This window comes from Tinamus guttatus, unplaced genomic scaffold (assembly GCF_059628265.1).
Source record: "Tinamus guttatus ecotype Peru unplaced genomic scaffold, ASM5962826v1 Tinamus_guttatus_pri_ptg000033l, whole genome shotgun sequence".
Lineage (NCBI taxonomy): Eukaryota > Metazoa > Chordata > Aves > Tinamiformes > Tinamidae > Tinamus > Tinamus guttatus.
Genome location: NW_028288567.1, coordinates 891,002 through 1,441,931, shown reverse-complemented (window position 1 = coordinate 1,441,931; position 550,930 = coordinate 891,002). Strand labels below are relative to the sequence as shown.

Sequence of the window (550,930 nt, the reverse complement as noted above, 5' to 3'; positions counted from 1 at the left end):
TAAAGATAATTTTGCCATGAGTAACAGTACTAGAAACTGATTCAGAATCAATTTGGAAATATGCTGCTTCATACATAGCTTTCATGCTCCCTTGGAAGTGCAAAGGGCTGAGCTCTGTGTCTGGGCTCATGTGCAGTAGATCCCAAAACATGACACTCATCTGGTCCTAATAAATAATCTTAGTTCATCACTCTGTGTGAAAGGAAGAACTACCTGAAGGGGAAGGAGGAGAGGGGACACTTCTTACAGACTTTACAGTTTGTAAATGGCTTGATCCTCATCTTTGGAGCAGAAATTTTCAAAGTCATTTTATCAGAAAATTTCTAATATGCTTCTGTTTATTCAAGTGGGTTCACTGTAGAAGCTGACCAGAGTTTGCAAACTCTGCTTTTTTTGATCTGTAAAGAATACGATAATGAATTGTTATAAGCCTCTGTTTCTTTGGCATCATTGACGGAGGAAGTAGTTTCATTGATATTTTTTTGTTGTTTTTTTTTTCCCCCCCTACCGATTTTTTTAAGACATCGACTTTCTTCCTCTTGGCTTGACGCTCTGAGAGAGAGGGGGGAAAAAAAAAGTGATCCTCATAAATTTTGTGATCTGTTGGTCAGATTTTCATCCTAAAAAGAAGAGATGATTGGGCTACTGGAAGGAAGGGAGAAGACTCACAAAATTGTAAAAAATCACCAATGTCCTCCTTGAATTGGATCTTTATTTTACACAAGAGACAAAAATTACCTTTCATCTGGCTACAGAAAGTGGTGTTTCCTGTCCCCATTATAATGCTTATATAGTTAGATATAAATTTGTGTGTGTGTATGTATATACATAGATAGATACATATATACAGTATGGATGTCCAGAAAGAGATGACTCACATAACACTGCATATGCAGTCTGTCAAATTTGAGAACTGTGCTGTTAGTGGTTGATTTTTTTTTTTTCTTTTTCCAATGAAGGCCCCAGGCCAGTGTCTTAACCACAAAACCATCTTTATTGTAGTAAGAATAAAAAAAAAAAAAAAAAAAAAAAAAAAGGTGGGCAGGGGAGTCAGGCCAGGTAAAAGGCTCCAGACCTAAAGGTCAACCCCCTCCTTTTTCTCTCTCTCTTTTTTTTTTTTTCAATCTTTCCTAATGGGTGTTTGTTTCTTGCTCTGTTATTGGCTGTGGGTTGCTGGAAACCTGAGATGGCAGCTGTCCAGAAGAGCTCAGCGATGAAATGGAATTCCCCTGTTGCAGAGAGCAGGCTTCTCCTGTAAGTCACAAAAAGTTCACAGTACACAGCTAAACTTGTGAAAAGGCTGCTAGAAAAAAACCTATCCAGGGAAAGCACCATCCTAAAACTTAGTTGGCTGTAAGACTGCACCGATTTTACTGTAAGGATCAGTTTAGAAAACTGTGCCTTGCCCAAAGGAGGAGGAGGTTCTCTGGATTGTACAGGGCCCCAGGACTCTGAGAACTTGTGTCTGGCAAGGACCAGAAACTGAAAGTTACATCTGAATTCTGGGCATGGCTTATGCTGCTGTTGCAGAACCTCCTTCCTCCCTTCACCCCAGTTATGTTTTGTGGCAATCATATGTAGGATTATGCTTTCCTCTAGACTACCTGCTAGCCAAATTCAGTCAAATTAGAATTACAGTGACAGCACTGAGCAAGATATATCTCAATCTCCCATCTTCTGTCAGCAGGAGGCATAAACTATAGTGACTGGTCATCTTTATAAGAGCCATTTGACCATTGGTCAGCCATAGTGCAAGGACTTCAGATTATAGGTTTGCCAGTATACGAAGGAATATGCCAGATGCTCAACTATGGCCATTCAGACTGTGTGTGGTTTTTTTTTTTTTTTTTTTTTTTTAAACAGATAAAAAAGCCTTGATCTATCCTGCAGCAAAGGTTTTAAGAATGTCCTGAAGCTCGACTTTATAAATTAATATATGCTTAGCATTTCGATTGCCCTATGCAAGGGGTTGTTGGTGTTTTTGCTTACGACCTCTTAGCTGGGTGAAAACTTATTCCATGGGAACCTTCCAGCCCTGTGGAAAATACAAAGTCACATTTATTGAAAATTACCTCATACAGGAGTTGGCTTGCTGTGCAAGTACCTGGATTTCTAACGAGTTTTGAAGAATTTCTTATGTTGGCTCATTTGCAAGTTAAGTCTTGATCAGAAAAGACTCTGGACCTTCTACTAAGTTGCCCATCTAAGTGAACACAGTGTTATAATTATGTGGTTTCTATGGTGGGACTATTCTTTGGGGGTTGTCATGTATTTTTAATCCTAATACAGGGCCACATGTATTTGGGAAAGAAGAAACTTTTTTTTTTCCCAATAAAAATCAGACTCAAAGTACCCAGAGTGAAGTGAGAAAGGGTGTTATAGATAACTGTTTCAACAGAAGCTTTGCATTGCTATAGCTAATGGGCACTAATCTGATCCTGGGTGTATTAAAAGCTGACTCTTCGGTAAAAGTAGAGCGGCTATCTTGATTCCTGCGGTCTGTTTCTGGTGCCAGCACTTGAAGCTGTGGAACTAAGGATCTAGAAAGTACTTTTATGATGAGGGCCTGAATTAAATCTCTCAAGCGTTTCTCAATAAACAAAGCACTACTTTGATCTCTGCCTACTTACACACTGATAATGGAAAACCGTTCAGATATCTTTTTCACATAGTGGCAAAAGACCTTTCTTTTTTTTAAAAAAAAAAAAAAAAGACAAAATTTAGCTAGACACTAGTCTTGAGCCAGTTGCTAAGAATTCAATTGAAGAGTGGAAAAGCTTTTGAGAGCAGATAGCAGCTACATCATCATTTTGTCTTAATCATTAAGCTACACGTTCATCTAGATTTTTTGCTATGTTCTCGGCTTGGAGAAGTGGGGAGCTGGTGATCCCACATGGATGACTTGGGAGGCATTTGTAATCCTTGAAGTTCTGTGTGAAGCCAGTGGTGGTCAGTGCTTGGGCTTTGGAACTGAAGCTGACTTCCCCGTGCACAGTGTAAGTGGGTGTTCTGGGCAGTGGTATGGTCTCCTAAAGTTGGGAAGAGCACGTTCATGAGAACCTGTACTTGTGTCAGGAAATGTCAGGTGCAGATGTCCAGCTGATCTCTTGACTGAGGCAATGTGAGCCCTCAAGAAGAGGGATAAGGGTGGAATTTCCCCTGTCGAATTCTGCGTTTCTCTGGAGTCTAGCATGTAATCTCCTACAAAGATCATCATCCTAAGTGGTTCTGTGCAGTCATGGTCATCACGTATTTTGCTGGTGTCTTAGACTTTTATGTCTCTTTGGATATGTGCTCCTTTCACCTGAGGATTGATATGCCTTAATTTAGCTAAAATGTTCAGATTTGATAGTGGATAAAAGTGTATCCTGCTCTTAAACACCAAGAAACTGTAGAGGAATTGCACAAATGTAGAAACAAGTCTGATCCTTTATATATACACACACAAAAACTTTTTTAAAAAAATTTCTCTACTGATGCCCAATTTTATTAAAACCCATCTTAAATATTTTTAAAGGAATTAGTAGGAGTTGAGTGAATTTTACTGCATCCCTAAAATCTATTTTATTTTTGAATTAAGTTAATACTACAGTCCAGAAGATATTCATAAATTATTATTGAGAGTAGCTGTAATACTGTATACAGAATGCTTCAGTGAAGACTATTAAAAAGGGAGTGTTTCCCAAGACTTTTAGGGCAGTCTTTGGATACTTACATAGCAAAATTGCAGGGAAAACCCTGCAAAGGGTGTGGGGTTTTGTTGTTGTTTTGTATGTGTGCGTTCGGTTTGGGTTTTTTTTTTTTTTTTTCAATAGTAAGATATGTCAACCTGTAGGTTTTATAACAAGATTATACTTTATTTGAAGACTAAAATGTCATTCTCCGCTTGTATTTGTATGTCATAACTGTTAGTAGTTCCTTTGCTAGGATCTGCAGACAGCTAAAGTATATATATTAGAACTCTTATTCTGATTTGGGAGTAGGTATATGTGAAATACAAATAAGAGGATGCAGCAGTAATCTTTAGGCTTTGACTTTCAAGCTAGAATTGCTTGATTGGGCCTGGAGGATTAGTATAATGCCTGGAATGATTAATGGAAAATAACTAATCCTTTGGGGGACCAAAGGGTATCTTTTTTTCTTCTCTGAATTACAAGAATTCTTAAGAGGAAAATAACCAAAAAGCCCAGGTGACATTTTTTATTATTATTTTATTTTATTTTTTATTTTGCTTCTTTGTGCTTATTAGGCAAACTTCTCTTCTCCTGGACAAATTTGCTTAAGCAATAGTCTTGCAATTTAGTAGCTTCTTAAAGGCATGTGATTATCTTATACATTTTGAAATGAGAATTCACGTGCATATTGCCCATTGGAACTGACAGACATTTAAGTCACAGCCTTATATGACTTAATGATTAGAAGCCTGGGGTCTTGTTTTGTAGTCATCATGCAGTAACAACTTCATATGATAGAGACCAACTCTACTGCTAGCTCTTCTCTTGTTGAAGGCTATTTTTAGTGCCCTGCTACGTGCAGGGTAAACCTGGTGTAAAATGCTCTTGTCTAGACTGCACTTTTACTGCAAAACAGAAGTTATTCTGTTCTTATTCTTTATCTGGAAATTATGATCTGGTTATAAGCAGTCCCTCCACAATTGATCATTTCTTAAGCCTGCTGGAGCAGGGGTTTTGTGTTCTTTTTATTTGTTTGCTTTTTAAATACACAGCAGTAAGTGATATTGTCCATCACAGCAAGCAGCATACGGAGCAGTAAAGCATTTCTTCTTATATCACCAAGCTAAAGTAGATGTCTGTTCTTTTCTGAAGTTGTTTTGGCTGCGCGTAAGAACTTATGGGGAGGGGGTAAAATAAGCAGGACGGTTAATGAGCTACTGGCTTTGAGGAGGTCTGAGATTTCTTTTGTAGAAATGGCTTGTGTTTTGAGATCTTCTGTAACACAGTATGGAAAAAAATTGCCTTCAAAGTAGTTTTCTGGGCTGTCATCTTTCTGCTGGCCTACAGTGCTTTGTCTCTTTGGTCAGCATATTTACAGATGTGCCCTTTGTAGTTGTTTGGCAGCATCTTTTCAAGACACTGTTCCTTTTACAGGAATGCAACTGTAACCATGTACCTGCATTACCCAGAAGAAACAAGAGGAAAAAGTATAGAAAATGTTTTTTTAAAATAAAAAAAAGAGAGAGAGAGGAGAGGAGAGGACATGGAGATGGATGGGCAGGAGCTAGGAGCTCTGCCAGCTTGCAGAGCTGTCCTGGCTTCAGGAAGGCCCAGGACCAGGTAGTTCTTTCTGCTTGGCTACTTCAATGCAACATCTGGAGTGACTGGGGCTGCTCTTACCACTTCCACACAGATGTGTCCAAGACACCAGTTTGGGTGCTGTGCCGGAGGAGCCATGTCTGCCACCTTGGCCTGTTAACTTCCAAAACAGAGTGAGTGACAGGCACCAAGGCACCTGAGAGCAAGTGAAGAACAAGTGTTAGGTTGCTTTTCTTACAAGATACAGTTCTGGCATGTTGCAGTTAACCACCTGCCTGTGTGAACTTTTAAGCTGTGTGCTGTGCTTTTTGTAACCAGGAAATGGCTCTTTCTCAGAATGAACCCTAGAAAGCTTGTGGTTTCCTTGTACTCCAGGGGACAGCTCTGTGACCAACAGCAGCTCTGGAGCTGTGCTTGAGGCAGGGAACTCAAGCTCGCTATTGAAGTCACAGATTATGTGTATTTCAGCGAGCCTGGGTCTCTCTTGCTGTTCTGTCCGTTTCTGGAAGGTTGCTCTACTAGGCTCATCATCAGCATGGTGCTGAGAAGGGGTCTGGCTCTTCCTGGTGTGCCTGTTTGTTTTTATCTATTTCTTGCCCAGCTCGAGATGATAGTGTTCATATTAAGGGCAGCTCGGCTGTGTTTGGAGTTTCCGGTTGCTTTCCTGCCTCTAGATCCAAGGATTTTATACAAAATGGGAAGAAAGTTCACTGAATTTCAAGGCAAGAACTTTCTCAGGCTAGATAGAGCAAAAGAAGCTATGGCAGTGGCTTAAACCTTCCCGTCAGCTGGATAATTAGTAATGGAGAAAAGCTGCTCTTTTCCTTTTGTCAATATTGAACCGGAGAACCAGTGTAGTCCACGAGATGCTGCATTATTTCCTTTGCTTAGAAACAAGACTGTGACCCTGGTTACTTCAGTCTTAAATGTCATCATATATATGTATTTTTTAATGTATAAGGCATGTTATCTTCACATTCTCTCAGATTTGTGGTTGGCTAGTTTCAAGAGGTCTTTTAAAAATCTGACTAATGAAAGTAGTGTTGGAGTTATTTATGGGTTTCAGTGGTGACTACATAGCACTAAAGAAGATAAAATTAAGTCTTTTGTGGATTGGACGATTTAAAAATCATTTCCTCAGCAGTTTAGGTAGGTGACTTGCTGACAGTTCATCTATATGTCTCTTCCCTGCTTCCTAGAAATAATTAATTTCAAATGAACTCTATCCCTAAATTGAGGCATCTGTGCTTAACATGCAACCTCTATCTCCAGGGCAGAACCAAGCAGTGAATAGCAATGGAATTAAGGAGCCTGACCGGGGTAATTACACGTGGAATGGTGTGTGGAGGGCTGGGCATTGCCAGAGATGATGGCATAAATCTTCAGGGTACACTTTCATGCTTTGCTTAAGTCACTCTGCATTGCGGTTGAAAGGGGCTGTCCCTGTGCCTATTCCTGCCTCAGTCCTTGCTGAGATCAGGAGTTTGTCCAGTTAAAATGGCTCTGGTCGGGCCAGCAGGTCGGTCTTGGCCATCTGTGCAGTCACTTGGTCATCAGAGTCAGCCCAAGGAAGGTGCTGTGCAAGAAACAGGATGCATCCTCAGACTAAGCAGTGCCGGGCTGGCGTGCGTAGCAGCAATATCCTTCGGTGTTCAACACAAGTCTGCAGGGCATCATCTGTTAGATACACCTGAACTGTGGCTTTTTTTTTTTTGCGTGAGTAATTTGAGAGGACAAAAGTGCTCTCACTGCAGTAGTTACCACCCAGCTCTGTGGCCTTCCCATCTGCTGTGCGTTAGCACCCCCGAGGGATGGGGCAGAAGGGCCCTGGGGGAGCTGAGGGCGAGAGGTGGGCTCTCGCTCTGCAGTGGGCGACCTGGGGGTACGCTCTGGTTTGCCACTGATGTGTGTAGGCACCTGGCAGCACTGTCTGACACGTGCATCACCTTACGAATCCTAAGTCGTGCAGATGTTAAGGTTCTGATTTTGCATTACTTCTGGTTACATTGATGCTGTTCCTACATGAACGCTTCTTAAATTTTGGCTAAGAATGGGTTTTTATCACTTTAAATCCACTGCATTTCTTAGGTTCCTGTCTGGAGAAAGCAGTCTGTGTGCAAATGGCAACATTCAAACTGAAGCAATGTCTAGCTACTAGGAAGGAAAACCAACATGGGTCATGACCTGTCATGGCTAGTTACCCAGCTCAAGAAATAAACAGAAAACTCCAGGGGTTGTAATAATTTACGATTAAAAAAAAAAAAAAAGAAAGAAATTGTTGCTTGACATCTCCTGAAGGTTTCTTGCTTTCAATTATTTCATGAGGGAGGACAAATGCTGTTTTAATTATGCTAATTGTTGTAATTCGTTCAGTGAAGCCACTCTGGCATGTGTTTTTCTTAAGCAGTGTGAATTGATTTTATATATGATATGTGCGTTCTGATACAGTTTATTTTCACTGTCCCTCTTGCTAATGGATTGATGTGCATTTTCATCCTGCAGGTAAAAACCATTATGTGTTGGTTTTCCCACTTTCAAAACCTAGAATATTGCACTTATTTCACGTACTGCATCGTTCACAGAGTTTTGGAGATTTGCAGATTTTAGGGAAGTGCAAAGTACTCTACTGTTGTTGTGCGGTAGAAATGTTCTTTTCTTTTGGTGCAGGAAAATGAGGTCCCAACCCATGGCAGCTAATTGCATTGCAATTTCCGTTTTACACTGATATTTCCACGGAGACTGGTTCCTGCAAATACATGGCCAAAACTTTCTGTAATAACAGGAACGTGGCAAAACTTGGTTATGTGCTTTTGAGAGAGCGTATTTTTAAATACAATGTGTATAAATCTATGTATTATTTTTATGAAATAATTTATCAGCTAAAAGTAGCGCTGCAGACCAGGGAATGGTGTCCTGGGCTCTATTCTTTCGTGCTGTGAGTGCACTAAATGGTAGATGGGAGTGTTGGTGATTCCCTGAAAACGTTTATGCAGGTGTGTAAGGACGACCTCCCCAGCAAGCGGCTCGCCAAGGGGAACGTGGTAACTTCGGGTGTGTTTGTGATGAAGCCCATGCTGCAGAATAAGCAGGCCAGCGTCTTGCTGTAGCACACAACAGATGGGAGAGCTCTCTGTGACGTCCCCTCTGCGTCGCTTGGGCTCTGTGCTTTTCTGGACAGTCCTCTCGTTATGTTAAATGACTATTTAAGGGCTAATAATCTACTGTTTTATCTCAGCCACAGTTTTCCTATGAGATGTAATACATCTTTTCGGATGCACGAGCTCTCCCCTACGTCCTGCCACTTCCTATCCTCGGCTCTGGCGGGAGAGAGAGCGTTCTTTGAGCTAAACAGCTGCTGCAAGCCTGAACCGCGCTTCCCGCTGCAAACTCCAGACCGATTCCAGCACCCTAAGGGCACTTTCCAGGGCAGCCCAGGGAGAAGTTGGCACTGGCAGTCTCAAATACTCGGCTGCACAATCCGAATAGATTTTTTTAAAAGCCACTCTTCATCTCTTGGGCTTTCACATTTAGGTGCTTCTCTGCAACCATGAAGGCCAGAAGCTATTTGCATAATCTTGCATCTTTTTATTTTTAGCACTTGACAGGAAATGTGGCTTTAAAAAAAAAAAAATAAACAAGTACCAAATGTACAGTAAAATCTGTCTCTCTGACAATGTTGTGTCAATTCAATTAGCTTTGATTTTGCCTTCAGTGTGTAGTCTTCCTGGGCTGTGCTTGATAAATTGGGCCATTTGAGGAGTAAAGGAATAGCAGAATGTCAAAAGAAGCTGGAGAAGTAAAGTTTCTTCCATTCATACCTGTAGAAAAGGAAGTTCTTTGGGGAGAAACTTATTTGAGACTTGCAAACTGTCGAAATGAATTAGATCAGAGACAAGTTAGAAATTTAGATGGGCATCATCATAATTATCCTCTGTTTTTCCTCATGTCCATCTTTTGGAAAGGTGGAGCATCCTCTGACCCTGGTTCACCTCTCCTCTATCTATTCCTGGGAACAACTACAGCTAATAGCTGCATGCTCCCTAAGCTGGAGTTCTCAAATACTGAGATCATATAAAATAAGTCATTTTCTCTTTTCCTTTAGAAAAGACTTTGTCTTTTCTAAAGCTGCGGAGCCAGGGTTAGTCACAGCAGTTAAACTGGTTGAGCACTGATTTATTTATACCAGTTTCTAGTCCTGGTAATGAGAAATTGAAGGCTGAAATGGCCCAAGGAAGAAGATAAAAAGGAGCTGGTCCAAGTGGAGAGCAGCAGTTCAGATGCACTGACAGATACGTGACTGTCTGGCTGCTGATGGACAGACTTGGCAGTTCAGAGGAAATGGGTGGGAGTCAAATTCCAGAGTAGGATGTAGAAGGAAGCTGCCTTGAATGCAGGACAGATCCTGTTTGTGCTGTAGGAGGGTCCGTGCAGGGCACAGACTCCGTGCTGTATTTCCATGCTGGGCTTCTGTTCCCTCGTGATGCTGAAGCAGGGCACGTCATCCTTGCTCACAGAGGGGGTCAACACTGTGACTCATTTGTGCCACTCTAAAATATTAAAACTGCCAGGCCACTTCAATTACAGCCTTGGCAAAACATACAAACCTGATACAGTGAAATACCTGTGTTACTGAGGCAATATTTAATTACAAAGAATGTTGTGAATAATTATGTAACTCTTTTTTTTAAATTGTTTTTATTTTGACTATCCAGGAGTAGTCATTTCCTTTTTTAAAATACGTTGGAGATGCATGAAAACCTTGCACCTCTTCTTTAAGGCTTTAAATCTTAGAAGTAATTTTGTGTGTGCAAGCAATTGCTACTTTCAGGGATGGGATTATGTGAGGGATAAAAGAAGAATGTACAAACTTAAATTTCTGTAGTATCAAAGATTAAAGATGATTTTCAAAATAGAATTTGAAAAGGATCTTTAGATAGCTGAGTAGCTGGGGGAAGGTGAGGGAATTAGTTATTAATAGTTCATTTTAGTAAGTACACTCAAATAGTATATTTATTAAGCAATGAAACTCTCATATTGGTTGATCTCCAAGTAGACATTAAATTGGTTTTTAAGTCTAATGCTACAAGAATGGGAACCAGTAGCAAAATCGAAATTGTTGACTGAGTTCCCTGCTTTTGCCCTTAGAAACAAATAGGTTCTATAAATACAAAGCAAACATGAGGCTGATGACAGAAGATATTTAATGTGGTTTGCAAAGACCCTTAACTGTATTAGGAAGAATCTAGAATGTCCTTTAGCAGTAGAGACTGATTTGGAAGAACAGAGACTTTTTTTTAACATTAACATTTCTGAACTGTTAAAACTGAAATCATGTTTACAAGCATCCTTTTCAGGGCACCTGGTGGTGGAGATACCTGGCATTTACATGAGCCTGCTTTTTTGTTTAATGCCTGATCCCCCAGAGTGGTGTTACAAGTTCAAAATTTTATCTTTGCATTTATGTAGGCAGCTCTGCTGATCTATGTTTGCCTGCAGCAAATTTGCCGAGGGATAGATTTAGTCCAGACCTGAGTACATGCCAATGTGTGTAAGTGAGAAACGAATGGAAATGTCCGTGTAAGTGAGACTACAGAGTGGACTGAGGAAATCTGACTGCCCTGGCTCTTGTTTCCTCACCTAATGAAATCTCTAACTGGTTGGGATCAGATTATGTAAAAGTCTTCTACTGGCTTCTATTTGATGCTTAGGTTAGCATGAGCTCTTCTTTTTAATCAGTGATTTGTACTGTTCGCCTTGCATGATGAAAACATGAAAGTGATTGTTGTGGTGACCTTTGTAAAAACCTTAGAAGATTCTGATAATCGTTCAACTGAAATTAAATATGAAGCAGATCAACTGCTACAGGCCTGGCAGGATCACAGCAATGCAGCTCACAGGTTGAAGAGGTCCGTGCTAATACTTGTGAAATGAAGGCTTTCTAATCAAATAGAAAATATATAGGTTTTCCTATGATACTTAACACTTTACCACCTGAGCAGAATGTTAATCCATTTCATTTCATAAGGATATTTCATTTGTTCTCAGTTTTAAAGACAGTGATCAAAGGCATAAAGTTTTGGCAGCTGCTGATCTCTGGACTGCAGCATTGCAAGATTCCTATTGGAAGTGAATGCTTTTACCCTTTTGTTCTTATCATGAAGCCAAGAAGTGGTATCTCCTAGAGACTTAGCGTAAGCGCCTCCTCCCCGGGCCGTGGGCCTGGGCCGCGCTTTGGGCCGCACTTACCTTACGTTTGCTCGCTCTTGGATGCGGCCTGGGGATGCTTTTATGGCCTCAGCTAATGGTCTTTTTTTTTTTCTTTTTCTCCCCCCCACTCACACCATGTTCCTCCTCCCTCCTTAGGGAAAATATGATGAATATGTAAGGTATGCAGCAGCTCCTGTACGGCTTCCACGTGGAGGAGTGACTACAGGATGAGCGTGCGTTGCCGGCCGTGGAAAGTGCAGCAGAGTTCGTATGTGCCAGATTACTGTCCTCCCCACCCCCAGCTTGAGCAAGCACTAGCTGACGTGGGACTGCAACCCTTGGGGCCCATCCCCGCTCCTCCCTGCCTTCAGAGGAAGCAGCAGTTTATGACCAGGCACAGCTGGATCATCCTGCAGGTTCCCCCCTCCAAGAGAGGGCTGAAGCTGGGTTAGCTCCTTACTAGCTCCTCTCCCAGCCGTTCATCTCCCACAGCCCAGCAGGCGCGGAGTTAGGCTGGGTTTAAAGTGCCACCCTGCACAGTGTCCTACTTCTTTGCCATTCGAGCTTGAGAAGCCTTATTAGCAAGCTCTAGCAAATCCAATACAATTTGCTCTTCAACCGCTAAATTTTATTTTTGCATTTATCTTCGGTGGCTTTGCTTTAATAAGGACTTAATCCAGGGATCACCGGCTATTCACAGGGGAAAGGGGATTGCAGGTTATTGTCTGGGGGCAAGAATCTCCTGGAAAGCATAAGGGCAGAGAAAGCAAAGCTGAACAGTAGATTAAACCCTCAAGCCCACAATCTGCTCTACCTACCTATTCCTCCTTCTAGTATGTTGATTCCTTATTACAATTTGCCACTCGAGATGCGTTTTCAGACAAGATGTCTTTATTCATCTTTTTTTTTTTTTCCTCCTACATTCTTGCTGACTGGAATTCGATGCTTCTCTGCTTAAGTTCATGACCTAAAAGGCTGGATGGGTTAATATGTTCTCTTTAGACAGATTCTGCCATTTAGAAATGTTATCTGAAAGCCATGCAATTAAATCTTGACCTCAATTAAGTCGGTACAAAGTTCTCAGAGCGCGGTGTGATCAGCAGTTACGGTTCTACGTTACAGAATTTGTAGCATTTCACCGCTCGGCATTAACACGAGGCACGTTTTGTCTGACAGTACTTATAAGTCGATGCACTAGCCCGTTTCCTTTTCCCCTCCCCTGCAAAATCTAATTAGAGTGGCTTGCGCTGCAGTTTGTCAGTCTTGACAATTATTAGTGAAAGCGAGTGGAAATACTTGAGTTATACCCATAAACAGACTTGTTGCCATCTCACAGCTTGATTTTAATTATGTTTTCCCCCTCAAAGATGCATCCCCATCTGAACTCCCTTGTGAGTGTCCTGGGATAAGTGTGCTGCAGATACTGCATCCTACTGGAGTACTCACTCAGACCGGGTCCCACTCTTCTGCCTCCCCCATCTCTGAGCTCTTTTGGCCCAAGCTTCCCCTTGAACTTCCCCTTGAAATACCAAAAGATGAAAGCTGGAGCCCAGTGAAACTGGTGCATTTGAGACAGTGAGAGAGAGTAGACATAAAACGAAGGTAGGTAGGACTGGACAGAGCATGGGCAAAGTGGTAGAATGTGCAAGGATATATGTGTGCCCAAAGGAGCTCATTGAAACTGGAGGTATCTTCATACCTCCAGAATTGAGAAGGCAGGGTGTTCGTATATGGGAAGAAGAGATAATGCTTTGGCAAATGTTTGAAAGGGTTTTTTATTTCCCATTGGTCATTTCTGCATAGTAAAGGTAGTCTTTTATTTTGATTTTTTGTTGGCTATGTACTGTAATAATTTTTCTTCCTAAAGATTCAGTGTGTAGATGAATAAATCTAAGCAAGAGTGGCATTACTGCTATGCTTTGTTCATTCTGAAATCTTACATTAGTTTCCCATTGCCTTTTTGTTGTGAGGGTTAGGTTGATGAGATCAAGCTCTCTAATCCCTCGTGGCCTGGCTGGATTCATCCATGCCATTAGGGTTGCTTTTCTTAGCCACATTTAACAAACAATGGTATAATGGCTTTTGTAACATTTTATTAAGTTGAAATACATCAATAGGACTGATGATGAACAATTGTGGTATTTTAGGAAGAACAATTTCCAGCAGTTATTGCATGTGTCAATCTGCAGAGCTTTTGGGCAGAACTTGACTAGGTAGCATGAAAAGATGAAATTTTTGGTATTTGTCTGTTATGACAACAGACTGCTATCTGTTATGAACATGCATTTATTCTGTGGCACAGACTTGGGGAAACCACTCCTGGATGTTTGCACTAAGTATATCAAAGCAGATCTTTTATCATTCTAGATTAAAATTGTTCTGCAGATGATGGTGATTGATGCTTGGGTCTTCTCTGCTGATGGCTGGTCTAAATTGGCATGAATCACCTTAGTTGTGATTTGATGTGAGCAAGATGCAGAGGGAGCCTCTCACTGATGCCACCCAGCTGATATAAAAGTTGTGACAACAACTGCCCTTTGTCTCCCTCCAGTTCACATTGAGTTTCTCCCTGGCCTAGTACCATAAACTTCATGTGAAAGTGCAGCTAAGATGCATATGAATTTTCTGGAATTAAACCTTCTTCTACAGCTTTTACCCAGAGGAAAAAGCAGGGTACCTTTTAATGCCTAACTAATAGCGTTATCTAACTTAATTACTGATTAACCAATGCCAACAGCAGCTTTAAGTGAACTTTTCCCACGGAAATGATTAGTTGCTGTTAACAACAGACAACAATATTCTACCGAATTCAGCAGACAGCAAACAAACAACACTGTTTTTCCACCATTAAGCAACCAGGTGGCAAAAGTTCAGAGGATGCGGGTGAATGTAGCTTAAATACAAATTATCATGGGACTTCTCCTTTTCTGTTTCCCAGTGTTGGCTCCTTTCTCCAGCGAGCATCGGCTTGTGCAAAAGCTGCATTAGTAGCTTGCAGCATGGACGTGTCGATCGCTGCCTTCCTTTGGTAACCAGGCTAGACAGGCTTTGAGGAAGCTGGGCCAAAGGGCTGCACGCTAGTGTGATTTGTGGCATCTAAGGCAAGAGGTCTGGCCGCTGCTTAGATGTACTAAATTGGGGATGGGAAGAAAGAGACTTTCTAGAGACCTCAGTCTTGCTAAGTACCATCAGTGATGGCATTTATTCTAAAGCACCTGCTTCCTAGAAATGCTCAGTGGACCTTGGATCAGACCTGATTAGTTTGGCCCCCGTTCATCAGTCAGCACAGCCTGGATGGGTCTTTGCACTTTGAACAGAGTTGTCTGAAGTTGCTGGAATTCAGCACACGGACAAATCTTCCCCCGCTGCCAGGGTGGCTGCCTCTGCTACACTGGGCTCTGTGTTTTCATTTTCAACTTGGAAAAAAAAATCCGAAACGTCAATATTAATTTTAGATTGTAATAGTACATAATCCAACAAGTGTAAGAAGGATAGAGGAGAAATATCTTTTATAACAAGCATGTTCTTTAGGAGGTTAAGTGTAAGAATCATCTTTCTTAATAGCAGCAGTAAGTATTTATTTAGTGCTCTTGCATTTGAAGTTTGATCTACAAACATTGACTAGATGGTGATGAGTGTTTACCAAAAGAAAAAGTCAATTTGGTAAACGCTGCCTTGAAATGAACTTGGAGTACATGAACTGGTTTGAAGAAAATAGAGGCTTCATCTGGTGATTGACCTCATGGCATGTGATTTTTATGATCAGAACCACGCTGTGAAATGGATAATTTTCCAGTGGAGATAGAGAGAAACATTAGAGATTAATTCAGTGCAATATCCCCATTTTTCACTGTGTTTATTTTTAAAATGGCTAATCACAAAGCAGTAGGATAATAAGTAGTAAATGTTAGGAGTTTTATATGCCTAAAGACAGGTTGGTGTCATCTTCCTATCTGAAGTATGCTTGCATAAGCCAACATTGTGGGCTTATAAAAGAATCTTGCAAAGTGCAAGTTTATATATAATCAGCATACCATAATTGTGTGAAGTGATGTGATTCTGTAGATATGATTGAACTAAATTCATTTGTCATGGATAAAAGATTTCATAATCAAGCTAACATAGAGGTTAAAGATCCAACAGACAGTTGGAGTGCAACTTCAGAGCTCCTTTCTTCCCCAAACACAAAAGCTCAACTTACCTTGGTGACAGGAGTGTCAATAGAAGAGCCCGTGAGTGTAACTGAGAGGAGAGCCCAGCTTCGGGGGCTGTCCCACAGCCACCCCGTTGACTGAGGAACTCGGCAGGCTGCAAACACGTTGCACGCGGTGACAGCGAAGCGCAGCTCGCCGACCATCTGCTCACGTTGCCGCGTATCCATCTTTAATAAGCTTCTCTGCCGGGGTCTTCGCTTCAGTTTAATGAGAAACTGAGCGCCTCAAAACACCTGAATAATTCAGCGCACTGTTACAAGTGGCGGCCTGTGAAAACTTGGTATTGTATGAAACATCTTTTTGAGAGCACAAACAACAGTTTTCTTCCAGGGTTTGTATGGAGCTACCGAGTTGCAGTGAAATCGCATACCGGAGACTCCAAGCATTGTCTCTATATGGTTAATGCCAAGTTCTTGCTCACCTTATACCATTATAAAAATTGTACCTTAAAGAAGAGAATGATGAAGTTGTGCACCTTTAAGAAAACTGAAATATCTTTTGATGTTTCCATGTTCGAAATTTAACTTTTCTTTTTTCCTCCTTTTTAGTGAAACTGTCTTTTTCGAAGATGATGTTAGTCTGGACAACTGTAAAACTTGCTAGAATTGATCTTACCAGATATCCATGTAAGCTACAGAACATGGAGTTACCTAAGAGAATCTATTCCTGAGATACTAGACCAAAAATAACCACAAAGATTCTGAAGCTGATATGTATGTTTTGTGTAAAGCAGGCTGAGATAGAAAACTGAAGAGGGGCTTTGTTGCAAAGGCTTTTGGGCGCCTCCTAAGTGGAAATTTTGAAATTTCTGTGCAGCTGACAAAAGGTAGGAGAGAGGAGTCGCATCTGCTTCACCTTCTGCTGGTCTTAATTAATCGGCAGACTGTGGAAATGTCATGTGTTCTGTGTTTTTCACCTTTCCTACAAATGGTGAGGACACAAAGATGGATGTGCTGCACCGATCCAGATTCAACTTTCCTTGACAGTGTGTGGGTTTTATCTTGCTATGCTGTAGAAACAGTGAGTCCATTAAAGATGTGGATCTTCCCAAACCTTTTGCAAGACCAGGGGAGCCTTGGTTGAAATGTTGCCTGGCTTGGGGGTCTTCTCTGTAGCTGATTCTTGCAGTCTCTTTAAATATTTTCTAGTGAAAAATAATACCAATAATACTTATCATGACTTTTTTGTGCTACATAGGAAACAAATATGGCTAAAAATAATTAAAAATGAAACCTTGACAAAACACAAATAATTGAGTGCTTTTACATTTTAGAGCACAATCTCCACCTGAAAATGATTATGATCTTTTTTTTTTTGTGTGCGAGTATCCATCAAATCTATTTTAATACTGGCTTGGCCTCAGGAAACTATTGGAAAACACATGATAAATAAGAATTAACTATCAAGTGAGACAGAAATACATTCTCATAGAGAGTGCCCTGCTGCGGTGTGATTAATAGAATACCATTTGATGTTTCAATGCCATGTTGGCAGGTTAAACTGTGCAGCAGCAATCCGACAGATCAGTTTGATCTGAAGCGCAGAGTAGCGAGAGTGTAGCCTTACACGGTCCTGAGATTTGTTTGCAGTGTAAGAAAGATGCCTTTTACTGTAGGACTTACAAGACAGAATGATGGGACTGGAGCCAGAGCCAGCATTAAATGTGAATGCTCTTCTCTTTTTCCCTGCTGCACACTTGATAATTTGGTAGCTGATAATATAGCACAGTTGTGTCTTCTGTGCCACATGGTTTCTGTGCTCTTGTCCTGTTTGCTGTTCCCAGAAGCTGGGCATAGCACCTTACTTTTTGCTTTATTTTAGATAGAACTTTAAGTATTAAACTTCAGTAGAACGTGAAAGGACATTTCTTCACCAGACCTAGAAGTTGTTCTTCTATCCATATCTAACAATATAAAATTCTATAAAGCAGAATCACAGGTGCTCCACAGCTAGTTATAAACTGTTTACTTGGTTTCATTTAGGCTTCCAAAAACCTTGGAATAAACTACTTTGGAATAACTCTACGAGTTATGGAAAGATCAGATTTGCCTAATTTTTATGAACTCCTAATTTAAAAAGACAGATTTGCGGTCAAACACCATGACACTGCTACTTCACCCCTATTTAATTTATTCAGAAGAAATACCTTCTCTGTGTTTAGTCTGTTTGTTTCTTATACTAGCAATAACTTTTGGGGTTCTTTGGACAGTTGTATGTTTATACAGATAGTTTGTTTTAAACCAGGAGATCTTTGCTACCTTATGCCAGGAAAAGATGCCCCCAAAACAACTCAAAGCCTTACATTGGCACCCCGCAGTCTTGGAACTTACGCTGTCTGTGAACTCAAGATCACAGAGGAAAAACAAACTCAAAAACATGTGTTTGTCACAAGCTTGAAGTTTTTGGCAACACTTGTGACATATTTTCTCTGAGGCCTATAGTATTTTTTAGTGCAAAAAGCCTAGGCTCGTATCCAAGGACTTAAAATACAAGAGAAACAAGCAAAAATGATGACACCACAGGATAGAGCTTCCTGCGGTTGGCTCATCTTGGTGAGGGATGATGCCACATGGCGGGTCTGGAGGGGTGACCCCATGCCAGGTAAGTTAAGGTCTCTTTACTGGACATTGACCATGAACCAAACATTGAAGTCAATGCAACAATTTGCTTCATTTCAGTGGCTGCTTTATGATACCCTGAAGTGTCCTTCGGAGAACAGAGAAGATGACCTTTCAGTTAAAGATGTTTTTACTTGCAAATAGATTGGTACCATTTACTTCCTTAGGGCGGGGGGGAGAAAGAAAAAAGCAAGAAAAAATAAACAGACAAGAAAAATGCTTGTTCTTTGAGTATTGTGTGAGTATTGTGTGTGATAAATGTAATAGTATATGAGTCTTTGAAAGCATTCCTGTGTCTAAAGGATGATTTCAAGCAGGGCTTTCAAAGGGAGTGGTCTACCATTCAATGATAAGAGAAAAACAGTAAGGACACAGGATCAAGGGAATTTAACAAGCCTATTTTCTCTATCCCTCCTGAGATGTACAGCTGATGGAGATGGATAACTGATAACATTATTCTCTAAAGTTAAGGATTTATGTAGAGAAAAGAGGTGAGTTTACCTCTTCTATAGATGATAAAAGGGAAGCTGGTTAGAGAATATTTGTGAAGGATTAACTATTACTGTCATGAAAATACTGTCATGAATAAAATGCTTGATATTCTGAGGACAGCAATGCCCAAATCCTCCAAACCCATAGTATTTTACATCCTCAGTTTCAGGAATAAATGGCTCAGAATAGAAGACAGCAGATTTCTTTCTCTCTTTTTAAGGGACCACAAATTCATCCCTTTTTTTTTTTTTTTCCTTCACAGGTCCTTTCCTTTTTCTTCATGGCAGCTAATGAAAAACAAAGTTGTAATTTTTTATTTCAATGTTTATTTAAATTGATATTTTTCTAAATCCAAACTAACTGCTTAATTGAATTGAACTGCTCTCAAGAATTATCCTTCCTTGAGTAATATGCTCTATTTTGTGCTACATGCCTTCCAGCAGCCTGCACTCTGCATATGCTCCTGTTCTTGCAGTTCTCTGTGTCAGTGTTGTCCATTCTCCTCTTTTCTCTCATGCTGTTTTTTATAAAATTTTATGTAATTTTCTAAGTAATAACTTGTTCTTTCTTAGAAATTGGATTCTGCTCTGCAGGTTCGGATGCTGTTTTTTTGTCTTTGCTCTATGACTTTGTGATTTTTAAAGGCAATTTTGGTTTTAGTGCTACCAGAAAATGAGTACATCCTTTTTTTTTTTTTTTTTTTTTCTCTGTCAGACCCTACAGTATTTGTGACTTCAAACTGCTCTAAGAAAAGCAAATCGGGTCAACTGCCTGAATGTGGGCAAGATAAACAACAGCTTTTTGTTCACAGTCTTTGACCCAGACAGAGGTTCAAAAGCAATCCCAAACTTACTGTTCCTGAATTCTAGAAACAAGTCTCCTGGCTGGTTTGGTATTTATAGCCTTGAAGCTGGGTGTCATTATGGTAATCCATGCCTCTCACTTGTGGACTACCTGGTCGCCTGCACTGCCCTCTCTCCTTGCAGCTGGGCTTGTAGGCCGCTCTGCCCTTACTGCAAAGGCCAAATGCAAAGGGGCACCATGGAGTGGTGGTGTGTGAGAATTCAGGCCTTCACGGACTAATAACTTAAAGTGGACTCAAAAACAAACAAACAAAAACATGTTATCTTCTTCACATAAAAAATGACTTAAATCTTGCAGCCAAATACCATGATCCAATCTAGTCTGTGTGAACAAAGATACTTCCAGATCGTGCAGGTCGCTTGCAATTTATATGCAAAAACTTTATATACAATAACTTTTTAAAATAGCTATCCATATAGATTTTTTTTATTTATTTATTGTTACTTTATAACAACCTCCACTTCAGTAAGAACATATTTTCCCTACTTTTGCTTACAGGCATTAACAAGTCTAACCTTCTTTTTATGTGCTTTTGGTTGTGGGTCTTTTTGGGAGGCAGGATGGAAGAGAACTCCAATATTTAATTATCTGCTCCAGCAATCCTTGACATCAGTTAATCACCTCATAGTCCTGATGTTAGTATCTGTATCTAGCAGCTAATAAGCACATTTAAAATGTATTTTTACAATGATCGGTAATGACATCACTGTTAATATTGTCTGCAAGCTTGGAAAAGACATAGTAAGAGGGAGATGCTCAGTCAAAAAATGTTAACTTTAGAGAAATAGTTTAAAAGGCTACAAATCAAGAGTTGCTTTATACAACTTTTTCGGTTTGCCTTTGTAATAACTAAAATGACAGACTGTGTTGCGAAAGCTCACAATTTCTTGGAGCTTTCTGCCTCTAGAAATCAGAATTAAAAAATACATATTGTGAAACTGCTGAGCTCCTGCATTAACAGTTATTGCCCAAATGAAAAAGTCCCTTATTATCTGCAGTAATACCAAGATATGTACGTGTGTGCGTTCCTGCAAAGCAGAACGGGTTCTTTGGAGCTACAGAGGGACGGATGGACAGACAACAGGCTTCCCAAGATCAGGTATTTCACTGTGTGTGCTCCCCAGGACACGGGTTGTCCATATGAGGGCCAGGAAATGAGGAACAGGGTGGGTCCTTGCTATTAGCTCATTCAGCAAAATGTTTAACCACAGCTTCCTAAGCTCTAGGGCAGTCCCTCTGACAAAGAATGCTTTGTCTGGCTGCTTCCCCACGTGCAAGTCTTTTCTGCGGTATAAATTACCTAACTCATTAGTCATCTAACACAATTTCTGCAGAAACCCTCATGTGGATGCACTATATTTGAAGATATTATTCCAAGTAGCACAGTGCAAGTACAATTATTAATAGCCTCTAAATGAATATAAAAATAAGTCACAATCCATGTTTTTCATCTTAGAGTAATGTCTTCTTTTTACTGTTGAGATCTGAAAATGAAAATGTTAACATTACTTTTTCCTAACAGTTATCCTTTTTCTTCCTGAGGACTTCAGAGCAAAATTTGGTTGAGAATTAGTTGAAGTGCATGCTGTGAGTTGTTCACATATGGTGAGGAAAAAACAAACTAGTCTTAACTGGAGCTGGTAACAGTTCAGCACAGCTACAGCTGGCTCCAGAGCGATTACTGAGTGCAACTGTCGCATTTAACCTAGTAATAAAAATAACATCGAAAAACACCCAGAGTTGGAAACACTTACGCAAGACGTGTCCTCTTTATCAAGAAGGTCAGCAATTTTTGCCTTGTTTTGTTCAGATAGAACATGATGACATTATTTGGTTGTTTGCATTTCTAAAACGAAACCTATCTGCAATAACAACTCTTTGCTGCCTGGAGCGGAGGTTTGGGTTCAGTCCTGTTGTTTGTACAGTCCTCGCTGAAGAGGCCTTACTGAGAAGCAAGATGCTCGTGCAAGGCACGGTGTGGTCCCTATCTTTCAGTCATGAGATGGCTTGAAAACTTCCCTTTTCAGCACGAATGACCTTCTGGTCACATCTCCTTCTCGAGGTACATTGGGTTGTCCCCAGCAGCCACCCTTCCCCGAGGAGCTAAACCGAGTTAAAACCACAGTTTTGCTCCGCTTATGAGCGGCACGAGCGAAGCTGGGGAGTGCAAGGCCTACGGCCTCCCCGGGGCTCTGGCGGGGGGCGGACATGCGGCCACGGACAAGCTCGGAAGGCGCCAGCCCCGTGCAGCACTGCGGGATGCTCCCGTTTGAGGGCACGCAGGGAGTCTCCGTGCTCGCGTGGCGGCAGCGAGGGACAGGGAGGCCTCCTCCTCCTCCTCCTCCCCCCTCCGCCTCGAGCCGCCCGTCCTTTTAACCCAACAGGGCGGCCGGGGCCGGGGCCGGTGCGCGGGGCCGGTGCGCGGCGCCGCGCGGGGGGAGCGGCGGGGGCGCGCGCCCGCGCGCTCGTGCCCGGCCGGCGGGGCGGGCGCTGCGGGGCGCGCGCGGTCACGGCGCGCACGCAGCGGCGGGGGCGGGCAGCGCGCGCCGCCGCAGCCGGCAGGAGCCCGCGGCGGGCCCCGCTGCCCGCGCCGCGGCGCTGGCGGCGCCGCCGTAGGAGCCGCCCCGGCCCGTTCCGCCCCGCTCCGGCCGCCCCAACAGGTGCAGGGGGGCAGCGCCGCTCTGCGCCCGCCCGCCCGGCGCCCGCCTCCCCGCCCGCCCTCGTGTCTCGGCAGGGAGGCGCAGGGCGAGCAGCGCGGCCGGGCCAGCCCCGGGCCGCGTCCATGCGCCGCCGCCCGCCGCCCAGCGCCGCCGCTTCCGCCGCCGCGCCGCCGCCGCGCCGGAGGTGAGCGCCCCCCGCACGGCAACGCGCCGCCCGGCCCGGCCCGGCCCCGCCGCGGCGACGCGGGCGGGCAGCGGCGGCCGCGACCTTTCTCGGGGGAAGATGGAGGCTGGGCGGGCGCGCGCGGGCGGTAACGGCGCGGGGAGCGGCGCCGGGCTCGGCCGCCCCCGGCCCCGCGCGCCCTAAGCGCCGCCTCGCGCCGTCGCGTCCCGCCGGTAACGGCCGCCGCGTGTCTCGTGCTGCCGGTAACGTAACGGCCGCCGCGTGTCTCGTGTCGCCGCAGGACGGTGCCCTGAGGGATGGCGGAGAGTGTGGTGCGCGCGGGCTGCGTCCTGCTCAAGGCGCTGCTCCGCTTCGCCTTCATGGTGGCCAACAACGCCGTGGCCATCCCGTCCTACGTGCTCTACCTGCTGGCGCTGCAGCCACTGCGCGTGCTGGACAGTGCGCGCTTCTGGTACCTCGAGGGCGTCCTCTTCAAGTGGCTCCTGGCCATGGTGGCCTCCTGGGGCTGGTGGGCAGGATACACAGGTAAGGGCCCCGCGGCGCGGCGGGTGAGCGCGGCGTCGGTGCGGGCATTGCGGCGTGGGCAGTGGAAGGGGACGTGTGAGTGCGGGGCAGCTGTGGGTTTCCCCTCGCAGGTTTCTCATCGCATGCCTTTTGGGATGGAGATGCTATTCTGCACCTCTTCAAAACATCACAACTGCGACTCTGTTGTGGTAGGTGTTTTAAGTGGCAGCATCTCTTAGTCAATATCTCGCTTTAGCACAAGCAGAAGCAAGCGCTCTCCTGAGCGCTCGGGTCGCTCTGCTTCAGCGTTTCATGCGAGATGTACATCTCTTAAAAGAGAGTTGATCTGTACCATGTACATGGTCGATATGGCTAAACTTATGAGCATGCACAAGCTGGCTCTGAATATGTGCCATCTCTAAATGGTTTCCATTTAAAACTGTCAGGGCACGGGACTGAGGAGCCTGACTCGAAGCTCATCTCACAAGAGTAGGTCTTCTCTTCCTTGCAACAGTGGCCGTCTTTGCTGCTGCTTCCGAACAGAGCGAATGTCTTCCACAGAAACTCCGATACAGAGAATGTTTCTTGACTAAATGGTGCTTCATTTACTGTTAGCAGAGCTAATTACACCATCTCTAGGGCTTTTTTATTATTATTATTTTCCTCTGCATGCTTGCTTTGCAATTATTATTGAACTTATTTTTTTACTTGCTAGTATTTGCGGGCTCATCAAGATGACAGGCTGAACTGAAATGCTAAGGAGGGCTCTAGTCTTGACCTTGAATACACTGATTTTCATCCCAGCTACGGCACTTTGTGCAAGGAAACAGCCGCCAGTTCTTTATATGCCCTCAGACCTTGGAGAGGGGAGGGGAACATGCACAGCCCTTCTAAATTTCTTTCCCTTTCTTCTGCTCAGGCTGCACCTGCAGATCTTTTCCATGTAAACAAGGAAAAAAAGGAATGGCAACACGCACCTCTGGAGTCTGGTCAGACTCCGGGTTAGTCAGAAAGTCGATGTTGACCCAGATGGAGCACTTTTTTTTTTTTCTTTTTTTTTGTTAGGCTACAAGAGCTGAAGCATCTGTGCTAATGTGCCTTTGGGTACCCTTCTTTCATGTGCCCTTCCGGGATGCACAGAGTTTCTGTGGATATCCTAGGTGAGGTCCCAGTGCTTCCTGAGGAGCTGGTGGCAGCAGCAAGCAAGTTTCTGGTCTGTTGGGCTAGAACTATCGCAAACCTTGCACTGCTTCAAAACTGCCTTGCCTCGTGCAGCTCAAGCTTTCCCAGATACGCTTTTTTAAAAATCCATTTGTATTTGCTCATTAAAAGAAGTCCACATAGTGTTTGCAGTGGCAGGTACATTTTAAATGTCTGCTTTAAGCCTTTAAATACCAAGTCCTTTCAGGAGGAAGGATTGATTTTCAAGGTGTTGTGTGCATTTTGAATTGGAAACGGGAAAGCTGATCGGCGTAATGGTAACATTAAAGCCATACAGCAAATGACCCTGTGTATTCGCTGCGTATATTGAATGTGCTAGTTAAATTCAAGCTGTCATCCCGTGACGCTGTGGTTGTCAACTCTGAAGGCAGTTTCTTTGGGATAGCTTTTACTGCTGACTGCAGAACTGTGTGGTTTCTTTTGCCTATTGCTTGGAAAATGGTCTTAGCATGATCTGCAAATCATGGAGTTTTCTTGAAGCATCCACTGATTGGCATTGCTGATGTGTCCTGACAACTGAAACCCTTTGTTTTACAGTCTTGAAATGTCTTAGTTTTGTTTATTTGAAACTAAACAGCTACACAGAAGTTTTTTCTAGGATGGTGTATGGGTAAGGAGGCCCTTCACTTTCAAGTATGAAGCATGGCATTTATTTATTTTTTTATTTTTTGAGGGTGGGGGAGGAAGATAATTTTAAGCAAATGCTAGTAAGAATTTTCAGTTTAAGTGTCTCTTCCTGTTTGATATGAAGAAATTAATATGCTTTATATCAAAAGCTACAAAATAGAATAGCTTATTTGTCTACCTTCAGCAGTGTTCACCAATGCATGCAGGAAAAAAATAAAAAAAGAAAGATATGTTTTTATGCCTTCAGTATATGTAAGCAAAGTAATTTATGTATTTCCAGACTGGTAGACTTTATAATATATTGCCACTTCGGTTCTCTCTTGTAAAGTACTCTGACGGAGTACTTTATATGTCAGCTCAGAACTGAAATGCTCAGGGTCTGTGTCTGGCACTGGTGCATCTCAAGGTGACATTGCTGCAGCGTTCTTCTCTCTATCTTCCGTGCCCCAAACTAAGTCGAGGAATAGCTTCAAAATGTTCTGCCTTTGTGAAGGTAAATAAAAGATGGTAGGTGCGTATGAATTCATGGAGAAGACAAAGGACTCCTTTTTTATTTTTTGAGCAGCAGAGAGCACTTGGTGCGTTGATTTATTTTTGTTTCCCTCAGTTAAATAAGTTCACTGGATATTTAATCGGAGGAATTATTCTGCTTCAGATGTTGTGTTGAAGCTATGTTTCTTTTTCTTTTCTTTTTTTTTTTTCTTTTCCATCATTGGGTGAGAAATGCCGTGAACATTTATAATTACGGACTTAAACTCAGCCTGTAAATTAGATTCAGAATAAACCTTTTTCATGTAAGTTTATATGTATGTAGCTTGTAGGAGAAGACTCAACAACAAATGAAGATGCTATAGTGAGTTCTGTCTGTGTTTTTTTTTTTCTCTATTTTTTTTTTCTCCTTGGCTTTGCCATAACTGCTAAATTGTTAGTATGCTTTGTTGAATAAAGCTGTCACAGCCGAGGAAAACCTAGGAGCTAGGTCTGCCCTTCTCCCCCACACTCCCATAAAAACCTGTGCTTTCATCTTAGGATCATAGAGGATTTTCCAGAGAAATTACATGACCTGTGTCTATATCAGCAACTCTAATCTGTGCTTTCTGATAAACATAGGTGTTTTTGTTTGCAGATGCAATTGATGTTATGTAAAGAGACAGAGTATAACTGAGCAAGCAGGACAGAGAAAGGAATGGGAAGAGAAGTTGTAAAGATACTTCTCCTTTCCATAATCTTTTTCTTCTTAAGATGCAAGTATAAGAGAGAATTTGGCTATAATTGGTTGCCTTTGATTTTTAAAGGGCAGAGTATGATGAATATCTGTGTTGTTCCCTTGAACTCCATAATGTTTCTTACCAAAAGGAAAACTGAATATCTTTTTATGAAGAATGTTCAGATAGACTAGCAGTGCTACTTTATTTTTAATCTGCTTTCAAAGAAAGGCCATCTTAACTCTTTGGCATTTTTTAGTTTCCCAAAATCTTTTCGTGTATTGCTTTCCTTGTAGGAGCTGTCCTGTTAGGATGCGCAAAAATGGGTGTATTAGTGTGATTTGAAAGGCACCTTTGAAAGGCATTTCTAAATATTTTCCTGCATTTATTGTAAGATGTGTTCCAAAAAAAGCAAACTCAAGAGTGCTTGATCTTTTGTTGACAAAAAACCTTATCTCTTTACCTTAATATGTACCTTATTATGTATCCTTATCTTATTATGTGGATATTTTCTTTTCTAGTTCACTTGCAGTATTTGAAGAGCTGTGTATTCATGGTATACTATAATTTCTCATTTCATACACAAGCAAAACAAGCTATGAAACAGCCTAGTAGATGGAATGGGAGGGAGATGGAGCTTATCTGTGGAGGTAACCCTGTAATAACCCCCTGCTCACCTACAAAACTAGTTTTAAGGCAGCTATCTCCTGGATCTGAACCTCTCTGGGTTGGTAATTATTACTACTTAAAGTTTAATATCAGCATATTTAATGAAATGGCTAAAAATAGTTAGGGCTTGCAGAAGGAAGGCTTGCTTGGCTTCAAGGCGTTTGGACAGGCCGCCCTCGTCCTCTCGTGCAGGAGTTCCCGCTGCGGAGCTGGGCCGTGTGGCCCGGCAGGAGGGAGGCCCGCGCGGCCGCAGAGCTTAAAAACATGCAGGGCTCAGGAAAAAGTGAACTAAGCAAGTGCTATTGCCTGTTGCTGCTCTGTATTGGCACGGAGATGGTATCTAAGCAGTAAGAATATTTTGTTTCTGTCAGTTGAGGAGTTTTCCTTGCCTCCTTCCTTTTATGTTCAGCTAGGTGCAGTAAAATCGAAATTTGGTTTGCTAGCTGTGTTTCGCCTTTAACCAATTACATCAAAATTTGCTGGCTGACTTGTTGGATGGAGACCCATCTCTACTTCCAGCCCTGTTTTTCTCCTCTCTCCTTTCTTCCTGCAGTTGTAACATGAGCTCTCAGTATTTCATTTTGAGGAATAATCACCACTTGCTTGGTGGGGAGGAAAGTCAGGGTGTGTGAAATGGGGAAACACAGCAGTTCTTGTTTTGTTTTTTTTCTGTTCGAATATCCAGAGATGCCTGATGTGACTGCAGTAGATTTGGACAGTATCAGACAAACCTTTAGATTATGTTATGCCTTTGTATTGAATTTCTAGGTAATTCTTGGCTTTATGTACAGCTTTCTGTGATGTGTATCAATTATGTGTAGGCTATGCTGAGATCAAGCTGGGATCTTTGAACTTATTTTACTATTTGTAATAGGGATTTTTATGTAATTTGTGAGCTGCCTTGATAAGGAGAGTGGAGCGAGTTGTTTCTGCCGAGGCCCAGGAGCAAAGGTTCGCTCTGTCTTTGCGTAGGAGGAGGATGAGGAGCAGGAGCACAGCGTAAACCTCTGAGCACATGCTGTGTGTGTCAGGAAAAGAGGTTGCGATACAAGGACCCTTGTCCTGCTTTAGTAACATGTAAAATCACTCCAGGAAGTTCCCATCTCTCATCGCTGAATCATGGACAGGCTTTAGCACAGTTTTTGCTCTGTAGTTCGTCTAATGTCAGCGGCGTGTCAGAAGAAGCAAGCTTATCTTTCATTTTCCTCTTGCAACATTTAGCTAGAGGGGGCCTCTCTAGAAGATTAGTATTGAAATGGTCTCTAAATTTTATTTTTAGAAAACTACTGCCTGCTGGCACAGGCACTTAGAGTAAAAGCACCCGCTGTTGTTTTTTTACTGGTGATGTTTTTGTGTTTTTGTTGCTATCTGCGCTTTTTTTAGTGTAGGTCGATCCTTGTTTGTGATTCACCTACCTCTGGATAAAACAAACAGAAAATTGCAGTTCCTAAGGAGCACCAGTGGAGAAGGGTGCAAAGGAAACTCACTTATTTTTGAATGGGGGAATGCCTGTGGAAGGGCAGCACTGGATTACGTGCCAACTGCCTAAGGGATACTGTGTTGTGGCAGTCAATTCTGCCTTCCCTTCCTGCTTAGGTCTGAATTTGCTATTTCCCTGGTATGTTTTCATTCCTCCCATTTCTTCTAGGCATGGCTTTATTTTTAATGTTTTTAGTGTGTCTTTTTGAGTGCCTGAAAACACAGGATCAAGAGTACCTGAGGGATGTCTCCCTGTTCTCTGCACCTTTCCTTATTCTGCTGCTTTATGCTGAGCTCTCAGGAAGTAAGCCAAGTAATTGCAGGGAAAGTCTTGTCCATCTGATCTGAAGAGAAACAGCCTCTTAGAGGGTTAAACTATTTATCTCCAGATACACTGCATGGTGTATGAAGTAGGAATTTTCACTCTTACAGTGCAATTAGGTCTGAGCTGGAACTTGAGATGGCATTATGCTTTTGCATTGCGCCTTGATGTCCAAGAAGTAATTTCTCCTTCTCATATATATTTAATATAATTGCTATAAAGCATAGAAACTTCAGAGCTTTTCAGGAAAACTGGAGGAAAAAATCCATGTTCTCCGTTACTTTATTCAGAGAAATTACTTTTCTATAAAGAAACTGAAATGAACAAAACCCATCGCTTTCCCTTTCTCTGTCAGGTGTATGTGAGAGAAAGAGTTGTCTTGCCAGAAGTTAGTTTGGCAAGGCTTTAAGCAGCTGAAAATAGAGTCTTAAAAATGGAAGACTTGTGCAATCTTGATTAGAAAGAGCAGCTAGTAAATCCTTTATGGAATATAAGCTTAGTGGTGTAACTTTCCTGTGCAAACTGAGCCAAAATACAGCTCCGAGATATGTAATCTGCCTGCGTTTATTGTGGCGGAGTAGAAACTCTAATGCCGAGGCTGACATTACAGTGCAGGTTGCGAGGGCGTGTAATTGCACTGCTCTTGCACTCACCACCGTCAAGAAAATATTCCAGCTGTTTACGTATGCAGCCACTGAAATAAATAAGGCCCATCTGTGTGTGTGTGTGTGTGCCTGAGAGACTCTGTGACACCAGGGAGGAGTTCTGTGTGCAAGGCTCTGTGTGTGTGTGTGTGTGTGTGTGTGTGTGTGTGTGTGTGTGTGAAAACAGCCAGTCCCAGCCTTCTAGGCTCATCCTTGCACAGCTGCTTCAGTTTCCATTGGCCAGGCATGTTGTGTAATGGTTGGGTGACGATCTGGAGCATGGCCCGAATCCGCACCAAAACTACCCACCCCCTTTATTTGTTGAGCTACCTAAAAATCAACCCCAAACACAGGCAGTGCGTAACCCAATGGATTATGCAGGTGTGCTGTGAGAAGATGGGAATGACTGACTTTTCTGCTGGCAGTACCAGCGTTTAAACATTTGTGAAGCTACTGTTTATGGCTCCAATTTAAGAGAGTCTTACATTTGTAGTCTTTTAAGTCTTTTAGTCTTACTAAGTCTTTTAAGAATCTTGCAAATGATAAGTCTCTAGTATATGATTTAAATCCCACTCAAGTAGAATTCATTGCCTTTTTCTACTATTTTATTGTTTGGCTAGTGTTATTTAGATGGAAAGAGTACCTTTTACAAAGCTTCTTTGAGGAGGAAAACTAAGGATAGGGTGAGAGCAAAGGTTTGGTGAATGGAAAACTGCCTGATAGAGGGTATTTATTTTGCAAGATACCTAATGTGTATGACTTTGCTTCTTTTGAGCAGTGCAGTGCAGTCTTGAAACTTTTCGTTTAATGTTATGGTTATAAAAAAAAAAAACATCCCCATGTAACAGTTCTAATAGTCTGAATTAGTTAGAGATTCACCCCAGTTTTGTAATTTAGGCAGATGGAGCTGGAGAAGATTAATAGCTTTATTACCGCTTCTCACTTATGTAGATCTAAAATTAGAAATGACCTAAGAACAAGGGCCGGGGCAGCTGCCATTTAAGAGGAGGCAGTTTCTGGAAAATTGAATTATTAGGACGAGGGCTTGAGTGAGTGCTTGGCTCGTCCTTTTTTGGTGTGTGTGTTTTATGATAATTCTATTTATTTATTTATTTATTTTACTTTTGGCGCTCAAAGGAGGATTTACTTGAGCTATTAAAATTTAGTTTCGTTTGTGTGATGGTACAGCAACCAGAAGCTGCCAGTGGGTGCTCTTGCTGTGGAAGTCTGATCATCTGTGTTTGCTTGACACACCTGGAAAAAACATGAAGAGTAAACAGTTTTAGTTGTTTGAGCATCAGTTACTTTTTTGAATATGGTATTTGAGGTAGGCCATTAAACACTGTTTTCATGACAAATATGATACTTGAATATCTTATGTGTATAGATAGATAAGGGACTGGTTTTAGCCTTATTTCCTTATGGGGTTTGGCCATTCGCTGCTTATCATCTCTTCCTTCCCTTACCACTCCCATACTTCTCATTTGTCTGCTTGCAAATTTGACTGGGGCTGGCCAGATGTTTCACATCTTGCAGTTGATGTTGTTCTGGCAAGTTCTACGAGAACTGGCAGCTGAGCAGACAAGAGAGATCCAAGTTAGTGCCGTATTCTGCCTGCTCCAGTGTTGCAACTGTGTGTCTCACTTGACCACTGCTGCATGGCCACTCGGTGCATCAGCATTTTCATATTTGACCACAGAGCTGTCTTGTCTTGCCCAGCATGTTGGGGAGGCCAAAGCTGAGCAACAAGTTTTTGGGACACCAGGTTTTGCTGCTTCTGGAACAACTCGCTAGTCCAGCAGCGGCAGAAAGTGTGTGAAGGATCAATCCTTCCCTTAGAAGATACTTGAACCACCTTGTTTATCATAGTATTTTAGATGCAAGGCGTATACGTGGACAGCTATTTAGTCTAAATATTAGGAAAAAAGGATAAACGTTGAAAGAACTTAAAACCAATTAATGTGTTTAAGGCTTTCTGCTCACTTTGCAGCTAAATAAGGCTTGTCTTTAGCCTGCTAGAAGGAAGACCTGAAGTTCATCAACTTAGCTGAAACTGTTGAGTGAGAACAGTGATTCTAAAGGTAGGACAGAGTGAAGAGAAAATCACTTACGAATCTGGGGATCACTTGCATATCTAGGGATATGTAGCAACACGAGGCTTGAGGTGCATTTGAGTGTTTGGAGAGAGCATGGAGGGAGCGCGGGTGAGGAGGAGGTGACGTTGCGTCGGGAACGGCTCTACAGCGGCGAGCGACCGCGTGAAGCCGATACCTTAGAGCGCTGGCCTCCAGTTTTGTGCTCCAGCTTGGTCTGTTTTGTTGTGCATAAATATATATATAGATGGTCTGGCCAAATTCCAACTCTGGCCACTGCCAGTTTCCTTTCTGAATGCATTCTTTTCATTTGGATAATGTATCCATTTTTATTGCCTGTGCTTGTCCCTGGCATTGCTGAAAACTCAGCTATTGTCCCTCCTAGCAACAGCTTTACTTGAAAATGAATACAGTTATAGCCTGCATATGTTTTCGTGTTAAGATATAGTTTTTAAAAAAATCTATTAAGCCTTTTCCATGTAATGGATTACTTGACAATAAATGGAGAAATATTTTCAGCATTTGAGATTCTTATTCGTGTAATCAAATCTAATACATCAGTCTCCTAACACAGCAAGGTAGGAAGGGAATGTTACAGGCTGCAAAGTATTTGCCCAGGTAAATCTGTTGTGGACTTTCTTAAAGCTTGACTCACAAAGATTTTATGGGGCTTCTGAGGTTTGGCAAGATTTTCACAGGCTAGAGAAGTACCTTTGTCAGATTTTCCTCATCTTTTTGAGAGAAAAGAAAATAACGAAGTAGGTCTTTCTCCTTCTATTGCTCACCTTCCTTGTAAAGGTTTTTATCAGCCTTCTAAAACTGTGCACCTAGTTGCAGAACCACTCTGATGTTACCATGAGCGGTGCCGCAGTGTGCTGAGCGTTACTGGGGTGGCTGGTGCGCTAAATCTGAGTGTCTGGCTGCTCACCAGGTTTGTTTTGAGACAGAGTTTCCTTGTAGGGGTTTCGACAGGCCTTTGATATTGTAGGGCTTTTGTCAAATGGTTTCTAAATACATGAAGGTACTGGTAGCTACCAAATTTGACAAATTACCTATAAAATACTTCAAAATGCCAGGAGATATCCACCAATTCAGGAGAATTAGATAAATCCTGTAATTGTAAAAGGGGATTCTGAGATACGTAATGTCCCCTTGCATTTGTGGCCTGCTTGGAGTGTTTAAAGTAGAGCAACCCGCCCAGCTTCCAAGTCTCTTTCACAACTGAGTTGTCCCTTACCTTAACTGGGATGCCCTCCAGAGGGGCTATTGCTCTGCTGTTTTTCATTGAAATATTTGTGAAACACTTGGAACTAAACTTCTCTATTTATTTGAGGTGTGAAGAGAGAAAGAGAAGCTGCCACAATTACTGTCACACAACAGAATATGTTTGTGTTGAGTCAGTCCATTTTAAGTCAGTAAAAAGTAGGAGTTTCCTCCCAAAAGTTCCAGTAAGGTTGTCACCCCCATGTCCAAGGTATGCCTAGTGGCCATAGGTAAGCATGAGAGGATTAGTTTTGTAATAGCAGTATGTGCTGCAGTTCAACTCCTTTTGTTGTTTCTTATCTAAAGAGAAATAAAAATACTGCTGCTGCTCTGAAGTACATCACCCAGAAAAGTCAAACCAGGGAGGCCAGGGTTTCTTTTTTTCCTTATGGTTACCTCATTTACCTGAGAGGATCATTAAAGCATCACTTCTGGTTTACAGGGAGGGACTTGTGCTCACTGGCAACCTGAAATGTGATGACACATTCATTTTGCAAGAGTCACTGAACTGCTGTGGAATAACCTGGGGCATGGTTTTAAATACGATAAGATAGTTGTCTATTAGCTTGGCTCTTCTGCTGCCTTGTACTAGTATTAAGGGTACTTAATATTTTTTAGAGCTTAAGTTCCCAGCTGAAATTACCCTATTGCATATTTTACAGCATATGTTTTTCAAACTTACAGGTGTCTCCTGTTTTAATAATGAGGCTTACGTACACTGAAATAACATTGAATGTAGGAATCTGCTGCTATGTTAAACTGCACCACTGACTTATTGTTTAATATTAAATTACTTTGATTAAAGTTGTGGTACCTAAACACCTTTTTCCCCCTGTCCTTTATAAAATCTATTATTTGAAAAAAATGGGCATAGTATTTAAAAAAAAAACAAACAAAAAAAGTGAAAAGCTTAGTCAAGTCCTTAACCTAACAGTGCAAGCATTCAAGGCTTCCTTTAATAGGTTCGTTCTTCCTTTGAAACCACTTGATCAGTACCCAGGTTCGGCATTGGACTATTGTTTTTTGTTTTTTTCCCAAGTTATCCTACTCTTCCAATCTCAAAATGCATTGTGTGATTGTATAGTCCTCTCCTATATTCCTCTGTTCGGAAATGCAGTAGCTCTGCTTCCCTACCTGGGTTTGGCCAAGTTGAGGAGGTTTAAATGGTCAATGCCCTTCAAAGGGAAACAAGCCCCTCAGTCCTGAGGTCACTGGAGGGAGGGACAGTAAACAAATGCATGAAAGTGCCCTTTGCCTTTCCCATATCGGCCATTTGAGAGAGAGAAATCTAAAAGTGAAGGGTTGCTCAAATGCATTTAGTATTTTTTTTATGTGTTGCTTATTTATAGTGTATCGTGAACCAAGCTGGAAAATGTCAGTGGCACAGCATCAGTAGCATTTTGTAGTCATTTAAGCAAGATGAGAATAATACAAAGAGAAAGCTGAAGTTAATTTAGATAAGGCAAAAGTAATGACTGGAGTTGGACTGCAGGGGTCTTTGTATGACCTCCAAAATCTTAAATTCCAGCAATAATGTTGCTGGTTGTCTTGGCCAGAACCACCAGCCAGTAATTAAAATTATGCAGTTTCTTCCATTTGGAGGAGAAAGTCTGGTATTTCTCTGAATCAGTATGACTTATTTAGAGAACATGTGCAAAATCATATTTTTCTGAGCCCAGTTGAATTTGAAGAATAGGAGACAGTTTCTTCAATTCTGTTGGGTTTTGTTTAGTTTTTGTTTTTTGGGTTTTTTTTTCCTTCCACTTAGCATGTATTCCAAAAAACATGGTCATTCTGGCAGCTTATCTTGAACCCTACTTTTTTGGCTATAATGCTTGGCTGCTTCCAGGCCTGTTGGAAACACTGCAGATTTAACCTGGGGTCAGATCAAGCTTTTTAACCATCCTGTTTAATTAGGTTTGGTATGGAGGGATGTAACACTTCAGTTGTTTTAGGGGAGCACCATACCTTTTAAGGAAAAGAGCACGAACACAGTGCTTTGTAACTTGTAGTTAGAAATGGCAGCTCTGAGATGGAGACTTCCAGCTCATGTGTTTTGATTGCCGGGGTCCTCTTCCCCACTCTTGTGCAATAGGTGATAACTACATTCTGTTAAGTTTTTCTGCTGTCAGCAGAAATATTCCACTATTGCATCGTGTTGGGATATTTTATTGTGCATTTGCAGAATATGTTACGTTATTTTGGTGGTTGTCATTTTGAGGAAAAGAGCTGACTGTTAACTCTGGTGCATCTGCTGGAGGGGTGGTAACCTCTTAAATGTCCTAGCAGGACTCGGCAGACCTTGAGTCGGAGGTATAGAGCGTGTAGCTTTGTGAGGCTTTTTTCAAATCCAACAATATGAAGTCTTACTGGGGGAAAAAAACATCTATTTCTATACAGTCCTCCTATACAGTTGTAGAATTGAGGTTGGAATAAAGGAGATTTTCTGGTCCAGCTTCCTGCTTAAAAAGCAGGACCAGCTCTGCAGTTACATTATGGTGCTTAGGGCCTTATGAAGTCAAGTTCTGAATTATCTCCTAGGATGGAGACCTCACAGCCTCTTGGCACCTCTTCCAATTCTCAACTATTATGATTAAGTTTTTTTTCTTCATTATCTGGTTAGAACTTGTTCTTACTTTACTGTGTCCCTTTTCCTTTGCACCTGCACTGGACTTCCAAAGAGTGTGGCTTGATAACTGTATGTCAGGTAGTTGAAGACAGTAATTATATTTTTTCCTCCTCAACCTTCTCTTCTTTATTCAAGATGAGTAATTCCAGCTCTCTCAGCTTTTCCGTGTGTGCAGACTGCAGTTGTCTGGATATCCGCCTGCTGGACACAACCTAATTTATCAATGAGTTCCTTGCACTGAGAAGCCCGAAGCGGGACAGAGTGGCCTCCTCCAAATGTGACCTCGCACAGGCTCAGCAAGGGGGAATGATCATCTCTGTCAGACTGCTGGCTGTGCGTTTGCTCACGCAGCCCCGTATGTGAGTGGCCACCTTTAAGAAAGAGCGTAATGCTGGAGAAGTCGCTCATTTTATACTGTGGAAATTTTCTTTACCATACAGGTTGTCTAAGAGCTAAACCATTAAAAAAAAGCAAAGCAAAAAATCCATAATGGGTTACATCTCAGAGTTGTGCCTCTAAACCTGCTTCATATTACCTTTGATAGTGATTAGTGATGACCTTACTACACTGCATGCTAAATGTTTATTATCTAGATGTAATTTAAAAAATGAACGTGTGCAAGTTGTTGCCAGTTCCTTTTGATTACCGCAGGCCTGATCTCTGAGAATAGGCGTTACTCAGGCCTTTGGACCCAAGTTCATATGTTAGCGCTTGATTTTTAGGTTACCTTATGGGAAGACCTGATGAAACCTGCTGGTGACATATAATTACTTACCTGTGTACAGTAATAGATAACTCTTTATTTCTTCATATACGTAAGTCTGCTTTTTTTTTTTTGGAAACAGAGTTACAGGTTTTCCCCAGCTATTTCTCTGAAGGCTTGTTTCTGTCCTGTGGGTGTACCTTTTTTTCCAGTGGTTTCTTTTTCCATTTTTCCCAGTACTAAAATTTTTCAGGACTGTGCAATGCAGACCATGGTGTCGAGAATGATTTCTGTTTCCCAGTGGAAGGTGCTGTGCTGTTGCAATGCACAGCTCTGTGCAAGCAGCAGCAGAGCTGGAGGCAGACTCTGTGCGTCCTGTGGCGCCGCAGGTCAGCTCCTTGATTAGTTGTTTGTTGATCAGTTGTTTGTTTTATCTGGCTTGCACCAGACCAACTTGTTCACACCTTGCCATTTCTCTTGTGATGCAGCTCCTTGGAGTTAACAGCTGAGGCTGCAAAGCAGGTTTCAACCATTCGCCCTGCTTGTAAAGACTGTGGTGATTCCTCTCTGAGGAATCAACCAATGCGTCACAAGTCATTTGCTTTGACTACACCATTACCTCGAGGAGTACGGCAATGGACTCCTTGCCCTCGCTAGGAGCTTCACATCTGGAAAGACGAGCAGCAGGATCAAATTAGTGCTGCGTGCCATAGCCGTGGCTCAAAAGGCAGCTCATAATACTGCTGTAGTCTGTGATACTGCCTGTGGGTAGGTGCTGCTGCATAGACAGTTGACTCTGCAAAACAGCTCAGATTCCTGTTTTGATGTAGTAATTTGTAGTTGCGACAGAGCCTGTGCTCAAACAGCTCTCACTGTATCCCTGCTGGAAGGGAGGTTCTGCAGAGTGGGTGGCAATGGCTGCAGAGTGCTTGCCCAAGGATGTTGATTTCTCCTTTTTGAGCGGACAACGGAAAGGGAAGGAACAAGAGGTTATGTTTTCACCACATTCTCAACTTCCTTAGAAGAGCAAGACCCTGCGCTTACCATGGCCTAAAGACCATGTGTTTAATGGGATGTGTGTGTGTGTATATATATATATTAAAAAAAAAAAAAGAGCACTGCAATTTAGAAGGTGGCTTTAGTGACTTGTGCTGGTCAAGCTTTGTACGTTGGACAATTGGGACTTGCCCAGCTGGTGTTCCAGCCAGCAGCAGGATGTGGTTCTGTGGTTCACTCTGGTCCCACTGGTGCTGCCATCACCCCTTCTTAGTTTGTCTCTGTGCTCTTGTCCTTTCTTTTTACCCAGGGTGGAGGCTTGTGTGACTTCAGTGTGTCCCCATTGCCTCATGCATTGCTGGATGCCCCAGGCAAGAGTCTAGCTCTGTCTTTACTTCCCTTCCTCCCTCTTCGAAGTATTTATACACATCAGTTTAACCCACTTTTCTTCTCCTGGCTAAACAGCCCTGGGAATCGTTCAGCCTCTTCATATGTTAGATGCTCCAAGCCTTATAGATAGGGAAGGCCTCTAACTTCTTCCAGACTCAAGACTGGGAAAGAACCAGTGCTCCATCTTACACAGCAAGTGGGAATTTGCACGAAGACATATATAGTCTTCACAAAAAAAAAAAGGAAGAAAAAAAAAAGGGAGGAGGGGCATGACACTTCTGTGATGTAGTTGCAGTTTTTGATGTGGCAGACCCTGTTTGTCAGTTCCGTTTCTATCTGATGGTTCAAAGCTTGTGAAGTTCTGTAGTCGTCTGCTGGGTGAGAGCTGTTAAACACAGAAAGCTGCAGCCAACTGCGTTTTACTTGAAAGGGCCGTGAGGGTATCGGCAATCGCGAACAAACAGCGTTTGTGGCACTTCTTAGTAACTAAGCTGCACTGGTATGTTTGGTGGGAAAAGAAACACTTTTGGCTTAACTGCTTTTGCAAGGAAATCAGCCTTTAAGGAAGAAATGTGCTTGAGTTGTTGAAACTGTTGTGTTCTGAATGCCCTATGTTTGAGATGACTTTTTAATTATAGAAAAGCCAGAGTATTTCTCATTAAAAAAAAAAAGCCTTACAGTCATATTTTCTCTCAGTTTACCCTTATTTTGCATTGTAACCACATTTAAAATGCTGTAGTTCCAATATACATTACACTGAAGAGGACTTTAGGACTGCACTATGAACTTAGGCAAATCCTCTTTGGGACTACAGTCTTGCTAAGAGTAAATGTGCCTGTTGTGAAATGCAGGAGTCTGACTTCTGCATTTAAAAAGAGAAAAGTGAAAAGTCGTTCTGTGGATTTGATATATAAAATTACTTGCTTAAGTGGGGAGAGTCTTGCTCATAAAAGAAAGAAGTTATCCTTGAAGATATGGAATGACATGTGGAACTCATTAGCCTTGCTTGGCTAAAAGAGTCTGTTTGAGCAAGTGCTGGATCCTTTTGCATCAAGGGATCGACTGTAGTATTCTGTATGTGTCTCTGGTTGAGTGTTGGATGATGCAAACTGCAAATGAGTAGAAAACCTTGTATGTCCTTGTTCTTCTGATTAATATTTTCAAATCCTTAATATCTGCACAGGGAGCAATGGAATGACTGTGGAAAAAATATTCCTTTTTTTTTTTTTTTAACATAAATTTGCTTCTTTACTTCCATCATTTATCATGTTAGAGTTTTTTGGCCATCCCAGAACATCCAGAACATTTAGCCAGCAAAAGGCAAAACTTCATCCTTTGCACATCCTTTGGTTTATAATAATCTTTAAGACAGTTGCAGAGACTGCTGGAAATCACCATTTTTGGACATGGTTTGACAATGTTTCTTTCTATAACCTAACTAGGAATGACCAAAAATGGTACTGAATATTAGCTTTAAATATGAGTTGATATGATAACAGTCAGTCTGAAGTGTATTTACTGCTGGTTTGGATTTGCCCATCTTTTTAGGGCATGGGCAACAATGTGCTTGAACTAGATTTATATTTCATGAATCTGTTTTTTAATTTCTTTTTTAATTTTAAGACTGACTGATTCGTTTTCTGTTTCCTTTAGTAACCTTTACTTGTGCCAATGTTTCATTTCATGTGCTGAAAATAGGAAAAGCTGCTGCTCAGCAGTGAGAGCAAGACGGGAGGCTGCCCCATTGCTCTGCTGCTGCTGCAAGCAGTGGTTTTCTGGCTGCCATAACCTCAACGCTGCGGAAGGGATTTGAGCTTTGGGGGTCCTCCAGGAGGATCCGGGCCCTCCATCCCCTCTTTTCTTTGGGAGCTGCTTTTCCAGCATGGAAAACTGGAAAGGTGGAAGCAGCAGAGCAGGCGGTGCTGTTGCCTCGTGGCTGCTGCGCTTTGGACTAGCAGAGTCGTGGAAACTGCAAAAAGAGATGGGAGAAGGAGAAGGGAGAAGGCAAGAACTGCCAGCAAAAGGAAATGTTTATTGTATCCTGAAGTGAGACGTGCAGGTCTACCAAATGGTTTGCTGCAGGAAAATGAAGTTGACTGGGACCTCGTTACACGTGCTATAGGAATTGGCTCACTTTATTGGAGGTTTCTCTTCCTCAGCTTGTTCTCCTTTGCTCACTCTTCTCTGAGCATTTTCACTGATGGAAATAAAATATCTGGCCGTGGGCGTTAGGTTTTGTTTGTTTGTTTTATCACATAGGCCTGAATCAAGTTAGCTGTAAAAGATGCTCCTTTTGGAATCAAACTAAAAACTGTGTCTGTATTTTTACAGCTCTGGGATGTATATATTGTAGTAGCATCGATATTTACAAAAATACATTCTTCAATAGCATAAAAATAATATTTTAAACAAAACTGTGTTTAAGGTTATCGTATGGTATTGTATGTGTGCTTTTTCCTTTCTTTTCTGGATTGTGTAGTTATGTTACTTAAAATCCCCTGTATGCCTTGTATGTACTTTGACTTCTCTGTCAGCAAGATAAAACTTTCGAAGAAATAAATAGAAGCAGCTATTCTTTTCTTTCCAGTAATATGGCTGTAATATGGCTGTATATATTTATACAAAAAAAAAATGATGCCTTCTAATCCTAAAATTCTTGCTTATTAAATGTGAATTACTGTTTGTAGTCTCTCTTTTTGACAGTTGTTTTGATGCCTTTTTCACCATAATTAAGTATATCAATCTGCAGGCACAAATACCTTTAGCCTCTTGCTATAGAAACAAAGAAAAAACCACAACATACCTTCAGGATGTCTTTTTAAACTTTGAAAAATTTATTTTTTAATGAAGGCAAGGCATATTAAGCAGTATATAACCTCTGGCACTGCTTCTTGGATTTCTTAATGGCATAAAGAAGACATAAATAAACGAGTGTGTGGAGCCCATCTAACTCAAAGGTGCTTTGCCTCACCTTTTGTGGACACACTAAAACAGGGCTGTAATGTGCCAAACAAATGCTGGATTATGAGGAAGAATGTTGAAAATGGTAATAACTTACAGTTGTTATTTTATACTTAATAATAAAGATCTTCCTTTTAAAAAGCAGGGGCACTTCTGAGGTAGCAAAGGGGAGTTTTAGTAATTGTAACAAGAACGCTAAAGAATTTCTCTGACATTGACATAAAGTATGAGTGGTTTTTTTATTTTTTTTATTATTTTTTTCAATCTATAGATTCAGTACAGTGACTTTTTGTTTTGACTGACACTAGTATGAGAATTGCACTCGTTGCTTTCGCTGCCTGTTTTCTAATAGTTGTTGAAACTTCTGGTGGGAGGCTTTACTTTTTCTCCTTTCCAATTCAGTGGAGAAATTAGTTGAAACTCAATATATTTTGAAATAATAAACCCAGGTGTTCATTAATACTCTTCATTAGTACTTAAGGCATGCAGGTGCCAAAAAAAAATTTATGTGTGTTCTAATGGCACACACTGCAGTGAAACTATTGACTATGGTGAAGAAGCAGGGGGAGATGTTCTGAAAACATTTAAGACAGCTTAAAATGCTACGTGCAAGGTGAGGCGTGAGGTACTGTATGTGTTAGTTCATATTCATGGTATGGCAAATGGAAGGATGGTTTCGCTTGCAGGCAATGTGCAGATTTACTAGACTGCCAGTCTTGCCAGGTGTGTTCAAGAGTATAAAATAAATCCCCTGAATTGTTAGTTGAGTAGTCATTTGCCCAGCCTAATAACATACTGCTATTAAAGTGCTTTGATATTTATTCATAGTATCACTTATCCACGCATAGTTATGTTAAGGGCATGATTACAAAGCAGCCAAGTGTTCTGAGAGCTCTCAATAGCTCCATTTAGATGCACCAGTTCAGTTACAATGTGGAGAAAAAGCCTCTTTTATTGCTTTTATTGTTTTCATTAAGCTCTGCAAGGAGCAGCTCATAAAAAGCTCAGTTTGCAGCTGATTATTTGAAATGCGCTGTTGATGTTTTAGAGACTTGTGTACCTTTTGGACACCTTGCTGTAAGGGAGGGCTAAACCTGCCTCTTCTGCGTTTATTTGCATTCACGTGCCGAGTCTTGATCCATTCCCGGAGGATCCTTTTTCTTAAACACTAAGGCACAAATGCGTTAGCTCTAATATTTGAGCCATTTCTGTGCATGCTTTAAGGTTAAAAAACTTCATTACTAGTCAGGATTGCCAGATTTGCTTAGTACTGAATTTACCATCCCTTCAGATTGCCAGCTAAACCTGAGATCCTGTTTCTTCATTTCTTTCTATTATTTCATTTACAGTTGCAGAGATTTAACTTTTGTGAGGTTGTAGGCACAAGGCTGATATCACTATAAAATGTGTCCTGGCAGTGGCAGGGAATCATGGAGGAATGCTGTCTTCTAGATACCCAAAGTGACATACTTGTCACCTAGGTGTTCGATTTTTTTTTTTTCCTCCTTCTTAAAAAAAATATGTTAATGACAGTGTTTCTGTGCATTTTTGTGGCTTGTGGTTCTATTTCCTGGCCAGAAATGATCTTCGAAGGACTGCATAAACTCATTTTTATTTTTACTTTTTTTCTCATTGACAAGAAGTCCACTCAACTACCCAGGAAGTAGCATCAAGCACAAGAGATAACCTGGCTGCCTAAGGAGAAAAGACAGGGAAGATAAGCCAGAGGGAATACAGCTCAGTTTCTGTGGTTTAATAACTCACTACCTGCCAATTGAGGCTGGAGAAGTTGAGCTATTAGTCTGACCAGTTGACAGATAGCATGGCTTGATTAAATCAATTCAGGGATTAAATGAAGTATTTTTTTGCCTTGCATTTGGGAGTGGGCAACTTGTTTGTTACTGTATTTCACCTGAAAGCATTTTTAATGCGTTTGAAGCTGTTTGCTTCCTCTGCACAATATTACACTTACCGGAGTGGGTAAAACATTTTAGGTAAGAGCAGAAGCTTCCCCTGCACCACCATCTTTCTTTGACTTGGACCTAATTCCGAAAAACTTCTGTGTCAGATGTTGGTCTTCTGTGCCAATATTTTTTCCTGGCAAAATAAACTGTGTAACTCCTCCTTTTTAGCTGTTTTCAATTGCTTATTACTGCGCATAATGTATGTTTTTCAGTTACAACCTGTATTTTAATTCTTCAGAAAATTATAACTTTGAAATACTTTCGAAGGTTAAAAATAGGTGGTTTTATTTTAAACTGTTCCACAGTAGAAATGTTTAATATTAGAAATAGATGTGTTCCAGGTAAATATGTTTAAGAATTGTTTGTTTTCCAGTTTGGAGAGAAAATCATTTTATTTTGCAGTAATAGGATACTTGCAAGAATCCTTATCTTGCACATGCTTAAAGCAACTTGCATTTGTATTTTTACATTTATTTTTAAAAAGTCACAGTTCAGTAAGACTATAACACATTGGCTCCTTAATGAAGATAAGAAAAGCTGATTAAACGTTGTGGGGTGGCTGGTGGTGCCTCCTCCCTGCCGATCATCTGATTCTAGGGACTTGTGTCCAAATCCATGTCCATTTACGTCTCGGCTCGGTCCTCCTGTTGGAGCTGGTGGGAGCAAAGAGCAGCTCAGTGGGTTTTAAACAGGTTTCTGCAAGGGCTGTGAAGCCGCGGCGCGCGGGGGATGTTGCTGCTCGTCTTCAGCGTGGAGCCTGTAGCCTGTTGCTCTGGCCTCAGCTGGACGGCTGTGTAGCAGGGAGAGCGATAGAGGAATGTCCCGCTCATGGTCTGAGGTGCTGATAGAGCCTTCCGTAGCTGTGCTCCAGATTCTGCAGCCTAGAGGAACCGCTTCCTTTCATATGAAGAACTTGATAGCTAGTAAGAATTCTGGTAGATACTGCACAAAAAGGGTAGGAAAAAATCCTGCTTTTACAGGCAGTGAATCTTGGTTTCTCTTTTGAATTTCTGTTCCTTCTAATCCCTGCCCACCCCTTCCCTCTGCCCTGCATTGAAGTCAACTCTCCTTTTCATTGAAGACGTCCAGGCACTGCTCATTTGTCTCTTTGCCCCCCAAAACAGCCTTAGATCTGTGGTGATCTTTGATTTATGGCAGGTTTTTTTCTACTTTTCCATCCTCTGTTCTTCTATAGGAGAGGAAACCTTCTATTTCCTTAGTTAGTTATGCTGTGATGATGCACTGCAGCAATTTTAACTATTTTTTTCTTCCTTATCTCAGTATAATTTTGATAGTAAATGTTAGATGATCAAAGCTGTAGCTTCCTCCTGATGTCATTCTTGCCACTGAAATGTCTGGTCTCTAGTCTACAAAAGAGTGACTAATAGTTCCTGTCATCTGAGCCACTCATTTTCTGAACCTACCTTCTTGCCTATAATTAACTTGTTTAGCTTGGAATTACTGTTTATTTAATGCAGCTTTTTAAACATACTGTTCCAACTACAGATTTCTTTGTTTTGCTTTTACTAGAATAGTTTAATAAGAGTAAGTGTACAAATGAACCATATTTACTGAGATTGAAAACAACAAGAAAAAAAACACTTTTGACAACCTGTGTGCTTGTGGGGTTTTTTAGTTGTTGTTTTTGTTTTTTGTCTTGTTTTTTCTGTAAGCTGATGAGGCAAGGCATTTAAATTGAAAGCTAGGTCAAAAGATTATGTAATCTTGAGACCCTAAATATAGATTGGTGTAACGACATAGAAAGATCAATCTCCATGCATAAGTTCTGATGAAGTATTTTTCTTTGGTCCCTATTTTGCGCATGCAGTTTAAAATTATGCCGGAAACCCTTTGCTTGGAAAAACGATCTTGCTGATTTTGTCTTTATGCTATGTGCCAATTTCAATCAACATATAGCATGTGGGTTTCTTTATTATGACTATCTGGATGTGGGGGTTTTTCTTCTTTTGGTTTGTTGTGTTGCTAGTAAAATTAGCAATATAGTCACTGTAAAGTTTACCTTTTATTTTATATATTTTTTATTTTTTTTAATAGTAGTGGAATGGGGTGACGATGTTAAAGCAGTATCAGAAGATGAAGCCGTGGTGCTGGTGAACCATCAAGCAACAGGGGATGTCTGCACTCTCATGATGTGCCTTCAGGATAAAGGCACGGTAGGCTACAACGGGGGAGCGGGTTGTCTTCTGTGTATCCTCCTTGTTGCCCTGTGTGTGCTTGCATCTCTGTGTGTGTGTGTGTGTGTGTGTGTGTGTGTGTTCATCCATCAAGAAATCCTGTGGCCTTAAAATGGAAGCTTTTTTGTTTAGATTTGGTTTGATGTCACAGCTGGTAGCTTGAAGCAGGTGAGAGATGGTAAATGTTGCCTTCAAAGAAGGTCAGGTAGAAGCTGAGTCTGTGTGGATCCCGTCTAGGTTAATGTGGAGGGAAGCAGATCTTCTTGCGGACAGTTGTTGTCTCACCCTATGCGCCCCTGCAGTTCATCCCAACTTGGCTTAAACCAACATAGATTTAGTTTCACAGCTATGATTTTTTTTCATGGCACCAGAAGCAAGCTGTGAATGGCATTTTGTGTTGGAGTTCAATAATCAAAAATGCCTTCTCTGTGAGAGCGTGCCCAAACCAAGGTATCCGTGGACAGAATTCCTTGAGCTGCTGATTCTACAACTCTTCTCGATGAGAAGTGCAACTCGTGTCAGTCACCTCACATGTTGCTCTTCTGAAGTGTCACAAACAGGGAGTTTAATGTTGGAGACTGCCAAGTGGGTTCTGAAAAGGAATTTATATTTGTGGGGAAATTGTGCGGATGGGGTGTGCATGATTAGGCTAGAAAGTGTAGGAGATACACCTTGCAGACTGACAAAGGGCTTACTGAGTCAGTTGTGTGTAACTAAAATGTTATCTTCTCTCCTGATACCAATGTGTGGGAAATGAGGAAAACAATTGTTCTTCCTTGCATCTCTACAACTTGTAATTGTCCCTTTATTTTTCTTAGTATATATTAGTCTAGATTTTGCATACCCTATGTCTCTATGTCTAGATGATTAACATTTTTATAGAGTTTTCCCCAGGTCTTACTTGTGACTGATCTGGAACAAATATTGAGTTAGGATTCAGAAAGTGTGAAAATGCCAAAGAGACTTCCTGCTTCTTTTTCTACTATTGTGCAGAGAAGACAGTGTTCTAAAAGTACATTTAATAACTTTAATTCCTCTAGGAATTGAGGGAGTTACATATTTTAGTATTGTATCCAAATGAGTAGAAGGACAAAATGAATTCTTGGGAATTTTTAATTCCCATCATCAGAACTATCCTTCGGACAGTCTTTTGGAATCAGTGAAGATGCTCACTTGTGGATGTGCATTTAATGTTACCTTGAATTTCAAAGTTTCAAATGCTTTAAAAGTTTTGAGTACCATAGACATTCATTGATTCATGTATGTATCCTAACACAGACACATGTGTATGTATGTGAATATAGTGTGTATGTGTGTGTATATAATCTAAACCGTATTTATCCAACTTCTTTAACTCCACAGATAAATTTTACAAACGAAACAAAGGTAATAAAGACCTGAGAGTTGCAGTTACCAACATCATTATAAAATCTTTAGTCAGAGCAAAGTAAGTTCCTGTAAATGTGAAAGACCCTGAAGAAAGCAGGAAAGTGTCGAGGGGAGAATAACCCTTACTGGGGGCACTTTTAGGCTTGGTGGCTTTTGGAAAAGCAAAGCATCCTTAAAATCATTTCCCTCCCCTACTTCCCAAGTAGTTGTAGTAATTGCTGAAAAAATATGAGAGTCCTAAGCCTCAAATGGATAGCTAACAAAAGGTATAAGCTTCAAAACATGCTTAAAATACTACGTGAGTAGTACAAGTGGCTAAAAATAATGAGAAAGATAAGTATAGTTTATCCTTGATAGAAGCTGCTGTATCAGGTGTTTTTAAATAGCATGCTTTGTATTTCTGAAGAGCCGTAAAGAATTGTTCTCTCTTTGAGAGAATGTGAAACCACCGAAGTAAAAAAAACCTGTCCTACTGAAATAAAAGAAATAAAAATAAAGGCAACTAAAGGCCCTGGCTCAGAAAGCACTAGCTGAAAGGCTGTAGTGGAGGGGAAAATTGGTTTCAGGTGTTTTTAGTGCAAGCTGCAAAACATTTATTTCCAGGCTTCATTGTGAAGTTGCAGACAGGTGCTTGAAATATCAAAGTCCATCTGTTTGGTTTGCTTTGATATGAAATCTGTGCAGAAAGAAAGGAAAGTAGGTCTGAAAATGGCCAACTTGGTTATTTGTTATTGAATCAGGAAGAATTTCCTTCATATTCCAAACTTTCCTTAGTTAGGAAGGAAGAAGCAAAAAGCATGAGAAGTGGCATCCAAAAATTCTTTCAGTCCTTGAACATCTCATGAGTCTGTGCTCAAACAATTTTTGAATATGTGTTCACTTAAACGTACTTGAAATGAGTGCAAGAAGGGACTCTGAATAGAGCTGCTTAGCTCCCAAGGATACTAAGGGAAGAGCCACCACTATCCTGCCCCTTCCTCTGTTGTGCCCTTGATGGCAGAATAGAATGAGTCTGTTAACCTAGAGTGCCTGTTGGTTGCAAACAAGGTGACTAGGTGTGTATTACTCTTTTAACTCTCCCTTCTTTTTATTTTATATAGTAGAATGTTTCTTGTGGTTTGGTTTTGTTTTCCTCTTGGTGCTGTGTGTGCAATCATAGGCAGATTTAACATCACCAAGCTCTGGAGTCTGTCTTGATTGTAGCCCACTCATAGCAAACTGTCTATGTCTTGGTTAGCACTTTTATGTTGCGCTGCTCTGCTTTGGCAATCACTCTTTCTCAAGAAGACCGAGTTAGTCCAAGGATGCTAGTTAGAAGGACGTGGTCAGATGAGTTTCAGGCTCTAAAAAGCAGAGATGAAACTTTCAAGAGATTTATCTAAATATTGCAGCTAACTGGCAAGCTGGTACACCGTGATGAGGACTGGTGTGGGAGAAAAGAAGTCTCAGTATTGCTGGGAAAGAGTTGCTCCTCCAGGATTGCCACAGTACATCTAGGGACCAATGTGACTCCTCAAAACTTCCTTCTTCAGGGAAGCAGCCTATCTCCTTTGCTCATCTCCAGTCAAACAATGTTGGCCTAGTCTTTACTTGATGTAGGGGAAGAGTCTTTGTCAAAAACTAAAAGTAGTAGGTGAGTGCTGACAGTGATACAGCCATTGCTGAGGGATAAAGCTTTGCCTTTGGAGTTTCGGAGTATTGTTAACTGAATGATGGCCTAGGCATGGTCACCTGCATGAGCATGTCTTCTCTGCGTGGGGATGTGAGTATAGGCTGGTGGGGTTGGGTGCCTTAGGGAGGAATAACTCTTCTCCAAAGTGTTCTTTACTCTTAGCTTTAGTGTTCTAACTTCTCCTTCATTTTTTTCCCCTTCTGTTTTACTGAAATGGGGGCAGTGTCCCTGTCGGCAGAGAAGAACTTTTGCTTTAAGATCTTGTTTGTTCTCTATAATATTATGTAAACAACAGTTGTGTTAGAACCACTAGAGCTAATTTAGTCTCAAGTGGGGAGCTATATCAAGGAGCTATTCTTTTTTTTTTGCCACTCACAAATAAGTAGTGTGTCTTTTCTCCCTTGGACATTTAACATTGACTAAGAAATGCTACTGCAGATGAGCAGAGATGCCAGCATACTTTCCAAGGCAGAGATACCAGCACACCTTCCAAAGCAGAACCTTTTACCGCTGAGGGCTTTTCTTTTTTCTCAGGCCTGGTTTCCCTTCCTACTACAGACATTGGAGGGTCCAAAACTGGTGCTCTTACCTTATCCAGACTTTTCAAGTAGAGAAGTTTGAATGCTAAAATCGTTAAAAAGTGATGTGTTTTTTTTTTTCCATAATATATTCTTCTGCAAAGTTAGCTTTCTTCTATACATTCAACTTAAATTTACAGAATCTCAGAATGGTTGAGGTTGGAAGGGACCTCTAGAGATCATGTAGTCCAACCCCCTGCTCCAGCAGGGACACCTAGAGCACGTGGCGCAGGGTGACATCCAGGTGGGTTTGGAAGATCCCCAAAGAAGGAGATTCCACAACCTTTCTGGGCAGCCTGTTCCAGGGCTCTGTCACCCTCACAGGAAAGAAGTTCTTCCTCACATGGAGATGGAACTTCCTGTGTTTCAACTTACACCCATTACCCCTCGTCCTGTCACTGGCCACCGCAGAGAAGAGCCTGGCCCCCTCCTCCCTACAGTCACCCCTCAGATACTTGAACATGTTGATCAGATCTCCTCTCAGCCTTCTTTTCTCCAGGCTAAACAGGCCCAGCTCGCTTAGTCTTTCCTCGTATGACAGATGCTCCAGTCCCTTAATCATCTTCGTGGCTCTCCGCTGGACCCTCTCTAGAAGCAAAATGTCCCTCTTGTCCTGGGGAGCCCAGAACCGCACACAATACTCCAGGTGCGGCCTCACCAGAGCTGAGCAGAGGGGCAGGATCCCCTCCCTCCACCTGCTGGCAACGCTCCTCCTGATGCAGGCCAGGATCCCATTGGCCTTGTTGGCCATGAGGGCACATTGCTGACTCATGGTTAACCTTTTGTCAATCAGGACTCCCAAATCCATCTCCATGGAGCTGCTTTCCAGTAGGTCAACCCCTAATCTGTAGCTGAAAGATTATTTGTATATGTGCGATAATAAAGCATCTCGGATGCTTCTTGGCAGTTACATTCTTGGAAGTGTGTCAAACTTCGCTTTGCTGAATATCTTGTCAGTTGTTTAAGGATAAGTAAAAGAAACAAGGTATGTAACAGTTATTTTTCTCCAAGTATATAGCCCAGATTTCCATTATAGCTTCTATGATCAAAGAGGAAAACGGGTAATCAGAGCACCCTTAAGAGATAATTAGATAATCTTGGAGGGAAAAAGAAAGTCTCCTTTACAAAAAGTTGGATAATATGCATTTTGTATTTATAACTTCATATATCAAAGTTCTTACATTAAAATGTTTATTTCTGCACATTCCGCTTAGATGTGAAAAGAGACAAAAGCCACCATCACTCAGCAAATTATTTAGCTAGAAGTATGGTTAAAGAATGGGCATGCCTTCAGTAGCCTTCAGAGTATTTCAGGCAGGCCTCTGGCATTCGAAGGATAAGCACAGAATATGCATTAGCGGTACATATATGTAGTCACTAATGCATGAACAATGCATTGTATTTTCTGAAATAATCTATCTTCTTTATTTCTATTCTGTCCCAAGTTATGTATCTTAGACACGTAAAAAGGTGCCAAACAAGGCATGCCAGTTTAAGACTCAAACTCTTCTTCTGACCATTAGAGAAATGATGTGACGGATTTCATATTCTTTTTGATTGTGATAAATGAAAGAGAAGCCATATCATGTGGTTTTGCATTTCACTGAACTTGGTGAAAATAAACAACTAATATAGAAGTTCCAAGCCTGGAAAGGCAACTGCTGCCCCTATGAAAATCCGTGTGTTGGAACAAGAAAAGAAAGACACAGGAGTAGCAGCTTTTCCATGCTCTTGTCACTTATTCTCAAGTAACTTTTCCTATCCTACGTCTCAAAGGACTAAACATATATAATAGTTGCCTTCATTGTCCTGTAGAAGAAATGGTCAAGGTGAATCTAATGGCTTAACCTCTATTTTTACCTTCTTGACGTGCTCCTTGGTCAGAATCACTTAGCAGAATTGCTGAGGGATGCGTGTGGCTGCTCTACCATGGGGAAGAGACAATAATGGCGTGGGCTGTAGCCAGGTCTTAGTGAGTGCTGCTCTTCAAAGACAAGGATGAGCATAGAAGGGGCATGCTTGTGCATATCAGAAGTGGGGGAGGAAAATGATCCTGTCGCAAAATGTTCCATGCAAAAAAATTCTAAGGAAACCTTTTTTTTTTTATAGTAGATGTCAAACAGCTGGAGATTTCAAATACAAACCTGTATTTTTGTGTCTGTCCTTTAACTAAAACTGAGAATGATTCGGGTTTGCAGTTCTGAATTCAAATTATAATGGGATGTCAGTAAGAAATATTACGTGTAAACATGCAGTGGAAATGACTGCACTGGCTACTAGCATAGAACCGTATGTTAAATTTTGAAAGGGTATCTTGTATTTAATACTGTTCTTGGGGGAGAAGTGATTTAGCAGCTCTGCTGCTTCTTACTTTGAGGTCTAAATGACTTAATTCCATATATTTTCTTGTTTTTTTTGATGCTAGGAGGGTGACTTTGTAGTAGCTTCAAAAAAAGAGTGACTGATAAATACGTGATTCTCTGCACACAATACTTAATTAAGCTGCTTTTTTCTTTTTTTTTCTTTCTTTTTTTCCAGGTTGTCCGTCACATGTTGTGGCTGATGGATCATATTTTTAAGTATACAAATTTTGGCATTGTCTCTCTAATCCATGGAGACTTCTTTATAAGACAGGTAAATGGAAACACACTCAGCAGTGCTTAGTTTTATCCTCGTATTTGAACCCTGGTGTGTTTTGGGACTGGCTTCTGCTGAGTCTGCGTAGATGGACTGCAGGGTGGGGTAGCTATCCTGAAATGTGTACTTAGAACTTTTGATATTCTGGACCTACTTTTTTATGCTTTTGTGTTGTTTAAAGCTTCTAGTGCAAACATCTACAGGACTGTACCAAGGTGGGAGAGTGTTATGAGGGAGTGATACAAGTGGAGTATAAGAGCAGGCCTTTTTTTTTTCTTTCTCCACTTCTGACTGCACACTGACCCCCTTTCCTCTTTCCTCATTGACTTTGAAGCTGTGCAGTGAGTGTGGTTAGTTCATTGCTCTGACTGTCAAGGTTAATTTCAGGTAAGGAAATGCCAGACCATCCTTTTTGATGGTGACATGGTTCAGATCAGTTTAAACTGCTGACCAACCTGCATAAATAGTAAACAATTGATTCTTTAAGGTAAATTAATAATTGATATGTATGAGTATTAATATTCTGCATCCTGAATATTAATGAGTGGAAAAAAATCAGTTGCTTCCCACAGTTGGAGGGATTTGTTGTTTGGTAGCTGATGAACAAGCCCACGCTTTTTAGAAAAAAATAATGGTGAGCATGGATCTGGTTCCATTTGTGTGCATAGTGACACCTTGCATGCACACTTCTTTCCCTTGCTTATTTTTATATGGGCTTAAAATATATGGACAGCCAGAGAGAATTCATGTATTTTAACTTCACAGAGAAAGAGAAGCTAATTTATTTAGAATTAAACAATTTTATATTCATTCACAGCAGCATAGTGCTACAGTGAGATTCCTGGCTGAGAGACTAGAGGCATGCCTATAAAACCTCAGGCAAGGTTATGTAATAAAATGAAGGTCTCCAGAGATATACAACTGTGAACTACTAGAGAGTACTGAAAAGAATAGGAGTTGACATTTTGTAAAATACAAACCCATTTCTGTAGTTCAAATTCACACAATACCCGTTTTGAAGTGCACATGGCTGTCAGCTGTTTAACTGTAGTTTCTGAATATATTGCTGAAATTCCATCTCCAAATATAACCAAATTGTTACTGAAGTACAGAAAGTAAGACTTGTCCTCATTTTTGTGAAGTGGCAGAGGTTTACAACACAACAAATAAAATGTTACCCATCCTGAATCCAAACTGAACATAAAAATGTTTCTTGACTATTTGCTTTTCCCTGATGGGTATAGCATAAATACTTGAGGTGATCATCCTTTACCTAGCTATAAAAGGGCCTTACAGTATTCAATATTTGGATGAGCAAATAACTTCACTTTTCTGTAAAATAATAAACTTTGATCATGGCATAATATATTGTCTGTTTAGAAAAACATATATTAGCCTCCCTCTCAAGAGCAGGACCGATAGCAGTTTTAGGAATGCTGTTGATGTCTACTACAAATTGACTATTGGAAAGTTTCCTAGAAACTGTCTCTCTCACCCATTTGCTATTCTGATGATGCAAAAGGCATGCCACGCTAAAGGATTTGGCAGAAGTTTGCTAATACCTGATTCCTTTCCTGTAAAGGAAGGAAAGTTCAGCCTGTTGCCTGTGGCACTGCTAGACTAGCTATGATCTTGAAGAATGGGCAAATTGAGGCATTGCTTTTGCTGCCGTATAACTTGCTCTCTTAAAACCTCCCAATATTTTCTAAACTTTTATTTATCCACTAGTCATATTCTTTAGGTATTTTGGGTTTTGAAAAGTTTTAATATCTAATGTATGAAAAAGTTTATTGTTTGCTACTCTTTTCTTACCTACTGTGCTATCCTGGAGTCCTGTGATCTGGTGTTAAAGGAGTGTGTTAACTGAGAAACAACTGTAGCAGAAGATACACACGGCAGTAACCTTTAAGCTTTCAGAGAATAAAACTGCCTCTGGTTAGTGGAGAATTTAAATTTCGGACTTCTGAGTCTTTTGAGCAATTTGGCAAAGTGACTTTAGAGCTCTCAGAAGTATTAATAGGTGTAAATTCATGCCTGTGAAAATTAGAGAGGCTTGCTCCTGCTTTGTGTGGGTTAGGAAGAGAGAAGATATTTCTGCAGTAATTAAGGACAAATGGTACGGTCTTTGGCCTTAATCCTTTTTTATGCCCATACTCAAAGTAATTAATTAATCTTAATGTTAGTTATAATTTATACAATTGCTTGGCACTTTTAAATACGTCTTGTATACTTTACAAAGTATTTAAACAGCAGTGTTTGACATGGCATAACATTGTATTCCAAAGTACAGATTAAATGGAAAAATGAAAAGCTTTTGTGGTTTTGATTAAACTGTATTTTACACTAGATGAGCATATGAAGTATTTCTATTCAAAATATTCTTCTATTTCAGTTCAGGGTTGAGGAAAATGGCATCTGAAGAGCTCGAACGCACATTTTGCTTGCCTAGGAGCACTAGCTTCCAGAAGAATGAATTTTTGGCCATAGATTTCCATTTTGTGCAACTTTACCAGGTTGCTTTGCACTGAAGAGATTTGTGACCACTTGTATTAAAAATAAATAAATAAAAGCCCCTTTTCTGAAGAGAAGGTGTGCTGATTCTTTAAAAAGGAAATATGAAGAGCAGCAGCAGACTCTTTTGATTCTCCCACACCCTTCCCTTGGTCCTTCAGGCTTAGTTACCATCTGGCCATATCGTATACACTGCTAACTGGCTGACTATTACCAACCAGAAGCAGGTGCTGCACAATATCCTTGTCTTGAATGCCTCTCACTTTCCTTTATATATTCCTTTTTTAAAAGTTCCTGCAGGGCAAGTTACTTTTCACCTAACAAGCTCTCCCAGAGGAAGAAAATCTGTAAATGTTACAGCCCAATATTGTTTCTCTTTCAAGTGAGGCTCTTCTAGAAGAAAAGAGCTAATCAATAAACATTTTCTTCAGTGTGCTAATTCCAGTTGAAACTAAGCATTCACAGTGTTTTGGAGAGTGTAGAGAATTCTGCAGTTTTTAACTGTGATAACTAAATTAAGGCTTATTCTTTAGGTCTAATTTTGTCTTCTGCCATCTGTGCAATTCTAATACGGGGTAGGGTACAAAGTTGCAGAGAAGATAATGTGGGCTGTTCAGAGGCAAGTGAAGATGTTGCTTAGCTTATGCACATTGCTGATGGTCTGGGGGCAAGAAGGACATACCTTAACCTCTGGATTGTGCTTAGTAAATTCAACTTGGAAACTGGTGATCAGTATAGAATTCTGTAAGACCTCTTGTCCCATTATGTGAAACTCGCATTGACAGCCCAGAAATTACACTTAGAGAAGTGCTCAAATTGAGAGTTTTATCCTCACTTTCAAAGAGTTCATATTTTTGTTTTGTCTTTCTCTAAAGTTACATTAACTTGGCCACCAGTGGAGGACATACTTTAATGTTTTATAGTAGAGCTTATTTGTATCTCTTTTTTTTTTTTTAAGTGTTAGAGCTGTCGTAATTATCTGTCTGTCTAACATTTTCTTAAGCATTCATTTTACTTAACTAATGTTTTATCCTTTATAGGGAAGAGCACATCGTGACCAGCAACTTGGGTTACTCAAGGAGCATCTAGAAAAATATTACAGAAGCCGTAATCGGAAATGGATTGTTTTATTTCCAGAGGGTGGCTTTCTTAGGAAAAGGAGGGAAACAAGTCAGGCATTTGCCAAGAAAAACAATTTGCCATTTCTTAAACATGTTACCCTGCCAAGACTTGGGGCAACAGAAGTAATTCTGAAAACGCTTGTAGCTCAGCAAGAAAATGGAACTATAGCAAGAGGAAACACTGTGATAAAAGGTAAAGATCACTTAATTCTTATGGATAAAAAGTAATTGAATGCTCAAGATCTATGAGTTACTAAGCAAAACCTTTTGTTAGTGTTGAGTTGAAGAAGTCTGTTTTAAATGCCAGAGTACACCTAGAAATCACCACCATATTTATATAAACATTCTTATTTTTGATTTCTCTTGTAATTTTATTTTTGCTTAATTTTTATTATTTAATATTTATTGATGTTGTGGAACAGAAGAAGAGAATCTTAATTTTAATGTAACTTGGTCCACGTGATGGTTGCATGAGTGCTTGTTTCAGCAACAATGCCGGGATGGGCAAAAGATGGAGCTGATCCTTTCAGCAAGATTGATGGTCTGTGCAGTTTTATGATGGAATGGAACTCCAGTAAAAGTATTTCTGGAATATGTAGTTTACTTTCAAGTTTCTGTTCCTGATTTTGTTTGTATATAGTACTGTACAGGCTCCAGTCTTCTCCTCAGACTATTTCCTCCTGAGTTCAGACTTTTGTCTGTTCTCTCTCGGCTTTGTTGACTGTCTCTATTGCTGGGAGTTAAACTGTCACTGATGTCTGTAGATTTGACGGATGGTTTTGGATCTTTTTAATATAAGAGTTTATATATAAACTTTTATGAATAGGCCTTTTGGATCTGGAAGAGAACCAAAAACATTCACCAATGTACAAGTTTTATGCTTCTGTACTCTTAGATTTCTAGTGCGTTCACTGAATATTAAGTCTGACCTTTGTGTGTGTGTGGTTTTTTTTTTTTTTGCTGTTCTTGTTGAGTCTTTTTTGTTGTTGTTTTGGGTTTTTTTGTTCGTTATTGTCTGCATATACCAGGAAAAATACTATTTAATCTATTTGTGGCTGAATTATTTTAAATTCTATCTTTCTTTAAGCTCACAGAAACTATTTGCTGCAATGAGATTTCCCCTTCAGAGCTGTATGAAGGGTATATTCTTGCTCTGTCATATGTAAAAGACTCTTGCTCTAATCTTCTGCCTTCCAGATGCTTCCACACTTCATTCTGGCCACTGCAAGAAAGGAATTTTTTGAAGAATGTGTTTGTTCAGTTCAATGCAGTAAAATTTTATAAAGTTTTATTTTCAAGCTAGTCATCTACCAAATGAGTCATCTTTGTGTCTGCTAGAACTTGCTGTAATTTTTACAGTGCTGGTTACATCAGTGTCTTGCACAGAGGCTCTGCATGAACTTTCTGTGTTACGATGGTTGCTGATACAGAGCCGCTGTGCTCTGAGAGCCGCCATTTTATCTAGTAAGAAAATTCATTTAAAACAATCCAGATTGATATAAAAATCTATCTGCTTTCTTATTACAATGCTGTGTGTAATACTGTTTCAAAAAATGGAAAAGACAAAAGAATCCCCAACAAAAGATAATTCCTTCTTAATGTAATGTTGTAGGGTGCCCCGGTCCGACACAAACTCTGGTGCAGAACAGTTGTTTCATCATGGGTCACCCTTCTCCCTCCAGCCCAGTAGCTTGATTTGGGCATCAAATATCCCTGGAATTGTAGGCTTCAGATACTACTCTAAGAACTGTACAGCAGCTCTGTGTTGTACAGAGAATCTGTCTTTCTCCCTTTATAAGGTTTATAATTTGATTTCTCTCATCTCTTTGTTAGATAGAGGGGTTTATGCTGTGAAGTGCAAGGCTCAAAAATTTCATTAGTCTTAATTATGATATTAATATCCTTAATATCCAATCCTCTATTCAATTTTTGCACAAGCTGTGAATGTCCTGCAGTTTTTTGTCTAGTTCTGCCCAAGGAGTGTCACAGGAAGAACAGATGTTCTGAGACTGGACAGTCGATGCTGCTTGATATTTTCATACATAAACTGATCTCTGCTTTTCTAAAGGAAGTAGTCTCTGTCGTCTTATTTTTTTTTCTTCCTGTGAGTTTTCTGAGGCTTTTGCCATATATTTTTACCTCTACTTGAAGTTTCAAATTTGAGCCCTCACTTATACCAAGTTCAGCTTCTGCTGGTAAAAACTGAGCTAAATGACTGAAACCTTTTTTTAATGGAGAGAAGAATATAAAAGCATTTAAGGAAGGCAATGTCACTTAATGACTTTCTTGAGTACTTCTGAAGGTATAAAATAAAGACAAGGCCTTTAAGCGTTGTCCATCCCTTAAGAAGTGTGGTACAGAAGTTACTGCTGGTGGCAGAGGAGAGCCTCCCTCTGGAGGGATGTGCTGCATCCCCACAAGTGCTGCTGTTGCTGCCTTCGGTCCAGCATGGGCTTCTCATGTGGAGCAAAAATGGAGACAACACAAAAATACATCGTGGGCATCCAGCAGCCTGTAACCCCGGGGCACCAATGTAGTTGTTTTTGACAGAGCACTCCCTCTCTGATGTGGTTGCAAATACAACATTTATTCAATTAAGAGGGAGTTGATCTTGTAAGTTTTGAAACTCACAAAATGTTCTGGCAAAAATCAGCCTTGTTTTGCCTTTCTGGCTGAGACGTGTCTGGGCTCAGTGCTTCAGAAGCAGCAGCTGGGGGGCTGCGGCAGCCCTTCCCTGAAGATGGGCACTCATGGAGTCCCCCAACCACCAGGGGCAACTGGCATTTTTTTGGTCTCATATTAGGCTCCTATGGACTTGGTTATTTGGTTATAGCTGTGTAATCACAGTGTTTTGTGTGACTGTCTGCTCTTGTCTTCACGTGCGTCTCGCCTTAGCCCTCCCAAGGAAGGTTCGTACTGCTCGTGCTAAGGCACATCAGTACTGTGAGATTTGGATGCAGCTGCACAGGAGAGGTCCCTGCAGGCCTGTTTTGAGCCCCTGTCCATTAATTAAAGAGAATCAGGGTTGTTTTATTTTTGATGCACTTTGAGAAATTAAAATCCTCTGCCAGTGCTGGAAGTGGCCAGCAGCGCTCGGAGGAGAAACCAGCCCTTAGCAAGAGGTCAGCTTCAGTTTCGGTCTCTGCCGCTCGCTCTTCTGAGGGAGTCGCTGGCAAGCCCCGCTGCTTGGATCGCTCAGCAGCTGCTGGAAAGGGAGAGGGGAAAGCTCAGAAAAGGGGCCTGGCTGCCAGACACATCTCTGGCAGTGCTGGCTCAACAGCCCTTCTCCTGCTGCAGGCGCCAAGGCCTGAGGTTCCTACCAGACTGTAACCCGTGTTGCCATCTTTCTGAATTTCTCATGGTTTGCAGCAAATTGGTTCTTGTCCAAAGGTCTGCTGAGGGTGCAGGCAGCGCCGTGGGAGACGCCGAGGTCCTGCCCCTCCTGGTTGCGGTGCCGGCAGTTGTGTTTCTTCCCAGCTTGTGGAATCTGTTCGAGCTTTGTGGCTTCGGGAAGCAATGGCACAAATGCTCCTCGGCAGAACACAGTGTAGTATAACCAAGGAAAAAAGAAAAGGCAGCAGGCTATAAAGCTGCTTTTTTGTCCTCTGCTTTTTCTTCCTGGCAGAAACAGAATGTTTAGCTGAAGGTGGATATATATGTATGTTTATATCTTTTGCCCCTCTTGGTGTCCTCCTTTAGGATACATGCTTTAAATGGCAGTCAAGTTTTATTACTTATTTGGTCCATCCCAGATTCATTAATATTTGTGTGAATAAGATCTCTCACTGGAATACTTTTAATATTTGCCTTTGGAAGGATGTGTTTCAAGGAGGCTGATGCCTTTGCAGCTTTCAGCTGCTGACTTGGTAAGAGGGAACATCTTTCTGGCTCATATGTTTTTTTCAGATAGTATTTGTACTCCCAATCATGAGCATATAGATAGCAGTTTTAGTGTCGTGAGTATTGTTCATATACCTGAAATGAACATTTCCAATTTAATTTTCCAGAAATCCTCAGTGACTTGTTTTTATTCTGGCAGCAGGAGATCTTGGATGATTATATAAGGCTTATTTTAAAGCAGCGCATGCATCAATACATCTGCGACTGTGCTGTGATAGTGTGTGGAGGTAGCTACTGCGGGACCCATTTGGTGGAAAAGAAGGTCTATGGAGGCTGAATTTATATTCAGGGGTTTTTGTTTGGTTTTGCTTTGTTGTAGCTTGGGCTGGAAGGGAGGGTAGAGCTGGCCTGAGGAGTCGGTCCCTGCAGTGCTTCTCCCCAGGCCCTCCATGGCCGAGGGTAAGAAAGCAGCGTGCAGAGGAGCACTGCTGTAGGCTTTCTGCGGTGAGGTTTGCACCATCGTGCACTGAGAAATCTGAAATATTAGCTAAATATTTAATATGTGATTTAGAAATGTTTTGCTGTAAATAAAGAGATAATGTGCCCATATTTGTCTGGCACTTTTTAATTACAATTAATGATCTTTCTTGCTTTCTCACTTAGAAAATTACTTGTCTTTATTACTCATTCCCACTTTACATGTGGGAAAATAATAAATTGAATGGCTTTGTTCCTAAATCCATTTCTAAATGAATGATTTGGGAGAATGTGCTATTACTTTCATCCTAGCTTTTCTCTGATATAAAACATTGCTGCTTTTAAAGCAAAGGGCTCCGCAGCCGGTGCTTTTCATGAGAGCGCCCTGGGGCCCCTCGTGCTCCTCCTTCACGTGCCTCCCGGGGCTTAAAGGGGCCGCATGGCAAGAAGGTGACGCTGTGGATACTTCACCTTGACCTACATAGTTTGCAGCTCGTCAAATTTTGGAATAGCACATTGCATGCTACTACTTAATTAAACCGGCTAAATATTGAGGAGTGCTGTCGAGCCATACTGGCGTGGTTTATTTGCATTTGTAACGAAGGGGCACAGCCTCGCGTTGGCGAGCAGATGCTCTGAAAATATTTGAGCTTGCTAGAATGAGTCAGAGACGCACGCGGTAGCGGGGCTGCGGTTGGCTGGTCGCACTGCAAAGTGCAAGGCAGGTAGGAACCTGTGAGTCAGCCCTTGCTCCTGCGGGCATCCTCGCGTTACTGCTCCTGGCTGAGACCTTCAGCGCGAGGATCCCGGTTTTCCTGCGCACGCTCGTGCAGCAGCCTCGTGGCAGCAGCTCTCAGCAGCCTTTGGCAAGGGGCTCCCCACACTCTTCCCCTCTTCGTTTTACCCATTTCTCCTGGCTGCATTTCGATACCTCTAGTTCTTGTGCGGAAAGGAAGGGGAGCAGTCTGTGTCTGCCCAGTCCTTTTATGCCAGCTGTGATTTTTGTCAGCCTCCACCGTGTTTCTTTCTGGGTTATTAGCTGCATGCTGGAGGAGCCTCCTGCATGTCCTTACCAACAGGTGGCTGTTTTTAATAGCCAACTTTTGGAACGCTCTACGTTATTGCTGGGCATGATGTGAACATGTGCTGTTACTTCATCGGCCCAAATATAACGCGACCTCAGAGAGGAGGCAACTGCAGTTCCCACAGAGCAGAAATAAAACTGACAAGCTGAACGGCGAGCGCCGTCTGGCAGCGTGCTGCCTCCTTGGTGTGCTGGCCAAACACGGTGCTTAGATTCTCTCCCCTGGATTTGAAATTTCCATAGCAAATTATTTTCATCTGTTTTGACTATTTTTTTCAGCTTCTGGACTTTTCTTTCTTTCTTTTCTTTTCTTTTTTTTTTTTAATGCCTTTGAAAATTCAGCTGCAGTGCGTGAAATAAATCCCTCTTATTCAACTGCCCTACCGTAGTCTTAAGGCTAGTGGCAAAGGGCTCTGTGTGGCTGCTGTTCTCTCTGACCTACAAGCAGGCACCGAGAGCCCTTTCGAAGGCCTACCTGTACATGCACTTAAAGTGCAAACTGAGAAAGTTAGAGTTTCATTTTCCTCTTTTACTTCTTAAAGTAAACGGGGACTTTTAAAGTAAACGGGTGCTTCTTAAAGGAAACAAGGAGGAACACAGCATATGGGCCAAAATGTCGTGTGAATATAACCATGCAGCAAGTCAAGTTGCTCTGTTGTGTGTGCTGCAGTACCTAAGCTGAACAGAAACGACTGGGAAACCAAAATGTTGCCTTTGCTGAAGAGTCTCTCTGTGCTGTTTGATGAGACCTGAATTTAATATTGAGCTGCCTTATTTTATCATTTTAAGCTAAATTTTTTTGCTCAGTGATATCTTATAAAGTAATGTAAAAATGAAATAATTATAGAATCAGTGGCATGTACTTTCTGGTTTAATTTTAACATCACTTTTCTTTTGTCCCTAGAGAGCAAATCCAAAGGCCTCCAGTGGGTGATAGATACAACCATTGCGTATCCCAAAGGTGAACCTTTAGACATTCAAACTTGGATCCTTGGCTACCGACAACCAACAGTTACACATGTACATTACAGGTAGGAATGTACCTTTTATTCTTGTAAAGAGCCAAAAATGTGTTTAGAATTATTCAAGGCATGCTTCAGGCTATGGGAAATTGGGAGCAACACCTTTACTTGGTGTCTTCTAAAGCCAGGCAATTTGTTATTTAAGTACAGCTTTCTTCTGAAAAGTTCAGGGACAGTTTTATATCTTAGCACATTTACAGTTTCACCTAATGTCCTGTGGCTAACTATAAACATGGGGATGATTTGATGATTAGGTCATCTTTTCCACTTTTATGTTACAGTGCTAAATGCTGTGGAGGGGTACCTACATAGGTGAAATTTCTGTGTTTAGTATTAAATTCTAAATATATGGCTATAAAATAAAGCTTTTTGTTTTTTTTTTCTACATAAATACTACTGCAGAAAGAAGCAGGTGGCTTAGAGTAGTTACTTCAGTGGCTGCAGAGAGAAATTGCTGTTCATAATCCCAGCATCTAGGCATTTAATGCAGCATCTGTGCTTGCCCTCTCCTAGTACCTTCACAGTATAAACAGCTCTGTATTGTTACTGTTTTTCTTCTTGTCCGTGGTGATGCTGGTCTGCATAAACCTTATTCCACACCATAATTTTATGCATGCTCTAATGGCTAGCTGGTGTCTTTGCAAAAACTGACAGGTACATTCTTCATGGGGTGTTATGTTTAGTTCCAGCATCTAAGGAAAGCAACTTGCAGCTTTCTAAGGGAAACATAAGGCTTCTATCCTTGGAATTTGAAGCAGCCTCAACAGAATAGGAGATCTCTATCAAGGAGCGTGCTACCTTTCCATACGAAAAAGTCTGTTACCTTCCAATTCCTTATAAATACCAGAGTCTTTGAATACCACTTATTCCAGCTCTCTTATTTCCACTTGATAACTTCAACAGTACAGTTATGCTCTTCAGCAAAAAAACAAACTCATGTCTGCTACATTCCAAGAATACCAAGAGCTCAGAAGTGGAATAGAAGTAATCAATATAAAAATAATGTAAATCTTGACATTCCATATTATGAAGCTGTTAAGTTACTACCTGCTTTTGCAGTAGGTTTCTGATTTGCAAATCTGCCCTCTAGAAAGGAGGAGACCTCGCTGAAGAATTTAGATCTAGTTTGCTGCAGACTGTACGAGGTTGAGGGCTCTGCTTATTCCAAATCTGAAAGTGCTGCTGCTTTCAAGTCGGAGCAAAGGTCCATCTAACGGACCTCTGTGCTGCTCTTACACACTCTTTCCATAAGTACCTGATACTGACATGTATATCAAAACAAATATAATGAAATCTAATTGCTGATGTAATACTTAAAATGACATATAGAATCATAGAATCATAGAATGCTTAGGGTTGGAAGGGACCTCTAGAGATCATCTAGTCCAACCCCCCTGCATACGCAGGGACACCTAGAGCACGTGGCACAGGACTGCATCCAAGCGGGTTTTGAAGATCTCCAGAGAAGGAGACTCCACAACCTCTCTGGGCAGCCTGTTCCAGTGCTCTGTCACCCTCACTGTTAAGAAATTTTTCCTTAAGTTCCTGTGGAACTTTTGGTGTTTCAGTTTCCGGCCATTTCCTCTAGTCCTATCAGTGGCCACCACTGAAAAGAGACCATCCCCGTCCTCTGCACTCCCTCCCTTGAGGTATTTATATACACTGATTAGATCCCCTCTCAGCCTTCTCTTCTCCAGGCTGAACAGGCCCAGCTCCCTCAGCCTCTCCTCATAGGGCAGATGTTCCAGGCCCCTGATCATCCTTGTGGCCCTGCGCTGGACTCTCTCCAGCAGCTCCACATCCCTCTTGTACTGTGGAGCCCAGAACTGGACACAGTACTCCAGATGTGGCCTCACCAGGGCTGAGTAGAGGGGCAGGATCACCTCCCTCGACCTGCTATTTGTCTTACTAGTGTATAAAAGAGTCTTGAGTGCGTGTCACAAAACAACTGGCAACCCAAGCACTAGTTGCCCTCATGAGAAAATCAAGTGATAAGAGTTCAGTGTGCAGTGGTGATGAAAGGAAGGTCCTTGTCCCTCAGAGCTCTTGGAACTCACTTCGTTACTTTTTAAAAATTTGCCCTGCAGTCTAGTTTCAAAAACTTTTTTGCTTCTGATCCATTTATAACTTGAATTATTTGTGAAAGGAAAATGGTTTGCTATCCTGTGTAGACAGCAGCACGATAATCTTCTCTCGAAAGAGTTAAAATCTGGTAACTGGAGATCAGGTAATTTGATCATAATTTTAACCCTAAATTGCATTGGTTTGTCTGAACTAATGTTTTGCTCCCCAGGGAGCCTAGATTTTATACAACATCCTTTCAGACATCCTTGCTTGGCCCCCCGAATTGCAGTTTAACCGTGAACGACCTTTCCCAGCATCACGACTGCGTCAGTGCTGCGTGATGCACAAGACGGGCTGCTGACTGGAGACTGTTTCCACAGCCATGTTTAAATCTGGCCCTGCTTTTTATAGAAATCTGTTTTTTTCAAGTTTTTTTCAAACATACTTGCACCCTAATTTACATAAGATGTCATTATATTATTATATTATATTCAGGTCACCTTACTCTTCCCTCACATCTCTGGGGTAGCTGCAAGTTGAATGTATTTAGCATTTCGATTTGAAGTTTGTTTGTTTTTTCCCCAAAATACTTACTTCGAAAAGTTTTTATTAAGGTGAAATAACTTGCTTCTAACTGTGTAGATTTAAAACATGATTTTGAATAGAGAGGAACATGATGAAACCTTCCTTGCGTTGAATTTCAATGTTACAATGCTTGTAGTACTAAGCTTTGGAAAACTATTAGAGATTATGCGAGTGAGTGGGTGGGTGTTTTTCCAGGAGGGGTCTAAATCACTGGAGAATGTCATAGGACAAAGGCAGGTCTCTCCGTTTCATTTCCAGGCTCTCAGTGCTTGGAGTGCCTGCCTTAAAAATAGCCTCTAGTTCTTATGGCTGACCTTGTACAAACTTTAAACTCGTGCAGAGGCCGGTCTGTGACATTTCCCTGCTTGGTGTAATACCTCTAAACTGCAAACTGAAGGTCTTGGTTTTAACGGGTGCTTTAATGGGACAGCTTTCCTATCTGGTAATTCTTAAATGGGGATGTCAAGTGCTGTGGATTGTAAGAGCTGCCTTTGGATCCAAGGTGGCAGCTGCTTCGGACCCCTGCAGCAGAGGGAGGCAACCTGGGACCCATCCCTCTGCAAGCGACGCTCCGGGCTGCAGCGTCCAGGGAGCAGATGTTGCGTCTGGGTCACGGTGTTTTAGTAGCCACTGATGGACATGGCCTTCATGAACTTGGCCAGTACCTTTTTTAACCTGCTTAAGCTTTTGGCTTCTGTGAAGCTTCCTGACACTTGCAAAGTCTGGTTGTTCTTGAAGGTGGCAGCAGGGAAAAGTTCTGTTGCTTCTGTTCAGTTTTGATGACTGCCCTGGGGGCACCCTATTCCCTGCGTCCTGAGGATAACAAGTAAATCTTTGCTCAGTTCCTCTCATGGTACGACCCGTGATTTTGTAGATCTTCCTCGTATCCCACCTTAGCTGTCCCCTGTGTTCAGCGCCTCCTTAGGCAGAAGCTTCCCTGCATGGCTGGTTATGTCGTCCCCTTGGCCTGTGCCCTTTCTGACCGTCACCTGTGAGATGATGGACGTCTTGAACCTGCCAGGGTAGCGTTAGCTGCCTTGGAGCCCCGCACTGCGTGTGTGTGTGTGCAGCTGCTGCTGCTTTGTCCTTGCCTGCCTCAGTGCTAGTTGCTTTGCATTCACTGGTGCTTAGGTGCACCTGCAATTGCTGGCATGTCTTTCTGCAACTCTGCTTTAGCTTTGAATATCCAGAATAACTTTATACTAGAAAATTTTCATGTCATTTTCCTACTTTTTTTTTCTTTTCTTTGTTTTTCCCCAGATTTAGTGTGTGTTTTAGCTATGATATACCTGGCTTTTTGATGTACCTGTGATCAGACTGCAGTCTGTTGGAATGCAGGCAGTGAATTTTCACCTTCAATGTTCTTGATAATCAAATCATAGTATATGAAGGATAGTTGGACACTCAGATTTATTTTTAGTTATTTTTCACATTGCTTTAAAAACATTTGTTTACGTAAAGGATATAAATATATTTATCCATGGCAGCATTAACTGAACTGTATTTGTGTATGAATTTACTTGCACTGTATCATCTTTGACTGTTGTATATATAGAAATTCCAACAATAACTGATCATTTCCTCTCTTGTAGATCAGCTGGCTTTATTCTTTTTATGGGGAGGTTGTGTGTGTGTGTTTTTTTGTTTGGTTGGGTTTTGTGGGTTTCGTTTGGTTTTTCGATTGGTTAGTTTTGGGCAGCGTGATGTCAGTGATGGACAACCCCAGGGTTTTAGCAGCTTGAAATCCTCTACCGATGACTTGGTGACAATTGTCAGTGCCACGGAGGACTGGTGAAGGTGGAGTGTGCACTGGGAAGAGTGAGGATGGCAGATAGGGCAGGAATAACTGTTCTTACTGAGAGAGTTCCCAGGATTAAAGAAAACCTTACAGCTCTGCATGTGCCCTACACATGCCTTTACTTCTCCTCCTCTAGTGCTGTGTTAAATTAAATTACGCCTTTTTTTTTTTCTGTGCTGTCAGCATGTTAATGCATCCTGACCATATTTATTCCAGAGAAGAATAGTACAGCAGCCACTCTAAGGAAGGCAAATGTGAGCATACTTGAAGGCCTCGAGTGTCTCCAGGTTCAGATGCAGAGTCTGAGATGTGCAGAACCCAAATTTGTTTAGAGCACTGTGGACATTGCTCTGTGATAATGGACCTGAAGGCGCCTCGGAAATTGCAGCCCCTTCTTTTGTTATGGCTGCTCAGTCTGGCTTCCTGCCATTCCCATTCATCACAACCTGTCTCCTCCTGCCTTGCCCTCTTTCACACCACTGTTTTCCTTTTCTCATAGCCAGGCCTTTGAACTGAGGATTATTCCTTTTCACCCTGCTTAGGGGCCAGCAAAGGGGTGCTGAGGAGGCAACAGCCAGCCTCAGTGTCTGTTTTAGCTATTCTTCATGGCTGAGGGAAATGGCAGAGGAAGCTCCATTTCACCCTGCGTCCCTTTAGCTGCATGTTCCATTTTGATGGATGGGTGGAAACTCCAAGTTTACATGTTTTTTTTACATGTTTTTTTACATGTTTTTCAGAAACTGAGCGCTAGGCCAAGTATCAAAAGAAACTTTTTGCTAAAAAAAAAAAAAAAATCTGCCTTTTAAGAAGCCTTTTGGGAAGGGTGGCTGTCACCTGTTCTCAGCATGGTGTAGCTCTATGGATCATTTTGTGCCATGTGCATTGAATGTAAACCCAGCTTCACTGCGGTTATGCTCGGTAGAAGTGAGTCGAGTGGTTTGATGTTTGCCTAATGGGACAGCATACTGGCAGCTCTTCTCACCTCCCACTGTTTACCCTCGCAGATTTGGGGTTTTTTTGGATGTTTGTTCTTTCTACACCAGTCGCTTCTTTAGTTTAACTGGATTTGGCATTTCTCAGCTAGTCTCTGAGTTTCCCCAATAATAAAATTTCCAAGTTTGTCAAAATCTGAGTCTCAAATTGATAAAAGTGAATGTCAAGTTTCCCTGACAGTTTCCAATCGATCAAGAATGGAGTGGGGTTTTTCATGAGCCTCCTGTTGAGCCATGTCCTTGCACGATTCCAGCCATCCCCTCCCATTGGGCCACTCTTTGTACTGTGCTGCGCCTGCCGAAACAGGCTTTCCGCTGCCAAGGACCTGCTTTTATTCTGTGCGTGTCTACATGAATGCAGGTTTATTAAAAATAAGACAAGAGTCTTAGCTATAAATAAGATGCAGTACGTTGTGGCTGCTGAATGAGCTTTGCAGAAATTTCTGTGAAGGACATCTGGTTTGGCAGTATAATGTGTTGTGTTTTGTTTGTTTTGGGGTGTGCATTCTTTATTTTCTTGTTCTTAGCAAATAACTGGCTTCTGGTTGTGTTTGAGATCTGGCCACATCCTTCATGATACAGTTTATTGTAAAAGTAATTGAAACAGCAATAAGATTATGATTTCAAACGAGTAGGAAGTAATATAGAAGCCCTAATTCAGGGTAGGACATATGATGAAAGGCAGTTAGTACTTACGGATGGAATCAGTGATTTTTAATATGGAATTCAAGGTTGTTACTTAAAAAAGGACCCTTTAAAGGAGATCACATGTTTCTAAAAATACTGTGCTCCTGAAAGTGATTTGTTAGCTTTTGAGAAGAGCGAAATCCAGAGGAAGAGTTCCTTATAACGTTGAGGTAGCTGAAATGTATCATTTAAATTGGCGTGAAACTGTAGATTTTAAGGTAACTGCCCTCGTTCTCCTCTTCCTGTTCTTTCCCTCTTCTTTGCACGCATGTTTCTGCAGACATGTTTTCATTGGGGGGTTTTCCATAAAACTCCTTTGGCTCTTTCATTCTTCTTGCATGCAAGAGTATGACACAGAACCACGTTAATCATTTTAGGTGGTTTGCAGCCTTCATGTGCTACTGGTTCACACAAGTAATGCAGATGTCCTAGTGACAAAATTGTCAGAACGAGGCAGGTTTCCATTTTCCTTTCAATTTTATTCTTTCCCCTGTAATTAGGGGAAAAAAGAAAGACACCTGCAGGGGATGGATGCTGTAGTGCCTGTCTGTGGACACGGTGTAGTGTTGTGGCAGACAGATCTCTGGTCTTAGGCAGCTGCTGGATGGTTTAGGATGAAGGATCTGCTTCTGAACATGATGTGTTCTTCAAAACTTAGGACACTTACCTTTAAGACTTGCATTCTTGTTGGGTTCCTTCAGAGCAAATAATTTCAGATGTGAGAAACACAGAAAAATCATTTAAAACTGGCTTAAAAATAATCCTGTGCTTCTTGATGTATCATTTTTTTCTATACCAAAGAAATTTTGTAGGTGTTTTATCTCTAATTTGCCTAAGTTACTAAGGTGAAATTCAGCTAGTAAAAATAAAACTCTGTAAGAATATAACATCTAAAGATGTAGTTGAAAATGCTTCTAAATAAACCAACAATCGCCATTAAGAATTGATGGCAGACAGCATAGCATTACTGGAACATGAGTTGTTTTCCAGCCTGCAGGAAGTTTCATTCAAAAAGTGTGCCACTGCGGTTGGTTCTGTAACTTTGCAGAAGCACGTTTCGTAGCTGGTGGTTCACACATACAGGCAATATACTGATTCCTGCAAGAAGCTGGATGGACTCAGGCAGGGCATGGATGCGCCTCCTTCCATTAGGCTTCCGCAGAATCACTGTATTAGCTACCCCGTTAAATTGCTGCTTCCCCATTAGTTTCTCATGGGTATTTTGTGGCTCTTATAATGCTTTCAGATTAGTGGGCACATTCTTGGAAAAAAATACCAAGCCTAATTGGGTTACTGAGCACTAGAGCTGTTGGGCAACTGAGAAGCGAGGGTGGAGGTGAAGAGCCCTGCAGCTTATGACAGAAAGCACGTGTGAAGTTGGGCAAGGACTTCAGTCTGAGCTCACTCGCACGCTTTTCCCAGTCCGAACCATCGTGAAGCTTACATAAGCAAGCATCTGTCTCAAAAACACACTGTGAAACACAATGCTCAGCTGTTGTGTCCTTTTGTCTCTTAGCACCAGGTAGGTAGCAGAGAATAAAAAGAGTGCTTGAGATCTTGGTTGCACATAGGGGAAGAGAGTTGTTTTTAATGTTACACCCTCAAGAAAGATGGATCCTGCCTTGTGGGCTGAGTGTCTGTTTGATTTGTTTTGCTTGAGTGTCCATCATCCCGCTTGGATCTGCCTTATGGCATCTGGGCTCCAAGATAACATAGTGCTGTGTTCTGTCTTCTGTTGTTTGCGTAACGGACAAGGCAAGAGTTGGAGCAATTTACTGGACCACCAAGATGGACATTGGGGAACAAACGTGGGGAAGGAGAACCCAAATGATAATTTGAGTGAATGATTGAATGTCTTATCTGGAATTACAGTTAAAAATAGGAGGGGGAACAGAGACTCCTTAAATGTTGGTGTCTGGAAGACTTGTTGTTGGCTTCACCTCAGCTCAAAGCCGAGGCACAAGAGGAGCTGTAAAAGGGGGAGATGTGAATGACCTAGCAACGAAACATGGCATTTGCCAGAGGTGTCCTCATTTTCCATAGCATCTCGTTCCCGTGTCTCCTCACACACTTCCACGTGGTTGTACTGTTACCTCAAATGCTTCCCAGGATAATCAATCAAGCCTCTGTTTAAATAGAAGAGAGGTTAAGTGAGAGCTCAACTGAAGAGAAACCTACAGTACCCATCCTATGTTCTGAAATACGAATTTTTCAAGCTTTACTGATGGGCAAATCTCTTCTGCACTGACCTCCCAGTAAACCCAATTTGGATGTATAAAAGAAGGCATGAAGAGTTCCCTGATTTTTTTTTTGTTTGTTTTATTTAATGCTTTGAGGTTTTTGTGCGAAAAGAGTGGAAGGAGAGGGTTTCTCTTTTATCTTCATGAATTATTCCTTGGACATCTGTGGGCTTTTTTTCTTTTTTTTTCTTTTTTTTGTGTGTATTTTTCTTGCTTGTTTGTTTTAAACAGAGCCATTACTCAATGTAGAAGTACCAAAATGTTGGTAGTTCTTGCCTTAGTGTTTAAAGGCATAGCAGTAATATTTGAGTACCCTCACATATGTTGTAAATTTTCAGTGTTAAACCTGCCCTTGTCATTTCAGACAAAGCTGATAGCTTCTGCTGAAAAGCGTTGAGGATTTGTTTTCTGGTATGCGGAAGACCTGTGGGCACTTAGTGGTGGTAGTACATACCTTCTGCCTAGTGAAGAACTGTTTCCTCAAAATTGAGGATGAGCCTTCAGTCTTTATTTCTTTTGGTTCTGCTTTGCATTCGTAAGGATAGTAATATAGTGTGGTGCTGGAGGTGTGTGTTTTTTTTTTTTTTTTTAAAGGGATATGAGCCATCCATAGCTTCTGTGCAGCACTGCATTTGAGAGGAGCTAATAGTGCCAACATCCTCATGCATCTGACTGGTTACCTAGAGTATTCTGATTTTGTATGACTAATAATTATGTGATCAGAGAACGAACCATGCAGTTAGGTTTATAGCAGGCTCCTCTATATTTCTGTGGTGAACTGGGGCAGGATGGTATGAGCTTTGGGGTTTTTATTTGTTTGTTTTCCTTACATGCAGAATGTTTTTCCTAGATTTAACTATGTTTGTTCCTCCGGTAGGATTTTTCCAATTAAAGACGTCCCTGCAGAGCCTGAGGCGCTTGCACACTGGCTATACCAACGCTTCATTGAAAAGGAGGATCTCTTGACACATTTCTATGAAACAGGTGGGATGTTTGCTAGCCAAGAGAATTGTGCCGTGATGATGCCCTTTTCTTAAAGGGATATCAAAATGATTTAAGAATGTATAATTATTCTTCACATGTTGTATGCATATGATTATTCACACTTAATGTATGGCAAAAGAACACATGATAAGTGATCTAGAGAAGACAGATTCCCAGCTCACATTAGAATAGGATGGCATTTGGAAGTTGGCACGTTGAAAACTGAGATAAGGAAAATTTATTTTTAAATGATTTTGCTGTGAAACAAGCTGTTACAGGATTTCTCTGGGTAATTTATCAAGATTCAAAACAGCAGTTAACACTTGCATAATAAAAGTATTCACAGTTGATGCTAATAAATTTGTGGGGTTTATAAAACCTTCAGCAATTAAAAATGAGCAGGACCTTAACTAAAAGGGATTAAACAAGATTTAAATGAGGCAGGCTAGTCGGTCTGTGAAGTGTTGACATTTGACATGTTCCTCTGGCTCTTGTACCTTTGGAGAAAATCAACCTAAATAAATAGCCTCCAGGTCCAGCCTAGAATGGTAGAGCTTCCCTCCCACCCCTGCTAAGCTGACCAGCAAGATGTTATAGTGGTAAGAATTACATAGCATGAGGTCCTTCAAGGCTTGACCTGCAGCCTTGTGCTATCAGTACTGGCCTCCTTGCTGCGAGATACTGTGGACCCTTCCTCATAAGAGAGATGCTCCAGACCAGACCCTTCATCGTCTCAGTGGCTCTTTGCTGGACTCTCTCCAGTAGCTCCATGTCACTCTTGTACTGGGGAGCCCAGCAGTGGCCTTGGCATTCCAGATGTGGCCTCACTGGTGCTGAGCAGAGGAGAAGGAGGAGGATCCCCTCCCTTGGCCTGCTGGCAACGCTGTTCTTCATGCACTGCAGGATGCCATTGGCCTTCATGGCCACAAGGGCACTGTGGTGAACTTGCTGCCCCAAGGACGTCCAGGTGCTTCTCTGCAGAGCTGCTTTCGAGCGTGTCATCCACCAGCCTGTGCTGGCTCCTTCCCAGGTGCAGGACTCTACACTTCTCTTTACTGAACTCATGATTAATGTGAAATACCCAGATAACACCTTTAAAACGAAGGCTGGAGAATTATTTCCTCAAAGTACACTTCTCTTTTTCCATCCAGTTGATTTATCACCTGTCTTTGAGCAGTTATGTTTATGCAGAATACAAAACGGAGAAATTCATCATGATAAACAAGAAAGATAAAATCCAGAGAAGTTAAAATTTGAGTTTTATTTGGACATAACATTGATAGGAATTTATCAAACCTAGACCGAATAGGAAGACTCTAGATGAGATAATGTAGCTTGTGTCTGAAGAAAAATAATCCTCTCCTTTAAACAGCTGTAATGCTAATAAATAACCTGAATAAACTGCATTTAGTATTCCAGAATGAAACGTTAAACAAGAATCCTACTTCTGCTAGATGATTTATTGCAAATACTATTTTAATATAGTTTTGAGTGCTTAACTGTCAGCTGTAATGCTTAAAATGATTAGTAGGATTCCTGAGCAACGCAGAGTTGTGCTAGACCTTACGAACGTCATTCAGACGTTACTGATGACAAAAGGCAGGCCCTGCTGAATAAATCACCTCTGAATGTGTGTGTTGGAATTCATTAGGCAAAAAAGACCGCATTTGTAGCTTTAAACAAAATCACAATAGGATGCAGTGAGTTCTTGTTATTGGGGATGGAATATTTTACAGATAGTGACAAAATGAAATGGTCATACCCCCAAAATGTAACCAGACTAGAATTTCAGTGAGTATAATGAATATAATCATACTTACTCCTTGAATTGTGCTTGATAATGGGCCTGTAATTTGCTAGCATACTAAGCATGCATTAATAAGACATGTTAATGTAGCTGCCATGACATAGGTTAATTTATGCCATACTAGGCATAAATTAGCATACTTTAGAGCTACTGCAGCTCCTGTCAGTGGAGAATGTGCTGCCATTTCCCTTGCCTCACTGCAGCAGCGCCCTTCCCCTGCGCTCAACACCCCCTTGGCCTCGTGCCAAGGGAATCGCTGCCCAAGAGGTGCAAGGATGAGGCAGGGGGAAGAAAGTTGTGTCTGCACAGGGCGATGGAGAGCGCTTGGCTCATCCTGCCTATGGAAGTGAGGGATCAGCCCCTCTGGAGATGTCGCTGGGCCTCGGAGGTAGGCAAGGGGAAGAGAAAGTTGCTGTCTGTATTGAGGAGTAAAGTTAGGTATTGAAGCCAGAGGTCACTGTTGGTTTAAAAGCAAAACAGAAAAAAAAAAAAGGGTACGGAAGGACATGGCAGAATAAATGCAAAATGCACTTTGTGGTGGGTGAATAGAAGATGACCCTTTGGTGGATTAAAGCTTGCAGCTGAATGACCATTACTGGTGAATAAATAGGGTGGCAGATCTGCCCATATGTGAAAATATGCATCAATGAGTGGAGGATGGGGCTCATCGAGGATGGGTTTTTGTTGTTGTTGTTGTTGTTCTTTTTTAATTAATACAGCAAGAAAAGCTTTGCCTTAAATGCTTGATTGCAATTCCTCCAGGGATTGCAAATGTGAGGCAGAGAGATAAGATGCTGACAGTATCTAACTGCAAAAATCGTGCTGTTTCTCAGGTTCAAAATTTACATTTCTTTATCTTTACTCTTTCATCTTTTGTTCTTATATGAGTGACTGTGATTCCATAATATTATAGCGAATAGATCTACATATATAGTGTCCTCAGTTTTTATATCCACTGTTCAGGATTCACCAGGAAAAAAAAAAAAAGATTCATATCTACTGGACTTTGCGCTTTTCTAAAATATAATGCAAATTCTTAATATACTGATGTAAATATATGCAAATACTTTGTTACTTTATGATTATAACCCCCGACTTATTCAAACATATTTAAATACAGCGTTATAAGGCAGAAACAGTCATTTTTAATCATGTCTGCAGTGTCCTGCCTTTCTCTCATAAACATACACGGATATTTCAAATAATCTTTCTAGAGAACTCTACAGGTAGCAAATTACAGCGCTTCCTTAATCTATGTGATTGACTAGTCAGTGAATGTTCACACAATATGAAAACTGTATTTTTTTCAAATGCGCATTGCTCCTTTGCAACAGGCAAAACTGATACCAACAGCTATAAAACTTAAATTGATAACAATCAAATTTGATCTCATGGACATCATTGTAACTTTAAAAATACTGCAGAAAGCTTAGTTGACAATTGGATATCTGTGCAAAGTTGAATACAGCGAGGCTGGTTTTTAAAGTTTACAAGTTTATGTTCAGAGTTTAATTTTAGATTCAAATAAAAGGGAAATTGTGCCTAATCTCTTTTCCTATGTTCTCGAAAACAACATACTACTGGAATTTATTTTGAAAATTTACAGCAGAAGACAAGTAACCATTTTTTTTGGTGGCAGTGCAGGCACTCCAGGTAAAGAATAATACACTAAGCCTGCCATTCCTTCTATGCCAGCATTGATTGTGTTATTTCTTTTCTTTTTTAGGAGCATTTCCTCCACTGCAGGGCCAAACAAAAGCTGTTTCTCGAGCGATGACCCTCAGCAATTTGTGGCTAGTTTGCGTACAATCATTTGCGTTTTTGTCGGGCGGTATGTGGTACTGCATCTTCCAGTATTTTTATCATTGCCTATTTTAAAAGTTGAATGGGACCTGAGGACACAGTGGGAATCCAGGCTCTTGCCAATGAGTATCATGTTGTATGTGCAAATGTGAATATACAAGCGTAAAGGAAATACTGGATGGACTCTTACCTCTCATTGGGGAAATTTTAAAAGTGAAGATCAGTAACATAGTGACCTGATGATGTATTATTTTAAGAATTGTCTGTATTTTTAAAAGGTGTATACTCTCACCCACACTTAAGCAAATTCAGCATTTGGACAAAAGGTGCAATCGTACAACCGCCGTAGAAGAATGTCCGCAACCAGAAAACGATCACCACAAGTATTTCTTGGCATTGTAGTTAGAGCTCAGAAAATGCAGCAACGTGTCTCATCAGTAGTCTGTACAACACTTGTGTGGTAGAGATTCCTCATTGGCACAAACTCGTGCTTTACTGCAGCTCATTGTGCTGGAGTCACTGAAGATGCTCTGCCGGGCGGCTGCTGCTGCCCGGTCAGCAGCGCCTGCGTTAGAAACACCGCTCTGAAAACAGGACCCAAATGAGATCCAGTGTCAGATGGTTTCTGTGAGGAATCAAGTGCTCAAAAAACACCACTGCAGTATCATAATGTGATTAAAAGTTATCCACACTTGATGAATCAGCCCATCCTTGCTGTGGTTTGACCATCAGCTGTCTGAATTCTGTGCGCTAACAGTATCCCGTGTTATGAGGGAACTTGGAAAAATACAAAGTCACTTGATTTATTTTCCCATTTTGTATTTAGAATGCATCTCACTGATCACTATCATTTTGCAAAATGCACTTTTAAAGATGAAACTACAGTGAAGGAAAGATATACAGCTTAGGGGTAGAGGAGAGCTTTTATCTGTCACAAATCGGAAGCCAGAAGGATTCTAGCTGTTTCTGAAGGTCTGCTGGTGGTGCTGGTGATTTTTAGCCACCTCTGTTTTTTGTATACTGCAGTCTAACCAAGGTGACCTTTGAATGGTTTACGGAGGCCTTTTTCTCCCTTACTAGTTGCAACTGCTCTAAATATACTTGTGGGAGACTTTGAATAATTCAATGCCAACAATCTTAATTTTTTGTTTAGGAAAAAAAAAATAAGAAAAACTATTTTCTTAAAAAATGGGTACAGTTGCTAGCATAAATCCGCAAAAAGTATGGTAAATGCTCCAAATAACTACATGGAGGGCAGCATTAGGTCTGGCACTGTGCTAAAATCATAATGGAAGAAGAAAGAGTTAAATTTAAAGGCAAACTGGAACAGATGACACTTTCAGATGTAATGTATGGTGCTTTTGAAAGGATGTCAGTGATGTATATTCTCACTTCTGGCAGGTCTGGTTGGCATCGTGCCTGTGTGGTGACACAAAGGTTTGAGAGAGCTCTTCCTAAAATGAAATTCGTGTCTCTCAATACAAGTGGGATAGCCAGAACTCAGCTGTGGCATGCCGCCTTTTATATACTAGTTTTATTGGGAATAAAGCCAGCCCTCAGTAGTTCTGGCTCTGCTTTAGCAGTATTGATCCTTCTGTGTCTCGTGCTGTATGAATGGCACCGGGTGCTGTCCCCGATATAAATCCCAGCCTCCCCTCCCTTTGGAGCAGGGGGAAGAGCAGGGAGCACAGCGGAATTGGAAGCAAAGCAGATTTCCCAGGTTTCATGCAAAAATATCCAGTTAAATGTGCCCCAGCCCCCAGAGCAGCAGTTTTATCATAACTTCCTTGGCGGGAAGGCCAAGGACAGCGCTCGCCTCCAGCCCCTTGTTTTGCGGGAGATGCTGGTTGGAACGGCCGCCCTTCGGAGCCAGGCCCGGCGCCCGCATCGGAGCACAAGGTAAAAGCCCAGGAAAGGAGGTATGTACCGAAAAGGGAGGCAGGCATGGGTGCGTAGCATTTTTCCTCATGCTTCTGTTGAATTGCAGCTGGGAGAAGGAATGTATTTAATTTGCCACTTTACGGGAAGATGCTAGGACAGCGGGGACCGTTGCCACCTGCGTGGGTCCTGATTCCGACCCACAATCACGTGATATAAAAAGGGAAGCTCGTATAAGCAGATTGCACAGTGGTAACTCGCATCAGGAGGCTATTCTTTATTAAACCCAGTAAACTCTGTTTTTTTCCAAATGCAGTATATATATGTATTTTTTTGCAGTGGACTGCAGTCGCAGCGAGTGTTCACATGCTGCCTAAGGAAATGTTAGTACTGCGCAATAATGTTTCAAAAGATCATTTGATTTATCCAGTTGCTGTTACCGTTCAGTTTGTTCTTTCGTTGTTCTTGACTATTGCAAGACACTTGTTGGCAAGCACTGATCGTAGTTCTGACAGGGAGAGCAACTCGTGTTGGATCAGTTCCTTCTCGCCCGCGCTGGGAAGCGTGAAGCGAGCCTCACGCTGTGTGTCTTTATGGCCCAGTTGTTGTCGATGATGCTGGAATGAAAACTATTAGGAAATCCGAAGTACCCAGGACAGTACTCCCAGCATGAATGTGGATGCGACCTCATGGAGGATAATTGTTTTTTTTTTATTATTATTTTTTTTAATTAAGAGAAGAACATAAGATGTCCTGCGTATAGGAAATTCTGCACTGCGTACCGTGCTGGTCAAGACAGGAGCGTGGCAAGCTGGCTTGGATGTCCTGAATCCCCGTGAGTGCCAGCGGGCTGTGCAGCTGGCCAGTGTTACAGCCATCATGGGCATTTGGACGGAGCCATCGATGGGTTTGCTGTGCTCAACAGCTCAAAACACGTCTGATAGAAAACGATGTCAGTGAACCACAGTTGATCACAAAATGGTTGCATAACTAGTATACCTTTGGAATTAGGAGCAATGCAATGGAGAAGTGCATAGGAGATATAGGATGGAAAAAAAATACAGAAAAATGTTCCTGAAGGCTGTTGCACGCACCGGTGTGAGGGTCGTAGTTCGTGTGAAAAGGGCTGGCGCTCTGCCAGGGCTACACGCAGCACCCATGGGTTGTGTTTGCTTCATCGTTCATACCTGAGTTGTTACAGCTGAAACGGTGCAAGTCACGTAGTTTAGCGTTGCTGCTCTTTGATTCCCATTTTGTGAAGAATATTTGCCCATTCACCACGAACAGTGTTGGTTTCAGTTCCCTCTCTGTGCGTGTTCCATCCTTACGGATTCTCTTATTTTATGCATGGTTTTGTCGAGTGTTTCAGCAGTGGTGTGTTTTACAGGAGGGATTTCTTTTGAAGTCATCAGATTTTGAGAAGCAAGATTTCCATTTATTTTTTGAATTAAAACTATTAGGACCGCTGTGGTACTGTTGATTGTACACTTGTTTTGCAGACAATGTAGTTGTTTTTCTGCTGTTCGACATTGCCATAAAGTGCTGTTAACCTTTTCACCTGTTTGTAGAAGATAATACAAATACCGATCACTGTGTGTGACAGTATTCAACTGCTCCACTTTGCCTTGACGTAAAATTTTGGGACCAAAGGTACTTAAAAGTGGGATTTCCAGATCACGAGACCGGGGTTCAGTGCATTCGTCAATAGTCAGCTGGAGATTTTGTGCTGGTATGATGCAATCACACAAAATAATTGTACATCTGGGGTACTGTATTGTTTGGAAATAATGGAGCCATATGAAATAAAAGGTTATTTTGCAAAATTGCATATTTGATGTTTTTTGCACTTTTTGTTGAAAAGAACAAGAGCAAAATTGAAACCATGCTCTGGTTTGCGGAGTCACGTACATTGCGAACCCCTCCGAGCAGCTTTGTTTCTTCTCTGTAAAATTGTAGACTACCTGACTGCGATACAGAGAAGTCTTCAGAAGGATCCTATGCATTTTAAAGGTAAATCTTTTTATTCTGTTATTAGATAATAAAACATACATACACTGAACAACTGCTCTATTAAGAGTTGGTTCCATTAAAGTTATAGAATGGTGTTAATTTTGTATGATGATTTTTTTTTCATTTTTAGCTCCAAGTTTTTCCTTCCTTCCTTTGTTACCTACATCTTGGTGTATATGATAAAAGTGGATGCAGAAGCCTGTAGTGACTGTTGGTGACTTTTGCAAAGGCTGGATTTGTTATACTGAACTTACTTTGTTGGATATGGTTTTTTTTAATCAAATTCTTTCAGTAACCAAGGTGTCTTTCAGGAACGTTAACAGATACCAGAAGAAAGGGTTCTGTAGAGAGACGTGAAGAGATCGATGAACTCGCGTGTTTGCGCGTCGGGTGCAGGAAGGGGAGGACGGAGCACCCGGGAGCACCGAGGGCTGCGGCTGCTGCCGACCTCGCGCCAGCGCCCGCCACGACCGCGCTGTGAGGAGGGAGAACGTGCGAAATGGGAAGGAAAAAGGCGGAGGGAAAGCTTGAAGCCCGCATCTAGGACACTGGTGGGAGAGCGGGTGTTGACCAGCTGTCTTGCATTGAAAAAAGGCTATTGCTTTTAATTCTGCCTATGAATTGGTTGTGTATATATATATATATATATTTAAATCCTACTGTAAAAAAAAATTGTGTATTTAAAAAGAAAAAAAAATCCCCTTTCCAGTATAAGAATGTCAGCTGTATGAGCTGTGACTGTATCATGACATGCTCATTAGAGAGAAAGCGAGATATATATATACATATATATATATAAATATATATCTCAGGTCTCCAGAGCCAGTCTCTTTCTTGTAATTGTTATCCTGTTGAAAGCATTCTCTGCCTTTTTAAAGATCAGGAATTTCATCTGACAGTTTTAAAAAAAAAAAAAAAAAGTCACATCTGTGCACACTCCTGTACCAAGCGATATTGGTGGTTAATTAAAATAAGTGACTGGAATAAGTTATGGAATGTACTCGGGGGTCCCATTAGGGGTGATTCCAGGGGCCCGGGGCAGGGGCTGCTTTTTGTCATCCTGGTGCCAGGGTGGACGTGTTTTATTCTCCCATCTGACTTGGGAGCCTGTTGTGAGCTTGAAACCCCCTCGAGTCACTCCGGCCCCTTCGGCTTGTGCGTACCTGAGTCTGTAGCTGCTTGTGAAGAGGCTTCCTCTGAAATAGGCAAGGATGATGATCCCCATGAACTGCGGGCAGGCGAGGATAAAAATGAGTGTCTGAGACCCGGGCACGTTATATGCTTTACTTTCTGTGCTCTCTTGAGTGAAACGAGGTACCTCCTGCTTCTTGAAAGGGCTTCTTAGTAGGTATCTCAGTATAGATAGAACCCAGGAGTACTTAGAAAATTTAAGGATTTAAGGAGAATTTATGTGGAATAAAGAAATAGGCCTTTGAAAATTGGCTGTCCTTTGTGGTGTCCGTCTACTTTTGTACTGACTTAGCCAGTTAATTTGATAAAGATTTCTTCATGAGGTGGTGGAGCGATGAACAGGAAGTTCACAGACAGCCAGTGCTAATGTTGTGGAATGAACGCTGCTCGGGCTGGAGCGGGCACGAGTACTGCGTTGCACGTCCCCGTCTGGAGGACGGGGTTTAGGAGGCGGCGGGTGCGCGGCCTAGCGGGGTCCCTTTGGTGCTGCGGTCGGAGCTGGGGCCGGGGCCGTTCGGCCCCGCACGGCGGGCGGCTGCGCGGCGCGGCTGGGAGCAGGCAGCTGCCAAGGGACGGTCGGATTAGGAGCCACAGGGCAGGCTCCTTTTTAGGCTTTGCCTTCCCAGCACAACATTTCTGTTCTGCAACAAATAAAATAATAACTTTAAGACTGCACAGTAGTTTTTACATTGGGCATAGCTATTAAAACGGCTTTTTTTGCTGTATAGACACGCACATTGGAGCTCTGTGGTGAATAATGCTCCGATCTGAACCATCCTCTCTCCGAAAGCAGCCAGGGCGAGAGCCTCCGGGAAGGGTGCCGGGGCCCCTCAGTGGACATGCATGAAATAACCTGCCTGTATATAGGAATGTTCTTCCCAACCCTTCCCTTAGAGGCTGTCTCACATCTGCCACGTCGAAAATGAAACCTCTGCTTTGTTTTCTCTCTGTTCTCCCCCCAGGGACCTGTTTGGTTTGGTAGTCCTGGTGCACTTTAAAGCTGGGGTTGCTTTGTGGGTCCTGCAGGCTACCTGTGGGCGCTTCCACACGTCTGCGTTGTTTCAGAAAAGCCTCATTTGTCCTACGTGTTCCATCATTGCTGCGCTCATCGTTCCTTCCCCCTTGCCTTGTGAGAGGTGTGGGGTGTTTTTTTTTGTTCTGTTTTGTTTTAAATCTCTGACTTGATTTTCTTTCCACTATCCCTAGGTTTATAAACTCTGCAAGAGGTGGGGGTTTCTCTGAACTGCATCTAAATGAACTGTTTGCGTTCCTGTTCTTGCTGTGTGTTCATCATCTGCACCACAAGCCCCCTGTTCCTTCCGCTTTTCGTTATAACATTCAGCAAATTGTCATATCAGTATAACTTGTTTAATTACAGCCTGATTGTGAGGAAATTAATTTATTAATGGATTTACATTAGTGGTATCCTGACTGCAGTGAAATGCATATAAATCAAAGGGTGACTATGTCAGCAGCTACAGCAAGAATCTGCTGCCAAAGTTTGAGATGAGCCATCGGTGGAGGATGCGAACCAACCACATACATTGGCAGTTCTCTGCTTTGCCTGCGTCCCTCTGGGGCACCCTGATGCCTCAGGAGGTGTCGCTGGTGCTGCCTGGCTACGGCAGGCCGCTCTGCGGGCCCGAGCGCAGGAAGGGTGAAGAGCGCAAGGGCAGCGGCACCGGCTGCGCTCGTTAGTGCAGGCCTGACTAGGAGCAGTTACGTGACTTCATTTTTAATGAGCACAAGGATTAGGGAGAATTTAGGCAGAACAATAATCTATTTTTATCTCGTATTTCATAAGCTCAGGGGATGAGCTGGGGACTCAGGCTGGGGACTGAGCTTGTGGAGAGCAGCTCTGCGGAGAAAGACCTGGGTGTCATGGTGGACGACAAGTTGACCATGAGGCAGCAGTGTGCCCTCGTGGCCAAAAAGGCCAATGGGATCCTGGGCTGCATTAAGAAGAGCGTCTCCAGCAGGTCGAGGGAGGTGATCCTGCCCCTCTACTCAGCCCTGGTGAGGCCGCATCTGGAGTATTGTGTCCAGTTCTGGGCTCCACAGTACAAGAGGGATGTGGAGCTGCTGGAGAGAGTCCAGCGCAGGGCCACAAGGATGATCAGGGGCCTGGAACATCTGCCCTATGAGGAGAGGCTGAGGGAGCTGGGCCTGTTCAGCCTGGAGAAGAGAAGGCTGAGAGGGGATCTAATCAGTGTATATAAATACCTCAAGGGAGGGAGTGCAGAGGACGGTCATGGTCTCTTTTCAGTGGTGGCCACTGATAGGACTAGAGGAAATGGCCGGAAACTGAAACATCAAAAATTCCATAGGAACTTAAGGAAAAATTTCTTAACAGTGAGGGTGACAGAGCACTGGAACAGGCTGCCCAGAGAGGTTGTGGAGTCTCCTTCTCTGGAGATCTTCAAAACCCGCTTGGATGCAGTCCTGTGCCACGTGCTTTAGGTGTCCCTGCGTATGCAGGGGGGTTGGACTAGATGATCTCTAGAGGTCCCTTCCAACCCTAAGCATTCTATGATTCTATGATTCTATGAGGCAGGCGGGAGCTGCAGGCACAGGGAAGCCCCAGCTCGGGCAATTGCCCTACCTGGGATCGCGAGGATGCCTTGGAGCGGCCAGGTAACGCACACGTGTGACCCCACTGAAGAAACGCAGTCCAACAAACGTGTGTTGTGTTTGCCATGCAAGGGAGAAGCCCTCCCTGGCTCCTGGCCTCGCGTCCTGCATGTTGGGGTGTCACGAAGGTCAGTTCTTACCGCGTTCAACAGTCGTTGGAATCGCAGGAGTGACATTATGCTCCTTTGTGAAGGGATTTAATGTTGATAATCCAAAATGCTCTATTTAACACTCATCTCCTCCTGGATCAACTTAACACCAGGATTCAAGATAGTCACTGGATTTTATTTTTCCCAGAAAGACTGTGGTCTTTAAATAAAAAATAATTTTTTAAATCTGTCCAATAGGAGTCTATGTTTTTAGACCTCTGTTGTCAAGGTGCTCTTCAGGGTATTCCAGCCCTGTCACCTCTGTGATTGATGCAGAGGATTTCATTAAAATGTAGTAATAAGGCACATGCTGTATCTGAGATAGGTACAAGGAGTAGGGCTTGATTTACGTGTGCGTGCAAAATATATGTTCCCCGTATAGAAAGGCTTTGTGCTGAGCTTTGCATATTCTCTTATCTGCCCTGCATGCTCATTTACTGCTAGTAACTAAATTGAAACACAGGCGATGATAATCGTCCTTTTGCTGGAAAGACATCTGCAATTTTGAAAAGCTGGAAGCAGACAAGAGCTCAGCAGTGGGAAAGTCAAAACACTTTTCTGCGTCTTGAGAGATGGGGAAGGGCATTTTTGATGCTTAAATGATCATTAAGTCCCTTTCAGAAGAACGTGGAGATAGGAACAGAGCATCTCTGCAAATGCAAGGAAAGCAACCCCTAGGTTAAGTGGGTAGGCTCAGCGCATGTAGTTTGTCACATTAGTACCTTTCCCTAGAAAGGATGTCTTCTCTATTCCATTAAGAGAAGCAAGTGTGATTACTATTATTATTTTCTCCCATCTGCTACCTATCTCTTTTTAATAAACCTTTGTAAAACTTTCCTCACTTAATTTGCTTTTATCCCCACTTGACCTATGTGTGTGAAGCTATGTGTGTTTTTAGAAGGGCTGGGTAACACCAGGGCACTGTCCAAAAACCCAGAGCGCTCCTGTGGGTCCCTTCGTGGTGGAAAGGATGACCAAGGCACCGACCGTGCAGCGTGAGTTGCTCCAATAGTTTGTAGCCCAGGCAAAATGTTTCCTGATGGCGAGTCTATGGGGTGAATCCCAGTGTGCTATTTATAAGAATGGTTTACATTTTAATCCTTTTCTGGCTTTTTACCAAATTCTTAGATGAGATTCAGGCTAGGCTCTATCCACCATTAGAGTGCAGCATTAATTGTAGAAAAAGCTAAAACTGGGTCTGATTTGAATTGTGCTGCTCTTTTCCCAGCATATGACAAGCCAAGCAAACCCCTACAGAACCAACAACTGGGTGATTTGACGTGCTGATCACTACTTCATGCCCCGGATCCTGCTTCCCATGTAAAAGGGAAAGCCTGGGAGTGCGCAGAAGACGCGGTTGTGCGCGCAGGATACAGGGAGGGCTCTGGCTGTGCGGGGCCCCTGCTCTGCGCTTCGCTCCCAGCACCCTGTCCAGGCTGCTTGACGGAGGGTCTGGGCTCATGCAGTGTCTGCAGATCCTGTAAGATGCTACTCGCCTCCGCTGCGCTCATCCCGCATGTTAAAGCTGCCCTACGTGCACAGAAACCTGCTCTGTCCACGTTTTGTTTGGGGGATCAGATTGGCTAATGGCTCTGAGCTGGGGAATGCCTCTGGGATAAGGAACAGCAGCAGAAGCTGCACCGGGATCACCCAGTGCCTTCCTCCGTAGGGCAGTGACAGCATCACCAGTGCTGGGGTCCCGTGGGACTCCGGAGACGACTCAGAGGTTTTATAGTAACTGTGAGAGCTAAACAGCCAGGGAGGAGCCGCTCTCTCATTAGCCTCGATTTCTCCCTGTCCTGGTGCTTCCCTAGGGCCGAGGCAGAGCTTGGCTCCCAGAAACTGCACGGGGTTTTTAGCTGCTAATGGCTTGTGCTTTACATGGCACAAGGAGAAAGCTTCCCTCGCCCATCCCGGGGCTGCACCATGCAATGCAGCACGTGCAGAGATGGGGAGGTGCAAAATAAAGTGGCATATACAGCCTTTCAGTGAAAGGTGGTGGGTTAACATGTGAGAGACCAATACTGGAAAGTCTGTTCTTCCTGCTTTATAAAAGCCTTTTTTATTATTTTTATTTATTTATATAAAGTCAGTAGGAATCCAGGACTAGTGTTACTTATGTATAGAGTAAATGTTAGGGCTAGCAAATATGTTGAATTGTCTTCCTTGGTTTATATTGTGTAGTGGCTTTTTCTCAACAGTAGAAGTGTCAGGGAGAATTGTTCAGACACGGCTGGTCTGAGAAGATTCATTCCTTCCTCCCAACTTGCTGTTTCCACAGATCTAAGAAAAATACTGATTTGGTTGAGGCAGGCAACTTGAATGTCAGAGGTAGGAAACAGCTTTGTAGAAACTATTATGTACAAGCTCACAAAAGTTTAGTTAATACCGTTCCAAGTGTGTGGAAACACTCCTGTTTTGCTCTGAGACACATGCCCCATGTTCCTGCCAAGTCTCCAAGTGCCCTGGTGGCGCTGTGGGCAAGACCGGTATCTCTACTCCCATCGGTGCAGACCCATTTCGCCCTCTTCTCCCCTGCATCTGGTAGGGCAGCAGTAACCCTGCGTGAAGACTTCTTACAATGGCATCATAAATAACCTGCCCTGACAAATTATGTCGAGCTTTGACAAAGGCTCAGCGTAAGAAAGCAGGGCTGATCTTCCTGGCTTGCTCTTGGTGAGAACTACAGAACCGTCTGAAAAAAACCAAGTCGCCTGCTCCTTGCACCACTAGTGCTGGGGTGGCCTCTCAGTCATGTGCAGCCCTGTGGCGTGAGCAGTGACATAACACTTAATTTTATTAAAAAAATAGTGACATAACATTTAATTTAATTAAAAAACCCCTCTAATTAGTTTATGGAAAACAATTGTATCTTTGGGCCTGAAGATTTGAAGATTTTGTAGTTTAGATGTTAAAAAGTCAATATTAGGTAATTGTCAGATTAATTGTCAGATGTACATTAAGCAACATATTTTGACCTTGACTACTTGGACCTCAGTTACCCAGCCATTACCCAGCTATTGCAAAAGGGGTCAGGTCTTCTGATGTCTGTTAATTAAAATTAAAAATGAAAGTGCTCCCAATTTCTCTGAAACTTCAAAACATATTTAATATCCCTATAGAGAGTTGGAGACCAAAAACATGAGGAGAGTTTTTAAAAAAAAAAGGTCTAATTCAGCAGGATACTACTGATTTTGTCATGGAAATCTTGGAGGCCACTTCCATGTTTAAAGCACTCCATGAAGCCAAGTAGTCGAACTGTGGGGCTGGCAGGCACGTGGGAGCTGTGTCCCTCTGGCGTGACAAGGGACTTTGCCTCCCTGTACTTTGGTTTTCTGCCCTGAATAATACTGACATCTTTATGGATCTGCTTTCACTAGTTTCATATATGCGAGTGTCTTGCTATGTCAATGGAGTGTCTTGCTCCATTCTTTATTGTTTGCTTAAACCCTTCTTTATGTATATTTTTGTTTGCTTGCATTTCTGCTGGCTGGAGACTTGTCCAAGGCGCTGCCCCAGTGTAAGGGCATGGTCACATAAACCCTTCTGTTCTAGTTTAGGGTTTTTATAAACCTACAGATCCCAGACCTTTCAGGGAGCCACCTGAGCTCCTTGTGAGCCAACGGGCGACTAGGAATGGGACAGAATCCAGGGATCTTGTGGCATGGAGAAGCTTGCAGCTATTGGCCTTGCTCTTACTGAAGTCACTGAATTAAAGCTGTGGGTTTAGTGCAGTGCAGTCCGGCACATTTTAAGCAGAAGGGTTTGGAGCCACTCCTTGTTAATTAGGAATCATATAATAACCTGATACTGTGTTAGGGAAAAGAAATGTATTTTACAAGATGAGGTCAAATCTATGACAAAAAAAAAAAATCCTCTTCCTGCAAACTTGCTTGGTAAGAATCCCTTTTTGGCTTTGTTAACACAGAATGTAGAGGCTGTAGAGGCACAGCATGAAGCTCCCAGGAAGCTGCAGGGCATATCTGAGCTGAACGTGGATGAAAGCCATTGAAAGGCAGAATTTGATAGACACATAAGGTAAACGAAATAAGGAAGTAGAGCAATTTCTACCCACTGAAGCTCAGGAGAAAGCTTTAACCTCATTTAAATTGTGCTTCAGCCCTGTGTTTGTGAGGCAACTCATTGGTCACATCCAACCGGACACACTGATGTGTCACTTAACCTTCATCAACAACATTTGTACATCAATGCCTGAGGAACGAAGATCTTTACGGCTAGGACCCTTTTACGGTAGCATAATTTTCTTCTGTCCTATATATGGCTGTATATATATGTCCTATATATGGCTCCTGGGTGCTAGCTTAGGTAACCGCACGCTCCTGCATGAAAATCTCTTTAATGGCACTGTAGAGTCAGGGTCTGACAGAGATTCAGTGCCTCAGGACCTCGGAAAAACCCCGAACCTACCTCTGAACCTGAACCTACCTACCCTGAACCACCTCCCTGCCAGCCTGTAAGTACAAACGCACCATCCTGCTCTCCTGAACAGCCAGATGCATTAACACAACTATTTAGTCTGGCTAGAGTTAGCTGGGCCACAGGACAGGGTTTTCCTTTTCTCTCTACCTATAGTTCTTCATCAACCCGTGGCTTAATGGAAAACTGCTCTTAAGACTATATAGCCGTATAATTATATAGCTATAGTTATAAGACTGCATAGCTATACGACAAGAAAGGATTTGATTAATTTTGGAGCTTGATGACTATATTCTGGTTTTAGTCTGCTGATACAATATCGACTACCTGGAATTAGCAAACACGTTGCCTGTTAGACCAAGTGAGTGATTCTTTTATTCTTGTAGCACTAAAGTTCATGGACACTTAAAGCTCTGAAATAGGATGCTTGTTTTCTGAAGCTTTTCAGTAGCTGATTTAAAGTGTTTTTTACATATTGACACCAGGGGTATACATTTGTATAGCTATACTGGATTAAAAGCACTGATACCAGTGTTAGAAAGAAGGGAATTGTGTGTATTTTAAAATAAACCTGTAAAATTTGTTCTTTTTTGTGTACAGAGAACACATCCTTCCATTGTCATTTCCTTTGGGCATTGCTTGTGGAAAAAGAGCCTGAAGGAAAGTTAAAAATGCTTTCCCAGCCGTATCCTGATGGAAACAGCCTCAGATGTTCTGTGATTTCACCTGAGGGTTGGACCCACATAACTTCCAAAAATCCCTTCTGAGCAAAAGTGCGCCCGGCTCCCCCGTGTGGAGGGAACTGCCCCTTGTGGGGGCCCGTGAGCCCCTCTGGAGCCCCACGCGGTGGTTCTCCTGCTCTGAGGCGGAGCTGCAGTTCTGTGGGGCCGAGCGATCCTGGGGCTCTGGCACCCAAAAGCTGCGGGAGTGAGGGGTGAGATCAGGACAGGACGGCAACGTTCACAGCAGAAGTACCTCGCAGTAATAGTTGTCATCTCCATTACCGTCAAATTAATTCTGAGTTGTTGCCCATCATACACTGTTTAGCTGGAGGAAAATGAAATGGTGTCTTTGCTGCTTTGGCAGGAATGAGAGTAGTTAAACCCTCCGAGGAGCCTTGCAAGAAAATGTCAAATAACATTTGATCAAAGAGCATCTTGGGAGTCCTCTTGAGGAACAGTCCTTGCTATAGTCACTTCATCTCCACTACATACATAGAGAAACAGAAGGAGCTTTTCATTGGGGAAACACCAGCTTTCAGGCAAAGCCTGAGGACATGCAGCATTAAGGCTGCTTTTGGATCGAGAACTGAGATGTGCAGGTCAAATATGCACTTTAAGGTAACGACATGTAGGTTTGGGAGGAACAGCTAGTAGATGGGACAACAGCCTGAAGTTCAGGATGAGCAAGCTCAATTTCTGACTCAGCAATTAACTTGTCACCTAACACGAGGCAAGTCCTCCATGGCACCACCAGCCCTCCCGCCTGAATCTCCCTGCGATCAGATCCTCGAGCCCTGCTCGTTATCTCAACACTTGCGCCCTCAGACAAAACCTAGGCGCGCATTTTGGCAGTCAGATGAATCAGATGATGTTAATGTGAGTGTTGAGCACCTTGGTGGTGGAAACGATCACCATTTAGATGCCTAGTTAGAATTAAGACCCCCAAAGGATTTTTCCTTCAACACTTGTAGTTGGTGTATGTATTTTGTCTGAAGGCAGGGAAAGATGACTGTACACCGAAAACTTACGTAAAGAATTACGGGAAACTGGTGCCTCTGCCTTCTACCTTTATCAGCTTCTTCCTTAACCAGTTCATAGATGGGGTGATGGTTCATTTAGAGAATTAAATGTTTCAGAATCTTGGTGACTGCCGCAAACTGGGCTCTTCTCTGGGGTCAAACAATTGACCCTAGAGGGCTGCACAGATCAACATAATTCTCTGTGTTGCTGAGGGACCCTAAAATTGCAATCAGATGTGAACTTGGAAATTGCGATGCTGGCCTGCCCCGATTGCTCAGGTTGCCTGCGAGCAGATACAGGTAACTGGCTGGGTCAGCATGGCGTGCCCGGCTGCCCTGCGTGGGAGCCTCAAGGACACAGCAGCTCCTGGTGGACACCGCAGAGCTCCTGTGGACGTGGCCATCTCTTTCCAGGGGGCTGGCGGCTGTGCCCGAGGGAGAATCACCTGTCTGTGTTGAGCAGCTCTTGCAAAGGTGGTGTTTGCTGGGTCACTTCGGAGCAGCTCGAGGAGGTGGCGTTGCAACCGCTGGCTGTTAAGTGCTTGTTCCAATTTAAGCTTAGGAGTGTGACTAATGCGTGTAACAATCCCCGCTAGCAGAGAGCACATTAACTGCCTGAACTCGCAGGACGTCAGTGTGAGCAGCTGGGAGGGCGCGCGCTCGAGGAGCCCAACGGGCAGCCTGGCAGGCAGCGGGGGGATCCGCGCCAGCCCGTGCCCAGGGACCCCAGGGCTGGAGCACGTGGGGGCTTCCCTGGGGATGGCACAGGAGGGAGCGCTGCACGGCCTTGCTTGAACTAACGCAGCCTGTGAATCAAGTCATCTCATTAACTAAATGTGCATCTGACCACAAAATGTTATTTTTAGCTGCCACAGCAGACCTGCAGGAGGGTGGCTTCTTTTTATTACTGAAACTGCATCTATTTCCTACAAAGCCCTTCTTTTTTTCTGCTTTAATTATCAGTAAACAGTGTGGCTGTTCTTGAATTTTGTGCTTCAGAGCCTGCTCTGCCTCTTCTTCCTTTCTGACATTGAGGAAAGCTTGCAAGAGAAATGTACATCAGGTCCTTTGAAATGCATTATAGCCAACACTATAGATACAAATTAGAATGTGTTTGTTTGTTTGTTTTCTCCTGTATTCAAGCACAAAAGGAGAGGATAATTGCGGCTCAATGAGATCCATGCAATTCACCTTCGAGTTCGGATTTTGATTGCAGGTTGCTAGTCATCCAAGTTGGGTTTGAGATGACACAGATAACAGCAAAAGCATATAAATAAAATAGTTTCAGGGGCCAAGCATGTTTCTAGGTACACTCTGGCTATCCCTACAACTACATCACAACACTGTGGATGTTGCTGCTACTGAAACGTATAGCACAGCTCTCCCTCCAAACTGAATAAGGTGTCGCAGAAATCACATTTCACATTCAGGGCGATTTTCTGACATCTTAGCTATTTGTTGCCCATCTCGTAATTTTGCAGACCCTACACTCTTTCGTTTGTACCATGGCAATACCTACTGTGCAGTATCTACCCTTGCTATGCGACATTGCTGCAGCATTGCGTGCCGTTCGCACTTACCAGAAGAATGATAGCAATCTGCAAGGAGCAAAAGGAAAGATCCAGGGTTGTGTGCATGGCTCTCGGAGAGCAGAGAGGCGACAGGCAGCAAGACCAAAGAAGAGATACTGCCCGCATTTACAGGGACTCGGCCAGCCCACAGAATAATCCTGATGAAGGAAAAGATTGGAAAGATTTCCTGAGATCTCTTAAATGGGAATAAACTCCAGAAAAACAAAATGACAAGGCCATCCTGTCTTTTGTTTTTTTTCCCCTTTGTAACAATTTAAAAGTGCACTGCTCAGTAATGTTCAGAAAGCATCACCCCCCGAGCAGAAACCTCTTCAACGTCTTGCACAAGCTCCTCGCTACGCGCGGCTCTGAGCTGTTGCACGTTCATCTGCTGTGTTGTAACGGGGCACATGCAGTGTCCTGTGGGAAAGGGCCTGGCTTGTCTCGAGCAGCAGCTCTAGCTGACCCCAAACTGGCCTTTCGAGGGCAGAGCTTGTACCTCATTTTCAAGGGCAGAAGGGGGTGACTAGCGAGGCTGTTGGAGGCGGACAGGAGATCCTCGGAGTCCTTCAAGAAACACCTTGCTGTGCACCACAGGCCAGACTCACTACCCAAGGACACTCGGTCTGGGCCTAGGGCAGGTCCCGAGGGTGTCCAGCAGACAGAGCTGTCCCCAAGGCCCCAGGCCGGGCACCCCGGGCTGCTCACTTGAGACCTGAGTGCCCCGAGCCCCCGCGGGGAAGCTGTGCTCCTGCCGTGCTCCTTTCCACTGCATTTTGGTGCCCAAACACTAGCACACATCGAGTCTCAGGCTCGCAGCGCTCACGTTTGCCATCGCAGCGCATATCGGCAGCAGCAGGAGGGAGCTGTCTGGAGCGTGGAGGTGCGGCTAGCCAGAACACCTCAGGTCACACCTGTACGAGCACAGGGTCGTTGTGAAAGATGAGCTGCTGCTGGCCTTGGACGCCTGCAAAGAACTCGGGAGCAGGGACTGAGCACTGGCGAACCTCTTGTCATGTCTAGTAATCCTTAGCAGGGGGCTCAGGATAGGTGCAGTTCTTGGATAACAACCTTGAACATTAAGTGCCAAGGACTGGTTTGGGATGGTGTCAGGAACTGGTCCTGGCTCCAGACTTCGCACGGTCATTCTCTGTGTATTTAGCTACTTCAGAGAGCTCTGCTCTTTTTCTAGGTGCCCTCCATTTGCGAGCCCACGCCGCGTATGGGCAGCTGAAGCGCAGCCATCTGCCACATGCGCTGAGTATGTCTCTACTGGCATTTTTACTTCAGCACTCTGAACCCCTGCCCCTTCTGATGTGTAGCCCAGCCTTTCCAGGAAAACTTGACAATAGATATTTCTATTTGGACACAGTACTACTGTCGTATGACCCTTTTGACTTATTTTTCCTATACTCTGTCACAGGAACCTGGAACAAGTAACCCCCAGGATGCTGCTATCAGTCACGAAGAGAGATCTTCCATGCAGCGGCTCCTCCCTCTGGCCCCAGACATTTTCAGGGAATTTTTGACATTTTTCTACCATTGGATTTTCTGGGTGCCAGGACAGCTCTCCTTTGAACACGACAGGGGGCGCTCCATTGGCCTGGAAAGCCGTGGCCTGTTTCTTCTCCTCCACGTGGAAGACCACAACGAGCTCCCAATGTGCATCAGCAGTGGCACAGCTTGTCCGGCCAGACGTGGGGCTGGACAACAGACCGGTGGGTGTGCGAAACGCGGCTGCTGCTGTGGCCGCTGTAGGGTGGCGTGGAGCACAGCGGGAGAAAGGCTCCCTGCTGCACTTACTAACACAGGGAACCCGCGCTGAAGCGCTGCGTTGGTGACAAGAAACAGAGCCCGGTTGCCTGCCGTGAAGGGCAGCCAAACTTTTGATGGCACAAGAAATATATATACTGTTGTTTGGAAAAGCTCTTTCCCAAGATATTGCTGTAGGAGCAAAATCTGAAGAACTGGAGAAAATCTCAGGTCTGTATCACCTATGTCAGTCCTGCAATAGCTGTTCCCCTGTTCTGTCCAGTTACCCTGAATGATTTGGTCTGTCTTTTCCATCATGAGTCCCTCTTGGGTGAATGCAGTGCTCGCTAGGAGGTCCTGTTAATCTCATTATGTCCCTTCCTGGGAGCCTCCTGCAGTCTTGAGGTTTAAGAACTCTGAGGAAGTTCTTCTAAGACTTATGTTCTTCTAAGACTTATGTCTAACTGCATTTGTTGATCATTTCAGATGAGGGCAGCCAAAAATATTTAAACGAACTTGAGTATGAGAGCAAGATCTGTTCAGCTACACGAGTGACGTGCCAAATGTTTGATGGGCATAGCTGGGCCTTGTCCAAAGAGGATGCTAGACCTGTGAGTTTCACAAAATGACAGAATGGTTGAGGTTGGAAGGGGCGCTAGAGATCATCTAGTCCAACCCTCCTGCTTCAGCAGGGACACCCAGAGCACGTGGCGCAGGGTGGCATCCAGGCGGGTTTGGAAGATCTCCAGAGAAGGAGATTCCACAACCTCTCTGGGCAGCCTGTTCCAGGGTTCCGTCACCCTCACAGGAAAGAAGTTCTTCCTCACATGGAGATGGAACTGCCTGTGTTTCAACTTGTACCCATTACCCCTTGTCCTGCCACCGGCCACCACCGAGAATAGTTTGGCCCCATCCTCCCTGCATTCTCCCCTCAGGTGTTTGTACATATTTGATCAGATTCTCTTCTCCAGGCCACACAAAGGGTTATCACCAGACACAGGGCTGCCTTCTGTTGCTTCCACCGATGGCTGGGGGCCTGACCAACCTTCTGCCTGCACGAGGAAAGCCAGGAAGAAGCTGACCCTATTCTAGCCTGACTCCCCCACTAGAAGATTTCACCCCGCTATTATGGATAGAACTAAGCATCTCTATATTAAAGTTTATCTTTCAAAAAGTTACACTATCTTGATTCGTAGACATTAAAAATCAGAGAATCTTCACTCGCTTTAGCCGATTGTTCTGTAGATATCTGCTCCCTCAGCTAAAATTATGTGTCTGTTCCTGTAGTCTGATTCATCTTCCAAAAATTAGTCCATGTTTTGCCGTTCTCCGTTAGACTAAAAAGCTTGTAAGTACCAGGTATTTTCTCCACATGAAAGCACTTATTCACTATAACCACCTGACTGTAATATAAGCAGGATGGGATTTCAGCTTGGTTTTAGAATAATAGATGACATTTTAAAAAAGCATGTAGCTCAGTAAGCAGCAGAGCCGACGAAGCTTGTTTTCCTTTGGATTTGTATCCCATGGTTAGACTCTCTGGTGTCTAGAGGCATTAGCCAAAGGCTTTCCTACAACTGCATCAAAATTTATATGAATACATCCGTAATAATAATAATAATAATAATCCATATGGATTCTCTGGTCTAATAATATAGTTAATATAGTTGAACTTTTTAAGATTTCTCTTTTTTTTTTTTTTTTTGGAACTTGTAGTAATGTGATTATTTTTTGGAGTAGGTTGATAGGGGAGGGATGGGTGGCTGACAGAATCTTACCTGTGATAGAAACATGCATCACTTAAGTTCCATTTCCATAGGGAATCGGACCAAAAAGTCAGTCCTGTGTGAAATAAAAGCCTTTTTATTAACAAAGTTCTAGGCAACCAAATGTTCTCAATGGCAAATGCTGCTTTAGAGGGCTACAGAGAAGCTGCCCGGTTTGTAATTCTTTCTTCAGTATCGTCAAGGGCAAACTGGCATCCCAGCTAAGGCAGCAGGAGTTCAGGTGCACAGCAGCTCCAAAATTAAAGTCTTTCCTGTATAAAATCAGTTTCTTGTGATAAAGAAAAAACAAACCAGGTATTCTGCTCATAATAGATAACTAATCCTTTCCCCTTCTCCGTTTGGTTCAAAATGAGCAGGAAGCAGGACCATCAGGGACTAAACTCTGCCTTTGCCTGCACAGAACGGGCACGGGGCAGCACTCTCAGCCATCGGTTTTACGGACACGGCTACTCCCTTCCGCCTACACCGAAAGGTCGACCGGGACCTGCATGGACAGGTAACAGCCTGCAGCTCCAAAAACCTTCGGGAAAACTTCAAGAGGCTTTGCCATCATTACCTGAGGTTTTACCTTAACATTTAATGGGATTTCTCTGCCTTCTTTTTTTTCTTTTTCCCCACTGGAGAAATCAGACAGGGGGACATCTATTATTCTTACAGATGGCGTGTGTCCATAGTCACGGCTGTCACAGAAATAATGAGTGGCCTGGCAAGGAAAATGCCTGTGACAGTAACGGTTTGCAGAGCTGCTGAAAGCTGCACGCAAAAACATTTCCCCAATATGTCTGAAGAGACTGTAAGTGCAAATAAATCCACCGAAAGACATTCGAGACAGACAATTCCACATAAGAACCCCCTAAACTACTGGTGTCTTGGGATTTTTTTTTGTTTTAGCTGTTGTATTGTATAAAGCATTTTCAGTCAAATATTTTGAGGTGTGCTACCTATAAGCTTCACTCTAGGGGGTAAGTACATTGCCACCCTTTTAAAGCAGGGGAAATCGAGGCACGAAGACTAACCTGTTCTCAAGGTGTGAGTTATAAAAGAGTCCAGCATAGAAAACACAAGCTGTTACACTAGATTTCTTTCTTAGGGACAACAGCAATTAGTCAGCTTTCTTTGAATTTAGCATTTAAGATTATTCAGGAATTTGTCTTTTGATGTTTTTTGCACCTCACAAAAAATCAGCATCTTAATCAGTTTAAAAAGCATCCTTAAAGACCAGTTCAAACACCTTCTGATCCTAAAGTAAACAATACTCTGTTTTGAAAGTTAGCATTCAAATGGAGACACACACAGTAAATAGGGCTGCTCTGTCTCCAGGACAGAAAGCTAAGCAATGGCACGCTTTCAAAATATACAGCCAGGCATTTAGATATTCAATTAAAGAACATAAGCAATGAATAGAACAAACCTGGATATATATGCTTCTCCTCAAATGCAAAAATGGCTTTTTTACTCTCCTCAGTCTCTCATTAAATCCCATGCTGTTAGCCACTTTTTTTTTTCTTTCTGTACTTCATGTAAAAAGCTTAATGCTGCTGCATTTGTTTTTACTCACAGGGTTTTTTATTTTACCAATTTCCTCGTTTGTCTTGCAAAACTAGGTAGGTACTGCTGCTGGAGCAAGCTCCCTTTCTGAAGCCAGCCTGCTGCACACCTTTCTTCTAGAGTCTAACACAGCTTTAAATCCTAACATGAAAAAAATGAAATGTAGAGTGTTTTTTAATCACTATAATTAATGCTTCTGAATTTTGTTCCGTAGCAGCCTCGTGCACAGCTGTGCTGTGCAGAATTGCATGCTCTCATTTTCTCCCAAACCAGCTCAGGAAAAATACCAGGGAATTTGACTCTCGGATGCTTCTTACTGACATTTAATAATGTGCCATGAATAAATCCCTTGGAATGTTAAACTGTTATTCTCATCTTTCATCTCTGTGCTCACCCTGGATGTCTGGCCAAGGCACCAAGATCAATATTCCTTCTGATCGCATCTCATTTTTTTCTGATCCTAAACAAACTGGAATATCCCAGAAAACTGGAGAACAGTAGTCACGAGCTTGGAAAGAAGTCTGGTGCTTTAGGGCTCAGATCTAAAAGAAACTAAAAGTTACTGTTCTGAACTTCATTTCACCAAGCTATTTCGAAGATAGAGAGGTTTTTGTTTGCCTCTTTTGTTTTAACCAATACTATCTATACTTTATTAACCTCTAAGCAGAGGTAAGTAACGGCTAATGACTAATTCAGCAAGTTTACCCCAGTGGGGTTGTCTCCGGAGGAGAGCACTGCAGTCTAACAGCCCAGCATTTGTGTGTGTTTGCTAACACAAAAACACTCACATGGAGAAAATAAATAAAACACTGATGATGTAAAAATCCCAATATTTCTAATATCTCTTTTTATAATTCCACGGAATTCTCAAGCTCTCTACTTTGCTAATTCCAAGTATTGAATTCCTCCTTTCTGACTGTAAGATGTGGCATCTTTTTGAGACCCTGAAATGTGATTTTACCTGTGTCACATCTTTGAAGAGACATGATTTTCCTCAGATATTTTTCTATTTTTCATAAAGAGTATTTATTTCTCATTATAATACTCTGTATTTACTTTCAGTACTTTTCCTACTAAACTTCTTTTCTATCCCTGAACCTCTACTCCCAGGCAATATTCTCTGATTCATTAGCAGAAAAAAAAATCTCAGAAACATAATTTAGTTTGCTACAGTATTTTTAAAATCCTTTGCTGCTATTCAATGTTATCTATATAAATACACTTGGTTTGACTCTCACAGCAAAGTGTTAGGATTTTATTGTTAATTATTTCCATGCATAATAAATATGTGTGTGTGTGTCTGTGTGTGTGTGTGTGTGTGTGTGTGTGTGAAATAGTGTATTGATCTATCTTACCATTTGTTTTCAACACTTAATATTGCCTCTGAAGATCTGGAATAAAGTAAAGGGAACTCCCTCTGGCTCAAATGAAAACTAGCAAAAAAAAAAAAAGTCACATTTTAGCAGAAAGAAACAGAAGAAGTTTTTTGTTGTTGTTAAATTTGGCGACATTATGGAAATACTCGCCTCTTTGGGTTCTCTGATATGATCAGGGTAAAAATCAGACAGAAGAAAATGGGGCACCTCCTGAAATTGTTACTGATTGCTTTTAGAAATTATTTTTTCTCAAATTATCAAACTTTTTTTTTAAGGCATACTTTTTTTACGCATAATTAGAACTAAAATTACTTTGGTACTGTTTTTTAGAGCATGACGTTTCGATATTTCTCTGATTCAAAGCAACATTTCTGAAGAAAAATTCAGGATACTCCCTAGGCCAAGCACAGTGCTGAAAATCTGCTCTATTCCTTTTGCAATATAAATAGAAGGGCTCCCGCTGCTAACGGTGGGAATGCATTGTGACCTTTTGCTCATTTGAAAGTTTGGGAATTTGAAACTAAGAGGTATTTGAAACCAGAAATGAAGATTACAGCCTGCCTAGCAATATGGTATTTTTTGTTATTCTTACTGCATAATGTCATAATTTACTTATGATGACAATGATGAGAGGATCTTCTTCTTAAAGTAATTAAAATCAGAATTAAAATGAATCATTTAGAGAACCCGGGTACCCATTAACAGCAAAGCTAAAATGTTTTTATGCTGTATAAATCATTTGCTCTTTTTTTTTTTCTGTAATGAACAGACTTTATCTATAAATAGAAAGCTATAGGATTTAAAAAATGGATAACAGGAGCTTTTGGGCCTCTTGATGGTGAATATAATGACTTGGATTTTTCTAGAGACTAAGAATATAAGAGTACTTCATAATATTCAGCAATAACATAACCCCCTAAGCCTCCCCAACCCTTTTGAAAGTCCGAAACGAAGTGGGGAAATGATTAACAGGATTGTTTGTAGATGGAATATAAAAACACACCCTCTCGTGCTCGTGCCCTGCCGATCGCTCTCGTTGCTGAGCGCCTAGGCCAGCAGAAGCACCGCGGGCATCTCGTGCCCGACGCAGACAGCACCGGCGCAACCACGAACCGGGGCTTTGCCTCGCTCCTGCCTCTTCCACCTCGCCCCAAGGGTACCCCAAAGGGTGCGAGGAGATTCACTGCACACCTTCCACGTGTGTCCCTAGGGTTATTCGATGCATCACAACCACCGCCTCATCTTTGGGAGCTGGAGGACCCAATTCCTGTTTCCAAACGCACGTTCTAAGTTACTGTTTATTAGGTTTCCTTTCTCAAACTATTGGTAAATGGTGTAATGGTAAAGATGGCATGACTTTGGGGGAAAAAAATAAAGATTTCTTGAAAAAATATGAAAATCTTTTTCTCTTTGGTTAAAATAACAGAAATTTGTAAAACATTTAAGCCGTTTCGGCTTGTAAGCACTTATCAAGGAAACCTTTCATGGACACGTTCCCATTTCCTGTTCAGTATCCGTTTGACAGGTATATTTTCAGGAAAGGTGAAAACGGAAATTTTTGTATTTATTTATTTACTGCAGGAGAACGCTCTCTCTTCCCGGCTGGCTACGAGCACGTCGTTATTCTGTTTTCCCCGACACCGCGTCCGTGACGCTCGCGCCTCCCCCCAGCCGCCCCGCGCGGCGGCAGCGCCGCCGTTCCCGTCCCGCGCCGCCCTCTCGCGATATCTCCGTGACGCCGCCGTTGTAACGGCCGTTACCTGGCAGCTGCTGTTTACGTCGGAGCAGCCAATGGGAAGGCAGGGGGCGTGGGCGGGGCGGCGCGGCGCGGCCAATGGGAGGCCGGGGCGGCGCGTTTAAACGCGGCAGGTGCGCAGCCTGCCCCCGTGTCGCGGCCGTTGCCCGTGTTCGTGCCCGCGCCGCCATGCCCGGCCGCCCCGAGGACTACGAGGTGCTGCTCACCATCGGCGCCGGCTCCTACGGCAAGTGCCGCAAAGTGCGCCGCAAGGCCGACGGCAAGGTGAGGCGGCGGCGGGGCGCGCGCCTGCGTGCGCGCCGCCTCCCAACGGCTCTTGGGCGTCAGGGAGTGCCTCTGCACCCCTCCGCACCCCTCAGCTTCTTGTCTCCATCGCCTTGTAAACTTACTTACTTATTTGCACCTCCACAGATCTTAGTGTGGAAGGAGCTCGACTATGGCTCCATGACAGAGGCGGAGAAGCAGATGCTCGTCTCGGAGGTGAACCTGCTTCGTGAGCTGAGGCACCCCAACATCGTCCGCTACTATGACCGCATCATCGACAGGAGCAACACGACGCTGTACATTGTGATGGAGTACTGCGACGGAGGCGACCTGGCCAGCCTCATTGCCCGCTGCACCAAGGAAAGGCATGTGTGTGACCGTCCTGTGGTGTAATGCACCTTGGGCAATGTAAAGAGCATGCTCAGAGCAAGCTGTATCCCTTAATAATCTGCTAGCGGACTTCAGAGCTGATCTCATGAGTGTAGAGACCCTTCTGAAGTGTGGAATACTTGTACAAAGCTGCTGTACTGGTGGGACCTGCACTAGAGGATATAACTAGTGTTAGATAACTTTCTTCCTATTCTGGTAGCAAAGAACACTGACTCCCTAGTGAAGGGGTTTTGGGGTCCTATGCTGTATGTGACAGTGTAAACTTTAAACAGCAAGTCATAGCTCTTGAATCAGTAGCACAGTCTGTCAACTCTCTTTGCTTTCCAGTGAAAAATCATCATATAACTTTTTCAAGAATACCATCACCAAAAGTTCCTGCAAGGAAAAAAGCAACTTGGAACATACTTTTGAACATACTTTTTAAAATTACTTATGCCCACCTTTTGTCCCCTTACAAGCACTTAAGTTGACAAAACCTGGATGTGGTCTTAAACCTAGAAGTCTAATTACTAAGTATGGTATGAGTGTCACATTGTTAGACAAAACAAGTACTCAACAAAAGTTGCTGGGTGGGAGTAGTTCAAAATAGTGTTGAAACTGCCCCAAAAAGTGTTATGATTTGTGGAGGTTATGTTACAATTTGTACTGGCTTAACTCTTGCCTAATGCTGTTTATAACTTTGAGAACATGCTATGCTCTTAAGTGAGCAAAGAGGTAGAACTAATCACAAAAGTGATTAGTTCTGTTGGCAATAATGGCAGTTCTATGTACCTGATCTGGTTTTATTTTTTTGAGGCGGGGAGAGAGGGTGAATATTATGGGGATTCTATAATAGAATTCTAGATGTTTGCAAACATCTAGAATTGGACTGCCTGGTAGACTATACTGCATGTAACTTTTCCCACCTTCCTTATCTACTGCAGAGCATAATGAAAAAGTTGGATGCTTTTGCATGCTTAATTTGGGGGGAGGGGGGGGAAGATATTTTTTAAGCTAAAAAGAATGGGCCACCAAGTAAATTGATTTGTTTCTGCTCTGAAAATAAGCCTTGCAGATGCTTGTTGTTGCTATTTTTTTCTTAGAAAAGGTCTTGGGGTTGACTGGTGTATAACAGTAGTATTAAAAATACTGAATAAAAGTACAGGACTGAAAGCTGACAGCAACTACTTAAATATGCTGTATGTGCTATGGAGGTTATGTTATTTAAGAACATGTTTATCTTTCAGACATTACTTGGAAGAAAACTTTGTCCTCCGGGTATTGGCTCAGTTGACATTGGCCCTGAAGGAGTGTCACCGGCGGAGCGACGGTGCAGTCACCGTGCACCGTGACCTAAAGCCAGCAAATGTCTTCCTGGACAGCAAGCAGAATGTGAAGCTCGGAGACTTTGGTCTGGCTAGAATATTGCATCATGACACCAGCTTTGCCAAAACATTTGTTGGAACCCCCTACTATATGTCTCCGGTAAGTCCTTCCTTCTGTCTCACCCCCTCTTTCCTTCCTCTGAGGTCTGTTTTCTGCTGGGTAGGCCTCGGATTCCATGAATGTTTAAGAGGCTTTAATGAGAAATTACTAGTCTAAATATTAGTGACTCATTCCCCTCTCTTCATTATGAAGAAGGTATGTTTTGGAGATGCTGTTATTCAACTTAGGTGTTTCAATCTCTTTTTTTTTCTCATGCCATCACTATGTTCTAATTCAGATTGCTCTTTGCAACATAACATATTAATGCTTATGTGGTAGTATTTTAATTTTCCTTAAAGGAGGAGGGGGAAGGCACTCTTGTTTCATGGAATTTAATAGCCAGTTACTGTAATGCTCTCTTAGCAGTAAGATTAATTTGTATTTTAACTTGTATTTGCAAATGAGAAAATACACAGTATCAGGGAATAACTGATAATAATTGTGTGGGGAAAACATTAATGCTGTTTGAGGCTTGGAGACTGCTGCAGCTCTTGGAAGTTTCATATAGTGTGGCACTGCTACATAACTGTTGTCAAAATATTGCTGGTAAGAATAGCTATGGCAGTTAATTAGAATGTGATCTTAAAAGTAAACCCAGAAATAATAGTTTAACTCAGCCTTGAACAGTAGCTGATACTCGATACTGCAGTAAAGAACAATGTCTTAGCTAATAAACTTAACTCTGCCCTTTTTCTTTAGGAACAAATGAACCGCATGTCATACAATGAAAAATCTGACATCTGGTCTCTAGGGTGTCTTCTGTATGAGTTATGTGCACTCTCGTAAGTATACTCGTGGCAATGACAGTGGAAATGCAGTGGGTAGTGTATATCTCATTACATCTTGTACAGGTAGCCCTTAAAGCCTCTGGACACAATTTCTGCATGTTTATTTCTATACTGGTCTTGATGCTGGGTAATCAAAACTAATCCGATTGTAGCTTGTTTTCTTGGTTTGATGCCTCTTGGGGAAGAGAGTCCTCAAACTAGGAATTATTCTGCTTCAGACCTCCATTTAGAGCTTACAACCAAAAGGAGTTGGCAGAAAAGATAAGGGAAGGGAAATTCAGACGAATACCATATCGCTACTCAGAACAGTTGAATGAGCTTCTCAAAGAGATGCTGAACCTAAAGGTAAGAAGCAAGTACTACTGTTTTCTTTCCACTCATTGTTTTATTAAACCTCTGATGCCATTAAACTGAAGCACTAGTTTTTTTCAGTTACAAAACAAACTCATCTGAACTGGTGGTTGCTGGTCATTTTGTGGCTAGCAATATTGCTAGCTAAAGAAATTGTACTTTGCAGGTTCCTTAAACAAAGGCAGCAGCTTAGTGTTAAGCCAGGCTTGCAGAATGCCAGGAGGCTGTCTGCACACTGACCTGTGCAATAAGTTTTCTGCCTCCTGGGTTAAAGTGCCTCTGCCATTTGGAAGAGATTGTTTTGCCTCCCTCTCGGGGCAAGTTTCTCATAAGTAACAGCCCACATCAAGGGGTGGGAGGGGAAAGAATGTGATGAGAATAATATGGATGGGATGACAAAGTTGTAACAAGCAATAAATCTCAGACAGGTATTCTTCAGGACTTGGACAGGTTCTTAGGTCAGGTTCTAAGATGTGGATGCTTGGGCTGGGGAAGCCAGAGCTTGCAGCTGCTAGAACTGGAGACAACATCTTCCTCTCAGCTGTTGTCCCCTGGTTGAATTAGCATGATTAGCTTAGCTGCTGCCCCTTTCTTGAGTCCATTTTTCTGCAACTTTTGTTGTCTAGCAGCTTGACTGGCCTCAACTTGAGGCTGGTCTTGATCGGGGATCCTTGGTCTTAACAATGGCTCTTGTTAAGAGCAAACCTGTTGTTAACTTCTCCTAGGATTATTGCCGTCCCTCTGTGGAAGACATTCTGCAGCACCCCTTGATAGCAGACCTGGTGGCAGAAGAACAAAAAAAGAATCCTGATAAGAGGGGTCAACGGGCAGGGGAACCAGAGAGGCTGCAGCACTTGGGAACTCCAGTGAACGAGCTGAAGCTGAAGGAGCAGCAGTTGCAGGAGAGGGAACAAGCCATTAAAGAGCGGGAGCAGCGTTTGGAGCGTATGATATCCTGCCTTGGGAAGGGAAGGGGAGGGCAGTGGCATTCTAATGCAAAAGAATAAATGTAGAGAAAGAGTGGGTAGAATATCTTCAAAACTTTCTTAACTTACTAATGTATCACAGTCTTGTAGTCATGACCAGAGTTCTGTTCTAAGACAAACCAGAATGTTGAGAGTTGCTTATTTACTCTAGCTTGTTTTTAATTACCAAGATGCATTTGGTAGTTCAGGCCAGATATAGAAACTGGTATGGTTTTGATTCAAAATGATCAGTACTCAAAGGAATGCAGGCAATGGCTCTGACTCTACCCTGCACTGTGCAGTGCAGATCTGCCTTCCCCTACTCTGGCAGTATCAACTAATGTTGCCTACCTAAATAGGTAGAGCCTTAAGGGGAGGGTAATGCTGGAGCAAGCATACAGTTCAAAGTGAAATGTTAATGGATATAAGGGAAGTAGCATCCTATAGGTACCTTACCAACAACTGAGAACCAGCTATCTATGCTTTTTTATGGATGTCTCCTGCCTAGATAAATACCTCTCTGCATATGTAGTAGATTAAGATAAGACTAAGAGCTGTAAGGAGGGTATTTAGAATCATATTTGTCTTGTCATGTCTGTGCAAAATATTTTAAACTAGGTACTTCGTATGCCATGAGTTAATGTGCAGAATGGGAAGCCACTGTAGCTTCATTTCTTGCATATGTAGCAGAATTAAATAACACTTGGCACTTCAGCATACTGATTCAGTGCTGTATCAATGCATTGATTAATCCTGTATCTGTTTAGTAGTTATCTAGAACTAGAAACATGGATGTGTCAGGTGGTTACTAGCCCTTTCTGCAGGGAAATGCACCATGGCCAGTCCCTCTAACACTTGCATCTTAAGGCTGCCTCACTGCATCTGCCTTCTTTTCTGCTTTCAGAGAGAGAACGGGAACTCTGTGTTCGAGAGAGGCTGGCAGAGGACAAACTCGCTAGGTATCTTACCTATCTATAGCTACACAGGCTTTTTTTATTTTGGAAGACTGATGCTTTTTCTAAACTTCTTTTCAAAACAGAGCTGAAAACTTGATGAGGAACTACAACCTCTACAGAGAGCAGCGGACTCTAGCACATGGTGATGGCACAGGTATGAGAGCGTGCTGCAGGAAGCCACATTTGCTGCTAGATACAGACTGGTGTGAGCAGAGGAGAGCCCCTGACCCTAGGCACGTTGTACCAAGCCCTGTCTTTAAGGGACAAACACCAGTTATCTCTGCATGGTTTGGAGTAGACACCTAACTTCCTGCTTTGCGGAAAGATGTAATGCTGCTTCTCCATGAGAACAGTTTACCTGCTGCCAGCACAGCAGTCTTAATTTGAAAACTGGATTCTTGTGGTCATGTGACTGAACCAAACTAAACTGTACTTTTTAAATTATTGGTTGAAATTTATTGAGCATGGATTACATTTTAATAAAATTGTGCATGTCTAATCATTTAAGGTTTAGTTCATGAACTTCTAAACACATCAGGGCAGGAACTGATATTTCTAATCAGTGCTAGGGATTGGACCCCTCTGCATTATCTAAGCTCTGCAGAATAGACTTCCATCTCCTCACTCTAATTTTGTTCACTAGAACAAACAGCTTTCAAAGTATGCTATAATATTTAGATGACTCAGCTAAATTTAAGCTGACAGAGCTTAATTTGTTTTACAAAGTTGTGAGTTCAACAATATCCTGGGGAGAGCAAGAGCAAAGTGTTGGTAAAATACTGACTAGTACTACTTGAACAGAAGAAATGCAGGAACTTTAGTTTATCTATACTTTGAGTTTACCTGTAATCAAAACTCGGTTAACTCTGAAAAAGATGCAACCTTGGCTTGACTTGCATTAGAGATGCCTATCATAACAAAGACAGGAATAAAATGCCACTGCAAACTTGAGCTACTTCCAGCACTTTCACCTGTCTATCTTGTGTTTATTTAATAAAGAATATAAAATTAAAAATAAACTTGCTTCAGGCTTTCTGAACTTGTCTGTTAGCTGATAGAGGGTAAAGATGCTTCAGCATTTGCTGCTTTGTCTTGCATCTCCTAACCCCTTATACTGTATTTTAGTCCTAATAGGCAAACCTCCTTCTCTGAAACTAAGAAGGGGAGCCATAATTTTAGATAAGGCAAAGCTTAACACAATTAGTCCTCTCACAAGACGTGCTTCCCTAACAGTGCTGTTTGCTATTATTTTGTCTCATTCCATGCTACATTTGTACTTGCTATCTCTCTCTGTCCTGATAGAGACAGGATCTTGGTGTTCTTCCAAATATCTGTTCCCAAAATCACTTGCTTCTGTATCTGCAGCTAACGTATTTTTAACCTTCACTAATTCCTTCTCAGTTATGGAGAGAATGCAAAAGAACCCCCCTACCTTCTACAGCTGTCCTAGACCCTTGAACCAATTCTTCCTTATGGAAGGAGTAGCATGTTAGTGCACATGTCATGAGGTGCTGAAGCGCTTGCTACTACTTTACTTTGGGCTTGCTGCCTCTTCTCTGCTTGCTGCATTCTTCTCCTAACTCCAGAAATTAAAAATTAAAACCTTGGAAGAGCTCTGAGTAGGATGGTTGGGGATTTCAGCAAGGCTGCTTCCCCTTCTCTACCTGAGAAGTCTTATAAGGTGACTTTTTATGAGAGCTCAGGTGTCTTAATACCTCTTGATAATAGTTTTTCTACCATAATTCATTTTTTCAAACAAAAAAAATCCCCAAAGTTGTCTTGATTCTGACATTGCTGGAAATGTAACTGTAGTGGGAAAATTCCTGTTCAAGGCTGGTATGCAAATAGCTGGATAGTTATTCTTACATCAAACTCATTCATCTAGTCAGAGCCTAACTCTACCCATTTGACTTAATGTGGGGTGATGTTAGCCTTGCCCCTGCTAGAAAGAGGTGGTAAAATATTTTTTAGTAGCTGGGAGTCTCATTCTTTACTTCCTTTTGCATTTGAACTATGTTACTATTTCACAGGGATTTTTTTCCAAAGATTAGAATTTAAGGCTCATTTTCTTGTCTACTGTTATTTTATGAAATAAAAGTCATCTTTAAGAGTCAGCTAAAGCTTTTCTAAAAACCTATAAGATGGGGGCTCTAATAAGTGCTGGCATGTATCCTTTTAGCTTAATATTTTTAAAGTCTTATTTTCATTTTTCTGCCAAAAAAGGAAAACAATCTACTATGAACAGGAATATATTAATAGACTAAATCCTTACGTGCTTAGCCAACTAGATAGTTAAAGAACATAACTGATGAATACACTAATTTTGTGCTTTTTTTTAAATTGTTCTTAAGATAATGTGGTCCTGCTCCCCTTTTCTACAAACAAGAAAAAAGTCCATTTTGGTGGAGGCGAAGAGAATGCTGTGGGTCCTATTAATCTGGAAAACCATCCTCTTTCAAAAGGAAAAGGCCGTGATCTCAAAAAACGCCTCTATGCTGCAAACCTGCGTGCTCAAGCCCTGTGCGAACTGGAAAAAAACTATCAGCTGAAGAGCAGACAAATTCTAGGCATGCGCTGAAGCTGTGACATAGATGTACAGTATTTAACTTTATAGAGTTGATTAAATGAACAGGAACATATTTGTGCCTCCCTTTTATAATCCCACCCCACCTGAAAATATATTTTGATAGTCCTTATGTAGACACCTTTGGTCTATGGCAAGTAGCTCATAAGATTGTATAAAGATTATTTTTTGAAAATAATTTTGATACTAAACCAAATAAGGTGAATTGTATTATTAAAAATATATATATTTTGGGCCTCTTTCTGTTCCCTGTGCATTATTCTTCTGAAAAAAAGTATACGCATATGGTAGAGATATGTTGTTCTGTATCTGGTGAGGAAGACTTTCTGAGGGAAAATATACACAGAATCATGATCTGTAGGTAAAATTGTTGCCAATCATAATGTACAAGTCTTGATAAACGGACTATTGATATTTGGGGCATTTGGTATTGGAAAGTTAGTAGCTTTGTGTCTGTGAGTTCTTGTGTAACCACTTTTTATTTGTCTTCAGAATCAGCAGAGATTTAGTGCTCTTCCTCCTAGCTAGGTGCCCCGTCACACAGGCCTCTTCCTGGTTTATTGGCTTCCTGGCTCACGCAGCAGCTCCTCAAAGGCAGCCTGGTTCAGGGCACAGCATGTGAACTAAACTGTGAGCCTTGGTTTGCCTTGAAACCCCTGCGAGCGGTTCCCCCACGCGCTGCTGTCTCGGCTGGGACACCGTCTCTGGCATCAGCGGCTCTTTTGGGGGAAGGGGCAATTGTGCCAGGAGCGGCAAATACTTTTCTTGATGCTTATGATGTATCTCCATTTATCCCTTCACAGGTCCCCACAGAGACAAATAGCTTACGGTGGTGTCAGCTTCACAAAGTGACCAGGCTAATGCGGTAGCTCGTGGCACTGGGATTTCTGGCACGTGTTATCTAGAATGATTGATTAGCTATGCCCTGAAAAGCCACAAAACACGCGTTCAGAGAGCACAGCTAGTTTTCAAAACGTTTGTTTCCTTGCTGGGTCATGCATGCTAACTAGGCAAGTTTCTAGACGTTTTCTCTCTGGAAAAGAGAATATCCCTTGAAATACAAGTTTGATGTTGCCTTCTTTTATGACAGACAGGTACTTGCATCAGGAGGAGCAGTTCTCCTTTAGTTTGTTCTTAGTGAGCACCCAACAAAGCTATCACGTTTGCTTCAATAGTGGTTGCTATTTCCAGGTCAGTCTCTGCTTGAAAGCATTGCAGCCCATCCTGTTTGCCAGCCTGCTGCTACCTCGAGCCGTGGCCGAGGTGGGAAGTGCCTGTTAGCTGTGCAGAGCCAAGGCAGCTGTGCCAGGGTGGCTGCAGCCTTCCCACCGTGTCTGTATGCTCGGGTTTTTATTCCAAGGGAAAATTTTCTTGAAATCTGAAATGCTGCTTTCAAGTAGGTCTTTGCTGTATAGGCTGTAAAACAGCAAAGGGTATTCGTATGATAGTATTCTACACTAAAAACTTACACAAGGTGGAAATATTTTGCTGTATATCTTGTTAACCTGCAAAATACCTATTTAGCACCATTCAGTCAAAGGAGGGAATCAGGCAACAAAGAAAAAAAAGTTTCAAGAAAGACAGTGTTTTGAAACAATAGTTGCTTGTAAGTGTTTTGATTTTAACGAGACCAAACTAAGCAAATATATTGCAGGGTTTTTTTTTTTCCCTCTTGGAGCATGCAGATGCAAATAATTTCTGCAGTTCAAGGAGTGTATTTCTTCAGATCAGGACCTGCAGTTTTCCTCTTTAACTCTGTGGTGACCTCAAGATGGCACTGCTGCTCTGCATCTCGTGAAGCTCATGTGGTATGGATGCAGCGATGAACACAAAATTTAAGGTCTGATGGAGGTAAACTTTTGCCTGCTAGCTCCAGGACAGCCACAATAGTTACTGCAATATTTGATTATTTTCTTGCATTGTGGATGCTTTTCTTTACTCACCTTTGCAACCACTCGTGGTCATCTCTGATCTGCTATTTTGCATCTTCTGTTTGTTTTAGAAAAGCAGCTTAATCAAAATCTTATTTAGCAATTATGCTATTCTTAAGAATTGCTAGGGAGAGTACAAACTGTATTAATTATAATGGCTGTAATAAATGAGAACAGCCTAAGTTACAGCTGTAGCATTGAGATGTTAGAGCTGCTCGGAGGGTCCTGTTCAGGTCCTCTGCACTTGAGGCAGGTTTTTGAATTTACCACAGGGAGATCCACAGTTTTGCCTCAGCTCTTGGTGAGTAATCCAGGAGGGAAATGATCTTTTAAAGAGATAGTCCTGGCAGTGGCACTCCCTGCAAGAGCCAACGTCCTCCCTCAAGCACAAGAAGCAGCAGAAGGTCCCTGCTGTTGTCCTGGTTGTCTTCCCTGGCAGGGAGGGATCGCCCCTTCCTCACCTGGCTGGTGGCACTTAGTGCCTGGGGGCTCTTCCTGGCCATGCTGAGGGAAATGCAGCCCCAGGAAGAAACGCCTCTAGCAGTCAGGCTCCAAAACACAGCAGGAGGTGGTAAGGGCTCAGTGACAGACTTTGGGCCATGCCTCTGTCCTCGTTCCTCCCTCGTGTAACCTGTGTGAGGCCAGAGAAATCCTAGCAGCTATAAGGCCCGTACAGTGGGTACAGAAGCTTGTGCCGGGAGCCTGCGTAACAGGCGCTTCTGCACCGTGCAAGACTTCGGCCTAACTGAGGTTGTATAGAGTATAATCCGCAGCGGGTATTAGAAGCGAGTTTTATTTATGTATTTACTTTAAAAGCTAGCCAAACGCTAAATATTAATCTTTACATTTTTACAAAGCCTACAGATCGAGGGTGTAACACCATATATTGCTACACTGCTTTCCCATTTAATCTTGTTTTTAGCCAGTTCAGCAATGCTAAGAAGTTACTACTCTAGCGATGGTGCCACCTTCATCTGTTGTGCATTCCTGAAGGCAAAGTAGGCTTCTGAGGCTCAGCTTCCACGAAGGGATGGAGTATTATTGGGAAAAGTCCTCCGTGTTCTGTGAAATGGACTCCAGCTGTTGGCTGTGAGCTGGGTTAGGAGGTCTGAGATTCGGGGCTGCCGCATGCAGCAAGCAGCCGACCTTTAGTGGTTTGCCCAATGTGCATTTCTGCACTGTCAAAATGCAAGGGCCTAAGTCAAACTGCTGCCAGTGACGGGTCAAGAGAGTCTTCTGACAGAAGCGGAAAAGAAAGGCCACAGAGATACGTAGAATTAGCTAGCTACATATGGACTTACTTTTTAATGTAGGTTCTTTCTAAGCAAGACATCATACCTGAATGCATTTATGAAAACTTCTGGCTAATTAATTTTCTTTCTTTCATTGGTTATCAAAATTCAGCTTTGGGATGGCCGTGAGAGTTGAGTGCCAACGCTGATGGAAGATGCTTGCTGCCAAGTTATCTGGTGTGAGCAGGGTAATTTATAGGTCCAGTTATTACTGCACTCTTCTGTGAATTAAAACAGTAAGTATTACTGGCCTCAGTGCAGTAAAGCCTGCTTCACTGAGCAGCTCCAACTCAGACACGACATACAGTGTATAATAAATAATAACATGTAATGCTGTTTTCATTATCAACTTTCATATTTTTATGGTAAAATTAATACAAATACAGATTTATGAAAAGAAAAATGGGATAACATTCATATAGCTGCTTGATTCTTTCCATTATTTATACTAGTCTGAAAATCATTTTTATTATCAGACAGAGCTACCAAATAGTTTTTTAAAAACTTTTTCAACAGCCCTTTTATCAGGTCTTGCTCTTGTAGTCAATGGAAATGCGCTTACATGTCAGACTGTTTGTTGCACAGGTCTGTGTGCCAGCCCAGGTCCCAAGGATACAAGAGAAGCCCAGTGAAGTCAACGACAAGCTTTCCTTGGCTGGACTTCAACTTCATTGGCTTTAGATGTTTGTAAATACTTACTCTTGTTAGCTATTCACGGACTAAGAGCATTGCCAAAGACACAGCAGGAACAAATCATCCATCTTTCTTCCTATAGACGAAGACAAGTCATTCTAGGTAGACCTCTCAATCTTAGCTTTACCAAATCAGACCTGTCCTGACAAGAAGCCCCATCACTAGCCCACTGGCAGGCACGGACATCACTGACTGCTCTGGTAGCATCAGGGAACAAAGATTTGTTTTTCTGCCTGTAATGTGTTTTATGGCACCATTGCAAAGAGAAGCAATCCTGTCTGACCTCTCAGCTCCTCATGGACCATCAGGATGCACTCCAGTGTCCTCAGAGCTAGATCACTAGGTCATCCAGGAAGTTCAGAAAATGTTGCCTGACAAAATAAAAGTGTTAAAGTCAGTGACCAACTTGAGTGCTAATTACCATTTAAAGTCCTTTCTGACTGTGACTAATCAATCTTTAGATGCCACTGGGGAAAGATAATATGGAGTTTCTGCGACTTGGGCCATGACATAAACAAAGCCATCAGGGCAAATGGCAGATCATGACAGATAATGATTTCCTAGGAGGTGAAGCAAATACCTCACATGGCAGTGATCCAGGTAATTAGCTTGCACTGGATTGTAAGTACTTTGTGGTCGCAACTAAAAGCAGGAGGAAGCGTTCGCATTAAAGAAAATGATAGCATCAGGGAAGTATTCAGTTGATAGGACAAAAGAGCATATTTTAGAAGAATTATTACAGATTTACTCTTTGGGCAGACACAAAGATGAACTGAATCCTAGGACTCCCATGTGAACCTTGTGCCAATTTCCAGAGGTGCAGTGTGATCAGAGAGCTGCTGCTGGATGAAGCCCTCCAAGGGACCTGTCTGCCTGCAAGGCTGGCATGGCACCCTCTTCCCATCCTGCTTAGGGTCAGTTTTCACCACGAGTGATTCAGCCAGATTCAGCAAGGGGGCTGGCACAGAGCAGCAGGTTGGCACTCCAGGTGAGCAACCCAAAACGTGTCACTGAAAGTCTGTAAGAAATCCAGTGGGTAAAGGTCCCTGCTGCAATTGCGCCACTCTTCAAAACCAAATCCCTGTCTTAGTGCCTGATGTCTCCAGATGAAACTGGAGGCTGCAGGAGAACCTTGACTCTGTGCAAACCCATGATCAGACGTTGGGCTCCTTCGCTTGCACGTGCCTTTAATCTCTCCCACGTTTGCTGGGCAGTTTCCTTTCCAGCCAGGAGACCCTCGGGCAGACGGGTCCTGTAACGCAGCTGCAGCCTGGCGCTGGCGGCCGGCGCGGAGGGGCTCGCCGGGCAGTTTGGGGCTGGCAGGGGTGGTGGGTTAATGATGGTCCTGGAGGCCTGGGCCTTGGCACGTGCCTGTGCCCTGGGCATGAGCTCAGCAGCAAAGCCCAGCCTGGCGGGAGCTCAGCCCAGGGATTTGTCTGGCTGTAAGCATCAGCTCTGGTCCTGCAGTAACTTCTTATGTAAAATCCCAGAGCCTGTCTCAAACTGGCCAGATACTCCAGTGGTCACTTCTCTTTTGACCCTCATGAATTTTCATGGGTTAGATTTGAGGGCTTTCAGGGCCACTTTCTGGAAGTGAGATATCACTGCCTACGCGCGCGTTTCTAAGCTGGGTGTGCTTCGCAGGGCTTGCAGCTGGCAGGCCCTACTCACACTGCCGCTGCTGCACGCAAAGCTCCCTGCCCTCTCCCACAGCTTCAGTCTGCCCAAACTGTCAGCTCAAAAAGTCGCCACCTTTACAAAGTGGGATTGGAGAAATCTATACACCAGAATGAAGTTCTTGTGAAACCTCTCCAGAAGAAAGCAGTGTAGATGCTGAATGCAGCTCTTAAGCTATTTGTAGCTTTGGAATTATTAGGGCCACGTCATAATGGATGCAAGTTGTCATTGGTACAAAGTTGGGGGGAAAAAATACATGTTTTGCGTGGATTAATTATTGCTGCTATTATCATGTGAACATGTATTACCACAACAGCTGTATGAGCTTTAGCCCTGATCTAGCATCCTACAGTGCCAGGCTGTGTACAAATGTTTTCAGCAATCCAGTAGTGAAATCACCCACTGTCCCCTTACGGAAAATCAGAAGCACCAACAAGAAATCCACTGCCCAGAACCAGATCTGCGCAGTGCGGAGGACAACAGCTTTCACCATGAACAAACCCAGAATTGTCTTCTCTTCTCTTTATTAACTGAGCAAAAAACAGTTAGTCTCTTCCCGCATTGACGGGCTCCTGCTCCCAGGGAACGCAGCCCCCGAAGGCTGCCAGTGCCAGGAGAGCTCCTTATCACGCCATAAATCGCGCACTTCTGCTTCAAGCTCTGGAGCACCAAGCGGTGGGGCGAGTGTCCCTCACCCCAGGGAGCCTCCTTCAAGATCCCAGCTACTGCTGAGGTCCCTTCTCTCCTTTGAGCCTACCGTAGTAAATACTTGAAAAGAACACTAGACATTTTTCAACCTGGGAAGGTTTTCTAGGGAAATTCATATTTGGGGCTTGCATTACCTGGCTGGCAGGTATCTGGTCTAAGCGAGCGGCTAGTAGAAACGAACCCATACATAGCACTAGCTGCACTGCTGCTTTGCACAGGTCACTCACAAGTTACCAATGCAGAGCACTAGATAAACTGGAAATCTTCTTTCTGTGGCAACGCCTACCCCTCTAATTTTCTTAATTAATTTAATACCAGTCTAAGCACAGTAATGGCCCAGTCGCCCGGCTCCCTCCCTTCACAGGAAAGAAATGCTCCTTGATTTGGCAGCTGAGACTGCCTCCGTACGCAGCTGCTGCTGCTTCCTCGCTGAGGCTCCTCCTGTTAGTGCCACACTTGGCTATTTGCTTTAGGGAAGCACTTCTGCAGAGAAGGAGGAGGATAAATTCAGGTCATTTTATATAAAAATAAAACACAGAGGCTTGGGATGGATTTAGAGTGAAGAACTAAACCACATTAAACACTGTTTCTCAAAGCATTCACACAGGGCAACTCAGCTCACAAAACTCTTTCTCCTTTTTATTTTGTCTGTGGGAGTCTCCCCCTCCCGACCCTTTCCATCACTGCTGGCTAGCTCTCAGAAAAGTATTTCCTAGTTTAGGCCAGAGTCTTTGATGTGCAAATCACTGAGTCAGTTTTAACATTGTGTCAATGCAACAAATGACAAACCTTTGAGCAGTAACTCAAGAACTTGGCCTTGAGATTATCTGTATGTTTTGCTTCCAACTCCCTTAAAGCATCTGTGAAGGACAGGGGATTCCCAAAGCAACTTGTCCTTTCGGGCAGAATTTACCCAGCTGAAAGCTATCAGCTTGCTCCAGATAAATGCTGAGCCTCTTCCCCATCCCTTAGCTGATGATTGTGCTAAGTTTCAGGCTGAGTGACATCAGTAGGATGATAGTGTGGGTGCTGCGTGGCCCTGGGAGGTGTCTGCTGTGCGTCAGGCACTGGTGAGCTGAGGAGTTTGCAAACAAGCAAGGGAAGCTGCTGCAGTGTACAGAACTTGGGTGAGATTACAGGGCTTTATCCTTGAATTGTAAATGCAGGAGCATTTGGTACTTTGGGAATCATTGACTTGAATGTGGCTTGGGCTGCATACAAAGGTCTGGCCTTTTGATTGGGAGTGTCTGCTCCCAAACCTCTTCCCTCACCATCCCTTGCTCCTACTTTCCCTGAGGATGATTCAATGGAATAAGGTCACGTAAGTGTAACGCTCATCCAGCAAAAACTGTTGAGGATGGGCTTTAAACTGAGCAAATATGTTATTACTTCCTCCAGAAGAATGTTTTTATGAAGTGATACCCTTATGGCTGACATAATTAAAATGCATCTTCTTAATGAGCTGTTTCAGCTAAAGAGAAACTCATAGAAGAGCCCACGCTGTCCCAGCAATCAAGCAGGTCTGTCAGGAGGAGCCAGGAACATTGGATCTAGTAGAAATAACTAACTGCCTGTTGCTTGGTCTGGATTTTCCTTTCTTCCCGCCCTTTCTCCATTTTTGCCTGTTTGTTTTGTTTCTTTGGTATTTTTGTAATCACTTTTGTTTCTTTCATCTGGCACAAATAAACCCCGGGAGAGTATGCGGTATTTGACTGCTACAGCAGCCACACACCACTGTCTCCCCCACCAGCAGGGAGCCCCCAGGCGTTAGGAGATCAGGGATGCTGCTCGGCGCTCTCCCGCGGGACGGTGTGTGCAGTGCGCCCGCGTGTGCGTGCACAGAGCCAATGCCTCTGAAACGCAGTCACTTAGAGGGAGGAGGATCACATTTGTAATTGCCCAGCAGACGCCTGGGTATGTTTTATGTTGCAGTTGTGGTTACTGGAAACTTCCCAAACTCAGATTTGTTCCAAGCCATCTTGGAAATGCAACTGCTTCCCCTTTACACTTTTAAAGTCTGACGAACTGTTAAGAGCAGTGACAGATTTCCTCAAAGTTGTTCGGGGGAGGAGATACTGCCGTTTAGCATTGCTATTTACCTGGGGTATCTGAACAACGCTTTGGTGGAAAGCAGCATTGTATTCTCCTCCCTGCTTTGCTACAGAAGCTCTTCTCCAGCAGCTGAAAACAAAAAATCAGGTTTAATCATTAGCCACTCCACGCCACCTCGGTGGCTGACCAGGTGGCCCAGAGACACGGACGGATCCGAGGGGCGCTTCCTGGAGCCGTTGGTATGGACACGGCCACGCTCGGTCGCTGCAGGAGCCCTGTGTGGCGCTTCTGCTTCTCGCTGCAAGCAAAGCGTCGAGCGGCCCTGGCACCACGTGCGAAACACGGTTCCCGTTCGTACGTAGTGGCACTGACGTTCTCAGCCAGTGCAGGAGCTCTGCAGAGCAGCTGGGCAAAGACACACCAGTGCGCTGATTTCTGGCTGTTTAGACCACAACAAATCAGTGATATAAAAGATACATTAACAACCTTGGTACGCTGCTCGTCAACGAAACGCACATTCTGCTCTTCTGAGGTAGTCCTTGTTTTCAAGCAGAATATCTTCCTATGGGCGAACTTCGAGGAAATTAGGCAGATAGGCTTTGGTTTATCTAATTGGCAAAGGAGCAAAACATGTTTACTACATGTGGCTAATAAAAACTGAATAAGCAAATTCCTCGACTTTAGTTGGCGCTGTTCGGGCTCCTAAGGTTATACACAGTTTAACTGCAGCCTTTTACACAAGAGCTTGACATGAGGCAGAAAAAAAGACCTTTATCCCCACCTATTAGCTAAGCAGATAATAGATATTGTTAGTCAATAAGGAGCTGGAGCAGGTATTTCACAAGCAGGTTACCTGGGGACTGGATGGGCGAGTCCTTCCTGGGACACCCATGGGAACTGCCGCATTTAATAACTGCTTTGTCATCTCGGCAGGGGTGGGAATGGGTTCCCTGCACGGGCTCTGCAGCCACCACGGCTCCTCACTGAATCGACCTGTGCTGGTGTGAACTTTGTTCTCTCAGACATGAGGACTGGGAAGTCTGGGTAGATATGAAGCGGGCCAACACAAGGAAAGCTCTCAAGAAATGATGTTTCTACTCACTGTTTTGCCCTCTGCAAACAGCCATTCTTGATGCACAGTGCAGAAATAGTTCATAAGAGACTCGGACCAAGTTTTTGAAAACTCATGCCTGAAGTGAAACTCTTCCATCCTTAACTGTCTACATAAATGACCTGCTTTTCACATGCACACACCAGCTGCTGTTTGCTTCTGAAGGAACAGCTGGATGCCCAGTAGTTCAAATCAAAACACTTCCTTTATGCATGGTTTTGGCTTGGAGACACAGCTTTGAGAAATTTCATCTCTGGTATAATGGCATGAGCATTAGTATTAGTAGGAAGGGTCACTGTATTCTGCTTTTACTTCTGACATTATTTTATTTGTGGCATTAAAAAGTCACTTAACTCATCTGCTTTAATGGTACAAATAAATAATTAAAGAAAATCTTATAATGGGCAGAACTAACACTTGGGGGCAGGAGTCGCCTAATTAGCCTGTGACTTAGTATCTAAGCTACTCACACCGGGCTTTCTTTATAATCAGTGTCAAGAAACGGGCGCTCCAAGGATGGGATTCATCTGATCAAGTGCATGCAACTGTGGAAGGAGATAAATCACCCTGCAGGCTCCTCTGGCGAAGCTGATTAGATCTCTGCTAGCTCCAAAGGGAGCCTCGTGATCCGGAGATGTTTGTGTGTCAGCTACTGATTCCCAGGCATCAATCCCTCCCTTGTTGTCCAGCCAGGCTTGTGGTTTCCTGCAGCCGTGGGCTCTCACCAGGACACGGCCCCACGCTCTTCCCTGCCCTCGCCACACGGGCCTGTGTGTCAGCTCCAGCAATCCGGCAGCGCTGGTAAATAGGATTAACTCACTGATTGAGCTGAGAACTAACGCTGAAGGAAAAGGATTTGGTTTTGTTTGCATTAGCAGGCAGATATGACGCCCCTCCTGGCTGCATCATTGCCTGGTTGGGGGCAGGAATGTGGCTGGCGACAGGAAAGGCCTCCGTCTCTCTTGGCAGCAGCTCTTTTTTGGAGGGACTGGCTTAAGCTGGCCACAAAATGGCCTCCATGGAAAGCAGTTGTGATAAAAGATTTAGCCAGAGAGCATAAAGTCACCGTGTTAACTCACTGTTTGGGGATATGATTTGACAAACAGCAGAAACGTATGATCCTTGAATGAAAAAGAGGTGACACGACGCAGCAGAGGTGTCTCCATCCTTACGTGAAGGCCCCGTTCAGCTGCTGAGGAGAGCGGCAGTGTCCCTGCGGCCTCGCTCGGGATGGCAGCGTGCTCCAGGGCACAGCAGCGTCCTGGGGGAGCCGGCCCACAGCGATGAGGGCTGGAATCGGGTGTTGTTTGGGCTCTGGGCAAAGCTGTTCTTTAAACACTTCCCAGAGCGGTTATCTGAAGAAAGTGTTTATAGTCTTGCTTTTAATACATGGCAGTAATCATTTGACGCTATTTGCTGGGACGACTTCTTTCTAAAAACAAGCAGTTTAGTAAGGCTTAAGGCTTGCAAGCTTAGTAAGCAGTAGCAGTTTAGTAGCAATTTAGTAAGACCAAGTCTTTGTCATGAGCTTGGCTAATGGCTGATCAATGGCTCCTGAAGACGTAAACTTGCAGGAAGATTTACAATGAAAACACTTTAAACAGCAATTAAAATGTTTTCCTTTCCAGAAAAGTATCTGCTTGTTTAAGACAGGGAAGTGTATCTCTCTGAGGCTGGTAAGATTCATACTCATAATCCAACGATGGTAAAATGATGAGCAGGCTAGAGCTGGGCCCCCAAACGGCACTGGCAGCACCGAGACAGCCGCGAAGGTCCCTGCGGCAGCAGGAGCAGCAGGGCCGCGCGTGGGGCGAGCCAGCTGGGAACACCCGGCCCGCCTGCTCCGGAGGAGCCCGAGGCCGCCTGCAAGACCAGACCTGCCAGCGCTGGGTCAGAAAGGCAGCGGATGAATGTGTGTTTCACTGGGGTCCCTGTGCCTCATCACGCCCTGCGACTCCGGAGCCTCCGGGACGTGCCCCGGCTGGGCACGCGGAGCTGTGGCAGTGGGATGTGCTGTGTCCTGTGCTTGTGGCGCTTGCAGGAAGCACCCGGCAGGCTTGATGTAGGCTCCGCCAGCACCACAGCCTTCGTTCTTGTTTGCCCGGGGATTTTCCTCTTCTGATCCAATATTGTTCTTGCACTAAGTGCCTTCGTTGGACAGTGCCAATACTGCTCTGGTACTAGGTTATTGTTGCTAGTCCAACCCCTGGCACGGAAACCAAGTCTTTGCTTGGCTCCTCCTTGATGTCAGCGTGCTCCCAGAAGCGTGGCTGTGCAGCAGCACGTACCATGTATGGGGGCAAAATGTGCCACCAAAGGGCATCTCTTCTCTGGCAGCGTTACACGGATGCGTTTGTCTCGCATGATTCAAAGCTGCACTTCTTGAACTAGTTTTGAACTGAAAGACTTTCCAAATGTGAGAACACGCACGTGATTTCTCCACAACATTAGCTGTTCTGGTAAGGAAATCCAAGGACTCACCTTTGTAGGACTTGAGTGCCACTCTTCCTGCAAGAGCTCTTTAGAAAGCCTACCTCAGTGAAGTGTAGCAGCCCCCAGTGACAATGGAAACACCTGTCCTCAACCAACCTGCTCTGATGCCGTAATATGTCTGTTCTGTGACAAGGCCTGATGCCACAGGTACGTGGAGTGGGCAGTGGCTGCAGGTGGCACTGCAGGAGCTAGCACATTTCCTCCTCAGCACCCCTGCTCAGGAAACACCCACTGATTTGCAACCTGAAGGTTGCTAGCCCCAGGACAGCAGCAAACAGGCACTGGAGTTCAAAGCTACCTGGCTTTATTTGTGTTGCCGACATTGGTGGTGTCCCTGGAAGGAGGTTCCTACAGATGCTAGTGTTGAAATGCTGAAGTGCTACAGGATATGAGGGACTGGCCTCTTCCTCCTACTCCCACTTGGTCCCCCCACACAGTGGCAGAGATGGGGAAAGAACCTTGTACCTACAAAAAGCTCAACACAATCCCCAAGTCAGAGCAGATAGGACCCTAGAGTAAAATTTTTGAAAATGGACGCCTTGGTTCAGCACGTTCACTCACAAGCTGCCACCTAGAAGTGATTTCCTTTCTGGTGATGAGCGTATGCACTTGCTGGTTGTCTTGGGGGAATTTCGGGTGTTCAGTCCCTGGGGGTCCTGAAACTGAAGTGGTAGGTGGCTCCAAAATGCACCCAAGTTCAACTATTTTGGCTGCAGGTCCTGAAAAATGCTTCAGTAAATATGTTCAGTTAGTAGTGACAGAAGATAGGGACAAGTTTGAAGCTGCCAAATGCTATTTGATCAAATGAATGAATTGATGGCAAGAAAACAAAATAAATTAGAAAGATCAAAATCAAAAATAAGAAAAGTACCCTTTAAAAACACTCCCTTTCTATTAGCAAGTAAAGGAAAAGAAAGATTTTTTTTTTTCATCTGCTTTGCACGAATCAGAAGAAAAATAATGAGATACCCTGACACACTCTATTTGTTTGGCATTCTGCTATTGACATCCAAAGCTCCCAAATTTCCCAGACACAGTAACTAAGTGGAAGAAGAAATATCTTTAAAGAGCAAGACACTCTTCACTTCTTATCTTTATGCCAATTACAGCAATAATCTTTCTTCACAGACCACAAGTGAAAGCATTTAAGCACATGCTTAACTCTGCCCCTATTCAAAGAAGCTTCTTTAATTGACTGCAAACACATATTTAAGTCCTTTCCTTGATAAAGCTGCTTTCCTGAAGAAGGATGTAATAGAGAACTTGAGATGGAGCTATGTGAATAATAATATTCACTTTTCATTTGTATTTTTTCGCTTGCAATGCATAAACCTGTTTGTATGCAGGAAATATTTTTGTTGTCTTTGGTGTCACTGACTGGATCTCATTTGAAGGAGCTTTGTAAGAACAGCTAACAGATGCTGCCTGTGAGAAACACAACCTAAAATGCATATTGACAGCCTTGAAGGGGAACAGGCAAAGGGAGTCATGCTTGCCGGAGTCCTGCAAGCCCTTGTGAAAAGCAGGGACAGGTCTGATGACTGCACAGGAAGGGAACAAGTTACGTGCTAAAAGAAGGCAGTGTGTTCTGCGATATGTGGCTGCATTACAGGTTTATGGACAGGGTCTCATCTTTTCCAAGCGGAAAAGGCGCATAGCGACGAGGCGCCCTTTGTGGCCGGGCTCTCTCCGCTTACAAATTTGCTCAGAAATTCTAAGAAAAAAGAAGTGACTGTGTTTACTCAGCAAACATGCTGAGTAAGAGTGAATCTCCCAAGCAAAGTCCCCTTCCTCCCGCCACGCTCTGGACTTTGCGGGGAGCTCAGGAGCGCTCAGTGCAGAGCACCGGCTGCAGAGGAGGCAGCAAGACGAAGCCCCGTGCAGCCTTCTCCTGCCCTGCCATGCTGCTCTGGGGCAGTGCGAACTTGCCCACAGGAGAGCCAGAGCTGCTTTTCCCCTCAGAACACATTTCCAGTGAACAAATAATTTTGAAAACTGCTTATCCCACATGTGTGGACCGGAAGGTGAACTGAGAGAAGAACTGGGTGAGTCACAAACAATGCCTGGAAGCCTTAAAAAAAATAATAAAAAAAGAGGAGTGCTGCCTGCTTTGAAGATTCTCCTCAAATACTGAAGCAGGAACACAATGTTCTCATGTAAGCACAGTGCCTTATGGCTTGATTTAGGTGAAGGCCTGATTTGATAAAGGAGACCTTCATCTTTCACCTCCCTATTAGTCCTACAATTTATAAGGTTGCCACATGGACGGTCCTAAATTTAGGAACCATGCCCATTCCTCTTGGAAGCTGATGTATGGTAACACAACAGAAAAGCCTGGGGGCAACAGTGTTGATCCTGCTGGTTTATGAGAAAAACTGCGGGGCAGAGGCAGGGATGGGAGCTGGTATGTGCCCCAGCTGCCGTCTGTGCCTGACCTGTCCATGACTCTGCCCCCAGGGGCACTACAGCCCCTCGGCCTGAAGCGAGCCAAGACGGCGGCTTTTGGCCCAGGAGGGTTTCAGTGTTCAGCCTGGTGGAGGAGGCAGACAGGCCTGCCCTGGACACGGGCAGAGCGGGCTGCCTCGCACGGGGAACGTGGCAGCAACACCGGGCATTCATACGCTGTCCTCGAGTGGATTAGGGGCTCTTGTGGTGAAGAGCTGTTAAAAGGGATTACAAATTCATCTATAAGAAATAAACGTCAAAAAAAAAAAAAAGGTTATAAAACTTATAAGTCAGGCAAAACTCTTAATGAAGTTTGTGTTCAGTGTTGGCAAGGATGGTACTGCAGTACCGATACCCTGTTTCACTGAGGGAGGGACCTGGTACTTCCAGTTGGGGCAACCAACTAACACTCAGTTTCCGTCACCTCTGACGCCTAGCACAGGACAGACATCACAGCTCCGCAACACAATAATCCTCCCTATCTGGAGGAATTTTAAAGGGCTTGAGCTGTAGTAATTTTCTTGACCTGTATTTCCTAAATTCTGATAATCCTTCCTTATTAACTAATGGCCTCTTGTGGGGGCGTGAAGGAGAGGACACGGGCATGTTCCAGTTTAGCATAATTGATGGTCAGCTTCCTGACGGCATATAACGTCTTATTAGAGGACATACGGGAAGGGAGGCACATGAGAAGAACGTTATAGCAACTTAATTACCGCCTCTCTTGCAGTGCTGTTTATGTGGGTCATTAAAGCATTCCATATGGTTTCCTACAGCTGAGCAAGCACAGCAGACCTAGACCTGGACATATAAACACTCTTGCAGAAAGTGGGGTTCAGGGACATAGGTCAGCTCAGCAGCAACTGTGGTGCCTAAGTTGTGTCCATGACATAAAGAACATGACCCGGTAGAGTCAGGGAGAGCGGGGAATGTCAGGGCAGCACGGCACACACACGAGGACTCCGCTGAGCGCCGCGGAGTCCCAAGGTTTGTTACGCTTGTCCGTACTCTTCTTGTGGAAGGCTCAACATGTTCTGTCACCTAACTAGTGAGATGGAACCAGCTTTCCAGCTCTGGCTGGTGGGATCTTTGCAAAGACCCTGAATCACAACCCCTCTGGAAACTCCAAGTAGCAACAGGCTTTTGCATTCACGTCACATCTACGTGGAGCAGCCCAGTTTTCTCACTGCCTCCATGCAGTCATACACACAGCTATAGCTGCACCACTACAAATAGCTATGGCTGTTTTTTTCCTCTTGCTTCGTTTTCCACCCATGGAACATCCTTGGGCAATTTCTTTCTTGCGACCTGGTCGCCTGTGGATCATGGAAGATAACAGAAGGAGCCATGGCTGAAGAAGCCGCGGCTCTCTAATTACAACACACTCAATGAAATGAACTTAGCAAGAGACTGAATTGTTAGCATATATTTTTTATTTTTGTGATATTACAGGGTTCAAAATTTCCTCAAGCAAAATTACATCTTTCTCCTCTCCAAATTTCTAACCATAAATGATGACCCATTAATTGCTATTTCCTCATCATGCGCTCTATTGCTTTTTGTGGCAAAAAAGGGAGAGAGAAAAAAAAGATAGTAATCCCTGCAAAAATGCCAAACCTCAAACAAAAGTCAGATTTTCGAGATTTGAAAATAATAATAAAAAAAATGACTCACAAGTTCAATGACAGTAATGAAAAAAAAATCCTCTTGTGGAGGTTTTTGGCAAAAAGTCTACTTTAATTAAGTAAAAACTTGGAAAGAGATGGTTTATCAGATCTAGCCTAACCTAAGCAGTGGTGAGAGGAGCATGCTCCTAGCAGAGGCATGCGGAGGAATGATGCAATCGCAACATTGTTGTGGAGAAATAGAGATGGCCAGAATGTTTACTATGCAGAGAGCAGGGGCATCTGGGATGCACAGGAATTAGGAGATCAAAGCACTGACTATATTTTTATTAGCTGACCACTTATTCTGCATATAGGAGCAGGAAAAGTAATTAGATGGCACTTCTTAATATTTGCTACTCCTAGTTAGGTGTTTCAAAGGATCTTAATAGCGCTTATCTAATAGTTTGGGGCTGCGTACAGGGAAGAACCACCTAACGGAAAGGGCAGAGCCTCGTGTCTGACCCTCAGAAGAGAGGTGCCCACGACACGGTAACGCTCGCTTTGCTTTCACCGACAGCTTCACAACTTCAGACCCCCAGCGGATTCCTCTCAGAGTCACAGGCGGACGGGGGCCCCCCCCACTCGCTGGGCACGGGCATGGGTACGATGGGCACGAAAGGAGCGACCCGGGCACGGCCGCGTGCTCACGGGGCGGGAGCCCCCCGGCCCCACAGCGCCCCCGCGGCCCCGGGCGGCCGTTGCTGCCCGCAGCGGCCGCGCGCGACGCCACAAAAACCCCGCGGCCCGCACGCGTGACGTCACAAAGCCCCCCGCCCGCGACCGCTCGGCCCGGCCCGGCCCGGCCCGGCCCCGCCCCGCCCCGCGGCGCGGCCACGCCCCGCGCGCGCCGTGCGGAGCGCACCTTTGCACGAGTCCCGCTCGCCGCGGGGCGGGGCCCGCCGCGCGGCCAGCAGGGGGCGGGGCGAGCGCTCGGGCCAACCAACCGCAGCGCGCCCCGAGGGGAGCGTCACGCGCGGCACCGCCCCCCGAGCCCGGCGCCGCGCCGCGGCCGCGGCCAATGGGCGGCGCCGCGGGGCGGGGCCGGGCGTCGCGAGGGCGAACGGGCCAATGTCGGCGGAGGCGGCGGCGGCCGGGGCGGGCCAGCGGCGGCGGCGGGGGGAGCGGCGGCCAATAGGGCGCGCGCGGGGGGGCGTGGCCTCGCCGGCTCGGGTTCCGTGTGGAAAGAGTGAGGGGGCTCGGGTGCAAAGTTTGCTCGCGCAGCGGCTGCTCGGGGAGAGGCGGCGGTGGCGGCGGCGGCGGCCGGGCCCGCTCACGCTCGGGGCCGTTGGCCGCGCCCAGGGGCCGTTGGCCGCGCCAACCGCCGCCGGCGGCCGTTGCCCCCGCTCCCGCTGCGCGCCGGCGGCCGCCTCGCCGCGATGTGCGGGCGGATGGCGGCGAAGGGCGCGGGCGGGCCGCGCTGGTGGCAGAACCGCCGCGCGCGGCTGCTGTGCATGCTGGCGCTCACCTTCCTCTTCTTCGTGGTGGAGGTGGTGGTGAGCCGCGTCACGGCATCGCTCGCCATGCTCTCCGACTCCTTCCACATGCTCTCGGACGTCATGGCGCTCGTGGTGGCACTGGTGGCGGTGCGCTTCGCCCAGCGCACCCGTGCCACCAAGAAGAACACCTTCGGCTGGGTGCGCGCCGAGGTGATGGGCGCCCTCGTCAATGCCGTCTTCCTCACCGCACTCTGCTTCACCATCCTGCTGGAGGCCATTGAGCGCTTCACGGAGCCCCACGAGATCCAGCAGCCACTGGTGGTCATCGGTGTGGGGGTGGCCGGCCTCATCATCAACCTGCTGGGGCTCTGCCTCTTCAACCACCATGGCGTTGGCGGCCACGGCCATGCCCACGGCCACGGGCACTCGCACAGCAGCCGGCAGCACCCGCGTGGCGGCAGCCCCAAGCCCGAGCAGCCACCCGCCGACGGCGAGGCCGCTCTGCGCCGTGAGGAGACCAGCACCCTCGTGGAGAACTGCAGCAGCTCCAACGGCGTCAGCCAGGAGAAGCTCGGTAAGCTCTGCGGCACGGCCACCCTCTCCCATCCCACCCGAGAGGTGTCGAGGAGAGAGGAGAGGCCTTTTCCCCAAGCAAGGCACAGGCTGTGTGGGGACCACCTTGCCACTAGAAGCTTTGCTAGCAGTGCTCTGCATAGAGACATCTCTGCACTGTTTCTCCTGGCACCACAGAGCGCACCTTAAGCTGTGTCTTAGGGTGGCGCGCGAAGGAGCCTGAGGATAACGCAGTTTGCCCTGGGGAAAGTTGGTGCTGGCGGAGACGGCACATGGCAATTGCTTTTGCTTAGTGACACGGGCTGTCACAAGACATTGCCTTAATGCCTTCTGACCTGGCTGTGCATCAAACAGCGTAGCTCAGCACCTAGGACCCACAGCCGGATCTCCTTGTTGGGTGGGCTGTTAGCTACCTGCAGAATTTTCTTGCTTTGAAGCAGCAGATTGAAGTATGTTCCATTGTCAGAGTCCCACACTTCTTCAGGATATGCCCCTTAGTAGGAGCAAAACCTTAGGAATGTGAATCAGAACTGCAGAAGTAGTGTAATAAGTGCCAAGCGAGGCGCTCGCTGGTTGCAAAGTGCAGGCATGGCTTCTTTGAATTAGTCTGAACTCCCTAGTGCGTGCAGCTTCCCACTCCCTTGCGTGGACACATAAACTTACAATTTCCCTAACTCTCATCGAACTGCCTCCTCTGTGGTTACATTATTTTTAATGGCTCCAGAGGCCTGGATAGTTTATTCTGAAGTCACTGGGTCAAAGCCAAGCGCTGCACACCAGCATGTGCACACCATTTCCCCATGGGAATCGTGTGGCTTCCCAGTCACAGCATGGAAAGGGTTGCAGTGCCTGTGTTTCTCCCCTGTGCTCATGGTGACATCAGGAGACGGTTGTTTTAGAGCAAACTGGGCTTACTTGTGCAGCATGAACTTTGCTACAGTTTTAGGATTTCTGTGGTCGGAGGTGCCATTATACATTTGAGAAACTTTTCAGTTTCTCTCCCTCCCTCCCTCTCTCTTTTCTTTGGTATTTTGGCTCCATGTTGCTTTTCGTAAGTGAGGTTTTGCAAGAGGCTAGGAAAGTTCTTCAGAATACACTACACCATTTTCTTGACTGCATAATAAACCTCTTAGTGTTGTGCCAGTTCCAAGATAGGTATCCTAATGATTAGTTTCAAACAATATAGAATTCGTTTTGCCATTAATCTAATTGATATCTAAACTTGTGCATTGTCCTTGTGTAGTGAACCTGGAGTTGGGTTTTTAGCTGAATTTTTGACTAGTTCTCTGTTTAGAAGATTTAGAATCATAGAATCATAGAATGCTTAGGGTTGGAAGGGACCTCTAGAGATCATCTAGTCCAACCCCCCTGCATACGCAGGGACACCTAAAGCACGTGGCACAGGACTGCATCCAAGCGGGTTTTGAAGATCTCCAGAGAAGGAGACTCCACAACCTCTCTGGGCAGCCTGTTCCAGTGCTCTGTCACCCTCACTGTTAAGAAATTTTTCCTTAAGTTCCTATGGAATTTTAGATGTTTCAGTTTCCGGCCATTTCCTCTAGTCCTATCAGTGGCCACCACTGAAAAGAGACCATGACCGTCCTCTGCACTCCCTCCCTTGAGGTATTTATATACACTGATTAGATCCCCTCTCAGCCTTCTCTTCTCCAGGCTGAACAGGCCCAGCTCCCTCAGCCTCTCCTCATAGGGCAGATGTTCCAGGCCCCTGATCATCCTTGTAGCCCTGCGCTGGACTCTCTCCAGCAGCTCCACATCCCTCTTGTACTGTGGAGCCCAGAACTGGACACAGTACTCCAGATGCGGCCTCACCAGGGCTGAGTAGAGGGGCAGGATCACCTCCCTCGACCTGCTGGAGACGCTCTTCTTAATGCAGCCCAGGATCCCATTGGCCTTTTTGGCCACGAGGGCACACTGCTGCCTCATGGTCAACTTGTCGTCCACCATGACACCCAGGTCTTTCTCCGCAGAGCTGCTCTCCACAAGCTTGGTCCCCAGCCTGTACTGGTGTCTGGGGTTATTCCTCCCCAGGTGCAGGACCTTGCACTTGGCCTTGTTGAACTGCATGAGGTTTTTCACCGCCCAGTTGTCCAGTCTGTCCAGGTCCCTCTGGATGGCAGCACAGCCCTCTGGGAATTTAATTTTAGTATGCATTAAAATACACATTGTTTTCAGCTAACTTTGCTGGAGTTTCTCATGGATACCTCTCTGGCAGTAAAGGACAACTTGTTGTGGGTATTTAGTATGTAATAGGGCTTAATTTTGATCATAGGTGAAATTTTCAAATATGTGTGTATGTCCTCTATGCCTTGTCATAGTTATGTAATGGATTGAGTTATCCATAGCTAACCTATGGAAATATTACAATTAATGGTGCTTGAAGACTTGAAAGGAGCTGTAAGGTGTCTTAAGTGAAGACTGGAGAGAGGATGGACAGTGGTGTGGTAGGAATTACATTGGGAATTACAAGCAGGAGGTAGGATCTATATACTCTTGGGGTTGAAGTGGGACTGTGGCAATAGCCTGGGGGTAGTACTGTGCAACTAATATTTATACCTACACTTTATTTAAAATATAAAATACATATTTTTTATAAAATTGTAGTAAATTCAAATCGGGCATATTTCAAATTGACAGATTTTAACCAGTTGCCATTACAAAAAAATCTCAAGAGCTCCCTGGAGTTGTGTTCCCTATCACCCTCTCCTTTTGGATGGGTCTACTGACTTTCTGAATCTCCTTTGATCCAAGTACTTGGTACAATGCAGTGTGACAGGGAATGTCATCTTTATCCTTGTTGTGTGAGAGACTTCTCTTTTCCGTGTTCCCTAACTTTGAGCAGTTGTATGGAAAATTTAGCTGGAGCTTTAATGTATACGGCGTTGTGAATCCTGGTCTTGGACATGACTCATTCTGATTTCTTAGTTAGAATCCCACCCCCCTCTTCATAAAAGAAATAACTTTAAGACACTTCTATGATTACAGAACCACAGCCATGATAGCGAGTGGCAAAAGCTATAGGTCATACTAACATGTTAATGTTTACAGAGCTCTAAACCAGATAACCCCGGCTGCAGTAACGAGTCCATGTAGCCGGTAGCTAATTCCCATTAGATTTCTTCAACTCTGCAAGTTTTCTGAAGAAAAGCTGAAGGTTAATTGTGTAAAATGCTTTCAGGTGCTAAGCTTGGAAAAATACTTCAGCTTGGAAAGTTTGACAGTGCCTCTTTGTAGTGATGTGTGTGTTTATTCCTTTATAACTAGTTAAATGTGATAGAGTGTCTAACTTTTGACAAAGGAGGGTACTAAAATATTGGTTTGTGCATTACATGGCTCATGACACCTGGTTTTGGACATCAGCATCAATATGTCACTTAAAAGTGTTTTAAAATAAGTATTAAAAATAACTGTGTGTTCTGATATATAAAGAGCACTAGTTTGTGGCCTTTGATAACTTCAGAGATTGTACTGTATTTCAGACTCGTACTGTCCTGCAGTCGATGCTACTGATAAACCTTGCATTTTAGACCTAAAACCTCAGCTTGGTGTATCAATTCTGCTGGCTATGTGCTCCATCTCAGAAAAATCTTCCTTATACATGAATTCAGAAGCCTTTTGAAAATGAGCCTCTAGACCAGAAGAGAAGTGACTGTGAAGTAGAATCCGTGCAGCTTTTGACCTTCTGGCTGTGTACATTTTAATATAAAATGTAAATGTGCGACTATAGTTCATGAGTGATTTTTAGCAGCATGATTATCCTTATGGCTTTTCAAAAGAAGGAGCAAATGCATCGTAAGTTACTTAGCTACCTAGCCAGCTTTTATAAGCTCTATAATTCTGTATTTTGTTTAAGGAATGAACAGCAAGTAGTCGAATGCTTAGACAACTGGAAAATGTGAAGCCAGCTTTCAGTAAAATAAATTCAAATGCATTCATCTTTCTACTTTGCAGCTATACATTTTTAAGCACCCCCATAGAAACAGTTGCCCTCTAAAATATTTAGATAATTTATTGGGTCAGCTGAATGTTTTGCAACTAGGGTATTTGTTAGGGGGCAATTTGCTTGTTTTCTAGTTTTGTAGGGAATATGACAAACGTATGTCAGTTATTGTTTTATATGGATTTGCAGTAATATTGTGTAGTGCTGTCTAATTGTTTTCCTGCTTTCTTGTCAGGGGATTTGAAAGACGACGTGACTGACCTACAAGTTAATGGGAACGCTGGTCATTACTCCCTGGATGTAGAGGAGGTTGAAGAAGACTCCAGCGCGCAGCTTAACATGCGTGGAGTTTTTCTGCATGTGTTTGGCGATGCCTTGGGCTCGGTCATTGTGGTGGTGAATGCCTTGCTCTTTTATGGTTTGTGGAATCCATGCCCCAGAGATGGGCCCTGCATTAATCCATGTGTCAATAATCATTGCATGGAAAATGCTACTTTATTCCAACCACTTGGCAAAACTAACCAGACTGAGCAAGAGAGCGTTATGGTGGCTGGCCCGTGCTGGTTGCTATATTTAGATCCTGTCCTTTGTTTGATAATGGTTTGTATACTCCTTTACACAACGTACCCGCTACTAAGGGAGTCAGCCCTTATCCTTCTGCAGACTGTTCCCAAACAAATAGATGTTCATTCTTTGAACTCAAAATTACGCACCCTCGAAGGAGTTGAAGCAGTCCATGAGTTACACATTTGGCAACTAGCAGGCAGTAGGATCATTGGCACTGCTCACATAAAATGTCCTGACCCTTCCACGTACATGATGGTGGCAAAACGCATAAAAGAGATCTTTCATGATGAAGGGATTCATGCAACTACCATTCAGCCCGAGTTTGCCAGTGTTGGCTCTGAATCAGGGAGAGGGAAATGCGAGTTACCTTGCAGGACTCAGTGTGCTTTGAAGCAATGTTGCGGAACAGCAGAAGATAATACTGGAAAGAAGACAGAAAAATCCTCGTCACTTAGTATTTCTTGTTCGGAAGTTGTCATTGAATTTCCGCACAACAAAACTAGAAGGACTAAATCAGAGAGCATTCCTTCAGTTAGGCTGGAGGCAAACACTGATCAGAACGAGCAGTTTGAATCATCTCTGTAACTCCTGGAATGGTGCTACCTGAGTGTCGGTGACTTTGACAGCAGCTCTATTGCAAGAGGAAGGGACAGACGTTTGAGATGCAATTTTGCCAAGTAGTGTAATTGCTGAAGTCCTTGTTCTTGTCATCTTGCTAAATCTAGAATGCTCGTTTTAAAGAACATACTGTCACTGTCATGATACAATGTGTTTGTGTTGACTTTGTACTGAGACAGGCAGAAAGTGCACCATGCTGTAACAACTTCAGAAAACCAGTTTCAACATTTCAGCTGAGACGCTTTTTGTTGTACTTCAAATTAAAATATTTCTTTCCAGTGAAAATATATTTGAGGGATAAGTCTATAGGAACTCAACATGTGTTACAGATTTCTTGGACCTGCTTTTTCCTTTAATATTTGATTTGTAGATATTTTAATATATTGTTTATTTAGAAGCCCTAAAGAAACCAAAGTTTGTAGAACATTTTTAAAGCTATAACTACTTAAAACTGGAAACCACTTTGTCAGTTTCACATATTTTTTCTTACGCCTATATAATAAAAATGTGAAGGCTTTTCTAATGAACTTATCATATAGCATATTTTGAAGAAAACATCATGTGATTGTTAGCAACTGTCCCCCTCCTATTATGGTAAGGTAGTAAGGTATTTAAAATCAAGCTCCTATGAAAACAGCAGCTGTGAAAAGGTTTTTTTCTATCAAAATGGAAGTTCAAGTTGCTGTATTCTGCTCTGTGATCAGGATGTGAGGCTGGCAGATAAACTAACACATACTTTAATATTTTATGGACTTTCTGGTGTTCTTCCTTGTATGCAAATTGGGTGTCTCATCACAAAAAAAAAATGGAAGTTTAAAGGATCCTTGACTCTCAGTGCTATGAATGAAGAGTTGGAGCTTCAGTTTTACCAGAAGCTCAGCTGACTAATCGATTTTATTATTTTTTTTTAATCTCAGTAATGTCCATAAGAGCTCTGTCAGGAGTAAAGTCCGTTGAGCACTGACAGTGTAACTTGTGCTTCTCAAAAGCACAAGCTGTTGCTTCCCTGGAAAGACGCTCGGTGCTGCCGTTGCCTCTAGCTCGGTGTATCCGTAAGCACTTGCAGCGGCAGGAATCCTGGCCCGGCTGGCAGCTGCAGAAAGCTCCCGTAGTTTCTAAGGGAGTCTGGGGGAAGGATTTTGTTCATGGTATTTTTGCACTTTAAGATGTGTAACACGTGATTTCACTTAGTAGCTAAGTCTATGGTTTAAAATGTTAACTCAGTTAATTGACAACTGGCTCTAATGAAGCTGTTACAGTGTGCTGCTACCTTGCACCTTCCCAGGGGAGAAGCTGATCTATGGACTCTGCAAAGCTGGCGGAGAGTTGAAGATAAAATAAACAAGGAATCTAAAACTTCAGTCTCTAGTAAACTCCCTGACCCTTCAGACCCACCTTCGATTTATATAGGAAAGAGCGCCTTGTAATCCATCGATTCCTTCTCCGCTCAAAACTGGAGAACGACTCGGATCTTCCACTGCTTGCTGTATGGACATGTCAGACAAACACTCTGCCTCGGTTTCCCTGTCTTCACATGGGGATAATACCTACCTCACAGGGCTGTTGTGAGGCTTAGCTCGGGTGTTAGGAGCTCTGAGACCTGTTACTGGAAGGCACTGGAAGGAGTGTAAAATATTAAACCGCTTAGTGTTGACTCCTTCTGCAAATACATTGCAATACCTAGGCACAACAGAGGGAACTGAGGACAGTTTTGGCCTTATCCGATTCTTGATGCTGTGGTTTTCAGGTTTTTAACAGTATTTAAATGTAGATTTTTTTTTAAAAAATGTTTCTTCTTTTTTAGTGAAGGGAATGTAGCTTTGCCTCGAGGCCAGTGCGCTAGTTGCATTTCTGAAACGCGCCTCGCGTGATAACCGCTCCTGCGTAGCTCAGCGTCGCCTGCCGCTCGTGGCGCCCGGCCGCGCGGGCTCTCCCGGCCTCTCGCCCAGCTTCTACACAGAGCCCCGCAGTCAACTCCGGATTATCCATGGGTGGCTTTAGCAGGGTTGTGCGTTCGGTGCGCCGTGCGGCTGCGCGAGCCTCGAGCACGCTCGCCGTGCTGCTGTTTCGCGCGCCTCGTCCCCCTGCCCCTCCTCCATGTTTATGTGTCTTGTATAGTCTCATCAACTAATTTAAATGTGTTAATATAGTATTTATATGTACTTTTTTTTTGTCTGGAGTATCATAACTCTCCTGTTACCTATATATGATCTAGAGTTGACTGTTAAATGAGAACTTGTATGAGGCTACTTCTGCAAGATATGCTACCACTGCTAGTATACTACAAAGTATTAACCAAGTAAGTTTTGAAATTAACAGTCTTTTTTTTGTTTTGTTTTGTTTTGAAATGTGTATCTTTGCTTTTTATGGTAAACTTTCACTAATTACTTTGCTCACTTGTTTGAAATTGGTCTGTCATTATGAGTATGAATTGTTTAGGCCCTGCTGTATATCACTAATGCGTCATACAACTACTGCTCTTTAGTTTATTAAAGAAAAAGCAAAACCAAAAAAAAAAAAGAGCAAGACAAACCATAGTAGCACTGACAAGCCTGGCTTGCTTCTCTCCTGTTGCTTTTATAAAGAGAACAACTGTTAAGTCTTGACAGTTGCCGCTGTGGGTTAACAGTAAACGCATCTGAGTAGATGGAATTGTAGCCACTAATTCCATTGTAACTATTTAATCGTTGCGGGTTTTTTTTCTGCCATAAATCGTATTTTTCTATTACTGTGTCCATTGCAGGCAATGGCTGGCGTAAAAGACAAAAAGCTCCCCCCACGTTATTTTTGTTGCCAGGATGGGGTGCAGATGTGACAATGACGGTAGCAGGGAGGAACGGGGAGTCGCGCGGCCTCTTTGCCGGATACAGCGTCAGGTGCAGGTGGGGGCTGTACAGCAACAGGGACACTGCATGCGCGTGTGTGTGTGTGTATGTGTGTTTGGCTGTACTGGGTGCAACTGTAGCCTGCAAACTTGCCATGTAGCTTGATTTTCTTTACCCTTTCCTGTGATTGCACGGACTGGATTTGCTCTGAAGATCATGGTTCCAGAGTGCTGGGAGCATTGGAATTACTGCGCGATCTGTCTTTTCTTCTTTCTTTTACACAAAGCATGAAACTAGTGAATCTCATGTAAGTGAACACTGCAGTGGTGGGGAGCTAATTGTATTGTGTATCACATTCCTGAATTTTTAAAATAAAAAAATATGGAACACTGATTTTAAGGAAAAAAAACCAAAACGTTTGTATTTCAATGTCTAGATTGTTTATGCTTCTGATTAAATGTGTCAGATGTACCAACATCATTGGATGAAGTCTCTTGCGTTAGTGCACGTCCCATGCAGAGCAATGTTGTGGGAGGCTCGGTTCTTACCTCGCGCCCGCGCGTGGCTCGCGGCGCAGAGCCCGTTGAGCCGCTCACTGGGCGGTCCCGAGGCCGGGAAGCTTTGCCGCTCGGCAGGGCTCATCCCGTCTCCCCTGCGCAGCCGGAGCCGGCTGCGGGCAGCATCCGCGCAGGCTTCCCGGGAGTGCCGCGGTGCTGCCGGCACCCGGAGCCGAGGAGCACGGATACGGGAAAGGCAGGGCTAGCTCTGACTTGCGCCTCCCCAGAAGTCATGCGAAGCACTCAGGCCTGTAAATCTCTAAATTCATAAATAGTTTCCTGGGGCTTACGAGTGGTTACTTGCACGCAGAGAGTTACTTGCAGGAGGGAGTCCAAAGTGTCTGCCAGCACTGCCTGTGTTTTGAACAACTGAAAATACCAAGGCTTTCTGGAGGTTTTCTTAAATCACTGCTCCTGTGGTGTTCTCTAGTATTTGCTGCAGAGATCCTGTCAGTGCATTATAATCTTAAATCTGCATTTTTCCTTCTCACCTCCAAAAAACAAGTAGAAAACCCCACCGAATGCCCCAGGACTTGTCCCAGGATTAGCTAAACCGGGGCTTGCGTGTCAGCCCTGGCCTGGCAGAGGGCAGGGAAACAGCGGCAGCTCCTGCCCTTCTCCTTCCCCTGCGCCCTCTGCCAGTGGCTGCAGCCTCCAGGAACCTAACGGGGCAGATTTTCTATTTAGATGTGCCGGGTTCCTCAAGAAGGGAATGGGAAGCACTGCAGACTATTTTAAGAGCATATAAATATGCTTTGACTATTTTAGTTTCACAGCATAGCATCAGTTACTCCCTTTTCAGATCTGTGTTTAAGATGTTTGGAGTTAATTTTGGCTTTTTCTGTGCTGCAAGGAAAGCGGTGGATGCCTCCTCTGCCTGAACTAAAGCCAGTCTTGATAGTTTTCCAAGTTAAACCTTGGCTGATAACAGGCCTGATTATACCTTTGGACCTTTGGTTTGTGTAGTTAGCTCCTTTTTTAGGTACAGTACAATCTCTGAGCAGGCTTGGGTTTATCTTCTTACATTCACTGTTACCTAGACAGTTTAAAAGCAAAACCACAGTACTGAGAAACATCTCTCTGTTCCCAAAAAACACATGGGATAAATTTGGCTTTTTTTTTTTTTTCCTGTCCAGGATCCTATTTCTGAGCAACGTTGAAATATAATCGGTATAGGTAGATTTCATTGATGAAATTTTGAAATTTCTTGGCTCCTTTTTAAATAAATTTTTCCTTTCCTTTTCCGATGCAGCGCCGCAGGCTCCCAGGCACCCAGAAGCCAACACAGGGAGCCCAAGTAGCAGCAGAGCTCTGGGGTGCAAAACGGTGGCCCCTGCCTGCATGCCAGGTGCAAGTGAGAGCGCAGCCGCTCAGGTTTAATGTCATGTGAAGAGTTATTTGGAATTATGCAGAATGCCTCCCCCTCCTCCAAGCAAAATTAGCGTCTGGAAAGAGACAGCAAAATCCTCCTGTCCTGTTAGCTGGCGGCAGCCAAGGAAAGCGTAGCTGTCAGGAGCAGTACGAGGAGCGCAGGGCTGCCCTGAGCTGTCCACAGAGTGCCAAGATGTGCTTGTTATGGAGCCCCTCGTGACGCTGCTTCAGCAACTGTTCTTTTTTTTTTCTGCTTCAAGGAGAAAAAGCGATTCCGTGTTATTAGCTCTGTAGCTGTAGGAAGGTGTGTTTGGTTTTACTGTAAACGTCGTGAATAGGTTTTGCCATTTTCCAAAGCTACTTCTGCTCAGCACGAAACAAAAGTGATGTGTTCTTAAACAGGCCTTCTTTGTGAGATGTGCTAAGGTAGATTTTTTAATTAATGGGATGGGATGGGATAGGATGGGATGGGAGGGGAGGCTTCAGGTTTGTCACCTGATTTTGCTGGCACACTTATCTTCACCCCTGCCAATCCTAGAGTGCCATCTCCTACCTGAGAGCCGTAGGAGACCTGTTGCATGAGCCCCTCCATGAGCAGACCAGCTCCTAGAGCAGTTCCTCTTGCTGCTTTTGCTTTGGAGGAGCTGCTGCCCCAGCGGAAGGGCAGGATGGCAGTGGAGCTGAGCTGGACTCCATGCAGGAGAGCACTTCCAGAAGGAACTTACGTCAGTGTGGCCTGTGCCAGCATCCCAAACCTGGCACAAGGCCTTTGAGGATGAGATCCTCAAACCTTCGGATATGGGATGATGTTTGGAAGTCTGGGTGGTTGCCCTGAGTGAGCAATTTGGCAATGCTTGGCATGGTGGTAGGGAATGTTGTATCGCTGTCCTTCAAGAAAGGCAGAAGATCTTCCTCTTTGTTTATCACATATATATGTCTTTGTTGGTGGTTTTGTGGAATGCACACACCAAAACAGTGCCACCAGCTCTGTTGCTTGGCCAAACTCGTGCCCCTGCGCACCTGGCCGCGGCGCGGGCACCCACCCTGCGCTGCCGAGCGTGAAGGCAGCGCCGCTCGAGCGGCCGCACGATGCCGGGCAGCAGGATGTGCAACCTGCTGCGTTTCCTGCCTTTGTGCTCGCGCCGCCGGCCTGGCCGGAGCCTGCGCCGGCCTCCCTGCTGCTGCGGCTGCCGCGACCGCGGGACGGATCCGTTAGGTGGAACCGGTGAGGCTGGTTCCAGGTGCCCGTGGCGGCGCAGCCGTGCCCTGCGCACAGGCCCACGCTCGGCGGCGGGGCGGCCCCGCGCTCTCCGTGCCCATGGAGGCAGAGGTGTCACACTTCACATAGTGCTGTTTGGCTGATGCTTCTCGTGGTGATTAAACACCATTCTTCCTTAATTGTTCTGAACAGCAGTGTGAGGAGAAGGGCAAACTGCTGCCAGCCTTGGTAGCTGAGCTCAGGGTTTTGTCCCCACATATAGCAGGAGGTGTGTGGGACACACGCCTCAGTGGAGTGACGCTTGGCGCTGCGATGTCCCACTTCTCCCTTCTTAAAGACTAGGAAAGCTACAGAAATGCATATTGAGTCAATCTCCATGCGCAGAACTTGTGTGTCATCATGGCACTTACGTAACATTAACAGCAGGATTTTGCTAGCAGTATGTGAAAAGCTTAGAGGATCACCAAAGGTGTGTAAATTATTCAAAACCTTGATAACATTTGCTGAAGACTTACCTCTTTTTCTTCCTTAAAATGCTCCGAGAGGCTTAGCCATGCAGCTTAAGCATCTCACTACCAATTTACAAGATTAGCTGGAAGGCTTTAGCCTGGGCTGTGTAATTCACCTGTGCTGAGAAAGCGCGCACCAGGCCAGGGAGGAGATGCCACTTCACCCAGAGCTGCAGGACACGCGTGTCCTTGCTAAAGAGCATCTGAGAAAACCAGGCAACGCCAAGATGTCATTTCTCTACCAAAAGCTGTTTGGATAATAACTGCAAGCGTATGGATTTTTTGTTTGGGACTGTCCATCTTTTTTTCTGCTGCTGTTTCAGGGGCAACAATAATGTTCTTTGGTCTTCTGTAGCTCTGAAGTGCTTAACAACTTGTTACCGTGAGGCCTATGGGTGATGTCTGTGAAAATCAAAGCTAATCAGAGATCTGGAAAAAAAGGCTCAAACACATCCCGGATGACATGGAGACATAAGCCTTTCCCGGACTGAGAAGGTAGCCAGCATAGCCTTAATTCCATCAGAATGGGACAGTCGGGAGCATCAAGTGTTGCAAACTGCTAGAAAAATAGTGTAGAAATCAGACACCTAAAGTCTTGTTTAGCACCCGCACAGATGAAGAGTAACCTGGGCCAAGAGCCTGCAGCTTTGTACTGTGGTATTTTGTTGCTTGCAATGGTTAAAATACAGCAGTATTTCTGCAAATGACTCAAAGCAAAATAAAATGTAGGGGTCTTTACGCAACACAGAGTTCCCCTTCCGAACCTGCAGCTCGAAGAGGCAAAGTCACTGTTCTGGGCTACAGCAAATTGCTTAATTAAGCCAGACAGCCAGGATGGACCTCTGCCATCTTTTCCTTCCTCTTTATCTCTAACCTTTAACCATAATTACAAATCGGAGATTAATGCAGTGCCGTGCCTCAGCAAGGACTGGAACAGCCAGATTGTTGCTGGCCTTCCTTATTTCCACAATGAAAAGTTCTTTTAGGTAACAGAAATAGTTGCATGCTTTTTAAAGTTCAAATGCAAATATTGGGAGCCTTTACTAAGGATGTTTTCAAATAAAATAGTAAGCCCTCCTGATGGGGTGATTCACAGATAAGAATAACATGATTTATTAATTCTGTATTCTGATTTCTAATCCAAGGACTTTGCAAAATGCAGAAATAAACTTTGTTTTCCAACCTCTCTATTTTTTCTCAGCGTAGTATTTTTTAAATATCAGCTGTAAAGAAGGCAGGCTTTAGCCATTAAATTCAATCTGATGAAACAATCCTGGTAGCTGGTCGCTCACTGCTACTTACTCTAGTGTTATGCAGAGCTCTAATTGGCTATGGAACTTGGGAAAACAAGGACCCGAGCAGCAAAACAGGGTGGAAAATTCCCTTTGTTTTATAAGAAAGCTTTACAGGAAAGAAATGACTTCAGTATTATGAAAGAAAACATATCTCTTCTTACCTAAGATGTAATTTTGCTTGTACTGCACATATTGTCTAGCAAAACTAATCCTTGAAAATACTGGTTACATGAGGATGACCTCACGGAAAATTTGTCTAAAAATAGCAAGTTAGGCCCTGCCCTAATGTTTCCAGGCAATATTTCCAATATTTCCAATATCCTAGCAATTCGAAGTCTTGCCAATAGTGCTTCCAGACAGTAAAAGTACAGCGGAGAGGAGTGGGGAGCGTTTCTGATGCAGGGCCATTGTTACAGCAGGACCTTCAGCTAGTCCTTAGAGTACACACGGTTATGCTATATAATGTGAAAGCATTTGGGATGTTAACCCAAACCAATCATCCTGATTTCTTTTAAACAGCACCCTTCCACAGGAGGAAAAACCAGAAAGTCATAATCAAATTGACTTCTGAGGACTTGGCCACAACACCTCCAGCTCCCGAGCGTTGGCTGCCAGGGCCAATGCTCAGATTCCTCTCCGTGTTCAGTGAGGTTAAAAGTCTCTGAAGCAACTCAGGCTCTGCAGGCCATGTATTAAGGACCTAGGAATGTGGAGAAATACTCAGAAGAGGGGGCTAGATTAATTCCCAACACATTTAGCCCTTGCTAAAAATAGTTTTCTTCTGCATATATGATTTAATGCGAGCACAGTCACTCATGTTTGGAGGAGGAAAAGGCAAAGGTTCAGTGAGATTTCACCGTGGCACTTTTTGGTCAGGCTAAGCTCTTTATTAAGTTGACTAGATATGACGGCTGTGGTTATTACGGAGCCCGTCGGGTGACATTTCCCACCACCAGCCTCCTCGATGAGCGGATCGGGAGCACAGGAGCCTGCCCCGGTGCTGGAGGCTGACACATGGGGCAGTGCCCTCTGCCTAAGGCCCACATGTGGCACTGGCCTCTGTCTTTCTGCTCATCCATCATCCTCACCAGATAGTGTGCCAAGACGTACGGGGGGCCCTCCAGGACCGGGAAACACCTCGGTTTATTTTATATGGACCAGAAGACTTGGAGTCCAAGTTCTGCTTGTGAGTGTTGTATTTTGACCATAAGTGACGTGGGGCCTGACTTTCTGTGCTGTATGTGGAAGCGTTTCGAAGGAAAGTTAATGCTACACCTGCCACAAGATAAATCTATACTGGAACATCAAGGCAGAAAGAAAAGGGACACAATTAATACTGCTTCCTTGTTGGGTAGGAGCCAAGCTGAGGCTTGTGGGGGAAGGAGAGTTTATATAATGTTTTCTGTTCCATTTTTCCCCTTTCCCTCTTTGCATGACTTCTTGCTACATGGGTGGAAACAGACTTCTGTTAACTTTTGATTATTAAAAAAAAGCAAGAGCGGTCTCGGAAAGAAATTGGGGTCTAAGAACACAGCAGGATAATGGGAAACTTAATAAATGCGCTGTTGTTACAACATCTGTCATTTCAGCACTAACAAGCTCATGACTTTAGCTGCGGTACGACCACAGCTCCACGCTGCAGATTAAGGGAAAGGCCGCTAGGCTTTTCAAGGAAAAGCTCCGCGCACGGCAGGATGCTTTAACCTCTTGCGTCCTGAAGCTATTTAGCTAATGCGGGCTGAAAGCAATATTGAGACAGACTCCTGTGCAGGTCAATTAGGAGGGATACACAAGCAGTTACACTCACAGCTTTGCTCATTTAGTTCTCTTTGATGCCTAGAAGAGCCAGAAAACTCTTTTTCTCTTTACTTTCTTTCTTTCTTTTTCTTTTTTTTTTTTTTAATTTCAATTTGGCCGGCCCTTGGCTGTCTTAAATTCTGCTGGAGACAAGAGTTAAGAGACGGTCTCAAAAAATGAATAAAATTGCTGGAGCAAATCAGCAAGGTTCCCTTGCCTTTAGGGCTGCAAATATGTATCAGTGGCAAACCCAGAGGGGTATTTTTATTCATCTTAAAACAAGACTAAGTAGGGACCACAACAACTGCACAAATACTAGATCCCGCACCGGGTGTCTCGCCACCTGTTTCTGTGATTTCTTTAGCTTGTTGACGCATGCTTTTCTTTTCTGGAAGCTAAGGAAAATGTGGGCCATGCTGAAAATGCTCCTGGTTGGGTTTCCATCCCGGGCGAAGCTCATCCAAAACGGTTCTGTGGAGATAGGATTTCTGCCTTCCCAGTTTTCGTTTCCGTGTGCCGGGCTGTGAGGCGGGAGCAAAGCGCCTGCCAGCAGCGCGCAGAGGAGCCGGGGGGGCCCGTGGTGCCGGCTCCCTGGACAGGCTCGGAAAAGGGGGTTACCTGGGCAGTAGGAGAAGCCCCGCAGCCCAAGGGTGGTTGGGAAAGTTCAAGAGCTCCCCAGGTTTTGCATCTCCAGCCCGGGCACTCCGGGAGCCCAAGTCCCAAGCAACTTTAGGCAGAGTTTGGGCTCCTTAGTGTGTGCAGGGATGCTGACTCGCTTTAAAGAGGATTGAGCTCGCCCTGGAAATGTTACCCTTGTGTCTGAAACAAAAAAAGACTCATAACCAAGCCAGGCAAGGTTCCTAGAAGAGCTCCTATCTCCTGGGCAATCAGTTGGCATGGCTGGAAAGAGCAGCCGTGATTTGGGGCACTGGGGCATACGAAGCCCATTCTCAGGTCATTTATAAGCACTGGTTTACCCTGTGCTTTCACCTTCTGTTCCTATTAATGGGATTAAAGCAAGAGCAGGAAAGAGGTCCCTGACCTAAAAAAAAAAACAGTACAAGCATTTCTTTAGCACATGGTGGTTGCACTGCAGTGACAGACATGCTGAAGGGACTTCTTTTCTTTTTCTTTCTTTCTTTTTTTTTTTTTTTGTAAAATGCTTTGGCTTTCTGAATCCAAAGCCACTTTTCGTTCTGGAACTCTTTTCCATCAGTGAAATTATATGTTCAGATTTTCTCAGCATTTTGGGTATAGTGAAACATTCTGACCCCAAGTACTTTCTCTAAAGGCTTTTCGGCACTAAAAAATCAGCTATTTGCACTGTGCTAATTAGAGCCCATGGAAGATCGAGAGAAATGAATTCCAACAATGCGCTGCACCCGTAGCGCTCAGATCTTGCAATTAAACCGTGCTGTAGGATTACGCATATTAGCACATGAATTACTCTTTAAATGACATATGTTGAACCAAATAATTATCGAAAGCTTCTGGAAAGGGTAATCAGCGAGGCGAGGCTGGCAAAATACAAAGATTTCTTCAGCAAAGCGCAAATAAAGCTACAGCTTGCTGAAAACACAATAAATCGTGCCCTGCAAGCGAGCGACCAAGTTAATCGGTGTTTCTTCTCTCTGAAATGCGAGTGGCACGTTGCACTTTTCCCCCTCTCTCTTTAAGAACAGATGAAAATTGCAAGAAAAAAAAAAAACAACAGCCTTGGGGAGCTGGAGAGTCTTGCTGGGTTTCAAGGACTGACTGGAGAAGGACTGGGGGGAGAGGACCCAGTTGTCCCCAGCCCAGGGGGGCCAAGCCGCCGGCGTGGGGCACCCCACACATATCTGCGCCGCCAGCCGGCGCCTCCCGGGCGCTCCCTGCGGAGGCCGAGCGGGCCGCAGCGGCCGCGCGCGGGCCGGCCCGCGTTTCCTCGCCCCGCGGCGCGCGGCTCCTGCTGCAGGAAGGCGATAACGCGCCGGGCAGCGGGCGGGCGCCCCCCGCGCCGCGGGCCCGGAGGAAGAGCCCGGGCCGCCCTTCTCCGGCCTTCAAAGCGGGGCGCACGCACGGGGCCGGCGCAGGGATGCTGGCGCGGCAGGCGGCCCTGCGCTTGGCTGCCCGTAACACACATATATATCTTTAACCCTGGCTCAGCAGTCAGTAGCCCTTTGCCACCGATGACTCTTCATCAGGGATGTGTTCCCAGGCTGTGGCAAACCGAGCACCCGGCTGCCTCCCTCCTGCACTCAGCCCCCTCCTGCGGCTCCAGGCAGCCGGGTGCTGCATGCGGCGCTCTGCTGGGAGCAGATCCACACGGGGGTTTTCCAATTGGTTATTCTCTTCGGTTGTTTGTGGCATTTCCCCGTGGGATCTAAGGATCGCATGGAGCAGCTGCTCCTGCGTTTCCACCATGGCGCTTCAGCCGAGCGGGGCAGTAATCATGCTGGGACAAATCAGCAGAGATTTGCACTGTTTTCTGCCTGCTGCTAACCGCAAGAGCGGTTTCATGGGGTTATGACGCCAGCAGCAGTCTGAGGCAGCAGAGCAGCGCAGGTTCGGCAGCAGCGCTGAGCCCCACAGGTGGCTGGACGCCCCTCCGCACGCACGTGGCGCCTTCATGCTGCATCTGCCATTGAGAAAAGGAAGTGCCCCTCGTTTCAGTTAACCCCATCCTAGTTTTGTACCAGGGTGGAGGGAGCCGAGCTGCACGCAGACCGGCCCCCGGACCCCCGGCACACGTGGTTTGCACATCTGCCCTCTCCCAAGCCCGGGAATGGTCCGAGGAGATAAGTTATCTGTGAGAATGAGCGCGCCTCCAGCCTTACGCACCTTGTAGGAGCAAGGAGAGTGTCTGAGAGGGAAGGAGGATGAGCCCGGAGAGCGACGGGGTTCCGCGTGCTGTGCTTCCTACCCCCTTTCCATTAGCACCATCTGAGGCTCCTCCAGGGGCAGGATACAGGATGAAGACCCATCAGACCCCTGTGGCAGTCCCTGGGTGATAAAAATATAGGGATTTATGAGTGAACAAATGTGAGATCCCTCTGACCCTGTGAAAACAGTAGAAACTTTCTGCTTAGGGCTAAGCCCTTACATCTTGAAATAACCAGGGTGTTTGTGGCTTTCTGTGCAGTTCCTATACCTGGATAACATGGTGCGCAGGCATGGGTGGAGTGATTAGAAGCATAAACGTCCTAAGTGAGTGCACTGGTCAATTAATGGTGGTTGGAGCGATTTTCCCAACCTCCAGTGCAGCCAGGACATCATTTTTATTGCGGACATGGGGCACAGCCGTGTTTCGAGGCAGCCCAGTGGAGCATCGCAAGGCGCTCGCGGACACCAGCACTGCCTGCAGGAGAGGCAGCAGCTCAGGTCCCGGCACTGTCCCCACATGAAAGCCTTGAGGACGTGTTGTCTTTGCATTAATCCCTGCAAGTCTGGCTCACCATTGTTAGTGACTTCCCAGGGTTTCGTATATCTTGGCATGTTTGGATAAGCAAGCTGTCCTCAATGCTCTACTGAGAAGAAAACATTGGTAGCAGGCTCTGAGGAGACAACGCGATGGGCCTGAGGAAGAACTGCAGGGCTATCTGGTGTGAGACTTTTTAAAAAGGGGAAAAATACAGTGTGCTCACACTTCTGTGTTTCTAAATGACTCTAAAGTGGACCAGAGCTGACAGACCTAATGGACAAGATTGGCAGCTGAACAGAGTCCGTCTTCGTCACGGCCCATGTCATGACTGTGCCGAGAGCCCTGACGATGCGTTAATAGGAAAGTGGTGGTGCACTAGCTGCCTTGGGGCAATAGCAGTCACTGCATCTGTGTGGTGGCAGGAAGATCTGTTCCGAAAGGACTTAAAATCTGTTCAGTGAAGGGGAAGTGAGTGTTTCTGCTTGCAAGCCCTTCATTTGCTAGGCATCCTCCTTATCAGCTGAAGCTGGCATATTTAAAGCTGTTACGAGCAAGGATCTAGAGAGGAATCTGCGGGTGTACATGGGGTATCCTCCCTCGCATGCTAAAGCCACGGCCTCAATTCCCCCAGGGCCCCTGCAGGACACCAAAGCCTGCAGTAAAACCCAGCTCCGTGGCTTTGGATCCAGCACACAACCCACGTCCAGGCCTGAGGTGCGGTGCTCTCCTGGATCCTTATTTGCACTAGCTTTCAAGAGGGTCAAAGCGCCCCAGCCTGAGGGATCGCCTGCCCAAAAGTGCTGGGTGAGATGGCAGCCAGGGCGTTTGTTCAGGTGCATTGATCCCTGCTTGGGTCCTAACTCTGACGATTGCTAAATTCAACCCGCAAGCTGCTTTCAGAAGCTCTCTGGTATTTCCTGCTCCTGAAGTGAAATCTTTGTCTGTATGTTTCCTGCTTTCATATGTAAAGGAAAAAGGTTCTCAATGCTAACCTGAATACAATGCAAACCACTACCAAGTGGATTGGTTTAATTCTGACCTTCCTCCTGATGATGAGTGACAATACACTTATGCTGGGGTTTTCTTAAATTTTAGTGCCTTTGCCCATGCAGTGCCTCGTCCGCCTCTGCTGCCCCGCAGGAGTTTGGACGCTCCCTTTTCATGACGCTCACTGGGGTGTTGAAAGCTGCCGCTCCAGCTGACCTGCAAAAGGCTGAGGCGGTTGCCTCAGCGGAGGAACAGCCGCAATCACCTGCAACAGGCGTGGTGAGATTACCTGCGCTCGCTTCCTCCTTCAGGCCCTGGCACACGAGGGAGAGAGATGGAGAGAGAGAGAGAGAAGTTCCCTGGTTTCGCTGCAGAGACGAGTGGACTCATGACTTACCACTGCTGAAGCATCCTGGTCCTAATCTCTCTCTTCCCTTTGCCAGTTAACCCACCGCAACGCTTGCTCCAGAAAAGTACCCAGGGAGACGCCAGCTTAGGTCTTTTGGGGGGCTCTAAGGTGCAACTTTGTTAAAGGGCAAAAAAGTACTTCTCAGCTGCAACCTGAGTCTCCCCTTTGTGAACGCACCCTGTGCCCTGGCTAACCCTGTCATAGAGCCTGAGTTTCCCCCCAGGCCTGGGCTCAGCTCCTTCTGACAGAGGTGGTCCTGCCGTCTCAGCAGAGAGCAACGGGGCTGGCAGCAAGGTCTGGCCGTGCCCTTCCCATGCGCCTTCGGCACCCGTCTCATCCCCACTTCTACTTGCTCTCTGAGTAAAGTGAGCTGGTTACTCTGGTGCTGGGAGCTGGATTTATCATGTGAGTGCCAGGAACTGCAAGGTTGCAAAATGGTGCCGTCTATCTGAAGTCTTGGCCGTAATGATGAAAGAGAATATACTGGTTGGATTCCCCATGCTGCAGGGCCTTGGGATGGTACCTGTGTACTGACTCCCCTTTTACCCATAGCCATTTGTCATGGTCCAAAATGCAAGTCCTTTTTTCCCCATTAAAACTAAGATGCTTTTTGAGAACAAGAAGACACAAGGAAGAGAAATATAGTCAGTTTTCCTCTTAGGAAAAGTGTGTGAAAACAAATATGTGAGCGATGTGATGGAAAAACACCGCCTTTGTGTGGGATAGGTTTCTGTAGTTGAAATGCCAAACTCTGTGTCAGTGTGAAATACTGCCAATCATCTATTAGCTGAGAATATTTTATTCCCAGAGCTGTCTCCCTTTTTTTTTTTTTTTTTTTTTTTTCTGAAAACCTCTGCCTCGTGTGGCTGGGAGGGGACTGGCAGCAGCAGGAGGAAGCAGTGTTGCAGGAGAGGCAGAGCTGTCCCGTGAGCAGCACTGTGGGTGTGCAAGAAACACGGAGCAGAAGGAGCAAGAGCAACTGGACCTGCTTCAAATACGGGACCATGCTAGCAGACTCGTAATGTGAGCACCAGGGTCAGAATAAAAAGGTGACTATGGACATTGTTGCAGAGGCTAAAGTTCAGCCAGACAGTGGGATCAGTGTAGGAGCTCTTGAGAAGTGTGTGCTGTGGGTGTCCTCCTTCCTCAGGCTTGAGTCAGTGCCCTTTACCGCTCAGTTATGCGGCAAGGCAAGGTCATTTGGGCCCTAATGGCTTTCATTCCCGTGACCTCATTTCTGTTGAATGTCCTGGGTTGGAGCTTTTGCTATTGCAGATGTGGGCCCTGGGGAACAACCCTCCAATGTTAAGAAGGTGCCAATTAGAAAACACCGACGTCACTTCGGGCTGTTTTCCGAGTGCTACGCCTAGGCTTCTCTGGTCTTTAAAAACAAATTTAAAATGGTTTTAAAATCACCTCCCCAGGGAGCCCGGCCTTCAAGAGGCTACATACCCTGCACTAGTCATTTCCCTTAGTGCGGGGTTCGGTGTCACTTTCTGGGAGCTGGCATTTGCCCCTCCAAGCGCAGGAGCTCGTGTAAACAGGTGGCTTGTAGGAAGAGCGGTGTGAACCATGTACCGGGGACACGCGAAGACCTTGGGCTCGGGTGGCTGGGCTCTCTCAGGTCCCTGCTGCAGGCCAAAGGCCACTAAGCAGCTGGAGGGGGAGCAGCGGCCTGCTGGGATGGGACATCCTGCATACGGAGAAGGTGTGCCCAGGAGGTGTGCCTCTCTCCCTGGAGGTTTCTGTCATGGTCTCCCTGGGTGCCTGAGTCCCATGGTGTCACTGGACTCAAGGGTGTTGCTCTTGCTCTTCTTCTCACCACCTCCCTCAACAGCCGTTCCTTGCCTGCCTTCCCTCGTCTTCCCCTCCCTCCTTGCTCCCCTCATCCTGCTTCCTGCTTACAGCATGGCTCACTCCCTAATTTCCCCTTGGGGCCCTTAGCCTTGTTCCTGACTGAATTTGCCATTGGACTGTAGCACAGTTGGGTGAAAAACCCACTCTCAGTGGGTTTTGTGGTGTGGATTCCCCACGTCTGCGCGCTTCCGTGACAAACCTAATGGCAGATGAGCGACTGTGCTGTGTTTGGTGGCGCCTCGTGGGTGCTTGGGGCCAGCAGCCCCTCTCTGAGGAGGACAGGCTGCACCAGTGGCGGCCCCACGCTGCGCGGAGTCGCGTGGTGCTCGGGGGCGAGCGGAGCCCACGCAGCAGGCCCGGGCTCTCGAAAGCGCCTTGTTTGCTGCCAGGGTGGTGAGCCGTGACGTGAGGCAGGCGCTGCCGAGCACGGCTCTGTCTGCAGCGGGGCCGTGTTTCTTCACACACCCACAGTCAGCAGCAGAGCCGCGTTGGCTACGTGCCCGGAGCGGTGGCGGTGGTGTGCCTCATGCTGACTATCATCGTCCTACGCGTGAGGGCCCGTCCTGATGGCCAGTCCTGGCTGGGGCCAGGCCCAGACGCTCGCTGGGAGCACAGCTTTGCCTGGCCCAGCCACCCAGAGCTGCCTGCAGCTCTTCTGCTCTGCTCCAGTCTCTCGCAGCAGGCTCCTTTCTAGACACGCGTGCTTAGCAAAGGGGCCAGCGTGGTCACCACTTTCCTCAGGAAATCCCTGGCTTTTCTTGGACAGGAGATAGAAGTATGGGGTACTGCTAGGGAACTGCAAGCCGTTGGCTTGTCTTTCTTACCCACCGAGACCATCAGCAAGGCTGCTGTGCCTGGTGAGCACACTCTTGGCTCGCCGAGCTGCAGCGACATGTGCTGGGTTAAGCTGCGACAATCAGGTACTGTCTGGAGCAAAGTAAAATGCTTGTTTTGTTAATACTGCTTTTATTCGTTCTGAAGGGAACAAATTGAGTGGTTTATGGGGTGCAACATAGGTATTTCCGGTCCAGGAAAGGCTGGTGACTAGTTAAACAGCTCCTAGTCAAACCTGTAAGTAAGTCCTCCACAGTAAAGTTAGAAAACAGGGATTTAGTATTGCTGTCCCACCCAAGAACATTAATCGCGTTAACCCTGCGCTCTCTCTGGCTAAGCGCGATACCAGCCCGCCGGGCTGCGGTACAGGTGTAGCAACAGCAGGTCAGGTCTAGACACCACCTCTTGCTCTGAGCAGCGAGACTGAGGTCATGTCTCCTTTAATTTTATTTTAGTATTTATTTTTTCTTTATTCTCTGTTTTTGCAAACGTCTCGTTATATGGGATTAAAAGGGAGAAAAAGAAAGAAAGAAAGAAAAAAGAACATACTGGAGTTCCTCTCTTGCTGTTCACAGGAGCCCTTTCAGAAGCAAGAAAGTGGCCAAAATGTGGCAGGTATCTCTTGCCCCTTTGCAGGGCAGCCATGGGCTGTGTGTGGGCACAGACGTGTGGGTTGTTGGAGGCAGGACCTGGCATTACCTGCTGCTACTGCAGAGCTTGAGGCACAGGCTCAGCTGTGCTTAGCCCCCTGCCTCCTGTGACCTGTGGGAGCAGGTGGCTGGAGAGTGCTGCAGGACCAGGATGGCCACTTCCACTCACGAGCTTCCCTGATCACAAGGAAAGAGCTAGATCCACAAAATGCCCCCAGATGAGATTCCTGAATGCTCCTTCAGCTGCCCTCTTCCCTGGGTAAAGGGCTGGATCCCTGGCTAGGGCACGAGCACGAGGCATTTCGGGTCACGATGTGTGTCCCACCAGGCACCATCTGCCAGTGCTCGGCAGTCTGACTCTCCCATGAAACCTCTCAGAAGGCAGAGTGCGTCCCTTGGCACTTTGCTGTACAGGAAAGCGCACAAAGTGAAAAGGCGTAGGATAGAGGAAGAAAAAAATGGTGGGAAAAGTGGAAAGAGGAGGCAAGCTAGAAGCAAAGAGAAAAGACGAAAGCTCTGCCCTGCCAGGAGGGAGCTCAGGGAAGGATAGGGTGGAGGAGAGACAGGGAGACAGAAGGAGGCCCAGACTGGAGATTCCTGTTTGCACTGTTCCAGCCAGGACTGCTCATGCAACTCCAGAGTTTTCCCGTGTGCTTCATTTTCTAATCAACCCCCCAAATCTCAGAGTAATCTCTCTTGCTTGACACAGGCTAGGTCCAACCCTCCTGTCTTTAGGTGCTCTCCGTAGGAAACCAGCCTTTGTCCGCTCTTCCAGAGCTCAGTTCTCTTGTGAACGAGATCTCACCTGGGATCTGAGAAGAAAGCAGCCAGCAGCTCCACCAGGCAGGAGTTTCTCCACTCTGGGGCATGTGGCCTCTCGGATGAAACATGGGCTCCTAAAGACAATGGTGTGACTGAGGTCAGGCTCTGACACACTGTTACTTACTAAATGACTATAGCTTTCCACTTTCAAACTGGTTTTTTTTTTTTTTTTTTTGGTAAGTGGGTGAACATATGAGTTGTGTCCTGTAGCTTTCCCCAAGCCTTGGACAGAGTGAATTGTTCACTATAAAGTGGAATAAACCAATCCTATCCATGGTAGTGTTCTGGGTTGGGAGCTTCTTTTAGAATTAAAGCATTGAGAGTTGGTCTAAAGATGCAAAATTATAAGCATATTTGTGGTATCTGTATCCAAAGCAATTGAGGATATCAGAAAGAGAAATAGATGCCCTCACCTTCCAGAAAGGAACTGTTATTTAATGGAGACACAGACAATGTCCTTTGTAATAGCACTGGTTTGCAGGGAAGTTATACAGTTTGCATTATATTGGTATTTGCTCTTCTCTACCACTTATCTTCAGTAGGGGCTATGATTGCCTGCAGTGTTGCTGGAACGGCTTTAATTGCACAGGTCCATATGCATGTTTTGTGTATTAATAGTTTTGGTGACTCTCTAACTCCTGGTCATGGTGGGACCCAACTGCCCAGCTGTGGTAGAAGAGCTCTCCTGGGTTTTACACCAAATCAGTCAGATTACTGTTAAAAAAAAGCCTTTTTTTTTTTTTTTTTTGCTATTTCTGGCATTGGTTCTCAGATCGAACGCTTGTAAGTGACACATTACCTGCTAGGTGCTCCTGTGCAGCTCGTTACCACAGAATTAATGAAAAACCATAATTGAGAAGCTGGCCTGCAGGGTGTTACTGTGTTACTTGCTTGCTGTTACTGCCCAGGACTGGCGATCGCTTCTGCAGGCCATCTACTATATCATTACAGCCCATCCTTACTTAGCAGGCCTGGCAGCCCATATGGCCCTGCAGAGTGGCGTATATTGCATTTATGAACATCGCTCCGGAAAACAATTTTGTGCAAAGGAGGAGGGCAGAAACCTGATCTGAAGGATAACAAGAACCTGCTCTGTGCCACTGCAGGATGAACTACTGCAGCCCAGTATTGTCTGAGGAAAGAGCAGTCAAGATACAATCGGCTACTCCTGTTATTAAACCCCAGAGTTCATCAAGGCTTGAAGACAAAGAACAAGTTAATTATTTATGACATATGCATAAAGGAGGAGGCAGGGACATGCAAAGGGCTATTTCATCATTTTTTTCAGCATTGAAAATGTGCTTTTTACTAGCTGTTCTTCTTTTAAGTTTCATTTTGAAACTTGCCAAAGACCTCTTCCCCTCTAGCCTTGGTCAGGCCAGGGGTAAGCTCAGCTTTCTGCTCTGCTTGCTTAATTGGTACCTCCAAACCTGGGGGTTATTTTGCCTGCCTGCTTCAGCTTGTCTCAGGCCTTAATTGCAAAGTCTCTGGGGAAGGACTTATTGTGTGTAACGGGCTACCAGTTTTCCAATAGCACGAGTTTTCCCCTTTGGAAGAAGCTGATTCATTGATGCGGAAACATTTTGCACAGTGGTATCAACTTTGTTTAAATCTCCAGTTAAAATAATGATTTTGCCGTGTCCAGAACATTTCCTCCGCTTCGTGCTGCAGCACAGCGCGCTGGACCTCCCCACAAGCCCGGTGCCTGCAGCAGCCCCACGGTCTGCGCTTCTTGAGGGTCACAGGGAATCCCACCACGCTGCTCCCTGCAGCCCGCCACAGGGTGCGGGTCGAGCACACCAAGAGCCGGGGTGCAGCATCTGGCTTTCTACTTCAGGCAGCAGCTCCCTTCCTTCCTCTGCTGCAAGAGAAGCAGCAGGGGCTCAGGGGGACTCCAGCAGTGGAGGTGGGCGCTGTCACAAGGCAACCTCCTTGAGTTTCAGGCCTGTTCCCCTGCCTGTTTCCCAGATGTCTACCTGAACCATGATCTTCTTGGTATCCATGATGTTGCCCCTAAGGTGCCTTTCCATCATGCGAGGAGTATCCAGGGCCGACGACACACAGGTCTGCACTTTTTCCTCTGCTTAGGGTTAGCTCTCTCCTGGCCTTTGAGCGTTTTCCAGCAAGCCTGCAGCACCTCCATGCCTGGTGGTGTGGCTGCCTGGGGATCCCTTTCTCCATCAATTAATTTCTGTGCTCTTTGCTGCTCCCCCTATTTCTCAGCAGCACTTTGGCTGCAGCATAGCAGGAAGTTTTTAATGAGCGCTTTGTTGCTCACATGCACAGAGGGGGCTTTGTGCACTTTCAGAAAAAAATACCATTGGTAGAGATTATTTTCTGGAGTGGTTTAAGTGAGCACATGGAGAGGAAGCTGCGCATGTCTCCACTGTGGTTTCCTTTCAGTACAAAGCTGCCAGAAGGGCTTGAACCAAGGTGACTTCAGGTGGCGAGGCCGTTGTGCCCAGCCACGCCATTAATTCATCTTTAATCATTAAAAAACCCTAGTCTGCAGAGAGAAGGAGCCAACCCATTTCCATCTATTTGTACCTACCTAGAAAAAAAATAGGGAAAAAGAAGTTGATTTTCAGCATGATAAATATAGCCTAGTATGGGACTAAGCCATGAGATCTTCCCCTCCCAGGTGGGTTGGAGCAGAGGTTTTTGGGAATCTAATATTGTGCTGTCAGATGGCTCTCTGTTCCTGTTCCTGGTGTGCATGATGGGCACACCAACTGTGATTCGGAGCAAAGAGAAGGAGCAGCGCAGGAGCAGCAGAAGCAGAGTTTCCCTCATCCCCGGTGGGATCCTCCGTAACATGTTGCTATGCTCGTCTGAGGCCTGAAGAGGTAGCTAAAGCCTCCTGCATACCTCCTGGGAGCTCCCTACAATGACACTGGAATGTGAGCCTGTATCTTTAAGGGATGCAAAAGTCAAAAAGATGTCACCTGTTATTCCAGGAAGTCATGAGTTGTGCAGCTGAACTTACATGAACTTTTTCTCCAGCAGGGGATTTTGGCAGGAAACGCTGTTGTTCAGAATTCAGTGACTTAGCAGCCGTGTGCTTCCAAAGGATCTATTCTGCTATTAATTATGGCCCTTAGATGCAGGACTTTCATTTTGTTTAGGTGAACAAGTGTTGTGAAATGCCTTTGCGAATCAAATCTAATCAGGTCAGTGTGCTCCAGCTGCAGCCTGGAAACATGCCCAGAGTGCATGGCATGGGAGGACAGTGCGAGAGGCAAAGGAGGGGTGATGACAACCTGCCAGAGGAGAGTTGAAAAAGGTGGAGCAGCTGAACTGGCCCTAGCAGGCAAGGAGATCTCCACGTTTTCTTCTCTAAAACGCCCGAACCTCAGGGCACCCTGGGTGTGTGAGGTGGTTTCAATTTATGCAACTGCTGTTTGCTCAGCAGATCAGAGGCCCTCTGATCCTGGAGATGTTCGAAGAACAGGCTCTTCTGTAGCTGTCTCCAGCTTTTGAGCAGGCATCTGTACAGTGCCAGGTGTGGGTGCGTTCTGGGTTTTCCAACCATGTTTTTGAGTGGGCTTGAAAATAAGCATCCAAAGTCCCTGTAGAGGCTTAATAAGAAGAAATGATTAGTATTCCACAGGCAAATGAGCAGAAGGAAGGGATGTATTTCTGAGAGGTAGCTCTGGAAGTGTGATGGTGACTCACCTCCAGGATGGGATGACTCACATCAAGGGGGCTTGAGTGCCCGGGTGTGCAGCCCTGTCAGCCTCTGAGCGCTGCGAGGGATCACTGACTGTGGTGGAGTTGTCACCAAAAGAGGACTGTCCTTCACCTCAGGCCGTCCCGCAGTGATCTGCCTGGGGCAATGAGTGGGCTGTGGCAATTTTGGTCCTCTCTGGGTGACAAAGAGCCACCTTTAAACCAAAACTCCCCAATCACTTTGGGGAAGACCTAGGATGCCGATCTTGGCAGTTTCGTCTGCAAAGCTTGGGTGCGACTGCACGGCAGTGTCTGTGGGCGCCGGGCTGCTCCTCACCTCCTCGTCATCTTGGCAGCTCGCGCGCCTCTCCCTTGCAAGGCAGGCGGGCAGCATGTGGGAACCACCGCTGCGAAAGGGCGATCCGAGACGTGCTGATGATATGTGCTCTGTACGGGTCTGCACTGCCGGGGCGACCAGCTTGACCTGACTTATGCTAATCCGAGAGACAGACAGGAGTCGCCTTGTCCTCCTTTGTAATTGTAATGGCTGTCTGGAAGAACAACCATTCACATCGTGCCATCAGGCACCCGCACTCGCCACATGCTTATTAGTAATAAAATTAGGAGAAAGCAATGTAGCGCATCAGCTATCCTGGGCTGGCCTCCAAGAAGCGCTGCAGCTCTCCAAGTTCAGCGGAGGCTCTGCCCCAGCGCCTCTTGTCGCCTCAGAGGACTCCACGAGGAGACTAACGCAAGGCCTGATTTTGGCCTCTGGGTGGGGGGTCACACCCCGTGGTGTGTGGTAGGGCTGAGCTCTCTGGGGGATGGCGGGGAGCTGGAGACGCCAGCGCGGTGGACCTGAGGGACACCGTTGCTCAGGGGCCCGGAGAGCCCAACGTGGCCTTGGGCAGAGAGCAGGACTGCCTTTCACCAGGCCCAGCGCGTTGCCCTGCCTTTTGCAAGCTACCGGTGCGCTGGTTACGCTGTGGGGGCCTGAGCAGAGGAGACGAGTGCTACGACAGGCAGTTACCGTTGGGACTGCGATTCCGCCTGCAGCTCCTGTGCTGCTGCAGCCCCGGCGCCGCGCGGCTGGCGCGAAGCAGCATCCGCGACTGCCCCTGGCCTGAAGAAACTAGGACCTCGCTCACATAAAGCACCCCGGGAGGCCGAGCCCTGCGCTTGGCAGTTACAGGGAAGGGCGCTCCCTGCTCCCTGGCTCCGAGGGAGGGATGCTGCTGCAGCTGTGGATGAGACATGGATGCGGATGGGATGCGGGTGCGGATGTGGATGCGGCGCCTGCCGCGCGGTGTCACTGCCGGCCTGGGCAGGCGGCGGGGCGCCCTGCGGCTCATGGCGGGGGATGATCCTGAAAAGGCATTTCTCTTCTCCCTTTTTTCTTTTCTTTCAGCAGACGTGAGTAATCCAAGCTTGAGGCAAAGCCTGGGCTGAGTAGAAACGATTGCAACTTGATTTATTAGTATTATTGATTTTCACTTCTGCCCTCTTGCAGCCCTTGGAGCAGCTCCTGGCTGGCTGGTTTCCAGCCTCCACAGACACACGTGCAGCTGCATCCACCTTTCTGCTGCCCGCGCTCCCTGCTGCGCCCCACAACTGCTGGTGGCACTGGAAAGCCCAGCCCTAACTTCTCCCTGGGATAAGACACATCTGGCAGTCCTCAGGTTGCCTGCTGATAGTTATTTACACCAAACATGGTAGAAATAAAATAAAATAAAATAAAATAAAATAAAATAAAATAAAATAAAATAAAATAAAATAAAATAAAATAAAATAAAATAAAATAAAATAAAAAAATTACAGCTCTCTCGCTACAGATGGGACTATTTTCACACCCAGAGAGCAGTCCCAGAGCAGCCAGAGCAATTTTGGGGGTGCTCATTTGTGGCCCCCTGCACGTGCTGGATCCTTTTCTCTGGGCACGGGGAGGTTGAATCTACAGCCCGAGGAAGGACGTGCTTTCCCCTGCATTTTACTCTCTGTCAGCATTAGTATTTCAAGCATAGTCTTTCGCAACTTGAAGAGTTCACCTGCTTCTTTATGGTGCTCAAGATTTCTCACAGAAATCCATTTTCTCCCCCAGTTTGGACCATTTACTAGCTCTAAGTCAAGAGGATGGACAAGAGTTAGAGGTTCCTGTGGCTTTACTTCAGCTGCTAGCCCTTTGCCTTTCAAGAAGAGTTTACTCTAAGTTTAAAGGACTATTCCCTCTCCTGAAGCCAGGTCTCAGTACAAGTGACGTAACCTACAGGAATATGACCTGCTACCACCATTTCTGTGCAAGGTCTCACAATTTCTTGTTCTCCCTTTTCACGCCACCCGAATTAGGAATTCTGTTAGAGTCTTGCTTCTTGGCTTAAAAAAGGAAAAAAAAAAAAGAAAGAAAAACTTCTAGCACTCATCTTTCTAGAAAGAAGCTTCGCAGCATAAAAATTGAGCCCAACTGAGAGGCTCAAAATCAAAAAAGAATTAAAATAGCCCTTCTCTTATTTTAAACCTGACAGCTTCTGAGGCTCATTTTAGGTGCAGGGGTGGGGAATGAAAGGATTTTGATTTGCTCCTTGATTTTGGGGTTGGAAATAGCCGTTTCAGCACAGGCAGAAGCATTTGCTTGCTTGATACACCGAAGGAGACACTGGCCTGTGTATTAGACTACAACAGCAAACGGCCAGTCGCGAGGCTTGGCAGGGCCACTCACTGGGTGAGTTTTGGAGACACCTGGGCCCCCCGAGCGAGCTGGCACCGCTGCTGCGGCCGCGCGGGCCGCCCGGCGCGTCTCCGCTCTCACAGGGCGCACTCAGCAGCACCACTCGCCTCAGCTCCCGCTGCCGTCCAGCTCGCTGCCTCCTCTCCACCAGCTGCCGTTTGCTACATGAGCCCTGAGTGTGGCAGGTGGATGCAGTTTCTTTCGGTGAACGTTGCAGCAGCCCCGAGATGTAGCCGTGAGCCCTCCCCAAGCCCTAACCTAGTTGTTACGGACACATTAGGTGGCTGGCCCTATTCCCACAGGTAAGTTAATTGTGGGAGCCTGCTCTCTTCAGTTAAATAGCTATGGATGTCTCCTTAGACACAAAGGAAATGCAGTTCTCAGGAATAACACAGGACTCCTTTCCAGGAAGCTGTTTCAGCAGAGATCCCAGTTGCTTCCCCCTGCTGAGGTGCAAAGCAAGGCAGCAGCCCAGCAGGGGCTTGGAGGGGCTCGGGATCTGCTCCCAGCTCCTGGCTTATCCATGCTGGAGGCCAGTCCTGGGTGTCGAGCACCTGGCAGGCTCTGTGGGGCTGCTGGCAAGAGTGTTGGCCAGCCTGGGCCCAGCTGGGCTGCACCGAGCACGAGAGTGCCCCGCTCCAAGGAGAGACCTGAGCTCCATGGCAGGTCCCATCAGAAAGGAAGAGGCTTCCTGGGAAGAAACATCTGCTGGGAGCCCTGACAGAGCTGGGCTGCTCACACCTGGAGGGCTTGGGAGCTGCACAACAAGCAAAGGCTACATCAAATTTCTGAAGAAAACTCCGGTAAGAGCATCCCATGCACGTCTTCACCCGGACCGTCCCCCTGCACCCCTGCAGGCGGCTCCTGGCTTGGCCTCTGCTCTCCCCAGGAGCCAAGGTGAGGAGGTGCCCTGCGGGCTGTGGGGAGGTGCTGAGCAGTGCGTGGACGAACGCTGCATTTCTGCAGCGCAAAGGGAGTAGCACAGCATCTGGCCAACACACAAGTGGCGCAGCCATACGCCTTACACATATGGCCTTGCTCACTTGAGCTATTTTAGAGATGAACAAATTCCTGCACTCCCACTGATAAGTTAGTGGGTGCTGTGTATAACAAATATTGTATAACAAGCTTATTAAAGGCTGGAGAAAGCTTGGGCTGCTATGAACAGAGGTGTGGGTAGAGGGTGGATTGATTTGAATACATCTTCATTATTTTTTTGTGTATGGGGTATTTTAAACCAGGTTTATAATTGGCCAAGTAACTATAAATTGGAAATAACTTCACACTAGATAGAAGGGAAACATTTTTCCCTGTGAGGAGAGTCAAACACTAGGTTTCCTAGAGAGGCACTTGCCCTTCTCCGTCCTTGCAGGGTTTCCAGACCTGGCTGGGTAAAGCCCTGAGCAGCCTGGTCTGGTCTCCTCACAGAGCCTGCTCCGAGCTGGAGGCTGGGCCGAATGCCTCCTGAGCTTGAATTATCCTCTAATCCCACGCAGCCGCTCCTGGAAGGACTGGGCTTTGCAGCTGCAGCTCAGCGCTCCTCAGAGCACCCACACACACAGGCACACGGGTGCCAGCCCCTTCCCTTCCTCCCTCTCCGAGCAGCTGGTATTTTGCTGCTGGGTGATGTCACGCCACTTGCTTACTTAAGAGAGCCATCACTAACAAGGAAGCGATTCACGTAATGCTGCCGCTGCTGCAAATTAAGGGCGAGCAGAGCTAAGCAGCCGGGGGCAGCGAGGGCACGCTGCGTGCCGCGGGCAGGATTGCTGCAGGAGGCTAGCTAGCCAGATTACAGGAGATCAGGGGATCAAGGAACACTGCTTCTCTCCTATATCCCCTGCTCCGCGTGGCGGGCCAGCACGGGGAGGAGGCTCTAGTCCGTCACAGTAAAGAGAACTAAAGGCGGGTGTCCTAGCATGGCCCTGCACCCCAAAGAATGGCCCCTGGGGATCACAGGCACGCTCAATTTTTGGATTGTTCAGAAAGAGAGGAAAAACGGAAAGAAATCTCTCACTGCTTTGGGCACTTTGCTAGGTGACTCTTTACCCAGCAGTTTTGCCTTGTAAAGCATTAGGTGAACCCACTTTCCTCTCCCCACTTGCGTGCCATGGCTGCTCATGCTCTTTGGCATTCAGCAGTGACGTGGTGGTAGGTGGTGGATGGTGGCATGAAAATGGCTGGCCAGGAGACACGAAGCCAGAGCCAAGAGGCCATTCCCTCACTGCACCGCACACCTTGTGTTTAGAGATGTGGTCAGGCTCAGGCTTTCCCTGGACTCTGAGGGAATTTGAGGGCTTATATTTGTCATAGCCCGATGTTTGTCAGCATCTGATCCCCTCCTTGGGTAATCTATTAAGACAAAGTTGCTGCTCCCAAACCCTATCCAGCCTGGACTAGACAATGCAGTTGTGCTCACGCTGCTCCTCAAGGTCTGGTATGGATTAACACACGGGGCTAGATGATGGGGAAAAATAAATGCAATCATGCAGCCATCTCATAATCAGGATAATAATTATTATCCACTGACTCACTCATAAGCATCTTACCACTGTAAAAGAGAAAGGGTTGTTCATCATTGATTTTTCAGGCTTTAAAATGTTATTAGGAGAGCTGTTGACGTGTTTAGGTGACTGCAAGGAGGGGAGGCAGCTTCTACCAGGATTCAGAGGAGCACAAGCTGCTTTCGGGCTCATTTAGCTCCTTTAGAGGGAAGTCAGTGTTGGCAGAGTGTGACTGAGAGGCCTGGGAAGCCGCTGGTGCTCGCTGGGAGCGGAGGGTGCTCCAAGGTGGGTGTGATGCCCTGGATCCCTCCACCGAAGCCGCGAGTGCTGTGGTAGCTGAGCTGTGTGCCCTGCCAAGGGGCATCGCGGCACCAAGCCCGGTTGTGCCAGGAGACCTCGGTGGGCTATGGTAGAGGGATAACGGGAACGCATTGCCTTCAAACCACACGAGCTCTCGGGCTTTCCCAGGACAGAGAGGTTTTCCTTGCGCTCGTGCCAGCTGAGTGTCAGCCGGGCAGAGCTCCTGGCACCTCCGCTGGCGCTCGGCTTGGCTCCCGCAGGACTCCGGGCGTCCTGGAGGCTCCTGCACCACACACTGCACCTGGCCGGCCTGAGGGAGGCTGAGACTGCACGGAGCGCAGAATTAGATGTCGCCGCACAATGCTAACAAAATGCACATTTATTGTGCATCTATCGTATTTAACCATGGCTATTCTTATAATCAGGTACGCTGACAATTAGAAGCCTATATATGGAAATCTATCTAAAAAGATGAAGGTGGCTTACTGATTATAATGACAAAGTGGGGGAAAAAAGGAGTAATTCCCTTTGTTCTGCCTTTGCTACCTGAAGCAAGGACCTAGTTAAATCAGCTAACTATTATCCTACGCATCAGAATAATGCTGCTAAAAATGAAACATAAAATTAGGCTGTCATTTTTCTGTCGTGCACTTGAGATTCGAGCTGTCCTTTTGCAAAGCTTTTCATTTCCATGAAAGTACCTTGCAGTGCAACTGTGGAATTTGAGTAGTCACCATGGCCCCCCTGACAGGTCTGCCTGTGTGAGGTAGCGCTCATCTCCACAGAGATCTCCTGTGCTCAAGGGCATAGAAGTAAAATCTGTGTAAATCCTATTTCTTCTGGGCACCAGCAGTGAGTGCCAACCGGCACGTACAAGGGTCTTACACAGGTGCACGGTTGTTGGTAGCAGCCTGGAGCTCTGGCCATTGAGTACACGCACCCCAGCTGACCTGTTAAACTTGGTCAGTGTTTTCATCTGAGCTAAGGTGGCTCAGAGTCTTCCTGCTCACATTGGATTTGATTATTTTGGTTCCAGAGGAATTTTTTTCCCTCATGACTCATGGAGAAGCCCACACTGCTCCCATCTGCTCAAGCAGTGACTGCTTTGGGTGGATCACTTGGTTAAACTCCACTCGAGACTAGAGACTTGATCGTGCCATCAGGATTAAATGGAGAATGGAAATTGATTTTGTTTCTAGGCTTAGATGTCTTAGCTGGAAAACTTATACTTGATGTGTCCCGAGGCACAGCCAACACGCAGGTCCTGTCCTGTATTCTTCAGACAGTTGTCCTGCATAATGCTAATTTTAAGATTTCACCAGTAGTTCCTACTTGTAGCTCTAGCCTGGCCATGCTTTTCCTTCCCAGATTGATATTTCTGTACTTCACTTCACTAGGGCCAAAAAATACATGCCAAGTGAATGGAATCTTGTGCATGGTGCAGTCTCCAAGCAGTCCCTGTGTGCTAGGTCTTGGCAGGTGTAACCCAGCATGAGCAGCGGTGACCATTCCTAGGGGTACCCATCCCTCTGCCCAGCAAAGCTGACCTGCATTTGCCAACACACCAACTCCTGTCAGACCAGTGCTCAAGGACACTGTCACCTGCACTGACAAGTTCAAGCAGCCCAGCTGGTGTCTGGTGGCACCTAGAAGTTTTAAAGAGCAGAAATCTGTCCATTGCGCAGGAGACACGTTCTGTTATAGTAAAACTGCCCTGGTTCTAATAATGTAATACACATTCCTGTTCAGTTAAAAGCAGTTGTGAGCCTTCATTGCTGCTGACAGTGAGCACTGGCGAGAGTCAAATACTTCCTCTTTCCTTCCTTAGATGGGTCACTTTTGACCTCTGTAATATTTGCTGGGCTTCTTTCAGCAGAAACTGTCAAGTTAAGCAGCATGGAGATGTACGCAGGATAGGCAGGGATCATCAAGCTTTGGGGTATTTGGCTTGTTGTCACCTCTAACCTGAGGTTTCTCTGGAAAGGCTGCTCACTCCTGGTCTTTCCTGTTTCTTATCTAGAAAGAGATGTCAGAGCTCACCACAGATCATCTTGTTTTCAGAAATCATCATACACTCAACCTCAGTCTCCCTCAGAGCTGCCTTGGAAGTCCTCTCCTTCCAGAGACTGCAATGACTCCAATTGAGAGGCACTACTATCTAAAATAACACCTCCCTCCTTGAAAATGCAATTTAGGGCTTTCTCAGTGAGCCTTAAGACTCATGTTAGAGTCACAGGATGCAAAAGCAGTGACATGAATGAAGGGATGAGAAGCATATCATCCACCACCAAAGCTGGTCCAAGTCAGAGCCCTCACTCTGGGGACTCCCCTGCCAGCCCCTGGCAAGCCTTCGGGGTGAGCAGTGACTCATCCCCCTCATTCTGCTTTTTACACCTCCACACATCTGCCAGTGTTTTTAGATTTATGCTCCTGTGAGAATAACAGTTTGTTTATTCAGCAAAGGCAATATTACCAGCGCCTTGAAAAGCTCTGAATGGTCCTGCCACTGGGTAATGACATTGCTGTTTTCCTGAGTTATGTGAGGTCCTTTAGACACTCTGCCCAGAATATTTTAAAGAAAAGGATGGAAGTGTCTTTCAATAATTGTGGCTTGAGGAAGAGGAGATAGAGGTTCTGCTGGCAGTAATGGTGCCCAGCCTAACTGGAGGGCTTGGCTTTTGGCAACCATTTTTCTGAAGAATCTCACACACCTCCCTTGGGCCAATGCGTGGGAAAGCGCCTAATCCAAAGTAGGGAATGGGAGCACTGCTTATTGAATTTCAAAAGTACTGGGATGTGTTCTAGCTGAGCATCTTTTCCTACCCAAGTTTCGTAATTGCACACTTCCTGCAACCAGAAGTCTGTGGCCCTTACACTTCATGCTTTCCAAAATGATTGCTAAATATGCATTTTTTAAAAAACAGGTGCATGTTGGCAGGCTTGTGCATGGCCGATTAAATGGGAGTGAGCGCGACGTAGCAAACAGCAGGGGTTCTTGGTTTCCTGATATTTCTATCACCTTCTGGTACCACCAAACCAAGGTGCTTCACCGTTGTATCACTGCAAACTGAGGCACTGAGATTACACTCTATCTTTGCCATTTCTAGTTCTCTTTTTCACTGACCTGAGAGACTAATTCCTTGGTGTTAAGCCTTAGTGTCACTCAGGTCCTGCAGCACAGCTCCTGTAGTGCCTGAAATACAGTTCACACCAGAGACAGGAGCCCTACACTTGCTCCGAAGTCTAACAGAGGGGGTAGCGAAATCTTATCCTCAAATTTCAAAATCGTTGGGTGAAAAGTTTATACCACCTTCTTCCTTTCCTGGAGGTGTCAATAAAATCATCCTAAACCACGCTGAGAGCACACCTCTATTTTCATTTCGCCAGAGAATGGCTCATCGCAGATTCTAGGACTTTGCATCTCTAAACCACTAGGTAAGAGGCACACTGGGTGGCAGCTGCACACACAGCCTCACCTCCCACCTTGCACATCACTTGGTATGCGCTGATTGACCTCTGCCAAAACATGATTCCTGCGGTCGCCTGTGCAAAAGGCTCCTGTGCCCTCCATCAAGCAGCACCTCTGAGGAGCTACCTGCACCTGCAGCACATAAGCACCATTTAAGAAGCCGTTAACTAGACAGATGGTCTTGATCCTATTCTTAACAGATAGTTGTGCATGTTGCAAGTAAGACTTGCTGGGCTGTTACTGGCAGTCAGCAGAGACCTCAAGGACTCCGTGTCAGTGCAAATTGAATGATTGCTGCCTCTGCTGCTGGTCCCGCCAAGTCATGCTGGAGCAGATGGCAAGCGAGATGCTGCCCGTATGGTATCTGTTCTGTCACTGAAAAGATGACCAGTCTTCAGCACAGATACAGCCTCTATAATGAATAAATATGCCACCCACTGAGCCAAGTAATAGTTCCAATAGCCAGAAAATGCCTTCAGGAATAAATGTGCAGGCAAATCTTGTCACATAGTCATCTGAATCAGGATGCTGAAAACCCCTGCGAGACTTGACCAGTCTGTTTCTGCTGAAAACAGCATTTCTTGCTTGTGTTAGGACTTCATTATATCTGATATCATGCATTTATCTCTCTTTGTCTGACAGGCACTGGTGGCAATACAGGTTAGAAAAGCCTTGCCTGTACATTACTTTTGCTTCCTCCCTATGCAAAGGTGCGCTGTGGGCAGCTGTGGGGTGCCACATGAAGTCAGGCTTGATGTTAAGCTGAGGAAGAACACACGAACCTATTCTGTGCATAATTTCCTCCACCTCCCAGCGTTCTCTCTGGAGCATATAAAGAACACCAGTTCAATACCAAGTACTGGGCCCATGAGTTGTGGGAATTTTGGGCCACTTTGTATGGTCCTTTCCAAATCCATAGCAAAGGCTTTCAGTAGAATTACCGAATCGTTCTGTAAAGGCCGGACAGTTTCTGCAACACCAGACTGAGATATTACAGAGCTGATCCACTGCCCCGCCTGGAGCTCATCAGCGGCTCCCCCTCTCAGCTTCCTTGTATCTGCGCTCCTGTAACAGGACTGCATTCACTCTGCCTCAGTTGTGCTTCATGAATCATGACAAGCCACTCTGCAGAGATACTAATCATGCTAATCTTGTGTCATTACCTCCCTGAGCATCAGGAATGTGCTGGGTAAATATTTGCAGCAAGAAGGGACCTCAACAAAAAAGTTTTTATTCCACCCTAGGCTTCAAGCTCCCTGTACACCGAGAGAGGTTAAAATCTGGCCTTCTGCTCTGAGCTCATCTCCAGCACAAAGCTTGGGGCTGTGGGACAAATAGGTGCAGGGAGAGGGGCAGGCACCGCAAGGCAGACGCTGCTGTGAGGAGTGTGCAGGGAGATCTCAGCTGATGTGAACAGGGGGCAGTCAGCAGAGCTGGGCTGATTTACCTTGAGCCAAATAACAAGTCCTTTAGGGTTAAAGGTATTGAATTAGAGCCATCAGAAATGTACCCCCATCAAATGAGTCAGACGCTAACCACTGTTTTACCTTCCAAGGTGGGTGTTGGTCTCCCTCACACACGTACGCACTCTTTCACAAGAGTCCAGACTGCTGCCGGATTGTTTATTTTGGCCTCTCTGCTCCTCTTTACTAGGTCAGCAAGGAAGCATTAAAAGGCGCATTTCGCCACCTGCTCTTTCTGTGAAGGGTGGAGACAGCCCCACTCTAAATGATCATAAGCACATCAGAAACACAGGGCAAGACAAGCTGTGCAAAGCCAAGTTCTCCATCCTGGCTTAGCCGTCCAGACCGATGCAGGGACTGGCAATGCAGGGACCGGCTGGAGCCTCTCACGCCCTGGGGCAGCAGGTGAAGGCTGGTGTCACGTGAGGCCTGGCAGAGAGCTAGATGTGCTACTTTCCAAAGAAGCTGGGTGCCAGCTGTGAGCAGCACAAGCCGAGGAGCCCACCCGTGCTGCCGACACGCAGCCTGCCTCTTCTCCGAGCGCCCCGTGAGCTCCCGCCGCCTCCACAGAGACTGGGCCCCATAGGCAGGCCCCAACAAGAGGGAAAGCTGAGGCTACCTGGAATGTTGTAGCTTGTGGGGTTGTTTGACTAAAATCACACTCTAAAAGATACATTTTACCTCTGTGTTACAGCCATGTGAGTACTTTCCTACTAAAAAGCACTCTGAGTGTCAAAGAAAGCTGATCCACGCTGGCAGGAAGCTGCCAGGCATGGAGCTTGTGGAGGGCAGACGGACGTGAGCTGGCGGGCATGGACGTGGCACTGAGGGTAACCACCTCCTTGATGGCAGGGTGCTCTGCATTAGCAATCAGCAATGGAAAGTGGAAAAGCAGAACAGGTTATTCCTTTTGCATTTTCCTTTTTAGAACTGATTTTTGGGGGCATTTCTGTGCCCCGCTACCTGCCAGCCTTTCTCTTTTGACTGTCCTGGAAATGCAAGGGTGAAGTATGGCCCTCACAGATACTCACTGCTGCATTTTCAACCCCCTTTTTCCTCTGTAAGTCTGTAGAGAGACTAAGTGATTTCCAAAGGGCACTCAACAAGTCAAATTCTTACCCTCCTAGTATGTGGTACTCTCTTCTGATCACCATGAACATGCATAGTGAGTATACGATGTTTGGGGTTGCAAAAAGAGTGGGGAGAATCAAGGCTTTAGGTTCCCAGCATCACTACATGCATTTCAGGGAAAGGTTTACTGAACAAAACCAAGGAACTGCAATTTTCTCTGAAAAGCTCCTTATGTGCTCTTTTCTTCACGAAGCCTTCAAAGCTCCCTGTGCAAGACAGGACATGGGCTGTGACCTATGTTTGCTCATGGCCTTTGCCCACTCGTCTGCTGGTTATGCTGTACAGAAGGTGAGGTCTCTGGGACAGGGACTATCTGTAAAGAGAATTACTTGAATGCAATGTTGAACAGAGATGTTCAGGTTTTTTTTTTTTTTTTTTCTAACTTTCACAGGGGAATGCTTGTCTTCTCATGATATAAGGGGGTGGACAGCTTTTGCATATGAAAGAAACTTCTTGCTTTTTTCTCTCCAGATTGCCTCTGCACTTGCTCTCAGAATTGTCTGATCACTCAGTCCTCAGGTTTTCAGCAGCTCCAATCCCTTTATTTCAACCAGCGATCCCCCACACTGGGGTTTTCCACAACAGGGCAGTGACATTCATGAGGTACGCTTAGCTCCTGAGATTTCCCAGGAGGTGAGATACACAGTGATCTCATTATCTAGCAGATTCAGAGCCTGCATCCTCTGCATTTTCTTGCTGAGGTACCAATTATAGAAAAGAAACAAAATTCTCCACCAGGGTGGCTATTATTTGCCTGGCCCTCCTAGATTTCCTAGGAGGAAATCTTCGGTGCTGTCAGTATTGATCCCCATTTGTCCCTCTAAGCTCATGCAGATGAACATGCAGGGTCAAACCTTTCTCCACATTTGCAAACAGTAACAGCTTCAGCTCTGGAGGATGCATGTCATGTATTTTGGAGGCTTTATACATCTAAATGGCTGTCTGGAAGGTAGGGCTGGCCTTGACTGCCATTGTCTCACAAAAAGTCCCTGCTTTGAGGGAGATATTCCTCTGTTTTTCCCACAGGGTAGCTCACTCTCACTGTTCCTCAGGCTAAGAATAGATTGTCTTCATCTCGATGGCTGTTGAAGCAGCATGGACCACAGCAACAAATCCTAGTAATGGGCAGGCCAGATCCTGCTCTCGGTTGGGCAGATGTCTGTGCAGCAACTTGGAAGTTAATGGTGCACTAGGGACACCGTGGTGCAGATGAAGCACTGTAACAAAGGCATGATGGTTGAAAAACTGCTCTCAGTATTCCCTCTGGTTCCCTTATCTCAGTGTAGGGGCTAAGTTCAAGTAAGGCTTCATAGGGATTCACTGTGAGCATGGCTCTCCTGGATATTTTTATTAGCATCCAGTGGGACTGGCTGGAGAATATATTTATGATATTTTTGAATTACTTGTTTGCCAGGAAGGACTGAAAGCACCTAGAGTGAGGGCCTGAGTTAAAAATGATCTGGACTAACTGGGGAAACAGCCTAGAGGGAAATTCAATAACGACAAAGATGAAATGTTATATTTAGGAATGTACAAACATAAACATGGCAGAAGCCCTGCAAAATAAGACCTGGAGGGCACAGAGAGGCCACAAGAGAAATACATTTCACAAGTATGATGCTGTGGAAGTTGTTCTCCCTGTCTATTTGGTTTGAGACAAGGACATATCAGGTCAGTTTGTGTGAAGCAGAACTTATGCCAGGTACTAAGAAAATTTCTGATGCCATGGAAGTAATGCAGCACAGCTGGCTGCCAGAGCAAGCTGCGGGACCTCAGCCATAGGGGCTTAAGAGCAGTGTAGGCTGAGACCTGTCCTGGGAGGCCTCCATGGGCCTCCAGCTGCCCCAGAGCAGGCGGCAGCGGAGGTGAACCCTGGTCCCCACAGCCCTGTGTGTCCTGCAGCCCGTGCAACCTCAGGGTGTCTGATTCGCCTGGCCCAAAGTAGGTCCTGCCTTTATATAGACACAGAGTGAGCCTTGTCCTTAGGTTTATCCTGAACACTCACTTAAAGGACTCTGCCTTTGCCACTCACATCGTCCCCTAATGCCCTCGGGCCGCACAAATAAGGCCTGGAGGAAAAGGCTTTTTGCTCTGCACATATCATGTGGCAGTTGCACAAACTGGCTGACACTCTCCCTTTGGAAAAAGAGCCTGTAAAAGGCAACCGCAGCAGACCCGCGGGGTCCCAGGGGGACTCTGCAGAAACGAAAGGGAAAGTGGCTGTCTTGTTGGCATACGTCAAGGAGAAACAAAAGAGCATGACCAGGCTTTGGGAAAACAATATAAGAGGATTGGATTTGAAGCACTCATGTATGCTTTGAACAACAGCTAGTTGCCTGCTAAAACCAAGATTATTTCAGAAAGTTGCCAAGCAACACAGAGTCCATATATTGTAAGGTCTAGATAATCCAGACACTTGCTTCTTAAAAAAATGAAAACAGGATTGAAGGGCAGATCAGCAAAATACCTCTTTTCTGAGCCTATTCTAGGTGCCCTGTCCCTCTGCTCCTTTCACAGCCACATCCTCACTATTCCTCCCTTACTTCATTTTCTGCACTGGGTCAAATGAACAAAACAATATGGTGAAATGGACAACAAAGGAGGTAAGAAGTGGCAAAACTTAGTGTAACAAGACTGCGGGAAGTACGGGAATGCCAGTGGTGCTAGACAGTAGCAATACCATTGGAATCTGAGCATTTCCAGGTAGATCTTGATAATGCACAGCAAGGCAGCTCTGCTTTGCACCATTCACATCTCTGCCAAAAGGAGCTAAGGTATTCACTGCAACGTTCAGGACGGAGGAACAGGGCAAGAAAGAGGTAGATATAATGCTATATTTTCTGTCATTTTTCGTGACTTTTGATTCTACCTTTTTCTTTTGGGGAGTTAGAGAACAAAAGGCTTTAAAACCTCTGCCTGGCACGAGGGTGTAAATGCTGGGGATGTGCAAACAGCATGTGTGTGTGGGATGGGTGCCCATAGTCCTCTACCAACCTTCTCCTGTGAGTCTTCTCCAAGAAGCCCCAACAGCCCTTTCCTTTATACTCTGCAACATGGTCAGTGTTTCTTGATGTCACTGTGAATACCAAATAATTTTGAAACTCCACTCTTTTCTGATTAAAAAGGTCTTTTAAACTTTTTATTTCTTCTACATTCAAATTGTTAGAAAAGTTGTTAGGCTCTCAGTATGGTTAATCTTGGGACAAATACACTTTAAACGGTGCACTGTTGTCTAGCAACTGTACTGTAAACAGCCCTCCACTTGAGTCCTGCGGGTAATCACTGATTTCTCGGGGATTAAAGCTTAAGTAACTCTCCAATTTAGGTACGTGCATCAGACCATGGCGTATTATGGCAGATTACTCCTCCTAGCATAGAGCTTGCTTAACCATTTAGAATCACAACAGAAATGCAAGAGCTGTAGCGATATGGCCACAAAAACAAGCGCTAGCTTGGCAAATAATTAATATTTTGCGTTGCAGTGTAGAGCATTTTACTGGCAGGCTCAAAAACACTTGTGTCCTGCAGCAGGGCGGGGTGGCAGATGGGTATCACGTCAGGTCTCACCTAGACTGTGTCGGAGCTGCCTCAGCTGCACCTGGAGAGCTGCTGAGCGGCAGCGCCTGCGCCCGCCCGCACTGGCTGCCTCCCGCGGCCGGTGCGGGGCTGCACAGGCCAGAGCTGCAGGTCCGTGTGCTGCCACTGCCATTCGCTGGGTGCATCTGCCTCCATGGGTCATGGGCTGCTTGAGAGGCTGCAGGCAGGTGCTGCTGCTGCGTCACTGCAGATGGCACCTTCCCTCGTGAAGCTCCCCTGCGGCACGGGCTGTCCCAGCGTCACGGTGGGTAATGGGTGAACAGGCTGGCCCGGAGCAGGCCACGAGTAGAGAGCAGTCGTTTAGCTGACTTTAAATGCAATTAAGACAAATAAAATCTCTAGGTTTAGAATAAATCTCCAAGTCTGTGGGATTAGAGTTTCAAACGTTGACCTCCCACGCTGAAAGAATTACAGGTCTGTGGGTGTGTAATGCTACTTTTCCCTTGGGAAACAAGGGTTTAACTGAGGGAGTTATGTTCAGGAAGCAAAAGATTTATCTTTAAAAAGTCACATTTTAAAGAGAAGAAGATGGACAGGAACTTAAGGAAAAATTTCTTCACAGTGAGGGTGACAGAGCACTGGAACAGGCTGCCCAGAGAGGTTGTGGAGTCTCCTTCTCTGGAGATGTTCAAGACCTGCTTGGACGCAGTCCTGTGCCACGTGCTCTAGGTGACCCTGCGTGTGCAGGGGGGTTGGACTAGATGACCTCTAGAGGTCCCTTCCAACCTTAACGATTCTACGATTCTGTGATTCTATGATATGATCTGCAAGCCCAACTCACCCTGAGGTTCCCCAGTGCCTCCCCTCACCTCGTGAGCCCTCCTCGTGAGGGCTTGTCCATGGCTCACGGAGAGCAGCTCAAACCTCCGCTGCTCCCCCAGCCACTCAGGCTCTCCAGGCATTAAACACGTAGTCAGGAGGCTGCAGATGCAACATAGTCTGTCAAAGTGTGCAGGAGTGGGTAAATTGCTGCCGTTGCCCCCTGCTTTCCCCAGCACAGCTGGGCCCAAAGGCGTTGGGATGCAGGCTCTGAGGTCTTAGTGGTGATGGGGAGATTTCATACCCTGCATCCTTTCTCAGGCATTTTAAAGGAGCGTTTGTAAGAGGATGCAGGCATCCAGGAGGCTCGCGCTGCCTCCGAGAGGGAAGAGCTGCCACAACTTGCTATACGAGGCACTGCACAAACAGTGTGACCCAGTGGGCTTGTTTGAGATTTTTCTTGTCTCCAGAAGATCTCTCCACTGTCCCGTCCTCCAGGCTCAAAACCCCAAAGGCATCTCACAAGTATCTGTGGCTTCTTTCATCTCACTTATCTCTCCTGCAAGAGCTGTACCTGTTAAGGTTAGTATTTCTTGTGCAATACATCCCATAAAGTGATTTCATTGTTACACGCTTTGTGCAACAACAACTAGATTCTCTATATGCTTTGCATTTGTATTAAAAGAAAATACAGCATTATCCATTATATATAGAGAGAGTAGGATTCCATTTCAAGTCCCAAGCTCCACAGATTTCAGTAGACTCTAGAACAAGATTGAAAAGAGTACGGGCAATGTCTTGGTCCTGTTGAACGTAACGGCAAAATTCCTATTGAACTGAACCTACCCAAAACAAGCAATCCAAAGCCTACTATGGCTACTGAAAATCTGTCAGTTGTCCTCAGTTAGCATTGCATCAAACAGTGTAAGATGAAATATTGCATATTTGGGTAAGACAGAGGAAAAAAACTCTGCAAGTACAGTGTGAACCCATTTGTGTCTTTAAAACTAAAGGAATATTTGCCATATAAAGAAAAGCAATGCTTAGAAAATTATTAGCTGCTGTATAAAGGTGACATTGTGGACTGTGTCAGCAATTGAGACATAATCATTTTAAAAGCCAACAACCTTGATAGTGTCCTTTTGAGATTATTATTTGTTAATAGTGTACACTAGGAAAATTAGAATCAAGCAATCATAAAGAGTGCAATTAAGCACATAATCACAGATATTTTAGACATCTGTCTAGTTTTAGACTCCATAGCATTTTTTTGCATCTCACACCCTGAAGCCTAGTGTCTTCAATTAATTTATCATGACCATCTGTGTTGTAATTTTTGCTGCTCAGCTTCCCTCTCTACATCTGTTTTTTGGCTGCGTATTTCATCACACTTCATCATTTTCTCTGCTAGTGATAAAAATATGGAACTAATATTTGCTCAGTTAAGTTGCTGGTTAAGATAACCAGCAATTCAACAGAAAACTATAGCTCAGTTAAAGAACTCTTTATAATGATGAACAGAAAGGCAGAAAAGACGCAATAGTGTTAAAAAAAAAAAAAAAAAAGCCTATCAGATTTTCTGGCGCAGCTTAGCTCTGATGCACAGCGGTAAAAATATCACTGGTTCTGCCAGCTGCTGCAGTCCCTGCCCCAAGACGCGGCTTACGGGCTAGCTCAGAGAGAAGGGGATACGCCGCCATGGCTGGGAAGCTACTGCGCTCTGGATAACCTCCACGAGCACAAATGTTTGTGAGGGTCACGGCTACCTATACGCAGTACAGCAGGGTTGGAGGTGTCTGAAGCACAGGGGATCAGTGCACATCCAGCCTGCCTTTGCGGGCTGCGCTCTCGGTAGCAATACGCAGCTCCTGCTGCCAGCACTGGGCGGGCAGCAGATGCGGCAGAGGAAGGGTTGCATGTATTGACCTCCCAGGGACATGGAGCTTAGTGCTGGGTGCTCCTCACGGGTAATTCATGCCACCTCTCTACAGCGAAGCCAACACTGTCTAGTGCTTTGCCAGCATCCTCTGAAATGCCTGAGTTTTGGGACTCAGTGTCACCAAAACTCTCTGCCTGTGTGACGAATCTTTCTTCTGAAGCCACAGCTCTGCCTACACAAGTTCTTCCTGTTCCTGTAGCTAATATTCCTTTCCAGAGATCTCCTTCCATTCCTGGCACTTTAGAGTCATACAATTCTGCTTTCTGGGACTTCAGGATCTCTAGGTTTTGGTTAACCACAGCACCTATATCATTTTCTCCTCAAAGAGGGAAGGAGAGCAAAAGACTAGCACCAGCATTTGATCCAACACAACTCAGCAGCTGATATAAGGTGAGAGGAGAAGGCAGTTCACTTCAGAGCTGTCCTTGCAAGAACATTATAGAATGCTTATTGAAAGACAAGCATCCCTTGTGGAATATTAGGCTGTCTCCCCATCTAACAGGTTTTCCTAAGGTCTGAACACTCGTTCTTCATCCAGCTCCATCCTGGGGCACAACATCCAAGTATCTACCTCTTGTAGTGACCCAGAATACTGCAGAATATTTGCTGAGCTGATTTGTTTTAGCTTTCTGGATCAGTGGCTCCTGATGGGATGCCTCTTGGGTGCGACGACAGCCCACAGCAGCTCACATATCGATCCTAATCATTAAAGCATCGACAGACACATGCTGCACAGCCCCCCAGCTTGTGTGTCTCTGCATCTCATGGCAGCACCCAAAAATAGCATGTGTGGGGAAGAATAGGCAGCCCCACAGCGAGGGGGGAGAAATAGATTAAGCACAAGAGCCAAAGCAACATTGCCAGCTTTTCCCCAAGTGAGCCTCAGCTATGAAGAGGCTGAGGACTGCTGTTAAAGGCAGAATGAACTCTCTCTTTCCTCACAGTGTACTTCTGCGTGGGTGGGCTGACTGGATTTGAAGCTAACAGCAGGAAGAAGATCTTCCCAGTGAATGAAAAACTGAAGAAAAGCTGAAGAAAAACAAGCACTACAAAAAAAAAAAAAAAAAAAAAGACAAATAGCAATGAAAGTGGCACATTTCCAAGGTAGGTCATAAGCCTTTGAGAATGGCAGTGCTCCCTCTGTAAGCCCCATTACTCATTGACACACTTGGTGAATTAACCCAAAACAGCAGGCCCACCATAACCCTACCACAAAATACTTGCTTTCTGTCAGTGATTAACTGAGGTTATTTGTTTGCGGTTGGACCCATGCAGAAGATAACGGTTGGCTGATTACTACCAACTAAAGAAGTCCATCTTTAGCATCAGGGCCAGAGACCGATGAGTTTGATGTCGGAGCGTGAGGGTTATACCACGGGTGACCCAGTGAGGCAGGGCAGACTTGGATAAATGATGCAAAATAACAAGCCGGATGAGCAGTAATAAAACGAAGACTATGGTGAAACTTGCTTAAGACTGTCATTGCAGATCTGCGAAAAAAATACTGCTAAATAAAGCTTTACTCCATCTATGTCATCTATGTCAGAGTAGTGCTACTAAGCAACTGATGATGTGACTTTTATGAGTAAAGTCATTTCAGTACAAGAGTGTAAGAACCCTTGGATTCAACTGCTAAATTATGTATAGCGGAGATGACTGATTTTTCTGCTCTGAAGCATATATATTTCCAAAGAAATGCTTCCGAAGATGTTCCCCAGTCATTGGTTTTTGTGATTCATGGCAAGAATTTCCTAGGAATCTACTGTGCTGAAAATGTAAGAACTCATTTACCTGATACCTAAGCATTTCCAAGATTGAGGTTCTTCATCCACATTAGTCACGAGTTGATGACTTCTGAAATAGGTTTTAATGGACAAAAAATATAAAGTTCCTTAGCCATTTAAAATGACTTTTAATTAAAGCCTACGTTGAGCAGAGTATACACAGAAAGTTATACATTTCTGTAAAGGCGGGAGTCTGCTGGACAGGGATTGAAGGTTGAAGACAGATGTATAATTCTGCATAAATAATTAGAGCAGAAAATGCTTCTGAACTTTTGGTTAGTCCATTTATTTGATCTAATAATAAATAGTCATTAAAAAAAGCCCTCCTCATACATTTTAGTTTCAATGGAAGTGGCATCTTGTAGCATCTGTAATTGCTTAGCTGGTCCATTTGGAAATTTAGGCTCCTCCTTCCCTCCGTTTTGATTTATGCAAGTACAGCACAGACTTAAACGGACCGATTTCCCTCGGCCACCCCTTGGCTGTGTGTTTACTGCATAAATTCGACAACACCAGAGGTTTGGCCGGGATTTGGAAAAGCTTTTCAGGCTGGGCCCGACTTTGCACGTGTTTCGGGAGCGTCGCAGCGCTTTCCTCCACCGAGGCCGCGGCGCCGTGACCCCGGCACAGCTCAGTTCCCCTCGAGCTCGGCGGCGTTGGGTCCCCGGCCATGGGCAGGGCTCTGCTCGGCTCCCGCACCCCATGCGAGCGCGGCACGGAGCAGGATGGGCTTGTGCTCCGTGTGCCTCTCCACTTCCTCTCCAGGACGCAGCCCCATCAGTTTGAGGGTGGACAGAGGAGCCATTCGACTCCTCTTGACTGACCCCTCACTAGACGCTACCACTTAGTACGTCCCAAACCTACCCCCCTCCCGGTTCCCCTTGCCCAACGCGTTCCTGGGGCAGCCACGAGCTCCCCGACCGCGCAGCACGTTCCCTTCCAGCCCCGCTGCCCGCCCGCGCCAACACCTCGCCCTGCTTCGTCCCCCAAACCAATGAAACCTCTGTGCCTCGTGGCTAAATAAATAAATAATTGATTAAATCCACCCATTTACCCTCAAGACCGCGGGCACTCCGCGCCAGCGCTCATCCCCGCGCGTGACGGAGGTCAGTGCCGCGCTGGGGGGCTGCGAACACGCTCGGAGGGAGGGAACAGCGGGGACAGCGAGCGCGGGCGGCGCGGGGCGGCGAGCGCCGGCCGGGCCGGGCCGGGCCGGGAGGGTCCCGCTTCCCGCGGGCCCGCGCGGTCGCCGTGGCAACGGCGGCGGCGGAGCGCGGGGCGGTGGCTCCGCTAACTTGGCGGCGGGAGGCGGCGGCCGGGCCGGGAGCGGCGCCGCGGTAAGGAGGCGGGGGGTGGGGCGGCCGGGCACGGCACGGCAGGGCACGGCAGGGCAGGGCACGGCACGGCACGGCACGGCACGGCAGGGCAGCGCGGCGGGCTCGCCACCAACGGCCGCTAACGGCCGCCCGTGGCGGGTGGCGCGGGCGGGTGTAACGGCTCTGCAGAGCCGCGGTCGCGAGAGCCCGCGGAGTTCTCGGTTCTGCGCGGGGGTTAAACACACCCCGAAGCGCGGCCAGGTCCCGGGCGGCCCCTTCTCGGCCGGGGCTGCGGAGCGAGCCCGAGAGCCCGAAGGAAAGTGAGCGGCGAGCGCGGCAGTGACCCCTTTAAGTGCCGGTCGCCGGGGCTAATCCGTCTCCTGACGCGGGTTTAAGTTGGCTTGGAGAGCTCGGCGTGGAGCCGAGCGCTCTCCTGGGTGTCCTGGTCGCTTCCTGCAGTGTGGGTGTGCGGCCGCCGAGGCGGGCAGGGGTCCCGGCGGCGGCGAGATGGGCAAGGAGAAGGAAACGGGGAGGAAAGGGTGGTTTACGCAGCCTGTCCCCGCTCTGACACCTGCCCCGCTAAGCGTCTTGGAGCGCTGAAGTCCTGCGTTTCGTCCCGCTCTGAGCGGTACCGCTAAGGTCAGTCGGGTGGCTCTGGGTCTTGGCAGCGCGCGAGGGCTGGGCTGCACCGCTGCGTCCCTTGGTGCTGCTGCCGATCAGGGTCTGGCCGAGGGCAGCAACAGCCCCCGTGGCTCCCTGGCTGCTGCTGCTGCTGCTCGTGGACCAGGTGTCGCAGGCGGGAAGCGCGGGGTTTCCCACAGCTCGGCCTCCTGCTCCCTATGCTGAGCGTGATCTCTACGGGCGAAAACTTAAGCTTTCATACAGTAAGTCTAGCAGTCTTCTTAGGAGTCCTAATTTAAAACAATGTGGATTTTCAAACAACTTATGCCACAGGGACCAAACTTCAGCAGTGATCCTAGTGATGTCCAGTACGAGCAGAAGGCCCGTGTAGGTTAGTGGTGCTGCTGTGAGCTAAGACCAAGTAGGGCTTTGAGGCTCTCCAGTAAATACTCTTTTCGACAAATACCGTAGCCAAGATTCATCACTGAAGAGAAATACACAGGTATCAGTTAAAATAGATTCTCACCTTTTGTTTTAAAGACCTGCATCAGATGTTTATTGTTGCTTTATGGTAACAGTTTTTGGCTTGTGTAGCTTTAGTGGCAGGAAAACTCTGTGCCTCCTCTATTGCCTGAGGTCTCTCACTTACATGAGCAGGGAGGAATATTTTAGGTCCCTTTGTGCTGCTGGAAACTCGACTGCACCGTCTGCAGAGATCAGACCAGGCTACAGTGTTGGAAGTGCATTTGAGGTACCACCACAGCAAGGTCTGAGCCGTGTCTGAGCAAAACACCACAGCAGATCAGGGTGCGTTTAACTTCCTGGCTTTGGTAGGCTTAAGTAACAATCTAGTGTAACTCCTATACAATATTTTTATGGTTGGTATTAAACATTTATTGTTTAAAACATGAGTGGGAGTTTGGCAAAGAAATAGTCCTGGTGCTTGGCAGATGGAATTTACTTGCTCTGGTAAGTGGGCAAACTGTAAAATGCTACTATGCTCCTCCGTAAGCAGATTTGCAGAACACCCACCCTTTGCTACTGCAGCTACCATGAAGATTATCTTCTGTAGAGTCTCAGCCGTAACGGGGGCTCTAGGCCCTTGGGCTGCTCCTTCACTTTTCGTTCAAGATCTGTAGGCTGGGTTTTTGCCTAGAATTAATCAACATAGCTCATTTATTAATTTATTCAGTGAAAGGAATCTGCTTTATGTTAGTCCAGCTGCACAGAAGATCCTGAGGCTGTAGCTGTTTCTATCGCGTACCTTTTCTGCTTGTGTTGTTGTTTTCACTGGTCATTTAAAAATAGCTTTCCCACCTACAGCTGAGTCTGGGTCAGGCCAAGGACTTGTTTCTTCTGCCTTCTTGCAATCTAAGTACAGATGTGAAATGCACCGGAGGTACTTTTTTTTTTTCCCCCTGAAAGATTTATGCTCAAAGAGTGAATTAGAAAATACACAAATGTAGGGCAAGTCAGAGCAACATTTTACTCGTATTCTCAATTTTAAGGAGTTTCATTACAAAGAAATCTTCTTTTCAGAACTACTAACTGAAAGAAGAAAATGTGGCCTAACTGTATGCGGTGCTAGTTACAAAAGGCCACTCAGATGCTCCTTTGGTAGAGCTGGTATCCCTTTGATTTCTGTTTCATCTCACAGCACCTCCTGCAGCAAGACACGCTCTGGCTGCCCTTCTGTTACGCTACCTATGATGAGAGTAGAGAGTCTAGAGGAGAGGAAATCGTACGGCGTATGAACACCCGGCTGCCTGCGGGCTGTCGGCTCCCCTCCTTCACAGGCTCCGGGAGCAGCGGGAGCCGCGAGCCTGCGCAGGCAGCTCCAGCCCTGAGCGAGGGCCGGGGGTCAGCACCCCCTGGCTCGCGAGTGCCTCCCCTGAGCACAGCGCCCCTGCCCCTTGGGCACTGGCCTGGGCTCCCTCTGGCACCCTCTGACACGTGCAGCCATCACGACTTGACAGTCAGTAACGCTTCATCTGAAGCACCACCTTGATCCCCTGTGCTTCTGTTAATCAAAACTCCCTGCTACTTGAAACTGGGTCATATCCTTGGATATATGTTAACCGCTCTGAAGATTCTTTGTTCGCAAATAGCTTGTGTCCTTCAAAACAGTTCCTGTGCTCCTAAAGTGGAATGCATTCTCTGATGTGGTCTAAAAGCAGAACCCAGCCTCCCCAGGAACCCTTGCTATTCGCTATTCAGCAGTGGGGCTGAGGAGAGCTGCTGCATTACTATCAGGATATTTGCATGGCTTTTAAGTGTCTTGCCTGAAGAGCTCTATTGAATGCCTTTTGGCATTAATTGTCACCCAGGATAGGTGTGGGCTCTCAATCTGAGGTCAGAATTTCCCCTGAGATTACAATAGCCCAGCAAGCAGTCATAAATGCCGTAGCCTTCCACTTTGCTAAACAATAAAGGAGATTCCAGCTGGAGGCGAAGCGGTGTTCTTGGAGCCCTGGGAAAGCGAGGCTCTCCATGCAGTGGATAAGACTAACCAGCCTTGCAGAGAGGGGGTAGAGGAACAGGGAGCAAGGTCTTCATTACAGGCTTATGACGGGTTATATAAATAAAACTGGGAAGGTGCTGATAGCAGTTTCTTATTTAGAACTGTGCTTCGATTCTTTGTTTGAAACAAAATAAAAATACCTTTGTTACAAGAAAACCAGAATTTGGGATTCCTCTGTGGCGCTGTCACTGCTTACTTAGGTTTAGGCAGCAGCACAGCCCTGACAACACACATCATGCACGGGATGCATCAGTTATCACATACAGACTTCTGAGATGGGTGTAGCCAAGCTGGCTTCAGTCTACCTTTGAGGTGCAGTGCAGAGAGATGATTAGATACTCTTTGCTGTCCAGAGGACGCTGGGTTTCTGACTCTTTGAATGATGCAATCCAAACTTCACCAAAAAGGAAAATAAAAACTAATTCAGTATTTTCATATGACCCCCAGTGTCACATCTTCTCTTCTTCTTGTGTCCCCTTTAAAAAGTGGCTGAGATTACCAGCACAATCTGGGGATGAAGCTTGTTCTGCTTCTTTTAGAAACTGTCTTCCTTGCTTGTTACTCTCTGATCTGGCATATGTGGGAAAAGGTTGAGCGGGTCTCCTGCATGAACAAATTCTGTCTCTCTGCTCTCTGCTGCTAGTAGCAAGAAACCACCACCCACGGGATGGGAGAGAAGGTATTTCCGAGCTCCCAGTTTGTCACCATGCTTTGCCTGTCTGACAGTGGATTTCCTGGGGCTCTATCTATAGCCCACTGAAATGAGTGACAATGTTTCCATTGACGTCACTGGACTTTTTGGATTAGACTCCTGCTTGTCCAAGCCCTCAATACTTTTCTCCCTCCACTCTGGCACAGCTGATGTGCCCCCAGGACTACTGTAAATCAGTAATGATTATCAGTAGCACTTAACAGGCTACTAAGAGAAATGCAAGTCACAGGAAACCTGACAAACTGAGAACATAGACTTATAGAGGGTCAAGCTGTATTCTCGCTTTTTGTACATCCCGCTCTGTGCCTCCTTCCAGTACTGGAAGCCTTTGGAAGCTGGAAGCTGTGAGAAGAATCAATGGAAAGATAATTCTTCATTCTCAGAAATTCAGTTTCTACAGGGGAAGCTGGTGCTGCTGATTCACTCATGGCTTATGAGAAAGCCGCCCTGATATAACAAGTCTTGGCAAACAGTGATCCTGCCCGCAAGAGTCTCCAGGAGATTGATGTCTGTCCAGTTACATGAACAGCCTTCAGTTGGCCAAACAATAGGCAAAGAGTACGTTACAGAAAATATTCCCTTTGGTCGTAAAAGAGCTAGGAAAGGCTGCAATCTTGTTTTGGGAAGGGGAGAAACCGAGACCTTGATACTGCTGTTGACTCCTTTGTGCAGCTTCTGGAGCAAGAAGTGGAAAACACGGGGAAATACAGGCAAAGCTGAAGGTGAGAGGTGGAAGTGGGGTAGAGGTACAGAGCATGTGGTGAGAAAAGAACGGAGCAAAGCTCTAGAGGAAGCGAGAGGGAGAGAAATGCAGGACGTGCTGGCAATGCTGAGAAATAAGGTTTGGAATGAGCAAAAAGTTTCTTTATAACTACAGCTAAAAGAAAACTTTCATTTGAGAAAGTCTCAAAGGTACTTACTAACAATCGCTAAAAAATGAAGGAAATCCCCAAGGCTGTGTGTGAGAGAAGCCAGAATTCCAGACTTCAATGTAGCTACAGCAAAAGCCTGCCTAAACCCTTGGGAGGTGGTTGTCACCTTGCAGTCAACAGCGCGAAGGGAAGGTTTCACACAGAGAATGACATGGAAATCTTGAAACTCGAAATGCTTCTGGATGGAGCTTCAATAAATGACCCTGAAATTTTGCTTGAATAACCCCTAACCAGCTCATCAAATGGATTAAAGCCAGCTACCAGGAAAACCTGGGATCAGAAAACTGATCAGAAAGGATCAGAAAACTGCCAACTATACAGCACAAGTATCAGATGAGGCAGTCTCTTTCTTTCTTTTTATAATTTCACCATGAATGCTTGCAAAGTGTACTTTTGTTCTTCTCCTCAGTGAGAAGGTAATTCCAAGCCCTTTTCCTCCCCTTAGGTGGCCACATCTTGCTGATAGTCCGTTGCCTCTTCCCTAACAGGAGAGCCATTCGGAGGCAATGCAGAATTAGCCTGCCTGTGAGCTCTAAATTGAAAACAGCAGCTACAATTAGTGGAGGCCACAGTACCTCCAGCAGGCTGCAGGGCCCCGCGTTGGGCAGTGGTGGCTTTCAGTCCTGCCAAATGGAGATGGCTGGCTTCCAGCTCTTGGGAAGAGGAGATGATGGATGAGGGATGGGGAAGGAAACAATCTCATACAAACAAGGCTCCCTCAGGGGCAGCCAGCACAAGCTGCCACTGTGCATAAAACGCTGGGATAAGATTTTCCTTCATTTGAGAATGGGCCATTTCAGTGGCAGGTGAGATGATTTCCTTGCTTCGTGCATCTTCCATTTGGAAGTGGATGTTAACATAGGAGATGAAAGTGCAAGGCTTATTCAGGGTCGGGGTATCTGTGTTCCCTTTGCAAAAGTAAGTGTGCCAGTGTTTTATGAAAGCTCCTTGTTAGTGCCAGGCTTGGGCTCAGCAGGCCTTGCAGTGAATATATCTGCAATATTTTTGTGACTGCTTGTCCTCTGCAGGACTGCCTTGACATCCAACGTAATTGCTAGGCAGGAGGGTCCTCCCTACACAGAAGAGCTTGCTTGGAGGTGAGACTGTGTGATGAAATAAAAAGGCAGTAAGAAAAGCCCAGGACCACGTGAGAGCCAGAGCGGATCAAGTCAGAGCCCATGCCTCCTCCTTGCTCTGTTTCCTAGTTCTGACTACTAAATTACCCCCTTGTCCATCTCCCAGTGAAATAGCTGGTGAGCTAGGAAGAGTTGGGAGGAGGCAGAAGTGTCAGGTTCATAGCTGGGCTTCTCTATACTGACTTGCCCCTGGCTAACGCCACTGAGGTTAAATCAGTGTGAGACCAGGTCCCAGACAGAATAAAAGTGGAGTAAGCTAACCACAAGCTGGTAAAATACCACAAGCAAGAGGGCATGCTCGGCCTCATCAGGTGAAGGTATAGATGAAAATAGCAATGATAATGCAATTGCTATGAAGAAGGAGGTCTTCGGTTTTTAGGATCTTCATCCCTGAAAACCTGTGCTGCTGAGCAGAGGCTGGCACGTAACAAGATCCTGTACACTTGAGGGTTGCAGCAATCCCAGCCCGCGTTCGCTCACATGTCCTGGGCAAGCAAGCGAGCAGTCAGAGCGCTGTGATGGTGTGAGAGCAGGAGCTGGCTGCTGGCCGGGGCCTCCCAGGGATGAAAGCAATGAAAGGACCTGCTGCTGCTCCTCCTGCACATGTGAGATAGGAGCAGAATGACCTCCAGCAGCTGCTGGCTATGGCTGGTATTGTAAAAGCAATCATAGCTGGTACTCAAGGCCAAAACCCAGTTGCTACAGGGATGCCTCAGGTGTGAACACTATAAACTAGCACAGGCATTACTGTTCACTTTTAGATGAACAACAGATCTGGGGGACATGGCGGGAAAATGTTGTCTGAGCTGTGCTGATTGTGGCAATATTGTTCTTTTTTTCTCTCCCCAACCCCAAATCCCGCTCCCGCTGAAGAACGCAGGGCACTATGTCACTGGCATCCTGGTTCAGGTGGAATGAGCCCCCAAACCGCATTTCCCAGAGGAACCCCTCAGAGATGGTGGCTGAGACGCTAATGATGGAGCTGAGTTGGCAGATGAAGCAGGCTGAGAAGCAGCAGCGAGAGCGGGAGAACGAGTATCGCAAGATCAAGACTGGGGTGGACTACGGCTGGCTGGTCAGCTACCCAAAGCAGAGCTACGATATCAGCCCGGGAGAACGGCTGCAGCTGGAGGATATGTGCAGCAAAATCCACCCATCCTACTGCGGGCCTGTGATACTAAGGTACAGTCAAAGATCTGGTGATACACGCTCTTCCTTTCCCTCGCTCCCCTTGTGGTGTGCAAGGAAGGACTGTGAGTTTCTCAGAACACAGAACTGAGACGTGGCATGAATCACATTGTGACAACACCTTTCTGGAAGAGAGATCTAAGGTTTCACATGGTATCACTTCTGCTTTATGTTTCTGACCAGCCTGAGAAACTTCATTTTTGCTGATGGAAAGAGTTACCGATTAAGTATCGTGAAGGCTGTTGCTTCAGTCTTAGAATAGCTCAGGTTGAAAGGGGCATCCGGAGGCATTTGGCTCAACAACATCCCACTCAGAGCAGGACTAACTCTGAAGGTAGATCAGGTTGCTCAGGGCCTTGTCCTGTCCAGTGTGGCATGTCTCCAAAGTGGAGACTCCACAGCCTCTGGACAATTAGTGTTTGTCTGCCCTAACTAGGCTCTTCTGTTGTTCCAAGGTCTGCACGGGCATGTGTTCCCCCCACACTCTCCAGCGGAACCAAAAGATGCTTTTCAGGCTGGAGGGTGCTGGTGGGGTCTGCAGAGACACTTCTGCCTTTTGCAGTGTAGGTGTTGACACAGCTTCATGGCCTTGCTGTTGAGCCCCTGCCAAGTGCTAGATATGGGATTGCTGCTTGCTGTCTGAGTAACCTTTAGTGACAGGGACCAGAAATAGATCTGAGCCTGCAGTAAGGCATGCAAACTGCCTAGGAGAAAGGAGTCTGTTCTCATTTATTTATTTTTAAACCAAGCATGTTTCTCCTCTCACTAAGTCCAGCGCAGACAAGGAGTAATGACTCTTAAATCACCTTAGCCACAATGCTGTAGTGAAATGGGCCTTTATTATCCGCTTCCCCTTTTCAGCATGTCCTGTGGTTGAAACTATTAAAGAGGCACTTCTGGCAGGCCACACATGCAGCAGTGCTCAGCACCCTGCAGATCTTCGTGACACTCTGCTGGCACCTGGCTTGCCTTGAGCAAAGGTGCCTACAGCTTCTGCAGCGCAGCTGGAGGGGTGCTGGGGACACTTGTTCCTCTGCCCTATGGCGTGGCCTGGCAGGAATGCCCAAGCCTCCATCTTGTCAAGGGCTGGACCTTGGAAACAAGTAGGCACCAGGATTTGCCTCTTGCAAAGGGTGGTAGAATCGGAGATTTGGGATCACTCAGTGGCCAAATTCTCCCCTGTGAAATTTTGCTGGGAATAGCACTTGCCATATGTTTGCTTACATAGCTCTGAGTCCTGCTGTAAACAACCACTTGGGGTTCAGCGTTATTTTCACCCTCCTCAGAGGCGCTGAGCACTGCCTGTCTGGCAGGCCAGGATTTCCATGAGAGCTGGTTTCTGTCACTGGGGACAGGAGGCTCAAAGTTCATCTGCTTCAGGTTTTTCAACAACTTCTAGCTGCTCAGTGTTGTAGATTATAGTATCTTCTTGCCTAGCCTCCAATCTACTGTGACTTGTGACTTAGAGAAGTGGTACCTCTGTGTATAATTGTATACAATAATATAACCATTAGCTTTGTTTGTTTCTTGAACACATGTAAACTTTCAACATTTGTGGCCTCCTCTGGCAGAGTTCCACAGCTGAACTATAGTTTTGCTACAGCAAACTGTCTTCTATTTTGTTAGTCATAAACGTCTGCAAGTGTTATTTAATAACCACTTTTTCCTCTGTTGGAAGAAAGTGAACAGTTGAACCCTCCTGTCCTTCCCTGCCTTTTAATTGAGAAGTCTGTGGTTCAAAAATCTTCAATTTCTAATCTGCAAACAATGAAAAAGCTTGGGACCTGCCAGGCTGGGAGCTGAGCAAGTGCTGAATAAGGAAGGAGCATGTAGTCTAACTGAAAGACAGTCAAAAGTGGTATTAATTTCCATTTCAAAATGAGATAATGCAGAAATTTTAATAGCTTGCCCAAAATTGTACAAGGTGAATATGATAGTTATGAATTCAATTAAAATCTTCAGACTTATAATCAAGTATTTAATCACAAGACCACTATTTCTGTTGTTCCCTCCTGAATACTCTGTGACTTTCTAGTATCTAGCGACTTTTAGTAAAATCTTCCACAAAGAAAAAAAGAAAAAAAAGGTTGCATTTGGAATTTCCAAACATGAGACTGTGCTTAGGAGAAGGCCTTGCTTCTCTCTCTGACATCAGGCTTGATTCTTTCTCTTCACTCTTTGCCATTTGAAGAGCTGATGTCCTTTTCGATCTACTCAGCAAACATAGTACTTAGATGCCTCAAGTAGTGTGCGTCTTGGAAGATGGCAGAGTTTGTTCTGTTCGTGTCATGCAGAGGCTGCTTTTAAGTGAGATTCTCAGCAACAGGCCAAAGCCAGAACAAAACATTTTTGTATGAGTTGTCAAGATGTCACTTTTGTCTCCAAAAGACTTAACGATTATCAAAGTTGTCCTTTTGTGTGGCTGCAGTCACATCTACTGATAGGCTGTGCTTCTATATGTTTCTTTGGATGTGGAGAAGGACGGAGAGAAGTATTTTCCGAAAGTGAGGTTTTTTCAGTTTGCCTGTTTTGTAGAAGTTTTATTTTGGGTCAGTAGAAACTTTTTTTAGTATCTTGAAATTCTAGAAGGATTCAAATACATTTCAAATACCAGCACTTCTCCATCAAATATCCAGAAAGTCTGATTCACTTCATACATATAAAGCAATCCTATTCAGGTGCATCTTAGCTGTACTCAGAAGTTATTGGGTTGGAGACTTGCTGCTTATATTTAAAATTAAATCCTTGAGCCATTTGAAGGGATGGACAATAATTTTTGTAAGGCCCATAGTACCTAAGTGCCAGTTAAACTGAATGAGTAGACTACGAGTCTGCAAATACAAATGCTAGATTTTGCCATCTTGACTCTGAGACCTAGTTCTGTTCAGCCCTTGTTGGTTCCTTCTGGCTTCAGCGAAAGTAAAACTGTTGGCTTCTGTCGTTCTCTCCGCAGCAAAAAACAAATAAAAAGGCCCAATACGGAAAAGCAAACCCACACATTGGTGATCTGCAGTGTATTACCACCACAGGCTAGGAACTGTAATTTTGCAAGGATTATGTATAGGGGAAGTGGGTTTCATAATATGCCTGACTATAAAACAAATGACTAAAATCAGAGAGAGATTTTGTTTATCATTTTGAGCTTGAGCTGAGGCATTTTGAGTGCTGTGGTTAGTGTGAATACCACAGTCCTTTGGGAGTCAAGTAGCCTTCTCTAGCAAAGCTGTTCATAGCTGTACAGTAAACCAGAAATATTCCTCAAAATATAGACTCAGGAGTCAGCAGCTCATTACTAGCACTAAACTTCCCACGTTTTTCTTTGAATGACTAAACCTACTTAGAGCTCCCGGTTCAGACAGGCGTTCAAGAATGTGCTTTACTATAAGAACATTGTTTAAGTGCACTGACTTCTACTTGATTTAGCAGGTCTTTTAAAGTTCAAGCCATACTGAGGAAGCCTACTGCACTGGGGGCCTAAAGAACAAGGTAGGCAGGTGACAGTGCTTAAAAATGTGCCCATGTGTGCCAAGCACAGACAGAGTCTTAAAATCTAATGGCTTTGAAACGGGAAATTGAGGGGTCACAATATAAAGCACAAGCTTGTTCAAACTATGATAAAATCGCAGCCTGAATGAGGGCACAGCTCATCGCTGTGTGTGCATGTACAGACCCAGCAGGCTGCTGTGCTGGCTCAAGGTTTGTTGACAGTCACGTCTGAGACATTAAACTTATATGGGTTAGTCACTAGTAGTATCATCACCTGCTTCGCAAATAAAACAGATAAACTTTTCTGATGAGTAAGGAAACCCTACTAGGAGATTTTCAGATAACTTCAAATCAGACAGTGGCACAAACTTATTTCACACATTAACCTAGTAACTATTTCATGCATCAGCTTATGCTAGAAGATAGGTGAGATGATTGTGCAGTTCTGCATGCTTGATTCCTGAGCAGCACTGTGTGGTGTTTGGTTCCTAGCATGGCATGCAGCTACAAAGCCACGTTCTTTGATTCCAGTGGCTTTACTGAGTTTATATGTTGTGCACATAGAGCCGACCAGGGGATCAGCCAGTGCATCAGCTGGCTGTCACTGAGAGCTGAGGAGAGCCGTTTCAGGTGCGTGCATGTCCTCCCTTCTCCCTCCTCCCTTCTGCCACCTCCTCCCTTCTGCCACATGGCCTGGGGTGGCCTCAGCCCCTGCAAACCTGTCTGCTCTTCCTACTGGGAATCACGTGGTGCATGCACACCTCGAACTGTACATGTGGCTGGTCCCCTGCGGAAACCCGCTCGAACTGGAGATCATAGAATCATGGAATGCTTAAGGTTGGAAGGGACCTCTAGAGATCATCTAGTCCAACCCCCCTGCATACGCAGGGACACCTAGAGCACGTGGCACAGGACTGCGTCCAAGCGGGTTTTGAAGATCTCCAGAGAAGGAGACTCCACAACCTCTCTGGGCAGCCTGTTCCAGGGCTCTGTCACCCTCACTGTTAAGAAATTTTTCCTTAAGTTCAGGTGAAACTTTTGGTGCTTCAGTTTGTGGCCATTACCTCTAGTTCTGTCGGTGGCCACCAGTGAAAAGAGGCCAGCACCATCCTCCTCACTGCCTCCCCTGAGGTACTTATAGACACTGAGCAGATCCCCTCTCAGCCTTCTCTTCTCCAAGCTGAACAGGCCCAGCTCCCTCAGTCTCTCCTCATAGGGCAGATGTTCCAGGCCCCTGATCATCCTTGTGGCCCTGCGCTGGACTCTCTCCAGCAGCTCCACATCCCTCTTGTACTGTGGAGCCCAGAACTGGACACAATGCTCCAGATGTGGCCTCACCAGGGCTGAGTAGAGGGGCAGGATCACCTCCCTCGACCTGCTGGAGATGCTCTTCTTAATGCACCCCAGGATCCCCCTGGTCTTCTTGGCCACGAGGGCACACTGCTGCCTCATGGTCAACTTATCATCCACCATGACACCCAAGTCCCTCTGTAGAGCTGCTCTCCAGAAGGTCGGTCCCCAGCCTGTACTGGTGTCTGGGGTTGTTCCTCCCCAGGTGCAGAACCTTGCACTTGGCCTTGTTGAATTTCATGAGGTTTTTCACCGCTCAGTTGTCCAGTCTGTCCAGGTCCCTCTGGATGGCAGCGCAGCCCTCTGGGGTATCAGCTACTCCTCCCAGTTTGGTATCATCAGCAAACTTGCTGAGGGAGCACTCTGTGCCTTCATCCAGGTCATTGATGAATAAATTGAACAGGACTGGACTGAGGACTGACCCCTGGGGGACCCCACTAGCTACAGGCCTCCAACTAGACTCTGCACCGCTGATCACCACTCTCTGGGCTCTGCCATCCAGCCAGTTCCTAATCCATCTCACTGTCCACTCATCTATCCCACACTTCCGGAGCTTGCCCAGGAGGATGTTGTGAGGGACGGTGTCAAAAGCCTTGGTGAAGTCGAGATAGACGACATCCACCGCTCTCCCCTCATCTATCGAGCTGGTCATTTCATCATAGAAGGCTATCAGGTTAGTCAGGCAAGATTTCCCCTTGGTGAATCCATGCTGACTACTCTTGAGCACCTTCTTGTCCTCCATATGCCCGGAGACAACAGCCAGTATGAGCCATTCCATCACTTTTCCGGGGACGGAGGTGAGGCTCACTGGCCTGTAGTTGCCTGGGTCCTCTTTCTTGCCTTTTTTGAAGACTGATGTGACACTGGCCTTCTTCCAGTCTTCCAGCACCATCCCCGTTCTCCAGGATCTTTCCAAGATGATGGAGAGCGGCTTAGCTATGACCTCTGCCAGCTCCCAGAGCACTCTGGGGTGCATCCCATCAGGGCCCATGGATTTGTGGGTATCGAGTTTCCTTAGGTGCTCTCTGACCCAATCTTCCTCTACCCAGGGCGAGTATTCCTCTCTCCAGGCTTAAGTGAGTGGGCATTAAAGGGGAGAAGTTAGTGCAGGCTGCAGAGGTGCCCTCTCCCTTTGCCCTCTGCAAGCCAGTGGCTTTCTTTAGGTGGTGGGCAGGCCGCCTCTTGGATTGCTTTCAGGTTGCTTGTCAGAGCTGCTCCAATCCGTATAAGGTAGCTCTCGTGTTGGTCCTGAAAGTCAGAAGTAAATCTGCTCATCTGCAATGGCCGCGTTCACCACACGATTCTTGCTGCTGTAGCTAAGTAGAGCGCAGACAGATGGCTGTGAAGGTGGAACGTATCCTGATTTTAGAAAACTATTTCTTTCCGATGGAGTGGTTAGGAGTGTTCTTGGCAACACAGAGCATCTGCTTTAGAGTCCTGTGCTTACAGCTATTTTCTATCTTGTTCCCAGAGTCGGTCCCAAGTTTAGCAATAGCCCAAAGCTGATCTGGCGACACCAGCAGTGTGACACAGAGCCTCCAAACTGGAGGTGCTGACATGGGCTTTTGGGTGCACAGTTGCCAATACTAAGGAGGGTGTACTCTTAGATAGACAGATATATAATGACAGCCTCTCTCTTTACTGAACGGAGATACAGAAATTGAGTCATCAAATTAACCTCTGCAATAAAAGTTACTTTCAAGACACTTTCCCCAGTATAATAATAATGTGAAAAAGACTTGGGTTGTGATGGACTCATCTGTCTTACGCTTCTGATTAGGATAAGGGGAAAAGTAGATCTACTGTGAGGACTGGATTCTCGGCTCTTCTGTAATGCGGCTGAAGTGCCCCTCCAGAAGCAGGAAGGATGTGTGCAACACACCGCAGATCTCTTACTGCTGTATGTGCTAACCCCCAGCAAGACCTGCTCCCTGCTTGTCCCAGTCCTGCGCGTGCACATGGCCATTGGTGTGTCACTACCTATTTGCCAGTCTGAAATGCACTTTTTGCATCTGAATATTCAAAATACAGAAGTTTTTTTCTTTGTTTTGCTTTCTTTTGTGTTTGAGGGGGTAGGATTAGTAATTGATGATAAACAATTTAAATGGGTGGGGAAAATCTGAGGTGACTTTGGCAGAGGTTTCAGTCAAGCTTGTCTGGCTTGGCCCTGAAAGAGGCTGTGCTCTCAGGATCATGCAGTTTCTCCACAGCTGTACACATAGCTTCCAATACTTGCTATAAGAGAAGCACATATGTCGTGGAGTTAGTATATAGATCCAACCCCAGGCTTCCACAGGACGAGTTAAGTGGCATAAATGCACAGAGTAACTTTTTGCTGTCCCTTTGGTCTTCTTTCTATCCCTATGGTCTGGGATAGCCTTTTTGTACAGCATTAACCTAGGATTGAACAACAAATCAAGCAGCAGAATTTCCATTCTGTTAGCTTCTGACCTGTTAGCCTTGTTCAGATATTAAATATTCGATGTTCAAATACTAATAGACTTGTTCAAATACAAAACTCATTCAGTTTTGTTAGAGAAAAATATGGAAATGCTTTCAGGCCTTATAGATTTTAGTGGAGTAGCAGTTTAGATCTGGGTCTGCTTGTAGATATAATTCTAATGCTAAGAACAGAATAACGATCAGAAGAGTAGCCATTTTACCATGTGTCACGAAAGCATTATCTTACTGAAGAACTAGAACATCCAGGCGGCCCGTGTGCACCTTGGAGCTGGATCCTACGCTCTCTGGGAGCAAGTAGGAAAAGTAGGAACAAAGGCTGGGGACTAGATCACCCAACAAGGTATCAGAAACAGCATATCCTCCTCTTGGGCCCAGCTCATGCCTTCATGAAAATAATTACCCTTCTTGGCATCTCAGCTTGCTCACCTACAAAAGAAATGGTGATAATTCTTTGGTTCCCTAGTTTAATCATTTTCCTGGTATTAGGCTAGCTTAATCGGTGGCAATAAATCATTTTGCCCTGTGGCCACTGCACAATGCTATAGGGAAAGAATATCGGGGAGTTTCCTTGGTTTATCCTCAGTTTCTGCCAAGCAGCAGTTCAGGAATTGCTTAATTCAGAATTTGCATTGGGACAATTATGTTTAATCAGCAGAGATGGGCACATTTTCTGAAAACTTGCCTAATCAGGCCATTTCTTAAGCTACTGATAGCAGTCAGTTCTGATCTAATTAGCATTGTATGAAAACAGCACTTCCTTCTGCTCCCAACCTGCCACCTTCTCGCTTTGTTTGCTGCTATTATTTCTTGTGCTTATGGAAAAGGGTGATTCGCTGTTTCCTTCCATTCTCTGGTTTTCTTCTAATTTTGAGAGACCTTGAGCATGTTTTCATGGCTCTTCCATGTGGTTGTTGTTGTTTCCCCTTCAGTCCAGGGAGGCCCATTCTGCACGGGAGCACAAGTTCCAAGCTTAATACTGTGACTTGGCAGCAATCCTTAATTTGATGTTTTTAATCAAAGCTGTGCCTTGCCTGTGCTTTCAGGTTCCGACAACTCATTGCTGAGTATGAACCAGAAGTGCAGGAAATATCACGGCTCTTCCGCTCCGTCCTGCAGGAAGCCGCTGAGAAGATCAAAGAGGAGGAAGAGGCCAAGAAGCTCGCCAGGCAGTGGAACACAAAGAACAAAACCAGCCTCTCCTTAACATCGTTTAAATCCCGCTCCAGGATTTCCCCGTTCATCAGTGACATCAAGACCATCTCTGAGGACGTGGAACGAGGCACTCAGCCTACAAGGAGGGTTTGGAGCATGCCAGAATTTCGGAACACAAAGGATTACTGACTCTGTACAGAACAAGGTTTTTAGAGAGTGATCTTTTAAACTCCCCATTAACCCTTTTTTATCTTTGCCATTTCTTCTTTGTTCCAGCTCTCTCTTCCCGTCTGCCTCTCGTGGAAGCTGTGTCCATAGTAACTGCTGCTAACGCACGCGGTCTGTGACACAATTTATTACCAAATATGTTAGCCCTTCCTTTCATTGCGTAGGTCTCAGTAACCCTAAGGACAGGGGTCACTATCTCATTTTTATTACCGCTTTCTTGTGGAAGATGAATTAGTTTTGTGAATTGGTTTTGTGATGTGTCTCTCCTCCCCACCGCCTGGATGTAGTTACCATAAAGGCTTCTGGCCAAAGCTAGTGAGAGCTGTTGGTTACAGCGCTCTTGCTGAAAGCGAGGAGGCTGCTTGAGTGAGCAGGGCTTGCAGGATCAGGCCTCTGAGTTTAAACTGAACTTTCCTGACTACTGAACCTTCCTTAGTGCTACAGGAGCCTTTTCACATGCAAATACAGCACTGCTTTTGATCAGATTTTTTTTTTTTTGCTGATAATTATTTAGCAATCAAACCCAAGTGGAAACAGACCCAAGGTTTTTGAGATGGAGAAGCACCTTTGCTCCACAACAACCAGTTTGTGCATGCTCAGGTTTCTTGGGTATGTTCTTTCATCACCCCTGAACCTAACACGTGCAGAGCAGATAGATAGAAATTTAACAACCTGCTGCACAGACACCCCAGCACCTCCATCAGCGCTGTGTCAAGCCCACTGCTCCATCCTTGCTGTTCTATGTTGTTAAGTGCTCCACCCCGTGTCCCACTAATAACCCAGGGCTCCAAATTAATACTTATCACTGAACTTGGAAGGGTAGTGGAGTATCACTCCAGAGAGGAGGAGGGTGAAGGGAATTGGCCCCACCTACAAGGCTCTTTGTACGGGCCCAAGAGTTGGAGTCACTTTGACAAGCTGCTGCTCTGAGCAATCCAAAGGCTCTGGGGGATGAAGGGCTCTTCCCTAATCCTTCCCCGACAAGTGCTCAGCAGGGAGGTTTCTGGGCAGCAGCGGCCTGTGGCCTGTGAGCTGCCCCTAAGGAGAACCTAACTCTGCAACCTCAGGGAGAACTCTCACCAGCAGAGGAAAGGGAAGAGCACTCTGAGAATGGTGGTTCCTGGAGAGAAGCTGAGCGCTAGGAGGCTCCATGGGAGCACCAGGACGTGGGGAAGGCAGATCTGCCTGCAGGCTTGGCTTCTGGAGAGGCATCCCAGTGGGATGTAGCCTTGGAGAGGCATCCCAGTGGGATGTAGCCTTCTGGAGCACCTCCTAGTTCTGTTGTTCTTTTGCCTGGTTCTGACTCCTTTCCCTGGGGATCGCTGCAGCAGCATGTGGGCACTACAGCCAAGTACTACCCTTTGAGGCTGTGCCAACGCTGGGATGAATTCCAGCATTTGAAATCTATCCTAGACTACAAATCTACACATTCTTCCAGTGATGAGGGAGACCTGCATAAGATAAAAACCAACATCAACTCCTCAACAGCTCTCTAAGACTGTGGGTTTGGGACTCTTTCTATTCTGGCAGATCTTCATGAAAAACCTCAGGGCTTCCAGCACCCACTTTGAGCTGGGCAACTTCCATTCCAGGTCAATGAGAGAGAGGTTAAGGCCTTCCAACAATCAGCTTGGAGTTTTTCAGTTGTGTGTCCTTGTGCTGTAATATGTGACTGGGTAGATGAGGTAAAAACAAAAGCTTGTCATATTTAGCATAGTCTTAGTTAGCTAGAAGCTGTGTAATATTTAAGCAAGGGATCACCACAATTTGGAAAAAAAAATCTTGTTTTTTACAAGTTAAGCATCTTTGTATTTATTTGCAAGACACTGTATGGTCCTGAAGGTCCAGAGGGGGTCCTGACTTTCACCCTAGGGCTTATTTTATTTGCATTTGTGTCTGTTTTGACACCTTCAGTATTGAGTGTATTGATGCAATATGTAATGGACAGCTAGGAGCGGAGGGTCATTCAGACACAGTGCTGTAAAGCTCTTGGTTACTGTGCAGCTTCTGTAACGTGCTCACTCTTTCCCGAGCAGAACTGGGAGCAATTAACTTTCCTACCCCAGTGTACAAGGGAATCACCTCAAGTGTGACTATCAGAGCAACCTACAGCCATAGTTTGCACCTCATTAACAACGGGTAGACACTGTTCTTGTTTTATAGTCATCCAGAGGAGACAAATCTGGCCTTTGGGCAAAGCCAGCATGTTCAGAAATCAGGCTGGATCATTCATGCCTCAACTAACCTATCACTTCTACTGCCACACTACAGCTCAAGCAGCATCGCACTCTCACCGTACCTCTTCTGCAGGTTGCACTTGGCTTGCAGTAGGACGTGACTGTAAGAGATACTCAGGTATAGGGAATATAGGCTTGTTGCATGCTATCCAGTGCTGCTTCTACCCTCCCAGAGCGCTGTGTGTGCCAGGAGCTGGCTCCCTGGATGCTGAGTGTGCCCTCTGCGTGGTGTGCGGAGCAGCACGGGCTGAAGCAGAGATGCCTTTTGCATGAGGTCAAGCCCAAAGGCCCTTTGCAGCTGGCATATGGGCAAAGGGACCACGAGGCTGGACTAGCACTGGTCTGAGACATGCACAGCTTGAACATCAGCCCCGCAGCAACTGTCCCTCTGTAGACTGGATGTGACCCTCTTCACTGTGCTTAGCCCCTCCTGAGAGCTAGTCCATGTCCTGATTACTAGAGTAAAACATCAAATAGAAGCACAACTCCATGAACAAACGAACTAAACAAGACTCATTCCAAATCCTGAACTGTTCTTTCATAGCTGAGCAAGGATTTTAGTGTCAGCCCAGCACATGGGTCAAGTCGATCGATGCCACTGTTACAACACTGTCCAAAGGCCATTGTGTTGCCCCTTGATTTACTATCTCATCAGCCAAGGACAAACTCTCTACAGCCCTTCAGCTACACTGCTCAGCTTCAAGGGCAGAAACTCACCTGAGAGAGACTCTGTAACCCTGCCTCTGCTTACAGGCCTGACCCAGAGGCCAGGCTGGCCTGCAGGGAGCTGAAGTTTCTCTCCAGGATCAGCCAACGGTTGGGCGGTGCCAGCAGGTCCTGGGGCACGGCAGTGAGCTTGGCAGGAATTACCTGTCTGCTGCGATTGCACTGTTTACACATGACATCATGAAGCGTCAAAGAACATTAAAGCAAAGCAGGAAAATACAAATCAGGTTTTTGTAGTTGTTATTCTTAATTAAAGCTCTCTTGAAATATAATCTATCTGCATCTCCCCAAACACAACAACTGTTCCAGTGCCCTACTGCCCAACTGTGTATGTATCAACAGAGAGGCAAAGGGACTGCAGCTAAACAGAAAACATCCTCTCACCACAAGGTATGAATTCAGCTCTCTGCGTTCTACCCTGCTATTTCTACACAAGGAACAAACATTTCCTAAGGTTTAAGGAGATAAAGAGCTAGAATAAAAACAATGGCAAAGTTCTGAAATTCTCTGAAGCCAACTAGTTTACAGACGCAACCTTTAATTAAAGTGTTCATCAACACGCTTCCAGGCACGTCTTAGGTTAATCAGTATTACCCCAAAATGAGAGGTTATGGGTGACAAAATGGACATTTTGTCTTCTGCAATCCCAGGTACTAGAACCTCTTCTCATTTGCAGAGGCTCACAGCTGCAGTAGGGCTCCTCATGCTAAGCACTGTATGTGCAAACCATACATGTGGTAAACGAGAAATCCTTTTTGCCCACACGCACAAAGCCTCAGCAAAGCACACATCACACCAGCACACTGGGAAGATCAGACAGGCCAGAAGAGGGACTTCCAGAAGGGACGACATGAGCTCAGAGGGTAAGCTAAGCCCCGGGATAGTACAGCCTTACCCCGAGCCACTCCTTGCCAGAAGCTGTGAAACCACCCAAGGAAACAAGCACACACTCCCATTTCCTCCCATTTCCACACTCCAGGCCGCGGCTGGCGGTGCCAGCCCTGGGGAGGGAGGATTAAGCCCCTCAGTCCCCACTGCGTGCCAGGCAGCACCATGGCCCTCCGGGCACTGCTGCCTGTGCTCACCCTCTGCAGCACCAGCCCCGTGTGTGTCCCGCACGGCAGCGCGAGCACGCTGACCCCGAGCACTGCAGGGCTATCGCAGGAGCTGTTACAGCTGTTTAGTGACCGTGCTCTCAGAGGCTCCATCAGGTCAAGGTCCATACACAGCAGCGCCCCTTCCACAGTACTTGTCCTCGGAAGCATACAGCTGCACAAAGCAACACACTGCACCTCATTTACTCTGAAGATAATGTAAATAACCAGGTGTGGCATGATGCAGCGACCCGAAAATACTCCTCAGGTTGTTATGTACCGGCACTGGAGCTCTAAAATTATTTAAATGGTTGGAGAAGGTTCGAGCTGAGTTTCTAAAGAATTTGACAATCCCAGGTAGGAGAGAGGAGAGCAAGGAGAATGGCTGGTCCTTCCAGGCTCCTTTGCTCGCGTTTCATTTAACAGCTGTGAAGCTAAAGACTCTCTGCCTCTGGTACACCAGACGTGTCATGAGAGGCTGTTGTCTGTCCCCAGCCCAGCCAAAAGGAAGGGAAACGAACACACATGAGGATAAATTAATAAGCCAGCAGTAACAAACGTGCCCTGTAACCAAACCCATAATGAGCTCTTGGCAGGTCTTGAACCCTTCACTGGATTTCAAAATGAGAAAGTGCAAAGCCAATGTCCAAAGACAAAAACAAAAACAAGTTTTCCCTGAGAGTCTATCTGGATAGCAATGCCATCTGCCGGGACTTTCCAAAAGAGCCATTACCCAGGGGAAAAAGCAAAACAAAACCAAAAACCAAACAAAAAAACCAAAACAACAACACAACCCTACCACTTTTTAATCTGGTCTTTCCTCACGCACACACATTCCTCCCCCTTGCACAGCCCTGGCGCCCGCCGCCGTCTTCCGTATCAGCCGCCGCCTGGAGCGCGGCGCCCGGCTGAACAGCTGCCGAGCACAGCTGGTCCTTGTGGCAGTGCCTGATGCCTGCAGCCCCCAGCACCAGCTCCGCTCTCACCCACGGAAATGCCTGTGAGTTCCACAGCTCTTGTGAGCCACAATGTAAGAACATCAGAATCAAACAGGAAAAAATAAAGCACAAACAACAAAAAAAGAAAGCATGGTGCTCAACAGCCAACTAAATAACAACCTCTCCTGAAAACAAATTTTGACCAGATTTTGTCCAGATATGGGCATATATGCAGCTGGGTGTTTGCTGATATATTTAATTAGAGGCAGCTCTTCAAAAGCTCAACCTCCTACAGCTTAAAATATAAATCAGCACCAGACAGCAGGATATTCGGGTGTGCCCAGGACCTCACAGACTTTCAGGAGAACCCAGTACTACTTAAAATTCAGCCATTTCATGGAGTGCCTGAGCAGAGCAAGACTTGGGGAAACAACAGCAGGAGTGTTAGGTTTAAGAGGTACAGTCGGTATCGGAGCTCCACCCAGTGGTCATTCTGTATCGCCCTGGCTACAGAAGCCATCCAGTTTTCCCTGCAGGAGACAGAAGGTGGATGACTGGGAAGCTCCTGTAACTCCTGCGACACAAACCATACAGGAACATCACAACTTGTCCAAGCTTAACTGTTCCCAGTACGGAGCAGAGGGCAAAACTACAGGTCCCGCTCAGTGCTACAGGATGATACATCCTCACTCAGGGAGGTGAGTACCTCCAAGAGAAAGTGGTATCTTATTGGGATTTTGTCATTTTGATCTCTTGTACATTTTGCACCAGCAAGAGAGTCAAGTTCACACAAATTTCGTAAAGGAAGCAGAAGAGTAATAAAGGACTTTCTAGTTTTTCCCTACTGACATTTCAGAAGAGTGCCGCCAAAAACGTTTCCATCACAAGGTTATAAAAGTCAAGGAAATGCTAGGTTTTACGTACATCTTTTCATGAATCAAGAAGGACATAGGCACCTGCTCTTTGGAACCAAGATTTTGGTGTCTTTTTTAGATTTTAGAAGATTTTAATGAAGAGTTACATCTCTGCAACAATTAAAAAAATATTTCACAATAAAAACTACAGCAAAGACACGCTTTTGACACCTTTAGGGAGTTTCATACATCAAGTAGTTCAAAAATTATCCTTGAACAATGGTGCCCAACTCTGATTTAGTCAGAATGCTCGGGTAGACGCAAAGAGTTTTCTTTTTGTTTGCTCTTGAACAAATTCCCCACACTGACCACTGTACACCTCACATTCTTGTCAAGAAACATAAGGAACCTCAGTTTTGTCTCACAGGGGACAAGCAGCACATCTGGAGGGTTCCCGTCACTGCCTGCCTCTGGATCATTCTTAGGGCTCTTTCTTTTAGACCAAGAAATGTGCGTTTTGAGGCTCCTCAGACAGAGGAAGACTTGAAGCACAACTAACAGGATGAGAAAGGCAGGCCAGATCTCCAAGAGTTTTAGCCCTACTATCTGGCCACTATAGTGGCCAACTATCAACTGTGAGTACCTGCTGACTCCGAACAACTGACCCAGCGAACAAAAGCAAACACCTTTCCTGCCTCTATTTCAGGATAAAAATACTCAGCTGTCTTTATTACTCCATATTTTAATTTCCATATTACTCAATATTTTACTGTTACACTTTCTAATGAAAAAGAGCAATAAACTGTCCAGAGAAGAATCATATCTCAAACTGTGAAAGAAAATAATGTATTAGTGAATGAATTCTCAAAAAATCCTTTATGAAAAGTATGTTCTATTTACAAAAGTCGGTTTGCTCTTTAGGACAAGTAAAACCACTACTGCAAAAAAAAAAAAAAAAGGAAAAGAAAAAAAAATGGAAATGCCTCATCTTTCAAATAAACACTTACAAATGCTCTATTCCATTTAAGCTCCTAGAAACATTAATTCACTTGAAATTAAGAGTGCATTTTGCATGCAGCTAGGGTAGGAATTACATTATTGAACCTCAGAGTACCCTTTCTTATCACTGTCCATGACACTCTTAGGCTCTTTTAAAACATCACGGCCTGGCTATTACCTTAGGATCTCAAAAGGAGGACATAGATCTTCATTAACAAGTTATCAGTTACTCTTCTTTCTGCCTTTAAAAGGGACATCCTGATTGTCTTCATAGCAGGACAGTCTGGTCTTGCCCAACGTGGCGCCCTTCTCCCTGAGCCTCCTGTTAGGGTTTTGCTAGGCATGATGACCGTTGGCTGGGTGGATCCGCACGTCCTTGCTCAGCGCTCCTTCCGTCATAAGGCAGAGTTCAGAAACTCGAGAAGCTCTGCACGATTGCGGTCTCTCTGTAGGGCACAAAAGGAGAAATCAGGGGTTCCACAGACCTGCACTCAAAGTGCCCTGGCTGCCCTGCATTGGCTTTCACAGCTCAGCAGGCTGCACAGCAGATGCTCTCACATTCCAGCAGCTGGATATTACTAGCTACTAGCCAGGTGGGAACGTCTGGAGCAAGTGCCAGGCAACAGGTACTCGGGAGAGATGCTGCAGGAGACAAGCTGTCACTGCCACAATTTCATGATGTTTCTAAGTGGCTCCCTGCCGAGGCCCCACTGGGTTGTCAACATGCAGCTCACAGCCCGCTCAGGAGGGAGCTCACAAGCAGAACAAATGCAATGCTCTGGTGTCTGAGGCAACCTTCTCCAGTCTGACACCTTTTTCATTCCTTTCCTTGCAAGGCACCATGTAAAATGCAAAGCAGCATCATAAAAAATGCTCCAAATAGTTAAAACACTTGGTTCCAGTATTTTAAAGTTACAATTTATAAAACAACTATTGAATCTTAAAATACTGGGACTAACAGATGATGTTCAGTTCAGCACATTCATGCCTAACCTGAGCAAAGAAGGGACATCTTTGACATAAAAAGTTATAACAAGGAGGTTACTGGGACAAGGCTAGCAAGTCAGATTCAGCATACTTCAACATAGACTTTAATGCCAGCAAAAACAGCTTTGATTAAGTTTAATTCAGAATGCTTGTGTGTATTTTGGCAACTATGGTATGAATTATTATGCCAAATCAGAATGCAAACCGGATACCTCACCAAAGCAACACTTAACACATACTGACAAGCATCATACACTCTTGTAGATCACTCTGAGGGGTGGAAACTGCTGAAGAGAGCCTACTTGTTATTTATGCACTGAGTCTAAACACCCATAGCAATAGCACAAGGTCCCTGGGGACCTTGGCAAAAAAAAACCCAAAACACAAAACAGCCCAAAAAAACAACAAAGCAAAAACTGACTGGTTTGAGAGAATGTGTGAGCATGGGGATTTAACACTATCATCTTTTTCTCTTCCTCTCTAAATAAAGGCTAGTCTTACACTCATAGACACAAGTAGATGAAAGCAGCAACTACCACACCTGATCACAAGAGACTGGAAAGAGAGGCAGACCAGTAAAGGCAGCGCAAGCTAAGCAAAGGGAAAAGAAGCAGGTCAGCTCAGCCTAGCAGACTGATTCTGAGTACCCGACACAGGTGTCCTTCGGTTGTCTATCCATGCCCGAGTACTCCAAGCCCATGCGCATGTCGCAAAACATACATCCAAAAGAAAGAATTTAGATTTCTCAGATGGCACCACAGCCACCTAAAAAGCCAGATGCAACTTAAAACTCTTAAATATAAGATTAACTCCTCTGAAAACAACAAATGTTAGAAACAGAAAAACAAGAAAAATATATGATTGTTCTTTGGGACACAGCCTATTTTCAATCATTACCTCTTTATCCTTCTTAGTCTTCTTTATTTTCATCTTAATTTTCTTTCCTGTTATCATGCTGTAGTTCTCATTCTTCTTTTTGTTTTTAAAGAACTAAAACAAAATCACACATTAGAAGAAAATAAGTTTTGCTTTGAAATGTTACAAATCTTACCATTATAGAAGGTCAAAAAAAATCTAACTGTCCAAAAAAGAATTGTTTTCTTTTAACTGTGTAGATGAGAAATATGTGATGTTAGAAGACATGAACATACCTTGGAAAGCTGGACAGGTCCGGCCTTCTCTTTCTTTTTCTTCTTTTCTTTCTTTTTCTTCAGTTTGTTCTCCTTTTTCCTCTTCTGCAAGTACAAGGTATATATTCCAACTGTTTACAGATGTAAGAGGGAATAAAAACAAACTCAAAGTAGCCTTTTACTGCCCTGGCTAGTCAGACAGCCCCTACTGCTGCCCTTACTGCTGCTGAACACGTGCACAGAAGTACACACATAGTAGTGCAGCAAGGCCAGCAAGCCTTAGGATCCTGAAAAATAAGCATGGCACAATCCATGATTCTATCTCTTTTTCTAATGTACTCCAGATATATAAAATCCCAGAAAAGAAGGTCCTATAGAAACGATAAAACTTCAACAGTGAGAGTTTATTACTCTCTTTCACTGACTGTACAGAATTTCTGTCAGAGGATTTCCATTTCTGTTCTAATTAAGACTGCTTTAAATTCTAGATGACACAAATCTACAGTCTGGCAAAAGGAACCTTAAATTATTTCTGCTCTAACATACAGTCAAGTATGTGCATAATTACCTATCAGCTGACCTGGTATTGCTCCTTGAAATCTGTTTCACAGGACCATAGCAACAGACAAAGCACTAAATCTTACATAAGATTAAAGGTTATGAAGATCTATTTTCTGTTCAGTTAACTACTTACTTCTCTCAGCAAACATTTACCTTTTTGTTGTGTTTCTCCTTTTTCCTTTTCTTTGATTTAGATTTAGGAGAATCTAAAAGAAAAAGAAAAGCTGCAATTTTAATATTCTGGATTTGTTTTTACATATAAAGTATCTAGAGCATAAAACATCCGAAAGATTCCATATGCAGTGTTTAAGAAGGACATGCTTTAATTCAGATTAATATATAAAATACTGTCTGAAATTAATCCTAAGAAATGCAATGCATTAGCTTACTGTCACTGATCTAACATGGACACTGAAAATACATGATTTCCTCAGTGAGCACTGAGTTCACAAGTAGGAATATTTTCAAAAAATAGTCTCAAACGCTTTGAATCGGTCCCTGAAGTAAACAAACAAGTCTACTAATTCCATATGGACATTAAATTCACTTCAAGAGAAGTGGAACTAAGTCTTTATTAATCTGTGACATGAAAAATATCCCCTTTTCTTCCTTCTCTACTTTAGCTATTCCAGCATTACCAAGTTGTGTACAAGTTAATGTGGCTTAACTGGGCTAATAATCTTAGTGAATACAACAAAAAACTCACCTTGGTGCTTAGCCTAATGTATCATATTCTAAAAGCGCAAATTATTTGCTTTACTTACAATAAAAATACAACATCAACATAACACACTTTTTATATAATTAGCATTACATTTCCCTTAAAGACATGCATTGGAACCTTACAGAAAACTGCACTTACTTCCAGACTGTATTTTTTTCAAAGCACTGAAGTTACTCAGAGTAAGTATCAGCTTAATATGAAAAGTCTGAATCCTACAACATTTTGAATAAATGTCACTCTACTCAGCCATTCATGTTAATGTATCTTTCACAAGTCCTTATATTTAAATATTTGAAATTTCAAGGTCAAAGTAAGATCAAGGCAAAAACTTTAGTCTAGACAGCTTAAGTAGAAAAGGATCTATATTAACTTTATTTAAAACACGGAGAGCTTTAAATATATATGATAAATTGTTACAAAATAACATTTCTTTGAATGAAAGAAAATGCTTTTATTCCTGAAGGCGTTTAAATGAACACAGGAATGTGACATACAGTGTGAAAGGAGATCCCTTAACACCGTCAAAGGTTGTATCGACAACAGTCTGAACATGCAATATCTGTAATTATTACTCTGTAGCAATTTAGCTGCAGTTAAAATAAGCTGTAGATGTTCCTGAGAAGGCAATTGATGGCAACCACCATTTGTGCCCCTGAAAGTACCCAGGAGAGCTTACCTCTGCTACTGGAAGAAGACCTCGATGATGAGCGTGACGAAGAGGAGGAGGAGGATGTCGTGGAGGTACTAGACGATGATGTGGATGACACTGATGATGATCTGCTTCTACTACGTTTTCGTTTCCTTTTTTCTTTTCCTTAATATGACACAAGGCAAGGCAGCAGTGACAAGCATGCAAACAAGTGTGATCTACAAAGATAACTTTTCATACGAATTAAACACCGCAGATCTCTATCTTTGAGGGCACTTCCTGATCTCTCCTCGTGTGTCATTGTCTAATACCATCAGCAAGCGACAACGCTGGAAATGACACTCAAACACGTCACCTCACCTATGGGGTGGAATGGATAACTTGAGTGCACAGTAGCAGTGCGACACCTACCTCGGGCTTTCAGGTCTTCTTGTGACGGTGCACACAGCGACCTGCTCCTCTCCTCCTTCCGGCTGGCCATGCCTGCAGACACAAGCACATTCAACAGCTTCGCTCCCCAAAGCCTTGGGGCAGCGGGAGCAAAGGGGCAACCTCACAAGATCTTCATCATTCCGCACAGCGCACCTCATACACTGCAGCAAAGCCTTGCTTGGGGCTCGTAAATCAGGCACTGGGGGACAAAACTTTGAGTTCACCGTGACTTCTTGTGAGCGTGAGGCTAGTGAAAATGCTTGGGGGGGGGGGGGTTTAAGCTGTTTGTTTTTTGTGGGGGGGAAGGACTGAAGTTGCACCCAGGCCTCTTGGCTGTCTGCAGGCCCAGGCTCAGGGCTGCTGCTTGCCCGCAGGCCGAACCCTTCGCGCTGCGCAGGCCGCTGCGGGCCCCGCTCCGCGGCTGCGCTTCCCGGCGGACGGAGAAGCTCCCACCGCCCGCGCCGCGCTGCCCCGGCGCCCCCGTCCCGCGGTGCCCCGGCCCGGGCCGCGCTCACCGCCGCTACCGCCTCCACCCGCCCGGCCGGGCGCCGCCGCCGCCGCCTCCGCCGCTTCCGCCGCGGCGCCCCGGACGGAGTCGCGCGCGGGGAGGACCGTTAACGGCCGCGCCCCGCCCCGCCGCGGGGCGGCGCCGGGAGCCGCGAGCGGGCGGGGGGCGACGCTGCCCTCGGGGGCCACGTTGCGTATTGCGACACTCAGGGCGTGGGGCGAGAAAAGCGGGGAAAGAGACACAAACAGCTACAAATCTGTCAATAAATACATCAAAAACCTGTCGCGCGCTGATGTAGGGACACTGGGCTCCGCGAGCTGTTACCTACCCAAATACAAGGTCATTGAAAAGTTTGTTGGTGTTTTTTTCATGCAACATTTAGCTTCTGCTGTAACATTCATGCAATACGACATTTTTTTTCTTTATTAATAATGGGAAGCTATTTAAAATCCAGTTTACAGTAGTAAAAAACCTTGAAAAACTAAACACAGAACTCTCAACTGTTCTAACAAAATGAACACATTTAAATAAAGTTTGCTTTACAAAATTGATTTTCTCAACTGATTCCTTATAAAACAGGCAGTATAAAGGCATGTTTCCATTGCCGGGAATGAGTCATTTGTGCTTCCAAATTTCAAAAGAAATATCCACAGAGAGAAAAAAAAAAACAAAAAACAATCAACCAACCAAAAAGGTAGAGGAAGAGAGATTGCTGTATGGACTGGTTAAAATTAACGTGCTTCCAAAATCCATCCAAGGACACACTAAACACCAACGTCACAACACCATCACCTATTCTAACACTTAGAAATGGAGTTTTAATAATACTTAGCTCCTGTCATGCTCAAAATTCTTCACAAAACACTTAAAGACTCTTAACTCTTCTGCAAGTATTATTATTATCCCCATTTTACATTTGGGGTGGTGGGGGCAGAGAGGGTTAGCAGTTCCCTTATGTACAGGCTATGCCGTATCCCTCTTGCCTTGGTTCTCTCCCAAGTTCTTTATCACTTTCTGATTTTACACTTAACATACTAAAGATTTCTAGCAAATACAGGTAATACGTTTCCAACCAGATTAGTGGTTATTATTCGAGTTGTGCTACTTGGACAGTTACATGGCTAATATTAAAGTAATAATCAACAGGAAGCCCACACCAGTGACTCATAATTTATGTCCTACCATGCCACACCATTTCACAACAAGCTTATTCTTTATGCAACGAAATACTGTGGACATCAGGTCTAATTCTCTCCATTGTACAGATGCAACATGGCTGTTAAAGTCAATATGGACTGCACAAGAGAATAGAATTTGGCCTTTGCCATCTGTCCCTGGGAACACCAAAAACCCCTACAGTGGTCCGGTACACACTGACGTTGTACAGCAAAAAGGACATAAGTAGCATATAAATTGAAGCAGTGCTGAGATGTGCTAACTCACTAGAAAGTATGGATGGATAGTATGGATAACTTCACCCTCTCCAACCTTGTTTTGAAAATATGTGTGTCTGAATAATGTCCTAGAAAACATATGGGGAAATAAATGCCTAGTAATGAGATTTTCAATGTAAAATAGGGTATTTTGCCTTCACCTTATCATCAGTCTTGAAATTGCACTATTTTCGGTGGTATTGACAATCTGCACAGAAAGCCTGGACATTTTAGATTTTGCCACATTTGCCTTCTTCTTGAATTTTCTACCTTATTCCTTGCATTCTGTGCCCCATTTTGGTTTTTTTAGCCTGCCTAGTTTACTCTTATTATAAATCCAGCTTAATTTCTTACTGTCTTTTGAAAAATCCCAGGTTTCTCTGCCACTGGACTGCAGGAGCAATGGGTTATGTTTAATGTTTCAATACCTGCTCTGTAAGAGATGACGCAAGAGACACAGAATTCTGTCACTTATAGCAACAAAATGATTGATTGTGCAAAATTCGATCCCTCTCACAGGTCCCTATGGGCTTTTGAAAGGCACATGTATTCTTTGTTACTTGTTTCTCAGTGCCTGAGCTTAGTGTTTTTATTCTGTCTCCAGTAACCACGTACAATGCATGCACGCTGGTGCAACAGGTAAGGAGCTGGGGATAAAAATTAAGATCTTCAGAAGTACTTCTCAGTTCTCCACAGTAGCTATCTTGCTGGTAGTGAAGATCTAGTATTTGTTAAAAGGCAAGAACTGGGTTCATCTCCTAATCCATTTTCTCCCTCCACCCTGAAACATTCAAATTTCTAGCAGAGGGGAACAGTGCATGTAACATAGGACTTTCCACTAGCAAATATCCAAAGCCTTCTGCAGAGCTGGGAGGCCAGAAAAGATCTATTTTGCATGGGTGTGCAAGCAGAAATACTGGAGCTCTGCGCCCTTTTTTCCAGCAGTGCAGCAGAGAGCGGTTGGGCTGCCTGAGCACCCCGCTTATGGCCATATCCTGAGAGGTGGTAAGTCCTCTGACTTCAAGGAGGGGACTGTGGAGGCTTATCACCAACTGGGCTCAGTCCCAAGGCACTAGGCAGGTACAGAGAGGACATTAACAAGGCTATTGTAAGCTGGGGTACTCACTGCAGCTGAAACATCAAGGTTAGAAAAGCAAGAGGCACTGGCACCTTCCTCTGGACTTTCTGGAAAAGAAGAAAAGGGAATGCTGGATCCCTGGCTAAGATTTCCCCTGCCTGGCTGAAGCTATTCTCTCTGCTTCAAAACCTCAGGCAGTTGGAGGATCATGACATGTTAATTCAAATGTGCTAGTACTGAAGTGTTTCCATTTCAGACCAGTGAAATGCAGACTGCGATGATGGACATCTGTGTAATTAACACAGATGTAAATTCTGTGTAAATAACGGGAGCCCACAGACCTGCTTGGGCTCCACAAGGTTAACTGCAGGACATTCATCCCAAAACGCCAGTCTCTCATAGGAGCCAAACACTCACCCCCAACATGTACTGAGCAGTGCTAAAACACAGGTGTGAATGTATGTTCACAACATCAAACTGGACTTAGAGCTGCCTTAAAACCGCAGTCTTGAAAGTTAAAAAACAGAAGGTTGACACTTTGGCAATTCATTAGCTGTTATGCAGTCCAAAAGCCTCGATAATGTTATCGATAGCTTAACTAGTGGCAATTCACTATTGCATGGCCGGTGGTCACCAAAAATGCATTTCTTAATAGTTCAAGCAGTCCCATTATCAAGGATTTTTTTTCATAGCTCCTCCAGATCGGTTAAATCCACAACTACTTTCAAGAAGAGAGTGTCATCTTTGATGTAGGTATTTTTTGTGTTCTCTAGAACGGTGTGTGGCACAAAGCGTGGACATCCCGAGGCAATATTCATTTCTCCATCTGGCCTTTTGAAACTGCTGCTGTTGGGGTCGGCTCTGAAGACTTCCACAATGTGATTTTTTTTCCCGCTTTGGTCCAAAAGCATAAGTGTAACTTTTTGCTTGAAAGGCCATGGCAGCAGTGAGTCAAACTCCCCTCTCATCACAACGAAGTAGAGCGAGACGTGTGTTCCCTTTCCAGAGCCATCCCCATTCAGATAAGCTCTTGCACATAACCTGTACCCACAGCGGCTGGTGTAAAAAGGCTGGCTGAATATAGAGAGGACACGGCCTTCCACTGCTTCTTTTTTCTTCATCTTGTAGTCCATGATTTTCCAGATTAATTTTCCATTGTAACACGTGCCCTCCAAAAGCTTAAATCGTTCTTCATTTTTGTTGAGCTGTGCTTTGTGAATATTGATCTGGAGATCATGCTTGTTGGACTGACCTTCCAAAACAACTGGAAAAAAAAAAAAAGAGGAAACATTCAGTTAAATAAGACCATCAGAACACTGGAAACAAAGAGCAACCAGATTTGAGTCGACAGTACTTAATTACTCAAGACCCAGGCTGAAGACTAAACTGTGGCATTACATTCAAGAGCTTCTCAGAGACAACTAACTTTGTAGCACAGGCCAGTCCACTCAGCCTTTTGCCAAGGTTATGCCTGAGTTTAAGATGAACTCTTAAATGACTCTCAAAAAGCTCCATTTAACTATTGGTTACTCCCACCCTAGAGACAGCCTTGAGAAGCAAAATTAGCATCTAGATTCCAAGGTTATACAAACTCTTTACTTAGACTCATTTGCTGCATATATTCATGTTCTCGTAACTAATGACAGTGCCACCCTGGAAAACGCCAACATTGTCAGGCTGTAACAGGAACCATGTGAAAATCAGCATTACATCTGGGGCTGACTCATGTAAAGACAGACCTAAAGTAATGCCAGGGAAGTGAAAGATCATAGCCTTGCTGGACCTACAGCAGCAAAGGATAGAAGCTGGCCTACAACAGCTGCTTTTTCTGTTTTAAAGATTCATATTTGAGGCCTGCTCTGGTAAAGCTGATGCTGAAAGGCACATCTGACTTGACTGTTTTTTCCCCTCTCCCACAAGATACTCTTTGATCTACAGTGAGTCTTCTTAGGGGCAGGGGTAGGAGATAACTTATAGCCACTGGAATACAAGTATGTTTCCTCTCTGATTCTGTTGATTTCTCTTCCAAACCTTAGCCTTTATTTTTCACTACACTCTTTTGCAGAAGGAGCTTGGGAAGCAGGAGTGACAAGGACAGGCTGCAATGCAAGCAGTTTGTCATGAAGAAGGGAAGACAAAAGCAACCCCAGTAGCAAGGCTACTGACAGCACTGAAACAATCAAAGAGTTCTGCTTAAAGTCCATACATGTTACACAAACATGCTGTTTTAACATACAAGGCTGACATTAATTTACAAGGTTCATATTGCACACATGGTACTACCATCAAAATCCACCAGCCTCATCAACCCCAGCTCCCTGACCCTGCAGTGCCACAGGAATTCAGAAGCTGATGCCTATAGTAACACTGGTGCATAAGGAAGGTGGGAGGATGGAGTATTCACTACCAGCAATTGGTCTTAGAAATCACAAACAGGAAAGCCATGACCAACTAATAGCTGCAGTTAACTGACCTCTAAAACCACCACCACCACCGAGTCAACAAAAATTCTAAACCCATGCAGGAAAGAAAGAGAAGTTTCCCAACATACCTAAACGCTGATCATATGTCTCCATAAGGGCAATCTTCTGCTTTACATTTTCAATTGTATCAAACAGGGGTCGCAAGTCTAATTTACTTTGTTGCTGGTTTGCCATTTGTATTAACTGTTTTACTTGTGACTCCAGGCGTGCAGATTTATCCAGGTGACTGGCAAGAGCCTTCCCAATTAATGCCATTGGAAGAGAGTGAGAAGCAGAGCCAAAGACATTCAAAATCAATCACATCATTTGAAATAAGATAAAGCAGTCTTTAACAAGTCAGCACTATTCACTACATGCTATATGCAAAAATATTACATGTGTTGCCTTTGGGACATTTCCAAATGCTCCCTCATGTTTAATTCTGCATCTACTCACTGAGAATCCATCCCTGATTCAGTCCAATTCACACTGCACTGCTTCATTCAATCAGTTGTTCAAATTTACACCCGCATAATTGCCGTGGGGATCTGTCCATGCAGAATTTATTCAGTGCTTTTTGACCAAGCCAGATACCCAAAACTTCTTTATTAGATAAAATGAAAAAATGATATTGTATTGTAGAAATGCAAGAAAAGCTCAGGAAGTGTTTGGGAGACAGCATTTGTTACCACCCTGATGATGACAATCATCACTGGATAAACACATTCCAGGATGCAAGAAAGCAAAGGGACAGAAAGGTAAAATAAATGTCTTACCTGGGTGCTTACCATCAAATTGCTGTTTTTTCCAAACAGCTGTGTAAACTGCCTGAATTCCTTCTCACACTTTTTAACTGCCTCTGCAAGCTGTTGGATTTTAATCTCTTTACATTCCAGACTCTTACACAAGTCAGATATCTACAGATGGAAAAAAAAGCAGAGTAGAAGAATGAAGGAATACAAAAATACCAACAATCACATGAAAATGTATGCGATTACATAGGAAAAAATGGAGAGGTTTGGCATGCAAATACTCTAACTTAACTACATATGCACTAATTCATTCAAAATTAATGGATAAGTACTAGTAAGTATTGAGCTCTGCCTCTTAAATCTTATTTTTGCCTAGGTTGCAAAGCAAGATTTCCAAAAGCTTCTCTGCACCATGATGTGCAGCTGGATTTAGGCAGGAGATGAGCGTAGAGCTCAACAGTTATTCCTGAACATTTACAGTGTTTATGTTGGGGATCTCCCAGACAAAAATGTGCAAGCCCATGGCATGTGCCACTCTCCCACAAGCTGTCTCCTGTGCCCCCATGGAGAAAGTGCACATTCAGGACTCGCAGTGCATGGGGGACCTTTGGCACCTCCAGCACATATGCAATTTGACAGAGCCCTGGAACAGGCTGCCCAGAGAGGTTGTGGAGTCTCCTTCTCTGGAGATCTTCCAAACCCACCTGGATGCCGCCCTGTGCCATGTGCTCTAGGTGTCCCTGCTGGAGCAGGAGGTTGGACTAGATGACCTCTAGAGGTCCCTTCCAACCTTAAGCAGTCTATGATTCTACGATTTCAGCTCGGCAGCACATACACAACAGGGCTAGCACCTCCTGGGAACCATCTTGCAGAGCGTGTGTTTGTGAGCACTGGGGCTGTCTGTGATTGCCGGGCATCAACGTCTCCACTCTTCGGAGCTGGTGCTCACTGGAGCAGAACCAGGCAACAGATGTCAAGTCAGCCCAGCAGAACTGCAAAAATCTTGAACTTTAACTGGGCAGAATTTCCAGGTCAAAAAAAAAAAGATGGTATTTCCCAAGAAAACCATAAGCCCGTATTTCTTAACAGCTCTGTGTAGCAATAGGTACTAAGAGACTCATACCTTCCATTTCCATCAAGATTCTGCTCTGTGATAATATAAACCTACATGCATGTATGTTTCTGTGTGTGTATAGATATAGAACATACATATTGTTGCACTGGGCTCTAACAAGCAAGACATGAATAAGCGAGGAGAACTGAATCCAGAAGTGCAGCAGATCACCGAATTGTTGTGTTTTGGGGTACATATGTTTTAAATGAACAAGCAAAAGAGAAAGTCGACCGTCAGTTGGATGCATTCGCTTTGGTAGGATTGGGCCCCGTGTCACCTGTTGGAAGCAGCAGCAATGGTCACGCAGGGAGAAGCGCTTGCAAGCTGCTCTGCTAGAGGACACAGCCAGCAGCTGGTGCTGCCTCTGCAGAGCATGAGGCACGGGCATTTAAGAGGCTCCTCTTCAGTGTGTTCCTGCAGTCTGGGCAAGCACTGAAACTTGAACACTCCATTGCACACCTCGTGCCCACCATAAGCAAAGGCAGGAAGTAAACGGGGGGAGTGGTGGCTCCCACCACGCTGGGTGCAGAATATAAGTCTACCTGACTTACTGGAAGGGCTTATTCTGACTTTTGTAGTAGTCTTTTAAAATATAATTGAGCTGGAACACACAACAAATGCAGAATCTCATAGCATCCTATAACGAGCCAAAAACTGTTGAAGAATGTTCCACAATATGACTTGCCTGTTCTTCCAACCTGGAGTTCTTGTCCAAAATCTGCAGCATGTGTTCCCTCAGGGCACTATTTTCATGCTCAGCAAGTTTTCCTCTTTTAACCTTAGTGAGGCAGAGGAGAAAGTGAAAGAATCTAGTTACATGTTAGACAGACATTTTGAAAATGTTTAGTAAAAAAATGTTACTGATGCAAGTGTTTAAAATGTCTCCTCTGTGCTTTGAAAGTGAGGGAATGGCAATCCTGACTTTATTGCTATCTTAGTCAATACTACGAAGAGTTGTGAGAGAACAGAAACAGCTATTTTAGTAAATACTTTGACTGATTTGGTAGACAAATTTCAATCCCAGTGCAAATAAAGATGTATAGAACAATACCTTTACAAGACAACCATATTGTTTGTAGGGACAGTCCACTTCGGTCTCTGGACACACTGTCTGATGGGTTTCAATCTGCATATATTAACAGAGAAAGTGCTAATGAAATAAATGCTAAGTAACTTACTGTGCTGGTAATATCTAAATATCTGTATAAATGATGAATAAAGGCCCATGTCAATAGACCACCGATCATGTAAAGGGGAAGACGAGTGGTCAGAGTCAATAAGGAAGCCAGATGATCCACTGGCACTGCAACACCAATGTTTTGCAATGATGTTAACACCTCATTCACAAAGTGAGACATATCACCTTTAGGACAAAACAAAGAAAATACTTAGAGCAAATGAGTAAACCTATTTTATTGGCATAGTTCAATGTAGTCTATGACATGAGTTTCAAATTTCATAGAAGAGTGCAGTGTGCTGAATTACTGTACGTGAAAAAATTACAGTACCTCCTTTTTTAGGATTATCTGTGAGCAGTTTTGGAGACAAGGCACAGGATAGTCAGGACAATCATTTTTTTCATGATTCTGCGGAGAAAAAAAGAAACAAAAAAAGAAACAATTTGTATCGGACTCAAAGAACACCATATCAAAGATGACACACAGCATATTATAGGCAAGAATAGGCAAATATACAAAATTTACATATTAATTTATTCTTGCCTACAACATACAATTCTCTATTTTTATAAAGTAGCATTTATAAAGGAAGCTATTAATTTCTGGCATGCAGAAATAATCACAAAAATGCAAGTGCAAACCCCATACCAGATTGCTGTTCATAAGAGAGCTACAGCAACTGGCATTATTTATTTTACACATTTATTATGCTTTCTCCTTCGTGTTCTTGGCCAAATGCTGTTCCACAATTTGTAAAGCCTCATTGTAATGCTGGAAACTTTTCAGTCTGCAACATTAAGGAAGCAGACATGTGCTATAGATTCCCAGGGAATGTTTTATGACCTTACCTTCATGTTGATTAAGACCACATATGTACTACAGTACTGACACATTTCTTCTCGAAATTTACAGTGCTGACTCAAGTGATCTTTCAAATCTTTCCGAAGAATTTGATCACAACATCCATCATTCATGCACTGCACACTCTCAAACAGACACTGCTGAAGATGCTCCTGCAACGTGGAAAGGTAAATTAATACAGCAGAGGAATGAATACCAGAATAGGATGTGGTTCACAACATCTTCACTGGCCTAGCACACACATAAAGCATTTGGCAGTTTGGTAACAAACCTATACATTCTTCCTCAGCATTGCCTCAAAAGCAGAGTAAACAGATGAGCTGCAAACTTGAACAGCCCTTTCTTTAATTTCCCATTTTTACTCAATTTACACACGAGAAAAAGCCAAAATGTCTGATTCCTCTTGGCAAGCAGCTGTGAGTGTTCAAGAAGCCTCCACCCCAGGTGTGCAGGTGCAGACGAGCTGTGTGTGGTAGCCACAGGCCACCTCCAAGCTCGCCCATCAGACCCCGCTGGGCCACGGAGCTGCGACAGCGCCGGGCTCAGAAGCCCTGCTGAGAGTGTGGCCATGACACCAGGCTGAGCATCAGTGTGCTGGAACCTCCAGCATCTTACCTGTTAAGACTCTCCTGAACTCAAAAAAAAGACAGATGCACCACAGTGAGATAAAGGCAAACAGTTCTTGTTAAATAGAATCATAGAATCATAGAATGCTTAAGGTTGGAAGGGACCTCTAGAGATCATCTAGTCCAACCCCCCTGCACACGCAGAGTCACCTAGAGCACGTGGCACAGGACTGCATCCAAGTCGGTTTTGAAGATCTCCAGAGAAGGAGATCTTAAATACTTTAAGGTAACGCTGGAACAAACTTACAGCTATGATATTTTCTATGGACATTTGTTTCTTACATACAGACAGGGTAAGTTGTGATCTAGACACTTAAACCACATTGCTACAATAACTCTGAAGACAATTCCTGAAGCTGACCTTAAAGCACACATCAGAGTTTGTATGCAAATCAAAGGCCTCTGAATTTGATGAAGTGAACTAACCTGATATCGTCCCAGAATTACTTTTGAGTTGCAATCAGGAATATTTTTGCAAAACACTTGCAAGTTAAGAACTTCTCTTTTACAGCAGTTGTCTTTGAATACCTGTAAAGAAAGTTAGTCTTCATATGAGGTTATCTAAGATGTTACATAAAAAGGCAGCAAAACATCACAAGAAATCTTTTAAAGACAAATGTGAGGATTCCTTAACCATAGGCATGGTTCTTGATAATTCTGCTTGAAAATGTATACTAAAAATATAAGCAAAAATATTTATGTTTATTTTCTATTCCTACGAGGAGCATTATAAAGTTGTTCACTGCTGCATTACTCAAAATTTGCACAGGCTAGGAGACAGCGAGTGAAAAACAGCAACCTCGTAAACATTTAGACTACAATTTCCTATCATGAGTAGAGAAAGAAGGAGATGAAATTTCACCAGAAAATATATCCTGGCAGGATCAAGTAGGTAATATACTTTTAAGGACGTTTAATCCATTCAAAAAAAATCTGTAGCTTACAAAATAAGAAACATAAACTTGTCTTTTACTTCAAAAAGTTACCAGAAATTGAATTAAGTCTGCAAGGCTAATGAGGTGTATCGAAAAGACCTAAAGCAGCAAATGAAAGCCTGGTCAACGGCAAAGGCAAATAAACAAGATCCCCCGGCAAGATGGGGGATTAAGTAGTAAGTAAACAAACTCTCCACTAAAAGAAACATTAAACACTAGAGAAGATTTAAAACTGCATGAAACTCTTGGCCACTCTACAGGAAAATACAGAGGACTAAAATGACACAGGATATAAAAATAAAGCTTTAGCTATGCATCCTTGCACACTATTTCCCTTAACATTGTTTAAGGGACAAAAGCTGCTTTGCCCCTGAGGACTAAGAGACTAAGATCTATCTTTTCTTAGCTTTCTTGATAAGAACATTTTTCTTTTCTTACTTTTTTTTTTCTAGTGGATATTGACTGCTGAAGCAGCTGCAACTAGAGCCACTTACCTCATGCATTTTTATTGTTTCTTTGTCAACAGGACAGGTGGGTACTGCATTCAGTTCTCTAGATCAAAAGAAGAGTCATGTTAATTCCCAGAGCAGCTGACTTCTTTTACAAAATTGGGCCATGCTACCACCTGGCTCTGTGGGAATCAGCAGCAGACACTTCAGTGTTAAGAGAGAAAATCCGCAAAATGCATTTGGTTCAATTTCAGTATTGCAAGGTGCAAGTGGGAGGACTTTCTTTAAGAAGATTTTCAAATTGGTCAGTAATACCTTGCAGTTTGAAATTAAGTATCTGTTATTTCAGGATCTATTGACACATGTTTCTTAGTGAGGTCAACGAATGCTTTATACCACAGTGATACATGGCTCGAGAAATCATACACATTCTTGTTTGTTCCATTATCCAAGAAATATACACCTAATCGAAAAACATCCTGTGAACTCAAAAGTTACAGAACAGAATGCTAAGTCAGGCATCCCTTCAGTGTTCACAAGACATGTATTTGGGCATCTGCATAAGTACCAGACAGGTAGAATACAAGTGAGAGCAGCCCTCCTATGTGAAAAATCAAGGTGAGAAATACAAAACCCTGAATACAGATAATAGCAAGGGAAAAAAAGCATATATCATGAGAGCTTCAGGGAGGCAATATGAGAAAATATATTACAATCCTATTTCTGCACACCTGAAAACAGTTCTGTGCAAAGCCTCTAGATAATCTGAATATTTTCCATACACAGTGTTTTTTCTTCAGATAATCCTTATGCAGCCTATTCATAACAAGCACAAGAACCTGTAGGTACAAACAGGAAGAATAATGCCACCACCTCTTGATTCAGGCAGAAAATTCCTCAGTTTCCTACATTTTAGTCACTTTTATAACAAGTTAATTTACGTCAGCAATGTTACACTAAAATAAATGCTACATGTTGTTCTCATGTCACAGTGGTATTTTCCTTTATGAATCGACCTTAAAGTTACGTAAAAATAAATCCTGGATAGAATGTGCCTTGTCTATATCCCACTCACGTGGGATGCACTAAGAACCAAACCGAGCTTCAAAAACACATTGCCAAATCCTGCCCATAGCACTAAGAGGACATTAAGCTGCAACAGCATAACAGAAAGCAGAGTTTGTGCTACAAGTGCTAATAAGATGTTTTTTAATTAAGAGGACTTTGTCACTCTCTGGCCATCTGTTGCTACCAAATGTCAGATGTGGAGCGATCTCCCAGTCTGCATTCAGACGGCTTTGTCTGGCGCAAGCCGCACGTTCCTGGCTACGACAGCAACATCGGTTCAGATGGTTCCTGTCTCAAAAAGCTCCCTGAAGTCCTACAGTGAGTACGAGGAAACGCTTACTGAGGCACTGTCCATGGGGAGGCAACCCTGAAAGATGGAGTGACTAACATGAAGCATCTAAAATATGTAAAAGGTAAAGTGTGAAAGTCATCTACATAATTAAGCTTCTCTGTAGCTCTCCTGAGCCAAATTCTACTGCAGATGCACCAAACGACACATCACAAATTTCCAGACAGGTTTGTGCAATGTGTAAACGCATTTCATGGGCAGATAAATCCCAAGCAGATGGATGCCAGCAACCTTATGATCTCACTGTGGTATCAGATAATATAAATAGTGTTTTGTAACTCCACTAAAAGCAAAGAAATTATACCAAAGCAGACAGCTTTGATCTAACCACTGGTACAAGAAACACCAGAGGTTAATGCAACAAACTCACCTGAACAGCGCAGTGATAGAGTGCCTTTGTATGCTAGAAAGCACCTCACACAAATGTGCTTAAGTATACATCACAATTTTCCTTATGCTGACTTTATACACATAAAAATTCCAAGCACTGGCCAAAATGATCCCATATTGCTTGCCCTCACCAGGTGAGGTTTACAGAGGTATCTTTAGAGCACTGAGAATGGAGTGACCAAGTTCAACAGTCTTTCCATTGACTCCCACACTTTTTAACCAGCTCATTGCTATTATTTCGGCATCTGCAGTTGATTTATAGAAGGTGCCAGCTTCTTTTTAATCCAGGGAGGAAAGTGAGCTTGCAAACACAGAAAGAACTTGTACTAACCTCAGGGAAAGGATGCACTGCTGGCAAAACCGGTGGCCACATCCCGTCTGGTGCGGGTTGTGCAGGACCAGGCGGCAGTGGGCACACTTGTAGCGCTCCTCCAAGCTCTCCACAAACCTGTAGTCAGCGTCGGGTTCGAAGTCTAGGGAAGCACCACTGGCAGAGTTCTGGCGTGTGAAGATGTCCGAGAGACCAGTGAATTCGTCACAGGCCATGGAAGCTGCCCTGGAAAAGCAAATGCAAAAAGAATCCTTTAAAATATTTACAGCCAAATCACCTCGGCTACAGCTCGCAGCAGATTGCTTGTTATTTGAGCAGTTTCATTTACAGAAGGTTTCAGTAGATTTCAGAGGAAAAGGCAGCATCAGCTACAGAAAAGCAGTGAAAACCTCAGAGAACTACAAAACGACGCACCCTTCTTTACGTGACTAGCCTGAAAACACCTTTTGGAAAGCATTTCACAACGTGAAAGTTATCCCCCAGAAGAGAGAACTTCTTCCTGATTTTCCCACAACAGCCCCTAGTTTCAGAAAAGCCACAGACGTAGCTGGGGACAGCAGAGGTCACGTCTCGGCCCGGCGCCTGCCAGAAAAGCCTACACTTAACGTAAAGCCCACCCACGTGGCCTTACTTACTCATTGCACTGGGTCAGAAAGAGCACAGCGTTGTGGTTAGCAGCAAGGCGCACATGAGAAGGGGAGCAAAAAGATTTTACCTTCAATTTCAGTGTAGCAGAAGCCAAAACCTCTAAGCTTGCCATAACAACACACATGTGCGCCAGGCCTCATCCACACAAACTCCTCTCCCTCCCAGGCCAGCAAGTCCCTGTTAGCAGCACCAACAGTGCTCTAGGAGGCCGGGAAGGTCGCTGAGGCTTCTCCTGCCAGACCAGGCCAGCGGGGCCACCACGTCTCCTCATGACCTTGCACTGACAGCGCTCCCCCTGCCGTGCAGCCCCCTCCCACGATCCTGCATCCCACAGACCACCAGGGGATTCAAATCTCCTTCGAGTTTTAGACAGTGAGCCCTGCAAATGGGTCTCCCACTGCTCTGGTACATGATTAGGGACAGCTTCTCTTTCTCACATTAACCAGGGATGCAGCCCAGAGGAGCTAAAAATCCTAAATCCTACAAGAAATCAGTTTTTTTCTAATGCTTTTTCTCATTTCCATAGCATCGAACCTCTTGAAGGAGGATGTAGCCCACTCGATCCTAAGGATTTAGCAAGTAAATGCTGCTCTCTGTAAAACTCCACCAAAAAATCCGTTTCACCAGTTTGTCTCTTAGGGCCTGCCTTGTGTACAATGTGTTTCTGGCTGAGGTAAACATTATAAATATTTTAAGGAAGCACATGGAAAAAGCTAAGAGACATGGTTACCAACTCAAAATACCATCTAGAAACTCACTTAAATACACCTCTTTGCTAATTAAATCTCCTTTCTATCTCCTTCTGAAGAAAGCACGCATATACTACACACTTTCCAAACATGCGGCTGAAATAAGACTCCTTTTCCCTAAGTGCCTTGAGGCGCACATATCCCTCCCTCCCTCCACACACACACACACACACACACACACATATATATATATATATATATATTTATATATTTTTTCCTTAAAAGGAGTCTCCGAGCACCTTGCTCCACAGCTTTTGCCCAGGAGAGCCTCCGCTCCACCTCAGCTGGCTTGGGGAGCGGGTGGAAGCTTGGGTCTTCGTGAGGTTGGCCGAGAGCCCTGTAGCGACAGCAGCACCTTGTGCCCAGGCTTCCCTCTTGTTTCTAGTCTCATCCTTCAGGTGTTATTGGGGCTTAGGGTGTGTTTGGGACAACCTGAAAAAGGGTCACTTTGATACGCTGCGACCACGAGGCTGCAGCTGCTGCTGGACACTGCTGCTTCACAGAAACCATCGCCCACTAGTGTCTCCGTGCATTGGGGTGGTAATGGAACGTGAACGGCGCGTGTCTGCGCCAGGAGTGGCGTCACGCGAACCACAACAGGCGCAGAGCGTGGTTGCGACTGAGCGCGGTTGCAACCGAGCGTGGATGTCACCCGGCGCCGGTGGCAGAAGCTCCCCTTCCGCTTCTGCCTTCGAGCGCCGGCCAGCCGCCTTCTCTGAACCAAAACCAGAGGAAAAAGTGCTTTGTGCGAGAGGGAGAGCGTCCTGAGTTAACTGAGTCAGCTTCCTGCTGGCAGCCGCGCGCCGGCGAGGTGAGCTTTCACTTCTGCATGCTGCGGAAGTGTCCCTGCTTCGCGCATGCTGCAGTTGCGTCACATGCAAACTGCAAGGCTGCCTTCAAATCCCAAAATGCTAGTGGACTCCTGTGGCACAAGGATGCTCATGGCAGAAGTGGGATGCACACAGAGTAGCGTTGGCACTGCAACGCCACTGGAAAAGCACGGGATAAACCAAACACTGTGGACACAGCAAATCCATGCATCAGGTGCATTGTACTTCCATGTATCAAAATAAACTGAACTGATTCTGGGCTCGTGTTAGAGGGATAGTTTGGATCACTAGAAGCTAAGCCAAATCTTACAAATAACGACCGCACAGACCTCAACAAATTTGTGCACTCACAGCAGACTATGCCTGAAACACCTTTGCTACAGGGTGGGGAAAAATCCAGGGCGGAAAATTTTCATAATAAAAATAAACTGTTTAAAATGTGGGCTATCCTGTTTTAACTACCACCACATCAAGCTGAGGCCCAACATCTTCTATCTAAATGGATCCACAATTAGTTTATCTTATTGCTCTCAGTAAGACACAAGCAGCCCATGTTAAAAGGAAAAAAATCAGCATGGTTACACTAATTAGAATGCAGCTGTTACATGAACACTCTTCACAACCACATTAAAGCATGGATGTCCCCTTCGCGGCGATGCTGCTGATCATGGCCACCAACAGCCATATGGGAGGAGAAACACTGTGCAACATGTACACGACACTGAACTAGCCTGGACAGAGAAACACTTTTGGCATCAAAAATGTATGTACTGCACTCAGGGAAAAAAAAAATCTCTATAATGTGGTAATTCTTTCTTAAGAGCCTATGCTCACTGCCATGTGAGATCAAGCTCCCAACAAGAGCTATCAGATTACCACAGGAGCGCCAAGGGCAACGGCCACTCGGGCAGGCCCAACGCTGTGCTCAAAATAGACCAGAACACCCAGGACGGCAGACCCAAGCGTAAGCACTGAAAGCCACCCTGTCTTTTAGGTAGTGCAGGGCAAATATGTGAACTGTTATCACAGATTTGGTCCTCTTGGACCAAATAAAAGATGTCTCCTGATCCTGCTGGGTAGCAAATAGGTGGGTGGTGCTGGTCCAGTCCCTGCCTGGTCCTCTGTGTACATGGAGACTTGTACCTGGCTGCCTTCCCAAACTGCAGTATCACTCAGCAGAGAGCTCTGTGGTGACTCCCATGCATACTATGTTTCCAGGATGTACATATAGAGCACAGAAAGAGATTTCTACTCATGCTCTCCCACATCTAGCTCAATGATGTTCCTTTGCATCATGATACTCAGTAGGGCTAAGGCTTAGAAGACTCTCAGTCCCTCCCTTGAAAATTATCTTTTATAGCATATCAGAACTGTATGACTGTCTTAGTCAAAATGAGGAAAAAACATAAAATTCATTATACTTTACAATTCTTTTTATTGGGAGTTGATAGACAGAAGCATGATGGAGGGGAATGTAACTTGCATTAAATTTACTCTCTCTAAACTTCCTTATGACCTAGGTAAATTATCTGTCTCCAGTATTTTAGAGTTAAAATAACCCAGTTATATGACTTACTAATAATATAAGGCTCCTCCGCACAAACACTGCATTTTGAGAAAGAACAAGCCCTGACACTTAATATACAGACATTTAGAGGTAATAAAGTCTACAAAAGGGCTATAAATATCTAGACACTTTAAAATAGGTACAAATTTAAGACAGAGCAGATTATATTGAGTCAGCTAAAAGCAACAGATGAGGCCCTCTGATGTCACCACAGCATCATCTTTATCCTTTCAAACACAGAAAGGTGACAGTGTTTTGACCAGCAACAACGAAACCCAGCACTTGTGGGTCTCCCCTGGGGGAAGGATTCTGGGTGCAAATGTGTGGCCTCTTACGTGGGGAAAAAGATCCTTTGCTGCATCAAAGCTGGCTTCCCACTTGCCTGCAAGGCTCCCTCCTGGCAGCAAAGCCTAAAAAGGGCAGTTCAGCGGCCAGACGGCATCCAGCAGCGGAGATCCCATCCACATCGTCTCCAGCGGATCTCTGCTTGGGGACCCACAAGGATGCTGCTGCAGAGGGCAGCAGAACCAAACTTGATTTCTTTTGTACAACAGCAACTTTCATTTCGTTCAAATCCCCATATCACCTTATTCTAAAAACACAGTGAAAGCAGCATCGGTTTGCTAATCTCCATAAGCAAATTTTCATTAAAGAGGATATGACTGCAGGGTTTTCTCTGCATAGATTTACTGCCAAGTAGTACAGTAAATTCCCATAAGACTAGACTTCATCATTTTTACAAGCATAGGCACACTCTAATACATGCAATATTAAAAATAAATAAAAAATACACCCATATAACTAACAAAGCATACCTGGTGCTGAAGTAGGTTTGATTTTCCAGCCGTCTGGCTTATTTGCTACATTTAGTATTTCCATGGCTCTCCAATCATTAATTAATGAATTCCTACTGTAATATCAAGAAATCTCTCTACATCTAACCAACAAAAGATTATTACAACTAGTATGTACAAGGTGCCTTAATATATTTGTTCCTAAAACCCCTGCAGTCACTCTCTAGAAAGGTTATATTCAAGATCTATTAAAAATTCAGTGAAACACTTGGTACTTAATAACCTTGCTACTTAGAAAATAAAAAAATAATAAAAAGAAAAAGACAGCCCTCCTCCCCTTCCCCGCAGAAAAGCTTTTTGATATCTTAATAACTACATTTCAAGTTGATAAACACTAATGCTCCTGAAGAAGATACTTACATAGATCTCCCTTGATCAGGCTAACCTACCAGAAAACAGAGTTTTTTTTTTTTTTTTTCATTTGTCAGTCACTTTAAGCTTCTTGATCAATACCTGGATGTTTTACCGCCTTCCTTATCAACACCACAACTTTACATTAAAAAGTTCCCACTCAGCGTTGCTGATATTAGGCACCACATGAGCTCTTGCAGCTCTTTGTCACTTCTGAAGAACTCAACCCTTTAGATTCTCCAACCTTATATTAACAAACCTGCACGATTTTCAAACATCCATTTGCAACAGCTAATACCTGAAGAGTCATTTAAAAAAAAAAAAGACAAGTAATTATAACAGCACTAGACTCCTGCCAGCAATGAACAAGATACTTTGCTAGACCCGTACCTGGAAACGTAGCTGATCCTGGATGGGGAGAAAATGAGAGCAGGCGCGAGCGAGAGTGTGTGAGCGTAGGCTTTGTGGTTAAGCAGTATGAGCATTTTAAACCAGCAAGGGAGTGGAAATCCCCCGACGTAGCTTTGAAAAGATCATGTCTAAAAATGTTTCAAAGGGCTAGGACAAGCGACAAGTCATTGAAAAGTAGTTTCCCTTAAGGTGCTGCAGTGACTGCAGAACTCATTTCTTGGAGCTGCATAAGGCTACCAGTAACGTTTCTCACAGCTCTTGTTTTCACGTTAATAGCCCCACTTTCCAAAAAAAGAAAGAAATACGTGGTGTAACTAAAGTAAAAATACATGGCAGGATGCAAGGAAAACCAAGGTCCCATCCTGAAAATCCCACAAGTAGCCCTTATGAACACAGGTGGAGCAACTCGTTTTAGGAAAACTGGGGACAGCTTATGCAAGGAAACTGCACTGGTTCAACCTGAAGTTGGCAGCACAGCGAGTGAGGTTGCACTGCACTAACTTGCTCCAAAATGCTGCATAGACGCTTGACATCTAAAGCAACTTCCCAACTCAGGTAAAATCAATTTTATGAAAATAAATGCTTATACTGGGGGTTGTAATAATCAAAGCAGCTGCATTCTCTATAGATTTTATAGCTTGAATTTAACTGTGTCTCCACAAATTCTCTGTATGTCAGCCTCCTTTTCCCAAGCAAAAATGCATTTCCTTTACTGCAGTGCCACAAGCTCGATTTAAATCCTCACTCGTTCCTTATTCTCCTCTGCCGTCTCCCCTGGCTTTCTATTTTTATCTTTTAATTTTGTTTGGAGGGTTAGGAAAGCAAAGCTATCAGCTTGGGTATTGGGCCTTGCTTTCTTTGGCCAATTAGACATGCCACCAGTCAAAAAAAAAGACTGATAACAACCTTTTTTCTCCCCTAAGGTAAGGCATCTACAAAAGCAGTATTTTATAGGATATTCCTGATATTTAAGACACTAGTCTTCTAAAGAAAGTTTCTATCTTGTAGAAAACACAGCTCATTAGCTTCTTCTCTTTAATTGAAGGGCATTTCTAACCTGATTCCATCTCCCCTGACAGGAGGCATTGCCATTACCACACGTTCTCCCCGCTCCTTCGCTGGAGCTCTGAAACGGCCAAGCTGCCGCTGCAACACTGCCAAGGAGAAGAGGCCATTGCTGACAAAGAGAGAAGACCATCACGTGAAGACCAGTTGCTTCTTGGTCAATTAGACTAATTCCAGTTGTATTTCTAGAGGCAACCTAAGCCCTCTTCTGTGGTTAAGTTTATTAAAGCAGAAGACACCCATGTGTCACTGCAACTCATGCATGCCCTCAGCATGTGTCTTGGCCAGGCTGAGGCCTGCACACAACCTCAGCACTGTCTGACATCAGCAAAACAAACCAACTTTGTGAGGTCTTTCCACGAAACCAGGCGAGGAAGGAGAGATCCCGGGCAGCTTGGCACAGAGGAGGCCACCCGGCCACCAGTGCAGCTCCAGAAAGCACCAGCTGCTTCTGGGAAGCTTTGGGGAAAGCCCCAAGTGGAGAAGTTGAGTAGGAGCAGGATCTTACTTTTAAACAATTTCACTCTGCAGATGAGTAGAAAGCAATAGACTGGTGTCACCGTTCATGCACATCCTTCGGTGGCCAACATTGCGTGAAGACCCTGCACGTGAGGGCAGGAACTGGCAAGGAGCATAAGAAACTTTAGCTCAACTCAAGGGGATGAGGGAAAGCAAGAAAACAGACAGGAAGAGTATGTAGGAAATAGAAGGAAGGAAAGTAACAAAGACAAGAAAAACATATAGAAAAGTTACTGAAAAGAAGTAATAACAACAGAGGGAGAGTATGACAAATACTGTTTTAAATTTACTCTCTCGAACTGAAGAGTATGAGAGCCAAAGCAAAGTCTTCACCTCTGGTAACAAATAATTAGGTCACTACATACTCTGCAGGTCTGGGTCTTAGTGACAGGCATGACTCCATCACCTTTTAACTTTACCTCTCCTTCCAAGGAGGATGCTACCTGTCCGAGGGGATGGAGACACTATTATCCATCTTGGCTTGCCTGTTAATACCCATTCAAGGCCCATGAGAGTCTTGGTGCCTATTTTTTGCACTCCTAACCATTTAAATTAGTCTTAATGAGTAACTCAACCAGCAAAAATCTCTGAATAAAGTCACCACTTCTTCGGCAACCTCACATCCAAATTACTAAGACAAACTAAAACTCTGGCTTTCAGAGCAAATCAAACATGATGCTGAAGAAATACAGCAAGATAAAAAAAGGGGTTCATGCGGGCCCCGCAGTCCCCTGGCTCAGCTGCCCGACACAAGATTTAACGCAAGCGACACTGGGGTAGATGAAACTATGATTTTTTTTTCCATTAAGGGTAGTGCCTAATACCCCCATACACCATCTCCCATTGAATATGTGCTCCCACAATCATTTACATCAGCTGCCTCTAAGACCACGTTAAGAAATGAAACCTGCGAGGTTTGTGTCTTTCACACTTTGCAAGGCCAATATTACAGGTGCTGGGCCCATTTATGGTTTTGGGCAGAAACTTTGTTTCTGAAACCCACACATATCCCCTCAAAGTAGAAGGGACTGCAAACGAGGCATGACTTATCAAAGAGTGTGTGCTCCTGTGCAAAACTCGTTTGCAGATTGTTCCCCTCCTTGAGGTTTGTTCAGGTACTAGAGGGATTTGCATAACACCAATAACAAATAACTTTTTCTTTTCAATATTACAATTCACTAACCAAGCTCGGAGCAGCGTATTTACCCTTACAGGCCCCTGCATGTAGATGTCACTATATCATATGTATAAATGAGGTTAGTTGGTCCCCACCACAAAGACAAACACACTTGAAAGCACTCTGGGCAGTCCCAAAGAAAACCATTGCAGCTCGGGGTACAGGCAGTTTCTCACATACTTATTTACTTGCTGCAAGACCGAGCTGTGGTGAGAGTGGAAATTCTTGAGTTGTTTTAACAATATTAACAATAATGCGTGACTCGGCTCTCCCGCCTGCCTGAGCACCTCCAGGCTAGGAGGTTTGTCCTGCTATGGGCAGCAAGCAGGCGAATGGGCACGGGTGCAGGAAGCATGTGCTGACCATGGCAGGATTCAATCCGCACAGGCATTCGTGAAGAAACTTGGACACAAAAAGCTGGGGAAAGGTGAGGGGAAGACGTTGGTGCTCCTTGGCGTGCAGCTCATTGACAAGGTGGGCACAGCACCCTACCAAGCTGGCTTTGGTCCCCGAGCACGATGCTGCGGGCAGGCCAGGCTGCGCTGCTGAGGCTGGGATGTCTGCAAGGTGCCTCTGGTGCAAAACTGCCAAAAACTGTTTCCTGCTCTTTGTACTCCTTTGAGATTCCATGTCCAGTGTCTCCTGCAAAAACACTTAAAATCTTGTCCCCTCTTGGACGCCTCCTCATCCTCCCCAAACTCCACCCTTATTCCTTTGGCATGTCCTCCCCATGCCCTCTGCAGTTTCTGAAACTTTCACAAGCTTTTCTCTCTTCCCAGTTCTACTCTGAATCTTACCTATTGTCAGTTAACACCTACCTAGCCAAAATTTCTTTGTCAAACCCACACGAGGCAGACCGTCTTTCTGTGCGAGCTAAACTCTCACCCTCTCCTCCAATATCTCTGGGCTGGAGGTCTATCAGCTCAGACGTACCTCAAAGAAAACCTTAACTCTTCCCAACCAGCCTTCTGCAGAGTCCCTCCCTCAGCAGCCTAGAACGGACACTAACTTTTGGATCTGCCTTAGACTTCAAGCTTTGGTTGTTCACAAACTCCTCTTTCTGCATATGAGACATATGAAATGCATTTGAAGTAAGACAAGAAATACTGTAACTAAAACCCCTCTCCAGACTCCCATCCTCCTTGTGCTTTCCAGAGCTCAGTCCTCGGGAAATGCAACCTTTACATACTTATCCACTCAGAATACTGCAGCAGGGATCACTCTCTTGGCCACTCGCTCAACCACCTCCCCGCTCCCTGCCCATCCCTTCTCCATCTCCCCATTCTCCACTGCATTTGGAACAACTCGTTCCTAAGCCCATCCCGCTTCACCTCCCCATGGCCACGGCCACTTCTGATGGTTTAAAGGGGCCAATTTCATCTCTGCCTAGATGACCATTCCAGGCTCTGCTGTGCGCTCGGCCAAGGCCAAGGTTTTGCTCTGCCTTTGCCCAGCCCTTGCTGCTGTGCAGCCCCAGCCGGCAAAAAAGCCCCCTCTATGGGACAGCAGCACCAAATGTCATGGAGGGCCACAGGAAAGGGTCTGGGCCCCCTGTGGCACATGAGTGCCCTTACTCACCCCAGGAGGCAAAGTAGTAACACGATGCGCTCGTGCAGACCCGAGCAAAATACCAGCCAGGTCAGCAGCAGGGTAACCGCGGGACGGACCCTCCGTCTGGAAACCCTTTGCTTGTCATTAAGTCTGGGTGCTCTGTGTGGAGGCAGCTAGAACGGCTTCCAAATGCAAATGCTGCCTTTCTGGAGCCGTGCCTGACCTGAATGCACCACAGGAGCTATTTTTAGGGCACAATTGCAATCTTTCAGTCATCCCAGCTTTATAAAAGGGGAACTGGGAGGAAAGCTGTTCTTGGCTCACACCGGGAACAAGTGGACAAATTAGGGCTGGCTAAAGCAATCGAGAAGCACAACACCACACGCTCTCCGCTTTTCCTGCTCCATCCTAAGCGTGGAGAATGCGTTTGCTCCGTGCCTGGCACCAGGAGAAGCCAGAGCACTGCACAGGATAGGAAATTTCCTCCCTGCGGCATCACCCGGGTGCTGCGAGCAGCGACGCTCCCGCTCCCTAGGGCTCCCCTGCTGCAGACGAAGGAGCGGAGCCGCCGCAAGGCCCCTCGGGGAGCAGCCCCCGCTTTTATTGCTATTCCCAGGCGCGGGTTTGCTCCTCGCCGTCCCAGCTCGCCCAGCCGCGGCCCCCGGCGGCATCTCCCGCGGCAGAGCGGCGGCAACGGCGCCTCTTTCCCCTGCTCCGCTCCGGAAAGGAAATAACCTGCCGGGGGAACACGCAGGAAGGACGCACATAAAAAGAAACTCGTCGGCGCGCCCACTCCAGCAGCGGGGTATTTTTTTCTCCCCTTCCCCCCTCCCCCACAGGCCTCATTTTTCCATCTTTTCTTTTTTTCCGGTGAGGAGAGCGAGGCGCAGCGCAGCCTCCCCCCGTCCCCGCGCACAGGTTTCCCACGCGAAGCGCCCCGGCCCCCTCCGCCCCCGCCGCACCTGCGCCGCCGCTCGCTGCCTCCGGGGCCGGGCCGGGCCGGGCCGCGCGGCTCTGCGGCTGCTGCGCGGGGCGCGGCCGCGCGCGGGGCGGGGGCGCGGCCGGGGGAAGCGGCGGCGCCGCCGCCCCCGGAGCCGCTTTCGCTTCCGCGGCGGCGCCGGGGAGGCCCCGCGGCGACGGCCCCGCGCTGCGGCGCGGCCCGGCCCGGCCCGGCCCGGCCCGGGAGAGCCGGTCCCGGGAGCCGCCCGGGAATGGCCGTCCCCGGGGGAACCGCCTCATGAGTGCACGAGCACAAGCATCTGAGGATGGCTTCGCACAAAGAAACAGCCCGTGTCACCTGGACTGGCTCAAGATCATCTAAGAGAGAAAGAAAGAAAAAGGTTTCCAAATCTGACTTCTTCTGTGTAAAATGACCCGTGATGCATGTGTCATCTTCCATTGCAGGAAGGGTCTGGGAGCCCAACACAAGTCCAGGGGCGATCGCTGAAGCCAACAACTTTCCAACACTCTGGCAGAAAGGGCCTTTCCTAGGTGTTAAATTTGGGAACAAGCCAGTGAGCTGGTTCTGCTGGTGTGGGAAGACAGGAACAACAACAGGCTTTCCACCTAAAAAACCTTAAAATAGAAATGTTAAGCGATCATTTTAAGTGAATGTTTTCTTCAGAGTTGGGATCTAGCTCCCAAGATGGAGCAGCTTTCGCCCTCAAGAGCCTCCTTCTCTGGAAGCACGTGGCGATGCTCCAGGACAGAGCTTTGGGGTGCAGAGCAGTGCTCAGAAAGAGCATCACACACCAGGGCTGAGGCCCTGCACCTGCCTTGACCCTCGGGATTCAGGCAGTAGAACAAAAGATGTTTTTTATCGCAGTGAAGCCCTGCCCAAGAAGCAGCAGCAATCAGGGCACGTAAAGCCCTGCGGTTTTATCTGTGACCAGCCCAGAGGAAACTTCTCGTGAGCAAGAGCTGGGGATTGGTTTTGCTGTGACTTTTGATTAAACAATTTAGGCAACCAAAAGCAGCAGCCTTCACTAACAGTGAATATAAAAATGATGGAGAAAATAATAATAATAATAATAGAGTTCTGCATTAGTATCAGTTTAAAAGCTGTGCTTTATGGAAGCTACACCAGCTCTTTACATAGTCCAGATGCTTTTTTTTTTCTCTGTCTCTCTCCTCTCTGCTCAACATAAGTGTGCAGCAGACTTACAAGACTACAAGTGGCATTGAAAAGTTTAGGTATTTTTCCATTTTTGTTTCACGTAAAAGCTCCTGTGATGTTAAAGTAGATCTCTGGTGGCAGTGACTGCTTTTAGGGTGCTCACAAGGTTCTGGTTCAAGCATGGCCTCTTCTGCTCTGAAATCTGCATCTAACAAACTGCCACTTTCAATAACCCATCCTTATGGAGCCATACATAGCCCCCTCCTCCTGTAGGCTACCGGCTACGTTTTGTTTTCTGAGGACTGCAAAAATTCCAGAATAGAAATTGTATACAAAGAAATCCCAACCAAAGTAGAAACCCAACTAGAGCACAGACACAGAACTCTAGTTCCTTTTACTCATGATCTGCAAAACAAATTAAACTGCTTTACTATGGGGTGCGATGTTTAGTGATTGTTTTATTAATGCAGAAATATCTGCTTAAGTTCATACCCATTCTGATTTAAAGTGCAACAATTAAGTCTGATACTTTCTTTCTGTACATCCATATTTTGCAGTATTGTTCCTAGAAGACATGTAGTTCAAGTCGTGCCTTGCATTTGTAAAATCTGCCATTTTTTTAGTATGTTTTGCTTTATTAACTAAAATAAACTGTACAAAAAGCTGTAAAGTTACATTAGCTTTTAACAATGTAGGATACACGTTCTCTGCCAAACTTTAGTGTGCAAACATTTTACATTTCTTAAAGTGATAAAATTAAGCCAACTTTGAAGTCAGAGTTCATTACTACATTACAAAAACCGGAGACTAGATATGTCAAAAGAAATTCCCCACTGAAATCAACACCATTGTATAGTTTTATTTCTAATTCTTAAAAAAATAAATGAATTTAGAAGAGAATCACAGTATAAGGGCCCTAACATTTTAGACCATTACAAGGTACATAAAAATAGAAGACACAGATACCTTTAAAACTTTAATCCTTTGATTAAGCAGCAAGCATATCACTCTCCAGGCAAACACTGCTTAAAACAAATCCTACCTCCAAAAACAGGACGTGCAAACTGTATGCACATATTCTGCAAAGCACACAATAAAGACATTTTGCTATGTACATACTTATTTAGTACTACAAATGCTAGGAGTTCCCTACTGTGTGCTACAGTGTATGTAAATTAAGAAATACTACCCATCTCTGACCCTCCCTCCCCCCTTCAAATACAGCACCTTTGCCCAATTATAGAATATTTAAACAAGATTAAACTGAATTACATTGTACTGAACAGTTTTATAGCAGTTGGTGGCGGCCAACTCTACTGCAACACCCAACATTGTGCATACTGAAGTCTATTGACAAGAGACAAGACAAAAATTAGCAAAGATACAATTACACACACCCGGGAGACTCAATGCTAGAAAAAAATGCTGAAGATGTATCCTATCACTGTCAACAATTAAAATGAGATACTCGGACAGGATGTCAAAATGTACCCGTGGGTTTCACAGCAGTTTTAAAGTCTGGAGAAGGGCCAGATCTGTACGTAGTCGTGGCGGGGACGCTCATGACTCCCAGAACACAAGTTTCAGTGATCACAAATTCCTCGGTTCGTGTTTTATAATGCTGCTTTTCTTTGACGAGGGGTCATCTGATGCTTACATAGTGGCTAAGGATCTGCTCTGATGCCAGAGAAAACTCTTAAGAGGGACCTTACTGATGTGCTGAAGTCTCACACAAAAAAAGTCAGCTGTTTAGAAAGAAAAATCTCTCAGGTTTATGATTTTGAGGATGCATCCAAATGAAGAATTAAGACAGACACTGTCAACACCTTAATTGCCATTTAGGCCATGAATATCAAACTTTGGATTTACAAATGAAACTGCTTTGCACACATGAAATATTTTAGCCAACTGTTAAACTGATCCTTCGACTGTTCAATTTACCTGTGAAAAAGAGATTAGGGATAGCACATTCCTTCCTCCTATAAGGCCTCATTTTAGTCAAGGGCAAATCCAATTAATAACAGTTAATGTTTTTTAAATGGCTTTCAAACACCTTCAGGTATAAATTAAAAATAACATTTTAGAAGAGCATGGCAGTCAAATTGAATGTTATTACACAGTTGAAAATGCAGAATTTCAATACCTTGATCCAAATCACTTTTTTTTTTTAATATTGTTTCAGACAAGAACAGCTTAATGAACACAGTGAAAACAATCACTTTCAATTTCCTAAAATTGGAAGCAATGATTAATACCCAAATGCAGATTTAACTTAATTAAAAAAAAATAAAGCCCAGACAACCTCAACCCAGCTAATCAACTCACCTAGAAACAGCAGAAATCAGACACTCATTTAACACTCTAAAATCGGGTTGGCAGCGGATAGCCCCTATTACCATAATATTCTACTACCACCACCAGCCTCTATGTTTTTGTCATCACTTCTTAGGCAAGCTATCAATGAGCTGTCAATATCTCTAGGAACTGCAGACAGCCACTTACAGAGAAATAAAATTCTACTGTACTTAATACTCGCTCCTGTTCCTCTCCTGTCATCCCCAGGTGCCACTACTTGCTGCCCCACTCTCTCTACCCCAGCCTGCAAGAGACTTTGTGGCAGGAAACTGGACTCCTGTTTTCTCTTAACTGACACAATTAGAACACATGTGAGATTTAACGTTTGGTACAAGAGCTCATCATGTATTCAGGATACTCTTTCAGGGGAGTACTTAAGAAAGTACCTTTCTAAAAAAAAAAAAAAAAAAGAAGGTGTTCTGGGAAAAACATGAAGAAGCACCTACATTTTACAAGTGCATGAAATGCTTCTATTGTTATCTAAACAGGGCCAAAATTCTGAACCTAAGGCCATTAGCTTTTTTTTCGCACTAGAAAGTAAAACAACTAACCAAACAATCAAACAAAAAAAACCCCAACAAAACACAACCAAACAAAAAAACCAAACAACCCTACATTTAGGTCTCCTACAGTAATATCTAATCCTAGGTTTGTCAAACTACTTTCCTGTAGTTAGGTACTCGGCTACAAAGAACTGTAATAAAATAAATAGAGTAAAAATCAGTTAAACAAAATCTTGGGCTGTTGAACATTTAAGAAGTTAGCTTCCTTCAACAGTTACTCGTACAGAGGAGGGCTGTACTGTAGGCATGGTTCTGCTGTACAAGTCTTCTACACAAAAATATTTTTATACAGATGGTCATTGATGTGGCTCCATTTCTAGTTATTAGCTTGCTCCTCCGGAAAACTGGTCTCACATCTGCGAAGGCTTGCTCTTTTCTCCTCCCCTTCATTGCTTGGAAAAAACGTAGACACGGATACAGTTTGTAAAACGCAGGAGTTAGCACAATTCTGCCGTTCCTTCAGTGCAGAGTGGACGGGGACTCTGTCTGAATGCCGATGAGCGAGGGAGGCTGCTGGCCGCTCGCTGCGCTCAGCACGGGCCGCGGGTTGAGGCGAGGGGGCATGGAATTAGCTGGGCGGATGAGCGGCGGCGGGGGCTGGTTGAGCGTCGGCCGGGGCTGGATGAACCGCGCCTGCTGCTGCAGCGGCGGCGGCTGCCGGTGCAGAGCGGGAGCAGCAGGAAGCGCCGGGCGCAGCAACGGCGGCGGCTGGTTTAAAGCTGCCATGGGAGCGGTAGGTGCCGGAGCAGCCGCCGGCGCCGGAGGCGAAGGGCCTAAACACTGAGTGGCCGGAGTGCTTTGTGCCTGCGGAGGACAGAGACGGGACATGGTGTGAGCGGCCGTCGCAGCCGGGATGCCACGCGGGTGGGCGGCCACTGTCCGCTACGCAGGAAACAGTATTTAAAAAACAAACCAAAAAACTGAGAAGCTACTGAAAAGAAATCACCAACCAAAATATCATACAGCAAAACTAAAAATATTTATGCAGCAAGAGCCTTCTTTCTAGAAGAAGAAGTGTATTTTAACAATAACAGTAACAGGATATTCGCTATGAAAGGTGCAGTCCTGTTCCCAGGTGATTAATGACATTGGCTGAAGCTCTATGCAAGCTCATCATCATTCTTTAGAATGTGCTTTGCCACTCCACACCAGTTGTTAACCTTACATTACAATCACTAAATACAATGCTATTCCTCAATCCATGCTTACTTAGATCTGGTACACAAAAACACACCTCATCTTCTTCATCAGTGCTCTTTCCTGATGGCACATTAGAAGTATTTTTTGTGTCCTCCCCTAAAGCAGAAGCATCACCATTAGAAGCCAGGGTTCCTTGTTCCGCTTCCCATTCCTGCAATACCTCCTCTAAGTTAAACCGACGCCTGTAGTTTACAAAGAAGTTCTTCACTTGGCCAACAGTCTTGTTGCCAATTACATCTGCAATAGCTTGAAAATCTTTACCATATTTGCGGACACCTGGAAGGCAAAGTAAATAACATAGCTGTGAAGAATCAGTCAGACACAGCTACGTGTGATGTATTTACAAGAGAGAACCTATGGGACCTGCAAACCAAGGGCTCGCTAATTAGGAGAACTTCTCAGTTAAGAGAAGGCCTCAATTTTCCTTAAAGCAAAATTATTTTTTTAAAACGCATAGCCATCAACATATAAAATCAAGAACTTTATTTAAAAGGTCATTACCCCCTCTTCTTAAAGATTCTGCATTACTCGCCAAGCCTCCCAACCAAGGACCACACAGATCCGGCCTATCATGCATAGGACAAAACCCCGCAGTGTGCTTGGAGAAGGGAAAGCCTAGGACACATTCAGGGGGCGGTGGGGAGGTGCGTGGGCACCGCGCGCGCAGGTGCAGCAAGGCTGGTGGCAGACGCTCCCCCGGGCCACTTCTTTGCCGGGAGCGGCACGGCAGCTGGCCAGGGGCTGCCTGAGCTCAGCAGCCGCTGGACTAACACGAGCACGTCAGCGGGACGGTCCCTACGTCACCCTCCTCCCTTTCTGACGTGCTAGACCCAGGCTACAAAGGAAAACTGCCAGACATTCACCACACAAAGTCTTGTTAAAGCTTTCAATTCACCCTTCACATTTGGTAGATGAAACTGGGTTTTTGGGACAACCGACTAGGGAAAATAAACACAAGTTACTGGTGTCTATTTACAACACATTCCCCTGCACAAGCCTCCAGGAATTGAATTCTCCAGCAAGAAACTGAATGGCAGAAGTCTTTGCATTATTCTTTTTGCCTGTTTTCATTTGATATCAGTAGGTCAGTTGTTTACATGCACTTCCCAAGGAAATGCTGCTGGTCCTTTACAAAAAATCTGTGCGTGGGCTTTTTGGAATTCCAAAATGAACTTTGTGTATGATAATACTAAAAAACAAGTACAAAATTCTGCAATATGAAACTTCAGATAAGTCCAAGTCAGTTCTCTCTCAGCTCTATTTAATGTATATGTCTAGTTCCTCCTCTCCTGCTTAAAAAAAAAAAAAAAAAGAAAAAGATCTCATTCTCCAGCACCCTAGAACATAGCTTTTAGCTACACTAAATTTGTTTTTCATCACAAACATCCCAAAGTCCGCAGCTTGAAAGACACAGAATATTAAATGAATTTATTTTACAGTGCTGTAAGACACACACCAGTTTTCACAAACAGGAGACTCATTTTGCTCTCAGCTATGAGTGAACCACCACTCGACTTGTTACATGAAGCTCCTGATGATTGTACCCTTTCGGGACATATTCCAGCGCCCAGAGGACAAGCATTTCATTTCGTTACAGGAGCATGGATTTATGCCTGATTTCATCTCTTGCTTAAGAAGGTGAAGCCAAGGATTCAGAAGTGAGAGCTGTTTCTGAAACCTATGTTTCTGTTAAGCTGAACTGGGAGGAGCCTTCATTCTGGTCTGTTCTTTTCTACTCTCTGCATTAACAGGTGCTTACACAGAGGTACACACATATGCAGTTTAAGAAAAAAAGCTGATGCTTCAACCCTCAAGAGCTTCACTACGGCCGACTACATTACCCTAGCTCTTTTCCTAGCACCTCTAAAGGCATTCAACCATTCTGGCCGCAAGACCCCAGCAGTGCAAAGGGACGCAGCAGGATCACAAGGGAGGGAGCAGGGATTTGGCTCTATGCACTGTCAGGCATACAATGTGTTACCTCTGCTCTTTAAAAGCACCAGGCATCCACAGAACACACCCTCCAGTGTTTTAATGGCCTTCGACTGCCACATCCTAAGCACCCGCACTAATCTATAATGATCATTTGGCGTCCACTGCAACACAGTGGACATCCTGCCCAACTCAAATGAACAAATGTCCAACAAAAAGCACACTGTTCAAAAAATGTAGCTCAGACTCTTGGCTATTTTAACCTTCTCTGTTTTTATGCTGTCTATGCTTCTCTCTTCCTCTTACCTGCAAGAGAACTGAGGCTGTTGGCTAAATCCATCTAGAGCTGACAGAGCTGACGGATGCAAGGTTTTAAGCTTACTTCCAGGCAGGCAGAGTGCATCATGCCTTCACTGAAAACCTAACCTGGACAAACCCATACCCAACACCTAGACAAAACCAAGCACCGCCAATTCAGCTACAGCTACTCATTTTGGATGCTTTTCAGGGGGTTAAGTGCTGCTATAGCATCACCACAATGACTTCCAGGCATTACTGTGGTAAAACATTTTTAACCCACATTGCAAGCACAGGGGGAGTTCACTACATGTCTATGAAAGTTTTTTATACATAAGGTGCTGGCACATCTGCAAGAGGATACATCATCCCTTTAATTCAGATTGGTGCACATTATACATCCTTACATAAATTTTGTGCAAACTAGTAGTAGTTTCCATAACCTCCTAATCAATAACAATATTTTTAGGTTTTGACAGTGAAGTTCAGAAGACAGCTTCATAGCCTCACTTCACATGTACAGATGCTCCTGGCCACTAGCTCACAGTGTTACACCCTGGATTTCTCAACTTTTTTCCACTGCAATACAATGCTTTTCCATATGAATTTGGTTGTTTTGAACAAGCCTTAAAACACTTTTACAATTACAATTTTGATGTGGCTGACATCTTAAGTTTGAGACAATTGCACATAAACACTTCTATACAGAAATAAAACACCTCACGCTGGCCCGTTACATTCAGTAACTACTCAGAAAAAGTTTAACAATAACCTGGTGAAATACATTGAAAAAAGATTGGCCCAGTGATCTTTTTCAAGTCTGAGTCCACAGCCCTGCTGCAGGCAGCCACACTACTTTTGATATACTCATCTTCATTTTAATGTGTTTGTTACCTCCTCCTTCAGTTACTGACTGCAGGGGAACACATTAACCCACGTAGAAAGTACTAGAATTATTTCATTTTAGAAGAGCACCAACATCATTTTACTGCAGAATATTTCTGATTCTGCAATAGGATATAAGGCTTGAATGAAGCGAGCAAATAATGGAAGTGCAACCTACCTGCTTAGTGCTTATGATTTCAGTAAAACTGCCACATATATAAAAGTATGTGCCAAGTTGCATCAAAATATTTGACGTGCTAAGCCTATTTTAAATATACAAACTAAATGTCCCCATGCTCAAACTAAGATGCCTAGCAAACACTATGGTAAGTTTTTGTATAGCAACCATGAAAGTACAGCTACTTTCCTTTAAAAATAGAGTCAGAGTGGGGGGAAAAATAGCCCTGTAGTCTTTTCATTCATACAGTCCAGTAGCTGAAGCAGTATTTAGAAGGAATAGATCTGAGCCCATGGTGTTTCTCAGCCTGAGGGATGGGAGGCTTAAACCCTAGCTCTCACATTCCAGGAGACTCCATGACCAGACAGTAGGTACAAGAGGGAAAATACTTTATGCCTATATTAAGGCTTCTCCCCTTTTACACAGTGGCAAAAGAAGGGACTAAAACAATACAAAACAACAACAACAAAATCAAAATCAAACAAACAAAACCACAAAAAGCACACATAAGAAGCACACATAATTCAGTGAAAACAGTCTTCCAGTAGGCTTGACTTCCCAACCCACCCTTAAGAACTAAAGCTCACTACCTATGCAAAATAGGGGGACCAGCAGCCTAACACTCCATTCCAGGGGAGTCATCACCAACCCTCATTCCCTTCTGCCCCTTCTTCAGTTTTGTTATCTACCTTGCTGACTGTACAGCAAGTTTAACAAGTACACGACAAGCCCAGCAAGCTTAACAAGAGCTCAGCGCGTTCTTACCATCTCCCAGCCTGATCCTTGGTTAGAGCTCTGATCAAACCAGGGAAATGCAAGAATTTGAATCTTTTGAGCCTAAGGCAGGCACAATGAACCTGGGTTTTGCCATCTCTCCAGCAAGCAGTCTATCTATTCGAGTAGATACTCGAAGTAGACACCTGTTTTGGATGCATCTGAAAAAGAGTGAGCTAGGTAGCCATACTCAGAAAAAGACTGCAAACAGTTTGGAGATGTGAATCCCAGTTTCAGAGGCAAGCAAGTTCAGGAGATATGATTTCAGAGATGCCCTTCCCTTCAGATCTTCCTTCACACTTCAAAATAAAGCCAACTTTAGGTTCAGTATAGGTCACTCGGCTTGATTAACAAGTATGACACACTTGACAATTTTGCACTGACACCCTGACCCAACTGAAAGTTCTGTACTAAAATCCAGTTTGTGATTTTAAAGCAGGTCAAGAATAGAGGGAAATAAAGATGTGAACAATTAATATTATCCTAGAAGTGATGTATGTTAGAGAAGATGATCCATAATAACAAATCAACATATAGTGATTTCAAGACAATAATGGGCTTACAAATAGTTCCCTTATACTTTCCTTGATTAGGTAACAAATGTTGAAGCAAGACAAAAGTCAGTTTTTCTTCAAATAAATGGGTAACTGCAAGTTTGTTGTACAAATAACCTGGACATGTTTATTTTTAGTTAGTATAATAACATTAGTACAGTATCTATATCTGGCTTCAGACTCAAAGGCCTCCACTGCCTAGATATCTGCTCTATTACAGCTTTTTTTCTCTGTTTGTAAGGGAATAAAGCAGCTATTTTTGCTTTTTTCCTACTTTATGGATATACAGAGGTGTCCTAAGTGTTGAAAATTTTAAGATTTTGACTACTACTTCAGTCTTGACTACTTGACTACTACTTGACTACTACTTCAGTACTTTACAGAAATTCTTGTAATGCCATTTAGAATATGAATGAAGGGGCTTTTTGGTACTATACAGAACTGTTAAATCCAGCTTAGCGTCTCTATTTAAGATTTAATAGGAGTAATTGAAAGAGTAATCTCAGTTTGCTTTAATTTATATGCTACATATTCTCTTTTTTTGTTGTTGTTGCCTTCCCAGTGACTTTCTTTCAAGATCAGAGAGTTTAGTTTTCAATCTTACAGGAGTATAAACATTCCTGAACACCTCACAAAATCCTTTGCATCAGGTTTCAAGTCACTACATACCTTGTACTGCAAGAAGCTGCTCTTCTGTGGTCCAACGGGCATTGATTTTCTGATTAGACTATTAAAATCAGAAAAATGGCACAAAGATAATTAAAATGTAGCAACATCTGTAAAACACCTGAGCATCAGAACGTGCTTTAGTTGAACTACAGTTTGTAAAATACGTAAAACCTCTTGCTCAATAAACCACGAATTCGTAAAGGTTAAGGCTGCTTTAATGAAGAGGAAGTAGTATTCAGAGTTTTTCAATTCAGAACTGTATTGGTATCTTTTTCCCCTTCTGCTTTATTGCAATTCTTCAGTTTCGCCTATATTCTTACTTACACACATGCTAATGAACTTTACAGAGACAGAATTTGAATTTATAGATATTTATCTACGCTGTTTGAATTTTATATGAGTGCTTTGCATTTTTGTTTTACACTCAATCCTTTAGAACAAAAGGTTTTCCTCCATTTCTTTACTCAGCTTGTTGACATAAGACAAAACAAAAGCCTGCTACCCATTTCTTATAAAGACACCAGACTCACCACTGTATACATTTGAATTGATCTTGTTTAAGCTGCTAGTGAAAAGCAAGCAGCAAAAGGCATTTCTGTTGTTTCCCACTAATGTAAGTGCAAGGCCACAAGTTCCAGTATTTATTCTGATTTACCTCAGGAGGTTTGAATTCTTCAATCCCGCCTTCCATTTTCTGTTTAAGTGCACTGTTTACTTGCTTAGCATTTTGAACCTTGGTCAAAAACAACAAAGTTAATCAGCTCCACAAAGAAAGTTGGTCACTTTACACATATATCTTCACTAGGATTGCCACAAGTGTACCTCCTAAGTTAGAAAGAGAAACATTATGGTTTAAGGCTTCTCTACTTTTAACTGTTAGAAAAAAATAAAAAGATACAGTTTACTATGGAGAGAGAAAAAAAAAAAAAGTATTTAGGCCAGCCCTTCAAAAGAACAGTTTGCCTGCAGGAATAGTAAAAGGACATACAAAGCAAGTTTTGATGATGCTATATATACTCTGGAAGAACACAGAATATTCTAGACAGAAGCTTAGTTCTTAGATTTAAGTGATATGTACTTATATTTAAGTGATATGTATAAATATACTTCTTCCTTCTCCAGAAAGTACTTGGAGGGAGGAGAGGAAAATTTATGAGCTATTTCCAGTTAGCTTCTTCTGACACACCATTTTTTATTGACCTTAGATCATCTCAATTTCCATAAAGGGTTTCCTTGAAAGTGTAATATATGTAGATTAAATATTTTATTCTACAAGGAGAGAGCTTTTAACTCACACAAACAGATTTATTAACCATTTAAAGCTGACTGAGTAATGCACATAAGGTAACATAGGTGAGAAAGACTAGGTATGCACTGCTATTACAGGTGTTTTTAAAGTATGGACATAGAAACAGACAATTCAGTAGGAGATTCCAGAGGCTGCATCTCCGAGATAACTGAAAGGAGAGAGAGGGAAAAAAACAAAAGCCACCCCTGCACCCTTAAGGATGCAACTCACCTACACTTAGCTAAAGAGTGAAACCCACCTATGCTATTTAGCCCCAAAGTCCTGCTGTGATAGAAGGAAGCAGATTTCTCCTGCAAAAAGAATACAAGGGAGCAAAAAGCCCATGAAACTCTTTGTGCCCATCATCTTGTAACACAGGATCTTTTAGCAGTCTATAAGGAGGCAGAAATTCCAGCAGATAAGCCTTGAATTTGTTGCCACATCCCTCCTAGAAAGCAAGCATGCACATACTGCAGTGTCCTGAGAAGCTGAACAGATTCTGTGCTTCAATTTTAAGTGCTGCAAATAAACTTCTTTATGCAAAGGAAGCAGGTTATAGTCTGCAGTAAGAGTGATCAACATTTTAAATGGAGAAATAGCTAGGCCATGCTCGCCCACGATCCCTCTCTTCCCTCCAGGCTTTCCTGGATGTCCTATCCCACTGGACTGGATGTCTCACCCTGAAAACAGCTACAATTGGAAGCATAAAAAAAGCTTAAATTTGCACTGCTTCCTTGGTTTCATTCTCACTTTTCATGTAAATGCTTAAACAAAACAACGACAACAAAAAAAACCCACACCAAATCAAATGACTTGAGTTTTCCCCATCCGCAAATCAACGCTGGTTTCATGTCACACACGCCCCTCAATTTTGTTTTTAGAAAGGAAAGCATCTTGAGTGACAGAGATTTGAAAAAACATAGCAATAAAACCGAAGAACAGCTTATGTCCAGCATTTTTGGTCATCACTGCAGAACAAAATTAGGAAGACTCATGTTATACAGGTTTCAGAATCTTCACAGAAAAGTTTCAGAAACTTTACAAGAGCAATCTGAGATGAAAACAAAACAAGTCCAATAACCCATGGTACCTGTCGCTTTAATGAGATTAGTTCCATATCCAGCTGTCTAAGAATTGTGTTGGCTGCATTGGGGCTACAGGAAACTGCTATCACATCTTCCTGGGTCAGGTACATGCCTTTTGGCGGCCGGCATTTGGAACGCTGAGAATGGTGGCGATGCTGTAAACTCTGATAATCTCTTCTACCCAGCCCTATTTTGCTGGTCTGAACGGGTTGCTCATTATTGCCCTTTAATTCACAAGAAATAAATAGTTAAATTACAACAGTATCTTACCATATTGCAGTATCACATTGCATTGCAATGTCATATTTACACAATCAATAAATCCTAAACTAACATCCTTCTCTCCACACAGGATCCAAACTGAGCCTCACAGATGATGCGATGGAACACACCACTCTGGGCAGGCCTGCCTCAGCCTTAGGAAGGTTAATTTTTCAAGCTGCTGCTTTTTTTTTTTTCTCCAACACAGGTGAAAATACAGTAAGTGATACAGAATTCACACTCCCAGTACTATGAAAGAAGGCAGGGACTAATAACCTCTGAGGTACTGAAAGGCTAAAGAATATACATACACAGCATCTTTAAACCAAGTAATGCCATGATTTGGCAGTTATTGCTAATAACATTTTAAGGTACTTAAACTAGCATGGTTTCTTCAGGTCAAATACGAAGGACAGTGAGATCAAGAGAGGGGGAGAAAGTCACTATAACTGGCAAGAGTGCAAAGTGAAACCTCCCCTGCTGTAAGCATCCTACCTTGAAAAGCTAAGAGCCATTTGCTTTAGGAAGGGACTGGAGATTTGAAAGAAATGGCACCGCTTTACTTTCACAATTCCTATAAAAACCCATTTAATTTAGGAAACTTAAGTCTTTGTTGTTTGCTTTCTTGCAAATGGAAAAAGATAAAATAGAAAAATTATAATCATTCTTCAGATATGCTCAGACCCTTGACGTTTGCTGAAAGCTTTAGTTTTGCCTTCATGCACATGATTCTGGTAGAGCAATTGGGAGGTTTTACCTGCACACTCACAGCAGAAGAGAAGCAAATGATTTTCCCTCTACGGGTATTTCAGTCTAACACTGCTAGTACCAGAACAGAGGTGAGAATGAGGCTCTCTGCTATTTAAGCACACCCCCCCTTGCTGCTCCTGCCTACCTGTCAACCACACAGGTTGGAAGTGGTCACCTGATCACAGTGAAGGGAAAAAATGCAGCAGATATTATTATGTTTTGCAGGATTAGTACATATTGGCATTCATATCTTCATCTCCTAAGTGTGACCTTCTGCTACATCCTCTTCTCAGCTATTGTAACATCTTATCAAGCCCACAGACTACACTAAGGCTAATTTAAAAACCATTTAGGACAGTTGCTTCTACTGCTCCTGCGTGGAAAGTTAATATACAGCCTTAAATCTTTGACAACTAATAATCCCAAGATTAAGTTTACTTCTGGCCCACTGACACCATTTGCATTTTGGGTCAAACATTGTTCTCTCAGAGTGAAACTGCACTTTGTCTGTTCAATCTGGATTTAAAGAGAACTCATCCTCAAGTTTTGGGCTTGCCAGGCTGATGTTTAGCTTGTTTTAGTCTTTTCTGATTAGAGAAAGTTTCCACTGGGCTACACATTTATGTAAGATAGGGAGTTTATAATTTGCTTAGGAAGTGAAAGTATGTAAAACCTACCAGAAATATCAGACCACAAAACAATATTATGTGGATCCAAATAGGTTTGCAGTTTCTGACAAGCTATTTGCCCTCTTCCTAGAAGCCTACAAATATGCTGCTTTTGTTCTGGACTGGGTGCAATTATATGCATATTAACAAAGGAGAGTAAGCTGGAAAGGATAGCCAGTGCTTAGAAAGAAGCTTAGGTACCAAATCAAATCAACAGATTGCAAAAAGACTGTTACAGTCATGGAATGAAGGTCGGGAGAGAAGGAATAAAAAGGTTCATAATTAGAGTTTGGGCCATTTCAAGTTCTAAACAGCATATTCCAAGAAAGAAGAATCTCAAACCCTTTGTAGAAAAGAGGTCCTTTTTCTTCTCTCCTTGGGCAGCTAAAGTGATACACTGAAGGTCTTTGCAAAACTGGGACCAGAATCTAACACTATCAATCTTTTATTCAACATCATTTTTGGCAGAAGTCCTAAGTTGTATTAATAATCCTTGGTACCATATCACTGTCCTAAAGAGATGTTGAAACTGCACTATCTCTTCCTCACATTTTCAAGGAACATTAATTCTTCCATTTCAGGAAGAACCCAAATGTATTAAGCTAAGTTACTTATGATCAAGTTTAGAAGAACACAGCTTAATGTCAAAATGTTTCATTGTTTTCTTAATGTTTACCAAAAAAAACAAACAAAACCAAAAAATCTACATTCCCGAAACAGAGCGCTTATCGGTAAAGCTAACAGCAAGGGCCCTACTGAGGGGAACAAAGTTTTTTTTTTTTTTTCTGTTCAGGTTATTATCAGAAAGCATCTGAATAAAGCCATAACTGAGTTAAAAAGCAAAATCTCAAAATGGCTTTGGACGAACAAAGTAAGTTACATTTGGAAAAAAATGCTATTTCTTTTTTAAATATATAACAAAGACAGTTTCCAGTAATTCCCCATGAGTAAAACTGGAAACAGGTATTAACAAGACAGGGTTTGGGGGATGTTATTTTTACCAGGTAAAGATAGCACACATCTCTTAGAGAGCATTAACATCTTTCACGAGATAATGAAAGAAATGCGAGATGCATTTCTTTCACTATCACAACAAATGGCAAAAACAGAGAGTAAAATTCAATTTAATTCAAAAGTCATCCAAAACTTGATCAACTAAGAATCCTGCTGTTTCATTACATCTTGAGCCTCTTCTACTAGAGGTTGTATTTTTCACAGTAACACATTCACTGAAAACAAACAAACTGACATTCACCATTAAATTATCTGTTACCTCCTTTTTGGCTTCTTTTTTGGGATCATAATCACTATCATTTCCATCCATTGGATGAGCTTCTTCTACATCATCATCACTAAGGACAAATGGCAATAAGACGGTCATTTTACTTAGTCATTTTATTTAAAGCACAAATATATGTGTATCTAGACAAGACACAGATATCTAAAGCATCTATTCTAAGTAGTCAAGTTTTATGGTTATACTATTCGACATTTGCAACAGCTCTACCTTGAAAACTAAATACAATTAAAAAAACCCCTCTTGTTTCCTTCATTAAATTCTTGTAATTACTACGATGAATTACCAGTCCTAATCTGGAGTTTTAAAAACATCTAAAGTCAGTATAGCTGGCTTTGTTACAAAACAAAAACAAAACCACAGCTTTTCTTTAATCCAGCAACTTGTACCAGCACGAGCTTTTATATGGTTAACTACATGAGGACTGGAATTAAGCTTTCATTTGCCAGGTTATTTTTTTAAAAAAGACCAATTCTCAACCAGTAGATGGTAGATGAATAATCCCCTGCGTCAGTCTGCAAGGAGCAGAAGGCGGCAGCAGGAGATGGGAGAACTGAGTACCCTAAACTGGTTAAAACAGCAGTCTTGAAGAATTACAGCTTTGGGAAGAGGGAGAGCAAGAAGGGAAATCATCTGCTGAATTAAATCAGAGGAAAAGATGAAAAGATAGAAGAATTAATTTAGCCTAGTCCAATCTAATCACTCACACAATTAATTTCCAATATAAAAAATCCAAAAAATTCTTGTTATTACAAAAAAGTATTACAAACTGATTTTCTTATGCTTTTCTTTCAATTATAGGCTCACTAAATAAATACGAATTGCAAATGACAAGAGTTTCCCCCTTTAGTAACACACAACTAAATAGACCCTTCTCCTCTGGCTAGGCAGTTTATTATAGATGTGAAATAAAACATACCTGCTCATGTAAACAAGAGCATGCTACATCAGCACTATGTCGAACTCTAATTCTTTGACACATATTAGTTCTAAATGCGCCCAAAATAAGGTTTACATAAACACATATCTTAAAATTTCACTAGTAAGCAGCACTCAGCTGCTTTTCATTGCTGAGGTTCTTTGTATTGGTTGACCTTTTAGTTATCCATTCTAGTTTTAATAACAGAAACACGCTATTCTCCACACCCTACCCATTATGCAATCACTTAGGATTAGACTTCCCAAACAGAACATTATTTCTAAGCCACATGCCCAAACTGCAGGGTTTTTAAAATCTTGGTTTTGGAGTTATCCACTAAAGCCGAGTTCATGATTACAACAGATACTGACAAGAGTAATATGGTTCTGAAACAGATCTATCAGAGAGCACCTGCTGAAAGCAAAGACAACATCACAGATGCTCAAACCTAAAAACAGAGTTCATGCTGAAGCCTAATGGCTGGAATTACTGAAACATTTCTACGTAGAAAGACTTTGGTCTCTGCAAGACAAGGCCCAGAGCTGCTTAAGAACATAAACCTTACCTGTCACCTTGATTATTTCTATTAGCTAGTTTTCGAGCCTGACGATCCATCAAACTTGTCCTAGAGCGAGTTTTTTTCCAAGAATAGTAATATTTTACAAGGCTTGCAATAGTCTTGTCTGGAAGCTAGAAGAATTCACCAACAAATTAACACATCTTTTTTATTAAAATTCCATCAAAGATTATAATTCTGCTCTATTTACAGCCACCCGTATCCAAATACCTTAAATGTGTGCATAACTTAGAAAGAAAAAAAGTATGCCTTGCACACATATATAGAAAGAGGGGGGAAAAAAAAAAAAAAAGAAAAAACAGGAGGGGAAGCTTTTTCCTTAGAGAGGAAAAGTTATAGATGCAGGAAATAAAGAAAAGAACTTAAGCCTTACATTCTGTGTTCTTCCTTTTACATAAAAATCAACACTGAAACTTTAATCCAGCAGGACCCTTTGGCCCAAGTGCATCTGAATTGCTTAATGCTTTGAACAAAGTTTTACTTTACCATTTGTTGAATCCTGTGAAAGCTCTTTCCATGGAAGCTAAATGCTTGCTCAAATAGGACCTTATCTTCAACTGTCCACTCATCAGGGAAAGGAGTGAAGTTAGGGAGATCCGCAAGGGACTTCTCAATGTTGTGTTTATGCCAGAACAACATGCCGAGAGCCTTTAAAAGGAAACAATCCCTTTTTGTTTTTAGCCAGTTTCATGAAATGCTGAAATAAGTTACTTTTTTTCTGATTGACTATCAGAATCCCTTCTCCAAAGTATTTCCAATTTTAGACTTCTTCCATTGCCTCTATGTACCACAAGATACAAAATTCTCTTTTGAGACTGTATGAAGAGTGGGCACATTTGTACTCCATTAAAGCTATGATATCTAGACAATTTAAGGTTGGCATGGCAGCAACATTTCTGAACTAGCATAAGCTGGCTTGGTAGGCATAAAGCTAACCCGTTGGTTTCTTTTACAAACGTACATAATCTACACAGTTCCTTATAGGTCTTCAAGCCTATACTAACAGCCCACTGAAAAAAAAAAAAAAAGAAAAAAAAATACTTTTCAGCAGCCAGGGGGTCATCCAAAATGCAAGTTTGAAAGTTCAAAGTGAGAGTGGTCTTTCTACAACTCTCCAATCCACAAATAACAGCACGGCCACTTCCATGTCATGTGTACCTAATAAGGAATGGAAATTTAAGTATACTTTCGAACATCATTTCATTTCTCAATATTCTTAAAGAATGTTAGACTAATTGAACTTACTGCCAGAGAATCAATGACACATTTGATGCCAAGTCTGGCATGGCAATTGGGAAATGTAATCCACTCGGTTTCAACCATGCAGTGCAGAAATGATCACCAGTTGTTCATCAGCTCTCCAGACCCCTGATTACAGATCTTCTAATAACCTGGACACAGCAAATCTATTCGCTTGTTAGAAGGGCAAGAATTAAGCAGCACTTCTTGCATGGATATTTTCTATTCCCCTGGGAACTGTCTACAAATATTTTCTACCACAAGTTCCTTTGAAAATCTGCCTGTTTTGCAGGCTCTTTAGTGAGATCCAGAGTTCCCTCTTTCCCCTAACATAGACCAAACCACAAACCAACATGACCAAACTGCAGGTATTTTAGATGTGAATGTTGGCAGCCTTTCCTCCTGAGAGCACCTCACTATTAAGTTTTTGCTATTATGAGCTTTCATCCTCCAAAACAAGATTACACAACAGGTACTGGTACACCAAATATTTATTTGGAATAGGCAACCTTGCTTTTACATAAATTATAAAGAAAATTGCAGCAGAACTAAGTCAGTGTAAACCAGTAGAGTTTTACACTTTGCTTTTTATGGAATGGTCACTAGTTTCATAAAACAAATTGTGAACTTATGATTTTTTATTACTCTCAAACCTAAAATCTTGATGATTTTTTTACCTTTGGGAAAGAAAAGTCATTAAAGTTGGCTTGCCTTTTTTTTTCTTTTCTTTTCTTTTTTTTTTTTTTTTAAGATATGCAAGAAACTTTTACAATGCTGTCCCTGATTGCCCTGTATGATTCAATATTTTTCATATATAAATTCTAGCATCAAATTTGTAACCTCCTTGCCTGAGAAATGGTTTAGCTAAGTATACACACACAATTGCATGACATGCCCAGTGTACCAAGAAACATACCAAACCTTTCAAAAGTGCACATTACAAGCTGAGCATGTCATGAAAACAAAGAGCTCAATCTTTTGCAGAGAATCCAGACCACAACTGTATGCAGATCCATTAACTGCAGTGTTTGCTGCCGTGCCTGAAGAGAAACAGCGTTAATTAATGGTAACCAAGGGGGAAAGAAAAAGTTATGATACACTTTTACATTAAAAAAATCCTTTAAATCAGCACTCCTGTTGTGTAGCACTTACCTGTTCCACATTGTATCCATGTTTTTCTTTTGCTATTGCAATATATTCATCCACTGTAACAGAGCAATGCCAGAATTATTGCTTAGTACTGTTAGTTCTGCCATAAGATCATATAGAATTAGCCATCTAACACGGGAACACTCTCTAGGTCCCCCAAAACATTTAAAATATTCTTAACCGTATTCATAATAAGTCCAATGACTTAAGTTTAAACATTGCATTATGAACTTTATGCACAAGTTTATTTGCAGTGAAAAAGATGTTCTCTTCCAAAGTTTCACTGCCTCAAAGTCATGGAAGTTCATTTATATAAAAAGGTGATTTTAAAAAACAGTGTTTAAACACTGTTCATATTTAAATATTTTATTTACCTGTTAATACCTAAAGGTTTGAGAGACACCTGTATAATTATACAACATGGCTTGTGTGATTTTAAACAAATGCTTCAACTACAAAATAAGAGAAAGTAGGAAGGCAGCCTTTTCCTTTCCTGGTAGTTCTCTAAATGAAAAATAAATGGATTTTTTAAAATATTTACTAATTTTAAACTTCTCTGTAGGTAAAACAGTTAACAGACATCAGAAGCCATTATTCACAGTTATATTTAAATATTCAAATTCCTAAGCAGACTTACACTTGGCATCTGGAATATTATGATACGGAGACCATACAAGCATCCCTCCATTATCTTTATCAGTGTATTTTGTAGCACCTGTAAGAAAAGTTAAGTCTTAGTATGTATATATATATGACCTATAGAACAGGACAGTAGGTGAAGGTGGGCAACATTAAGAAGGTCAGCCCAATCAACAAGGTGATGGAGGAGAAAATAAGAAATAATGTATTTATTTAATTAAGAGTAGGGTTCAGGTTTGGCCATTCAGTGTCTCAGAAAGGCCAACTACAGCCTGATATTAAATGGATCTTAACTACTGTAATTTGTGCACTGAAGTTCATTTCTAAAGTTGGCAAGGATGCCAAATTGCAGCTATTCGTGTAGTCAAACTAGAACAGTTCTTAGACAGGTGTGAAGGTCTGTCAGTGAGTGTCTATCAGAAAGCTGACACTACTATGACCACAGGAGTATCTAGATCTACTAAGCTGAGTTAGGCTTCCCTGGCATAACAAAACTGTGAGAAAGCAAGCTGAACGCTGATGACTATCTCAGATCCTTCCAGCAAGGAAACTACAGTAACAACTATGCCAGAAACTATTTTGTTCCCAATGCATCTCTCTCATACATATCTGTACCCACATTCAGAGCAAACTGAATCGCATAGTCATACAAGAGACTCAGAAGTGAAATTAATCCAATTTTGTTTTTCCAATCCCCTTGATGCCGCTAAGGGAAACAGTCCAAATTACCTTACCTGTGAGGAAGACAGAACAATTCTTGTAGAACTGATGTGACTTTGTACAAAGTACTGCAGATTCCAGAGATTCTGATTTCCAAAAAAAGCCATAAAGCACCCAGTGCAAGCAAAGCGGCACAAAAAAATATATCTTTTAGTACTTAGTATCTAGGAGCAAGCTCCTTAAAGTAACCTAATTAAAATGGCACTCGTTTGTAAAATATTAGGAATGCAGTATTTTCAAGAGTGATGCAAAAAAGTTATAGGCATATAATTTCTCTCTTGTCCAGTCAATTTTTATCTGAACTACCTGACAACTATCCTGCTTTCCACTGATTAGCTAAAAGACATGGAGAACAGCATGATTATCAAAGAATACAGCAGAATTTTGAGTTGTGACCATGAAATGTCCAAATCTAACGAGTATACCCTCATTTTTTCCCTTCAAAAATATAAGACACTCTGTAATTTATGCAATTTATATCACAGATAATATCAAATATCAAAAGTTCTTAAGAACTTAGCTTCAGAGTCACATTACTTGCACTTAATATTTTACAAAGCTTTGAGATCACTGCATAAAGTGTGCAATGATATAGTTTAGCTGTTAAGAACAGAGCTAAGGATATTTTATAAGCTAAAACCTAAAGAGAACAACAGTAGCAACAACTTTTTCTCCTGACCTGAAAGATAGAACATGTGAATGTTTTAAAAGAACACTCAGCTCCAGATGGCTTCTGCTTTACAAGGAAATTGCTTAGCTTAGGCTTGAATCTCATTTAAAGCACACAAGTAAACATAGAGCCCACCTCAGGTGGAAAAGTGGATCATCTGGTGATGTTTTTAAACTCATTGGAGAGACTGTTGTAAAATCCTGAAGAATTTCAAGCCTCAAACTCCCCTTACCCACCACCTTCAGTGCTGGTCATTTAAGGAAAAGAAGAGACTGAGTTGTTCAATTACATACAGCAAACAGTACAAAGTCTACCAAATGATTGTTTCTCAAACATATAAGAAAGAAGCATTTAAATAGTTTATTTTGCACAAAGAAAGATCTTTAGTCCAAATTCTGGTCAAGAATCACTCCTTCATGAGATGTCAGTAATGAAATTCTTACAATGCTACATAAAGTTTTTTAATGTTTTATAAGCTAAATATTTAATATTTAAGAGCACAAAACAAGTTCTTGTTGTAAATCATAGCCAGAATATTAACCTAGGTCTTTCATCCCTAACAGGACCACTTGATTTATTTGCTCAGGGGAGAAGTTACAGGTTTCTGGCAGTCGCCTCCTGTCAGCTGCCTACGTTTGCAGGCTGTGAGCACCGTGTGCATACACACACTGCACATTTCTGACACTGCAGAGCATGCTGGTACTTTGTGTCATCAGCCCTGAAGGGGACCAGGACTGAGACGCAGATCTGGGTAAGGAGGGAGGCGGAGTCCGCTTAGCTGAGCTTTCAAGCTGCTCCCCCTTCCCTCCCAAGGACCTAAGGTGACAGGATTGGCAGCGGAAATGAAGAGCAAGAAAGCTCTGAGAGCAAAAAGGAGACACTCTTCCTGAACAGCTTCCCACTTTCTGCCACAAGCCAGCGGCCTGCAGACCTCCATAGAGCTAGCAGTGCTATAGGGCGAGTATCAGCCTAAGAGAGAAGCTCCGAGTACTCTGTTGGCTCCACGATGCCCTGTTCACCTCTTCAGCGTGATCCTCAAAGAGGCTAACAGGAATTGGGGTGATGAGAAACATGTGTCTAACAGATGATGAAACAAACATCCAAACCCTCTATATTCCCTAAATATTACTTGATGGCTAAGGCTACTTACGTAGGGATCGCCCTCTTCTATAACATTCACACAACTAACCAAAACGAATTCCATCAGAAAAGCTCTTTGCAAAGCTGTGCTATTTTTCCAGCAGGAAACAGACAGCAGACGCTTCAGATGGACCTCCATATGGCTGAAAGGAAAGGGTGACAGCGGAAGGACGGGATGCATACAGGCAAGCAGGTGCTTGTGAGACAACATCCTGTCCTCAACACAGAGCATCCACAGCTACAGGGATCCCTCCATCTCTGTATGGAAGACCATGATGCATCTTTTAGAACTGCATCTTTTCCTCCCTGCCTCAAGAGCGTGAAGGGGTAGCAGCCCTCCCTCATCCTGCAAACAAAAAAAATGGTATCTCAGAGCCAACATGATCTTTATCTGCAAGATCCATTCTCACTTTGGACAGCAGATGAGAGGCTGTGGTTGGAAGCAATAGGCAACATATTAACTAAAGCACGTGGAGAGAAGGGAGAGAGAGGGGGAGGTGAGAGAAAAAAACAAACACAACAAAACAAACGAACAAACAAACAAACAAACAACCCACAGAGCTCTACACTGGGAAGGAAGAGAATGACCATTAGCTGGATCTCCCTCCGCCCTGCCATACACCTGCAAACTGCTTCGGGAAGGGGATTTGCACTTCAGCTGCAGCCGTCGCTCTCCTGCCAACACCACTCAGAAAACGGGGCTAACTGGAGGTGACTCAGAATTTATGGGCATTATCCACTGCTTCCATAGGGAATAACTGCAGTGACAAATTGACACTTTTAAAATTTTGGCTCCACATCAGAAAATGGATAAGCTGGGAAGATGCTGTTCTGTACACAAATAAACAAATACCAAAGAGTAAGATGAAAGTCTGGAAGCATACAAGACTTAAAAGAGGGAAATGGCAATTTAAAAATACAGTGGTTGCCCACATACAAAATGCTTTTCTCCACTTGAGCAGAATTTTTCAAAATAGGAACAGAACCACAGAAACCAACAGGAGAAATAATTGCATTTTGAGGATAATGGACTGAAAGTCTTGGAGGTGGGAGAAAAAACATCAGGGACTATGAGGACAGATGAGAAGGGAGCAAATTTAAAATTCTTTTCCACAACACTTAATAACTTCAATATAGGAGATCCTATTTTTATGTAGACCTATTTTTATGTACAAAGGTTAGGAGGGAGAAAAAAGTTAAAAGGACAGAAAGAAATGGAATTCATAAGTGACCTTAAATAGTATAACACATTCTTCTCGACCACCCCTTCCAAGAAGTGAGTGAATGGAAAAGCAGCATTTAAATAGGCCAAGTTCACAGTAAAGCCTTTGGAAACTCCAAATGTACTACGACCTGCCAGAGCTTGGCCCGTATTCTCCCTTTATTCCCAGGGCAGCAGAACTTCTCTAGCAGTCATCTTGTGTGCATCGCGCAAGCATGGAGCAGACACGGTAACATCCTGCTATATTCTAAGTTCTCCAGACAGTCAGAAAGCAGGAGAAATACTTGCACCTTGAGAATAAGCTACCACTTAAAAAGAAAAAAAAAAAAAGCAGGAAGAGATGAAAATCTGGAAAGCAGAAGATGGTCTATGCACTTGGTAAATTACTTAAGAAGATTCAGAACACCTCTTTTAGTCAAACCTTTTCATGGCAAACAAGCATAGCTCACAACTGTACAACAGAATGGCAATTAAACATCTCTTCCCCAATAAGCTCTAGCTTAAGAGCTGCCTGGAAAATGGGGTTCAAAGCGGAAGAGATGGTGGGAGAGTAATGTTTCAATTAATTCCCACTAGTTGTTGCTTTGACCCCAGATCCATTTCCCCCAGGAGACACAAAAATCAACTGACTTTTCTTTAAACAATGTATTTCATAGACAACTTCAGATATAAGAGTTTACTACTGTCACAACCTTAAACATTAACATTTTATTCCTCAGCTTACAGCAGTAAGCAGAGCCTTGCTCTCTGCAATAAACATTGGCCAAGTGAGACCAAATACCATCCTGCAAGCATTTATTCTACTCAATTTATCATTCTGTGTGTGTACCAGAGGGAAGATTTTGTATCACAGACTTCTATCTAGTTTCATCCATTACCAATTCCCTTCTCCCACTTATTTATCTTAAGAGGCTTAACAAAAAAAAGTATCCATTGCAGAGTGTTTGTGGCATTGTAACTAACACCCTTCTAACTGATCTGGTGAGTCCTTCAAAAGGGGCTCTAGAACAACTCCAAGAAACACCATGCAACATTGAAGTCTGTGGATTACAGGCAGTACATATGCCCACATATGCAAACTTAGCAGCTTGATGGAACATCCGTTACATAATTTATTACTAAAACTTTTAAGTGTGTGTAGGAAGACAACAGGAGAACACTTCCTGTCCAACACTGTATCTACCAGATGATGCTTCAAGGTTCAGTTGTTTCCTCTCATGAAAGCATTTACTTGCCAAGATCTCCTTAGATAACTAACCTACTAAGATGCTACACATGCACTTTTACATTTTATGGAACTGTGTTTTAAGATTTAGCTGTTAAGAGCTATTAGTGCCTATTCTTACTGAATCAACATATGCACACTGATAAGAACGATACAATATAGGAAGACTTTCTAAGGAAAGATTTCCATCATTAAGGAACTCTTTCTTTAGTTACTGAGATTAATATATATTCGTTTTATTAGAAGAGGGGAGCATCAGTAGTTTTTCTCCTCTCCAGAGTACACTTACAAGCTTCAAAAAGCCTCCCTAAATAAGAGAACATGAATTTAAGCTCTGTAATTACAAGTGCAATGATGCAGAGACATGGTTTACAAATTTGAGACTACAGAAGCTCTGTTGGCCTACGAGAGCTGAAAAATATTCTTTTAATCAAGAGGAGAAAAAAATACTATGCGTTTTTCTAATCAATGGGACCATTGGTAAAAACAAGTCCAGGCTATTGGAAGTTACCATTTCTGTTTATTTATGCAACGTAAAAAACAATGTGGAAGTGGCATTATTGCCTACACTACGCATTCCTCTTTAGGCAAGAGGTTGCCCTTATGCCAAGGCTGCAAGGAAACGTGCCCATTTAATTCATGCCACCCTCCCCTTCTCTTTTCCCTGTGCCCATCAACGGGGGCTCCAGCTTTAGGGGTCACTACGTGAGGAGCTCTGGCCCAATCCTCTTCCGGTAGGAAACCATCTGACACCAATGGAGCCTGTTTGGAGAACAGGAAAGCAGATAGGCTTCATCTGACCACTGCAGCAGAATGGGTAAGTGCTCCTAATTAAAAAGGAAAAAAAAAGGGGGGGGGGCGGGGAAGGAAGGAGGAACGGTCTCGCTGCCGAGCGCAGTGACACCAGATAGCAGCCTGGCGTTAACTGGCTAGAAGTGAGGCTAGCAGCGAGGATACCCAGTGTTCCTCGGGGCGGCAGGGGGAGAGCAGCGGCAGCAGCAGCAGGAGGAGGAGAGCAGCCCGGCTCCGCTCTCGAGGCCGCGAGCAGGGCACACAACGGGCCGCTCTGCTGCCCGGGCAGGCACGTCCCGCACGGCGCGCATCGCTTCGCGCCGGTGCCCGAGCGCATCCGCCTCCCCGCATCGAGCGGCGATAAGTGGAAATCGTTACCAATAAACGAGTAAATCACCTTGCTGGCTCCGCCGCGCGCGGCGGGGAAGGGGGAAGGAGACAATAGCAGCAGGCAGAGCCCCCCCGCCGCCCGCGTACGCACCGGGCGAGGCTCCCGCCGCCCCCCGCCGCGCAGATGCTGCCCTCGCGGCCGGCGGCGAGCACAAAGGCGACGGGGAAGGGGGCAGAGCCAGGAGAAAAAAAAAAAAAAGAGGGAGATAGAAAAAGGAAAAATAATAAAAAGGGTGAAGCAGCGCGCCCCCCGCCACCACCGCATCCCCCCACCCCCGCGCGCTCCCGCGCGGCGGCACTCACCGGGCTCGTAGTCGGGGATGCGCGCCTGGTATTCCGCTCCGACCCTCATTCCTACATCTGCAGCACACGCCGGGCAGCGCGGGGCGGGGGGAAGGCGGGCGGCCGTTAGCGGCGGCCCCGCGCCCGCCTCGCCTCAGCGCGCGCGCGGCCGCCTCCCCTCCCCGCCGCCGCGGACTGAGCGCGCCGCGGGCGGCGGCGGCGGGGGGGGAGGGGGCGGCCCGCCCGGCAGAACAATGGGCGCGGCAGCGGCGGCGGCCCCCGCGGACACTCCCCAGCGCCGGCTCCGCGGGGCCGCCCGGCAGCCGCCGCCGCGCGCGCGCGCGCTCCCCGCCCCGCGCCCTCCCCCAGCCCCCTCCCCCGCGCGGCGCCGCGCGGCCCGGCCACCGCAGCACGCGCGCGCCAACCGCCGCCCGGCGGCCGTTGGGCAACGGCGGCAACCGCGCCCCCCGCGCCGCGCACCGTGCTCGTCGCCGCTGTCGCCGCCGCCGCTCTCCGGCTCCGAGTAGTGCCCGTTGGAGGGGCTGCTGCCCTTGGCGCCGCCGCCCGCCCGGCTCCTGCCCGCCAGGAGCTCTGCGCCCTTCTCCATCATGCCCGGCATGGGGGGGCGGGCGGAGAGCGGCAGCGGCACCCACGGCTTGGCGGGGGGAGGGGGGGGGAAGTTAATACGGAGCCGCCATGTTGCCCCCTCCCCGCCCCCCCCCCTGCGGCCGCCGCGGCGCCGGCGCCTCCACCCCCTTCGCGCCCGCCCCCCCGCGTCCCCCTCCCCCGGCGCGGCGCAGCCCGCGGGGATCCCTCCGCGCCGGCCCGGCCGGATCTAGCCCGGGAGGAGGCGGGGATGCCGCTGCCGGCGGCGGCGGAAGGATCCTGCCCGCGCCTCGCCGCAGATCATGGCGGGCCACGGGGACCCTTCACCCCGCCCGCCGCCGCATCCGTGCAGGGAGCTGGGGCGGGAGGGTTGGCGGCCGTTAATGGCGACGGGCGACCTTGGTGGGGGCGCGGGGCGGCGGCGCCCCAGGCGGGTCGCGGCGGGCGGCGGGAGTCGGTGCCGGCCGCGGTGGCTCTGCTAGGGAGGCGCTGCTGCCGCTTCCTTGCTGCCTTAAACGGGTCTCTTCTTTTGTAATTAACTCCTTTGTGCTCCCGGACACCCAAGTGTGCTCCCATTTGCGCCAGAACGCCCCCGTGTCGGGATAAAACGCGATGGGCTCCAGCTGGAGCGGAGTGGCTGCTCGTGGTACCTGGAAGTGTTGAGTGGGGTTGTGCGGCCGCACGAGTGCGCCGTGGGCTCAGGCCGAAAGGGGCTTTTAGTGATGCAGCGGTTGCTTGGCTGCCTGGTGTCCTGAGGTGGGGCTGAAAACATAAATATAGCTGTTACAGATTAATATATATATATAACATATGCTCATTTATATAACACTATATGTATTTTGGAACTTAATATATTTTATATATTCTCTATATCAATTGGGTATAATACATACATTGCTAAACTTATATATATATATATAGCTAGCATTGCTATATGTTTTGTAGTCAAGTTTGAGGTTTGAGAATCTGACAAAACCCCTTTTGCTCAGTCTTGTCAGGCCACCCGCCTTGTACAGGCCTTATCCTGTGGCTGCCTGCTCGAGGCGGAGGGTTTTTGGCTGGAGTGGTGCATCTGCCTTGTCCAGTGTGCCTGGAGAAGAGCGGCTGCCTGTGTGTCCCCAGGGCTTCATGGCAGGGCTGGAGGCTGGTGGGGCTTGCAGGGAGCTGTCCCTTGGCAGTTGCCTGAAAATCTGCCCAGATCTAGCCAAATTCTAAACCTTGGATAGATTTTGGTTTACATATGTTTGTTAGAATATGGCAAAGATATCTACTATCTTCCCTGTCCTTCTGCACTGTGAATATTTTTTTTGAACTACATTGGGAGCTGAGCATCAAAACTGAGAGGATGCAAACAGTGACTCTGGCCTCCCTGCTGCCCTCTCCCTGAAGAGTGGGGAAGAAAGGACTAGTAAGGACAAGTAGGAAGCCCCTGCAGAATTGTGCATGTAAAGAAGATGGAGAAGAGGAGGGGAAAGACCCATTTGCCTCATGACCTTCCAGCTATTACATGGAATAGTCAATTATTATGAAGGAACAGCCAACTGAAGTGAAGAAAGGCCTGTACTGTGGATTTAAGGATAGAATTTTGCTGATGACCTAAGATTTTTTTTCTTTTTTTTTCTTTTTTTAAGACAAATTTCTTGTGGAAGATCTGTGATCTGACCTGTTTGCTTGTCTGATTCCCTTATTATCCCAGAAATCCCCCAAATACCCAGAGGCAGAAGTCTCAGAGAGAACTGCAAGCTTTGTGAAGGTAGCTGACTACCTGTAAGCGCTCCTGCAAGTGAGGAAAAAGCTGCAGCGTGACCTTGCATCTTTGTGCCAGTCACCAAAAAATTAATTTAAGAGAGTGCACTTCCCATAGCCACAGAAAACTCCCCAGCAAGAGTTTGCAGTTACTAGGCATAAGAAAGCTTGTGAGCTTGAGTGGTGAGCTCAGAGCAAAGCACACACTTTGTTCAGAACAAAATAACTTCTTATAAGCAAATGTAGCCACTTAGTGTTCTATTATTATGCTAATTCATAATGCTATGTATTCATCTTATCTGTGATTTTATAACGCATCTAAAGTACTGCAGATCATATGCTCATGGTCACAGTTTTATGCTTTTTGGTTTGTGGAAAGAACATATTGACAGAACCACAGCTTGGGATTTTTCACTTTATACAGTTTAAAATCTGTCTTTTTAAATATCTTGAAACAGGTAGAATTAATTTGTGTTGCTTCTTCAGAAAATCTATGAATATATAAAGTATGTGGAGAAAAATGGAGTGACCATGAACCCTTTTGGCAATGTCCAATTTGCAAGCTTGTGCTTTAATGTGAAGATTTATAATTGCCTTCAGTATGAATGTTTCATAAAGAAAAATATACCCTTTGTCTTCATAAATGAATCAGAAAAGTATGTCTGGAATCCAGGTAGTTTCAGATAAATTACACTGCCTGGAGTCCATTCGCCACTCTGCTGGAAAACATATACGTATCATCAGTTGAGGACTATGTTTCTTTAATATTAAACACAGCTCGGTCTGCTAGATGCTTAGCGGGATGCCCAGAGTGGAGGAGATTTATTAGTTTTTTTAGAATGGTTGTGGTGCTGGCTCTGTTAAATGTAACACATTCTTGAATTTCCCTCCGTGTTTTAGTGGAAGATCACGGAAGTCATGGGTTTTCTACAGCTCTGGAAAATTAGGCCATCAGACTCCAGCTGGGCACTTTGTTAATATTTATGAATTTGAATATTAATGTTTCATTAAGGTAGAAATCAGTAAACAGTGCAGAAGTTAAGTTTTGTTCTCTAATTGATCAGTGAAGTACAACAGTAGCAAAACATTTGCTGACTAAATTGTTAATATACCTCAACTGAGATTCTAGGCTTTTTTTTTTCTTTTCCTTCATTCTTTTGAAGTGCTATGTTCCCATTTATAGGCTTCAAAATCTATTTGTTCTCCGAATCTGGACAGAGTATTTTTCAGAACTTGCAGTACCACAGAGCTTCAATTTGTATGAAACAGTAACTTATTCTTGGACATTTGGGAAAATCATGTTGCAATTTCTTTGAAAAGTCTAAGAACTTTAGCAATTGTAAGCACTTTTCTGTGTTGAAATACCTGCTGCCAGATGATCAAATTTTTTTTTTTTTTGAGAGAGAGAGCTTTGCTGAAATCAGAGACCTGTATTGCGGAGAGTTGATATGTTGAATGAAGCTGAGAGAGCTAGAACTTGGCACTCTGTTGAGAGTAGTATTTTGAAACGAGATTGTTAGAGCAGTCTCCTGCACTGTAGGTGGGCTGGTCAGAGAGCTAGCATAGGGGGTTAGTACTGATGTCCGTTCTCTTCAGGACTGATTCTGATAAATGACTAATGACAAAGGCTGAAAGGGAACTTGGTTTGGGACAGATACCAAAATCTGCCTTCTCTCTTGGCAAGAAGCCTATTCTTGATCTTTTAAAGATTTGTTGATGTTCTAAAGCATAAAGCTTAATATCTTTTTTGGGAAAAATATAATTAGAATTTTGAAACATCTAAATATGTTCAAGACTGCCTGTTCTAACTTTGAGTATTGGCAGATTCTTGTTTCAGTGTCTTTCTGTAGCAGGGAGCTTCACTGACATCATATGACTTTTTTAATTAAAAAAAAATTGTCAAGTAGCCTCTTGTTCTTGATAGGAAGAGATTTTCATGCTCACCTTTTTAATCTTAATATTTTAGTTCTGCCTAGGTAAATGTCTGGTAAACTGTAGCCTTTACAGAAAATTAGGAGGGTTCTGTGCACAGCTGCTACCATGGGACTTACCCTCGTGTTTCACAGACAGCTTGGGTCAGTGGATCACTTCAGAAAGTTACCATTTAACTACTAGTGTTTTCTACACCCTCTTCAAAGGAAACTTTGGTAAGTGCTAGCAGTATGTCTTTGACTTAACACACTAGTATTTAATATTCTCAGTGAGGATGCTTATTCTGTGTATGAATAGCCAATGTATATATCTGAAACACCTGTATCTTTCTTTAAAGTTTTTGGTTTTAGAACCAGGTGCTTCCCACAGCACAGCAGAAAAAAATGTTCTAATAAGCTAGTATGCTTTTACTTGGATCTTACTTTTGCATACAGTTACTTAAACTGTTTTTTTTATAAGACCATTCAGTGGAAAAACAGTTCTTACCTAATCAATACTTAAACATGTTAGACTTCCTGAAGATATGTAGCTCTAATTCTCCTGGTGGCAACTGGTCTACTCATGTGCATTAAAGAAAAGTGGGGGGCACAAAAACAAATTAGTGCTTTTATCTCATACACAAAGTGATCTGTGTGCTAAAGTTACACTTTATTCTTACGTATTCAGGGTGTCCATTGCTGTTATACGGGAAACGCTTCAGAAGCTAAAAATTAACCAGTGCTTTGAGTTACTGGTGTTTGTCCTTTCTTTTTTTCTTCTGTAAAGAACAGTATGGAAGGAACTTACTGTGAAAGATATCTTTTTCCTAGCAGTATATAATGTATATAACTTGCTTTCTTGAAAGAAATACCTTTTAACATAGGCTAGACTAGAAAAAATACTTGTGCGGTGTTAGTGCATTGTGTACCTAATCCTGAATAGAAGATAAACTTGCCCAAAACCCTGTGAAAGATTCAGTCAATGTATGTAAACAACATTAGAAACACAAGGAGAGGAGAATAAGGGAAATATCAATAATATGTTAATGGGAACAAAACAGGTAAGATTACCATAACTTTGTACTGCCTGTTTATTTAATAATAGGCCATGTCACACAGAGCCATTGTAGGAGTAATCGTGATGGATTTGAAAGAGCCAAAGGTTGTGATGCTACAAATTTAATTTGAGGAAAGTGATGTACATATGGATGTGAAAGAAGATATGAAGAGCGATACCCTAACCAATAGTGGCAGCTTGTTTTGCTGCATGCATCAGGCCTTGGATTGTAAAAATGTTTTATGCTACAGCATACTGGCACCTCATGCTAAAGTTTTGTTCTCTGTTGATCACCCTACCTGGTGGCAGTGTGCATTAAGTGGGAAATAGCACTGACTCTATGATCAAAAGCCGTTTTTTTGTGTTTGTGTTTTGCTTTCCACTTCATGCTTTCTGTAGAAAGTTGTGCTTTAAACCCTCTGCTGGGGAGCCACTGTCACAGGCAACTCTGTTATCTATAAATGTTCACTTTAAAACCTGTGTGTCCCCAGCTCACCCCCTTATTCCCTGGCTTCTTCCTCAGTGCTAAACACTAGCAATAGATTGGCTAGGTAACTGGGTATCTGAGTATCATGGCTCTTTTTTTTTTTTTTTTTTTTTTTTTTTTAATGTCCTGATATTGTACAGTACTACTTAGATTTGACACAGAAACTTTTGTAACAGTTAACTAAGAGCTGTTATCTTTACCTCATAAGAATCAATAGAAACGTGTAAAGGAATCCTTTGTGTTTCTTCTAAACACTTTGAATGTCATAGAGCATTTGTATTCATGGCAAAACATCTATAAAATATGAGCTTCTTATGAACATTGCACCTGGCAGTGTCCAAGCTGAAAATATCATAAAAAAAAAACAGGATTAGAAACGGCATAAAAAAAACCACAGCGAGTGTCCAAGTGTTCACAAAAATCAGTAGCCCATCTGACTTTTGAGGCACTTGATGTTTGTTGCTAGAATGAAGGTTTACAGATAAAGGACCTGGGAAACTCCTATTAAGAAACAATCAAACTCGGAAAACTAAGGATTCCTGTCAATGCAACTGCAGAAGATAGCAGTGAGAGATTAGTTAGAATGAGAAGATCCCTAACCTGATTTCAACTTTAAAATATATCTAAAGGACTTGCATTCCTGAGTTGCTTAGGTACTTCTGCATATATTTCTGACTGTCAAAGCAAATGCTGTAAGTAGTACAGGGTGATCGCAGGACGAACAGTAAGCAGCAAATATTTGATGAAAGGTTTGTGGGCTGCTTTTTGTCTTTATACCTTAGTTTTTTCAACTCTGGTTTCTGTCAGCAAAATTTTAAAAATTGAAATATTTTAAGCAAGAACTTTGGTCATTAAAGTTGTGAAGTAAGAGCTTTGTAATAGATGAAACTCCCAAACAAGAATTGCTTAAGGCAGAAATTACAAAATACAGGCCCTATGCAGAATTTCACACGCTACCTTGAATATGCTTTTTTTACTGGGCACACTTTGGCTATTCCTGGAGAAGCTACTATAAAATGTGGTACTAACAGTGCCTTTACTGCTGACAGGTTCACAAGTAGGATACTTCTGCTCAGAGAACAGTCAGTGTTGTTCTTATGAGTGTATTTTGTTGTTTGGTTTTTTAGTTAAAAGAAAGATATTAGGTTATGTATGATCATTTGGAGGGTGTCTTCATATTATATAGGAATTCTTATTTATACCATGAGGTATTTGGAAATTGTCGCATCATGAAATCCAAAGTTTGTTCAAAAGGGAATGTCCTGCCTTCTACAAGAAGGGAAGTGGCTAAAATTGGGCTTATTGGAGCTCAAATAGAGAAAAGAAATGGAAGGCCTGCTATGTGGCCCAAGTGTTTCCAGCTAGAAGTATTTTCAGAATCTAGACCTAAAATATCTTGATTTTGTTTTTATTTTTGTGCAGCACATGTTACAAAGGTAGGATTTGATCATTTAATTTTGGTAGCTGTTGTTACATTGTTAAATCAGTTAAGAGAAAATGCAGTGATCCCTGCTATTTAACAGAAGAAACAAAGAAACAAAACCCAAGAACTGTGGGTCCCTGGGCTTATTGTGACCAGCCATAAAATTAAAAATCATCACAACTAGTTAGTCGCTTGCATTGTGTTAGATTTTAAGCAAGTTTTAAGCAGACACATGCAAAACAAACTCAAAACCACACAAAAATGTTAGAAAACTGCCAGACATGGAACCAAAGAAACCTTGGCTAGTCTGTTTTCCTCCACTTCAGTGGGTCACTCCTCTGCTCCGAGATGGCCATTGTGCTGGAGAGACCATGGGGCAAGGTTGACCCAGGGGGGCTGGAGAAATATGCGGCAAAGAGAATAATGATATCCTAATCGGGATTTCTTTTCTGGGAAGTCTGAAAGGACGGTGTGTTGGCTTCTATTGAAATAAATACAAATAGACATGCTGTCCAAATGGGGAGATTTTCTTTGTGTCCATTTCAACTGTTCTAAGTAAAACCGATCTTCCCTATTAGCTCACACTTCCAATGTTAGATATATTAAAAAATGGCTTTTTTACTGTCTGCAATCAGCTTTGTTTTGAGTTTGTTTGCTTTTTTCTGCATTAAGAACTTGAGATTTTTAGTTTATTTTTCTGTATTTGTTTCCATAAAATGTTGGGTGGGAATTCAGTAATACCAAAACTGGAAAAATGTCCATATCTTATTTTTGACAAATTTATTATGGTCATTTGGGAACAGCTAACTATCATTCAGTTCTCAGATCTGCAGTTGTCTATTCAGCTGAGTATTTCTTTAGAAGTTCTATTTAGTTTTAGGATGCTGAAATAATCGGTCCTTTAAGAACCTCAGAGTTAACTATGATGACGACTGGAACATTTTTGGTTAAGACAAGTTACAGAAATCAGTTAATGGATTAAGTGGCATAGCCACTCTCCCAAATTCTTCCCCTTTAATAATTATCAGTGTACTTAATCTATTATGGACTCACATTTCTTTTAAGGTAAAACTCTTGTTTCTTGTTGCTTTTTTTTTTTATAACAAATAGTATTAATCACAATTAGCTAAGTACTCATGTATGCGTGTAGATAGATGGGACCTTAGCCTGCAAATTTCTGGAGGTAAGAAATCTGTAAAACAATAGTTGTCTGGTTGATGTATATAAATAAAGTAAATGTTTAGCCATTTCAGTTTGAATTCAGATTTTTCTTTTTGTTGTTTAGCTTCTGTATGGTAGAGTAACTTATCATTGGTCCTCTGTAATCTGTTTTGTATCAATTCACATATTTTATTTTGACAATATAGCAAAAGCCATATGGTAGTATACGAATGGAAGTCAATTTAAAAATCAAATGTTCTGTTTAAAGTTAGTAGCTGTTTGTTATCATCTAAAAATTTTACTATTGTTTTACTTTTTGATTGTAACTTTCTCAATGAAGAACAAAAGATGGTGTGAAGAACAGGATAGAAATTAAAAAGACCTTGAAAAAACCACTGGTTTGCAGTGGTTAAATAATTACATTTTGGATGTTTGGCTTTTCCAATCACTGTTTTACTTATTGGATGCTGTGAAAGTGATACGACAGGTTGCGAAGAACTAACACCAATGCAGTGTCTCAGAGCAGAAGTCTCTCTGAACTCCTGAAGAACTGGGTTTGTTTGGACTGAAAGGCTCGGGAGGGAGCGTTGAAAGCTGAAAAGGGAGCATTACAACATCTTTTTTGCACACTGGACACCTTACAGAAGAGTAAGGTGTTTTGTGTTCACAAAAGAGTTTTTACTGTCTTCAAGGACTGCATTATTTAACCTATATTTTAGGATATTTTTCCTTAAATTTATAAATAAATATATATGAAAAAAAATATATTTTTTTCTTACCATGAGGTGTTTGAGCAGGTTGGATGGCTGGAGATGTTGTATGGCTGCATCAATGGAGTTTTAAAGTAGAGTTATCTCTCAGGAGTGAATCCTGTGAAGAGGTGAAAGAAATGATCTCAGTACCTCCTCCTGTTCCTACACTTTTATTTTTTACATGTCTTGGGGTGATCTTCCTCAGATGAAAGACTGGATAAAATACAGCACGCTGTGCATGGGCTACCATAGTGGCAGCAGTTTAAAGAACTACTGTTTTTATTAATGTTAGAATTTTCAACATTGTATGCATCAACACTGGAGCTCACAACCTGTCAGTAAATGGGTGGACATTAAGTGCAGCGTGCTGCTGAAAAGGGAGGTTTTGCCCACTTCCACAGCCAGCTGCCTTTCCTCACTTGCCTCTGGTGCTGGGTTTCTTCTCAGGCTGGTTTTCACTTAAAGGAGGGTGGTGCCTGGCTTGGATGAAGGCGAATCCGTCCTTTCTTGCAGCAGCTGCTCCAAGTGGAACGGTAGCTTAGGACTCTGCAGCCCAAAGGAATTTGCACAGGAATCTGTGCCCCGATGGTGAAAAGCTCTCACCATCAGCAGGAACCTATTTTGCAGTGCGGAAAAAGTCTAGAGAAGGGAGGAGGTAAAGGAGAAGTCTTTCATTTTATATAACAGCATACTTAACCTGCAGTGTTGTGGGAAGCTAGGCAGAAACTGCAATCTAGCTGAAATGTTAACTTTAACTGAGTATTTTTCAAAGTGTGATGCTTTTTTTCTTTTTTTTTTTCTTTTTTCTTTTTTTTTCAAAGCATGATGCTTTGAAAAATCAGATAGTCGGAGACTGGACCAAAGTTTTACTTCATGCATGAATTTATGCTTGAATATGTGCAACCTGGACTGCAGCCAGTCACACTTTCCGGGCAATACCTGGCTTTTATTTTTTACTGTGTCACTTGCTGATTGTTTAAAAAAAAAAAAAAAAAGCTGCAAGGTCTCAAGGTCTCAGCGTTCTGGCAGTAGATCAGGACTGGCCAGCAGCATGCAGTTCAGAACAGGTCAGAGGCAGCTCCCAGGGCGCAGCTCCGTCACTTGTGGGATCTGCTGCCATCGCAGGGACACTCACCGGCAGCTCCTGCTGCAGTGGAGTTGTCCCCTGCCTGCAAAATAATCACAGACCATCATTCTGGCCTTGTGTTATTCACCAGCTTTGTAATAAATAGCTTTTCCCTTACGCGATCATGCAAAAGCATATTATGGTCTTGGATATGCCCTAAGATGCAAAGCCTGCAGGTACTGTGCTTAATGAGGCATTACTGCCAACACCAGCAAGAAAACCTGTCGCTAAAGAGATCTGAGTATTTCCCATTTACTGATAGATTGGTAAGGGGAAAGAACAAAGTAGCTTAATCCCCGAAGAAAAAGCCTTTGTAAATTAAACATTTCAGAGGCATCAAAGACGTTAAGACCTGTCAAAGGTTATATTTAAATAGCTTATCACATTGTCTGAGCTGCTGCTGGCTTGATCGCCTAACACTAAGCAACCTTTTAGAAGAAATCATCTCAGGAAAGAGCTCGATTTAAGCTGGTGTGACAGAGGCAGCCGCCAGCAGCAGGTGCCGGCCGGCGGGAGCGGGAACCCTCAGCTGCCTCGGGGCGCCCAGGCGGCGGCGGCGGCGGCGGCGGCGCTTCCCGAGGGGCTCCAGACGCGGCGGGGCAGAGCCCACGTCCCGCCGCGCCGGGCGCCGGCAGGAGACGGGACCGTCAGGGGAGATTGCTTCCCTCAGCGCCGTTAGCCTCGCGGCTCTTCGGGCGCGGCCGTTATCCCAGCGGCCGTTAGCGCGCGGCCGTTATCCCAGCGGCCGTTAGCGCGCGGCCGTTGGCCCCGCGGCCGTTGGGGCGCCGCTCCCGCCGTCGCCAGACGATGGCGCTGCCGGCCCGGCCTTGCGGCGGGCGGCGGCGCGGCGGCGGCGGGCGGCAGGGGGCGCTGCGGGCGGGTCCGGCGGCGGCGGGCGCGGGGCTGCGGTGCGCGGGAGGCGGCGGGCGGGCTGGTGCCGCACAGCCCAGCCGGCGGCATGAGGCGCGGGGCGGCAGAGCGCGGCGCCGCGCGGCCCTGAGCGGAGCGCCGGGCGCGGCGCTGCCCGCAGCGACACGATGGCCGGGGGCCGGCGAGGGCTGGTGGCGCCCCAGAACACCTTCCTGGAGAACATCGTGCGGAGGTCCAACGGTGGGTGAGCGGGGGCGGGCGCCGCTGCCCCGGCCCCGGCGCGGGGCGAGGGAGCCGGCGCGGCGAGGCGCCCTCCCCGCGGGACGCCCCCGCGCTCAGCGGCGCGGAGCCCCCCTGGCGCCCGCGGCGCTGCCGCCAGGGCCGGGCTGCGGGCAGCCCCCGCCGGCCGCGGAGCCGGTGCGCCGAGGGGGCGGCAGGTGCGGCGGCTCCGCGGGGCTGCGCGCCGGGTCCGGCCGGGGCTGCGGGGGGCAGCGCGGGGGTCCAGGGCGCGCCCTGCGAGCGCGGCGTGGGGCGGCGGGGGGAAGCGTTGCAAGTGCGGAGAGAGTTCGCCGTTGTGAGGGCTGGGGGCAGAATATTTTTATTTCCTTATTTATGTGTTTTGCTAGCGTACTGCAACCGAGTCTTTTCCCTTGGAAGACCGTGGAGTGGAAAATGCCTCGAATTTCACAACTGCGTGCAAATATGCATTAATGCCCTCCGGACTCGCTCACTTGAGGACTTAGCAGAAGCTGCGCCCGCACTGAGCGGGCGCCGTCCAAGCGTTCGTGCCGTTGTGTGAACCGAGGCGTGTGCGTTGCGTAAAGCCCCGAGAACAAGTTCTGCCATTTTTTGAAGGCTTCTGTTGACTTCAGAGGGGCTACTTGGGGCATTAGGGACTTGTAGCGTGATGGAGAATATGCAGGATCTAGCTCCTTATGAACACAAGGCAGGATGAGTTAATTAGAAAAAGATTATGGTCAATTCTGTTCTGATAACGTAAAGACAACTCTTCTGATAAGCTGCTAAACGCTCGAATTGTTCCAGGATTACAAAGGGTGGCTTTCAAGGCTATTTATTTATTTATTTTTAATTACCGGCTTTTTCTCCGATAATAACCTTTGATAAGAACCAAGATGAGCCCATTTTCACATAGGATTGCAAGACTCCCTATATAGGTTGTTTTCCTCCATAACTTTCCTATAGGAAGGGTTGAAAACTGTGTCTGAAAAAATGCCAGCTATCCTTTTGGTGAATTCTGCCCTCTTCTTTGGAAATGAAACGTTGCATTTCATTGCATGCAGACTGTACCTCCAGTCTTCCAACATCAGTTATCTAATGCTTTTCTTGACCTGCCCTGGGCTTGTGAATAATTTTCTTCATTAAAAAAAAACAATTTTCTCCCCTGACTTTCAGTGCCAAGAGCTTGTTTCAACAAATCGGTTGGGTGCTAGGGATGAGAGGGGAGGTCATGCAGCAGGAGCCGTGCTCTGTTTTCCCCCCTCTTCCCTCGTTATTAAGACTGTGTCATGACAGAGCTCGGTGTTAGATGGCACAGGTAAAATGCCAGCATTTCCAAATGCTCAGCAAGTCCCGAGGGCTGTAAAAAATACAAGTTTTTAGTCTTTTAGACTTAAGTCTATTAGGAAGTGATGCGCAGTTGAGACATATTAGGGGAAGTTCTGGGAAGTGACTAAGGTTTGGAAGCCCATTCCTTCCACATTGCACCTTCAAGCTCTGCTGTAATGTGAGGGCATCGCATTAAATTGCTGTGTGAATCAGTTCAAATATGGGACCTCCATCTCTTTCAGCACAGCCTCCTTTCCGTTTGGCTTCACAGTGTTGGTCGGCATCAGGCAATAGGGAAGCATCCCAGCTCCTTCCTTCTTGCCTGTTTCTTTGTGGCCAGCCTGCTTGGCCTTTGGGATACCCGCAGGAGGAGCGCTTAAATGGGCCTGTGAAGTCTGAGGTTTGGCTCCCCCTTCTCCATCTCATTGAGTTGGGTACTAATGTGACCCACAATGAAACTATCTAGGTCATTTGAGATTTGCCAAATACAATCTGACAAGAAGCCCAGAATTTATTTGCCGACACCTGCAACTTAAGTAGTGCCAACAGATATTAAATAGATACATATATATGGATGTTTCCACTTTGAGGAAGGCTCCCTTTCTTCTGTGGAAGGAGAAGAATTTAGTCACAGAACTGAAACTGGTGCTAGGCAAGAGCTTTACTTGTGGTGCGTGTACATGCACCCCAATTGCAGAAAACATGTCAGGAAAACACCCTCTTGCTGTATGTTATACACTGGGGGTATTAACTCGGTGAAAGGGACCTTAGAGTAGTAAAGTAACGGGCATGCAAGCACTTTTGGAAAGTGCTGTAAAGACAGCACTAATTATGCTATTTTTACCAGTAATTTTGCAAGTAATTCTTTGGACAGCAGTTCATGTTAAGTATGAGCCTGGCAAGCTGCTGCAGCTTTAATTGCTAAAGGCAGTAGCAGTGTACAACAGTGCAAGCTGAGGGGTTTTCCCTTAGGCTTAGTATTTTGCTCATATTTGTATCTCACCATCTGCAGCAAGATTTGCCCCAAACTCCCTCGGTCTGAATTGTCTCTTGAAGAGATTTTAGGGGCAAGAGCTTCTCCTTAAGTTGCAAATAAACTGAGAGACTGCTGGTTCCTTAGGTTCTCATTCATGAAATGCCAGCCAGAAGACCTAAGGCAAGGTTAGGAGCTGCAGTGTATTTCCTTTCCCTGTGTTGCAGTAAAGAAGGAATTTGGAATTTCTTAGTCCATCCTTGGATGCTTTCTGGGATTGGATGGTCCTAAGCCGGTACCCATGGGAAGGGATATACAAAGTGTCATCAGCCTAGACCTGTGGATCTCACCTGGCCCTCTGCTATTTCATCACACCTCACAGGAGGACCTGTTGGACAGACTGTGAGCATAATAAGGTTCTTCCTTCTTTGAAATGAGTATCTTCCACATCCACATAGAAAGTCTGTGGAAAAAATCCTAAGGACCTGAAACACTGGCCCCTTCTTGCCTTGTATTTCATGTTTATTTTTTTCGCCTTTAAACTAGACAGGTAGAATTAGAAAAATAAATGTTGCTTGTAGCGCTTGGTTGACAAAAATTTGTTTGAAGCATTGAAATATTTAAAGACTAGAATGTCCAATGGGATGGAAAATGAGAGCAGGCTGTAGAATAGTGCAGCACGCAAATAATCACTAGCCCCTAATGGATACTGCTCATGTGATACTAGTGTTTTCCCTTCAGTAACATAATACACCCAACAGTATACAAAGCAGTATAAAAATAATAGTTATAATCTTGATTCATGGCCATGGTACTCAATTCAAATGATGCAGTAAGTTACAGAGAAAACTAATTTTATGTGATATTCTGTTGCTTTATCAATAACTGGAGTCAAAAATACTTTAGGTTTACGTAATTGCTGTCTGGATTCTGCAGTTCTTCCATGGTCAAAATTCTCCCTGAGATGCATGAGAATTCTTCATATGGAAGGATGGCAAAGCCAGGCCTTGTGTTTGCATGGCTTTGCAGTTTCAGTGTAAGTCGCAGGACTTTTTTCTTGTTTATTGATCACGAAAGGAGGCTGGAGAAAGGGCACGTTTGAGGGCATATGACTTGTGTGAATGTCTTACTTCCACTAAATCCCCTGAGACCTCGCTAAGGAGACACCAGGTGTGGAAGCAAGCCTGCGCCCTTTGGAGGATGAGGTGAGCCCCTGCAGAAGGAAAGAAAAGCACTTTCAGACACAGATCCTGAGAGTGACAGCTGTTTCCTTGATTTATGGCATTGCTTCCACTGGAAACCATAAGTTACCAGTGAAGTAAACATTCTGCAGCCTGGCCCTTCCAACACTGTGCCTGAGACCTATGAGAGAAATTCCTTCCTTATAAACAGCTCAGAAGCCGAGCAACCTGTCTTTGCCTTCAGCCAAAGGGAAATGCAAAAGACACTAACATACAGAGTGAGAAACTAAACTGAGCTGTATTTTCATATTTTTTTGCACTTGAATAAAATAATTATTAACTTGAAGTGTTCATAACTGGTCCTTAGCCTGGCCACGCTGTGCCTGCTGCAGCTTAGCCCTGCCTGCTGCTTTCTGGCACTCTTTTCAGAACCGAAAGCACTGTGTGGAGGTACAGACCTGGCTGCAGCTGGGTCAATTTGGGGCTAGCAGCAGTGCAGACATATTTCCTCCATGTTCTGGGGTGCAATAAGATTTTCTCTTCCTTCTTGGTGGAATATATTTGATTTCCTGCCAGTTCAGGACTTTCATAGTGTATATTGAGTCTTCAACCAATATTGGGTGAAACTCGGTCTTTAGAGAGGACCATCTCAAAAACCTTGTGTCACGGGTAAATTATGTCCCGGTGTGACCTGGCGAGGTTCTGTGGAACAGGGAAATTTATTTCAGTGACTGTTTTGGGCATAAAACTACTGAGGGAAGAAAGTTAAATGTGTGCAGGGACAGGCAATATGGATGTATTCCTTACAAGATAAAGTGCCCGGGCTAAGCTATCCTAACTCTCATGTCTCCCAGACAGTCTGCCTAGGAAGCCTGGCACAGACATCCCGGAGATTTTCTGCTCCTTGCTGCTAGTTTAAAGCCTCATCCATCTTTTCTTGACAATCACTTGATTTCAGTGTGCTAATTTCAGCATTAAAAAAAATCAACGTAACCGTTCAGAGGGATCTGGACCTCACAAGTGCGGTTTTTACCTTGCACAGAAACACATGGCCAAAGCCTCAGCTGGCACAGAAAACTGCAGGGTCAGTAATAAAATGGTACCATATGTGCACAGGTTGGTCTTAGTGGAAGATTTTGTTTCTCTTGCATTGCTATGGCTTGCCCTGTGCAAAGTGGATTTTATCCTCCATAAATCTGACATCTGATGGATGAACCAATGAAGTGTTTGTGCCCATCTCCTTTTGTTTCTAATCCTGCAAAACTCTTTGTATTCAGGATTCCATCCAAAAGCATTTTTATCCAAATCCGCAAGCATAGTTGTCTTTATTAGCATTGATTGAATCAGTGCATTTAGGGATGCAAGCAGCAGACTGTCGTAGACCACAGGGGACAACTTGTAGGCTCAGTGTTAGAGACACTTTCACAAATTGAGAATGAAATCAAAGAACGGGTTTTATTTCTTGCTGATCTTCCTCCTTTCCTAAGTTAACAACTAAGGAGACACTGTGCTTCTCATGCAATTGGTCAATACATCAAAATGTCTACAACCTTTTTTTTTTTTTTTTTTTTTCCCCTCAGTATTGCTTGAGTTGAATATAAAATATTTCTTTGGCTCTTACTAGGCCAAGAGTTTCTAATTTTGTGTATGCATCTTTATGCATTTCAAATATATGACCTGATTTTCTTAAAATGACTTTTATAGTAAGGAAAAAAACACAATGTGGCTGTTTGATATGTATTTTAAATATAATGTTCTGAAAGCACAAGAAGTTCTACTATGATAATTCAACCTATGTATTTCTGCATTAAATACTGGAACAAGATCGTAAAACAAATCTCAGTGAAATGTATTCATTGGAGAATTTGTTAATGTACTTTTGTTATTAAGATGGTTAAAAGTGAGCAAAGAGTTAGGTTTTGTCAAATGCTTTCAAGGTGCTTGATGGCGTAGAAGTAATCAGTAAATCAAATGGCTTTTTTAAATGTCCGGAAGACCCATACAACCGATACAACTAAAACGTGTTTTCCTGGATTTCTTTTAAGCCCACACTGGGGGAGGGAGAATACTAGCCAATTAAGTGGTAAAATCTCAATGTTAAACACTATTTTTGTCCTTTATTAAAGAACGGCATGATGTATGACTTCTGCAGCTGATGAACCTTCTAATTTCTGAAAATTAACTTGTGGTTGCCGCTATTTTTGTCTAAATGTCTTTTCTTTTTCAATTCTCAGTATGACCTAGCGGGACCTAGCCCTCAGAGATGGGCACATGCTGATGCTGTGCGTAAAATAAGAGTGATAGCTTCTGTGCGCTTTCCATTGCAGCCATTCATCTTCCATTATTCTGCACTAATTTCTGTTTTACTTTCTAAAATACAGATAATTATCCAGACTTTATACCAACTAATGTTCATTTAATGCATTATTCTCTTCAATTTAATTTTTTCTTGTGGTAGAGGCTTACTCTGAAATATTTACAGTAACAATGTAAAATAACAAGGGTGGAAATCAAGCCATTTTTATGTATGTTGCTGGCTGAAAATGGCATTTCTTTCAGAAATAATTAAAACAGATTTGCTTGAAGTTTTTGTTTTAGTTAGTGTCTCCTTTGTTATTTGTGATAAGTATGATGAAATACATTTTTTTAATAATTCTTCAGCCTGTGTGTGCTCTATCCTCTGCATGCTGTATAAGTCATGCTAGAATAGAGCAATGAAATATCTGCATTTAGTGGATTTTGTTCATGCTCTAGCAGCTGAGGAGCTTTTAAATCTCCTTTTGTTTCTGTAAAATGAATATTTCGTTATATAAAACTTCTATAAAACTTGTAACCCCAGATGAACCTATCTGTAGGATTTTATAATATGCTGTTTTGTATTCTACATTGAGGCTGCAGCTTAAAATAATTTAGTCTTAATATTAAAGAAGTACATTCTTTAGGCTACTATGTCATTATTCTATAGAGAGATCAGGTTGTTTAGTAGGATATTTAGACATTGACCTGCTTCCGCTTTAGAAATGAATACAAAGCGACACAGCGTCTATGTTTGTAGTCATGCAACTCCATTTTTTTACATAAGAAAGTGGGTGGAAGAGGACAGTTCTGCCTTCCCAGCTTTCTTTGATTATGTGAATAGTTCTTCTGTCCTTTGAATAGTTTTGTACTTTCCTTGAACACATTTACAGCTCTTCTGCTAAGATGAAAATTTACTTGATTCCAGTGTCTTTTCTCCCTGAAGTGTAACCCTTGAATTGAATGGATGCAAAGAAAGAACTGAATAGGTTTGGAAACTCATTTGTGCCTTGTGCTCTTTGATATAGTCTTTAATCATATGCTGGTGACACAAGATGTTTGCTTGCTGCACATGGCGCTGGCTCTCAGGCCCAGCTAATGCAGCATGGTAGCTAAGGGATCCCCTGCCCCCCAGCTGGTTCTCCCCGTTCTCAGTCCCCCCTCATTCTCAGGCTGCTAGTCCTCACCGCTACATGTCTGTGTGGGGCTTCCTGCCCTCAGGCATTTGGAGGGTGGAGCCAATGACCAGTTTCCATTAAGTAGCATATGCAACAACAAGATTGAGTGGATGTGGTAATTTTGCTGGTGTTATATATCGGACAGACCTGCTATTGCTGTTGTCAAAGGATTGGTGTTATTTGGAAAGACATTTTCTGAACACGATTCTTCCCTGATGATGTATTGTGTAAGTGGAGGAAGGTGCTGGTTTTGGTGACTGAGCGAAATCCATTCTTACATTTTGGAAGGAGTTCGAATGCTTTTCTCTCATCACTTTAAAGCAGCTATGACTAGCTTAAAGCAGTAATCCAAAACGGGACTGACATTTGAGTGTGTAAGGGCTGACATGTGGAGACCACACTGAACAGAACTGACTGGGTGAAAATGCAGTCTGGAGAATATGAAATGGGGTGTTTCATGAGCAGCCTGCATGGCAGACTCGGCTCAGCCAAGCCTGCCCTGCTCCTGCAGGTAGTGGTGCTGCCTTTGGGATGCTTTGGGTCTGGTATGGGAGCAGGTCTTGCAGCAGGAGCAGGCGTCTTGCTCAGTCTGTGCCAAACACCTCTGCGAAGCTGCACAGAACCCCAAGATTTCTTTTCTTTTTCTGTCTTTCTGTCTTTTTAAAATGAATCTGCTGTCTCTGGTTCTTACCTCAGCTCTTGGAGCTCACAAGAAGGGTCGGTGATGCTCCTGGCTTCTCCTTGTGCCAGGCAGGCCTGCTGACCCAACTGATGTCGTGCTAGAAATGCTGGGCTTGATCCCAGGGTAAAGGAGGTGCATGGGAAGAGAGGGGCCTCAGGTCGCTGTATAATATAAGGACTGCCGCTATCCCATGTATGTTTTATTCCCTCTCTTTGAAGGGGACCTAGCAATGAATTTCTTTTCATGGGCTTCTTCCAACCTGCCCTTTTCCTGGCTTTGGTGACCCACTTGCAAGTCCCCACGAGGCTTTCTCCGGCATGCTCGAGAGCTTCCCTCGTGCTCGTTGTGCAACAGAGCCACAGCTGTTTCCTGGCCCCTCCAACCCTTGTGCTTGCAGAGAGAGAGAGGCAGTATTTGCCTCAGTGGATGCTATTTAATATTTTCTTCTGTTAGGAACAACTGTTTAACAGATTATGAGCTGTCTCCAAGCAGCACGTTGTCAGGGATGTCAATGCAATTGAATGTAAATGATAGGAATGAGTACAGCCCTTCTACCTCCGGGTTATCTGTCAGAATAAACGATGCAGGGGAGTTACGAGTGGGAATCCTTATATTATGCTGTGTCTTACTGGAGTTCACACAGGCAAAACACTGTTGTCTGAGACATTCCTGCTGAAGAAATACAGGCATTTTCTGTGTGTAGGCAAAGAACCACCTTTGTGTTATTGTTTTTTCTTTTAAGAAGTTTGAGAAGGGTGTGAAACCTGCTTTAATCATTGAATTGGTCAGTGCCCAAGCTTTCTGCCGTTAAAGCTCCACAGACACATCCAGATCTCTGGACAGTCACCTCTGAACCCAACCTGGACAGTCAGATGAAGCATTCTACCTCCTACCTCCCCAAGAAGCTCACACTGTAAAGACCAACAGGATTGCCCTATAGAGACACATGAAGAACAGCAGACAGCTGACTTAAACTTTCCTAGTGAGATTGTTGGCATCTCTGTATTCAATGACTTGGTAATTAGAGCCATTACTCGGGACCTGAAATCAGGGCTGAGCTTTTGCTGCCCTCAGGTAGTGCCTTATTTCCCAGGAGAACAGCCGAAGTGCTTAGTTGTTGGGAGGAAGGGAAATGTGTGCATGTGCTCTGAGCACCCTTCTGAAGCTCTACCCCTCCAAAGTAAGCAAACCATCAGAAAAATCAAGCTTTCTTGGGCCAAAAAATAAGCAAATGGGAATGTGGTTCGTCACCTGGCACAAGGAGTCATGGGTGTTATCCCCAAGAGCTGTTCTGATGTAAAAATATGGACATTTTAAGTATTATAGGGGAGGTAAAACTTAAAATACACCCCCTTCTTTAGTGTTTTCTATTGCTTGCATGTTTCTGTTTGTTGTATTAGTGTGTCTCAGTTCTGTTTCCCCAAAGCTGTGCTGGGAGCTTACAGCTCGCAAGCTTGTGGGAGCTGGGAATCTAGGAGCTGGGCTAAAGAAGTCTCACCTGCTGGTGCCTAAATTCCTCTGTGGGCTCTGTGCTTTGTTTTTACCTGTTAAAAAGAGAGACTGAGAGTGCCGTCCTACCTCCTGCAAGTGTTGGTAGCCAGCTAAAAGGAGGATTAGCACAGTAATGGTGGTTGGAAAGGGACAGCTACTAATAAAAAATGGAGATTGCTTGACCGAAGATGATCTCGAGTGAAAGGAAAGTGTGTAAGGAAAGTCATTACTTAAGTTATCAGAAGCTTTTCAAGGAGCTCTTCAGGAAGCTGAGAGGAGGGTCTGTTACCTTTTGAGAGGGGAGATAGCAGGAAGGAGTGAATGCAAGAAGCAATCAACGTCACGAGATCAGGGCACAATGTGACCTAGCATTTATATTTGCAAATGTTGTTGTCATTTTTTGTACTTCCTGATGAAATTTTAAAAATATCCTGACACAGTACAATGCCGTGTTTATAATAAACACTCAAAAACACTTGCTTTAGCAATGAGAAATGACTTGGCTTACTTATTCATAGGAAAGGGTAAAAGACACGTATTGTTTTTGGAACAAAGTGCTTCAACCAAGCAAAAACCATGGTATTTAAAAGAGGCTGTGAGAAACAAAGCAGTTAAAATGTCCTGAGGTTATACTGCTGGCATATTTCATTCTAAAGAGTGTATAAAGATACACTTAATCTTGCACATGGGATTGGGCAATGGATTTAGATAGCTACAGGAATGTTTTATTTAAAGCCGTTTAAAGTTTGCAACAGGACAAAAGATTTTGAAAGGGGAAGTTAAAATAAACAAAACTTTTTGTAATTAATAGGTAAAATGTCTTGTTTGTATCTCTTGCTTGCAGGAACTGTTGATGGCAGCTGTGCTTGTGTGAGCAGTGGAGGTCCTGCAAAGCAGACAGCATAGGGGCCTCCCTTAAAGACTGCCCTTTTGTGTCAGTGTCTCTTAGTCTCTCGTGGCTGTCTGTCTTTTCCTGCTAAAGCCAGTGGGGCTTTGCAGCCATGAGGGAGCCCCCACCTCCTGCTGCCCCTCAGTGCCCAGGCAGAAGCCCTGCTGTCCCGGTTGGCACAGCTGTAGTTATTGGAGTGCACATGAGCCAAAACAGCACAGAACTGCGGTTTGGGTCCAGCCCTGAGTATGTCCATTGTTTGAATGAAATCTCAAACATGCAAAAGTAGCCCGCAAAGATCCAGTAAGTATGGAGGTGTGAGTGCTGCTTGCTTTGTTCTTAGGGGCTGAAGCTCGGTCTAGCTTGGATAACCAACTGCAAGTTCTTTCTGCTAATGTAAGTGCTAAGCTGACTTGTTTGGTGTCTAGGTTGGAGCGCCACGCGTCCGCATCATACAAAAAGTATTTGAGTTTGCGTGGCCAGCAGCAATGGGTGTGTTGAGAGGAGTCATGGTGTCTACGCTCAGAAGAGAGAGCTCCCTCCTGCACTGAGCTGCCTCTGTAGAGACTTTGGATTCAGGCTGATGGATCACTGCTCAGTGCACATGGCATGAAGGGAAACAGGCTGGTCAATCTGTCTTCACACTAAGGATGAATTTCACCTGCCCAGCATCATGTGTTGCATTTGCATAAAACCCAATTTCTTCATTTTTGTGCAAATAATTAAAATTTTCTTAAAGTTCAGATCTACTTAAAATTAAGACATGAAATAATCTTACTGACTACAGTGGGAGTAGTATCTGGGAACAGCTGTGAGGGGACTGAGCTTAATATTTCCACTAAGGCAACGACAGGCTTATCTAATGTCTAACTGATGTGTTCTCTCAAACAGATACTAATTTTGTCCTGGGTAATGCCCAGATAGTGGATTGGCCCATTGTGTACAGCAACGATGGATTTTGCAAGCTATCAGGATATCACAGAGCAGAAGTTATGCAAAAAAGCAGCACATGCAGGTATTTGAGAAACGATTTATTTTCTGTTAAATAGCTTCTAGTGTTGTCCTTACTACTTGAGGAAAAAATAATCTTTTTTCCGGGTTTGACTTTAATCTCCTGGTGCTGCATCTGTCAATTACATTTTGCAGGTGAGACAAAATCAAAGAAGGGCTATTTCTACATAGGTCCTCTTCATACTGTGAATAAATGGCTTTGTGTTTTTATTTAACATCCTTGCTTTATTTGCAGTTTTATGTATGGAGAGCTGACAGACAAAGATACAATTGACAAGGTCCGGCAAACTTTTGAGAACTATGAGATGAACTCCTTCGAAATCCTGATGTACAAGAAGAACAGTAAGTAGCTGATATGTTTGTTTGTTGTGTAGGTGTGTAAAATTGTTTTAAATTATAGTATCAGCTGCATATCTGTCAGCCTGGAGTACTGTGATGTTTAATTTAGGGTAAAATAAAGCCTACTTCGTTAATATACAAGGGAAGACCAAGAATGCTGGGGATGAGAATCACTCAAAAATGCAGCCCAAGTCTCTAATTTGTTCTGCTGTTCAGAGCAATTTGTGCGTGATGCTTTAAGGCAACACTGTTAAGGTTTCAACAGTTGTAATAATACCTGAAGTAGACTTGTACAAATATTTTTTTTGTTACAGAAAATGTGCCTTTTTTAAAAAAATTGATATAATGAAAGTAGTATTTAATTGTAGTTGTTTCTAGTTGGTGAACAGATTTCTTTTTATTTTTACAGATGAAGGTCTTTCATTTCAAAAACAAAACTATTCCCCAAATGTGACATTAAATTGATGGAAATTTGAGTCAGTGACTGAATATGCCAGCAGATTAGCTACTTTCCCAAAATTTGTTGCCCCACCCAAGTGTCAACAGTGCTATGGCACAACAACTGTTATTTGCCTAACTTGAAAAGAACAGCCAAATGTCATGTGAAAGGCTGTATTCTGTAACTTAAAGATTTTTGCCTTCTGACTATGAAGCTGTTAGTATTTGTCCATGGAGAGGGTACCTTGCAGGAGTATCCTGCTAGCGGCTGCTTCTCATTTCAGCTATGACCAACATTGCGCTAGGAAGCAACAGTGGCCACGAAGTACAACACGGACAGCTGCAGTGTGATTTTGCAGTTAGCCTAACTAAGGCATTGCTGTGCCTCAGTTATCCTAAGGAAGGAACTGGTTTTCTGGGGAAAGGGAATCTGGCCTGCCTTTGTGTGTGGAGTCCCTGGTCTTTCAGTTCCCATGTCTAGTTGCTGTCGCCTGTTGGAGTCTGATGAGAGAAACACAAGCAATTCATGAAGTTAATAACTACGGCTGCCAGTGCTGGTCCCTGCATCTGCTTGTTTGCTAACTGAATGAATCTGGTCTTTGAAGGTGGTGCCAAAGTACATGCAATTGGCTTTTGCCAGCATTTAGGGGAGAAATCTATATGCAGTTTTGGTTTCTTCAGTCCTCTGGTCTTTTTTCTTTAACCTGTTCAATGCAGCATGACCTCTGACACTTCGCCATTAGTCAGGGCTTTTCTGGAGCAGAGCTCTGCTAATGCAGCTCATCAGAAGAGCTGTACGCACCAGCTGAATGGCCTTGCTTTGTGCTTCCTTCCCTGTAGCACTGTCAGCCTCCAGTGTTTACTCCTCCTAAAGCTCGTTTCTTATCCTAGTCCAGTTAATGGCTATAGCGACATATCCATCCAAAGCGAAGTTAATAAGCTGCTTTCATGGGATCTAGGAAGGTCTGGAATTTTCTCAGTGTTAACAGTGACTTGGCACCAAGAGGATACAGAGCTACTCTTCTGCCTCTGCTCCAACATACAGCCTGTAGCAGAGCCTGGGATGTCTGTCTTTCATGCAGCTGAAATCCAGGTAGCCGTGGAGTGGGGAGTGTTTCCTGCCCCACTGTGCACTTCCCTGGGAGAGGCGGCCTCCAGCAAAGTGCAGCTGTGCAGAGCTGGGTTCTGGTCATGCCAGAAAGCAGAGCTGCAACAGTTCTGCTGTGTGCATGGATGGTCATGGGAATAATAATAATAAAAACAAAAAAGCAGGGAGCTGATTTTTCTGTGTAACGAAACACAGTGCTGTTATGCTTGTTGGATTTTCTGCCTTAGAGATATCTTACCTGCTGTTAGATGAATAGCAATAGAAAGTTATAACTGCAAAATGCCAAAAATGGGAGTTCTTTGAACTTTGTTAGAGAATAAGCCACATCATAGAAAATACTGTATTGTTCCCTCGTCATTTAGCACCTGATCTGCTGTGCTCTTTTGCGCTTACTTCCATATAACCTTAGCCTGCAACTGCAGAAGTTACCTGCTTTGGCAATGGGCATGATAAGTTTCAACTTGTTCTCATTTTAAAGACATTTAGAAAGGTCCCAAGGCCCCTGAAATTTGTTACAATAATTTTTTTAAAAAATTCTGCTCTTGATTTTCTTCTCTCTGTTTTTACGGGTTGTGTTTCTTTTCTTTTGTTTAGCCAATAAATTAAATAAGAAATATATTTTTGATATTCTTTACCTGTCCCCTATCCCTATACGCTCACAGTCATGAAAAATTGTAAGCTATTCTTCAGTTTTTGTGCTGCTGAATGAATGAGACAACCAAGGAAATGTACTTCTGGTTGTTTAATAATACAGTGTTATCTATTTGGGAAAAAAAGAAAAAAAAAAAAAGAACAAAGCAAGAGTTTCAAGTGAACTAGATACTGTTACCGCAGGTCAATCTTCATCTTCTATCTTTCTGAACAGAAATCATCTCTTTTTTTTGTCTTAAGAGTTATATCATAATCCTACATAGATATGTCAACTATAGTTTGAGATATTTAAAGATACTGCTAGAGGTGATACATGTTTTTGGCACGCCGCTCTCCATGGGGGTGACCAAGTGCCAGTGTTTACCTGTTTGGGCTTTAAGAATAATCCATCCAGATGTCGATTGCTCCGATACATCTGCAAGCTTCATTGTGAATCACAATATTGATACTAAAAATAGCATTGGCTGTAGTATTCGGAAAATCCATACCATTTTCTGCCTTCATAGCATCTGTATGTATGGATGCTCTTTTTACTGTGGCCTCCTCTTTCTCCATCCGACCCTCCCTCTTCCAATAAAGACTGCCTCTCTTTGAGAACTTGAAATAAAGTTGCAGTAGGGATTTCATGGATCCTTGTGCTGAGCCTTTGATTTCTTAGCGAATATGTGATTAGTGGTTTTGCTTGCTAGAGGAATTGCTTCCTGCAAATGTAGATCCCTTCAGGGTAACTGGCAGCAATTGGAACAAGCAGGTGCAGAACCAGCAGGTTTTTCTCAGTGTTGCCATCCTGCTGCAGTCAGTGGGGATTCATGGTCATACCTGGAAGGGGACAAAGTGAAGGCTTTCTTTAGTATGGACTACAAAATGACAACAGACAGGTTGGCAATATTTTCACGTGAGTGTTTCATTGTTGTGATTAAATGCAAGTGCCCGGTGCAGAAGTGTTGTTTACGCCAAAACTTTTGCTTATGTTTATACGGGAAAATCAAATCAGTGCTGTGCCTCGCGGAAATCAGTCAGGGAAGGATACAACCTGATGCATTCAAACAGATTTTTGCATCTGATCTTAGTTGATCATAGCTTATTAGAATCATTTTTTGGAAGCTTTAGAAGTTCAGGTTCTCTTTGGACTTAGAATAATTTTCATAGGGTTTCTTTACAGGTCCTGGCAAGGCCAGTGTAAGCAGCAGCCAAGGGATGGCTTGTAGGTCAACCCTTTACATCCTGCAAAGTGGTTCAGATGAGCAGCAGCTCTTCTAGTTGTTGTGCCATGGTGAGGGCCCAGAAGGCAGGGCTTTACTCCCCGTCTGTGCTGGGATTCACCTTTCTAGATCTGTGGGTGCTTGAATTTAGTTAATAAATTAATACTATGAAGGACTTTTGGAGGATTATTATTATTATTATTATTGTGATTTGTTTGGTTTGTTTTTTAACCCTTATGTAAAAGAAGGGTGTTAGGTGCTGAAGAATGGCAAATAGATCTTAAATAGTAATTAAGGACTCCACCTGCACTTATCTTTAGTTCTGTTGCTTCCTACAGAGGAGAACAAAATCTTAATTTATGCAAAATAAGATTTGCTTCAGACCACTACTGCTAGGGAGAGTTTCTCATAACTGATGTGGGTTAAAACAATTTATATTAATGTGCACTGTGCCTCTGGCGTCTGCACATGGAAGCCCTTGGTTTACAAATCACTAACTCAAATCATTGCGTAGGACCAGAAGCAGGAAAGAATGAGGGAACTGGTGTAAACCTGTGTGTATCCTGCGGAGATTCCCACTGAAATCTGGCTCTCTACTTGTCAAACACTGTGCACACCTGCATCTGCTCTTCTGTGAAATCCATCTGTGTGAGTTAGTTACCTTCGTGAAGGTCAAACCAAAGTAGCTTGGTTTCATAAAACTGTTAATTCATGTTGATCTTGAGAACTTCTAGCGTGTTCCCAGCAGGAGCTGTTGTCATTTCCCCAAACGTATTTAGTAGGAGACTTTCCAATAACGGTCCTTATACATTTTATCTGAAAATGCAAAGAAGATTTCAAGCCTTCCCTTTGTCTTCCCCTCTCTTGTACTTCCTTCTGTTTTTCAGAGAGCTCAGGATTAGGTAAACTGTGTTGGCATTGCTTCAGTGCAGGGGTGCCCTCCGAACCTTGTCCTGCTGTATTGCTCCAGTGTGAGAGGCTTACTCCTGAGCCCAGCAGTCCCACCTTTGGGGACTGAAATTGATGCAGAAATTTACATGCCAACCCTGGCATGTAAAGGTCTGACCTTTAGCAGCTTTCGCTGTCAGGATGTAGCAGCAGCAGCTGCAGAAAACATGAAGACAGCAGCTTTTAAAGTGCTGGGAACGTGTTGCAAGTCAGTCGTTACCGGCACGGTGCAGCGGGCTTTGCCGTGCTGAGCTGCCTTGTTCTCGTTCAGCGCCCACACTCTGCTGAACCGTGGACTCTATGGGAAGACTTTTGCTCTTTATCTCATGTGGTCAAATATCAGTCTGTGCACCTAGTTAAAGATTTCATTTTCCTTCTAACTTTTTAATTTCCATGCTTCTTGGCTTTTTATGTTCTGGGCAGTACTTGCCTGATCATCATCTGATTGAAACATTATCAAGTCGTAACAGAGGTGGTGTCACTTTGAGGCACTTGCCCTGTTCAGTAAGGGCAATGAAGATAACAGCTGAATTGTCATACATTTTTTCTTTGTGTTTACAAACTAATTTTGTTTTACTTTGGGGAAAGAAGCACCACTTATTGCACTTTTATTTAAACAACCAGGATTTTGAAAAATGGCTGTTAATTGGACCTCTTTGGTTAAATGGTCCCAGGTGTGGAGAAAGGGCACATTTAGACAGTGATTTTGATTTTTCAGTTTAGCTTGTTTCTGGCTAACAGGAGGGAAAACTGGAGGAGGTTGATCAATATACTTGGGGTGATGGACACAAAGGGAGAAGCAGAAATAGACTGTTTATATCTCATTTTCTTTGACATTATGAAAGATGCTAAGGATCTCAACTGAAGTCAAATCACACGTTCACTATTAGTGTCCTTAACACGGGGCAGAACATATCACTGTTGAAATCCCAGGGCTGGAAAAGAGGAAAGGGAAGAGTCAGCGGTATTTGTGTTGCACACGGGAAATGATAAAAGTGCAGAGATTTTTACTGGGCTAGTCTGGAGAAGATTTGGGACCTGAATGAAATCTCTAAAAATTGCTGTGCCTTTAAGGAGTACCCGAAGCTCACACCTTTGAAGACCATTAAGAGCATCCCTTAATTCTGAGATTAGCTATGTAGTTTTGGTACTACAGAACAGGCTGGTTCTGTAGGCTACTGACAAGTTGGTTGTTGAGGTTTTAATTCCTTCCCAGTTCACACTGCTTCCACATCCACTCTGAAGTGTCATTCCTTTTCTAGCAAAACTGGTCCTATTGCATTTCCCTGTTGATTCCAACTCCAACAGAAGCCAATGTGGCTCACGAGTGTTTACTTCTTTGTTGTGTACTGGCATCATCTTTGAACTTCACCAGTGAGAGAGGTTGCCAGGACTGAACACAAAATGTAAATGAAAGCAGTTGTATTGTTGGAAACGCTGGTAAACAGTCACTGTGTGGCTGTACATCAATGCACACTGGGGCATAAAGTGATGTTGCTCTTGTTTTGCTGTGAGAGCTCTGAAATATATGCTGCAGTTTTCTTCAATGCCTGAATAACCCATAAACTGAACCTGAAAAAACACATTTTTCATCAAAATAAGGTTGTTTGTGCCTCTTGCCAGTAGTGGTTGTCTGGCTGAGCAGGGACATCCGCTTTGACACCAGGAGTATGAGGGCTGCCTGAAGGAGGTTGAAATTCTAGTTTCCGACCTGATTTATAACTGGTTTATACTTAGACCTTTCCTGTTTAATAGTTAAATAAACTGTTTAATGTTTAAAAAGTAAAATTCTTCTGATAATTAAACTAGTATGCAGGAAAAAAATTGAGCACAGTCACAGCTTGGCTAAACCTCTCAGTGTGTTCCCACAGCTCAGATCCCAGTCCTGCTATGACTAAGCTCCTGCTTGCAGAGCACTGTGGAAAACTCATATAATGCAGCACTGTGGACACTCACCTTGTGATGAGATTCTTATATCTATTTATCCCTTACCCCCAAGAGAGAATAACAAGATAGTGGGGAATACACTGGAGGGAAAAAATCTGAGTAGTGTTGGGGACAGATAGGATGACTTGATAGAGTTTTGTGTCTGCTTATGTGTGCTGATACTCTTACTGTGGAAGGTGGGTACCCAGACCATACGTCCCACCTTGATTCAACCTTCTGTCCTGGAACATCCCTTGTTTGCAGCACTCTGGAAATACTAAGGGCACCCAAATATTGCAGGCAAAAAAATGGTCTTCTGCTTTTGGACAGGAAGCAAATCTGGCTGTTTCTTGACACTGGGCAGACTGCAAAGATCTGTAAGTAGTTCTAGGTATAACAGTTCCTTATCCTTTCCTTTTCCTTTCTTTTTTAATATGAATAATGCAGTGCAGGAGTAGTAGTCAAGGAAGTCAGAAGGGGAGAACCCTGTTGATTCAAACTCCTTGCTGTGCAGCAACTTTCTACTGCTTAGCAGGAAGAGCCTTTCGTCTTGCTGCGTTCAGAACATGCTACAAAACTCTTGCAATAGCATACCATATTCACAGAGAGAATGAGATGAAAGCATGTATCTCGGGTGCCGGAATAAAAGGACAAATTGTATTTTTTTTTCCTGTTTCTGAGATGTGTGCACAGCATCTTAAAAGCAGGGTAGGATTTGTAGCTGTGAGAGGCAGAGATGATGCTGAGTATATAATTCAGCTTCAGTGCTGTGAAGGTTAATATTACAAGCAGCCCATAGCAGAATGGCTGTAGCTTGAAGTAATAAAACAATATGAAGTGTTTTGAGGGACAGAAAAAATATTCTACTTGAAAAAGCTATTCCATACAGTCTGTACATGAGTGTCCTGGCTGCTTAAAAACTTGTGGTGTTAGTGGAGAGTGTTGGAGTGGGTAAAATAAAAGGTAATCGGGCACCAACTGAGGGGTCTGCACAAAGACAAGATAGGGATTTGTTCAGCCTGAGAATAGTTCTCATATCATGGGAAGGACAAATAGAAGAAATGCAGATAGGTCATTCTAGGAGCCCCCGAGAAAGGGGAATGTAGAGGATATTACTGCCTTGCAAAACACTCTTGGCTTCTTTGTAGCAGAGTTTTCTAAGTTGATTTCACTGCTGAATCTTTTCTTGCCTTTAGCATTTTGTCTGCCTGTATTTTGTTGGAAGGGAGTGTTAAGGAACACTTTTTCTCTTAACAATACATTGACTCCTGAATATTTTTTTCTGTGTGGACATGGTCCAGAAATGGCCATCAATGATTCCATCTGGTTTACTCTGCTTTTTGAGCGGCAGCCTCCATGCATCATATGCCCTGCTCTTTATAGAGGGGGCTTTCCATATGGCATGGAAGCTGAGCCAGGGCTCGACGCTGCCTGTGCTATGCATGCACGGTGGGGTGTGTTCAGAGTTGAGCTTAATTTGTGGAAACTGTCCTTGGGTCTTGGAGATGCCCTGGCTTTCTGTAGCTGGAAAAGATTGCTGAGCAGAGTCTGGGAAACAGCCAGTGAGGCACTGGTATCAACATGCTCTGTTGTACAAGCATAGCAGGGAGAAAGCTGCCTTTGCTTTGCTGAATCACAACTTGTGAGCTGCCCGAAGCTTCTTTGTGCTGTGCTGGCAGTCAGGAAGAAGTGGGCTCCCAGAGCCTGTGGTGTTTTCCTGAGCCCTCCAACCTGCTTGTACGCACTATGTTGTACTATCACTAGTATCTTCTCAGCAGAATCACTAGAACTACAGAAAGGCAGAGCTGACTGACAGTTTCCTTCAGCAAGGTGACCTGTCAAAGTGGATGGCAAGGAAAGAAGACGGTGGCATCAGGGTGCATATTTTTTTTCTGTGATGTACAGGCTTTCATCTCTTAGGAAATTGCATTAGTAGTTCATTCACTGAAGTAACTAGGAAAGTATAACTATGTGCAGTATAACTTATTCACAGAGCGTGGCCTGGTCCTGATGATTTCATTTCTGAATTCAGTGGATTTTCTCTTGTTCCATGCCAGAGCACGTATGAACTGGCTCAGAAAAAGGCAGACTGAAAGGCAACTTACAAAAACTTCCTTAGCATCCTCCCTTGCACGGGAGGCTCTGTCAGAGAGCTCTTGTAACTGGGGTGGGCACGCGTAGCTGTTAGGGGATGCTGCTCCCTGACTGTAGGTCAGGGAGCACAAGGTCAAACTATCCTTGCTTTTGAGCTGAGACACTCTGTTACGGCGATATCTGACATGATAGACACTCGTGGCCTGTCCTCAAATCTTGCAGAGTCAGCAAGACTGTGCTGTGTGCATGCTTATAACATGTATGGGGCTCTTATCAGGAGATCTCAAAGCACTTCATCCATATATTTGCTTTGCAGGTAAAGGGCAGAAGTGAGTGATTCCCTAAGATTACCAAGCAGGCAAAGCAGAGAACTTAGGAATTATATATATATTCCTATATAATTATATATATAATTCCTATGTATAGGTATATGTGTAGGTATATGTATATGTAAATATATATAACTGAAGTAACGTTTACCAATGGCTGGTTTTCAGGTGCAGGCATCTAAACTACCACATTTATTGTTTTACCTATAATTGACCAACTTTTTGTTATGTTTGTCTACAGGAACACCTGTCTGGTTCTTTGTGAAAATTGCTCCGATTCGAAATGAGCAGGATAAAGTGGTTTTATTTCTTTGCACTTTCAATGATATAACAGCTTTCAAGCAGCCCATCGAGGATGATTCATGTAAAGGTTTGTCTTTTTCACAACTACATATCTTTGTTCCTTTTTTTCATTTGACCTGATCTTAAAATAGCTGAAATCCTGTAAGTACCAAAGCCAGAGAATTAGCCCTTAAAGCAACCTGTAGCTATGCTGCTGAGGACTGTATGTGTGCAAGGAATGGTTGCCGTCTTCCGAGGCAAATTGCCTCTGGCCTGCACTGGAACAGGAAATGGCCAAATAAATCCCCAAGTGTCTCAGGACATATGGTTTGCTTAGCACGCTGCTGCTGTTCTTCCTTTTAATTTCTTTATTAATCTGCGCTCTAGCATGGCTTTCAAGTAATGACAGTGTTGCCGATGAGCCTTTTTGATATTAGAGGCCATTGAAAGGTCTTGGGCCCTGTCAGAATAGCGCGTGACACTTTTTGCAAAAATTGAGGTATTAACCCTGTCTGAGTCCAGCAAAGATTTGAATAATTTCATTTTGCTTGAATTGTCTTTGCTTACTGTTGTTATGGTGTTCCTTTATACTAAAATTTTGAACTAGTTTCCTTTGACGTCAGTGAAAAGATTCCCATCAACTTAATTTGAATCCGATTCAAGCTGTCCTGAGTGAAGTAGCACTGCTGGGTTTCGTTGTTAACTCTTTGAGTTAGACCCCGAAAACCTGGAAGCAAGCTTGGCAAACCAGATGGGTCCAGGTTCTGTCAAAAAGGGAACTTTTGTACCCGTATGGAGAATTAGAGACTTATGTACTCTGGGGAGAAAAAGACATAAATTCTCTGGTTGTTTGCATTTCTGTAGTATTTAATAATATTTGTAGTATTAAATTAAACAGGAAACTTGCTATGAAGGTGAACTGATTTACATTTATTCTCAAAATGTTATTCTTTAAAAATGCAGCTTCCCAAAGTGGAAACACCTGTTATCATGAAAGAGGAAGCATAATCTTGACAAACATACCCTCTTCCAAGTTATATGGGTTATTTTCTTTTTTCCTTTCTTATGTCCCTTGTTTGGACTTTCATTGCTTTAATAAAACTAAAATACGTATTTTGCTGGAAAAGTTTGGTCTACAGTATTTTTTCTCCACCTATTGGTCTTCACTGTGTGGTGATGAGGACAGCAAGGACAACCAACGTGATGCAGTAAAGCTGCCTCCAGCCTATTTGCCGAGAGTGAAGGCCCTTGATTCATTTGGTCAGTTGATAAGCAGAGCTTTAATTCAAGAATTATAGCTCTGCCTTCTCCCTTTGCTTCCCTTAGTGTGACAGTGATCAACAGTTCTGGGAAAAGAGATTGTCCCCTACTGTGAACAACGAGGAAGCATTTGAACTGTTTTGTTTGTCAGAGAGGTAAATTGAAGGAAGAAAATTCTAATAAAATCCTAAAAAGCCTCATTCTTTGCTGGATCTTCAGATCATGTGATTCTTAAATGTTTCCAACAATTCTTAGCAGTTTTATATCTAAAGCAAAATAAGGAATGAACCTATGTGTAAGTGTGCTGACTTGCAGAGGAGTTTATGTACTAAACAAAATTTTTTCTTCTGGCCCATGGAAACTGGCTAGGTGAGTCTGGCGCAAAGTCATAGGCAGTGCCCGCGGAAGAGCTGGACGTGTTATTTAGAGGCTGTTGATTCACGGCTCTGTGGTCTTTCCCTGAGTGGTGGGTGCTGCATTATGTACAGAATAGTTTATGTATTAAATGAGTCTTCTAAATACTATTCCTGAATCTCTTAAAACAATAAAGTTGTCATTTCATGCTGCTAGGGTTCATTCTCGCTACATGCACAGATTGGAAAATGATGCAAGTGAAATTGCACATTCCCTTCTATTACTTAACTTATCCGCTACTCCTTTCCCTCTGCCATAAGTTACTCTCTATGGGCTAACTAGGAATTTAATTGCATGCATCTCAGGAGGTGATATTGTGTCAGTCATTTAATGGCTAGATGAGCAACTTCTTAGGAAAAAAAAACTAACTTGCCAAACAATCAAAATAATTTTATATGCAGGACCTCCTCTCTAGTGTTAAATCTCACTGCGCTGTTGCGTATTGCAAAAGGGAAAAGACTGGAGTGTCAGACAACTGATTGTCTGCAGTGGACTAAGGTTCATGCAGGAAGAAAAGGAAAAATGTTTTGGAAGAACTAAGAAAGATGAAAAAACTAAGAAGTAATTCTAAAAAGGCATTGCTTTTATAGCCCTCAGCTTTAAAGAGGACATAATTGTTGCAGCGTGTACACCATTATATAGGAAATTCACAACATGTTTTTGAAAGACGGCAATTTTTGTAGAACTGTTTCTTGTATTCTGAAAAAAAAAAAAAACCCTAAAAACCCTCCCAACCTGAAAATCTAAAACTGTACACTGTTTCCTTTTAACAATGGAAACCTGTTAGATCAATTCTCTTTTCCTTCTTTTACCTCAATTAATATTTATTAACTACCGTTTACTGTGAACATAAAAATTAGTTTGTTTAACCAAAATCAGTTTCACATACGTGTTTGGTCAGTACCTGACAGGCTGCCCTGTGTATGCAGGTATTTTATTAATGTATGTGCTATTTGTATAGTTGCAGGTGGACATGGCCTGAAGTATTTGAATTTTTCAGAGTCAGTGTTTGTATGTCTACGCTCTTGTGGTAGAAAGATGTGGCCAATTTGAAGCATAGCTAATCTGTTAGACAGAACCTGCTTGGTTGTGGTATATCTCAGTTTTCTATCACCAAATGGTAATTTCAAGCATGCTTGTTTGGCTACAAGTGATGGAGTGATTTCTTGAGTGAAGAATCCTGAGCTCAAATGACAGATGATTGACTTGTATGCAAAAATTAAAATGCATCTCTTACCCAAAGATGACTCTGACAAAGCCATAAAGTCCTGCTATCATTCTGCCTCTCAATTTTTTGAGAATGTAAAAAGGCTCCTTTTTTGTTATTTGATGCGGATAATTTAGTAGAAGTTTATTTTATGACTGTCATGGAAGTTAAATTTGCTTTTAAATGCAACTGCTTTAAAAATAGCACATTCTAAATAAAACTTCTTAAAAATAGTGTGTCAGTGATGTTGATGATATAGTATTTTTTAAACAGTCTCTTTCCACTCTTCCCCTGTATGCTTGTCCCTTTAAAAAAATAGGAAAAAATAGGTTTACATGACTAGAACTAGGCAAAATCGAGTTAAGTCATTGCTAAATTTGGCTTCTAAAGTGGTAGATGACCTTCTTTGTTGAATTTTAGAATATGTGCTATGTCTGGATTTGATGCATTTTGTCTATATGTGTTTTTTTTTCCCCTCAGTTGGAGATATAAAACCCCAAGTACCAGATGTCTGAGAACAGTGTATAAATTAGAGTGTATCATTTTATGAACACAGTAAATAGAATTTGTGCATGCAATCTGAGTGGTTAGTAAGGAGGTTTGCCTTAGCAGGCTTCACATGTGTGAATACAACATGCACATGTTCTATCCTGCTATATGAAAGTTTGGAAATTATGGTTTTGTTCTTATATTTTTGCTCTTATTATTTTGATTTTATAAGAAAAAGGTGCTCTCCAGTTCAACATCACTGAGTCGTATGGGAGAAAGATTGTTAGCCTCTTAGCTCTTGTTACCTCCTGTGTTTTTGTTGCAATTATCAGCTATCATCTCCTCTGCAGAAGCAACTTTATTTCCTTTAGCAGCTATATTGTCATTTGCATCACAAGCAGGACTATGCAAGTATTTTGCTTGCTTTTTTCATTTTATTTCAGGGATATTCCAACCTAGTTTTTCTTTTTTTATTTCCAATCTTTCTTTCTGTATTTTTTGTTGCTGTCTATTTTTTTTTCTATTTAGAAAGATGAATTTATGTCATTAAAGACAGTTATTTCCAATATTTTGCTTAAGCTTTACTTTCATCTAGACGAAGTATTTTTTTTTAAAGAAATAAATGAAAGGGATAAGGTAAAAATATTGAAAATCTTGGTATGCTCTTTAAGTCCAGATAGAAAAATAAGACCATTTTAGTCATAAAGCTGCAAAGGGAAGTAGCGTTCAGGCTGCAGAGAGGCGTGATGGATGTGGGCAGCAGTTATTGCCATGCACGAAGATAAAGGTGGTTTGGGCAGAGACAATTTCCTCACGTTGAAACTTTCCTGTGGGGAAGCAGGCTGCCTCGTTGCTTGTAGCGATAGACACTAGGTCGGACTAACTTATTCTCTAGGAGGCAGTAGCATCTTGGTCTCACTTTAGGGTTTGTGCAAGTCGTGGATTAGCAACCTCCATAACAAGGGTCCTGTAATTCCCACAGTACAGAATGGCTGAATTTGTGACTCATCAGGATCAAATGGAAGAGAGTGGTAGGAAACAAACCACATAAAAAAACAAATTGTAAATGTTGTTGTGGGTTGAGTATCAAAAGATCCTTCTCTCAAAATGCAGAAAATTGGTTCTTCAGAGTTTATTAAGTGAAGCTTTGTATCCGAAAGAAAAGTCCTGATGAGTTAAATATCACTACGACATATTTGCTGCCATATTGCCATAGGGATAGTCCTGTAGCAGGCAGGAATCATGTCTGTCATCTTTGGTGTTTTCAGGAGCAGTTTCTGTTCAGCTTTTTGCAGTGAGATGCTGAAAGTCTGTAAGAGCATCATAGCATGCAGGACAGCTGAGGTCAGTGTTGTTAATTTGAAAGCTCATTATCCTTTTGAAGCTGAGATGTGGTAGGGCCTTCTGATTGCTTTGCAGGAAACACGCAGAGGCAGAATTAAAGAGGGGAGACCAATAAGCGATAAAAATGGGTTAAAATATAAGCTAGAGGCAAGCATGAGCAGGGAGTGGGCATCCAGCTGCTGTATTTTCTTCCTGGTTCCAAGCTTTCTCTGGTGCTATGTGAGCTCTTGACCTTTTGAGGAATATATGTGCCCCTGAGAACCAAATTGGTCATTTGATTTCAGTTTAATTTATATTTTCTTTATTTCTAGAGGAAAGTAATGGATGTAGGGATTATCACAAAGAACTCTTGATGTTTGGTTCTATAGCACTATATTCCTACACATTTATGGAAGTTGGTTTCTGATCGTGGAAATCTCCCTGTATGTTCTGTAACCAGTTCCATGACTCTTAATGTTTATGTTCTCTTCTGTGGTTAAATACAAAATCCATTATGTGACCTCTCTCCATGAGATAAATACCTGACTTGCTGTAGGGTGCCTCTTCCTTCAGGCTCTGAAAGGGCAATTTTCAATAAATTCGATAGAGATGACAGTCTTTTTAGCAGTCTTAGATATCATTCAATGGAATTAGAATTGTGTCTTTTTCATTTTCTTATATTTCACTATTTCAGGCATTTCATCACAAAAGAATGTGTAACTACAACGTGCTCCCAATGTACGGGGAGAGTTAGGGTTTCGCTTCCCGGCCTGCTGGACGCAGGTCAGCGCTGAAGCAGAAGCCGTGACCATGGGTTGGTGAGCAGTGTCTGACGACAAAACGCTGCTTCAGCAGGGTCCTGCCTGGGCACTTGTATGCCTTTCTGATGAGGGTTTGGAGTGCGGGGGTAAAGGACCTTGTGCTGGTTTGTGGAACGCTTCACCTCTCACTTGGGCACTCGCAGATGGGATCTGCAAGACACCGGGCTCGGGAAGCGCTTGCAGGAGCTGCTGAGGAGCAAGGAATAGGTTAAGCCCCCCCTTTCCAAAGCAGGTGGCTCCCGGCGGAGCGCAGTCCCTGCAGTGCTCAGCATTCATAGCCACAAGCCAGGGCCTCGGAGATGGCTGTCACAGCTCCTGTGGCAGAAAGCTCCGGGGAGGAAAGGAGGCATCCTCTCCCTCCTCAGTCACTGGGTTTATGTCTACAGAGCTCACTTAATAGAAAACTCACTGATACAAAAGAAAAATACACTGGCTGTTTTCTGGCAGTATTTGAATCACAGTTTGAATCTTCCAAGAAAATGAACCCCCCAGGCTGTTCTGGGCTGGTGAAAGTGGCTGTCCAGAACAGTTGGTGTTACTGATTCCTTATGTGTGATAAGGGCGGCTGATCAGGGATTTGGAGCTCCCACACAGAGCTCAAACCTGTCACCTGCTTCTGTTTGGGGCTCCGTTCGGGCCAGTGCCGCGGAGGCCTCGCTTCAGCACCATGGCCAGCATTGAGGGCCGCCTGGGCTCGCCTGCCGCCAACACGCTCCGCTCCGATCCCGCGTCTTTCAAGTTTGGAAAATTGGATTATTGTTTATATCCCCTTGGAACAAATCCCCCTCATGCCTCATCAGCCTGCCTTTACATCACCGGAAGTCTGCTAGTGTTGGTAGGCCTCTCCTTTGCTTCTGTAAGACAGGAGCGACTCTGTGGAAGGAAATGTAGTGATAGCAGCATAAAAGTTTTATGAAAGTGAAAGTTTAGGTTAGCAGAAAATGTTGTAGCTGCATTAGCTACCCAGAGGCAATTCTGATTTCTGTTGACTGAAGACTAGCCATTATGAATGGCTTCTCCCACCTGATCCTTATTTATTTATTCATTTTAAACTCTACTGACTTTAACAGGAAAGTACCAAGGCCTTCAGGCCTCAGACTACCAGTTGTAGTTGGAGTTTTTCTTGTACAGTAGAGAAAGAATATTCTGATTAATTTATCATGCTAAGAAAAAAAAAAAAAACTTGTGTGGAAATGTATTGTGAAAAATCCAGAGCTTTCAGTCAGGTCTACAGTAGATGTAAGCTGACCTCAGTTGTGGGTTTGTCAAGATGATTTGTCTCTCTGAGAAATAGTCCTGTATAGGAGCTGAATCTATATGGACTTACTAGCAGATATCTGGCCTGGCTGAAAATCAGGCAATCTACTTGTGGCTGAGTACTGCCAGAAAGAGTTAGGTAATTATAGTCAGCTACTAAATCACTAGCTCCAGACTGCCTCTAAAATGTACTTCAAGGCTTAAGAAAAAAATAGGTGAATTTATTCCTGTTTTTGGAGCTATATTATAAAGCTATATAGTAGATAACAGTTGGATTTTTTTTTTCTCCTGATAGGAGAAAATGTCAAATTGCCTTTTCAGGAGTGCTATGGGAGATCTTGTCCAATACCAGATTCATAGAACTTGCTTATTTTTGATGCTTATTTCTCATGTTAGCAAATATGTTCTTGCAAACTCCATTGCGGTGAGGTATAAAACACGGATGTGTTTAGAGTACTAGGCACTGTTCTATCCACTCAAATCCTTTCACTTGTCATAGATAGCTTGCAGGATAAGCTACTGACTGATCTGTACACATAGTAATTCCTAATAGTATCACTTGTTCGGTGATGTAATGGTAACGGGGAGCAAGGCTTTTCCAGAAGCAGGACCTCGTTAAGCACTGAGTCTGCATAGTGCTGGAGTAGGAGATGAGATGGCTCAACAGGTCCCAGGTGATACTAGCATTTTCCAAGACTGGCATCAAATGCACTGATAGTTTTCTTTCTTTCTTTCTTTCTTTCTTTCTTTCTTTCTTTCTTTCTTTCTTTCTTTCTTTCTTTCTTTCTTTCTTTCTTTCTTTCTTTCTTTCTTTCTTTCTTTCTTTCTTTCTTTCTTTCTTTCTTTCTTTCTTTCTTTCTTTCTTTCTTTCTTTCTTTCTTTCTTTCTTTCTTTCTTTCTTTCTTTCTTTTTCTTTCTTTCTCTCTCTCTCTCTCTCTCTCTTTCTCTTTCTCTTTCTCTCTCTTTCTCTCTTTCTCTCTCTCTTTCTCTCTTTCTTTCTCTCTCTCTTTCTCTCTTCCTGCCTTCCTGCCTTCCATATCTGGATGCACACTCTGCCTGACTTTCTGTTATGGTAAAGTGCTGCTCGTAAAGATTGTATTTATAGCCAGCTCTTGTGACTGTTATTCAAGATCTTTTGAGGGGTATTTGAAATGACTGTAAAAAATATTTTGAATTAAAATTCAACATATGAGTTCTCTGACAGAATCTGCTAAATGTTTTATTAGTTTGAGAAAAGTCACTGCTTCTTTTAGAGAGAATAAACTAAATAATTTTATTTCATTTTGTCTGTTTTGCTTTATAATGTGTGATCTCTCTCTGTTTATACCAAAGCTTATGCTCCATACATCGCTTGATACATCTGAGACCAGATTCAGTTGCTATAGGCAGATGTAATTCTCACTGTGCCTGGTTCTAATCTTAGCTCCTGATTAGCCTGGAGTATCTTCTGCAGTGGTGTGAGATTCAAATCTGGTCACTGAACTTAATAAAAGATTATTGCAGAGTGGACATTTATCCTTAGAAATGATGTAGTTCATGTTACAGCATGTTAGTTTTGTAGAGCCATTGAATACAAAGTCCATGTCTTCTATTTTGTGACTTGCTTTTCTTTGGTGTCTGGTTAAGTTATATTCCCTTGTGGTCAGTACAAAGGCAGACTGCTGTAAACACGATCATCTTTATTATTCTTATTATTCTTATTCTTATTTATTTAGAAGAGATTGTAAACATTTGGAAGAGATTTTATTTAGTACACTTGCAGGTTTTGTAATGCTTGTAATCTTGCTTATTTTCTCAAGGCTGGGGAAAGTTTGCCCGCTTGACGCGTGCCCTCACGAGCAGCCGAGGCGTCCTGCAGCAGCTTGCTCCAAGCGTGCAGAAAGGAGAGAACGTCCACAAGCACTCGCGGCTCGCTGAGGTAACGCTTCCTTCCCTCAGGAGCCCTGGCGAAGCGCCCTTACCCTGCGGGAGTGCAGGCCCAGTGCTCTCCGGCCTCCTTTGCCCTGGAAATGTGGAGTCCGGCGTCAGGCACGGGAGCTCGGGAGGACCTCGCATGTGCCGTGTCCTGGGACAGTGACAAGAAAACTGTTGTTCAAAAGCCCTCATGTAAACAAATTGTAGTTTTGGGTTACATATTTGGGTTCCATGCTATTACCATAAAAATAATGCTTTTTTGCTCTTTTTTGTTTCTGCTTTCTCCTGGGGACCTCGGCATTAGTAGAGTCTTGGACTAATCACTTGGGTAACATATAGGTGTGAATACTATGACTAGTACAGAAGGCATTTCTGGAGATTTTTCGTTCTTATAAGGTCCAAGGAGGTTGACAAGGCTGAGGAAGCAGGCAGGAGCACAGGAAATTTGAGGGGCTGTCTTTCTGAAGATAGTGCACTGTTGAGGGCACATCTTCATTATCATCATACATCAATCATACATTATACGTCATCCCTCTCTTCTGCCATTACACACCTACTATAGATTAGAGTTGTAAATTCTTCCAATATTACAAATAGCTAGATGAACAGCTTTGCTCTCCACAGAATTTAATTCAGTGTTATTAGCACTGTGCCCTGTAAGAATATGACTTGATTCTTTTATTTATAGTTTTGTTTTGTTTTAGTAGGACCCCAATGTGTGTTACAAACTGGTTAAAATATTTAATTATTGCTTTTATGGACAGAAGAACTATAAGGTGCCATAAGCAACACTGAAGACAATTTAGAGAAGTGAAACTTTGAGATCTGGTCCAAACAGATCACAAAGTTTTGGGACGACGCTCCCCAAAGCGTTGGGGCTTTAGGGCTCTAGGGCTTTTTTAGGGCTCTCACCACGAGGGGGAGAGGAAGTCTCAGGTTTCCTGCAGTTGTCTCCTGGACTGTTAACAGGGGCTCTCTCCTGTAGGGACAGCTTAGAAAAAGTCTTGCTCTGCTGCTGCTGAAGATATAGACCAATATAATGTGGCACTTCTGTGTCACTCACTGCTGTCAATGCCATGGCAGCAGCTGCACTCTTGACAACAATATCTGCACTGTTTCAGTATAGCTGGGTCAGACCGGGTCGCACTGGCAAAGCAGAAGGTCAGACACTCGGGTGGACACTGCATGGTGGTAGGAGCGAGTACCATGTGATTATCATGTTTTCACCCTGAGGTTTCTTTTTAGTGTCCTAGATTTTGGGGCCCTCTCCCTCTTAGTTTAACTCCCGTAGTCTGCCAAATTCTATGCATTCATCTAAAACATTTCAACGGCACAGCAGCAAATAATATTTCCTTCTTTTTATATGCCTACCCATGAATTTTAGTTCATGCAAGGATGTAGGCAGTAGAGTGTAAGGCAAAGGGTCTGTCTGAGATTATTCAGTTTGTCTCACTGAGCCTCAGCCTGCATCTAGGAGGCTACACAACACTGAAACTTCTTGCTGGCCGCTGTGGACAAGCTTTTGCAAATGTTTTGGCTGGTACAGCTAGTACATTCATGACAAATAACAAAGGCCAAGTGTATAGTTTATGTGTGTAAACTATATATAATGATATTGCCATTGTTATCTTAAAAGAACATTAGCCCCAACTGTGATGTTAGGTGCCTCGTTGTACAGCTACTGTAATTCTACCGAAGTCAATAGAACTATGCTAGAGAAAAGCAGTGTGCAGATAACCATACAGAGAAGCCCACTTTTCTTCTCTTGAAGATACATGGGTTGTAAGGCTTCGTAATCTAGAAAGGACTCCTGGTAATATTTCAAGTGGGATATCTCATTGTATTTTCAAATTTGTTTTCTTTCTTCATCTCTGCAGTAACCTATTTGAAATCTTAAGGTCAAATTAAAATACATCCTTTTACTTGCTTACACTGGCATTTCATGTCAATCTTGTTCGCCCTGGAAAGCTCTTCATTAATTGGGAGATTATCAGTGTTGCTGCTAGTCCACTATTAGTTATCTTTTTGAAGAGCCGAGGAGTCAGCGCTGTCCTAGAATCTGAGTGGGGCTAAGTGTTGTGCAAACAAACATGAGTCTGCCTCAAGGGCTTACAGTGTGTTATTATTTAGAATAAATTACTTCAAAAGAGGTGTTATGTTGATGACAAGCAATTTTGTTTTGTCCACAATCTATGGATGGCACAAGTAGCATCTGTTTAAAGCCTCGACCACTGGCTTTCGGCATTTTGCTTAGATTTCTTTAGCCTTAGTCCTGTAACAGCAATCAAATTCACTGTTTATAGTTTATAATATAGTTTATAATTTAGTTTATAATTTGCTTATATAATAGCAAATTCATTATAGCTTAAATTCGTTATTCAAGTAATGCAAGTGTGTGAGGTAACTGTGCGAGTACATCTACAATGAGATGAAAAGTAATTAATAAGATTTTTTGTGGCTTCATCACTAAGGAGCTGGTTTTAGGAAGTGTTCTTCCTGGCCATTGCACAGTGTGTGTGTCTTTTGCACTCAAGATATTGGCTAATGCGGTTTATCCAGGCAGTTCTGGATAAAAATGTCATAATTTAAAAATTGCAATACTTATGAGAAGTAGAAAAATTATAATGGTGCTTAATACTACTGCTTAGTAAAGGACTTTCCACCAGTCTTATTGTAAGTCCTGTTTAGCAGAAGCATGTAACCGCCCATAAACCTACTTCAGGTTGAGACTTAGCACTGAGCTCTTGGTCTAAGAACAATTTGTGTGGATGCCTGTGAACAAAAACAAGAGAAAATAAGATAAAGATAAATCAGACATATGCATTGCAAGCAAAAAGGGTGAGACCGAGTTGGAAAATACATATGTGTGTGTACATATATATATATATTTTAGTCATGTAGTCTTAACATAAATACTTCATTGTAACCACTTGTTGAACTTCTTTGAGTCCTGACTGGTGATGTATTTGCCATTTTTAAAGTAAATTGAGGATTAAAACCTTTTTATTTTGTGTTAAATTAAAAAAAACAGTGTAGCAAACTCCTAGTGGAATTTGTCATTTTTGCTCTTAAAATAATATTTTTCTGGCTTTAAAGAGCTATTAAAGCATCATTCATCGTTACCACAAATAATAATTGCAGATAATACAACAGTAGTGGCTAATGAATCATAAGTAATTTGAATAATACTTGCATTAATAATTTTCTGCAATGAGTAATTCTTTTATTGTGGTATAACTGCATAACGGAAAAAAAAAAAAGAGTCTTCCAGAACAGGGCTATTTCAATGATTGAAAATGACAGTAGTGAAATACTTTCTCAATGAAAATGGGTGGAAGCCTGGTACATTGGTGTATTTGATTGCTTACATTTTCTTAATAATTACTTTCATGTTCACCTTTTGGGTTTTTCTGCTGTCCGGGAGGAGAAGTATCTTTGCAAGCAGTGTGATTATAGTTGTTTCGTGGCAGGAGGTAGACATCACCCGTGGCTCCTTGCATGAATGTTGTGTTTCAGGTGGCACCCTGCTCCCCAGCGCTTGGAGGAGGGCAGCGAGGGCAGCAGGTACTTGCTCTTCTCTGCATCTCCCTGGCCCCTCTGGATGCTGCGGAGGGAGGGAAGATGCAGTCCTTCATCTCTGGATGAGCCGGGGTGATGTGCGTGCCTGGAAGGATGGTGGAAAAGTAGACAGACAGTGTGGCCCTTGATGTGAGCCGTGGAGGAAAGGGCTCTTCCAGCTTCCAGTGCAGCAACCTGGCAAAATCAAGAACTTCAGCAACAAGCTCTGTGGAGCTTCTTCCATTATTTTTGCATAGCAGTGAACTCTCTTGTTGCACGTAATGATAAACACGCACCATTGTTTTCTGAGAAAATTCAGTATTATTAGAGGTTTTCTTTTTTTTTTTTTCTCCCTTCCTTCAATGATGCCTTTGAAAGCCCCAGGCTGGTAGTCTTGGAGACTGCAAGACTTTTGCTGATCTGTAAAGCAAATTGGCTTTCCAGGCAGAGGTGGTGTGAGCTAAGCCAGAGCCCTTCTTGCATCGCAGGCAGTGAAATTGATAGTTCGTCTGTCCGTTCGGGGGTCCTAGCAAGCTACTGGAGTGTTTTTACAAGGTGCTCCTTAGAGAGGGGGTGAAAGGGAGCCAGAGCTACAACCTGTAACCCATCCCACCTGAGCAAAAGGCTGGAGACACCCCAGGCTTGCTTCAGGTGGTTTTCCTCACTGTGCAAGTGACTCCCATCTCCTGCCCTGTCCCCAGGCTCTTTTGAGACGTGCAGCCACACACTGGTGCACGTCTGTCCAGTAGAGACCAGGTGAAGCTAAGGCTGTTGGTCAGACTTAACCAGAGACCCTGGGGTGGTAGAGAAGCTCTAGAGGTGGAAGAATATTAATGTAATCCCTAAGCATTCAAGTATTTTGGACATTTACTTATTAAATAAAAGGGGAAGGAGACATTGGTTCTTTTGTGTTACTGTGCTGTAGCCCTTTGAATCTCAAACAAGTTAGGAAAGAAACTTTTCACTTGATGACATTTTAAAACACTTGAGTAGTGAAGTTGTTTATTTTATTGATGATTCAGAACTTGAAGTTTCTCTCCCTGTTCAGTTCAGTTTTACATCTGTGCTGTTCCACTAGCTTTACTGGTGTCTTTTCTGATTTAAAGCAGACTAATGGATACCATAATTTAGCTCATTCCTTATTTGCTAAGCAGGGAAGGTTCTGACCTTCTTTCCTATTATTCAGGTGTGTGAGAATGCATTAGTATGTTTCTTAGTAACTTTAGTTTTCAGGATGCAAAACTTCAGCACGTTCCTGGATGGCCTAAATGGGGTGTGTTTGTTAATTTGTGGTCTAGAACTTAAAGTCTGGTATGTGTAAGAAGAACTGGTGGTTTCACATTGTAAGAGGTAATAAAAATTAATGAGGTCATATAAATTTTCTATACTGGCTAGATCTTAGTATTAGAACTAAAATCCAGTTAACTGACACCAAAATACTGCTCTGTTGGAAAGCGCTTGGTTTTGCTGATCAGTTGTTTCATTGACTGAATATGCACAGGACTCTCCTTGCCCAGTGAAGTATATTCAAGGCTTGGGATCTTATGTTAGAATTGCTAATCAAGCAAATCCTCCTTTGTAGCCCAGTGCTCTCTAATTGATCCAGGTACAGCTCCTATGCTTAAAAGGGATGGCAGGAGGCTCTGCGATACTGCTCTTTTGCTAGAGCTTTTGCCAAGAACACATACCCCACTATCAATAGCTTCAAATAAGCCCTGAAGGGAACGTGGCCAATTCAGAAGGCAACTTGTGTGTCTTCCAGTCACTAGCAGTGACTTCGGCAGACTGCAGCAGCTGGCACGGCTACCTGCAGAGAAGACACCTCCTCTGTCTTCTGCTGTTTCCAGCTCCCCTCACCAGAAGGCAGCTTCTTGCTGTAGCATGGAGAACCTGGGTGAATCAGGGTTCAGGTGTGCTGGAATACCTTCTGCTGTGAGAGCCATATCTGAATCCTGGTCTGATCTACCAGGGTTCAACATAGCATGTCTTTCCTTGGTCATTTTCATTCTAGAAGTTTGGAGAAACAAAACTATTAAATTTTCCTTTTTTTTTTTTTTTTTTCCCCAAAGTGTTGCTGTTCCTGTGCTAACATGGAGATCTCTCTGAGCAGGTCATGCCAGTTTTCTCCTGGAGAACACAGTGGGCTCTAAGTTAGCAGCCTCGTTTTTGCCTTGCAGCTCCCATCATCACATATTACACATATGCAAGGGGCTGTGATCTGACAATCTGACCTCTGTTGTGCACAAGAGTAAGTGATTTTTGTGAGGTTCAGAGAAACAGGGAACTTGATCTGTGGCTGTTTTGTCCAAGAAGGACTCCTATAACTGATTGTTTTCCTTTGTCCCTTTTGGCTGTTGGAAAAAAGCCCACCAGTTCACACACACACAAAAAGAATAATAAAAAAGCACTCAGAGAAGCCTGCAGATAAAAATCCGTGTCCAAATAATTGATGTTAATAAGCTGAGATAAGGAACACGAAAGAAAGACATTCTGCTATTATAGCTACAATGTTTGATCTTTTCCCAGAGATGGCAGCCATTTAATTTCCTTCTCCACTCCTATTTCTCTGAATTCTGATGAAAATAAATATAAAAAAGCAACCGTGATCTGCATAGTTTTCCTGGATTGTGAGAGTCTGGGGTTAACAAACACATTTCTCTTGAGCAAACCACTGTCTTTTCAGTTTTCACCAGAATAAATTTCTTTTTAAGATTTAACTACTTTTTTACTCGTAAACAAGCTCACATTGGTTTCATCTTTATTTATATCCGTAGATATAGGATATACAAGACAAAGGCAATCTTGTAGGAGGAACTTCAGTTGCAAAGATTGAGAGACATGATCCTACTCTTTTTGTATAAGCATGCAGTACAGGGAAGACTGTAGACTTCAGATGAACACCCCTGATCAAGATGCAAAACCACAGTACTCATACTTAAATGCTCAGACTTAACTGCTTATTTTCCCACCGGACCAGACTGCAAAGAAAATATTCCTAAATTAAGTATTACTTTAAGGTTCCATGCATAAAGAGTTCAAAGAATTAATGAGTGATTAATAAAATCCTAGAGATTATTCCAGCACTCCATTTCTTAACCGTATCTTCTACGTGCTTGGCTGTATCTATATGTGCTTGGCTTGAGGTCCAAAGTCTTAAATGCTTACAGGATAATGTTTGCTGTAGTGCTTTTTGAATTCCAATTTGACTTTATTGTAACTAGATATTGAAGACGCTGATCTTCTCTCAGTGAAAATTTAAATATGGGCATTGTTCATTGAGGCTAATGCTAGCTCCCTGTGGGCTTTATTCCTGCACTGAGCAGAGAACAGGAGCAAAGGCCATTGCGCTCACAATATATTGTAATGCAGAACCTGATTTCAGATACAGCATAGTGAAGAGCTACCTATCTAATGTTCAAAAGCAGTGTGGTCCATTGGACCTCCTCCTGGGCTGCGAGGCATAAGTTGTGAAGTTATGGTATTTCCTGGCATCTTGTCTCATCTGTCTCATCCATTTAGACTGTGGAAAGAGCTGTCTCTTCCCTGTATGTCTTGGGGGCCTGGTGCATTAGGCTTAGTACCAAAAAATAACGACATTAAAAGAAATAAGTTTTCTTAGGTTGATGCTGGTTTATTTAAAATAATGCTTATCTTGACTTGCTGACTGCTTGATGGCGTTGAAGGGAATTAGTGGGCATGTATTCTTATCAGCTGTTGTGCTGAGCTCAAGAATCTGCAATGTGCAAAATTGCATTGAAATTTAAGCATGTTTCCTTTTTCTCCTTAAATCTGTCACTCCAGGTACTGCAGCTGGGCTCTGAAATCCTCCCACAGTACAAACAAGAGGCACCAAAGACACCACCACATATAATTTTGCATTATTGTGTTTTCAAGACTACCTGGGACTGGATCATCCTGATCTTAACCTTCTACACTGCAATTTTGGTCCCTTACAATGTCTCCTTTAAAACCAAACAGAACAATGTGGCATGGCTAGTAGTGGACAGCATTGTCGATGTCATTTTTTTGGTAGACATTGTGCTTAATTTCCATACCACCTTCGTGGGGCCGGCAGGAGAGGTGATCTCTGACCCGAAACTGATCCGCATGAATTACTTGAAGACTTGGTTTGTGATCGACCTGCTCTCGTGCTTGCCGTATGATGTCATCAATGCGTTTGAGAACGTTGATGAGGTCAGTATGCTAGGTCCCCTTTTACCCCCCTATTTTATTTTATTTTTATGGGAAAAAGGAAAAACAAGAAATAAATGGGTGATTTTAAAGAGATCAGATTCATGTGCATGTGTTTCTAGTAGCAGCTGTTGTCACACGTAGATGTTCGCTGGTAAGTCCTAACCATAAGGGTCCATTTTTATCTGCATTGAGAGAGGCTGATGTTTTTGGTGTCAGAAATTCATGCTGATTTTCCTTCGATCTATATTCTTAAAGTTTAGGAGGACAGGTAGAAGCAAGCAACAGAACCAGGGTACACCACTGAGGAGAACTACTTCATCTAACATTCTGTGAATAGCTTGAACTGGGGCATAAGGATTACTGGAGCATGGTTCTCTTTCTCCCCCTGTAGCTGAATGGGATACATGCACTAAAGGCAATTCTTCTGTGGACAGTGGGGAGGTTTAACATGCTTTTCTCAGCTGCATTTAATGTGATGTAGCAGGTGGCAAAGGCAGGTGATGTGACTGACTGATTCTCCTTGGTCAACCAGATTAGTGCGTGGATATCTGGTGATCCATGCCCATTGTTTGGGAACATTTATTTTAGAGGAAGATATAACACTTGAAGATACTGTTTGGTGCTTGTTTGATAAGTTCATGTTTAGAAGAAAGGACAGAGAGAGATCTGGAAATCTAAACTCCTTGTTCTTTCTTGCTCATTTATTTATGAACAGGTCACAAACCAGCAAAAGAGCTAATATTTAGGTACCTAAAACCACAATACTACTCTGGCTTAACTGCTGCTTTTCCTACTGGATCAGGCTGCAAGGAAAATATGCCTAAGTTAAATATTACTTTAATGGTTCCTGCACAGAGAATTTAAAGAGTTAATAAAATTCTAGAGGTGATTCCAGCAGTCCACTTATTAACTGAGTATTATATCATCTGTGCTATCAACCAATTATGTATCTATATTTATCTGTGATGCATACTAAACCTGTAGCATGAATACACAGTCCATCACTGCTTAGCATTTAATATTTAGCTTGCAATATTTAATTTTTATGAGTTCCTTTAGAATATGACCACATTATAAATATGACCTATCTACCTTAGTCCTGAAATGGAGATATTAAAAGAAAATTATACACAATGAAATATCTGCATGAAAACATAAAAACCACATTACTTTTGTAACAACCATGCAGGTTGTTTATCTAACTAGATCCATTTAAAGAGTTATTTTTCTCTTTGACCTGAGGATAAGTAGGCAAACTATTGGATGCAGTGGAACAAACATAATGTTATTTGATATTTAATTCCCTAGAGAAGCTTTCATTTTATATAAAGCTACAGACTGAAATAACACGAATGAGATCATCTAAAGAAAAAAACTTGGTAAGAACCTGTCCTTAAATATTTGTTTGTCATAAAGTGCCGCCAGCCTGCAGGTTCCCGTGCAGTGCTTTTACATTTTACTGCATTGTTGCACTGAGACAGCAGCAGACAGAGTGATTTGCCAATATCCAGCATTTACACTGAGAGCTAAAAGAAAACAACTGTCGCACTCTCTCCACAGATACTAGCAACCTGCTAATGATTTTGCTGGAGAGACATTTCATAACTGTAGTCTGGTGATGTGACCTGTGGGACATCCCTGAGGAATATGTCTGTACCAGTGGCTGTGACATGGCTATGTCCATACCAGTGGCTGTGAGGGCTATGACACAGCCCTCAGGCTGAGCACAGATACACTGGGACTCATGGCCGTGATTCTACAGAGAAATTAATGCTATGCTACTTTGAATTTCTCCAGGTTCTTAGTCTTCCTGCTGCCTTGCCATGATGAGCAGCTGATTGGTACTTTAGTTTTCCTGTGGCTCTTCAACAGACTCTTTAATCAGTGTAACAGTGTTGGTTTTAGTTATTCTAGCCATCATGCCCAAGGAAAAAAAAAAAAACATTCTTCTTCATGCTGTCCTTTCAAGACTGTTCATCTCTTTTTCCTCTAGTGGGTTCTGACATTCAGCTGGTATAAATCATTGCAGGGTCATTAGAGCAGAGTTTTCCACTGGTGTAAATTGCTGTACTTCTGTTAAGGGCTCATAGACTGGTTTACAGGACCTTAGGGGATTTGCCAAGAACTTCAGCAGAATGATGCAGAGCACATCAGGTGAGGATTTGGAACAGTGTATGCTGATCACTGGTTCATGAACTGCCTGTGGAGAAAAAGATAACCTTTTATTAAAGAAGAAAGCCACATTCAAGGAGTCTTGAAGGTAGAAAGGCGCCAGTTTAGACCTCCTTCTCTGCTCTGTAGACAACTCCCTTGTGGACCAGTCTCTTTCAGACTTGCTGTCTTCTCATTCACTCTGGACTTCACATCATATTAGTTCACAGCTGGGAGTTACCTTTTAAATAAAAATAAAAAGGATGCTGGGCTGCAGTGCTCTGATTAGAAGTGGAGTGGCCAAGCTGGCTTACTACCCAGGTGCTATTTTGATTTTATTAAAGGTAACTTTCATGGAACTGTGAGAGTGGAGTCAGTAGGTGGCCCTGGCTGCTGCAGGGACAGCGAATTTCACATTGAAAGTCTGGAATTGTTTTTACTGCTTCCAGTAAATAGCCTCTTTAAAAAAAAATAGATATTAAATGATGCCCTGTGTCAGCAGTGGTCATAGAATGAGATAAAGGCTATAAATTCCCATTTTCCTCTTCCAGTATTTTCCATATACAATTTTAAGCAAGATGAAACAGAATCCTGTTTGCTTTGTTGCAGTCCATGTTGCAAAGGGAGATCAAACTATGTTGGGATCAAACTATGTTGGGAGACGAACTATGCCCAGCCATGTTTTTTTCTGCCTGCTATAACTTTCTGTAGAAAAAGAACTGTCACTGAAGACACTGAGGGTGTCTTGAACGAGCTAACCTGAGAAGCCAGTTTGTTCTTAAGAGTGCCATACTTCCCATGATGGATAAAATGGATTGATTTGCGTGGGATGAAGTATGAAGCTGTGAGGTCAGTGTGTTTCACAGCCTTTTTACCTCTTTGGAAAATTTTGGGACCCTCTTGCAGAAAACAGGCTAATAATAATGAAGTAATTTTTGTCATCTCTAAGGTGTTCCACCAATAAGATCTAAAATTTCACAGGAAATGAGGGAATGAGAGTTGCTTGATATTTTTAAAAGAACTTGATTTAGGAAAGTTCAGATTCGTTTAGAATATTTTGATTTTTCTTTTCCATTTTGAAGCAGCTTATTTTGCAATTTAGATTGTTCTGTTGTAAAATATAATGGAAAATATATTTTGAAACAAAATGAGTGCGACATCTTTGTTGTCCATAATTCTTGGCGTTTGTTGCAATTTGGAACATTAGAATATTTTTGATTCTCAAAGTTTTTTATATAATTGAAATTCCAGTTTTGCCTCTGCACTGTTGGGAATATTTTGTCCATAAAGTTGAATTTGAATTCATTAACAATTAATCAATGCAACTATTAATAATTGCAATTAGTACAAGAGGCACTTAATTCTAAATAGCCATGTCTATAGATGAAGACAGAAAAAAAAAAGTAATGATTTTTTTTTTCAAGGCAATAGATTTAAATATGTGAATGTTTGAATTTTCTGGTCTCAGGTGCCATGCGCAAACAGACAGAACACTGTACCGCCTTTTTAGACACTAAGAAAATTCAACAAATGATATGTGTGTTTGTGTGTGTGTATATATATATATATATGTATATATACACATATAGATGCAGGGAAATTTCCATGGTTACCCAAATGAAAAAGTGAAAGAAAAGTAGTAAAAGCTCTTCCTGCCCTTTCTATACAGTGAACTGATTTTACAGTTAAATACAAGTCACATTCTTGACCTGCTGTAGAACTTCTCAAGAAGAAAGCACTCCAATGATTGATGAATAAACATAATGCTAGACTTGGATTTCCTGCCATTAAATCAATAGAATATATTCTACTTTGAGTAAGATGAAAATATTGGCACAATGTTTGCAGAGTCCTCCAAGTATCTGGTATCAGTTTCTCTAGAATTTGAATGATCAGAGTAACATTTGACAGTAATCTTTTGCAGTAATTAGTATTTTTCCTCACTTAAGGAAATGCCATCTACTTTGGGGAATAATGTTATCTTTCTTGAAAGATATCTTCAGTCATCTTAATGCTATCTTTATCGAAACATCAATCGGTAGATTTAATAAGGAACAGGCTTAAAGAAAATTCCATTTTTTTGGTCAAGAACAGTTCAGCTTAAGACCTTGAATTCCACAGGCAAGTTGAAGCATATTTTTGCAGTGTCAGCTTAAGCAATTTTAAACTGTGGTTTTCAGCCATAATATCGTAAGATATAATTTATGTTGGAAAAATTTTGACTTATTACATGTGACACTGTTGTTGTGAAATCACATGGCAGGAGTGGAATCTAGTCATGTCACCACCAAATAAATCTCTGGAATAGGGAATTTGTAATAAAATTGCTATCTGCATTTGAATGAAACAATATGATCAATTGTCGGCTGATACCAAACTGAAAACCATACATGTCTCTTATTAGTTGAGGTAGAAGAGAAATAAAAGAACAGTAAAAGGTCGTCAGGAATACATGAAAAAAAATATATACACTAGATCATTTATATATGAATATATAAATATATATGTGTATATATATAATTTATATATGAATTTATATATTTATATTTATATATTCATATATAAATGATCGAGTGTTAGCTTAACTGTATTAGTAGAAGAGAAATTAGTATTAAAATAAAGAAGATGTATAACTGTCAAAGGAAGGAATTTATGGTTAAAAAGTCCTAGAAAAGAAAAAACACAATATACTAATAATAGAAGTAAGTTAAGCAATTTAGTGCTAAGTGAGCATAGCGTAGCCTGAAAGTAAATAGTGAGGTATGAGAGAGGAAAAAAGGAATGTGTTGCTGGTCAGATGTCTGGCAACTGGTGAGCCAATACTTTTGCAATAGATTAATTTAAACCTTATTAGTGGAATAATCTCTCGCTCTAATACAAATTAGTTCTCTAGGAATCACTGCAGCAGCTACACGGAAATGCATGCAACTTTCCAAGCACTGTTTTCTCGTTTGTTTGCTATAAGGGGCAAGGAAGTAAATTATCATGATACTTACAGTTTTGTGAAATAGAGGGGCCTGAAAAGGAAAGATTTTGGATAATTTAATTTGCAGACTGAAAAATACAAATGTTAAGAGTCTTTTAAGCTTTAAATAGCTGTAATTTGAAAGTCAGTTGAAAGCTCTGTCATTCATCTGTCCTATTTGGATCTGTCTAATTGGGAAATACTAGAAGTGCTTTGGATGCGAGTCTATTGATATATCTGGTAATGAGCAAATATTTTTCCATGGCTAATTAAAATTAAAGCATTTCTAATGTGATTTCAGATGCCCTAACAGAGCAGCTAAATGCTGCGGAGTGCGACCCGAGCGCAGAGGGGAGGTCGGCAAAACGCAGCTCTGGGACGTGCCGACTGTAGGCGAGAGGGATGAGCGAGACGCCCCAGCGTGGGTTCCTCCTCACGGGTGCTTTATGGGGAGAGTCGAGGGGCACTCGGTTGGGTGTCCCCTGGTGAGAGACGCCAGCGCCATAGGAGAGTGCCCTAGGAGGAAGGGTAGCGCCCGCGCTGTCCGCGGCGCTGGGAGTGGGGCTGGGCTGTTGGGGTCCCTCTGTGGTGGAGCTGGGGGCATCACGTGGAGCCTGGGGGCTTTCACTTGTGGAAGGAGACAGGCACAAGGGAAAGGAGATGCCACCAAAGGAGGGGAGCTGTTAACCTGGCCCCGAGGGGTTGTGATGGCCAGGAATTGCTCCTTAACGGGCAGGCAGGCCCAAGAAATCTATGAGGTAAAACAGATTGCCAGGAGAAACCAGAGCGGCAGAGGACCGCTTACTGTTCAGTTTCTGGAGAATTTGATCCAGTTTGTGTCTGTCTCTACAAAATTTCACCCATTTTTTCAATAAAACAGTGATTTCCTTTAACTTTTTGCCTTAAAAGTCCAGCTTTTGTGCTGCTGCTTAGGTGCCTCCTTTACGCTAGCCTGTCAAAGCAGAGCCCCCCTTTCCTTCCAAAGCCTGCTTTCCAAAGCGTGTTGGTGTCACACGTAGGCACTGCACTGCTCTACTATTGGGTAACCAATTTAGGATTATATCCTGTCCTGTGTAGCAAGCCTGCTGTAAGTGTTAAATTCGTTTAAGTTCTGCTGACTCCCCTATTGTCCCCCAGGCTCGTGCATATGAACCTTGGTGGTTCATATGTATCCGCGCTGGCTGCCAGTGGATATCCCTTCCCAAAAGTGAATACCAGAGAAGGATGCCCTGCTGCATCCTTGCCCACCACCTGCTCTGCAGGTTCTGCTCGTCAGTGTCGAGATGCCAGTTAGTGCCTCTTCCACACTACTAATGTTCAGATTAGGCTAAGACACAGATAAGAAGGGGCATTATTGGGTTTCAAGGCTACTTTCTTACAGCTTTGAAATGCAGGACATGATTTATCATACTGTGAAAGACAGAATAGTGCTCCACACAAGCTATTCAATCTGTATAAGGCTAAAGGAATTAAAATGCTGAATTACATTTTCAGTGATAATGTATGGCGATAGCCTTTATCCAAGAAGGAGAGCTAATTGAATTTATTAGATTCTGAATTATTTCAAAAAGCAGTTATTAGCGTGATCCTTACACTGCATGTAAAGGGAAGCTTGTTTCAGACACTAGATCAGGTGCCCTCTGTGGGTTTTTTTTTTCTGATTTAGACTATTTGCATCGATCTGAGGCAGCAAGTCAGATAAGACAGCAAGAAGCATTTATTTGAGTAGCTAAATGGTTGTGTTATAGACTATTTCATACTAGACATTGGATTAGAATTTCAGATGGAGTAGTATTAGATATCACTAACATTATCTGGGTGTTTTGCCTCTTCAAGATAAATAAAAAGCTCTGGAGCTGACTGTTTGAACGAGAAGTGTTGGGAGGCAGATAAGGTGCCTGTTAGGAGGAAGTTTTTGATTTTTCTAGTGTGACAAGTGGGATAAGGAATAACACTTTACAAGATTTGTAGTTTACTTAGGTGTCATCTTTGTGCTGGTTCTTCCTCTTGAAGGTGTTTTGTTTGTTTGTTTGCTTTGTTTTATTTTAGTGTGTGTGTCAGGCAAGCATGGATATAGTGGATATAAAATAATAATCAGGCTTTTCGTCTCTTGTCATACCCGGTGCCCTTATGGATGCTTAGTTGCTGCTTCTGTCTGGATTCTAACCAAGCCCTGAGATGTCTGACTAAAACAAGTTTTGTGAGCCTAGAGAGCTGCTTTCTTCAGTATTGAGAGCCACAGCAGTAATGAGAGGATTTAGGTATTGATTTTGACCTGTGAGCATAATGTTATCTCGTCTGCTGACTGCTAAATATGGCAGTCTGTAGGAAAGGTCATGTTCTCAGGCCTAATTAAGGCAATCAGAAGAGGGAAATAACAAAACTGAGAAGTCCTGCTAAAGGCCTGCTGGCAAGTGCTGCCGCGGGTGTGCGTAGCCCGCCTGCCCCACAGCTCGGGTGGGAGTCTGAGGTCAAGAAACAGGGCTTTGCTTTCTGTGGCTCCCACCTCACTTGTGCTGCTGATAAATTTGGTTCATTGACTCCCTTTTTTGGATGAATAATTAATTTATTCTTTTATTGATTAGCTTTAAATCTCTTGCTTCTCTCTTCAATTCTCTTTTCAAAGGTGGAACCAAAACTTAAGTTGTTACATGTGAGAGGATGTTACATATTTTGAATGATTAGACAGTTATTACAGATGTTGGATGACTTAGACCAGATTCATGTCAATACGGAGTATTTCTTACATTAAAATAAATAGGAAGTGGGAAACAAATTATTCTCTCTTTGAGACTAGAAAAAAATGATACTTGGGATGAGTGCATTTTCTTTCTGCACATGTGGATAGTATGAAATGGTCTAAAAAGTGAATACTGCCGACTGCAGTATTCATGCAAATTGAGTTTACTGCCGAAGTCCTGCCTGCAGTAAAGCTGTGGGAGAGGGGATAGAAGTGGCATTTTACCTCCTTCCTGAAGATGTTCGTTCTGTGTTGTCTTTGGAAGGGAGAATGAATTATTTCTGTTTTGTCTGTTACTCATTTTTGTTGCTGTTTTTAGGCAAGCAACCTTTAAACAGTTTTCGATTTTTAAGATGGAACTCTGCTCTTCAATGAATCATGAGTTGAGTTTGTTTTTGCATGTTTTTGCCATGCAAAATTAATAACTTTATTTATACAGAATCTAGCATTATAGTACTCACTTTTTCTGTTCCAAGAGTCTGTAGTGATACAAATAACTAGTAATTCCTCTGCTATAACCCTTAGGTTCTCAAAACACTTCACAAAGTAATTCTTCACAGTGCCTCTTCTCTATCCATTTTTTTTATGGATAGGGAAGTAATGGTGAAAAATTTATATTGTCTTGACCGAGGCTGTAGGTTGTTGGGTTGGGAAGCCTGAGCTAGAACAGGGGTACCTTGACTGCTCTGTTTTGAAAGAAAGTTACTGACACAGCTGAGATACCAACAAGAAACACAAGGAGGGTAGATCATATCCTGTAGAAAAAAACACCTGGGTACAAATGTGCTGTGTCTAGCAAGGAGGTTTAACTTATGAGAAATTGTGCATGGAGATTTAGTTTAGGAAGTATTTCATGGATAAACTTCTGCAGCTTTTTCTCTAGTGTAAAATGTGTGTCCTGCTTCACTCCAGCTCTCATGAGGGGTGACCTGGTTCTATAACGTGCTTTAGGTGCAGCTCTAGTTATTTCTTCTGGCTGCCAGTGTTTTGAGCCATCCCTTTGGTTTGGAGGGGACTTGCTAAGGATTCCTCAATTTTCAGGCATCAGCCATCACCAGCAATAAAAGTAAAACTATCAGGATATTAAATATCTGTCAACACCTATATGTCAACTATATGCAGATATCAGTAGTAGCATCTTTATTTGGTTAATTCAGTTACTTCAAACAATTTGGCATATTGGTGATGTGAAATCCATCATTTTCTCCTGCATTTGATCCCTGAAACAAACATCTCGCAACTGTTCATTCTTTTTCTACCCTGGCAATATAACAGACTGCATATTCCCCATGCCCCCTGGAGAAGGGACCTGTTGAACAGAGTATGAATGGGTGGAAATGTGCCTGAGGAAGCCAGGCCCAGATAGGACTTTGTGGGATATTCCACAGTTTTGTCCTTTCTCCATCTACCACACACAGTCTCCTTCCTTATGGTGCTGCTTTAGGACAGAGAGCCTGGAGGTACCTGCTCGAGACCTTTCCTGCACCTTCCAGCTCCTTATGGACTGGAGCCACTAGGTTTCCTTTGGGGCAGAAGGGCCTTTGGGTTCCTCCTTTGGATGTCTCTCATTTTGCCTCCCAAGGCTTGTGGGAGTAGCAAAGCTAAGAGGGCGGACCACGTGAAAAAAGCACATTGAGTTCAGGCTTTTCTTCTGGATGACGTCTGGGAGCCATCTGTATGATAACAGCATTTTAAAAAATCTGCAGTGATAAGAGCATTAAAATGGCCAGTAATCTAAAAAGTACAGTTCTATTTTGGAAAGCGGTAATCTAAAAATGTCAGTTTGAATCCAGCAGGTCTATTCCTGTAAGTATTAGAATATTACTTGCTAAACTTAGTGACAAAAGCGCTGTTTTAAGAAGAATGATCTTATTTTTTTTTCCTACTGTATCGTCTACAAAATGGTCTGTTAACTTTCCATTGTTTATATTGTTTGAAATTGTGTGATTTGGGTATTAAGACTGTTGTATAAATAATTATCTTCCTGGGTATTTCTTCTTCTTAATATCAAACCATTTAGAATAGACAAGCCCTATTCCTCCCCAAGGAAATCAAATAGAAAATATTGTTATTGCAGAAATTAAAATCAATGCTATTTTTTTGCCTTTTCTGAACTTTAAGAATATTATTGGCAATGCAGTCGCATGAAATATTATGACTAGTAAGAACATCAAGTATATTCTCTCACCAAAAATAAATCAATCTTTTTGTAACTAAATACTTTCTGTACAATTCTGTCTACTTCTGGTCAAAATTTGGTAGAATCACTTTCTCTGTTATTAAAGACTTCTCAAAGTGTAATGTAATACTATTTTGCTATTAAAGTTTATTTTTTTTTTAAAAAAAAGGAGAAATAGGCATTGGGGCTGAAGAAAAAGATCTGCATTTTCCATGTTGTAATATCAGAATGCAGAGATGGAGAAGGCAGAGGCCGTATGTTATTGTCACTTTGAGACTTGTATATCCAGTGTTACTGCTTTTATTTCCATACTGGATCCTCAGAGGTATCCACTTTCCCTTTCTTGGAAATGAAGGCCTTATACATTCGTACCATATCCTTCCAGTTGACATCAAGGTTTTGAGGTGTGGTTTACAAATAACAAAGCATGGAAGGAGTGGGGAATGGGAAATGGGAATTCTTTCATAGTTTCTGAAATGTTTTGCATAATGACTTAAAAAACCTTGACAAAAATAATCCTGAAAATATCGCATCACTTTGGTCTTTTCTAGATCTCTGTAGATATCTTTGATTTAAAGAACTGCTGCTTTGTTTTTTTATCTTTGGTTCTTTCTCCCTTCCCCCAGACTGTGTTAAACCTTGTCCAAATAGTTAATGGAAATTGATAGTCTGTCCCAAAGTAACAAACTACATCTGTCTCTGAAAATGAGTCAATATGATCATGACATATTCATGAAATAAAGGGGAAATGCATTACTGCTGTGCTGGGGAACATAAGTCAATATACTTTATGTAATTATTTAATAAAACATCCCTGCTAGTGCGTTGAACCAGCTAAAGACACTGAAGTGGTCATTTTTATACAGGAATAAACAAACTTCCAGTAAAAGTTGGTGACCAGAAGTATGCAATTATGCGTTTCCAGAAATAGTTAACCAGTCTGCTTAAATTTTAATCAGACTTCTATGGATAAAAACCTTCCTGATAAGGGGGAGTGGAGGAAAAAAAACGGGTCTTTATATTAAAAGGCTATTCAGATTGTCTTGTTTCCCAATTTTTTTAAAATTTCTTTTCTTGTGAATGGGAATGCAAATCTGTATAAAAGTTACAATATGAAATTCTATATGCTGTCTTAATTATGTTTTTTAGCATGAATATCATATTGAAATACTATATTGATAGCAAAGATGTCATGAAGAGTAATAATGTGGGGATTAGACAGGGAGGTATTTGAAATACTTAAATTTTCTGTAGTCCATTAGAGAAACGAGGGCTGTTTTTCAGTGGGTGAATACTTATGGGAAAGTATCCCATAAGCAGGAGATGCACTATTAGACTGAGAAATTGCAAACCACCAGATCCTTTCAGCATTTTGGCCTTTCTTATTTATTTTCTTGATATGTCTGAGCTAAATGTCGCCAACTCTGTTAACATCTTTGAGAAATGAGAGGACATGTCTTGTCCAGGACCATAAGGAGAGTCGATGATAGAGTCAGAAGGAGCCCTAAGAAGTTCCTGACTCCAGATGCTGGAATGAATTTGATAGTTGTCTTACTATTCTCTCAAGCATTAGATTTGTGTAATTTAATGGTCAACGACTTTTGCATTTATTTTCAGTCAGCCTCAAAATAGCATCAGGATGCTCAGGGACAGTTTCCTTGTACAACTAGGCATGCAAGAAATAGCCTGTCATTTGCAGCCTTTGCAAAGGTATTCATAGGCCTACAAACTCTCTGAAAATACGAGTTCAGAGAGCAGCCCACAAAGTGTTAGTACATCAAGACAAGGATGCATGTGTCCATCCCCAAGAAAGGTCGCTATCCTTTTCGCGTTTCACCATCTCATTTTTCAGATGTTACCTGATCAACAAGTATTTGTGATAGCTCAGCCCCTGTCTTTGCAAATGCTGATTGTGAATATTGTTGCTTTAATGACGAATTCTAATGGCCCGTTATGCTTTATCCTTCTAGGGAATCAGTAGCCTCTTCAGCTCACTTAAAGTGGTCAGGCTGCTTCGACTGGGTCGTGTAGCTCGGAAACTGGACCATTACATTGAATACGGAGCAGCGGTCTTGGTCCTGCTGGTGTGTGTGTTTGGTCTTGCCGCGCACTGGCTGGCCTGCATTTGGTACAGCATAGGAGACTATGAAGTTATCGATGAGGATACAAACACAATCCGACCCGAGAGCTGGCTCTATCAGCTGGGCATGTCGATAGGAACACCGTACCGGTTTAACGCGTCAGGCTTTGGGAAATGGGAAGGCGGGCCAAGCAAAGATTCGGTCTATATCTCCTCCTTGTATTTTACGATGACCAGCCTCACCAGCGTTGGATTTGGGAACATTGCCCCAACTACAGATGGAGAGAAGATCTTTGCTGTCGCTATGATGATGATTGGCTGTAAGTATTAGAGATTCTGTCTCTTGCACTCTGCTAGATAGCAATGTGTTGTGAATGCTGAGTATGAATAGGATGGCTCTGGAATCACCTCAAATATTATTAAGCAGTTAAAGAGTATTTTTTTGGTGGTAATTTGGTTACCACACACTGTCTTAATGGGTAATTTTGAAATTGTGAGTAAGTGAGTGGAATAAGTGGAAGTATTACTATGAGTAGTAAAAATTCATTTGATATAGAAACAACCCTTTCAATTTTGTTACTGTAATAAGTAAACAACAAAATGTGTAAATATGAAGTATGAAAAACTAATGTACCAGAATGAGCATAGACCACCTTATTGTATGGCATGTTTGGTATGTGGCAAAATCTTTGCATGTCCGAGAGCTGTGGGGGTGGCCCGGGAGCATCTTGTGAGAAAGAGACAGAGGGAGCTTTAGAGAGGCCACAAACTCCACCGTGAGCTGAGCGCACGCTCCGATCCCAAAGCAACCAGGATACAGCTGGCCTTGGGCACCTCTTCTGACTCACACTTTCCAGTAGCCAGGGATTCACCTTGTGCAGCTGCCCAGCTTTTGGTCCTGCTGCGTCACTTCACTGCAGGATCTGCACTCAAATTCTTTGAGAGCTGCGTGCAGATAGGAGCTGTGCTTTGACCCCTCTAAACGAAGGCATGATTTTTCTAGATAAAAGCATGGAACTGGGGCCAAAATAGGGGGAAATTGCTGTTTCACAGATGAAAGAACTTATTAGTATATGTAAAGAGAAAGAAGCATGTGCAGGATAGCATTCCATCTAAAGGAGAAAAAAGATAAGCCTTGCTAAGCAGAAAATTAAAACCAAATACAGAACAAAACCCAGTAGCCTCCTATGACACAAGCATGCAGCCTCTATTCTGATGTATGTGTCATCCTACAGCAACAATGAAATCATGTACTAAAATTACATCTTAAAGGAGATTGATCGTTAGTGACAGAAAGTAGAAAGGAATGTATTACTTTTCAGGTAGGAATTCGGATTTTTTTTTAGCTATAAAAATTGTTAATTGTTTGTTCTAGCTTTCTCCCACTGCTGAGTTCTGTCATCCCATTAAAAGACACTGTTTGCAGAAATTCAATTTGTGTAATTTGGAGACAATTAAGCTGTTTCCTCACGAGAAGCGCACTGGGCAATGTAGCAGCGCAGCGGAAAGCCGTCTTCCAGGCATGCGTGCTGGTGAAGGTACCTGTTTTGGAGGAGATATCCTGGCCTTTGGCCTGTTGCTCATTATGTTATGCTCATTAAACTAGCTAGACAAGAAAAATATTTGCTGCCTGTGTACTCAATGACTATAATCTCCATAAAAACCAGGATGTACTTGGGGATGTTTGGGAGTCATACCTGCCCCAAACTGAAGATATTTGGAAGTAATGTGTACATAAGCAGAATTTATGAATTTAATATTGATAGATATCTGTTTTGGACTCTAAAATTAACTTTAATTTCTGCAAACTGTAAAAAATAAAAATAAAAAAATAGAGATTTAAAATTGCCAGATCACTGTCTCATGAACACAATCGGATTTGATGCAAACAGTTTTGTTTGTACTTTATTGGCCTTCTGGAACCTTAAACATCTAACCTCGTTAATGTCTGCGTATCTGTGCACCTTTATCCTATGGACAACTACTTGGGAATCATTAGGACTGTTCATGTATGTATGTGTGTGAATTGCAGCTGAGTAATCCAGTTCTTCAGTTTCCCCCTCTGGCCTTAATGGCATCTCAATTGCTTTCAGCATGCTGGTAGCAAAGGTGGAAACCCTTTTGACTTGGAGACTTGGGGAGCAGAAGCGCCACTGCCTGTTAGGCGGAGGCTTGCAGAGACCCTTCTGTCTCGGTAGCCTGGCGCTTTGCGGCAGTGAGGAGCCTTCCAAAGGGGAGCAGCAGGTTTTGGAGAAGTTCTGATGCAGTCTTTCTCTGAATTTCAGCAGGGAGGAAGTAAGCAGCTTTCCATCCCCCTGCCCTCTGCCTTTCTCCATAACGAATTCCTTTCAAGCTCAGCAGAATTTTGAAAATTGTCTTTGCCTCTTCCTGCATGTGTTAGGGTGATACTTTGGTATAGTTAGAATAATACTGTGAATACTGATGTATCTCTAGGAGGAGCCACATGCCATGATGAGAGCAGGAGCCCTCACTGGTATTGGCGTGTTCAGCCCCACAGCTCCGCGCTGTGTGCCTGATGTGGAGCTTCTGGCTTTGAGCTCTGCCACTTCCTCAGAACAAAATAGGCACATTGCAGGTGGCTAGAGCTGAGCAGCTGATTGGCTTTCCTTCATGGTAAAATTTTGTGTTAAAATTATGTTATTTCTTCTGTAGAATTGAAGTCTCAGGCACTGATCTGGGGCTGTTTTGTAAGGACTCTGTCTCCTCTGTTGGGAGCCTGAAAGGTATGTAACATGTCGGGAGGGGAGAGAAACTGTCTGGCTAAAGCTTTTGTGTGTCACAGGAAGATCTCCATTTGTCCCTGGCCAGCCGACATGTTTCATGTGAGCTGGACAACTCGCTTATCTCACAGTGGCTACCAGGGCTTATTGCACTCCTCATTTTCCTGGCATCAGATCATTCCAATGGGATGGGCAGGGCTGCCGTTGCCCCGCGTGCCAGAAGCAAGCAACCCCCATGAGTCCTGCCAAGGTGCTGCCACCCACCACTACTAGTGAAGGTTTTATGACTTTTCTCTTATACTTTGCTATTAATACTGCGTTTGTTCTAGTATCCACCCAGTAATGCTTGTCTCAAAAATAAGAAATGTTACAAAGACTGTGGGTCATGCTTATACTAGCTGGATGTGTGTGTACTGAAAAGCAAATCCTTCACAGGTAGCTTTCAAAAGGCTGGAAACGTTTGTTTGTTAATAAAGGTTCCTATGCAATAAATTACTTATTTGGGGTAAAAAATACTTTAATGAGCAAGTGGAGTTTTATCATAAATCTCTTGACTTTGGCACAAAATAGATTTAAAAGAAACCAGAGGGCTGTGTTGTGGTAGTTTCTCATCACTTCAGATCTGATTGCTGTAGGAACTGAAAGGAACCTGGAAGTAGTGGAGTAGGGACTATTCCATATGCACCTGTAAAATAAATATTTTCTGGATTGGGTTGGATCCTGCAGTTGAGTGAGTATCTTTAAACTGTGACAAGCTCCATAACAGCTAAGGGATGCTCAATGTGGCAACACAGCTTTGGCCGTTAGTGGAAAAGAACAAGCTCATTTTATTAAAAAGTAAGCACAGAAATGTAGGGTTGTTCCAAAGGTCCTTCTTCTCTGCCCCACAGCTGCAGCAGCATCGTGTGCGCACGGGCTTCTCCAGACGGGGCTCGAGTGGTGCCTGAGGGCAGCAGCGCTCGTGTCTCCTCTTTTGGTGTTTTCTCTCCGTGAAGGGTGGAGAGAGAGCCTGGCTCTTGGACCACCTAAAACTCCAGCTGAGCATAGGTGGGATTTGCAGAGCCCATCCTCAGATTTCCTGCTCCATTTACTTCCCTGCTAAAGGATAAGCTTTTAAGAACTGCGTGGATTTATCTGCTTTTTGGAGTAGGTGTGTGTGGTCTGGGCAAAAATACACACACACACATATGCTCCAGGGAAATAAGTAAAGTGCCAGTTGTTTTACAACCTTTTCCATGTGAAATGGGAAACTGAAATGTCACTTCTTTTCTCCCTGAAGATGCTGATCGCTTTTTTGTTTCATTGCATGAGATGGTGTGACAGCAGGATTCCTTTTGAGATTCCAGAACGGCCACTGTAGTATCACCAAAAAAAAAGTGACTTAAGGAGAAATATATAAAAATTAATATTTTAAAACAATTGCCGGAAAATTATACTTTTAGTAGTAGCCTCTAAGAGGAGGCTATTCTTTCCCTGTGGGCCGATTAACCTCTCAACTGCGAATAAATAATAAAACTCCTTTTAGACACATGCTAATAGGAAGCCTAGGCTTCCCCTTGACATGGCTCTAGCCTGGGCATCGCTCCGGTCTCCCACATGTGCAACATGTGTTTTTCTGCTCATTTTATTTTTTTTACAGTCACTTTAGTAGAATGGATTTGATGGCACAAAGTGCTCTTGTCTTGGGGAGGCTCGGAGCAGCGCGTGCTGAGGAGCATTGCCAGGGGCCACAGTTCTGTTACAGGTGCCTGTTTCTCGCAGCCTTGGTTTTGGGGTGGGTTTTTCTTCGCTTGGTTTGCCAGCTGAATGTTAGGAGAAGTTTCTGGAGAGGAAAGGCTGTGCCCTTTTTTTTCCTTTGCTCTTGGAGCGCTGTGAGGTGAACCTCTCTGTTTTGGGACTGGAATTGCTTGTAAATAAAGGAGTAACTTTAGAGATGTGTTTGTCTTCTCCAGTGGAAAACCACCTGACAGGCTTCTGGTTCAGTCAGCACGGGGCTGTGCTGCCATCAAAACAGGACATTTGTGTCAGCAGGGCCAGGAATATTACAGGTATTTGAAAATCAGAGCTGTTTATAAGCAGTACCCTGCGTGTGTTTCGTATGCTCATGCACAGACCGAGGGAACGAGCACTGTGTAATTACGTGCCATTTTCCATAACACACCATTTGTTTTTTCCTCTGCTCAGCTACTGATATGCCTTCTTCTGCTCCACACTCCCTCCCGCTTTAAGGCCAGTCCTGTGGCAGAAATGTCTGTGTTGCGTTAACTCTTCCAAGCCCCATTGACCACTGGCAATAGCACTTTACTGCAATGTCAGAAAAAAAGTAGGTATCCCTTTTTTGTGGGTGCCACCCACTGCTTTCCTTTTCCTTTCTATTTAATCTTCCTCTATGGCAAATCATAAAGCCAGGTGACTGTTTTAAATAAAAGACAGAGAGTGGGAGTGGCCAGTACAAGCATTGGCCTGGTAAAAAGGTTAGGACAGGGACCTTGCAGAAGGAAGGGTGGCTCCATCCCGCTGCGGTGCAGTTGGAGGGAGCTCATTCGGGAAGATCAGCTGCGTGGGGGGATCTGTTTGGGGCAAACGCATTTGGAAACAGGGACAGCACATCAAGTGCCCGGTGGCTGCTCTGGAGAATTCCTGTTCTGTGGACACCTGGGGTTTCTGATAAGATCCCCAACTCCTGTTCCTCTGTAGCCATTTTCATGTGCATACAGTACATTACAGTGTTGTAAGACAGTGACTGTGTTTGCATCTGTCAACAAATCAACCTGCATGGCTTTGCCCCGTACATTGGAGTACATGTGTGTACATATAGGGAAATACAAATGCTCCTACTGGAAGTGAAAGCAATTAACTCCTCAGATTCATTTTAGATGAATCAAAACGTATTTGCTTATCCCTTTGCACAGATGGGTACTAACTTGCTAATTAGTAAGAAATATGTCTGCAGAGTGATCTTTCAGAGAGGCTGATGTTATGTGAAAACAAGTTTGGAAGCACTGTCTGGGTCTGTGGAAAGACATTTATTTTCTGTTTATAATACTTGAAAAAATTGTGATTTCAATTTTTAGTTTCTTCCCCGTGGAGACATATGCCTCCAAATAACAGTTCTCTCATATTTTGTTCAGTGAAGCTGTCAGGTTGTGTTGTACATTGTTTTTTTTATTCAATATTTTTTCCTTTTTCCTTTCCTTTGCTAAGCAGTAGCAGAGAGCAGAGGGCTTTCATTTGTTGCTGTCATATCTGGGCCTATGGCAGGAGCCCCTTTGCTGTGCAGGCAGAGTAGGGATGAACAGTCCTAAAATGCTTTGTGTTTTCCAGTAACAAATTCTTTCTCATTAAACATAAAAGCCCGGATGAGGACAACATTAAGAAAATTTTAAAATGTAATTAGGTAGTTCTGGTTTAGGGGAGCATCAATCTCTCCTGGAGACGTGGACGTCCCTGAGGGCTGCGCGGCTGCCTCGGCTGGTGCCGTGCGGCGCAGCTCGGCGCAGCTCCTTGGCGGCCGCGCGGAGGAAGCAGCGACCCCCGCAACAGGAGCCGCGCAGACTCACCCTCAGGGTGAGGGTGGATGGCCGGGAACCGAGAGAGAAACAGCCTGCTCCTGCTATCGCAGTATCCCCGCACGGTCCCGCTGCACCGCGGCGCCCTGGTTGCGGAGCTCCCGAGGCGTCTTTCCCCCGGGAACGCAGCGGGTCGGCTCTGGAGAGCAGAGGGCTGCGGCTGCGTGTGCTTCCCGCACGCAGCGGGGCCGGGAGGAGCGGGTGCGGCGCGCGGCCTGCGGGGCTCTGCTGGCGGCACCGCTTGTGCTGCGGCCCCGGAGAGGGTGCCTGGAAAAAATCCCCTTAGCACTGGTGCTCCTTCAGGCCTACGGGTGAAAACAGCATCTGAGCGCAAAGGTGTCTCAGACTTTGAATCCACGGCGTCTCTTTTTTGTATTCGTAGTAATTGCAAATGTGCTGTTTTGGCTGAGACACAAGCTGAGAAAGGAAGAAGCCGCCTTCTTCCTGGGACAGTGATCTCTTGGATACTTGTGTTTTTGTCACTAATCTTGGCAATGCAACAAAGACTTAGATGCCACAGGCTTCCTGCCAGCCACTGAGATTTGGGAGCAACTGAGAGTTGTTGACTGCCGACGGCTGGCGTGCGCCGCGTGAATCAGTTTGGAATTGCTTCTTATGCTTGTCCGTGTTAGCCACCAGCAGCACCACCAGCTAGGAGTTCCCAATTTAAACACTTGATTTTTTTTTTTCTGCTAGTGGGCTTTGAAAAGAAAGGGGGAATCTTCCCAGGTCTCTTCCCTCACCCCTCCGTCCTGTGCCTTCTTGGCTGTTGTTTGAAGTTACTCATGATATTGAAGTATTATTGGTATAATTGGGAAGTAACTTCTTGGAGATTCCTGAATGTTATTTTCCTTGGATACTTTCTGTGTTAGAAGGAACAAGATGTGCTGCAAATATCTTTCTGTGCTACACCGAGTTTCAGCAGAGAGGTAGGGCCAGGAGAAAAGCTGGGTGAATCATTTTGCACAGTAGAAGAAGGGTTTGGGTATTGGAGCAGGATTTGGGCTGGTTGTCTCTAAAAGTGTGAAAATACCTTGATTTTTCTTCTGGTAAGAGTGAAAGAAAAAGTCACTGCGATACTGAAGAATGGATAGACAACACTGTTTTAGGCTTTTTGTGTACATTAGCTCTCCTCCAGACAGTTGAGTCCAGAGGGAGGCCGTTTGCAGCGCGGCGAGTCGGGATCGGTGAGCGTGGGGCCGCGCCAGCGCGCGGTGGCGATCTCGGAGGCGCGTGGCCGAGCCGGCGCGCGGCGGCCCGCGCCGCGTTCCGTAATTGAGATTCTGTGCAGACGGGGCTGCTGGAGGGACGCGCGCCGTGTGACAGGCTTCACAGCGTAGCCGGCTCCAAACCTAGAGCTGCAGCTCCTCAAAGTTGCCTCTCCTTAGCATAAGGGCATTAGAGGCCTGCAGAATTCTTTAAGCGGTTGCTACTACTGAAACAGAAAGCCCTGCTGTCAAAAGCAGCAGAAGAGCAGACTTTAGATGACACGTATGTAAATAACTAACTTCAGGCTAAATCTTTGCCTCTGGGCTAAGATAGACTGGGTTGTTTTTTCAGGTTCGCAACACTAGCGCTAATGCTGTAACAATCTCTAAGCCGATGACCATAGCTATATGAAGAGTGCCCTATTGGTATGGGGGTTTGTCGTCTCCCCATTGCAAGTCACTTCAAAGCATAAAATAAAGGTGCCATATCACAAAACTTGTGGTGAATCTTCCCAAGTTGTGTCTTTCTTTTTGACACCCTCTTTTACCGAGGAGCAAAGATGTGATGTAGAAGAGCATGATTGATCTTTGTGGAGTTTTATTCAGGTTCACACATGTGAAGTTGGCTGATACCTGTGGGGCACAACAGTGTGACTCATGTCTCTCTTCAGTCCTTGAGACCTTTCCCTAAGAAGCAACTCTGTTGTTGAAGGATAGAAATATTGGGCAAGAGCTAGGTTTTGCACAAGAGTAATCGGTACTTCAAAGTCTGTTTCTGTCTAAGAAAAATGCAATTAGACATGAGAGAGGGGGGAAAAAAGCAAAATAGCAAGTCCAGTCATCTGGCACATTGTGTCACTTATCATCTAATGTGTGGAACATGACAGAAGACACGAAGCACCTTTTGTTTCTGCATCATCTTTGAAAGGGTCTAGTCATTTTACTGTCTAATTGCTACGAGTCTCGGACAGACCTGCTATAGGCTTCAAAATGTCAGAGTGGAAACAGCTTGCATTGCTGTAAGGTTTAAGTGGTTTATGGATCATGAGATGTCCCTAACCACTTAGATGAGCTGTCACATGGCAGTTGCAAAGGAATAAGGATTAGTTGGGCTTGCCAGATCAGTGATTTTTAATGCATTTGTCTGTTTTTATATTTTAAAGAAAGAATTCCCATTTTTTGTTTGTAAAAAAGATAAGTAATGTCCTAGAGGATTTAGATGGTGGTGTGGGTCATACGTGGTTTATTTTTTGAGGCTGAGAGCTCTGAAATATTCTAGACCTGAACTGGAGTTGATGTTTGAAGACATAGTCTATTGTAAGCTGCAGCCTGATGGAAGAAACTCAGATCTCCTGAGAAAATATGGAATATATGTGAAAACGTCAATATCTTTTATCCACAGTCCAGTAACTCTTGCTGCAAGTGGTGTGAATAATGTGCAAGGAGACAAGTAACTTTATTAATAGGTCTTCTTGGCTGGAAAGGAAGTAGAAAATTTATTTTTCTAACCGAAGGGTTTTGACAGCCAGTGGGATCTAAAATCCAAAGTGCCTTATGGGAAAGAATGAAATAGTTGAGCATCCACAGGAACTGGAAATACTTTTTCCCTTCTTTGAAATCAAACCACTTGCACCTGGCTGGTGCAGAAGTAAAATTTTCTGGTTAGATAATGAGCAAACCTTGTCCTCCCCTGCCACTGCCTGCAAAGCAAAAACGTGTCACTTCATAAGGGCGGGTAAGTGGAATGGTTCATGGTCACAGTTGGTTTCATTGTTAATGGAAAGATCCTGAGGAATTTTTACTGAAAAAAAGAACAAAGGAGATGGAGATTGGTCACATCTTCAAACTCTTCAAAGACCGACTGAAGGAGAGAAAATAGGACTTAAGAAGGACTCATTTTTTAAGTTACAATTTTTGCATTAAATTAAAATGAATTTTCATGTGAGCTTTCTTTTTTCCGGTAAAATTAAGACTTACTGCAAGAATATTTAAAACAGTGCCTGGGTGTTTTTTAACAATCTGTCCTCCAAAGACCTTTAACTGTCTGAGATGTTCTAGGCAGGTCATTAAATTAATTCTGAAAGCTGTAGGCATATTATAATTATAGCACTTGTTGATAGCTTGCATTTTTAGTGCAATAACTATAAAATATGAAGCCACACATCTGCTGCTACTTTAAAGCAAGTCAGTCTTTGTTTTCGAAAATTCGCTTCACACCTAGAGGGCAGATGAGCCAAATTCTACCTCCTAATGGTGAGATCTGCAGTGGCCCTCTGTGTGTCTGTGCCTGGGCAGAGTGAGTCCTTGTGCACGGAGCAGCCATAGGTGTTTGGCGATGATTTTGTTAGTGGAAAATGCACAGTGGCATTTGCTGAGAACAGTTCACAGAAATACAACTTAGATCTGCTGAAATGTTTCTCCTGTTTCCAGGTCTGTCTGCTGTGGTGGTCTGTGAGTTTCTTCCTCCTACTTTTCTCTCCTTTCCCTGCACAGACCCTCACTTGTGGACCTGTCTCTGCTGTAACATTTGCCATCCTGCACTGGCAGCTCGTCCTTTGTCTCCCTCTGCACAGGGAGACTTTCACAAGAAATAAGGAACTGGAAAAGCTTTTGGACTTGCCTTATTCTGCCCCTTTTTTTTAACAAGGGAGCCTATGAAAAAGTGTAATTCCTTAAACTTCTTATTGCTTGAACATTTGTTGGACCTTTATCTTCTAATTCAGTTTGGTGTGTTGAAGTGCAGAGGGAAGGGGCAGGAAGGTATTTCCTGTTTGGGAAAATGCAAAATAAGCTTTGTTTTCTTCATTCACTTTTAAATGTCGAGTTAAACATTTTTAATTCTACTTATTCCTCCTTCATAAAACCCTTTCTTTGGGAGTTTGATTGGGAAAAATCAGTAAAATCAGTTGTTTCAAGAATCAAGTGTGCCAAAACTAAATTTTGGGGAAGTGGCTCTCGCCCTCCTTGCCAGCAAGTTGCCCACAGGTTCCTAACGTGCTAATAGTGCCAGAGCGTGGGAGGGGACAGCGAGCGTTCCCTGGCAGAGAGCCTTTCCCTGCAAAACGTCGGATGCCTCCTGTGAAAATTACAGAGGAATTACCAAACAGGCAGCTTACTTTGAGAGGGCCACTTCGTCATGTAGATGCCGCAGTGACCTGCTGAAGGGAAGAGAAGAAAAGAAGCTACCTGCCTTCTTTGGTTTACTTTGCTGTTCTGACCTGGCCATGTGGCTGCAGAGTGTCTGATCCTGTTTTGGACCTTCCCATGTATAATAAAAACTTGAAGAGACAGGAAGCTGTGTGAGAAGTTGCCTAGAAGAGCCATCAGGATCTAGGTGTTAACAAGAGAGGCATCCAGCATCCTGCAGTGTTGCCATCTGTAACTCATTTTTTCTCTCATCCTTCGTTGCTTCCGTATTTAAACTTTGTGTTGGAGAGGGAACCGCCTGCCCAAACAGAGCCTCAATCCCGGTTTGCTCTTTGTTCTTGTGAGCATCTACTCACACTGAGCTTCTGCTTAGCTTCCGCTAGGAGCTGTTCCCTTCCCCAAGCGGCCTCCTTCCCAAATCCAGCATCAGGGTTCCTTAGTGCCTCCTGTCAAAGGGGTTGGATGTGCGCCCTGCCCTAGAGACCCCGGAGGATCCCAGGGCACCCGGAGAGCCTTCCTGGGGTTCCTGATGGCCTCTTCTCCAGGGAAAGGAGCTTCTCCGCGTGCAGGACAGGGACGCAGGCCAGGATGGCAGGATGGTGACGGAACGTGGGGCAGGGGTAGCCTGCCAGTCTGGCAGCCCCTCCAGCTGCGTTGCCGCTGCTGGAGGAGTCCTGGCAGGATTGGAGCTGGAGAGCAGTGGCAGGGGCCAGTGCTGCTGCGCGTAGGAGAATCCCTGCAGCCCTGCAAGCAGAAGATGCTGCTCTACAGTCCCAGTGCGCTGTGCGTAAGGGAGAAGAGACGGCGGAGCACTGGGTCAGTTCCTTTGCCCTGGGGAAATTTGAATTCCCACTTAGTTAACAAGGAGGAAATTGCCGCCTGTTTGAAGTCCGCAGACATGCTGAGTTGCTCTGGAATGGGCTATCTGCTCACGAGCGAGTGTTCGGGAGACACAGGAGGGGGGATCAGATCTTATTCGCTGTGGTACAAGAGAAGGCAACGCGCTCCTCGCAAAAATGACCACAGGCAAATCGGTTAAAAGCCCTCCACTTATGTTTAGAGGGACAGCAGTACCCGGGAGGCAGAGACCTGCACGACACTGCCAGCCTCTCCCGGGGATAGGGCTTGAGGCTGCCGAGGGGGGCGATGCTCCTGTTGTCCACTGAGAGCCAGAAGGTTTTTCCTTTCCGAGCTGACCATCTGCTTTTGGGCTCCTGCTGCTCGGTTAGCAACAAGGAGAGGATGGAAGCGGGTGGTTTTCCTTGCTTCATTTACTTGTGCTTGGTGGGGGGATTGAGAAGGGGGCCAGGAGCAAAGAGGGACAAATAGAACCTGAAGGTGGTTTTGCTGTTTTTCCTTCATTTGTTTTCAAGAAGAAAAAAGACTCTTAAACCTATTTTAAAGCTGCTTCCCAAGGAAGAACCTGCAGTGCTGGTTTAAAAGAGCTGCTTACTCTCAGTAGTTACAGGCTTGTAGTCAATAGATGAGCAGTGTTTCTATTCTTCAGTCTTCGTGGCTAAAACAGCGTGGTTTGAAGCATGATGTTTTGAGGCAGGCCAAGACTTGAGAGGGGAAGATGCTTGTGCGTGTGGGAAGAGCAGATGCTGGGGCAGGAGGTAGTGAGTGTGGCCAGTTGTCTGTACTGATTTTATCAGGATGAATTACTGCAGTCTACCAAGTGTGTGAGATTCTGCTCAGGATTATGCCAATACGAAATGCATCTCCCTTTACAAAGGCCGATCCAGATTGGAGTCCTCCTTTATTTGTACATGGAGATCAGTAGTGCAGAAGGCTGCAAGGGGAAGCCAGTAGTTTATGGAACCATTGACTTTTATCACTTGGTGGCCAGGCAGGAATAAAATGCTCTCTGCTCTGTTATCACTTCATGGAAAATGTGATGCAGCAGACAACTAAAATAAAGAAGTAGAGGAATGACTGGATGCATGGAGTAAGATCTCAAGGTCCCACAGTTCGGTGATAGGGACAGCTCCATAGTTCAATGGCCTGTGAAAGTAGTGAAATACTAGAGCAGACTCAAAAGAACAAGAAAACAAGGGAGCCTGAGCACAGCCAAGCTGATGCAGCCAATACAGCCAAGCTTCTTGAGCTGTTTGCAGCTAGGTGTAGAGGAGAGCACTCTGCCATGGCGCTTGTCCTCTCCTGAGGTGTTGCTGGAACAGTTAACGGTAGAGCTGGTGAGGAAGAGAACTAACTCTAGCCACGCACACTCTGTGCAAACGCACGTAAAGCCATGCTGTTGGCATCATAAACAGTGTCTGTATAGAGGATATCTTGTAGAGGTATTCATGGGTTTTTCTTCTTAGAGCTGCTCTGGGATAGCATGACATAGCTGTGATCTTCAACTGAGATTTAACAGGAGATAGTGTCAGAAGCGGACAAGGAATCTGGAAAAGCATTTCCCTCATGCACGCGAGTGGAAAAGGCTTTTCTGTAGGTTGTGGATGTGGGAAGTTGCCAAATATTCCATGCAATATTCAAGGAGAGTGCACTGTCTGACTGGGGTTGCAACCTGCTCTATAGGCTTTATCAAAGCACTGGAGACTCATGAAGAGTTCATTAAAGCTTGGACAGGTGCTTTCCAGAAAAAGGTAGCATGGGTAGAGGAAAAGAAACTTATATCTGACACAGCTCTCTGTGCATGTGTGTGTATGTTTGCACTTTGCTTTCCTCCTGTAGTTGTTGCGCTGCCGAATATTGCTTTATACTTTCAAGAGGAAAGTGTTGGTCCTGCGCCACTGTCTATGTGGAAATGCACAGAATAGGTGATGCACGGTGCTGTTTGCCCAAGGCTTGCACAGCCAACTCTTCACTGTGGCTAACAGGAAAGTTTTGCCCTTCGATGGTTAGTTGCTACACGGTAGTAGTTCCATTTTAACAGCTTTTTTGGATCTTAGCATCAGCTGCTGGTTGCCTGGTGCACCAATTGCATTCCTATAAAGCAGGGCTTCTTTCCCAAAGAACCTGCTGCTGAAATACCTGTTAGTTGCAGGTCATTTAAAATGCTACAGGAGTGCATGCTGCTACCAGCTCAACAGGCTGTAGCTCCATGTAAAGTACAGTCACTTGCTGTAGTTATGGCTGAAAAACAGCAAGAGTGTCTGTGGAACCTGGAACCGGCGCGTGCAGGGGAAGCTGCTGCTCTGTGCCCCTGCTCTGGATAAATCACCCAATGTACACACATGCCCTAGGAGAGGGCAGCGTATAAACGTGTCAAACTGAAGGGAAAAATCAATAGACAATCCATAAAACCTGTTTATCCTAAGGACCGTATTTTACTCTTACACAGATTTCCTCTTCCACTGACTCCAGTGGGGCTATTCTTGGGATACTCTGGGAGAGGTTTCAAAGGCTCCGGCCCTGCAGGAGATGGTCAGGGTTTCTGCTTCTACCCTGAGAGCATTTGTAGTAAAGGAAGACAAAACATCTTGCGTGGAAGCGTTGGACATCTTCTGAGGTTCACTCAGAATGTTTACTTGCAAATACACTTATTCCTCCTTATATAACGTTATGGGGGCAAATTTTCAAATTATATCAAATTTTAAATGCTCAAATGGGCATTTTTTTTGTGCAGCAAAAATTGAGCAGACAGAATTTGGAGACTATTCTGTCCGGTGTTGCATTTTTTCTATTGCATCTTGACAAGTCATTTTGACCAGTATTTTTCACAGGTGCTTCATAATTGGAGATGTTTTAGCTTCTGTTTTTTTTTCTGGCTTGATGCATGGTAACCTAACTTTACCTTACTAAGCTCCTGACACAAAATAGAGCTTGTGAGTATTTAGCACTTATGAAAAAAACTGAAGCTGGTTTATGAGAATTTGTAAGCCCCTTTTATTGGTGACCCACTGATGACCTTGGAAGACAGGGAAGAGTTATAAAACTGCATGTTTTCTCAGGTTAATGATGGACATACCACCTGCCCCCCCCCCCAAAAAAAAAAAGCCTAGAGGGGATTGTGAAATTAAAATGCACTGAAAACTTTAACAGACAAACCTGGTAACATAAGGCTAATTCTGCCAGCTTAAATCCTGTAGTCATTTGTGAAAACAACCATACTTTTGATGCTGGCATACGGTTAATTTGCCTGGTCTTGTCAGGAAAGAGCTGCAACTGGCAGATAGGCCGTCTCTCTTGTGGGAGATGAACGTGCTCTCCCTATATCAGCTGATGACTTTAGTGCTGATATCTGTGCAAGAACAAAACGGTTCTGTGCTTCTCTATTCCTTGGGTGATTGCTGTGCCAGTTCCGTGTTTTATCACCGAGTGGTGAATACCTTGGATATGCCGTAATTCAGAGCGTGGGCTTTTAAAATTGCAATCAGACAAATAAACAGAGCATAGCAACTATGATCATCAATTCAAAACAGCTTGGTTGGACCAACGTCTTCCCATTAAAAAGGGGAAGATAACGACCGCCAAAGAGCTTTTCTGCCGGTGGCTTTGTGCCTTCTCACGCTGATGCTGTGCTTTATGCCGGTGCTCCTGTTCCCAGACCTTCCCTCGTTTCTGATTTTGCTGCCTTTATCTCTCTGCTGCTGTCAGGGCAGTGTGAGAAACAACGCGGTGGCATCAGCAGTTTGAGCTGCCTGCGCATTCTCTTTCTAGTTTCCATTTGGCCCACGTTGCCGACTTGCTCCACCTTTCACTTTTCGAGCTGAGCTAATCAGGGTCAGGCTCTTCTGAGGGCGCAGGGGTTGGCTGTCCACGTACAAAACAAGTTCATGGTCCAGAGTGCCCAACTGCCCTCAAGAACGTAAAAACAGCAGGGCTGGAAGTTGAGATTTGGCAACAAGAGAATCCCTGCGGAAGACTTTGGAACCTGACGCTTTGTAAGCTTTCCTCAAAGAGCAACGATGTGTTTTTTTGATTCTGTGCTAGACCTAGTCTAAGTTGTGTTGCCATGTCTGCTAGCATGTCTGCTTGCCAAGCAAGTGTGACTTGTTGGTAGCCACTGTCTAGATTTGGAGCTTTTCGTGTTATTTAGTTTGCTAGGAGTCTTCAAAGCGTGGTCCTCCGTGCCGCCTTTTGGAGAATAAAGGCCGTTTTGCTGCGCTCCCTGCTTAGCCCACCACGATGGCAGAGACAGGGCTGTGCACTGTGCTCTGCAAGCGTGGAGTTTGAGATCTGTGTGCTTGGCAATTTGTGAGTTAATTGGTGATGTCTGCATGCTGCAATTAACCTAATTATGGTTTTGATTACATTAATTAAACTCTTGTCCGGGACAGCAGCTGCTTAATAGTTTGCCTTCAGGCTGCCCCTCAGTTGTGGTCATTTTGAAATGTGTTGCTTTGGGTTGGCAGAGCTGAGTGGTGAATGTGTGATACTGTTGCCAATAGCACTTAGACGATTTTTTACACCCTTAAACTTTCTCTTTTTAAAACCCTACTGTCAAATTTTAAATGTTGTCTATTGACTTTTATGCTGCTGTTTTGTGGAAGCTCCTGAAGCTGTGCCCAAGGTCGTCAAAAAAAGGTGCTTTTTGCACCAGTTTGCATTTTGGTGTATGTGATGTATGTGAACACCTTGGTTAAGCTTTTGGATACTGTGCTGGATGTATAGACCATGCAAGAAACATAAAGTCTTGCTTTACTTTGCTGCTGTAGCATTTTCTTTTTTTCAGTATGAGGAGCCATTTTGCATCACAGCTTGTCTTGGAGGACTGTAGTCTTGCAAAGGATCAGGGTTTGAAAGCTGAGCCCTGGTGAACTTGAGTTGCCTTTGCTGGGACCAGCAGTAGCCTAGCATGAAAGGCGGTTTTTGGCTTTACAGGATATTCCCGTGTTTGATAGTTGTGTTGAGATGGGAGGAGTTCAGCACATCGCAGGCTCCGTGTTCCTGACCCCGATGCGGAGCTCGGCGTGCGGAGCAAGGCCAGGAGCAGCGCTGAGAGCCCTCTGGAGAGGAGCTCTGCGAGGGCAGCGGCCGCCTCTCCCGCCAGCCTCGTGGAGCGGCTGCTGCGCGTGGCTCCCCCTCGCTTTGGTAGCAGTTTTGTACACAGATCAAGAGCAGCATGGTGGTAGCCAGCACGCGGTTCCGTTATGTACAAATTGTTCTCCTGGATTTATTCTGGTGCTCAGTGCTCTTTAGCTCTACCCTTGTGGCAGCAGTTAGCACGTGGGATGTAATACGTGGGATAAGCACACGAGCAAAGGCCTTTGGTGTTTCTGCTGTGGGAGGTGCTGCCTACAGCCTCTGCAGAGGCCTGGTGCAAATCTATGATGGCTAGTGGTGGCTTTCAGTGAAAAGCACACCTTTTCTCTATGAAGGTAAAAAAAGAAATGTAGGAATTTTCACTTTGGGGAAGTAGGGAATTGCAGAGCCTCACTGATTAAATCTTGTACTTAAGATTTAATCTCAAGATTAAATCTTGTAAAAAGGTTGTTTTTCCTTGGTCTCCTGGGATGAAATGTTAGCAGGGTTGTCAGATCTCTGCAAGAGTCAATATAGTGGTTCAGTGTTTGTCTGCTGATGGATACCTGGCTGGTTCTCCTTGGAGTGCCATAAAGGAGAGAAGGATTTGGCAAGTGAAAAAAATCCCTTTACTTGTCCAGACTGTGTTGCCTGGTTGTTTCTCTGTCTGAAAATGCCAGCCTTTGGACTGCCCTTTTTAGCCCAGGCTATTCACAGTTTAAACACGCTGTGGATGTTGGACTGTTGAATGGTGCCTGGTGGTAGACTTTATCGTTAACAATATGTTTCTTTGTGCATGTGTGTTACGTCTTTTTGCATTGAATAGACATGACCAGGGGCCTTTGGGCAGTAATTCAGAAGAATAGGGAGGTGGACATGGGGAGGTAATACTGGTTTTAGAAATGTGCTGTCCTCCACATTAAGTCTTTGCAAAGGGTATATGCTTAGAAGCTGAAGGTCAAAGGCGGCACCTGCATTCAGCTCAGGCTTGCAGTCAAAAACTTGTATTTTCTCACAGCAGTTCGTTGAAAAGGTAATGGGGAAAAACGGAACCAGACTGCGGCTGAAGGAGTTTGGCTTAGATAGCTAGCTGATAAAAGCAATGAGAAATGGTTACTCTGCCAAGAAAGACTAATTCTGGTGGACTGAGTTCCATGGCAGCATTGATGGTGATGGATGTTTTTAAGAAAATCTCAGTTCTTTTAAATTTTTAAATGTGTGCCTAGGATTCTGAACTAGTGATAGTTGCAATAACTTACATGCCTTTAAGCATTTCCATGCTGATTGTGTTTTGTAGCATGTTTTCATTCACTCTTTGCAGAACGGCATAAATGACTATAAATGCAGTGAAGAGGGAAACTGGGCAGTTCCGTGCAAATGTATAATCCATGGAAACAGAGAGTTCCCTGAAGCTGTGCTGCTAACCTGGCTTTTAATGCTTAGCTGTGGGGCTGAAAGAACTATATGCTCTATTGGAATCAATGACATGGAGGAGGAGTTTTTTTTTTTTTTTTTTTTTTTTTTTTTGTCTTTGGTGAAACAAATATTGCTGTTTGCTAAACTCGTCATTTTGCTCCTGTTTGGAGGTTCTGGTCTTTCAGAGCGCTCAGAACCTGCCCATCATTTCATTTGTGAAAGCAGAGGTGCTCTGCACCTTGAGGTATCAAGCCCCAGGTTAGGCAGATTGCTTTTCAGGACTGAGCAGCATTTTAAATTGATGGCACTTTTACAGTGAATACCTTTCCAGAAGATTGAACAGCAGCAAGTCTGCAGAAGCCAGTCCTTCATACATTGCTATATCCCTTGTGATTGCTATGATGATTAAATAACTTCAGAGTAGGAAAAGTTTGAGTGACATTTGCCTTGAGCATTCTTGTGCATTGCTTTTTTTAATGAGCTCCCATACTTGCTGCTTGCAACTTTTAGTATTTAAAGCTTTCTCCATTCTTTCACTCTTATTTTCATGTTGACAGTTGCTATTCTTTTTTTTTTTTAAGCAAGCAAAACAACCCCCCCACCCCCCAAGGAAACCTTTTTATTAGCAGTTGTCCCTTTTGTGTGGACTATAAAACCGTGGTGTGTAAGACAAGTAAACAATTTACATTCATTATAACTTAATTCTGTTCTAATTTTAGTCTAGCAAGAAGTCTGAGTTTACCAGATTGTAAAGGGTAGTATAATATACTGCTATATGTAATACCTGATAATGAGCAGTCGAGCATTCCAAAGCGTTTTTAAGCACCTTACAAAACATTTATAAATGTTCATAAAATCCCTATAACTGCACATTTCCCCCCTCTCCCTTTAAGGCTAAGGGAGAGGGGACTGTGTGCATGTACCAGCAGAACGGGGATCAGGACTTGGCATTAGCTGCAGAAGTTCTTAGATTACCCTTTGGTCAAAACCTTTAAGGAGAAACACGTTGATAGACAGGGCGAGATATAAAAAGTCTTTCTTTAAGCATCTTTTGCCTCCTCTGTGACACACTTATATGTTTTCTGCCTCCTGAACTCTAAGTTAAAAATATCAAAATGCAGCCCTTAGCCTCCTGGAGTAGGAATCTTGATAGTGAATCCAGTGGAAAATGGTTTAGGGAATGATATCCCTCTTTCCCTTGCCCTTCTCAGCTCACACGAGTGTGAGCTATGGAATGGCCCTGCATTTAGATCTGCGCAGGGTTTCATGTCTCTACTTCATCAGTGATAGAAAAACAGTGTCAAATAGGAGTAGCTCCTGGCAAAACGGATCTGCACAGACAGGGAGGGCAATCGATCAAGATATTGGCAGCCTGCGCAGAGGAGCCAGTCTCTTTTTTTCTAGCTGTGGAGCAGGGCTCTGTGAATGGATGAAAGCAGCTCCTGGTAGCACAGTGATGAGGAGAGCTGAGGCTAGAGAAAAATATTGCTGAAAAACTGTGGTGCAGAGAGACTGTGTGGGCCTTGAAGCTCTTCTCTCTGGTCTGCAGAGTAGCATGAAGGATTTCAGCTCTTACACCCTGCTTGTGAAAACCTGTTTACTTATTCTTCGGTTGAAGGATGCTAGGAGCTAATATTTTGCCTGGATTTCTTATCCAATTCCCTTGGCTTGTTCTAAAGAAAGTGTTTATTCTTTCTGGCTTATTGCTTAAGTTTTGAGAGAAGTAACTAAAAATCATAGAGCATTTGTTTTAAGATATATATCAAAAAAAAAAACAGTTTGTTTTCATCAGCCTCCAGGGAAGGCTGCGTTCGCCCTGTGCTGGTGTTACCAGAGCCGCTGCGTTTCTGGGGTGTCACTTGCGCGGAGCAGTCGTGGTGCCAACGTGCCCTCCGCACAGCGCGCTCGGGGTGCTCGTTTCCCCCGCGCAGCCGCCTCCAGCTCCCTTTCCCTCACGCATCTTTGTGAATGGCTTCCTCACTCAAACAGCTTCTTCAATAAGCTGCTTTTGGTGTTTCTGCCTCCTGAAAAATGGGAGAGAGAGATTCACCCAGAGACAAGTGTTATTTCTGTTTTCTCCTGGGAGCTGGTTGCTGAATGTTCAAAGAAAATCAATGTCTGTTAGTTTCTAGCAGAAGGTTCTAGGCATAGAAAAGGGGATGTTATGGCCTGCTAAGGGAAGAGCTGTGGGCAAAGGGGAAGAGAAAAGGTGGAGAAGAAACCCCAACTTGCCTCATCAGAGCTGGAAAACAGCAAGCACTGCGAGAAAGCCAGCGAGACCTAGTGCATAGGGAGAGAAGAGTTGGTAAGTCTGGACTGAGTTCCCAGCTCTGTCACAAACTCTTTGACGTGACTTTATGCAAACCACTGCGTCTCTGCTTTGCCTGCCTCGCTTCTCTAACACTTTACATCCTGCAAGCACAGACTGTTTTACTGTGCTTTGTACAATGCCGAACCATAATTTTTCATGTATTTGCCTTTTAGAACCAGCCAGATGTATTCTATCCTGACTTACTGCTGCTGAGTGCTTCATGCTTGAAGTTCTCTTAGATTTGTGTTTTTATGGTTCTGAAAAGATCTGTCAAGACTAACATCCTGGCAGGCCCCTCCTTCTTCATTCTGTTTTCGCTAAATCTATACCTCTCTGCAGTTATTCCCTCTCTGCAGCACTCCTAAACTTGTCTTTTTTATTTTGAGGGTTTTGGTAGTGGTAAAAGCAAGCCTGTCCAGAAAACTGGGCATTTAAAGCCTGGGTTTTTAACCAATTCAGCTATAGTATTGTGTTTCACACGACCTGCGCCACATTTTTTTTGTTTGATCGTTTTCCTATTAGATGTGCCCTCCTAATCTAGCCTAGATTCCTTTTCTGCTCCTACATCCTGGCCCTTTTTCATTTAGGTTTGCACCTGTCCCCCCCATCCCAAATTTGGAAGACTCTCCCTGTTCTCTAGACCATCCAGTTTAACTTTGATTCAGTTCTAGTCATTAGGCTTCTCTGCTGAGGCCAGCAAGGTCTGGCAGCGTCTTTGATGGGGCTGCTAAGCTGTTGATTTAAATTTTGCAGGCTCTGTGCTGCAGAAAGACTGCAAAATCACTGTTCCCATGACAGATTTCTGAAAAGCTGGTAGTAGAGCATTGAATAGAAAATTGGAAGAGGTGAGAGGAGACAGGATGACAAAACTTCTGAAGAAGCATGAAGAATACTTTTGGGCCAGGTAGACAGTGAGAATTTGACAGGATGAGGCAGGGTTCAAAGAAGGGTGTGTGCATGCACCTGGGACAAATAGGAAAAGGTGGGATAAATATTTATTAAAAGGACATTTGCCAGTGGGATTTGAAACAACAGTGGACCAAATCATGAACACTAAACATATGGAGTGGTATCTCCAGGGACAGCTTCAAGAGATGCTTATCCAGCAGATCTAGCTGTGTGGTTCTCAGGTGGACTCTCTTATCTGAAAAAATAGAATCCTGAGGTTCTTCTCCATCAAAGTGTGACGAGTGAGCTTGACATAAAAACATTTTAATAGTCTGGTGCTCATGTGCTGATTGATTACAGCAACAGATCAAAGCTAAGTATTCTGTCAAGAATCATTAGTAGTTGACAGCCAATAGTGACTGTACAATATCACAAATTCCGGCTGTTGGAAGGCTTTCTATTCTTGCCTTGTTCCTGAAACCAATAGAGGAATATTCACATTAGTGCACAAAGCTTCACATAGCTTTTAAAACATGAGTTTGCAGATTATTACCACAATCTGTTAAGTGCTAAAATGAGTTCCTGCATTTTACTTCTTTATGATTTGATAATTTCATTGCCAGTAAATGATATGAAATATATTTACCACAATTGTTTGCCCAACTCGTACTGTTAGTCTCTAATTATGAGCTGTAAGTTCTTGTTGTTGCCTCTGTTAGTGGGAAGGAAGAGCCTAGGAAGATGGCCTAGGAAGATACTATTTAGGTGACACTGTGTGCGGCAGAGAATTGCAGAAGGAAAGTGCTCTAGGGCTGAAGCAAGGGAAAGATGAGATAACTGCAAAAACTCTCCCTTTGAAAGGGGAGCATCTCTTACACAGTAATATCTACCCCTGAATGTACCTTCATTTTTTAGAAGTTAGATGTGGGGCCTCCGACTACATACCTGTTTATCTTTCCTCCTGTAGTCTTGCTGAATTTTCATGAAACAGCAGAGTCAACCTGAAATACAAGTGCTTATTAAATGGGAGCCATAGTTGCCCATACCTGAAGGTTAGTCTGTAACCCCCTTAGCAGCTCCAGAGAAAAATATTCAGCTTGCATGCAGTCATCTATGAAACCCAAATAATTGCTTCAGTTATTTTTCCATAAGCGTCGGTGCTAATCTGTCATTTCATCCCTCAGTAAGGCAGGCCCCTAGAGGAGCCTCTGTGTATGAGCTTGGCCCGTTCTGCATTCCTGTACGTGTTGTACGCACCTCTCGATTTCCATTTGCAAGAGCAGCTGTGATTAGTGTGTGGGAGGAGCATGACTCAGACCTAGTCATTCCAGTGACAATTACTTTTTTAACCACCCAAATTAGTCTTCATCTGTGAGCATCATCTTTATCTCTGAACTCATTGGCTTACCTAACGTATGTAAAAGCTTGAGTATTTTTATTTGTTATAAACAACATTAAATATTTGTAACTTCTTAATGGTTTTGTATTTCCATTTTAAATGTGTTTCATTTTTTTGTTGAGAGAGGAGAGAGAAGATGACACCAAAAAAAGGAACAATTTTACAGATCAGTTTGAAAACCCTCTATGGAATGTAGTCACATAATTTGTATTTATTGTACCACAAGTAAGATATGCATATGTGCAAGATGGGATTTGCAGGTCGCTCACTGCCAGCTGAGGAGCATCCCAAGCCTTACAGTGGCTATTGAATAACACTACCCCAGGAGCTGGCTTACCAAGGTTACTGAGTTAGGAGCTTCAGATCCCAAGCTGCAAGGAAGCAAAACAGTCAGGTGCTGCACAGATCAGTTCAGTGCAATAAGCGAGACTTGATTTTGCAGCTAAGTTAACCTGAACCGAGGATTAATTGTTCTTAACTCAAGTTTCCATCCCTCCTTTTCCATGCCACGGCTAGGTCAGGTGCAGTGGTGCTCTTTGCTGCAGCTGGCCGGCCTGTGAGCTGCAGAGGCTTGACGGTTCGGCAGTGGTCAGCACACCGCCCCGTGGAGTCCGCGTGAGCCCTTCGACAGCTCACCAGTGCTTTGCAGCACCAGCGCTGGGAGCCAAGTTGGCTTGAATGAGGCCAACGAGCATGAATCAAATAAACCATGGAAGACCCGGGCTTTTCAAACACACAATTTTAACTGTCTCGGGAGGTTTTGTTTAGCTTTGTCTCTCATTTTTCATTTTGGGGCAATGAAGCTAATCCTGGAAAAGTTACGTGAGGACAAGGGCTGTGCAATTTTTGTATCAACTAGTTGGGTGAGGCCAGGGTTCTCCCACTCACCTCTGGTTCATTTCACAGTGAAACCATCATCCCACTCTGCTTTTTTACTGGGATAATTAACAGCCATTAATATCTACTCTTTTTTTTTTCCCTCCAGAAAAGACAAAGTATAAAAAATGACTGCTATGTACTTGCTATATTGACAGCAAAAGCCTTTGTCAGTCAGTGATAGCAAGTTAGTGGTCTGGAAGCTGCTTTTTCCCATAACTGTATCCTTATCTTTAGTCATAGACGAACATACTCACACCAGAGTGTAGTAGAATAAGTGTTTGAAACTTCTGTTTAAGTGCATAGAGGAGTTGGGGTTTAAAGCCTTATGAGAAGTGAGATCAGTGCAGCCTCAGAGTCAGCCTTCGGTGCTTCCTCCTTCTGTTCTTACCACTGGTTTGAGATCTGAATATATCCTGCAAGATATACACTTGCACTAGCTGGGAACTTCTCTTGTGGACATTTATCACTATGAAGAAGGGGATTACTGTAAATATCTCACTTTACATGGAGATACCTTCATTAAATGAGGTCTGAATGCCGCTCAGCCAGTTCTCAGCAAACGATTTTAGCTAGGAATCTAGCTTTAGTTTAGTTAGAAAACCCTTGAGTTGCATCAGTGACAGGGGAAATGCAGACTAAAATTCACTTTGCTTAAGTGCTGCCCACTAGCTTGGATGGGCAGCGTTCAGATCCAGTTCTGAACTCAGTGCCACAGGCTGCTTGTCGGAGAAGCAGGTGCTGCTGCCAACAGCGATGGGCTGGAGCCAGCAGTGCAAACACCACGGAACGTCCACGGCATCGCAAAGAAAGAAAGAGCAGGAAAGTGTTCAGGCTTCAGCTGATGATGATGGTCTCCTTGAGCCTCTCTGCTGCATTTTGGTTTTTAGCTTTCCATCTCCCAAGGCCCTTGTGAAAAACATCATACAAGTCACAGAGCAAATACAGTGAAGAGAGGAGCCAGAAAAACTAACTAATGTGCAATCTGACATGAAAAGAAAAGGTTTTCCTTTTCATGCACTCCCTTTTTTATCTTTCCCTAGCTGTTACTTTATGTGTAACTCTGTTTCATTAGTAAGTTAAAAAATCAGAGATTGCTCCTTGCTCCTAATTGGGGGTGACTATTTCAGATGATCTGGGGGTAGATAAAAAAAGAAAAAAACAGCTTTCAAAGCAAAAAGCCTTCGTATTGGTGCACATCAGTAAAAACCTAGAAGCAGTATCTGGAGATTTAATTTTAACCAAGTAATTGAAAATGGCCACGCATTACCCTGTATAAATTGTAGAAGAAAAATGATGCCCTTAAATGGCTCAGTCTTCATTTAAATGATGATCTGTTCATTAGTGCTGCAGAATGAAATGGAAATCCATTTCAATTTTCTAGACAATTTAAATTTTATTGTCCATAAAATCCTACAAAACAGTAAAATAGTGTATTTTCTGGCAAACTTCAGAGCGTTTAATCAGACTTTGCCATTTTAATAATTCTCCCCTTGATAAAACCTGCTAGTAAATACCTTGAGCTAAAGTCGTCCGTTATTGATAGAAGTGTCCCAGTGGTGAATCTGGCTTCATCTGTAGGGAATACAGATGGTTTCTGCAGTTGTAATCTGTTTGTACAGTTAGTTTCCTCTCGATAATAAAATTGTGTTGGTCTAGAGCAAGACTTAGAATTCACTGTGCTTAAAACTTAGTGTGTTGTCATGATATTGCTATGTGTACAAAACCCTCCGTGACTCTGTGGATGATGTGCTGGTAAATATCTAGTTCTTTGCAAGAAATGTGGTTCCTGGATTCTTTTTTCCCTCTTTTAACTGGTTGTGAAAATGGCTACGTTTTCTGGTCGTTCTCTCTTTGCTGTTGGAGGTGGACCTTTGTCAGTGGATGTGGAGAGGGAGCTGGGAAGTGCCATCTCCATGAACGGCATTTCTTTTTCTCAGGTTTTACAGAAACGTCTAAATAATGTCATTAACATTCCCCCTCACTTGTCCTTCTGCCTTTTGCTCTTGTTATCCCATATTTTTCTATTGTGACTGAGATATTTGGTTCTGCGAGGAGCTCTCTATGGGCTCATCAGTTACAAAACAGTGGTCCTTTGAAAGCCTTGTTGGGGTCAACAGCTAAGGTGCTAAGTTCGGTTAATTAATAGGCATTAGATATGCACTACTAATTAGCCTAGAAAGTTATTCATGGCTATCTTTTCATGTTTGAGAAATTACCTGTAAGTGGAGGCAAAACATGTATCTTTATACTGATACCTGTTTTATGAGGCATCCTTAGATGTAAAATAATGCTGCCTCATTTGGACTAAGTAATTAGTGGAAGTTCAGGGCCCTGCAGAAGTATTCATGCCTTCAGGTGATTTTGGTGAGAAGAGTCAGGTGAACTCTTGGTGTGTAAATCCTGTTTATTTGTAGATTAAGAAAATAAAGCCTTGTTCTGACTGTGGGAGAAGATGTCAAAGCATTGCTTGAGGTAATATTTGCATCCAGGATGTTCTTTTTTTTTCTTTTTCTTTTTTTTCCCTCCTTTCAGAACATTCTCGTGCCTTCTCACACATGCCACATATTACTAGATTCTTGGTCATTATTTTAGCAACCAGAAAACCATCCAAGCATGCCCAGGCTAGTCCTGACTTTTTGTGTGTCTGGTCAGTACCCTGCTCTCCCTCCTACGCCCATGCTGGCTGTGATGGATGTTGTGGCTGCTCCCAGCACATTTCAGTGCAAATTTATTACTCAACTTTAGCTGTCAAATCAGTCCAGGTTCTTGTCCTTTCACTTGCTTGTGCACTTGTTAATTTTACAACGTCCACTCCTTGCAGTGGGAAACTCAGGGATTGCATTAATTTATTCACATGACGCTATGCACAATTTCAGCCTGCTGTGCAGGAATGTCAGCCTTGGCCCTGGAAGGAGCATCTACCCTTCCCTTGAATAGAGGCCCTTGATGCTCTCTTTTCAGAAGCAGCATCTTGGATCCAAGATGCAGTTTTCCAGAGCGCAGCCTGGCCCCGGACCTTCCCTGGGCGTTCGGAGAGTGCTGCTTGTGTAGGAGCGCTCGCTTGCACTCCTGATGCTGGCGTTTGTTTTACTGCCTTTTATTCGCTTTGGCTCCAGTCACTGCTCTGATCTGCTTTGGTCCATGTGTTTTCCTAGGCTGTTTATCTCAGCCCAAACATGCCGAAGGCAAAAGCAAACCCAGGCACAGATTTGTGCTGTCTGATACCGGTGGCCGTCAAGCAGCTGAGCACGTGCCAGGACCAGAGAAACCAAGTTGGAGAAAGTTGCCCTCTGCAGCGCTGTGAGAGGTGCTGGACAGCAGTGTCTTAGGGAACTCTGTGTTTTACTAACACGTGGCTCTCCTTCCATACTGATCCTTAAACCAGCAAAATGTAAGTGGTTTCAAGCTCCTGGGATAAGAGGCTATTTGCCCATGGGGCTCTGTTGCTACATGGTTTTGCAAATGGTTTTGCTGCAAAGTCCAGTGCTCACCTCCCTTATGTTTTCTCACGGCCAGACTTTCTGCTTGGCTCCTTGCATTTGAATTGCCTTTCAGACTTGCTCAGTTGATAGTCATTTGTCTTTTGCCATAGCTTTGCCATAGCTACCACGCGCTCTCGCTTGTGGGATGCCTCACCTGCGATGCAGAACACAAGGTATAGCCTCAAATGGGAGGGAGGTGGCGGAGTTCAACCCGGGAGAAGAGAGCGCTGTGGGAAGAGCGGGAGCTAACGGTCCCTGGAAGCGGCCTGGGGGAGGCAACTAGTAGTTCTTGTAGGAATTGACTTTCACTTCAGAAAACAGCTTCCCCGCCCCCCTCCAAGCCATGAAATACAGGAATTGGTGATCGTGCTAAAAAGACAGTAGCAGTTGTAATTTAGTTTTTAACAGAATCACAGAATGGTTAAGGTTGGAAGAGGCCTTTAGGGATCATCTAGTCCAACCCCCCTGCTCCAGCAGGGACACCTAGAGCACGTGGCACAGAGTGGCATCCAGGCGGGTTTGGAAGATCTCCAGAGAAGGAGACTCCACAGCCTCTCTGGGCAGCCTGTTCCAGGGCTCTGTCACCCTTACAGTAAATAAGTTCTTCCTCACACGAAGTGGAACTTCCTGTGTTTCAACTTGTATCCATTACCCCTTGTCCTTTCACTGGCCACCACCAAGAAGAGTTCGGCCCTATCCTCCCTATGTTCTCTGCTAAGGTACTTACACATATTGATCAAATCTCCTCTCGGTCTTCTCCTTTTTCTAGGCTAAACAGGCCTAGAAATCTCACTTAATCTTTCCTCATATGATAGATGCTCCAGTCCTTTAATCATCTTTGTCGCTGTATGCTGGACCCTCTCTAGAAGTTCCTCATTCTTCTTGTCCTGTGGAGCCCAGAACTGCACACAATACTCCAGGTGCGGTCTCACCTGTTTGACCTGCTGGCGGCACTCCTCCTGATGCAGGCCAGGATCCCACTGGCCTTCATAGCCATGAGGGCACATTGCTGCCTCAGGGTTAACTTGTCGTCAACCAGGACTCCCCAATCCCTCTGCGGAGCTGCTTTCCAGTAGGTCAACCCCTCGTCTGTACTGGTGCCTGGGGTTATTCCTCCCCAGGTGCAGGATCCTGCACTTGGCCTTGTTGAACCTCATGAGGGTCCTCTCTGCCCAACTGTCCATCCTGTTCAGGTCTCTCTGAATGGCAGCACAGTCCTTGGGAGTGTCGGCCACTCCACTCAGTTTGGTATCGTCCACAAACTTGCTGAGGATGCACTCTGTGCCCTCGTCCAAGTCATTGATGAACAAGTTGAAGAGCACCGGGCCCAGTACTGACTCCTGCGGGACACCACTGGCCACAGGCCTCCAACTACACTCAAACCCATTCATCACCACCCTCTGGGCTCTGCCATCCAGCCAGTCCTCAATCTACTTCACTGTCCACTCATCCAGTCCACACTTCCTAAGCTTTCCTATGAGGATGTTATGGCAGACTGTGTCAAAAGCCTTGCTGAAGTCAAGGTAGACAACATCCATGGCTCTCCCATTGTCCATCCAGCCAGTCATCCCATCGTAGAAGGCTATCAGGTTCGTCAGACAATACTTTCCCTTGGTGAATGCATACTGACTACTCCTGATCACCTTCTTTTCCTTCACGTGCCTAGAGATGGTCTCTAAGATGAGCTGCTCCATCACCTTTCTAGGGACGGAGGTGAGGCTGACTGGCCTGTAGTTTCCTGGCTCCTCCCTCCTGCCCTTTATTGAAGACTGGAGTGACGTTGGTTTCTTCCAGTCCTCAGGTGCCTCCCCAGCCCTCCATGACCTCTTGAAGATGATGGAGAGTGGCTGAACCCCTGCCAGTTCCCTCAGCACTCTTGGGTGCATCCCATGTGGGCCCATATGGGTGTCGAGTTTGCCTAAATAAGCCCTAACCCAATGCTCCTCGACCAGCGGAAAGTCCTCCTCTCTCCCGGTTTTCTCTCTTGTCTCTGGGCTCAGTAGTTCGTGGAGACTGGTCTGAGCAGTAGAGACTGAAGCAAAGAAGACATTTAGTAACTCTACCTTCCCTGCATCCTCTGCCACTGAGGCACCCTCAAACATGTGAAAATATTATGTGAATATAGTGTGAAAACTCATAAACTGCAAAATTTTAATTGACCTATTAGACTGTGGTTGTTAACATTTGTTCTTTACTAGTTAAGCCAAGTGACATGGCATAAATAAAAAATAAAATGTAGATAAGAGATTGCACACAGGGAAATGTAATATGCAAAGCTTCCTAAGAAGTATTGAATTAAGCAGCTCTGCATCTATCTTGATACAAAATCATATCACATGTTTAAGTTCTGTACAGTTCTAGAAAGTTATGTAGATATTAGATAAGAAAGTCTTACTTTAGATGTTTTGATTTCAAATTACAAGACTGTAAGTGACAATTGTATCAAAACTAGGACAGTAAGCGATAACTGGATAAGATACCTGTTCAGTTTGGAATTTGTTTGCAGACTGTAATTAAGAGTTCAGCCTTTTTCTCCTAACTACATACTGCATGCTTCCAAGTGGGCATAATTGCTGCTAATCAAGACCCCTAATCTCAAGCAATTATAAGCTTTTACATTGTTCTAATTGCGCATTTAAAAACAGTGTGTTTTTCTCACATAATTATTTTATAATCCATACAATTATTAATTTCTGATTTTCTTTTTATCTGATCAGATGTTAATTTTGTGTGACCTCGGAGTGCATTATCTGAAAAATGCCTTTGAGGCATGCACTTTTTGTGGTTAGTTTACTGTTGTGTTTCATTTTCAGTGAGAAGTGATGTAGTACGACAGGTTTTCAAGACTGCTTTTCCCTCACCCAGGCATGAACTCACTTAGTAGTTGTGAACTAGGAATTCATTAGTGAAACAAAAGTGCAATTACAAATGTAAATTATATACTCATTTATAAATCCAGGTACTTATTCCTTGAATTTTATTTAGTTAGTACCACCTACTCATTAAGTTAGAGGATTTTTAATTTATTGTCAAATGGAATTTATGTGCAGACAGGCAGATTATTCTGGTTCATTTTGAAAGCTTTCCAGAAAGAGAAGAATAAGGCAGTTTGGTTTAGAAAGAATTGCAGGTCTTGGGGGTGAGATGAGCAGGTTGTTCACTAGCTGATGTTGGTCTCACTTGTTGCCGTGTAGTTTTCATGCCCACACTTTGTATGCAAGGACTTTGGGTGAATGCGTTTTGAACAAATCATCATCAGTCTGATGATTCATCTCAGGAACCGCATGCAGCACTTACATCTGTAATTGGGGTAATTGCAAACCTCTCATTCTTGCAGATAGAAATTCTTCCTCTTCTAATTCTAAAATCAGATGCCTCAACGATGTAGCGGTGGTAGCCGAGACCTATGCTGGCTTCTATTTAGGCCTTTATTCTTGTTTGTTACGTCATTAAAAGTAGCAGATTATTTGGTGACCTCTCCAACCTGTGCCTGGCCTTCATGATTCACTTGTATGGTAATTGGCTATTGAAATTTCTGCACTTCTATCTCTGATGTTGTTTAAACACTGGTTTAAATGGGGTGGCACTGGCTGCATTGTAAATGGATAGCCACATTGTTGGAGAAAATACATTTATCTATGGCCAGAGAGGAGGAGGAGAAAAGAGCCCTCCAGCCTTTCTGAGGGATCTTAACATTCCAGGAGAAGCTTTCTGTCCCCTTGCATCGATGCAGCTTGCGCTGGTGGTGGAAGGGGCTATTGCTGGTCCCTCAGAGCCGAGCTGTGCGGGGACGCTCTTGGGCTCAAATTAACTTGTGATTTTTCTCAAAGGCGCTTGAGGGCTGGCTTAGGTCAAAGTTATCCCACCTAGAAACATTGCTCCCACCCTAAAATCCTTCTTCTTTCTTCCTGAGGTTGTCTGCATGAAGTGTGCCTTCCAAGGCAATCGTTTCTGCAGTTGGTAGGGCAACACTACAACCCCGGCCCATGGTGCCAGGAGCTCCGACTGTTGATGATGACACCGTATGACCTACGCTATGCCTGTCACAAGGCAGTGGTCTAAGGTCGCAGTGTCCAGTCAATGCTGAAACAGGAATTTGGGCATTTTGTCTGTCATAAACTGCCCCACTTTGTTCCTGTAGCAGGGTGTTTGTTTCGGAAATCTTCCTGGGGCTGCAGCGTGCTGAAAGAGATTCATTTCATCATCCCTTTGAAAAGAACGGAAGGCACGGAGCCTAGCTCTTTCTATGCAGAAAAGGTCAGTGTTTAATATGCTAATGTATCTATCCAATTTTTGGCTGCAAAAATCCTTGGCTTTAATGTGTCCTCAATAGTAATAAAGTGGTTAGCTAATGATAAATTAAGGATTGTAAGTTTGGGGATTATTTTTTAATAAAAAATGAGTGTAGGCAGGAATAGTTTTTCTTGCCATAGTAGTTGTCATGCTGGAGCATAGTGGCTGCACTTTGCAGTGGAAATTGCTGTAGGATTGCATATTTCATAGTAATCAAGATGAAATACCAAACTTGTCGATTGTATTCACTAGGCGTCCTGTAGCTGGTCAGTGATGGGATGGAGCAGGGACTCTTACCTTTGCTAGCAGACAGCCACGAGTCATGAGACCTTGAACCAACAGCTCTCACCGCTTGCTCTGGCAGGAGATAATTGCATGCCCACAGGTAGGATCACCCAGAAACAAGAACCTGCTTGTGATCCCCTTCCCGGCCCGTCTCCTGTTTTCAGCCTTGTGCTGGCAGCCGCCAAGGGGCGCGTGCGGAGACCTCGTCCCGCTGCAGTGTCCTGCTGGTGGGACGTGGCACTGCCGGCGGCTCCGGCTGCGCCTGCCGTGAGGGACCCTCGTAAGAGCCTGCGAGAGCCGGGCAGCAGCGTTGGCAGGACTTGCCTGTCTCTGCCCAAGAGGGAGCAGAACAGCACAGAGTAAGACAAAGGTAGTGACATTTGACTACAAAATACCATGGATTAAGTCACATTTATGGTAAATCCCTCTTTCAAAACAATCTTTGTTCTTCAACGCTTTTGTTGCATCAGGCTTTCGGGTATAATTTAGCCTAGGCAAAAGGCTGAAATAATCTATACATTTCTCACACTGCATCTCTATTAATACTTTCTTCCTTTTTTAAAAACCGAATTTGAGTATTTTTGTGTTTCAAAGCAAAGTAGCGTTTATTGTTGTTCGATGATTGCAAAAAACTGAGGTAAGAGGTAAGTCCTTCTTACCATCCATTTCTGCTGCAAGTCTGTGCTCGTGAGGCTGGATCTCATCAAGTGAATCAAGGATAAAGTCTGTCATCTGTAAGACTGAACTGAAGCTTTACGTGTTGTCCCTTAGCTCTCCTGCAGAAATACTCAGAGGCCTGCCAAAAAAAGTGGATTTTTAGAGGGAAGGTGATCTACCCGCCTGGATGCGACCCTGTGCCACGTGCTCTAGGTGTCCCTGCTGGAGCAGGGGGGTTGGACTAGATCATCTCTAAAGGTCCCTTCCAACTTTAGCCATTCTGTGATTCTGTGATACCTGAACCATAGGAAGAGGCATTAACATCTTTCCCAGCTGCCGTGCAATTGTTTTATGATAAATTTGGTATTTGGATGTGTGTGGAAGGAGGAGAAAGCATTGTTCAGTGAAAGCAGAGAGTTATAAGACCTAGAGAACTGCATTTTAAGCCCTGACTTTTATCAGGGCTTAAGGCTTTAGTCTCTTCTAATGGGCTTGTTTGGGGAAGTTCGCATTTGGGTTTTAAATATACCTCCTCATGACATTTGGTTTAACTGTCTTCCTCTATAGAAAGAAAAGTTCTAACATAGGCCTGGATTTCAGCTCCCACATCTTGGTGTGGGCACTGTGAAGAAGGTTTTTGCTTTATTTTCTGTATATTTTGTGTGCCAAGCCTCTTGGACACTGACTGAATTGAATTCAGGAAGAGCTGCCTTTTTCAAACTTTCTGGCCATTCGGGCTGGTCTAGGTCAAATATAATCATATTTGTAAACTTATACTGCTAGCTTAATTATAAAGATAATTACAGATTATATATATTTCCTAAAATAATTACAGCTTGAACACCTTTAGTAGTTTGAGCAGGCAGTATGGTTTCAGCTGTGAATGAAGTAGTCATGTTGGATGCTGGCTTGCTGCTTTAAGGAATATTCTTTGTTTGCTTGCCTCAATTATGTTGCAGCTTGTTACCCTAACTGGTAGTGTCCTGTAAAGTAACTGTAAAATACAAAAGCTATACAGGAAGGAGAAACTCTGTTTGGCACCTTCTAACAAGGCTTTATTTTGAACAGAACAAAATATTAGGCCAAGATTTGTTAGGGTTAGTCTTTCAAGAAATAAATAAAAACATGCAAAATGTTGTTGTGAGCATAGCATCAAGGAGATTCTTAAAGTATTTTTGTGACCATTGAAATTGTTGGAGACATAGATGCTTAAACACCAGCTAGGTGTCTAAATACTTTTTTTTTCTGAATTTGTTGGAAACAGAGTAGGTTCTTTGGCACCTATCCAGCACGCCCAACATACCTCCTAAGACTTGAATGCAGACTGATGAATTGGTCCTGAGAGAGTAGTTCAAATTTTGCTACTATTGCCTGATTCGAAGTGCAGTTCCCTAGCTTACTCTCCTTTAAATAGCTGTCTTCCATTTGTGTCATTTCTGATAGCAAAAAATATATGTGCATATATCTGTATCTACAGAAACAACTACATTCAACCTGAACATGAAATTCTTACTACTGTTGAGGCACTATGGAGCCCAACACGCTTGAGAAGCTCATTTATATTTAATTCACTATTTGGTCTGTGGATACAAATATAAATATTTTATAGTGCAGCCCCATCACTTAAAGGGGCTGAGGAAGTGAAGATGTTGCTGTGCTGAGCAAGTCAAGTAAGTGCCCGCTGGCCTAAGCTCCAGGTGGAAAAGGGGAAAGCTGGTATCTGTAGAAAGTCAAAGGGAAAAAGTCACAGTGTTGAGAAGGAATTCTGTACAGAAACAGCTGGGTAAAAGCCTTGACTTCATCTAATTATAAATTGCATCTACCCAGTGCCTCTCAGTGATCACAGAAGACAGTCCTAGAAGTTTCTCTTGCAGATTGTTAAAGTTTCTTGTTGGTCATAAAATCCTGAAGCATTTTAGCTGGCCTAAGGATATCTGATTATAATGCTGACATGAATAATTAGCATTACTCTCAAAAAGAAGCAATGGGATGAGGAAATGATTTTTTCTTTTTCCAAAAAGGAAGAATAAGAGAATGTGAAATAAAAAGTAAAAAGGGGTATTCAGATAAGGCAAAATCTTCTCTTGCGTTTTATAACTACGACTTGTCAAATACTTATTTTTATTTCAGAGTGGAACAAATATGATACTGAAAATTCAGAGCCTGTTTTGGGGGACAGGCAATGGCAAAGAGGAACTTCCTCAGCAAGCTACAACATTTGCAGTGGTGATTAGTGCATCTACTCTCTGACTGTTCCTCTTCCTCTCCAATGAGCTTCTCATTTGCTTCTCACTGAGCTGACTCCTGGCACAGAAAAGCTGCTCTAGAGACTCTCCCTTGCCGCTCACCTGGGTGGATTGGCTGGAATGGGGAAAGCCCCAGACTGTGCCAGCCGCCAAAGCATGACCACAGGGGCCACCAACCCGCTGTCCTGTCTTGACCCTCACCAGGCAAATCTTCAAACCCTGCGTTGTTTCATCTTTTTCTCTCCCTACTTGGGAGTAGGCTTTCATCTTTCTCATGTTTCTTTATTATCATATGTATCCTGACTACATCAGCTGCTGTTGTAACTGTGCCGAATTAAGTTAGAAGGTTATGCAGCATTCTGTGTTTGAGGACTGTAGCTCCTGTCTGAGGCCTTGCTGTTCTTCTGCCTGAAGAATATCAAACATAATGTGAGTTTTTATGTATTATTAAACTTGCATCTATAAATCACTGACCCATGGTAGCTGTTTATTACATATTCCATCTTCTGCTTTGATGCATTGTTGGTGTCACACTGAGGTGGGTAATGACGACTCGACTTACTACTGTGGTAATGCACTTAAAGCTTGGAAATCTGTCACTGATGACATTTTAACACAGGCAGTATAAACCAGAGATGAAATTTTAAAGTATTTGCTGTCAAGCTATTTGTCTTGAAATTCTTGTATCTCCTCTTTTGTTTTCATGAGGGTTTGTATATTATTGAATTCATGGGCAAAGACCATAGTTGCATTTCAAGAACTCCATGTTGCAGGATTCACCTAAGTAGGTGGTGGTCCTCAATTTGTAGGGCTGGAGCTGACACACAAAATATTTATGCTCATTAGGCCTTCCTTACAAGCACTCAAACTACTTATATTTCTCTGGACCTGACATTTCTTGGCTTGCAGCACAGCGGAACACAGAATGATCAACACCATATATTATTTTATCTCTGATAAACATAATATATCATTATCTCTCTCTTTTTTTTTTTTATTTGGTTTTTCTTTACAGCGCTTCTGTATGCAACCATATTTGGTAATGTGACAACCATATTTCAGCAAATGTATGCTAATACAAACAGGTATCATGAAATGCTGAACAGTGTTCGAGACTTCCTAAAGCTGTACCAGGTCCCCAAAGGACTGAGTGAACGTGTGATGGATTACATCGTTTCCACCTGGTCAATGTCCAGAGGAATAGATACTGAAAAGGTAAGTAAATTAAAGTGCAGGAAACAAGTCACATCCTGAAAGTATTTCATTAAAATAAACAGGAGATACTTTCTTAGTAAGGATGTATTCTTTAAATAGCACCAAGTAGCAGCTTTCCTTCTTTTTAAACATCCAAAGATAGTGTTTCAGCTCTTCTCTCATGCTGACATATGTTAGCAGGAGAAGTGACTATATGTTGCAGATGATATGCTGTGAAATAATGTCGCAGTAGTAAATGAAAAAACTCGGTTTTCAGTAAATAAAGGAAAATAAAATAAATAAAAAGCTCCAAGTTCCAACACAATCTCAGAATTTCTTCAGCTTCAAAATTTTTTGCAACTTTTGTGTAGTGTGAGGTTCTCTGCAGCTTTGTGGATCTGAATACAAAGTACAATTTGATTCATCTTGGTAAAATATGAATGTTTATTCTATGTATAGGTAAAACACCTGCACAGTGAGGTGGATTAGGAACTGGCTGGATGGCAGAGCTCAGAGGGTGGTGATCAGCGGTGCCAAGTCTAGTTGGAGGCCTGTAGCTAGTGGGATCCCCCAGGGGTCAGTCCTTGGTCCAGTCCTGTTCAATTTATTCATCAATGACCTGGATGAAGGCACAGAGTGCTCCCTCAGCAAGTTTGCTGATGACACGAAACTGGGAGGAGGAGCTGATACCCCAGAGGGCTGCGCTGCCATCCAGAGGGACCTGGACAGACTGGACAACTGGGCGGTGAAAAACCTCATGCAATTCAACAAGGCCAAGTGCAAGGTCCTGCACCTGGGGAGGAATAACCCCAGGCACCAGTACAGGCTGGGGACTGACCTTCTGGACAGCAGCTCTGGAGAAAGACCTGGGCGTCATGATGGATGATAAGTTGACCATGAGGCAGTAGCGTGCCCTCGTGGCCAAGAAGGCCAATGGGATCCTGGGGTGCGTTAAGAAGAGCATCTCCAGCAGGTCGAGGGAGGTGATCCTGCCCCTCTACTCAGCCCTGGTGAGGCCACATCGGGAGTATTGTGTCCAGTTCTGGGCTCCACAGTACAAGAGGGATGTGGAGCTGCTGGAGAGAGTCCAGCGCAGGGCCACAAGGATGATCAGGGGCCTGGAACATCTGCCCTATGAGGAGAGGCTGAGGGAGCTGTGCCTGTTCAGCCTGGAGAAGAGAAGGCTGAGAGGGGATCTAATCAGTGTCTATAAGTACCTCAAGGGAGGCAGTGAGGAGGATGGTGCTGGCCTCTTTTCAGTGGTGGCCACCGACAGAACTAGAGGAAATGGCCCGAAACTGAAGCACCAAAAGTTCCACAGGAACTTAAGGAAAAATTTCTTCACAGTGAGGGTGACAGAGCGCTGGAACAGGCTGCCCAGAGAGGTTGTGGAGTCTCCTTCTCTGGAGATCATCAAAACCCGCTTGGATGCAGTCCTGTGCCACGTGCTCTAGGTGACCCTGCGTGTGCAGGGAGGTTGGACTAGATGACCTCTAGAGGTCCCTTCCAACCTTAAGCACTCTGTGATTCTATGAAAACATATTAATGAAACCTGGAAGCCATTACCATGATGATAATGTATTTGAAGTCTACCTTATGAGGTAGATTTTCCTCTACCTTGTGAGGAAAATGTTATCATCCTAATTTTTTGAATTTACAACTGAAAATCCCATTGTGTCTTTTAAAATAACGAACAGATGTTCACCAGAGCAAAGGTACAGGAGGCTTGGGACCACTTTCATGGGCATTGCTGGCTTCTAGGAAGATGGGCGCAGTTTTTCTTGGGCTAGTACAGATGTGAATTGCTTGGTGGGTGGTTCATTCGGGACATCATACTGATGCTTCGGTCACCCACCTGCTTGGCTCATTAATGTATCATTCAGAACTGTAGATGCTGGGTTTAAAAGCAGGCGAAATCTCATTCCTGTCTAACACTTAAAGCTAGTTGTTATGAAAGATCAGAACAGATGTGGTCTTATACTGGGCTGTCTGGAGACCGAAGGGTGCTATTTGTTTTCCCAAGTGGTCATCAGCATATCTACCATTTAGATCCCAGATAGTGGTTCTAGGAAGTGCTGTCTGTAATATTAGTTATCAAAAAGAAATGGTATTTTAGCACTGGATAATGCTGACTAGAAGCTGTTCCATTGTCTCACAAAATGTCTGTATGTGCAATGAATGCTTTCATTCACTCCCAATAAAGCCCCTATCATTTTGACAAGGCAGCAAGAAGAATTTGCTATGTAAAACATATTTGTTTTAGCTTATCTTCAAAGTTGATTCTTGGTTTCCTCTCATAAGAAGAGAAATGCTTCATGAATATCTTTAGAGACAGTAGAATAACCAAACTAAATACAGCTTGCTGTAGCCTTTGAGAGTTGTCTTAATAAATAAAATAGTCTCAGATTTCCAAAACATCAAAGAGCATAATATGATGTAGATTTCAGTAACTGGTGTGTTTGTAGCTGAACTGCTGGTAATGATGAATGTAAAACTGAGAAAATGTCTTTCATCTGCATATAAGAAGCTAACAGATATAAGATTGACTAATGATTGTGCCAACCCATAAATTCTCAGGTCTGAGCTACATTAGTTTAATGCCTATGGATGACTTATAGGATGTAATGCAATGAATAAAATATGTAGCACTGTAGCTGTGCTGCTGTGTTAACGCAATGCGGCTTTCTACAGGTCAAGCAAATATTTAAAGAGGAACTTCACCCAGAATCAATCTTTGCAGTATTTTGTAGGCCACAGATGTGTCAAATTCATGCTAACTGCAGATATGTCAGAGTGAATAATCAGCTAAAAGCTGATTAGTTTGTAAGTCTAGGAAATGCCACTACAACAAACCTTCACAAAGGGTTACTGAAAATTAAGCCATGACGATCTCTGTCTTACCTTCCACACAAATAAAAGTATTCTACAGTTGCCCTCAGCTCTTCAGTGTGTTTAATCCCTTTTGATTTTTACTAAGTCTGTGGAAAACTTCCCTGAAGGAAGAAGGGAAAATTAACTTTCTCTTAGATTGGGGAAACCAGGAGGAATTTGGATAAGGGCATAATTTTAAATATTCCTTTGTATATTTGGGTTTTCTTACAATTATTTATATGACAGAAGTCTTTTTCTGTGTGCAAGAATAAAGTAACTATGAAGTGTCTGTGTGTGAAATTCCAGTGCCAAACTTTGGCAAGCATCTGCAAATACAGTATGCATTTGTTGCCAGATTAAACAAGATAATTGCAAAGACAGCCCTGCTCTTTGTGTATTTTCCATGTTAAAGGCTCTTTGTTAGGCCCCAGCCCATTCCAGCCAGGCTGAAAGCTGAGAACTGGCAGATTCTGCTGCTACTCAGTTTGGGGCAGACAGAGAAGTCACCCATGAGTGCCCTGCACTTAAGCACTATAGAAATGTTTCTCGCTCAGAAGTGGTATCTGTAATAGCAGATCTGCTTGGAGGCTGGCCAGGTTTGAATTCAGTGGCTGTGGAGCCATTGGAGTAGTGAGCTTCATAGCAGGTACCGCTGCCCTGCCCAGAGCCGTGAGCTTAGGTCTCCACTCGGGCACCTTGCACAGAGCTGCATTGCACGGGACTCCAGGCACAGTATTCCCTGTATTCCTTCATGTTTTCCAGAAGTGTTTGCATTGGAGCAGCCATCTCTTTCCCTTCAGGAAAATGTGTTGGGAGTAACTCTGAAGCTCACCAATACTGCTCCTTAATTGGATGAAATAGTTACTATTAAGGCAAAACTGAGGCAGACTCACGCTGCTCAGAATGATTTTCTCCACTAATACAGCTTGAGATGTACTTTATCAGACTTTATATTCCAAGGATTTTGTCATCCCCAAATCCTGCTCATGTGATGTGTTTCTAGAGCTTTTGCTGGGAGCTTTTAATCTGTATGTGGAGCAGTAAGTCTGAATTCTTTCCACTCAGCTGTCTCCATTATCCTGAGAACCTTCTAAAACAGCCCTGACTGGTACCTGCTGCATTTAACATTGGGTTGAGTATCCTTAGGAGCACACTGCTGACTCCGTAAACACAACATGAAGTGTTGTAAGAAACATTGCCTCGATGCCTTTGGAAGATTAGAAGTTGTCCAACACGGTATCATATCTTAAACTCCCTTCATGTATGAACAAAAAATTCATTATTCCAGTAAGGGGGGAATTTTTATCCCTGCAAAGCTCAATTTGAGTTAATGGATTTTGTAATGATATTTTTTCTTAAAAGTGATATGACATTGCACATCTCTCTAATACAGTATTTCTCTCACTTGGAACATATAATTTTTGCAGGTTTTTTCATGAAATTTGCCCATCAAAAGAATGATCTGCCCCCTGGAAATAATCTTTGAGCTGACTTTTATCTACCATTTTCTGTACTGCTGTGCTGTTAATTTTACTGTCTTAAAAACCTGAGGCATTATTATAGTAATTCAATATCCAGCAGAGCATGTCACTGAGATGAAAATGCTATTTTCCTTCAGTTATTTTGAAGTATCCTAAGTTAGCATTGTGGCCTATGTATACATATAATAATAATAAAAAAAAAAGTATGGAGAGAGAAAGTAGAAATTTTACAAGAAGAAGGAAAGTAGTTCCTAAACCTTGTGCAGTAAAATAGGATAATCATGTGGCTCAGTTAAACTGTGCGCAGGAGATGACTGCCTGATTTCCTTTTCAGGTACTGCAGATATGCCCCAAGGACATGAGAGCAGACATCTGCGTGCACCTGAACCGCAAAGTTTTCAAGGAGCACCCGGCGTTCAGGCTGGCGAGTGACGGGTGCCTGCGGGCGCTGGCCATGGAGTTCCAGACAGTGCACTGCGCGCCGGGAGATCTCATCTACCACGCCGGCGAGAGCGTCGACAGCCTCTGCTTTGTGGTTTCGGGGTCCTTGGAAGTAATCCAGGATGACGAAGTCGTTGCTATACTGGGTGAGTCTCACAGCTTCTGTGTGTGCTGTGTGCTAGTACAGATGCAGGGAACATTTTTATAGCTGCTTCTACTCAAGCACTTAGCTCATTCTTAAAAAGCTTCCGTCAAGTTAGCTTTGAGGCATATTTTTGTAAAATTGGCAGCTGTATGCTGTTAGGTGCTCACTGTCTGGAAAAATCGCAACGGGAAAAATGCAGGAACATTGCTTAGAGTTGTTGGCTTGTCCTTCCTCTTCCACTTAGGTAGATATGCAGTTATTTACTCAGGGCAATTATCTCCTCTGCAAATTACTTCAACCCTATTTTTTTCTGGTCAACAGAAGCTTTACTTCAGCATCAGGATTCTGGTCATTCTTGAGGTCGTCTCTGTCTCGTCTCAGCTCTTGCAGTTAGAAATTCCAGCTAAGAATTCAGAAAACTTATTTTTAAAGTGCTCCCTTCTCTCCCATGATAAATGTTCAGATTTGAGGAATTGTTTTTCCCAATTAGCTTTATTTAAGATGTGTTTCCAAAACAATATTCATGTCCTAAAGTCAAAGTAACATAAAAGTTTAGAGATTATTGACTTTAACTTGGAATGGCAGCCTTAGGTTGGAGGCATTAAAAAGAAGTTGATAGTGGTGTGAACAACATTCTGAAGCACAATGAGGATAAAAGACTGTGATGGTCCAGTAGATGTAGATAAATGATGAGGTGGCTAGAGGACTGAGAAAGTGATGCTTATCCTTTGATTCTGTCAGACCCTTTGTGATAAGGTAAATTCTCAGTGGCTTAATCCAGTATCTGTCACTCATAGCAACCTGGAAAAAAAAGAAAACACCTTGGTAACCTTAATCTTTCTGAACTCATACTGTGAGAGCTCTTAAGAGAAGCATCTAATGGAAATAAGGAGGCTAGTAAATATACAGAGCTCAGTTTCTCCTGCGTAGAGAGTACAAGGTCAATGTAGTTCCTGGAGAATCAAGATCATGATGTTTTACACCATCAAGAAACTAAAGGTGGTGAAAGGTAGGAGGAGAAGTAGTTCTCTTTTGTTCTGCACTCACCTGTGTTGTTCAGTGCTCTATGGTACTAACAACTTCTGCTTTTCCAACTTGAGCATCAAGAACTTACTACTTTTTGCCTTGTTGAACTCTCGTGAATTAATATGACAAATGTTAACTAAAGTTTCTCCATTTCTGTCATCTTGTGTTGCATAATCTTTCCTCCAATGTACATCAGAAGAAAGCCTCGGGCTTGCTGCCCTATTTAATTTCTGCAAATTACTTTAGCAGGAAAGTTGAGAGGTGCTCTACATGAAGTTGAGATAGGTTATTTAAAATGTCCTTTAAAGTCATAATTCCTCCTCATCTTTGCTAGTACCCTCTCTGACTTATCTTGAAGTCAAATTTAGAGAACAGTCAGCCCAGGTTCCTGAAGAAATCAGTGTTAAGAAAAGCTGAAGCCCTAATCTCTGCTGCTGTAGTATGACAGTTACAGGTAATTGAGGCTGATCCCTTGGTATCTGAATGAATAGGAATATTTTATGTTTTTGCTGTTCTTCTGGGACAGTAACTATTGATCCTCTTTTCTACATCCCTTTTATTTGAAACTTGGGTTCAACTCACGGGCCTCCAATAAAGCTGTTGAGCTCCGTCATTTTCTTTGAGAATTTGGTAGTCTGAGATGAAAGTCAAACAAAGTGAGATCTGTTGGGAGAGATTTTATTTTGGATATGTGTGTTTGAAATCTTTTTGTTTCAGCTAAGGAACCTAAGGAACCTCTTTCCAACCTCACACATGTGCATAACCTCTCCCTCAGCTTGTAAAACCTTCTGTGGAGATTTCTCTGCCCTGTTAAGAAACGATGTGCTTAACTGAGGGTTGTTTTCCCCTATTCTTAATCAATGGAACTTTTTTTTCCTTCAGGATTGCACAGTGCCCCATTACTGAAAGATGCTGTAGAAGCTGGGACATGGTTTCTTCTTTAACTTCTGTGCATTGTTATTTTTCTTATGAATAGAACAACAATATATTTTTTATATATATATATAATATCTTGTTAAGCTAAACTTGTAAAATGCTTGATAAAAGCAATCCAGATACAAGAGGCACTACAGGGAAAAAAAAATAGACTGTACATTGCACAAGAGACATGATTGTTGCTGATCGTTCAGCCAGAACAGCCTATGCCATAAGTTTTGTTTACCAATCCCAGCTAAACACAGCTAGGAGCATCAGGTATCTAACAGCAATCCAGGTGAGGAATTCTGTAGAGTAATTTTTTTAACAGATACATCAGAGTAACTCCAATCTCACAGACATTCTTGAAATAAAAGTAAAAAATAACTGCTTAAATTATTCAAGGTGAATTATTTGCCCAGCTTTAGCTGTCACTTCATAAAACAGCATTTGCCATTTGCCATTGCCCGTGTTTTCCTACAATAGAGAAATAAATTGCATCTCTAAATTAGTCTGACTGCTGTATAGCATTATATAAACCAAATGCAAACTACACTTAATCTGTAAAAAAAAAAAATCCAATTTACCTGAAACACCTTCAAGTTCTGAAATCATTTAGACTTGGAGACCTGCATAGAAAAGTGCATCATGTAGCTCTGGAATTTGGAGTATATTGTGTACACTTGCATAATACCTCTCCAAATCATTTCCATCTAATACTCAAATGACAGGTGTAGTCTCAGTTCAGCCTTAACATTCTCATAACAGAGCTCTGGCTTTGCTTGGCTTGGATTAATGCACATATTGAGTTTGAAGAAATTGCCCGTAGTTTAGAAGTGAAAAACTGCACGTTTTTTGTGTCACCTAAGTTTGCATTGCTGGTTAATTTGACATAGAGACAAGCACAAAATGAGCAAATTTCAAAGGCTGAATTTCTTTACAACATTCGCAATAAAAGATTAAAGAAATAAACAAACTTGGTATTAAAGTTGATGAATTCTTGGAATGAAACACATTTTTGGATCCTATATGATACTTCTGGTGAAGTCAGGAGATTAGTAACATTCCTGTAACACAATAGTTAGATCTGATATTTCAAAGAAGCAAAGATCAAATAGGAAGTAACTTAAAGGTAGGTTATTTATGATTCATTCTATGACAAATGCAAGACATGGCAAGGAAGGCCACTGCATAACTATGATCTTCTGTGTTAATGAGGAGATGTACGTGGGTTTAGATAGAAGTGAAGATTAGCTGTCTGGAAGTTACTTTGTTCAAACACAGTTAAGTTTCTGTAGTTCCCTATTCTTCCATTTACACCATTATTTTCGCTTAGGATAAAGTGTGCTTTCGCTTAGGATAAAGCTCTCAGGGCTTTATGCAGAACGGAGGCTAACCCTGCTCTGAGGACAGTAGAAAGCAGCACAGATCATGCAGGGCTTCCATTAGGAGTTTGTTCTCAACTTCGCTTTGCTTTTAACTTTTCTAAGCCTTACCCATTTGGACTGATGCTGCTTTATTCATCTCAGGCTGACTTACCTCTTTGAACCCCTCTTGCTTAAAAATATCAGGGAAAACGTGTTGTTTTGTCCCTGTTGGAAACAATCAGCCATTTTTCCACAGTTAATTTGGCAGTCTCCTGGTTTCTCAGCTTTGGAACAGACCCTTCAACCTGAGCCACTGGCCGTGTTTGAAAACTTGCCCATGTAACAGACTTTGGAAAAATTAAAAATTGCTCATGCTCAGGAGAGATTTGCTACAGTTTAATTTAACAAATATCTTCTTAAAAGATTTTGCCTATATTAAGCATGTTCCTGGCAGGGCTGTACGAGTTTGATGCAGCTTTTCTTGCAGTGTGTGTGGAGAAAAAGGGTCACACTGTAGTAGAGGCAGTTTGTAGTTGGGGTTTGAATTAAGCCTGCATAGCTAGTTATTGTTTCTTATTTTAGGAGAACTTGCAGAGCTTGAAAACTGTCTTTTAATTTACTACTTGCATTTTTTACACTACACGATAGGCATTTCTTCAGCGAAGCATGAGAAAATGTCTTGTTGCATATCTCAGCACTGTAAAGAGGAAGATGCAGTCACTGCAGCCAGAAAATTTCTATAGAAAAGGGGAAGGGAATTTTGAAGGAAAGCCTGTGATACTTGGGAAGGGTGTTTTGGGTACCCACAGAAGTATGAAATACAGTTTAGAACTCTAATATTCAGGAAACTGTTGGAAGTGTATTTGAGCACATGGTACATCATGGCTAAGCGAAAAAGCGTAGCCTTTCCTGAGCCTCTGCTTTGCCTTCCTCACCGTTAGAGGAAGTGCTGCTTCGTGTGTTATGTCTCCAATTGCCTGTGTGCATGGAAAATCTAAGAAAACCTGTAGGAAATTGCTGCATAGTAGCAAGATTATCATTTTATAAGTGATTTCTTTGAATATAGGTAGAGTGCAAGAGAAAGCCTTGTTAGAAAATGATTTATATGGTGTATGATTTCTATGCAGAAATATCTGAATGACTCAGAATGTTATTTTTCACCTTACTACAAAATAATGTGTAAATCAGATATGCTTGACATAATTGAACTCAAAGACTGAATAGATAATCCTGCTTTTCTAGGGAATCTAATGGAAGCCAGTGATTCTTCGAGATAGGTCTAAGGTCCAGTACTGTCCACTTGAAATTGGGATGATCTTTGAAATTTAGGAAGAATTCCATTGAAAAAGCTGGGTCTAAGGGAAGGAGAAGACACTAGAAATTATGGTAGCAGTTTTGTTTCATTTTATTTTTTTCCTAGAAAGCAGTGGGGAGAGCAGGGTCTTGTCCATAATTTTTCAAACTATTGCAAATTTGTCAAATAATTGCTCCCAGAGGATCCAAGCAGCAGATCTGAGCTTAAGGGAGTTGTTCATAGTTGCTGAAATGGTCTTGAAGATCTCCGCAAGGGGGGCCCTCTACAAATGGATGGCAAGACTGGAGGTTAGTTTTTCAAAGCTCATTAGAGACTGGGAGCCTTTAAGCCATCAATTAACAGCAACAGCAAAAGACCTTTCAAACATCAGTGATCTTCGAGGCTGAGTAAATTGTAAGAAATATAACACTTAGTAGAAGTTTTAGTTAAAAAGAAAAAAATAAAATCCATACTTAAAGCAATTTATCCTGAGACTTGCGTCTTAGCATTTATTATGTTCTCATTTTCCTTATTTGAGCTAAGAGTTTTCAAAGGAATAAACTTTTCTGCTGACTCTTGGTTTAGCAATGAATATAAATGATCACATTCCCTTTGTACCACAACAGTTTTGAAACTATGCTCTATGACCCCGTTTAGAGGGAATAAATATGATAACAAAAGTCAGCAGAGAAGTTTAAGCACACACTACATTTTCTCACAGGAGACTGCCTGTAATTTTTCTTGAATTTCAAACAGGCAAATGAATCAGCCTCCCTCAGTAAGGCAGTGACCATTCCCTTCATGCACTCCCCAACTCAGTTCCTGACAGGCTTGCTCCGAGTGTGCTACCATACAGCCACACTAAGGAAGGCCTCTGCGTTTACTGGTTCCACTGTAGAGCTGACTGATTCAAAACTGAAAATTGTTTGATAAATAACGCAATGGTCAAATGCAATGTGTTTGAGAGGAGCTGGCTTCACTGTGTGAAGATGAGCATGGTGGAAGAGATTTTTGTTGCGTGTTGCACCTCGTGGCTGAACCCTGCATTGCTGCAAACATGGAGGCAGACCTGGCTGGCCAAGAATTGGGTCCGTTTTGTGCTACCTTCATTCTTGAGTTTTGATCTGTTTTTAAACCAAACTTTTGGGGCTTAATGGAAGTCCATTAGAATTGTTGGTCTGGTCTTAGACTGAGATATGCCGTAGCTACCCTCAAGAACATACCCCTGAGTTTCTGTCTCTAATACTTGCCTGCTGTCTTACCTTTGACAAAGTGTTGTAGCAATTGACCCTTTTATAGGTGAGAAAATGATGAGGAATGGAAAAGAACCTACCAGTGAAGGTTGGCTGTAGCTCAGCATGCCCTTGACCGAGGTGATTTAGGAACACAGTTGTCTCAGCACTGCACACATCTCCCCAAGGAAGGGTGCCTGTACGTAAGGCCTCTGCTTTGTTCAGTGACCTACACAGCGCAGGCTCCCGTGCCAGGGGCAGGCAGAAGTTTTAGGAGCTGAACAGAGGATGGTTTCACTTCACCATCCCTAGAGAGGAGTGGTCCTAAGCCCACCATCTTTAAAACATGAAGGAGAACTTCTCAAGAGTTCTTGTAGAGATGAAGAACTCTACAAGGAAGCAAAGGTAATTAAGCAGATAGAGATGTGGTCAGCAAAACCCTATCTGTCTGCAGGTGAGAAAAGTGGTCTTCACAACCACGTGTCTGCTCTCATTTCTACACATGGGTCAAAAAACATCAGTGCTCTTCCGATCCAAAGGGAGGAGACATTGGGCTTTTCTTACCTTGTGTGGAGCATAACTTTGTTTTCAGCTGGCAGGTTAAGTTAGTGAAATAGGAAGGGAAATCAAGGCAGTGATCTATTGTGAGCAAGGAAAATCACTGCCTGCCCAAGGACAGTTTGCTGTTGCTGTCTCTTACTTTGCAGCTGTCAGAGCTGAAGGAAAGCAGTAAGATGTAGATGTTACATAGTTACGAGAGTCTGCAGTAAATCCGAACAGATTGGTGTTTGCAAAATAAATGTGAAGAATAGCAATTTGTAGTCTAGACCTGACTTTTGTGAGGGAGGGGAGTCATAGGATGCATGTAGATTTATGCTATTTAAGATCACATGCAAAATGGAAGGGAAATTTGGATGTCCTTAAGGTACAGGTGTTTTTTAATTACTATTATTATTTACAAAGCTATAACATTGACAAGATTGGACTCTTTGTGGATTTAATGTGATATTGTAAGAGAGCTTAGTGTGCCATGTTCTATTTCAGCAGGATATTAAATGCTCCATTTGCTTAGTGTGGAGAAATTCCTGCTGATTTAATTTTATCTAATTGCAATCTTAAAGGAACATTATAAGAACAATTGTTTGTTTTCTTTGCAATTGATTTAGCTTACTCATTTAGCCATGAGCATTTCATTCAGATGTAGACACAAGAGGCATGATTCAGATTTTGGTGGGACAGATTTGCATCCAGATAGGGTAGCGCAAATTGTAAGGGCAACTGAGCCAGTGGGATGGTTTATATTAAAGAAGGGAAAATAACATTATGGAGGTACTGTCAGTCTGAGACCTTCTCAGTGGAACAGCATTGCATCTGCTGCACAATCGTATAGAGATTGCTCCTCAGCAGGCTTGAGGCTGGCGGATAAGGTAATTGCATAGATCTTGTGCTGCAGTGTTTCCATTGCCCCCATACCTGAGCTAACTCAGGTGTCCATAAATTAGATTGCTCTGTGTGCAACTCCATTTTCAGAATGTATCTGTGTGCTTTGGGGGCCTGTTGCTATTTAACGACGAGCCTGCATGAAAGTGACTTACTTCCCTACTTCCTTTCACCCACGTTTTAAATGTAGGTATGTCTGACTGTTTTAAAAATGCCAGACTGCTGTGGTCTTAGTCTCAAGCATGGATGTTAGCAGAGTTTTCTCATAGCATATGGTAATGTGACTAGTCATTTATTTGAAAATGAAAATTCAGTTTTTTCTTCAGCAGTTGCATGGTGTTCATTCTATTTATGTTTAAATCTGGTTTATTCAAACTGACATATAGACCAGTCACACAAATAGGAGATTTCTCTAAGGTGTATTCAGTGAATGTCAAAACAAGGAAAAGATTGAAAAGTTGGATTTCCTGAGCATATATCCAAGCATATGATTAACAAATGAGACAGCTGAAAATTTCTAAAAGGCATCGTCTAGTTAACTATAAAGGAGGTCTATGTTAATGTAAGATTTTAATGTCAGGGTGAATGTAGAAGCAACACTTAAATCTCTTTATGGAGGAACGACTTTTTTTTCCCTGGTGGTGTTTTAGGAGAGGCGGTATTAGTTATTCCCGTGCTTAAGCCACCCAGAAATTACAGTATGGCCAGACCACATGAGTGGGCTAGTTACAGAGTTCAGGCAGATATTATCTGCTCTGTGTCTAGCTCCTGGTAGATGTGCAAAGAAGGAATGTTTAGAGGGTCCTGTAAACTGGTATCTACAAGAGAGATGGTGTAAAAGCTGGGCAGAGTATTAGTAACACAGGCTTTTAAAAACAAGTGATGAGTTACATGATGGGAATACCTGGGAGAAGGGAGATTTAATATGGATAGAGGCCTTGATCAAGAATTTCAGCCTGTTCATAGAGTTTGGCCCTTCACATTAGATGCCTGCTGCTTTTAAATACTCTGATGTCACCATGCATGGAAGAATTCCTCTTTCCAAGATGTTCGTTTTGGGCAGATTGCTGGCACCAGTGATCTTTGATGCACACAGATCGCATATTTATAACATCTGTTATGGTGGCTGTTGAAAAACAAACACAGATTCAGATTCTGGTGCAACCTTCGAGTGTTTTGTGAATAATCACTGTGAGACCCAAATGACAATTTAAAAATATTCCTGTCATGACTGTAAGCAGTGAAATATAATCCACTCTTTATCCATAGAGACAAATAAACACATTAATTATAACAATAATAGAAATCTTAACAGTAGCTAATTCATGTCATTGCCACACATCCAGGGCTCCAAAATTAATGTTTTTTCTTCCTGTACAGTAGTGTGCTTCAACAAAGGCAAATGGATACAAAACTGTTGACAAACAGTCTGTTTTGCAACCCAAACAGATCCATTGTGACTCATGAATGCGCCTGGCAAATCACTGAAAGTGTAATTTTAATTTATGATGTGCAGCACTCCATAGAATTTGAAATTATTTACTGAAGTAGAACCGTTCCCTTTGTGACTTCAGTCACAATACCTGTGGTGAACATTGTATGCATGTACGGGGACTTTTCATCCCCAAAGAAGCTGCTAGAGTGAAATTATGGGATAGCTCTGTGTACTTGTGATTCTGCCTAGCTGAGTTGCTTTAGGATTCTGTACAGTTCAGCACCTGGGAGTCCTTTTGTGTGTGCGCTCTCGCCCGGCTCTTTCGCTGCATCAGGGCACAGTCAGGCCAGGAACCAGAACCAGGCTTGGCTTGAGAAAGCCGAGTCTCCTCAAAGAGACAGAATTGAACTTGAAGGAGATAAGCACCTGCCTATTAAACTTAAAATAGCATTGTGCATAGTGTTAATATCAGTACTGTGTTTTAATAAACATCGCAAAGAAACTATGAATGTTTATGTGAATTACTTGTTTGCATTTGTCAGAGGCCAGCCTTTTTGAGGTGGCTTAATACTTGATACCACTGAAGGGACCCCACTGTGGTAGCTGGAGTCTGACCAGGCAGGCTGGCTAAAATCTTCTGTCCTGTGTCCAGGAGTCTAGCAGAACAATTAAGCATATGCATGAAACCAAGTACGTACCTTGCCCCGGTAATGAAGTAGCTCTTTGTTCCAAATGAGGCTGTTCCCATTCAGAGCAAAGGGTAATGGGTATAAATTGAAATACAGGAACTTCCATCTCCATGTGAGGAAGAACTTCTTTACTGTGAGGGTGACAGAGCCCTGGAACAGGCTGCCCAGACAGTTTGTAGAGTTGCCTTCTCTGGAGATCCTCAAAACCAGTCCGGATGTCAGCAGGGGGGTTGGACTAGATGATGTCTAGGGGTCCCTTCCAACCTCAACCATTCTGTGATTCTGTATTCCAAGTGCACATTTGTGGCTACATCAGTGATTTTCTTGTTGGCCAGGCCCCATGCTCTGCTCTTCAATCATTTTGAGACGAGTTCTGTAATTAATAACCACACTTCTTGCGTATGTGTGTGTGATACAGCATCAGATGGAGCTCCAGTCAGTCCACTGTATTATGGTCTTTAGTCCATAAGTACTGTGGTCTTCAGAGTTTTTATAAGATTTTCTTAAAAGTACTGTGTCATATGAAGAAAATAAGTTGCTTCACTTCAAGATGAAGTGCCACCTAGGTGACACCTCCAGGCTCTTCCATTATGATCAGCTGGCTAAGTTCATCCTGCATCAAGATGTGTGTGCAGCACACTCCAGTCCTGAAGCACTGATGTGGGCAGTGCACTACAGCTCAGAACGTGCCTGTCCCTACTCAGATCAGCTGCCACGTGGATCTCTAACCAGACTGTGTGCAGCAGTATTCAGGTTTGGACCACTACACCAGGGCATCACTACACTATTCCGGGCCTTGTATTTCTGTCTTTGAAAAAATAGGTTATTCATTGTGCTTTTTTTAAGTGAAGAAGTGTTAAGATCAAAGTATTAGTGGGCAGCCCAACTGGGTAACAAAACCTTCATTTTCTTGCAAAGTGAAAATACTGAATCTCCTTTAGGAAAAATGCAACTACAGTATAACAGAAAATGTAATAAACTCATATTTTTACTTTTGGTTCTGACCAAAAAAACCCAAAAAGTATTAAAGGGAAATTTTGTTTGAATGCTCATTTCTTTCCATCTTTTATGTGTATTCACAGTTCTGTAGGCTGTGATATGTGAAACAGGTCACAGATTGACATAAGTAATTGCCTTCATGATAAGTAGATGAAGTATAACTCACCAAATTAGGAGAAGGCAGAGGTTATAGGAAATTATATGCTTCCATGTTTCCCCCTGGGTCTTGCAAAGCCTTGAAAATCTTAAGACAGCAAATCACTTTCCTTCATCATCCCCTGCCAGCTGTACCATGTTGCAAGACCAAACTACAGGCCGCTCAGTGACTGTCAAGTTGTTTAATTGATGTGCGAGACAGATACTGCCTGCTCCCTCTTGATGCCAAATTGCTTGTAGTTCTGTTTTTCTGGCTGAAAGTTACTCACTGCCTAAAACAAAGGACTGTCGAGAGGAATATTTACTTTGCTCTGGTGCTTCCAATTTCCTTCAAGCTTTCTTCTCTCTGTAAAATGTGAAAATTCAGATTGTATTTCTTATTCAGATAAGAAGATGAGTGAAGAGGGGAGAAGAAAAGGTTTTCAACTGAAGCCAAACAGACAAGTGGTTATCACATGGGGGGCTGATCTGCCTCTTGCATCACTAGCTGCGAACAGCAAGGGTGGAGCCTCTGTCCTGAATGGAATTAGGCTTGAACACAGTTGGTAGGACTCTGGGATACAGACTAACTTTCAACCCCCTGGTTGTGTTTTAAAATGTTCAGGAGGAAAAGATAGTGAAGTTCAGGCTAATTTTTTGGTTTGTTTGTTCTTAAATTTCAATAGTGTTCTAACTGAGCCTTTATTAGCCACATTGAGAAAATTTGTGTTTGCATCTCCAGCAGTTACCTCGCTCTTTGGAGACAGGGAACGAATCCCGAGGGCTCAGATCGCTGTGGGTGCTTCGGTGCGCTGCCCCAGGGATCTGCTCGCTCAAGTTGCTAGTTGCTGTGGATGTCTGATCAGCCTCACTGATAGCAGCACTGGCTGTCACGTGCCTTCCAAGATTCACTTACTGCAGCCTTGCTGCTGAGGTGCCATCAAGCAGGGTTTATTCCTGCCAGCTGATCTTTGGGTCATGTTGACACTGTCATACCAGAGTTCTTCTGTAGCTCAGGTGTGCTGATGAATACAGGTCTGGAAGGAGGATTTTCTCTTCCAATTACTGCAGATAATTTTGCCATATAGAGTTTTCATTAGCTGTTCAAATTCTGTCTTAAAATAAACCAGCATTTGATGCTATTTATTGGAAGACTGCTCCGGAACCTTACTAACCTGCTAGCAGAAAACTCTTACCTGACTTTGACCCCAGGTGTGCTGACAGCTGCTGCACCCTCAAAAGGGTGGTCACGAGGCCACATGCTGGTGTCCACTGCTGTAGCAACTATTAGCATTGACTTAAGAATGACAATGAATGATAAACATTTTGTCTGACATGATGCAAAGCCATGGACTGATATGAATCAATCAGGACAAGAGGCAATGGGCACAAACTGAAAGAAAGGAAATTCCACTTGAATTTAAGAGAACATTTTTTCACTGTGAGGATGACATTGCACTGGAGCAGGTTGCCCAGAGAGCTTGTGGTGTCTCCATCCTTGGAAATATTCAAAACACAGTTGGACACAGTTGTGGACAACCTGTCTTAAGTGACCTTGCTCATGCAGGTGATAGGTCCAGACAATTTACAGAGATCCCTTCTAACTCCAACTTTTCTATGATTCTGTGAAATCCTAATGAAATCTACACAGATTTGGAAGCTTTGCCTGCTCATCTCACCCATGTCCAGTATTAGGATCACAGTATTAGGTTCAACTGTGCCATGGCTCCCAGACACGCGATACCTGAAGATAAAATAAGTATTGGTCAAAATATTTCCTGGAGAGTTGTATTTTCTGGAGTAGGTTAGAATATCTTCTCTTGTGTGCTCTTCAACACTTCTTGTTTGTACTACTGCAGAAAGTGAGGGTGTTCTGGTGAGCATATCACAGCAATGCAGCTACAAAGCATGAGTCTGGTTCTGTTCTTGTACAGAACCAGCAACGAAATTGGCTAAGCTACAGTAATATCTGTAAGACTTGCTGAGACTGCTTTTAGGAGGCAAAGTGGATGTGGCTTGACCTTTTGCTTGATGCAGTCTGAGTTTGCAGTGGTAGCAGTTAGAAAAATCTATATTTTCACTTGTAAGATAAACAGCAAATTCACTATGCGGAAAAGATTGGGAAAGAATCAGTATGGAAACCCGAAGTGCTGGTTTTATGAACTCACTTGTCGGAGTTTAAGTATATCAGGGTTTGGGGACTTGTTTTTATAATTAAAACAAACAAGCAAACCAAAAAGGCAGCAAACTACTTGGCTTTCCAATGCATACCAAGCTGACATTAGGAAAGATCCTCAGCCCGCAAATCCAGCAGGGAGTATAAATGATTGATAGTAAAAGCTTAGATCATCCACTTTAAGTGTGACTGGCAGATCATGTTCCTGGCAAGCATTTGGGATGCAGCAAGCTGGGAATGAGAAACACAAAGCGCTGACAAACAAATGGTCATCTGCATTTTCTAGCTTTTTAATCTTTCTTCAGAGGCAAGGTGAGGTGCACAAAGGCTAGAGTTGCATGTAAAATGAGGCTTTTAACTCAGGCTTTTAACTTTCTCTGTTGCTGCCATTAGACTTTATTTTGCCAAACATACTCTGACATGCTTAGGAGTCTCTCCTTACTCTTCTTTCTTTCCAATTACAAAAGTTTTTCATAAAACAGACATTTAATCTATCTTTTTTTTTCCCTTTCTACTATCTTGTGTGATTGATCCTACTTTATGGAGAAGATGTAAACAAAGGGAGTTGCTATGTGCTTCCTTATGATACATAGGAGGACAGTTGTTCTAATCCAGTTCAGATACTTCTGGGTAGAAATTTAATTCTTGCTAGCTAAAAAGACTGCCCAGTGCTTCTTTTCTGCTATTTTTCTCTGAATGTCAAAACTAGTGCCTTACTTTGGAATCCTAACCCTAATATAGGATTGATTTTTTTAATGGACTAAATCCTTGCCTGTTAACTTCATGGAAATTATTAACTATAAAAAACAGCTCAGTATCTTGTCTATAGATGTTTTTGGCATGTTTGGTTTCTTAAGAAATGAGGCTGTTGTGATCTGACTTGGTTTTTGGCTCACTTGTGGCATCTGTCATTTTGTGTGGGCTAGTTGGGCACTGGGCAGATTCAGGGGGTTCAGGTGCTGCTGCTCGCCACAAACAGGCAGCAGCAGGAGGGGCAGTGGGAGGATTTAAAATGACCGGGGAAAGGGGAGTTGCCCTCTTTGGGGGATTTGAATTAAGTTTCTGGAAGGGTTAGATCTAACTAAGCTGGGCTGTACGCCACTTCCTATGTAGGCTAAGCAGGTCTGCGTTGACTGTGTTTGCTTTTTAGTCTCCGTAATGTTGTAGGGCAGTAAAATAATTACTGCCGTCTTCCAAGTAGGGAGACTTGTCTGAAAATATTAAGAAAAAGGCTTAGAAACACGATCTGGAATTGCTCTCCCTTCTGCTTAGACTACCAGCCCTGACCAGTGTTCCTCAGTGATGGCACGTTTCTGTACCTGATGGATTCCAGAGCATTAATTAAAGCAGTTGCTTGGCTAATTGCCTGGAAGATTGCAAATAAAGTGTATTTATTCCAAAGGCGAGCAACCCACTCTTACCCAGTGAAGCATAGCAGTTTTTATGGTGCCTAAAAATCGTTTCATTTCACTTTTGAATATGTTATGTGTTTGTCTAAATGCCTCGTGAATGTTGGTCTGTTTTAAGTGTGTGAAAGGCATCGTCTTAGGCAATTTTTAATGTGTCTGTTAGAGAAATGCGCTGATCTAGGTGAGAAGATATGAAAGGTCAGTGCCATTAAAAAGGAAAGTAGCTTAATGTGCCGGGGTACCAGCACGTTCACTAATTCGCAGCCTTTGTAGTTCTTCTGGACATGGGCTCTGTCCTATGTAAAGGGAGCACGGGTGGAAGAAAGGGTGTCACTGTGGTGCCTTTGCCTCAATTGGGCAAAGCTGCCAGGCACCGACTCCTCGAAGAGAGGACGGCCTCATGGAGGAGCTCAGCTGATGGTGCAAGCATAGCTCCAGGAGCACGGTAGTTTAGGTTTCATTTAAGAGTTTTCTCTTTATTCATGGGATTTCTCTTGACTTTTGTATAGTACATGATTTTTCAGAGAGAAACAACTAGAAGGGCCCAGGTGACAGCAACAAACTACCACCTATTTTGTTGTCTCAATGTAAGAATTGCTCCTGGCAAAGTATTGCTTGTACGAAAGAGTACCATCTATCTGGTCCATCTCTACTGAAACTCGATAAACTCAGCGGTGGAATAACAGAGCCGAGAGTTAAGAGCAAAATACCACTGAAAACAAGAACGGCGCTGCAGCAGCCTCAGCCCGGCGCGCGCCGCAGCAGCCCTCAGCGAGGAGCCCTCAGCGAGGGCTTCCCTGGGCGCCCCCCAGCCCAGTGACCGCCTGGGCACGGGGACGCGCGGAAGCAGCTTGCCACAAAATGGCCACATTCTCTGATTTTTAATGCAGAGCATCCACAGCTCCTTGTTTTGTTGATCTTCTTGTACCATCTTGATAGTAACTTCCTTGTTTTGTACAATATTGTTATCTCACGTTTCCACTGCCATGTCTGTGCACACAACTGCTAAAGATTTTCTGTTGAGAAAACAGTGAAACCATTAGGGTGACCACTGCTGTGAGACCTGCTGTCCTGTACTGTGGACTATTCTCATGATGATCCATCTAGGTGTCTAGTTTTTTTTTGTCTATTTTTTAAGAAATTATTTCAACTTGTGACTGCACTGATGTATTATATGAGATAATGTTATTGGCAAAATAATGGGTAATTACTAGCCAAATTAGGAAGGCTCAACAGTGTAGATGTAAGAAACAGATCTTTTGCATGTCAGCTACAAGAAGGAAGGGGAATAACATTTTTTTCTTTGAAATCTTTTTGGAAGGAAACAGAAGAGAAACATGAATCTAAAAAGAACTTTCCTGATTTTTTAAGAGAAACTTTTGCTGATATTTAAAGGGAAATGCATAATGTCATATGACATGGTTTTTAAATTGTGAATTTACTCTTATAAAATTTTTCTGAGCTGTCATAATTAACAAAAGGACAATGAGAAAGAATATAAATAGAATATTTCAAGGACTTTTTTTTTCTAGGCTGATTTATTTTCCTGATTATATAAAGTAGAACAACCCTGGCTTCATAGATAAGTTGTGCTTTCTTTTGTATTTTCAGTGGAAATCATATTGTTATTGAGAACAGTGCTGCTTTTTTCTTTTTTAAATCTTCCTAGGCAAAGGAGATGTTTTTGGTGACGTCTTCTGGAAGGAGTCAACCCTTGCCCAGTCCTGTGCTAATGTAAGGGCTTTGACTTACTGTGATCTTCACGTGATTAAAAGAGATGCCTTGCAGAAAGTGCTGGAATTCTATACAGCCTTTTCCCACTCCTTCTCCAGGAACCTCATTTTGACCTACAACTTGAGAAAAAGAGTAAGTACCTTTGCTTTTCAACATGCCATATAAATGATTGCCTTCAATGTCTGTTTGTATGGAAAAAGAAGTGAATCGCTGGTTTTGGGCAGTTTCTTTAGCCCCCTGTATGAAGGTTTTTCAAAGCTTGCCTAAGAGCCCCTGCTTGCGTGTAAAGACCATGAATGTATGTTCATCGCTATGAAGTGGACAGGTTTCAATGTACTGTACACTGACATGCAATTATGATGGACAGTGTTCATACTTTCTCCAGCTTTAGTTTGTAAAGCAGATAAAAAGATGGTGAGGTGTTGCTGGAGGTTACAAGGAAAGTGGAAGGGAAGGTCCGAAATCTAATGCCTTAAAGGAAAAATGAACAGCCACAAGCAGAGTGTAAAAGTAATATGAACATGAGTGAGTCTATCAGGAGTTGGTTCTTTTATTATCAATTAAATTTGGAGATTACTTTGCTGATCTAATTAATGTTTTTCTTTATCTTCTTCTGGATTTTTTTGCCTCTCTACATTTTCTCCCATGTGCAAGTCTAAGGTATTATGTCAAATGTGAATCATCATAGCGTAATATTCCATTATAAATCCTTTGTGTAATCTTCAGTGAACCACTGCTGTAGAATTTTATTAATACTGTAGTAAATATAATTCTGTCAATGTGATTTGATGATGTAATGCAGAAGACAATAACATTACATTGCAAGTAAGTAATTTGGAGCAGTGATGCTTGTTTTAAAGAACATTCTAATAAAACAACTGAGATTAATAAAATTTGAGATTATCTAAAATTTTTTTTGGGAGATTTTCTGGTTGTTGTTCCTAAAAAATAGTTCTCTGAGGTAACTTCCAGGTGCCAAGTAAGTCCTAGATAATTACACCTGAAAAAAATAGACCTTTCACCTTCAAAGTCTTGTTTGTAAAATTAGGCATTAAGTTTTAGCAAGTATTGATTCCTGTATTGGGCATATCAAAATAAAAATAATGTTATAATGTCTTCTATCTGCATATGATATCAATATCAATGAATTTAGCTTTTTTGGTATTGGTCAAGTAAGTATATATTATCCTTGTTTTGGTCAAAAAAAAAATCAAAGCTCTGGTAGCAAATTGATGTAACTGAACACTAAGAAGCAAATTTTTACGTGAGATTTTTCCCCATAGGGTATTTTTTCAAATGACATTGATTTGCTGCAGGACAATGAAAAAGGCACAGAGCTGTAAGAAGATTAACTGATGCTTGCTGTTAAAAGTTAAATTTAAAAAATAGAGACTCTCCTGGTGTAAACCGATATGAAAAATAATGGTAATGAAAGATGAAGGTATTGAGATTATGTGAACCATCAGTATAACAAACTCCGGCAGATTTTAAAATAACGCTGTAGGAAATGTAGTAAGATGATCTAAGAAAAGATCAATCTATTTTTTTAATCAGTAGAAATAGTTATCTTGGAGGCATGGAAGGAGCAACTCTCTTAAATCTCACAGTAAGGCTGGCAGAATTGCACCATTTTGGCTCTGCTCTGAGCCAAAGGTTCCAATTTTAGAATAAAATGCCTAATCCTGGAGTGAGACTCCCTCCCTCCATGTTCATCAACCTAGCTTTCCCCCGCCTGTTACAAAACACTTTTTAACAGTATCCTAATTTGTGGACTGTTACAAATCATTTAAAAAGTACGTTTTCTGATAGCAATTTCCATCAATTTATTCAAATAATTGGATTTTAACTGGGTTGTAGTCAGCGGAAAGTGGTGTTGATTGGTAATGGAAGTGAGAGTTGGATGGTTCCTGGATAGTACACTGCTTATTTTATTGAAAGAAGACTGATTGCAATCAGAATACAAATGTTGAATAATGGAAATAATGTGGACTTTGAGAAACACTCAGAAGGTATGGTACTTTAGAGAATGGAATAAACGCACATTAGAAAGCAATTTTTTAGAGTTTGGAATTTAATCTGGTTTACGAATCTGTGAATCTTGTATAGAAATAGCTCCCCAGCCTGTCACTTCTAACACATCTTCTGGTTTATATCTGCAAATGCAATCTTGTGGGATTCAGCTGAGCTGGTACCTTTGGAGCTGGGGAGCTGGGTTTGTGGTATGTTGCATATCCTTCAGAATGGAAATATCAGAATTGCACTTTTCATTTCAATAACAAATTTCATTTCTGACTCTCACCAGTTTTCAGCTGGTTGAAGGGTAGATACTGTATCTTCCTTCTAAATATATTCATACAGATTCCAAACAATTTTAAAAAGTAATTTTGGATTTTTTTTTCTTTTCCCCTGAAAGATCTCTTCTATTTTCTCTTTTTATTTCTCTATTTTAAGACTTATCCCTCTGTGGTGTCCCCATCTCCGGGGCACTTGCCCTCCCTTGTCCTAGGCCTTGCTGCATCGTGCAAGGTGCTTTTTACCCTGGTTTCCATTAAGAGAACTCCAGCGCCAGTCCTCTCCTTGACCGTGCTCCTGTCCTTAGCTAACTTGAGGCCTACATTTAGGCCAAGCAGCAGCATCTTCCCTTCACTGCCCCTCTCTCTGGCTCCCATGTTGCGTCTCTCACTGCGCCTGAGCTTTGAGCTGTGCTGGGAGCGCAGGACTCTGCTGCCTCGCGCTCCTGCTGCCGGGGCCGTGTGGTTTCTCAGGACTCTGCCGTGGGGGAGGCCCCTGCAGCCCTGTCAGCAGCGTGCCGGGCTCCGCAGTGCCCGTGCCGGGAAGCCAGTGTCCTTCACTCACTTCCTCTGCGGACACCGCTGCTATTGCCTCTCTTCTCTCTGCTCTGCCCTGAGCAGGTTCCGTAAGTGATTCCAGCCCCTCCCAAAGTTCCTAGGGGTCTAATAACCCCTAGCTGCAGTGCGGGCTTAGAAATCTTTCTGTTTTTCCTCAAGGGAAAGAGATAGGAGATATTTACTCAAATCTTTCTGCCACCAGTCATTTAAATTTTCTTCCAACTAGATGCAGGGAGGGATCGGGGCAGAATCAGCTTGTTCTCCTGTGTCCCTCATGTCTTGAAATCCAGAAGAGTGCTCTGGGGCTGCAGGTCACCCTCGAGGCTTCTGCAAATGGAAGGAAGATTTCTCTATGCATTTCCTATAGTACCATGCTCCTATGAAACTAAAGCAGGTCAACGTAACATTTTGCTCCTTTTTCAGAATCTTGTGTAGGAGCCAAAGTTGGGACACTGGGGGCATGTGGGGTGACGCAGGGGCAAATTCACCCTTACAGAGGAAGGGAAGTGTTACAGATGAGGTTTGGAGGGCAGCAGGATTTTCTTTTCCCTGACAAATATGAAAACGCATCTGAGTTTCCAGCTTGAATTTCATGGTCTGAGTTAGTAGTAGTTTAAGAAACCTGAAGCTTCCATAATATCTACTTGTCATTTTCTTTTTCTTCTGAAGACACCTTCTGGAGAAAGGTGAAGGGCCTCTGACAATATTTGCAGGCATTTGGCTTTTGGCAGATGCTTCTTTCTGTGTGTCTGAGCTTTGTGACCAATATTTACTTTTACTGAGTTGTACCACAGTGTATTTGCTCAGTTTATTTGTTGCAGCCATAAATGATGATCTAGCTCAGATGACCACTCGTGCTGTATAAAAGCGAGAGCTCTTATGCATAATTTATTAAGCTGAGATTTCTCTATTAAGCCATTTTAGCCTGGGTAGAGATGAAACTACTGATTCTGAGTGCTTTGGTGCATCGTGACAGAACGGGCAAGTAGTTTTCCCAGCAGTTAAAATATGTGTCCTGGAATAAAGAAAGTACTGCAGTAGAAGGTAGGTACGTTACTTGGAACCTTATCAGACTGAAGAGAATGGCAAGCAACGTGCTGCATTTTTACAAAGCGAGCGAGGATGATTTAGTGATTGAAATACAGAGCTCCCAGTCAGAAGATCATTTTGTGGGAGTGCAGCGATTGCAACAGAATAGTCTGTCTCCCTGCCAGTGTCAGACTGTTTAGTTTTATACGTTTAGTGGTGTGTTTATTCCACACCATTCCAATTGTGTGAGTGGAAAAGGTTCCCATCTTCTCTTTATAAAAACTATTTAAAATATAGTTGTGCTTTCCTGTTTAGCCTTTTATTTTTTTGTTTTCTCCTATTGGCTGTTAACTAGAAATCAAACCTCTCTCAGATCAAGCATTTCAGCTAACAGTGCTTCAAGCCTTGATTTTTAAATCTCAAGGGGCTTGCCAGCAGGTTGTTTTCAAAAATACTTCAGATTTTGCTTTCCCACATGACAAGTTTTCCATTTTTTTCTTCCTGTGATTTCATGATCAGAATGGTATCCTGGCATTCTTTCTGTTAGAGAAGGCTGGATTGCTAGAAGATTTAAACAAAGCTTTCTTAGTGTAAGAAATGTGGAAGTATTTTACTTTAAAATATTGGCTCATTTGTGACTGTTTGAGAATGGTCCAGTTCACAGTCTACTTCTTTCTTGTGCACTTTTATTCGCAGAAAACAGTGCCACAAGTCCTGTGGGAAGCCAGTGGAAGTGTCTCCCTGATTCCTGACTGGCACCCAGCTCATAACACTGAAAACCCAGACACTGGACATGGCTGAAAGGTCTGCCTGGGTGCGAGGCTCGGGGCTTGTGCCATTATTTGCTGGGCAGAAGATGGAGTTGTCCTTCAAGCTCCATCCACCCCAAAAAATAAAATGGCCAAACCCCTAGGTACTCAAACCCCTTCTTTCCCAGGCTGCCTTTTAATTTCAAGTTGCTGAATGTACTTATAGCCTTTGTTTCTTTGTGCCAATCTAAACAAAATTTAATTCTGTTTCCTCACACGTAAATTCCATATTTCATTCTTGCTCCTATCTGGTCCCTCGCTTTGTACAAGTTATTTTAATTTTTATCTGTGTCTGATGGCTAACTCTTATCTAGCTCACAGATTTTTGTGCAAATAGTCATTACACTATGGACTGGAAGCGCTCTGAGGCACGTTCTGTGTTGCGAGGTTTGCACATCTGCTACATGTAATTTAAGTGTGACTGTCAATGGATCGAAACCCCGTGCTCTGGGGAGGCCGTGTCCTTGGATTTCTTCTTTTTCATCTCCTGTAGCTTGTTGTCCTCTTCAGATAAGGACTTAATATCCAGACTTGGAGAGGATTTGGCTGACTGAGCGTTTAACATCCATATTACTACAGTGATTGGAAGTGTTTAGTCCAGAGTAACTCCATTAGCTTTCAAAGGCATCATCTGAAAGCTTAAGTTTCCCAAACTTTTCTACTCTAAGGTTCTTTCTATAGCATTTAAATAATTATGCTCTTGATCCTTAGGGTCCTATGCCTATATGGAGGATAATCTGATTGCAGATGAATAGTTTATTTTAAATAGTGGGGATGTATGTGTACAGTAGCATAATGTATTTAACTAAGAGTGTGTATTCTATGCATGATACATTTTAATGTAAATAACTATAACCTGAATTGATTTACATAGCTAAGTTGTGAAAAGCTTCTTTAAAATGTTCTGAAATAGATAATCTTCTGTGAATTCTTGTTTGACATGCTGGTCATTTATTTGAGATGCCTACGCCCAGTATGAACAATAAGCAATTTTTCATACATTTAGATGTTTCTATATCATGCCTGTAGAATTGTTATCATGAAATAACTTGGTATACCATAGAAAGAGAAAAGTTGTTTTTTTTCATCAAAGGATTATTAAATTGTTGACATTTTGATAGGTTACTCACCAGTAAATCCCATTAAACTACAAGTAACCTGGTGATTATTAAGTATTAATAACTGTTGATAAAAGAAGTTGATGGAAGAGCTGATAAGAATGAATTTTAGATTGCAATTCATCTTAAAAAGGAAGAATGACTTTTTTTTATGAAGCTGATACTAAAACCATAACTGCCTCAAAGTATATTCAATAAAATGACAGTTCCTATTCTGCATCAGCATAGATTTATAGGTTTTCCCATGTTACTGACTACATATTTATCATCATTTCTGTCCTAACAACTGCATTAAGAATTAAAATTGTACAGACTGGATTTATGAAGTCAGCATTTTAGCTGTTTTCCCATATGCTTTCCAAGCATGGAAAACTATGTCAGTGTGTCAATAACTGGAAAGGCATTCCCATTATATGTCAATGTTTTGAATAAACACAGTAGATGGAGAAAATTCTAGACTTTCTGAAATGTAGATCTTCATTCGGGGACTTAATTCAATAATGGAGTAGTAGGATCAAGATTTTGTCTATTTTATCATGCTGTGAGTAGACCTGTTTAAATTGTTTCTGTAATTTTTCTCAACAACCCACAACTCTCATAAAAGAAAAAAAAAAGTGTCTGACCTTTTCAAAATCTGGAGTGTTCATAAGATCTTTCCAAATAGGGTAAACCTATTCTGAGTACATGAAAAGTACAGTTAATATGGTTGATGGTGAATTAATGTTTATACGCAGAATATTTCAATCTGTAAAAAATAAGTATATTTGGCTTTTGGTAAGATATTTTTGGAGGAGTAATAGAAAGTTAACAAAAAGGGTTTTCTCACATTTTTAATAGGCACAACCACTCACAGCAGCTTGTTTTATCCCAACAGAAGAAAATCTATGACTTTGATCCCTCCCTTCCACCCACATTGACTAAAACATAGGGTTAATTGTAATATAGATAAGGGTTACCTAGTAAGAGTGGGGACTCCAAAAAAAGCTTCCCTAAACCTTTTTAAAATACAAAAAGGAATTTTTAGGAACTGGGAAAATTCTGAATGTATGCCCATCAACTGTGACAGAAGACAATAATCCAAAAGATAGTGTAACTCCTTTTATGCAATCTGGGAATCTAGTTTTCCTTGTGAGGGAAAAAAAAAAAAGTAAAATGCTTGCTGTTTTTACAGTAAGAAGGATCATCCTTCATTTAAACTTTTTTTCTTCACTAAAATTAGAGATTTACAGTGCAGATTCTGTTTTTGTAAATATTGTTGCCTGACATCCCTCTGTGTGTAGGTGTGTGTAAATATACATACATATATAATATACACACCCACATATGTAATGACTGTTCTATCAAATATCATGCACTTTCCCTAATATGTGACCACTGCCACCTGTGCATTTACCTGTGTGCATCATGCTTGGCCACGTCTTACAACCCCACATCATGCCAGGGCCCTCGGAGCTGTTGTGCCCAGGTGAGGCTCTATCCCCACCGCCTTCTCCCTGGTAAGGACTCGTGCTGCTTCCTGTGCTGCACAGCGTGGCGGACCCAGCAGCCGTCCCCATACCAAAGTAGGAAGTTCTGGAGGTTAACGCTGACTGCAGAGACCTTGCGATCCTCCTCCGGACCAAAGCCTCGCTCCTGGGCTTCTGTTTCCTTGCTTTCAATTTTGGCATCTTTACCTGTGAGTTACTGTACAGCAAGACTGAAGAGGTGTTTTACCTCTTTCCCTGTCCAAGCAGGCTCTCCTATGAGCTCCTATAGTCCTAAGAGTTCCTATGGGGACCCCCTTTGGTATGCACCAGGGTGGGCATAGAAGAAAATAGCTCTCCTTACGTGTGACAGAAATGCTGTTAAGACTGTTGCATGAATCACAGCAATCTCCTTGCTTGAATGATGAACGCTGGGAGATGCCTGCAGCATTTGCATCAAAATATCCTACGTGATTAGACGCCTTCTATTTTCCCTGCATCCAGCCCTGCGAATCAGCCTTCTGATTGCCTTTAAACAAGGACCCTGGTGCACAGGGCTGGGCGATGCAGCCAGGAGCAACCTACATTCTTTACTCTCAAGCCTGCTCCAAAAGAGTCACACGGGTGACGTGGCGTCTGATGTAAACCTGCTTTACAGGCTGCTGCCCATTGCAGTATGATGATAACACTGAAGTGTTTGGCTGCTGAGCATGAAGTGGAGTAACTGTTAGGTGTGGCCTTGTGAAAGTTCTGCATTTGAAACCTAGGAGGCTTTAACCTCATGGGAACAAATCAATCGCAAACAAAACTCGGTACGGCGTTTTCCCAGTCTCCTGCTATGACCACAGCTACCAACTATTGCCATAGCCAACTGAAGTGTTAAGGAAGGTGTAGTACTGGGCTGTAGTTCAAGGCATGAACTCATTGAAGGATTCTGAGATAAGGGTAATGAATCAGCCCCCCTACTATTTTTACACCTGCCAACTGGTGATCTTCTCAAACTGTGCATGGTTACTGCCTCGAAAAGCAAGCGTGGTATCACTTCAAATCCCTGTTTGGATTGTGTGTTTCAGTTTGAAACATGGTACCTGAAACAGATTTTGGAAACCCTTCGTAACTGCATGTTTTAAGCATTTTAACAGCAATTTTTCTAAATTAGTATTTCTAAATTAAGGCATCAGAGTGGGGACTTCCACTCACCTCCTCTTGAAAACAGTCGTTTCCCCTCTCCCCCTTGATACCACTTCTTTTTGCTCTGATTCATTTCCTCTTTCCACCTGTCACATTCCAAAATGGGGTGCGAACTTCCATATCTTGTACAATGGAAGTTACATTTATATCTCCCTAAAGTGAATTACAGTAGTGTACAGTGGTAGGCTACGCGATGTGTACACAATGTCCCAAAGTGCAGTCCATATAGCACTTGGAATAAGAACAGCTGTATCCACGAACAACTGTGTAGTTGGACAGGAGTGATCTTAATTAACCCAAGGCGCAAATCCCTCGTTTCCTCGTGCTTTCCTGACAGAGCTGTGAGACTGCATAATGATTTTTGTCAGGAGCTGAATCTGCTTAAACCATTTTTTAATTAGTACAGCCTTATGAATATGAAAAGCTGGTACCCAATTAAAAATATTATTTCAGACTTGAATACTATGTGCTTTTGTTCCCTTATGAATAGATATTTCTTTTTTTTCTTTGTCACCATCGTCTGGGGTCTTTTTCAAATAGGAAGAGGAAAAAGCTCAACCCATGAATTATTCCAAGTCTTTGTGACTTTGGCAAACAACAAGCAACATCTACAGCAGCAGGTCCCCTTCTGGTCGTGTCCCCAGGAAACATGCAGCCTCAGCCCAGCCTGCCTCAGTCTTTTCTTTCGTCTTTAGTTTGCCTAGAGACAGTGCGCTCTCCCCAGAACGCTGGAGAGGAGACCTGTATCCTCCCGACAAACGTCACCCTCGCTCCTTCCTCCTGCGTGCTCTGTAATAACCACACCACGCGACAAAATTGTTCTGTGATTCATTTACACAGCTGACATCAGAAGCTCCAAGAAAATTTCTGCCAAAATCATTTTGCAACGCGCTGGATGATTTACTTTGTAAATTGCCGCAAGTAGTGTCTTTCTGTGAAAATGCAGAATTAAGTTCCCTTTGGGAAATGTTTCCCTTTATTCTTGAAATATAAAAACCCAAACCAAAAAAAGCTGAGGCCATTACCTTTTCACAGTATACACAGCTTTTGTTTTATTATTGTTTCACTCTATAAAGACCAGAATAGATAAATCTTTCTCTCTAATCTTCAAGGTTGATGCTTCTTTGTTTATTTATTTTTGTGCAAATGTTGGCTAAAGCATGATGTCAGTTCCGGCACTCTTTCACTGTTGCACATTTGATGTGTGTTGCAGCCTTCCTCTGAGGAAGAAGAGGAACAATTTGTTAATTATTCTTCAAGGTTTTGCTCTTACTGTGTAGTGGCAAGATTTTTTTTATGGTTAGTTATTATTTCCATTAAAGAACACAAAACTGCTGTTGTCTTCCATCACTTACTTGATCAGATAATTTAGGCTGAAACTGAAATACGAGGACACTGCAATCCTTGCTCAGGCTAAGTTAGAAAATAATAGTAAGGAAACAATGTTAACCTTAATAAATGGATGCTGGCTTTACTATAAGAACTGAGAGATAGGAATATATTATTAGCATTTGATTTCCGTTTTTGTCTTTCCTCAACTAGCAAGTCTTGTAGAGATGAAAGTTTTCCTGGGTGGTTCAGTGACTTACATACTTCCAGTGTTTATCCGGTACATTTGCCAGGGGAGCAGATTCTCATTTAGTCCTACGACAAATTCATTGGAATATGCGGAAGAAGTAATGATGAAATGCTTTTATTTGCGGTATCATTTCGGAACAATGCTGTCCTTTTATATAGAAATGTTATGATGTTCTTTGTCAGTAACATTCAAAACTGTAATTTGCCTTTGATGATCAAGGTGCAGTTCAGAAATGACTGTCATCATTCATTCCAAGGCCTTCCAGTAACACATGCAACCATGAAGGGAGTTTGAAAAACTTATGCGTTGTAATATATTTTGGAAACGTAGGATACTTACCTTAATTTTATTATTACTGTTATTTTTAGTATTTTTAGCATATTTGCTAGTGATAGGAAGACATACTTTTGAAAATATAGAGCGTTTTTCTTATAGTGATTTCCAAAAATGTATCAGAAAGTATTGTATATGGCTTGGTTCAACATTTTTTCCCAATCACTGAGGTCTTCCAAACCTCATCTGTGTCACCACAGAGCAGTCAGAGGGCATATAGCTACAGTTGTAATGGCCTTACCAGATTATCTTTAATAATGTTGTCATTTACTGTATGTTGGCTGGAATTTCCTTAGTGGACATTTTAAGGTATCCAAATGGAGCACTTGCCATCAAAAGATCTCAGGGAGGGTTTTGTTTCTTTATTTTTTGATAAAATACTGAGTGACTTCTTGTCCTTACATGAAGGGAAATTCAAAAGCAGAAGTATTCAGTGATTTGCTTGATTGTAGCATGATATACCTGAGCATATTGCCTCAGATTAAGTGAGGGAGAGAACCAAAATTTTCCAGTCATATCCTCTATGTACTGTATAAGTAAAAGATCTGCAGCGTGGAGTGTAGTTGAATTATACCATGTCTTGTGGAAGAGCAGACTCCTCGTAATTTACTTTGTCTTGCAGGCTCTCAAAGGGCCTTTGTGTTTGCTGCCTCACTGCCTGAAAGACAATTTACCCTATGAATAATAAATATGTAATGGTAGATATTAAGTATATTAAAAGAAAGCAACTGAATAAGAGTGAAAGCAAGGACAAATGTGCTAAAAGCAATTTTTCTAGTCTCTCTTATGGCACAAGCTTGTCCCTGTGTTGTATTGGAGACTGCATTGCAAAGAGATCCTCTTAGTAGCTGAGCAAGACAAACAGAATGTCCGGCAGAGAGAGAAGCAGGAGGGGAAAGGATTGGAGCATCTGGTATTTCTCCGTGAAGGACATGAAGTGGACAAAAAGCGCAGCTAGTAGTGTCTGATCCACATGTCTGTGGGACAGAGCACTAAATGACTGAGGCAGAGGCAGCCTATTTTCTTCAGCCTTTTCCTAGAACAAGTGGACAAAATAAAGGCGTGGAAGCTTTTCCATAGTGGAAATATTAGCTTTCTCTCTCTCTCTCTCTCTTTTTCTTTTTCCTCTAGTGCAAGAGAACAGACAAACGCATGAATGTGTTTACTTATAGATCATTTTCTTCATTCTCGTTGAACAAGTTCACAGTAAGATTAAGCTCAGAAGCAGATACTGTTTCTGAAACATAGACTTTACTGCACAAGCATCGCTCTTCAGGCATTAAACAGCTGGGGAGTTTGAAAGGGGGAGCGGGAGGGTTGTTTTTTAGTTTCCCATGGTCCGGGTGGCTGGTTTGTGCACATTGGTGAAGCTGAGTAAGTTCCTTTCCCTTATTCAGTGGGATGCTTCCAGGACCTTTTACTGCAGAATCAATGAGTTGTATCCCAGTAATGATGTTGGATCCTGTCTCATTTTCCTCTTTGCGATAGAGCTAACACAGCTGTAGCTAACACACTAGGAATGTCCTTGAACAAGTGGTCCAAGAACACCAAGGGCTGCAATGACCTCTCTTCTTACACTGAGACAGATTCAAGTCTAGAAAATAATACAGGCTGGGTGTAACACAGGAGGGCAGGTGAGGAAGTCTTCCTGCGTTCCTCTTACCGTGCCTCAAGAGATGCTAGCAGGTAACAAAGCCAAGCAGGACCTCGGTCTGTGCAGGGTCGCGAGAGGGTGCATGGTGTGGACAAATGGTGGCGGATCAAAGGCTAAATGAGTTTAGTTGCAATGGATGGTGTGGTCGTTGCAGCTCCCTGTAAACACACCTTGAAGGATGGTCTGAAGGCCGCTTGGAGCCTGCTGGAGGCCCCAGGTTAGGCTGCAGCAAAGATGATATCCACATCCCAGCCTGAGACTCTCGCGTGCAGGAGCTCCAAGAACGAATGGCCAAGGCAACTGTGAATGTTGTTAGGTCTACCATAAAAGTGTCAGTGTTAGTTGATCCAAGGGAAAACTTGGAATTTGTCTTAATAAAAAGGATTAGTATTCTCCTCAGCCATTCGGAGGTTGTAGCACATTCAAACTTGTGCAAACTTTACTTTGCTTTGAAATCCAGTACAGTTCAGTGTGTGGTATCTTCTGGTGGAGGTGGACGGAGAGAGAGAGAGATACAAATTGTAATGCGTGTCTGAGGGAGGGAGCTCCCTAAATTGGGTCTGACAAGAATGGTACATGTTTCTATTCATGAACTTCTTGAGCCCTCTTTTTACCAGAGGTTTCTAGTCTCTTAATTTTGAGAAGTGCTGAATCAGCCATTTGCGTGGTCAGGAGCACAAAACATGAGTGAACACGTAGGAGCAGAGTGGGAAGAAATCTTTTAATGCAGTAATGATAAGCTAATTACCATTGGAGTGGGTAATGTAAAGGTAAATTTGGTCGCTCTTCGGCTGTTATTGGATTGTTGGCTCCTTTGTTCCCACGTATTTATCTTAGAACAGTCTAATTGCTGTCATATTAGAAAGGTTCCTGAATTATTTTTTCTTGGTTGTATAGATATTGTACCTTGCACTTAATGTAGGAAAAGAATGAACTAGAAAAGATTTCAGAAATACTTTCTTCAGTAGCATGATATAAATTGGTAAAGGTTGTACTGCAGTCCAAATATTCTTTGTTTGATCTTAAAAAACTTCAGTTGCCTGTAGGTATCTGAAGTGATTTAGAGAAACAGACAAATGATATAATTTTGATTTTGCTTTGTATTCCAATGGAGTAAACAACAGATTTGGAACAAGCTGCTTGCTAGACCTTGGAAATTAAACTGCTCTTTTTATTGGGCACTAGTAGCTCATCTCTGCCTTTCCTGATGGCAGACTAGCTGAAATACGTTGACTCACGGCTGCTGGGCTCCATCGAGCTCCTTTTATTTCCTTGATTATGATTCTGATGCTGCCGTCCAGGCCAGGCTCCTGCTTTGATTTCCCCTGGAACTCATGCTTTCCAGAGAATTTCTCCCCCCTCTAAAACCTGGAGTAAGAGTAAGTTATATCACGAGCCCCTGAGTTACAAGGCTATGACTAACCTGCAGAAGCTATTTAATGTAGAACACTGAGGCTGCTTTCTGATTTGTCCCTTTTAAGCTTGCCTGGGTCTCTGACTATGCACCATTAGATGAGATGGGAACAGGGGCCTTGGAAAGCAACAGTAGTCTTATTTTAAATTGGAAATCTAATTTTTTTTATAAGTCCCTGGGTGAAAAATGTTGTTTTGATGTCCAAACATGGTACAGTGAAGCACTGTACTTCATATTGTTCTTGGTCCTTAATAAAGTTTTCTCAAATCTCAAAGCCATCAGTCAGCAGCTTTTCATGGGAGCCTTAGGTGAACGAAGCACTAACCTAAATGCCTTAAATAATCATGAGTACTTTTTAAATAGATCTTTTAATTCACCCTAAGCTAAGAAGTCTAATGGCAAACCTCTTTCTTGGAGTATGTTCATTTTGTGGCTCTAATGTGCAGTTAATAACATATTTTCATCTTGTTTTGTTTCTCGTATTGCTAAAATAGTGATAACTCTCTCCATAAAAATGTATATTACTTTAGTTCTAAATGTGTTTATGTAGGCTTTCATTCTGCCTTTATCACCATATTTTCTGACATTTTCTTGTCAGGCGTGTAGCAAAACCACTCACATCTGTCGTGAGGTTTATTCTCTCTCATCTCTTCGGGGAACTAAGTGTACGTTCAGTATAGCAGTTTGTTTTGGTAGGGTTTCTTTGTGCTGAAGAAGGTGAAGTCTGTAAGAGGCCTTGAAACGGGAACAGCAAAAGGTGGTAGCTTCCTAAAAGTTAAATGAACTAGAGCCCTGTCCACTTTTACACTTAATTATATTCTCTTGACAAGATGAATCTTGTGAGCAACTGGGTTCTTTTCCCTAGGAGTGAAGGACTAAAAAATCATTCACTGGAATTACTTCTATCTTTTAAAAGACAAAGTATGCTTCTTCTCTGGAGTTTTTCAGGAGTGTTACAGATATTACTATGCAAATATAAGCAAACTACACAGTGGCGATCCTTTTTTTTTTCTTTCAAAGAGCATATAGTAAAATAATACGCCAGTCTTGTTTCACAGGACGTCTGATGTTTCTGCTGATTTTGTGCAATTTGAGTGAAATTTCTGACTCTGCTAATCTAAGCAGTATTGTTCATATTAATATTAAAGAGGAACAAAAGGGAAGAAGAAATGTACAGGTGTATTTTCTGGTGACAAAAAAAAGATCAATTCTTGGCTAGTGTCTTCCATTAGTGGTAAGAAATCTGTCATCTTTTCCAAAGTTACTCAGGTTTTGAGGATCCAGTCTTAGCAATTGCTTTATCTTGAAATATGTATCTTGAATATATAATATCTTGAATGCATCTGAAAATGAACTGAGCACTGTCTAAATCTGTGGGCTTTTTTAGGTGATGTGTTTATAACCTCCCTGTCTTCTGCTCTGACTCAGATCTTGGATGTTAACTTGTATAGCCTGCCAGGTGATTGTCTGCTATGAAAAATGTAGCTTCAGGGATTATCATTAAGGGTGTCTAATAATTTTCATATTACAGGGATCTATTTGTGGATTCTTATGCAACCTACTAAGAGTGGGGTTAAGGCAGAGAGAAGTAGGGCAGAAGTGAGTGCTGATGAACATAAGCAATTTGGTGTGCTTGCTTGAGCAGAAGGACATGGGGCAGGGTCCTCTGGGTGCAGGTCGTCTGTCTAAAGCTTTCCTGCTTCGTAGTAAATTGCAGTGATCCCCTGCAAAAGACAAAAGCCACTTCCTCCCACTTGAAATACCTGGGTACTTTCTGTCCCTCAGCAGGTGCTGTAGAGCTATGAGCAAAACCCTTCCGCTCTCAGGTAGAGAAGCTCCTAAGCATACAACTGTTTGTGTATGTAGTAGAAGATGAGGATTTAAGTGCATTTCAAAACAGCATCAATACATGCTGGAAACTGCGTAGTAAATCACCATATGTTCCAGAGGAAATGCCAAACAAAGTCATGATGGCTTTATGTGCGCACAGCTGACTGCCAGGCAGACTCCTGTTGGGGGGTGCCATCGTATGCTTTTCTTCCTAGATGGAAGCACAACTAGAGCCCATCTGCTTTCCTTACTGCCTGGGAAGGGTGGGAAAACACTCAGCCCCAAGTTTTCCTAATGGAGTATATGTACAAGTGAAAAGGCATCTGAATAAGAAGCCAGCTTGGGTGTTTGCTTTCCATTTCCTCTGAAGTTTGAGTTTTGTTGGACATTGCTCTGAAATCCTCCTCGTCCTGTGCACCATAGTGCTGTGGTTTTGGGTGGCCTGCATGGTGGCAGCCTCCGTGGCTGGCTGTAGCTCATGGGCCCCCGGTGCGTTTGGGAACAGACCACAGCGCGGCCGGCTGACTAAGCTCCCTAGTAGGAGCAGGGAGTGGGCCGTAAGCAGCGCTTTTCTTTTTACCTGTGCCAGCACAGATTATTTAATGCCTTACAAAAGCCTTAAGTGCAGGTACAAGAGTGGAGGTATTTGCTGACATGTTTGGCAATCCATTTGTTTTGCGTATTTTCCAAGCTCTTTAAGGATACTTGATGTAGTTGATAGAAAGCCATCGAAAAAGACTAATGACTTTTATATTGCATATATAGTTAAATGATTTATTTTAACTACTGTAATTTAGCTTTCTCAAGCTAGATCCTCAAGTAGATTGAAATTGCTGTGCAACGATAACGTTGACTGCTGTGACACCTACTGGTCGAGTAGAGTTGAACAAGGAAAAGACTGTGGGTATTTGCTCTTTTCTTAGTGATAATTCCAGGTAATGAGTTTGGTTCTGGGTGGTTCTGAGACACTTTCTGCGGTCGCTTGGAAGGACTGACACGTCTTATTTTAATAACTACCTTGGTACTTTGTGAATTAAAAAGGAAAGTGGATAATCACTTTTCTTTTAGCTTTTGAGGTTTCCCACCCCCCCTTTTTTTTCTGTTTCTAGTAGCTCTTTAATCTTCACCCTCTTTGTTTCTTTGTGTCTTATCTTTATTCAAGTTTCTTTTTTATCATCCATTTATAGTATTGGGAACTGTAAGCAAATCACTTTGAAGTCTTCTCTGAATTCTCTTCCTCCCTGAGAACAGTTCTTTTTTCATGATCTGTGATCCCTTCTTTAATAATGGAGACCTATTACCGTTCTTACTGCTCTACTAGACATTCTGCTTTTCTGGGAAAGGAAAAGAGGGATCTATGCAGCTTCTTCCAAGAGATCTTATACCAAATGAGATTTTGCACGTATTGGGAAAAATGGAGCTTTAATGATAGCGATAAAGATGTTAGTAATTCACAATAAAAAAATGGTTTTGCATCCCCACTGAAGAATGGAGAATTAATAACATTTGATAAATCTAGGAAAAAAATCCATATTCATTTTCAGAGGAATGTTCTTTCTGTGCTCAAATAATACTGCAGTCTTCTAAAAATGCATCATCCCTTGTGTGATGCTGGAATATGGTACTAATCCAGAAAGTTACACAGAGGAGTTCTAAAGTTAGTCCTCAAAAATGCCTGCGAAAGACAGTCTATATTCTAGAAGTAGTTTCAAGTAACTTAAGATTACATGAGGTAACTTGGCTCTATCTGGTAGTTCTCTGTGACTGAAAGGGGAGATTGCCTCTATCTCCTCTTCCCTGTTTCTGCCTGCATGCTCCCAGCTCACATCCATCAGCTCCAACACTGTTCATATCCCATCTGCAGGCCCCCTTAGTTCCCTGACATGGCAAAAAAGAGAGGATCGTTTTCTGATCTTTTAATGGGATGAGTTGTGGGAAGGTTCACTGAGTACCACTGGGTATCCAGTACCACTGGTTACACCAGGAATCAGCAAGGGAAAATGCGTGTCTGGGAAACAGGGAAGAAAGGAGCTGAGGTGGAAGGCAGGGTAATGAGGTCCCTTTGGCAGCAACTAGCTGACAAATTCAACTATTCTATGGAGGGAAAAAAAAAAAATTGTCGTTTCTTGCTGGCTTTTTTCCCTCCCCGGTCTGCTAGATCTGCAGATTCTTCCTATGACCTGCAGGTCATGCTGCTGTTCCTTGGTCCCTCTTCTTCTTGCTGATTCTGGGCAGGTTCTTACATTATTACTGCTGATGAAGGGTCTTAGCTCCTTCTAGGGCATCCAGCAACATGACTTATCCTTCCCTTGGGAGAGGGATGGGTATTCTTGCTTTTTAGTATGTCAGTTTTTACAATTTTTAACACATGTGGAGTTACCTTGATTAGAAAAAAACAGTGTAACAGTGATGAGCAACTAAAGCATTGAAGGTTTGTGGAATTCATGACCCATAAGAAATCTTTATGATCTGGACAAACAAGCATTGTTATTATGATAGAGTTATTCTATAACAAAGGACAGAAGATTATGCAAGGATTTTCCCCTAAGACTTAAATGATCTTAACCTGCTCTCAAATTAAGTTATCAACATGAAGAGAATATGGGGAACTTTATGCAAAATTTTATAATCCCTGCACTTTCAGTGAAAAGTTGAGGTTGTATATTCTGCATAGACTATGGTACTGAGGGTTGGTATAGGTGGTTTACATTAATTGGAAATTGTATGTTGTATATCAGGCTTTAGCCTAGCTGAGAATGACAGAGGGGGATATATCCACTCAGCATTTGAGAAGAAGGAATAGGATCTCTCTAGGAGAGTTGACATGATACAAAACATTCCTCACAGTACAGGCTTCTCCTGTACAAGGGAATCAGCTTTGCTGTGCCAACAAGACACAACTTGCTTTGTTTCCCAGGTTAAACAGATCTAGCTCCAGGTATGCCAATCATGACTATTTTCTTGTCTGACACTGTTCCTACCTGTGAAACTCCAGATTTCATCTTACGAAGCTGGTCTTGGGCAGAGATGAGTGTTACTGCAACATGCTGACAGGTTCTGATTTCTCTGTGCCTTCAGTGAGGTCTGAGGGCAGTGACAATGATGCAGATACTTCATTATTTCAATTCAACAACCGAGATGCTCTTAAGAAATTGAGAGTCTCAAAATTGCCTATTGCTAACTGCAAGGAGCAGTCAGTATGTCAAAGATCTTGGTCTGCAGCAGAAAAGTCCAGGTTGAGGATGTATTTTTCTTGTAATGCTGGAGAATTAATCAGTCTCTGTCTGAAGGACTGGAATTGCAAAAATGGTTAGTGTTTTGTGGGATTTCATGAACTTGTCAGGGTCAAGTGGCCCATAAATGTCACTTGGCCTTATTAAGAAAGATACTCTGCATCTTTCTTTTTTTTCTTTTCTTTTTTTTTTTTTCTATCTCTTGATCTGAACGACTTGACCAAGTCACACAGTAAATCTGTGAGTCAGGAGGTAAACCTAGATGGACAGAGCAGCTTCTCAGACACTTGCTGAGGTGGGTTCTCTATAAGCTAGAGCCTGAAAAAGAGCCTGTCAGTCTGGTGGCATTTCCAGCAGGCTGTAATATCTCTTAGACTAGACGCCTACGGAGTAAGCCTGCATTTTACAGCCATTTTCACACGGCTCATAGTGACATATCACTTAAAGCTGTCATTTGAAATATCAAATTAGATAGATATCAAATAGAAAAATTTTTAGAGCAGTCTAATCACTGTCTTATCTTTAGCTAGAAAACTCTGTGTTGAGACAACTGACCTTGACTTAATTATATATTTCCATGGCACCTAATTTGTGGTGATGTGGTCATTTGTCTAATGGTAAAGTTTTACAGAGTGAGGGACTGTAATTTTATTTCACTGTTCCCTTGTGCTGTGTGGCAGCTGGACTTTGTCCTCAAGATGTATCTTTTTGAGGTTTCTGCATGGACTGGCTGGAACCGGGCTCTCCGATCATGGGTTTGGTTATAGCTCAGGCACCGAGGCAGGGCTCAGTTGCACTCTGTGGCCCTAGACGAGCTCTGAACAACACAGAGCTGCAGCCTACAGTGCAACCACTATACTAACTTGTTTCTTTACATTCTTGCTGTAAGATTGAAAAATAATTCCCTAGGGCAAGGGTGTTCAGCCAGCAGCCCCCAAGCCATTGATAAACTCCAAGGACAACTTGGTTGGTAGCAGACACAACCTCGGCCGCCTCAGTAGCAGGACTGAATTAGGGCTAGCTGTGTTTTTCCACAGCAAGCTTTGATTCACCTTCTTTCTTAGGGGTGCAGAAGGCACCTACAGCCTTACCCGTGTCAGCAGGCTTAGGTACAGCGTGTAAGAATACGCGATGCACCCCTTGTGCTTTGAGGACCCTCCTGTCCGTTCACTCGCTCATTCATCCCCAGTGACAGGAATAGCCAGGAGGCCGCAGCCTGTTCCCAGGCATGTCCAAGGCGCAGGGCGTCGCGGGTGGCACACCAGAGTCCCGTGCGGCCCCTCGCAGCTCTCCTCCTTTTGGGGAGCGCACAGGGCCGCGTGCTAGGCCTCGTGTGCGCGGAGCCGCGGGGGTGACACGCTGCCCGCGCACGAGGAGGCGGCAGCCCCTCCGCCACGGCTCCCCGGGGCGCTGCGTCCGCGGGGCTGCGGCGCAGAGTGTCGGGTGCCTGCGAGGAAGCCGCGGTCGGCACGCGGTGCTGCTGAGGCTCGCGCGCGCCCCGCGGACTCAGCGTCACGGACACCAAAAATAGAAACACGATTTTCTTCTAACCTTGTGCGTCAGCCTGAGTCGTAACAGACGCGGCTCCTGTGTGTTGCATTCTTCTCTAACATTATTGTAAATATACGAGTTTGAATACTCAGTGCTACTTATTCTAGCAAGCCTTATGATGGGATGCTCCTGCAATCTTTCACTGTTACGCTGAGCCTTTTTTTGGAGTAAAAATAGTAGTCACTCATATGCATTTTGCACCTGTTAGAGCATCTTTCTGCTTTTCTCTCAAATCTGTGTATGATGGCAGCACACTCTATATACGTCATGAAGTAAAGAAGAATTTCTGATAAAGTCTGGGAGATTGGACATAGCTTTTCAGGTGCTATGTTTGCTCGCTGAGAATTAATAGATCTTTAAGCAGTTAAAAGGACATCTGTTTCTGTCGTCTGCTCCTGAGCAGAAGGAGCAGGTTGAGAGTAAACTCCAAAGAGCTTGGAGAGACTCATGCTGCCCATTGCTGGCTCTTGCCTGGGGTATGCGTTGGCATCGTAGAAGTTCAAGATTACAAATCAGGATCATAAAAGCTAGTTTACCTGTCAATATCTATTAGCTCTAAGTTCTTGAATTTGAGTTTCTTTATCTCCTTTTCCTTACTGAGACTCTTCAGAAATTCCAATTTACCCTGTTATTGAAACTGAAGTGTGTGTTTTCTATATATTAGCTACCTTTTTAAAAAACTGCATATCAAGCTTCTAAAAAAAATGAGCCCTTCCATATTCTTTAAGTACAAAGCATATTATCAGTCTGTTGAATTTCTGATGTAATACTTAGTTAAGCAGAGCAAATCTGAAGATGATTAATAGTTGTGCTCCAGAACTGTATGTGCTGTCATTCATACGTCCTGACAAATGAAAGTGCTTGTGTTGCGTTTTTACAAGCACAGCAGTTGAGTATATATTTTAATCCTCTACCTTCTGCGCTATGTTTTGGGGAAATTTGTTTTGGGGAAATACAGTTTTGCAAAGCCAGTGGAGTTATTTGATGAATGGAGATGAAAGTGAGATCTCTGCTCTTCTATCAGTTCTGTTGAACAGAAGGAAAGGCTGAGCACAGGCTGGTATAGTAAACTGGTGTGGAAAGCACGGTGGTGCAGCTCAGAATGGGTTAATACTTTGTAGCAAATGTTATTCAACCTCCTTAAAACCGTTAAGTGCAGCCCTAAAGTGGTTGCTTCTGAGGGCTATCTAATCAGGTATAGGGTATCAATTCAACCAATTGAACAATTCAACCAATTCAACCAATTCAACAAGGCCAAGTGCAAGGTTCTGCACCTGGGGAGGAATAACCCTAGACACCAGGACAGGCTGGGGACTGACCTTCTGGAGAGCAGCTCTGCAGAGAAAGACCTGGGCATCATGGTGGATGATAAGTTGACCATGAGGCAGCAGTGTGCCCTTGTAGCCGGGAAGGCCAATGGGATCCTGGGGTGCATTAAGAAGAGCATCTCCAGCAGGTCGAGGGAGGTGATCCTGCCCCTCTACTCAGCCCTGGTGAGGCCGCATCTGGAGTATTGTGTCCAGTTCTGGGCCCCACAGTACAAGAGGGATGTGGAGCTGCTGGAGAGAGTCCAGCGCAGGGCCACAAGGATGATCAGGGGCCTGGAACATCTGCCCTATGAGGAGAGGCTGAGGGAGCTGGGCCTGTTCAGCCTGGAGAAGAGAAGGCTGAGAGGGGATCTAATCAGTGTCTATAAGTACCTCAAGGGAGGCAGTGAGGAGGATGGTGCCGGCCTCTTTTCAGTGGTGGCCCCTAATAGGACTAGAGGAAATGGCCGGAAACTGAAGCACCAAAAGTTCCACAGGAACTTAAGGAAAAATTTTTTAACAGTGAGGGTGACAGAGCACTGGAACAGGCTGCCCAGAGAGGTTGTGGAGTCTCCTTCTCTGGAGATCTTCAAAACCCGCTTGGACGCAGTCCTGTGCCATGTGCTCTAGGTGACCCTGCGTGTGCAGGGGGGTTGGACTAGATGACCTCTAGAGGTCCCTTCCAACCGTAAGCATTCTATGATTCTATGATTCTATCTGGCAGGTTTTTGCATCCTAGTTCGGGATGTAAATGTAACTGCTTTCTGGAATAATCTCCTGGCATCCCACTGATTTGGGAAAGGCTGAGAAGCAGCTTTTTGCTATTCAGTAGCTCTCTGTGGGTTTTTCATCAGTGAATTTGTCCCGTGACCATTTGAATCTCCTTAAAGCTTAGTACTCCCAAGGTCCATGGCAAAAAGATCCAAAGATTAGTAGCTGGCCATATCAATAGCTGCATTTTTTTTTTGTTTTGAAACACTGCTAATTTAATTCAGTATCCCTTAATTCTTGTGTTGGAAGTGACAATGAGCAACTACTCCCTATCCTCTACCATGACACTGACAGCTTTACAGCTCTCAGCAGACCCCACTGTGTTACTTCTCTATCTTTTCTTCCTCTTCCCCACCACCAAGGTACCTGGGAGGCTACTTGTCATTCACAACTTCGTGGTGAGTTTGGCAAATAAAGCTTGATAAGAAGTGATAAGCATTCAAAATCTGTTTTCACATTTTCAAAGTCAGATGTTTCATACAGCAATTTATTTAGCAGAAAAAAACCCTAAAAAAATAAAATGAAGCACTTTTCTTGACTCCCGAGTACATCCTTTGAGCATATTTTAGGAGTTTGTTTCCAGGCTAAAACAGAATTATTTGAGCTTGTACAGCCCAAGGTACAGGTATTTTTCCTCTTTTGGAGAGCCCGATTTCCCGCAGCCCTGGCTGTGCTCAGTGACACTCCCAGCCATCGCACTGCCTGCTGTTCCACAGCGGGAGCCAGGCCAGGCTCGCGGGGCCGGCACGGTGCGTTCCCGTGTCCGAGCAGCCCGGTGTGCCCAGAGTCAGCTTCCACTAGAAAGAATTTAGTCTCCCTGTGGACTTAAGGCAAATCTCTGTACAAGAGCTTCTGCTTTTACATCTGGTTTGGGTTCATAACCTTTTCTGACTGATTTAACACTACAGACAAATCACCATTTTAACTCCTAATGTTTCAATCTGATTGCTAATTAGAAAGTTATAAATAAAGCACAGTCCCATTAGCTCAAATATGTCTTTTTCTTTTTTTTTTTTTTCTTTTTCTGCCCACAGTGTTACATATAAATATGGATGCTAGGCCGTTTTAGGCTTTCTATGTACAAGTTGTGAACTTCAGAAATCACAAGTACGCCACCAGGTGTATGCTTTCCACCCCCCACACATACATAAAGCTCTTAGCTTTAATTTCTTTTTTTAGGTAACTTACAGAATTATCAAAAGTTCTCTGGGACTGTGCTACTAATTTGCTCTGATTTATAGCTTTTTGAGAAATCTGAAATTCTGTGCAATCCAATCATTTGTATTTCAGCTACTGTGACAGTGGTCTTGGTGGAGATTGCCTATTTTTTTCCTTCCTTGGCCAGATGCTTTTGATTTTGGGATCCTTAAATCTTTGATTGTCTAATTTGATTTTTTGGACCTGTTTATTAGAAAAGCTGTGACATTTCTGCAGATCTAGTCACACCTGTGTCAAATCAGAGGTCTAAATTGGACATGGTCAAAGCAGAGATGACTTTAGAAAAGCAGACCATGACCTTTCTCTGAGTCAGTTTGCAAACAGGTAAAACAGGCAAGCTGTGCCATCTGTTCCACAGAGAAGTAACTGTTCTGAGGCTTAATTATGTTTTAGATTGCAATAACAAACATAATGAAGGTGGGAAGAATTTTTTAGTTAGTGGCTCTCAGTAGAGTTCATCAGTTAGAACTTTATGGAAGTACATAGAGGGTGAACATTAAAAATTGTTTAACTAAAATGAGATAGGGAATTTGGTAATGAGTGTTTTCTAAGCTGTTCTTGCTCAGTTTTCTTTCCATAGAAAAAGAGTATAAGGAATCTGTTTGAGAGGACAAATACTGCATATGATAGGTACAGAGAAATGGTTGTGCTCTGCTTGTACATCAAGGCCAGCTGGCCTCTAACTAATGATGAGCACAAACCCTAGAAGAAGTTGCATGAAGGCAGATGCATTTAATCCTTTCAGAGCTTCATCAGGGATAGGTGGCATTTTGAAAAACTCAGTAGGAATTCAGTATTTGGGTTGAATGGAAGTTGGCATACTAGTAAATATTGGTAAATACATATTAGTATTAGTACCTTTGAACATCTTGGTTTTTTAAAATGCATTAAAATGCAAATAGTGGCTTGGAGTCAAGAAAGCAAAAAAAAGAATCAATTGCCAGAAAACAAAAGCAAAAGAAGTTTCAGTTTATGTTCAGCTAAGATTAATGTGGAGAAATGGCACAGAGAGAAGCATAATATTTGGCCTTACTCGTAGGTATCACAAAGGAGAGCTGAAGAGAATAATCATTGGTGAGAGGGGAATGTTGTTCAGTGAGAATCTGCAGAAAGTTAATTTGGATAGATGAGTAAAACAGCTACAAGCCTGGATAACAACAAATCATATTTTGTATTTTTTTTTTCAAAAAACACAGGAAAAAACACAGTCTGTTAGATTCTCTAGTAACCTAAGAGGAAAAAAAGATGCCAGGAGGTGCACGAGCACCTTCGTGACCTGAAGACTGAGGGAGCTCAGCTTGGGCACGTGCTCTCCTGATGCCACTGGGCACCAGCACCACGCGGGGCTGAGTGTGGGGCTGGCCGGACGCTGGGGGGTCTCTGTCCCGTATCCCGTGTCCTGGCCGGATCCCGCTCCCGGAGGCAGCGGTGCCGCAGTGCTGGGATGGCCGGGACGAGGCGCAGGAGGCGCTGCCGGCTGAGGCGGCCTCCAGCTCCTTTCCTTCCGTAGCGTGAAACCTGGCTGCGCTGAGCAGAGCGGGAGTATTTGCAGAGTAAGGTACCACTTAATGCTAATAAGAGAGGCTGAGTCTAGTCTTGTATTAATATTTATTTAGCACCACAGTGTTAAATGACTAGCGCTTTATATAGGAAAGCTGTTTATTTTTCACACAGCAGAGGCATTTGGAAAAACAGGAGATAGGAACGCCAGGTTTTTCTGAGGAATGAGCAGCAGGAATTGTGGATGTGCATTAAGAAATGCTATAAGAGCCTGCTGCTTTCTGTTCGGTGGCTAGAAATTAAAAGCAAATAACACGTATGTCAGCAGCATAGCAGAAAATAATTTTGGAGCCTGCTATTGTTTTCAGACTTATCTTTATATTAATTTACTTCTTCATTTTAAAGTCAAGATAAAGCTAGTAGGACCATAGGCATTATAATACTTTACAGCAATGCCTGGGTTCTTTAAAAGAGTTAAAAGAAAGAAGGATATTTCAGTCTGGTTTTGGATTATGCTGCCAACTGACCTTCAGTCATTTTTCCTTCTTTCTCTCAGAAAGATGAGGTGTCTGAGTTAGGGATAGGGGTGGGTACATCAAAGCAGAGATCTTGTTTTGTAAGTGAGAAGAATTCTTCCTTCTGGAAAATAGGGATTTCTTTTCTTTTAAAATGTTCAAATTGCTTTTCCACTTTTAAAATGCATTTTTACTATAGCCAGTGAATCTGTTATAACCACCCTGTTTTTCGCAGCATGTTTGAGAGGAGGTGACTGGGCTTGTCCAAAGGACAGAATCAGATTTGTTCGCTCTTGCTGAGCAAGGCTGAAAGATGTTGTGAAAAGCACCTTTTAACCAAACCTTTTGCGCTTTACTCGTCTTGAGATGAACAAATCCCATGGTTATAAGGATGGGAGAGAGGACGGGTTTTCGTATGGAATAGTTAGAAATATTCAATAAAAGCAATATAATAAAACTCATGCAAGATTTGATGCACAGACTAAATGCTGCTACCCTCAACAAGTATCTTTCATGTGGTTGTGGTTTGGGCCACAGATGAGTTCTAGGATGAAATGAGAAATATAAATGAACATATTGTCTGGTAACAGTGCGAATAGCGTTGAGTGAGTAGTGCAAATCCAGCAGATGTCAACTACTGGGTTTCTCCCAGTTTGTTTCCTCACAAATAACAACTGTGTCCAGGAATAAGGACTTCTGCTTGTAACTTTGTGGGAGCCAAAGTATTTCCTACTACAGCAGATATATGCTCCTGTATAGCATGTTAGATGGTGACATTCCCTTGTCTGGTGCATTTCTGTGCAAATTCAACATGGGTGAAGAAAATGCACATCTCAAGGTATGGTCAAAAGCAATAACCATTAGCAGCCATTTGGCTTTGCTGCTTGCTGCATGTAAAGGTGCATGTTGCTCCTTTGGCTGAACTAACATCGATATGTATCAGAGCCCAGAAATGCAGCTCATCCATGGCGGCAGCAATGGAAAACACTAAAACCAGCACTTAAAAGATTTTTAATATTCTCGCCTTTGTCCAACAAAAAATAGGAACCTGGATTTCTTCCATAAATCTTATGGGAAACAGGGGAAAAATCTTAAACAAAACCAAAGGTTGTGTACATTTTCTTCAAATTCAAAATATTTTTTAAACTTATGCTCCCTTTTCCAGAGCTTTTCATTCATACTGTTTCCCCTCTTCCCCAAATTAATTTCAGGGTAATTAATTTTAACAATATTTTTGAACCATCTCTGTAATGTTTAATTTGTCCATTTTCAATGATCAATTACAATTTCCAAATGATCATAGAATGACTCATTTATTGCCTGAATTTTCTTTGGTTGCTTCTGAGTTATGCAGTTGGCAGTTTCAGAAAGAAAGCAGTAGTTTAGAGTGTGTATTACATTGTGCTGGGGAGCTAAGTACTGCTGATGGGAGTATCAGTTTCTCTGAGATGATTTTAAAAAGTCTTTGATACAGAAGCATGTTCCTGGGTGTAGAAAAGTTTAATTGACAGACAAGTTCAACATTTGTTTTTTAAGATCAAGAAATTATTCATCTAAAATAAGTATGGAGACCAATGCACAGAACAATGCACATTGTAAAATGTGATGGTTATTTTTTTTTCTTAGGGCCCCAAAGAAAAAATGCAGATTCCTAGAATATGAACATGTGCATCCCTCTAGGATACAAATGTGCCTCTAGCGCCATGGTGCAGTGTTTGCCAATGAACATGTCAGACAAAGTAAAGCGCACAGTCGTTTTACAGTTATGCATACATTGTAATTAAAATGCATATTCATTGCTGTTCTTGCCAATTTTTCTAACAGCTTCCTTAGACTAGTTTGGGCAGTGTGCACGCTTCCCAGTATCCCATCAGAGCATCCCAGCAAGGAACAAAAACATTCTTGCAGAAAAAGAATCGAATTATTAAGCCATAAAGAATGAAAACAATTAAAAAACTCATATAAGGTGATTTTCATTGGCCTCATTTGTTTCAAGAAAACAAATCACAGCAGGAGTAATTTTCAACCCATTTTTCTACAAATGTAGAAAGTAGTGTCACAGTGCAAACAGTAACCTGGAATTAAGGGTGATGACTGGGTATTTATGATGCAGAGTTTGGCTGCTGCTAAAATGATAGGTTTTGACATGTAAAATCAACAGAACCCATATCTTGTCAGCACTGAAAAAGAAAGCCGCTTGCTGTGTTTCTTAATTGATTTATTACTTTTAAAAGCATCTAATAATGGAAGGGCAAAATGCCTATCAACTAAACAACATCTGTAATGAATTAGTTAAATTTGGTTACAATCAGTAACATTAGAACCAGTTATTTTGTCAGTAGTACTACTAAAAAAAAGCACAAAGGATACAGTAAATTGGACCATGTTCAGCTGTTGTTAAACAGCTTTGGTGAGCTAATGAATACAGTGAAGAGAGTTAGCTGAAGTGAACAAGCCGCCTCTAGCATTTTTGGGGAATATTCTGAGTAAATTAGCTGTTGTGAGGGAGGATGGCTGCGGTCCAGGCGGTTCAGGGCTGTGCAGAGTGCGGCACGGTTGCTGCCTTGCTGTCCCACTGGGCATGGTAAGGAAGCCAGTTATAAAACCTGGGCTGCTACGTGCTCCTCTGTAGATCACTAGTGTCTGCCCATAGCATCACTGCAATACATTCTGCTTGGGATACTGAGACCCTCCAGCTGTTTCAGATTGCAGCCTGGGTGTAGGGCTGTGGGTGACCCCCTGCGTAATTCGTCATCGACGTTGTCACTCTGCTACTCTGTAATGACTGCAGCTCTTCCTTGATTCCCCTCCTCTCTTCCCTGCCCCTTTTTTTCCTTCTTGTGTGTACATCATCCAAAGGCCGTTCTCCATGGTGTCCTTTACATAAACCCCAAAGGACTTCTTCATACAGAAATTATTTCTGTTGATCTTTGAATTATGTGTCTCTTCTTTTGCTATTTCACCAAGGGATGAAAGGGTAAAAGCTCGTATAATGTGAAGCTGCTGTGATTCCAGTTTGTATTTTTGAATGTTGATACATGGATGAGATCTTTTCCCAAACCTGAGCAGGCCCAACTTGGTTGAAAGGCTTTCGTCATTACTACAGTCTTGTGTTTTTGTCACTGATAAATTCAACTTACCCATATGGGCTGCACACAGGAAATACTGGTCAGTAATGCGTTAGAGAAGTCTGCGTTGTGGTAGAATGACCTATGATCTGGCAGGCGCTGTTTTCTACTAATTCATAACCCAAGCAGACCTTAAAAACCTTCATGAATTCTTAGTACTATACAGACAGTAGGGCTTAGTGGCTTTATCTTGTGTGTTTTCCAGGTTAGGCAATTCCGAAACAGGAGCTGGTGCTGGGAAAGGAGAGATCATTCCACGCTTAGCAGGATGTTTGAAATCACATTAGTGGCTTTTGTCGATGGTAGACAGTGTGCAGCACTGGCCCTTGTTGTTAGTATTTAAGAGCTTTTAATGGTGTAGAGTTAGGAACTTGGTTAGGTAACTGTTCTGACTAATCCCTGTGGAAACGAAGTCATAGATTGTAGCAGAAATGGCCATAATTTGTTTCTTTTCCAAATGTATCTCATCACGACATTAAAATTGTGCTTTAGCCTGGTTTTACTTTATTCCATTCATCCTGCAGTTTTATGTAGCAGCTCAGCATTCATATCAGTTTTCAGGGAATTAATTGACTTCTTTTTTCTACAGTGAAGTCCATGGCTTTCCTTACATAGTTATGGTATTTCTTTAAAAGCATCTCCCATTGAAGGGAAAAATGAAATTAAGATAATGCAATATAAATGGCTGGGTTTTGCTATTGCCTTTACATTTTCAGTTTGTGGGAAAGGTAAAGCATGCTTGGAGTTGCAGGGAGGTCTGATCCTGGCTTAGATCTGCCCGAAGAGCAGAGAGGCGGGCAGCGCGCGCCAGCAGCGTGCGGGCACCGGCAGCAGGGCTCGTCCCCATCTCCACTTCCCCCGTTTGCTGCTCTCGTCCGCTGCGGTTCAGCCTCTTGGTTACACTGCGAGGGGAATGCTGCGTGCAAACTAATCCTGCAAACCTGGCTTCACTGGGAATGGACTTCACATCCGTGGTGCCTGAGCCCACCTTCCTTGGCTCGCTGGAATGAAGTGTAATGGATCTGCACACATGCGGCCTAAGCCATTTGCCTCTTTTTCTGTTGCTTTGAGTCATCCAGATTTTGGAGCTGTGAGCATTTTCAATGTTTTGGGGTTTTTTTTTAATTAGAAATTTTTACTGTTGAAGAAGCAAACAAACACGTATTCTGTTTTATGGATTCATTTCCAGTGTGCATGGTCTCTGGATGTTGATGAGGTTGTACCTGACTTTTTCTGCCTGTACTGCAGTATGTGGGAAATAAGAGGATGAACGAAAGAGCCCAGCAAGGAAAACCTGCCCTTCTGCAATGTTTGGAAACACGTTTCCCTCCTGTCTCACTGGAGTTAGGAGCGGGGCTCAGAGCTGCCTGCAGGAGTGAGTGTGGAGCAGAACAGAGAGGTGGAGCAGATGGTGTAAGGCAAAAGGTTCAGGATGGGCCAGGAATCTTATTTTATGTGACGATGAGGAATTTTTTAACCCTGAATTGGAAATAACCTTGAAAGATTCTTCTGAGGGCTGGCCAGCCTACCCTCATAGACCAACAGTTAGTTCTTTCTATTGCATATTGAAAATATTTGCATTTGCAGGCACTGTTCTCTGTGGTTCTGAGCGCTAGGCCATTAAAAAAACACTTTATAGTTTAAGATACACAATAAAATAGAAGAGTCATGGTGCCTGCCAGCTCCTGTGATTGCGTGGAAAATACCATATTTGGTATTTTTTTCCTAATGGCACCGTTCCTGGAGACAAGCATCTATGCAAGAAACCAAGCTCATATGTTTAGCAACCCTAGAATTATAAATCTTTGGAAATGTGCATGGTAAAACCCCTGAAAAAACAGTGTATTTTTGGTTTCTAATCTTCTGAATTCCAAAGCTAGTCTCATGACTTTTTCATGATTATGGTAAGCAGCAATACTGTTGATAACATTAAGCCTTCTCCCTGTTATGAATAAAGGAGGAAAAAAGTGGTGACTTTATTTTATATCCTTCTTACTTTACAAGGGCTTTTATTGGTCCTGTGTTCTTCATATAACCAACATCTTTTAAATCAACATTTTATAGATGTAAAGAAGCTGTCATTTAAAAGCTCTAAAATAATATTAAGAGTTTGATTATCACCTACTTGAACATTTATTTACAAGAAAACTGCTTCAGTATCAAATTAGGGAAAGGAAAAAATTTCTAGTCACAAGCCATAGGACTTTCGTTAAAGATCTGATGCAAAAAGATTTGCACAGACGTGTGTTTTGTTATTCTGTTATAGAGATGAAAGCATACAGTCGTATGGGAAAATGATGCTTTAATTCACATAGAAATACAGCATATACACGTTATACGTTTTGTATGCATGTGCAGTAAACTCTTGTGGGCATCTAATTAAGGCACTGAGTGGAAAGCCCACGAGGCCGACTGATACTCCAGTAGCCAAGAGATATCCCTAAGCTTGGGCTGTGTAACTGATTGTCTGAAACCCATCCATAGTGCTTACTTGAATAACCAATAAACATATGGGAACAAGATGACTTAGGAGTATAATCCTTTTTTGATATTTAGTAAGCATTTATAGAACGCCAAAAACCTATCTGAAGGAACTGTGGAGAAGTTTGAAAGTAACACAAAAAAGGGTATTGCCTCTTAACAGATATGGAACAACCTCATTGCCAGCAGGGAGCCTGCCCTTGCTGCCAACATTGGCTTTTTAAAAATGTTTTCCTGGCCACAAAGAACGCTTCACAGAATGCTCTGAGGTCAATCTGGCATCCATCAGTAATCTTTGTTTTTTCTCATGTGCTGTTTTTTCAGACATACTGTTATTGCAACCCTTTTAGAGTTGGTGGTCAAGTAGTTTTCTGCCAATATATTTTTATTAATCTGAAGGCAGATCAGACAGATCATAGCTTTTGATACAAAACATTAGTGGTGTTTGGAGAGAAGAAATAAAATGGGACTTTAAGAGTTACTTGCTGCAAATAGATGTACACTGATAAATTAGATAAATTTAGATAGATTCAAGATAAAAATTCTAATTATTGAAAGAATGAGATACTAAAACTGGGTCTTAAGGAGGCAAAAAATCAAACTAGGCCTAAGACAGGACTTGATAAGCTGATGGAAAGGTGCAGCTGTCTGTGATCACATGGGGTGGAACTTGGAGAAGTTGGTCTTTGCCTTCCAGGCCTCTGCTCCCATGTCCTCCACGCACAAGTTGTTTTCCTGCTGTGTTTATTCCATACTGTTGAAGGAATCACATGGCCCTTAGGGCTGTGCTTATGCTTGAGGTGCAACGTCTGGGATCTGCCAAGTCAATTCCATATTTTACAGCATTCCAGGGCCAGAAGGGTCAATCAGATGTGTTGGGCATTTCCCTTCCTCATGCCCTGTCCCTTGGCCCTCTTGGGTCGTGTTGTTTTCACACAGAAGTGTCTGTGCGTCTCTGTGTTCACACACATATGTGTAAAATCCATTGGCTGGATGTTTCTCCAAGTCTCTCACCTTCAGCATTTATTCCTGCATGGTGGCTTTCTGTAGGCACGTAATTGCTTGTTTTTGTCAGTCTTGAGACATTAAATCAAGCAACTTATACAGCAAATGTCCTTCCTGTGTTATTGCTTCCATCACCCCTGAATTATTGCATAAATGCCTCTGCAAACTGCCATATTCTTCTCATAGTTGTAATTGCTTCCACAAATAATCAATTTGAGCTGAAGCCACTACATCCTTCTCTGCATGATTATGCAATAACGGGTGCATGTGAGTCACTGAAATCCTACCACTGTGCTAATTCTGCCTTTGCAGTCTGTGTCCTGAGCAGGGAAAGTAGGTTGAAGAAGTAGCACTGATTTGCATCTACCTCTAATGTAATTCCTTGTCACAAGAAGATTAGGTTAAGGTTTTTGTGGTGTCATTTTAATTTAATACAATTAAAAGAGGTGAATTCTTTCCCTGACAGAGCAGGAAGATAAATGAACATATTTTCAGTTGGTGCCGTTTCACTGTTAGGTGGTATATTCTATTGCCTGCTTTAGATTGTCATTTCATTATAACGTAGTCATTTTTCTAAAGCAGCAGTTTTAAATGCAAAAATATGGCATGTTGTATTAAAGTAGAGATAATAATGATTATCAAACAACAAAAATAACACCTCAGTAAGAATGAACGTTTTTGATGAGGCTATAAATAAGGGAGATTTTTCTATTTCCTTTTGGGACAAAAGACTTAACTTGATGACAGTATTTGATAGCTAATATGAAACATGGCTTTATTGCAGTGGGATTTAAAAATGTCTTGGAAAAACAGTGGCTATGCTACTTCAGATTTTAGGAAAGCAAGCATTTAAAAGGCTAAATGATTGTTCATCATTTAGCCATGACTGAAAAAGTCAATGTGGAAGGAATTGCTGATTTATACTGTGGTTACCAAAAGAGTAAGAGTGCTTTTGCCCTACTGAAAACAGTGCAATGTTCATTAAAAATGGTAGGTTGTGTTTGCTGACTTTGAATATGTACTGTAAAGTTTTAGCAATGCAGAAGTATTCCTGATGAGGAGGCGATAAAAAGACTGTTGTATAATTTAACTCTCTATTGATTGCAAAATGAATTAATTTTTATTTAGTCTATTTGAAGCATGACCCAGCAAAGAAAACAGTTATGTAGTTCTTAATTCATTTTAACAGTGAGCCTATTAGTGCTCCCTTAAGCTCCCTTAAGCATTGTTATCATGTTATAGATAGCAAAGCACCCAAGTGCTTTTTTAAACTGCCTATATAAATTGTCCACTGTAAAGAGCACATCTTCCCATTCCTTCCTGCGTCCCTGTCTCCAAAATCTGCTTTGTGTTTCTGAGTGTTTTACAGAGTCTGGAGTCTGCCGTGGGAAGCAAAGCACTGCAGGGGTTTGCTAGTGCTTGAAATGGGGAGTCATTTAATGCAGGAAAGAGCTCGTGTTTAGAGGAGAATCACAGAATCACAGAATGCTTAAGGTTGGAAGGGACCTCTAGAGGTCATCTAGTCCAACCCCCCTGCACACGGCATAAGAAGAGGCTGCTCTGCGGACAATTAATGTCAAAATGAAACTGAAATGTTCCTTAATCACAAAAGTCATCTCTCCTTCCACTGTTTGTTATATTACAGCACTGTCTAGAAATCCCAGCCCAGGATTAGGTGCAGACAGTTGCGGTGCCTGTGGCTCCTGGAGCTCGCAGTCGACACCATCTCCAGGGAATAGTGGCCTCAAAGATTAGTAGACCTGTGTAGAGGCCAGGAGTTTCTCTGTGGGATTTTGAAAGTCAGTGCTGCTTAGCCTTTGAAAGGTACCTTTTCCTCCAAGAAAAGGGGCTCAGGGCCACATGTGTGCCCTAGAAGTGGGGGTGGTGGTTTCAGGGAATCACATGAAGGGAGGGAATGGGGCAGAGGGTGAGAAGTTTTCTGGACTCTCCATGAAGAGCGTAAGGGTAGAGGTAGCTCCTGTGCTTAACCAGCTATAGGGGGAGGCTCCTCTGTATTTACAAGTGTATTTTTTGTAGGATGATGCAACCCTATAGCGCCCTTCCCTTGTGACTGAGTTTGTCTTCTTGGAGAAATGACATGGGCTCTGTAGGGTACATTCGCTTGCTGTTGTCACGCAGTCTGACATCAACCCATCAACCGTTGTGTGATTCTGTGTGTGTGTGACATCCTAGCACTGCTCCGCTCTCCTGGCCGTTTTGATTCTTTTCATGGTAAAGACTAGGGCGCAGACTGTGACAGTAAGACAGAAACTCAATGTTACTGTGTTACCGAAGGCTAAAGTCCTTTTGTAGGGTTTAGTTAAAATGGACTTCTAGAACAGATGAAGTACCTTAATAGAATTATTTAGAAAATCTATTTTTAGGTTTTATTGATCCACTACATAGTAGTTTGTAAAGGTCCAGCTTTGTTCTCTGGCAGCGACATAAGTCTGAAGTAATTCCTCTGGAAGAAGGGGCGCAGAGAACAACCTTAAGGTTTTTGTCTTATAACCAGAGAATCAGTCCAGGTGATGGTGTGGGTAGATAGATACCCATACCACAGAAATGAAGTTATGAAAACATCTGATGAGTAGGAGAATGACAAGGAATTTTACACAGGAGAGCAGAAGTCAAAATCTTGGCTTAAAGTAAAATTTTAGAAACAAAATCTAAGAACCTCCCTAAAGAATAAATTCTTTCTGGCTCCAGATTGGCCAGAGAAGTGGAGAAGTTAATTCCTTATATCTGTAATAACTGAAATTTTTATATTACCCCCATTCCCAGGTGCCACATTCAGGAGGGAGGTAATAATTTGTAATTTGTGGTGCAAACAGATATAAAGATAAAATCCGTACTTTCATTCTAAGCAACTTGAAATATTGAGAGCTCTAACAAATGAACAATAGAAAATGACGCCCCATCGAGCATTCATTTTCCAGAAGGGTGCTTTAGTTCAGCTAATCTAAAATCTTTCCTGCTCCTGTGTAGAACTGTCAACAGTCAAACAAAATAAATGGCTCAATCCTGCTTGCATTAAAAATAACTGTATTTGGATCTTAATGCAGTTGCATCAGCTGTCTGAAGTTTGTGAATGACAAAATAACTTGGCCGTGCTGACTTCAATAAAGAATAACATTAAGTAGCTTCAGGGATGCAGTTTTTAAGATCTTACAGTATAAAAAATTATCTTTATGCCTTTATAGACTATGCCTGTAGGAAAACTAGTTAAAAAGTAAATAAATACTATAAAAGAGCTACGAGGAAACCTTTTTCTCATAGTAATGGAGAGAAATCTGTTATGAACTGTTGAATCTGCAATGTAGTTTAAACAATTTATTTCCTTCTAAAATTAGAGTTCAGGTGTTGTTGGCAAATTATTGTCTTTGAATTTCATGAAGCTATTGCTGGTCTGTGTTTGCATATTTATACATCAAAAGCTTTGTTTCTAGAAGAGAGAGAGAGTGAGATTCACAATTTCTTTCAGATTGGATACCAGAAGGGAGGATATTGCCCCCTGACTTAGCATGAGAAGGGTAAAACCCTCTCCTGATACCAGCCCTTCCACCCTTAAATAGTTCTGAACTCACACACCTGCAGAGCAGGCAGTAGTCATTAGATGTCCTGGCAATCATTTTTGTCTTTTTCCGCGATGAGCATCTCTGACCACCCCTGCTGTGCCCTGGACCTCTGGTCCATGGTGTTTCTAGCCTCATGGCAGAGTGACTCAATTTCTTCCTGGCTTCTGGTGAAATAAGCACAAGAAATGTGGGTTCCACAAATCATTTTCCTTTTTGTGTTGCACTTCTAAGATAACAGAATCCTCTTTAATGGACTAACAAAGCAATGGCAGGACCTGTTTTTAAGTATACATGAGAGAAACATAGTTTTTAGTAGGATGTCGTCTTAACAAACATACAGATGCTTGATGGATGTAGTACAGTTTGTGCAGACAGAAATAATACATACAGTTCTTCCAAGCCAGATTTTAGTCATACTGGGAGGACATTAAAGGAAAAAAAAGCACTGCTCTTGCGTATGTTATCCCGTAAACACTAACATACAAAAAAAAAAAAAAAGCAAGTGCTGCTTTACTAATTCTCACACTCATAGCTTAAGTGGTGAACAACCTGTCGAGTAGAGGATCATATAATTCTGCAGACTTCTGCATGGTTTTAAGAGGGAATTGTCCAGCAAAACTGGGCAATTATCCCTTTCAAAGACATCTGTTTAAATGGAAATCAATATGTTGTTAATGATAATAGGTTTCCAGCAGTAGTATGAATGGTACCTGGTAATTTCTAGGTAATTGAGTGGTTAAAAATAAGATATATTTTGTTTTGTCCTCTTCATAAAAGTTCTTCAGGGAAACTCTTGCGAATCTTGATTTAGCCAGTTTGAGGTTAAGAACAAGTAGAAATCTACTCTTTCATTGTATTTTGACTATTCCTCTACTCTTTTCTTTTTGAATATGGCAAAATCTATAATCACACTCTGCAAATGAGTATCACTAATCTCTGGAACTTTGCATCCCATTCAGCTTGTGATCAGAAGCAAAGCAATAGTTCTGGAGGAGACCGTTGAAGCGGTGTGTGGAAAATACCTGTTTCCAGTTAAATGCTTTGACAGTACTGTGAGCTTCCTGCAAGCATGAATTTTATTTCAAACAATGAAGGGCGCTACTTCTAACTGAAAAGCCAAGATCTTTAATTGTAGTTTGTACATTATATATACATAGATGTTATAACAAACTATTTAATGTAAATGCTCCTTTTTGAGACCCAGACCAGCCTCAAGATTGTTTACTAAATACAAACAGTAAAGGTGTCACTCCAAATGGATTTTGGACTGTTGTCTTCCATTCATTGGAGCATAGCACCAATAAATTGGTATGAGTTTTTACAGACGATGGCATTTAAAGCAATCCTTGACTCAGCCAACGCTATGATTTATGATCAGTCAGTTGGAGGTGCCAAAGCACCAGAAGCAAAGAATTGCTTTCTAAAAGATTTGTCTAGGTGGAGTGTCTGCTTTTTGTCTCTGTGGCTTGTGTGAACTCCAGTAAATTCCAAGAAAGGATTTTCGAGAGCGTGTCAGACCTAGGTAGAAAAATCAAAATCACTGAGATTAGCTTTTATTTGCATCACTGCAGATGATTGGTAGGTAGATCGTTGAAAACTTTGTTGCCTGCTGGTAGTGGCCTACACTGCTGTAGGGTGCTTGTACATTAGCTAGCACTCTCTCTTCCTGACCTCCTGGGTAGCAGGAGAGGATGAACTTTCTTCAAATCGATTTTCCATGTAGCCACTCTTTTCCCACTGTGAGGAACAAATTGTCAAAGTGAGGTTATGTTTTTTCCTGTTCTTCAACCAAAGGTATCAGCATTTGTTGCCGCGTCCATACGGAATGTTTACTGATGGTCCTACAGGCAGCCTCACTGCTGAATCCCATTGAGCTGATGGTGATATTCAGAACATTGAGGAAGAAGAGCCAGTGCTGGAGAGTTCATTGTACATCTGTTGCATGATTGTTGTTTGCTGCTCTAGGCATCTTGAAGTGTTTTAATCTGCTTACTAAAGACAGAAACGTGTAGCCACTGCACGCTATCTATCATAATTAGTTCATGATAACAAAGGATGGTTGCAATGCAGACTCCTGAAAAATATTAATGAAAAATATTAGCAATACTGAGTGAGAAGAAATTGAAGTAATCCTCTTGTTTTCTATGCCATGTGTATTTTATAAGTAAGAACTTTCAGCTTGACCAACGGCAATAGAGGTGACCTGTACACAATGATTTATGAAATTCTCTGACCTGACGGTGAGAAGGCCAGTAATGTCCCTGTGCTGCTGCTCTCACAGAGCTCCACCACTTTCTCCAGTCACATGAATTTTCCTCTCCCTTGAGGGGTCTACACAAACGCTGGCTAAAGAGATAGCCAGGGTTTCCCACACAAGTGGATCTTGCATGTTGTGGAAGGTTTTCTGCTGTGGCTTTTTTCCACATTGGCATCATCACTTGTGCCAGGGTTGCAGCTCTGGTTGCTGAGAGGTGACGGAGGATTCACATTTGTGAATCCTCTGTCCGTGGTGCAGGGGATGTTCATGCAGCAGAGGAAAACAGGAAAACCTGACACTTCCACACACTTTGTGAACCAACCTGTGCCTGTTGTCACTCAGTGGTCGACTCTCTTTTGCTGCTTGCTGGCTGTTGCAACCCCCTTCCCCTTGGCCAATGCCTGGTGTATTGGGGCGGCCCCGGAGGCCCCGTGGGCTGTTGGCACGACGCTGCGTGCCCAGCATCGCCCCTGTGCCTTCCAGGGCCGCCGCGCTCCCCTCGCTGCGCGGGATTGCCGTGGAGCAGCTCGTTTGGTGCTCTCACCTGAACTGCATGTCCAGCCCAACACTGGCCAGGACTAATGTGACACAAAACTTAACAGCGAGTGAATTACTTAGGAGTCTCTATAACAAATAGCATAAAGCTGAAGGAGCACAGGGCTTTGGAATCACTAAGGTATTTTGCTGGTGAGCATGTGTGTAACGTATGGAAGGATTCAAGGCTTAATCCTCATCCAGTAAAGTAACGTGAGGCCTAATGCTGTTCCACCAGAGGAGATTTATCAGAGCAAGACTCTTAATGCGCTAAAGCTACTCGAGAGACAGAGACAGGCTAGGGACAGAGCGCAGCCAAGAGTTCTCTGCTACCACGGGTGCAGGAAAGGAGCAATGAGTAATAACAGTGAGTAGGGAATTTACAGTGATTAAACCAGCAGCAAAAGGAAAATGAATGTAAATTGATAATGTGCTGCCTGCATTAATAGTATTTCTCACACCAAAACTAAATGCAAAGAACATTTTAAGCACTATAATTTTAAGATTATATTATTGGGCCTATATAATGTATTTGTGACTTGGTTTCCTTTTTTATATGAGAAATAAGAATTTTAACACTAGATAAACAATTGAAAATAAATAAACTGTTTAAAAGCAGGAAATCGTAACAATTTTTTCCATTCAGTCTTTGTTCCTTGTCCCCTTCCCATTTGAGATGCTGCTCTGCTGCTTACTGCAGTTCCACAGTACTTTCTGCTGGAGAATTTGATTGATTGTGGTGGGTCTCTTGGCAAAGTTCAGCCCTGTACAAGGAGTGATTTAACTTGGAGAGCGTGGCCTTCGGTCACAGTTCATAATCATTCTGTAAACTGCGGCATATAGCTGTGCTGCTCTTCACAGCAGCTTAGGAAGTACCTGTTGCCCCCAGAAGCATAGTGGCACCCTTTTTTCCCCAAAGAAAATAGTAACTTGCAGCCCCCAGGAGAAAATCTGCACTCGTTACTTGTCCTGACCTGGATTTTCCCACCTATTGCGTGGCTGGTTCATTGGTAGGAGGTGAAGGACTTGCTCCCTTGCGTTTCACTGTATAGTACATGCTTTGCATGCTTCAAACTGATATTTTTAAAAAATCAGTGATCATAAAGGTATGTGTAAAGCTTCATCAGCTGTCAGAGATAGATCCAACTCCCCCCAACTCCATTCCTCCTGCTAAGTGTTCTTTAATGCTGGGCCCCATACTCTGCACATCACAACCCCACGCCTGCCACCAAAGCAGAGATGCAGTTGTGGTTTGGGATATAAGTACAGGGCTCTGTGCAGGCACCTGCAGAGATGTTCATCTGTCTGAGCACACATGGTCCTGCAGCTGTTCCCAATCTCTTTGATAGAAAACACTGATTTTGCAGGTAGAAAAATCCTGAAGTATGAATTTGGCTTGCAGAGTTGCCAGCTGGACTGTGTTGATCTAGTTTAAGGCCTTCTAGGCATACTGAAGTCACTTTCAATTTTACATTGCAGAAAGGAAAGAAGAATCTGGAAAATCAAGGTAATTTCTGTTTTCTATAGGAGACGACGGACAGACTGTATGTTTTAAGATCAAACACATGCTTCTTCTCAAAGCATGCTTGTATCTTTCTAATCCATAAAAGCAGAGTGGGAAAATATTTAAAGAGGAAAAAATGATTCAAACAAATTAAGGGTATATTTTTGCTTTATTGCAAATATTTTAAATGTCATCTAGAAAGAGAAACATTTAGCTAATCAAGCCCAACCATTCTCAGAGCCATCCCCTGCCTTGTTCATTTCACACAGAAGCTAGGTGAACTTTTTAAGTCACTAGTAAGGAAGAGAGAAAATGAATTCTTGCTAATAATTGTCAGAAGAGGAGATGCTAAAATGGCATTTGGGTATTTAATTTCTGGTCTGCTTCAGCAATGTGTAAAGTCATATGCTAAAATAGTTAGCATGGCTATGAAAATAGAATTCTGATAGTACTGTTTAAATTTCTCTACCGAGAGAAGTAGAGCAAGCAAGCTGTGCATTCCTCGAGGGCAGCAGTACCTGCGCACAGGAGTGGAGGGGCAGCAGAACTGCCACCAAAATGTGTTCACTGGTTTTTGCATGTTTAAGTTTGCAGATCTGGCAATATATGGCTTTAGAGCATAAAAGAATGGAGGCAGGGTTGTGCTTTCTGATAAATACTTGTTTGCGCTGGGGTGATGGAAGGTGTATCTTCCCTCGTGTATCTTCCTTCATGTATCTTCCAGGTGAGACTAAATCTCCGTGTGGAAAACACCAGCTATTATTTTGTGCTTGTACAAAATCCAGTGTGAAAGGGCCCCCAGGCAAATGAATCAGCCCTCTGCAGCCTGTGAGCCCCGCGCAGCCCGTGCACTCAGCCCCTGGGCTGGGACCTCTCTGCAGCGGGTGCCCGCCAGCCCCCCGGGACCTGCCCCGGCTACGAGGAGGGCTAAGGGAGAAATGCTGTGACAAAGGCAGCACAGCCCCATATACCCACATCTCTAAGGTCTGTGAGGACTTTATTGAAAAAACCCTCTTGTGTGCACTCTGCATTTTCAACATCAGAGAAGAAGCTTTATAACCCTGAATTATTTATAGGTTGGTAATACAGTCTACCTGACCTTTCTATAGTTTAGCATCATGTAGAAGGGAGGGCAGGGTTTTATCACAAGGGTCGTGCGTGCAAGGGACAGGCTTGTTGTTTCAGCTGAGATGTCCCCTAGCTCTGCTCTCTCTCCCAGCCAGCTTTTTGCAATGGCCTGGCCTGCGAATGAACTGAGTGGCAAATCATGCCAACGACTTACCTTACTTCTTGAGCAAGAGCTTTCCGTTCAGCTGTGATTGATCACATGCCATGTTGCAGAACCAGTTTAAAAGTTCTACCTATTCCGCTCATCCCATAAAGATGAGCAATAAGGCATCTTTTCCAGTTTATTAAGACTGAGTGATATCTTTTACTTGCTCTAATGCAGGAGTGTTGAATGGAACAAAATTGGCACTGTACTCCCAAGAAGCACTAGAGAAGCAATGGAGAATATTTATGGCAAAGAAATCCACAAGCTTGTAATAAATCCATATATCTTTCTTGAGTACTGTGTTTTAAATTCAAATCTGATTTTCATAGATACTCGTTTCTAAAAAAATATACCTAAAACTCCAAAGTAACTCTCATGTGGGGTACCTTATACAAGTTCTATTATTCATCATTGGCATTAATATATTAGGTCTTTCCCTTCTGATTAGTAGCTGCTATTTTTTAATAACTACTGGCTTTACAATGTGGAATATAATTGCTGCTTACTCCCACTTCACATGAACCTGATTTCTTCACTGCATCACCCTACATGTGTGTGAAAAACACATGGTCTGGAATGGCCTATATTTCATCATAAGGGACATACAGAGCAATACACAGAGATTACAGAGGGCCCATGAAAAAAACCATATTTTTCAGCAACTGCATCTACACTCTGGAGCAGGACAATCCAGAAGAGCCCCTTCTGGAATGGGAACAGGAACTGGAGACCTTGAGCAGCAAGTGCGTGCATGTGCTTGCCTTTGATGGGATTTAAAAGCCAGGATGAAATGGTGATGGGTTGTGGGATCCTGACTGCTCCTCTCTTCCTAGAATTACATGCCTGAAAACCCAGACTTGGGCTGTACAATTGCATTTAACCTGAGTACACTGACTTTGCAGAAGATCTGCACTGCAGGCCTGAAGGCAGTTTCAGGCTTGAAAGCACACCTCAGGCGAGAGAAGCAAGGATTAATCTAGTAGGCAATAGGGCAACTCATTTGTTAGTAGGCTTTTTTTTTTTTTTTTTTTTTACTTTACTAGGTTGGTCAAATAGAAACATTGAAGGTTCAGGCTGAGCAAAATTGGGGATGGGGAAGGTCCCCACTCCATCACTGAGGTGGTAACACAGTGGGGAAGTGACATGGGCACTGAATAGCTGCAGAATAATGGTTGTGTGTAAGTGACTTTGGAACTTCTTGGTAAGATGCTGCTAAATGCTTGAAATTTTTAATCTTTTAATTTGTCACAAGGCCTTCTGTCTCTTGGAAGCACAAGCTATCAAAGTATGCAGCACTCAGCAGCAGTGCTGCTGACTTGCAGGAGACTTAGGTCTGTAAGTGCTTTAGCTCAGGTGTCCTCGGAGCTCCTGCACTGCTCTAATTACGACTGCTTTCAGCACTTTGCCTCTCAACTTTAGCATGCTGAGGAGTTTACTTCAACTAATCTTAGTAGATGCTTTGTGACCTTTATATTTGTTGTCATAAAAATATTGCAAACTTTCCTGAGGGAAATTAAGAAAGAAAATTATGATGACGCTGAGCTCTGAAGTGATGTAGGAGCTGAATGTCTTCCGTAATTGCACAGATTTTTTTTTTCATTTACTACAGTTTTATTTGGTTGTGTTTTTACTGCTGAAATCAGAGGTTTAGGATGTTGAGTAACTGCTTTTCTGTTTAGGCAGTTCCAGCAATTCCACTGAAGTTTTGCTGAATTTGCACTCCTGAGATCAGGAGGAGTTTTGTGCGCTTGTAAATTGAGTTATTTTTGACTGGAATGCTCCTTGCTGAAATTTAACAGACCTGTTGCCCCGTCTATGTTATGTCAACCTCCTAGGCCTGGCACCACTTGCAGCAGTGTTGTGTCCTTCGTGGTCTTGTGTCCAGCCTGTTGTTTGATGTGTGTGTCTGCAAGGAGCTGTGCAGGAAGGCAGCCCCGCAGCCTCTGCCTACAGCACTGTCACTGGAGCAGCGCTGGCTTTGCTGACGTGGCATTATGAGGCACCTTTTCAGCATCTTGATCCTGCCCTGCAGTATGAAAGAAGTGAAGCCAAGGCAAAATGACCTCAACTGAGATTTTCATTGTAAAGGAACTAAGAAGAGTAAGTTATGTTTGGTAGGAAAGAATTTAATAGCTGTGAGATAAATGGTTCAAACACCAAAACAAAGCAGTAACATCTTTCAGGGATTAAATAGATTTCCTGCAAATGTAATTCCAGTGCACCAGACAAAGAAGTCACCTTCATGATGTGATGAGGATTAAGTATCTCACTTCAGCCGTTTCTTGGATGTTTGATTTCAGTCTGGGCTCAGGAGCTTAGCTTCTGCTCAATATTCACCTTAATATTTTATTTCAGGAGCATTGCAGTAGTGTTGTGAAGTTCACAGTGAGACATTCCTACTGTGTTTTCCTAAAAATAAAAACAGAAAATCATGATTGCAACCAATCCTGAAGCAAGTCTGGAGACTGAGAAAGCCTGTAGCATTTTGGGTTGTATGTGGCAGATCACAGAAGCCTGACTCTTTGCACTGTCTGAAGCGAGCTAGCTACAGTTACTCCACAGGAATACACGGGGGAGATATAAACTTTTACTGGGGAGCTTTTCTCACAAGTTGCATGTCTTCTTTGATACTTTTCCATTATTCTTTAGTCAGCAGTAGGATCATCTCCTCCCTGAGACGGGGCAGCTTTTCTCTGTAGGGCAGACTTCTCGTGGGTATCTGTTGGCAAGCTGATGGTTTCTTCTTTTCAGGGTCACTCTGACTTTGCACAGAGTGGGCATGGCATTTTTTTTTCTTTCTTTTTTTTTTTTTTTTTTTTTTTTGTATCAGCTGTATCGACATAGATTCCAAATGCCTCTGTTTCTTTTTTTCAGTGTAGGAAGCCATTATTGTTCTGATTGCATGAATCCTTTCCTTACAGTGTAAATATATTGAAGGACATAAAAATGATCTATAGGTTTACATACACATGAGCTGCATAACAACAGTGCAGCAAGAGTCAGCTCACGATGACCGCGGGGTTTCTGTGCCGTGAATTCTCTCCGATCACTCCCAATTGCATCTATTGAGAAAAGCATCAAGGTGCTCAAGGTGCTTGCTTCTGTAGGCACCTACATATCACAGCTTCTTCAAGGTTGTTTTAATGAAAAGAAGGATGACTCCATTCTTGCAAAGCTACCACCTAAACAAAACCAAAGTTTTTGTTCTCCTGGGTGATTTCTTTTATATTCTTCAATATAAATGTATCAAATAGATAAACCAGACATTTTAGAAGATACATTTTGTTGACTCATGGCTGTTCTCTGAATTTCCCTTGGACTCAAGGAAAATTTTTACTGCCCTAGGATACAAAAGTCTTTGGAAACTACTTTTTTTCATAGCACTCGTTCTTATTACAAAAAAAAAATAGTGCACATATTAATTCTTGTTCATGTTTGTATTTTTGAAAGTTCATTTTTCGTTGTCAAAGAAGGAAGTCCTTTACTTGAGATTGCTGTTTATTCTTCATATCTGTTACTTCCTTAAGAAGTTGGCCTGGAAAAAAATGACAGACATCTTGTGGGAAGGTAGGTCATTGTACAGTTTATGGGTTTGCCCTAAATTCTCACATACATAAAGGAATATGAGTAGAGGAGTATGGGGTAAGATGTATATTGAAGTGTTGCATTACAGTATGTTTTAAGCATTTTTGAAATCCTGCTTTATTTTTGTCACTTGCACTGAGACTAGCTATTTCCTTGTTTTTCTGCGTATTTGAAAATATGCAGCTGTTAATGCTCCCAGTGATAAAGTCATCACTCAGGCTCCACAAAATCCATATATCTGTTACAGGCTGTCTGAAGCCTTACTGTGTGCGTAGAAGTCGTAACCTGCTCTGATCCTCGATGTTTTAAGCTCGAGGACCAGCTATGAGCACTGACATTAAAGACCCATTGAGGCTTGGTTATTAAGCATGAACCTGTATGAGGAGTAGCCATGCAGGCGCTTCTAAATGGGCTAGTGATGTCACGGGACATTGCAAAGATGAATTCATTAATCTTTGGAAAGGATAAAATTGCTGCAGTGAGAAAAGCCCATGAGGAAATGAATTCTGCCTGCTGTGCAGGGTTCGGATGTTGCATATGCCAGTGCAGGCAGACTGGGGCATGGCAAATGCTGTGGAAAAGTGAACAACCCATGAATTTAGCACTGCTCGTAATGCAGGAGTCCTGGGTTGGAGGGCAGAGCTTGCACCTGTATAAATAATGACTGTGGCATAAAAGGAGAGTGTTACAGGCAGCCAGAGCTCGGGATTTCTTAATATTTCAGACAACCCTTGTGTCAGGATAATTAGTTTCTGAATGTGGATGCAAACGTGTGTGCATGAGGACTATCTATCTATGTAGGGTTTCACTGAAAGCTGTATTGGTGCCTAGGCACTGAGCTGGGGGGAGGTTGGGGGAATTCAGCTCTGCTGAAAAAAAACGAGCTGCTTAATCTCTATTTAGACATTTAAATCAAACTGGTCTTGATTTTGGAATTGCTGAAATCCTCCGCAGAGGTATCCTCCTCTGGCGATGGAAAGAGATGCAAATTGCACACTTTGTGTGTGCAGTATTTTCTACCTGAGAAGCTTACATGCAATATGTGATTCTTTAGAGTAATAGAATTTCATAGATGTGCCTGCCATTGGGAGAGTGAAACCAGTCTGCATTTACCTGAAATTAATGTTTTATCTGTACATAAGTCTACTAGGGCATGGTCAAATTCATTCTCCAGAATAAATGATTTACATTAAAGTGATAGCATTAAAATACATATGTGTTTTGAACTATTGTGTCTTCCTTCTTGCCTAAAAGATATTGATCACTGTGAACTAAGAGTAGGGACCATGTAGGATATTATTGTTGCAGTACATAAGATAAAATCATTTATTACCAGCACTACTAATTAAGTGTATTGCATATAGCTGGATATAATTAGCATATATGAATCTTGGAATATTTACTCTTGCAGTGAACATCCCACATTAGTGTGAAAATTAGGCTTACTTTTCTTTCTACTGCAGGCACCTAGTCTAAAACCAGGCTGATGATTACTTAATGCTGGCCATTTCTCAGCCAGGCAGCAAAACTACCAATATTTTTCTTGATTCAGAAGCTGTTGTGAAGTTAAATCTGCTTAAGATTCCTATGTAAAAGGTCATCTGAAAAATGAAAAGATATTACTTAAGATGCTAAAGCTTATGGCACAGCACAGTGTAAAAATTGACTATTGCTACTTCATAAACTTTAGATCATATCCTAAGTAACTAAGTTTTATTGGGAGTTTTGCTACCCAAAATATCTTCAGAACTCATTCATTTTAAAGTTCATTTATGATCTTCTAAAATAAGAAAATATGGCATCATGCTTATATGGTAAACGTATTTTTACATTTTTCCCTCTAGCTTAAAGAATCCATTATAAAATTGTCACTCATATCCTACAAGTGAACTTTGAAGCTACTTTGCATTTTGCCTCTTTCTCCAATTAAATTTTTAATTCTGTAGTTAATTCTGTAGCTTAATTCTGTAATTAATTCTGTAGTTAATAAAGCAGGAAACAAATATTGACCAAAAATCATCAGGCACTTTCATACTATTGCATGAGAAGAATATAGGTAATTATGCTAGCTGCAGTGTGTTGGAGTTTTTCATTATTAAAGCTGACACAAGTTACCGTATCAGATTGATAAGATTTGTCATATAGGAGCTGACGTCCATCTAGTGAGGCTTCTTGCTTGTCCTGCTGGCCAACACTCTGTGCTTCAGAACCACATGATCTTACTGTCTGTCAAGCAGCCAACCTTGCTGTTATTTTATCGTCGCAGATGAGGAGAGAAACGATGTTTTGGTTACTGCAAGGGGATGTGATACAGGGAGGTAGTGCCCTGAGTTTGAGGTCTTGTCTAATTGAGGAAGTTAGCAGCACTTTTCCAGAAATGGTTGAGAAATGGTTGGGTTGTGTCCATATATTCCATGTATTTCTTGTAGAAAGGGATGGATTTTAGGACTTATGCAATGCATGGGCAGGAGAGAGTCATTTACTTGCAGTTTTCCACCTCTTCCATGCTCTTTACTGAAAGCCGATGGGTTTATGAAGCCCTGCGATTAGTGGCAGAGGAGATGAGGATTCGGGAGATTGCCTGAATGCCGTGGCTGATATGTTTGGTTGGGAAGTGCGGCCTGTCCTGAGGTCAGCTCTGATCCCCCTAAGCATTCTCCCTTTCTCCTTACAGAAGAATCTAAGCACCTGTAGATTCAGACACGTACTGATGGGATTAAAATTCCTCAGCAAGCATTAGGTATCTAAAACCTCCTTTTAAAAATCCTTCTCAGCTCCCAGCTGTCTCCTGAGGTGATTAAGAAACCTTCTGAACATGGAACCGAGTTTAATCTCCTTTCAGCTGCAGCAGGGAGGGAGGGATCTGATCTTCCTGTCCCTCCCCGAGGAGGGCACAGAGGCGGCCTTGGAGCAGGGGCTGCTTAGGGTGGGAGGAGGATTCCCAAGGTGCTTTCACCAATGCCATCCCGAGTGTGTTTTCTGTGCTGTACCACCCAAGCTACTGCACTGTATGACATGCAGTTTGCTGGCTTGAGCAGCAGAGTTTCTGAGTTTTTATTTACAGATCTGATTTCTGCCAGAAACCATTAGTTAATACCAAATCTAAGTCTGACATGTACTGCAAGACAGATGTTTTGACAGCGCTCATCATTAGTTCTGCAGTTGAAAGAGTTCCCACCTACCCACTGTCTTTCCCTGCAGTGTTGTTACGCCATGGGGAGCTCTGGCCACCCTTGTGTTGGAGCCTCCCGTGAGGGCAGCATAAGTGGCCGGGCTGCAGGACAGCGGCTGGTGGAGCTCCTGGAGGGCATGAAAACATCTCGCTGACCAAAGGATGCTGGCTATGATTTTTATTTTCTTCTTCTAAAAAAAGATCTTTAAAATGGCAGGGGCAGGGAAGGGCCTGAAAAGTTCAAGTGAGATGTGCTGCAAATGTCCTGTGGGGAGGGATTGAAGTATGATACTTGTAGCTTATGGCAAGCCACCTGTAAAAACCATGATCCAGCACATCAATCATGTTGTTTTTTTCCTTCTGACTATTATCTGTGTGCATTATTGTGTCTTATTATTGTGTGTTATTTGTGATTCTTGGTCCATTCTCTCTATAAGACAGAGTGCAGGAGTCATTTGTATTGCAAGGTATTGCAGAAAGGGACCAGGAAATGGAGCTGTTCGGATATTGCTCAGTTTCAGCTGAGAACAGGTTTTGATTTCCAAGCCTAGTGCTTGTGACATCCTTCCTCAATACTTTTTAAACAGAATTTATCTATTAAACTCTTTGAACCTTGTATCTATTCTGCTTGTTTGATTTTGTTAAAACTAATACATATTGGAAACATTTTCCAATAAAACCATCATGTTTTAAAACTATATGTCCAGTAGTGTGTGAGAGGCCGTGGTGACATCTGTTTGTTGCTTAAAACTGTCATCATTAAGAGGGTGCCATGGGTGCCATCAGCTATAGTTAGGCACAAAATTTAGGCCTCAATCTGGCAGGTAGGTGTGGGAAGCGGGAAAACATACATCTGACTCCAGGCCATTTCTCAGCTCTGACAAAATAAAGTGAGGAGAGAAGAGCTGTCACTCTCCTGTTGAGGCATTTAGGTTTTCTCTTATAAAGAGCTGTCTTTAAAAGACCTAATTGGAACAATGTCCTTATCAGGGAAGATGGGTTTTCCCACTGCATCCTCCACTGCCCAGGAGTTTTCAGCCTTCCTGGCAGCAAGCTGAGCTCTGTCCCTGACTCTAGTGCCTTTGCTCTGGCCAAATTAGCAAGCACCAAGAAGAGGGGAGGTGCTGCCATCAGGCACAGGGTGTCCTGCTCCCCTTGTATGCAAAACACATCTCTCTGCAGTATTTCCTGCATTTGCAAATTTGTTGCACAGGTTGTTCCCGCACTTATAATAAGGACATATTCCCTCTCACTTTTGGGGCTGTGAGTTGTTTGGAACCGTTTTGGTTAGCTAGAAACCTAGTGTAGCTGCTGGGTGTGTGGTTATCTAGGGAGCAAGCAAGCAAGAGTTGGATCATCATGTTCCTTTAGCAGCCTATTGACATTATGCAGCATTATGCTGTATTTAGGTCACTGCAGGACCTCTGCAGTAGCTGATATTACCATCTGCATAGAAAACTTGCAATTGGCTAGTCCCAAGCCTGCAAAAGGAAGAAGCAGCTTTGTTTAGGCTGTTAATCTAGGACTTGGGAAATACTAGTCCGCTTCCCTGCTCTGCAAAGGATTTCCCCACTGGCCTTTAGCAAATCACTTCCTCCAGTCTTCTATTGCTTGTCTATAAAATAAATATGGCATCACCCTGCTGGACTGCAGCTAGGAGAATTAATTCTCTGTCTACTAAAAGGGTGATGTGGTTTGATTTCATCTGTTGGCAGGAGCCACTGCAGCCCTCACATTGTTTTCACGCGATTCAGGAGGTCGGTTGCCTCTCCTGAGGAAGGCAGGAGGGAAAGGGAATGGCCTTGCCGCCGGCCTCCCGCTTCGCCGGGGCTGAGCTACGCACTGCGGAGCAGCCGGGTCACATCTGTGAGGTGCGATTGGCCCGCGAGTTGCTGCATGGAGCTGGCAGGAGGCTCGATGTGCCATTTCCTCGCCCTGCTGCCCAATAGGGTTGTAAACAGAGTTTAGGTTTTGGACACAGCAGTAACAGGGTAGCTTTCTTCCTGATAGTGTCGAAAAACCCCAAAAAAGCCTCAAAAACAAACCCCAAACAGGAAAACAAAGCTCACAAAACCAACAGCAATGGTGGATTTTAGAGTGCCCTAGCAAAGAATGGTGTGCTTCCTCTTCACTCATTTAAACTGCAGTAATTGCTTCTTGTATCTCTGACCTTGAGCAGGTTTTGAATGTGAGGAAGCCTCCTTGAGAACAGTGTGCTGTACTAAGACATGTGAACGCCTTGGAAATGCTCCAGCAATTGCAGGTGACTCACTGCTTTAGCACCGATGCTGCAGATTGTTTGCAAGATGCAGCTTAAATAACCAGTACGTGCACACTGGCCAAATGTTTTCAGAGAGCAGAGGAGCCTGTGCAGCCTAATCGAATGTGGCTGGATGCAGCGCAGAGAGAAGCCAAGCACCTCCCTGCTGCTGGTGAGTGGGGTGTTGGCATGGTCTCCTCACACTGAGCTGAGGCATTTTGTCGGTCTGAGCTCTGCCTCTTCACGGCTGTGACGTGGTGCGTGGCCAGGCAGCGATGGATTCAAGAGGATAATCAAATGCAACATGATATGGCAGATAGCGGCTCGGGTAGAAAAGGCCCTTCCTTCCCTACAGGAATCCTGTTCCTTCACATCAGGCAAAGATGGTGTTTGTGCAATGTCTGAGATGTTTTAACATCTGTGAAGTAACTTGCCTCGGCTAATGGGGATTCGCTGCAGCATCCTGTGCCTCTGCTTAATGCTTTTGGGTCTGCGTGCTGCAGCAGCAGCTGCACCAGCAGCAGGCAACCAGCCCTACATGGTCAGCTCTACACTCCTTACCGGTGAACCAGGGACTCTTTGAAACAAGAAGCTTTAGCCACAAGGTTAAAAGGATCTTCTTTTAATAACCTTGGTGCCTGAAATATGTTGGAAGTTTGGATGCAGGTGCTAGAAGAGCAAAGAAAGCAAACAAAAGAAGAACAGGGGATGCTGTTGTAATTCACATTTTCAGCAAATCCATTCCAGGCGGCATGTGCTAAAGGCAGCTGGCTCACACAAGGGGTGGTCATAGAATCATAGAATCACAGAATGGTTAAGGTTGGAAGGGACCTCTAGAGATCATCTAGTCCAACCCCCCTGCACACGCAGGGTCACCTAGAGCACGTGGCACAGGACTGCGTCCAAGCGGGTTTTGAAGATCTCCAGAGAAGGAGACTCCACAACCTCTCTGGGCAGCCTGTTCCAGTGCTCTGTCACCCTCACTGTGAAGAAATTTTTCCTTACGTTCCTGTGGAACTTTTGGTGTTTCAGTTTGTGGCCATTACCTCTAGTTCTGATACACAACCGTATTTGAGGTGCATTATGAAAAATTGCATGATGAACTAAAGTAACAGCTTTTCAACTTATAATATTCTAAGGATGTTTTTGAAGAATTTTAGCTGTCCACATGGATCTCCACATGGTGGAGCAGAGTATTTGCTGAAAATTGACTTACCAGAGAGCCTTTTCACGCAAGCAAAGCTTGAGATGCATCAAGTGGTGTTCCCAGCAAGCACTCACATCTACCCTGGGACTGCGGGTCTTAAGGACTGGCATCAGATCCAAGTGGCAAGGGAACCCTCCACTTTAAGACAGCTTTTGGAGTCCAGGAGGATTAAAAAGGTCTTTGTAGGCACTGCCATATGCTCCTTGACTGCATTTTTCAGAACTTTCTATCACTGAAGAGCAAAAATTGGATTTTTGTACAAAAACAGTGCCAAAACCCTTGGAGTGAGGCCTGTGCACTGGTGACTGAGCTGTGGGTATCTGCATCCCTGCCTCCCTCTGCTCCCAGGGTCCACATCCAGCTGGGAGAGGATGCTGCTAAGGCACAGTGGTGGCCCAGGAACACTTGCTCTTGAGCTATGCTTTGATACAGACTTCTAGAGAAAACCTGGGATATTCAAAAGGATGCACAGAAGTTGGATGACAAATCCTGAGTATTTGTGGAAAAGAAAGTTTATTATATAGTGAGAGGTGGTCCTAAAAGCAAGTCGTTTCATTAAGATGTCATTGCATGAAAACCTGAGAGTGCTTTCCCTTTATGTGAAACATGGACACTATTGACAAAATTCAGCTTTCAGTCTCTGCTGCTGCTTGTGTAATTGTCTGCTTTGCCTTTCTGAGGACTGTAATCTCTCTTAGATTAAAAAAAAAATCAGAAGAGGTTGTCCTGTTTGCTGTGTGTGCAAACACTTTTATTTTCTCCGAGGTCTCACTTGAATTCTTCAGCTATGTCACTGTCTGATCTGCACACCCAGAAATAGCAGGTTGGCCTGACTCCTGCTTACAGAGATTCAGAGCAGTAAAATGGGCTTTACCTGCTGTTGCCATTGTCAGAGCTTAGATCCATGTCTAACATATAATTTTGCATAATAGTGTCTGTTTGCTCTCTCTGATGAGAATTTCCATGAAATGACTGTTTCCAGTATTGAAACTCTCTCTCTCTACAGTGTCTCGTTTTGTTTCTACATGTACTTAACTGCTCAAGTGCTGCCACAGTTTTCAGTTGCTAAGGAATTAGATTCCTTTACTGAATATATATTTTTCATGTCTCAGCTTATGTCTCTGGTGTAAGATCATCTGTCTTCTCTTTTGGACTAGTAATTCCTGCAGACTTGTTGTTTTACAAAGGTGTAAGAAAGAGCAGGAAGAACAGGAGAGCTCTCATGAAGGGAGAGAGTGAGTTTTGATTCTGCTTCCTTAATTCTGAACAGCTAAGCAAATCTGTGTGTGTCAAGCACAGTCATTGTCATAACAGAAAAACTTCACCGCATCTATTGAAGTGTCCACTGTTATTTATTTCATCTCTGCATGCATAAAACCAGAACAGTGTGGTGCCAGAGCAGAGCCTCGCGTCACCTGCCGATGGTCCAGGGCGGTCTGAAACGCACCACGATTTCAGAAGCATCTCTGACCTCTCCAGGTGTGCAGATTTCAGCAAAGGGAGAGCACAGCATGCTGTTTAGGGCCTCTGTTTCTGTTCAGGTTGATGGCATTTTATATTCTTTCACTTAAAATAGTAATCACTTTGTGCAAAATATGAATCTAGAAAATGAATAACATAAAGCAGAACAGTTTCTGTAGAAGAGAGTGAATGTGCCATTTCCATGCCTGTTCCCAGCCAGGGTATGACATGGGCCTGAAGGCTGTGAGACCTTCGTTCAAATCCTTGCTTTTTAAAACTGGGGAACATCTGTCAGTCCTTCCAGCTGGAGCTGTTTCACTCATTTGGAAACATACTTGGTGAAGAAGAGGAAGCTGGAGACTGGCCCCATAGCCTAGATGCTCTTTCTCTGTCCTGGTACCTGCTGAACGGTTGTGAATCCAAAGGGCAACATCAAGGGAGTCTGTGAGCAGCTCTGCCTAGAGTAACCTACGTGTCATGGCCAAGGAGCGGGCAGTTACTGGCACTTGTCACAGCACACAGGTTGGGAAGCAAAGGAGAGAGGGCCCAACCCCTTGCTGCGTTTCTGTGCACCTCTGAATTTCAGCTGAGTTTCTGTGTTGGCTGAGAAGCCGCAGCTCGTAACGTGGTGACTGGAGCATGCTCCTGAGAAGGGGTGTTCAAATCCTTTTGGCAGAGGAGAAAATTTAATTTGCTTTCTGTCATCTATGTGAGTATCAACTACTTGAAAAAGGGGAGAAAACATTAGGGCTATGCAGTCCAACAGTCTGGTACAAGCATGTTTATTTTTAAACACAATGTTTTAACAAAAGTGATTGCAAATTTAATCTGAATTTATGATGACTGAGATGGCATTTGGGAATGAATAATCCATAGCGAATCCTTATCTGCTCATATGCAAGAGGGAGAGGTGAGATACAAAGGAAAGCTGCGCCAAAGGCTGATTTTAGGCACTCAAATCATCCATCGGGTGCCATCAAGAATCCCTGACGATGCCAGCAATTCCGGAGTTTGTAGTTATGACTGCTCATCATAATAAAGTTAGGCATGTAGTTGCGATATTCAGACTTGATTTTATCATTTTTTAAATACACATGATCATAAATATTTTAAAACTAATATTTTGGCCCACTTGTGAGGAAACAATATTCTTATGCTAAATTATCCTGTTTTTCGCTCTTCTAGACAGACTCTTTTCCACAGCAAAAATTCGGAATGTTTAAGTTAGGTGTGTTTGAAACATGAGTCTTTCAGCAAATTATATTCAGGCTGTCTTGATCTGGAGCTTTTAGCAGTGAACCTTTATCTGTCATAACAAAAAGGGACATCTTGCACAATTAACTGCTCATAAATTCTTGTATGACTGACATCAGCTTTTGCAGGATGTATCATCAGGCCTGTGATGTCCTCCCATGAAATATGCCATTTTGCCTCATTGAATAATGTCGTTTTTCTGTGTCCATGTGTGTATGGAAACAGAAAAGCCAGTATCACCTTCAGCATTTTTGCTATGTAAATAATCAGCAGTAGTGATGACATGGAGAACTGATGAATTGCAGTGAAGTGCAGTAAATTGAGAGCCATGGATGAAATACATGGATACAGCAGAAAGCATCTATTTCAGCGTTTGAATATGCACTCTTTGCCACAGGACCTTACAGTCTCTTTTTACAGAATAAAAATCCACTAATCAAGCTCAAGAATTGCAGCTCTGAAAAGATTCTCTGAGAAGTTGCATGAAGAGATCTGTCAAGTCTTGGTTATTTTGATTAGCTTACCTGTGCATTTGGCAGATGGGAGACAGCTATCAGTTTTGACACTAGCCGAGAAAGATTTAGGCACATCATTTACTGCAGCTGGGACCAGGCTGCAGCAAACTGTCAGAGACCAGTTCCTGGGAACTGCTAGTTACCAAGAGTTTGCTGTATCTACAAGATCTGAGACTACTTGCTACAGTCAACTGGGTTCTTTCCCTTCCAGGTTTACAGCCCCAGCTCTTCAGACTAAAGAGATTTAACAGCTCCTTTGGAAACAGGGAGCAATGTACTTCCAATTGCCGATTCCCCGTCACTCATTAACATTTTGTTTCCTTCTCCTTCAGACATTAACATTTTGTTTCCTTCTCATTTAATGTTACCCAAATAGGCGAAGAACAGAGCGGTTGATGGGAACTGAGCAGTTGGGTGGGCACAGCTGTGCTGTCCCACTGGGCTAGCTAGTCTGGTAGATTTATCTTCTTTTTATGTGGAGCTGCCGGTTAGTTTGTTTTTCTAAAACATTATTGCTCAATTTTTAAGCTTGTTAACTCAGAGAGAGATACATAAGGAAGAGTTCTTGCTATCTTAGGCAATTTATGCAAGAAACTTGCAGTTGGGCTTGATGTAATTCTCAGTTTATCATTTCAGGACCAGCACAAACCTTATACATCAGGGACCCTGAACGCTGTGGATGGGTTTATGAGTGGGATTTCAGAAGTTGCTGAGTGACTTGAAAGCTCCTGGGACTAATGTTACTTGATTGATTTGAATACATTGAAAAATACATTTATACCCTTTTAGAAAGTAAAATACCTGTCACTCACCATAAGCCTAATAAAAAGAAAGCAGGTGAATGAAAGCATGAGGAAAAAAAGAGGTACTAAAAAAAACCACGCTGGCTAAAAAGATATTATCTTAATGGTAAGCTAGACTGATTAAAGTGTTATCACTGAAAACAAATTCTATAATTTAAGCCTAGTTATTATCTGTACACATCATTGCTTTCTGAAGCTCCACAACATCCACATTAATTTCAGAGGTCAAGTCAAATTGTCTCTTGGTTATAGAGAGGGAAAAAAATCCCAAGGGAAGTGAACTCACAAATTTTCTGTTTCCTTGCAAGAGCCACTTGGCAAATGGCCACAAGTCATGGGCAGCATGGGGAAGCAGGTTCTGACTGTGAAACTGCATTTGTACTCTTCCCATGTTGCTGTATGTGAGATTTTGTGCAGCCGTAACTCAGGTGACAGAGAGGTGAGTGAGTAGGAGAGCTCCTGCCTTGGGCTCTGCTTAAAGCAGTTCTTGCGGCAGAGTTGTCTGCCCCAGGATGAAGGTGGTAGGTTAGTCTGGAATGAGAGATACGGCTACGTGAGCTGTTTATGTGTCTGGTTTGTGTATACAGTTAAAAAAAAAATCCAAAATGCTAAAAGGCAAAGAAATAAAAACAGAAGGAAAAAAGGAAATATTATTTTAAAGGGATTGCTGCTAGAAACTCCTGGCTCCTCTCAGGCAGAAAGCAGAAACATTATTTATTCCTTATCTGTTATAAACAAGATGTTCCTATAGAGAGTTTAGATTTTGAAGGGCATTTTAATTCTCAACTGGTATAACATTCCTCCACACCCCAAAACCCTTGCCTGCACTATAAATACTTACTTGTAACATCCACTTCTCATCTCAGAAATAATACAGAGCTGGAGGATCATTAGCAAGGATATATTTCTGCGGCTTTTCTTATTCTCTCTTTCTTTTCATAAACTGGAGAAAGAAGTCACTAATAGAGATATAGTGTTCAATAATAGCAAATGTCTATCCAAGCTGTTGACCAATGCCTGATGTTTTAATTATGTCGCTGTCTAACTTTACCAATGATGTTATTTTAGAGTCTGTCTGGGGGAAAAGGTACCTCTAGGTCACTTAAAACTTGTTAAAAGAGGTAGTAGGTTTAGATAGTTCTACTAGATTTGTCTATTATTTCTGGACATACAATGTTATCTTATTTTCAGCAGTCTCTTTTCCTTTTCTCTAGACACTAGCATAGCCTGTAAGCCTGAATTAGAATGAGGAGTTTTACGTTAGGGACTGGAGGCTTGAGCAGTGTAGAGCTTCTAAATAAATAATAGTGACATGATTAAACAGGAATATTCAAGTCAGGATTTCTAGAATTTGTAATTAGGCTACAACATTTGGCATCACAAAGAAGAACTGCAATACAGTTGGAGCTGACAGTGTTCACGTTAGCAAGATATTGTTCAGCATAGACTAAAAACTTTGTCACTTCTATTCATGTGAATATTCATTAAATTGTGGATTTATGTTTCTTCCAAAAACTGGTGTATTATGATCTGGCAGTGCACAGAAGTCCAGCTTGTGAAGAGGTAAGTACGTTCTGCTCTGTCTGCAGAGCAGCGTTGACCCCTGCAGAGCAGCTCTTGAACTATGTGTGTGCCAGCTATTTCTGAGGTTTCCTGACACCACCACTGTTCACAGCCCAACTTCCACATCTTTGTCTCCAGGTTAGTACTCAAAAAGTAGAAATGTTTGGGAGTACCCTGGGAGGATGTGCCATTACCTGGAGAGAAGTCTGTTCCTATGCAGAAGCAGGTACATCTGGTAACCAAATTTTTCTCTTGTAGGTAGTAAGTCTGGAGAAAATCTTTTGACATCTGCAGCACTATTGCAGACTTGTGCTTTTCCATGTGGTCCTCAGTCCCATGTGCAGATCATCTGTTGAAACCAGGTTCAAAGGCAAACATTGAACCACAAACCAAGGGAAGTTGCATCAGCATTTTAGCAGGATTTGTATTTTGAGGCTTGTGCCTTCAAACTTGAAGTGCATGATGGAGCCTGCTCTCCTGCTTGGCATGAAAGTGACCTGTGAGCCTTCCCATGCACATTCCCTTCACATCCCAGAGATGCAACTCTGGGTAGTGTTTAATCCAGGAATTTCTATGGTAAGAGATGATGGAAGTGAAATCCACCACAGATTTCACTGAAAAGATTCATTAGCCTGCACAGTTGATCCTATATTTTATGAAAAGGTAGGACCAATTCCCTCCTCTCTGACAAGCCATCACATGTAATTGCAAGAGACACAAAATGTCATTTCTCCACCGTTTTTCTTGAGAGCAGTTAGTATATTGCTGTAGTAATTCTTCACCATAATATGCTATGTTGATAGCATGTAGCTTTAGTTTCTTTAAGATCAGAGTCAAAAGCCTTGTCTCTCTGTCTCGCGTTCTCTTTTCTTCTTGAGCTTGCTTCTTAAAAAGAAAAGAAAAAAAAAAAAAACCCTCCAATTTTCATCAGACTAACATCAGCCCGAAGATATTTTCATCAGTTCTTGGCAGATGCTGGATGGGCTGGGTACTAATAAATGCCTTTTTCCTGATTGTTTTCCCCATGCTTACGTCCATTTTCCGTGAGTAGTGTATGAAATAATTTTAAGCTTTTAATTGTTTATGATATCTGGCGCTTCGAGACTGTGTGAATGTTTCTGTATCCATGAAAGAGAATTATTAAGCACCAGTGAAAAATGCAGCCATGCTCCTTGCTGTTAATGCCAAGGAAGACCTGCCAAATCTTGCAGTGTTTGCGCGTGCCGTAGAGGTGAAAAGAAGGGAAGCTTGGGGAGCTAATAATAGCAGCAGCTTTGTGGCAAGGAGCCTCATTATTGTAACTCCAGGATGAGAGGCTGGTTCAAAACAAGTGCAATCCGTATTTCTGTCTATTCCTGTGAGTCTTGGATCAGTTCTTACAAATTGAAATTGAAAAGAAATTTGGTTATTTTTGTGTATGACTGATCGTTTCTGCTTTAGATTCAGGCAGATTTTTTTTTTTTTAGCATTTGACAGGACATGGTTTTCAATATATTCATAATTTGTTTTTAATGGAGCATCCCCTGATCTTTAAGATTGTGTCATGCAGTGTTGGCACTGTGGCTGCAGTTTTGGTTGGATAACGCCTGGGCCGGAGTATGGTTGCTGATGTGTCACTGCTGCCCCTGCTGTGGGCTGTGCCCTGCTCGGGATTGTGCGTATCTTTTGGGGAAGGGCATTACGGAGTGTGACTGGCTCCTGCTCTGCAGACACCATCGGCCCATTCACTTGGTGGGTGGCCAATGGCTCAGACATGGTGAAACCCCTCAGCCAGCAGCTCGCTACAGCAGCAGTCAGAGCTAGGGGAGCGCTGAGATCCCCACACACCAAGCAGACCTCTCGGTCGTATCAAAGCGCTTGGCCATTCCCAGTTGTTTCATTCAAACCCGAGCAAGTTGCAAAGCTGCGTCGAAGCGGCCCTGCGCAACACGGATGTCTTTGCTAACGCTGCCTCCCTCCATAGGCACGTGAAGGGGCAGAGTAAAGCTCCTCGTCTGAAGTAGATGAATAGTCATCTCAGATGTTAAAGGTTCAGATTTACCAGCCTTCATTATATTTTCTTCTGATTTTTTTTTGACTGTTGTTTTTTTGTGTCAGCTTCAGTGGGAATGTTTCCTCAGTAGCGAATAAGGCAGCAGCTCCAGATTTGGCCCGTGTAATTATTGACTGTGGGAAAACCTACAAAGTGGGTGCCGTGACTAGGCTGAACTGAGGATCACTCTGGGGATCGCTAGGTTTTCAGGAATGGTCTGGAAGCTGCTCCTGCCGTTCAGTATCCTGGAACACAGTCCTTCAGAAGCACACGGCTGTGCACGGCTTGACTAGTTCTGTGATCACGTGGAAAGTGAAGAGCGCACCGCATCTTTACAGGACTGTAGCCATAAGATTGAGTAATTCACCCTAAAGCCTTAAAGTGTGCTGCTGATTTGCTGTTTTCTATCAAGTGGGAGAACTATAAGGGATTACGCCAAGCACATCAGTGGAAGAGATTAGCTGCTCAAATTCCATATTTTTCAAGGTCTTTGGAAGGGCAGATTTTTGGTCTCTATTCTATTAGATAATTCAATGGATGGAGGAGAGATAGACCAGACTAGGGGAGTACAGCAATTCTGACTTTTTGTTTTTTAATGTCTGTAAAACATCACAGCACCTGCTAAATGGAAGACTAGGAATGCAAATGCATGTTATCTAATTCTCTGTTACAAACTTGCTCATTTCTGTTTCACTTTTGTAGAGGTTGTTTCTAACACACTACATTATAACAACATTATCGTGAAATTATCGTGATCTCCTGGATAAATAGGAGGTTAACAGACAAGGAACAAAATACGGTCCATTTTCTCACTGTTCTGTAAGGCTGTCATTTGATGTACATGTACAGGCAGTCAACATATTCGTAAATGATCTGAAAAGAGGGTGAACAGGAGGCAGAAGAGTTTGCAGGCAGTGCTGTTTTATTTAGAGGAGAGCCAACGGCAAAGAATTTAGTGGCTATTAAATGACTTGGTGATAAAAGAGCTGGTAAATTCAATATACATAGATGTAAAAAGGTGTCCAGGGGGACGGGAAGAGAAATCCATCATCACATCTGGAGTGGTGAACTCAAGGCACGTTCCGCCGCAAAACTGAAGAATAAAGACATTTTCCGCCTTGACAGTGATGTTTCTGAAATGAGGCTGTGCTTGCTACCAGGGCACTCTCCTGCAGGACAACCATTTTCTTTTTGAAGACAAAACACCCAACACACCTTCTTCCAAAAGATGTGAGCTGGTTGTAATAAGATTCCCTTTGGGAATCCCATTCAGGGCAATCTTATTGCCTGTCTTACACTGCACGTCACATTGCAGTTGTTTTTTTCTGGCCTTATCGTAAAGGAATCAATGAAAGCCATGCATTTACTAGCCAGTGAAGGCTGTCCATGCTGAGTTGTTTAAATGGTCCTTGGTGCTGAGCAAAATAAATTCAAGTAACATTGATAAGCACTACACATTAGAAAAACAAATAGATATTTCTTATATTCATATATGTCCACCCAGGTGTTTAAATATTTTGTAGAGAAATTGTGGCCCTAATCTCTAAAAGCTGTGCATTGTTTCTACAAATACAGCTTGAGAACAGTTTCAGGATTAAAAAAAAAGGCAGAATCTTCCCCCAGAATTTGCTAAAGACTGTGGCTCCTTCCCAGCTGGTTAGTACTGAGGAAGGGATGTTGGGTGTAACGTGTCATTCTAGGTGTCCCTGCTTGAGCAGGAAGGTTGAACTAGATGATCTCTAGAGGTCCCTTCCAGCCTCAACCGTTCTGTGATTCCCTTGGACACCTCTAGCACCTTGGACACCAGAAGAGTGTGGCCACAAGTACCTGCTCAGTGGGACATGTGGGTCCATGAGCGCAACAGGACTCATATGTTTCTCCACTTCTTTAACCGTGTTGTCGAATAATAAATGTGTTACTAAGTCATTGTAATGGGGACACTACAGTCAAATCCTCATGAGCTGGTAGCAGTAATCTGTGCCTAAAACAGAGCTGTTTTTCAAGCTTGTTGCAAACCTGGGCTGATGCCCCACTGTACTCATATTTCTGACAGCTTAGAAAGGTTTCCAGTGAAGCTACCTGACCTAGGACCTCTCTAATGAAAATGGGGCTATGAAACTAGATTTGAAGTGTGTGATGTATACACTTCTAGGCCTGGTCTGGGGCATTTTTTCTTGTTATTCCATCTTAGTGCAGTATTTCATCTCATCCACTTCATCCCTATTTCAATTTCCACATATTGCTAAAATGCTCCCACTAGATTTTCTTCTGTGTGCTCCGCTCCTGAAGAAGATGACAATATGGAGAACTACCCAGCTTTGAAAGCAGAGGTGCCCTGTATTTGCACTAGTTGGAGTGTTTTAGGTGCTAGGAGGGGTACAAAATAAGCACCATCCCTTCCTGGACAAAAGTGAATGCTTGGAAAGAGCAATAAAAAAGAAGTGAGATAAAAACTATCTTAGCATCTTTGCCATTATATTTTGGCTTTTAATCACGGTTAAGATCGATATTTGTAGCTCTGCCAAATTCCACATGAAAATTGCCATCTATGCAAGAGGGAAGTTCAGACTTTTTTCCTTTTAACAAATGAAACCCACTTTCTCTTCCCTTCTACTCTTACTGTTTGTGGAGGCAGAGGTACATACGTCGGCATAACAAACATTTTTGAAATGCCTGGGATGATGCTGAAGCTATTGAACCACTTCAAAATTGCTTTTTCCTCAACAATTGTAGGAAAACAGTCCATCTAAAAACAGCTATTCATATGTCTTTATTTATAAGGGCTGGCACTTAATCTTAAAAAAATCTTTAAAAAACATAGCAACAGAAATCTAGAATGCAGTTATATAAAGTCTGTACAATTACTGCTGAGGTTCGCATAGTTATAAAACTTCTGCTTGATATGTAACTATGAAGCTGTTTTGAGAAAATACGGCAATGAGGAGCTTGCCAACAGGAGCTAGCAACAACTTTGACGGATCTTCCTAAGGACAAACTGCTGTCTGGCAGGTATTTATCCAGTGTCGGATGAGTTACTTACTTACAAGGAGCCAATCCAGGATTTGGAGGCAGTGTCCCCTGGCTAACGTGTGTAGATTCAATTTATACTACGGGGGTGCAGCGTGCCATGTAGAGGTATATGTATGTAAGACGTTGAACAGGGCAGGGTACCCAAGGGCTGCATTTTTGCATTTGTTCCGGGGGTTGCTGCTGTGGTGCACTTGCCTTGCAGCTGGTGTAAGGCTTCCTATGGAAAAAGGAAATCAGGGGTCTGCATAGCGTGGTAGCAGTTAGCCATGATGAAGGCCATGTCTCAGGCAGTCACTGCCTCCACTTGTGTTCCTGCTTCTGCTGCCCTCCCATCTCCGGAAGGCAAAGGAGAGGGTTTGCATGGGACACCACACGGCTCCTCCACATCCACACGTGTTCAGCTTGAACAGGGCTCAGCTGGGCAGCAAAACAGAAAGCCACGGGGGTTCCGGGGCCCTGGGCGGTGCTGCTAATCTGTCTCTCGGTGCTCGCCTTGGAAATTGGCTTCAGTTGTACCCAAGCACGGGCCTGGGCTACCTGCTGCACGAGAAGCAGCTACGAGTTGGGCTGGTCTCATCAATGTGCTGCTGCCTGGGCCTTGCTTCGCTGCCGCCTCATGGGCATGTCAGGTAGCCCGCGCGTGGGTGTGACAAGAGCCGCCATCCAGGTGACAGCGCCCAGGCCCTGAACAGGGCTGCTGGCCGCGGCGCCGAGGCGCCGGCTCCGGGCAGCGCTCGGATGAGAGGCGGCCGCCGCGGCCAGCCCGGCCTCCAGCTCCGTGAAGCGCCCGGCGCCCTCCCGGCGGCACCGGGGAGCGCAGCGGGTGTCACTGCCGCGCTCAGGCTCCGTGTGGGTGTCACTGCCGCGCTCAGGCTCCGTGCGGGTGTCACTGCCGCGCTCAGGCTCCGTGTGGGCGGGCAGTCAGGCCAAGGCTGCCCTCGTGCCGGGACGCGCTCACGCGCCCCGCGCGGCCACTGGGCCCTTCCCGGTCACCGCGCCGGTCCTAGCCCGGAGCTCCCTATTGCCTTCCCCTTCCCAGCAAGTGAGCGCTGCTCTTCGGCTTCCAAGGATTACGCTCCTGGGTCCACTTTGTACCAAGCCCATGGCAGGCCGAGTTTCCTAGAAAAACATAATCCTGTCAAAAGTACTCTGTTTTGTTGAATCTTTATCTTATATTTAGCTTCCTAGTTACAGCTTGGAGACAAAATATCCTTCCTGCTAATTTTATTCTTTTATGTCTAGGAAACACTGCCAACTTCTTCTTTCTAAAGAAGACCCAGTGTTAAGATATATTTTTCCCCAATTTACAATGAAAAAAATACCAAGAAGCATTGAAGTCAGGAGAGACACTAATTTTGTGCATGCTAGTGAAGCAGTACTTGTTATGGGTATTTTAATTTAAATTGCTCTGCAATAGAGGGATGAGTTTATTTACACATTTTCTAATCATTGTTTGACTGTGCAAGTTACTTTCTGCATGGGAATATAGGGATTTAGAGTGGATTTTCCCAAAGGCAGCTAATTAGGGAAGCTCTCATTTACAAACCAAATCAACTGGTTCTTCTTTAATGCTGTACTGGAGAGTGAAACTGACTTCAGTCTTCTGACTTGGAAAATATCAGAACGAATATGAGTTCTCTTGGAGTTCTTGAAGGGAATATGTTGCCAGTAAGTCAGGGAAGAAGCCCTTTGCTGCACTGGGGCTGTGTGTGCAGGTGAGGCAGTCGTCAACACTACGAGACCCCTGGGCTGCTCCAACAGATCTCTCAGCATACAGGCTCAGGAAGATCTAATGAGGAGAGGAGACTGAAAATGAACTACCAAAAAGTAACTTTTTCTATGTGCAAAAGAGTCTCATTTTCATAGAAATAAGAATATTAATAGAGATATTAATAAAAGCGTGACATTATTAAGGCTGCTGTAGTGATCAGCCCATTGACTGTGAGAGCCCATTTCCCCCTGGTCTGGGATTCACCTGAGCTTTACCTCATCCCTACACTGTAAACTGCCTCCAGAAGGGAGCCTGGGAGAGAGGGGAGGGCAAAAAGCACTTTGCAAACTCTGCTGTTGGGAGAGTGCAGCGTAATCTCTGTGGGGCAGAGCCCTCAGGGGCCAGGCTGCACCACAAGGCTGGCAGAGGCTGCTCTAAGACATGAGGATGGTTCTCTGCAGTAGTAGAAAACTGTTGCTAAACCCAGGAGAGCAAATGTAAGAAATCACTGAGAACACAAAATCAAAGTAACTCACAGGAATCATTACATTTCCAAAGGCACTGCCTTGGTGACCCTCAGAACTGCAAAGATCCTGAAGATCCCTTTTTTTTTTCCTTTTTTTTTTTTTTTTTTTTTTGATCCTATAAGACAAATGATGCAAATAAACCACATTCCATGCAACATAAGACATTTGAAAGCTGCAATGATGTTACTGTAATGTGTATAACTACTGCCATTGTCAGTTGAATTATTTCAGACAATCCTTTCTCTACAACCTTTGCCTCCTAAGGAGCGTGCGCCTAACCATGGTGTGAAATCTGTTTCCTCTGTAGATTGTATTCCGGAAGATCAGCGATGTGAAACGTGAAGAAGAGGAGAGAATGAAAAGGAAGAACGAAGCACCCCTGATCTTACCCCCAGATCACCCGGTCCGCCGGCTGTTTCAGAGGTTCAGGCAGCAGAAGGAAGCCCGGCTGGCAGCGGAGCGAGGGAGAGACCCGGATGACGTGGACGTGGAGAAGGGCAGCGCGCTGGGCGAGCACTCCGCGGCGCGCGCCGTGGTCAAGGCCAGCGTCGTCACCGTGCGGGAGAGCCCGGCCACGCCGGGGCCCTACCAGCCGGCGTCCACGTCCGCCGCCTCTGACCACGCCAAGCTGCAGGCGCCGAGCTCGGACTACGCAGGGTGCAAAGCGCCGGGGGATTTGCCACGGCGGAAGGGCTGGGCCAAGTTCAGAGATGCCTGTGGCAAAGGTGAGGACTGGAACAAAGTCTCTAAAGCAGAATCCATGGAGACTTTACCAGAGAGAACTAAGGCTTCGGGAGAAGCTACCCTGAAGAAGACAGACTCTTGTGACAGTGGCATTACAAAAAGTGACTTGCGCTTGGATAACGCCGGGGAGACGAGAAGCCCGCAGGACCGCAGTCCCGTCCTCACGGAGGTCAAGCACTCCTTTTACCCCATCCCAGAACAGACTCTTCAGGCTACCATGCTAGAAGTGAAACACGAGCTCAAAGAGGACATCAAGGCTTTAAACACAAAAATGACCAATATAGAAAAACAGCTTGCTGAGATACTTAGGATATTAACCTCAAGAAGAAGCTCTCAGTCACCACAGGAGTTGTTTGAAATATCAAGGCCCCAGTCTCCAGAATCGGAAAAAGACATGTTTGGGGCTAGCTGAGGTGTTTCTTTTTAAAAACAAACAAGCAAACATTCCCCTCCCCCCAACATTTTAAATTTAATCTTTCTTGATGAAAACCAGTGAGGGACCAGTTCACTAAGCATGTTCCCTGTGTCTAAAAAGGTACAGTAACAGGAATTGCAACCTCATGTCAAGATGGCAGCTGACTCTGAAGCCTTTTTGACAGCAAGGGTACAGTTTATAACATTTTTTCTTTTCTCCATCTGTGCATATTCCCCCCCTTGCTCCCCCTGTTCCCTCAGGATGTTGGAATAAGAGCTCTGAACACAGCAGCCAGCCCAGGGAGCGCCAGGCGACCTCGTCTCTGAGGTTTTTGGAGCATGCCTTATGTAGTTAGCTCAGTTTTTGCCTATATGATGAGGACTTGAGGACTTGCCAGGGCACTTGTGTTTTCAGCTTTTTTTTTTTTTTTCTCCCGCTTCTGCTGTCACTGTCTCAATCACCTGTACAGCATGTAAAATGTCACAGTATATTTTCATATAGCTGTAATAGTGGGAGGTGTGTATCACATTTCAGCACACCGTGCGCTACGCGACAACAAAGTTATTTTGGGTAGTCAAAGGAGGGCAAAAAAGGTGGGGAAAATGTAATTTTATTTATAAATTAACATATTGCTAAACTCATTGCATTTAACAATATCCTCATGAATAGTCACATTATTTCAGGTTTGTTAATAAATGGGATCTCCCGGGTTTTCATTTGCTGGGCAAGGATGTTGATTTTCAAACGCTCAGGTTCTCGCTCCGATGTCTGTGTGTGTCTTACCTCTGTCCTTAACTCCAGCAGCTGGAGGACGAAGGTTTGGATGTGCCGAGTCCCTGAGCGAGCCCGCTGCAGCACGTGTTGTGCCACATCTGTGTCATCAGCCAGTTCTGCACTTCTAGGAATATATTGTGGCATTTGTGTCCTGTTTTCACAACAAATCTGCACGATTAATTCTAGTTCAATCATTTTTCAGAAGTTTGTGTTTTCATATTGCTCATAGCAGCCAAAGGCTTTCACAGAACTTTTAATGGTTTTAGGTTCTGGCATTTTCTGTACATCCAAATGTCTTGCTTCTGATCTATTCTAGCTAAAAAGCAAATGGGTAATAGGGTAGAAACACAGTGCTTACTATATGCAAGTGCGATTGTAGCAGGGATACAAAAAGATCTGCTTCGTAAAGAAGGAGATGTTTTCAAAACTTCTATTTTCGTTACTTTTTTTGAGGAAGCGTCAAGCACTTTATCAAAACTAGTATTTATTATTCACTGGGTAGGGCAGCATAAATGGTACTGTGGCTTCTGAGCAAAGCTGTATATTCACAGCAAATTCTCCCCACCGATGGAGTGGAGGGAGGTCCCTGCTGAGCAGCGGGTTAGAGACGAGGCGCCTCATGCAGCACTTTCGAGTGTCCATTCTTAGGGGCACCAGGTCTTTCCACGGAGAGGGAGCAGTTAACTCCCGTCCTTCTTCCATGGTACTAGCTCATTTACAAAAAAAAACACAGGATTTTGAGGCCCTCATGCTAAGAAAGGAGGAGGCAGGGGAAGCGGCCACCGGAGAAGATTTCTGGTGCGAGGCTGAAGGGTCCCAGAGGCCCCGGAGCACCCGGGCCGTGCGGGGCAGCGACACCAGCTCAGGGCTTGAGAGGAGGGTGTCTGTTTGTACCCGGTGTGGGGCAGTTTCCCTGCCTGAAGGATCCTAATCCTTCTGAGGGCAGCGCCACAGGGGCGGCTGGGTCGGGGTCGGCCTCTTTTGCACCCTGCTTCGATATGGAAGTGCCACAGCCTGTGGGTTTTAGATAGTGATTGAAATTTGCCTGAGAAACAGGCTTTTTTCCCACAAGAAAAGTCACTAGGAATTGGACTTGCTATGAAACCCAGGTGCCATTTCTTAAATTTGTTCATCATTTGCTTTTTCCAGTGCAAACTTGTGTCTTTTAAAGTTACGTACCAAAGTCAAACAGTACTGAGAAAAGCTCTTTTTGACCAGTGTAATACTGTCTGTTTGGTGTTTAAATCACTGTAGATGACAACGCTTAACTGTAATAGTTGTGCCATAATTACCAGAAGAAATCCATACACCCATGATTTAAGTTAGAACTCTTAAATGATTTTTCCCTCTAGTCTCCTCAGTCAATAAATTCACTGAGTAATAGAATCATGCCCAAGGACACCACATATCTATTAATATTTAAGGATTTATAATCAATGCCCCAAAATTCCTGCAGGGTTTTAGAAACTGACTTGGAGCCAGTTTTATGATCCAAGCAAATTGATCCTCAGTGTATTTTCCAACACTGGCTCTTCCAGGTAAAATTTTTGAGTGACAGAAAGTCTTGGCTGAGCTCAGCAGGCACTTTCAGAAAGGGTCACCCGTCTACCCGCAGCTGGACAACAGGGAAATTCGGTTATTCCGGGCGGACGAGGAGGAACTCTTGCGATCCCCAGGCAAGTGTCCAGCATGCCAAGTCCTGCAGTGCGGCCGTAGAACCAAATGTGCAGTTGCAGGTTACCTTGCCCCTTCGTGGCGATACGGAGTTTGTGTTTGTCAGCTGTGTTTTTAATATGCCCTCAGGGATATGTTAATGGCTATTTTGACGCTGCTGATGGCGAAATTTGGGAGTCATGGCAAGGTTAACCCTACGAGCCCCCATAATTAGCTACGCTACCACTCACAGTACCGTGAGCCAAGGAGCACAGGTCTGGGGAGCTGCTGCAGAGCTGGGAAGCGCCAGGCTGTACGCACCGGGTGGGTGCAACAGGGGATCCATTTTAAGGCCACTACAAGGCTTTTACAAGAGCCTATAAAGCCATCTGTAATCCATCTGTAGAGCCATCATGGACACCGGAATTATGGTCGAAATTTTGTGTGCCTGAAGATAAAGTCCAAAGCCTCCTGTCACAACCAGAGAAGCTCTGCCCCTTCCAGTGACACCTCAGAGTCTCTGTGGATGCAGCCAACACCATTCAGGCTTGCACAGACATGGAAGTCAGACTGGTTTTATTAAGATTTTATGGCCTGGCAGATACTAAAGCTAGTTGTAGGAGACTGCAGTAACCCCTCTATGTTGCCAGAGAACTTGTGAACCAAGTGTTTTATGTAGGATGAGGTTCAGTCTTTTGATTCCCTGGGCTAGCAGCTGCCTCGGGGGAGCAAGGCCTGGGCTGCCAGGGGGCTGGTCACTGCTCAGGGGTTCAGACGTGAGCGCTCGAGCCCCCCGGCAGGAGGCAGGGACCTCCGGAGAGCCGTGGAGAGCGCCGCTGCGCAAGGCCTGGCCTTCCCCACAGAGAAACAGCCTTAACGCTGGGCGCCTGCGGCCGGCTGGTGTGTGAGCCCCTGCACGCGCTCCTCCTCCTTTGGTTCTGTTTGTCAGCTTTTCCTTTCTCTTTTGTGTCTCTTGGTGTGTTGCTTAAGCCTTTTCACTAACATTACTTTTCAACCTAGAAATGAATGATCTCTGAACATGAAACTCAGCCCCTTTCCAACCAAATTTTAGAAGGTACCATTAAAAAAAAAAAAAAAAAAAGGACAAAAACACCCTCCGTCTTAACAGTGTTCTAGGATGGTTCTTCAGCCATTTAACAACCTGCTGAATAACCTGTACTTATCAAAGAGACAAGAAAAAATGTTCTCCATTTTCACTCTGCACGGAAATTAGATTTGAATCCAAAGCAGACAGATAGTTCTTAGAAATAATTTGGGTTGTGATTTGGTAAAATTGGGTCTTCTAGAAGTTCATTCATGCACTATTAAAAGAATGAAATATTAGAAGATGCACCTGTACCTGGTACAGGATTAAAAAAACAAAGACCACCCCTGACCCTATTGTGTTCAGACACATTTACTTCTGCTTGGTATTACATGTATACTTTTAAAAACACTACTCTTGCTTTAAATCTCATTCACAGCGCTGCCCTGATCCCAGCGAACACCCTGTTTAGCCGCTTCGAAGGTGATGTTCTGCTCTACAGTACTTCACTTTAATGAACCGAATGAGATTTTTGCTGTGAATAACTGGTGATGTTTTTCCAATCACTCTCAATCAGTTTGTGGAACAATTTAATACATGATTTGTCTTTACTGTATAAACAACAGAGTACATGACGACACTTGTGCAGACGTGTGCATGCACACGTATATGTAATATCTCTGTATAGATAAGCCTATTGATTGTGTTTCTGTTAAGTAAGAGCACATCCCTCATTTAATGATTATGGGTCTAGAAGGGAACTTAACTCTTCCCAGCAGGTCCCCACTGAGCGCCCTGGTTGATCACTGGTCGTTGAACTCTTCAGGCCACGACTTTGCTTTGGTTTCTCTGCTGGGCCTCGAGGCTTTGCTGCTGGCCTGGCTAGCACCGTGGCTAAGGGCAGACCTGGCCGCAACGGGTGGGAGCCACGAAAGGGTGGGAAGTGGCCAAGGAACCGGTTCCCACTTCCCGGGGGGAACGTGGGGCACGAGCCGTCGGCGGCTGCTCCCTCAGTATGTCCAAGCCGAGCCGTCGTGCGGCCGTCCTCGTGGCTGCGGTCAGTGGATTCCCTTCTCCCGGCGGCAGCAGCTCTCCGAGGTGCTGAGGAGCTCTGCTGAATTCTTCATTTCCACGTAGTCTCCTGTGGGTGTGATGGCAATAACAAGTCTGCATTTCAGCTGCACTTCTGATTCATAAAGACGAACCTTTCCGAGAGTCCCATGCAGGGAGAGCTCCAGAAATCTGAAGTGAGGTACAGTAATTGCTGCACCCGCGAATCTGATTAAGCTTCGACCACACTGTTGTGGCAAGCATTGATTTGATTAAATAAAAATAAAGCTTTTTGCAATAAGATGTATTCAACATTTAGCCTTAAGACCCTTTCATAAGTGATATAATTCAAACTGTGACTCCATTCTACTTCCTTCTTAATGTTCTGTAGTATATACAGTGTTGCCTAAAGATAAAGCACTTTGATTAGTTTTCTAAATCTAATGGAAATCACTTGTAAGTAATTATGTTTATTTCTCCACTTATTGCCTTCTTATTAGTCTAATAAATTACTCCAACAGCCCTCTCCCCTCGCGAAGCAAAGAGACATGATTATTGTCTGAACACTTCTGTATATCAGGGAGCCGACCCGTCGTATCGCTGAAGTGTTTGTTTCAAAGGTTTTATACAGTTCCACAAAGCTAATGTGAATTTGCCCATGACTGTAATTTATTTCCAGCTGATTGTTGAGTGTTGTGTAAACATATTTGATGTGTAATCCCAGAACATCTCTGTAACTGGATTTAAATACCTAATGTTAACCTACCAGTTTGGGGTTTTCACTAACTGTTCTGAAAGGCTTTTTTTTTTCTTCTTCTTCCCACTGAATTCGTGACCACTAACATAGAAAAAGCATCATTTTAGCTGTAGATGAAAGAAGTTCAATAATCTTGTATCAGGACGAACTGCTATATAAAGAAATATGATGTTTTCTAATGAATGTGTTATATTATCGTACTTACATGCAATCAATATTTGTACATCTGTTGGAAATCTGTCTGCGTTTCAATATTTAGCCACCACTGCATGGACACTTTATTGATATGCAGTTATGCAGTTGCTTTGGTGCTTTTAAGTGTATTTCACTTGTTTTATCCTTTCGGAAAAGCCACCAAATACTCTTGTTCTTTTTCTTTGCATTTGTCACTTTGTTCAACGCAGCATGAATAGAAAAAAAAGAATGAGTAGATACTATTTTTGTGGTCAGCAAAGTTGCTGCCAGTAGATAGACAGTGTATGTATATATTTATATATATATATGCACTGGTTTGGAATGTTCGGTTACAGATGCAGCCACCTACATTAATGATATCCCTATTCAACATTTTTAAACAAGCACAAATAATATTTGTAAAAAAAAGTTTAATTTTATTTATTATAGTAATAAACTATTTTATACATTACGTTTGTTTTGGTGGACTTTGAGTTAAGTATTTGCTTCCAATATCAACAGGGGGATTGTTAGTTACTCTCTGGAACCTCTGGATAGAAATTTTGTTGCCATCCATTTGTGTCTCAAGAGCTGTCAGTAGAGCTGCTGCTATCAGCGGGTTGGTGATCAACTCTTCAGGTTGTTTCCTCACGCTGGAGTCTGCTGCAGGTTGGTAAAATCGGGGTTGCTCTAACTGAATTTCGGTATATTCGGTAACGTCGAAGGTCCCCAGGGCTGCAGGGGGTGCACTGCAGCGCAGCCCCGTGGCTGCTCTCCGAGGGGATGGTCACGAGGGGCCTCTCGACCGGCCGCTGCCTCCCGCGGTGCCGGTGCGCGCCTGTCCTGCGTGTCTTACACTGCGGCCACTAGTGCCACAGCCACTACCGGCTGTTTAAGGCGAGTGTAACAGAGGTCGACAGGGCGTCTGCTGAGGAAGGTCACCCGAGCACAGGCTACACGGAGAAACCTGCCCTGGGCAGGAAGCGCCTCGGCGGTCGCCCATGCCGTGTTGCACCCGACAGGAGCTGGGACACAATTAAGTTTTAGGCTTAGTCAAGCACCCAGGGGCTCTGTGCCCATTTTTCCAGTTACCTCTCCTCAGCACATGGTGAACGTCACCCACGGGCACCCGTGCTGTTGTGGGGCCACCTGCAAGGGCACGTGCCGCAGCACTGGCATCCTCATCTCACCGGGAACAGCAACACGGAGAGAGCTTTCAGCTGGGGGAAACTGCCCTGGGAGCAGCCAAGGAGCACGACGGGGTTCTGCATCCGCACAGCGTGTGGTGTGACCGGATCTCTGGTCAGGGGTCCTGAGGCCCTGGCTGGTGTGAAAATCTCAGCTTTACTTTATCTAACGTTGTGCCGAGTTTCCTGTTTCCATGAAGACATGTGCATTTTTGTGAGGTCTCTGAAGGCTGCTGTTCCCACTTTCCAAACTCTTGGTTGTCTTTGTGCTCAGGCTTTCCCTGCCTTCTTAGCAGCCTCCCTCATGCTGCGAGCTTAAATTAAGGTAAGGGCGGTGAGCAGGCTCTGTGCAGCGCTCCCCGTGCCGTTTTTCTCCCCTTGCAGGCCCACAGGTGATAAATTACTGCACCTTTTGCTCAGGGGCTGAACAGTGGTGGGGCAGGGGCAGCCACAGCAGTGTGAGTGGCCCTGGGCCCTGCGCCCAGCTTCACCAGCTCCTTCCTCGTTGCACCGGCGGGAGGTTTCCTGAGGGGTCTCCACAGTCTGCGTGCTGGTGCTCCCGAGCCCTTGCACAAGTAAATTTAGGTATTGCTGCTTCTGAGGGATATATGCAACATGCTCAGCCCCACCAGCAGAGTTCAGCATGGCGGGGGGACACCCCTCTCAGGAAGGCAAGAGCCTCTCCTGGCCCCAGGGCGCTCGACTGTGTTGGCCAACCGCGACTTCCTGCTGGTGTCTGCCCTGCCCTGGCTTCGAGGGTAGGCAGCTGTTCCTCACTCTGAGTTTTGCCTTGGGTATTGCAGAGAGAAGGAACCAGGTCTCCTCCAGGCAGTGGGAATACGTGGAGTTGAAGAGCGGTGGCTCCACACGCTCCCTCCTCTGTGGGCATCAGGAGTCTTTCACCTGCTCCTGAGAGAGCAGCAAAACTCTTCCCTTCACAGCCACACCAGGACGGCTTTGAGACCTCGGGATATCTTGGCTGATGAGCTGGGTTTTGTGTGAGCCTTCTGCTCCCCTGGGGTAGGGCCCGCCAGAAAGGCTCTGTGTCCCCCTGCACTGTTACAGTGTTCGGTGTTTAATTGCAATGGGTGCGTGAAGAATAGGGGCAAATATATTTTTCACCCAGAAGACTGCATCTTTTTGCTGCTTTCATTCTACTTAAGAGTCTCTGTGATTGTATAGAAAAGTCAGGGAAATAACCTGTCCTATGACTGAACGGCCAAAAGAGAATAAAACAGTGAGAGATCCAAAGAGAGTTACTAGAGGAGCTGAACTCCTAACATGTCCATCAGAAGAAGATAAAACCTCTGCACAACCGTGTCTGCAGAATATGGGCACGTGCAAGACCTTCCGGCTTTCCTCCCCTTTCCTGTTCCCCTCCTCTAGTCAAATTCAAGCTCTCATGTAGCACAGCCAAGTTCAAATTTCAATTCCACCCATGGCACAGCTGTGGGTTTGAAACAAGCTTATTTTGGGGTGGTTCACCTGCAATGGCAAATTCTCAACCTGCTTCACTAGAAGTTCCAGCTGGTGCTGTGCTGGGAGGGAGGCCGTAAGTGTGTGGCCAAAATGAAACCATTTGCTTTGGAGATGACACGCTATTGCTCTCAATTTCTTTCTATTTCTTTACTTTCCAGCTTTGTTCACCTGCACAATTTTCCTTAAAATGAATTAAGGAGACATGTTTATTTTTAAGTGGATGTGGAAGGAAGTAAAACAAATCTTTTCTGCATGAATCTGAGGAAGATGCGATTTGATATGGATATCTGTTTCTCAGGGAGAAAGAAACAGTGCTGGAATATCTATTAGAAATGTGATTTTGTTTGCTTGTTTTTATACACACACACAGGCAGACTAGGGCCTCTGCTACAGCAGCGCTGCCATGCAAGGGGATACAGCATGCAGTGCTAGCCAGGGGATGCTACGTTAAATCTGGGAGCTCTTGTGCTCTCAGTGCTGGTATGAAGAGAGACAAGATTTGGTTCTCCACAAGTAGTGACTTACAAAGGAAAACACAGACGGCTTTCAATCCTGTCCAGCAATCTTATTTTGTGGATTTTGCTTTCACAGTTAAACAATGATACTTCAGAAGAGCTAATGATAATAGGAAGACTCAACTGTTGAGTGAGCTCAGGAAAAGGAGTTAATCTGTGTGTGAAACCCCAGCCAAAAACAAGCAGCTAACATGCAGCCGTGCTGAGCAAGGCTACTGGAAGTGCAGAGATAGAAAACCCAAAAGAGACTAACTGAAAGCTACGCTGGGGAAAAAAGGAAAAGCACCCATGAGGATCAGCCACATTGCAGAAACTGTGATTGCATAGACCTGCTGCATAAAATCACAGTTCTGGGGTGGAAAAAGGTGAAGTGGCAAAACTTGGGGTGGTGCAATATCACTGGCGAGCAGCAAACAGAGAGCTGGTCCTTGGGTGCTCGGAGGAGCTCTGGGCTGGTTGCTCCGACCTTGGTGGTATCTGAGGTGTCCGAAGGGGCCGCGGTGCCGAAGCCGCTGCCTTTCCCAGTGGCGTCGCGGCGCTGCGGGCAGGACGCCGGGCGCGGGAGCTGGCCGGAGGGGCACGAACAGAGCTTGAGGTAGGGACGTGACCAGCAACCACCACTGTCCTGTAACCACGGCACAAACCGCCCCCCTCAGCACAAAACTGCCGCCGCGAGGGTACGGGAACGGTAAATTAGCAGTAACATCGCTGTAAGAACCGTCTCACTTGGATTGCAAGGATACAAGGCAATCCACATATCTGAGCCCTTAAAACAACCTTCCCTCTTCCAGCGACAGTTTGAAAATAACTAAATCCTACTTGTTTCCTAGGATTTTCATTTTAAATTCCTTTACGCACAGGGTAGAAGCTTGGAGTCTTTAAATATTATTTCTGTTTTTTCTATTTTTGCCACCTAATTTTTGAAACTCAAATGCACTAGTGCAAGGATATCAAATTCTGTGGTCCATAAAAATTCATTAATTTTCTCAAGAAAGACTAGCTCTAGAGGGAGCGCTAATACAATTTAAATGTCACAGGTCATAACTGAAGTTTTATTCCTGCTTTTTTTTTTCCCCTCACACCCTGCCCCCATCAGTAAACTTTAGCCTGTTGGTGGCTAGATGATGGATCTATCAGAGGCAATTCAGAGACCCAAACGTATGTAAAGCTTTCTTCATTCTCTGTAGATAGTGATATATTTGTTACCTGTACTCTGACAGCGGCTCAGGAATTCCTGTGTCACAGGTCCCATTCCAAGAATATTTGACCCATTTCTGAAGGCAGCTGGTACCAACACCTTAGGATAGTTGCATTTAAACCAAGCTGGACCTGCAGGCAATGAGGAGCTAGAGCGTAACTTGTGGTCAAAATTTAATCGAGGCCAGGATTTTCCTCTGTTAAGACCTGACATTAGCTTGACCTGCTCTTGCTTGGACCTCTGTGAGTCCCAGCATAAGGAAAGAGGATGTTTTGGGAGCTTCTGTAAGCACGTCTGCCTCCTTGCCAAGGATCAGGCGATTGACCTGTGCTGCCTGGTAGTTTTAATGCAGTTGCTGTTGCTGCTGGATGCTGAGTGCAGGAGACCATTTGCCCCCAGGTCGATAGTTTCCGAGGCTGCTGATGCTGACAGTGAGGCAGGAGCACCGAGTTGTGCTGCTGTGGGGGCTCCTCTGAACAGAGAGGCTCACAGGCTGCCTGAAATGTGGACCCTGAAACCCTTCAGCTCAGCCTCTTGCACAGCATCTAAAGATGGATGGATGGATCAGCTTCTCTGGAAGTTTCCTTCTCCTCTCTTCATGAGTGCTGGTGGCATCCCCAGAAGCCCCTTGTGCTTGGAGCTGTCTGTGCCTGCCCCCAGGCTTGGGGATCATGAGCAGAAGCAGGTGACTCATGCCATGGGGACTCATCTAGTTGCCTGATGCTCTAGCAGAACCCCCTGCTTGACATCAGCTTGTTTGTCAAAAGCTGAAAATTGGAACAAAACAGCTGTCTTGGTCTTCCTTTTACATGCAAATAATGAGGAAAGCAACCCACACGCAACCGGTGAGTCTATTGAACTCACTGCTTGCATTCACAGCACCCCGATGCACCCAGCTTCTGTAGGGTGCTCGTGGGGCAGCACCCCTCTTGGGGTGTCACTTAAAACAAGCGGCCATCCACTACAATGCAGATTTCCCTCATTGCTCAATGGTTCCTCACAGGGCCTGTGGAGAGCCGTATTCCAGCTATTCCTTCTGGATTAATATGTATGACTTGACCAGCAAGCGGCCACGCACCAGGAGAGTCATTTTGCCAGGCAGGGACTGGCAGAGCTGCTCCGTCAGCGCGTGGGCACGGAGAGGAGCTGGGAGGAAGGTGCAGCCACCCCCCTGCACGGCCGCCCCCCTGCTCGCCCTGCGGCCGCGCGCCCAAGGAGGCAGCCGCAGGCAGCGAGCGGACGCGGAGCGGGGTGCGAGAGAGAGGACAGGCACCCCTGTTACTGCTGTGACTAACAACAAAATTGCTGCAGGTTTTTATAGTTAAGCTGTTTTTTTCCTACAAGCTGCGGTAAGCTGGTTAGTGCAGCTAATCTGCTTTTAGCTCTCAGATGTGAGAGATGTGAGCAAAGCCTCACTTGCCCTCTAATCAATGTAAAATTAAGTAAGAGCCACTTAGCACCATCTTGCCCTCCCCAGTAACAGTTTTGCCTGCAGGTGCTTTGTTAGCCAAGGCTGGAAGCGGCTGCACACGCATGTGACAGGGCTGCTGCAGCTCTGTGGTGCTGCCAGAGCCACCAGCTGAGACAGGGATGCTGCTGTGCCAGTGCCCCAGGGCTGCCAGTCTCCCAGGGATGCTTTGCAGAATCACCTTTAAATCCTTCTCCTCAGCAGCCACCACAGGCCTCTGTGCAGCCATTTTCAGAGCCACCAGCTCCCTCATCATTGCCCTCCCAGAACTCCTGTTATCCACAGCCGTGGAGCACCTCACCTTGCCTCCCTCTTGGCACAGGGGGTCTTACCTTGTGCATCTGCTTCCTACCGCCTCCCCAAGGAAGAACTGATTAAGGGAATTCTCCTCATCCTTTTTCCCCTTCTCTTGGTAACTTGCTTCTTTACTCCAGTCTTTTTCAAGTCTCTGCAGCTCCCTGAGGACTCTGCAGTCCACAGAGGATTTCCCTGAAGGCATTTGTACCTACCACATAATTTCATCAACTAAATTGCTACCACATGATGATGATGAATTGCACCCAGATCAGGCACAGGTGATGCAGTAAGTGACCTCACTCGAGCTCAGGCAGCACCTGAAACACTTTAACATATGTTAGTGTATGTTGAACCCAAGTGTCTTCCTGCCTTGCCTGCAGGTGCTTAGTAAGCAGGAGGGATCAGCAGTTTCATCAATGGGCTTGTTCTTGAAATAAGCGCTTTCAAGTAGGAGGAAAAGAACTCCTGATTAAGGCTGAGAGCAAAGGAAAGTGTTTACTTCTCCTAGAAACTATTTCCTATCATTTCAGAATATATTGTATTTATTAAATTGTGCAAGCATACTTCATAGTTCTGACTCCGGACCAGGACAGTAGGCAGAAGGGAAGCCTCACCTTAACCAATCTACAAAAGGTGTATTTGCTTTTTAAACTTCTACTGTCAGGGACTGTTGCGTGCCAAACAGTGCACAAGAGGAACTGAAGCAGCAACTCCCTCCTGCACGCTTCCAGTGTATAGTAATTAACACTTCTTCAGTGCAGCAACACGCTTGTTTTTCTTACAACAAACCACAGATAAGACCATGTTCTCAAGCCAACACTAAGTTTGAGCTTTATTTTTAGAAACAGAAACAAGACTGTGGAAGATGTGTAAAGCACCAAATACATATATAAAAAACAATTAGAGAGAAGCACAATCTGGCTGACCTTCAAGGTCATTTCCATATTGCAGGGGAAGTTTTGCATGCATACAAAGTGCAATCTAATCACTTTGTAGCCACTTGTTTCATATAATAACGGTAATCAATAAGACTCAAGAGCAGACTCATGACTTGTTTACTCCAATGCCAATTCCATTTAATTACAACGTTTGAGGTAAGTTTCAGGAGATTCTTGCCCTCAGCTCCCCGAGGGAGGCCACAGTGAGAACTGGTAGAGATCTGGAGGCTGAGAGCAGGTCCCATGGAGGGTAGGTCTGACTTTCAGCAGGCCACTCATTACTCCAGAAACAGCTTCCCAGGGGAATCACTGCCCTCGCATGGGAGGAGACCCTCCCCTAGGTGTTAGGGGCTGCCTTGCAGCAGCGAGCGGTGGGCTCAGTCTCTGGAGAGAGCTACAGAGACCAGTGTTTCAGAGCCAGAAAGCTGAAGTCTCTGCCCTTACTTCTCCATAAACAAATGAAGAGGAAGATGAAGATGGAGATTTTAAGCAGCAGATAAGTCAGAAACACAAGGACTAAGCTGAAGCCCATCTCGGGCAGCGGCCTGCTCGTTGAAGGGCTGCTGCGACGCTGCAGTAGTGATGGCTGCGGCAGCGCCACCCAACAGGCGCCAGAACAAGTTTCCACAGAAGCTGCCCTGCCTCGGAAGATGCTCCAGAAGAAGCCTCCTCGAGGGCTGGGGACCTCTTGCTGTGCCTAACGGGAAGCGCAGCCCAGGCAGCCAAAGGTCCCCAGGCTGCTCCTCGACAGCTGCTCGGAAAGGACACGCGCTCTGTCCGGGCCGAGCGGGCTCTCCCTGGCCTTCGGGGAACGCAGCTCGGGGGCTGCAGGCAGGCAGGATCCCTCCCGGCTCCGGCCAGCCCTGGGTTCTGGCAAAGGTGCCGTTGGAGCAGGGCTGCTTGTTGGCAAAGGACCTGCAGGTCTGGCTAACGCTGTGCTACTGCAGCAGGAGGCTCTGCCCTTTCTAGAGCTCCAAAAATGGCCTGGACACCTAAGAATGAAACAAACTAAATAGATTTACCATCCAGGCAGACCTGGAATATCTCATTTGGCAACAGAAAAGGAGAGGCAGATGGAACAATTCCCCAAAATATGGGATTCAGCCCCATAACAGAGGTAGTGTTACATGCTTTAACACTAATACAAGGCAGAGAGCCTTAAAAGCACAAGGAGCGGTAGGGTCATACTTGATTAATAAGAAAAGCTGGTCCTTAAGAAAACGCTGGCCTCCCTGCACCCTCTAAAAAAAAAAAAAAAGAAAAAAAAAAGAAAAAAAAAAGAAAAACAAATAGAAACCCCCAAGAAAACCCACCTTAAAACTAGCAGAGGAGGAGGAATTTTAAATTAAGAAATTCAAAAGAAAACGCAGGATTTGCCACAGTAAGTAGAAAAAATAGTTTAAGGCTGAAAAATTGAGTCAGCAAGAACAGCAGAAATATTCTAGCTTAAATCTGAAAGCAATCAGAAAGGAATGATGAGCATCCTGCCCTTCATGGAGTAAACGAGCAGAGGGTATGACCTGCTGTGCCCTGGACGGAAGCTGGAAGAGTTTGAGATTATTGAATTGTGCAAAGTAGGAAAAGGAAAGTTTTCTTTAATGTGTCAAAATAGGCAGCAAAACTTTGGAAGGAATAAAACCAGTCTTCAGGGTATGTGAAATACACCTACTCTGAGCTGCCTGTTCTCAAACTTAAATAAAGTTGCTGTTTTATAAATACCACATAATTCAAAATGCTGTCCCCTGCCACAGCACATCAACGTTTCTGGTTTAACTGCTGAATGTGCAATCCAGAATCAATTAAATGAGCTTATAGTTTTAACACAGGGATCACATATTTGGTTTGTTTGGCACATTCTTCTGCAGCTGGGAAGTATATCCAGTGCAGAGGAGCCATTAACCTGTGAACTGTCTTTAAAAGCATCTCCCACGATACCAAACCTCTGTGTCGCTCTCATTTCACCGCGTGTGTCTGCTCCCATTCAATGCCAATGTGAGAGAAGCAGTAGAGGAATCCAAGAACAGAGAGCGTTGCCCATGGCCAGCCTAAAAATAGAAAGACAGACAATCCTAGTCAGAATAATTAATGAGAGCTGCAAGTAGAAATAGTCTCTTGGGACGAACAACTTATGATGTGTCTAATTAATTTTATTACCGACTCAGTATTATAAGTGGAGCCAACCCACAAAACCCGAAAAAAGAAAGTTGGAATGCCCAAGCTTCAGAGGTGGGCAACCCATCAGAGACCTACTCTTGGCTATTTACAGGGAGCTGGATCAGGTTCATTTCTGCTCAGTACCTCAAAATGAAGTACTGGAGTAAAGATGTCTATTTTAGTCCTCTCCTTTGTGGCTACGCTGTCCATCAAGCACATCCCCATTCGAACCCAGACATTCAAAGTGGGCTGTGCTGCTCGCCAGGCACAGAGGGATGCAGAGCTATTAGGCAAGTTATTAAAAATCAGAACAAAACTTCACCAGTTACCTGCTCTGCAAAAAAAAAAAAAGAAGGCTGAGGAAACCTCTGATTAAAGCTGTTTTGGATGTCCTGCAGCTGGGTGCAAAATTGATGTACATGTTCTGCAGCCCTGTCCCAGCTATTGGGGGTCACAAAAAACCAAGTATCTCCACAGGATGTTTTTAAACACTGAAATAGCGGGTTTTTTAAATCCCCATCAGTGAACCCAGGCTGCTGCAGTAGGTGAGTAGGTTTCATGTTGAGCAGTAAGACAAAGACTAGCAGTGCTCTGTCTCTCATAAGATCTTACATAAAAACGTCAATAGCAGCAATAAAAGCATACCTTTTTTCAACTGCAAGAGTTTGGTGCAATATTCTTTATATAGCCAGAGCCCGAAAGTTTGAAATGGATGGATACTAGAAGTGTTTACCTTTATTTTAAGGGTGCTTTTAGAAATCTTGCTGGGTACCTATTTGGTATTTGTAAATACTTTGAAAATCTGGTACACAGAAAATGAGTCAACACTAGCCTTTAATACAACTTGCTCCTTGTCCCAAGCCACAGCACCACATCCTATATGGGAGATCTTGGCAGAGCACCCACAGAGCATCCACCTACAGTGGAAAATCTCTACATTTCCCTAGGTTTATGACAAAAGAGGCGAGTTGTCTTTCTGCTGTGGGTCTTCTGAGCTCCCTCACCCTCATGTCACCCCCAGGCACATGGCAAAGGGCTCTGCTTCCTGGCAGGTGGTTCCCCTGCATTTCCTACCACACTAAACCTCCACACAGGGAATGTCATCACTGTGTGACCTCCTCCCAACTCCATTCAGAAATGCAGGATGTGCATTCTGGATCCCTAGCTCTCGGTACAGTGCAATACAAAAAATGTACTTTAAAAACATTGTTACTGAGGTTGTCAAATCATGCACACAGCTACTAGGAAATGACTGAGGCAACTTTGCCTTTCAAACACAAGTCACATACCACCCTAAATCTTATGATTTGTTGACTGCCTTCTGTAAATTGATTTTAGACTTGAAGGCCAAGTTTCATGAGATGACTCAGATTTTCTTCAACTTTGTTTCTTTGTTTGTTTGTTTTTTTGTGAAAAGATCAATTAGTATTTGTTAGCATATGCTATTTATACATCCTAGAACAAATCCATGTGCTATTTGCAAGTCTAAACCTGCTTGTAAGCTCTACCTGCACAAATTTCTTCTAGGATGGTTGGACTTCCCTTCTTACAGAGAAGCACTGGGTGAGAAGTATTTATGGAATTACAACCAAATTCACCAATTATACAGGTAACTGCTCCAGAAAAATCAAATATGGATTTTTTTTTTTTGAAAAATCTCAGAGGCCTATGTAACCTGTGGAGAGGAACAGCAGGGCTTTAGCTGCCTGCAATGATGGATCACGTAACCAACATCTCTCTAAGAAATACCCAGTCCTCGCAGTGCGGGTGGCCCTGCTCTGTTGCACACAGCTGTGATATTGCTCAGCATTCCCGTTGGTTTGAAACCCCACGCGCAGGTATGTTTATGTACTCAACTCCCAGCATCATGAATAGAATGGCTGCTTTCATTACACGGTCCTAACAGTCATAACTGAATTAATACAAACTACTTGCAACAGCAACAGCTTTCACAGTTACTCCCTTTGAACTGCCTATCTCTTCTTCAAAAATCCTTCTGGACACCTCAAGCTCATCCACAAAACGTCACGTTTCTGGCACATTCTGGATTTTGAAGAGAACAGGATTAAACCAAGCTTTCAAGTAGCAGTTTGGCTCACAGCTCGCAAATGTCCACAATACCTCACTTCAAATCATCTCAAACCACATTTACTTTTTGTATCCATAATGAATATCCTTCATGTTTCCTCATCACAACATCATCAAAACACTCCAAACTGTAAGACTTAAGAGTGAGAGACACTAGTTGCATGTTGCATTTTTAAAAACTGTCCCAGTAGCTTTGGCACCTGAATCCTGCTTTCAAATGTGACTTGGACACAAAATAGCTGTGATGTTAGTAGAAATGAGAAGCCATCTCTCTCTGTGAAGCTTGACTTCTGAAGCTGTGATTTTGATTTGTAAGTGCCCAAGTTGCTGCAAGACCTTGCATTTGGGAAACTTGACCCTTAAATAAAGGTTCATGTGCAATGATACTGAAGCAGCTACCCTGTAAAGTGGAATTAAGGAGAGAGAAGTGTGGTGAGGAGGAAAGGGTTGAATAAGAAGCTAGAGCAAATCAGCATTGCAGGCCAAGACCTCTCACCTATGCTTTCTATCATCCTTACAAGTTCAGTAACACTGCCACATTTTCAGGAAAAAAAAAGACACATTCAGAACTAATTCAATAAATAATAAATTGAAATAAACTTATTATCTAGTCCAATATTTGAAACAGAGGATAATGAATAATTTTTTTTTCCTTTCCAGGACTATTTGTCACTCCTGGGTGGACTGATGCTGACCACCATAGCAGGACATGCCCAACATAGCCTGTTACAAACACTGCACTTCAATACCTGATTACAGAGTTCACGGATTGGGTAAAGAAAACGCCACACACTTTCAGCTGGGCTACCCTTTGACAGGTAGATATGGGACTAAGTTACACAAAGCACATCGAGGTGATCTAACTGACTTACACAAAATGGCATATAGAAAATACTAGATCTGCCCCCTCCCCAGTAATCTCTGTATGTTACACTTGAGCTGAGCAGAGTTGGCTGTGATCTAAAACTGATTTAAAGAATTCCACCTCAATTTATCCTCCCACGACTCTGCAAGCTCTATCCTACCTAGAGAACTTGATTAGAAATGCTGTTTCTTGCCAGCCTGGTATCTTCTCCAGCAGGGGTATTGCAAGACTTTCCCTGCCTATCTGAGGCTGTAGGAACGGCTTTAGTCAGGGAAGAGGGGTTTGTATTATTTATATTCTTCCTAATCTCCTGAGCTGGGGCTCTTTTTCTTTCTTTCTTTCTTTCTTTTTTATTTTTATGCTCCATGTTTCTGGATAGCTCCTTAAAAATATGAGAGCATGCACTACAGTATTAACAGTGGCTGTAGAACAGCGCCTCTTTGGAGGCAGCAAAATGTTTAATAAACGCACTCTGCCTAAAGGCTAACTAATGTTGCCAGTTTCAGGATTTTTCAGTGTAAAACAGAAGGTGCTACTTCTTAATACTCAGCTCTGAATGTGACTGTGGTGCCTTTTTTTTTCTTTCTTTTTTTCTTTGTAAATTACTAACGTGGACATGACTGTCTCTAAGCAGTGGATTCTCCCTTTCCTCCTTCCTCACTTAATGATACCCAACAGAGACACCAGCAGCTCCAGATGCCTTACAGAGTAGATCAGAAGCACTGTTTTCATATAGATTATATAATATGAGCAGGGGATGCTGGTAACTTCTCTCCACAGTTCTTGGTTTTTTTTTTTGGTGGTATTATCTGACCTTAATTCTTCCTCGAGTATTTTTACTTCTAAATGCTCTAGAAAGCACAAAAGCCTCACAGCAGCTTTGTCTTCTGCTTCAGATTTTGCAATAAAGTGTCAAAGCCTACGACTTTTTCCAACAGAGTTGGAAAACAGAGCAGAGCAGAGCAGAGTTGGAACAGAGTTAGCAAGTGAAAAAGTCTGAGATTTTAGGCAGTTGGAGTAACCCAACAAAAAACATAAGAACTGTATTAGTGGAAATGTTGAATGTGAATCTCCAGTAAAGATGACATTAAAACTGATGAGCATGAATCTTTCTCCTGCAGATAATAGGTAATAGGAAGAGAAAGGAAAACCAAACAGCTTTAGTTTCCAGGAGTAAATCTATAAATTAGAATCAATCTTCCTTCTCTCCCCAGGTCTGTAATCGAGAAGTATACACAGCTAATGTGAAAAATCAAGGCACAATAAATACAAAATCTCACTATTTATTTTCTGAGTAAGGTATCTAGCTTAGCATGTGTAAAAATAGCATTATGCTTCTGATTAAAAAGCTGCTAAGATATTCCTGATATAACCTCCCTAATTACAGTGTGAACAATTACAGAAAGCCAACACTTGCAAGGATTTTATGCGTTTTCTACTTGCAATTATTTGCTGGTAGCATTCTAGGTAAAAATCAAAATATCAGAGCGAAGAACCTCCATTTGTTACAGTTACTCAATTAAATATTTTAATATAAAGCTAAATGCACAGGAATGCAGAAACCACCCAAAGGCAGCAATAAGACCTGCCTGGGAATGGCGCTGCTCTGAGTTGCAGATCTGGCATCTGTCTCTGCAGCTCAGCAGAGAGATTTCTGTCACACACATGGGCATCAGAGTGAGCTTCCATTGCTTCAATTTCATGGGGGTATTTGTATTTATCTAATTGTGGCTCTACTTTCTTGGCATTAGGTTTGTATGTCCAGCTTCTCATACAAATATCCTTCTCCAACCCTTGAGTGCTGCTGCCAAGGAACTCTTAGGAAATCAAGGCCATGACCTCTCAAAAACAGAGAATTTGAATTAGGATTTCAGATATTATCGAACACTGGCAGGCAAATATTTGTATAAAAAGGTAAAGTACTATAATTTATTTCCCCTGCTGTGATTTCTGGCTAGGGTGCCTGAGCGTGGCCATGACTATAAAATACCCAAACGACTTTTTAAAAGTGAAGCACTATTTCAGGATTAATTATCCACTCCTCCCCTCTTACTTACAAGACTGCTTCAGCTTGTTTCACTTGTCATCATCAAAACCAGGTATGTTCCCAGACTGTTTCTGCAAAGCTGTGGTGCTGCCTTGTCACTCCCAGCATTAAGAATACAAAAAGGACAGACAGTCTGACAAATTTAACAACCACTTACAGCAAACTACTGTAGTATAAATCATTTGGGAGCTCTTGTACCTGAAATTCTCTGTGTAACAAAAATTATATTACCTGTCATTACAAGAAGCTCTAGCAGAAGGGCTGAGAGCACATCAGTAATTTAGAGGAACACTGCATTTGGGATAATTGCTGTATCAATGTAAAGCTGGCACTGCGGCTGAGGACACTGAAGCACTTAATCACATAGAAACTGAGGACTGAATCACTTAACACACATCCAAACTTCTTGAGTGGTGGATGTGCACAGATAAAGTAACCAGGCAATCTTATAATCTCTTACCAAGCCACGGAGCCAATTTAGGACTGAGGCCTTTTTAATGCTTCTGTGCTCAGACTGTGTGTTACTCCCCTCTGCTGTGTCCTGTTCGGGCAGTGTCCCCGGGGGCGAGGAGAGCGCCGGTGCCACAGCCAGCACGCGTCACCTCGCAGGGAGGGACACGGCCAAAGGCAGCAATGAGCCAACAGGAAATGCTGACACCGACCAGCCTGTCACACTGGAGACGGTTCAAATGAAATATAATTGGTGCATATGAGTTATCTTTAGAAAAAGGGTCATATATGATTGGATTACTTTTTGATGACTCAAGCTGTTTCACTTATTAGCTGTAGAGCTATCCTGACCCTTCATCTTGTCTATAACAATTATATAAAAAAGTCTAAAACTGATTAACTGCTGGTGGCTGGTGTGTGATATTCAATTAATTTGCATTGTTTGGGGAAAACAAAACAACAAAAAAAGAAAAAAAATCTGTGACAGTCCACCATGAAGGCCATTTAAAACACAGAAAAAAAAACTGACAAAATTACTTAAAAGATACTGGTACTCAATTAACATGAAGCTCATAATTAGAAGATTGACTCATAGATTGGCAGAAAATACATTTTGTAGTTGAAGACCACATCTAGGTGATTTAGGGAGGAAATGTCTGAGTTGCTCCTTTCAGCATGAGCCGAAAGTGCTGCCCCTGGCAGCACTGGGCCCCCCCCGGTTTACCTGTGAGAGCTGAATAAGCTTGAATCGTATCTTCAGCAAAGTCTAATGCGTCATTTATCATGTATATCACAAGAATCAGACCGGCCATACGCAGCAGCCATATCGGCATGCAGAGTCTGAGCCAACGCTGCCAATGGCAGCCAACTTTTTTCCTGAGTCCAGCTCTGATTTCCTGGGATCTGGGCTGAGGCCAGTACACATCCATCCAAGAGCAGGACTTCTGAAGACCCTGACTCTGAGCTAGTTATGTACCACCACTCTGGCAACCAAGATCTAAACGAGTATGTCAGCTGATCCTTTTCATCTGTACACTGAGGACGATGACATTTCCTTGCTTTGTAACCTGCTCAGAGAAATGCAAATAAAGAGCTGTAAGAGTTGTCACCATACCCTAGCTGTTCTCCTTCCTTCCCTCCTTTAAAGAAGCAGCATTACGCGGAGCGGCGCGGCGCACCGCATCACAAGCTTGCCTTTGAGGTAGCTGGTGCTCTGATAGAACAATGTACAAGAAAAATCTTCTGACTGTTAAAACACCTTCTTAAAACAAAAACATAACTTCCACACTAAGGAAATAAGTGACCCATTCATATGCATCAACGCTGCACTGTTCAGCTAGTTTCTTGGCTCTTCGTCCAGGCGTGTGATGAAGGGACACTTTAGCAGTTCATTTGTCTCCGCCACTTGACAGCCTCCATCATGTTTGCTGCTGCTGTATGGCAGGGACAGATGAACTGAAGTCAGCTGCACATCGCCAGCAAAACAAAACTAGGTTAGCCTCGAGGGGCAGATCTGCTTGACTCCTCGCCAGAAGACAGACGGGCCCTTTGCAGACGTTAGGGACCGAGGGCGCCAGCAGGCCCTGACCCGGCTCGTCAGGAGCTCCCGCACTGCACGGGATCTCTCCTAGGACTAACTTCATGGCAATGGGGAGTGAAATGCAATGAGAGCTGGCTATGAAGCCATCATTTCCATTGGTAAATAGGAGAGCACAAAGGAAGAAATGAGAACAAATTTCCATATGTACAGTCCTTTTAAACAATTATTTCTATAAACCTCTTTGCAGTGTGCAGGCTTCCTTTCTGTATGTGCTGTGTGATCAGCAGCACAACCAGAATAACTAATTAATTTAGGCAACATCATACCAGCTGAGAGGATCCAGTATAACAGAATTGGATCTGATTTGTTTTATTTCAGAGATCACAGTTCATACGCATGGTGTGACCACACAGATTAGTCATATCAAATATAATTTGGGGTTAATTAGTAAGTTCCATATCTCAAGTGGACCCAGAATAAATTAAACAACTTTGTTTACAATCAGTACTTATCAAAACACCACTTTCTCATCTCCCTGTTTTGAAACTATAACACCAAGGCGGAAAAATACAGCAGTAAAGAAGAGAATATTGCAGTTCAAGGGCTGGCAGAGTGTGCAAAGTCAGCGCTAGCGCAGAACGGATCACCCAGTTTATTGAGCCATGCAAGGCCTGGGAGCAGGCGCCGCGCTGGTCGTGCACGTGGAAGGACATGGCGTAGGGGACAGTTGCAGAGGTGAGCGTCAAAGTCCTATTTGTCTGTAAAGGGCTGTTCTAATCTCTTTCAGGATCAGTAAGTGACTCAATGACTAATCAGAAAACTCTCCTAACACGGCTAACCATTTTTTAGCATGGCAGAAGAAATATGATGAAGATATATTTTGAAAAACGAGGTGAACAAGGTATCTTATGAATTCTGCTTGGCTTATGTAGGTGTGGTAAGATGGCAGAAAAAAAGCTTGTCATGCAAAACAAGCTATCAAAGAGCTACCTATAACCATTTAATGGCTGGGGTAAAAATGTACAAGAGGTTAATTCGACTGGAGCCATTTTCAGTTAGAACTGCCAAAGTTAGAAGTGACGAACCTTGGTATGTTGGTGAAAGTACATTGCCAAATGAAGATGTCAAAGTGTCTGCCATTCATTAATCAGAAAAGATACAAAGATTGCCAAAAACAAGAGTAAAAGTCTCTTCAGAAGGAAAATACCCTATTTTAGTAGGACAAGCCAAAAGCTCTCCCTCAGCTTCCACCAACAAACAGTAGCGAAATCAGTGCTAACTACTTTGGCAATAATTAGGATAGTTAATAGAAGAGAAAGAGGGTTCCTCTTCTTCCCTGCCTCCTTTATGGGCAGCTAGATCATAGAATCATAGAACGCTTAAGGTTGGAAGGGACCTCTAGAGGTCATCTAGTCCAACCCCCTGCACACGCAGGGTCACCTAGAGCACGTGGCACAGGACTGCGTCCAAGCGGGTTTTGAAGATCTCCAGAGAAGGAGACTCCACAACCTCTCTGGGCAGCCTGTTCCAGTGCTCTATCACCCTCACTGTGAAGAAATTTTTTTCCTAAGTTCCTGTGGAACTTGTGGTGCTTCAGTTTGTGGCCACTACCTCTAGTTCTGTCGGTGGCAACCACTGAAAAGAGACCAGCACCATCCTCCTCACTCCATCCCTTGAGGTACTTATAGACACTGATCAGGTCCCCTCTCAGCCTTCTCTTCTCCAGGCTGAACAGGCCCAGCTCCCTCAGTCTCTCCTCATAGGGCAGATGTTCCAGGCCCCTGATCATCCCTGTGGCCCTGCGCTGGACTCTCTCCAGCAGCTCCACATCCCTCTTATACTGTGGAGCCCAGAACTGGACACAATACTCCAGATGTGGCCTCACCAGGGCTGAGTAGAGGGGCAGGATCACCTCCCTCGACCTGCTGGAGACGCTCTTCTTAATGCACCCCAGGATCCCATTGGTCTTCTTGGCCAATAGATCTTCTATTAGTTGTTCTATTACTACCAAAAATGAAACCATCATGCTGCACTACACAGTTTGGATGAAAATGAGAAACTCATCAAAATTTATGCATGGTCACCTAATGCAGCTATTTTTTGATCAAGAAAGCAAATATTTAAAGAGAAATATATATATATATATATATATATACACACATATATTTATTTCACACACACACACACATATATATATATATATGTATATGTTATTTTGTTATTTGGAAATCTAAACATACAATCTATTCCACTAGCAATCATACATTGCCCGACTCATTTCTTTCCAAAACACTTTTGAACGAATACTGGCACACCCAGCACAGATTTCAAAAGTCCTGCTTTTAAGATCATATGTACTGACCCACACAGCAGCATCCTTCATGGCTGCTCACACTGTGTGCATTACACGGGCCAAAGCTGCTTGCATGACTCTCCTGCACTTTGGAGAAGTATTTTGCATGGGGATTTGGTTCAGGGTTCACTTTCCTGCACAACCCAAAGATAAATATGGATAGAAGATAGAAGACCTTCATCTGTCCTTCAGTGTTTCAATGAGTGTTGGACTCGAGTGAAGTGCTCAGCTGCAGTCAAAGTTTGCCATAACAAAGAAGCCTGATTAAATAAGAGAAATTTACCATTTGGCAGAATCCTTCAGCCATTCATAAAAGGAAAAGTCAAACACAATACTTTGATCAGAAACTCTGTTCAAGTTTTTGACTTACATCCACGATGACCTTTAAATTGCATTTGAATATATTTCAATTACTGAGGCAGAATAATTTTCCTGGCAGGTGGATCAAGACCATTATCAACATACTATTAGCTTTACCTCCCATTTTGCTGGAGTCCCTGTGTGGTTTACGGCTTTCTAACAACAGCGATAGCACTTAATTTGTTTCAGACCTAAACCTGAACTGTGAAAGATGCTGAGACACCCGAGAAGCTGGGGCAGGTCTCCTTCTTTTTGATATGCTATTGGAGCTGCCAAAACACACTAAATAAGGGACAGGGAAAGAAGGGAGCAGAAGGTGACACCAACGGATAATCACTGCTCTTGACAAGACTGCAAAAAATTCAGACTGAAGGGCTGAGGTGAATCTCCAGTCATGAGGAAGAAATGACAAAGGTAGACAGAAAATTGAACTAGGGAATCAGTAACAAATAAGAGAGGGTCCAGGAAGCATTGCCAGACTCATGGATTTGAACAAATTCTCTCTTCACTGACAAAGCAAGAAGAAGAGTCCTGCTCACCCCACCACCACGACCCAACGGGTAACAACACCGCTATAGCCCGGGCAGCAAACAGGGCCATACACTACCAAACAGCCTCAATAGAGCATGTTACAACAGCAGTAAAACACTCAAATTTTCTTGTTATCCAATACCTATCTACTAGAAAGTAAAGTGCTCAGTAAGAACTCTTTTTAAACACTCTTATGTGGTTATTCTTAGTCTCTAGAGCGAAACCAACCCAACAAAGCTCCCAGCGCCCAAGCCAGCCCAAACTTTCCCATGCTGCTCAGCCACCTGCCTTGGCGATGGCAGCCCTGGGAGTGCTCAGCCTGGCACAATTTAGTACAAGGAACAACTTCATACAACTTGACCGGTAGCTTAATTGCAGCTGTATTTAAATTTTAGTGATGCAGAGAAAGTTTACTGCCTTCCCTCTTGGAAATACAAGCAGATTTAATCTTGTATCTCAATCAAAAGTAACAGAACATTAAACAGAAATGCTGTCAGGAGCCAGCTCCTTTAATAAAGGCAGCGGTTCATAAAGCTGAATTGAATTATTAATGAAATTACTCTTACAGAATTCATGTAACGCAAGAAACCCTGGGCAAAATGTGTGCTATGTAAATGCTAATGTTTTTCTAACAAACTAACCACTAGGTAGGGGAAATCTTTGATTTAGGGGGAATCTAATCAGGCTCTATATTAATTCTGAATCACTTAAGAATTACCAGGATGAATTTGGCAAAACACCACATGTAACACAAGAGTCTTGATGCAATTTACTTCAGTGACTAAAAAGCTCATAAATGTGTGCCCTTGGTTAAGTACAGTATTTTCATAGTATCAGTTTCAAGAGAATTGATGGCTCAGCAGTAACTATAGAAACAGAAATATGGGCAGGTTACTATAGGCAGGCCCTTTAAGTTGTTTTATACACTACTGTGCCTGCGCTGAAGCAAAATGACAGGTATTTTATGTAACACTAATGCAGCTGTTATCATAGAAAGCATAAAGTGTAATCAGGACAAAATATATATATATATATATATATATATACATATTTTCAAAAACATACTGGAGACTCAGCATTTTCAGATGCGACATCTTTGTTGTGGTAGTTTCCTTCTCTGTGGCTTTTTGTCTTTGCTTGTGCCAGTGGGTTGTTAGAGGTTAGTAACACTGTCGTCCCTGTGCTCCTGTTGACTCTGGTATGGCAACAATATCCCCGGCCTTTGCTGTATAATTATATAGGACCAGATTCCTGATGGGAAACAGATGCTTGGCCCTGGGATGCCCCTGCGTTCAGGCTGCAGCTCCCGGTGCTGGCTCAGGCCCGGCCTCCACTGGAAGCTGCTCCATGGCTCAATTAGAGCCTTGCTAGGCCCAAAGAACAGGAGTTTCTGTAGCCCTGTGGCTTGTGTGCTCCTCTTCCACCTCCTTTTCCATGATACATTTTGCCATTGCCTCTGGAACACCAAACCAGCTAAATGCTGGCTGACCCTTTCATCAGTAATAATGTTACTTAGAGAAGTAAAATCTGTGTATTTGACTGCACTGCAAGAACCAGCTCTGCTGAGAGCAGAATGGTTTATGGCAATGTAAAGATATGCTAGTTATATGACCTTTTAAACAAGGGCTTGGCCTTTCTAAATCACCATGGGTAACAAAATAAGACACACCTAATTCATCAGATCACTTCCTATATACAGCTCAGTGGATCGTAAAACAAGCACAGAATTCTTTAAATCTTTGCATTAAAAATACAAGACTGCAAAAGGACTTGCCAGTCTATTTCCATGTTTTGCAAAAAAAAAAAAAAAAAAAAAAAAAGGCGCAACATTAGAATTAGCCAAAGCAGATTTAAATGACATTAGCAGAAGACATCCTTCCACCTCTCTACACGACTGGTTTATAAATAGGCAGAAAGGTGTTTTGGGGCTGTCAGCAAGTACATTTTTGAGTAACTTTTCCTACAGACTGCTAGGGCAACACTAGTTTTACGGCTATATTTAAGTGTGAATTTAAGTTTCTTCTTTAATAAATGACACCATGATGCAAAATTTGCATCTTAACAAAAAGTTTAGCTCAAACTATGTGGATAGAGCTTCATGACAGTTGGCAGTGTCTTCCAAAGTAAGACTCCCTAGAAAGGTTGCCTCAGAAACAATGGCATGACTTTGCTGCTAATCGGAAAGGCCTTTAAACCTGGATGCTGCATTAGCTTCTGGGACTGACCTATCAGAAGTAGAGCTGCAAGATGGTAGTAAATGGCCTAGCAAATCTGTATGCACCTTACAACTAAAGTAGACACAATAATTAGTGCTATAGGAAGGTCCAATTCCTGTTCTGCATAGTGTTGCCAGTAGAAGCTACAAGAGCACTCTGACCAGTAATGTTCCAACAACAGCGAAGAGTTTCACCAAACTGGTAGGCTCTGGATTTACCTGAGACACACTGCTGCTACAGCCTGAGGGTTTTCTGCCACTTGCAGCGGTGCCCTCTGCACAGGTAAGGCCTCGATAACTGAGATTGCAGAGCAAAGGCACCTACTAGACCCAAGTCCCTTTTCAGTTCCCTCTTTGAAATATACTCCCCACAGGAGAGTCCAAATAACACCAAACACTCCTTAGGAAGTCATTTCTAAAAAAATTAAAAGGCATTAGAGATTAGCTGCATCCCTCAAGGCTAACCTTTCCTGAACACAGTGGGCCAGGGCTTAATTATTACAGCTCTTGCTCTAACTACAGCTAGCCTTTGCCCCTTTCACCAAGAGGGAGCATTAGTAATTTCCCCCCAGGAAATATAGCTCATTATAAGCTACTGTCAAGTATAAAATAGACTTTGGCTCCTTTAGACTTTTTTGCTGTTTCCAGTATGACACAGAATAGAAGGCAATGTGCACTGAAGTGTTTACGCGATAAAAGGCACTATGCAAGTTGAAACAACTCAACAGCTGAAAACAATCACTTCCTACAGTGAACTCATGTGGCAAAACTTGGGTTCATTTTTGGAATTGGGCAACAGATCTTCAGGCCAGTACAGAAGAACAATTATACCAAAAGCAGGCTGCGTAAAACGCAGCAAGCAGCTTTCCAAAACTGGCTTTTTGTGAGATGGTCTCAGAAATCTTTTGACTGAAGAAGATTTCTTAAGAACAATACCTTGATGGTATTTGCTAAGGCTGTGAATGCATATGTGGAAGAAAAAAAAAAAAAAAGACTGGCTGCAGTAAATATAAGGTTTAACATACGAGGGATAAGCTCCTACTAAAAATTTCATGTGACATAACAAGGCTCATATTTTAATGCTGTGGCGTTTGCAGATAAATTGGTTTACTTGAAGATACAGATAGCTAGAACTAATGCCAACAAAATCACAGAGGATTTTGCTGCCAACTTTAGTGGTAATAGGATTGGGTTCTCAGGGCACGATGCTATTTTTTTATATACAGTGAATTCCACTCCTGAAAACTCAGAAGTTAAAAGTACTCAGTAATTTGGGAGACTGAGTTTGCAAGTAGTTGTAATATTTATGCCTGTTTCATCCTGAATATATACAGTTTTCTCATGATGCTTACAGAAGGCCTTCTATAAATATACATCTATAAATACTGGAAAAGAGAAATGACCATGTAACGCAGACGGCTATAGCTGGTGACAGGGGCACTTCTCACACAACCCTCTTCAAACATATTCCCCACAGCTCTCCATATGATAAAAAGGACGCATTAAATATTTGAATAAATAGTAACACTTGAGTATTAAAATAATGTGAGACTAGCAAAAGAGTTGGAATACAAGACAGGAGAATAAACTTTTTTAAAAATCTATTAAAAAATGCAGATCAAATTTTGCATAGAGAAGTTCAAGTATTCCTGTAAAATGAAACTTCTGTTTATTCAATAATTTCTGGAAGGTGCTAGATCTTTTACCCTAATGTCCATGAAAAGCCCTTAGTAAACAGGAGCCACCCTTTGTTTCAGCTTTGAATCAGGAAATTTCACTTGAACAAATTTTGTTAAAGTCCCTCCATCTCTCAGCTTATTTACTGAAGCATTTGGTCACCTCGTGGTGACTGAGTCTACCTACATGTCCGTTCTCTTTTTCTCCCAAACCTGCCAAGTCCTGCTCCATGCTTTCTCATACGTGTGGAGGGAGGCTGCAGGGACTGCAAAGCTTAACACAGCCTGAAAGGGAGATGCCAAAGGGTTTAAGAGTTGCCTGCCTTTGCATGTCTGCCACACGTAACTCCAGTCTCATCCAGGACTGACCAACGAGGCAGGAGGGTGAGGCAGCACGAGGAAGTACAAATAAAGTAACAGGCAGAAATGGAAGAAATCATGGTTGGCCTCTATGGAGACTATATGCAATGTCATATGAACAACTGCCTAAGAGCAGGACCATACGGCAATGCCAACATGCTGAAATCACAAGAAAGCAGTGCGAAATAAGGGAGAGGCAGGAGAGCAGAACTGCAGAGAAGCTGCCACGTCCCCTGTTGCGCAGACACGTTGGCTCTGTTGACTCCAGACTGTAGTTAACCCACAGAAGCCTGAGTCATATATGCTTATATTGAGCCATGCTCAGAATGATATATCTGTGAGCTCGCATATAGGCTTAAGCATCACATGAACATGCCCTAAAGTCCCATCGGTCTCCGTGCAAGGCGCTATTTTGGGATACTGGTCCATCCACCCCCAAATCGGCTCGGAGATGAGGTTGCATCTGTTGGGATGTGAGCAGAGTGCAGCCTTGCACAGAAGCATCCCAACATTCCCAAATCCTTTCCCAAGGGCACACTATATTCCATTTGTTTTTCCTGCTACTGAACTATTGCTTCCTCTGGTCTGCCAATGAATCCCCATAGGATCTTCTGCACCTCTTCACACTTGCCCTTTGCCTCTTTTTAGCTTTTAAACCTATGTATCACCAGTAAAGTTGATCATGCAAAGCAGGATGTGAGCAGATAATATATGCCTCCCAGGCACCTGGCAAAGATTTCTCCTTCCCCAGAAGCAGAGACACAAAGTCAGAGTTCCTATTCCTTTACAGTCCAATTCAGCTCCTGGGCAAGCACAACTGAGCCTGCTTCGGGGCCTGCAGCTAAACCTTAGTCTACACCAGAATACATAACTAAAAAGCTCAAACAAGCAAGACCTGGAGATGCAGAGAAGCCACAGAGTGTATCAAAGCTGAGGTCCTCCCTGTCTGGCACTCCTGACACAAGCCAAGCATTTCAGACCAGATTCCAGCCTGGTTTACACCGCTGCCAACTTGCTCAAGTAATAGCTACGTAGCACTAACATATATAAAAACACAGCAGTGCTCATTAACTTGAGCAGGAATCTCTGAGTAAGAAAAGAGTAAGCAGTCAAATCTTGTAGAACAAAAGGCCAAATCATCACAGATGCAGTTGTTCATGGGGCACAAGCCTAAATCCCCTTCATACTTGTCTTTCTTCTCAACTCCTACTGCACGTTGAGCGTTGACTCTAGCCCTTCAAAGAAAACTGCCAGCCTGGTTATATGTGCTTCAGCCCCATGTTTGAAAACACCTGAAGTGCTCTGGCAGAGCCTTTTCTTCCATTAGTTAACCTGAGGAAAAGTAGAAACAAAACCTCCAAAACAAAAAAGCAAAGAAAAAATGAATAATCTTATAGTGAGAAATGTTGTGTTTTTAACCTCAGATTTCTAACCTAACTCTATTTACAGTACATAAATTTATTTTGGGATTTATTTTGGGATACATAAATTTTACTATTAGTCTTCAGTCATCTCATAATCTCACTGCAAGAGAAAAGTAAAAGTGTGTACTCTTACTTGAACACGTGTGACATGTACAGATGTATAGAAAAATATAGGCAAATACTTAATATATTCATTCAAAGCTACTATGCCTGCTAGATTTTATTCCGTACTACCTTAACTAGCAGCCACAAAACCTAATGATTGTCACCTTGTAAATAAATTGTCCCATTGGAGTAGATTTGAAGCCGAGTTTCTAAAAGGCCTGGATTTATTTTTTTTTCCCTATAGTCTAAAGGAAGTCTGTCACCCAGCACCAAACCAGAACTCACCCAGTGGCAGAGACATTAGAAGTCTCTGCCCGGCTCCTTGAAGTTGCTGGATGTTTACCGAACAACTTGCACTGAGCACGGTCTCAGGGTTTTGCTTTAGGGAATGTGTTACAAAACACACAACTCCTGCAGAAACACCAGGGCCCTACAGAGCTGCTTCAGTGATACACTCTCTGAATTTTCATTAAGCTGCCTTTTTTTTTTCCCCCTGATCTTTCCAATCTTCTTTCCACTTTAAAAGATCTCCAGAGGTGGCAGAAATAATCACCTTCAGATTCTCCTAAACGAACAGCTCTAGGCTTTCTAGGCTTTTGCTGAACACAGAAACAAACAAACACAAACAAGCAAACGTTGAAATGCAGCAGGCAGAGCTAGAAGACGACTCTTCATCAAAGAAATAAAGGCGGGGGGAGGGGGGAAGTGGTTTTCAGGAAATAACCCAGAATACATATCAATCTTTAGTCGAGATTATAATTTTTATAGAAAGTATTGAGAAACAAAGTAAAGCTCAGAATGGAACCTGTGCTTTCTGTTTCTCAGAAATGAGGTAATTTATGTTAGTTTTATGAATTCAGCTGCGTGTTCATTCCTTGGATAGGCTTTGCAGTTTGGCACATGGCGTTTCTGAGCAAAACAAGAGACAGCTCTTCTGATTCCATGTTAGGATTTTTCCTCCACATGATTTTACATGAAAAGTTCAAATTGTTCATCAGCCACCCATGGCTGATAGTCACCTTTCAGAAATCCTCTTGAATACTTAATGCTGTGTTTTGTCATTTTACGCCAAGTCTCTGCAGCAGGAGACCATGTGTGAAGAAGATAAGAAAGCAAGCTTAACAAAAAACGGCTTCCCAACATCCACGAGAACTCTTAGCCTGAAAGACTGAAAACAACAGTGCCTGGCATTTCAATATAGCTTCAAAATCAAAGCATTTTACAGGTTTTGCCTAGATTGCAATAAAAGACTATGACAATATAAAATGAACCTTCATCAGCACGACTGTGTCAGTAATTCCAGTTTAAATATGCCAAGTCAGAAGTCTTCCATCAACTTCCCTGAGTTTTCGTTCCTAATCTCACAGATGTCACAGCCCAAATCTTTCACACTTGGTAGTTAACTGGGCAATCACTTTGAGCAAAAACTAGTATTGCACACAGATTTAGACAGAGCATCCCAACAGGCAGTGCCTGTGTATCCTAAGTATTCCTGGTGGCAGAAAGCAGCCAACGTCTGTTACTGAAATGTGCTTCTGTGGTAGATGGTAGGGATCTTATACAGAGGGAAAAACATGTACAGATACAAGATGTACCAGACAACTTAAGTATAGAGCACAAAGAAGGAAGAGCTAAGACTTAGGACTAAAGACTTAGACGGAGCAAAATCTGTGGAAGCCAGCATGTAAATGGTGTGACACAGAAATGGAGTCCAAAGTTAAGGCCCAGCCATTAAGACAAAAGATGCAGTATAATACTCAGACAACAAAAAATATTTTTAATAACTGCATTAATGAGTGGATGGAGATCAAAAGAATTTATTTCAAAATGAATTTCATTTTTAAATTTACATCTCATTTGAATGCATTTTGCTTTTTAAACAAACTTGTTTAAATTTTAATATGAACCAGAGATGACTTTCATGAACATCTGAATTTTTTGCAATTATTAAAATAATTTAGGTAAGAAATATTGCATCACTGAGTCATGCTGCAAAGTTTAATATGGTGAAGAGTCATGTTTTAAATTAAGTCAGAATTGGGATAAATAACAGCTGTAGCTGTGGATGTCAATTCAAGTTTCATAAATAATGCAACAAATAATGCAGTGACAGAAGTATCTGAGTGAACTCCTGTCCTATTTTAAGTACTCTTCTGCTACAAATTCACGTATTTTCAATTCTGAGCATGAAGATGTGCAAATTTTGTCCTAACTAATTTTCAGTTTCAATTTTGTTAGGAGATGCAGAAAGACATTTTCTTTATTTGAACTAGCTAAAAGCTAAAAACTGGGAATCTAAAAACAGAACTGCTTGTTTTCTTCTTATAAATTATGGATAAAAGCTGGATGAGAATGGAAGAGTCTGGTGCTAAAGAACTCAAGGATACAGGGCCAGAATTTCTATGGGTCTGAGGTAACCAAGGGTGCTGTGAGAACCTTACGTGCTATTGAAAATACTCCCAAACACCCAGCACCTCTTCATTTCAAAGTCACCTACTGTCATCACATGCTTCTGCCCACAGGGCAGCAATTTTCAGACACCGAAGTGTCTGGTTCTGATCATCACGGTTAAGTTTTCAATCTGTCTACTCATTAGATAGATGAAATAAGCCTCTTAAGAAATTACTTAATCTGAGATGCATGTTTTAGGACTTCTATCCAAAGTGTTTCGGGCAGTCTTACTTATCTACAAAAATAGAACGGAACTGTAGCATTTATATTTTTAATACAGCCTTCCACCCAAAAGTAGCTGGTCACAACATGCATAAAAAGTTATCATCCAGAAAATCAGTATCTTATTTTCATTGTTCATATAAACTGCTTGAAATTAAGACTCTGAACAAGGTGTCTAACTCATATAAATGTCTGCCTTCAAAAAGGAACCCTGTGGTTAGCACAGAACACTATAGCAGAAAGTATTATTTCTTTGGAAAAAAATTTTTTTTACACTGACCAACAGAAATACAGCCTTTTTTCCCCATCTTTTTAAAAGGAAAATAACAAATACAACAATAAAATTAAGATTAAGAGATTAAAGAAATCCTGTTCATCTGTTGTAAGCATAACATAGAGCATGGATATAGAAACATTCCAATTTAAATTATTTTTCTTTGGATGGAAGAAACCTCGCCACTTCTCCTTTGTGTAACTCTGTCTGTACAACCCCTGGGTTGTACAAGGGTAATCTAGAAACATTCCTGTTATTCCACCAGAGATCTGCGTTGGAATTTCACACTCTTGATCCCAAGCATAACCCACTTACCACTCATCACCACTGGCCACCTGGCTGCACATCCCTACTCGCCCCTCCTGAGCCAGGCAGCCTCCTCCTTCCTGCCAGGGCTGCTCCTCTCAGCCCATCTCCTCCTCTCCCAGGGAACCACCACTTTATTGCACACATATTGGGCTAGAGCAGCCCAGGGCTGCCAAGAGGCAGCATTGCTGAAGATGCTCAATGGGCTGCCCAAGGAATGCCTTTTCGGTGACGCTGCAGGACACATCTGGCATCCTGCCGGCTGCACAGCCAATGAGCCAAAACAGCATACAAAGCAACATCAAAACCTGCTTGGAAGCCCAACTTTTAAAGGGATAATCACACCACTTTTTTTTTTTTTTTTTTAAATGGGGCCTCCCTGCTGTTCTTATTCTACTTTGTAAAAAGAATCTTAACTATCGAACTATTCCTGCCACAGAAAGCCACCCAAATACAAACTTGCAGCATCTTGGCTTTTACTATCCCATCTCCTGCTCTTTGACGGAATCCATGCCTGGTAACACGTCACACTAACCGTCCTACCAAATTACTTTTTAAAAGTGCCACAAAGAAACCACTAATAGACAAAAATCAATACCATCTATAGAGAAACAAAATATATTTTTATATATAGTGAGGCACAGTAACTTGGCTGGATCAAACTATCAGGTAGTTATGTTAGAGAACTTGAACACATAGGCATGACCTACATTGTCTGGCAAAAAGATGTAAATTTAAAACTGGGAGGAAGACTTGTGCAGCTTATCAACACTAAATAGTAATTTTTCCTATTCTCCTACAGCATATTTGAAAATACTAAGTCAATTTTATAGCTATATTCATATTTAGAGAGTTTGAAAACATTAGAGGCCCTTCACTGAATTAACCCATACTTTGAAATTGCCTTTGGCCACAGTTAAGCCTTTGACCATACCAAAAAATATGAATTTCAATTTCCTTCTCTTTCCCTGTCCTTCTCTTATTTGGAAGAATATTTAAAGCATGCATTTCTAATGCATCTTTTTTTCATATGATTAGTTTTGAGAAAGAACAAAAGAAACTTTTCAGCATTCACCCTAGGTAAAAGCTTTGCTTCACAGAATCAGTCTTACGACCTGTATGGGTTGAGTAATCTTTATACATTCAGGTCAGGAACAGTGTCCAAAAATTGTTTAAACCTTGAAGCTATCAAAAAGCAGAAATCACAATGTGGTAAAAACCATCCATTCTAGCACTATCAGGGTACAAGATACTAAGGCATAAAAATCACTTCACTTTTAACAACTTGCCTCCCATTATCACTACGTTAGCAGGGTTTTAGCAGGTTGGGTAAAAAGATGATCTCAAAAACCCAAAGGTGAGCGAGCCCGCCCTTCACTATAGAGATTTCTGACATGAGGGAACAGTAACATTAAAACCACATAAATAATGCAATCAGGAAGATTAGAATGTGGGTAGTATATGTAGTGTTCAGACTTCATAACCCTTTCCTAAGCATTCATAACAACAATAGATGACAAAAATCCTCTGTTAATTGCAACAACCCACAATCCTTCATTATAAGATTTTTTTCTCCATCTTTCTTGCTTGATTGCTCCAATTTTCTTCCAAAACAGCCAGAGTTTTGATCAAATCATCAAATGGATTTTTTTTTTTCTGCTAGGAAGTAAACAGATCACATAAACAACCTGGTAATTTGTTTACCCATGTGTTAAGGGGTGATAGGAGTACCTCAATTCAGTTATGGCACAGAAATGTACTAATTAGGTTGTTTAAAACTCAATTAAATTTTGATTCAATGACGTAAGAATCAAGATGTAGCACTCAGACACTCACGATAGCTTTACAGAGCATTACTTTAAAATATGTTCAATCACACTTAGTAAACACAATCAGTAACATTTTCTTCAATAATGAGTTGATCTCCACAGTTGATGCTTATTGGCAGTGTTTGTTTGACCAAATTCATATAATTTAGTGCACTCCTTGCATGAAACGGGCTTGACACAAAAAATGTAGCTAGCAATTGAGTTTCAGCATTTCATTACTGTAATCCTGGATTCGTGTGTGTCAGGCAGAAGGCCCTTGCTACAATCGAGCCTGGAGAACGCGGAGCGTAATGAACGGAGGCAACCAATAAACACTCCTGCAGCCAGTCAGTTGTGTGACCAGAATGTCAAACTTCACAGGATGCTGGTAGTTAAATTGCCTCACTGCACAGAAATTACAGGGGTTTGAAAGGATTATAAAAGGATAAATTATCCCAGCTGTTTTCATTCTTCTGAGTCACTTTTATTAAAAGATCTGCTGGAAGCAATATTCTGCTGCTTAATTTTCACAGATACTTTATAGCCACCTATAACAGCATAGCCCTTACTGAGTGGATATTGTTTACCTATGACAGCAAATGCAGACAACTAATGCCATCTTTTTTTTTTTTTTCTCCTTTTCAGAAATCAAATCGAGGAGCTAGCATTCTTGAAGCTTTTTCTTTCTTTCTTTGCTCTACATATACATCACTGACAAATACTCATTTCTGTCATTTTGGAAGACCAATATACTGTAGTCATTGGTAGTTACTGCAAACTTACAATTTTAAGCTTTTTCTTATTTTAGTTACTCTATCTTGGCCAAGTTTCATCAAGTGTGGACTACTGAAGAAGTGTAGGAACAGAAGAGAGGGAGGTGCAAGTGTTCTTTGCAGCTACAATATTTATGTGTAGAGAAGGAAAACAGGGTAATACTTTGTGATGATAAATACATTTGTATTTTTTCCCTCACTCCACTCTCTAGAATTCCAATGTGGAAAAAGAAAGGAAGTAGTAGCTGGATCAACAGCTCATTTCTTTTCACATGAACTTATACGAAAGCTCATTACCATCTAGCTATTTTGGTAGGAAACAAGTTAGGGTTGCTTTAACAAGGTAGACTTTCCAGTTCTTCGAGGAAAAGTCCACCTGGTATTGCTTGGAATGAAGATCTCATCAGAAATAACAAGAGGTGAAAGAGCAAAAAATGAGCTGCTTTCTCACTGCTAGTAGAAGCCCCTGACAGCTGGGTTGGAGACAGGTGAGCATCCCACGTGGAAGCCTGTACCACCCCACCTCTTGGGTTGACAGACAACTTTTCAACCTCTGAATCAGGGGATGCATCTGATTTTCCGTAACACCAAATTCAGCCAGGTGCACGTGTGAGTGTGTGTATGAGTGTGGAGAGCTTTTAAACAGCTAGATAGAGTCTATTATAAAACTGCTTTAAACAGTGTTTACTAGTTTTAAGACATGTCCAGGAACCCTGAAGGCTTCTCTTCCTTCTTGGTTGCTCTTCCTTCTTTATCAAGGTAAGACACCATATTTTAAGCAACTACTGTAACAAAATTACTTTGTGTATTCATTATACTTGATGTGGTTATATTAAAAAATATAGGGTCAGTTAAAGACGGCAGGGTGAAGTGGTAGGGAGAGAAGGGAGGATAAAAGAGCCCCCTCCTTCTCAGTTTAGATGTTTTGTTATATTAACGACATTCATTACATAGTCAAGGGGATTTTAATGTGTGCCAAACTGAGAGAAATAACTTCAATTACTTTAATTAGTTTTCCTTCAAAACTACATATAAAAATGACAAATGGAAATGATGAAACTGATTTCCATATATTTGCCTCTCAGTTCCCACTGAGTGTGGGTTTCTCTCTCTCTCTCTTTTTTTTTTTTTTAATCTGTGCCATGGAACAGATTGTCCTGCATAAAGCTATCATCCTTCTGTGTCACTGTCAGGGATATTGTATTCTGTTAAAAACTGACAGACAAATTAATTAGTGAGTTGGCAATTCATCCTCCAATTATGCTTCTTGTATATCTACTGATAAGTTAATGAATTAATATATATACATCATAAGGGATCACTTGCTTTTAACAGGGATACTTATGATGAAAAAAAAAAAAGAGACCAAGAAACCAGGAATACGCTTCTGAGGGCTCTTGCACAGCTTTCCTCTAAGTAGTAATATATTTTATGTGCCTTTTCCTGTGATATTTATAGTAATCTTCTTGTATAAATACACCAAGTTTTGATTTTAAGTCAGGGTAAATGGAGCTCATTCTTAAATAAAAATACACTATCTGATTTTTAAAATGTTCTACTTTCACATATCCTGCTCAGGAGTTTGCAGCAGTGGGGAAACAGGTCAAAAAAGCTATTCAACACACCTTGCTTAGACACCAAATGGTAAAGGCAGCAATCTTTAAGGCAACACTATTGCCTTAAAACAACCAAACTGCTTCAACTGCCTCAAAACCCCCCGGAAGTTTTCAGTGATAATTTTCTGTGCAGTGTTTTCTGGTAAATACCCGCAAACGTTAGTATCAGTTAGCCCCTTGGGGCCAAGCGCACGTTGTTTCACGCTGCGGTGGCCTCAGCAGCCCCTCTCTGTCCCCGGGGGAGCCCGGCTCCTCCGCGTTGCCGCTCAAGCTGGATCAGAAGTGTCCCGTACGCAGGGAGGCTGCAGCCTCAGCACTGGGGAGCTCCCTGCTCGCTAACCCTCAAAGGAGGGATATCCTCCCAGCGTGACCTCTTTTCCTACTGACACATCTTCCTATGCTGAAAGCTTGTTAAAGATTTACAAAGCGAGCTCCTTAGGTTCTTCATTTCTCCATGAAGATTTGCTCTCTAGCAGGCACAGCTCTTGGTGACGCCTGTGTGATCCTGAGGCGGCTCCAGCCCCAGACTCTGCCCCGCGCCCCAACAGACCCGCGTCGCTCGCGGCCGCTCCGTGGCCTGCGGCCCGCGCGCCAGCACGCGCGCCCGGCCGGGTTGCTGCCCTTCTTCAGGCATTTTCAACTCAGTGATAAAGCGACCCTTTGGGCTGGGAGGCAGGGACCACTGCTGCCTCAGACTGAGGAGCGTTTTGACTTTCTGTTTTAATTAAGCATTTTTATGAAGATACTAACAAAGAAACACATCTGTCTGCCAGAAAGTCAGCAGAGCAAGGATAACACAATACAAAAGCAGTGCTGGGTTTCAGAGCTGCTGAAAGCCTTCTCCAAGGGTCAATAAGTTAACGCTATTTACAGGGAAGAAATCAAGAAATCAGCCAGTTAGCTGCTGTAGAGCCAAAAGCACAAGTTAGAAACCCTCACCAGCTGCAGGCAAAATTGCAGAGTGTGAGGCAATAAGGAACCAGTTACAGGCAAATACACTTACATCATGCTATATCTCTGGAACTAGATCAACGTCCAATCTTCTACAGACGTAGTACATCCCTGTAATTTATACATACCATTGTCTCTGCTACAGACCTACTGGTGATGGGTACATTTTGTGACAGACCCAATACACCCAGCTGTAACACCATTTCCCATAGGAAAAAACACACTCCAAATCTCTTCTTTTGAAAATCCCTATAAAATTTTCTTTCTCAATAAAAAAGTTTCAAGTCCAAATGAAATTTAAATCTAAGCACATCTCACTGGACCCTGTCTGACAGGCAAAGAAAACCAAGTGTTTTATTGATTGTTTCTTTTTTCCAATATTATGTCAGGCAATTTTTTTTCTGACAAGACAAAAATAACTCTCATGTCTCGAGTATCAACACAGGATGTGAAAAAAAGATTCCTGCCCTCGCTTGCTTCCAAGAAAGATCTTGCTGGATTAGAACAAATTGTCTAACATGGGAAACTCAAAAGATCCTCTATTTGAATTGAAAGTGCGCCCACGAGCTATCAGTTGGAGGAAAATTCAATATTGTTACCTCTGGCCATATGCTGCACTGAAGAGTCCAGATAACTGTTATGAAACTGGCTGACTGCATCCAGGAAAAAGCATTTGCTGTTGCTGTGAAGGTGGTTCCAAGATGCCAAACAGTCAGTGTTTGCCAAAATGCACAGTGAAGTGTCACTACTGTCCTATCTGATTGATCATGCAGCTCTTTCAAAGCTGTTCCTTAGTCACTTCTGTTACATTGCTGCCTTAATAGAGAAGCTTTCTAGAGTAATCTGCTCCCATCAAGCCTATAAATAAACATGACAAGTTTTTAGAAGCACCCTGTTAGCACTGTTTTTGCATTAGCAGGCTATCTGCTGTATGAAGAAAGAGCCCAAAGCTTTTAAGGGTGAAATAAGTAATGCCTCTTCAAAGGACTAAACTGTTCAAGTGTAAGAATCAAAATTCCTCCCTAGTGAAGTCCACAACATATGCTAAGCACAAATTTAAAAAGACCTTCAGTTTGGAGCTACCCCATTTCTCTGTATCCCAGTGAAAGACAAGAAGGGAGTCTCTTCTACAGCTCTTTCACATTTTCAGACCCTTAACTTCAAGCCCTGCATTTTCAGCATGCAGGGGCCCACATGACCTCATCACCCAAAGCCATCTCGATTCCTGCCTTGAGGAAGCATTTCCTCACCTGGACGGAAGAGGTGACCTTCAGGAAAAAAGCGAGAACAGCAACTGCTCTGAAAGAGCCCCGGGCACACAAAGCTTGCTGTGTCAGAGCGTTACTCACAGCCAGCTGCGTCTCCTGTGCTCGTGAGTCAGCAGCACCTGCTCCCCAGCACCTTCCTGGAGGGTAAGGAGCAGAGCTCTGCGCTCAGCAGCCCTCCTGCCTTTTGCGCCAGGGTCTGGCGTGCAGGAGATGCATTGTAAATCAGTCCCTACACACTGGTAGATATAGCATGTGTTATAGCATTGGTATTCATTCTACATACACACGAAAGAAATTGAACAGTCATCTCATTAGAGACTAGGTCTAAGCAGATTTGAGCCTAATTAGTAAGGAAAAAATTTAAGGAAGCTTTAGGAATTTAGGGGGGATAATTCAGTAGGTAACACTTTAATCTTCATTAGCTCTGAACCATTATTTCAGTTTAAGTACTCTTCTACTAAAGTATATATACAGAAATCACACACGGCTTTGCTTTTCAGACCAAAAGTGTCTCTTATCTACCTGATACTCCTACATCTGGTGACCAGCTGAAGAACAGGGAGTAATTTAATATTACCATGTAGGATTTCCATTTGTTGATCAGTCACATTACATTTCTTAAGGGGGGAGATACTGTTCCGTATGCCAATGGCTGCAATTTCTCTAAATATGAAAAGTGACTGACATATTACAGATTTACTCTGCTATCTAACTACATCCAGTAGGAATAGTTTTTCATCTACCAGCAAAGCTATGGTAAGCTTAATATCCTGGTGCTTATTAATTATCAGCTCTTCAGGAAAGGAAATCAGAAGAGGCAGCTTCCTGCTTGCTCTGCCTGCAGAGTTTACAACACATCACATTCAGAAAACTTGGGGGGGAGTTCCTGAAAGCAGCATTGCTCAAAACGTGCATGAAGAAAACTGAAATCAGCATTACAAAGAGAATCAAAGAAAATGATTGCGTCTTCCAGCCTTTTTACTTACACGGGAATTCACACTTGCCTAAGTGGTTTTACAGTCTATGAACAGCACCTCCCACTATCCTTACATGGCCCATGGGGAAAGCTGATCTTCTTCATCAGGTGACTTAGGGCTGGTGCTCCAGATTGGCTTTTGGGAAACCCCTTGCGCTCATTAGCAAGGTGCAGATTCGTTCTGACAATGTGAATTCCTGCTCTACATCAGGAAAGCAGGAGGCTCTAGGTAGACCATTCTAGACATTGAAGGAAAACCTTCCACTTCCATACATCCCTCCTCAAAATATTCCCTAGCAGAAGACAGACACAGAAGACAGACACTAGCAGAAGACAGACACAAAGCCAGATTTGATCATATTCAGAATCAAGCAATAAAGACAAGAGCAGAGATTTTTCCTGTTCTCTAAGAAGCTGTTCTGTCACCGAGGTAGTCTTCATTTGACAAGCTCTCTGCTGAGCAAGAGATAGAGCAAAGCAGACTTAGGTCAACTTTTCATTAAACTCAACAGCTTTACCTCATTCAGGTAGGACTTGACTCCAAGCATAGGACAGTCGTCGTAAACCTTGGATGCTAGGATATCACATTTACTACTCTTTCCTTTTGAATAAACACACATACATGCATATGGAATAATTTTGGAGATAATTTTGTTAACAATCCATTTATTTAGTGTGTTTACTTCCCACTGTTCATCATAGCTACATTAAGTACTTTAGTTTGAGGAGAATTTTATCAGAACCCAAGGATACGGCATGACACACATTTGTCACTCTCCTCACAAAATACTTAAGACTGAAAAGTAGAATCATCACAAGCTATAAGAAGCACAGGTATAGAAAGTTAGTTTTGGTATGCAAGTATGTTGATTTGGCTTCTTTTTTTAATTTACCCTCTACAGAGTATTTTACTGAGAATGACCACTCAGCACATGGCCTTTTTTCCTCTTAAGTGTCTTCATTATATGATAGTCTTATATATATATATAAATATTTATATTGAAAGCTTTATAAGCAACAACATAAAACTTCAGCAAAGCTTTGTTTTGGCTAAAAATCCTACTTTGTGTGTGACACAACCTTGATAGAGAACCACAGTCAAATTAGTTCCCTCCTGTGGGAAGTCTACTGAACGCCAGGACTTACCTGCATGAATAGGGCAAAATGGAAAGCTCACATAAGTTACATCTGCAAAATGCATGGAAGATATGGCCTAAAGGCTCTCAGCTTCTCAGAGAAATAAAGGCAGCCAGATGCCACCCCCAATCAATATTTTCTTCTCTTGACTTGAAAGAGACAGACTGAAAATTTTTGGCACTGCAAAATTTGCAAGACAAGTTTATTTAAAAAATAAATAAAAGAAGCTTCACTTAAAATAGCACTAGGAATCATCTAAGGAACGATGTGCTTAGGAAACAGAGAGATGAACATGAGCACATAGAAAGCAATATATTTCCCCTGCAGTCTCTGCAAGTCCATTTGCGTGCTCCTGATATGATGACGCCTACCTTCAAACTCCATATTTTCTTTCTTTCTTGAATTGGAAACCAGCTCGAAAATGAAGACAAAGTAATGCTGAACTTCCATCAGGAGCTGTCAGCATTATAACTCCTTTCTCGGGATAACTAGGTGGTTGTTTTAAAAAGTGCTGGATCCTGAAGTTGCAAGAAAATTTCTATTGAAACTACAGAAGTTTCTTTTCAGCCTACCTATCTCTGGCAGCTACTTTAAGCACAACTGGACTGCAGCTGAAGGCTAAGAAATCAGAATTATATTAGAAGATGGAGAAGAAATAAAGCTCTAAATTTTTTTTTAAGGTATTAACTTTTTTTTTTTTTGATCAGGTTTCTTATTTTTTGACAGTCACATTTGATAATGCTGAAAAAGAGATCCAAATAACCCAGTTCACAGGCCACTGCAAAATGAGACCATGTTCCTCTTTGGCTAAGTGAGATCTTCTGTGACATTTATCTGGTAACATTTTCCCTTTAAAAGTGCATGCTCAAGATGGAGGGGACAGCTTTGACCATTTGAGATAAACCCTGCCCTTCAAATTTTTATTTTGAATCACCCTTCTCAAAGTACAAGGTAGCTACTTTGGAAAGAAAGGCTGTTCTCCAGGAGAGCCAGGCTATCAAAAAGGCAGCAGGCACAAAACTTATTTAACAAAAGCAGGAAATGGGAAGGGCGAATAGTATAATTCTGTTTTACATCAAATTACATTTTCAGTTGAATTTATAATTACCTACAATTTATTCAAATTTGGCCTTTGCTGGATTTAATGAACTATGATGTTCCCTACTGCCCTTTAACAAGAGTGTGCGGCAGAAAGAAGTAATGGAGTTAATGAGGGACGTCAGGAAAATAGTACTAGACGAGCTGACAAACTCATCTGTACATTATGATACAGACCACAGAAAAACTGTTCTATTTTTTCCCCCGTGCCTGATTTTGTTTAATTAGAGATGAATTCTGGCTGAGTGTTATTCTGTGCTGAATGTTATTGGAACACCATTGTCAGATATCACTAAATAAGATTTGAAGTCTGTCTCACTAGTACAATTCACATCCAAAAATCAAATGCTAGGGAAGTGAGGGTTTCAGTAGGGTCAACTGCTCTACCTGCGCTGGCACAGAAATGCGAGGACAGCAGTCGCTGCTTCCTAAGCTCCAGTTCTGCTAAGTGCCATGGCCACCTGCCCAATCTCTGCCTGCCAAATGTATGTTGCTACTAATTATAGCTAGTTCAAAGACAAATGAGTAGAGAGAAACAGGGAGACTGTTATTAAAGGGAAATGCTACAAAGCACAGTCTTATTTCACCGATGTGAAAGACAGATTTTTGTCACTCAAACCAGCATGAGCAGAATCCCCCTCATTTCCATGCAACAAATCCTTAGCAACAAAAATCCACCAGTTCCCACTCTTTATGTCAGAAAAGATTTATTAGCCAAGTGCTAGTGAATTCTTCTCTTCATTGCATTTTTGTCAGCTGTGTAATTTGGGTGCCGAGAATTTCATGCCCTTATTCTGCTTTACCTACTCACTTGCAGAATTCTGCCAAGCAGGAAGCTCCATGTCCTGGATCTACCTCTTATGCCTGGGTACCTGCCACAAACTTTTGCCTCTTTGTCTGTGGGTTCTGCAGCTTAAATCTCGTTGGAGGATGACAACATCACTTCTCTGTACAGCTGTGAAAAGCAAAGTGACCCAATGTGTTGCATGCACACTGTCAGTACATCTATTTGCTTACATTTCTATAAAGAAAGAACAAGTTCTACAAGGCTCATTTCCTCCCTTCCAGCAGATTCAAAGAAGCAGAAGAGCCCTCACAATCCTACAGTTGTGTCTTGTGGGCAAGATGCAATGAAGACAGTATCTGTCAGAGATAAAGGGCCTCTAAAAGAAATGTTCCCAAGGCAATACTGTGTGGTACAGTACTGCAGGCATCCTCCATTCTGCTGAATCCGAGTGTCAAAGCACTGCATTTCCTCCAAAGACTTACAGAGATACAGCACTGACACTTTCACTGTCACTGCTTTTCCCAGCTCTTTCTTTTAGAGGCTGCCAGGGCCACTTCCTGCCGTGCACCTTCCACAAGGCTCCTGTTTCTCTCCTTGCTCTCAGTGCTTGATTTGATATGACCACGGTGAGCTGCCACCACCTATCACAGGAGCAAAACCGTTTTGCTCACCCACCCACCCACCTCTCAACTCCTTAGAGCTTCTTCAGCTCTCACATCACATCCACATAAACACAGGAAGCAAAAGCAATGTTTTTAGCTCACTTTCTTCCCTAGAACCCTGTCTGCACAACAAGCCTCAGGAATGTGTGCCAGCACTGATCAATACACATCCATGAAATGACCCATTTCATTAGCAGCAGAACTCTGGGGGCAGCCTCTCTCACTCCAAGTGGGCTGTATGCCACCACGAGCTGATTTTTATCCTCAGTAACTTGACACATTGTTGGCAGACAGCGATGAAAAGACAGGAGACTGTGCTAATTTCCTCATCAATTTTACTGTAAGAAAGGGCAACTTGGGAAATAAAAGTTTCCTCAATTTCTCCTTTTAACAGGTGAAATCCGAGTCAAGTCTAGCACACAAAGCCGTAGAGCTCACAATGAAGATGAGAAACACCGCTGACAATGGGAATCTGGCAATTTTTAGTATCACTGTGTTGGCTGAATCCTTAACAAAACAGGCCTTGTACTCAATGTTGACTCAACCCCATGGTGGAAGCTAGTCAGTAAAACTTGAAGCTGCACACACTGCTCCTCTCCTTGCATCTTTCCAAGTAGCAGGTTCAGGAGACAAATCCGTAATTCACATAAGATCTACTGCTCACTTGGGATTTGGATGACTGCTCTAAGCAAAGTAGCAGACAATTCAAAACTGGAAAGGGGAAAGCAGTGGGGATGTATAGAACTAAGTTAATAGCCAAAAGTTATCCTGAACAAGTAAGGTTTAAAGTGGCTGTAATTGATTAAAATCAATAAGTGGCAGTCAGAAGAGCAAATAAACACCTTTTCATATCAGGCTAAACAAACGTGACAGACAGAAAACTGCTTTGAAAGAAGCAAAGCCTCAGCAACACGTTTTGTTGCACGACAAGAGCAAGCTCAGGAAAGCTCAGGGACGGAAAGCTCAGGGGTTATTCCCTTGCCAAAAGGCCTCGGCAAATGCCCAGGATTCAGTTACGTGCTTGTTGCTCCTTCAATACCAAACAGCTCTGGGATAGGGAGGGCGAGGGCTGTGGGATGATTCCTGTTTCCAGCTAGCTCTTTCAGTGGACTGCTGGGGATTCTGCTTTTCTGCAGAAACAAAATCGTGTCTTTCCATGCTAGAAAGCAGAAAAAAGATATCAATGTATTTACAGCAATAACAAAGGAAAAGTAAAGGAGGGAAAAGAGGAAAGACTTTTGGAAATAGTAGACTGGGTAATGGCAAAACAGAAATTCTAGGGATGGTCTATGAGAAAATATGTGCAGAAGGGAACAGAAAATGAGAATGGAAACAGATCAAAAATTAAAAGTAAAATAAAAAGTAAATAGGTCAAAATAGAACAGAACTTTTAAGTATATTCTGGTATTCTTAACTGCTCCCATCTTTGAGGTAAGTAGTAAGGATTTTTGCCTGGATTCTTCTGCATCTTCTTTGCACTGTTTTGTTGCATTTGTTATGATAAAGCTAATCCTTTTATATTATTCCCATTTGAAACTAGAAGCAACTTTTTAAAATGTTGAACAACATAGTAGAAAGGAGATAAGCAGTTTTATCTGCTATACTCAGCTGCAGGCCTCACCAGAAAAGAATTAAATCTACATTTCATTTTTACAGCAGCTCAAGTAAATCTAAAAGCTAAAGTGAAATCTGAGAATCCAAAAATCTATCACAGTACCAGAGAACATGAAAACATTTGAGTAAGAAAAGTTAGAGATTTTCCAATGTGCTACGGACTGCTGATTCCTCCGGACTCTTATACAGAGAGTAGCTTTGCATCAACAGTTTTTTTCACCTGTGATTCATTTTAAACAATAGATCTGATCCGAGTAAGTGTTATTTATCTGGTTCATACTGGATGTTCCTGACACAGTGCATTAGGGACAGTGTGGGGAAAAAAATCACTTTGAAATAGAAGAGAGTCACTTCTGAAGTGAATCCTCTGATTGCTTTGCACTCGTGACCTCCCTGAGCTGGATTCCTTTCAGCTGAAAATAAAATCTAAAAATGCAATTCAATAAACCCTGTGCAAACTAACCTCATCTCCTCATGGAACACACTCAGTGTAGGGGCATGGATGTAACAGAAGGCTGTAGATTAATTTATGTGTCCTCCAGAGATAAGTGCTCCAATCTCTTGTCTAAAGGCACACCAACCTAGGTGGCAAAGGGCTCTGTCCATCTGAGTTTCAACTCTACAACCTCTCTTTGCCATAGCTATAAGTCATAGGAAGCTTGAGAACATTAGTCCTAAGAAGTCACTCAGCCAAACCTCTTCAACAGAGATGGCCAACAAAACAGACAGAATCCCAGAATGGCTGAGGTTGGAAGGAACCTCTAGAGATCATCTAGTCCAACCCCCTTTCATAAGCAGGGTCACCTAGAGCACGTGGCACAGGGTGGCATCCAGGCGAGTTTGGAAGATCTCCAGACAAGGAGACCCCACGACCTCCGGACAGCTGGTTCCAACCTTGAATACAAGCACTTCTCTTCAGTGTTGGCTGTAGACAGATGAGTGTGAAGCAGTTTCAGATCTTACAGATATCAGGCTGAAGTGGCAGTCATCAAAGTGCCCAGTGTTGGTTGTTAGAGCGCACAAGAACTGATGGGATTCTGCCACCACAGTTTCATAGTCATCCTCAACGTTAATACAGAGCTAACATGGATAGAGTTCTGAATTCTGTCTGTTTTTATACATTTAAACCTCAATTGCTTCCAGCAATAATTATTTATTAATTCCAGCACAGAAGATGCTGTAAGAGATGAACAGTAATTAACAGAAACTAATCTGCTTTCTGCCCTGAACTGTCATTGCTGGATATAAACTCATGAAGGGGTGACTGCCTCCAAGCCCCAGAACTGCAAATCTGAGGTACCTTTTTCCTTGTTCTCAGAAAAGGTATCATCATTGTGCAAGACACTAACATGAAACCATCGTGTTCCCTTTTTTAAACAAAACAAATGATGGCAATTGGATCCATCATCTCTACATCTATCACCTTCCTGTCATCTTTCAACTTATGTCTGTCACTCCTTGTGGGTGGAAAGATGTGCAAATGGAGTTCACAATCAGGAACCCTGCTGACTAACAACTGTAATTACAATAATACACCTCATTGCTAATGCTGTGCCACGGCTATGCTGGATTTATTCACCTTTGCAATAAAGAGATTCACAGAACTGTCTGTATTTACAGAGAATTCTTTACTCTCAACTGATAAATAGCATGGTGGAGAGATACAGATAGGGAAAAATATTCTGTGGGTCAGGTAGGAATCATCTGGATTTTAGACTGAGGTACACAAAAAACATGGATCAACATGCATCAGACACCATCACTAAGGTGCACTCATGTTTACCAAGGAAACTTCAAAAACAGACCCTCCTTTCTTTACTTGATATGTTAGGCTATCCAGCAGACACACCTTGGGTAACATAACTTTCTATATTTCACAGTTGACAGTACCCCAGAATTTCCAAAACCCCAGATAATACACTTACTACGGTGCCAAGTCAGCTGATCCTCCTTCCAAATTGCCAACTAGTTTTTCTTAAGTGACGAAAACGGAGCCACAGAGAAGTTAGGCTCCTTTCAGTGGGGAGCAGCTGTAATGGCTGGCACGCAAACCCCACATTACTAATTAGTAAAAGAATGCAGCAAATATTTAGATAGCAACATCTACAAAAACCTCTGTGATGACAAAGGTAAGAGCGATAAGCAGCAAGGATTTAAAACAAACTAATTATGCCAGATAAATCTATTCTCTTTCCGGATAAAGAACCTAGGAAATGTACCAAATCTAGTTATGAGCAAAGTATGCTGGGATGGAATGCAGCTGCAGAAATGTCAAACTATCCTCACAAGGTTATACTTGACATTCTGGGAGAAATGCAAACAGCAGAAACTTGGAAGACGAATTCCTAAGTGTCCTTAAAGGACTATAATTAGTTATGTAAGTCAAACTACGCCAAAGAGCATGATGGTGACAAGACAAAAAGGAAAGCTGAATTGCTTCTCGCACTTTGCCACTAAATAGAAGGAATAAATGATGGGCACCCCAATATTTAGACATCGATACAGTACTCTGGAGCACTGGAATACACTCCCCTCATAAAATGGTAATGATAATATTGTCATGCAAAATTGTACAATTTATTTTTCCTTTTTCTTTTAAAATGTGTAATGAAATCTTGTTCGCTGCAATTTCTACTTCTGTTTTAATTCAATTCAACCTATGCTTTTTAAGGTGAATTGCCAGAAAAATATTACATATTATAATACTTTTTGAAATGATCTGAAACTAACTGTTGCCCTCTTTCAAAATAAAAAAACTAAATTACCAAAAACCCCATAATCATAAAACCATAAAGTATTATTTTTGCTATGAGTTCCCTGCATTTTTTGCAGCCACAAGGTCAAGATTACAAAGATGGAGCCACAATGAAAGCATAGCCCTGCTGAACCACTTCCACATACACACTCATTTATAGCCATTTAAGATACATTTAATTTAGATGATGATGAAAAGAAAACAAAATCACTTGTCTCATAGCCAGTTTATTTCCCCCCTACAAAAAAAAAAAAAAAAAAAGACCATAGTGAAAGTTCAAATCAAAACAACCGTGGAAGCATTTTTGATGAATTAGGTCCTATTGTTAGTGTTCCATGCGCTTGATAGATATTCCACAGGTAAACTATACGAAAACAAAAATCACTCTAATTATTTCAATTTAAAACTCATATTCTAAACAGAATTACTTGTGGTATGAGCTGCAAGGCTTCTTCGGCATTGCTCTGAAAGTCAGAATGAAACTTTACAAGAAAAATATGTTTGCCATCCATCTGAAGTGACAAAGATGATTAAAAAAAAATAAAATAAATCTTGTTTGATAGAAAGAGCTCATTCGTGACAAGGGTCCCACAAAACAAATGCCATGCCATTAAAACCAGAATAAAAGAAACCAGAGCTGAATTGACAATTTACAATTATGATCTGGAGGTCAACCAATGTATGTGTGGCTCACTTGGAAGAGAATAAAGAATGGTGAGGTTTTCTGCTCAGTAGCGTTGACCAGGAATTTGCTATTCTGTGGTAACTCTATCACTCTAAATTCAGTACTCCTTATTTTGGAACTACTTCTCTAAATAGACGAGCTGTAAGAATCACTAAAATAAATAAATAAATAAACTGCAACAAAATGATTATTTTAAGAACCAGAAATTGCTAGAGTGACAAATTATGAGATAAACCCAGAGAGCTAATTACTGACATAAAGAGGAAACATAAAAAACCTGGAGTAAGCCCATAAAATTTCAAACTAGTTAGGCGGAAACAGCATGAATCGGAGCGAACTCCATCATCAGCGTCATGAGAACCAGCAGCTGATGGCAAACTCCACCACCAGCCTTACTGTGGAGGAGATCTGGAGACTCCTAAGACAGGCAGTCAGACCTACCAGAATGAAACAAAATTTACAAAATGCAAAAAGCAATTTCAGTACATCATTTTCAAGCAAAATTAAAATTAAGGTTTCCTCAAGACATTCTCTTAGAAACCTTTAACATTTAATACCCTTTTGAAAACCCAAGCATTAAGTAATTTGTCAGACAATACACAGCAAATATTTGCCTAACTGGAATAAACAGGTGATCTCTGTTAACACTAATTTCCTCTGTATGATTTAATCTGTGGTAACTACCCCAACATGTGCTTCTTATTTCACTAGCAGTGAAATAAGATTTTTTCCTCATAGCTTTCCTTAAAAGATGGTGAGCATGAGGAAAAATACCCATCGCATTACTTTAAGGCTTTATGTACTTATTGACACAAATACCTATTCCCATGTAAGAAAGACTGTTTTCAGTTCATGCAAATGCAGTACTGACTCGATCACTTCTAGAGCAAACATTAAATAAATTTAAAAAACCTCATTTCTTGCATCTCTGCAACTCCATCTGTGTTGCAGGCATGACCAGATGAACATTTCTACTCCAGGACAGGAAAACTGATGCCAACATGGCACAGGCAACCCTGTTTCTAATCCGTACAGGGCAAACTGAACTTCTCAGCCTTTCTCAACAACACCTCAGGTGTTATGATTAAGGCATCTTCAAAAGCAAGTACTACACTTACAGATTAAACCTGTTTTACTCCCTAACCTGAATTAGCCCAGGCAAGCATTGCAAAGCCTAGGCAAGGATTTTATCCTTTAGCTACCTGGAAGATAGCTGCATTAAACCATTTCTGCATAGGCAGACATCTCAGCAAATTTACTTGTAATTACTACAGTGTAACAGAAGTCAGATCATATTACTGAGATTTGAATATAACTACTGATTTTTTGCAGCATCACTACATAAGGTCACTAAATAAGTGGGAATTGTTTGTTTTATGGAAAAGATGATGGGCAAGAGAGCATTGAATGGGTAAAAGACTACTTGAAAAAAGAAGGAAATATTCTGTTTCAGCACAATACAGGTAGTGAAGAAAAGGCTCAGGTAGTTTGAGAATAGCTATGGAATCGCTGATTCGGAGGTCTGTGGGAACCTGCAGGGCTCTGTGAGAAGTTACACAGGTTTCACAAAGAAGCATGTCTGCTTGAAGGACCTCCCAGGCCTCCTTAGCCCCCTCCAGCTGTGACAGGCAGAAAGCTCATGTAGTTTCAACCCTTCAGTCAATGTATAAGGACTCATTAATTTCATTACAGTCTCTGGTATAAGATTTAATGTGCAAATTCTCCCTCTCCTTCCCTTACATGTATAACAAGGAAGACAATAACACACGTTCTATTTGAGGCAGTATAGACTAATAAATGCTATTATTTATTATCCTGCAAACTAGTGAAATGAACCTATCAGCTCAGTGTTTTTCCAGATGTTTTTAATGGTTAAGGAAATTTGTAACTATTACAACACCAAGACAGTGAAGGAAGGAAACCTGATGAGCATGCGTCACATGCAGAGACCTTAAAAAGTTGTTTCATAAGGTTTTCACAAGAAGGCATTAAAGGACACTAAGCAGTCCAGTGAAAAGGCAAAATAATCTGAAAAGAGAAAGAATTCTGGACACAGACTGCAAAGAAGTAATATCAATTTCTTTCCACCAATGTTACCAAGCTGAGAGGCCTGAAGGCTTCATGATGGTGTAGTTTGATTAAACAATCTGGAAAATTGGTGAACAACGAGGTTCAGAGTTATAAGGTTCCTCAGTAGAGAAGATGAAAGAACCACAGAAACAAAACACCCCAAAACTACAGAAAATAGACAACATGAAAAAAGTGAAGAAAAGTTAGGATCATCATGTGAAGTACCAATACCACTACTGATAAGGTATTGCAGCACTAGGGCAAATAGAGAGAGGAATGATGGAAAAGCTTAGATGGATGGAAAAAAAAAATCTCTCATGTGAGGAAAGACTAGAAAAGACTGTGAAGTGTACCCCAAAGAAAGGAGCGGAAGAGAAAGAAATGGAACAATACACAAATGAACACAACAACACTCTGTTCTTCCATCCCACATTGTAAGAACAGTTGTGTTTCCATTGAGGCTTAAAAGTGACAAATAAAGATAAAGAATAAAACAGATCTTTTCATACAGCAGAATTTAAGGCCATCTTAAAGCAAGAACTTACCAAGATTTGAGAAAGTATCAAATTATTTAAATACAAATTTCTGGAAGGGACACTAAAACCTGTATTTTAGGATTTATATCTAATCGTAGAATTCTGAATGAATCCTCATGTGAAATGATCTGCACCCCATACCTGTGTGCTGAGGACTTACTTGCATCTCTGAAATATTTGATATCAATCACTGTTGGAGACTGGAAACACCAAGTTGGACTTGAGGTCTAAATTTCTATTCTTAACTTTTGACGTTCATTATTAACTTACCCATCAAAGGGAGGCCAGGGAAGAAAAAAAAAGTGAAGAAAGAGAAAAGCACATAATTGGCAATGACTGATAAAAATCTGATATTTCTTACAGTGCTGCTGTGAGGGGAATCTACTCAATCCACAAGAGGAACACAGAGAATGACGACACTAATGCAAAGCAGTAATGCCTTTTTTAACAAAGTGTACCATTCAGGTGCTCAGCAGTTTTAAGAATCTGCGTATACTGTTTGCAACTGATGTGATAATCCTCTCTGCTCCTGTAATATCTGCGGATGTTTGGTAACACCTTTGTGAATGTAATTTATTGTACTGAAATCTCCTTTTGTGCTTCTTAAATCTCAATATTGATTTACTTTCTCCTGAATACAGTATCCAAAAAAATGCTAGCAATGCCAAACACATCACTTTGTTTCTCATTTGTATGTCATTCAGCTTCCTCGGGCAGTTATCTTCTCTTGAGTCTCATCAAACTTTTCTTCTTACGTTCCTACACAAAGATATGGTCAGGGTGATTTTAGGATTAGGATAAAAAGCATGATATCCTAAATGGCCACAGATATGTGGCCGCTATTGCAAAGCAATATTACTGTTAATCTGACACTCAGACAAAAATGACAGGCCACAAAACATCCTCTAGCCCGAAGTGAATTCTAATCCCTTTCAATGACCACCAGTAAAACCCTAAACCGTCAAAAGGAACAATCAGACCAAGAATTAACAGAAATAAAAGCAGTCACCAAAATAGTCAAACACGTAATTGTTCTCAGGAGAAGACTAAGAAAAACCCCAGGCCATCAAATTATCTTTTTCTAAAAGATTAAAATAAAAGTCAAGGAACAGAATAAGGGCAATGTGCCTGCTTTCACGTCTTCCAATTACACTGTCTGCTAAACACAAAGCCTCCCTAAAGCACACGGCAACACATCATAAGAGAAAAGGACACATCTAATCTTACTTGTATTTCAGTAAAATGAAAGTGTGGATGAAGTCAAAGTCTTGTATGATTTCTTGGATCCAATGCTACTGAAAATAATGATGAAGTGTCTCTCTCTTCTGAAGGAAATTTTACGAAAGAACACTCACTGAAAGGCATACTGCCAATGCCAGTGCCTACCTATTAAATATGAAGCTGAATATGACTTTTTATTCAAAATCACACTATATTGTAGGCATTGTCTTAATTTGGGATCGTTTATAAGGGCTTTGTGTTCTTTTCAAGGTAAATGAAGGAGAAATCTAGCTAAAACATGCTATCCTTTACGATGCTTCACTTAAGAATGGTGGATGCACTAGAGAAACAAGTGACATTGCATGTGATTCATGAGTATTTTCAAGTTTGGAAATAAAGGAGAAGACGCTCAGGGACAGCACAGTCAGAGTAACTGGCCTTTGGCAAGACTTTAGCTGACCTTTCTTAAAATACAATCAGAATCTACTTCACTTTGCAGCCTGTAGTCTGTACACAGCTTCTGTAGAACCAGCAGAAACTGAAAAAGCTTTGAGGCTGCTCCAGCCTCTACCTGTAATGCCAAAGGTGTCCCCAACACCTGAAAATCCAAAGAATTCTTGTCCACCCAACTTATGCTTAGAATCAGCCCTGACCTGAAAACCCCCATCCTTTTCCAGCTGAAAGAGACACCTGTTGATTGCTGAAGCAACGTTCACGGGCTGGCTATGTTTAACTAAGTGACATGAAAATGGATCAGAAAAGACTCAGTTTGCACTTCACACAAAAATCAGCATGCAGGAATAAGCCTAGATCCTAGACCCAAATTAAAGTTTTTTACGGTCCTGCAATCTTGGGTCGTGTTTGTTCTGGAGGACTGTTCAAATTACGAAGATCAGAGAGAGTTGCCAAAGCCAGCCTGAGCAGCCATGATGTCTGAAAGTTTTGAGGAAGGAAAGACAAAAAAAGAAAAAAGGAATCCTTTTAAAATTCAGAGAATAGAGAATGAACCAGAATTCAGACAATGTCACAACAGTATTTCCTTGAACACATACATACATTCAGGCAAACCTGAACCTGATCTACTACCAGTTTTATAGAAGCTCATTTGTACCTACCCCTTTACGTAGCATTAAAAAGAAAGCAAAAAAATATGCATTACTCTCCCTCCCCCTCAAAAACCAACCGCCTGCTCTGTAGCGATTCCACGGCCAGTTACCTTGCCTGGGTTATCCTCAGCACTTGCTTCAGTGCCAGTCATGCAAGCTAAAGCAGCTACCCTGAGATTTGAATCTGCAGACTACTTTACAGACAAAGTGTTGGTCTGTACTACATTTTTAAATAGGTATAACTTATTAATTCAAGTGAGTTTCTTACAGGGAACTGCTGATCCCATTTGAGCCTTGCACTGCACTGTGCATTGTCCTTGCTCTTCACACTAAGCTTGCATAAAGCCATCCAGTGAAGGAACTGGACAACAGTTTTTTTCTCCAACCAAAGAAAGAATGAGGACCTATGCAAAAAACCATGGATGTGGGCAGGTTAACACATCTTTCCTTCAAGGTTTATTTTATATAAATTTGCAGTGCTTAGTAACAGTTGGCCTGAATTTTTTCTTAGTTGGGTATGTCTTGCTTAGATTTCTTTCTTTTTTTTTTTTTTTTCTGTCCTTGTTCATAGCCATTGCCTTTTAATCTCTGTTGGAGCTGAAGAAGGAGAGCTAAAGAAGGAGAACCTGGAGAGCAGAGACTACAGCTCCATGCCTTCAGAGAAGCACTCCAAAGCATACTGATCACCTTCAGCCTTTTGTTGTTCTGTTGCTTTAGCTGTTGGTTAGGCAGATTATTTGACTCCTCTGTCAAAGCAGAAGAAAGCAAGACAAATGCACGTTTTTCAGATAAATTAAAAATGTTTCCTCAGTTCCCTAAGAGAAATTCAATCCTACTGTTTCATGGAAGGGTAACATATGGCAATTACATACTGCCCTATGCAACAGAGAATTCACTGCTGACACACCAACACATCCATTGATCTGGATTTTCAATGAGACCCAAGTAGTTTTCATTTCTGCCAAGACCTTTTTCAGTCCTACTAAGGGTGAAACACAAACAACTGGTCTGCTGCTTTTGCTCTTTCCCATGAGCCCCTCATTTAGGCTGAGACAAAAGACAGACCAGCCGGCGAGACCACAGTATGCCAGGACTGGCCAACACGCTAACAGTGTCAGACCTGAGGCCTGCCACGAGGCCCAAAGCACTGCTTGCCCCTTCTTGGCAAGTCACAGGCAGGCCTTTTGCTAAGGCTCGTTCAGAAGAGCTGAAATAATAGTCACTAGTATCTAGGAGACTGACAACACTGCTTTCTCTATTTCTCCTGCATGTTCTTCCAAGAAAAATAAAGACCATCAATGCCTAGCATGAAAACCCTCCTTTCCACTGAAGAAGAGGTTAGCAGGTACCACTGTATCACCCAGCAGGCCTGCAGCAAGTTGTTAATTATACAGCTCAAGTTATAACCATTAAGTTTTCATGGAAGGAGGATTCAGTGGGCTCATGAATCCTGCTTTCTCTACCTATCTGTGTCTCCGACTTGCTATGCAACATTTGCCAAGTCACATAATGAACGTTTACTTGCATTAAACTGGACATAATACAATTTACACGTCTCAGCACTACGAGGATTTCTGGCACCTGGACAACAACAACAACAAAAAAGCTAAAAATGGTAACCTGCTCCAGTAGAAGTACGAGTTTGATACAGCAACAAGGCTGTTCAGGGCTCTCCTGACAGTTTTTGCCTGAGGTTCTCAGTGATGCTTCCACTGTCTAGGTGCTGACTCAGCGTGGCACTTGGCTGCTTTGGTGAAGCAGGCGTCCTGTTCTGATTAGGTGGAAATACTGGAAAATAGAATGCCATTCTCCTAGGAGAATTACCCTACGCAGGATATCTTTACTAAGACTATGGATAAGACTGATCATAAGTCTGCTTTTGCTACCAAAAGTAATATCTAAACTGCCATGCAAGCAGTCCTTCTAGCACATTTGGGACGAGAAAAAAAAAAAAAAAAAAAAAAACCCTCTATGTTTAAATACCCTTTAAGCAACAGTTTTCATCTCAACCTATTGACAAGAGACGGAGACCAGTTCAGTTTCCAAGCTTATTCTGCTGCTAGAGCAGACTGCAGACACTCCTTGATGCTGCTGAGTTCCTCCTGTTCAACAACAGCAAATTTAAGTGAGCCCTTCCTCTCAGTTTGTATACCAGAGGCAAGGAAAAAGCCATCAGGTAGCATAAACTCTCAGTTGGTACTGACCTGGAAAAAATTTGAACTTAAGCTAAGGCGAAAGACGGTACATGCCATTAGCAATTCTCTAGAGTTTTTCAGTCATTTCATTTTTCACATTTCTAATCAGACTACAGGTGGACTGTTCTTAAACATTTAAACATGCTATTTGAGCAACATTGGATGAACTGTCCTTTGCCCTGGTACTGGAGTAAAGAATAAGATATCTGTACTTGGGATTTCATCTCTAATGAATGGTGCTGGTCTGTTGAAGGTTATCTGGTTCCACATGTATGTTTTCATTTCTGATTTGCTACATTAATAACTGAAGCAGTTTTTATATATAGCAATGAAAGAATATAATATGTATTTTTTGCTGGATTCAACAAAGGCTGGAACAAAGATGATTATTTTAAGCATTTTAAATCAAAGGTAATAACATCTGGGAAAACATTAAGATTCTCTGACATCCTGGTTCTCAACTAATTATATAGTCTATTCGGCAAATAGAGAATACCTTCAATATAAATATTACTAACCGACTCAGTATCAGACAAAGAACTGTAATCACAGCATTCAAGTTTAAAGTATTTTCAATCATCTGCAAACTATTCATCTCTACATGATGCATATTAACCAGCAGGTAGTGGAATAAAATATTATTTTCTGTCAATATTAAGAACTATAAATCAAGGTATTTTTCTATCTGAACAATGCAACTACTCCAGAAACTATTTTCTGCTATTTCGAAAGATCCAAATAACCCTTCCCTAAAGCAATGCTCTAGAAAAGTACCATGATTTGAGTTTTTATCCAGAACAGATTCAGATTTATTCAGACATAAAAATCCCACCATCGGGAGACTTTTTATGGATCATTTGTATTATAAAATACATTCTCCCAGAGACTGCTTCAAAGCCTAAGTTAGAATTTGTACAAGATTATACTTGGTAGAAGGTCAATGTGGGTCCAATAAAGACCACATGAAAGAGGGTAGAAGTAATAATAATAGTAATAATAAAATCAACAGTCCAATGTTGTTATGGGGCTAGGATTTTGTATGTTAACAATACAAAATTCAACTTCCTGCTTTTCACATGCAACCTGCATAAATTGGGAAGTACACTTAAAATCAAAATAATTAAATCAGTTATTAACAGCAGAGCACATCTTCTGCTTAAGATATTTACATCCTCTTATATTACTCAATAGGTAAGCCCTATAACCCCTGTAAAACAGGCAGGGATAAACAGTTCTGGCATCTTGACAGAGATTTGGGCAAGAAGAGATGCAAGTATCTCAAAAATAAAATGGTGGATCTCTTTAAACCACTAAAGATGAATATAACTGTATCAAGCTTCTAAACTAACCTACCACCTGAGTAAATACAACACCTATGAAGATACCTATAACCTAACTGATCACAACAGAGCTTCAGTATATAATCTCCTTATATCAGGAATTTTGCAAATAAGCAAGTGAGAAAAAGAACATAAAAGGAAGACAGCTTATTAAATAGAAACCTCCCTAATATTTTAAGACCATGGATTTCTTCGAAAAAATATTTTTGATGAAATTCACTGCTTTGAAATTCATCATTACATTTCTACAGAGGGAACAGCATGTACCAGATAAAGTATGCAGTGATAATTGGGAATACTTAGGATGATCATCTACTTTTACAACTGAAGATTATTTCTTGCAGTTTATTTACTCTGTTTCACCTATGGTTACTTACACACATAAAAAAAGGTCTAACTTTTCCAGGATTACTAAAGTCTTTAGAGAATTAGTCACATAAATCATATTTCAACTTAAAACAACTATACCATTCAGTGCTGTAATTCTGTGAAGTTTCACAGAGTAAAGCAGACCTGGACCATGCACTTGGAAACCATCTATCCAAATGATAATCAGAAGTTACTCACAACATAATCCTGGAGAACACAGTATTCTTGTGGTGCAGTCTCTGACAAACACAGAGCTGAGGTTTAAAGAGTTAGAGACATGCAGGTATAGTATGACAGGACATCAAGAAACCAGATCTTTGTTTAGCACAGCACTGCAGCACAGGGTAACAAAGCTACACGAGGGAAGAAAACCCAACTTGGGTGCTGCTTAAGGGACATCAGAGCTAAGTTTCCCTCACAGTATGGTGCTGTCCCTAGCATAGTTTGATGAAATTCACATGAAATTTGATATATTCCAAACTGGGCATGAACTTAATTTCCATCTGTGCACAGTTTCAATTGGAAATTTTGGAAGACGCCACAACCTCTCTGGGCAGCCTGTTCCAGGGCTCTGGAACCCTCACAGCAAAGTTGTTCTTCCTCACATGGAGACGGAACTTCCCATGTTTCAATTTGTACCCATTACCTCTGGCCCTGCCAGTGACCGCCACTGAGAAGTGTTTGGCCCCATCCTCTTTATCTTCTCCCCTCGGGTATTTGTACATGTTGATAAGATTCCCTCTCAATCTTCTCTTCTCCAGGCTAAACAGGCCCAGCTCACTTAGTCTTTCCTCATATAATAGATGCTCCAGTCCCTTCCTCACCTTCATGTCTCTCCGCTGGACCCTCTCTAGAAGTTCCCCATCCCTGTTGTACTGGGCAGCCCAGAACCGCACACAGTACTCCAGGTGCGGCCTCACCAGAGCTGAGTAGAGGGGCAGGATCCCCTTCCTTGACCTGCTGGCAACGCTCCTCCTGATGCAGAGCAGGATCCTATTGCCTTTCTTGCCACAAGGGCACATTGCCAGCTTAAGTTTAACTTGTTGTCAACCAGAACTCCCAAATCCCTCGCCATGGAGCTGCTTTCCAGCAGATCAACTGGGTGTAAGTCAGGTATTTTATCGGATATCGATGCTAAGTTTCTTTCTCAAAACAAACAAACAAAAAACACAAACAATAAAACAAACAAACAAAACACGGAAATAACAGAAAACAAAAACAAACAAAAACGAAAAACGGTATTGAAGCACCGTTATTCTTCAGGACAAGACAACGTCCAATAAAGTTAGTCATTTTTTTGCAGTATTCTTGCAAACAAAGAAAAAGAAAAAAAAAGATGCCAGTCTCAGCCAACAACTTTTCTTGTGAGCCTAGAACAGACTTACAGACAAAACATCAATATCGTAGTAATGTCGCCAACTTAAACAGCAGAATTCTTCTACAGTGTGTAGTAAAAACTCCTATTAAGTTTGTAAACATGACAAAAATAAGTACTTCTTTTCATTCTTGTTGCACAGGCAACACATCTTTTAGAAGAGAAGCAGCCTCCTCTGTGATCCATGCACCTTCACAACAGAATTATTATGAACATCTCAGACTTAGCTGTCAGGCATCCATGAGCCAAAATGAACACAGCTTGATTTTCTCATCTCAAGCTGATATGCAGGGCTGGCATTTGAAAAAAGTGGGGTTTTTTTCTTATTATAATCTAAGAAGATTTGATCTGGCAGGTTTTAAGTAGCAGTAATTGTGGAACCCCACAATGCTGTTTTTAAAAATCACTTTTCAAGAAATAAACAGCTTAAAAAGAAAGTTGTCATAAAAGCCTTAATGATTGCAAAGCTAAACAGAACTGGTGTTCTAGTTCTTGCTGTGCTGTTAGGCTGTTAAGACGGTTAGTTTCTGTATTTGGGAACTACTCTCTCAAGGAACATTTGAAAAAAGTAAGAGAGTCAGAACTAGTTAAAATCAGAAGACAGATGAAAGGAGCCGACAGAATGAAGAAACAGGGTTCAATGATGAGAAAGCAGCATCAACAGGACTGATGGAAATTTATGAGTAAGACAAAAGGAAAAGATTGCATCATTCTGTGGAGAACTTCACTCGATGGTTGCAAGTCTTAGCTGAAATTATTGCCATTATTATGAGATAAATATATGTTACCATATCCATGTGTGCATTTATGTTTAAGTTTGCCTATAAGTATAGTGATCCAAAAAACACAAAACAGCAACTCAAGTATTTTCTGCAAAGCCATGTAACTGAGTTTTGGGGTATGTCCATGCAGGGAAGCGAGAAGCCATACAAAAGGAATGTCCTCTTCTCTCCCTAAATTCTTGGCTGAGCTATTTTCCATCCCAAAAACTGGCAGGTGCAAACGAAGAGAAATAGTCACAGTCACTGTAGTCATCACATTTTATCCTCTGCAAGGTACGGCCAAAATTAAGACATGTTCCATAGACATTGAAGACAAAGAGCAAAAGAGGATCCTCACAACTTCTGCTCCCCACTCCTGTATGGCAGAAAAGAGCTGGCAAAGCACAGCCACGTTCTTATCTGCCAAGGTTGCTGCTGGAAGCAGTGATACTGCTCTATTGACAACACTCAGCCCTAGTTAATATGGTTTCTTTACAGTTCACCCTCTGCCTTGTTAGCTATTCCCAAAGAACAACTTTGTGAAAACAATGGTTTCAAAGCTATTCCAACATAGCGTTTTGACATGTCTGCCATCGTATCCTATGTGAATAAGATGTGGCAGGAGAAAACCGTTTTAGAGGTGGGAGTTAAAAGATTTTTAAAAGTTCTTTCATAAATCATAAAAACACTCTACCTTCCTACCTGCTACAGAAATTACAAGCTGAGGGCAGTCATAAGGGCCATGGCAATATTAAGCTTTTTTTTTTTTCTTTTTTCTTCATGTTTGTGCCATGCTTAATACACAAGGAGTCCAGTCACACATTCAAACTGCTTCGCTCTCTGGAAGACTCTACCGAAGTAGCTCTACTGATTTGCTACCTCAGCATAAAATCCATGTTGGGCCATGTCATTCATTCCAGCTTCCACACTAGGCACATTGCTACCAGCAGAGTTGCATGTGTAAGATGGCCTTGGCCAACCTAACCACCCCAACTGCTCAACAGACTATTCCACTACACTGGAAATTCCATATTGCACCCTGACTGGCATCATTATAATGGAAAGAAAAAGGCTGTATGAACCCTTCCCAAGGCACTAAACACTTTGGGGTGATCATCCATCAAGTAGCAAATTTGTTTTCTTTGTAAGAAGAGCAGTATATCACGAAGAAGTGCATCAATCCCCCACTTTCCGGGGGTTGGGATTTCTTCACCTACGTAAGTCCTGTACAACCTAATACTCAACAGTGAACTCTGTACACACAATGACAGTGTAGTCTCTTCTTGAGCATATCTGTAGTTGTACATTCCATGTAAAATAAAGACTTTATCATGATATAACAGATACAACTTCTTTGTGTTTCTGACCCTACAATCATATTGGCCTAGGCAGACATATCTGTAGCTATACTGTGTCTCTCTAGAAAAAAGGATTTTTTATATTGATAAGACTGCAGGATCAAATCCTAAAATTTTAAAGGCAAATGGTAAATTTCTGAGATCATAGAGCAACTGCTGAATTGAAGCATGGCAGCACTCCAATAGCTTTTACAAGGAATGCCAGCTCAAACCAATGTGATTCAACAGAAAATGGCAGAACATACTTTATTCTTACAACTCTAAAAAAAGCCGAAGCAAATATGCAAATATTTATAAGGCTCTAATCCTTTGGGAGATGAAGTGAGGGGGAGGGGGAAAACACTGCCTTGATTTTACTGCTGACCAAAATTCAGTTTTCTTGAGATTTTGCCAGCTCACTTCCCAATGAACTGCACCCACCAAACAAGGTCACATCAATGATTAGAAAAGCAAGTTTTGTTTATGCATGAAGAGGAATGAATCATTTGGAAGAATGTGACATCTTTAGTGCTATTCCTGCAGCTATGCAATATTTCTCTAAATTATGGAATCCATCAATATAGCATTCATAAATATATTTTGTGGAAAAATGACCTTATGTCAGTTTCTGCATAGCATTAGCAAGAGGGATTTCTCAGTGAGGATGAATATCTGGAGAAACTGACATTCTGTGAGACCATTCCCCAGCTATTCTGCAACAGAAGCTTCCAAACCAAAACAAAGGCAGAGGCAGAAATAAAAATATGCAAAATATATACACATACACAATGCAACTCCGAACAGTCCATCACTGAAGTTGTCCTCTTTTTTCTTTTAACTGTAAAGAAATCTGAATCAAGGCTTTGCACAAGATGCACAGAATGGATAGCAAGATATCAGACAGGTGCAGGAAAACTCCAGGGGATTTGTGACCTCCCTTCAAGTCCTTCAGTACATGATTTCCATTCCTCCCGCACTTTAGAGGCATTTTGTATCTAGATATTTATAGATCGCTGCTTGAAAGTTGCTTATGGCTCCTGACACATCACTGTATTTTGTCTGGCAACATCTTAGAGCGAAGGAACCGACAAAGCTCCATTTCATTCAGTAACAGGTTCTAACCGCTTGCTACACCTCGTCTGTTGACTTCCTCCTGGCCTTAAAATCAGTTTATCTGCTAACTAAGCCAACCAGAAACATTCAGTTAGTCTCTGAGGGCAGATATGTCATTGTATGAACTGCTGATCATCCTGAGACATTTTTACTATACTCATTATTGCAGCAAATGAGGCATATGATCAGCAACACTTGCAATGGGTAGAGATCATCCTACACGATCCAGCCCAGCACATGTAACAGCTGATACAGGGATCTCCTGTTTTTTTATTTGTTATTAAAATCTGACACATCACCGGAGCTACATAACAAAAAGACATGTATTTTAATGATATAGCTGTTGAATAGCAAAGCAAGCTATTTCCACTACGAGAATAAAGGGTTTCATTTTACTGTCTTCAAAATCAATGGCATAACTTCCACAGGTAAAAGCAATCTGGGATCGGATCTTGAGGGACACCAATACCCTTGTGGTTCCCCTACAAATAAGAGCCATTCACTACTTAATTTATACAAAATGATTTTTTTTTCCTGAGAAAATCTTCAGGACTGCAATATAGTGCAATTAACAAGTGGTGCCATTTGAATTTAACGTTATCATAGGATAATGGTTTCCTGCTGTTACTACATCAACCCGGATTAACGAAAATAAGCGGTTAGTTCTTCAGCACAAGAAACACATGTCTTAGGACAAAATTCCAGTTATGCATGTTACACTAAATGGTGCAGGAGCTGTTTGGTTCATTCAAACCTTTGAATCTTGTATGCCATTAGCATGGAAATTCCTGCTTGCAAGTCAAAAGAAGAGAAAAGTCACTTGATGCATTCTGAGATTATTGCAGAGCTGTAAAGAAGTTCAAAGGCAATTTGCCTCCATAAACTACATCAGATAGTGCTTCTGGAAGAACACAGTGCATCTGAGTTAGAAGCACAAACAAGCATGCACCCTTGTCAGCCATATCTGAGACAGCAAAATTAATTATCTTTAACACTAGTAACAAGACAATCACAATACTACTTCTCTAAATTAACCTAATAGCTAAACTTTGATCAGCATAAGGTCTAATTTGGCTTTGAAAAAAGCCAAAAGGGACAACTGAGGGAAATTAAAACCCTCCCCATCCTTAATTCGTGGACAAAAACCAATCATTGAGAAATCAGCTTTAGTTTTGTGTAGTACAATTGGTTTTAAATGCTCTTATAAATGTTCTAGTGAAATATTCATATACAACAATATGCATTCCATCCAAAAGACTAGAAGAAAAAAACCAAGCAAATATTTCAGATTTTTCCATGATAGTATTCGCTAAAAGTTTAAAATGGCACCAGGATCTCTACTGAGTCCTATCTTGGCCAGTTAAGGACTTTTTTCTCCATCAGATTGTCAAGCTTTAAAAATAAGGTTTTAGTGAAATTGTATTTATGTCCACTTACCATAGCCTTCAATTATAAAATTGAAGAAAAATATAAAACAAATAAAAAACGCTGCTGTGCTCTACACAGAATTCTCTGACATGTAAATGGATGCATCTGCTGATAAGCCCTCTCTAGAAAATACGGCTTGGAAAGGGTCTGGAGATCCTTCAGAGGTTCCTCCTGAAATGAATTTCTTCATTACTTGATGGATAAAGATTGCCCTCCAAAAGCTGGCACTCCTGGAGCTTACCAGTACTTCCCAAGCCCTTCAATTTGAAAGTTTCTCTTACCTAACAGAAAATTTCCTTGCTACATTTTACAGCCATTATTTCTCTTAATTTCACTAAAAATAGAAAATGGTTCATTACCTTTTTTTTTTTCTCCTCCAAAACTTCTATATACTTTTTTTTTTTTTTTTCTTCTCTCAGTGTTTTCCTCTCAGGAGAAAACAATGCCATTGTTTTCAGGCTCATGGCTTCTAGACTTCCAATCTTTCATCTATCTTTCCTTTCTGTAGTTTTCAGATGATTTTTTGAATTGCATTACCCCAAACTGGCCATATTTTAACTTTACCCTTCATAACATCAAGTAGCAGACCAGATTATTTTATGCATCATTCTGCCAATACACTTCAGCACGCGCTCTGCTTTTGCTGTAGCTGGTGCGACATCCCTGCTGCACAAAGTCTGCAGTTGGGCAGAGCACTCAGCTACCCCTCCTGGCAGCAGCTCTGCCTCGCCAGCCATTCCGCATTTTACAGTAAATCATTTCTAACTGCAGCTGAAATTTACTCTGTGCTCAGTGTCCTCACACACCTTCCCAAAGGTTAAATATTCAGTTTAATCTAAACCAGGTTGTACAAAACACTTCCAAACTCAGTGAGAAGTGACACTGCATCTCATCCCCTGCCAAGATGGACATGTGCGGGATGAACTGACCTCAAGAGAAGCACTCCTGACCATTTTCAGAAGTACCTGGCACAGTTAGGCACTGGTTTCCAGTCAAGAGCAGGGCAGTTGGACTAGATGATCTCTACAGGTCCCTTCCAACCTCAACCATTCTGTGATTCTGTGTAATTAAAACTAGTTTCATTTTCAGAGAGCTATTCAAAGTAAAATATGCCCCATGTGCACTTCGCACTTCCCTCATTTACCTGGACTCTGGTCCTTGCAAATCAAACAGCATGAAGCAAACTTTAAACTTTTATCAGCCAACATACTTGTGTCCTGTTCCAGTTTAACAGCTTTTGCCAATCACAGTAAGATAATGAAACCTCTTAGCCAAAACCATTCCCCAGAGAGCCCTTCCATGCAGAACTCCACTTAACATAACCTTCTATTTTGAAGGGCAATATTAATGCCTCTGAACACACGAGTAAAACCCATTTGTTTTATAGAAGATGTTCTTCATTAGATTGATGTAGTTTTGCATGGCAAAAGCCTTATTAAAAAGGTCAAATCAAATGTTTGTTCCAGGAACTGTTTTTTCTTTATAATTTATTTATGGGGTAGATACTGAGTTGTGTTTTGGAAGCAAATGCTAGGGATAGTCTAAACACTTTAAGAACAATAAGAACCAAAACACATACACACACACGTATAACACAAATACATACTCAGTCTTAAAACTATCAGTAGTATTTTCAATAATGCAAGGAAATTCATTTTCAAGCAAGAAGAATTTAATTTACTTTATATATGAAGCAAGCAGAAGGTAAAAATACTTCTACTTGGCACGCTCAGATATAAATTCTGCTTTTCAGTTGTGTGGGAGCATTGCAAAGCACTGCAACAGTTCAAATGTTTGTCAAGAAAGAATTCCAGAAAAAGAGAAGGCATAAATATGGCATGTCAAGGGGCATTACAGCATCTAGAGATTTCCATACATAAGGTAAGGAAAAACAAATCATACCAATCCTGTTCAGAAAACCATTTAGAAAACTTTGATAATAAAGGCTGCTCACCTGTATGGTCCTCTTTGCTCCTCTGTGCTGCTGTGAGCTCTAACTCCTTTTATTAACATGCTTGCGAGTCCTGTTCTACCCTCTTCTCTAAGTTTGTGATATACTGAGTCTATGCATAAGAACAGAGCATTTTCTCCAAAACACCAAAGAGCAAAACTAGAAGTCTATGTCACACATTCTCATCTTCAGCAAAACTTGCATTTTAGTCAGCACTCAGTCATTTTAAATCTGCATCACCGTCACACAGCTACCAGCAAACAAGCAACCTCCACAAGAACCTGAGCAATGTTGTTAGACATTATATAACAGAACTCCTAACGTCTGACTCTAAATTGCTATACACTGGTCATTTATGATGTTAAAATGGTGATATTCTCAGATCCTTTTGCTTGCCAGACCTGAAAATTCCATGTACAACATCTAAAGCACCAACTAAAACTGAGACTTTGTTTTCTGCTTGCTATTTTATTGCTCAAGTTTAGCATGTACATCCTTGAATTACTTTGCTAGTGATCTACAATTGTCAATTATAAATTTGTGAAATGCACATCTGTTCTCTTTCTGTTTTCTTCCTACCAGTATACATACAAATCCTTTTACAAATAATTCTGTGGGATTTGGACAAAGGAAGGGAATTGACTATTTTTGTGCAGCTGGTGGCCAGGTGGGCTGCTCTCCTTCCATGGCTCTTCTTTTGGGCTGACCTCACCTCTACCTACCTCCTAGGGCTTTTATCTTGCACGGTCAATGTGGAGCCTCCCTGCCTATTGGAAAGGCAATATCAAGGTTGCCACGCTGCCAGGAATATAGAGATGTCTTCCAAATGCAAATGCTTACTTTCTAGATTTGGTTTTAGAGTGGTACAAAAGCCTGCCTGGGCTTCCTAAACTATGATGAAATTCAAAAGGATTAAAAATCTGCTTAAAATAGAGAAAAAATATTATTCTTAGTTTTTTTTTTCACCTAATGCCCAATAAATACTAATAAATTTCATGCTAAATAATCTTCTTTCTTATCAACTCAAGACTAAGAATTATTGATTCAAATTAACTGGATACATATCTAAAATGTCTTAGTAAAGCATTGTACATCACAACATTGCTTTGTCTGTCACACACAAAAACACAGGTCTGGGTTTACGTACAGAAGTAGCTTGGGGTCTAGCTTGCCAGATGCACTGACTACTCTTAACATGACACTGGTGGTCTTAAGGTCAACATCTGTTCTAACCTGAGCTCTTCAACATCCTAGTGCACAACAGAAAATCTTCATACATGGGAGAAAAATCAAACAAGCAAACAAAACCCCACAGCAACCCAGACAGAAAGAAAAACAACATACCACTACCATCACCCCTACTTCTTCAAACAAATCATTTTTTTTGCAAGGCAATGACACATATTACAGATAAAGACAAGAAGCTAGGCCCTCTCATCTATCCTTGGACTGTCAGAGCAATGACCAAGTAGTATATATTGTAGTAACTGATTTGGTATGAAAATATTGATGAATAGGATTCGTTATAAGAGTACAGACTAAAACACACAAAATTCAAGTTATTTATTTTAGCTTTTAGCTGTATGGTCTGCAAATATATGTGCAGATCTTTTTTATGTTTCCTACAGACCAGCACATAAAATTGCTTTAAATTGAAGAACATAGTTTGAATATTTCCCCTAGAACTTCAGTGCACGGCATTTGTTTAATATTAGGAAAACCACAAGGGAGCAGGTCTGCAGATGCAATAAAAGCCTGAGCTGATGCTTTCCTTTGCAAGGGTGAGTTGCCAGAACCATAACGCAGTAGTAGAACATATTCCTAATCACCTGTGTGATCTGAGCATGGAGAAAAATAAAGCTCGACACTGAGACTACTGCTAGCAGAGTATGAGCTGCGCTAAGCAAAAGCTTTTCAGTTCTAAAAATAAAGTTAAATTGGATTAGCTCATTACGGCAACATAGCTACTAATGATCAAACTAATTTGTTGTTATCTTAGACACCCAGTACTTGAAAGTGCAGTAACTATAGGAACTCAAACTATACACTGAGTAACAGACCACAGAATTATAAAACTACTTGCTAAAGCAGTGCCCATCATCGGATGGAGAGAAAAACCAAAGGCCTTTTACCAACCACTAACTCTTTTGAAAAAGGGGGCACGCTTTTCCCATTTATATTTTACAAATTACTTTTAGGAAAATAGCTTGCACCAAGCCATAAACATGAAATGGGCAATTTCATTAGCTTTTTGGGGTTTTTTTCTGCATGAATAAAGAGTGATATCTGACACTATTCCCAAACCTAACGTGTCAGCTAATTTATTCTAGTAAAACTATTAGCCAACCAACTGGAGGAGGAAACAATTTAACAGAACATGAAGCCTTTTCAGAAAATAAAAACCAAACTTTCATCTTTTAATAGCAAAAATGAATCACAAACTAGTACTCTACTCCATCTCCTCTATCCAACATTAACAAAACAACACTATATTCTATGCAAAAAAAAAGTTCTTTTTTTTAAAAAAAATTCTCAGTACTGTTTGTATCAACTAGTCTTGTGCACAGAATTCATTTTATATACATAAATTACTCCATGATAGTTTTATTCTTCTAGGATGCTTAAGAGCCCAGAGCTACATTGCAAATAATAAGAAGAGGAAACACTGCATGGAGTGAGAGACAGCAGTGGTCTTTGCAGGGCAGAGTTTCTATGAGCAGAAGCCTTTCCTACTTCCCTGGTAAGGTTGTGATCCCCAATTCAGCTCACAGCAAAACTCTGCATAACTGCTTATTCAACAGCAGTGTCAGCTGATATTATCACCAAAGTTCGATATTTTGATATTGTCTAAGTATTGTTCCCAAGTTCTAACCTCAATATTCAAAAGGTCCCAAACATTAAAGATCCACAACAAGAAAGAAAGAAAGAAAGAAGCTAATTTCTTCTGTATGACAGCCTGTGTTCATTAGAGATCTCACTCACTGTCCTTCTACAGAGTCTATGAGGTTGGCTTTAGTATGCTTATTTTTACTGACGGACATGAAATGTAGCCTAGAAAATTGTCCAACTTGTCTCAAACTTATTATTTGATCTTCTGTGCTTTCACTGACAGAAAAGCCCAATAAGACTATTCCCAGAGTTGCTGGGAGAAACACAACATTAATTTGCAATTGCACAGCCTATATTGAGATTTTGCCAGACAGACTTTTGAGGGTTGTGAAAAGGAATTGAAAACGTTTTGCACAGATCAGTGTAGGTACATTGAGAAGAGAATCTGGATCGGCACACAGTAATTCAGTAATTTTTGGAAAGTTGGATTATCTAGGGACACACAAAAAACAAAATAAGCTTGCCTTCCATAAAGATCCGGTTCCAGTAGATTTTTCCAACTTTATTTCCTCCAAGAAATATTAAATTCGATAAAATCAACATCGAAGTGCAAACAGATGCCAGGACAGCATGAAGTCGACGATTAATTCTTGGTGAGAAGAAACGATCCTGAAGGGGAAAAAAAGGGCAGATGTTAACAAATCTCCTGATTTCAGAATAAAATGTATGCAAGCAGTGTTATAAGAAACGTTATAGGATGGAAAGAATATTTATACAGAAGTTCAAATCTTTGTGGAATGTATCCTGAAGTTTTTAACAAACCTAACCGGTTTTACACTGATGCCATTAAAATTTGGGCAGGATTTTGTAATGACACTTTTCAATCATAGATTTATTTAACAGTGGAGGCAGGAAGGGACCTTTGGAGATTGTCTGTCTTGTCTAACCTGCTTCCTCAGTACAGGGCCAGCTCAAGCAGGCTGCTCAAGACTATGTCCAGCTGGGCTTCAAATATCTCCAAGGATGGAGATGCCTGGACAACATGTTCCAGTGTTCTAATATCCTCACAGTAAAAAATGTGTTTACTAATGTTTAAACAGATTTTTTTATATTTCACTTTATGCCTTGTCTCTTGTCCTTTCACGAGATATTAATAGAGTAGTGTCTGGATTCCGCCTCCCAGATCTACAAAAAAAAAGAAAACCAAATGTCTTTATGCACTGGTAAGATGCCCTTTGAGCCTTCTCTCTGCTTGGCTAAACAGTCCCAGTTTCGTAGGCTGTTCTTGCTCCAAACCCCTCCTCATCTTCATGGCCCTTCGCTGAACTCACTCCAGTACATCCATGCCTCCCTTGTACTGGGAAGCCCAGAACTGGACAGTTCTGTACAGTTTCTGCCTTAATGCTTTTTGCATTAAATATAGTCCTCGATGATTTCTTTGTAGATGATTCTGAGCAATCATGTTTGCCTTGCATGGATAATACTGCCCAATAAGTTCCAGTATGCAGTAAAGCAAACCAGTACAAAACTAACAGCATAAAACAAAGTCATTATTGCTTTGATTGAGTAATAAACCTTTACCAGAAGATTTTAGAGTTAGATCAGAATGGGTTGTTGGAATGAGTCTGCTAACAAACAGATATTTTGACATGAAAGCGGCATCAATAAGCATGCCATCTATTTTTTTTTTCATTACAAATGTTACTGTTCATATTCGAGAAGTATAAATAAAAGCTGTGAAGTTTTTGCTGTTGTTGTCCTAATGATCAAAATGAGGTACTTCTGTCTCTATCATATACTACCTTATGCATCTGTATTTTACATTATCAGCTGAGGCAGAAGTGCAGCAGGGCTGCTGCAGGAAGTCAGTAAAAGAAGGGTGAGAAAGTTTTAGTCTCCTCCAATCTGCAGTTGTTGAGTGAATTATAAAGACAGCATTAGAGCACATCATGGGAAATGCTTTCTGATTACAGCACTGCATAGAGAAAAATATCTTGTTCATCATGTCCCCAGGCTGAAAGCCTCTTTACATAGTTCCTGAATCTGCAAAAGACTGAGTGCCTCTTGCAAAGGAATGAAAATTTTCACGCTAGGGAATGGAAACTAAGGACAATATAAGGAGGCTTCAGTCCTAAATGTTGATATTGCAGCAAAAATAGAACGGTCTTGTTATTGCAGAATCAAAGCATAAAAATAACATAAATAATAAAAAAAAAAGAGCAGCAATTAATCTTTAATAGTTGCAGCCAGACCAGAATTCATGCTGAGATACCTGAAACAGCACATGCACAATGCTCAAAGCAGGTCTAAAAATGTACTCGTACAGAAAGGATTACACTGCTAGTTTTGTAAACATCAAAACAAAGGTTTCAATTGCTAGATTATAAAGTCATAAAACTTCAAATGAATTACAGTTACAAGCATAAATATACAATTTTAACACATTCTTGCATCTCTGGTAAAATGAATATGAGCTACAATTGGAACTATGTCTAATGTATGAATCAGTCTGCGTCAGCACAAGCACATGGATAGATAATTTGCAAGGAAAAAATACTCTATCAATCTGTATATAAAAACAATAATAGTCAATTTTCCATATAACTTTGACAAAAATATTCATCTATGAAAATGAACTGAGTTTTTTTGCTACTAAAATTCTGGAGCAAAACTAGGGCATCACAAGGAAAGTGCATAGAATATAATATGATTATATAAATATTCAACAGACACTGACAATTACTTACTGAAACAACTTTTTCCATTTCTAGTACCCTGCATCCCCAGAGCTGCCCACAGACTTCCAAGATGTTCTGCCTCCGTTCTCAGAGAGGCAGAGGCTGTTTCTCCTGAAGAGAACGCAGGAATGAATATGCCATAGACTTGGATGTAAGGCTTTGCAGAGTGCCTCCTGTATGTGCACATGTACAAAGTTCTCAAAGTCTTGCTGTTAAATTCATGTTAATAACCAAGGTCATTTTGACCTTTTGTGACGAGTATCCCAACTTCCTGTGTTCTTGCACTATGTTCGTTGAATCTGATTGAGCAGTGGCTCATCTGCAGCGCATAACCTACCATCATATCTGCTTTTCACTCTTCCGTTGTCTATCAGGCCTACCCATCAGCTGTACATTGAAACAAACACTGTCAGCTAGGAGAGAAAAAGAGAATTTTCTTTTCTCTTACAGTTAGAGATGGGCAATCCATCAGAGAGCTACAGTTTAACTGCATTTTCTGTTGAGATACTGATTAGACCTGGTAGACCTGAGGTCTGCCTGTTTTGCAACCCAAAGTAGTGCAACCAAGACAAACAGCATTACTAACTAAAAAGGCCCTGACACCTTTTTTTAAAAAAAACACTAATACATTTACTAAAATAAAGCTGTTGAATATAATACATCAGCCTCTCCAAAAGTATTGTACATTGAATAATACAAGTTGTCTGTAGTATAGACCATAAAAAGCCTTTGGTCATTTATAAGGTATAAGGGTATACTTTAAGAGAGAAACAGTTTACAAACAACAAATCATTTCAGGACTTCACTGTAGCTAACTTCCATTAGCTTTGCTAGGTATTGATTCAAAAAGCAGTAAAGATTTTCTTGAGAGTCTTTGATGTTACTGCAATTTTTATTCAACTGCAACAAACTTAAAAAAAAATATTTAAACACTCATCCGAAAAAAAAAATTATGAAAGTACCTGAGCAGCTATTGTGCTTAAATTAATATATCTGAAGTATTTATACATGAAAAAAGACTGATGCTAGTTTACATAATCAGTAATGACATCTGTGATTTAAGTAACTACCAGTGCATACATTTTTCTGAATATGTGGCAAGTTGTTTTCATCAAAGCAGATTTAAAAAAAGTCCATAGTCACAAGTCTTCATTATGCTACTTCATGCCATTAACAATATGCCCCATTGCAACAAGTTGCTGCTCTGGGCTGTGTTGTTTCTCTGGAAGTTCCTGCTGTTTTTCTCGCTCTCTTTTTTGTGTTGGAAATAGAGCTGAAGCTGTAAAAGAGCACCTTAAAAATGACAATGAAGCTGTGGCTGCCTGGCTGAAAACCTTAGAGCTGCATTCCTCCTCAAAGCTCCGTTTTGTTTGTAATCTAGTATCAATATTTCATAATACTTCACTTCCACAAAACACATTTTATATGAAATAAATGGACTGTAGGATGTAAAGCACACAAAAACCAGACATATTGTCAGGATACTCAGTCTGGATGTGTGATAGATATGAGTGTGTGATAAAGCAGGTAACTCACAAAGACTGGCTTAGGCCACCTTTACCCAGTTCGAAGGGAGCCCAGGCTGATAGTCCAACCCAGTTCCTGCTGTGAATCAGTCTCAGGCAAAATTTGGTCAGATGTTGCTAAAGACCTATCTCTGCACACTGCTGGGTTGCTCAAAATGCCTACTGCCCGATCTCTCTCCACTTGGCCTTCACATTCACCTTACAAAAACAAAGGATGTTACCACATAACGGTGTAAACAGAACAGTAAGCTTGTGTGGGGGTTTGAGAAATACGGGAGAGGGTAAGAGGAAAAATGACCTACACAGGCCAAAAAATCCCATTCCTGAATCCACTTCCTGTTACATATGCATCTCACATTAAGACTCCAAGTGGAAACCATGCAGAAATAGAAAGCTTGTATAGTAACTGTTTCTGAAGGAAAAAAAAAAATTACTGACAACATGCACCAGAATAAATCATTTAAGTTAGAATTAAGAGTCAAGTTAAAGGACATGGTGAAAGTTTGAAGTGAGACTGCAAAGGAGGCAATAGAATATACCCTTGTTTTTGTTTGTACTGCAGGGTAATTACATCACTATCAGTAGGAAACAAACAAACAAGGCAGGAAAAGTGGTTTAGGACAGCAGAGCACCATTTAGAAAAACTTCTGTCCAAGACAAGCTAAAGCTAATCAATAATAAATTTGCATTTTCACTAATATATGACACTGGTATACATTGATATTAGTCAATGGCAGAGAGATGAAATAGGGCTGGATTAGAGCAAACTTACACATAAAGCCAGTGATGTTATCAAGCTTGCTTCTAACTACAGTACTTTAACAAGCCTCACATAGGGAATTCATTTTGTGGCAATTTAAACAAATGTACATATTCTTGAGGCAAAACAGCTATTCAGAACACTTAACTGTCATTTTGAACGACCCTTCAGAGTTTTGCTGGTCCAAGCAAAATAATATGATAAAGTTGGAGAAGCATTTGGATACTTTGCATGGGAACATACGCACTGAGGGGTAAGTCTGTCAGATACTATGACCAGAATGACAAGAAACATGTTCTTGATACTAGAAACTGCAATACTGCATATTACATTATTCTATTTTCATCTGACTTTGCTTTTTAAAGAGCCAAAATTTTTAGTGGTGTTGTCGTTTCTTGAACAGATGATATTTACTATCTGACCTAGAGATTTCATCTTCCTCCACTTAACCCTATCAGCCAACTTATTCATAATGATTAGAAATAATATAGCATTTAGACCATACATTGCACTATTGTTGTATTGAAGAAAATAAGCAAAAAAAAAAACCTATGATGAATATAAAACCTAATCTCTAAGTTATCCTCCATTGCCCCGTATGGGTAGGGAGTACAGATACCACTTAAGATTATTAAAGATCAAACCTTTCAATTTCCTGAATGTTCCTACTACTTTGTTTAAAAGCAATATTTAAAGGTTAATGTAATGTAATCTCTCTTTATTTTATTCCATGAAAAACTAAATGAAATATTCTTTGCAATGCCTGATGACATTGCAAATGTAGGGTTTAACAAGAGAAAAAAAAGAGGGGGATGCATCCAATTTCAGTTACAGCAACAGGACTAGAGGTGTATCAGGAAAACTATGTGCATCAGGTAAACTGCTGGGGGAAAAACAGTGCTCACTGGAGCAACCTTTTATCAGCGCAACCTAAGGATATAAACTTCAGTTTTCACTCCTCGCTGCATTATAACCAAAGGGTAAGGCCAATATTAATTTACTTATCTACAGAAGCAATAGAGAAGATCCAGTTGACCTTATAAACACTATTAGGTATTGTCATTTAGGAAATATTCTCTTAGATAAATGACAGGCCAACACTTCAAACTCCATCCCTGGTAATCACCCCCATTAACACAAGAGCGCAAACCTCAAAGCATCCGTTGAATCTGGGTCATCCGCAATGCAGCCATTTGCCAAAAATAACGGCACAGCAAAAAACAAGAGCACGGGTAAAAAGCTGGGAGCGAGCGAGCAGCAGATGGGGCAGTGGGAAGAGAAGCGCTACATTCTGACTAACAGTTATTGGCTATTTTATCTATCTACAGTCAGGCACACTGAAAATGGAGGGCAGGGTGTGACTGAGCAGCTGGGGTAGCAGATGGGTTGGAGGAAAGACTGAAAATTGTGACAAAGCTCTGCCAAGCAGACCGCCAATTTATTTAATTTTTAAAGTGAGCAGTAGAAATGAAGATGGGGTGGGTCCAAGCAGGGCAACTTTAAGTGGTGCTTGTTAGCATACGTTGTCGGGGGTACCGGTGACAGGGGTGGGTCGGGGAGACCGCAGAAATACAGAGCGGGAATTTGTCTGCTCATTAATAAGTGTTAGAAGAAACTCGGCTAGAGAGCAGCAGGAAGAACGGATAGGCAGCTGATGAGTCCAACATGTTAACATAATACCTAATCCTATGCAGATACTGAACAGGGTAACAGTAGAGACAGTACCACAGAACATATCAGGAGGGAGAAAAAAAAAAGGCAACAAAAAAAGAAGAATCTTTTCTTAGACAAAAATATTCATAGTCTTGTCCCACCACGCCAAAATTGTGCAATAACCAGAGCTATAACAGTACCAAGGAACAGGCCTGCAAGTAGAAAGTAGACTAGAAGAGCTATCAGATCTTACCCATCCAAAGCTACCACAAATAGAAGGGTGTATTTAATTTCATATCAAGATACACTATACTTATCAGCAGTCGTGGAAACCATACCCATTTGCTCCTTTCTTCGTCTAGCTGTAACCCAGATCCAATCCCCCTTACTTCTGTTCACTTAATTTTCCGGCATTTGTTTCGGTGTGGATGTTCCCTCCCTTCTTCCCCAGTTTAACTATGGCCGAAGGTTATCTCCTTTGCTTTTCCAGGTATGTTTTACTTTCAAAGTAAAAGTAAAGATTAGCTCCTAGAAGGTTCACGAGGGAAGGAGAGAAATGAAAAACATCTTTCAAAGAGACAGGATGATGCAAACGAGCTGTAATTCCCTACGGACAGTACATCACTCGTATAAAGAGAGGACCACACAATTAAAATCAAGCAGCTGTCAGTTAAAATCTATTTTCACAAATAGAACATGTTTCTGAATTTAGAAGTAAATGCTATATATGGTATTTGAGAAGATACTCATCTCTATTGCTGTCTTACTAAACAGTCACTTAACAAAACGCTGTCTTGCACTAGCACCAGTTCATTTTTAGATTTTCCAAAAGATCAGTATTTATAGCATCTCTCAGCAAAGAGCCAACCCCCATTTCTGCTCGAAGAAAGCCTCCTACCAGCTGGTATGGATGCACTATGCTTAAAGACATATGCGTGAGAGTTTTACATACACAGACGTAAATTTCGGAACTTGCTTCTACACTTCCTCTTCACCCCAAAAGAACCTGCCCAACAAACAACAGTCTTTTTAAAAATGGCAGCTTGTGAAAAGTGCTAAATGAACAGCGTTCAAATACGCTGCCCTCTTTCCTGTTTTTTGTTTAACACAGGGAATTCACCCAAGTAAGGGCCCTGCGTACATTCCTGTAACTGCATCTAATCTTGCACCGAGGGGGATGGCTTCTGGTTGAGTTCTGCACCCTTCTCCATGTCTGCACCTCTGCCAGGGGGTGCACCCTCTGGCTTCCAGGCTGCTCATTCCCGTTCCCACATTTTAATGTTTTCACCTTTTAAATTCTAACCAAATTCGTACAGGAATTAACTTCACTGATCATTAGTGCAGCATTTTGCACATAGCCTCCCTACACTGTTGCAGTGAAACTGCTAGTAAATTAAGAATACTTAATAATAATCTGCAGGAGACCCCTGATAAACAGTCTCAGCAAACCGTGGGGTAACTTCCCACACGGCAAGGCTCTGCCGCTCCGAGTTGTGCACGGTTGCATGAGGCTGTGAAAGGCGCAGCAACCCCTCCTTACCACCCAGTGATGCTCACTTGCATTTCCATAAATGCTGAGATCTCTTGTCTGGACTCATTTTTCCACTGAACTGCAGCGAGGCCCTGTATTAACGCAGCAGCGCAGCGCACGCGCAGCATCGCTCTGCCTCGTCTTCGCCCCGCAGCCTGGTTTCCTGCTCTGCAGCCTCCATTCCGGCCTGAGCCCCGGCAAAGTGCCTGCTGTGCCCCAGGCAGAGCGGGAAGTCGACAGTGCTGCCCGGTGGGAGGAACACGGACCTGTTATGGCAACCGAGCGGCTGCTGCGAGGGCTTCCCAGCTGACACTGCCGCACAATCGTCTAGCAAAGAAAGATGAGAAATTACAAAAGCTTCCCCATTGCTGGCATCAAAAAATTAATATTTCACACAGATTTGAGAAAGGAAAAAAAATGCTAGCACTTAAAAGACATGAAATGATAGAATATTATCACTGAAGTCTTATGTCAGCTGCATTTGTCATTTGCTGTACTAAAGCCTGCATCACATAGCAGATGCTCATCCCTGATGCAAGCCACCTTGTCACAAGGCACCTACCAGGTTTTTAGTTTTTAGTCTTTGTTACAGGGTCTGAGACAAACAGTTCTTTAAGGAAAGGCACACGAGTCAGTGTGTGACTCAGAATTATGATTTCCCAAAGTTCTAAGTCACTGAAAAAAATTAGGATGCATCAGGTATCACCATTCACATCAGCCACTTGCAATGCTGCTCTCACGGCAGGTGGAAGAACATGTTTTGCCCAGCTTCATCTTAGAAGGTTGTTCAGCAGCTCTGTATGAAACGGCACCTCCACCTTGATAACCGAGCTTGCTGCTCCCAGATACTGTGGGACTTCAGTCATCACAAATCTGGTCTGGCTAATGCTCACATGCAGGGACAAGAGATCCTATTGATCTTGAGTCGAGAACATCTGTTCTGCACAAGAGCAAGCCGGCCTGGTTAGGCCCGTGATCCAGCTGACGTCAAGGTGAGGGTGGGGAGGAGGCGTCCCAGCTAGAGAGCATTCCACCCTTGGGCCATTCCTCCATGAAGGCGGGATGCTACTATTTGCTCTTTGGAGTGTGATGCCAGGCCCAGAGACCCGGTGGGCTGGGGTTTCCCAGCTTATACCCCCCAAAACACTTCTGCACTGAAGAGTAAGGGTCTGATTAAAGTACTTTATTCAACTCCCTCACCCTCTGTTCTTACAGATTATCGGAGAGTGAAGAGTCAAACCAAACCACACACTAAGCATATGAGGAGATTGAGAGGAAAGGATTATTGGAAATGCTTGTCACCTAGGCGAGTGATCATACTGCAACAAAAACATGCAGGAATTATATGAAATTATTAGTAAAGAAGAAAAGACCAGCCAGGCTCCTGACATTTGTAAATCAGCAGTGTAAGCATTCTTACAGTGAATAAAGCAAAATAAAGATCAAAGCCAACAATGTGCGAAAGAACAGCTGAGCGGGGCCTTTAATTATCGCAGAGATCTTACTGAAGATCTGTTTCCAGTGCACTGAAACACACTTAGTGGAATCTGAGCTTTTTTTATACTTTCAGAAAACAAAAACTTGAAAGAAGAGTGGAAGTTACTTTAAAATAAGGCATGCTTAAAATCAGTTGATTTCCCAAATTGAATTATGGTGTATTTAGTTCTTTATTAAATAAAGCCAAAAACAAGATATTGAACGAGAAATTCATTATAGTATGATCTTTAGAAGAGACATCTTTATGTCCCACAATTAAAAAAAAATCTTGCTAGACTGAATGCAAAGTTTTTACTTTACTATGAAGAAACTAAGTTATACTGTTTCAATTGAGATAAAAACATTAAATTAAATTTAACAATCTGCCAACTTCATCCTCTTTGCTAGATCTTCTTTTGGATATTTTCCAAATGTTTCCTTTTTAAGAAATCCATTAATTTCAACATGTCAGCTATTCTGAGGTTTAAATCATTGTAAAAGGATTTTTAAACCAAGATCCAATGTCTTGTGCAAATCTATATTTGGTTTTCCTCGAGCAAATGGAGGAGAGGTAAATAATGAAATCACTGGAAGAATCTTAGACATTGACACTTTATTTCCAATTCATTGTTTATTAAAAATCAATAGAAAATCTGTCACTGATTTCAAATGAGTTACTACTGCAGTGTCTGTTCACATGCAAGAAATTAATACAGTGAAATACAACGCTGCTTTGCTCAGTAGAGTTCTAAATATCTCAACAAAGAATAAAAAGAAGAATTGATAAAATTTAGTAAAACTTCTCTGTTTTTTTAAAGCAGAGCTCCCAGCCTATCTTATGCTGCACATGAATTATTGTTACATATACAGTGCTATGATGAAAAGGATTGAAATATTACTGAATTTAGCTCTAATTTACTAATATCGAACAGTAGTAGTCACCGGAGAAAATATAAGCAACTGAGGCTGCAAACTACACAAGAAAAATAATCAGCTTTCTTAGAGCTGAACTGAGGAAGCCAGGCACTTTTTGAAACCAGCAAAAATGAAAAGCCACAGATCAAATGCTTCAGGTCAGAGAACTTACTAGGGAGAGTTTTGCTTATACACTGATTTTACTTCTCATGAATAATGCCTATGCTTCCTTGGTCACTCCAGTTTGCCTGAGAATGTCAGGTTGAATTTAAAGCTGCAGAAGTGTTATTTGCCCATACTGTGTTATGCTTGAGGTTCTGAGCTTTAAGCTACCATAAAATCTCTATAAATGGGCCCAATTCTTTTTGGAGAATATACATATATTCTTAGTCAGCACAAAGAGTAATGAACAACAACAACAAAAACACAAAAGGGCTTTATTCAGATTTCTTAATGTGCCTTCTTTTGCACGAGAAGTGAGAGAATACAGGGGAAAAAATAATGCAGTTTAGTAACTTGTTTTGCAACCAATTTATTCTAAAAATCAGAGTAGAATTTAAAATCAACTTGTTTTTTAAGCTTATTTTTTAAATCTTTTTTTACCAAATGAACACCTTCAGCTCAACTAACAGCTATAACTCAACTGTAACAACAATATAGCTCTGGTAAATAGACGGGGACAAGGAGAAAAAAAAAAAAAGGCAAGAGGCAACACATTGAGCGAAGCACAAGCTTGCAAAGGACTTCAGCTTGTCAGCAGAGGATATCTAAGGGAAAAATCTTCACCCAGAAATGAGGTCCCCAAACCACTGTGACTGGGCTTGCAGTGATCCAGTAATATGGGAATGCTTCCAAAAGTAACAAGAGTCAGATGATAAGGGAAAAAAAAATATGAGAGACAACATCATAGGGAAGTTACTGTTGTATTTCCTACAGAACATCACACACTCCAGGAAGAGTCCAACTAGCTCATCTGCAACAATTCGTACGTGTCAGCTTCCAGGAAGAAAACAAGTTGGGAGAAGAGCGAGGGAGGCGCCACAAGGGGTGGGTGGCCACGCTCCTGGCCAGCACTGCTGCAGAGGGACCTTCAAGACACAAGGCAAAGCTTGACTCGAGCATAATCACATGCAGCCCAGGATGTGCTCACTTTACCAATTCAGAGGAAGCACTTTATTCTTTATAAGAACTCAGATGCTATTCATATTAAAAATGTTGTCATTACTTCTAAGGATGGCCTACAGCAATGCTTCCAAACAGAAGTGGGAAACAAGGGAGTTTTGGAAGAAATTGCCTAGGCCACTAACTAGGCCACTGGATGATAGCGCAGGAAAGGAGAAGGGGAAAATGAACTTGGTCCTATTTAGGGATTTAATTTCTGCAAAAAGGAACACAGTTACCAGCACTGTCTAACTGCAATGAGAGCTATGTGTTAGTTCATTAACCCAACACACACAACCCCATCTTAAAAAAAGCCACATACTTATCATTATAATGGCATTTAAGCTCCATAGAGCTTCACAAACTTCTCAAACAGTGATAGTGAGTACAGAAAAAGACTATACCTATGTCTTCCCCATAAAGCTGGATGCCTAAAACTATGTTGTTCCCCAGTCCAGTGACAAACACATGCAAGTGCGAGAGGGGGAAATTCTGTTTCCTAGAACCCAGATTAATAGATCTGATAAATTCTTTCTCCAGGAAGGAAAAAGGCAGCCTCTCAACTTTCACCAGTTTCACTGTGATGAACAGATGGATGATATAAGGTTGTACTGCCTGTTACCAGCCAGTAAATCACTTAGATGTATCAACTGCCACACACAGGATCCCACAGCAATGAAAGTTAAAAGTGGGGAAGGAGGCGGAAGGAGGTTGGAGAACAAGTACAATAATTACTTCAGCATTAGGACTTCATTTGATTGGAAAATGAGTAATCACCATCACAGTATTGTATAGAAGTAAGATTTCCAGGCATTTATCACTCCTAAAAAAATGAGTTATAGGGATTATTTATTCTTACAAATAGTTACTGGAAGATTTGGGATTGAATACTGAGCAAGCCTGCAGACTAAAATGACTGTATGTTAAAGGTTTTTTTTTCCTTTTGGAATGAGAGCACAAAGGTCCCAACTACGTGAAAATATCAAGGCAAAATAAAATTTTCTTTATTTGATTCTTTAGTGGCATAAGAATCCCAGTGCAACCATGCTCTCAAATGCAAACGGCTGCTACCCATGCATTAGTCCAATATACGCTTGGTTAGAAAAGTAAACTCCTAATTTTAGTGAAGATTAAAATTGAATGAAATCATAATCCATGTATTAAAGCTGTTTCTGTTTAGCCATATATTGACAAGCTGTTGCTTACTCTAGAATTGCACAGGAAGCCTTTAAGCCCCTGCACATTTCAATGTTTGCCTAACTGATACATTGCCAAGTTCTCATTTCATCGCTTGCTTCAAATAGGAGAGCGTGGGGAAGAAAATATTAAGCTTTAACCTAGATTGACACCAAGCCAGTTACTTCAAGTGAGCACAAAGAGAGGAAATCACGAAGACAAAGTGAAATGAGTTTCAACTTACGGTTAAGTGCTGAATAGATGGAGCACAGAGTAGCCTCCTGATGCCGTTTTCCACAATTAGTCCGAGCCAATTAAAAGTCCCCCAGTACCAAAGGTAGCTCTGGCCTCCATGCCAGTAGCTCACAAAAGCAAAAGTGAGCGCTGAGGAAAAGAGCATCCCAAGCGTGCTAGCCTGAGATCCTCCCATTGGGATGTAAATGTACCTGTGGGTGAAGTGACAGACACACGGTGTGATTAGGGCTTTCATAAAAATATCAGAAAAGCATCTGCTGAAAAATACATTTGTTTTTTCACACTACTTCAGGAAAAAAAAATCTGATTGATTACTGACATTATTTGTAGAGCTTGCCCTAGTTTTTGCAAAGGTGCAGACCATCTCACAAAATATTTGCATACACCATTTGGCAAAAAAACTATTTTGTAGTCAGGGAAACTGCATTAGGCAAATGTAGAGGATAAACTACATTCTCAAAATTGTGCAGGACAAAGATTCATCTTTTAAAACTGCAGTAGTTGTATATCAGCTTATGCACACAGAAAATACAGGTAATCTACTTCATATAAATTTAGATTAAGAGACTCTTAATGATAAAATTTTGAACATTATAAAGGCATGTTACATTGGCATAACCCCCGAAAGGTCTTCCCTGCGTCAGAAATGTGGACACATTCATAGAGACTTTACTTTTAAAAGCTTATTATTTCTTTCTTTTTGGAATTTACATTAAGAATTGTATTAACTAAAAATATACCCTCCTTAGTTATTGAATTGCACTCTCAGGATCATATCTGCGTAATGACATCCACGGCACATGTCCCAAACATTAAAAAATGAACCTGTAGTGAAGAACTGGATTTAAACTGAATGCAGGAGTCAGAACCCTGGCCTTTACTTGATTATTTTAAGTGTTTAGAAAAGAGTATTTGTTCAACAAAAGTTGCAGAAGCAGTGGGATTGTGAAAGCTGATACTTTTTTTCTATAAAAAGGACTTGGTCACTTACTTTGCTTCCTTCTTGCCCAGAGGGCTGTGTGCACTTATGGCAGGTTCAGGATGGCATGGCCACTGGCCAGGCTTTATTTGAGAAAGTTGAGAGTTTCTGTTGATACGCTGAAGCACTTCATCATGCAAAGAAGTGACCATTCTGCTCAAAAGTACCTGTGCTGAGCACAGCAGGTATTAAGACTTGCCAGTGCAAATCTCTTTAGTCCCTTTATGTGTTGAGCATCGCACACTGTACTGTGATACTACTCTTAATTGCTAAGATATCTTTTTTCTAGAGAAATTTTTATCCCTGCTAGACAATTTCAATTACCTCAAAAATTTTAAAGTAAAGTCAATATAGCCTTTTATTCCTAACCTTTGGAAGCAACAAAGCACTGCATCAGGGGGTAAATTAAATGAGAATTTAAGAGGCAAATGCAAAAGACATTCAAAATAAAATTTTAAATGCTTGAAATTCTCTCTAGATGTAACATCAATATACCTTTTTCCTTCCACTGACTAGAGGGAGAATCAGATTACATTTATTGAAATACAGAATATATAGACTTCCAGTTTAAATGTATTTTTATCGAATCTACAAAAATAAATACAAGTCAATGTCCATAGTCTTCTATACATATTGTGGTTTTCTTGTCCTTCCCCTTATTTTCTTTTCAGGTCTTATTACATACATGCATAGAACTACATGGGACAGTGGAGGATGAAGGGCGCCCAGCCAGCTGCGCCGCTCCTTCAGGCGCTTCATAGGTGTCCCGAGAAATCCCTTCCATCCACAGGACCAGGGAAGTGCAGCTCCGCACCTCTCAGGCCACACTTCCCAATTCCTCCCCTCTTCCTTAGAAGCACTATGTGAAAGGGAATACAGGACAGGAATACAGACAGCCAGTGTTGGCAGCCTGGCCACAAGGTTGCTCAGAGGGGGCCTGACCCCACAGCCCAGCTGCACAGAGACCCCCAGACTGGGCTTTGCTGACACCATCGTTCCCGAAGTTCATCTTTTGCTGCATGGTTCCTAAAACATAGGATCTAAAAGTAACCTAGACATCCTCTGCAAGAGAACATATCTCCCTTACTAGAGGCCCTAAGGAAATCTTTTTCCTGAACTCACAAGGTACTGGGTTGCAGCACACAATGTAGCTTTTGCTGCAGAAGCAGCTCCAGTTTTCCATACAAAACACTGCTTGCCTCCCCTGAAAGATGAAAGCTGTTGCATGGATACCAGCCGAGGTGTCAGCACAAGCAGCTCCACTTGTCACTGGTGCCGGCAGTAACAGGCTGGGAACGCCACGTTACTCATCTGCCACTGCAACTCCTCTTAGCTTGGTCTGAACAGTTCTCAGTTCACGGTGCAGAAGAAAATAGGCTATTTTCAGATTTGTAGTGTTTAACGACAGCCGTTAGTTAATTGGGCAGCACTAATTCAAATTCTGGTGAATGTTTCAGGTCAGGGAAATTTTGGCTCCCAGTGAGGCCCACGGCAAACACATAATTGCAAATTTGCTTGCGCTTGCCTTGTAAAGACGTGCCTGAGAAAGCCGAGAAGCCAAATACTATCATGAAATACCCATTAACATCTTGACCTTTCCCTAGTGCACTGTGGAGTATCTGTGTCCTAGCCAGAAGGGGGGAACACAAGGCAGAAGGCAAAGCCTCCCTCTCGCTGTGTTCAGCTCCCAGAAGGCCTGGGAAAGGGCTGCCTGGCACGTCTTGTGCTCTGCTCAACGCGCCACGAGCTGCCTCTGCGCTGCAGGCTCAAGCCTTAGTTTGTCAGAGCATCTACTGGCAATTCTGAGTCCTTTCTTTCAAGCACTCAGACAAGACATTCTGTCTGTGCACATTATCTACACAGAAAAACAAAAACCCACAAAATCTATTAATACATTACAGAATCAATCTTGGTTTGATCACATCAGAAAAAAAAAGCTATATACGTATGCCACCTTACCATATATGTACATCATAATAATGTTTTCTTCTTGTTTTTACATTTGCACATAGACAGGCCTGTTTGCAAGCAAGTAGACAATTCTGACAGTCAGGAGCCAGATTCTGGCTCCACACCAGCCACTTTGTGCTCTCCGATATCATCAAAATTGTCCTAAACACAAGAAAACTTTCCATTGTAAAAGACATTTTGCTTGAATGATAACTTAGCATCTTATTTCTCAGTGATTTCCATGTGTTTACAAAAAAAATAAAAATAAAAATAAAGATCATGCATTTTATTTCAGAAACCTATATTTACACTAAAGAAATGAAAAGCATGAAGGAGACTAAACCAGTAAATATCAGTAAAGCAAGCTGGAAGACAGAAGAAAGATTATTACTTTTGTATCATCTGAGAGTAACATCCACTTATTAACCAACAATTAACATCCTAAACAGAACAGAATAAATGCTTACTAGACACTTTCTTCTGCCACAGTTTCACCCGAAGATGATTCCTGGAGTAAAATGAAATACTGCGCCCCTTTGGCTCAGCAATAAGCCACTACATATCCTAACAGTGGAAAGGAAACAAAGTCCCCAAAAGGAAGATAAGGTGCTGCGATACCTAGCTCTGAACGTGTAAGAAAGCTAGAATCAGGCCAGGCTCATCTGCCCTATGTTGCTCTTCTCTGGCTAATGCATCATTTCCCTGTATTAGTGGCACTTGATAAATTTTTCAGATAAAAGTAGCTTGCCCAAAAGGTCAAATGAAGATGGCTTGGTACTCAGGCATGGCACTGGTATGCAGTATCTTCTTTTCCTGGATGTCTATCCCTTGTCATAGGAGGGCACAGTCTTGGAACCCATTGGAAGCCATTAAGAACTAACTTAACTTCCCAGCTGAAAGAAGAGAGAAGATTTCCAGGCAGGCTCAGGCAGTCAGCTAGGACATCATGACTGCCAGAGGCCCCGCTCCCACAGTGAGCCCAACGCTCCTAAATCAGCTAGGCCTATGCTAACGGTAACAGGGAAAGGCACTTCATCCTGCCAGAAGTAAAAACTGCACATTACAATGAAGTAAAAAAAGAACTCAACTTAGATTAAATATTTCAAAGTGTTTGGCACACATTGAAGGCATGGAAAAGCAAATAAATATTATTTGAGAAAATCACACACTTCACTAACAGTACAAAGCCCACATGCTTAGTTTCCTCTCCTGCAGTAAAGCCATTTCAGCCTCCACATATGTTCACATCTGTTTGGATTCCAAACTAAAACATGCATGGTATTTAAGATTGTTATTTTCATAAACCCAATATAGTTATCTCTCCTGAAGAACCACATGCCTTCCTTTTAGTCCCACTTACAGTAGTTTATCTACAACTAGCAAGCTACTCCATTTATAAAAAAAAATCTTTATTCTACCTCACTAAGTGAACATAAGAGAATTGGATAAAATATGTAAATGGTACCATTTAAACCTCTAAGGTAATACCAACATAAATATAATAGATGAGGTGTGTAAAAGTAACATATACTTAAAGAGAAAAACTTTAAAAATCCAAAACCCATTTGATTTAGTTTTCAAGTAGCAATCTACAAAACAAGCATAAGAGCTGTGACAATCATTTCCTTGGAAAACACATTGTTTTTTAAAATGACACCTACATAAGATTTTTTTTAATTTTTCTGATAATTTAAGGAAAAAAGAAAAATAAAAACCACACTAAATGGAGCATTTGCAACCAGTTAAGAATCGCTCTGAAGGACTTTTACTCTTCTTATCCCCAATACACTATGCTTCCTCATATATGCATGTCATTTAAAAAAATTTAAACAAATGCTTTATTCTCACTTACTTTAAGATTTTAATGTAAGTGCTGTTTTGTCCAGGGGCTTTCAGGAACATGAGCTGAAATAAAGCAATACATGAAGATGATGCATGATACCCATCGTCATTCGTTCTCTCTCATATATGAAGTTTTGTCCAGGCAGCATTTTGCCTGGGAAGTCTAGTCTTTTAAGTCAGTAAAGTGTTCCTTGTGGTGAATCAAGAACTCAATGGTCAAAATGGGCACTATAAGGGTAACTTAACTAACTGAATTACTGTACATTTTGCTTCCGAATTTGACCCAAGGATTGTCACCATGAGAGGGATTTGGATGAATTGAAGTGCATGCTATGACACAGGGTTAGATCTAGAGAAGAATTTCCTCTTGAATCAGGATTGGGTTTTCTTTTTCTTTTAATCTAGGCTTTTGTTTGTTTGTTTGTTTTGTAGTCTTAAACCATTGATTTTAAAGCATGTCTCTATAGTGTAATCAACATATTTCAGTTCCAGTTCTGCAAATTCTTACTTCCATGCAAACTCTTATGATTCCTTTTTTGTCAAAGCTTCAAGAAGTCATTGACTTTTATGGAACTATGCAGAGTGCATAAGTTAACACACACCTGTAAATCTTTGCAAAACCAGGACCTGCATGAATAGATCTGCCTCAAATCACAGAATTGCCTCCTGTATACAGGACTTTGAAGATAGCACCTGATAGATAGATAGATAGATAGGTAGATAGATAGATAGCAGCTGAAAAAAATAGCTACAAATATTCAAAATATCAGTTAGCAAAATTTCTGCTAGGAGAGGTAAGCCTCAGTCTTATTATGAAAATCAATTTCTAACTTAGTCTAATAGTTTTGCTGGGTTGTTGGTAAAGCTTTTTAAGCTCCGTAAGATTTTCTCACCTCATCGGCTTAATGTGATGTTTAGACAGCCTCTAACAAATGCAGAACCTTTAAAATATTAAAGCTAATGTTGGCTCCAGGCAAGTCTTTTTAAATTACCACAAAAATGTTTAATAAGAAGTTAAGTCCATTTGGGTTACAAAGCATTAATGAGAATATTCATATGCAAGAACCCCCTGCTTTATGAATATGACTTGGCTCACTTGATTTTGGCTCACTTTTCCACTTATTAGTGATTCCAAATAAAAACTGAGTGTGTGGTTTCCTACTAAAAATCTGAAAAGCATTTTGAGTTATTTTTCTTCCCTTGCATTAAACATCAGAAATGATCTGAGGCAAGTTCATATATGAAAGTGCAGATAACTGTGAAATATTGAACAACTCATTTTGAATTCACTCTTCCAAGAAAGCTCATGTTTTCAATGAGATTCATTTATTTCAAATGAAACGTTAATCTAAATCTCAATACTTCCTTTTAATAGAAGGCGTTTCATAAACAATAGATTGCTATGCTTAGTTTTCTCTCGGAAAAGAAAAGAAACCCTGTCTACCATCTGTTTGCAATCAAATTGCAGTCAAATGCAATACTCTCTTTGATCTCAATGGAAATGGGATAGGTTCCATATGAACAAACAGAATGCAAAGTCCAACATTTTTGGTCACTGAAGAAAAAGAAGATGTTATTGCTAAAACAACCCATAAAGCTCAGCTACTGTGCGGGAGGTCGGAGGGGGTGACGTGTCACTATGCTCTGTTATGAGTTGAGAAGTAACTACCTCCTTCCTTATCCCACACAGAATTTGCAGCGCTCCCTGAAGATGTTCTGAATTTAAGCCCTCAGGGGCCCAATTCATTCCTGATGCTCTCAATACACTTACCTTGTACTGATAATATCTAAGCTTAGCATGCAGCACAGCAAGTGGGCTATACTCTTTTGAAAACCTGGCTGGAGGAGAGCTCTATTAATAGCACTGTCACTCTTTGCTGATAAAGTGGTAGAGGTCAGGCTCTTTGCCAAGGAGACCAGCACATCCTATCTCCCAGAAGAGCCAGCTGTCTGTTACCAGCCTGCCAACAGGCAGGAAAGAACAAGATTCAAAGAGGGAGTATGCAAGAAACAAGTCTGCAGCTAGGGCATTACCTCTAGAGGTCTCAGGTCTAGTCTCTGCACCAGAAATTGCTCATTGTGCTCTAAAGAATCACTGGAAAAAATGCACAGGCAACACTGGGAACACAAGATCTTTTTCTCCTCTTTTTCTTTACCTCTGCTGACTCCTACACTGGGTGGCCTAGCTCAAAATTCAGAGTTCTGCAAGTCTGCACCAGATTTTGCATAGGCATAACTTTCCTGTATAAATAGAGTTTTTGAAGAAAGTCACTTCTCTTATCTCCCCTCTTACAAGTGTATATTCACAACACCACATTTTACAGTAGTTTTCAACTACAGCTATAGTGATAGAGACCCTTTCTGAATGTTTTTTTCCTGTACACGTACAAAACTATTTCTGATTCAGCTAGTGAAAAGTTGTGAAGAGAGTGTCATTTGTTGCTTTGACCATGCTTACAACAAAGTGATACCTTTTCTTTCTCCTCTCTTAGAAAGCCTTAATCTTAGCAAGCCAGGTACAGTGGATAAAAAGTGGATAAAAAGCAGACACACTTGCCCTTTCCTAGCACAGCCTACCAATTGTTCATGAAAGTTAGGCATCACTCAGGAATCCTTGCCACAAAACCAGAGCAGCTCAGCATAAGTTAAGCAATTTGGAAGAAAAAAAAAAAAAGATATATTTAATGTCTACAGAACATACATTATAAAATATAAAGAGAAGGGACACTTAAAATACTGTATCACTGTGCATTCCCTTTTCCTGTATGCCTCTTCTAAACAAGTGCATGAAGTACACAGTACAGCAAAACCCTATTTACTTGATATTTTTATTTATTTATTTATGTACTTCTTGGACAAAATGGTAAAGCTTAAAAGCACCTTGAAATTTGCTAGGTAACAGAAAGGACTGTTTAATCCTCACAGAATCCTTTGCAGGGAGCCTGGTGATTCTTTTTCCTTTATATATTGCTCAGTACACATGTCTGTCAGAGGGCTTTGTTATCTTTCATAAACCACACAATAGTTTCCCCCAATCATCATCATTATAATCGAATCATAAAGGTTGGAAAAGACCTTCAAGATCATCAAGTCCAACTGTCAAGCAATACCTTTGCCTCATTCTTTTTTATAGTTCTATAAACAAGGAAGGAGAAGCTTTAGAAAACTGTTGCCTTGAACATCAGAAATACAAAATGTCACAAGATCGGAATAAAGTTTGGGATCTGAAGTCAGTGACTCAGTGTTACTAAGTTAAAAGTAGAAATCAAAAACATGCACTTAAAAAGCGTTCCATGTCTCCCAAGTTCACCTTTCTTAGAATATATTGTCTGCAATAGTGGGGAAAGACTAGTTATAAAATATTGCCGAAGCATTGAGATGTCTTGGTGAAGCTGCGATGACTTAAATTAAGATTCCCTGTCACACTAAAGAACTTGTAAATGCTCCATGTCCTATACAGAATCATTTCAAAAAGCAGCAGAATTCAGTCCTGTGATGCACAATCCCTATTTACCAGAACAAAATGGCATTGTCAAACATCTCACTTAAGTGAGAATGGATATGATATCAAATTTAATTAAGCAAAGTAAAATATTTACTTTTTTTGAAGTGCTCCTTTTTTTTTTGTATGAAAAATGAAAGCATAACCACTGTCTCTTACACAAGTCTGGAACACTGTTTCAGCACAGATATGAAATCATGTGGGAAATGTCAGTGTCTCTGAAGACTGCACTTGGATGAGAGACTAGATGCAACAGGTAGCCATATGCAGAAATTTTAATGGATGTGTAAATAAAACCATGTGAATGAGGGGAAAAAACACAAGTTATATGCTTAATAATAAAAGGCAGTCAGTGTGGTGAGATCTGCCCCTCCTCCCTCTCCAAAAAAATAAACCACAACTGCAGCAGAAAATGTTTCACATTTGGTCTCACTCTCCTAGCAATGTCTGTCCAGATGTCTAGTGGGGGTGTGTTTTTTAAAAAGGGAGAACAAATAATGATTGATAAGAGAGTATTTAATGACTTCTCTGCATCAATCTTCGCAAAACTCCCAAGACTCAGCAAAATCTGTTTTAATTGGGAAATAGGTGTAGGGCAGAAAAGACAAAGAAATTAGACTATTTAGACTTGTCCAAAGCACTCTAGCTCATGGATCTTCACGGAAATCACTTAAGAATACTCAAGGAAGTGTCTGAATTACACTTTGGGCCATTAGCTTTTCTGCTTTCTATTTCTTGATGATTTTAACAGACTGCACAATAGAAAACAGCATCTCCCTTTCTTTCTTCAAAAGAGGAGGAATAGGACTAAAACAGGACCTAAAAGCTCATCCAGCTGGGGAAATGCCCAAGATAAATTCGTGGTAGTGTTTTGGAACAGACTATTAAGCAGCTACATGTGCCAACACAGAAACAAAGAAAATAAGAGTAAGATAGAAAGCAGAAGCTATAGCTTAGCTTTTAAACTGCTTGAAGTATTTACCAAACATTCAAGACATTAAACCTCCTTCAATATTCAATAACTGTCTCACATCCTTGTGCCTAAAAGAAATGGAAATTGCATACAGGGTGCACAATACTGTGTCGAATACTGTATCTAAGACGACTACGAAATTACACTTAAAATTTTTGTTTATTTGTGTGTTTGTGTGTTTGTTTGTTTGTTTCATTCTGTTAATGACCTGTTCTCCTCTGTACTTCAATTCTAGTTCATACCCCTCAGTAAGAGGATGCCAGTACCTCCCAAGCGTGTAAGCTCTGGAAAGTAATACGCCCTATGAAAAAAACTCCATTCAACTGCAGTTTTGTCACGATAGGGGTGAAGATGACAAAAAAGGAATAAGCAGACTATTCTCCACTATACTGAATGCAAACATCAGGCTCAACACCCAAAGTATCACTGGAAACACTGAACACATCCTAACTCATCCTAGACTGCAGCCTCAGCGGGGAGACAGGAGGCAACCGCTGCTCTCAGATACCTCCATTTTCTTCTGAGACTGGTGTCTGACTAGATAACTGCTTCTGCCCATCACAATTCACCATCAGAGCAGCACAGCACTCACACACATATCAGGCAGTGCAGAGAGAAAATAGCAAAACATTGTTTTCTGATACCCTCTGCCTCCCAGGTGATACAGACATCCACCTCCAGAAGCAATTTCACTCCTCAGACAAGTTACTTCAGAAGGAAGGAAGCAGGGTGCAGCATTTACACACGTGTTAAGTACTAGCTCCAACAGCTGAGACCAAGGAGGTCATGAAAAGGAACATGGAAAGTCTCATGGCTTCACCTCAAACTTCTGGTTATCAGGTAGACTCACTTGATAACCATTGTCAACCTGAAAATAGAACCATACAGGCAGAATTTGTGCATATTGAAAATTACATCAAATAAAATTGTCTTAGGTCAAGTGTGTTGATGATAGATAACTTTTATGTTTCTCACCTATTTCTGTACACTAAGGAGCCTCCTATCCCACAATAGCAGCCCACTCTAACCTCTATTCCTTACAGTCTGTCCTAAATGGTAGCTTCTCTATGATTGCCTCATCCTTTCTAGTACACTTCAGTGACAGTGAAAATGAATTAAACAAAGTAATATGTAACAGGGCGGATTCACAAACTTAGGGACAGCTCCAAGCTGAAACTGCTGTGTGAAAAGCATGAATGATGATTGAAGGCTATGAGCATTTCACCAGATGCCCCAAATCATTAGTTCAAGATTGCTACACTATTCCTAAGATACAAAACATGCAAGTGTTCTGTTGATCGACATCAAAATTTTATGAAGTTGAACACCAGATTTCTTCAAGAGTGGTAATTGAGATCAGTTTATTGACCCTTATGATAAAAGGCTTGAGAATATCTTCTTTGACTGACGGTATGACTTTTGTCATTGATTTCAAATGGATAGGGATCAGAGTACTGTGCTTTTCTTTGCCAAGTCTCTTTTACTGATCCTCCTATAATTAGCCACAAAACTCCTCAAAACTCCATGGTGGAAGAATCAGCAAGATTTCTTGACCTTGTCATACCTGCATGGATGAGGGTACAACTACTTTTTATTTCAAGAAAAAAAAAATGAGTAATTATATTTTTACACTATTTTTATGCATGCGTTCACCTATATTCCTGCATACTTGCATATTTTGTGGATGCAGGGATGGGGATCATTAAGTAGAGCATTCATATAGCAGAGAAGCAATACCTAAATAAATTCTTCCATCACACACCAGGCCGTAGATTGGATTTAACAGAGTGAACTTGACAGATATTTTTCTAATTTGAATAAAATGACATTTAAGTTTGTTCACGTTCTGGAGTATACTCATTAAGGGATTTCCATTTTAATCTGAAAAGCATTTTCTACATGAAAAAAATCTTTATTATCAAATATAATGCCACATACAGGATACAATGATTTTCTTCTCTAATATGCTGAAGAGGATGACCACGCATAATTATGATCTATCTTGTCTAGTTTTAATCTTCTAAACACTTGCATATGCGAATTCTTACTGTGGTCCCAGGCTCTCTTGTTATTTTTCTTGTATATTAATTTAGAAGCAATTACCTCCTTAAAGTGCAGGAAAATGTAGCACAATCTAAACTACAGTTTTTAAGAGAAGGGCATGAATTGCAACATTAAACACGCCAGTTGCATCCTTTTCTGACTACATATGTAGCACTAACTCTGCAGCTAAACCGTGAAGTGTCAGTGTTAAGCTCAAGCTTTACTTCAGGAAAACCCATACGAACCCCTTCTCTAGGTTTAAAACCCTGTTGTTTTCTCAGGAGAACGTGAGAGTATGACAAAGACCACAGCAGGAAGTCCTCTCTGGTGAGCTGATCATCCTCTCTCCCTACTCATGTGTCCCCTGAGCCATAAGGCACCACTGCTGGAGCTACTCCTGAGCTCTCTGTGCCTGTTTGGTACGAGGAGAACGGCTGGAAGTCAAAGGATCCATCCCAACACAGTCTTATTTAAACAAGCTCCAATGTCCTTTTAAAGATAGGGGACAATATAAAGCCAACTGTAACAGTCCATGGCCTGTGTTTGTTAAAACTTCTACAGACAACTGCTGCTGGCAGAAGAAAGCTGAAGATCTCAGAGAGGACTGCTGCTGTTCAGAACAGGAGTTGGTTTTTACTTCGTATAGCAACGGGAGCAAACAGTAGATGAAAGCCAGTGGGAGTAAAATTTGATTTTTAAATTGAATTTTGGACCTTAGTTCTCAAGTGTACATTTCTTAGCCATAAGCCCTTGGCACAACATAAGATACTTCTCTTTGCTAGTTTTATCTGACAAGTAAACCTGGTCTTAGTTTCTAAAGTGCCTTTTTTTTTTTTAACCATACAGTTCAATACAAAATATCAATACATTCTGTTAAAAAAAGCTTGGCTGGGATTCTTAGGGCTCTTTTGCTGAGTAGGTAGAGCTTAAATCAAAAGCAAGGGCATTTTTCCCAATCTTCTTCCTTCAGCTGCCTTTATTACGCTTTTTTATTTTCTATAGAACAAGAAGATAGCAAAAATATACTCTTTCATTGTAACTCAAAATTCTTGAAAGGGAGGGTTTAATCATGAAAATGCTTTTATGATCAATCTTTTTCATTAAGACTTTCTGTATGGATTAAAGGAAAAGAGAAGAGAAAGGAAGGAGAGGAGGGAAGGAGAAAAACAAAATTATCAGCCACTGGTGTTTGACAACTAGCACAACTAAAACCAAAACAGCTCAGAGAAATTGCAGAACAGTCCAGTCCACCCCAGAACACTTTGCAGCTATACATGACATCCTCCACATTGAAGTGATAATCTTAATAGAGTGACCATTGTTCCAAGAATATCCTGGCATTACATGGATAAAAAGGAAGTCTTAAAACTGTGCAGGCCTCTCTCCTCTTGGTTGTTTTGCCTTTTTTTTTTTCCTCTCTCCTCTCCCACTGGGTGCAAACAAGATAAAGAAATTCACAGCATCTCTTGTTTATTGTGTGATGTATTAACAGCAACCGCCTCCACCCCATCATCTTAGTCAATATGGAAGTGCAATCCTAAAATCAGAATTTGGATATAATTTCAATACTACTTCAAGGCAGGTAATTAATAAAGATATTAAAAAAAAAAGTAAACAAGCATTGTAAGTTCTTTATAACAATAAATAAAAGTGAAGCCTTTTTCTGAATCCAAATAGTGAACCTTTTCTGCATAAAGATCCTGCAAGGATCAATGATATCACACAGCCACATCAGACCTTGGAAGACAGGCTGCAGATAGCATCCAATGTCAAGCTGCAGCTTGTTCAGAGTGCTTGATATGTAAGGCCAGCCTGTCCTGTCTACATTTCAGAATTTTCCAGCTCATAATGCTACTAAGATTTAACATTTTGACAGTTCAGACAAAATCATTGCACTGCGCTGCTCTTTTGATATTACTAGGTTTGAAAGCCATTACATGAACAAACAAGATATGGCAAGTTATTTAATTATCTATCTAGGACATGTTTAAATTCTGACTCCATGTTAGGCACAGACTTAACCATTTCACGTAGTTGGGATTGCATGCATACGCTTAAAACCAGGCATGTTCTAAAATAACATACAGAATCCAGAATTTTTAATGTGTTCCAGAAAGCTTCCCTTTGATTTATTGGTTCTCTTTTCAAATGGATAATACTCATCAGTTCTTCTACTTCTCAATCTATTGGGCTATTCAGATATGTTCCCCCACCCTTAATATTTTCAATTTCGTAAATTTGTCTCTTAATTATTTTGGCTAGAGGATTCAGTAACCAAAACCCTTTAAGATAGCAAAAGGCCACAAAAATCCAAAGCATACAGACTAATCTGAGACAATGTATTTAGCTAAATCTCTATTCTTCTTCCACGAAATTTAACAAACTAAGATAATATAACAAACTACGAGCTGCACTCACTCAGTGCACCTCTATTGTTCTCAGCACAATTCAGCATCTCTGACTAACCTTACCGTATTTTACACTTTGTGGGAAACCAGCAACGCCTGGACAAGACTCCGGAACATTGTCCCAGTGCCGGTAGCTTCCTGCCAGCCATCGCTGTACGCAGCCTGTCGAGCACAGCAAGACCGGTCCCCCCACAGCGACCCTTCAGCTAACGTGGGGTGAACTTCTGCAAATATGTGGGAGGGAGAAAAGGGACACAGAGGAAAGAGAAGAATTTTTCCAATAAGAGTATCCAGACAGTCCAAATGTAGGCACAAATCAGGATCTCTCATTTATGTTGCTACCAACAAGGAATGATCAAGTATGTAAAGGATTGAAGCTGTTATACATGACATGAAGATGTGTTATGCAAGAAAATAATTACGATGAAATATGTTCATCAACAACTTCTAGGATGTCTTAAGTTATCACAATTCAGACAAAAACTACAGATCACTAAAACTTCCCAAAACATGATATATAGACCCAAAGTTTTAACCCCTTGTTATGTTCTGTTGGGAACAGCTGTATATAAATGTGGAGTAAAGGGATGGAACACACATGCGTCATAGGAAAAACAGATACGGATGTTGCTAGCCAACTGCACAAGCATCCTACTGTTCATTTTCACTAGTTGGTTTGCAAAAGTGGGGAAAACACTGGATAAAATATGTGAAAATTAATTAGATTGGGAAAAGGAAGAAAATAAACTTTTTTCAGCTTCTTTTTATTTCTAATGCAACCAAAGTACAAGAACCCAATTTATAAAAATTAAGGCAGAACTGAAGTTGGAATGAGAGGCACAAATTAAGTGTCTTAGAATTTGTCAGTTGACTGATATTATGGAAATGATTTTACTGCCCAGAGAGTAATTATGTTTCCAAATTATATCATAATTATTCAAATGCAAGTGACCTTGTCCTGTACAAGTCTTAAAAACTGCTCACAGACTTGAAGAAACAGATTTTAGACTGGCTGCAAGCTGAAAGTTGATGGAAGCTGAATGCTGATTATGCTGAAGCATTGCATGTCAAGCAGCATTATGTTCTGACTCAGTGAAAATGAGCTTGCTGAAAAGCAAGGTGGGACACATTAAACTTGTGCAGCGTGTTGAAATTAGAGTGATTTAAGTGCAAGTTATCATTATTACCAGACTGCAACCATGTTTCTGTAAGAGTGAAAGAATGCATGTGAAGAACACCTAGCAGTTCTTCATCTTGTAGAACCTTCAGCCTTCTTATGAATTCTGCATTGATATAGCTGATGCTATAGATGGTTTAGAATAGGTTTCTCATGAAGTAGATTTCTCTTTTTAGAAATCATAATCTCTCCTTTTGCATACTTGGAAAAGGGGAGTTGTTTACAAAGCAGATAAAATGTTTCAGTTGATCTAGAAATACACGTAAAATACCTTTAAAAATATGTAATCTGCTCTAGTGAGGTTCCACTGGTCCATATTCTCTCATTAGGGTTCACTAAAGCTTCCAATACATTGTCTGGATGAAATAGATATGTAGGAAGACATACCGAGACAGATAAGGTATACAAAAGATTTGTCGTAATTGTAAAGGTTAAAAATGCAAAATCCGTTCTTTCCGCTTATCTCACTGGCCAATGAAGTTACACTGAACGCCCTCCTCACATACTGTCTATTCTCTGGATGTCACGTGTGATTCTGGGTAGTGTACCTGCTTAGACCAAGGCTCAAAACATTTCTGTTTATTATGAAGTGATATTCAGGCACCTATGAGCATTCTGCATTTTATTGGAACCCATCAGTGGCTGTCAAAGCACATTCTTTCTTGTTTTATGAAAATGCTTGTCCTAACCTCATCACTACCTTATCTGAATGTTAATACTGCACTAAAACAAGAGCAACACCACTACACTAAAAAACCCAAATGCATATTCTGTGGTTTATTCACTCTCCACAGACAGGAGAAAAAAAAAAAAAGTGCAACATAGTATAGCAGGCTGGCACAGAGCACGTGCACTTTTCTTGAGCACGTTGTTGTTAATGTTCAAGAAATTAAGGCTTGAGAACCCTACTCTGCATATGAAGTAAAGGAGTGGGGGGAGGGTGGGGATAAAGCTTACTGCAGTCTTTATTTCGGGAAGATGCTCACTACACAACTACATTACAAGACAGAATAAATGCCCCAAAAGATCACCTCTAACCTGCAGGTACAAAATCTGATTATGCTTGAAGGTTAAGGTCACTGAACTGTTCCACTTCTTAGATCTTTAGAACGCAATCTTCTGGGGCTCTAATTCCTCAAGGGCCGAAATCTTAATCTTCATTGCACGCTTCACAGGGCAGGAGCATAGTGAATACAGATCCTATGCTAGCAGTAAGCTGTGGTAGCGAAAACAAGGCACAAGAGTATTTAATAATAGTTGGTCTGTTCCATGTAAGTCATGTTAGAGCAGTCTATCTAGGAACAACAGAAGTATCACAGCAATAAAAGTAACAAAAGACAAAGCACATTGTTAACAAAACAATATTGTTTCCCTGGCACACTGTATTGTACCATGTAAGGTAGCTATGCCAGACACTATCTGCATGGTACAGAAAGCCGTCAGAGAAAAAATATACACAAAATGAAGTCCTCCCTTGTACCTGACTGCACCTAAGGAGGAAATTGCTCATTGTATTAGCCATCATAATTCTGTGAATACATACAAAAATAGCCATACCATCTATAAATGTGAAATGTTGCATGATGACAGCCTACACACATACTATTTCGCCAGAGAAAAAAAGAGAAAAAAACTCAATTGACAGGGAGGTTTATAAACACCTTAAATCAACCCACCAGAGGAATAATAGGAGCTATCCTTAAATAATTTGTAACTGGACCTAAATATTTATCCTGGAGTAGGGAAGAGGAAGAAAGACAAACCTGTGAAATAATTGCTGATGATAAAACCAGAACTCGCTCGCATTTTCCCACCCAAAAAACCTACTGCACCTAGTAACAGTGAACAACATGTATGAACCACACAGAGCCTAGTTTGTATTTACAGTATTTCCATATATGTTGGGTATATATACATAGCTCAACACAGAGCCATTTTTAACCAAACCAATGAAACATTCATTGAGACCCAGGAACACTTCCCACAGAGCATCATGGACGTACAGGGATGTAATAAACGCTTCCCATACAGCCACCATACCACACACACAGCTAAGCCATAGAGCTATATCTGTCCCAGCTACCTAGCCACAACGATAAGCTGGACTTTTGGAAAGAAAGAAAACGCGCTGGGGCAGAATGCAGAGTGGGGCTGATTGACACAGAATAGACACTGTAATTAGCCGGAATTATTAGTCACTCTACTGTTGATTTTATCACCATCAAGAATCATTTTGTGACAACAGCTAGATAAGGGCACCACAGTACTAAGCAGGCGAGCTGAAGGGGGAATGGGAAGAAGTTAAGAGTGGCAGAAATGGCAAAGGCTAGAAAAACCTGGCTGACAGGGAATGAGAAAAAGGCAGAGATAATGTTAGCAGAAGTTTAAAGAAAAAATACACAATAAATTTACCTGTCACCCCTAAAATTGCAAACTCTTAAGCTCATTGAATGAAAAAGGTTAAAGTACAAAATGAATTTAGTAGGCAGAGACAGTCTTCCGAAAGAACAAGCTATAAAAAAAAGACTACCACAAAATAAATTAGGATGCAATAGAAAAAAGATACTGTTCAGGTACCATAACAGAGAAAAAAAAATGCAGTTCTCAGTAAATTTTAGAATTGAAATAAAAAGCAAAAACCCTCAAAGCCTGTGAAAATCTCACGTAACATACAGAATTTACAGCAAGGAGGCATAGGCATAAGATGTTATTGTTTGAATGTGTCCTATAACATACAACATAAATACGGTGTTCTGTAAATGTTTTAACATTCAAGACTTCAATATTCAATAATGAGCAGAAATGTTAACACATTTCGTTTTCTACAGCTCTGCTCATTAAGTAAACACATTGCAAGCAAAACATTAGAAAACTTCTGTCTGTATCAGGAAATGGTGATTTAGACAAAATTTTATGCAACTAGCAAGTATCTAAGTGAAAAGAACCTACTTATTTCAAAGTTTATGTTAAGAATTTCAGATATTTATTTTATGGGAATACACAAAAAGAATGGAACACAGAACCTAAAATGCCTAAATCAAGAATACAGCATTTAGTAGACATCTCCATTTACAGATGTGATTACCCTGGTTTCCCCTTATACATTTTTTTGGAAAAGTCTAAGAAAGGAAACTATAAGCAAAACTTACAGCAAAGTTGCATGTGTCCTTCACAACACAAGCATATTTAAAAGGTCCTTCACCTTCCAGATAAATTCCTTGCATCTTAATTCTTTGATATATACCACAAACTTTGAGGGTCAAACCATGACAGTTTGAACTTGGATTTGCTGTAATTATCTAGGGAGCAGGCAAAGATCTTGCTACTGATTTCTTCACTGTTTCAAAGGCAGGTAGCTGAATTGTAAGGGCTGAACTTCCTTTTCGGGCAAGTCACTGTGAACAGGGCAGGTGACACACATGATCCAAAGAATACCACAGAGGTCACTGGAGAATTTCCCAAATAGTTTAAGACAAACACTAGCAAAAGAATTGAGAGACAATGAAAAATTTCACTCTCGGCTTCAATTTCGTACACAGTTCACATCACATGCTGCTGGTGTGAGCACTGACTTAGGTGGGCTAATGCAGAAATCCATACATATCTGCTTAAAGCTGCTGCCTTTAAGCTATGAGAGGTTTTTTTTTTTTTTTTTTTTTAAATAATCTATGCTCCGAGAAATTAATGGTTGAGATCTTAATGCTAAAAATCATCAAGCGATGCAAAATGAGTCTGTAGAAAAACTCTCAACTCAACCTATGAATCCCATATAATTCTTCTCACGTTTCTTCCCCTGCATTTTATTTGGAAATATTTTCATCTCCAACTGTATTTGAAGCATCATTCATCCATTTAAAGACAGGTTCAGCAGGTTCTCCTGACTTTTAATTGAAATCTGGAAAGTGCTTAGATTTCACTTGGCTTCAGGTCATTACAATTTAATTCTTAGTTCCTACTTCTAGCAATAGAAGTCAAAATAATGATTCTGAACTTTAATTCCCTCTCTCTCCCTCAGTGGATGAATACATTTTTTTCTTCCAAAGACCCAAGCAAGGCAAATTAACCCTGGTCTCAGGAGTTTCAGGCTATTTTTGGCATATGGTGGTAGTGGTCTGTTATGAAACAGATTTGATTAGCTGTTCTGCATCCTTCAATCAAATTTTAGAACCAATATAACAAACCATTTCCTTTCTTTTTTTTCAGGGCACTTGCATACAGATCACTGTGTTCTGTAAACGGGCAAATACAGTTGCACAAGAATATTTTATATCATCTGTTTTATTATTGCGTTGTGGTGGATGCACTTTAAAAGCAAGCATAACATCATGATGGCAATCCTGATAATTTCACAAGAGCATTAATAAAGTGTCACTGGTAGGTAGATGGAGCATTTGATTCTCCTTTGTTTTTGATGAACACAAGGAAAAGCACTGAAAAAAACAGTGACAATAAGTAGCTTTCAAGCTGTGAGAATCCTCAATAAGAAGTCGTGTGGTGTGTGACATCATCTGCCAGAAGAAATAAGAAACTAGCACCCACGCTGCCATAAAGATTAGCGAATGACAAAATCTAAGAAAAAGAAAAAAAAAAAAAAAAGAAAGGCACACATACCGGCCTCAAGCCTTGAATGGACTATGCCAGTGGTGTTTCATGCTCATTAGCAACAGAGATTCCGGAAAGAGCACAAAACCTGCTGTGCTGGCACCAATTACTGGCCCTGTTCCAAACATCCAGCACCACAGCAGGCAGGATTACTTCATCACCCAAACAAACCAGGACACAGAGCGTAGCATTAGGCTGGAATTCCTTTGTCAGTGTTGTTCACGCAGCCTCGAGACAATATTTCCAACCTCTTGAAAAAAATAAAGAGGTAGAAAGAACGTGCCAGAGCAAGCGCACCTTTGGACAAGGCATTCATGTCTGACTGCTGCAATGCTTTTAAACTCAGCCCCCAGAACATCTGTAGTCTGATGCTCATACAGAATTCTGATATTACCACGAAGGCTGCACATTTTCAGGAAAAGAAGAAAACTACAAATATCAGAAATTGATATTTGATACCTGAAATTGAAGAGCTGTTAGGAACTGATTCTTTCTGTTATCTCCTAATTCAAGCAGAAAACTATTTTATTAAAAAGAAAAAAAAGCAAAGGCTATGTAACATATAAGCACACACAGCAGGTCTATCTACAGTCTCTACTTGGGCAGATGATAACCTTTAGAAAAGCTGAAAGAGTGCAGTGACTGAAAACCTTCTCATCACCACCTGAGAACTTCCAAATCCACACACAGAGACATCAACAGATAGGATGTGTAGGGGAAAGACTGAAAAACCTAAAACAAGATCGACTGATTGTCTGGCACAGATAGGAGTGTCATTGATCTGAGCAAATTTTGTCATTTTCCTCTAGCAAAATAAGTCCTATGCTTTCCTCTGACTTTTTGTTGAATCTAGTTTGTAAATGAGCTAAGTTATTGAATCAAGTTAGCAGATACATGCTTGAAGCCACAGAACTTCTGATTTCTGGGTGAATAAAGATGAAAGTCAGTGGAAAACATACTTACTCAGACAAGAGTAAGCTATGATTCTAGTAAATTAGCCATTTTCTGAAGCAGTTGTCAGAAGCTTCCAGAATTCACAGATTTTCCACATATTTCTCTCTCAAAGCACAGGTCTGGGCATTTATTCTCATCCTTGACCCTGTGTTATATCACATAGCCAGCTGCATTTCCTCCTCTCCAGATCATATGTCTACCATTCCACCCCTGTTTTTGGTTAAAATTGCTTCACGATCAGTCCAGTACATTTCTGCATCTGTAGGCAATATCCTGGGGCAAGTGAAGAAGTTAGGAGTCGCAGGACCTCTGGAAGAAACTGAAAAAGGTAGGGAAAAAAGCGAGTTCGTTAATCTAGCAAGCTAAGCCAAGAAAAAAAGAAAGTGGGAAAAACAATAACCTACCTTCATTCTTTAAGCAATGGCACTTAGGGCAAAATCCACAAAGGGACTAAGCAAGATGATAGAGAACCCAATATCAACCAACTTGTGTGCAAGAACATTCTAGAAAGTTATTTTCAAGCCACTGTTTTCTTTTTCTTTTTTTTTTTAAGCTAGACATCTGTAAGATAGTGCCAGAACCAAAAATGTACCTGACAAAACTATCCCACAGCACCTATAGGACATGAAGATTTACAGCCAAAAAAAAAAAAAAAAGGGTCAGATGCAGTCATGGACTTTGTCCTGTGTTAGAAAAAGTATCTGTAAGCTACTAACTAAATCAGAACATATTCTGTCTACAGGCAACATATTCTAAAATATTATTACCTACACAGATAGTCCCATACTGCTACAATATTAAGTAGGTACATCAGTTTGGATATTTAAATAAGGCATCCAAGAATACTGACTTCTGTGCTTACCCAGTGTTTTGTACAAGACAAAACACAAATCCTTTCCATTAATAGATTTCTTTACTTGTCAGTTTGCATGATTCACCAGCATAGCCTAATCCATACCTTGACAAAATACTGGAGCAGGAAAATAGATGGTTCTGCTAGAACAGAAAATGGTACAATGATGTTCAACATCAGTTGAGGAACAGAATTCTTGCCTAGAAGGATCAATAGGGACCTCTCTCAGAGCAACTCTGGAAAAACTTGGAAATAGACTTTCTGGAGACCTTCTTCTAAACCGAGAAGGAGTTTTCCTCTCAGATCAGAATGGAAAGATGGCAAAATTCATTCATTTCTAGCTTTACTTAAATAATTGAAAGACTTACAGAAGTGGCTGTAGCAGTCACTTGTCAAGGCTGAAAGACAGAGAAAAAGCATAACATAGCCAATTTTAGTAACAACTATCCTAAACCTTCTTGGAACCTGTTTCAGAGAGTCATAGAAAACATCACTTTTCTGTGGAATAATTACTTCTAACATGCCCAATTCCATTCCTAACAGGCATATTTTAATGCTTTGACATTTTAATGCCATCTGCCACCAAGTAGGCCAGGCTGTTGAACTGCCAGAACATATTCCAAGCATTGTGTTCACCCTCCAAGTCATTTGACTGTTCTCTTGAATTTAGTGGAATAGCTTCTCCATTGCCCAGCATAATAATTTATTCTTTGGCTAAGTGGGCAGGGGACACTACCAAAAGTGAATTATAGCAATTTTTAGCCTAATTATATGTTTTGTGGCTATAGTTTCTGTAAAGTCATGAGTAATCAAAGCTTGTTGCTCTTGGAACCACCAAATGCCCTTAAATTATGTCTTCTAAAGCCTTGGTGCATGTAATAGAAATAACAGAATTGTTTCCTCCTCCTCAAAGCACAGCAATGGAGAAAAAACTTCAAGTGGACTTCCAATCAGCAAACAGTCCCATAATTTATGGGACTACCATTTAGATTTCCATCTCTGCTGCTCTTCACATCCCCAGGATCTGTACTTACTCACCATCTATTTGTAAACCTACTTTTCAAGAGGCAAAGCTTGACTGGCATCTGCCTTTTACTCTGGTCAATGCTTTCCTGTGGGGGAAAGTTGTTGGAGGAACGTTCTGGTTTAGATAATTTTTCTATTCTTGAGAGAAAATAGGAGTATGGGAATGAAGTGAGCCTTTTATGGCTTTCTTCCCTAGCCAAATTGCTATCCTCAATGGCTACCCTTTTTAAATGATTCTCCATTTTGGAAATCATGTGTTGACCAAGTCATTTCTCAACTTTCTGTTCACGTGTTTGTATAACAACCAATATTCTCACCAGAGCAAGAGGCACAGAAGAATCTCAATGGTAACAGTTGAAATGTACTCATTGTCAGGTTTGTGGGGCACATAAATAAGAAACTTATACAGCATAATAAACAGCATGTGGCACTAATTTTTATGGCAAGGTATAGGTTGTAGCTATATCTATAGGTGGCACCACTCATGAAAACTTACTTCCTTTCTAAGGCACTCTAATATCAAGGATTCAGGTGGCTATATATCCTTATAGCCAGTAACTCTTTTACCTCTCCTGCAGGAGGAAAAGGCACTGGAACAAACAGGAGAAACCTACATACCAAAAACTCTTAACTGACTTTGGGATCATATATTGCCACAACCTTTGTGTCTTTAAATTTACTGAACCCTACAACTACTTACAAGGTAACTTTGGAAAACTATGCACCACTAGTCACAAACATTATCATTTTACCTATGTAGCACATTGTAGAAAGCAAAAATATTGTAACTCAAATTCAGCAGATGAAGAAAGGCTCAGGCTTTACACAAAAGTCTAGGAAGACAAAGGTGGATTAAGGGAGAGGCTGGAAATGCATGCATGGGGTTCATGACATCCCTTAGTTGTTCTGTGCCCTGTTAGATTATTAATACTATTTTATCCACTTTTAACCCCAAAGTGATCACTGCCATGCAGGCAATAAATACAGAGGAGCAGATCCTGTGCTATTCTAGTGCTTCATCTTGACCATTAGGTACCTGATGCGAAGGAAAATATCAGCTGGTACATTGTGGCCTAGTGTCAGTTGCTCACATCTTGCACAATTCACAGCACCTCTGAGATGATGATGCAGAAGGTAGCAGGCAGATAGCTTGAAGGCAGGTAGATTCCAAGATGCCAGTTTTAGTTTTCCTTAAACTGTATACTTCATAAACCAAACTAGGAGTCAAGGACATTGATCCCCCAAGAATGTATTCACCTGAATAACTTCAGGAACATCTCTCAAGGCTCCTGGGTGCTCTCTGGAAGAGAAACAGACTCCTCCAATGCCCTACATGGCTGAAATGCTTCTGGAAGCACCCGTCTCTCTCCGTTGACTTAGAAAACTACATAACTGACTGAAGGGAACTCTCCACCCACTACAGCCAGATGCCTGAGGCAGCTCCAGCACCAGCTGAGATGCCATTATTAGGTGCCTTTGCTCAAATGAGATCCTTGACATGATCTTTGCTTTCCAATATTTTACATAGAAAAACCCTTATCTTGCATATGAAGAAAGGCCAAGGGAAACAAACAGACTCCACAAATAGCCAAAGTTTTGTCTTAGGCAATTTGTGTGGGAAGAAGAGATTTTTTTTTTCTTGATTTGACACCACTAAACAGTGAGGCTTTACATTTCAAATTAAATCAATGAAGCTCAAATAGTATTTAGAAAAAAAGTCAGCACATACTATTTTCACCTAGGTTTTGGCATTTCAGAAAGACTGGGCCTGTGCACTGTGCTAAGGGCATGCAGGTAAATGTGGAGAAATAAGAAGATTAGAAATGGTTTTTATGTTCCTAACTATATGTGGTAAACATTGATTCTTTAAAGTCCAATCCCATTTCCTGTTTCCAGTTATGTCAGCTGCAAAAAAAGGGTGTGCTTATACAAGGATGAAAGCCCACAAAAGGACCATTAATCATGATATTTAAGACAACTTCATTGTTAGTAATACATATGAGCAAACCAGTAAAACTATGCCACTATCCTCCATTTATTCTCTCTTAACATTCCCCTATTATGCATTTCGTGCTTTATTTTCCAGGTTGCATTAGACTGACAAGTATTAGCTGTTCCTACCACGGCTGCACAGCTGTGTCAGTGCTCCCCTCCTTGCAGACTGCCAGTAGTAGTAACTTTTCTGGCCTAAGATTTTGCAGAGACAGCAGAATTGTACACATAGTTCCAAGTAGCCAGGTGCTCACATACAAATATTTCATTGTTACCTTTTTGTTTAGCAACAACACAAATAAAACACAGATGGAATGAAATGAAACTCAAGAATTAAACTCAAACAAATCACAAACTGTTTTATTACATAGAAAGGAATGCAAACAAACCAGCTCCCTTTAAATCTTCCTTTCATTCCTTTGTATACAAAAAATGCTGACTGATTCAACAGCTTTCCAAAAATCACACTGCTCTTCAAAATTATAATAGAGACAAACCAGCAAAATAGAAGCCATTTTCATAATCCAATGTACATCTCAGTGCAGTCATTCATTAACACAATTTCCTAACAGCTCACATTAAATTGTTCATGCAGAAAAAGAAACTCACAATCCTTTGATGATGATCATAAATTAAAAGTAAACCAAAATATTGGGGGGGGGGGGGGGGGACAGAGATGTCCAACAAAAATACCAGCTTAAAACACTTCTCTAGTGTACTTTAGGACTATAAAAGTAAATCTCCAACATTTTACAATATATTTTGTTTAAAAGATAACACTTATTTCCATTTCCATTATTTCCGTTGACCTGGATGAAGGGATGAAGTGCTGCCTCACCAAGTTTGCTGATGATACCAAACTGGGAGGAATATCCGATAGCCCAGAGGACTGTGCTGCCATCCAAAGGGACCTGGACAGACTGAATAACTGGGCAGTGAGAAATCTTATGAAATTCAACATCTGTCCTATGAGGAGAGGCTGAGGGAGCTGGGCCTGTTCAGCCTGGAGAAGAGAAGGCTGAGAGGGGATCTAATCAGTGTCTATAAGTACCTCAAGGGAGGCAGTGAGGAGGATGGTGCTGGCCTCTTTTCTGATAGAACTAGAGGAAATGGCCAGAAACTGAAGCATCAAAAGTCCCACAGGAACTTGAGGAAAAATTTCTTAACAGTGAGGGTGACAGAGCACTGGAACAGGCTGCCCAGAGAGGTTGTGGAGTCTCCTTCTCTGGAGATCTTCAAAACCTGCTTGGATGCAGTCCTGTGCCACGTGCTCTAGGTGTGCCCTGTGTGTGCAGGGGGGTTGGACTAGATGACCTCTAGAGGTCCCTTCCAACCTTAAACATTCTATGATTCTATGATTTTACCAAAATCATGTTACTGTCTATCTCTTTGTAGTAGTCTAAGTTCCAAAAGCAAAAAAATTTTCATCCAAGTTAAAAACATAATTCCATCTATCTGTGTTAGTCCACTTCAGAAAGAAAGGCAGTTTTCATTTACAGACTCTGGAGTTTATGATAATTTCCCTGTTAGTCTTTTGGATGATCTATGATCTGCCCTGTGGGACTTTTTGTTTGCTACTTTATGACAAAACTGGGACCAGTGACAAACATCTCTGGGCAAACTTTTGAATTAGGACATCATAGGTCAGGATCTGGACCTAAGGTCACACATTTCTTGGGAGAAACACCAAATATTTCTTATTTTTATAAACCATATCAAGAAGTCTGTTTATCCCAGCACATAAGCATCAGGATCACTTTGAAACAAAGTGCCCGCATTTTCAAGGCCTGAGGCTGTGTGATATGAGGATACAAAAAAGGAAACACAAGATGCTGACCCAACACCATAATATCAGTAGTGTAACATTTCTGTTTTATAAGACAGGAAAATCATTTTACTCCAGTGGAAAGTGCCCTAAAGGTTTATTCGTATATGCACGGCTTATTCATATGTTACTTCTCTTTAAAAAAGGTTTTCTTCTATGCTAGCATAAACTATCAAGTTGACAATTATGTGGATTGCGGATAAAATAAGTACCCATACCTTTCCTAGAATAAGTAATGATATCTTTCCTACAGTAACCTTGCCTACATACTGCCCTCACGAGACTTCTGTTGGCAACATAACAGGAGCATGCATGCTGTGCCCACTCAGTGCTCAGCCTTTGAAGGTCTACACTTCTTCAGTGAAATGATAATTACAGTCAAGATCAGAGTCTTGAAGGCAGCATGCATCTTAATCAGCATAAAGATATGTTGACTTTGTGATTAAATGATTTGACAGTCAGATCCTAAAAGGGATTTGTGCATCTCCAACTCTAGAGAAGACATGTAACTCCAAGACATTTGCTTCCACAGCTGAAACATCTTAATGAAAACAGTCATTATTTTTCTACTTTACTCCCAAACTCTTCAGAGACACCATCAGCTAAAGCTTAGCACTTTTGCCTGCATATTGCTTCCTGAGCCTTTGTTATAAGCCATGCTTAAGGTGAGATAAATATGAGAAAAATCATTTCAGGCTTTCCCCATAGATTTTGTCTGGGCACTTGACAGCAATTCCTAAGAGCCTTTTCACTACTGCCTTTTTGAATTGGACCAAATTTACATTTTTGGTCAGGTCAATAGATGAAGGAAAGATTTAAAACAGCAAAGTGAAGGACAAAAATAATTTAATAAGGAACTAGGAGCATGTATGCTATTCGGAGCTCACTTTCTGAAACTAACTTTTGAGCAATATGCCTGTTGCTATTATGGAAAATAAAACTCCTTTTTCTAAGTATTGTCAAAAAAGTAACAAAGGTTAATGCTTTTGTAATACGGATACTTGTCTCATAATGCTAAAATATCTTTCAACTTAGTAACATAAAGCAAGTGAGACCACATCTACTTTGAGTAATGCTATATATCACAGCATCACACCTGAAAAACAACTGCAGTTTTGTTGGTGCATGACTTAACACCTCCAAAACACAAAATTCGCAGATCGTGCCCAGAAATTCTATTACAGTCAGCACAATCTCAACTTTTCATTTGGTTACCGCTATGCTAAAATTTTCAGTATTAATTATTGGTGATCAAAACTCAGAAGAACAAACTCAATATCGCATCTATAGGAAAGTACAAACAACCGAATTTGCTGCTTGCAGCAGTAACTGCTGCCTATTGCATCAGCACTTTGTACCCATTTGGGTCGTTCTTCACAAAAATGCAATGCTCATCACTTCGAAGTATTTTCTTTACTTAAACCCTACCTACTAAATCAATTCCTGTAGGCAACTTGCAACCTCTGTTAGACAGAATGTCTCATAGTGTACTGTACCATAAACCAAAAATTGATGCAAAACCATAAACAAGAAGTTGCAAAATTCATCATTATAACTTTTGCTTCTTAACCAGTGCTCTCAAATCCTGCAAAGCTCTGATCAGGCCATTCACAACATCAATAAATCTTCAATTCTGGAATGAGAATATTTTGCAAGGATGGGTATCTCAAAGAACTTGAACTGTTCTCTGCCATAAGATCAGGGAACGCATTTTCCAAAAAAAATGATGGAAATCTGGCATCTGGCATTCATTCTTGAAGCCAGACTGAGTACAACAGAACCAATAATGTAGTAAACAGCAAATGGAAGCCTGGCATGATAAAACATTCAGGTAATAGACATCTCAATGCATCTAATCAGTGAAACTAAGTTAATCTAGGAAATAAACTAGATTTCAGTAATATAAAACCAAATTTTATCTGACAAATTAAAGACCAGTGACCCTCCTTACTAAATTTAAGATTAATTACTTTAATGCCAATATGCAGCAAATCATTTTGAAATGGTAATCTAGAATTAAAATATGAATCTGAAGCATATCATATTTTAAGATACTCAGACATTTCATAAAACTTTTTTGATTACACAGAATCTGTATTTTGCATTGGTAATTTTTATTTTGTGAGGAATTAATTATGAAAGTAAATAACAGCAGTCACCTTCCTTAAGGAATTTCTGGTGCTGAAGACTTACAATCCCTAAACATAAAACCATTTCTCTTCATATTCCTTTTTCCAATTCCATAGATTCAGGGCTGATTAGCTTTAATTGGTCTATATATTTAGTTTTTGGCAATGGACTGAAAATGCAAGCAACACTCTCCTACTTTTTCAGAAGTGTTTGCAAGTGCAAGGAGAGTGTGTCTCCACCTCTGAAAGTTAGAGAACAAATCTGTGCAGGTAGCCCCCTTCTTAGAATGTATTTCACCTTTTCAGTGGCAATTCCGATCTAAGACTAACTCAGTAGTGTCCAAAAGCTAGTGCACACTGCGGACTGTAGAAGCATTCTCTCCAGTTTGAGCCCCTTCCCTGAAAAGACACCCTTTTTCTCTAACAATACTTTGATGTTAGACAAATTAGCACTCTATTATGAAATATTAATTAACAACCTTCTCAAATGATAACCTGTTTTCCTTACTCAGCTCTGCATAATGGAAGAAAAAACTATTTCAAATTCAAGGATCTGATTCTCAGAAAAACAGGAATGTATTTTGTCAGTCATAACTTGTTACAAGTGTCACCTACAGTTATTTGGTACCACTTTTATGAGTGTATACATTTTGGCCTATTGGTTGTGTGCAAATAACCTACAGCTTGAAATACATTTTTTAAGGATTATTTTGTTGTTTCAAAACATAACAAGGGAGAAAAAAATCATAAATAGCACCAAAAAGCCTTTCTACAGATAGAGAGATAAAAAGCTGAAGTAACAATGGGAACCTGCTTCACCATCATCTCCAGTTTACTGCTTACACAGTTTCAAAAGAACAAGGCACTGTAAATGAGAAGAAATATTTATTAAAAGCTATATTACCGAAAGATTCCACCATATGCCATGGCTGTTTTAACAGCTGACTGTCAAATGAAGCTCTGGAAGAAGCATTAACATCCACCAGCTGCTGGTACTATCAAGTACTTTTTATAGGGCAAGTACATTTTACTGAACAGGCAAAGAGTTCCTTCCAGAAGGCATTATTTAAAGTTCATTTACTAAAATTTCATCTGTGGTTTACTTCCAGTAGAATATAATGCCGTGCTTTGAGATCAATGGTAGAATTTAAGATGTCTCATCACTATCAGTAAAAGTACACACTTGCCCATCAACTAAACCTAACTGTCCAAAATCTGTCCTCAATCTCTACCCATTCAAACAGATGCAATTGTAGTCATTTACTTCTAGTGTATAAGTAGTGCCTCTTATCTCAAGGTTATCTTCCTAAAGGAAACACTTATACTACATAAACAGCACTTTTCTGCAAAAGTGCATCTACAGTTGGTCATTTCTATTTTAATTTCCTGCGAAGTTTTATTCTAGATGGATTTCTTATTATTTGTGAGAGGAATTACTAGCACCTCTGTGATATGGGTGGTACTTCAAAAAAAAATTCCACATTCACACCCAAAAGCCCACAACTCCCATATGAAATCCCCATTGCTGGCAAGCCTGAAGAACAGATTCTTGATATTTGGATATAGATTTCACTCAAATAAGAACAGAGATCCTGTTTCAGTCCTGTTTGCAGAGTCATCAGGCATCAGCAAGGCACAAAAACCCAAGAGTAGGTCTAGACTAGCCAACTCAAACTGACAGCAGTCCAGCAGTACTGACTTCAATATAAGATGTCAAGAAGAAGAGTACAGTATAAGTAACAGAAGAATGTATCAGTCTCATTTTCTATATAACAAGGAACCACACACTTTGGCTGCCATATCCCTAGTCAAAAATATCTTGGGAGCTGTTGTGCACCTGCCTTTCACTGTAGCTGTGTGTTTACAAAAGTTTCTATCACTGAACACGTTTTTTATTGTCAAGTGCTTTTTCGGAAAATTTTAAATAAAGCGATCTACAATGTGCGATTTCTTTTAGACAAGCCTCTAGAGGTGAAATAAACCCTCCCCCACGGCAGAATCAACTCTACTTAGGTTGGTCAAACACTACTGTAGGTTCTCCAATAATGTTATCTTCTTAACACTGCTCAAAAAAAAAAAAAAAAAAGAGTCAGTATTTAAATTTAGACATATATAACCTACTAGTGAGGCATAGTAGTTTTAATATTTTCAAAGCAATAGTCTAATGCAGATTTAAAAAACAATTCATTGTACCAAAATACTAGATATATTTTTAAATAATCTCTGAACTATCAGAGTTCACTCCAAAAAGCACAAGCACATGGCAGCACCATTATCCTTATAGCCAGCTGAGATAATACTCATTATGTAACCGCAATATAAATGTATGAAAATTCAGAAAAAAAAAGGAATACTTATTATTTACACATGCTGATTCAATTTTCATGAGTCGAAACAGAATTTTGCTATATTTCAGGCTTGTTAAATTTGGAGCAAAATCATAGAACTAGGATGAACAAACTTCATTTTGCTATGCACACAAAACAGAATATCAGACACTTTATGAAAAGCTGAGATCTTCAAATGTCCAGTTGATGTCTACTTTTAAAAAAAAAACCTTACTTGATTTTTGAGTTATGTTGCAAGGAAAACACTAAAGCTTTCTAAGAAGAAAGTGAGTAAGAACCGTGTGACAGCAGATAAAAAGTATTATCCTTCAGCTTCTAGGACCTTCGCTCATTCCTCAGCACTGCATGGACACACCACAATTACATTTTGGGACATGCGAGCAAGCCTACAGATTTTTTTTTAAAACTATTCTATTTCTCACAGCAAGATTGATACAACTGTCCAGTTTTGGACCTCTCATTCCTTCAAAAATAAGTTCTACCCAATTATTGTTGATCTGGGAATTTCAAGAGGGAGATCTGCACAGCACTTTGATTCACTTGGCTTGATTTCCACAGGAGCTGGGGAGGAGTGTGCCCCTTTGAAGTGCAAAAAGTAAATTACATACTTGCAAAGGTGGTAATGGATATGATTTATATACATTTAATTGATTTTGTTCTTGTCTGCTTAAAAGGGCACTTTTTACCGCAGTTTCCTGTTTACATTCATAATCTGCCTAAATTAAATGTAAGTAAGAGCACATACAGACTGCAAAGAAAGAGCAAGATATGGGTTTTTTTCAGCCTAATTTTTTTTATCTGTGATAGAAAGACTTCAGATGCAATATTTACTTCCTGCCCTGTTTTATCATCTGTTCTTGGTATTACGTAAAGAGCTTATAACAAACATCAACATTTAGCTCTTATATAGCATTTTTAATCCGTAGATCTCAAAGCATTTTACAAAGGATAATCACTATCCTGCTTCAGATCCAAAAAGAAAAAGCATGGAGAGCTGCAGGGTGGAATTCTGATCTTGCTGGACTCCCACAGACTGCAATGAAGGTAGGATTTCACTTTACACTGCAGTACCACAGATCAGTTAAAACTCTTGTGCTTGGCACCTGCATCCTCAGACTGCCAGGTCCCCCCGCATCCATTTCACCATCCCATACCATGTAGGAATCAGTCCAGAGAGATTATGGTTTTCAATGTAGTAGTTTATTGAGCATTAAAATGCCTCCTGTCCCAGACAGGCGGCACTTGCAGGCAGTTTATTCTACCTTCTTTTAGGCATATTGCTTACAGCTCTAAAAACACTAGAGTTGCAATCAGTGCTGCAGATAACTGCAGTGAAGTCCTTTACCCAGGCTTGCTATTGAAATCAATACTACTGCAGACAGAGACACGCATCGAAATATTTGTACCTCCACACGGAATCCCTCAAATCATCAGAATGGTAACTAGCCCTGTGTTATCAAGCCTTCTGCCTTCGTTTTTTCTTTCTGTCCTTTAGATTTATTTCTCATGCCTATTCTCTGCATCTTGCCCTAATGTAGATCTTAAACTACAGACCTTCTCAACTCTACAAATTCACTTGAAAAATTCAGAGACCCTAGTACTAATACCTCAAACTAGACATACACGTATGCATAAGAGCTTGCAGGATCAAGGCCAAAGACGGAAAGGCACATTACCATCTACCATACAGGTTACTGGAGCATTGATCTTAGGAAAAATGTTGCATGCTACTGCAGTACCAAAAATAAGCAGTAATAGTATCCATTTTGGATTCACATAATATCTGAATAGTGTACTACATCAATATAATGCTCAGAGCATTTCATAACTTAACAAATTCAGATTAAAGGGGTCGGTGCTTAGCCATTCTGTGTCAAACAGTCTCAATAATGCATCCCTGCAAGACTGCAGACAATGCTCAATCATTAAACTTAATAGAATCACCTGATTAGGGGACCACTTAACTATGGAATCAGGCCAGGTAAAGCCAGCTGACCTCACGCACAAATATTTGAAGAGCCTTTCCGTTTTCAGGAAAGGATTCAGAATCCATAAAGAATACTCCAAGTTGCAAGGTAGCCGAGGAAGGGAAATATATGCAAGTTTTATGGCCCAGTGAGGTAAAGGGAATCATTCTGTATTTCACTAATTAAATCCCCACATGTTATTTTCAGCAGTTGCTCCTGGAACCTCTCACCATATACAAACTACCTACTGCCTCAGAGTACAGTTTAAACATGAAAGATTTCACCTATTCCCAAGTATGAGTGCAGAAAAAAACTGCAGCTCTTCAGATACTGCGAGACAGTTATTCTGCCTGCAGTTAGGCAGAATATATTAGAGCAGCTTCTAGGTTGCTCTAGCTTATGACAGATCAGGTGAAAAGTGACTCCATGCTGAGGAACTGCAATTCGTCTGTATGTGCTCCCCGGTACCGGAGCCCGGGAACCAGCCCGGCACGCTAACACCCGGCACAAGCGGCTGCAGAAAGTCAGGGCAAGGCCACCCTCTCGTGGCAGCAGCGTCGCTTAGCAGGCGCACCAACCTCCAGGGCTTCTTCAGAAAACCAAGGCAGAGAGGCTGCCTCTCAAAGGTCTCACACCCCCACGCTCAAATAAAACTCAAAGGGCAGGAAACTTGGATGCTATTTGGAAATCGAACCAGATAAGTCAGTAGTATCAGTACTTTCTAATTGACTAATTAACAAACAGTCAGATAAATTCATTGCAATTTAAAGATTTTTTTCTCCTGCATATATGACAGGGAATAGAGGACAGAAGGTTTAAAACATTCCTTTTAATGGGGGGGGTGAAAGGTAACCTCAGAGAAGTAGCTGTTAAGATTAAAGGTTTAGCCAGGATCATGTGCCAGCTGAGGTTTAATTTCTGCAGTTACACTGCAGCGAACTAATTTACCAGATGCCGAGAGTAAAAAAGAATGTTCTTTTCAACTCCTCCCTCCCACTTTTTTATTTTTAATACCCTGGTCTGTGTTTTAACACTGTCAATATACTATCATGGAAAAACAGCACACATCTTTCTGAATCACATCTAAAGTCTACCTTTTTATGAAATCAAAACATACTATATTTCAGCTGTGAAACTGAAAAATCTTTTATACCAGTTCTATCTTATGACTACAAAGCTGTAACTATGTCTCTTTGCATGTTAAAGCTCAAATATGGGCTACAACATGAGGAAGAAAGAAATGTATTAAATAAAAAAATTAAAACGAAGTAATCAAAAATCAGAAGTGAGCAGAAATTTGCTAGTAAGTTTAGTGTTCAGTTGAAAAAAGGCCTTCACACATATGCTTGGCTTTAACTGCAAGTGTTTGATGTGACTTGGAAGAACTTTTTGTATATAAATAACCTTTCGCATACATTTAGTTTTGTGACTCTAAAATGCAGGTAGCTTTGGTTATAAAGCATGCAGAGATGCTCAGAATGAAAACATACATAAATCCTAGGCAAATTCTGCAGTTTATAACCAAAGGCAGGAACCAAAAATGTATCTGTGACAATTCCATGGACTTCACCAGGAGTAAATTCAAAATCTCAGGTGGTTCAAGACTACTGGGCACATTCTTTCTTCTACTACATTGAAATAGACTTTTTGACCTATTTCTTTAAAATAGTTGGTAAAATTACTAAAAAAGTGTCCTGAACTGAATCTCAAAATATTTCATGTTACATCAACTCCATATTTCCTGCTTGTAGATAGCAACTCACACACCCCACAACAAAAATAACAAACTCTTTTAATTCACAGTTGCAACACAAACATGATGAGATCTGTACTGCGTTAATCCTGACTTCCCCACTCCAACAGTTTAAGTTAAATGTCACATTTACATAACATTTACATAAAGATTGAGTTTTGTTTATACAAAACAAGCCTTCTTCTTGCAACATGCTTGATACCAATTCATTATGTAACAACAGATTGTTTTCTCTATTAAAAAAATAAAGATTTAATTCTGAGGTGGCACTGGAGAGACTGCAGTTGCTCTGAAGCAATCTGGCATTATTATTGCCTGACCGAGATTTTATTTAGAACAACCTTGGTTTTTGAAGATACTTATGTCTGTTATAAACTGCAAAAGAGCATTCAATGAGCATCCCACACTACAGTCCACAAGAGTTTAGTTATAGACTCTTAATAGCAGTAAGACTTTTTAGAAGTTTCCAAGCAATTTTTGTTACACCACTTGTGTTATCTGTGATTTCAACAGAAACTGAATTAGATGAGTGCCAACCACTTCCAAAATTGCCAAAGTTGGCCTACATTGCAAAACTTGTCCACCATTTACAAAAAGAGCACTCAGTTCTGCAGCATGACTGGATGCAACTATGATATTTACAAAAGAGCTACAGCTCCTCCATTCAGTGGTCTTGAGGGTTAAAACACCATCAAGAATAGCAATCCATTTAGAGCTTTAAAATGGTTTCCACTGACACTCTAATGTCGCACATTGAAAGTTAATTTAAACAAGAAAGTATTCTTAAACCCATGTGACTATTCCTTTATAATAATATATACACTTCAATCTTAATACTACATATGAACTATATGCAAAGTCATTCAACCACATAATGGAATTATTACAGTTGCTTTCACTAGGCACAAGACCATATTGTTGTTTACATGTTCAGCCACCAAACCTAGAATGTTCAGTCAAAAAATTTTAAATAAAGTTCTTTAGTGCTGCCTGCAGGGCTCCAATACATCTATTTGCATCTAGATTTACAAAAGGCTGCAAGAATCACTTTTTGTTCTTCTTAGTTCCCTGGCTATAGACCAGGGTGGCTATATCTAAAGGAATATTTTCCATGTCTCTATTGTAACTGCGGGGCTTCTTTATCCACAGGATGTTTATGCAAATTAAATTGGAAATACATACTTCTCTCGTCTCCTCTAGAAGCTTGCTTCACAGCTGGACATCCTTGACAGAAATTATTTTCTCTGCTATTTTCATCAGCATTATCCGCACTTTTCCAGAACAACGCAGTGATTAAGCTGGACCAAGACAGGTGAATGGCTGCGAGAGTCTCATGATCTACTAGCCCTTCTTGGTTTAAAGGCGTGGAACGAGAGGTAGCAAGAACACAGAAAAGGGAACGAGAGCGCAGTACTAAGATGTCTGAGCATTTCATACATCCTACACACCCAAACATACCATAAGGCCCAAGCGTCACTGGCAACACCAAATCTACCTGCACTTGACAAACATAAGACATTAGATCCTTCCTGGGGAAGTATAATAACAGTAGGTATAATTGGAATAAGGCAATGTGCTACTCATGTGCTTGGCAATTTATGCAGTGTTACATCAAGCAGAAGTCAGTACATTAGGTTTGTGCTGTTTTGGTGGCCAGGGTTATTAGACTAACTTTTTTCTTAATCCAGACACAGTGCTGCTTTATCAGTACAG

The 550,930-nt window shown here is 42.7% G+C and overlaps 8 protein-coding genes and 1 long non-coding RNA gene across 17 annotated transcripts; 5 read left to right on the top strand and 4 right to left on the bottom strand.

The window, feature by feature from the left end:
* The first annotated feature begins 22,488 nt into the window (after positions 1–22,488).
* LPGAT1 (lysophosphatidylglycerol acyltransferase 1) lies at positions 22,489–74,131 on the top strand. Of its 2 annotated transcripts, XM_088531856.1 has the most exons (8): positions 22,489–22,512; positions 22,793–23,037; positions 44,238–44,356; positions 50,555–50,650; positions 54,205–54,478; positions 60,591–60,717; positions 69,952–70,058; positions 73,592–74,131. In XM_088531856.1, the coding sequence occupies exons 2-8, from the start codon at positions 22,809–22,811 to the stop codon at positions 73,741–73,743; spliced, it is 1,104 nt and encodes a 367-aa protein (XP_088387982.1). In that variant the 5' UTR covers positions 22,489–22,512; positions 22,793–22,808; the 3' UTR covers positions 73,744–74,131. The 2 variants fall into 2 exon arrangements, with proteins under 2 accessions (XP_088387982.1, XP_088387976.1); XM_088531850.1 differs by lacking the exon at positions 22,489–22,512 and having other exon boundaries at positions 22,767–23,037.
* Positions 74,132–97,573: 23,442 nt separating this feature from the next.
* On the top strand, positions 97,574–105,316 carry NEK2 (NIMA related kinase 2). The gene is made up of 9 exons (XM_088531527.1): positions 97,574–97,759; positions 97,907–98,124; positions 99,376–99,613; positions 100,313–100,395; positions 100,620–100,746; positions 101,478–101,697; positions 102,622–102,676; positions 102,757–102,827; positions 105,025–105,316. The coding sequence occupies exons 1-9, from the start codon at positions 97,574–97,576 to the stop codon at positions 105,249–105,251; spliced, it is 1,425 nt and encodes a 474-aa protein (XP_088387653.1). The 3' UTR covers positions 105,252–105,316.
* Positions 105,317–122,702: 17,386 nt separating this feature from the next.
* SLC30A1 (solute carrier family 30 member 1) lies at positions 122,703–129,375 on the top strand. The gene is made up of 2 exons (XM_010228170.2): positions 122,703–123,336; positions 127,529–129,375. The coding sequence occupies exons 1-2, from the start codon at positions 122,703–122,705 to the stop codon at positions 128,443–128,445; spliced, it is 1,551 nt and encodes a 516-aa protein (XP_010226472.2). The 3' UTR covers positions 128,446–129,375.
* Positions 129,376–178,456: 49,081 nt separating this feature from the next.
* RD3 (RD3 regulator of GUCY2D) lies at positions 178,457–188,004 on the top strand. Its single transcript, XM_010215644.2, has 2 exons — positions 178,457–178,767; positions 187,116–188,004. Exons 1-2 carry the CDS (start codon positions 178,472–178,474, stop codon positions 187,411–187,413), a joined length of 594 nt encoding a protein of 197 aa, XP_010213946.1. The 5' UTR covers positions 178,457–178,471; the 3' UTR covers positions 187,414–188,004.
* A 6,106-nt stretch (positions 188,005–194,110) lies between these two features.
* LOC148596043 (uncharacterized) lies at positions 194,111–198,890 on the bottom strand. The gene is made up of 6 exons (XM_088532168.1): positions 198,763–198,890; positions 198,379–198,516; positions 197,132–197,184; positions 196,439–196,522; positions 196,185–196,277; positions 194,111–194,746 (listed from the first exon to the last, which is right to left on the bottom strand). The coding sequence occupies exons 1-6, from the start codon at positions 198,830–198,832 to the stop codon at positions 194,696–194,698; spliced, it is 489 nt and encodes a 162-aa protein (XP_088388294.1). The 5' UTR covers positions 198,833–198,890; the 3' UTR covers positions 194,111–194,695.
* A 3,446-nt stretch (positions 198,891–202,336) lies between these two features.
* On the bottom strand, positions 202,337–212,535 carry TRAF5 (TNF receptor associated factor 5). Its single transcript, XM_010215643.2, has 10 exons — positions 212,318–212,535; positions 210,225–210,282; positions 209,222–209,323; positions 208,157–208,321; positions 207,639–207,716; positions 207,182–207,256; positions 206,816–206,908; positions 205,041–205,181; positions 204,354–204,522; positions 202,337–203,066 (listed from the first exon to the last, which is right to left on the bottom strand). Exons 1-10 carry the CDS (start codon positions 212,530–212,532, stop codon positions 202,489–202,491), a joined length of 1,674 nt encoding a protein of 557 aa, XP_010213945.2. The 5' UTR covers positions 212,533–212,535; the 3' UTR covers positions 202,337–202,488.
* Positions 212,536–224,596: 12,061 nt separating this feature from the next.
* On the bottom strand, positions 224,597–250,501 carry RCOR3 (REST corepressor 3). 8 transcript variants are annotated; one of them, XM_088531772.1, is made up of 12 exons: positions 250,356–250,501; positions 249,897–249,953; positions 243,433–243,510; positions 242,799–242,851; positions 240,894–241,055; positions 240,396–240,520; positions 238,870–238,966; positions 235,941–236,159; positions 234,218–234,295; positions 233,563–233,620; positions 228,308–228,549; positions 224,597–227,877 (listed from the first exon to the last, which is right to left on the bottom strand). In XM_088531772.1, the coding sequence occupies exons 1-12, from the start codon at positions 250,492–250,494 to the stop codon at positions 227,533–227,535; spliced, it is 1,653 nt and encodes a 550-aa protein (XP_088387898.1). In that variant the 5' UTR covers positions 250,495–250,501; the 3' UTR covers positions 224,597–227,532. The 8 variants fall into 8 exon arrangements, with proteins under 8 accessions (XP_088387898.1, XP_088387905.1, XP_088387910.1 ...); XM_088531779.1 differs by having other exon boundaries at positions 238,888–238,966; XM_088531784.1 differs by lacking the exon at positions 249,897–249,953.
* Positions 250,502–261,152: 10,651 nt separating this feature from the next.
* Positions 261,153–432,167, top strand: KCNH1 (potassium voltage-gated channel subfamily H member 1). The gene is made up of 11 exons (XM_088531827.1): positions 261,153–261,253; positions 272,160–272,283; positions 272,515–272,621; positions 281,556–281,684; positions 290,167–290,285; positions 297,641–298,033; positions 310,039–310,468; positions 345,616–345,815; positions 350,481–350,733; positions 366,519–366,715; positions 431,135–432,167. Exons 1-11 carry the CDS (start codon positions 261,181–261,183, stop codon positions 431,981–431,983), a joined length of 2,874 nt encoding a protein of 957 aa, XP_088387953.1. The 5' UTR covers positions 261,153–261,180; the 3' UTR covers positions 431,984–432,167.
* Positions 432,168–446,276: 14,109 nt separating this feature from the next.
* LOC148596042 (uncharacterized) lies at positions 446,277–515,082 on the bottom strand. Its single transcript, XR_015913773.1, has 3 exons — positions 514,884–515,082; positions 502,228–502,372; positions 446,277–446,566 (listed from the first exon to the last, which is right to left on the bottom strand). It is a non-coding gene; the product is annotated as an uncharacterized LOC148596042 (long non-coding RNA).
* Positions 515,083–550,930: the final 35,848 nt, after the last annotated feature.

Bases quoted from the DNA above. Each gene is read 5' to 3' on its own strand.
- KCNH1 (XM_088531827.1), top strand. From the start codon at position 261,181: ATGGCCGGGGGCCGGCGAGGGCTGGTGGCGCCCCAGAACACCTTCCTG. The intron at 298,034-310,038 runs GTCAGTATGCTA...TTATCCTTCTAG, and splicing joins CGTTTGAGAACGTTGATGAG to GGAATCAGTAGCCTCTTCAG. The intron at 350,734-366,518 runs GTGAGTCTCACA...AAATCTTCCTAG, and splicing joins CGAAGTCGTTGCTATACTGG to GCAAAGGAGATGTTTTTGGT.
- LOC148596043 (XM_088532168.1), bottom strand. From the start codon at position 198,832: ATGGCCAGCCGGAAGGAGGAGAGGAGCAGGTCGCTGTGTGCACCGTCA. The intron at 198,517-198,762 runs GTAGGTGTCGCA...TGTCATATTAAG, and splicing joins AGAAGACCTGAAAGCCCGAG to GAAAAGAAAAAAGGAAACGA. The intron at 197,185-198,378 runs GTAAGCTCTCCT...TTTTTCTTTTAG, and splicing joins GTCTTCTTCCAGTAGCAGAG to ATTCTCCTAAATCTAAATCA.
- NEK2 (XM_088531527.1), top strand. From the start codon at position 97,574: ATGGGAGGCCGGGGCGGCGCGTTTAAACGCGGCAGGTGCGCAGCCTGC. The intron at 100,396-100,619 runs GTAAGTATACTC...ATTCTGCTTCAG, and splicing joins TATGAGTTATGTGCACTCTC to ACCTCCATTTAGAGCTTACA. The intron at 100,747-101,477 runs GTAAGAAGCAAG...AACTTCTCCTAG, and splicing joins AAGAGATGCTGAACCTAAAG to GATTATTGCCGTCCCTCTGT.
- LPGAT1 (XM_088531856.1), top strand. From the start codon at position 22,809: ATGGCGGAGAGTGTGGTGCGCGCGGGCTGCGTCCTGCTCAAGGCGCTG. The intron at 54,479-60,590 runs GTAAAGATCACT...TTTTGTCCCTAG, and splicing joins AGGAAACACTGTGATAAAAG to AGAGCAAATCCAAAGGCCTC. The intron at 70,059-73,591 runs GTGGGATGTTTG...TTTCTTTTTTAG, and splicing joins GACACATTTCTATGAAACAG to GAGCATTTCCTCCACTGCAG.
- RCOR3 (XM_088531772.1), bottom strand. From the start codon at position 250,494: ATGCCGGGCATGATGGAGAAGGGCGCAGAGCTCCTGGCGGGCAGGAGC. The intron at 241,056-242,798 runs GTAAGTGCTACA...TTCCTTTTAAAG, and splicing joins ATGGATACAATGTGGAACAG to GCTCTCGGCATGTTGTTCTG. The intron at 240,521-240,893 runs GTAAAGTAAAAC...GAATTCTTCTAG, and splicing joins TTCACAGGATTCAACAAATG to CTTCCAGACAAGACTATTGC.
- SLC30A1 (XM_010228170.2), top strand. From the start codon at position 122,703: ATGTGCGGGCGGATGGCGGCGAAGGGCGCGGGCGGGCCGCGCTGGTGG. The intron at 123,337-127,528 runs GTAAGCTCTGCG...CTTTCTTGTCAG, and splicing joins CGTCAGCCAGGAGAAGCTCG to GGGATTTGAAAGACGACGTG.
- RD3 (XM_010215644.2), top strand. From the start codon at position 178,472: ATGTCACTGGCATCCTGGTTCAGGTGGAATGAGCCCCCAAACCGCATT. The intron at 178,768-187,115 runs GTACAGTCAAAG...CTGTGCTTTCAG, and splicing joins TGCGGGCCTGTGATACTAAG to GTTCCGACAACTCATTGCTG.
- TRAF5 (XM_010215643.2), bottom strand. From the start codon at position 212,532: ATGGCCTGTGACGAATTCACTGGTCTCTCGGACATCTTCACACGCCAG. The intron at 206,909-207,181 runs GTATTGTTCTAT...TGCCTCACTAAG, and splicing joins AATATGGTTGTCTTGTAAAG to GTTAAAAGAGGAAAACTTGC. The intron at 205,182-206,815 runs GCAAGTCATATT...TTCCATCTGTAG, and splicing joins ACTCCAGGTTGGAAGAACAG to ATATCTGACTTGTGTAAGAG.